The sequence below is a fragment of the Camelus bactrianus genome, chromosome 6 (genome assembly GCF_048773025.1).
Source record: "Camelus bactrianus isolate YW-2024 breed Bactrian camel chromosome 6, ASM4877302v1, whole genome shotgun sequence".
In the NCBI taxonomy this organism is placed as follows: domain Eukaryota; kingdom Metazoa; phylum Chordata; class Mammalia; order Artiodactyla; family Camelidae; genus Camelus; species Camelus bactrianus.
In genome coordinates this window covers 10,274,535-10,734,046 of record NC_133544.1, presented here as the reverse complement: position 1 = coordinate 10,734,046, position 459,512 = coordinate 10,274,535, and the positions used below count along the sequence as shown (strand labels likewise).

The 459,512-nt window shown below is 44.7% G+C and overlaps 7 protein-coding genes, 2 long non-coding RNA genes and 1 other non-coding gene across 15 annotated transcripts; 4 read left to right on the top strand and 6 right to left on the bottom strand.

The window, feature by feature from the left end:
- Positions 1-38,409: 38,409 nt before the first annotated feature.
- Positions 38,410-50,928, top strand: CHGA (chromogranin A). 2 transcript variants are annotated; one of them, XM_074365105.1, is made up of 9 exons: positions 38,410-38,672; positions 39,505-39,551; positions 41,838-41,931; positions 42,784-42,852; positions 44,969-45,067; positions 46,608-47,045; positions 47,737-48,221; positions 49,276-49,519; positions 50,445-50,928. In XM_074365105.1, exons 1-8 carry the CDS (start codon positions 38,627-38,629, stop codon positions 49,468-49,470), a joined length of 1,473 nt encoding a protein of 490 aa, XP_074221206.1. In that variant the 5' UTR covers positions 38,410-38,626; the 3' UTR covers positions 49,471-49,519; positions 50,445-50,928. The 2 variants fall into 2 exon arrangements, with proteins under 2 accessions (XP_074221206.1, XP_074221207.1); XM_074365106.1 differs by lacking the exon at positions 49,276-49,519 and having other exon boundaries at positions 38,413-38,672.
- A 3,750-nt stretch (positions 50,929-54,678) lies between these two features.
- ITPK1 (inositol-tetrakisphosphate 1-kinase) lies at positions 54,679-201,504 on the bottom strand. 2 transcript variants are annotated; one of them, XM_074365107.1, is made up of 11 exons: positions 201,348-201,504; positions 200,633-200,864; positions 168,600-168,624; positions 120,595-120,720; positions 99,023-99,140; positions 74,148-74,246; positions 73,827-73,867; positions 71,127-71,292; positions 65,814-65,881; positions 60,976-61,138; positions 54,679-56,838 (listed from the first exon to the last, which is right to left on the bottom strand). In XM_074365107.1, exons 2-11 carry the CDS (start codon positions 200,725-200,727, stop codon positions 56,489-56,491), a joined length of 1,251 nt encoding a protein of 416 aa, XP_074221208.1. In that variant the 5' UTR covers positions 200,728-200,864; positions 201,348-201,504; the 3' UTR covers positions 54,679-56,488. The 2 variants fall into 2 exon arrangements, with proteins under 2 accessions (XP_074221208.1, XP_074221209.1); XM_074365108.1 differs by lacking the exons at positions 168,600-168,624; positions 200,633-200,864; positions 201,348-201,504 and adding an exon at positions 142,216-142,226.
- Positions 201,505-221,570: 20,066 nt separating this feature from the next.
- LOC141577798 (uncharacterized) lies at positions 221,571-225,015 on the bottom strand. Its single transcript, XR_012507267.1, has 3 exons — positions 224,634-225,015; positions 222,782-222,934; positions 221,571-222,097 (listed from the first exon to the last, which is right to left on the bottom strand). It is a non-coding gene; the product is annotated as an uncharacterized LOC141577798 (long non-coding RNA).
- LOC141577797 (uncharacterized) lies at positions 222,087-229,386 on the top strand. The gene is made up of 3 exons (XR_012507266.1): positions 222,087-222,525; positions 222,721-222,878; positions 229,129-229,386. It is a non-coding gene; the product is annotated as an uncharacterized LOC141577797 (long non-coding RNA).
- A 12,581-nt stretch (positions 229,387-241,967) lies between these two features.
- LOC105079876 (uncharacterized) lies at positions 241,968-245,142 on the bottom strand. Its single transcript, XR_012507413.1, has 2 exons — positions 244,494-245,142; positions 241,968-244,378 (listed from the first exon to the last, which is right to left on the bottom strand). It is a non-coding gene; the product is annotated as an uncharacterized LOC105079876 (transcript).
- LYSET (lysosomal enzyme trafficking factor) lies at positions 244,970-253,506 on the top strand. 2 transcript variants are annotated; one of them, XR_012507412.1, is made up of 3 exons: positions 245,072-245,520; positions 245,968-246,635; positions 250,429-253,506. XR_012507412.1 is itself a non-coding variant. In XM_074365103.1 (2 exons), the coding sequence occupies exon 2, from the start codon at positions 245,984-245,986 to the stop codon at positions 246,377-246,379; it is 396 nt and encodes a 131-aa protein (XP_074221204.1). In that variant the 5' UTR covers positions 244,970-245,065; positions 245,968-245,983; the 3' UTR covers positions 246,380-246,785. The 2 variants fall into 2 exon arrangements, 1 of the variants encoding a protein (XP_074221204.1); XM_074365103.1 differs by lacking the exons at positions 245,072-245,520; positions 250,429-253,506 and adding an exon at positions 244,970-245,065 and having other exon boundaries at positions 245,968-246,785.
- COX8C (cytochrome c oxidase subunit 8C) lies at positions 249,262-250,615 on the bottom strand. Its single transcript, XM_074365104.1, is given in 3 exon segments — positions 249,262-250,473; positions 250,475-250,567; positions 250,569-250,615. Coding segments are annotated over 3 exon segments (204 nt in total). The 3' UTR covers positions 249,262-250,409.
- Positions 253,507-256,545: 3,039 nt separating the features above from the next.
- Positions 256,546-259,500, bottom strand: GON7 (GON7 subunit of KEOPS complex). The gene is made up of 2 exons (XM_010968716.3): positions 259,227-259,500; positions 256,546-256,886 (listed from the first exon to the last, which is right to left on the bottom strand). The coding sequence occupies exons 1-2, from the start codon at positions 259,432-259,434 to the stop codon at positions 256,792-256,794; spliced, it is 303 nt and encodes a 100-aa protein (XP_010967018.1). The 5' UTR covers positions 259,435-259,500; the 3' UTR covers positions 256,546-256,791.
- A 114-nt stretch (positions 259,501-259,614) lies between these two features.
- UBR7 (ubiquitin protein ligase E3 component n-recognin 7) lies at positions 259,615-277,096 on the top strand. Its single transcript, XM_045505693.2, has 11 exons — positions 259,615-259,838; positions 261,738-261,871; positions 262,341-262,401; positions 263,278-263,373; positions 266,917-266,970; positions 267,183-267,288; positions 268,540-268,748; positions 268,932-269,081; positions 269,606-269,768; positions 270,800-270,861; positions 274,802-277,096. The coding sequence occupies exons 1-11, from the start codon at positions 259,689-259,691 to the stop codon at positions 274,892-274,894; spliced, it is 1,278 nt and encodes a 425-aa protein (XP_045361649.2). The 5' UTR covers positions 259,615-259,688; the 3' UTR covers positions 274,895-277,096.
- Positions 277,097-284,746: 7,650 nt separating this feature from the next.
- BTBD7 (BTB domain containing 7) lies at positions 284,747-368,448 on the bottom strand. 3 transcript variants are annotated; one of them, XM_074365102.1, is made up of 12 exons: positions 368,161-368,448; positions 335,578-335,622; positions 334,730-334,917; positions 332,947-334,026; positions 305,542-305,750; positions 303,931-304,006; positions 300,709-300,869; positions 297,963-298,106; positions 296,131-296,320; positions 293,174-293,352; positions 291,640-292,074; positions 284,747-290,037 (listed from the first exon to the last, which is right to left on the bottom strand). In XM_074365102.1, the coding sequence occupies exons 3-12, from the start codon at positions 334,809-334,811 to the stop codon at positions 289,222-289,224; spliced, it is 3,372 nt and encodes a 1,123-aa protein (XP_074221203.1). In that variant the 5' UTR covers positions 334,812-334,917; positions 335,578-335,622; positions 368,161-368,448; the 3' UTR covers positions 284,747-289,221. The 3 variants fall into 3 exon arrangements, with proteins under 3 accessions (XP_074221203.1, XP_074221202.1, XP_010967020.2); XM_074365101.1 differs by lacking the exon at positions 335,578-335,622; XM_010968718.3 differs by lacking the exons at positions 335,578-335,622; positions 368,161-368,448 and adding an exon at positions 367,639-368,099.
- Positions 368,449-459,512: the final 91,064 nt, after the last annotated feature.

Sequence of the window (459,512 nt, the reverse complement as noted above, 5' to 3'; positions counted from 1 at the left end):
AAAGGCCCTGAGCTTAAGGCTGATTTTTTCCTGCTTTGTATTTATTGTTTTTAAATAATTTACCATTGTTTTAAATAATTGCATTTATTGTCGTAAATAATTTACTGGAAAACCGATCAATATTCTGTGTGGAACATTTAGACCAGAAGAAAATTAAGATCACCTATATTCGCACCACCCAGAAATACTGCTGTAGACATTGTGAAGGACACCCTTCTGGTCTTTATTTCTATGGCTCCTTACTCATCAAACAAGCTTTTATTACCAAGTACTGGTTGTCAGGCACACACACATTCACACACACACACTCACACACTCTGGTATGGTTTTGACTGATACTCAACATAATGATTATTCAGAATGTAATGTCTTGGGACCTTTTTTCCCCACTTAATGTATTATGAACACTTTCCCATGTGATTGTATGTAGCCTCACAGAACCATCTAAATGGCTACATAGTGTTCCATTCTGTCAATGTACCATCATCTATTTAACCAATCTATTGTTGAACATTTAGCGCTTGGGTGAAAATCTTTGTAGCTCCATCTTTGTGTACTGCGATGGTTATTTCTTAAGGAAACTACCTAGAAGTGGGATTGCTGGGGCAAAAGTCATGTCATTATGTATTGCCTAACTCTCCCCCAGAACACACAACCGGTTTCCTCTCCCTTTGGCAGGACCAGAGTTCGCATGTCCTCCCTGCCAGAACTGAGCATTGGAAAGCATTGCAAGCTTTTTTTTTCTTCAACTTTTTGAAATAATTTCAAATTTACAGAAAGATTGCTAGAAGAGTACAAAGAACTTTCCCATAAATTTACCAAGTACTAGTATTTCCCCCATTTTCTCCTCCTCATTTTTTTCTGAACAATCTGAGAGTAAGTTGCAGGTATCATGACCCTTTACCCACAAATAGTTCTCTGTTTCCTAACAACCTCTTATGTAACCACTGTACAATGATAAGAATCAGTAATTTAGCCTTGACACAATACTACTATTTTCTAACCCATAATCTATATTCAATATTTACCAATTATTTTAGTAATGTCCCTGCCAATTCTAGTAATGTCCAGGTTCCGAATGCAGGATTGATTATACACTGGGTTTAGTTGTCACGTCTCTTTGGCCACCTTTAATCTGAAGCATTATACATTTTTAAAACCTCTGCCAACTTGACAGCCCTAAATGGTATCCTGTTATCTTCATTTCTTAGATTTCGGGTGGAGTTGCACACTTCTTCTGGTGTGTGTTCACTTGTCCATCTCCTTTCTTGCCCTGCCTGTTGGTGTACCCTGTGTCTCGTGCCCACCGGGTGTCCCCTTTCTCTCACAGATTTACACCGGCACTTTAGGAATCAGACATGATCTTTCACAAGCAGCCCCTGGCCTGGAAAAAGGACCAACCTGCCGCCCCTGGATTCTCCTGGGGCCCTGTCCCCGGAGCAGCCTTTGGCCAGAATTTTGAAATAGCGCAGTTGTCTGAGCCGACCGAGGACGCCCTATTCGTCCTTCCAAACTCCGGAGAGGACGAACGTGATTCCTGTTTGGGTTTGACATTTCCTGTGGGATCTGACCTTCCGCCAAGCCGGGCTCTGTTTCCGAGAGAGGCCACCTGCTGCGTGTCAGCGGCCCCGAGTTTGCTACTGATCAATGGTTCTTGGCACCTGAGGCTGCTCTGAGTCCCGGGAGAAGGGACTGCGCAGTGAAAGCCCCCCAGGGCGCGTGGCAGGGGCGGATCCGGACCAGCCCTGGCTGCACCTGCCTAACAGGACAAGCCCTTAACCCAGGGTAGCCCGTTTCCTCTTCAGGGAAGACGGCAAACGGCAAGCTCACGGGCTCTGAGACACTAGCAGAGAGTCAACTGCAGATGCCAGCATGACACCGTGTTATCTCATCATGCATAAGGGTTACTGTGTATGTAGATTTTATTAAATCAGTTATCACTCTTTTGTGCAGTCATAAAAAGCAGACTATAAGAAGAAACCTCAATATTTACAATCTGACTCTTCTGAATCACATATTTTTTCTTTCTTTCATGTCTTAATTTTTTCTAATAATGGATATTTTAAGTACATAAAAGTTAGAGGAAATAGTATAATGAATCTTCAGGTAATGGTCATCATATCTGGTCTCCTCCACACACTCCCTCCCAGATTAGTATAGAATAGACTTCAGGAAATCATATAATGTCCTCTGTGAACACTTCAGGTTTTGTCTGCCAAATGTAAGATCCTTCTGTTTTTAACATCATCCTAATATCCTATCACACCTAAAAAATAACAGTATTTCTTAATACCATAACAATTGGGAGTCAATGTTAAATATCTTTATTTTTCTATAGTTGGTTTATTCAAATCAGGATCCAAACAAAGCTGACACCTTCACATCAGTCTCTATTTTGTTGATACATCTCAAGTCTCTGTTATCCCTTCCTCATTTTTCCCCCTTACAATTTGTTTGTGGAAGACACTGGGTCATTTGTTCTGCAGAGATCTTGCATTTTGGATTTTACAGTGTCAGTTAGCATTCCTCGCTCCCCTGTATTTCCTGCAAACTGGTAGTTAGAGTTGTTTTGACAATTGAGAGACTGTATCCCAGTTGCCTCTCAGTCACCGTGAATGTCCCTTAAAGGGAGTTTGGAAAAGCATTAGAAATGACTGAAGATATTGGGACGGTGGGGTTGGGACCCACTGGATAAGCAATTTGAGGTGGGACACATCCCCCTCTGGGTCTCATCTCAGCCAAGGACCTGGGCGTGTGGCCTCAGTGCTCCTACCTGGTGCTGACTTTCAGGTAAGAAGGCCCCTTGGGTGCATCTCTGACTGGCAGCGATGAGCTTGGCCCCACCACCTCCAGCTGAGAACTGAAGGCAGCTGGCTCATCTGGTACAAGGAGACCCCAGCTCCCTGAGCACCCACTGTCAGACCCTTGAACACGGTGTCCAGGAGTAGGGGCGGGGAAGCCTGCCCGTTTGCAGATTTCCCAGGGGTGTTTAGAGCCACCTGCCTCACATTACAGGAACATTTATTCCCCCGGTGAATGCTACTCCTTTCTTAAATAATTCCAGAGAGATCACCAGCAGTTTCCCTTGTGCATAAGTCACAGCTCCTAGAAACTGATGCAAATGTTTCTTCCCTTCCGTTTTCTTTTCTCTTTCCTTTTCTGCCTTTCTTCTCTACCCCAACCTCCTTCCTACTTTCTCTGGGGTTTTTTCCCCTCCTGTTTAACAGTCAATTCGGTCATTTTTCAGTGCACTAGGGGGAGCTGCTATGTAACAAACCCTGCGACAAAGAGGGATTGTGTTACAGCCAAGTTATGGGAAGCAGGCCCCGCCTCCGTGGAGTTGGCCTTTGTACCCACAAAACACAGATGACGGGTCAGAAGGTCCAGTTTCAAGTCCTGTCTGTCCGCACCTCCTTTGCCTCTTCCTCCAACGGTCCTACATCCTGACCCTGCCACTTTGCCGCTGTGTGAGCTAGGGCAAGTTGCCTGACCTCTCTGAGCTTTCCTCATGACTAATATAAAGCAGATAGTCCCTAGGATTAAGTCACAGGATTAAATAAGGTAACACCCTTAGCACAGAGCCCAGTGCATAGTAATCGCTCCATAGCATTATTATTTATAAAAATAAGACCAACCTCAGGAACCGCTGTCCCTCGCAGGTCCCAGAGTCTGGGAAACGCTAGTGTATTAATGTTCACAACCTGCCAGCATCCATGGTTTGGGATGTAGTTTTATTGTGGATTGAAATTGTATTTTCCCTGATAATGTGACCTCCCCCTCCCCCAGGAGACGCAGACCTAACAGCCCTGCGACGTGGCTCTGACCTTCTGCTGGAGGCAGGGTGACCTCAGGGCCTGCTCCCCGCTGGGCTGCCCAGGCCACACTGGGTCCCCTGCCGGTCCTCTCAGCAGGAGTGGAGGAAGTGCAGACTAAGTGATGGTCCCCAAGTCAAGGCCCAACTCCAAACGCCTGAGGGAAACAGGGGGAGGGTTCCAGGCAGGCCTGGAGCACTTGGATGTGGGGCCTTTGTGGGCTCCTGTGGGTGGGGGGTGAGGGCACATACTAAGGGAACAGCAGCAGTGACAGCAAACAGGCCTGAGTGCCCAGCCTTGACCTGAGGAAACTGGGAGGAGCCAGTGTATGTGGCAGGGCCTGTGCTTCATTTGGGGCACAGCTAATGGGTTCTGATGTTTTCATTAGTGTGAGAGGAACGGGGCTCAGGTGGCCTTTGTCACACCTCCAGAGGAACATTTCCCTCCAGTCTCTGTTGTGACTGGGACCTTATCAGCCCACTGCCTAGGAGAGGTTTGAGGCAGCTTGGAAGAAGAGAGTCTCACCTGCTGCTTCTGGAGTCTTCCCGTGAACCCAGAGCAGCCTGACAGCAGGATCCGGGCGTCTGAGGAGCTGCTGGTGCATCGGGGCCTGGGCTTGGAGACCTCACCCTGCGGGAGGGCCGACGGGGAGGATGCTCATCTTCATACAACGGGAATAACTCCATCAGGAAAAGATGACAATGTGGAAAAGTGCAAGAGGTGGAGAATATGAAGGAAGGTTCAGAGGCTTGGGGAACAGAATGAGGAGAGAACACAGGATGGGCGAGAGGTAATATTGGAAGAAGCAATTGCTGAGAATTTTACACCATAGAGGAAAGCTCTCAATCCTTAAGTTGAAGTTGCACAGGTAGTCTTGAGTAGGGTCAAAATAAATGATTCCACAACTGGACACACTGTAGAGAAATGTCAGGACCTTAAAGGAGAAGAAAAGATCTTAGAAGCTCAGAGAGAAAAGACAAACTGCCTACAAAGGAACAGCAGACTGTCGGCCACAGGAATGGAATCCAGAAGGTAATGGAATGATATTTCTATAATATTTTGAAGGGCTGGGGACATATAAGCATCAACTTAAGGACCAGGGAGATATAGAGACAGAGAGTTATCACCATCCCCTGTTGAAGGCTCCTAAAGGAAGAGGAAAATCCAGTCCCAGAGGAAGGAATGGGTTATAAGAAGGAATCTTGATCAGATCAGTTGGTAAACATGGATACATTTAAATAAATATTCACTGTAGGAAACAACAATAATAAAAATGACTACTTTGTGGAAGCTGAAAAATAAAACTACTGATCAATAATAACATTTAAGACAACATGTAGGGCAGAATTGGAGGAAAAACACTTGAAGGTCTTTTTATTTTTGGGGGTGAAAAAGAAATTCTGAGATTAGACTTTATTAAATCAAGTGGGTTAACAATTTAAGAGTAACCACTAAAGAAGAAAAGTAGAATGTAGGACTTCATACCAGTAGAGGAGCAAAGGGAAAAAAGAAAACCTGATCAATCCAATAAAAGACGCTAAAGAAGCGAAAAGATGACATGGGCAGGTAAATAGAAAACTGGAAATAAAGGGCTTTATATAAATCCAAACCATCACTAGTCACAATAAAGGTGAATGGACTAAATTTGCCATTTAAAAGGTAAGGATTGTCAGATTGGATTTTGGGAAAATCCACTGCCTGATGGTAATAAGAATTCAGATTCTTTTTAACCTCACAGACTCAGACCCTGATTCCAAAATATTTATTATTTACCATGAGCATTTTTTCCTTTTCTAACATTTAAACTGCTTTTGTCACCTTCTAACAATCAGCTATGATTATCCCATTTATACAGATGAGGAAATCAAGGCTATGATAAATTGCCTAACATCCCATTTTCTTCAGCTGGTGTGTGGTAGGATTTTAATCCACGTCAAGAACACCCCAAGCTTAATGCTCTTTAAAGCCCTAAATCATCACTTTCTTCTTGCTTTCTCCTGTTCAATTGTCTCCCTTGGATCCCTCATAGCTACAGATCATCTTCAGTAATGTCTGTTCAGGCCATTGATCTATTTACCCCCATGCACTGGTAAAGCATTGTCTTAATTATTGCCCTTTTATGTTTTCATATTAGGTAAGGCTCCTTTCTCTTTTCAACTTTTTTAAACTGTATTTTTACATTTTCTTCCCCATGTTAAGTTTGAAATAATTATGCCAAAATTTAAAGACACAGAACTTTACTGATATTTTATTCAATTTGTTCAATATTCACATTTTCTTCTATTTCCCTCAGCCAGCATTCTTTAATGACATTTATTCCCCAGAGATTCTGCAATAACTTTGTAAAGATGTTCCCACCCCCACAGAGATTCACTGAACTTGGGTTTTCTAGGTAATTAAATTATATCTTCTTTAGATAATATTACTGTGTCTATTCTTATCTGGGAGTTATAACTCTTATTACTGTTTTAAGTCTTTTTATATTGGCCAGAACTTCCAAAACACTATCAAATAATAATGCTGGTTATAGCAGACCCCATGAGTTGCCAACCCCAACCTCCATTCTCCCTTTCCTATTTAATTACAGAACCCTAATTTTTAGCTGAGTACATGGCTACTCAGCATTCCTTAAAGCTACATGGGACTGTATGTCTAAATTCTGACCAGTGAGGTATAAGTGGAAGTGTAATGTGGGACTTCTGCAAAGTCTCTGTCTTCTGCTCCCTTCTACCTGCTGCTGGCTGGAATTGCTGATGTGATGGCTGGGACTCTAGCTGCCATATTGAACCACTTGGTAAACAGAATAACGACACCCAATGATGTCCATGCCCTAGTCCTTAAAACTTGTGAATTTGTTAGTTACATGGCAAGAAGAACTTTGCTGGTGTGATTAAGTCAAAGATCTTGAGATGGGGAGATTATCTTGGTTTATCAAAATGGGCACAATTGTAATCATAAGGGTCTTTATAAGGAAAAGAGAAAGGCAAGAGAGTTGGGATGAGAAAAAGCAATGTGAAAAAGGCAAGTTGCAAAGATGTAGCCATGGTCCAAGAAATTTGGCAGCCTCTGGAAGCTGGAAAAGCTGGAAAATGGATTCTTCCCCGGAGCCTCCAGAAGGCACGCAGCCCTGCTGACATCTTGATTCGTGCCCAGTGAAACTCCTTAGGACCTCTGACCTCCAGAGCTATGAGACAATAAATTTGTGTTGATTTAGCCTCTATGTTTGTGGTGATTTGTTAAAGCAGCAATAGGAGACTCATGCAAACCTAAGGATGGAAGACAAACACTAGGATGATGAAAAATACAGAAGAGATTTTTTTCCCTAAAGACAAAGGATTTGCCCTGGATTTCCTGCCTCCAGATTTATTTTGCCTGAGACAAAAAGTTTTGCTTTTGTGAGACACTATTTTTCAGGTCTTTTTAATTCATAAGCTTAATACTTGATACAGGGATAGAGACCACTTCATTTTAATCTTGATTTTAATGAGAATTACTCTATAATGTTCCATCGTAAAATGTGATCCAAGCATATAAGTTGAGGTATTTATTCTTTATTGTATTAAGGCAATCTCCTTATACTTTTCATTTTTAGAGTTCCTAAAATAAAGATGAATTTTACTGAATGCTTTTGGAGTATTTACTGAGATAACTATACATGTTTTCTTGTATGAATTTAATACTGATACACTTTATTTGTAGATTTCCATTCTTGAGATAAATCCCACTTGGTTACGTCATGTTATTCTTTTCATATACAATTGAATCCTAACTACTGAGAAATGTAGACACTTATTCCAGACATCAGTGAGCCCAGCTAGAAATCAGGATTCTGTTATTAAAGAGGGAGGGGGCAGTGAATATAGTTTTCTCTGTATTCATGACCAGTCTGTAGGTTTTGCTCTGTGGACTTCAGGTTTCACCTCGGGTTATGCTGGCTTTGTAAAATAAATTGGGTAGCTCTGTCTATTTTTCTATGTTTCCAGCAAGTGTACATATTCCTTGGGATTATTTGTTCCTTGATGGTTTGAATGACTTCATCCATGAAAACATCTGAGATGGAAGCATTTTTTGTTTTTGATAATAACTTTGCCAGTTTCTTTCTTGGCCATTTGTCTACTCAGGTGTTCTATTTCTTGACTGGAAAGGGTTGGGCTTGGAGCCCTGAATTTGGGTATGGGCTTTACCACTTACTTGCTGTGTCTGTCCATTCATTCATTCATTCATTTCATTACTGTCTGTTAACACTAAGGCCAAGTGCTGTGCTGAGTGCTGGAGATACAGCGGTGGACAGAACAGCCAGGGTCCCTGCCCTCAAGGCCCTCACAGTCTTCAGGAGGAGAGATCACAAACAGGCCAAGAAATAAGACAATAAGTGCAAGTGGTAGAAAGACAGAAAGACAGAAAGTAAAGGAGGGAAGGAAGGAAGGAAGGAGAAGAAAGAAACAAGAGGCTGAGATGATGAATAAGGGGGAAGCCTCTGTCTGGAGGGTGAGGTCGAGGATGAGCTCTCGGGCAGATGCTGAAGCCAGATGCCCTCAGATCCCATCAGCTGGTTCTGCAGCCCACCCTCCTGCTTCGGCTCTGCTTCTCAGGGCTCACACTTGCTTTCTTTAGAGAACTGCCCTTGGGTTACTGGAGTGGGAAATGCCTGGGTTTGAGGTCCCTCCCCCAGGGGACATATGGCCTGGATTGACAGCGCAGGGGTACAAAGCCCAGATCCCTTGCCTGGAGTCAAGGGAAACTCCAAGCTACAGTTTACTGTCCAGGGCTCCCCATGGGGTCAAGCCTGAGATCACACACTGGCTCAGTGTCTCCCTTTTGCCTCTGCTGCATACCCGGTTCCCTTCAGTCTCCCTTCCTCACTCCAGCATTGCTCAGTCAGTCACTCACCCATGCCTCCCATCTCAGGGTTTGCTTTTTGTGAACCTAACCTATGACAGCCTCTGTGAGGAGATGATCCTGAAGCCAAGGCATAAAGTGTGAGAAGTAGCCAGTTTGAGGAAGAGCCAGAGAGTCTCAGGATGTGAAGTTGGATTTGGGGGGAAGAGAAAATAGCATGTGCAAAGGCCCTGGGGCACGAAGAGGCCTGCTAAATTTGAGGCTAGAAAGTGCATGTTTTGTTTGGGAAATGGTGAGTGTGTTTGTTGAATGTGAGGGAAGAAAGGGCAGTGTCCTACACTAATGTCCTTAGATTTTATCCTGCAGGTAGTGGGGGCCAAGGAAAGATTCTGAGCCAGGGAGAGGCAAGATGAGGGCTGCGTGCTACCTTGTGAATCTGGGAGCTGAGTAATGCAGCAGAAATGCAGAGGGCATCAAGATTGGGGACAGAGAAATCATAGGGGTGGGTGGGGGTGTCAATGAGTTTGTCACAGAGTTATGTGGGCCTGAACTTGATGGCTGTGGGGTGGGGAGGGGAGCAAACTGTGGAGAGAGATTAAGAGATAAAACGGAAGAGACTCAGCAGGCTGAGTAGTATAAGGAAAAAATTTCAATTACAGAAGTAATATGTGAAGTTATTAAAAAATGACTCCAATGAATAGGAAGCAAAGGCTTGGGAATAAAACATTCTTGGATTCGAACTCAGGAGAGGAAGTTCACCTCTCTGGGCAGCAACTTCAGCATCTGTGAGATGAAGGCCCCTAGGATCGTTGGGGGGTAGATGAGAAACACAGACTTCATCACGTTCCTGCTCTCTCGTCCCTTCAGGATGAAAGGGCTGAAGCAGAAAGCTATTCCCAGAGCTGCCTTTCAGCTCTGACATTCCGTAGTTTTTATCATCCTGCAAACCAGGAGCTGAGAATACAAAAGCCCTGTATTTGAAGAAATGTGCTTGCTTTCCAGGTAAGCAGAGCACAATCACTGTCATAGGAGTTAAGTGGTTTCTGGATGGCTGCAGTGTGATTAAATTCACCACTTAACCAAATTGCTTTCTATTGCCTTGATTGGATGCAATTGCAAGGAGATGAAGGGGCTTAATGTGCAAAGCTCGGCTTGCCTGCATGACTAATGAATTAACTGTTCCTTCCCCTTGCAGCCTCCTGCCTGCTTGCCTGCCCCTAGCCTGTTCCGGGGGCAGAGGGCTCTGGTGTCACAGATCACCAAGAGGATGGCCAACATGGTGTCCTTATTTTGTGAAGTCCTAGCCCTTGCATTCCCCCTCCCCCATCATTAGCATTTTCTCCCCACAGCTGACAATGGTCAGGATAGTTTTTCAGGAAATATTCAGCATGGTAGGGTAAGAATACTTACTCAAAGTTGAGATCCTGGGCCAGCTCCCTGACCTACTAGTGTGGGACCTTCAACAAGTTACTTAACCCTAGATAGAGCTCTAGGTCCTGAGTACTTACATGCACCAAGAGTCTTGCCAGGTGCTCTCCCACACTACCCCTTTACAATTCTCCTGCCTCAAGGCTATCAGTGGCTCCAAGGGTGGATGTTTTGTTGATCTCTGTGTTCCCAGCTGCAAGTCCAGGGTCTGGTGCACAGCAGAGCCTAAGAAAATGATCTGTGTAAAATGATGAATGTAAGAAAAATGAATAATTGGGGAAATGATTGGATGAATAGATGGATGAATGAAGGAATGGAGGATAAGTAGATGAGTGGAAAGATGGATGGATTGACAGATGGAAAGAAGAAAGGATGAATGGATGGAGAGTGAAAGGATGGGTGGATAATGGATAGAAGGATGAGTGATGGTTGGTTGGAAAGATAGACAAATGAGAGAAAGAATAAAAGAATGGATGGGTGGTGGATGGATGGATGGATGGATGGAAAAATGGAAGAATGAAAGGAAGAAAGATGAAAAGATTGAAAGATGAATGAATGCCTTTCATATTCTTCCTCACAGGGAGGTACCAATATGAGAGGCCAGCCCCCAATTTTTTGTTGAAAGCCATTCAACACGTGCCTAGAAGTGATCCAGGAGTCTTAAAACTAAGTGTCTCTCATCCCTATCTGTAAAACAATGGTTTAGACTAGCTGATCTCTAAGGTCCTCATTTTCATTACTGCCCTTGGGCCATTAATTCTTAAGAGAAGAGGGGAAATGATACTAGTCAACATTTATAGCTCTAAGGAACATCACAAACATCATCCCATGTGAGCCTCAAACAACCCGTGAGAATTGCAGGGCAGCTGTATTGTCACCTTCCCTACTTTACAGATGGAGACACTGAGGCTCAGAATGGTAGCACCTGGTATTTAGAATGCATACTCGAGTCAGGCAGCTTAGATTCAAATCTAGGCGTGACCATTGATGACTTAATTAACCTCTGTGCTTCTGCTTCGTCATCCAAAAAAAGGGGGCATGGCAAGGATTAATAAAGTCATTCATACAGACTTGTGGTTGCCAGGGGGGCGGAGGGTGGGAAGGGATAGACTGGGATTTCAAAATTGTAGAATAGATAAACAAGATTATACTGTATAGCACAGGGAATCACAGAGGGAAAAATGTGATAATGAGTGTGATTATGTCCATGTATGACTGAAAAATTGTGCTGAACACTAGAATTTGACACAACATTGTAAAATGATTATAAATCGATAAAAAATGTTTTAAAAAAAATAAAGTCATCCATTCATTCAACACCTTTGTAAGGAGACTACCATGTGCCGTGCTCTGCTCTAGGCACCAAAGGTGCAGCAGGGAACAAAAAATCCAGACCCACACCCTAATCAAGCTAATATTCTGATACAGGGAGACGACAACATAGAAACAGGTGAGTGAGTTATGAAGTGTGGCAGCTATGGGAAATGATATGGCGAACAGTGGCTCGGGGAAGGAGTGGGGGAGTGCTGTCAGTGGGGCTGGGGCTGTAATTTAACTGGGTGACCAGGGAAGGCGTCACTAAGAAGATGGCATTTGGATCCAGACCTAAGGAGGTGAACACATGAACCAGGTGGGTATCTGGAAGCACTGTGTTCCAGGCAGAAGGAGCCATACGTGCAAATCCTGTGCTCAGGAGCGGATCTGGCATGCTGGGGGAGCAGCATGGAGGCAGCAAGGGAAGACTAGTTGGGATGAGGTCAGAGAAGTAAGGGGGCGGGGAACAGATCACACAGGGAAGTGACATGATCTAATCAAGTTTTCAGTGGCTCGCTCTGGCTGTTGGGTTGAGAAGAGACATGAGGGGATTAAGGACAATAGTGGGAGGAACTGTTGGAGGACAAGGGCTGGATTGGGGGCTTGAGTCAAAGCAGAAGCTGTGGAGGAGGTGACAAGTGGCTGGATCCTGAATGCAAGTTGAAGGCAGAGCCAACGGGATACTGACAAGTTGGAGGTGGGTGACAAAGGAGTCAACATGGACGGACCTGGAGAATATCACATGTAGTGAAATAAGTCAGACAGAGAAAGACAAATACTGTATGACATCACTTATATGTGGAATCTAAAAAATAATACAAATGAATATATATGCAAAACAGAACCAGAATCACAGGTATAGAAAACAAACTTGTGGTTACCAAAGAGGAGGGGGACAAATTCAGGGTATAAGATTAACAAATACAAACTACCATGTATAAAATAGATAAGCAATGAGAATATACACACATCACAAAGAATTATAGTCATTATCTTGTAATAATCTATAATGGAGTGTAATTTGCAAAAATACTGAATCACTGTGCTGTACACCTAAGACTAACACACTATTGTAAATCAACTATACTTCAATTAAAAAAAGAGATCTGTGGCCTGAACACCTGGAAGGTTGTCTTTGTTGTTTCTTCAGGTGGGGAGGGTTGCAAGAGGATCACATTTGGTCGGGAAGTTTGCCACAAAACTAATGAGATCATCAAAGGAATTATACTAGGTGGAGAGAGGTCCAAGGTCTAAGGTGGAGAAGAGAAAGAGGAGCCAGGAATGGAGACTGAGAAGGAGCAGTCAGTGGAATAAGAGGAAATCCAGAAGAGTAAGGTTCCTGGAAGCCAAGAGAAGAAAGCATTTCAAAGAAAGGAGGTGTGTCAAATGTTGTGAAAGGTCAGTAAGCTGATGACTGAGAACTGACCAGCTAGATTGAGCAAACTGGAGGTCACTGACAACCGTGTCCAACAGATTCAGTAGAGCAATGAAAGCCTGATTGGAGTCGGTGCAGTAGAGCACCGGAGGAGAAGAGACGGGGGCTGGTGTAGTGGACGACTCTTAAGGAACTTCGATACGAAAAGAAGGAGGGGTTTGGGATTGAGGGGGCTTTTTGTTTTAAGATGGGAGAAATTACATGTTCACATGTTGAAAGGAACAATCCCTCCACCCATCGTCCATCCACCCACCTAGCCAACCATCCACCCATCCATCCATTCTTTCACCCACCCATCCATCCACCCTTCCACCCACGCATCCATCCATCCATCCACCCTTCCACGCACACAGCCATCCCACCAGCACTTCCTGGGAGCCTTCAAGTGCCAGCCCTGAGCTGGGAGCTGGGCTAGATAAGCTGTCTGACCTCAAGAGCTCACAAGCTGAGAATAAGGCAGAGTCAAAATCAGTAACCATGGGGTATAACAAATGCTGTGACCAGGAATGTACAAAGGATTATGGGAGCAAAAAATATGGAGTGCCTGGAGTATTTAGCAGGCTTCACAGTGGAGGTTGATATTTGGGCTATATCTTAAGGGAGTGGGTCGTGTAGACAAAGGGAGGGTAGCTTTGTAGACACACACACACAGAGGAACCCTATGCATGGAAGTGGCGAGGGCTTGGGTTGGAGCCAGGTTGAAAGGCTTTGCGTCCTTTCTTTGCAGACAAAGGAAAGCCCCTGAAAGATCTCAGGTGAGGGAGTGGCATGATGAAGCAAAGCTTTTAGGAAGAGGGGGCAGGCTGCAGGGTGGGCTCAGGTGTGGAGAGGAGGGCATGGTCCTCGTGCAAGAGGGGCTTGATGGGATGGGTGTGAATGAGACCACCTGGAAGGGTGCAGAGTGTGAAGCTAAGATGGACCCAAGGGGACGCCAGCATGGAGAGAGGGTGAGGAGGAGGATGGGTCAAAGGAGGTGGGACCCTCTGCTGCCCTGACCTTAGTCTAGCTGGTCTTAGCCTGATGTTCTCGCCCTACTTCTCCCTTCCTCTCAGCGAGTTGGTTCAGTCTTCCCCACTTCCTGGAACCCAGGAAGCATCTGGCTCAGCCTCCATCACAGCAGGGACCCCCCCCCCCTCCGTATCCAGCTTCAGCCTGGACAACCCCAGAGACCAGAAAGGAGAACTCACTACCTGGGACGGTCTCGTCTCCCTGAGGGGAGTGTCAGTTTCCTTTCTCCTCCTGCTCCCCATCCCGCCCCAGCCTGACCAAGGAGTCTCAGTCCTCTTGGGCCCTCGAGGGCCTCCCAGCCCCAGAGTTGGAATTCTCCGTTTGCAAAAAGAAATGAAATTCATTATTGTTTTTGCAGATTGAAAAAGTAGCAAATGCTTGCTTTATTTCTCTAAATCAGATAATCCAGAAAGATAGAAAGAAAATTTAAATTATCTGCAGTCCTATTCCCTGGAGGACATCGTTGTTACCATTGTGCTGTGTACCCTTCTGGGATGCGTTCATTGGTAGGCCCACGTGGGCACCCACACACACCTTTCTGTGAGATCATGACAACAGCGCACTGTACACACTGTTCTGTGCACTGCTTGTAATTTTTCACTTACATCATGAGACTGTTTCCCGGTCAGCACACCTAGATCTCCATCATGGTGTTTTCTTAGCTGAAGACTATTCTGTGGTGAGAAAGGAGCTTGTTTGAATCCCATGCCTCTGAAAGACTTTTAGGGTCACCCCCTCCAAAACAATCTTCCTGTATAAATAATGCTCTGTGTACATCCTCCATCTAAAGCTTTGAGCAATAAAATTGGACTGTTCAAACTTGGGGGTTAATATGGACCTCTGACTCACGTCATGAAGGAAATTGATTTTTATTTTCAAAGTCGGTGGTGATTGAATGAACAATGGTTGCCAGGCAACCTGTGAGCAGGGCCTCCGAGTGGAGGCCAGAGCAAACAGCAGCCAGGACCCAGAGCCTCTCAGGCTCTGCTTCCAGGTAATGACCATCCGCCCACCCCGAGCCCCACTCGGCCCCAAGCCCCTAGCCCCAGCCACGGCCCTCATTGCACCTGTCCCCCGCACAGAGCCACCCTGGCCTCCTCCAGCCCAGCCTTCTGCCCCCATGGCCCAGAGAAATCTTCGACGTCCCAAGATTCCCTCCCAAAGCGACTCCAGTGGGTCAGCAAATGTTTGCTACTTGCGTGGCTGCGTCGAGTGGGGCTGCTGGGATGTGCATGAGACCCTGTGTCCTGGTCGAAGGCGAACCTCACAGCCTCTTGAGAGGCTTAGGAATTGGGGCTGTTATCCTGGAGAGTCCACAGTGTCCACCAGCCATTTTCAAGGTGTTTTTTCTTTTTCCGCCTCAGGTTATCTGGTGGGTAGGACCCACTCCCTCCAGTAGTAGGGTATCCAAAAGGCAGGTGTGTGTTGGGGGGATGGGGGGGATAAGTGGAGTTTGGAAAGGCCCCTCCGCCACCCTCACAGCCTGGGGAGCTGGTGTAGCTTCCCCAGGGGAGGGGGCATGCTTTTGACCAGGAGGAAACTCTGAAGGATTCTGAGCAAGGGAGGAACAGGAAAAAAAAATCTATCATGTCATTCCTCTCCCTCCTTGAAGTAGGATTGTTGGTGGGCCTGGAGCCCCAGCTTCCTTCAGGAAGAGGAATCCTAGGGCCTGCCTGGGCTCTGGCAGTGGTGTGGGAAAAAGCAGAGAGAGCCAGGAGGCTGCAGGCTGGAGTGGACAGCACCCAGGGAAGGGGGTGGGGCACGGAGGGCGAAGAGGAGGAACCCCCTGCAGCAGGGGTGGGGCGGGGGCCAAGGGACACTGTGAGAGAGGGAAGGAAGCTGGTCAGCAGAACCGAGTTCTGATCCTGTCTCCCTTCCTCCAACCCCCCCCCCCCCCCCCCCCGCTAGGTAGGACTCAAACTCCCTGCGCTTCCTCTCATGGACGTAAGCTTAACCATCATCAGTACAGGGACGTCACCTTCAGTGTCAGGTGTGTGCTGAGACTCTACCCGTGTTTTCTGATTCAGCACTCACATCAGGCATTATTATTTCCTCCATTTTACAGATGCAAAAATTGAGGATCAGAACATTCGGTTGCCTTGGCCAAGGGAAAAGAGCCAGTATCAGAACCTGCCTGGTCCACAGCCCCAGCTCCCTCCTACACCACTTTCTTTAAATAAGATATTTTTTTAAACAGCCCTTGTCCCTGTTATCCCATATCTTGTCCCATATCTGCACTTAGAAGGAGCTCTGTGTTAGAAAGAGTAGCTTTGGCCCACGTCCCATCCATGTGACTCCAACCTCACCCCTCTGGTCTAACATCTATCATGGCTCATGACACACTAGACAGAGAAGAAAGCCAGAGTAATACCCCTAAGATGGCATCACTGCGCCTGCTGCACTCAAGGGGGAAGAGGGAAGCAGATGAGCCCACTCGCGTGGTGTTAAGCTTGGGCCTGAGGCTGCTCTCAGGGTCCTGCTGGCTGTGGTTCTGGTGGCGGGTGGGCAGCCCCCTACAGGGCTGGGAGAGACATGGCTACTTCCCTTCCGGATGAGACTGACTCATGCAGGGTTGGGGGAGGGTGCGGCAAGCCTATCTTTCTCTCATCCCGGAGAATGGCAGGGGCGCTAGGAAGGTGCCCTAGTCACAGCCACCACGTGGTCCGGTTCTGCGCCCCTCAAAACGTCCCCCCCAAATCCTAGCCTACTGGTGTTCACATCCACGTATACTGAATAGAGCCAGCCTATGTGAACCATAGGACATTGCAGAAGGGACAGTGAATGGCTTCTGAAGCCAGGTCCTAACTGGATCATTCTCTCTGGGGGAAGCCAGCTGTGTGTCATAAGGACACCCATGCAGTCCTATGAGAAGCCCATAGAGTAAGGAACTGAGGCTTCTGCCTACAGCCAGCACCAACTTTCCATTCATGCAATTGAGCCACTTTAGAAGCAGATCCTCCAGTCCTAGTCAGGCCTTCAGATAAGGCTGCTGCCCTGCTCAACACCTTGTCTGCAACCTCACGAGAGACCCTGAGTCAGAACCACCTTGCTGAGCCGTTCCAGGCTTCTTAACCCTCAGACACCGTGAGACAATCAATGTTTATTGTTGTTTTAAGCCACTACATTTCAAGGTAATCAGTTACATAGTAATAGAAAATACTAATAGAATACCTTAGGGAAACTGGTGTGGCCTGAGGACTGTGTCTTGGTGATTCTGGAAAAATCTTTAAAATGAAGTTTTCACATTGGGACTCAAGAATGGCACCCAAGGGCATTAGCTTTGGTAGATGTATCATGAGAATTCTTTCTGTTACAAAAGACAGAAACTTAACACATGATCTTAAGCAAATAAAAAATGTAAAGGAGGACTTATCCTATAATTAGATCATGTGATTTGGAAGGATGGGTGGAATTAGGCATGGTGGGATTTGGGTTTACATAATTCCAGGCGCCCAGAAGTGCAAGAGTATGAGTTGGGGGTGGGCTGGGGAGAGGGGCTGAGGGTCAGAAGGACCAGAGTCTCCAGCATCGTCTGGGTGCTGACTAGGAAGGAACACTGGGGTCAGAGGAGCATCTCCAAGGTCAGGAGAGCAGAGGGTTCCCACATACCCACCTGTCCCTATATCTCAGTGTCCTCAGACTTCCGTTCTCCACCCTCCCCCTTCAGCATCAATACCTCTTGAGTCTAGTATCTCTGGACACCTCCATCCGGCCCAGGGCCAATGGCCCTTACCCTCGCCAAAGCCAACACTGTCCCAGTCATTAAATAAACACTTATTTACCCCCAGGCCTTCTGGATTACAGTAATGGGTCACACCATCCACCAGACCACCTGAGGCTGCATCCTTACTTCATCCTCCCCTCCTCCCTCTCCCTCCGTCCCTTTCCAACCACCTTCTAACAAGCCCCCAGATCCATCCACAGCTCTGTTCCACTGTCTCATCCTGCTCCAAGTCATCACCTGTTCTCCCCTGGATGACAGTGACCGTTTCCCACCTGGTCTCCCTGCCACCAGTCTTACCTCCCTGCCCCTCCCCTCTCCCTGCCCCCCCGCCCCCCCCACATTCTGCCACCTCCTACTTCTACCTATCACTTGACTGGGGCTATGCATCCCACCTAAAATTTCATTTCCCACTCTCATCTGCCAACTGAACTCCCCTTTATTCTTTAGATCTTGGCTCTGGTGTCCCCTCCTCCCAGAAGGATGCTCCAGAGCTAATCACCGCTTCCTTGGTGCTGTGGCTGAACTTTCTACACGCTGGTTTGTAGAATGCTTACGAAGACAGTGTCCTGACTCAGAAATGGGATGTTAGCCCCACCGCTTACCAGCTGTAGGACAGCCTGGGCAGGGACAGAGTGGGCTCGGCAGCCAGGGAAAGCCTTGGCAATAAAAAAAAAGATGGAGTTTCCCAGTTCAGGCAGTAGAGAGAGAGAGAAGTGCAGGCAGGCTGTGGGTGGAGGGGGTGGGAGGTGGGAACGGACACTGGTGGGGCACCTTCCTGTGCCAGGCACTGGCCTATACTCCTTATGTTACCTCATTTAATCTTTGCAACAAGAGGTGAGTATTATTGCTCACATTTTTACACATTTAGAAAGTGACGCTCAGGAAGTTTGTGACTTGCTTGGCAACACTTAGCTATGAGGGATGGAGACAGAATCTGAACTCCAGGTCTGTCGGCCTCAAAGCCTTTCAGCTCTGACATGCTGAGTCTGTGTAGATCTAGCTGGAGGGTCCCGGGCTTCTCAAGAAGGAAGCAGAGTGAGCACTTAGTCTGCCTGGCCCACAGTGGACTATCCCCTCCCTTGTGTTGGGCGATAGACTTCTAGTAATACAACTCAAGACAGACCTGGCTTTAAAGTTTCCTCTTCCCAGTTGTGGAATCAGTCCAATCTCACTTACCTCTTGGTCAAAGCAAGACACCTTCCCCCACCCAGAGCCCACTCTCAGTGTTTTACCTTGAAATTATCTTGTAGTTGCAATAAGTCCTGATTCACCTCCCCTACGCCACCTCCGGCTGGTGCCAACATAAGGATTGCCACAGCCAACAGCTCACAGCTCCTGGTGTTGGATGAAGGGTGTGGAATGGGGTGGGGGTGCTCTTCCCTTTCTGGAGATAATTTCCTTTTGTTTCTCTACTGAGCTCAGCTCAGCAACCACCCACCTTCAGCCTCGCCAGCTAATTAATCCCACATTTTCCATCAGCCCTGATTAGATTTATCTGAGCCACCACCCTGAGGAACAGGAAGTCTGACTCGGACTCCACCTGAGAGGAAGTGGCTGACCCAAGGAGGCAGAGAGGGTACAGGGCAGAGGACGGGGCATAAACAGATATTGGCAGCAAGGGAGGCAGAGAGAAATCAGTGGACTCCCTGGAACTTTCATCACCTGAAAGCTGCATGGGACAAGTTTAATCATTTGATAAATATTTAGTGAGCCCCTACTGTGGACCATCTGTATTCACGACATGGCAGTGAGCAAGACAGATGAGGTCCCCACCTGTCCTCATGGGGCTGACATTCCAGATAAACAAAGAGAAAACACTGTCTGGTAATGATAATTGTGATGATGAAAAATAATGTCTGATTCAGCTCTCTATTAGAGTCTCACAGAGGTTTGAGGTCAGCTCTCATCCTCCTGTGATCTGCCCCTGCAGGCAAAAACCCCCAACTCCTTCCCTCTTCCACTCCTCACCTGGCACATTATTATGGCCTGTTGCCTACTGAGCACAGCACTAGCCCGTCTCTCTCGGCTGTTTGGTGTTATTCTTTTACAGAAAAAGAAACTGAGCCAGATGGTGACAGAGCAATGGAGCAGGGATTAGAGACCAATGTCCTCTTCAACTGTTCTCACTGGAGAGCGGAGGAAGGCTTGGAGTCAGGGATGAGGGCCCTGGAATTTCACATTTGGACAGAGTTGGGTGGGAATAGATGAATTCAGGTGTCTGCAGATACAATGCCCTCATCTTGAAGTCACTGGATGCCACTGGCACGGGCAGCTGAGGCTCCGTCCCACCAGGGATCCTCTGAGGAACTGCCCTGTCAGATGCACCTCAGAACCGTCCCGAGTGAAGACAGGCTGGGGTTTGCACCCCTGACCGCCATCCACTGACGGAGGGAGGCTGGTCTCTGGGGACAGTGCTACAGCTGATGTCCAAGGCTGGCTGCCGGGACCAGGAGCAGAACACCCACAGCATCCACTGTAGACACTGAAGGAAGAGCCAGGCCTGTCACAAAGCCATAAGGAAACTCAACACACACAGCCTTGCATTGGCCAAACAATGGGGGCAAGCACCTCTCTGGCCAGCTGCTGAGATATTTTCTCCTAACCTCCTTTCCAGGTTTGGAAGGAGGTAACTCCTCCACGTGGAAACAACAAGGGGAAATGGCAGCACTGGAGTGCCAGCTGGCACAGGCTCGGGACGGGATGGCGGTGCCCGGAGTAGGTAGGTTTCTTACTGGCCCAGACACAGCCTGTCCAGAAGTCAGGAAACTGTGAATGGGACACACCAGGACACAGAAACAGGTCTATCAGGGCACCTCTGGTGGTCAGCATGTCTGGGAGACAGAAGACAACACCCCAGTGTTTGGAGCCTCCAGCCTCTCAGAGAACCTTCCATGGCAAGAGGCAGCCTGGTATCGGTGGAAAGGTGCCAGCCTTGGAAGCTGATGCCCTGGGTTCAAGTCGTGACACCCACCACTAACTGCACACTGACCGAGGCTGATGGACAGATCAGAAGGTTGTAGTGAAGCACACAGTGGGAGCGGTCAGGGCACTTGTCACTGATCCCCACGACCAGAGTGAAGCTCACTTCCCACTGTACAAGAGGAGCACCTGAAATCAAAGGCAAGTCCCAGGTCTTGCCCCTCAAAGCATCAGACCCCAACGTGCAGCAGGCGTCTCTGAGTCCAAAGCTCCTCTGATCCCACTTTTGAGGAACAAACCCAGAGGCAGCTCCCCAGGTGGGGATACCCCAGGAAGACCTCTGCACTGGCGATAAGGCATAACCAGACCATGCTCCCGGAAAAATGCAGAAGGCTCGTAGGGTATCAGAAGGAGTCAGGGAGTGAAGGTCAGGGCCAGAAGTCACAAGGTGTGGCATGCTAAGGCCTCTGTCCTTGGGCTGGTCTTGGTTTTCTTATCCAGCTGGACTTTAGAGCCCTTTTTGGAGTCAATGATCTTGTTGCCAACAAGGTCTGGGAGGTTGGTGAGGGCTGGGGAGACAGGGGAGGTGGGGAGGGGAGCTGACCTTTGGGGTGGGACCACTGCGAGGCGGGAAAGCATCCCTGTCCCCAGAGCTCTGTGGGGACGGAGCCCAGCCCCATTTCAGCAGTGGAGATCCACCCACTCCTCCCTTTCATTCTCACCGCATCTGAACTGGAAGTGGGCTTTCATGGTACACTGTCCTGCTCAAATCCCACAACCCCCTCATCCAGCTCAGCACCTACCTCCTGCGTGACTGTATAGGAGGGAAGGGGTAGGGTGGGTGCTGGGACAAGTCTGGAAGGAAAAAGGAGTCACTGGTCCACCTGAATGTCTCTCAGAGACCTCCACCTGTCCTGGAGCTGCTGGGTGGGTCCCATGTACCTTGATTCTGAGCGGTTAGTCCAGCCAGGCCTGTGTAGTGGAGCCAGGCTCTGGGCCCACGCTTGTTTTCAAAGAGCCTCATATAAAATGCACAACGATGTGAAAGACTGACTCTGGACTCGGGGACCAGGGAGAGGAAGAGGTGACCTAGCCTGGGGAAGGGCCTTCACTCTCAGATTGAGTCCTGTACAGAGCAGCAGAGGTCTGGTGATGATGGAGAGCTGCCTGATACCACCTTTAGGGCACAAAATCCTCAGCCTCTCTCTGTCTGCGGTTCCTTATTCCGTACAGGGAGAAGTAACAGTACCTTCCTCAAAACGCAGCTGTTGGGTGAATGAATTAACACATGTGATTCTAAGCACATGTGCTCAGAACAGTGCCTGGCACATAATAAATTCTCAATGAATGTTAGTTATTTTTTGGTGCTGGTTGTTATGATGACGATTATTAATGCATTTTTTCAAGTCCAGAGCCTTATAGGCATTCTGTTTGCGCTGAATGATTGAAATAAATGTAGGTGATAAAATGTTGGAAGCAGATGACATCAAAGATTGAAATAGACACTCAATTTGCCCTTGATTTGGTCTAATTAGTTATTATGGTCTGGTATCCATGGAAACTGCTGGGTAGCAAGGCTCAGAATAGACGGTTTTCCTCTGTACTGAGTACATATGGGGCTTCTGCACTTTGCAGCCCACAAAGGGGGCAGATTCCTCACCCACCTTGTTCATCTCTCTCCTTACCAGATGATAAACTCTTCCCGGGCAGGGCCTATGACTTACAGACACTCTGAAACCAAGGGTCAACATGGTTGCCGAGAGACAGCAAGTGTTCAGGCATTTTTGTTGAATGAATGAATGAATGTTGTCTGATTGTCTCAGAAAATGGCAGGACTAAAACCTTTAATAAAGGACCTCAGAGCCTTGCCCTGGGAGGGGCTGGGGAAGGCAAGGGTTAATTATCACTCCTGAATGGATTAGATTAGATGTTAGAATGATTAACACCATTCACTGAAATAGGGTTAGGCCGTGTTCAAGTTCAATTCCAAAGTAGTGAAGAGCTTGGGCTTTGGGGTCCATCAAACCTGAGAGGAAATGTCTCAGCATGCCCCAGCCTTGCAGACTTGGGCATGTTATTTAATTTCTCTGGGCCTCCGTTTCAGCATCTAGAATCTAGGCTTGACGGTGTTCACTTCTCAGGGAAGCTGTGCAGATAAAATGGTCCCATGTGTGGAAAGCCATTCACCCCCCCAGAAGGGAACCATGTATATTTTTCCCCTTTAAAATTGTTTTATTCAATGCAAATTATATCAGTAGTATAAATGGTTAAAAGAAACAAGTTTTGAGTGAATCGGTCAATTTGCCAAATTAGCTATTTGGCAAAACGTTTCTCAGCTAGTTGATTGTTGGCATCAGCCCTGATATTCCGCCATCACCAGCTCTGCAGGGGGCGTGGGGGGGTGACAATAAAACTTCATTATAGATTCTACGAAGTGAGAAGAATAGCAGCCCTCTTCTCCTTCAAGGGATTCGGAACCACTAATGGCAGAAGTGATAGAAGAGTTCCTTGTAAACTGTAGAGTGCTGTGCACACGTAAGGACCATGAGGATGGCTTGAGTAGCAGAAAGAACCTGACCCTGGAGCCTGGCCAGAGCCAGCCTCCCAGCCGGGGGGACAGGACTCAGAAAGGGACAGACCCAGAAACCCAGTGGGGATCTTCATCCACAAGGCCTGAACTTCTGAGTCAGACAGCCTGGGATCAAGGCCTGCCTCTGCCTCTGCGTCTCTCTGCTGTCTGTGACCTTGGCCGGTGACTTAGTCTCGCAAGGCCTCAATGCCCTTGTTGGCGAAGTGGTGCGACAGTAAGTACTTTGCTGGGTTGGGACAAGTCTGTGAGGTGCGCAGGCCAGCTCCTGGGACACAGTAGCACTCAGGAAATGTGGCTGCCCCCTACTTCTCCACAACCTCACTCTCCCACCCACCCTCAGGGGGCAGTGATTCCTCCTTCCTCAGCTGGTACAGTGTTTGGTTTGGAGGAGAAAATCAGCCAGCAGGACAGCAAGGGGAGGGGAAGCAGGATGACCCACCTTCCAGGGGAGGCCATTAGGCAGGAGGCAGGGATCATTGTTACCTCCATTTCACAGGTGTGGTCACTGAGGCCCTGCTCCACCCAGCTTCACATCCAGGTCTGTTCATGCTCAAAGCCTGTGCTCATTCAGCTGAACCAGGACCCCTCCTCATCTCTGGCTCCAAACACTGTGTGGGTCCCCAGGGCTGGAGGAGAAGATGCAGACAGAAACCAAGTGGGTGCTTGGTCCAGCCTAGCACCCCCATCCCCACCCTGGACTCCTACTCACCCCCTAACTATGACCTGTTGCTACCCGGGTGCTCTCCTGGGCTGGTGGACCTGTCAGCTCTTCCAGGACGCTGGGACAGGGACAGGAATCACCAGCTTGGCCTGTGTCCTTCTCTGCACAGATAACAGCATCATCAGGTAATTGCATTGGCCCTTATCTCACTCTCACTCTTTATTACTTCCCTGGGGAGCTGCCGTAACCATGGCCTCTCTGCAAATTAAGCCAGTGTCCTGGCTGCAAGTGCAAGCCGAGGGACCACTATCAGGGAGGAACGTGATGTGGAGGGGAGATTACATCTTCAGGTGGCAGGGACACCCTGTCCCTCGGCTCAGGATGTGCCGACAGGCCCTGGATGTCTCCTGGGAGCATGGCCAGTGCTCTGTAGAAAACATGCTGGATCCAGAGGAGGAAGTATGGATCTTGCTGTGGGCTCTGCCCTAGGTTTGCTGTGTGACCTCAGGCCCAGCACTTAACCTCTCCGGGTTCCAGGTTCTTCATGGGTCAAATGGGGACAATAACTTCTTCTACGATAATCAAGCCAGCTCGGGACTGGAAAACATAGTCAGTTCCAAGTATTCTCAGTGTGTTCTGGATTCTTGTGGCAGCTTCTTTTTTTAAAACAGCTTTATTGACATACATTTACACATATTTAAAATGTACAATTTAGTAAGTTTTGACAGACATACACCCCCGTGAAGCTATCAACACAATCAAGATAGTGAACACATCCATTCCCTCCCCAAATTTCCTCTTGGCCCTTGGTGATCCCTCCTTCCCCTCCCCACCTCCACCTCCCAGGCAGTCAACCACTAATCTGCTTCCTGTCACTATAGATTCATTTGCATGCCCTAGAATTTTATATAAATGGAATTATACACTATGTACTCTTTTTGTCTGGCTTCTATTTTGAGATTCATCCATATTGTGTATTTCAACAGTTCATTTCTCTCTGTTGCTAAGTCATAGCCCATTAATGGATAGGCTACAATGTTTTTTTATTAATTTATCTGTTGATAGATACTTGAGTTCTTTCCAGGTTTGGGCAATTACAAATAAAGCTGCTATGAATATTCATGTAAAGTGTTGAATGCTTTCATTTCTCTTGGGTAAATACCTAGGGAGAGGAATGGCTAGGTCATATGGTAGATGTATGTTTAATTTTTAAAGAAATAACAAATTGTTTCCCAAAGCAGTTGTGCCATTTTACATTCCCACCAGCAGTGTGAGTTCAAGTGTCTCCACATCTTCACAAACACTTGGCACAACCAGTCTTTTTAATTCTAGACGTTCCAATAGGTGTGTGGTGGTATCTCATCGCAGTGAGCTCTGCTCAGAGAAGCCCCTGGGTTCCCAGGCTCCTTGTCCGAGGCCAAGTTGTCTTTCTCAGTTAAGAGGTGAGGCAGGGCGTGGTGACCCCTGGAGTTCTCTGTGTGTGTCTTTCATTCTTCCCTTCTGCTATCAGAAAGGCTGTGGGGGACACAAGGTGACCTCCCAAGTACCTTTCCGGCCTTGTGATTCTGGCACAAATGCACTTGGGTCTCACCTTTGGTAAAAATTATTTAGCCTGTCAATATCATTGCCCTGTGTCCACTTGGGCATTTACTATTGATTGGCATACAATGCCTCAGGAATAAGCTCTCTCACTGGGATCCCAGGAGGAGGTGGCTGAGTAGCCCAAACCACCAGGCCTGGAGCTGGGAGCCAGGAGGACTGGGCTGGGCGGGGGGGGGCTGTGACTTCTTCAAAGCAAACCTCATCAGGGGTATGACCGCCAACTGAAGACCTCTGAGACCCTCCAAGCTGGGAGGTTCCCCGGTTCTGAGGCCAAGTCAGCAGGCTTTTGTCCCCCCAGACCTCCTGTCCAGGCACAGATCTTCTCCAGAAAAGCTGGCATGCATGGAGCAAAATTCATCATTTACATTTAGAACCAAATGCTCCTCCACCAGAGAAAGCTGAGATATTGTTAAAGGCACCCGGAATAAGAGCAGAAGAATGAGTGTTTTGAATGTGCTTCTAAGACGGCAGTGGGAGTCACAGGCAGAGCCCTCCCATTATTCTTAGCAGTCGGAAGTGAGGCCACCCACAAGAAACTGACTTGAGTTTCATGTGGGAAATGTCCTAGATTTTCTTGTTGATTTTAAAGAGCTTGGGGAGGAAGGACTCATGGAGATGTGGGAGACACGGCGAGTGACTCAGGGGCCATCACTTCAGCAAAGAAAGGGATCACTCAGAAAATCAAGTCCAAATTCCTCCCTCCTTCATTTCAACCATTTTTAAAGGAAAATACCGAGGCCCAGATAGGTGAACGGACCTGCTAAGGTCATCCTGTCATTATGAGGTACAGCTGGGACAATGTCTCTAAAATAAGGCAAGACGTGGAGGTGCACTAGTTCCTGTGAAGTAGGCAGAGTCCTTAGTCACAAAAATATTATTGTGAGGGATTTGATGGTGTATACACATGACTCCCCTACCATCCAACTTCTCAGAGGTGGAAAATGTCTAACTATCTGGAAATAAGTTAAGATTCCATGAAATAAACCAACAGTGTCAACTGAGAAACAAAACCATGATTCTAATCATTCTGTAATGATCTAAAAACTTCAAATTTTGGGGGGGAGGGTATAGTTCAGTGGTAGGGTGTATGCTTAGCGTGTATGCAGTCCTGGGTTCAATCCCCAGTACTTTCATTAAAAATAAATAAACAAACAAAAAGATCTAATTACCTCTTCCCCCCAAAATAAATAAAAATAAAACTTATCTCAAAAAAGAATACTAAGAAAAAAAATTTAAACATAAATAAAAATTTCAAAAGTTTGAATAGGCTTGGGGAAAAAATCCTTAAGAACTATGACCTCCGGTCCAACCCCTTTTGTTGGACAAAAGTCACTAACCAGTGTCCTGGGTTCCCTGGAGGGAGGTGATGGTTCAGGACCATAGACAGCGGCCCATGAAGCTGCCCTTGCTCTCGTTACAGCTGTGCCTTTAAGGGGGCACTGCCTTCCATCCACAGCAGCAGAGATTTGGGTGGGCTGAGCTGATCAAAACCACCTCCTGGAGTGGAAGATGTTGAGAGAAGTTGATCTGAGCCTTAAAGTTTGGAGAAGACAAGCAAAAGAGGGAGGCATTCTTGGCAGGGGGACACACAAAAAAGGTAGGAGGCAGGAGTGTGTGTGACAATGCATATGACATGGGGGTGGGTAGGCGTCAGGACAGTAATTAGAGCCATGTGGCTGAAGCAGCCACTGATGGGGGAGGAGAGTGGAATAACAAGAGAGAAATCCAAAGAAATGTGGGGAGGCCATTCTGGGGGTGTGAATTCCTCACTTTTTTGGAAAGTTAAAGTGTGGCAGACCCACATGCTCTTAGTTCCTTTTCCCCCTAAGTAATGCTTCCTCACCTCCCTGTGCTTAGTGCCCTGTCACCCCACCCCCATGGGGTCCCCCAGACTGTAGAGTAAATGATCGTGAAAGTTTAGCCTGTGGCACCCCCTCTTGGGGGTGCAGGTGAGGGGAGCAGAGCTTTGACTGCAGGGAAGAAGCACTGACAGCGGGTTTCAGTCAGAGAAGGAAGAGAAGACTTCTTGGGCAGGTGGACAAAACCGAGGACGCCAGGTTGGCACCTGGACGTGGCCTCGGTCAGAAGGAAGGTCCATGATTAAACTCCACATGGTCCGGATTCTGTGCTGGCTCCTTCGGGGAGAGGGACACATGAGGAGAAGTGGTACCCCGAACTGCTCACAGTCCCTGAGCCCAGGCGCTGAGGGGAGGCCTGAGAGAACAGCCTGTTCTTCAGGGGAGAAGGCCACTCAGCTAATTGGCTCTGAAATATCACTTGGCAGGAGATGAGAGGCTTGGGCTGCCTTGCAGACCTGGCCATCTAGGAGCTCCCTGTGCCTCCCTCCAGGCCAGTGCTCCCCGAAGCCCCTCTGCCTGCGCCCGGTCCCCAGCCACCAGAGGGGGGCAGGGCCTCACACTGGGGGATCCGCTCATCCCCTGCCCCTCTGTGGAGGGCAGAAACAGTGCTTCTCAGGTCTCCAGAGCACCGGCCCCCAACATCCCTTTTCCAGGCCTCGACTTCGCAGGAAACTAGATGCAGCTTGAACATCAGAGATACTCAGTCACCCGAAGGAAAACCACATCCTAAAGTCACTGTAATAACGGGCGGAGTGACCTGGCCCTTCTGGAAGCCAAGCCCTGTGTCAAAACATCTGACACACAGGAAATCTGTGAGCTTCACAAGAGCCCTAGGAGGTAGGTACTGTCATCAATACCCCCATTTTACAGATGGAAAAACTGAGGCACTCCCAGACATTCAGCTGAAGCTCACTTAGTCAGTCAATTACAAGGTAGAACTAAGTTAACCAAATGCTCCATCAGAGGACAGAGCCTGAGGGACGGAGGGAAGGGAGAGAGCTACGATAGCTGCCTGGGACACAGGAGGGACAGTCACTCATGCTGAGCTCCCAGGAACTGTGCTGGGGCTTTCCCTCTTGTTATCAGCACCCCTGAACCACCCCAGACATAGTCAGCCCTGACAAATGTTGGTGACTGAATTCTCTCTGTTAAATCCATAGAAATCACACAAGAAATTATCTTGGCCATTTTGTAGAATAGGAAACCGAGGCTCAGAAAGCTCAAGTGATTTTGCAAGGCACAGTAATAGTACGTAGAGCCAGGATTCGAACCCAGGCCAGACTCCAAAGCGCAACCCTTTCACCATCATAAGCAGCTTCTGCCAGCTGGCCAGGGGCTCTGGGGACCAGGATCTCCCTGAAATCACCTGAAGAGTCTTCCCTGGGAGGCCCAAGATGTCAGGTTTTTGGGGGCCTGTAGAACTGAGAGTTTGGGGCCTGGTTGGGGGGTTCTCTTTCCCTCAGGATCCTGGCCACCTGGCTCCATCCTAGAAGCCCCCCGTGTTCCTTTGCAGAGGTGCCTCCCACCTCCCTGCCTTGGCGAGCAGTCAGACCAGCTCTGCTGCTCCTCTGCCCTGAACCTCCCCTCCGCCGTCCTCTCTCCCTGAGACCCGATTTCCCGTGTCTGGTCTACTTGACCAGACTTGGGGGTTTGTGCAATTCTTCTGCAGCACCTTCTCTGTGCAGCTTCTGTAAACCCACCTCCCAGGTGATCTCCTCCTTGGATCCAGAAGTTTCTGACCCAGAGCTGTCTCCCTAGAAAACACATCCTGCTTCCGAGTGAGGTGTCACTGTGGACCCCTCTGGGAATATGACTGCAGAAAGGAGGAAAGTTGGGGGGTCACAAGGAAGAACTGTCATGTCTCACTTGAGCCCAGGCCAGGTCCTTCTTTCCAACCTGCTGAGCCTCGTGCCCCCAGCGAGCTAGCCTCCGCGTCCAGGGCTTGGCACCCACGGCACCCTCCCTCCACCTCTCTCACCATCCTTCTGGGCTGGGGCCCACCGAAGCCCTTGTCCACCCACCGAAGCCTGTAAACCGTTTTATTAGATTAAAACAAACATCTGCCAAAGAATAAAAGCAAAACCTTAATTGGAGGCCCCTGGGGATGTTTGTGGAGACAGATGGGAGAGGATCTAATGAAATCACCTCATACAGCCTCTGTGCAGACCTTGCAGATAAAACACCATTGCCCGGCAACGGAGCTTTGCTACCTGGAGGCCCGATAAGGGGCTTGGAGGAGCTGTGTGTTTGGAAAATATGATTTTGTAAGCGAAGCCCAGGGTGTGTTGACTCTGCCCAACACCCTGGGGACCCCCATCAGATGAGCAGCTGCCACTTTCCCTGGGATACAGGCTGAAAGCTGCTCCTAAGGACCCTGTGGCAGGAACTCCCCACGTGGAGGTGTCCTGACCCCCAGCCAGAGGAGCAGCTAGTCACTCCCTGGGCTCTGGTGCTCACCAACTAGGACATTTCTGGCTACCTGGGGCAGATGGTAGCAACGGATTTCTCTTCTCTTCTTGACTCCTGGTTCAGAAGCCTCTCTGCAGGCCCCCTGGAATGGAGTTGGGTATTAGTGCTGCTGGGAGCCAGCCAGGCCCAATAGAAACATCTCTACATGCCTTGTACCCTCTGGGTGCCTCCCACCTTCTGCTGCCCATCTTCTCCCAATGACTCTCATTTTCCTCAAAGTAAAAGCCAAAGTCCTCACCAAGGCCCACGAGGCCCTTCATGATCTGGCCCAATATTGTCTCATCCTCGACTACTCTGCCTCCCTCTCTTCCAGCCACCTTGGCCTTCTTGACCTGCCTTAAATTTATCAGGTGTGCTCCTGCCCCAGGGCCTTTGCACTGGCTGTTCATCCTGGAATGTTCTCCCAGATATCCATGTGGCTCTCTCCCTCGACTCCTTCAAGTCCTTATTCAAGTTACCGTCTCAATGGGAACTACCCTGACCACCTGTTGGCTGAGGCCACACCCTCCCTTCTGCTATTCCCACCTCCTTACCCTGCTCTGCTCCTTCTGCTTCTCCCCAGCATTACCACCTTCTAACCTACTGTACAATGTGCTTATTTATTATGTTTTATTGTTTATTGCCTGTCTCAGCCTCCAGAAAGGCAGGGTCCTCCTTCTTTTCTTCACTAGCATATTCCAAGCATTGAGAACAGAGCCTGGAACACAGTAAGTGCTCAATAAATGTTTGTTGAATGAAGGAATGTCTTCCCTTTCCAGCCCCCTAACAGCTTTGGTAGAACTGATGAGAAAGAAGCTGAGTCCAGAGAGGCCAGAGTGTGACCATCACCAGAATGCACCTCTCAAGGTCACTGCGCCCCTGGGAAAGGCCTGGGGCAGCCCTCTCCTCACAGCTTCACCACTGGCAACCTCCAGGCAAAGGCAGACTTGTCCAGGAAGGAAAACCCAAGGCTGGGTAGCAGGAGCGCTTGGCTCCCTATGTGACTTGGGACAAGGCACTGCCCAGCTCTGAGTCAATGATTTTATGTCAGATGATATTAACCTTTACCCTCTTTATATAAAAAGCAGTAAACCTGCACATTATGGCTCTCCACACAACAGCCTGAGGTCAAATCCAGCCTCTGCCACTCACCAGGCTGTGTGGTATTAGACAGGTTAGGCAAACTCTCTGAACCTCCACCTTCTGATATTAATGAAGATAATGACAGCACTTCGTCACAGGTGTGTGATGCAGTCACTACGAGCTAAAGGGTCAGCTGCCACGGTTCAGATCTCATTTACACTCTGAGCACAGCTGTGTGCCCCATGTCCTCAGGTTTCAGGTGGGGACACTGAGGCAGAGTAGGAAGCCAGCCAGGGTCACTTGGTGACCTTCTGGCAGCTCCAGGGTAGACTCTACGTCCAGCTCCAGGGATCTCTCTCCACCCCTCATTCTGGCGCTGCAGCTTGGCCGACACAAGGCTCCCCAACCCAGTGGATTCTGTCCTTGGTCAGAGGCCCTGAAGTGGCCTAGTGCTGACAAAGCACTTTCTAGTTAGGACAGGGGTCTAAAGACCCACCCTCAGAATTAATACAAAGAACAATCAAGGCCCAGAGCCCGGGATGGAGGAAAATCTGTTAAGGCCCAGAAGGGGTGGCGCTTTGGAGGCACTGAGCTGCACGTGGCTCAGGACAGACGGAGGGCCATCAAGGGATCAGACTCTTGTCAGACCACCCACACCCCAGGCAGAGCACGGGGAGTGGGGGAGGGTGCAGTCAGCATCTTGACTTGGGTTCCTCAAGTCAAGGGTCAAGGATTCGAGGAACCCTGGTGGAGGAATGGGAAGGAAGTGGGGGTGGAGGGTGGGGGGCGAGGAGAGGAAAGGAAATCAGTAGAGTGCACAAGCCATCATGTGCAGCGGCACACCCGACCCCACTGTGAGGAACCAGCTGAAGTCCTCAGGGAGCCAGTGAGAAACGGTACCAAAAACCCCTCCTCGGAATAGTGTGCCCAGGGGCGAGGAAGTTGGGGTACTTCCTAAATGAACGTCTGAGATTAACTGGCCGAGGGCAAGTCCCTGAGCTTTCAGCTTCCGGCCAAGGCAAGTAGAGCAACTTCTGGGCTTCTGTGAAAAGGCTTTGGGCACCCAGGGGTAGATCCTGGCAGTGGGAGGTGGCCCAGGACCCTGAGAAGTCCAAGAGACACAGGCAGGGCTTGGACTGTGTCTGACAGAGTTAGGCTCACTGCTCGTGGGGAGCAGCTGGGGCTCTGGCCAGCTGTCCCTGCCACTCCCCATGGGCACAGATGGGCCACCTCTGGGGTTTCTCTCGGTGTCAGTTTTCTGGGGGGACTGCGTGTCTGAGAGAACCATCTCTGAAGTCCTAGGAGACCAGCTCTGGCTGGAGCTCTGGTGCCCCTCCCCAGTGGGCACCCTCAGCAGGACTCCTATTCCCCTGGCTTAGAGCCTGGAGGGCTCCCAGGTCTGCCAGCTGGGTGGCAGCTCTTGCCCCGCAGAGAGACCAGGATGCTGATTCTGCACCCCCAACCCCTACTCTTTACCCTTCAGACTAGCAGGCAGCCCCCTTCCTGCAGCCAACATCCCCACACGTAGTGGACATAGAGAGTGCTCTTTAATTTTTTTTATTAATGGTAATAACAAATTTACCGTTTTAACCATTTTTAGATGCACACCCAGTGGCAATAAGTACACTCACATTGTTGCACAACTAACACCATCTATTCCCATAACCTTTTCATCTTCCCCAATAGAAATGCATTCCCATTAAGCAGAAACTCCCTATTCTTCCCTCTGCACCCCTCACCCCTTCTCCTGGCAACCTCCATTCTATTTTCTGTCTCTGAATTTGACTAAAGAATGAGTTTTTAAAAAGCATTTCAGTGTAGTTCTCACTGCCCAAATCTGCTTTCTCTTCTCTCCCCCTCACCACCCCAGGCTGGCTCTTGGATTCTGGAGTCAAGGGGCAGCATTTTGGCTGCCAGTTTCATACCTCTTTCATCCATTACTTCACCATTTTTTCATTCACTGGAGCAGCGGAACAATTAGGATGAGGTTCAGGCAAACCAGTTCTGGCTCTTACAACTTGCTGTGTGTGACCTCAGGTAAGTGCCTTTCCATGTCTGAATTTCAGGAATGGGACTGGAATCTTGGAAATAACAGTGTCATACACTAAGTTTCTTATAGACCAGGAAACTGATCATTTTAAGGCATTAATTCAGACAATTGCCCATTAACCAGGAGATTTCTATCCCCATGATGAAACTCTGAATTGTCAGCATCCTTTATAAAGCCTATATGGTTTGAACAAATTTGAACAGTGTTGTCAAGGATATGGAAATAACTAGTGCCTGGCATTGAGTAGTCCTTTTCTTTTGGCATAGTGACAAGGGGTCTATAAATACACCCACCATCAGCGCCCTATTCACCTGGACATCCTCTACCCCAGTGTGGCTGTTTGTTGTCAGAACTGCTCACTGTCCTTACTGGCTATTTCCTTGTTACAGTTGGGGTTAAGCTGCAGAAAACAGGATATTAAATGGCTTATGGAATCACTGGTAGGACTGAAGAAGTTGACTATAGAATGTGTTTCCAAAAAGAGCTCACAAAGCCACACCCCAGAACTGAGCTGCCACAGGAATTGCTCCCATTCCAGGATCAGGAAACTGCCTGTCAAGTCAGAACACTGCCATCACAGCCGCTGACTCCAGAGCCACCCACCTCTGCCATGTCCACACTAGCAACATGGTGGCTCTTCATCCTGTCTCTCTCTACACAGGACTCCAAACCCAGTTCCTGAGCAAGTACTTCTGACTGGTGGAATCTAAATCACATAGAGGTCCTTAGCTGCAAGGGGTTCTGGGAAATGTAGTTTTTAGTTTTCTTGCTTCTGCCCACCTGGAGAGGGTTGGCATGGATGTTAAACAATCTAATCCACAGTGCCCTCATGTACTCACAAGGTAAAGAGCCCCTGATTTTGCTTTGCCCCCTCACCTCCTCCTCTCAATGAGCTATGCTACAGCTCCCACCACTCAATGCTTCATCTAACACCCAAAACCAAGGCAGTATATATACTTAGCTATAATCATAACACATTTTGTGCGTGGATCAAGATTTGGCAGCAGATCTGGGAAACTGTCAGATGGGGAACAAGTGAACAGAGGGTAGGTTGAGAAATGCTGGTTCCCCCATGCTCTAACATGATTCTAAGATGGGCTACTAAGCCCACTTTCGGAGCATCCCTCCCTCCTCTCCGATTCCCTCTTACTGCATAATTGATGGAGAATTAATCATGCCTTGGTTTTCTGTCCCAGGTCTTTGCATTTTGACAGGAGTGATTCACAGAAAGAATGTTTGTCTGGGGGAAAAAATGAGGACCTGACAATGAGCACCAGATGAGAGGTACTCATTTTAAGCAGAAGCAGCTCCAGAATGTCAGGATAAGAGGAGCTTAGGGGCAGCGACTTGATTAGAAATGGGGCTCAAGAACTTGCTCACAGCTGCGTCTATAAAGCCAGGACATGGCTTTTTATGGAGATTGCATGCATAGACTTAAAGCAATAAAGAGCCTTTCTCCATGTTTCATCCATCTAACGCTAGAAAAACATCAACTGTCTTTCTCAAAGACGAGAAACCCCAGAAAGCCTGAAGGTAGTAGTTCTTGGTGGGGGCTGCAGTTAAACATTAGGCTGGTAGAGGGCTTAGGACCTGGGAAAGGGAGGGTAGAGTTCCATCACTTCCTAGCTGTGTGACCTTGGAACAGTTACTCCATCTCTCTGAGCTTTGGCTTCTGCATATGAGAAGCAGAGATGTTGATAACTCAACCACAGGTTTATTGTAAAGATGAAATCAAATAACTTGTATAAAGCCCTGTAGCAGATGTCAGTGTCCCACCCATGTCCCCTTGCACCACCTTGGAGGTTACCTGTAGAAAGTTCCCATACACGCCAACGGCTTCCTGTGTTTCTCTGCCTGACGGTATTCTCCGGCAGCAGGAGTCTGCTTGGCTCTTTCACAGAGCAGACAGGAAGTGCTGGGAAATCAGTGCCTCCAGGAGAGACCCTCAGTGAGGGAAAGGAATCAACAAGTAAGTACCCCAGCTTCCTATCCCCAGTGGAAAAATTCTGAGGTATGTTCTGCACAATCTCTCCACGAGTCCCAGGTAGACTGCGTCTCCACTGCCCTCAGTGGTAACTCACTCATCAACACTCTCTTCACTGTTTTTTTTCTTTCCCTTGTCTCACTTTCCTACTCCTTTATTGATGGAATCACTTCCAAATGACTTTTTGCACTCCCAAATCCTTGCTTAGGGTCTGCTTCCGGGGAAACCCAAACAAAGAAAAGCATCAAACCCAGTGCCTGGCTCCTTAAAAGGGACCCATCAACAGCACAGCACAGGGCTCCTCATCAGAACCACAGCACAGAAATTATCTGAGTGACTACTTTTCCAATTCTCCCAAAGATGGTGCATAATTAGTACCATTCTAGATGCGAGCAAGAGACATTAATTCACGATGACTGCGTCAGGGTATTTGGGCTTAATTCCCATGTAGAACTCCATCCGTAAACAAGTATAATAATGGTGCCTACCTCATAGGGCTGTAACATAACTTTCAGAAGACCGCCTGGTTCTTAGTAAGTTTTCCACAAGGGCTAGTTGTTGTCATCAACCCCAGGGGTCGTGTGGTAGAGGATGAGCACTGTCCTCCAGTAGCCCCTCTTCCTTTAGTAACCAGCACATCCCCCAGCGGCTGCCCAGCCTCCCTTACCACTAGGTATGTCCGTGTGCCTAAGTCCTAGACATGGGTTGTGAGAAAGGAAGCAGGCAAGTTCTGCATCATAACCTTAAGAAGAAGCTGCTTGGCCTCCATCTACCCTTCACCCTCTTTGAGATGATGGAGAAATGGTGGCAGCTGGAATTGCTGCCTCAGTATCAATAATGGAGAACCTATGTTGAGGATGACAGAGCCACCCCACGAATCTGGACTGTTCACTTTGGGGCTGTTGTGTGAGACATAAATAATACCCCGTCTCATTTCACTGTGTCTGAGGGTCTTCTGTTCCAGTGGCTTACCTTTACCTACCAATCTAGCCCAAAGCCAACAAAGGGATCAACGGATGTGAGTTCTTTCCTTCTTTCAGTTCTCCATTGTGCTGACCACCTGTCCAGAACTATGCTGGAAACTGAAGTCGGAACATGAGCAAGATGCAGACCAAATCCCGAGGAACTCAAGGGTAATGAGATAGAAGGATCTAGAGGCAAAAAAAAAAAAAAAAGTCAACCTTCCATGATAAGTGCTCACACAAGTGGTGTGGAGGCAGAGAGGAGGGAGCAATGACCTCAGGTCCTAAAAATGATGGACAAGTTTGCCAAGCTGTTGGGGGAGGGGAGTGGGATGATAATGAAAGATATTCCAGGGGCAAGAACAGCCTGGGTGAAATCAGGAGGGGGAGGGGAACATGGACATCTGACAAAACAAGCTCTAGGTCCAACTTTACCACTGCCTGGCCACGTGGCACCTTGGAAGCTCACGTTAACATCCTGGGTCTCAGTTTCCAAATCCGCAAAGTAGAATAAAAAATCCTGCTCTCACTTGGGCCATGGTAGCATAAGGGCTCAATGATGGAACATTTATAAGAGTTATAGAGCGTGGTGAAAATGCTAATTACTGGCATCATAACTTGGAAAACATAGTTCAGGACATTTTTTTGCTGGTTGGTTAGGCTTATCTTCGTGGGGCAAATAGGATTAGGCTCCTGGAGGACTGGTGCTCCTGGGAGGTGGGCAGGGGCTCTGAAACTTCCCAGGAGAAAAGTCCAGTCAGCTTGGAAAGGGGTTCAACTTTCTTCACAGCAGTTGAGCAACACAAAGCAAGCACCTTAAGGTTGCCCGTTTTCTTTGACTGAGGAGTTCAGCTACTATAACATGAAATTACGTGAAATAATTGCAGACGCTACAGAGCTTTGTGGACAAGGTTGCATGTTGCAAACCTCTGCACCAGGTTCAGGATGACCCCACAGCAGAAGGGCCCGAGGCCCTTACTCTTTCAGCACTCAGCTGAAGTTTTTCACTGGGAACTGTCCTTTACAAGGGAGCCACCTCCACAAAGACTATGGAACATATACTTTAAAATTCTCAGTGCTTCTCTCTGGGTAGTGTGAGTACAGGTGATGTTCTGTATTTCTGTGCATTTCCAGATGGACTCCGTGTTACTGTTCATCTGTCCTCTCCAGGCCATTTTCCCTCCGTCTCCTTGCAATTCCTTTAACACGCCAGGCACATTCCTCTCTCTGGGCATTTGCACTTGGCGTCCCTCTACCTGGAACCCTCTACCCCTGGACTTCTCCCCTACCAACTTCAGATCTTTGCTGAAATGTCACTTCCTTGGTAAGGCCTCCTTAGATCCACTCTATTTAAAATATAACCCTCCCCCTCCCCCAGAACACCAGCCCACTTCTCGGCTTCATTTTTGTCCATAGCACTTGTCCCCACCTGACATACTGGGCATACCTAGAACAGCTGAGTGCTGTTCTCGGGTGTTCTAAGCGCATAGTAAGCAATTAACAAATAGTTGTTGAATGGATGAATAAATGCATGAACAGGACCATTTTCGTTTCTTCTGAGGTTCTGCCAGGTTCTTTTTGTGGGGTGGGGAGCGGGCACAAGTGTGGGGTAGAAGGTAGGAAGTAGCAGCGGCAGATGGAGGGGAGGATTACAGGAAGGAGGGGCTCTTGGCTGATGCTAAACTGTAGATACCAGGTTCACTATGACACTGGGGTCAGAGGGCAAAGGGTTTCCAATGTGTCCCCCAGGTTAAGAGCAGCAATGTGGCCAGAGCATGAGGGCCCCAGAAAGAAACAAACCAGGAAACCAGCCTTACATGCTAACCACCTAGGATTTGAGAACATCCAAGAGGAAGTGAGAGCTGTTCTCAAATACACAAATGGGTTACCAGCTGTAGGAGGGTGATCCTAAGGGACTGAACTAGGTCTAATGAGTAGATGTTACAAGGACTTCTATTTTGGTTTGATGTCAAGAACTGTCCCCTTCTCCTCCCTACCCTCCATAGCAACTGTCCAACCATGGCCAGAGCCCAGGATTCACCCTTCTGTGGCTTGAACTTTCAACCAGTACATTCAACAGTTATCCATTAAGAGCATTTACTCCGTGTCAGGTGCCCTGCTCAGCACTGTGAAAGCAAGAAAGCTAAATGTTATTCAAATAAACAACCACATATACAACTACAAATTGTAAAAGCACGAAACAAGGTTGCCAGAGAGAGAGGCCTTACTTAGACAAGTAGTCTGGAGGCCTCCCTCTGGTCTCCTAGATATTTGAGGGAGCCCTGAATGGTGAGTATGCCTCCAGCCAGTGAGATGGGGATGCGCGCCCCCACAGAGGGACCCTCAGGAGCCAGGAGTGGCGCGCTAAGATTAGCAGAGACCTCAGCGCAGATCGGAGGAACATGAGGCCCAAAGACCGGGAGTGACTTGCTCGCAGACACACAGTAAGCCGGTGGAGCCGTCAAGGGGTGGAGGATCAGCTGAGTCCCCCGTGTCACCTCCTGGAAGCCAGCTGCCTGCTTTGCTGCCTCACTCAAGAGCTGTGAGCGTCGGGGACCCTCGGCAACTGGGGTGAGGCTGTGGGTAGAGCGAGCTGCGGCCAGACCCCCGGAGGGATGGAAAAGGAGGTAGGGGTGGGTCTGATGACGTCATTTCCGGGGTCCGGGGTATATAAAGGGGGCGCGAGGATGCTGTTGCCGCTGCTGCTGCTGCTGCTGCAGTGTCTGATCCTGGTGCGGAGAGGCTGTGGGCGTATCAACAGGCGGACGCACATAGAAACACTGGGCGCCCCCATCCCCAGGCTGGTGTCGAGGCAGCCTGACCCGAGCGGCCAGTCCAGCCACCCCTCGCCCGCGTGCACGCCGTGCCCGGCTCCGGACCGCTAGCTGCTCGGCGCCCCAGGTTCGCCATGCGCTCCGCCGCGGTCCTGGCGCTTCTGCTCTGCGCCGGGCAAGGTGAGCCAGCGCGGGGCCTCGGGGGAGAGGGTCCTGGGCGCCCCTGCCTGCCCTTGCCCTGCCCTGCCCCGAGGTCCAGGCACCGCGCATAGCCGCGCGCCCCTCCAGACCTTCCCTCCGGCGCGGCGAGTTTTCAGCGCCGCCGCGGACAGCGCCTCCTCCTCCCACCTGACCCCGCAAAGTGGCCTCGGCTCAGAACCCGCAGACCTGACTCTTTGACCCTGTCTCCTGACCTCGCGGGGCAGGGTCCCCTGACGCCCCCACCCCAGGTCTGGGCTCCGTGTCTCTGCTGCTTGAGGGCCAGCGCCGGCTCTGCGCTGTGCCTGGCCAAGGTCATTGGGGGAGATGGGAGAACTGCTGCTGGCTCCCCGCTCGCCTCTCTCCTCCTCCATTCCCCCGCTCCCCCCCCCGACCCCGTCTGTCTGTTCTTGACTTCTACCTCTCCTATCACCTCTCACAAGCCTCCTCCATCTCTTTCCCCCTCCTCACCCTCTTTTCCATCACCCCTGGTGTCTCTCTGCCTCTCATTTTCCCCTTACCCCAATCCCACTCAGCCGATGGCTTGTTTTCATAGGTCTTGCCTTCAGCTCCCCCTCTTCCCCGCCAACCCCAAAGGGAAGGGTTAAGACTCTCAGAGCAGCCTCTGGGAGCCACCCCCAAGGGGGCAGCAGCCAGGGAAGGGAAACGAAATCAGCCTAACATCCCATTTGGGTGGGGACAGTTTTGAGAGGGAGAACTGGGGTGAACAGGCCCCTGATGAACCCGGTTTAGAAGCACTGGGTTCTCCCCTCCAAGCAGAGGTGTAACACCAGCTCTCTCTTTTTCTTCCCAGTCATTGCCCTCCCTGTGAACAGCCCTATGAATAAAGGGGACACCGAGGTAAGAAAGGGTGTGGGGATGCCCCGGGATGGAGGACAAGAGGCCCCAGTGTACACCTCACAGCCAGTTCTTGGGCAGCTGCAGGAGTGAGTTTGGCATAAAGCCAAGAGCCAGCACTGCGGCTGCTGAGCCTGGGGACAGCTTGCAAAAGAAGATATCAAAGTCTGCTAGATTTCCCTGCTCTCCTGCTGTGAGGACTTCCCTGGCTTCTTCTGACTTAGGTGTGCAGCCTGATGTGTCTTACCTGCTGGGCCAAGGAGCTAGGCCCACTGTCTTGAATGCTCTTAAATCTCGTAGGCCCACCATGGGCTGGTGGGCATGACTTCTCTGAGATTGTGGTTGTCCGCAGACCTGCGAGAATGATCTTCACCTGCCTGGCTCTGGGTTCCCTCTTTGCTCTTCCCCAAGCTCTGCTGGCAACACTCCCACTGCTCCCAGGCACTAAGGCCCTGGCTCTCCCAAAGTGTCACAATGAAAACACTCTCAATCATGGCTCCTGCACCCAGGGTCCCGGCCAGTCGAGGCTGAAGGTGGAGGTCACCCAGGAAAGGGCCTTAGGAGACACTGGTAGGGATTTCTGTGGCCAGCAAGAGACACTCTGTTTGGTGTATACTCAGAATTGATTCATGCCTGAGTTGGGGCTGTTTTTCTAGTCTCTGATGTTCACAGATACCTCCCCGTGGGAGTCAGAGAAATTTCTACTCCCCGCATTTTCAGGAGCTGTTTTCTTCTGTTCCAGAGAGGCTGTAGTTGAAACCAAAAGCATCAAAGAGATTTCAACCTGAACTTACTCATTTATATTTCCTATTCTTGAGTTGCAGACAGGACTCAGTTTAAACTTCTACCACTCATTGTAGCTGTGTGATCATGGGAAAATTCCTTAATGTCTCTGAGTTTCCCCTTTTCACATCCATTATAATTTTTCTTTTGAGGGGAGTTGTAAGGAATAGGAATCATGTGAAGTGCCTGGTCCTCAGTAAATAAGCATTTTTGTTCCTAGAGCTTCCTTTCATGATCTCCCCCATCACTCTTGGGACCCATCCCCAGTTCCTCTCTTCCAGAATCTTTCTGCATGGACTAGTGGTTATCTGATATCCCCAGTGCAAGGTCTGTGGTTGCAGCGAGATACAGGGTATGGGCTATAGACTCCTTCTTGCCAGATCCCATATGGGAGACACTTTGGCCACCATATCCATATTGTGTTCAGCAGCCTGGGGTCAGGAGCACCAGAGCAGCTGGTTAAGACCTGAATGTTGTATTCTATGATGCCATGACTACTGTAGAGCCTGTTTGCCAGTTTGCCATCCTGGATCCTAGGACGGGTTGCCTTGGCATCCCGTAGACACAGCCTCCCACCCCCTCATTCCCCACCAGTGTTGCCTGATGTGTGTCTGACACCTCCTGCTCCTCCGCCAGGCTCTAGACAGCTGAAGCAGTTTGGAAGTTATGAATCTCTCCCTGGTGTATGTGGCACTTCATGCATTATAGAGTATTTTCCTATCTGTGCTTTATCACCCTGGGAGGGGAATTGGGAAGGTCATCTCACTCTCATTTCACAAATGAGGAAATAGAAGCTTAGAGAGGGCAAGTCACTTGCCCAAGATCACACAGCTAGAATACCACACTACAGTTGGCACCATCTTCAAATATCCATTTGTCGGCTGCCTGATTATCCACAGCACCTTGCTGGACACTACATTAGGCTTTTAGAGATATGGCTGCTGTTGGCCTGGGATGGATAGCCAGATGTAGCAGATGTGTGCCCACATCCAGCCAGGGGATTCACCCAGTGGGTGAATATGGACCCAGACTGTGAGACCGTCACTCCCTGCATGTGACAACATCATGGATATTTAGAGACAGTGATCCAAGTCTTGTTTCCAGACAAGGGAGAGCCAGGACGGTCTTTGTTCTCCTCTGGGTGGCCCAGAAAGGCTTCCTGCAGATAGCTGACCATTTGGGCATCTGCAAGACTAAAGTACTTTTGCAAGACATACCTCTAAGCAGCTTCCTCATCTTTAGAGAAACACTTGGGGTGAGAAGGTACAGGGTCCCCACCCCACCTTAGAGAGGCTCCTGCTGGCCAGGTGATTGGAGTGCTTGGCACACGGTAAGCACTGTATAAAGGTTTTCTATTATCATGGCTCTGACCCTGAGCCAGGCATCCCTGGGCTCCTGGACACAAAAACAAATGTCCTTATGTCCTCCTTAGAAATTTGCCCTGGAGCTGCTGGGGGATGAGCCCCATGCCCAAACCAGCTCCAACCTGTCCCACTCTCTTCCCAGGTAATGAAGTGCATCGTTGAGGTCATCTCTGACACACTTTCCAAGCCCAGCCCCACGCCTGTCAGTCAGGAGTGTTTCGAGACGCTCCGAGGAGGTATGGGCCAGGCTAGGGGTGAGGGGCTGCCACCTGCTGGGCTGGGAGGCAAGGACATGGGTGTGTGGCTTTTGATAGAATTCAACAATTTAATAGAATAGTCAACGCCCAAGAGCCTGCCTTACCCAGGCCTGTGCGGGGGTCTGAGTCATATAGACAGATGAAGGGCTCCTAGCCCCTGTGCGCCTGGGGCTTACAGACCAGCAGAGGGGACTACTATGAACACAATTAACTAGAATGCTGGGCAGAATGAAACCAGGGCTGGAAGAGCAAGCCACCAGAATGTGAGCTCCTTGTGGACAAAGATTTTGTGTGCTATAGCCCAGTGCCTAGAGCACCCTTGGTACCTGGTAGATACCCCACAGATGTGGGTTGAATAAAGGAACGCTGTGGGTGGGTGGGCCTGAGAAGGACAAAGCTTTTCTGAGCAGGCAGTCAGTGGTAGATAGATCCAACATTTGCACTGGGGTTGGGCTTTAAGAGAAAAGTTGGAAATCAATATGTAGAAAAATGAAAAAGGGTGCTCCAGGTGGAGTGGACAGCTCACACAAGGCATGGAGTTGGGAAAACATGTGTTTGGAGACACCCTGCGTCACCTTGGGGGCTGCCATCTCTTTGGCTGAGGTCTGGGTACAGGGACAGTGGCTGAACTTGCTGTTATAGTAGCAAACTGAGTGACACCTTGGAAAGGAGGTCATTTCAGAAATGTTATCTCAAGACCCAATCTTGCTGCTGCCACCCAGACTTTGAGTTTCCAGAATAAATTCCTTGTGCTCAGCTGAAAATATTGATGGCCATCTCCTCCTCAGCTGTTCGCTGGAAACCACCCGTAACGACTCTCCTTCATTGCAGATGAACGGGTCCTCGCAATCCTGCGGCATCAGAGTTTGCTGAAAGAGCTCCAAGATCTCGCTCTCCAAGGTATTTTCCAGCCACTGCACACAGATCTGGGGAAATTCCAGTAACTGAGAGTCAAAAAATTATGGTGGAAGGTTGAGCAAGGTCTTATTTCTGATACTCAGCTACTGCGTTTTAGTTACAGGGTGGTCAAGTGCGGTCCTCTGCACCACCTTGTCCAGTCTGTCATTGATATAGTTAAAGAGATCAATGCCAGAGAGGTTGAGTGACTTGTCCAAGGTCACACAGTAAGTTAAGGACATCCTAAGAACAGATGCAGCTTTCCTAATACCCCGTGGTCTCTGGAGCTTAGCCATTTTCGAGGGGGCACTTTTAAGACTGGGTTGCAGAGAGGATCCCTTTCCACTATTAACTGAAAAGAAAATTGGTCTCCAGGAGAGAGGAGGGGGCGCCTTTGCCCTTGTGAGCTTCTGCTTACAGGGCAGATGGGAGAAGCAGGGTCTTGCTTGCCCCATTGTGCTTCAGAGTGAGGCGTGGCCTTCCCCAAGAGGAGCTCCTTGTCACTGAGAATATCAAGCAAAGCCTGGATGGGATGCTGGGATGGTGGGTTAGGCTGATGTCATCCCACAGAATTAGCTGCTCTGCCCAGCCCCAAGCACCTTCCTGTGTTCATGTGAGGCACAGAGACCTCCCTGGCAAATTGGAAAAAAGTGAGTTCTGGCCCTACAACTGCCCCAGACTGACTCCCTGGGTGAACTGACTGTTTATTCGGGGGCAGGATCACAGGCACCCTTGTGCCTCTCCCTGAGGACGGACCCTCAAGCAAGCATCTCGCATCTGCTTCCACAGGAAGTGAGGGCCATCTCCTGGGCTGGGCTTGTGCCGTGGGTGGGGCGGGGTAGAGGGCATGAAGGCTGTTCTTGCTCAGGGAAGGTCCCCACTCGGAGGCCTTTGCGGGCCATGTTTGAGAATGGAGAGAGCTCTGGGGAAATAACCACCGCAGGGCGGATCCCTGAGGCCCTCCCCAGGTTAACATGCCATTCTTAGTCTCACTCGCCCATCCTCCTGGAAGGCAGCATCCACCATGTATGGTTGCTAGGAGTACAATTTAACGCTAATTTAAAAATTAAATATTGAATGACTAACTTAATACACTACATAATTAAATATAATGTCAATGGAGAAACTATGATGGGGGATGTGTCCTGAAACATCTGTTTACCTGCACATCTGTGTGTGTTTGTGTAGCCAGTATAAACAGTATCCAATGTACAGATACATTATTGTTTTCTATTAGAAGAGTATGGGACGTATCTATATGTCTGTCCATCCATCCATCCACTCCCTCTTCTGTACTCTCATAATGTCTTCTTCATACCTCTATCCTAGCATTTACCATGTAGCAACCCTGTTTTATAGATGAGCAACCAAATCTGGGATAGCTCAAGTCACCCAGGGTCACAGAGCAAGGAATTAAGCAGGAGATGTGAAACCTGGTCTGCCTGGGGCCAGATCTGGGCATACTCCCTGGCCCACAGCCACCATGTCAGGCTCCTCTGGCCACCACAGAAATTTTCATCATGGGAAACAGTCACCACCAGCTGCAGAGGTGGCCTCACTGGGCCATCATGAACAGTCAGGAGAAAGCACAGCCTGGGCTGATGCAGGGAGAAGGGTCTCTGGATCACAGCAGCAGGTGCTGACTCTGGGCTTGGATGCAGACAAGTGCTTGGCTGGCCTTACGGGGTCCAGGGGGAACAGGGATTACCTGAATCGAGAGCCCCCATGAGGGGACAAGTGGCCACTATTACCTCCCGCTGCAGGGTCCCCTAGCCACCTGCCAGGTCCGGGGGGCCCCACGCTCTCTGTTCCTGAGACCTTCTGTTCCACCTGAACCTTTATTGCCCTGTGAGGCAGCAGGCAGGGCTTGTTCTTATTTCCTGGGTGAGAAACGGAGTCTGGAGAGATGCTGTGGCTGCCTGTGCACCCCAGCCGCTGGGGTGCGGGGTGCAGCCAGCCCTCCCCACGCCCCAGCTGGCTCTTGCCCCGTCAGTCTCTCATCGGGCAGGCCCAGAACGTGACGTGTGCAGTTTACAGATGAGGAAATGGAGGCCTTTACTCCTGGAGACAAATATGTGGGGCTCAGACCAAATGGGATTTTCTCCTTTTCTCATACCAGGAGCCAAGGAGAGGGCGCATCAGCAGAAGAAACACCACGATTATGAGGAGGAACTCTCAGAGGTTCTTGAGAAGCAGAACGACCAGGCCAAGTTGAAGGGTCAGTGCCCGCCAGTCTGGGCAGAGACTGGGGAGGGAGGATGACAGTAACAGTAGTTACGACAGCCAGAGGGTTCCCAGGAGTTGGAAGCCCCTCCTGTAAGCCCTGTAAGGTAGCTGTTATTTCCTTCTCTTTACAAATGGGGAAACCGAGGCCCACCGAGGTTAAAGTACCTTTCCACGGCGTAACTGGAGATGTGACTCTGGGTCTGTCTCACTCTGAGGACCTTGATGGGTCCCATCCTCCCACCTTAGGCGCTGACACTCTCGGGCAGAAAGTCTCTGGCCTGGCAGGTGGGCAGCTTCGACACCTCCCAGCAGCCAGTGCGGCTGGGCCCCCACCCCCCGCGCCTGCCCTCCTGGGAATTAGTGGTGCCTCAGCACAGCCTCGTGGCAGCAGATCCCAGAGGAGTGGTTTTGAAACACTAAAAACCTGGATCACCCTTCCTGAGAACAGAGAGCTTTTAAGGGTCGCAGAGGTCATGGCTTAAGTCAAGGTGATGCTGTCTTACCTTCCCTTCTGGAAGCAGCCACACACTTGCCCCCACAGCCTTACTCTTTGCATGTGGAACGTGAGTGAATAATGCTGATTCCTAGGAGTGGAATCTCAGTGATCTGCCATCCAGGACTGAGAGGGGAAGCCTGCTGGTGTGGCTGAGGTGCCCTCACATTGGCCAGGGCTGTCGCCCTAGTGGCTGCTTGGGCACGGTGTGTACTCCCACATTCTGGCTCCTTGGAAACCAGTGTCTGGGTGACTACAGATGTCTGCCATGGGCTGTAGGAGGAGGAATAGCGGAGCATTAATGAGGGAGGCAGTTACATGTCAGTGCAAAGAGCACCTTTAACTTGGAATTTGGAGGCTGAGGTTCGAGGCTTGGCTCTGCTGACTGTGAGCACAGACAGGTCACCTTCCCATTATGAGGATCCATTTGAGTTTCTGTAAAATGGGCGTGAGAGCACTTTCTCCTGGAGTCAAATGGTGGAATGTACTTGGTAGTGTTTTGTTCAACAATAATCTTTCTAGCAATAGAAGGGATTTTTACTAGTTAAAAAGCTGTCTTGAAAGCAGCTACAAGAAAATACCTTTTAACGAAACCTGACAAATATTGAGGAATTGAGCACTTTCACAGGATGCTCAAGACAGAGAACCCCTGTACAGAGGGGAAAATGAAATTGTAGTAATGGTGCTTCTTACACAGAGAGGTTAAGGGACTTGCCCAAGATCACACAGCAATTCAGCTGAATTTTAACTTTTAATTTTAAATTTAGGGCTCTATGTTCTGAGGTGATTTTCAAGGTTTTGTTTGTTTGTTTAAAATCACATTCTGCTTTGAGAGGTGGAATTACAAAGAAATACAACCCAGTTGTGCTCAGGTTAAACTTAGACATGGAGAAGGCAGGCCTGATTCTCTCATGGGTATTTTGGACTGGGCTTGCTGAAAGCCATGAGAGTCAGTGACTAAGATCTGAAACTGGGCTCTGGGGAGATCCCATGTGCAGCCTGGTCCTCAGGGCCTGACTCTGCTCTGTTGTTTCTGTAGCAGAGACAGAAGAGGCATCCTTCAAGGAAGCTGCGGAAAAAAGAGGAGATTCTGAAGAGATGAAGAAGAATGGTGAAGACACAGACGGAGCCAGACCTCACGCCTCGTCGGAGCTTAGGCAGGGGTCCGAGGTTGAGGAGGACAACCAGGCCCCAGAGAAGGAGGAGGCCACTGACACCCACCCTCTAGCCAGCCTCCCCAACCAGAAACACCCAGGCCCACAGGCTGAGGAGGACAACGAGGGCCCCTCCCAGGGTCCAGTGGACAGAGAGAAGGACCTGAGTGCAGACCAAGGGCAGCAGGCAAAGAGAGAGGAGGAGGAGGAGGAGGAGGAGGAGGCGGCGGCAGAGGCTGGAGAGAAAGCCGTCCCAGAGGAAGAAGGCCCCACCGCAGCATTTAACCCCCACCCGAGCCTCGGCTACAAGGAGATCCAGAGGGGTGAGAGTGTGTATGACGCCTGAGACTTCAACAGATGTGTCGAGAAGGGGGGCAGGTGTGGGGGGCTCACCCATAATCTCATTCCACCTTCACAACAACCCTAAGAGGTTGGTATTATCTGCATTTGCCTGATGGGAAACTGAGGCTCAGAGAGGTTAAGTAATTTGCCCATGGTTACATAGCTAATTTGTAGTAAAAACTGATTCCAACCCAGGTTTGTCTGACTCCAAAACCCTGCATCTCCCACTATGCCACATAGCGCCCACTACCTCCAGGAGGGGAGAGGCCCTTTGCAGAGTAGGTGGGTGGGCTTTGGGAACAGAGAGACAGCATGATAGGTGAGAACAGGCTGGTCTAGGGACACTGTGAGCTTCAACCAGCATTTAGGAAAGCCCCTGGCTCCTCCCTCCCCAGCTTGGTGACCCCTGGGTCAGGGCTTCTGGGGTAAGAGGGCTAAAGGAAGAGGCAGACTCTGGCCAACCCGCCCCTCAGAGCTTTAGATGGTCTTACAAAGCATGGTGTCAAGATGGCTTTTCCCTCCAAGTGGAATCTGTTGTGAGGAGTTGAACTGGACCCCCAATACGTGGTCTGTGGTCCTAACGGTGGCCACAGAGAGGCCCCAGGAAGTGGCAGGGACCAGGGAAAGTGGCGGTCTCTCCCTCATTCTTCTCTTGTTCACCACCTGCTCCAGGCTGGCCCGAGGCTCTGGCCGCAGATGGAGCCGCGAAGACTGGGGCTGAGGAGGCTCAGCCCCGCGAGGGAAAGGGGGAGCAGGAGCACTCCCAGCAGGAGGAGGAGGAGGAGATGGCAGGGGCCCCTCAAGGCCTCTTTCGGGGCGGGAAGAGCAGGGAGCCCGAACAAGAGGAGGAGGAGGAGGAGCGGCTCTCCAAGGAGTGGGAGGATGCCAAGCGATGGAGCAAGATGGACCAGCTGGCCAAGGAGCTTACGGCCGAGAAGCGGCTGGAGGGAGAAGAGGAGGAGGAAGACCCTGACCACTCCATGAAGCTCTCCTTCCGGGCCCGGGCCTATGGCTTCAGGGGTCCTGGGCTGCAGCTGCGACGAGGCTGGAGGCCATCCTCCCGGGAGGACAGCATCGAGGCCGGCCTGCCTCTCCAGGTGCGCGGCTACCCAGAGGAGAAGAAAGAGGAAGAGGGCAGCGCCAACCGCAGACCAGAGGTTGGTATGGGATGGGAGCCGGTTCTGGGTCAGGCCCCTGCACCACCGAGGGGACATTGTCCCCTTGGAATCTAAGACTGGAGAGGCTGTCAGGTTGGGGGCTTCTGGGGAGACTAGGAAGGGACAGGAGAAAGGGTGTATTAGGCTGGGAGGCAAGTGAACCCCAGCCCACAGGAAGCACCCAGTAGAGCTGGCAGACAGGCAGATGGAGACGGAAGGGTTCAGATCAGAATGTAGAAGATGGAGAGTTGGTGAGTTAAGCCAGTCCCTGGAGGTGCTGGGAGGAAACTTTGTCCTGAAAGCAATTAGGAGCCTTTGCAGGTTTGGGAGCAGGACAAGGGAATGATGGGCAGAGCTTGGCACTTTGGATGGAGAGAGCTTGGAAAGTGAAGGACCTTGCAGGGACTGGCCTCGGGAGGTGTGCTGGTTGGGGATCCAGCCTCAGGGCACCATTGGCCCTGAGAGCTAGGAGGCCATGGCGGGAACAGAACTAAGAGACAGGTGGCATCCGGGGAAGACTCTACCGCTGGTCCAGCCATGTCCTCTCCTGGCCCCTGTGCAGCCTGACCACGCCCTCCTCCCAAGTTCAGGCCCTGCCTCCCGCCTCGATGGCAAAGGGGGCAGGGGCAGGGGCAGGGCCAACTGGACCTCGGGGCCTGGTGGTGATGGGTGGGGAAGGCTTGGACGTGAGCCAGAAGACCTGGTGACCTTGAGTAAGTCACTCTCCTTCTCTGAGCCTCATTGTTTCCCCCATTTGTGAAATAAGGGTGAGAGGTCCTTTCTGCTCACCTTAATTATCATGATCAAAACACACGCGAGCTCTGAAAACCTGGCCAAGCTCAAGGCTGTTTGGAAAGCTCAGTGGGTGCAGGGACGCAGCCCCATAGGAGGGGTGTGGTGAGAGTTTGGGCAGGCTGGTGACACTGCCTTGGAGCTGGACGAGGCCTTGGGGGGCTTCGTGGCTCAGGCCTCAGCGCCCAGGTGGGACTCAGGGCCCAGTGTGGAGCAGGGACATGTCCAAGGTCCTGTCCCCAGTGCTCTTCTCTGCCCACAGAGGAGGATGTGGCCCCTTCCTCAGGTCCCCAGCCCTCTCTCTGGGCCTGGGACCAGAGTCTTGGCAGCTGAGAGGAAGAAGACTCCTCGGCAGCTGGAGCTGCCTGTATCCCCAGGGACTGAGGGGACAGGCCTACAGGAAGTGGCAGCTCGACCCCCACCCCTCCCCTTTGGACCTAAGGCTGGGCACCTCTGATCAGCGCCTTCCCCACCCACAGAAACTGGAGAGAGCGAGGTGCCTGGAGGTACCAGCCAGCTTCCCTCCTGCACGGGCAGAGGGAGCCCTGGGCTGCAGGGTGGAGAAATGGGAACTCTCGAGTCCTGTGGACGGGACGAGGCAGGCCCCTCCACCCACCAAGGGTCTTCTTAGAAACAGCCCCAGAATCACAGAACCCATGCCTGGGGGCTACTCCAAGACAGGGGTCTCTAGGTTCACTATTTCCATGGCAACCATTGTCCATCCATCCTGACTGGGCCCCAGGGAGATGCCCTCTGCTTGAAATCAGGCTGGGGCCCCGGGAAGACCACCCCTCTCATGTCACAGCTGGGGTGTGCCCTTCCCTGACTCCTGCTCCGAGTCCTGGGCATGCTCTTGTGGGCGGCAGTCCCAGAGGCTGGGGTGCAGAGCAGGCCTCACAGAAGGGTCTCTGCTGCCCTGGACCACCCTGGCAGCCAGAGCTTGGGGACCCCGCGACTGGGACTGAGGATCAAGGCCCACCCCTAGGCAGCTCTCACGTCCACCCGTGCCTCAGGCCCCAGGCCCCTCAGGCAGGGAGGCCTGCAGCAGACAGGAAACCCAGGCACAGCGTCACCCTGGGAGCCATCAGCACAGTCTAGGCCTTGGGATGAGGGGACCGGAAGGAGTTCTGAAGGGCACCAGAGTCTCTGTTTCCTACGAGCCTGCCCAGAGCTGCTCAGGAGGAGGCAGGCCTGGATAAGAGAAAGGGCGTAGGGTCCAGGCACATTCTTATGCATAATACCAGAGCAGCCCAGTGGGGCAGCATCACTGTCCCCATAGAACAGATGAGGCCCTTGAGGCTCAGAGAGGCAAAGCCACCTGTCTGAGGTCACACAGCAAACCTGGGGCACAACCAGTCTGGCTACAGAGCCATGCTGCTGGCACAGGCTCCCCGGGCCAGTCCCCGCATAACCCTGGATGCTCTCTCCTAGGACCAGGAGCTGGAGAGCCTGTCAGCCATCGAGGCAGAGCTGGAGAAGGTGGCCCACCAGCTGCAGGAGCTGCGGCGGGGCTGAGGCGCCAGCCGGCCCCACCAGCCAGGGCTCCAAGGCAGCTGATGGTCCTGGCTCTCTTGTCCCCTTTGCAGATCCTGGCCAGACGGCCTGAGCGCTGCTTCCGGTAGGGAGGCGGCCCCCAGCCTGCTCAAGCCCAGGCCACCCTGTTGCCCCCATGCTCCCTTCCCCCTGCCCCTGCCCCCTGCCCCAGTGTGCCCCTCTGCAGGGCGGACCCTTGACTTTAAACGAATATCCTCTTTCTGAATATGGGCAGCTTTCTTGAAGTTTCCTTTCCACCATTAGAGCCAGTGGGCACAACTGCAATAACTTCTGACCTTTTGGTGAAAGCTGAGAACTCATGACTATAACATACTCTGTTCAAAATTTATCCAAGGAAAAATAAATCTGCTCTGGGCTCTTTCCTGTTTCTTTGAAAATTTGCCCCTCTTGACTCCAGATGAGGTGGGATGAACTGGATCCAGGCAAAAGGACAAGGGGAAGTTCAGTCCCCCTGCGGTGACTCTCTTCTGGGCCACTTTTGAGCCATGGGATCATGGGTGACTGACATTGCAGCTCTGAGCATCAGTTTCCTCATCTGTAAAATGGGGATGCTGACACCTGCCCCAAAGTGCATGTGGGATTAAATAACACTCTTCCCCTATCTCCCAGCCACATGTGAGTGGGGCCATGCAGGGGCGGGGCCGGTTTGGGAAACGGCCTCTGCTCTCTGCGGTGCTGGCTGAAGCCTTGACAGCCCCAGAATAGCCCACCACCAAGGCCACAGGTCCCAGACCAGCTTTGGACTTCCTAACCTGGGGCTTTAATCATAGCATAAATCTGTCATCACCTCTGACCTGGGACATGCATAGGATTCTGGGGCATCTGAAGTTCTTGTGCACTTAACAATTCACTATAGCAAGGTGGTCTGGGTCTCAGTTTTGAGAATGAGGAAACAGGTTCAGATGGTGACATGACTCCTCAGAGTCATAGGCAGGACCGGTGCCCAAAACATTTAACCAAGGGGGCTGCAGGAGTATGCAATCAGGACAGATAGGCTGATGCGCTGGATCGGTGTGGACCAGCTGAGTATCAGGGCCAATCATCCAGTCATTCATCAAAAACTTGTGAACAGCTACTATGGCCTGGCAGGCCTGGGCACACAGAAACGGCCGGGACAAGCCCTGACTTCAAGGAGCACACTGCCCAGAAAATATGCGTTTTGACATCAGGCTGGAATTAGAACCCCAGCCTAGCTAGACAGCTCGGCAAGCATTCCTGGCTCTCTGAGCCTCAGTTTCCTCTTCTATGAAATGGGGATAATACCTACTATCTCCTCACCAGATCACAGTAAGGATCTGAGGGGGTCTAGACAGCCTGGACCAGAAGACCATTACAGTGATGGCTGGAGGGGTCTTGGCAAGTCTGCGCCTCTCCTGGGGCTGGCGAGAGGGCTGCCCGCTGCTGCTGACACTCCTCCTCCCAAGCAAAGAGGGACACCCTCTGGAGAGCTGGTGCCATAAGGTGTTTATTCACATGTTTCAAAGAGACAGGTTTGCACCCCACCCCCGACAGGTATAGAAATAACAAACACAGCGCTGACTGTATTCCACAAATCAGTCAGACATCAGAACACCCACTACCAAGACTAGTCAGCAGATAAAGAGAACACAGGACACCTTGTCCCTGAAAAACCCCATCCCTGAGATGGGCCACCTGCGTTGTCATAAGCACACGGAGCAAATGTGCAACCACATCAAAAGAGCCAGTGGTTCTTAGTTTTTACAGAAGCTGTGGTTTTATATATAGTGTATATAAATTCATATAAACATTTTATATATGTATGTACACAAATTAAGTATAAGCCAGCTTGGGGTTCTGGCAAACGCGGCTCGTGAACAGGATCGAAGGAAACAGCATTTGTCACAGAGCACAGGTGTCAGCACTAAAACTGGAACGGCCAACATCTTGGTGAAATCACCAGGGGAGAAGATGAGAGAGAGCGAGCGAGAGAGAGCGAGCGAGAGAGAGCAAGAAGCTTCAGAGAAGTGGGATCCACACCCGCCCTGGAAGACGCGGTCGCTCAGGCTGTGGGGAAGGGACCGTCCCTCCAAGCCGCCACATCATGGGTAACTCTGGAAGCAGAAGGGAAATGCAACCATTTCTGGGAAAGGCCCCCCCAGGTGGCCTGGGTGGGGCCTGGTGGTTTCATGCCAACAGGCAGCTCTCCTGGGAACGGTGTGGGGACAGGCTCACTCCAAGATCACACTGGTAATGCCGTGCAAAGAAGGGGCAGAGGCGCAGACCCTTTGTCACGGAGGGTGGGACTAATGGGAGGACCGCCTGTCCAGAGGCCTCATCATCTCAGACCCAGGCATGGGCAGGTTGTCACGTGCAGCATCAGGGCATGCCCAGGCTCACCGAGGCGGTACCTGCCCAGAACCTTCGTCAAGGATCAATGCACTCCTCTGCCTCACAGTAAGCCATGTGTGTGTGTGTAGAGGGGGAAGCTGGGCTCCTTCAGGTCAGCCAGCACCCCGCTCAAGGCCTCTGGAGCTCAGGGACCCTTGAGCTGTGGCCCAGGGAGGGAGAGGGGCCATCAGGGATCCTGCTGGGTGAAGGGTCAGTTTCTAGCGGGGAGAAGAGAGGGCAGATGCAACCCCCAGGGACGTCAATGAAGCCAGACAGCGGCTTTCTGTGGCCAGTGGTCAGTGCCAGTTCCCAAGCCTAGGACCAGTCTTCCCGCAAGGACAAGGACACGCAGTCTCCCTTGGTCTCAGAGGGGCCGCCTGGCAGACAAGAGCTGCTTTTCCCAGTTGGCTTGAAAACTACAGCTTCCTGCCAGGGTCCTTCAAGCTTCCATAAAGTCCCCTTGGCAGTCCTCTGGTAGAGAGGAATTATTTCTCAAGGTTGTTTTCTCCCTCATTGATGGCATTAAAGACACGGGCAAGCCCACTTAACGCCCCATGTAACTCCTCAGGGTAGATGCTTCTGCCTCCTGCAGGTGATGCTGGGTGACCTCAGGCCCAGGCCAACCCACCCTGCACTGCAAACCCAGACACCTCCATGCTGCCAACGGTCAGGACTCCCCTGGGCTCTCTTGGGGAGGACAGACATCCAGCGCCTGCACTCAGGTGGGGCTCGGTGTTTGTGGAACCACATCATGAGGTAACTTGCCAGCTGAACTTGGCCCGAGACCTCTGCTCCAGGTGGCCCAGGGCAGAGACCTGGCAAATGACCCTCTGGCCCTGCCATTTGCTCCTGAAGCCCTTCAAGTCAGAGCACCATTCAGCAGCCCCGGCCACTGACCACCACCCAGGCAGATGCTGCGAGGCCACAGACCCCAACATGCCCACCAAGTGGCAAACAAGCTTGGGAGGGAGAGCCCCAGCTCCCTCTGGGACGCTAGCAGGGCCAACTCCAAGCGCCACACCTGCACACCATAGTAGGTCCTTTCCATGGGCCCTCGAAGGTTCTGAGACTGATCAGGGAAGCAGCACCAAGCCCTGGGGAAGAGGAGGCTGCAAAGGCTGAGTGCAACTTATGGGGTCTGTCTTTCCCTGACGCAGAAGCCCCAAGGCTGGGGACAGTGAGGCCTGAGGGGAGACCAAAACCATGGCTGGTGTCCTGAGACCCAATAAGTGTGCACCAGTCGACACCAAGGGCACGGGGATTGTCTCATCACTGACCACAACCCCTCTCCTCATCTGTGCCCCCCGACAGAGCTCGCTCCACACCTGCAGAGATGGCCGCTGTCTGCTGGACGGTGTTCCCCAGCGGGGAGGCCTGCACGTGCTCTTGAACGCGGCCGCTCTCTTTCCCAGCGCCGAGCAGCTTCTGGGCCTTTATGAAGCCAAACCCCACCCCTCGGTTTCCACTTCTGGGAAAAGCAGTCACCCTGCTGGCCACGTGCATCAACGCCGGTGGAAAGCGCGTCACAGGAACATGGTTACTTGATTATCTGGGCCCTGGACGCTGACATGTGAGACCCCAAGGGGAGGCATCAATTAAATAGGACATGACACGGCCAGGGCCCTGCCTGGCACTGGGGTTATAATGCACTCTTGACTTGTCCTGAGGCAGATGGGGACTGAAATCTTATTGTAAAGCTGTTTTATTAAGAGACTGGAGGAGGACATAAACTTTGAGCAACATTTTGTAAACACCTGTGAAATGCAGTTTGATTTCAGTAGTTTATTTTGGAGACAAAGCAGTGCAAGAGGCCGGCCACGCTTTCCTGCTTCCCCGGGGCTCGGGGTTAGACTAGGAAAGGCGACATACAGACGTTATAATCAGGGTTCAACACTCAAGTCATGTAAACATGGTGGTCGGCAGGCCCTTGGTTTCTAGGACAGCTCTGACGGTGTCTGCCCCCACCCTAGCCCTTCCTTTCCCAAAGGTGGGCGACCCCATGTCCCTGCTGACCAGGTCTGAAGGTGCCTCCGAGCACCCAGTCAGCAGCCCCTCGGTCCATCCTCCCTGGGCCACATAGGACAGCCCAGAGGCCTATTCCTCTTTCTCAAAGTTAACGGATAGCTCAAGATACAAGATCACACTCAGGGGGTCCTATGCATCTCGCCTGGTGTTCACTGTCCAGGATTGACAAAACCCCTCACCCGCCCCCTCCTCTGCAAAGGGGGCTGTTGGCCCACCTGGACCATGGGATCTGACCGATCAGCAGTGTCCCATCTGCTGCCATCAGGGGCTGGGGTGACCCTAATGGGGGAGGGGTAACGTGGCTCCTCACTTCTGGGGCTGCAGCCCCCTGGCACCTGGCTGGCTTCGTGCTTGGGGCTGGCAGTGAACACGAGAGGGGAGGACTGGGCCGCTGCAGCAGGGGACTGGGCAGGTAAGCTGGAGTGGAGAGATGGGCAGCCTCCTCCTGCCTGGGAAGAGGGCCCCGAGTCACCTCGATGCCAAGGGAGGCTCGTCTGGGTTGACTTCACAGAGAAATAGGCTGCATTGCAGGGGGAAGGGAGTCAAGCCTGCCCTTGAGTTCTCTGGTCTCGACTGCCCAGCGACTCCTGAAATGATTCGCCCAAAGTCACAGCACAAATCCTTGGCACAGGTAGGATCAGCCCAGAGGCGCCCAACCAGGCAGCCTCCTCCCAGGGCCGGGAGCAGCAGTGCTTGGTCAGGGAGGGAGGCTGCTCTGCAGGGCTGCATGGGACAGGTGTTGACGGGCCTCGTGGACACAGCGAGCTGGACGTGGAGCGAGGCAGCCAATCCAGGGTCGTGGCCTTCCCAAGGAAGCTTCCTCCTCCTTCACCTTTGTGAGCAGGAGGCAGGTGGACCACAGCCCAGACCCCCTGCATGGAACCCCCCAAGGAAACGGTAGCTGCGGCCTCTTGCCTCCTCTGGCTCACCCTTTCGGGAGAGGCAGCTGCACATCCGGTGGGGCTGCAGGCCCTGCTCCTCACAAATCTTCCCAACAGGAAGGGAAATGGCAAAGGGGCCGTGCCTGGGCATGGGGGCTTGAAGAGAAGAGAGAGACGGGGAGCCGTTCACTCGCTCTGTTCAGCCACCAACAGCCTGACCAGGGATGGCCTCCTCCAGGGTCCCCAAGGCCTGGTCCACAGCAGCCATTGAGAAGAATAGACGTGGACGCACACACGCACTCACACACACACACACACACACACACACACACACACACAGAGGCACACACACCCCACCTCACATTCAGACCTAGTGTTGAAAACACAAGCATGTGTAAACTCAGTGAAGAGGTCTGCACAGCAGGAATCAGGCGGGATTGTCCCTTTTCCGTGAGGCTGGACCACTTGGGTTTTTTTTCCATCTTCCCCCCACCCCTCATTTAGATCATGACATCAGAAAATCAGGTTAAAAATTAAAAAAAAAAAAAAGAAGAAAAAGAATCAGATTGTTGGGAATTCTTAGTAGTAGCGTCACTGTTGGGAACTGCTCACCCAGCAGGTGTGCTGTGCAGCCCGCTCCACCCCTCTGGGTCCCGGGCTCCGTGGCTACTGGGAGGAGGCCTTGGTGGCCAGCGAGGCCACACAATGCTGCTGGAAGCTGGGCGACACGGTGGCCGTGCAGCCGAGTCTCTGGTGCGGCAGCTTGGCGGTGCTGCCCGCGCCCACGTCAGCCTCGGCCGTCCAGGGCGGCTCCTGGCCCATCATGCTGCTGCAGCAGCCGGGGCTGGCGCTGCACGTCCGCTCGCCCGCCAGGCCGTCCGCCTGCTCTGCCAGGAGCCTGCTGTGCCTCAGCGGGGCCATGTCCCCCGAGGCTGCCATGGCGGCGCTCTGGCCCTGCAGCACGGAGGCGATGTGGTTCAGGAGGTCTGTGAAGAACTCGCTCACGCCCTCGTAGCCTGGGGTAGGGGAGAGATAGACAGCAGGCTGAGCCAGGTGGGCACAGGGGAGAGAAGGATGCGAGGGAGACTTAGGGGCTCACAGGACCCAAGGAGGCTGGTCGAACATGCAGACTCAAAGCCGGGTATGTGGTCCCAAAGGGCTGGGCCTTGAATTCAGCCACCCAGAGTGGGAGGAGCTACAGGACTTGCGCAGAGAAGAAAACACCCTGCCACCCTGCCACTCCTGCGCACAGCTTCAGCATCTCATTTAATCACCTTCCCAAGGTGGTTTGACACCATCACTTGGGGGATGTGGTGTGGCCAAAGGCCCCCTCCTCCCGTTCTAAACCAAATACCCCTTGCCCCCACATGGCCTGGCCCCAGCCTCCCTGTGTGTAAACTGAGGACTCCCGGGCGGAGCTCCTGTGGGCGTGACTGGGAGGGGCTGGGATGTGGGTGATGCCTGAGTCAGTTTCCTCCTTCCCCCGGTACCTGCAGGGAGTTCCCTCCATGCTGCATGCTCTTTGAGCATCAAAGCCAAGGGACAGAGACTGGGCACCCCAGCAAGGCCACCACACTGACGCCTGCTCCCCTAACAAGTGGGCCTGCATATCCTGAACAGAAACCGTCGGTGACTGCCTGGGGCCTGTTTCCCAACACAGATGCAATTGCGAATATCTGTAAACAGTCTTCGAGAGCCACCCACTGAGCACATTTCAGATCTAGGGTAAGGATTTCGCTGACTTCCAAAAACTGCTTTGAGAGAAATTTGACATGGAGTGAGTGCCCCCCATCCGCCCAAACCAATTTGCAGGGATGAGAACTGGGCACACAACCACAAGAACAACGACCAAGACAGGAAGCCTGTCCCCAAAAAAGGGACAGTGTGCCCACATCAGAAGGCGTTCCAGGCACTCTCCCACCCTGCAGCGGCAGCTGTGACTCCACCGAGGACACTGGGCCTGGTGCTAAGAGATACTGAGACCCTCGCACGGCCTCCAGGATGTTCCTCACAGCCGTTGGTAAAAGCTGGGAGGAAATGAAGGTTCGGGCAGGAGCATCATGTCTTATAGAAAAGGCTGTCCCGGGCCAGGCAGGTGGCGCTGCCTCACCGTCCACACTCTTATCTGTTCAGCAAACAACACTGTGGTTTTGAGGAAGCCCGAGGCCGAGAGCAGCAAGTAGTGGTGCCCGGAGTGAAAACAAAAATGGGTGAGAGTTGGCATGTGCAGTATTTCCTCACTTGGTCATCACAACACTGTCCCCATTTTACAGACAAGGAAGCAGAGGCACAGAATTAAGTAACCGGCCCCAAACACGAAAAGAACCTTCAACAGGTGGACACAAGTTCGCTGTGAGGTAAAGGTGCTGATGATGTTCACGGCAGGGGTCCGTCCAGGCTCGCCGAGTGCTGGCCCCTGGCCGTGAGCTTTACCTTCCTCGCTTTGGGCGTCCTCGCGGCCCTGGGGACTGGGACCCAAGGGTTATCCCCATTTTACAGATAAGGACACGAAGCTCTAAATGGCAGCACCAGGAATATGAACCAGGCCCTTCGGTGCTGCCTGTGCCTTGAATACCTGTGGTGCTGGGCGTCCCCTTCCAGGACCTGGGGCTGAAGGACATGGCAGACCTGGGCCCCTTGGGACCATCAGCAGACATGCCGCTAGGTTTCCAGGGCAGACATACAAGCAGGGGAGGAGAGCTGAGATCCGCTGACAGGCCACCAGGGAACCTAAGCCGTTCCCTCAGCAACTGCTTTGCTATCCCCAGAAGAGGCCCAGCTCACGGCTCCAGGCAGCCTGGGGGGGTGGACTGGGGCGTGAATGAGCCCCGTGGGGCCAGCCCAGGGCCAGGCACTGCGCACACACCATCTCCTTGGTTCAGGCAGCGTCAGGTCAGGGGTGCAGGGCCCCAGTCCCAGCCGCACTGCTTGGTAGCTGCGTGACCTTGGACATACCACCCAGGCCCCCTGGCTCCACATGGCCATCAGTAAATGGAGAGCCGGGTGGTCCCTGGCACACTGGGTGGTTGTGAGGATGAAATGAGGCACTGGGGGTGAAGGTCTCAGGGCAGGCTGGGTGTCAGGGTGTCCCCATCACCAGCGGCCACCGCTGTCATTACTGCCCAGCCTGCACCCTCTCTGCAGGGTGCTACCAGACACCCACGGCCCAAGGTACAGGGTGAGGGGGTCCAGGACCCACGCCTCAGGTTGGGCCCCAGGAGTGCCCCAGATCCAGGCTCAGAAATCAGGTGAGGAGAGACCAGGGAGCAGCTGCCATCTCCTGGACACAGCCCCCCCGGGGCCCTGGCTGCACGAGCCCCCCGGGGCCTTCCTCAGCACCAGGCTCCTTCACACGGTCTCCGCTGGGTGTGGCCTCGTCACTCCAGGCCTCGCCTGCCTGGGGAGCCTTTTCTTGGCTTCCCTGGAAGAAGTCTCCCGTCCACACTGGCTCCCAGTGACGTCCCTCCTCTGAACAGCCAGGACGCCCTCAGGATGCCTGGCCCAAATCGCACAGGTGCTGGCTGAGAGGGGCGACTCATGTCCCCACATAAGCCCACAGCCCAGACGCCAAGTTCCTGCTCTCCCCCTCCCCTCCTCCTTCTAGAGCTTCTACCCCAGCAGCCCAGCATCACCCCGACCTGTCCCCTCAAATCCCCTGACGCGGCCACCTTTTCGCCGTTGTCACCTCCATGTCCTCTCTGATTTAGCTCCCCCGACTCATCATCGTCCCCCTGACACAGCCTCAACTCCCTTGCTCTCTCTCATTCCCTCATACTTGCTCATCAAACGCCCACCTCTCCATCCAGGCTGCGCCCAGGGTGACAACAGAAAAAGGGGCCACTGTCCCAAAGATCTCAATTTCTAGTCATGAACACAGACCTCAGAGGGCCAGCTCATCTTGCTCAGAGTGAAGGGCCGCATGGCGGGCGCCCCTCTGACTCCCCCAGCCCCTCCTGTGCTCACATGAGGCCATCGGGCACAGGCTTGGGATCCTGATGGGGGGAGGGGGGCTCCTCTTCTTGTGAGGCCCTGCTGCAGGCCCTGCTCCCACACTTGGCTCACAGAGGAGCCCTGGGGACCCAGTCCTCTGAGGGCAGGGCCCTGGTGGCCGTGCTCACACCACCCCCAGCGTCTGTAGCAGTTGGGACGTACAGTGGGCCCTCCGTAAACCACGTGACTGAGGGAGCTAGGGCTTCCTCCGAGCCTGGGTTCCTGTGGCTGTGAACTGTGATGCTGACTGGGCTTGGCCTGTGTGTGCTGAGGAGTGGAGGGGCCAAGCATCAAGTTCCCCAGGCACAGCGGTGTCCCAGCTCCCTGTAAACAGCAGCAGAGTGGTCCCCACGCCCCTGTGAGATGCCAGCCTCCCTGAGGAGGAATCATCTCCTGAGAGTCTGCACATTCACCGAGCAGTGACACTGGCTCTACCTCCAGGGCAATTACTTAATAAAGGCGAGAGCCAAGGCCTGGAGACAGAGACACCGGGAGAGGGCAAGTGCCCGAGCTGCTCAGGACCAGGGGGAGTGAAGCATCTCTCTGCCCCTCACCTGCTGTGGTGGGGAGTTGCTTGGCCACATGTGAAGCTCAGCACAGGGCCGCCACGACCACCATCATCACTGTGGCTAACCGTCCCCTTGAGGGTTCTCTGGGTGATGTCTCCTGCTGCGCCCCTCGCTGAGTTGGGATCTGAGGGCTGCAGGAGGCAGCACGCACCACAGCCACGGGGGGCTGGCCAGATCTGAGGGTGTCCCCAGCACCATGGCTCAGGGCAGGAGAAGGAGCAAGGCCCTGCCACCACCCTGCGGTGTGACTTGGGACAATCTCTCCCTCCCTCCACGTAAACTGGGGGGTTGTAGTCCCTCCAGTGTCCTTTCAGCTCTTTAAATCTACAAGGGCCCAAAAGATCAGCTGAGATTCAGCCAAGAAAGGCAACTGCTGATGGCACAGGATCAGGAGAGGGAGGGGAAAGAATGTGTGTGCAGATGCGGGCCTACTATGCACCCTGTAACCCATATGCAGTGGGGCTGAGCCTCAGTGGGCTCTTACCCCGGCCCCACAGAGCCCACAGTGAGGGGCGGAGCTGGTCAGCCCTGCGCGCCCGCTTGAAGCCACCCGTCTACAGGCCGGTGAGGGTGGTGTGCGGCCCCGGCGCTCACCTGGGAAGGCGTTGATGTCGATGACGGCGTGCTGCCCGGTCTGGTTGTTGATGATGATGTCGATCCCAAAAAGTGACACACCCAGAGCCTGCCGCAGGGCCCGGGACAGCTCCCGGATGACCTCGTCACTCGGCCGCTCAAACACACCCTCGATCTTGTCCAGCTGCCAACACACACACGCGGGGGTCAGATCACGGGTGGGGAGGCGTAGTGCCACGTCACACACACAGAACCCCCGCCCCCAAGTGAGGTGCCACGAGGCCGGGCCTTACACCCAGGCACGAGGCAGGACAGAACAACCAGTGTCAGAACGAGGATGGCCATTTCCAAGTCCTGCCGAGAGCCGGGCAGGTGATAGGTGTGCAGCAGATGTCACCTCTCTAGTCCTCATAACAACCAGGGAGGTGGGCATCATTTTTCAGCATTTTACACACAAGGAAGCTGAAGCTCAGAGAGGGTCAGGGGCCGGTCCAGGGTCACACAGCTCAGGGCTGGATTTGGACCCAGGTATTTTAGCCTGTAAATCCCAAGTCTCTTAGCAGGGAGGAAGGAGGTGGAAAGTCTGTCATGAACCCAGGAAGACTTTGTGGTGCAGGGAGCATATGAGCCGGACCTTGAAGATGGGGAGGTATAGAGGGGACTGGTGGGGCAGCCCCGGTGAGAGCACAGTGGAAGCAAAGATGCAGAGGCAAGACCTTCAGGAGAGAGCTGGGAGCAGCTGGAACAGCCGGGACAGAGGTGGGCAGCAGAGGTTAAGTTTGGTCCGCATCACCGCACTGGCCCACCATTGCCTGAGCCTCAGCCTTCACTCATTGGCCAGTCCTGGTGGGGAGGGCGGGTCGCAGGGATCCTGAGTAGGGCTCACCAATCTCCCCTCTGGACCAGTCATTATGGTATTTCCACACTAACTCAGTGGGCTTCCCCAGAGTCTACTCTGGAGCTCCTGCCCAGCTCCTGGGTCCAAGTTCAGCTTTTAGCAAAGTTTCCACAGGGCTTGGGGGCTGTCCCCTGGACACCGTCCTGATACTGCTCATATTCTGCTCTATCGCAGCTGGCCTGGGACAGGCACACAAGTCTTCATGGGCTGCACAGGCCCTGGCCAGGGCCTCCAAGTTAGTAGAACATTGCCCTGAGAAGGACTGAAGTCAGAAGGATTTGGATTTGAATCTTGACAGTGACTGCCTAGTTCTGTTGTCTTAGGGGAAAGTACTTGGCCTCTCTGTCCCTCAGTCTGCTCATCTGCAAAACAGCACCAGTGAGGCCTCCATCCCAGCTGCTGGGAGGAATCACAAGGTCGTTGATGGGGTGGGGACAGCACACACCTGCCCGGGAGGAGGGGCTCTACTTGCATTTAGGGCATAGATGGCACCATGTCACCCCTAAGACAGCTGGAATAGGGCTCACATGTAATGCTCAGTAGATACTGAGTCCTAAGGGGTGTGGGCTCAGGGTCAAAGGGGAAGCGTGGGGGTTGATCCATCAGAAATAAAATAAAAGCTGGGCCACAAAGTTAAATGTGGAATTACCATGTGACCCAGCAATCCCACTCCTAGGTGTGTGACTGATAAGCCAACGTTCACAGCTGCATTATTCACAATAGGCTAAAGGCAGAAACAACCCAAAGGTCCATAAACAGATGAGCGGATAAGCAAAATGTGTTACCCACACAATGGAATATTACTCCACCATACAAGGCTACTACACAGATGAACCTTGAAAATACTAGGCTAGGTGAGAAAAGCCAGACGCAACAGGTCACATATTGTATGACTTAACAAGAAAGGTCTAGAGTAGGACAATTAAGGAAACAAAAAGCAGATTAGTGGTTGCCAGGGGCTGGGAGGAGGGGGAATGGGGAGTGATGCTTAATGGGTAGGGGTTTTCTTTGGGGTGATGAAAATGCTTTGGAACTAGATAGAGGTGGTGGTTGTACAACATCGTGACTATACTTAACACCACTGAATTGTTCACATTAAAATGACTACTTGTGTGTTATGTGAATTTCAGCTGGATTTAAAAAAAAAAAAAAAGTGAGACTGGGCCAGGTGGGCTGGGGACAGAGCCCCAGGCACCCAGGACAAGTGGCCCTCACCCCTAGCACAGGAAGTTAAAGTGGCTGATGGGGAACTTCCAGGCATGTGCAGAGCAGGGACCACACAGCGGGGCACTGTCCTGCTCACTGTGAAAGTCACCCCCAGCGGCTTCATACAGCAGCCAGGGCGCCTCCTGCCCACAACCCCGCAGCCTCAGTGTCTCATCCAGGGGAGACACTTTCTGAGGGGCAGTGGCAGCCTGGCTGTATGACAGGCACTCGTCACTTAGCACCTGTCTGAGCCTGGGAAGGCGCCCGCCTCCTGGTCACTCTCACCAGGGGGTAGTCAGAGGGTTGGCCCAAGGCAGCAGCTTGACCACTGGTCCTGCAGTTCAGGGCTCTCACCGCGCCAGAGACCCGGGTGGACACCTGGTGCCGCTCACTCCCCGCTGTGTGCCCTGGGCTGCAACGGATCCTTCTGGGTCTTTCTCACTCCGCAAATGGGGTAATAAAAATGCCCACACCGTGGGGCTGTGGTGGGACCCAAGGAGCTAAGGGGGAAGGCCCGTGGTGCAGGCCTGGCCGGGACGGCCGCTGCTTTATTATGTCTCGTGACTCGCTATTTACAAAAGCTCTTTCTCAGCTCAGCTGAGGAATCTCAGAAATCCTTCTGAAGCCCTCTGATTATCTGAGGTATGAGGCGATGGAGGCGGTGAGAGCCCCCCCACCCCAGTCCCCTTCTCCTATCATAGCTGACACAGACTGAGCACCTACTGCACACCCGGAGCTGCCCCAGGCACTTCTCACCCAGTAACACCCCGAATCCCGCGACCACCATCTCATACAGCAGGATGGGGAAACCGAGGCTCAGAGAGGTATCGCAATTCGCCTGAGGCCACACAGCTGGAACATTGTGGAGCTTGGGTCTGACCCCAGGCAGTCTCATCAGCCAAAGTCACACTCTTACCCAATACCCTACACTGGTGTCTGGGGGCCGGCAAGTTGGGTGTGGGAGCTGGGTGCACCCTCGGGGGCATCCGGCCAGGGAGGGAGGTGGGGCTTCGAGGCTGGGGCAGGGCTCCCTGCACCTGCATGAAGCCAAGGCGGGGATCAGAGGGATCCCAGTGGTGGGGGGGTGGGGGGATGCTAAGGGCCTTGTCTGGACACTTGTACCTGGGAATGGAGCTGTCTGTGCCTGGCCGGCCTGCAGTGGGCCCGGAGGGCCTCACATCCCAAATGGAAAGTGGCCGGCTGACTTCTTTTCCCTTTTCTCTTCTACACGTTGTCAGCCCTGGGGGACTCCTGCGTAGCAGTCATGAGCTAAGGGGAAGGCGGAGGTGGCGGTGGGGCCTGGAGGTGGAGAGAAGGCTCCACAGTGTCTCTAGGCCGACCTTTCCCACTTAGCAGATGGAGACACAGGCTGAATGGTAGGTGGGTGATTAGCCAGCGAGGTCACTTTGCTTCTGGCCCTCATGCTGACCCCCTGGCATCAATTACAGACCAGACTAGAGCTGCACTGTGCCATGGGAGTGGCAGGGACAGCCTCTCGGCAGGTCCGCGGAATGCTGACTCCCTCCAAGAGTCCCTGGCTGAATAAGGTCCAAGAGCCTCGCAGGGAAGACGTCCTGTGGAACTGGGCCAGCCTGAAGTTTCTGCAGCTTTTATGACACCAGAACCTTTTCTTGCACAGTTAACATCTATTTACACCTTATAATGTGCACAGTCAGGCGCCGAGGGGTTCTGTTTAGAGTCGAGCTCTTGACCATAGAACTTGTTCCTGGGGAACGTCTATCAGCATCTTGAGTGACGCTGGTGTTCCCCCATGTCCCTGTCCATGCCTGGGCTCTGTAGAACCCTCAGCACACAGCTGGCTCCTCAGAGGAAACAAACAAGAAATGGACAGGCAGCCTGGGCTCGGGGACAGGAGGCTATGGGCAAGCATAGGCCCTAACCTGGGATGGAAGGGAGTGAGGTCCAGGGACGGGGGTGTGCTGTGGAGGGGCCACAGGCAAACCCTCTAAGAATGGCCAGGATGGCTGTGACTTAGGGGAGCGGGAGACCTGGCAGACGGCTCATTTCAGGGGGCAGTGGTGGCAGAGACCACTGGCTCTCTGGACATGGAGGAACAGCAGGGGGTGGCCCAGTGCCAGGCTCTAACTGCTCTGAAATTGCCAGGGAGATAAGAAACTCTAAATTCCTGGAAGCCTCAGCTTTGGAATCAGACTAATCTGGAGTCATATCCCATCTCTGTCCCCAAGTGAAGAACTCTGTAAATTTGGAGAAGTTATTTAACCTCCCTGAGCATAGCCCTCCCCTTGGGGAAGTGGGGGGATCCACCCACTCCTGCAAGGCTATTTCAGGCCGTGGGGCATCTAGGACAGAGCTTCCCACCCAGCGACACTCACTGACAGCAACCCTGAGCCCACTGCCCATCGTGAACCACCCCAGCACCCACAGAAGGACACAGCAGGCTCTTAACAAACGCTTACTGGACTCACGCGAACAAGGAAAGAAAAAGGGAAATTGACATAGTGCTGTCTCCTGCCCCTTTTTTAAAAATCAGGGAAAAGGCAGATTAGAAAGTAGGTCTTCAAATTCCTCGTGACTGGGGAGATTTCTTCAGGCTGGGAGGAAAGTTAGATAATCTATCTGGAGCGATCTAATGGTGAGATGGCCATCGGCACAAAACCCTGAGTAAGGAAGAGGGGTCTGGAACCTCCCCGGGCCTCTGGCATAGGGGCACAGGTCCTCCCACCCTGCCCCGCTGGACAGCCAACGGCACCCAGGCTCGGCAGGAGGGACGTACCGCGGTCAGGACTGATGACGACTCTGGCTTCGACACGTTGTGGCTGTTGAAGAAGATGGATTCACGGTCTGAAAAAGCAAAGACAGGAAGGAGCCAGAGTTAAAAGCTTAAGGCAGGGACAGTGATTCCACCACCCGACACCAGGGGACAGCACCATCCCAGGCCACGGCGGCCTTTGGGCTCAGCGTCCAGCAGCTGCCGCCTGGGGCCCCAGCAAGCCGGGGACCCCCACCCCGAGGAGACACGACACCATGGATGGACACATGCCCAGTCAGAACCCCTGTTTCAATTATTCCTCCCATATAAAAATGAATGGCTCAACGAGCCCGCTTCTGCCAACATGTTACAGTATCATACATGGTTCTCCCCAATACCTAATGCCTCCTTCCCAAGTGTGTCTAGAGTGTCCTACAAACATGGACCAGAAAGGGGGCTGAGTGAGTGGGAAACGCCGTGTATGTGAGTATCAAGGACCCAAAGTGAAGAGGTCGACTGATGCCATTTATTCCAGCATTCTCGATCCCTCCTGGCTCTGCCCAGGGAACACCTTCCCAGAGAAGCACTTCAGAAATGGCCTGGCTGCCACTTGGCACGTGAGCGTTTAAAATACAAAGGGTTCTCCTCTTTCGCAATCTACCAAGGGGACAAAATAGGAAATCAGAACATGGGCATCTGTAGGACCCACCCAGGGAAGCACACAGAACAGCTTCTGTTTGGCTGTGGAAGCCGGCACAGACCCTTGAAATACCTTCCACCTCTTCCCACCCCATCCCTCCCTGATCCCACTGCACCCTGGGCCCCCTCACTCCCATGGGGGCCCCTGGAGAGACAGATCAATCTCAAGATTGATGAGAACAAGGAGCTGCTGGTTTGTTTATTCATCCCCTGGAGAGTAAAGGAAGGTCAGTTGGTCAGAAACATGTTCCCGAGCATTTGGAAGTGTGGGTACTTCCATGAAGAATGCAAGAATCACAAAATCATGAGCCTCCGGGCTGAGATCTGGTAAAGGCTATCATCACATGGCGACCACAGGTCATGAGAATGGCATGGGCCATGAGCCCCAATGTGGCTCTGGCAGCCTCTGCTTTAGTCCTTCCGGGTAGGGCGTGGTGGCTCCCGTCCCTCAAGACATACGGGGACCCAGGCCCCTAAGCACAGGGCAGGAAGGGCCCTGGCTGAGCACTGCTGCATGCCAGAGGCCACGCCGAGGGGCCACCTGCTCTGGATGGCGACGCCCCACCCCCAGCTCCAGGATAATGGCCACAACAGTCATGCATGAGGAAGTGATTGGGGCGGAGGCCAAGCAGGCAGGAGCTGAGATGTACCTGGCGTCCTTCCTGCTAGTGGGGCACGCAGGCCCCCTGCCGCCCTGGCGTGCCCGACAGTCCTCCTGCCGCTCCGACCAGAGCCAGTCCAGACGGGGGGCACGAGAGACGGTCCTGGGGAGGAGCCTGGGGAAAATAAACACCCTGCAGGACTTGCATCAAGCGGCCCCACTGATTTCTACTCCTGGGCACTGACAGCCAAGAAGAGTGAGCCTTCGGGGGTGGCAAGCCCCGTGGGCTGGAGGCTGGAGCAGGGCTCGAGCAGCCGAGATGGGCATTCGGGCCTTCTACAGACACTGCCCACCTTCTCACTCCATAGCCCAGTCTGGCCCAGTCTCACTGAGCTCAGGGTGCCTCCACCCACCCTGTGGGTCCCCAAGGGCAATGGCCAGGGTGGCAGAGCAGGCCTAGGTAGAGAGAAAGGCCACTCAGAGTAGATGGACACAGCCAAGTTCAGGGGGGCTGGGAAGCCTTCAAGAGCCACAGGGAACACCATGGGTGTGTAGCTCTGCCAGGAAGGGAAGGAACTGGGCGCTCAAACTGGACAGACCATGTCACCCAACAGCTTCTTGTGGCCAGAAGATCGAAAATGTGCACCTTCTCAAAGGGGACTCGTTTCTCCTCCGGGCTATCTCTGACCCGGGGGCTCTGGCCAGAGGACTGTTCAGCAGGGTAGGGAGGCTACCCTCTTCTCAGGCCCTCCCCCTGTGTGGCCTGAGCGGTAGTTGGAGGGAGTGGCAGCAGTTTCCAGCCACTTGGTGACCTAGGAGATGATGCGAAGGGAAGCCAAGACAGGTCAGAAAGGGTCAGATCGTCGCTTGGTGTCAGCTCCCTGGGCAGCTTCACGATACCCAGTTCCCTCAAGATAAACCTGGCCAGGCCCCTGCACCTTGATCAGAGCAGCACCCTGGATCTGGGGGCCCATCCACTCTGCTCCCAGTCTAGTCTCGAGACACAGAGTGCCCAGGTGAAGAACCACAGATAATGCCTTCCAGGAGAGGGAGGGCAACAGGAGCAGTATGGGTGCTTTTGTCCCCAGTTTACAGATGAAACAAATAGGTTCAAAAGAAGAGTAAGGGACAAGTTTAGCCCCCAAATTTCCCAGTGACTCTCTGAGGCAGCTGTGAGCAGTGGCCACACTTTCTTCAGCTTCATTTGCTTAATCTTTACATCTCTCGCTGGGGAGTAGGGAGCATGCCACAGGCGCAGATGGTGGCCCAGGTCTGCTCCCAGATTCCCTCCCAGATCCCATACGAACATCAGCTCCGCAGAGGGGCCAGCCCTGGCTGCCTTGCCCAGCAGTGTCCCAGTGCCCACTGTTCCCTCTGGGGCCCTTTATCTGTGCCACAATTTACCCTTTTATTACTTCTTCCCTGAGGTGCAGTTCCTCCCACTAGAATATAAGCACAGGAGGGCAGGACACTTAGCTGATTAGCTAGGTCCCTGCTGGATCCCAGCCCCTGGCACGGGGCTCAGCGCATGGCAGGTTCAAGGAAACACCTGAGGGGCTCTAGATGTGAGATCACCAAGTGTGGCCCGCCACCTACATTTGAAAATAAAGGTTTATTGGAATGCAGTCACGCTCATTTGTTTACACGTTGTGTACAGCTGCTCTTACACTCCAACTGCGGCATGACAGAGCTGGAAATATTTACTCTCTGGCCTTTTGCAGAAAAAGCCTACTGACCGACCCCTGCTCTATGTGGTAGGCAGTGCCATTCCTTTCTATACCCCTAAAGGAAAAAAGGCCCACGAGGTAGAGTGTAATAAAGGCACTGCATCCGCAGAGGAAAAGAAACAGAAATAAACCCACTGCACGGAAAGGGGAGCAGAGAGATGTGCCCATCACGACTCTGGAACTAGTGGAGAGAGGGGAGCAATCTCCCCAGGGCTGTGAACCGTGGGCAGGAACACGTGTTCCTGGCTCTGGCACAGGCCAACTTCAACCTTCTCCATAAGAATGTGACTTCGGTTCCAGCCGGAGCGACAGCAAGATGCCCATGGTTGTAAGACATACCTGACTTCAGAGCTGGTAACAGGTGAAACCCAAAGAGCACCAGAAAATCAAAAGGACACAGCAGCTGCGGAGGGAAAGCCGGCGTCCTCATCACCACCCCAGGTCCAAAGAATCCCACTCAAGGAGTCCCCACCTCCCTGCATGGACAGGGGAAGCCGCAGACCTGCCACACTGGGCAACGGGAACCAGAAAGCCAGGAGGAAGCTTCAAAGAGGCCAGAGCCCCAAAGCCTCCCGCTCAATTGTGCAGCTTAAAAGGCTGCTGTCATGCTGTGCTTCTCATCCGGAAAGAGAATACATGTGTAAAAAGAACAGAGCCCATGGCAGCTCGTTGGCATGATGCCCTGAAGACAATGGACACGGAATCAGCCGTGGGCACAGAGGGACGGACACACTGAAAGTTACTCAGCTTGCCTGAGCATCACACACACACTTCTCTGTGAGTTCTGGGCTCACCCACTCATTTACTCAGCCACTGACTGCATTTTATGTTAAGCTGGTGACCTGGAAACAGCCACAAGAAGACACAGAGGCGGCACCCTTGTCCTCAGACACAGGACGGAGTCCACACCGTGCCACCGGAGGCTCCCAGATGGAAACTGGCCCCGCACTTTCCAAGCAGGAGAAAAGGGTTGGGGAAGACTTTTTATGTGTAAAGGAAGGAAATCAGGTGGTAATTTCTTTCGGAGATGGAGTGAGGACAAGGATGTCCTGAGCCCGGAAAGCCCCCCGCCTGGCTGGGAAGGCCACCTGCACTCAGAGGGAAGTGGAGACGTGCAGTCCCGAAGAGTCTGCTTTCTGGGTTGTGTTAACCGAACGGCTGAGAGAGGACGCAAGAGCTGGACTTCATCCAAGAGGAGGGGCTCAAAGCCACGAGGAGCGGATGGTGACAGGAAGTCCTAGCAGAGGGATTTCAGGAAGACACATCTATTTGCTCAGGGGGAGATAATGTAGCCCGGGTATTTTGTCTAGTGACGGCGGGTTTTTCTTGCAAAGATAAACGCACAGTGAGAACAAACCACGCCATGGTAATCAGGCGTCCTCAGAAGTCTGCTCTCGGAAAACCGTGCTTATTTCAGGAATGCTGCCACTGTTCCAAAGGTTTCTGGAACCTGCCTTAGGGATGCCTTCAGAACCACTAGAACATTCTTTTGAGCAGCCCCCGTACCACCTAATCCTTATCTTAGACTCAGTTTTTGAAACAGCCAAGGATCACCTAGTGCTGGTGAGCAGATGAAGAAAAGCTGAGGGTGTGGAGACCCTCAGCATCCTTAGGGGACCCCCTCGGATGTCCCAAATGATGGCATGATGGCAGCACCCTGCAAACACCACCACTGTGTGACATCTGAGGGACACTCAGGACCATCACCCACTGATCCAAAATACACTCACCGATGTGGTACTCACTCCTGTGGGGGCCCAGCGATGTGACCGTGCCACTCCTGACCTGCCTGAGGTCCCACAGCCAGGAAGTCCTGTGCCCCATGTGCTAACGCCTGACAGAGCACGCACCCACCTTGGCTACTGCAGAAGCAGCAGGTAACTCATTGTTTCCCAATTGGAAAAAGAAGGCATGATAAAGTAGCCAGGGCTCTGGCACTCAACATACGAGGGGCCCCTGCCTCCCTGGCTTCCCCGAAGGGTCAGTCATCAATTCCAGCATGTTCCCTGTGAGCTTCATGTCATGTGGAGCCCCAGGAAGAGGCCTGGGTGCAGAAAGCTTCTGGGTGCTTCCTGGAATTTACGGTGGTTGAGATGGATGGAGCCCCTACAACGACCTGGTGGGACAGGGGTTCTCACTTGTTCTCTAAGACCTCTTACCTACTGAGCTCTTCCAGCCTGCAGATCCCCTCTCCCCGCTCTGAATAACACAGGGTGACCAAGGTCAGAGCTGAAGGACAGGCGGCTGGTGCCGTGTCCCAGGCACGCTCCTGAGCTCCAGGCATCCAGAGACAGCGTGAGGCTCAATTACCTGATGTGCCCGCAGAGAAGTTCTTCAGCGAGGGCCTCTGGACCACAGTGTAGGACTCGCCAACCACAAACACCTTGTACAGGACGGCGTTGTGGTTGATGAAATTCTGGATCACGCAGGGTGGCTGGATGGCGTTCAGGCCCTCCTGGTTGAACACAATGGCCATCTGGGGAGACAGGGGGCCAAGGGCTTTGTCAGGGTCCACTACCTCCTCAGCCTCGACACAGGGCCACGTCACCTGCCCAGAACACTGCCACCAAGGCCCATCCCTGGCCCAGCGGCATGAGGGCTCCCCGAGAAGTCTCCAGCCAGGGTGAGTGGAGTGGAACCTGAGAAGAACACCTAGGGATCAAGGCACTCTGTCATGGTGGTTTGGAAATCCTATACCATCAGGTCTGCCATGTAGGGTCAAGCAGGCTGTGCACTGCACAACTCCACTATTCACACTGCATTCAGGAAAGGAACACCCCTGGGTTGTGTACTACTCAACCCTTCGGACCTCCGAGAGTTTCCTCCACGAAGACTGGAGGGGCGAGGAGAGGGCAGCAGCAGGAAGCAGAAGACAATGGGTCAGGCGCTGGGAGGACTTGGGTCAAAGCCTGCTTAATGCCCACAGCTGCCTCCCGAGCGCCCATGACGTGTCTGGCCTTGTTCTAACACGACGTGAGGCACCTGCTGTCATCCTCACAAAGTGACCAGCGGGTGGGTCCTATCATCACATCCCTTTCTCAGATGAGGAAACTGAGGCCCTGAGATGCTTCGTGGCTGCTGGAGAGTGGCAGGGCGCAGAACGGGATGGAGCCCAGCAGCACCCAGCCTGGCTGTCTTACACACTGAGTGAGCTACATGAGCACCTGAGAAATGGGAACGTGCTGCTCCCAGTCCCGACTCCTCTGGGGACCAAGCCTCCATCCTACAGGAGGGTCTGGCAGGGGACTGAGGTAGAGACGGGAAGAGGGCCACTGGAGAAAACCTCTCCACTTTGGCTGAGGCTCAGTCTGCCCAGTAGAGCCAGCTGCCAGTGTTGGGGGTATGGCTAATCCCTCAGTCCACAGGGCCCCAAGAAGAAGCCACCGGATGCCCAGGGCTGCTGGGAGGGGATAACAGGGCTGCACAGCTGGCCGCCTACACTGGCTGATGCCCCTCACATCAACTGTCACTCCAGCGTGCCTGGCACTCAGCTGGGCAGGGCAGAAGCAGAGACCCAGGCCGCATGAGGAAATAAAAAGCACGTGCGTGCGTGAGTGTGCGCGCATACGTGTGCACCACAGGGAATGTCTCCTTAGCCCTCTGACGAAAGTAAGAGAACCAGACGTGAGTTCAAGTCCCAGCCCCGGCACTCACTGTGTAAGTCATGTTTAAGCTCCAATTCCCTCACCTGTAAAACAGCATCAATAACCAACATGGGATAGTGCTGGGGGTCCTTATAGCTTATGGCTCAGTGGGGTTTTTTTGTTTGTTATTTTTAGGGGGGAGTATTCCACTGTGGAGCAAACTAGCATGCTTACACAGGCTTAAAGCCGAAATAAGGAACCAAACCATCCTGCGAACATAAAATAAAAACAAACTAGTCCTGATTCTGGTTGAGCTAGGGACCGGGTGAATCAGAGGTAGGACTCGGGTGGGCTGGGTCCCCAACCAGAAAGCCCCGCTTTCCTGTGTAAAGCTAATCACACGCACAGGGGAGTCCTGCATCCTTGCTGCACTCAACACCCCTGGGCACCTCTGAGGTAGGTGAGTACCCCCCCCCCCCGACAGAGGGGGCGTCCCTCTGATGCTAACAGCCTCCCGGGAGGCAGGTGGCCCGTAGCGCACACAAGCCCCCGCCGTCCCCCTCAGGAATCTGCAACTCTCCAGATCCCAGTCTCGGAGCTCTGTTCCTGACCCCCATGCAGAAGAGGAACCCCTCCCTGAAACAGCACGCAGTGGGTTGGGAGGGCCCGGGGGTCAGGTGGGGAGGAAAGAGGAGACATCGCACACGTGTGTATCTTGGAGCCAGACTTGGACAGCTGGACCGAGGGGAGAAACAGCTTCCCCTGCAGGCGCTGACTCCATGGAATCAAGACTCCTGAGGAGGGAGCTCACCTCGATCCACGACCCCCACCCCTTCTGCAATGACCCAGCAGGTTCCAGGGCAACAGGTTCCACCGCAGTGGATCAAACACCTCCTGGGCCCCACGGCAGCACGTGGGGCCTTATCCTTCACAGCCACCACCAGCATATCCCCAGTTACTAGTGTGGGACAGAATCTCAGAGAGGCTGGGTCATCTGCCCAAAGTCACACAGCTGGCACTGCCCAGAGCCAGACCTGGTCACAGGCCGGTATGATTCCAGAGTTCTCATGTGAACAACAGAAGTGGCTCCTTCCCAGCAGGCTGACCTGTTCTGCATCAGGCCAGTCTAATCACGTGAATGATTGCAATCATCTTTCTGTCCTGAAGACCCCAAGGCACTGACCAGCAGGGGAAGTTTTTGGTGGTGAAAAGGGCTAGGTGGAAGGCTGGCAGGCAGGTGCTGCTGCCAGCGAGGGAAGTGTGGGTTCCAGGGACATGGTTTTGGCTGCCCTGAAGCCTTCCTGCTCCCTCCCAGAGTACCAGACCAGGCAGGTTCCCAGAGAGACACCATGTGCTGCAAGCATAGGGGGCAGGTAGATGGCAGGGGTGGAGACCGGGCAGTCAAGTTGCCAAATCTTCTACTCACCTCGTGAGAGTTGGTGCCATGAGCCACTCTGGTTTTACAAACTAGGGGTGGGGAGAGAAAAACAGAGGAGTTAGCAAGGCTTTTCACCCACCAAGCCCGACCTGACAGACACAGGGAGATGCTCTCAAAACTCCTGCAGCCCCTCCTGTCGGGGAAGGGGCCAGCACCCATGCTCAGGTGAGATGGATGAATGCTGCCAGTCCAGGCAGGAGAGCATCTGCCTTCACCACCTAGGGACCCAGGACCAGGCCCTCCCTGGCAGCCAAGGCCCTCTTCCACCCGGCCCACACCTGCCCAGCGAGCTCAGGGTACGGGACTCACTGAACGGGAAAGCCAGGCCATTCTTCTCCAGGAGCTGCATGGTGTCGTCCCCGCACAGGCTCGTGAGCTCCATGAAGGGCGGTGAGCAGATCCTGTCATCTGGGGACAGAGGAGAAGCCACATCAGCACCGCCTACTCCCTGGGGGCCACCCTCAGTGTCCCTGTCCCGCCACCCGATGCCCCACACTCTGCAGTCCCCTGGGAACACACATGTGCCCCGAGGACGAGAGCATATTCTTTAATTACATTTTCTGATAGCATTTCTGGAGTGACAAAACCAATATACATTATAACAACAAACCCTGAAGATCAAAGAAAAGTAAAAACCAGACACAGTCACAGACACGACCCGGATTACCTCCACCTCCTTAGCCTGCGCTTGCGCACGTGATATTTACACACACACAGTTTCCCAACAGGATGCTGCTCTGTAACCCGAATTTTCACTCTATCAACTCTGAACACTTTTCTGGGTCAATGAAGACTTTCCCCTCCATACACTGTGTTGGCTTAACGATAATCCCAGGAATGACACCAGACATTCAGCTCTCACCCGGGGTCTATCACTGCGCTGAGGGCTTTGCGTACATCACCTCTGAAGTCTGCAAATAACCCCATGGGGAGGGCGCTGAGGGCGAGTGTGCAGTCACAAAGGGACTCCTCCTGGGGAGATGCAGGGCCCCGCCCTCTCACTACCTAACAGAGGCGGAAAACAAAATGCAGCTCTGGACACAATTATCACATCTATCGGCCACACTCAAGCACACCCATCACCCTCCAGTCCTGGCCCAGCACCCCCGACCTCCCCACTGAGCCAGCAAGTCCGCTCTCCCAAATCCCTGGTCTCACAGGGATGCCAGCCTCCTCTGTGCGCCCACCCAAGGGGTTCTAGGAGTGTTTAGTTTTCTGAAAAGCTGAGAGCTGGGTCTGTCTGCTCTGTCCTTCAGGACGCTCCTGGTGCCAGGCACCTAGTGTGAGCAAAGCAGGTTATTTGTGGGAAAACAAAATGCATTCTGAATGTCTCTGCTGATTGTTAAACTGCATTACTGGTTTGTTATTACTCCTTCTGGTCTACCCTCTTCCCCAGTAGGGCACCAGCTCCTCAGGAGGTAGGACCACCCTGTATTTCTGGGCACAGGGGCCAGGAAAGGTTGAGCATTTAGTGGGGTGGGGGAAACCCCTCCAAACTTGGAAACCAAACCAAAAGTAAACAATAAAGCAGCTTGTCTCCAGCAGCTTCTAGCTACTTGGCTGGTGAGGTCAGTATATTAAACCAAGGTAAGATCCAGCTTCACATATCTCATAAAAGCCAGTGCCAAGAATTACACAGGGTATATTAAAAAGTGTTTTCATCTCCCTCCCTGCTTCCCACCAGCAAAGTCCAAACTCTAATGTTGGTGGATTCTGAGGGTTGCAGAGTTTCCTGGGGACCCTAGGAGGGAGTCAGTGTTTGTCGAGCCCTGGTGGACGGAGCTGCTGGCCCTCTGCACAGAGCATTCGGATTTCATCCTCCGAGGGCTTTGACAGAGTCCCAGTGGACAGATGCCGAAACAGAGGGCCCAAGATGCAGCCTTTGCCCAAGGTCACCTGACAGTCAAATACAGAGCCAGGACAAGGAGCCAGGCTCACGTGGCAGGCCAGGAAAAGAGAAGCCAGGAAAATTAGAACAGGGAGGTACGGTGGGGTGAGGGGTCCTGGCTCTTAGCTGTTAAGCCGTTACCTAAACAGGGGCCTGTTTCTGCATCCTCTGCCCAGAGTCAGAGCTGGGGTGGAAACACTGGGGAGGGGCTGGCAGGCCCTCGCACGACTGTAGAGTGGGGAGGGGCTCTGTGTAAAGGCTCCAAGCTGTTAACATGCAGCCCCTACAGCCCAGCTTTAACGGGGCGGGCGCTCCAGGCCTAACAAACTGGAGGATGTGGTGGCAGGCGCCCACCTGGCCTGGCAGGGGCCCTGCCCTGGACCCAGTCCTCCCAGGGGAAGACTCAGAGACCCCTAGAGTCTGACAGACCACCTCCTGTCAGAGCTTCCAGATTTTTCAGAGCAGGTGAATCTGCCAGGCTTTTAGATCCCCCTGCAATGCCCCGCTGCACATGCCCTCCCAGCCCAGCCCATCAAAGCTTTCACGTGACGTCACTGCCAGCAGCCGACAGTCAATAAACCCCACTTGTTAGGTGCCAGACACTGCTCCACACAGTCTGCTAAGCAATCATTTACTCTCAAAGAACCCCACAAGGCGGGGCTGTCACCTCCATCTTACAGACAAGGAAAACGGGGCACAGAGAAGGCTCCCTGCCCAGAGGCACACAGTAAGTAAGGGGTGCAGCTGGGGGTCATCCCTGGGCAACTGGCTCCCAAGTCCACACCGCTGACCACGGCCTCCCTAGTAGAAAAAGTGTCCACTTCATATCTACAGAAAAAAGGACAAGACCACATGATCTCATCAATAGATGCAGAAAAGGCACCTGACAAAATCCAGCGCCCTTTTATGATAAAAACACTTAACAAACTAGGCATAGGAGGGAATTTCCTCAATCTGATAGAGGGCACCTATGAAAACCCACAGCTAACATCATACTTAACGGTGAAAGGCTGGAACGCTTCCCCTAAGGTCGGGAACAAGACAAGACCATCTGTTCTTGCTGCTTCTGAGCAACACTGCCCTGGAGGTCCCAGCCAGGGCCATTAGGGGAGGAAGTGAAATAAAAAGCATGCAGATTGGAAAGAAGTAAAACAACTTCTATGTGCAAGATAACATGATCTCATATAGAAAATTCCAAGGAATACACACACACACACAAACACAACCCCCCCCCAAAATCTACTAGAGCTAATAAACCAGTTCAGCAAGATTGTAAGTTACAAGTTCAATATACAAAAAGCAATTGTATTTCCATACCCTTGCAATGAACAACCCAAACATGAAACTAAGAAAATAGTTCCATTTATAATATCATCAAAAAAAAAAGAAAGAACGAAAGAAAGAACGAAAGAGAAAGAAAGAAAGAAAGAAAGAAAGAAAGAAAGAAAGAAAGAAAGAAAGAAAGAAAGAAAGAAAGAAAGAAAAATTTAGCAAAGATTTAAAAGCTGAAAACTACAACATTGTGTTAAAAAACATTAAAGAAGACCTCAATAAATGCAAAGACATGCTATGCTATGTTCATGGATAGGACACTTAATGTTATTAAGCTGGAAACGCCCCCACACAGGTCTACAGATTCAATACAATCCCCTTCAAAATGCCAGCTTTCTTTTTGCAGGAACTGACAAGCTGATCACAAAATTCGTATGAAAACACAATGGATCCAGAGAGCCAAAACAATTTTGAAAAAGAAGAACAAAGTTAGAGGACTTACACTTCCCAATTTCAAAAGAAAGCTACCATAATCAAGACAGTGTGAAACTTGCAAAAGGACAGATATATGGATAAATGGAATAGAACTGAGAGTCCAGAGATAAATCAGACCTCTATAATCAACTGAATTTTTTCACAAGGGTACTGAGACCAAGGGAAAAATATTCTTTTCAACAAACAGTACTCAGACAGCTAGATATCCACAGGCAAAAGAATGAGGCTGGAGCCCCACCTCGCACCATATACAAAAACAGATTCCAAGTAATCATGATCTAAACATAAAAGCTAAAACTATAAAACTCTTAAAAGAAAACACAGGTGTAAAACTTCATGACCTTGGATTAGACGTGGTTTCAGACACTAAAAGCACAAGCAACCAAAGTAAAAATAGACACATTGGGCATCATCAAAATTTAAAACTTTTTTGCTTCAAAGGACACTACCAGAAAGTAAAAAGACATCCCACAGAATGGGCGGAAACATTGTAAATCATGTATCTGTTAAGGGTCTAGTATCCAAATACATATGAAGAACTATTAACAACTAAACCATAAAAAGACCCCAAAAATGACCCAATTAAAAAATGGGCTAACGGTCTGAATGGACAGTTCCCAAAATAAGACATACAAATGGCCAACAAGCACCGGAAAGGATGCCCAATATCACTGGCCATCAAGAATGAAGATTAAAACCACACCTCTTAGGCTGGCTACAACCAAAAAGACAAAGACAGTAACAAGTGTAGTGACACCGCTGGTGGAAATGTAAAATGGCACAGCTGCTTTGAGAAACAGTCTGGCCGTTCTTCAAATAGTTAAAACATGGTTCCAGTATGACCCGGCAGTCCCCTTCCAGATATATAACCAAGAGAACGGAAACATATGTCCACTCAGAAACCCGTCCAGGAATGCTCACAGCAGCAGCGTTATTCGTAACAGCCAGAAAGTGGCAACAACCCAACTGTCCATCAACTGACGAGTGGATAAACAAAATGTGATACATCCATGCAACGGAGTGATACTCAGTCATGAAAAGGAATGAAGCACTGATTCCTGATACAACATAGATGAACCTCGAAAACATTATGCTAAATGAAGGAAGCTGGTCACAAAAGCCATAACAGATGACTTCATTTATCTGAAATGTCCAGAACAGGCAAATCCATGGAGATAAAGGAGATCGGTGGTTGCCAGGAACTAGGGTGGAGGTGGCTGGAATGGGGAGTGACTGCATCCAGGTAACATTTCTTTCCAGGATGATGAAAATGTTCTGCAATTAGGCAGTCATGATGGTTGTACAACTTGGTGAATGTATTCAAAATCACTGAACTGTATCTATAGTTTAAAAAGGTGGGTTTTATGATATATGAATTATACAAATAATAAAACAAAATAAGACAAAACCCTGGCGGCGGCGGCTGACATCACCGAGCACCTGTTCCCTGCGGGACACTGGGCTAAATCAATGCTTCACATACAGTGTCTCCTTCAATTCTCCAGCAAACTTGCAGAGCCCTGTCCACCACCCCCTGCCCCCACTGGGTCCAGGCTGAATCTGAGAAGGACAAGGACAGCGCTCCCCGAGACATGTTTGGGGTCTCGATGAAATGCAGAGACAAGACATTTCCAGTGAACGAGCCACATCCAGCATTAGGACAGACACCGCACCTTTCTGAAATCTCAGGCTCTGGTGTCTGAGGTGGTGGCCTGTGAGGTGGCAGGACCCAGCCTAGGTGGCAAAGGACCAAATGCAACAAGAAAGAGGGACCCACGTACACAGTGTCACACTCTTCTTCCTTTATGCTAACTTGGAGCTTGCCACCCACACCCTGAGCATCGGGTACCGCTGGCTGCCGTCCCTGCTCCCTCCCCACGGTAGGCCTGGGACTGAGACCAGCCGGATCACACTGCTGGAAAAGTCCATAGTCAAGCTCACTCACCATCCGAGGGGTCGGCCTTGAGGGGAGGCAGTCCTGTGCCTGCAGGGCAGAGACTGGGAGGGACCATGTCTCTCACTGGGCTGTGGGCTGCTCCACGGCCAGGGCCTGTCCCAACTCTGAGCTTGGGGAGAGCAGACCACGATGACTCTATTGTTTTACCCAATTTCTGGCTGCTTATAGCCAAAATCATCCTGCCATGCCTGTGAAGTCACAGTAAGTTAGAAATTACAAGTACTGCTCCTATTTCGGTTTCAACAACCAGTCACCAAAGGAAAACTGTGTTGAGGCTCAGGCAGATCCCAGGAGCTGGAGATCTAGCAACAAAGGAGCACAGACAACACTGTCTCGTGGAGCTGACATTCCAGCTAAAGGGACCATACAGTAAATCAGATGGGTAAGTAAACGGTACAGCTAGACGGTGCCGACAGGAGACACGGGAAGTGCGAGGTGGTGCCAGTGGAGATGGAGGGCGTGACTGGGATGTGCCCCACTGAGCAAGGACACAGGAAGGCGAGCGATCAGGTCAGGGAGATGTGAGGGAGATGTGCTCCTGGCAGGCGGAACAGCCAGTGCAAAGGCCCTACTTGAGGATACGCTGCCATCTGGACACACAAAGGGACCCAGCCTCTGAGATGAGGACAGTGACATCAGCTCATGGACACAGACGTCATCCGCCTTAGTGGGAGGATCGAGGGAGGAACCAGGCCCCGAGGCAGTGGAGCCAGTGCCTTGGTGACAGGAGACACGCCAGCCCCGCCCCCTATGAGGGACGGCCACAGGAGAGGCTCCTCCAGCTCCACCATGGGAAAATCACAGCTGCGCCAGCAGCTCTTCTCCCCCAAATAGAATAAAGACTCCATCAGTCAGCACTGGAGCCCGGGAGGCTATTTCTGGTTCCCCGAAAAAAGGCTACTATTGCTTATTTATGTATCATCTTTATTTCTGGATGGGAGCTGGAAAGAGGCTTTTTTTTAGTTAGAAGGTGGGTTGTTCTCTGTCAAGAGCCCTGAAACATCAGCCCCTGGGAACCTGGAACACCCCCTCTTCTCTCTATGCCACCCTCATGGGAGAACGTGAAGCCAGAGGTCCTCGGAGATGGCAAGTCCCACTAGGTCCAGTGAGGGGACGAGAACAGTCCAAGTCCACACACTAGTCACAAGCAGGGTCAGAGCGAGAACCCAGGCATCCAAGTCACACCACTGCCCCGTCCATTCTGCCAGGTAGCCACACTCTCACGCAACTGGTGGCAGCTGCTACAGAACTAACAAGAGGACAGAAGACCAGTGACAAATAGGTGACACAAGAGGATGACCAAGGGTAGGAAGAGGCAGGGAAAGCACTTTGAAGGTACAGTTTTGAAGCCTAACTTTGAACCTGGGGTAACCTATTCATCAGCTGTAACCTTTGGCTAATGGCTGAACAATGCTGGGCCTTGCTCTTCTCATCTGTAAAATGGGAACGAGCACTGCCTCCCTAGAGGGTTGTTGGGAGGCCAGACACATAACAGGCACATAGTAGCAGCTGCTAATTCTATTACTACACTGGATGAGGCCGCTGGGCCACCCACAGGAGAGCGGGGGGATCTGAATCGTGGCCACTGGTCCATACCCAGCTTCGGGGGATGTCGGGTGCTGGGCGTCACCCTCCCTGGCTTTCTTGCTGTGCCAGCGGAGCTGGACCTGGGGACAGCTGTGAGACTCTGCCTCAGCTCCCTTCTCCAGGACAGATTTAACTTCTTCACCCAGATGATATCTGATGAAAACAAGACCCAAGGGCAGGGACAGTCCCTGAGGACACACAGGGCTGTAATCCTTTGCAGCTTCCAGGCAGGGCAGGGCCCCGGAGAATGACAGCCATGAGCCAGAGCTGTGCTGAAGTAAGAGGAGCTGAAGACAGACCAGGGAAGGGGCCCCGGGGCCCGGAGCCACTGTGTGATCCTGGGCAGAGAGGGGGACTCACCTGGAACATGCCAGGTGAGGACCTTACTGTGTGTGGGGGCTCTGTCTCCCTCTGTAGAACGTTGGTTCCCCGAGGGCAGGGCTGGTGGGCTTTGTTCACTGCTGCAGGCCCAGGACCTGGAACACTGCAGGCATACAGCAGGTGCTCAGCAAGTGCTTGTGAGTGAAGGGACTGACCTTCAGCAGTGCCGTACGCACAAGGCCAGCTCCTTGGGCACTGCGGCCACATCTGGACAGATGCAAGGCCTGTGGGCAGTGTGCCTGGTGCCACCTGACCCACATTCCAGGCTGGCCCTCGTGCCACAGTCACGTTCTCACCCCCCACTCCCCTGAGGCCTGCCCTTCCCCGGTTTGTTCCATCTGAAAACACTGCAGTTTGTTTCATCTGGAAACACGATGGCAGTCACATCCGTCCCCTCTCAGCCAGGCCATTCACTTCACTGAAGGATTTCCCCTGCAGAAGCATCTTGTTTATCTACTTTGCTCTGGTTGTGGCTGGACTTTCCTTTTTAACTGTTTTCACTGGATGCTGTTGGCACCAGTATTTTCCCATGATTTGGCATTTCCTGGTCACCCGACTGGTGACGTTCCCCTAAAGCCAGACATTTATATTTGTGCCAATTTTCCTCCACACAGCAAGGGCTGACCACCTCTCGTGCATAAGACTTCATGTTTGTGCTAAATCATCTCCACGGGCCAAGCTCCCAGAGGTGGGGCTCCAGGGTGCCCTGGAATCATCATTTCAATGGTTCTTGCCATGCAGAGTCATGTTGTTTCCCAAAGGAACCATGCTTGGGCACCAGGAATGAAGGGTCTTGACCACACACACCTTCCCAGCCCAGGGAATCCCATTTTTAGAAATCTGGGCAGTACCTTTATGAGGAAGGATGGTGGGTGACAAGGTGAATGGCCCCACCCCTGCAGACAGGGCCACTCTGGGGCCAGCAGGCCCCCCAGCAGAGGGAGGCAGGCACGGAGACACTGATGCTGGTGAGGGGAGCTGCGGGCATGATACAGTGAGCAAAAGCCCTGGACCAGGGCCGGGAGACCAGCAAGCGGGTTCCAGCAGCCCTCCTGGGCCCTGGCATGCCCGTGGCTTTCAGGTCTTGGGCTCCTGATCAGTAGAGTGGGGGGTCACAATTTACCATGTCTGTCTACCTGCTGGAGTTGCAGTGAGAATCAAGGACGAGGGAAAAGCGCTGTGGAATATGAGAGATGCCGATAAAGAGGCTGGCTTTTGGTAGCAGCAAGGGGGTGCTGCTGGGCAAGGGCCTGGAGCTGCCATCTGTTCACACCCTCCTCACACACATGATGGGGGAGCCTCTGGGCTCCCAGGTGCCACCGTGAGTTAGGCAATGGCAGGGACCCTTCACCACCCAGCTCCCAACAGGTAGAGAAGTAGAGCCTGTAGGAGCTCCCCAACCCCGTGTGCAGGAGGCAGGGGTGAGGGAGCGTGTGACTCAGATTACTGGCTGGCAGACTGGGGAGCCCCGAAGGGCAGCAGTCCCAGGCCTGCACTCGGAAGCACATGGTTCATGAGGGGGATTCTAACTGCATCCTGGAAAGACCAGGGAGGGCTCCGAGGGAGGAGGCGACATCCCAGTGGGCCTCAGTGAAGGCGGGAGGTTTGGATCCATACAAACCCTCTGTCCTTAGTCGGTAAGCTGCTGCCCTGGCTTGGGGCTCTACCTTTCAGGCAGAGTAGGGGCTCTATGAAGGCGGGGCCTTGTCGACCATGTTCATGGGTGCATCCCCAGCAGACAAGTGAATGAACTAAGCACCGGCCTGGGCTCCCAGCTCTTCCGGCCCGGGGGAGGTAGCCTTATCAAAAGGCAAGTTCACCCATACTCGGCCCAGGGCCCCAGATGCTGCTCTCAAAGCAGGGTTCAGTCCTGCTTTCCTTGGCCACTGCCCATTCCCAGGGGCCCAGGCCGTATGGCAAGAAAAGAGCCTCACTCGGGCGGTGCAGTGGGGAGACTCCTGCATCACTGGGAGCATGCACAGGCAGGGTCAGCAGGGCAGGGTCCGGGCCCTCACTCCATCTGCTGAGAGTTGAGGAGAAACTAGCGCCCTGACTTCACAGGCCCTGGGCCCTTGCACATGCGGGCCCCTCAGCCCTGCAAGCCCTTTCTTCCAGCCCCTTCATGGCCTGGGAAGCTCCTGCTTGTGCTCCAAGCCCTGGGTCAGGCCTCCTCCCTCCTCACAGCCTTCCCTTCTGCACACCTAGGAGGAGGCGCCTTCTCAGAGCTCACCACAGCCTTGCACAGCCCCAGAGGGTCTGCGGGGACTCAGGCTGCCTGGGCATGAACCCCAGCCCCACCTCCTATGGGCTGCGTGACCCCAGACAAGTGACCTGACTTCTGCCTCAGCTTCCTTGCTGGAGAATGAGGACAACAGTACCAGCTTCGCAGGGTCCCCCACTCTTCCATAATGAGAAAATCTACTTTAAAATTATGAAATAGTTCCTAAATACAGTTCCCTCTGGGAGGGGCAGCTCCGCCCTGGGGTGTGGGGAGCTGCAGCGCCCCGGCCTGCCCAGCACCACCCACCCGAGGAGTGGCCCCCAGATGACCTTCCTGCGAGGTGACAGAACAGGTGCCGGGGCTTCTTCCCAGTTGCCTGACTAAATGCTCTTGGAGTTTATTAACCAAGGAGCCCCCTTCTTGATAGCCTTATCCCATAAGCATCTTCTCCCCACCGAGGCTGCTCTACCCACAAGCCACCGGATTCCTGGCATCCTGCCCACCTTGTCCACCCTCTAACCCAACACAGCTGCTGGACCCCGGGCCAGCTTTCTAAAGCTCCCACCTGTCTACTGGGGCCGCTCTCAACCCAGTAATTGTCCAAGACCGACAGGACTGAAAGTTCAAAGCCTTTCTAGGCCCCTTTAACCTGACCCTGTCTGCCTTCCTGCAATGGGCTGCTGTGTAACCCCCCAAATTCATGTGCTGAAGTCCCCACCTCAGGACCCCAGAATGTGGTACTGTGTTGGAGACAGGGCCTTTAAAGAGGTAATTAAGTTAAAATGAGGTCCTATGGGTGGGCCATAATCCAATCTGACTGATGTTCTCAGGAAGAAGAGACAGACACAGACACAAACAAAGGGAAGACCGTGAGAAGACGCAAGGAGGAGATGGCCGCCTACAAGTCAAGGAGAGAGGCTTCAGAAAAAGCCAGCCCTGCCAGCTCCTTGATCTTGGGCTTCTAGCCTCCAGAACTGTGAGAAAATGCACTTCTGTGATCTACGCCACGCAGTCTGTCGTGGCAGCCCCAGCAGACTAACAGTTTCCGGCTCCTGTCAGAGCAGAGAACCAAGATCCTCCCCAGCCAAACTCTGGCTCCAAGCAGAGCTGTCTCCTCACACCCACCCACCACACCTCGGGGACTCCCCTCCTCCCACCAGTGGCAACAACCCGCTGAGCCAGCATCACTCAAGCTCCTGGGAGAACAAGCTGTCTCGTAAGGATGACGCCTCCCCGTGGCGCCTCCCCAGCATCTTCTGCTGGCAGCCTCACGTGCCCCGCCAGCACCTCTCTCCTGCATCACTACCTTGTTTGCGTGCTCACCTCTGGCACCCTACTAAATGTCCACGTTTGGGTTCTGACTTAGCAACCAGGTGGTATGTTCCCTGGGGTCAGGACCTGGCCCTACCCCTAGCCCAGCGCTGCTCTGAGGTGGCAGCCGTCTGTAAGAACTCTCTGACAGGTGCACACGTGTGAGATGAATCGGAGATAGAATAAAAGTGAGCTGTGAGCACTGGAAACAAAAGGAGAAGGGAGAGCTCGGGGGAGCACAATTGACCAGCTCAGGGAGAGAATAGAGGCGGCCTGCACTCCCTGACTGGCCACCGTGTGGCACTGTTGGTCTGGCACAGCCCTGATGACTGTGGGCACGTGGCTTGCATGGGTAAAGCCCTGAGGGCCTGGCCTACCAACCTGCAGACTCCGGTGCTCATGACTCAGCTGGTGCCTGGTTGTTCAAAGTCACCTTCCTCTTGTTGTTATGCTGTCAGGGGGCAGGTTAGGGGGCAGGAGGCACGTGCTCTCAAATTCCAGACAAGGAAAGGCGTTCTGTGTGTTCTGGGCGAAATTTCAGCCTGACAGCAGCTCTGAAAAGAATCTGAATGGCTTTCTGGCTCCTGACGATGGCAGCCACCCAGCGACTCGGGAGAGTCTAGAGGGGGTGGGAGAGCACTGCAGGCCTGGGCCAGGAGGCAGCGTCCAGGAAGGGCGCGGATGACAGGCTCATGGACGAGATGAGATGGAAGTTGGAACTGGTCTCTGATGGGGAGCCAGGCCTGGGCCTGTGGAGGGCATTCCCCGTCCTCACTACAGCTCTGCTGCTCCCACTGTCCCATCCACCCCGCCTGGCCAGGAAGGGCTCCAGCATCCAGTCACAGCACACCACGCGCCCTCCCCAGGGTGGTGGTCTGCTGTCCTCAGGAGGCGTCCTCTCCTGGGGGGCCCTCACTGCCCAGGTCTCCACGCCCCTCCCCCTCCTTCAGGTCAGTCGGAACCTCTGCTGGGTCCCTCCAGTTACACTGAGGAACCGGACCTGAGCCAGTGAGCCCCAACACCCACCTTCAGTTCACTCTGCGTTCCCTCTACAGAAGGTGACTCCTCTCTCCCTGTAGCCTGAGGGCCTCTCAAGGCTCAGAGGCTGGATTTGTCAGGGAAATCTGTCAGGCTTCAAAAGGGTGGAAACAATCAGACGACAGTGACATCATCATGTGTCTCTTTAGACCCATTCATAGCCCCAGATGAGATGAAATTGGAATCATACGTTTTGTCTTAAGACTTTGATGTTCCAGCCCTTGAAGCTGCATGCCCTAGGGATGTAGGGACTGGGGAGCCTGACTCATGGGAACTGCTTGGAACTCTGCAGGGCTTTGGCCTGATCCCAGGAGAGGCAGATCCTCATCCTCGTAGCCCCTCGCAGGCTTCGGGTGTACGCAGTGGTGGCCTAGGTGCTTTGGCTCCAAGCCTAGGTCCACCGTCTGGCCCTGGGCTGGCTGCCTCTCTGTGCCTCAGTTTCCACATCCACAAGATGAGGGTGACACCAGCACCTACCACTGAGGACCCCAGTGAGGACTAAATAAGTCACGTGGGTGACCGTGCAGTGGGAAGCACCAGGTGAGGCCTGGCTGCTGCTGGTCAGAGTAGGGTCTGCTCCTTCTTGCTCTGAGGCCCAGCCAAGACCTGGGCGTCCATTTGGAACCTACAATGGGGTTGAGGGCTCCCCCGGAGCTAGGACTGTCCAGGAGTATCAGGTATAGGACACAGGTGCCCCGTGAGGTCCCCTCTCTGGGAAAAGGGAGGAGAGAAGGCCCTGCCCGCTGTTCAGGCACTGAGGAGCTCAAACGGAGCCGGAGGATGAGAGAGGCTAATAGTGGACAGTGCCACCCGGGTTCCTGGGCTGCTCGGGACCCAGGTTCCTGGGCAGCCTGGGGCGAGCCTTCCCTGGGCACTCTGGGCACTGCTCACCATCCAGTTCACCCAGTGTCTGAGGGGAAGAAGGGCTTGACACCTTGGAAGGTCACGTGAGGACAGTGGACATGCAGGAAGCCCAGGGCCCCGTCCACCAGGCCCCTGGCCGCACAGAGCAGGCAGTGACCTGGAGGCCTCAGGGCTCAGGAGCCAGCCCTGGATGTACTCCTGGCAGGACCCTCTGAGGGGGTCCCCGCAGGACCCTCAAGGGGAGAAGTGACCCTTCCTGAGTGTGGATGGGCTCACCCTGTCCCTGCCACTCACATGGGGGAGAGGGGCAGGCGTGCTGTGTGAAGGCCCAGCCTGGCGGCACCACCCACTCCACACCCCTCCCGGCCCTGCTGCCCTCAGGATCAAGTCCAGGCTCCTTAACCAGTCCTCAAGGTCCTCCAAGACCAAGGCCCTGCCTATACCTCCAGCCCCCCTCACCTCCTCCATCAAGCCCTGGACAAAACAGGCTTCACTCAATTTCTCAAGCAAGACCCTGCCTCTGGGTGCTGGCTCAGGGCCCCAGGGTGTGCCCCCCACCAACTGGAATGCGGTCACCCTGCCATGAAGCTTTGCTGGGTGTCCATCTCCCTGGCAGGACCAGGACTGTCTTGCTCACCTCCGTATGTGTGGGGCCCCCAGAGCTGAGAACACAGAGGCCTCAGGTGTACGCAGTGAGAACACAGAGGCTGTGCTTTGTGCAAAGCTGTGAGGCCTAAAACATGCCTCTTCCCATTGTATGTCCCCAACTGCATGCTCTCGAGCGTGGGGTCCGGCAGTGTGCAGGCTCTCAAGCCCAGGCCACAAGGCTCTCCTTCTTGGGGCACACACCTACCTCAGGGGCCCAGAGCTGCCAAGAAGTTGGGCAACTCTGCGGGTATCACGCTGAACAACCACATGGGATCTGATGGGAGAACCCACTCTCTGAGCCCAGTCCAGCCCCAGATTCGTGGGCAGAACAAACCTGTGATTGTTCTGAGTCACTGTTTCGGCTTACACAGTAACGGGTGACTGGAGGCTGACAGCTGACCTGTGAGAGGCACACAGGCAGGCCGACTTCAAATGACAGCCAGATACGCGGATCTGTGCCAGCCCCGCCCCACTCACCAGCCGGCCTCAGCCCCCATGGCTGATTCCTCTAGTGATGCCAAGGGGGAGATTATGGTTGTCACCTGCACTGTGTGCAGGAAGAAACAGGCTGAGAGGTTAAGTTCTGTCTTCAAGGTCAGAAGAAAGGAAGGTAGCCAGTGAGGTTCGGCAGAGCTGCAGTGTGGAGTGGGAGGGCTGAGACGTCACCAGGCGAGGGATGGGCAGGGTCCACGTGCCCTAAGATGCCCAGCACAGACCACAGGGCACAGAGATATCTAATATCAATCAAATTCCACTTAAGTGTACTGTTTGCTCAGTGTGACAGGCAGAATCCGAAAACGGCCCCAAAGATTCTGTCCCCAGCATACCTTGCATAATCCCAGGGACAGTAAATACAACGATTTTAAATATGGTGATTAGGTTATGTTACATTATTGATCGTAAAATGGGGAGATTATCTGGGTGGCCTGACTAAATCACGTGAGCCCTTGAAAAGCAGTTCTGTTGGAAGAAGAAGTCAAGAAATCTGAGGCTCAGGGAGGGCTGGACAGCTGCGGCTGGCCTGCAGGTAGAGAAGCCCGTGGGAAGGAACGCGGGGGCTGCAGGCGCAGAGGGCGGCCCCCTGCTGACAGCCAGCCAGGAAACTGGGACCTCAGTCCTACAGCCACAAGGAATTCATTTCTGCCCACAAGCGTGAGCTTGGGAACGGGTTCTTCCTCGGGGCCTCCCAACGAGAACTCGGCCCAGCTGACACCTTGATTCCAGAGACCAGAAACCAGCCACGTCAGGTAGACTTCTGACCTACTGATAACAGACGGGGTCTACTGAAAGCCACGCAGCTTGGAGTTCTCTGTTACGCAGCAATATGCTCGGTTACTAAGACTTTTCAAAGGGGGGCCTTGACTATATCATTTGGAGACACTGGCATGGTATTTCAACAGTGGCGGCCGCCTCCACCCTGCTCCCTGGAGGCTTTTGAGGGGCCCGAGGGCTCTGCTGCAGCTGCCACCTCCTCGCTAGCAGCCTGATCCCCAGCTCCCCGGCTACAGGCAGGCTGTCGGGGGAGACGCTGGAGGGCGGGGAGCCAGTCTGAAATTGGGGGATGTGGCTGCTTCTGGGCAGGGACAGAGGGGAACAAAGGCCACAGGCCTGATGTGGCCCTGCCAGCTGGACAAGGAGTTTCCCTCCCGGCTGACTCAGCTAATGACCTGTTTCATCTCGACAAGGGGACAACGTGCTGTTTGCACCCGGCGAGCTTGAGGCCAGGAGCAGGGGAGCCAGACACGGGCCTAGGCGGAGACAGGGACATTCCTGAGTCCCATGCCAGCTTATGGAAACGGCTGCTGGAAACGCGGATTAACTCCACGGCAGCTGCTTCCACTGATTTATGGCCCCTTTTGGACCCAAAGGCTTGCTGCCCCGCTCGGCTCCAACTCCCAAAACGCAGCAGCTTTTTTTTTTGTTTTCAAGGCTTCTTAAAAATAATATTTAAGTGCTCTCTCTGGCAGGACATATTCTAAAAGTAGGACAGAAAATGTCAGCTTGGCCCCAGTGCAAACACGAAGCTTCCAGCAATGAAACAGTCCGTATTTTTAAAGAGTGAGACAACTTAACCCAAAAAAGGGTCCTAGCCAATCAGTAAGACAAAGACCAACAACCCAACAGGAAAATGGGCAAATGACATGAAAGGAGTCAGACACAGAAGAAACGCAAAGGGACAATACACACATGAAGAAATAAATGCTCACTCTTGCCAATAATGGAAGAAATGCAAATTATGGTAAGACAGTTATTTCCCTGGCAGCTTTGCACAATTAGGAGTAACATTTGTTCAAACTTTTGGAAGAACAATCCAACAATATCAGCAAAGTGAGAAATGTTTATAATAGTCTTTGGGAAATTCCACTTCTGGGGATTAGTTTTACAAAACTATGAGAAGACCTGTGTTATTGCAGCTCAGCTTGTTCAAAGAAAAAATCCAGACCAAACTGGAATGGCTTTATGAGGCCAATGTAACTGAGCAAATTATGATTTTTTTCATTCACATGCTGAAATATTATGTTGCCATCAATAAGGGCAGATCAGACCTAACCTTCCTCATGTTCATGGACATGGAAAGAAGCCAAGACATACATTCAAGGGAGAAAAAGCAAGTTATATGAGAACACAAATAATATGATGCTGTTTCAATTTTTTTTTTAAAGCACATGTGTATTTACACATGCATGAGAAGGGCCTTAGAAGGATGAATTCCACACTTAAGAGCAGCTGCTTCTGGGAAGTGAGGTGGGGGTTAAACAGGTTTGAGTCACTGGCAATCAGGACCCTGACTGTTGATAGAGGGAATTCAAGCCCAGAGAGATCTGTGCAGGCTTAGGGGTCAGCAGACCTCTTTCATTGATTCTAAGATGTGGTTTGTTTGTTTTTTTTTTCATTTTCCATCTCTAAAGTTGAGATGTGTCTCATCATTGAGAGTGTGTCATAATTTAATTAGCATTTTTTCTTTATTAGTGAATTTAAACTATCAGTTTCTAAAATTCAGTATACCTCCCTCTGGGAGACTAAAGATTCACATTAGCACATTAAAGGCTCTGAGAAGTCCTGCAGCAAAGAAATGTGTCCAGTCCCAATTTCTCCAACATATCTGACACAACCCCTGATTTTTCCTTTTTCTTCTTACTTCTCATCTTTGCTTCTCCCTTTGTTTACACACGAGATCATGCTGGGGCTCCATGAGGTGCCCCCACCCGCAGATGTCTGAGAAGTCCCTGTCACTTTCCAGTGTAACTGGGCGAAGGGAAGCACACCTGCTTTTTAAAATTCTGTATAAAGATGATTTGTAAATATCACAATAGCAAGTGCTGTCATCAAGAACCATCAATGGATGCTTTAAAAAAAAAAAAAAAAGGCCAGCAAAAGCATGACAAGAAACAGGATGGCTGCAAAGTATCTCCTTATGAGATAACTGCCGACTACAGAGAGGAAAAACAGAAATTTGCAGACGACAACCAGTCTGACAAAATAATCAGTTAACCAGAGGGAAGACATACCGACGCCAAGCCCTCCTGACTAGAGGCGGGAACAGCATTGCTGGTGCGGCGCCCCTGCCCCAAATGCAGCACCTCTACGAACCTCCACTTAATCAGGGGAAAACATCAACCCAAACTGAGGGACACGCGGCAAAATAAACAGTCAAGGCTCTTCCAAAGTGTCATGGTTATGAAAGACAAACAAGCTGTAGCCCCCTTTCCAGGTAGGGGGAGACCACAGGAGGATGGCCAGACGGGATCTGGGACAGGGGATGGGGTAGCACAGGACAAGTGCAGAAATTGTTTAATTACAGTATTGCTCCTGACGGGAATGTCCTGGCTTAGAGACTTGTTTCATGATTACAGGAGACGTTAACACCAGACGCAGCTGTGCAAAGGGTATACAGGCACTTTGTAGCATTTTGGGCAACTTTTCTTGGGAAGTCTGAAATTTCTTAAAAATAAAAATTATACTTAAAAAAATTGTATTCTGTCAGCCCTCTGTATCACGGGGTTCAACCAACCATGAAGAGAAAATATTCAGGAAAAAAAATCCCCAAACTCCATTAAGTTCCAGAAAGCAAAACTTGAATTTGCCATGTGCCAGTAAGTATATAGCATTTATATCATATTTACAACCATTTACATAGCATTTACATGGTATTGGGTATTATAAACAATCTAGAGATGATTTAAGGTATATAGGGAGATGTGCAAATACTATGTCATTTCACATAAGGGACTTAAGCAGCCTCAGATTTTGGTATCCATGGGGGGTCCTGGAACCAATCCGAAGGACAACTGTAATGCGAACTTCACAATAAATCCACAAAACTGATGTAATTAAAAATAATCACACATGATGCTTTTACAAATGTGGGTGTGGGTGCTCGGGAAGGATGGAGGGAGGGGGAGCACTGCCCTGGAGCAGAGCTGGGGACCTAGTTACGGAGTCACAGAGGCCACAATCAAGGATGCCAGCATGCATTTACTGCTAAAAAGAAGTACGGGGTGTGGTCTGAAACCCACAACACAGCGTCACCTAGGATAATTACCATCAATTGAGTATTTATGCCTTAAATGCATAACCAAGTTTAATCCTTACAATAACCCTGTGAGGATGGGACCGCTATCATTATCCCCGTTTTACATACAGGAAAGCTGAGGCTCTGTGCAGTTATATAACTTGTCTACATGCACACGGCCAGGCCGTCTGATTCCAGGTTCACCACAGCACTGCTTCTGAAAGGACCACTGCAGAGGCATGCGTCCCACTGAAATAGAGCACTGGACTGAGTCGGAGGCATGGAGTGGCCCACAGTTAGTCCTTCAACCTCTCCAAGCTTCTCTCCTCATCTTTAAAAATACAGAGAACAGTTTTGTGGGCGTCAAGAGCTCAAGATCTCTCTGAGCTGGGAAGACACTAGGTGGTCTCAGGTTCACACTGAAGCATAAATGACCGCTGTCTGATACTTTCTGATCAACCTGACCAACAAGAGTGTTTTGAGTATCTGTCTGTCCAACTGTGTCCCAGGGAAGAGATGCTGAGATTTCTTACCTGAGCACTGGGGGACTGAGCATGAAGGGGGAAAAACGCTCCTGGGAGTCTCAAGTCTACAGAGGTCAGTCATCTCAACAAGGGGAAAGGGAGCGGCAGGTCTCAAAGATGGTGTCTGGTTCACCTGCTGGCCCAGGTCAGCCCTGCACACACAGGGCTGCGGGGACAGGCCTGGAGGAGCAATCAGGGCTGGGTGGGGTGGGAGATCTGTGGGTCAGAAGGAAACAGGGGTTCCCAGCAGGGTAAGGAGGCATGGGGCAGGCCTGAGCACCTCCGTGTGCCAGCAGATGAGCAGGAAGTCGGGCATCTCGTCCACAGCCTCCATTTTCTCAACTGAAAAAGGGGAACATTACAGTTGCCCTGGGAGGATTAGCAACAAGGAGAGGAGAAGCTGCCCACCCAGGGCCAGGCCAGGTCCAGTGTGTTCTCCTCATACCTTCTGGGCAAGAGGAGAAATGGGAGAATCACCAGGACTCGGGATTCACTTAAGTCCCCAGAGCTGGGCCAGGTTTAGGACCAGCTGCCTCCCAATGCCAAGGCGGGGCCCACCTTGGCCCTACAGGGCGTGCCCAACCCACCCTCCTGCTCTGCAGACCCCCACCTCCAGCTGAACATGGGGTCTCTGCCTGGGTGGCTAGAAGGCTGACATGAAAAAGAGGACAATGTTTCTCCCAGATGCCCCAAAGTCCTGAAAGGGCACATCCGACAGCCCCCGCCTCCCCGTCAGCTCACGGGGTCCAAGCCTCTTCTATGGCCACCTGCTCCAGGCCTGGTCGGGTGCAGTGTCCTCCCTGACACCAGACCCTCGGCCCTGTGGGTGGGGCAGGCCTGGAGTCGGGGAGGACACCCAGCTCCTCACAAGTCCAGCCGGTAGGTGTATGAAGCATTTTCTGGTGGGTTGATCTAGAACTCCAGCCTCTTGTACAAAATCAGGGCTGGAGGCTGGCCCTGACTCAGAAGCAAGAGTCCTCAGGGGGCCACACCCCAGTCCTCTTTGTCCTTCATGACTTCAGGCCCCATTACTAAGTACCAGCTTCTGCCACATGCCTCCCGTCCAAGCCGCGGGCGCCCTGTGGGACCAAGGAGAGGAGCTGAGAGCACCCGGTGCCCCACTCTGGGCCTCGACTGCTGCAGTGAATAGGGCCAGACCTCCCGCACGCCTGCTCCCCAGAGGTGATGGCAACCCTGCCCCGCAGGTGAGCAAACGACTGAGAGGGGTCAGTGCCTGCCCAGGCCACACGGGCAGGGCTGAGACTTAAGCACAGGCTTGTCAGTGCCAAAGCCCTGTTCTGTTCCACTACAATGTGTTGCTGTGCTCAAAGAGGACAGGGCTTTTGTCTCCTCAATAACCATATGGGGCAGAGACTCCATGACTGAAAGAGAGCTGCTGGTCTCTCTCCCAAGTGGGCATCAGGGACCTTCTCTGGACACTGTCATCGCCTGGACACCAGAGGGCGCCCGGGAGCAGTGCCAGAGCCCCCCACTGCCTCCATCGTGGCCTCGGCCCCTTGTCGTCAGGCTCAGGGACAGTGTGGGTGGAGAAGGCAGGACACAGTGGGGTGGGGAGCCGGATTCAGGAGCCACTGGCTAAGAGGATACCCAAATGGGGTGAGTTCAAATCCCAGCGCTGCCCCTAGTAGCTCTGCGGTCTTAACCAACTAGTCTCAGTGCATGTCAGCGTCCTCCCCGCTGTGGGCTGGGATCTGTGCCTTTCTCGCACGGTCATCGTTAGGATGAAATTAGCTAATACAGTGGCTGGCGTGCAGCTAGTGCTGCCAGAGCGCCACCTGAGCACTGACAAAGCAGCTCCAGAGGAACGGTGCCTTGCAGGCCACACAATGCAAGGGACACAGGTGGACCTGAGGCCTGGGCCTCAACCCCAGGACCCCTCCAGCTCTCTCCTCTCCCGCCCACAGCCCTTTAGCAACTCACCAGGGGCGGACAGTCGGCCCCCACCTCTGAGTGAGAGCCCCCAGCTCGAGACGGCTGCTCTGTGGGAATCATTTCTCCCAGGCCCTACGGAGTGGTATTTTCCCTTTGCTTGCTGTTTAGATTACTCCATTTCAATCTGGCCTCCAAACAGCCTCCAAGATGAGCCCTGATTAAATTCCCATAAAACCACAGGCAGAGACGCTCGATCTGTGGTGTGTGCCTCCCTCCGCAGGGAGGCCCAGCGTCCGGATTGCCATCTGTCACCACCAGAGCGCATGCGTGAGAGATGCCGGGGGAGCCACACCTCATCAGCAGCCATCATCAGCTCAGGAAGGCCTCTGAGTCCTTTGCCCTGTGGCCTGAGACCCTCCACCAGCTGCCACTCGAAGGAGACAACCCCGTCATCCAATCACAGCTTTCTCACCCAAGGCTTCAGGCAGTTCAGGGGCTGGCTAGAGTCTTGCTCAGAACCGCTCAGCCTGGAGTGGCAGAACCAGGCCTTGGTCAGACTTCAACCTGAAAATCCTGGCCCTATGCAGCAGAGCAGGTGCCCATGAGAGAAGAGGCCTGGAGACCTGTGTCCAGCAATCTTGGCTTGTGACACAGCCTCCTCCACCCCCATCAATTTCCAGGAAGCTCCTATACTTGGTTTGAATTGGATCCAGGTTCAGTACCATCTGTGCCTCTGGCCAAAGGGTGTGGGTACAGCCCCACCCAGAAGCGATCATCTATTAGAGAAACCTGTGGCCCAGGCACTCTGGGGTGGGTCACTCTGTAAGCCTACTGACTTCACTCTGTCTGAGCTGCTGTATGGAAGGGACTTGCTACTGAGGCCACCCACCCTGGCCAGCTGGACAGGGAAAGGTCATTCTGTCATTCACATTCACTCATGGATTCTGCAGACAGGAACCCACTTGCAGAAGGTGGGGAGGCAGACAACTAGTTGTCCCCAAAAAACTCATTCTTCCCCTTCTTCCATGGTGACAGAGCTCCCAAATTTTAGCTGGGCACATGGTTGCTCAAAATGAAGACCACATTTCCCAGCTCCCTTGGAGCTCAGTGACTCAGTTGGCCAATGAGGTACGGACAGAGAGCATCACTGTAGCTTCCAGAACTTTTCCTTAAATGATAACTTGGGATATTTCTCTTTGCTTTCTTTTCCTTAGCCCCCTCTCCATCCTAACGTCTAGATTTTGGATGTGATAGTTGGAGTTTCAGCACTGCCTTGGACCAGAAAGGCCACACCACAGAACAATGAGCCCGAGGAAGCCTGGGCTCCCGCTGTCGCTTGCCAGCACTGGGTGGCCTTGCCCTGGGCTTTCACATGAGAGAGCAACGAAGTCCATCTCCGTTAATCCAGCCTCCTCTCGGGTCTCTGCTGTGGCAGCAACCTTAGCAGCAGGCTTGAGACCAATAGGTCTGAGGCAGGAAGGACCCTGTCTCCCCTCCAGGCTCTGAATTAGAAAAAGATGAGCTCTGGGAACTAGAACTGAGATGGCACCAACCACTCCAAGTGGCATTAAGTACTCAGAGAGTGAGGCTGGGAGCTCCAGGCAGGAGGCCTCCCCTGCTGATGCTCTGCATGGAGACGGAAGGCCCGCCTGGGCGTGGACCCTTGATCCGAGAGCCCTCCCCATGTGTCACAGCCCACAAGCCCACCCCCACTACAGAGCAGGGAGCCTCGGTCACCTCCCTGCAAGAGCCTCCCCCCTTTCTTCTTTGCAGCCACCCAGGCTCTCTGAGGACAGGGAGAGCCGCCTTGGCCTCGGGGATGGTGACAACTCCAGGAGTCTCTGCCAAGCCCCTTCTCCCAACATAAAAGCAGCATCACTTGGACTGCTGAAATCGAGGAACTTCAAGGGTAATTATGGCCCTTTATGGTAGGCCTAACGGGGCTGTGTGCCTCCAGGAAGAGCAGGTGTGGCGCAGGGAGTGCCAGGGATGCACTTTCCGGAGAAGGTTCTCTGCATCTGCGTGGGGGAGCAGCCTCGGCCTCTGGGAGGATGGGAGGTGGGAGCCAGCAGTGCTTCAACAGCCCCTGGGTGGGCAGGAAAAGGCTCCAGGAAGTCCCAGCCTTTGCCTGCCCTCCTGGAAGAATACCGGCCCGGCTCGGCGTGCACGATAAGGAAAACCCAGGGAGCAGCGGTCACGGCCCACCCACGCAACAATGCCTGCTGGCCCAGGACCAAGCCTGTCTCTTGAGTTTGGTCAACAAGTTCTCGCAGGCAGCTCCTCAGCTGACAGCACCTGAGTTTGAGGGGCTGGTCACCAGCCCGTAGTGTGGGTGGGGGTGGGTCATGAGCATCAAGGTCTCAGGCCCCCCTGCACTGCCTACCTAAAAAAATGTATTCTCATCTCCTCACTCACCAGCTCATACACCTTCAAAGGCTGCTCACGAATGGAGTCCCCAGTTGCACGAGGTGTTCTCAGTCCCCCTCTGACCGATGGTCTGCAGGTCTGTGCAAGTACCCCACACTTCGGCTCTCTGCCCGCTTTGCTCACACCCTGCCCTGTGTGGGAGGCCCAGGGTGTCACCCTCTCAGTACTCACCCACCAGGGACAGGCCTCCTTCCTATGTACCCTGCGGTCTAGCCCGTCGCCGCTGCCCTGGTCCCTGAACACGCATGATCACACTCCAGGCCTGAGCTCACCCTTGACCCCAGCCCTGATTATCTGCCCACAAAAATGGAAAGAGATCCCAAGATCCAATCCAGATGCCTCAGCCCTTTCCCCTATAACAGGAGCAGTGACAGTGCCTCCCGTTTCTGGGTGACCCCATGGGCCGAGGCCTGTGCTAAGTGCTCTTCAGACATCATCCCGTTATCCCAACCCCAGGCCCCATGGATAAACCACTTATTTTTTACTCATCTTACAGAAAACAGACAGGGCCAGGTCAACAGACTTGGCCAAGACCACACAGCAGCAAGATTCAGACACAATCTCAGTCCACATCTACAAAAGCTTGTACATTTCACTCCAAAAAGCCCTCTCAGCAGAGCCCTCCCCAAATCCCCAAATCCCCAAATCAGAAGGCATCACTCTTCTAAAGGACTTGGCTCAACTGCTGACCTGCAACTCTGCCCACTAACTAGGCCCTCCCGTCTTTTACCATCCCCTCCTGTTCCTTCACACATAGCTGGGAACACACACACTTCCTGGGAAGAGACGGATTTCCTTTCCAGCACCAACGTTCAGCCAAAGCATCACTTTAGATCTTCCTTTTCATCTGGGGGTTCTGGTTGGACTCAGGAAAGGAATGCAAAGGGAATATAAATTGACATGGTCACTGACTTCAGATCCAAGGAAAGAGGCCAGCACCCACGTCTTCCACAGAGCACACTTTAGAGAACCAAGGGTCCATGACTGCTTCCATGCCAGGGGCTTGCCTGATCCAGGGCCCTCTGACTATGGACATGAAAGTCAAGCTTAGGAGTCAGGAGCTGGGGAGCCTGAGTTGGAGAGACCTGGCTAGATTCTGGCTCTGCATTGACAGGCTGTGTGATGCTGGCCCAACTGCTAACCTCTCAGAGCCTCTTCTGCAAAACAGGGAGGATGATCCTGTCCATTTTCATACGCACCAGAGGAGAAAATGTAAGAAGGTTCAGCTCAGCCCAGGGCTGGGCACTCACATGTACCCAGTAAATCCTGCTCGTGTTATTCCCAGGCTAGTCCTGTGAACCAAAATACCACTGGGCCAACCATCACATGAACGACACCTGGGGCCAGGTCAGAGATCCAGGCAGTCCCTTCTGGCCACACACACAGCATCTGAATGGCAGGAACAGGGACTGCCACTCTCACCTCTAAGATGAACCCTCCCCCAGCCCCAGGGCCCAGGCAAAAACTTTTTCTTAAAGTTAAACAAGAACTCAGCAGGGGACGCGTGGACCAGGCGGAGGACTAGGAGGTTACCAGGTTACCGTTAAGGTGAATCTTTCCAAAAAGCCCTTCTCACATAAACAAACACCTCGGAAAGACAGTCTGACTTCTCCAGAGCTGCCCTGCCCTGGGAGGTGGGGAGGATGAGTCCTCAGGGGCAAGAGCCTGGAGCTGGCAGGAGGCGCTCAGGCAGCTAAGAGGGAGGCTCCTGCCTGCGAGAACAGAGCGTACCCCGCGAGGTCCAGCCGCCACATTACATATCTCCATGTGTTTGATGAAAGGCCCTGTAATTTCTCTGTTTTCCTCTTTTGCCCCGTTACATAACTCCACCCGCCCGGCTGCCACTGAGCTATTCTGCACACATTTCTGCTCTCTAACCACTGTGTTATCTGGACACTTCATCACCACTCATGGGTTTAAGACAACAAAACAAAACCGTCTTGAAGTGGTTGGAGCCACTCTCCCAAAGAGCACCCTAGGGCTTTTATTTCCTAACTCTGCTGGTCACAGTTGGAGAAGGAAAGGTCCTCCCCAGAATGTTCAATTGCCTCCCATGTGAAAGTGCTTAAAAAGACCAGACTCCCCTCGTCCCACCCCATACAAAGGCCACCTTGTGTCCATGGGGTGAGCCAACTGCCACGGAGGCCGAGCGACATGTGCCGTACCTTTCATGTAGGCCTCGATCTTCCGGATGAGCTCGTAGGACTTGGAACGGTCTAGCAGGGTCCTGATGGCAGGAAGGGGGTCCAGGACAATGGTCTCGGGGTGGGCATCGATGTACTCCTGAAAGGAAACCACACTCCTTCCGGTTAGAGAGGAAAGACCGATGCTGAAACGAGGGTGACTAGCAAGATTTCATCCCTGTGTGCCCTCCCCGCATCCATCCCTCTCCTCCATTCCCCCCACCAGCCCTAACTTCTGGTTGAGGTTTCACCTGGTCTCAGGAAATGGTCTCCACCCACTCAGCCCCACGGGGATCACATGACTTTGGTCAGACCAATCAGCACGTTCCCCCTCCTGGGGCTGCAGGCTCAGGAGAGCACGTGACCTGAGTCTGTCCAATCAGAGGCAGGCCCAGTGCTCTTGCTGGGAATGCTGGGAGAAGAGCACTCTCCCTCCCTGAAGACAAGAGGAAGCAGGGAGACTGGGCAGTTGGGCACAGTCACCCCGGGATCTGAAGGAGACGTCTGACGGAGCCAAAACTCAAAATGGAGCCCAAACTGAGAAAACAGCCGAGAAAAGGAGAACAACTGGGTTCTAGTCGGCTTGACTCCTGGATAAAGCCTCACCTGAAACAAGATCTGCTCCATGTGTTGATTATGTTCAGTGGGAGTGGCCAGCACCTTGCACTGATATGGCTCTGAGGCAGGGCTGGGGACAGTGGGCTGCCGGGACTTAGAAGGTCTGTGGGAAGGCATGGTGATGACACTCGCTGGGGAGCGGCCACCCCAGCCTTTAAGTGCTCACTCCAAGTGCTTATTAATACCTACTAGCTTCATGGCAGATTGTGGAAATGCAAGCGGAACTGTGATAAGATGAGCCTTTAAGGAAGTTACAATGTTCTTGGGGAAATAACACCGAGGCATGTGGGAAACAAGAAACCATTATCTGTAACGGAATTTAACAAAAGACAGCAAAATGTTTCCAGGAAAAGAACACAGGGATCTTGGCCCTGCCATGTGTCATCTCTGTGACTCCAGGAGCTCCCGGTCACATCAGTGGGCTAGAGCAGCTTGTCAAGGAAATGAGACCACCCCTCTGGTTCTAAGACTCTAAGGACAAAAATGGAGACTGCTGGAGTAACAGGAGAGGGGCTCGGAGAGAAGGCTGGGCGTAAGGAAGGCCATTTACCAGCTGTTGTTACTGTGAGTTGAACTGTGTCCCGCCCACAGATCTGTTCAAGTCCTAAGCCCCAGTCCCTGAGAATGTGCCCTTATTTGGAAATAATGTCTTTAAGATGTAATCGAGTTAAGATGAGGTCATATCGCATTAGGTTGAACCCTCATTCATTGACTGGTATCTTCAAGACCAGGACTGTTTGGACACAGGGACACACAGGGAGAGGGCTGTGTGATGACGGAGACAGTGACTGAAGTCAGCTACAAGGCAAGGATCGCCACCAGCCACCAGAAGCCAGGAGAGGCGTGGAACAGATTCTCCCGCAGAGCCTCCGGAAGGAACCACCCCCTGCAGACAGCTTGATTCTAGACTTCTAGCCTCCTTAACTGAGAGAGAACGGGTTTCTATTGTTTTAGGCCACTCAGCCTGTGGTACTTTGCCCCAGCAGCCTCAGGGAATGAATACACCAGCTTAATTCACAGCTCCCATCCACGAGACGAGATCAGTCTGGGAGGTCAGCAGAGGCCGAGGAAAAGCCACAATGCTTCTTTTCTAGTAAACCTTATCAGCAAAAAGAAAGCTCCATTTGGGATGATTTTTTTTTTCCAGTGAACCAATTTTGGTTCCCAGCAATCATTTTAAAGAGCTCTCAACACAAAAGCCAGATTCACATCTATTTCTCTGAAATCTGCTCCTGCCTTGTGTTTCATACCAGAGTATCTGGTCATGGGCTCATGGGCGTCTTTTTCTCTGAATGTTAAAATTTTAAAAAAGTCTGCGTCCCTAAGGGGTGGTCAGGGCACGCATCTGAGGAGGCCTTCCTCCTGTCCTCACACCCGTGAACTCTGTGGGTCCTCCATGTTCTCACCCCACCAAGGTCCTCTCCCAGCAGCCGCACCTGCAGACCCAAATGCAGAACAGAAGCTGCCTTCACGGCCTCCTCCTCTCCCTGAGAGACTGGCCCCTGGCCCTGCTCGTATGGAATGAGCCCAGCAGCTGATGTGGGGGGGCCCGCATCTGGCACACACAGGTGTCCTTAAGGAAGGGTTATCCCGGGCTGCCCTCAGGCCAAGGGGCCATGTCCAGTTCTCTCTCCTGCGGCCTCAGCCTTACCCAGGTGCCTGAAGCTCTCTGCCGCGGGCTCCCCAGCGGCAGCTCTTCCTGTGGGCACTGCTCCTCTCCCAGGGCTTGTTCCCCTGAACCAGGTCTATGCTGTCACAAGAGCACATCATTCATGAGAAACCGAGATTGACATATACGACTGAAAGTACATCAATGTCCTCATGTTAAAAGGTCATCCGCTCAACAACCTTCACGTCATCCACAGCTCTCAGGGCATCGTGCAGGGTGCAGCCGATGCTGGATGAACAACAGCCTTCCACGTCTTCCTTTACTGGATCTGGCCAGTGAGAATCCTGGCAGATAAATTCACCTTCTGGGTTATGAACTGAAAGCAGTTCAGTGCTCTCACCGCCCACCCGGCCCGTCGTGCCGGGAAGCAGCCGGGCACAGAGGAGATTGGGACTGGGAGTCAAGAAACCCAGGCTCCCACTGTAATCACCGCCTGCTGTCGCCTTGGGCAAGCCACTTGCTGCTCTTGTCTCAGTTTGTGTGACTTGTAAGTCTAAATTGGAGAAACCTAGGAATAGGGTTTGAGGCACATTCAAGGCCACACATGGGGGCTGTTCCAAGAACAACATAGGCAATTGCTTGCTAGACGCATTACAGGTAACAGCAGGGACACACACATGCTCACTGCTCTCCTTCAAAAGGGAGGCATCATCAGAGATGCTGCTTCAACAGGCTGGCCCAGTGCTCCCCCAACAACCAAGGTCCTGTAAAACATGGACACATACCCCCCACCCCCACTGCAGTACTGAGAAGAGTGCACAGTTGCTGAAAAACACAAAGTTAGTTCACGGCAAAGGAAACCATAAACAAAACAAAAAGCCTACTGAATGGGAGAAAATATTTGCAAACAATGCACCTGACAAAGGATTAATTTCCAAATATACAAACAGCTCATATAGCTCAGTATCAAAAATAAAAAAAACCCAATCCAAAAACGGGCAGAATACCTAAACAGACATTTCTCTAAAGAAGACATACAGATGGCAACAGGCACATGAAAAGATGCTCGACATCACTATTAGAGAAATACAAATCAAAATGACAATGAGGTATCACTTCACACTAGTCAGAATAGCCAGCATCAAAAAGTCTACAAATAATGAATGCTAGAGAGGTTCTGGAAAAAAGGGAACCCTCTTACACTGTTGGTGGGAAGGTAAATTGGTGCAGCCACTACGGAAAACAGTATGGAAGTTCCTTAAAAAATTAAAAATAGAGTTACCATTGATCCAGCAATCCCACTCCTAGGCATATATCCAGAAAAGGTAAAAACTCTAAATCAAAAAGATGTATGTACCCGCAATGTTTATAGCAGCGCTATTTACAATAGCCAAGCCATGGAAGCAACCTAAATGTCCATCGACAGATGACTAGGTAAAGAAGATGTGGTGTGTATGTATACACACACACAATGAAATACTACTCAGCCATAAAAAAGAATAAAATAATGCCATTTGCAGTAACATGGAAGGACTTAGAGATTGTCTTACTAAGTAAAGTAAGTCAAAGACAAATATATGACATCACTTACATGTGGAATCTAAAAATATATATACAAATGAATTTATTTACAAAACAGAAACAGACTCAGACACAGAAAACAAACTTAGGATTACTAAAGGGGAAAGGGTAGGGGAGGAATACACTGGGAATTTGGGATTAACAGATACACATTACTATATATAAAACAGATAAGCAACAGGGACCAACTATATAGCACAGGGAACTATATTCAATATCTTGTAATAACCTAAGATGGAAAAGAATCTGAAAAAGAATATACATCTATGTCTGTATATATAACCGAATCACTTTGCTATACACCAAAAACACTGTAAATCAAGTATACTTCAATAAAAATTTAATTAAAATTTTTAAAAAACCACAAAGCTGGTTCTGGTTCCACTTTTATGCATTAAGACAGTGACCTTTAAAGAGAGAACTCAGACTCATTAAGACATGAATTTAAGCCAAAGGGGCTAGAAGAAACCAAAGAGGAAAAGATCTGACAAGCAGGCGCCAACGAGCTTTTGACCCAGGATGAAAGCATCAGAATTAACAGAAGAATTATTCCCAAACACAATCTCTTTTGGGACAAGGACAGAGAGGACAAAGAAGGAGTTTCTCCAATGGCCCCATTATCCACAAGCAGATTTTCTTCCAAGCTTTTCAGCTTATCTATTGTATCGCAGGCCTCATGCATTTTTCACAAGTCTTTTAGAATTAACCAAACAAATTGCTGGAAGGGTGAGCGCCCTGTACTGTTTCATCACCACTCAGAAGAAGAAAGACCCAAACCGTCTCCATGGCAAATGGTAAACACATGTTCCGTTAGAGGGTCTGCCTCGTAACACCTAGAAAGGGATCCTGGGTGTACAAGGGAGAGCCTGGCTTTAAGCGGCTAAAGAGGGGGAAATGCAGAAAGAGACAGCCGGGGTCAGCAGGGCCTCAAGGAGGTGCAGAGACCACCGACAAAGGGGCACAGACCAGCTAGATGCCCTCTGAGGCTCACGGGATGATGATGCCAAGAGGGGTCCTGGGCCCTCTGCTGGGCTGGGGGGAAGTCAAGGTTTCCCCGCTGAGAATCTGAGCCAAATGAGAGGACTGAGATGACCATCAGAGATACTATTTCCTCTGTAGTCCATTTATGGCCAGGAAACAGGGAAACGGGAAGCAGGGAGCGAATCGCAAGGATCTGCTCTCATCTAATAGAAAATGCAGGTGGAATTTCCAAGTTCAAATCCTGCCTCTGCCACTTTTATGCCTGTGAAGAAGAAACTAAGATTAATCTCTGGGATTTCATTTTCTTGTGTGCAAATGTGCATTTTGAATAAAACCTATCTCAGGGAGCTGCTGTGGACAAGAAGGTGATGACAGATAAGAGCTGGAAGATATCCAAACAAAAAGGATTCTCATGATTCTGCAACACATGGACTTGCAGGGCCCAACCTGACCCGGGGTCTCTGAACTCATTACACCCTGCCCCATCCAGCAGGTAGCGGGGTAGGCTAGCTCTGCACTCGGGACAAGCAACCCGGCGGCTCTGCCCCCGGTTGGCCCTGCTGACACCTGGAGCATGACACGATCCCCCGCCACGGCAGCCCAGGCTGTAGGGAGGGACCCTCTGTGGATGGCTCAGGTCCAGACAGAGCCCACGGTGCCAGCTGCAGCCAGCCAGCCTGTTCCTTACAGGGAAGCAGGAGAGGCACCTGCCCCTGGGATGCTCAGGAGGTAATGGGGCTCTGGCCCACTCCCCCAAAACAGTGCAGGTCTCTTTTTCAGAAGGTAGTGATTCATTTTTTAGAGATGTGTACTAAAACGATTTATAGATTAAATATGATGTCTGAAATTTGCTTCCAAATGACCAGGCGCAGTGGGTGGGGAGGGAACCAGGTGAGGCACAGCTGAAAGGAGAGAGGCTACCAGCTACTAACTGGTGAAGCTGGGTGATGGCACAGGGTGCACTGCAGCATCTTCCCAAGCATTTAAAAATTTTCCAAAGCAAAAAGTCTGCGGGAAAATGGGGGGAGTGGGGGAAGTAACGAGGTCCTCTCTTTTTTCAAATCCCTGCATCCCCAGCTTTCCAGAAACTAGTTCAAACATCAACACTGTCTTTCAGGAAGGAGCCAGAGGCAGCCACCCAGATAGGAAACACGATGAGAGATTAATCATGGTAAGGATGATAATAAATAATAGCTAGCAAGCAATCATAACTGATAATAATTTAAAATAATAACAGCTACTATATACCCAGGACTGGCTACATGCACACCACTGGATAAAGCAGTCTGCAAGCCCCATTTCTTTCAATATAAAAATCCTATGAAGTAAGAGCTGAAACTATAAATCTCTCAGAAGAACATACTAGTGTAAATCTTCATGAACTTGGATTAGACTATGGCTTCTTAGATGTAATACCACAGGGTGTGGGAAGCCCCGTCTCCTCTCTGGGCCTCAGCATCCTCCTCTGCCAAGTGAAGGTCAAGACGGGGAAGACATTACACGTAGAGGCGCCAAGGCTGCCAGACCTAGGGTAAAACCTCGCCTTCCCCACTTACAGCAGTGGGCCTCTGTAAGCCTCAGTCCTCATCTGTCCACAACTCGGTCAGGCAGGTCTAGAATAGGAAACAGAGGACTGAAGCCTGGGACCAGCAGTTGGAGGAGAATGAAGAGGCTGGGAGCTGCCCAGACCTCCCACGAACGAGCAGAGTGTCCTCCTGGGTCTCTGGGTGGCCAGTTATTTGACAGATGGCTTCCTGGGTAGTCATATCCCAGCAGACACTTATGCAAGCACCACAGCGGGAGTGAGCCTGACCCTGCTGTCCTCAGGGAGCTCTCAGTCTCCACTGGAAGCAGGGCAGGGAACAGCACGGTGAATGCGGAAAAATGAGTGCAGGCAGGGCTGGGCCAGCTAAGGGCCAGTTCCCCCTGCAAGCATTCGTTAACCTGCAGGCTGGAGGGAGGGGCAGAGAAACTTTTTAAGAAAATTTCAGAAAAATCCCGCTGGCCAGGATTAGTCAGGGGATGGAGATGGGGCAGGCTGGATGATGCCACTCATGGAACAGGGATTTGAGAGCACCCAGTTCGTTGGAGAAAGTCCATCTCCTGGTTTGGTAACCAATCTTCTTCCCTCTAGTGGCCCTACCTCGGGAAGAGATGTGATGTGGGAGGACAGGAGAGGGAGCTCCCTGCCCAAGGACGAGGAAGAAGAGGGGAAGGGCAGGGTGGAGTCAGGTGGGGCTGGGTCAGGTGAGGCTGGGTCAGGCGGGGCCAGGCTGGCCAGAGCTGGGCAGGGCTGGGCCGGGCTGGGCTCGGGGAGCAGCCCCGCTCTACTGCTTAATCTGGTGCTAGGTACATGGTGTCTCGGGTTTGCAAAATTCATCAAGCTACTCTGTGTGTATTATACTTCAATTAAAAAAAAAAAAACAGTAATACAAGCAAGCATGGACTCAACAGCAAGGCCCTGGACTGCAGGCCCTGCTCTGCAGTGTGGCCTGCCCTGCACTTATCCTGTCTGGAACTCCAGCCTTCCACTGAGAATGGATCAAAAACGGAAAAGGGGGCCCGATTCCACCACGCCTCCCACAGCAGCCATCACCACTGACCACAGCGGCGATCACTTGGGAATTACAACAACCTTTGTGCTAACCCCAGTGGGACTTCAGGCTCCTGATTATCACGTGGTTCTAGAAGTAGATAAGAGTTGGCACTCAAGATGAATCCCACAGCCCACGCACAGAAGAAAGTCTCCAGACAGATCCTAGGATCCCACAAGTCAGGGTCTATGTGTTCCAGTTAACACTCAGCCACCAAAACGCACTCTCGGGAAGAACTGAAATGACTCTCTTGTGGCTGTTAAAAATTACTCATGGGGGCTTTTACGGTTAAGGAAGTGACCTTGGATTTACTCAGCATAATCTCATTCCTTCCGGCTTTTCCTGAGAGCATGGCCCAAGCCCAGACCATCTAGCTGATGGCCACAAAGCCTGGCTTTTTAACTAGGTCCTTCCACACCAAGTGGTGAAAGGGTGAAAGGAAGCAGGAAGCTGCTAGCCCCTGAAGTCTTGATGCCACGATAGAGGTCCTGGCAAGATTCTAGGATGTGTTATTATTATTGATAATTACAGTAATAAATGGTGAATGACAGCAGCTAACTTCTCCTAAACATCCACCAAGTGGAGGACAATGTCTTGCAGGAACTGACATGTTTATTCCTCACAACCCTGGAGTAGGTCGTATGTGCGACCCCATTTGACAGACAGAGAAACTGAGGTTCAGAGAACCTCAATACCTTGACCAGGCTCTCTCAGCTAGGAAGTAGCCAGGATGGGACCTGAATCCATGCCATCTGGTTCCAGAGCCTGCTGATCAGTGAAATGAGGCGTGGCAAACCTGGGTAAATGAAAAGCACCTCAATTCTAGCTACAGCCTGTATCGCTCAGGTTCATTCTTTAAAAAATTTTTTTTTAATTTTCCATTATTTATTTATTTACATAAAACAAAAAAGAATGGGCACTTTTATATGACCACACAGTTACTGCGTGGAGATGTGGAACCTCTCCTTCAACATCAAGTCACGATGGTTTAGTGGAATGAAAACTATACCAGGAATCAAGAGGCCCAGGATCTTAGACTCCTGGCGTCACTAAATAATTTTGTGACTTGAAGAAAATTTACCACAATTTCTCAGATCTAAAAATCTAAAAATATTCTTTTAAAATTTATGTTGAACGAAAAAATTAGTCTTTCTCATGTTCTGCCAACCCAAGCCTAGGCCTTTAGCCTGGTGGTTCAGCCTGGGAGACCAGGCACACTGCATCTGGGGTCAGCACAAGGAAAAGCCAAAAAGAGGGCACACAGAGCTTGCCACAGCCTTTCCAAAGGCAGAGTCATCGACGGTCAGGCCTGGCAAGACCTAAGGGTCCCAGTCCATCTCTTCAGAAAGGAGAAAGGAAGCAGAACTGAGCCCAGGGTCACACAGTGGAGTGGTGGAGCTGCCACTGTGGCCCCCTCTGCTCCTCCTACCACCCAGGGTCTGCCCTTGTTTGCTCTTCTCCCCAAAGACCCCCGAGGGGCCACCACACTGGGCCAGAGTCTGCATCATCGCCAACCCCGGATTAACACAAACTCATACAACTAAAGACAGATGCTTCTCAGGAGAGCATACAATGGCACAGCTGGATGCTGCAGTGCACAGTGGCCTCTGCGAGGAGGATTCACCAGCACCGAGGGATGATCGGGGCAGGGCTGCAGTGGACACTGCTGAGTGAAGAAATGTGTCCTGAGAAGGGAGGACTAATACTACAGCAGTGTCACCAGCAATCACACAGGATGCTTCTGTAGAAAGTGAGATCTGTCACTGGAAGGGCAGTTCCAGGTGAGGACGAGGTCAAGAGGCAGGCTGAGCAACGCTTTCTGGGAGGACAACTAATGAATCCTCTGGGCAGACCACTGAAGCTGTGAAATCAGCTGAGGCCAGGACCAAATGTCCCCCAGGCAAAGCCTTCCTGGCACCACCCAGAATACCTGCTTGTTTTTCAGAGCTTACAGAAGAGCACATACCATACACAGTCCTGAAAAATCAACACCAGACCAGGGTGCCTTGATGTAACACAACTTGCTAGGTGGCCAGTCGTGGCCCTAACTAAACCACAGCACCCATGGCTGTTTAAGAACCACAGGCCAAGGGTCTGAAGAGGCAGCCAGGTCTGGTATAGGGCTGGTCTCGAGATCCGTGCAGCTAAACTTTAGGAGTAGGCTCCCAAGAGTCAAGAGAGAAGGCTGTAGCAGCGCCCGGCACATACCTGTGGCAAGTCCAGTCATATAGGGTGCCATGTGCAATCTACTAAGTTGTATAGTGTGCAACCTGTGCAGCAGTCCCTAGGAGTCAGCCAAATCTTTTGCCTTCTAGTCACTGGCAGACCACCTCTTTCAGCCCAGCCGCACCTGAGCAGTCCCAATCCTAGCGCAAGGACCTTGAGGCACTGTGAAAGTCGAGGCAAAGGCAGGGCCTAGAAATCTGGGTTCAAGTCCTAGAATCACTGTTAACCTTATGTGTGCTTCTTCAGGAAGCCATTTAAATTATTTGTATCTCAGTTTTCTCTTTTATAAAATGAGAGAATAAAATGTTTATCACATCTTTTCTGACTCAAGTTCTAGGATTCCTTGATTCTGTGATGTGATCAACAAAAAAGACCTTCAAGCCCTGAATGGAGCCAGACTATGACACGGGAGCCCAGGGACTGCGGCCCTCAAGCATACACACAGCACAGTGACTGCACAGGCCCCAACCCTGGAGGAGGGGTGAGACTCAGCAGAGGGAAGAAGGCGAGCAGGACGGGCACACGAGTGACACCCAGATGATGGCTCCATGTCGGGGACAGACGCCCACTCACTAGTTCAACCACGCCTGTTCGTACCCTGAGACTGTCCCTCTGTGCAGTCACCAAGATGACTCTCTCCCGCACAGACTCAGCCTGGCCTGCCGACAGCATCTCCTCACCTACCACTACTCCTAGCTTCCTGAGTCAGCTCCTTGGGAGAGCTGTGCTCCCCACCAGCACACGCCCTGGTCTTCATTAACCTCATCTGTATTCCAAAGAGACCTCCAGAGTCTGAGCACTCAGCCTGAGGCCTCACAGACAGCCTGAGACCAGGGAGAGTGAGAGCTCCTAGGAGGGAGGGAGTGAGTGAGAGTGTGCGTGTGTCTGTGTATGTGTGTGTCTGTGTGTGTATGGGGAGAGGGAGTCACCGCTTCAGCCACATCCCATCCACCCTCACTGGGGGCTCCTAAGTGGGCAGAGAAGTGGGGGTGAGCGGTGATAACAGAGTAGGGGAGTGTTGCCACATGGGGGAACTAACCTAGCCCGGGGCAGTGGGTAGGGGGGTTTCCAGAAGCCAGTGATGCTGAGCTACAAAGGGCCACAGGCCTGGGCCACAAGGAGAAAAGATATTCCAAGCAGAGGGGACAGTAAAAGAAGAGACATGGGGTGAGGGAGCCCGGCGTGGCTGGGTGGATGTAGGTCTCAAAGGGGAGGTTATGTGAAGACGGGGGAGAGACAGCTGGAGATAGACCGGCCAAGGAGTTTGGACTTGATCCTAAAGCAACAGTGTCCTGAGCTGGGGAGTGAGAAGCCAGCTTTGAGTTATGTGGTGACCAGCCCAGCAGGGTGCAAGGCCAAGGGGCTGAGCCTGGAACAGATGAGGCCTGGGCAGCGTGTCAGACACAGTGCTGGCCTCAGAGGCACGTGCGCCGGACTTCGCCGTACAGGATGGAGATGCTGCCTGACCTTTGGCACAATATTGTGTCTATGATTTGGCAGAGCTGGTGAAAGGAAAATTACAATGCAATTTGCTCCTCTGCCTACTTTGCTCTTCAGACCCTTTATTTAAACCCACGAGCTCAGGCTGGGGTGGTCAGGCCCTCACAGTACAGGAAGTATGGGGGAGAAAGGTAGGGTGGGCACACTTGCACCAGACAGGAGCGAGGTGGCCAGGTTCAAGGTCCAAGCAGACAGGCTGTGTGAGCCTGACACAGACCCGGAGTGCCCTGAGTGCCCAGCAGAAAAAACAACTAGATGAAGGGGTGACTGCTAGGGCCTCGGCATTCTCTGACACTCTGAGACTCCGTGCCACTTTAAACTGATTACAAACACCTCTCAAAGTGGTGGGATATAGGCCAGCACTTGCTGGGTGGGCGTGTTATTGGCACAACTTCTATGGAGAGAAATTAGGCAACAGCCAAAATTAAGGACACATAAACTCAGCAATTCCTACTGCTAGGCACTCACCCCACACAACTCCCCACATGTGTACACAGATATGCATGAACAAGGATATTTAATCACTGCTGCATGTTTCTAAAACATATCAGAAATGTCCTAAGTGTCTATCAGTATAGAACTGGTTAAGAAACGGATTTAAGCCTATTTAATGGAAAACAATGCAGCCATTAAAAAGAAAATGGCAGCCTGATGGAAGGACTGATTCAAAGTCAATTCCAAGGTCTATCATACAGAACAACGGCTTTGTGTGGCAACAGGAAGAGCACCTTTATTCGTGGACACGGAGCTCCCCTGGAAAGGTTCCAGGCTGCTGGAACCACCAGGACCCAAGATGGGAACTGGCCCGCTGGGCAGCAGAGGCGGGAAAAGACTCCTTGAATTCGTCGCATGTGCACGTATTACCTACTGTCGAAATAAGCAGGACTGCGGAGAGCCAGGCAGAGACGGCAGAGGAAAAGCCACACCTACAGAATCCACCGGGATCAGTCCACGAACAGAGGGGTAAGATTCACTGTCCTGGGGGCAGCAGGTGGGAGAGACACTGGAGCTTTCGAGAAGAGCAGGGGAAGCTGCCTTGGAGCAGAATGCCAGCAACAACTCCCCCCTCTCCCTGTCCCTGCTGGTGACAAAAGTCACAGAACAAGGGGTTCAGAAAGGACAACAGGAAGTTGGAGCACCCAGGCCCCGGGCTCCAGGATGAACTGTATGTGACTTGCACCAGGTCGGGGGAGGGGAGAGGTGAGCAGAGAGAGTGACTGTGGGGGCAGGGCTGAGCATCCTCCAGGTCACAGGCACCCCCATCCCGAGGGCGGATGCCACCCCCAACCGGACCACCATCTTCCCAGTGTCACGCCCCTCGCTCAGCCATCTGGGAGAGAAAACCACGGTCCTTACGGGGAAGACAGTTGTTCAGATGTGACAGAAAGTCCGTGAAGAAATGTCATCCCATTGAAGTACAACCTGGAATGCTGAGGAGGACAGGGCTGGAAGGAAACGGAGCACTTTACCAAGAGAGACAACAAACACCTTTTCCTTCTTCCCAGGCCCCTCACTGGAACAATAGCTCCCTTTCTGTCCCCAGATTTTAGCACCAAACTTATAAGCATTCTCCATCTCCTGTCAGCAGGAGGTTGGCACAGTGCCCGGCCAGGCAGTTCACCTGACAAATGTCACATGCCCTGTCCCGGTGCCAGGGCACTAATCAGGTCCTGGAGCAAACGGAGAGAGACCGCAGCCTGCAGCCACACACCCCGCCAGGACTGGGGAGGGACCCGCAGGGCTGGGTGCCGGCCAGGAGACGGCATCGCCTCACAGGCTGACACTGGAGCAGGACAGGCTGGCATTTCCACTCAGGGGTCACTGGCGTGGCCGGAGTGGGTCTCCGGCCCACGCATCACAGCTGACAGCTGAGCAGAGAGCACCAGAAAAGGGGTCACTGGTCCCAGGAGCTCGGTTCCCCCCCAAGCTCAGCAGCTACACCTTCACTCCTTAAGCACCTGTCTTAACCCTGCACGCCTTCTCCACACACCTGTTCAGGTGAGCCTGCAGAGCAGCCCCTGCCCTTGGGCCACATCTCAGGATCCAGGCCACAGGCCTGCTCTGCCTCACCCTACCTGGGCCCACAGCCCTCCAGCCGGAGTCTGACCCTCAGTCTCCCAAGGCCCCCAGGGTTCCTCCACCTGCCTTGCTGGGTGTGCAAGCCGAAAGCCAGAACTCGGGGTGCCCGCCCTGCTATCGGCAGGGAGCGAGGCAGAGCAGTGTGCCACTGACCTCTGGGGCCAGGAGTCACTCAGGCCCAGGGAAGCCTGGGCCCCTCACCTCTGCACTCGGCCACCCAGCCTTCCCAGCTTCTGGTTGCAGAACAGAGACAGCTACTGCTGCCAGCTGTGACCCTGGCAATGACCCCTGGTGCTGCAGAAGACAGTCTGACCTCCTGCCACACACCTCAGCCAGCTCTCTTCTAAGCGGGGGCCATCACATGCTCGGTTTGCACCCTCCCAGCCGCTGTGCTGGGCTGCACCAGCTCATTCCAGGTCCTCGGGCCTCTGCGCCCATCCCCCCGAGGGGCCTGGGAGGACAAAACACCCTCGGTCTGCTCCACTGTCTCCCCCAGCTTACCAGGCCTTTTAGGCTCACAGCAAATGTTACCTCCTCAGAGAGGCTACAGGATGAGGTGATAAGAACCTCCCGCTATCACGGCCTTGATTTTTCTTCTTCCCAGAACTTACCATAATCAGAGACTATGTTACTTTTCAACCCTGCCTCTCCTGTACTGACACACTCACTCTCTCTCTCTCTTTCTCTCTCTCACACACACACACACACACACACACATGAATACAACTCCGTGGGGACAGGGGCTGCATCCACTTGATCAGTCTTATTTTTTGTACTTGCAGTGTTTCTTAGGATTCCGTGAACACAGTAAGTGCTCAATTAAGATTTGATAAATGAATAATAGTTACTTGATGAGATCTCATGGATCAATGGAGAAACTGAGAGACATGGGCCAAGTCAGGGGCTAGAAGCCCGAGGGTGTGTGAGGCCTGAGGCAGGAAGCACGGACCCCTGCCAGCATGGGAGGGACTCAGAGAAGGTCCTCGTGCCTCACTCCATCCGTCCCCAGAGGACAAGGTCAGCAGAGGCCCAGCAGTGGCTCCCCTGAGCAGCTTTCCTCTGGCTGGTGAGAGGCTTTGTGACTTAATACACAAAGTTGGAAGAAGCCACACAGGCCTGTATCGTGGGCACACAGATCACACAGGGGGCGCAGAAGTCACGGCCCCCAGTGGGCCAGGAGGAGAATGGAAGAGGGTGACCTTCCTCCTGCGGGTGCTCCTGAAATGAAGAACCCAGGAACCTACGAACCTCTTGGCTGGGGTCCTGATCTCCAAAACCCAGGTCCTGGTACCCAATGAGGCTCAGTGACCACACTATGAAAATGGGAATGGCTTTACTGACCCACGGAAGCTCTCAGAGCCTCTGTGCTCTGAGAAATGCAGCGGGTCTCACCCCCAGAGGACGCTCAGCGATGTCTGGGACGTTCCTGGTTGTCACAACTGAGGGTTGTGTGGCTGGCATCTGGTGGGTCAAGGCCAGGGATGCTGCTAAACGTCCTCAGTGCACAGGATGGTCCCCAGAGTGGGAACTGCCCAGCCCACATGTCCTCCATGCTGAGGCTAAGGACCCGAAGTAACCTGTGCACAAAAGCTCTTTCTACAACATTTGCAAAATGTATTATGAGCAAACGTTAGTACTTCTAAAAGCCAGCATCCCTCAGCCTTGTGCTGTGAAAACACTGACTGTCCACACACATACGGGGGACCCTGGCCAGCGTGCTGGGTGAGCTCAGGCTTCTGGTCCCTCCCAGCACACCACCTGGCGCTGTACAAAGTCCAGCTCTGCTCCGGGCAGGTAACAGGGTCATAAAGTTACGGATCTTCCTGGAGGGCGGGCCTCCCCTTCCACAGGGAAAGACCCTGCAGACGGTTAATGGCCCTAAATAGCACCAACCTCCCTGAGGCAAAAAGAGCAACTCACAGCCACTGCCTGCCTGGTCCAGCCTGGGCGCACAATGGGCAGATTGTGTGGCTCCCTCCGCCAGGGAGGAGTGGCCTCATGACCCAGGGCAGCAGTCATGGGGAGGCTGACCTCATGGCTACCCCAGGACGGGATCTGTCCTCGGGCCAGGGCCACCAGATATGCCCAGCTCTGCCTCCCCTGGCCTCTGCTGGCCAACATTTCACCAAGTGGCATCAGCTATGTCGGAGGCAATGCTGGACAGTGCCCTCTTCCTTGAGTGACCCCTTCCTTGAGTGGGCCCTCAACCCCCCAGGGGTATGGCAGCTCCCGGCCAAAGCCCCTCTGGGGCGTATGTGAAAAGAGCACAAGCCACCTACTCACTGACTGACCACAGGCAAGTGATTTAACCTCCTTGGACCTCAGCTTCCTCACCTAAAAAATGAGGAAATAATTCCTTTTTTCCATGGATTGATATAAGTGCCAAATAAGGTCTGGGATGTGGTGTGCTCAAAGCAGAGAGGGCCCCCTGGGATGTATTTACACAGGTAGAGAGGCCTGTGCTGGGTCCCGGGAGCTGCTTGCTACTGCAGCATGGCTGAGCCCATCCTGACAGACTGGAGCAGAAGGCGCCTTGAAAGTCACCCCCTCCAACATCCTTGAACATCTCTGGAGGTAAGTGGAGCCGGCAGCTATACTGCTTCCAGCCCGTGGCCAGGCCCCAGCAGATGCCCACCTCACTCCTCGGGGATCAGCAAGCCTGGGTGCCTAGTGCTCTGAGTGCCAGACATGTGCATCCTCAGTCTTCCCACAGCCCTGGGAGGTGGAGATGACGGCTGTTCACATATTATAGATGAGGCCAAGGCCAGCCAACAAGAAGTGGTGGGGAGAGCTCTGAACCCAGGCAAGGGGCTCCTGTATCACAGCTCCTAACCACCCTGCTGTGGGCGCCCAATAGTCTGCAGTAGGAAAGAGGCAAATCTGCGGGCTCTAGACATCTGCACACAACGAACGTACAAGGAGGGCTCCAAGGAAGACCCATGATACGAGTGGTCAATAAACACACAAAAAGATGCTTGCTTATCATTAGCTGCCAGGGAAATTTTAAACCAATTCAAAACCACAAGATACCACTTCACACTCACTAAATGTGTGATGGCTAAAAGCAAAGTCACATAACAAGTACTGGCAAGGATGTGGGGAAAGGGGAACGCTGTGGGAATCTAAAATGGTACAGCTCCCAGGGAAAACAGTCCGGCTGTTCCTCAACTGACCACATGCCCCAGCAATTCCACTCGGGGGTGTGTGCCCCAGAGAAATGAAAACGTGTACGCGAATGTTTCCATCAGTGTTATTCATCATAGTCAAAAGATGGAAACCACCAAACATCCATGAGCTGACGACTGGACGAACACAATGTGGTTTCGCCATTCGCTGGAATACTATTCAGCCATAAAAAGGAATGAAGCGCTGATTCACACTTCAACGTGGATGAACCTTAAAAACGTGCTGGGTGAAAGAAACCAGTCACAAAAGGCCATGCAATGTATGATTCCATGCATATTAAAGTCCAGAACAGGGAAATTTATAGAGACAGAACGTGGTGGTTGCTTATGGTTGGAAGAGGGGTGACTTTTTGAGGTGATGAAAATGTTCTAAAACTGACCATAAGAATGGTTGCACGCACCTGTGGATACATTAAAAACTACTGGATTGTACACTTTGAAAGAGTGAATTGTTGGGGGGTAGGGTATAGCTCAAGCGGTAGAGCACATGCTTAGCATGCACGAGGTCCTGGGTTCAATTCCCAGTATGTCCACTGGAAAAAAAAAAACAAATAAATAAATCTAATTATCTCCCCACCTGCAAAAAAAAAGAAAAGAAAAAAAATTTTTTAAGTAAACTTTTTTTTACAAAAGAGTAAATTGTATGATACGTGAGTTATAGCTCAATAAACCTGTTTATTTTAAACGATACGGGATAGGAGGTGAGGAGCTGGTGACTGAAGGTTGATTCAATGCTGCTTCCTTTCAGGTAAAAGGACAGCAAAGAACCAACATGTGCAAACTGTGCACCCACTGCCGACACCCGCAGCGGCGAGGAAAGCGCTCCCCTCCCCTTCATACGGCCAATCAGTTGACAGGCCCTGAGAAGCAGGGGGCATCGCCCTGCAGGCAGCTAGGCAGGCCGGGCCGGGCCGCTCAGAGGCCTGCCTGTCACCCTGAGGAAGGGGCTCTCAGGACTGCAGGGGCACTGGGATGAAGAGGGGACATTGTGGAGTCTCCAACAGCAGGAGTCCCTCTTCATCTCAGGAAGTGCCAGGTTCCAATGACTACAGTGTCCTCCCTGCTCGGAGTCACCATGCCCCGGCGGTCTCCCCTCCTAAGCAGGGCCGGTCTCGTTCCAATTAAATCTGATCTTATCACCCCCACCCCCAGCCTACAGGATCAAGTCCAAGCCCCACAGCCTGGTGTGAAAAGCCCTCTCTCCACCCTTACCATCCTGAAGTTCCCAACCCCCAGAGGCATGTCCACCTGCACCCAACGGGCAGCACCATCTGCCTCATGAGCCCTCCCAGCCGCCTCCTCCTCCTCAGCCTGCTCCCAGCTGCCCCCTGGAGCCATGTCTCCCTCCACTGACCCGCCGGGGTGCCCTGTCCCAGCCCAGCCCCCATAACGCTCTTCCACGCCACAGACACGCAGGCATGATGCCTACACACCAGGCACGGTGTGCAGCAAGGGGGACAGTAGCTGGGCTTGAAGCAGATGCAGTCCCTGCCCCTGTGGAGCTAACCCCCAGAGGGAGAGACCGGTGGTAGCAGCCAATAAAGAATTACAAACTTCCAAGCGGAAGGAAGGAAAAGCACAAGGTTATGAGGGCCTAGGATGAGGAATGTGCCCTTAGTCAGATAATCAGGGAGAGATCCCTGAGGAAGGGGCAGCAGAGCTGAGAGCAGGGGGTGGGGATGAATTTCAAATAAGGGAACGGAATGGGCAAAGGCACTGAGGTAGAAAAGAGCTCAAAGCTTGAGCAGCTGCTGCGGGAGAGCCAATGTGGGAAGGAAGGGGCAGGTGGGACCAGATGAGGCTGGGGAGGAAGGCCATGGCCAGACTGTGCAGGCCCCACAGGCCATGTCAGAGACTACAGTCTTTATTGCCACTGCAGTGACAAGGTGTGGAACAGTTTTTAGTGAGGACAAGTAGAGACCAGGTCTGTGTTTCTCCTAGCTCTTCACTCCGGGGGCTGCGGGCAGTTCCTGGTTTCTCGAGGCTCCCCCTCTGGGCTGGGAACTCACACGCCCAGCAAGCAGCATGCCACTGCAGAGGAAGTTGCCCTTGTGCTCAGACCAGGGGTCCAGCAACCACTTGGGGGACACCTAACATCCTTCCCGCTAAGGAAGACAGCGAAAAGAGGTGACCGTTTAGATGCAAACCTCCTCCTTGCAGGCTCATTCAGGGAAAACCCCACGAAGACAAGCTAGACAGTACACCTACCCTGTGGAACTCGATCACCATAACAATTTTAGCAATTCTGGGGCAGCAGCGGGAGGACCACCTCCCAGGCCACACCTGACAGGTGGCCCTGAATGCCACAGTGAGAAGGTTCTCATCACTCCCCTGAAGAAGCAATTCAAGAGGCCAGGAGATCCCTGAGCACTGGGACAGGGACCCTCCCACCACCCCAACCTCACTCATCCACATGGGTTTGGCCCCAAGGGACCTTTGCCCAGGTCTGTTCACTGATAACTGAATCTTGGGCAGAGCTCTGGCGGCACTAGGTTGCTGGCTCCACGAGAACCTTGGCACAGAATAGCAACCGAACCATCCTGATGACTCTCCAAGCCAGGCCCTCTTGAGGGCCAATATTTAAACTGGGGCGAGGGGACAGTTTGGGGGATGGTTTGTAAGGCAACTAGTTTTAGTGATCTGCATAAGCCCCAGGCCCACAGCCCCTAACTTGTCCACAACAACAGCCAGGAAAAAGAGAACCTCTCAGCTCTGAGAATTCCTTTCCACCCCCAGGCCCTGGAGGCTTAATGGAAGCATCTCATGGGGCAGGGCATTCAAGGGCTGTCAGAAACATCTCAGAAACTCATCTATCTCAACCCATGCAGCCCCAAAACCACTTCCCCAGGGACGTGAACGTTGTCTTTGGAGAAGGTCCTTTGAGCTGTACCCGTCCTGGAGCAAACCACTTTTCTCTGTTTTCTTACAAAATGCAGAAAGGCCAACTTTGCACACCCAAGCCCTAGACCCTACTTCTCAGCCTCTGAAATCAACATCTTTCTGCTTCTACTCACTCTGCGCCCCTCCCTCCACCTAAGCCCATGCCTCCTTGTTAATGTCCTGAGAATAAATACTAAACCAAGAATCTGAAAGCGACGGCATGGTCAAGGTCAAGTGTCAGTCCATCTGGCCTGGCTCTGAACTTGAATCTCACGTCTTGTGCAGGGTGGGATGATCGTGGCAGGAGGAAGGGCTGCGTGCTGCTGAGCGAGCCTCACCTGGCACCTCTCAGTCCCTCTCCACGCCAGCCCCACCCGTCTCTTCTCTTCTTGGGGCCTGGGGAAAGTGCAGCCTGTCACCCTCCTCCCCAAAGGATTGTTCTCTTCACAAAGGAGGAAACGTCCTGGCCTTATCAGATATCCGCTTCATGCTCGAGCACAGACTGCAGTGAAAATTTATCCCAGAGATACTGAGGCTGGAAGGTTATCCTGAGGTCACCTAAGTCATCTGAGGGCCAGTGGGTTGTGTGTGCCCTGGGTGGGACAGACTCCAGGGACCCAGCTGAGACCTCCCCGGGAAACGCACCCAGTGGCTGAAACCCACAAAGCTGCACGTTTCCACATCCCCACCCCCGATTCGATATGCTCTCTCTCTAACCTTTGCCCAAGAACAGGAACATAGGGGGCCCAGTTCCTCTTTACTGTTCAGCCATCACCCGCCCTGCCCTGTGGGCTGTGTGCCTGGGGGGAGCAGGGATGAGCGGTCCCCCAGGGCTGCTTGTTCTGTAACTCCCAGGGTACCAGGGCTGGCTAGGGGCTGCAGTCCTTTCTCTAGGAAAGTAACAGCACAAGCACTAGCAGTGGAGCAGCTGGGGGCACTCAGCAAACACGAGGCATCTCCAGGTACACGGACACTTACTTCTCACAGCAACCTGCCAGTCCTAAGAAGTAGGAACTAGCAGCAACTCCATTTTACACAGAGGAAACTAAGCCTCAAAGAGGTCATGTGATCACACTGGCACGGACCTCCAATTCAGCACTCGCTGGGGCCCCAGCACTTCATACGCATGGCATTGTTTACTCCTCCCAACATGGTATGAGGATTTCCTGATACAACCGCCATTACCAGTGAGAAAACTGAGGCTTGGCAAGGTCACAAAGGAGCCCAAACACTCCTTTCCCCAGGGGCCCAGCCCTATGAGAGTGGAGGGGCTTCAGGCTGCTGGCAAGGCAAAAGGCCCTGGGGGGCACCACATGGGGACACCACCTCCCCTGGTGCATCAGGGAGTCGGGGACACCAGCAGGGACACAAACAGGCCACTGCTGCACGTGGGAAGCGGGAAGAATCTGGCAGAGTCGGTCAAGGAGGGGGTGAGACCCACCGGGAAGCGAGGGAGGCTGAGGTCACTGACCCTGGACACATGGGAGAAAGAAAATGCTGTCAGCAGGAGGGCTGCTGTTGCGATGAGAGTCCCCTTTGTCCTGATAAAGAAAGACAGGACGTCAACCCTCTGAGGCTCACACACTGAGAAGTGCTGGCCCAAGCACCCCCTCCTCTCCGCCCAAGGGAGGCCCTCTCTCTCAGCCACGTTTTCACTGATAATATGACCTTGTTTTTCATGACCCCTGAGCTGCTTCCTGAGGAATGAATCACATTCTTGTCCACAACAGAGAAGACACAGGGCAGGCCAGTGGCAGCAATGGCAGCCCCCCTCCCCAAGGTGATGGGCAGGTCACTGTGGGGTCAGGACCCAGGCCAGTGGAGAAATGGGGATGGGAGGAGGGAAGAGCTCAGAGACGGGTACACAGGGTCAAAGCTATGAGTACAGGGAGGGGGTTCTCCACCAAGGCGGACCCCGGGGCCAAGTGAGGCCGTTCCAGTCCACAGGCCCTGGGGAATCCCTTCTCCAAAGGGGCCAGTGTGTTTCACCCCTGTGCCAACTCAGAACCACTGGCTGTGGCTGTGTGTGCGCGGGGGATGTGGAAGCCTCGTCAGTGCTCTGATCAGTAAATCACATCTGTACAGGCAGAGGGAAAGAGGGTGCCAACCGCGCCCTGGTTCAATCCCATTTCACTTCCGATGAGACAGAGGTCCTGGCAGGGAAGTGTCTGACCACAAGCCCATGTCTTGGCGGCGGCAAACCCAAGCCTACGAGTACACAGCAAGACAGCTCCGCGGCTTCACAGATGCACAGAGCAGTTTCCCGGCCGCCTCCCCCCAACCCCGCACACCCCCGCTCACCTGGAACCTATGCACCAGCTCCAGGGACTGGCTGTCGTTCTGGTCGGCTTCGAGGATGACATCGGTCAGCTTGTGGATGATGACGTCCAGGGGGCCTTGCTCCTCAATCGGCCGGTTAAGGTTCAACTGCGAGGGGGAAACAACAGAGAAAAGGAACAACTTCAACACCTGAGCCTACTGCCCCATCTGTACGTCCTGGCGGCACAGAGAGGGGGCAGGAGGAGGGCTGGCGCTTGTGGGACAGGACAGGACACACGGATGAACTCGGTGAGGTCCCAGGACTCCTCCAGGGCAGGCCCCGCGTCTGTACCTCTGTCCCCAAGCCCCCTGCTACCCAGGATACAGAAGACACACATGGGGAATCAGGGTGACAAAGTATCTACAGGTCAAGCAAGAGTCACTGTAAAAGCATTCACTGGACATGTCACGTGTGCCCAGGTTTTTCAGGAGAGCACCAGGGTTCAGCAGGGTGAAGTCATACGACTGAAGTCACACGGCCAGACTGAACTGAGATCCAAGCAGACACTCTCTCATGAAGCTACACGCAGCCTCAGCGAAGCTGTGATCTGCACAAATCTGAGAGCTGCTGCTTTGAGAGACCAGCTGAATACACTTCACACTGAGATCCCGGCCTCTCACGACAAAGTGAGGGGGTGCAGGGCTGCCTGGACTCCCTGAGGCACTGCTCGCCCTGAGGGATGTGTTTATTTTTTCAAGAGCATGGGGTTAGGAAGATCGGGACCCAAGGGAGCCAGAGCTGAAAGGCTGACAGACAGTAGGCATCACCTGACCCGCAAGACAGGAGCCCTGCCAGCAGCCGGGGCCGCCTGACACCGCTCTTCCTGAGCCACCAGATGTCTGCCGCCCGGCACGCAGCCGCCGCCACCTGCATGGCCCGCTCCCTTGGAACCTGGCTGACCCCCTGGATGGCCTCAGCAGAGGCCAGAGATGGCAACCAGCCCTACCTCTGCCCTCAGCCCCACCCCTCCAGGTGGGGCCCCCTCCTGGCTTCAAGGCTGTTTGTTTCAAAGTCATCAGTAAAGAAATCAGGATGACAGCTCTAGGGAGGGACTGTGCTAAAATCTCACGTGCATTTGTTTCATTTTATTTTCCAGCCACACAGTGAGAAGCAATTTCACAAACGAGAGTGGAGAACACAGACTTCTAAAACCTGCCCAGGATTCCATGGTGAGAAAGCAAACCCAGATCTGAAGCTGTGCTTGTCATCCAGCCCCTGTCCCCTGCCCCCGTGCCTTTGCTGTGCCCGGGGGGCTATCCACAGCCACCTGGCTGCCTTGTCCTCTGGCTGCTGGCCGAGTCTGGCCATTTGGAAACACCAGCAGAAGAGGGGAGAGTTGAGGACTGTGGGTGTTTGTTCCCACTGTCCTCACACCCCCACCATCTCTCTGGCAGCAGCCACCATCCCCCTCGATCAAGGCAGCCCCTCTCCCAAGACCACCCCTGTCTCTAGGCTCTTCCCTCCCCTTGTCCCCTCGGGCCTGGGGTAGTGACCGCGCTCCACTCTCAGGGAGCCTCACCACATCCTGCTGGTTCCTTTGACTCTGCCGACACCTTGTCATCTTCCCTTATTTAAACCCTGTCCATTAAAGCTTTGCAACGTGCCAGCTCTGTTCTGATATCCTTAACTCCTCTTTTTAATTGTCTGCCAGGAAAGACGTTAAGAGATTTTTCCATATTAAAAAAAATATCCCATGGATCTCATAAAAAGAAAATCCTGAAGAACACTCTTCCCTCCCCGTGGCGACTAGTCTGTGTACAAAACAGAACAAAACACAAACGAGATCCACTGAGAGCCCGCCCATCCCTTCTGGGGCTCCTGGACAGGGGAAGGAAGTGTCCTCACAGCTTACCTAGGAGCTGGGGATGATGGTCCCACCCTCACAGACCAGGACACCAAGAGCCCAGGAGGAGAAGTGAGCAGGTAAGGCCTCACGGTTGGGAAGTGGCCTGGTCAGGACCTGGATGGAGGCCAATCAGCAGCTCCCATGCGCTCAGCCCACAGCCAAGCTGCCAGGTGCCCCGGGCCCGTGCAAAAGCCCAGCATCAACCCCGGGCCTCAGTTTCCCCCTCAATAAAAACAGGAAACTCCAAGGGCCTTATCCGGTCTGTCCTCAGATTCAGTATTACATTCCCATCCAATTCCACTTCCCAGAAAAAAACAGAATTGAAAGGAAAGCAGAGCAGCCAGTGGGCAAATGGCAACGCAGGCAAAGAACAGCTTGTTCTCAGAGGTGCCACAGACACAAATCCACTTTCGCTGTCCCCCACGGCTCCGCTGTGACAGGTACCAAAACAAGAGGCCAATATTTTCAGACCAAGACAGCTTCAGATGGAAGAGAACTGGGTCACATGGTGACGTTGGGCATAGTGCCCTGGGCCTGTCAGAAACCCCATCCCAAAGAAAACGCTTCCTGTCCGGCAGGAGGGACAGAAATCAGTCCCTGGGAGGAACCTGGGGTCCCCTGGGTTTGGGGAAGGAGGCGGGCAGAGGAGATGCCCTGGCTCACACCTGCCTGGCATCAGCCCTCGGCCTGTAGACCTGACAACCATGGGCTGTTTGGAAAATAAGCTCTCAACGTTCCCAGCTGCTCCACTGAAGGTAAACAGTTGAGTTCTGGAAGCCAGCCACCTTCCTTTGTGTATTTTCCAAGCATTTTTATGCCAGTGAAACCCTTTCACGAGAGTAACAGTGAGGGACACACATCAGGCCTGGTCCTGGCTCAGCATCGCTGCAGCGTCCTTGCTGAGGCCTGGTGGGGCCTTTCCTTAAGGGACCGGATGAGCCACGGTCGCCCTGAGGGGGTCTGCCCCAAGGAGACGGCAGTCTCTGCCCACTGTCTGGGAAGGGAGAGAAGGCCCTCTGGCTCTGTGCCCTCAGGAGTGGTGCTCAGGCAGGCTCTGGGCGCAGGTGGGAGAGAACTCAGCTCACTGCAGAGCAGGGGATGACACAGGAGGGACAGTCCCTCAGTAGGAGATACCACAGGGGAGGGGGCGGAGAATGCCACAGAGGAGGGGATTCTCAGGAGGGGACACTGCAGGAGGGACCCTGGGTGGGCACAGAGGAGGGGACACTGCAGAGGACCTTAGGAGGGGGCTACTTCAGAGGAGGGGACTCTCAGAGCAGGGAGAGTGTCACAGAGGAAGGGCCCTCAGGGCAGAAGGGGACACCACAGAGGGGGAACCCTTGTGAGAGACATCGCTGAGGAGGGGACCCTCAGGAGGGGGATACTGCAGAGAAGGGACCTTCAGGTGCTCAGGTGGGTGATACTGCAGTGGAGGAAACACTGGGACCAGGGCAGGTACCTCAGAGGCTCCACTTTCCGGATGGGGTGGGGATGTGGACTCGGGTGGGCATGAACTCACTTCAATTGTGTCATTTTGTTTTCCTGACCATACTCTGCCCCCCAGAAAAGGGAACTTTCCCAGGGAAAGTTCTCTTCCTCAGAAAGGGTCTGACTGGTCCCTTTCAGCCAGTCACAAGGTGTCCTGATGAAAGGGCCGCCCGCTGCAGCCAGAGGTCTGTGAGTGCCACATTTCCAAGTCACACCATTCTGTGAGGTCAACGCTGGATGCTGTTCTGTGCAGCGCCCAAGTCTAGAATTCAGAGAAAACAAAGGCCCACTGTTTCCTCAGAGACGAAAGCAGCAAGGTGGACAAGGGTGAAGGCAGGGCTGAGAGGAGATGGGACAAAGGCCTGCAAACCCCAGTGGCCTAAAAGTCACCTCTGACTTTCGAAAAGCAACCCCATCACACCCAGCCCGTATCCAAAGTGAGTGGGGCTCTGCCTAGCCCCTCACCCAGCACCTGGTCGGAGAGGAGGACAGTGGCCTTGGAACAGCTGGAAACCCCTCCCAGCTCAGCTGCTTCTGGGCTACAGCAAGTCATTTCACTGCTCAGCATCCCCATTCATAAAATAAAGATGTTATAACTTCACCTCCCAGGGTTGTTCTGTGGATCCAGAACACCCTGTTTCTAGATGTGGCACACAAGCCCTCCAGACAACTTCCTGCTTCTGCGTGACCGCTCGTTAATTCAAGTATTTTCTGGGCCCCTCCTGTGTGCCAGGCACAGACGGCCCCTGCCCTCTCCCAGCAGGGCCTCAGGTAACCATAGGAGAGTCTCTGTTCACTCCAGATGTGGCCACAGCTGCCCCAGACCCTGCACGGGGCTGTGCTCCTGGGCCAGAGCGAGCCTTCTGCCTAGAAATATCCCCCGCCATCCCGCGCCCCCAGCCTCTTGTCCACATGGTGGACAAGTCCCAGCTCAGAAGATCAATCCTTTTCCAGACTTCTGAACTCACCCCTCCCCAAACAGGAAAAATTAATAGCTCCCTCATCTCATCTATATCCCCAGGACCCTTTACACATCCTTCCAGAATGCACCGTAACTTCCAAATATAAAGTCATTTCTTTAATCCTCTGTCTCCTCCTGAGATCCACAATAACCAGAGGGTGGCATCCGCAGGACCTAGAACTAATGCTCAAGGCAAAAGCTTGGTAAATGTTTGCTAAATGTGCCTGCAGCTTTAAAGAACAGTACCTCCAGAGATGGGCGGGGGAAGGAAGGTGTAATCCAGGGACAGGTGGCAGCTGCAAAGATGCAGGACTTATCTGCATGAAATCCTCTCCTGTATTTGTCAATTACAAAAGCCTCAGGCGCCTGAAGCTACCACCTCTGCAGAAAGAGCTCTTCCTACAGCACTGATCCCTGACTGGCACTTTTTTGAGGGGAGGGGTTTGGCCCAGGAACCCTGCCCACACACACATGTCTCATCTGCAGGCTGGAAGCAGAGGATCCAGGAGAAGCCCCCAATGTTGGGGGACCAAGGATCTCCATAACCAGTGGTGTGAACGACTAATAAATCTTTAGTGCATTAGATCACTAAGAATTTGGGGCTATCCGCTATAGCATTAGCCTACAGTGTCTAATACTGTCCCCACAAGGAAGAATGTGTATCGGGGAAGGGCGAGGGTGGGGGATTGCCAAGATGAGATCAAAGGCAGAGGGCTCCAGCTCTCTGGAGGGTTCTCTAGGCTGTACTTCCAGCTCTACCTTCACTCCCAAACTCCCACACGTGCTTCCCAGATGTGATCAATAACCAGCTGGATATGAAAGAAGCCGACTCACCAGAGAGGCTGGGGACTCGGGAAAACTGGCTCCCCTCCCACCCATGCTAGGGGCCATGCATCCTCTCTGGATGCAAAATACAAGTGTTCTAGCAGAGGCCTGAGCTGCTGAAGATACTCCACGCCTCTCTTAAACGCCAGACAGGCTGCATCTGACCTCTCATCTCCAAAGGCTGCAAGTGAAGTCCGTGAGGATGGCAGGCAGGTGTGGTTACTGCCACACAGCTGTGGGCACTGGCTGCGTCCTGTTAAGCGCGGATGAGCAGCTGGGAGACTGGCAGGTTACTGGACCTTTGTGCTTCTCTCGTGGGTCCCCATCTAGGGCTGCTGTGAGAACTGAACGAGCTAATGTGTGTAAATTACTTGGAACAGAGCCCAACACAGAATGTGTGTACAAGACCTGTGCACTAGTGCCAGGGTAATGAGGCTTCGGGCCTGAAAACTGAGGTTCCAAGAGGGTTGTGACCACACAGGCCTGTCCTCAAATGGGATTTTCCTGCATGACAAGAGTGTCTTTTATTTTAATGAGGCAACACTTGGTGGGCTGGATGGGGGTGGGTCACCAGAAAAATCCAGGCATGATTAGAAGCTTGGAACTTTGAGCCCTACTCCCTGTCCTTCAGGAAGGAGGGCCAGGCTGAAAAAGGAGTTGAGAGGTCATGCCTCCGTGATCAAGTCTTCATAAAAATCCCAAAGGTACAGGGCTCAGGGAGCTTCCCAGCTGGTGAACACACGGAGGTGGTGAGAGAACTGATCGCTCGGAGGGCATGGGTGCTCTGGGCCACTCCCCACATCCCTTACCCTCCACATCTCTTCCATCTGGATGCTCAACTATATCCTGGACCATAGCCCTTTATAATAAGCTGGTAAATAGTAAGTAAATTGTTCTCCTAAGTTTTGGAAGCCACTCCAGCAAATTAATCAAATTAGAGGAGGGGGCCATGGGAACCTCTGATTAGGCAGAAGCACAGGTAACAACCTAAACTTGCAACTGGCATCTGAGGAGAGGGGCAGCCTTGTGGGACTGAGACCTTAACCTGTGGGATCTGACACTCACCTCCAGGTGCTTAGTGTCCAAACTGAGTTCAATTAAATCACAGGACACCCAGCTGGTGTCACAGAACTGCTTGGGATGGAAGAAAGTCCCATACACCTGCTGTCCAAAGTGGCAAGTGTGTCGGAGTGTGAGGGTAAAGGAGAATCACAGGAGGTGTGTTTTTTCCACTTAACGCACTCAAAAAGCTCAGTTATTCTATTTCCTGATTCTCACTATTCACATTATTACTGACCAGTGCAAATTTCCCTGGCATTCTGTCAATAAGAGCTCAAGCACAGACCAGAATTTGAATTCTGCAAAGCCAGGGCACTCGTACTGGCTCATATTAAGACTCCTCAGTGTGTCTGCTGCTGCAGTAAAACGGACTGTCATTGTTAAGGGTGCTAACCAACACAGAGTTCTGACTTTGGGCCAGATGTGGTTTGATACCCAGAAAAGCCTGTTCCTCCTCCTTATTCTCCTTTTTCAGAACTTTTCTAACAATCATGATCTTTTTTTTTATTTTTTTGACATGCCTTTTCGAACAGGACTGGGAATGAGTTACACTGATAAACAATTCAGGGAAAACTCATGGTTTGATGTTGAATCTCCCTAAGCAAGAAGAACAGGGTGTGCAATATTTGCAGCTTGCATCACAAATGGCTAACTTTTTTCATATTTAATAAGCTCCTGCAAATTGGTAATAAAAAGGCAATCAACATAACAGAAACAGAAATGAATGAAAGATTCGTACAGACTTTGGTACAGACAGGTAAAAAGGGCTCCAAACACACAAATACTAGAAAATGCTTGATGTCACACATAAGAAAAAAGCAAATTACAACTACATTAACATACCATTTTTTGTACACCAGATTGGCTGAAGTCTGAGAGACTGAAACACCACCATGTTGGCCATGATATGGGGAAACAGGCACTCAAATACACAGCTGGGGGATGCAAATCTCAATCACCTCGAGGGGAAGCAAGTTGGTGACACTGGTCTTGATTATAAATCACACTCTAGTCCAGCAATTCCAGGTGAACTCATGCACAGTACAGGGTTAGGCACCGCTGCGCACTGCTGCACGGCAGGAGGAGATGGAGAGGCAGAAAAGAAAGAAGGGAAGGAGGGAAGGAGGAAAGAAAAGTCCATCAGAAGGGACCAACTGAATCACCTATGGTAATCCCTAAAACAGAACGCCACACAGCCATAAAAAGAATGGGGCAGTGTGTTCTGCACTGACACAGAGGGGTCTCCAGGCAGGTGCTGATGACCAAGTATGAAGGCTATGATGTGAAGGGAGTTTTTAAAAGGATTTATGTGCATATTTGTTTGTACGTGACAGCCTATCTCAGGACGGCCACAAGAAACTGGTCAAAATGGCAGCCTCCAGGGAGAGGAACCAGGGCCCTGGGGGCCAGGGTGAGAGGGAGCAATGTGCACTATTTGAATTTCCAACCAGGGAAATGCATTAGTTATTTAAAGTTTTTAAATTACCAGGTATCAGAAAGTGACGCAAGCAAGAAATAAAACCTTCACTGTGTTAAGCCTCTGAGATGTAGGAGTTGTTTGTTACTGTGGCTTAGCTTAGCCTATGCTTACCAGCACATGGGAGAATGTGTGAACAGCCAGGAAACTCTCTGCCCAGGGCATCTGTCATTGTGTGCCCCATGCCAGGCCTCCAGCGCTAGAAACAAATGCAGGAGGCAGGCAGTTTTGGACAGAGCCTGGACCTTCCGTCAGTGAATTCTAATACCTGTTTCTTTATCTGTAGAATGGAAAGCCAGTGACATCTGCCTCCAGCATTTGACAAGGTCAGTGTTGGTAAAGCCTTAGCACCATGCCAGGCCCACAGCAGGCCCTCCACAGACATGGTCCCTGGGAGCAAGGAGTCAGCTCTCCCTCCCCAGAGCCTCCCCTGCTCTCTCCCTCTCCAGACTCTCATCAGTGACAGTTCTTGCTGGATCCACCTCTACCTTCAATGCCAACCAGTAACTGCCCTTCAAGTGCAGACTGGACTTATCTGAACATTCTGGGTCCCAGGCGTGATACTTACATCACTGGTGAGTTGCAGAAAAAGAGTTCTCCTTGGCCTGTGCACCCTCACTGACGTCTGGGACTCTGCCCTGTTCCTCCCTGTGACCCCTGCATAGCCTGGCACAGTGCCCGGCTGTGCCAAGACTGGCTAACATGTGCTGAAATGCTTCCCTGAGGCTGGAGACCCATACCATCCACCCATCCACCTACCCATCCATTCACACAATATTTATTGAACACTTACACAACCACTCTCCAAGTAAACGTTATCCCCATCCTGCACTGAGAACATGAAAACAGAGAGACCAGGTAACTTGCCCAAGGTCACTGCCAGAAGAGGGCAGGCCCAAGGGATTTTGGACCCCAAACTCTTATCTGCTGCTTTCCCCACAGCCTCCGCCCTCGTTCCATTTTTCAGCACACTGTCCCCCCTCTCAGGGCCTGCACCCCCAAGCCCCCCAGGCTTAATATGCCTGTGTTGGGCTCAGGGAGGGGTGCTACACAGGACCCTTTGGAACCCACAATCAAAATCTTCTGCAGACATCCCAGGTGGCCCCAAGAACAAGCTGCAGGCGCCCCGGGCCTGGCAGGGCAAGACAGTCAAGGGAGCCTCGGGGCCAAAGAGCAAGCAAGGATACAAGCCCAGGGGGCGGCAGGGCAACGTGGATGCCCCAGATCCAGGGCCAGGACATGCACCCTGCAGAGAGGAGGCCTGGCCTCCACAGGGAGTCCGAGAGGCCCTGGAGCTCTTACAGCAGCTGTGTTCTCAGCCAAGCTACGAGCTTACGCGGGCTGTAGAGGCTGGGTTCCAACCACAGCTAAAGGAGCAAAGGAGGAGCCGCCCCTTGGTCACCCGCACGGCTTCCTGGCCTGAGTCTTGTTCTCCCAAGCAGACCATGAGTGTCTCGAGAACCCCTCCCTTTGGGTGTCTGTCTGCAGCAGGGCATCATGCAGGATCAGAGAGTCACCAGACACTGCCTCTCAGGGACCCAAGAGGGTGGGCAAGGAAAAGATGCACAGAGACAACAGTCCCCATACTGAGGCTTCTGTTCACCTCATCTGACTGTCCCAAAGCTAAAGGCCCGAGATGAGACAAGGCCTCGATCTTCATCTGAGCTCTCCACCAGCCGAATTCAAATGCCACGACCCCCCTCTTCCAGATGCCCCTCTCCCTGCGCTGGCTCCCGCCTTCCTCCCTGTGCTCCCTAGGCAGGATTTCAGCTTGAGCTCTGACCGACCTGGATCCCAACTTCCCTCCTAGATGGTAAACTGGAAGTTGGTACCCAAGGCAAGCTGCATCCTCCATCCAAACAACGTGCTTGGCCAACGTGATGACTGAGGTATGTAAGCACAGCATCCGGTGGGCCACAGGGCGGGACGTCTGCATTCTGCAGAACCTGACTGCAGAATGTGCCAAAAGAAAAGGAGGTGAGATACGTCCCATTTGACAAACTCAAAACACCAAGAAGGCAATAATAGCAACCCTTGCTTCTGCTCTTTAAGATTTAAATAAAAGAGAAACCACTGCTTCACGAATTATACACAAAAGGCTGTTCTTTATTCTGGTCTCATTTTCTCTAAAGCTCAGTTTGTGTGGGCAGTAAGCGGGGGTGACAAGAGTACCTGCTTCAAAGGGCTGCATTTTCAGCTGTTCATTCATTCTTTCACCCATCCATCTACTCATCCAGCCATGCATTCACTCAGTAGTTACTGTGAGTGAACACTTTGTGCCTGGCACTGCTCCAGCACCGAAGGCCAAGGTCCTGTCTCAGGACCTCAGACTCAGGCTGGGGGAGATGGACACTAAACAAATAATTTCAGGTAGCCATCATGCATTACAACCTCAATAAAATCAGTGTAGAGTGCATGATGGGGAAGAGGGGGCACTCATCAGAGCAGGCCTGTCATGAGCTGAATTCTATCCCCCTCAAAGTCCTCACCCTCAGTACCACAGAATGGGACCTTCTCTGGGAATGGGGTCACTGCAGATGTAATTAGTCAAGACGAGGTCATACTGGAATGGGGTGGGCCCCTAATCCAATGACTGGCATCCTTATGCAAAGGAGAAACTTGGGCGCTGACACATGTCAGGGAGAACGTCACGTGAAGATGAAGGCAGATGAAGGCACCCTCGCATCTACAAGCTGAGGACCCCAAAGACCGCCAGGCACACCAGAAGCTGGGAGGGAGGCCTGATTCTCCCTCACGGCCTCAGAAGGACCAACCCACTTGACACCCTGAGCTCGACGTCCAGCCTCCAGAGCTATGAGACAATACATTTGTTGTTTAAGCCGCCCAGCCTACGGGAATTCGTTACAGCAGCCCAGAAGTAAGGCGAGGCCTCCCTAAGGAGCACCATCTGGATCCAAACAAGGAGAAGGACCCAGGAATGACTGGAGAGGAGGGAGGAGTTCCAAGAAGGAAAGGGAAAGTCAGGTGGGGCCCGAAGCACAGGCTGCGTTCCACGGGCTCAGGGGGAGGGGGACAAGGACATGTTGTGCAGAGCCTCCAAGGGCAAGATCGGGACTTGGGGGGTGTCCCCAGTGGGAGGGAAAGCCCCTGGAGGGTGTCGGACAGGGAGTTATATGTCTCGGTTCTCTGTGACGAGACCACTCTGGAAGTTAACACGTGTGACGCGTCGGCACCCCGCCCAGCACACACCGTAAGCACATAATACACAGCAGTGGTCATCGTTACAGCCTCACAGAACAGGGGGCTTAAGAAAGAACTTCAAAAACCATGATGCTCTGAAGAGAGCAGGTCAGGGGTCTGGCACCAACTTGCTGAGTGACGCAGGGCCATCAATTTCCTTGTCTATAAAGTGGGGGCCCCCAGGTCTGGCACCCAGAGCTTGTGGGATCAGAACAGCTGCACACCCCTAGCTGGAATCCCCAAACCACGCTCCCCTCCTCCCTGCCCAGCCTGGCTCCCAGCCCAGGATGGCTGTTTTTTTCTCTCCTGCTGACAACGGAAAACACATCTCAATGTCGCCTTTATCCCACGTTCCTCCCAGAAAGGCAACTGGCAGCCCGGGCCACAAGCGGCTGAGAATTCTCCGAGCCAAAAATACACACTCTTTGTGCATCCTCTTCAACAATAAGGAAGGAAAATGTTGAGTCAAACTTCTACAAAGCCTGCAAAGATTATTTTTCAAGCCCCAAAGCAGTACCCTTTCTGTATTCATTTATTTCCAGTCTAAAGAGAGCATTCCTTGAGACAGTTCCCAAATTGGTATTTGATATAATGTTAATGAAGCAGTTTTTTAAAAACTGAACACACCCCATGAAAAAGAGCAAGTCAGTTCTCTAAATGGCTTAAAAAGGCTCTGGGTTATATCAAGTCAAACTGGCATCCTCAGCGCAGGATTTCTCAGGTACTTTAACATGATCATGCGTGCTGGAGATTGACAAAGGGAGAAGCTGACAAGGGAACACTTCCCAAACTCACTTGGGAGAACTCTAGAGAAAGATGCCCAGTCACAGAAATTTAGAAACTTGACCAAACCACAGGAAATCCTAGAAAACGCATCCGTCCTATCCCAGTTCTGCAAAGGGAGGAAGTCCCCACGACTCACCCCACACTACCTGGGTAACGGCAGCTTGCCTCACTTGACTATCTTTAGATCGGCGATATCCTGGAGAAGCACGTGGTGACTGTGCTGAGTTGCTAAGACTCACAACGGGAGAACCTTATCCTGCAGGCTGTCATGCACTTGAGAGCTCTGAACAGCTACTTTCAAGCTCAGGGTGACAGCGGCTGGGACAGCTCACGCACCCTGCAGAGGCAGCCCTTCTGCCTGGGAGGTGGGCCTGGGCCTTCCGCGGAGGGCCTGGCCGGTTCCATCTCACTGTGGCAGCAGCTGCTCAGGGGCACTTAGGAGGCCTGGACACGGAGACACCCAGGAGAGGCTCAGGGCAAAAGCAGATATGGGAGAATGCCCACAAGCACGTGAAAGGTGCCTCTTTCTAACACAGGGCAGAGAAATGAAGTCAGCCCTGGGGTTTTCCCAGGGTCTACAAATTAAATCAGCAAATTCAAATGTGTTGTGTCACAGACTCTGCTCAGAGGCCTGTGACTAAGTGTAATTTGATGTTCCTACAGTCCTATAGGTGAGAGGGGATCCGAGAGTCACCTGAACTAAGCCTGGTGGGTGGGGGGACCGGGTCTAGGAAGGCCCTGGAGCGTACGAGTTCAAGTTTCAACTAGCTGTGTTAGCACAGCTGCACCGCAGAGAGACTCAAAGCTGATACAGCCACTGTATCAACTCCCAGAGTTGCCAAGCTCAGCACATAGTTAATTTATTCTCATCCTAGCAGAACGCTTTATCAATGCCCCACGCGTGGCCGACCCCCTCTGCCCATCAAGCACCCCAGCACCTGCTCTGGACTGGGCCCCTTGCTGGGTGTAGGCATAAGGACCAGGGCCAAGGGCAGAAAGAAAACCGACCAGGAATCAGTGAACAATGAACACAGGAGTGGCCAGGACAGGCAGGACCGGGCAAGGGGTTAGGACAGCCGGTGGCGGTAGGCGGAGTGGGGTGTGAGGTACCCAAAAGACAGCAAGCCTCGTTAGGTAAGAGGCTACATCAGAACCAGTCCTGAGCACAGGGCGGTGGGGCCAGCTCGTGTGAAGGGACACAGGTCAGACAAGAGGTGGGAGCCAGGGGACAGAGGAGCTTGAAAGAGCTTCACACAGATCCCCAGGGGCCTCCTAACCTCTGACCCGACACCCTGCTCCTGGTGCCCCCCTCCCCCAGCATCCTGCCCCACAGCACAGTCCCCCAGAGGCCGCAGCAACCAGCGGTTCCCATGGCAACCACCCCTCCCTGGCTCTGCAGGAGAGGAGGCTGGAAAACCCAAAAGTAAAGCAGCAGGGATTTACCGGAATCAAGGAGACTCCTGAGTTCCTTGATTCTGACCCAGAAAACTCTCCTTCCCTCTAGGGAGCCCACAGGCATCCTCAGAAGGTGACTCCAGTCCCTGTGCCCAGTTATGCCTTTACTCATTTATTTGTGTGGGCTTCCAGAACCTTCCTCCAGGAATGGAACTGGGAGGTGGGCTCTGCCACAGCTCTGACTGCCCTGGATTGGGATGACCAATCTGCTCTGCTTCGCTGCTCAGAGGGCAGGGCACGTCCTGGTCACCAACAAGTAATAAGACTGACTTCCTCCGAGATGCTGGCGGGGGCACACGGCCCATCTGACCCTCAAGACTTGTTCTGTTTGCTGGTAACACCCTCCCCACGGCTCCCCAACAGGCCTCTGAGCCCCCACCGCCTGGAGAAAGAGAGGTGTGACTCATGAGGTTCAGCCCTGGCCCAGGGCAGAGGGTTCCCCTGTCTGGCTCCATACTCCCCCCACCCCCACCCCACCACCCAGACTCAGATCCATCGCCTGGGAACACTGACACTATTCTCTCTGCTCTGGGATCAGGACCAAAAACTTGAGCTGTCTTCTCTCCCACTCTTCTCAATACTGGGGGCAGGGGGAGGACAGCTCTCAGCACTTAGTGGGAAACACTAAGAAAAATCTCCCTAGAGCAGAGCCAGGAGGGGCTGGGAGAGACCAGCAAGGCTACCACGAAGGAAGAAAAAGGCCCCACATGCCAGGGGTGCAACCCAGACCACAGTGGGGATTGTTGGGGAGCTGGGAAAACCCCAGAACAGAGCCTCCCGGCCAGTGATAACCCTGCTATTCTCCCCACCCCCGCCCACTCAACAATGCTCCTTTTTTCTCAGTGACCCCACTTGTCAGGGCTCTTCTCGGACAAGGCCGGCCCTGAGGGCTGTTCCCTGCTCCCCGGGTGGCTCCCTGCTCTGGGGCAGAGCCAGGCTGAGTCAGTCCCAACCCCTGAGGGCCACAATGGAACCCCCTGACCAGAGTACACCTCCCTGCCAAACCCCTGGCCCCAGGGCAAAGCCACCTCCCTGGCATGGTCATCAGGGCAAGAATGTCAAGAAAAGACATGAAGAGGACTTTTTCACCCAGGAGATCAGACTCCAGTGCTTGCAAGGGCAGGGAGGGGACGTCCGCCTTTATTTCAAACATGGCCAAGTAACAAACTCACACTGACTCCTAACGAAAATTCAAAATTTAGCAAGGGTTCTTTAAGATACTTCAAGAAGTGTGAAGCTTGGGTCTCGCTGTTGGAATGAAATGGCAACCACAGACGAAAGCCCAGCCAGGCTGCGATCCAACCCAACCCCAGGAGGGAGCAGCCTGAACTTCCGCAGCCCCCTGCAGGCTCAAGTCCCTGCACAACGGGGAGCCGGGCTGGGACTCAAGGACACACAACTAGAGATGGCAGGGCTGGAACACAAACACAGATTCCCAAAGGGTGCGGTCGGAAAGCCCAAGACAGTAATGCCACTTGGCGCCCCCTAAAGCCCAAATGGGACACAGGTTGCCTCTGCTTGCCAGGAGTTCAGATTCTAGAGTGTCCCACACTTGAGACGGTGAAAAAGTCAGGTCGACTGGAAAGATACCAGATGTGGTTATAAAGTAATGCAACTTCCTGATCAAATTAACATCTGCTCATGTAAAAGATGTTTAAATTCCAAGTTACTTGTTCACATCAGACAATTCTTCCTTGATCTCACAGGTAACCAGTAATATTTTGTAATGCATGCCTCTGATTTTTAGATATACTCTCCCCAAACTGGAATCATACTACATAAAAAGATTTGGATCCCACTTTTTAATTAAGCATGCTATAATGAGCATTTTCTGTGGCATTACATATTCTTCTAAATCACTGTCATTTAAAGACCAACAAAACATAATTTATTTCACCAACTCCCTACCATTTGACATTTGGTTGTTTCACACTAACAGTAATAACATAAGAAAAGGATTAAATTGCATCCCACATACTCTTCTTTCAAAAGAGAAAGAGGAGTGGGATAGACGTTTAAATCTGCAAAACCACTTTTCAGAAGACAAAGAGGTAAACTCCAAGCAATGACCTAAAAAATGCATTCAGTGGAAAAAATCTCATTTCCTGGTCCTTCCAGAAAGTAAGATGTGTGGCAATTATTTCTGACACTTTTGATCTATTTCTTGCTCAACTTTTCTCTGAACTGAACCTCAAAAGAGGCTCCCCAAGTTCTGCAATAAGTTCCCTGTGCCACGGGTCCATGCCCACCCACCTCGGCAGCTGCATCTACCCGCACCCAGGTCCCATGGGGAAAGCGCCATGACAAAAGGCCACCAACGACTCCCTCTGTCCTACCTAATGAAGCCACCTCCCAGCTGGGATCCGGAGCCCAACTCGCCTTCACCACACCCCGACTCCATATACCTGTTGGCCAAGCAAGACTCCTGCTCGCTGCTCCCAGAAAAACCACGCACCCCGCCACCTCCTCATTTCAAATAAGCTTTTCTCAATCGATCCACCAACTTCCATAAGAATCCTCCTCCTTCCCCCTGTGCCTACTTCCTTACTCACCTAAGACCCACAGACCCCTCCAGGGCGGCCACTTAACCCCACTGTGCTTCAGCTACCACTGAACTGGGAGAGAAGAGGCACTGACCCTTGAAAGGTTGAAGTTGCTCCTGACATTTGGCAACTTCTTGGGGACCAACCCTGCCCTCCCCAACCTGGCACCTCCAGCGGCTGGCAGTGCCCGGGCTGGTGTGTGACCTCAGTACCGCTGGATGAGGTAACCCCAGCCCTTGGCCGGCACCGTCACCACCCACAAAGCCGGGGCCAGGAGGGAAAGAGGCTTTCACTTCTCCTCCAGGACCTCCCCTGCCCTCAGACCCACCACCTCTCCACCCAGCTCCACAGACCCCAAACTGAACACCCTCTGGATGGGGCCAGAGTACACGCTGGTGTCCCCCTGCACCAACCACGCTAGGAGGCACCCCACCTCTGATGCAGGCTAACTAAGGAACGCCGGATGCACCTTTCATTGTTTCAGGAAACGTTTCGCTCCTTTGGGGTAAAACTGCCTTACGGTCAGGCGATTCCATTTTACAGATCGGAGAACTGAATACTCTGGGGGTCTGTGTGAGGGCAGAAGGGTGAGCCTGGGGTTATTCTCTGGGCTTCACAAAACAAGGTCTGCCTCCAGCTACGAGCAGGGCCTGTGCCCAGGGTCCCTGCCATGGCCCCGAGGTACAAGGACAGAGCAGGGGAAAGGGAGGAGGCAGGTCCCGGCCCACCACGCCACTCCCCACCTGCACCTGCTCCCGCCAAGGCAGAGCTTATAAGGCCCAAGCTCCTGGTCAGAGAATACAGGGTCCCCGTCACACTGTTCGTGGCCCCCTGTCAAAAAAAACAAAACAAAACAAACCACAAAAAACAAAAAAAATGCACAGCCCAAAAGCCAGAATTGAGTCAGGCCTCAGGGACTCATCCCTCCCCGTTGTCTACCTGGTGAGTCCCAAGCCTTCCAACTGTTCCAACGCTCCATCCTCAGGAGGCCACCCTGCGGCCCTAGCAGGCCGTGGCTCTATGCCCACCCTGGCCTGATGCCCCTCCCCTCTTCCACGCTTGCCCCCCCTGGTGGGACCGTCTGGGGTCATGGAAACAGCCAAGCTTGCAAGGCAGACGGATGAGATGCCAAGGCCTGGTCCACGGACTGGATGGCCTTGGGACCAGGGTGAGTCACTTAACCTCACCACAGCCGGCTCCTCACCTGCTACAGAAAAAGGATCGTACGTACTTCCCCAGGCGTCATGTGGGTGAAACAAGACAGGAAATGTGCTGCCCTGAGCTCGGGGCAGACGCTCCACAATGCACCTCTCCTCCCCCGTCAACACGGAGTTGGGGCAGGAGGAGACGGCAGATCTCACACCGCTGCCAAGAACGAGCCCTGGGCAGGAACCTGAGGGGCACTGTTTCTTACCACCTCGACTGCAGGTCTGAGGCAGGGTTATCTGCTTACCAATAGTTCCGCATCCAGCACGTGGTGAGCATGACTCACGTTACTTACTTCCGGCCAGGCACTGTCTTCTAGTCTTCACTCCCCAAAGCCCTATCAGGCAAGCGCTACTGTTATTTACATTTTATCCATGAGGAAAGAGAGTCAAAGAGGCTATGAGGCCAGGGCCAGGCTGTATAGGCCAGTGGCAGCACTGGGATTTGAATGAGGCAGGCTGATCCACTCCATAATCTCCATGAAAAGAAGAGAGGGAAGGAGGGTGGGAAAGAGGGAAGGAAGGAGGGTGGGAAAGAGGGAAGGAAGGAAGGAAGGAAGGGGCCCCTGCATAACTGGATTCCATGTTCTCTCATCACAGTCACACTTTGCCCAAACCTTTCCTACCCTTCAGGCCACAAAGTTCCTTCTGAATGCCCCTTCCTCCAGGAAGTCTTCCTTGACTTTTCCTTGTAGGAGAGATGGCAATCCTCTCCCTCCCTGTTCTCAGCACATGTTACTGAGTCCCAGAGACTAGAGGGTTCCCAGGTTTGAGTGTGGAACTGACCCAGGGCTGCCACGAACAGGGCAGCACTGAAAAGGCCAGCATGCAGCTCAGTGTCCATGGGAAGCCAGGAGAGCCATGCCTGAAACCAGACCCCAGCAAGGGAGTCTGCACCCAGAAGCCCACCAGGGCCAGGAGGGGGTCTGGCTGGTGGGTCCCCAGGCAGGTACCCACACTTAGCAAGTGTCCACGTCCATGTGCAGGATGGCCTGGCCTCCATGACCCACAGGAAGAGAATCTTCAGATATAACACGGGAGGTTCAGATGCTAGAGCCTCCCCCAGAACACAACAAGCCTCTACTGTGGCGCTTTCTGACCATAAGCTCTGGTAGCAAGAACCCCATGTCACCCAGCCTGTGTCCCCCACGGTGTCTAATACTGCATGCCACCTACAAAAGGACAACAGAGTGGCTGCCTACGTGCACCTGCCATCACCTCATCTCAATCATCAGGACACCCAATGCAGTGGGGCAGCTAACGTCATTTTTTTAAGGCCGCTAACCTACAGTACAAATAACATCAATGCCCCAGACCAACAGTAACAGATCCAAGACTCAAACACAGATCTAACAGACTCAAAACATGTTTTTCCCATACTGCTGCCCCGATATTCTAATAAATATCCACTGAATGAATGACAGCCATACATGAACAGAAAGTGCGGCTAAGAACGAAAACAGTCCTCCTCTTGGCCAGGCAGCTTCGGTCCTAGCCCCTAGGTGGGCCTTGATGCTGGAGGTTTTGGAAAACACCTGATACTTTTTCAGGTCACCAACGCCCCTGACCTGTAGACACTTGGCAAAAGGATTTGTTTGAGGCCACGATCTCACTGTTTTGAAGGTGTTGATCAAACACCCTGACCACAGACAGGGCTGGAACTAGGCCAGGTAGAGCTGGGCCCTAACAGGGCTTTGGAGAAAAGTTCTGAAACTCGGCCTGCACCCTGTCTGTGTTTCCGGTGGGGAACTGGGGCTAATGGGGTGACCCAGGTCCTGGCCTAAGGATGTTGGGGATTTCAGGAACAGAGGAAGGTGTTGGTGGGCAGAGAAAAGCAAAGGTCCTCAGACAAGGAGAAAATTAAAGTTTCAACCCTTTCCCTAAAACCTTTCCCACCCAGCTACTGCCAGGATAAGAAAATCAGGCTGCCCACTGAGGTCCACACTTTTGAGTAAAGTCTTGAAAATGTCTCGGTATTGGCACAAAATCCTGACCCAGGCTGGCCCCTTGGAACACGGGTGAGTTCATGGCACACAAAGGTGTGAAGCTGGGGCCCAGAGAGATAAAATGACTTGCCCGAGATCACACAGCTAAGAGAGGATGGGACTGAAATCCCCACCAGTGTGTGCAGAGAGGCAAGAGGAGAGGTAAGGAGGGATTCCGGGGGGCGGGGGGGGGGCAGGTAAAAAGCAGGCCAGTGGCTTCCTCAAGGCAGGAATACCAGCAGGAAAGCAGAGGATGGAGGTTACAAAAGCCCACACGCTCTCAGGGGTCACTGCAGGAAACGCAGCACACGCGTGGCCAACCTACGGGCCATTCTTCCCCTTGGGGCTATTACCAGCAGGAAATTCCCCGAGACCCTGTCAAGAAGGAGAAATGCCTTCCTGGGTGCACACCAGCAGGGTGGCCCCACCCGCCCGGCCCCACCCGCCTGCAAGGACAAAGTACAAGCATACTGCCGTCTGGAATGTGCGCCCAGGCCTGGGCCAGCCCCAGCCGGGATGGGAGAAGGCCAGTTCTTATCTGTAGGCTGATTAAAGCCAGACTGGATTACCAAGATCTTTGAGCCCTAAGGGGTGCTGTAATCAGGCACCTCTTCCTGGAGCATATCAGGGTTCTGGGGTCACGCTCAAACCACAGTCTCTTCTCGACCTGTCAGGGGCAGGCCTGACATCTGCCCAGGATCCTACAGGAAGCTGCCCACGCCCTGCAGCCCCATCCACGCCTTCTCACAGCTCTGCCTTCAACTTTGTCCCTGAGACATTCACTGCCTGGAAGTCTCGTATTCAGATACCATCCCCACCCATAGCTCTGAGACCATGGAGAATCTTCTCCCCTTCCCCAGGGTTAGTCTACCTCCATCATTCTGGAATCTGGCTTGTGAACGACAAGCCTCTTGCCTCACTCCTCTTTGGCCCCGTCACCCAGGGAGGCCAGAGCCAGCAGCTGCAGGGGAATTCCAGCAGGGACAGGTCTCGGAACAAACAAAGGAGCACGGACGAAAAGCCCAATAGAAGAACAAGGTGGTTGGTGTGGGACAATGGGGAGTGGTGGCGACTGGGGGTAATTGGTATAAATAATGGCAACAAATTCAAAAAAAGAATGTGAAAGTGCTGGGCCGGCCAGCCAGTCACCTGCAGGCCAGATACTGTCCAAGTCACCATGTCCACCACCCCGCCCTGCACAGATGGGGAGGCTAAGGCCCAGCCACATGTAAGGGGAACAGGATGAAGGTCGTGCTATTAACTACCTTCCCCCACCAGCTGAGCTGTGGCCCCAGTGAGTGATGTTACCTGAGGCCGACTGCACATGGAAACACTGGGACGTGAATGGTCCACAGGGGCTCCAGGCAAAGGACTGAAAGCTGCCCACACAGGGCCCAGTGTTCCTCAAATGCAATAAACTCAGGTTCTGGAGGAGGGAAAGGCAGTTGGTAGGGGCGGGGGGAGGCACAGCACTGAGGGGTGGGAAAAGGGGTATGGTCTCACACCAGTTGGAAGGGCCACCTCAGGCACCCAGTTGGTTAAGGAGGAAGAAGGAAGAAAATCCACACTGTGACGACTGGGTCCAGCCCGAGGGGCCCCAGCCGCGGCAGGCTCCAGGGCCCGAGGTCCAGAAGTAGTCCAGCTACGGAGCCAGGGAGGTGGGAGGAAGGAGCATTTGAGGCCCCCATCCCTGTTAAGTTGTACCTAAAGAACTCTGACTTCACAGCCCATGCCATATGGCCTTTCAGCCTGAGATGAAAGTCTGTGTCTGAAGTTCCAGGTCTGATGGTGATGACTCACCAGGCGCCCGGTCCTCGCCCGCACACATGGCTCAAGATCAGATCAGATTGTCAAGGCTTGCCTCTCAGAAATAAGCAGAGGGGCCAGTTACCTCTCTGGGAAAACCCTCGGGCTCCTCTGTCCTTGCCGGCTGGTATCCGCCTTCGCAGCTCTGTACGGGGCTGGACCACTTGGCCAACCAAGCAAAAGAAACAGTGTCTGTATGTGTGTTTGGGGGAGGGGAGGCAGGGAGGAATGCAGTCTTTTAAGTCAACAACGCTTCTAATGACCCCAAAGACCACTGCTGCAGACCATGAGGCCTAAAGTATGCTGTGCCTTCCTCATAACAAAAGCTCTCCCACAATCACCAGAACAGAGGGAAGGTTAGCAAAGAAGAGATGCTGTGTTTACTTCAAAGGTATTACAGCATTTAAGAGTCAATTAGACACCCTGGTTACAAGCAAATCAGGGCACTGATTAACAAGGATCAGTAATTAAAATTAAATTATATTTTCACTATGTTAAACTCTCTAACTTAGACTTTTACTGCTTCAGAACTAATTTCTGAGTTCTGAAGCTCAAGCCTGGGAGAAACCCAATCCACCCTCGGCCAGAACTGTCCGAGTACCCTTCCGGAAACTGCTCTCCTCGCCCATTCAAAAACCTTCCATGGCTCCCCAGCACCCCTAAACAAAGACCCCCACTGCCTCCAAATTCCCTTCCACACTCCCAGCTCACAGCCCAAAGCAGTCACTACTCTGGCTGGACTGGCCCACTCCTGGTCCTTGAACCTGGCCCCAAGCCCTGGCCTGCACACACAGCCTCTGACCCCACCGCCCACCAGGTTCTTTTCTGCCTCTGTGTGGTCTAAACACAACTCTATCTTAACTCTCAGAGCATCTAGATCTCACCTCCTAGGCCAATTATAAGATCAACTTAAGACTTTGTTGTGGGCTGTTCTCAGGGTCCCAGACACGCACAAACTCGCTTACAGGAAGTCGCTTCCAGGAAAGCCACGACCACTGAGCAGGCCAAGGGCTGGTCCCTCTCCTAGTCTGTAGAGGAGGAAACTGAGGCCTGGCGGAATAGTGCTATCCCAGGGCCCTGAGTTGGCACCAGGATCTGTGCTGGGTTGGCCTGGCTCCTCCCCAACGTGTCCCCCACCGGGTGCTCTAGATAAAAAGAAAACCATGAACCGTGTCCCTGTCATAAAAGCGATAAGGCCAGCATACAGGAAGTGGTGAAACGGCAGGTCACGATTTAGTGCCCGGAGGCTCCCAGGTGCCCTGCAGCTTCAGGACCTTCGGGGAAGGGCCAGGTAGGTAGGGATGGCCCAACAGACTAGGGGGTGGGGGGGTGGGACGGGAACAGTGCAAAACACAAATATCTCCAAGTGAGTGGTCACCTGGAAAGCAAGGGGCAGAATCAAGGAATCAGTACTTTTCCATTTCTCCATGGATGGAACACTCCAACCACCTTCTCCTACCCCGTGACACTGCCCTCCCAAGCAGCTGAGAACTCTCCAACAAACAAAACAGCGAATGGATCATTTGTTACCATCAAGGCTTGACTGCTTAGTAACCTACGCACACAGGTCCTCTTGTCAGTAACTCCTGTCAGCAGAGCCACCCGACCCAAAGGGTGGCCGGGCAAGTAGTATACACAGCCCAGCATCGAGTCACCCAATGCCTTTGTATGTCACTGTCAGCCTCGGTCCAGGGTGAACAGCGAGCAGCGAAATCACTAAGGCCTCTGTGCTGTCGCTCTGCTTTCTCTCCCCATTCACCTCCCAAGCAAACTGTCCCCTCCTCAAAAGTCAGAAAATGGAACAAGGGGTGGAGGGCAGTACTGAAATGGGCAAGAAGACACTTACAAACCCAAAAGACTGGGCCTCGGGACAGGAAGGTCGTTGATGAATCACCATCACCACCACTGCTTTTGCCAGACTTGCATCTGTGGCCCCCTTCATATAGTCCCAGTGGAGAACCTCTCCTTCACATATTTAAGCCACATAATTGCAAGCAGTTGACCTCTACTCAGGATGCACACGTGACTCAGGCCTGGCCAATCAGAACATCACATCATCCAGACCTACATGTCTGATTCAAGAACAGGTGTTACGGGTTGAACTGTGTCTCCCAACAAGACAGGTTATCTGTGAATGTGGCCTTATTTGGAAATAGGGTCTTTGTAGATGGAATCAAGTTGAGACGAGGTCACTGGGGTGGGCCTCGATTCAACAGGATAATGTTTTTACGAGAAAGGGAAAAATGCCACATGAAGACGCAAACACATAGGGAGAAGGCGGCCATGTGAAGATGGACGTAGAGACTGGAGGGGAACTCCCGGAGCCACCAGAACCTGGGAAAGGCAAGGAGGAGTCACAGGGAGCGTGGCTCTGTCCACAGGTTAATTCTAGCTCCCAGCCCCCAGAACAGAGAATAAAATTCTGCTGCTTTAATTTGCTACGGCAGCCCCGGTAACTGACATACTAGGTATGTAACCCAAGTCAGACCAATCAGAACCAGCAAACATCAGCCAGCCCTGGGACTTTCACTGGAACTCGGAGAAAAGGAAAGTCATACTTGCTTCCTATGAGCCTGTGAAGCTGATGAAATGGAGCTGCTGGCAACCTTTTTCACACGACTTGGCAAAGCCTGCCCCAACAGAACCTACACGAGGAGCCTGAAAAGTGAAGAAATACTTCTGGCGACATAAAACTGAGCCCTTGATGGCCTAAAACCTGTCACACCTGCCTCTGGGCTTTTTGAGACATAAATGCTAATAAATTCTATTTGTTCACATTTCCTTTCATGTTGAAAATCTGTTGCTTAACAACCTAAAGGAATTTTAAGTTTTATCACATACAAGGTATAATTTGGTTTTTTAACATAATATATGTCCAGAAGAACATGATCCCCAAGTCAACCCCCTGGGCATGTAAGCTTTCAACAGTTAACGGCACTGGTGTCTTTATCCTTGGCTCAAGCCTTTAGTCTTCAAAGTTTTGTTTCTGTGATGGCCAGCAGTTATCCCAAAGGTGCACTTGATCTTTGATAACAAAAAACAGTTCAGCCAAGTTAAGAATAATCAGTGAAGATGTGCTTGATTTTAAGAAATGCTGATTGGAAATGGCTTGAATTCTAAGGACAGAAAGTTTTTGGAGGGAGGTGAATCTCTAGGGGGTTTCAACAACTTGATATTAACAAGAGTCCAGGCTCCCTTTAAGTTTTTATTCTGCCATGCTTCCTATGATAGATTTTAGTCCCCGTGGCTATCGCCTCATGGTCACAAAACAGCTGCCAGAGCTCCAGGTTACCCTGTCCCCTGATGATACCTGGAAGGCAGGAAAAAGGGGGACAAGGGTCAAACGGCTACTCTTTTGTAAGACAGGAAATACTCTTCCCCCTTACATCTCACTGGTCAGAACTGAAGATGTGAGTGCCTCTAGCTGGAAGGGAGGCTTGGATGCAAGTCTTGGGCCAAGGGACCTGTGTTATCATGATAGGCCTAGGCCAACCACCAACGCCACCTGGAGCAAAACAGAAAGTGTGTGGAAGGTGGAGCGTGAAGATGTGCTGGGAAGGCAACTTCCCAGATGATAAAGAGCAATGAAATCCACATGGCCCTTACAAGTCCTAAAACACTTCTGTGGCTTCTAAGTGACCTCTAGGGTAAAGTTAACAAACAGGCAAGAATCATTTATCAAAGGGCCTGCCCATGTGCCAGGTTCTTTACTCAGTACTGAAGTGAGTGCCCTCAAGGACCTTACGTGTAACGGGAGGTGGGCATGGGGCCTGGAAAACTTTAGATGGCTGGGAATCCAGAGGGAGATTGGCTTCTTTGGGGGGAGGGGCATGTGGGAAGTCAGGGAAGGCTGCCAGTAGGAAGCGACATCTGACCTGCTTCTGAAGGATGAAAACAGGTGTGCCAAGGTGGGTCATCATGGGCGTGTGCAGGCACAGAGATGGGACAGTTAAGGGTTGGCTGTGTTTGACTTGGAGAGTGGCACAGGCAAGGTGGCCAGGCTGGCAAGGCAAAACTGGGAAGAGTGTGGTAAGCGGTTCTCAAGAGCCAGACTTTCACTTGAAGACAAAGGGAACAGCGGGAGTGACTCAGTTTTGATGAGAGACAACTCCACAAGGTGTGGGCTGGGCCAGGAGGCAGGGGTGCCAGTCAGAGGTATGGCAATACTGGGTGAGGGGCGATGGGGACTTATGACCAAAGGATGGAACTGGGAATGGGCCAGGAAACATCCAAAGGGAGAATCAACAGGCCTGAAACTGATGAGCTGTGGGTGTGGAGGGCAGAGGGACCTGGGCTGGCTGCCTGGGTGGGAGATGGGAGGCAGTACCTTCTTTATGATCCAAGAAAACAGGAGAGGAAGCAGGTTTGGAGGGGATGGTGGCAAGTCAAGATACAGAACACGGTGCCTCCAGGTGGAGGTGTTTCCCAAACATTCTAGGCCTGCTGGGGGTGGAAGCAGACACATGTACCCCCATTCAGCTTCATCCGGGTGCAAAAGGCTATGTGGTGATCGGCCTTCCTGGGGCAAAGCAAAAGCCAGGGGAGCAGCTGGAGGAGAGCTTCTCACTGCCTTAAATAGAAGCAAACTGCTCTGGCTGATCTGCAAGTTTATACAAGGATGGGAGGGTTACACTGAGGGCCCCCACAAAGCACATTTTAAAGAAAGCCCAGTGGTTATGCTGGTTCTCCCATCTGTGCTGCCAGCCTGTAAAATCAAAACTGAACTTGCACTTGAAAAGTCTTGTCTCCCAAGAGCCTAGAGCAGGCAGGATACGGCCCCTCCTATCTTGACCACATCTGGGGCGGGGGGGCAGGTCTTCCACTCGGGCTTGCCCTGTAATCCACCAGGTCCCTGTCCTGCACAGAAGAGCCCTGCGCTCTAGGAGCACCATGCGTTGCAGATCATTCTCCAACATTCCAGAGTAGCAACTTCGGCCTGGTCCACCGCAAAAGGAAGGAACAAAGGCTGGCACCACAGGTCAGGGGTCGCAAGTGGGCATCCCCTACGGCTGGTCTCTGGAAGCATCCCATCCATCCAAGCTGCGTGGTCCTACTAGAGTCCCGTGCCCCTCTGCGCTTGAGTAACACTTCTTCCTTTTATTCTTTCACCCACTCAAAAAGGCAGCAAATCAAAGTTCTGGGGATGTTTGGCAAGCGTAATCCTTGAAAAATGGGGTCAGGTAGGGACAGGTTAGAGACCCACAACCGACCCACTACAAAGCCCGCCATGACCAGCAGTGTCCGGCAGGCGGCACTACCATGAGGTCTCGGGAGGAAGTGAGTGATGCTGACCAGTCAGCAGACAAGACCTGCCAAGTACCTGCGCAGGAGACTGGAGTGTTCAGAGGGTGCTGTAAGATATTCATAGTCCACCAAAGCCAGACTCTGTCTTCCTATGGACAGGAAGCTCCTCAGGGACTGGGACTATTCACTCTCAACAATGTCCCAACATCCAGCTGATCAGAACACAGATGAATGAATGTGTAATGAATCAATCAAGCCAAAGATGGCCAGACTCCAATCCCAGGGTCTCATCACCCTGGCCATCCCTCTTACCTGGCCATCAACAGCAGTGCACACAGCACTTGAATATCCGAGGCCTAGGGAAGTGGGCCGCCATCTCCTGGCTCTGCTCCCCAACACCAGTGATTTCCAAACCTCTGATCTGTGATGTCTTACTTGAAAGGAAATCTAATGTAGAGACATCCCCCTCCCCAAATCAAAAACACGTACCAACAGTTGAAGGGAGTCAGTTGTTTGTGGGGGTCAGCCACACCACCCTCAAAAAGCAGGTGCTCCCCGCTCAAGGAACCCCTAGGTTCTACATGGAACCCAGTTTGGAAACTGTTGTGCTATCCCGCCTTGCCAGCCCTAATCCAATGAGTTTGGGAAACCCTTTGTCTCACAATTGCTTAGGGTGGGAAATGGAAAACAGCAGATGAGAAGTCTTTCAGTCTGAACGTTGAGTTAACTCACTAATCCCTGCCACTGGAACAGACACAGGGTGGTCATTTTCTACACCTTTTGACTGAAGAGTGTCAAGAACAATCAACCAGTTCAAGAACAACTCTGTTCTGAAAAATTGTAGCACATGCTACTCCTGAGAGCACCAGCGCCTTCAGTTCACCCTGTCGGTCACCAGAGCTTACTTGGGAGAAGCCTTAATCTCTGCCTGGGGGTTCACATGGGGGCAGGGGAGGGTGGAGAGAGCAGAAAGCACCGTGGGTTCAAATCCCAGCTCTGCCAGTTAGTAGCTCTGTGACCCTTAAGTTTCCGCATCTGAAAGACAGGACAATTAATCATTTCTACAGCTCGTAGGTCTGTCCTGGAGTTTATGTTAGGGATTTTTTTCAAGGACTTTATAAGCCACTCCCAAATGTTAGCTATATTTATACTGATTTTATTGCTGGGCTTCTAGGAGGCCAAGCAGAGCAGACTGAGTTTCTCCTGAAGGCCTTTTATTACAGATGCCAGCAGATTAATGGCAGCCTGCTTCTCCCACCAGGATCCCAGGATCCTGGACTCTGTACAAAATCTATGACTTGATGTCAGGCTCTGGCTGACACCCCCACCCAGGGGGGCTTGGTCTGGGTTGTCCTCACCCTGGAGATCCCCTTTGTCCTGGTGGGAGTGCAAAAATAAACCCCCAGAGACTGCCTGAGAGTGATCCAGGAGGAAGTCACTAGCCTCCCAGCTCGTGACCAACCCACCCCTTTCCCTGGTCCACCCTGCATTCTGTGTAACACCTGCCTGTACCACCACTCTCCTTCCAAACCCAGGATCCCCAAGGGGTGATGCCTGGAGCATGTGAGCTCAGGCACAGAGGAAATGTACTGGATCTCCCCTCCCAGATTCAGTCCCCACTGAGAGCAGGCAGTGCAGTCTAGGAAAGGGGCCTGGGCACAAGACCCCAGGTGCCCCAAAGCGACTCGGAAAGTGCCTCTATGCCCGACCACATCCTTCGCCACCATTGTTTAAAACCAGTGGTTCTCAGACGGGGGTCCTCAGACCAACAGCATCACCACCACCAGGAAACTTGTCAGAGATGCAAATTCTCAGCCTCCCTCACACCTGCTGGTTCAAAGACTCTGGAGTGAAGCCGGCCACCTGGTAGAAGACGTTCTCCTGGGGATTCTGGTGACACTCAAGTTTGAGAACCATGGCTTTAATCCAACGAGCTTCAACCTGGCAGTATGTAAGAACTGCCCGGGGGAACCTGAACAGAAACCAATGCTCAGGACCCAACCCCAGAGATCTTGATTTAATTAATACTGCCCCGTGTGCGTGCGTGCGTGCATGTATGTGTTTTCCTTATGGTTTAAAAAGAATACGAGGAGCACAGAGAGTTCTTAGGGCAGTGAAACTACATGACACCATACATGTGCGACACTGTGAAGTAATACTATAATGGTGGATACGTGTCATTATACTTTTGTCAAAACCCACAGAACAGCAGCATCAAGAGTGAACCCCAATGTCAACTGTGGGCTTTGGGTGACGATGACGTGTCTGGGTAGGTTCATCAGTTGTAACAAATGCACTCCTCTGGTGGGGGATGATAACGGGGTAGGGTGTGTGCGTGTGTGTGAGGACAGGGAGTAGACAGCAACTCTGTGCCCTCCACTTAATTTTGCTGTGAACCTAAAACCACTCTAAATAATAAAATCTTCAGGTGACCTGCAGAGCCTAGGGTGATGCTCAAGAGGCAGGCAAGACAGTGGGTTTCAGAGTCAGCAGGTAAGACCACACAGCTCTGCAGCTCAGGGAAGAGCCGGGAGGAGGGCCGTCACGGTCGTGACTGAAAGATGGAAAGATGGGTGGGAGGGAAAGGATTTCCTGAAAGCACTTTCTTGTAGCTCCTCCAACGGCTCATTCATTCCAACCATGCTTTCACCATCTTCCTTCCCCGTGTCCGCCCTAACCCCTCCCTCTGGTGTAGTCAGAACATCAAGTGCTGGCCCGAGAGTCACCCCACCTGGAGTCAGCCACAGTCCCCACTTTCTAGGGGTAACCTTGAGCGAGTCACTGCATGTACCTGCTCTGACCTCCGTTTCCTCCTCTGAAATGGAAGGTATGGGAGGCTGCAGAGGGACACAGCACGGGGCACAGAGTAGACACACAGCACCATGAATGCGAGTTGTTAGAGCAGCCAATGTAGCCCGGACCCCACGTCTGTTACGCAGAAAACAGCCTCTAGACGATGGATGTTCTCGTCTCCTGCCAGCACCGCCTCTCTGGCCTGGAGGCCAGCATTACAGAACAGAGCACGAGGGAATCTGGTGCCTTGATGCCCACGTCCCCAAAGACGGACTGAAACCACTGGGACAGAAACACCCTTCAGTCCACAAGTGCTCACTGGCGCCTGCTCTGGGCTGGAGGCTGCGGGTACAGAATTTGCACACCTTTGATCACAGGGAGGCTTGAGTCGCATGAAGGCTGAAAGGACATCCCTAGGCTGCTGGCTTCCCACCAGGTGGCCTCTCCTTGGAGCCTGTCACCCATGGCGAGGGGAGCCTCTTCCCCAGGGAGAGCCTCAGGAGAGACGCCCATGTCCCAGCAAGCACTGCCGTTTAAGAACTAATGTTCTAAAGAGAACTCAAGGGTACACATTACAGAAAACAGCACACCCTCTGCCTCCCGTCGGCATTGCCTTTTATGTCTTCTAAGCCTCTTACTGAAGTATGACATACGATAAGAGAAAAATGTGCGTGTATCGTAAGTGGGCAGCCTGATGAACAGCCACAAAATGACGCCCAAGATCGAGACTGAGAAGAGAACATCTGCAGGACCCCAGCAGGCTCTGTCAGGTCCCACCCAGTCCCTGTCCCCAAAGGCAACCACTCGCCTGCCTTCTATCCCCACAGAGTAGTTTCACCTGTCCAAGATCTTCACTGGAACGGGAACTGCACGCTAAGTGCTCTCCCGGGTCTGAACATCCCATCTGGGGGACTGATCCGTGTTCTGCGTGTGGTGGCCGCTGCTTCACCATCACCGCTGCATAGATTCCGTTATGTGACTATGACACATCTTATGTCCCTTCTCCAGCTGATGCACATCCAGGTTGTTGCCACTTTGGGGCTGTCATGCCCTCCGCTGCTCTGAATGCTCTATACCTGTCTTTCGGTGGATATGGCAATCCTTTCACGTGGGTATACCCCCGGGTGGAATTGCATACGCTCAGCTGTAATCAAGCCACGTTCCAAAACCCCACACCAACCTCCAGCCCCTCATTAAAATCCTGCTTTATTTCACTCTCCACCATCTCCCTCACTTCACACATTTACCTGCTTTTAGTCTCTTGTCCTTCTAGACATGGACACCCCACGAGGGCAGGAATTTTTGTTCCTTGCTGAGTCCGCAGAGCCTCGAAACTGCCGGGCCCAGAGCAGATACTCAAGGAGCGTCTGCAGGCCAACCTTTGAGCTTCTGCTTTCTCACCTGCATGCAGGAGTTGGGACGCTGCTTAGCTGTCCCTTCCATCCTTCCTCCCATAGGTGCCTTTCTATTCTCATCCAGTCCCCAGCCCCAGATGTCAATCTGAGAGCCCCTGGCAATTCCTGCCATGTCATATCCCTTCCCCAGGACAAAGCGTCCAGGCTCCCATGAAAAGTCCAGCCTCAAGTCTTGGCCCTGTGAAGGCCGGCTGACTGCAGAGCACTCCTGAGTGCCCGCTGCAGGCCAAGCCCCCAGGAGGCAGGAGGGGCAGTCGGAGCACCCAGCAGTGAGGGGAGAGAGCCAGGAAAGCCGGTCAAGCAGCCCCACAGCACTGCAGCAGGTGAGGCCTTTGGATCACAGCTCCAGAGAAGTTGGATCTGACTCATTCCAGAGAAAGCCAAGGGGGCTTCAAGGAGGAGGTGTCTCAGGAGCTGCCTCTTCCGAGATGCCTATAATTCCCCAGAGAGAGAAGGCTGGGGCAGGCACAGCAAGCGGAGACTGGCTTGTGCAGAGCTGGGACGATGAGGGTAGACGCAGCAGGGCTGAGGGGCAATGCTCACTCCTGGAAGGGTAGAGGGGGATGGGGGAGATGGAGTTAAAAAGATCACAGGGTAGCACAGTGGTGGAGACAAAGAGCTGCCAGGCCAAGGCCTCTGGGCTCTGTCCTGAGGATGACTGGGAGCCCCAGGAGTGTCCCAAAGAGGTCACCTGATGGCAGTGTGGCAGGTGCAGGTGAGAGGGAACATGCCATCTTGCTGAACTGCAGGCTGCGACCCAGCCAGTATGGGGAGTGTGTGCACTTCCCACAGGTGCCCCGCGGTGCAGGGCTCCTTGTTCCCAGACCACACTCGGAGCAGCGAGGGCTCGGAGGGGCAGAAATAGGAGGCTGGGGCGGTGCACCACCGCTGGGAAGAGGGACCAGCAGGGGTGAGGTAAGGCTGGCATGGAATCTGCAGTCTTGAACAACTTGCCGGACCCAAGGCCAGACTTTGGTGCAGCAGCCATAACTCTACTTCACATGGCAGCCCTTCCAGAACCTTCCTCCCGCCTCAGGACAGGGCCTCCCCTCCAGAGCCTCAGACCCTGGCGTCGCCATGACAACAGGCCACAAACACGGGAGCCCAGGCCTCAACGCCATAAACAACCCTGACAGATTCAATAAATATAGATGACTACAGCAATTTGTGGGGAATTTATGAGAAATTAAAAATTCAACTTGGACAATAAACAACCCATTTCAGAATTTGCCCCCACTTAAAGAAGAATAAACCATATGGGAGCATTTTTCAAGCATGATGCTGCAAAGCTGAAAACGGGGCTTTGCTAGGAATGCTTCCGCGCTCTGAAGCTGGGTGCTGCTGGGGAGAGCCATGCACACGTCTGCTCACCTCACAGAGTCCTTTACAGTTTGTACAGCACCTGGGCCTGTGGTCACCCACCTAGTCCTTCCAAACGCCGCCCTAGAGATGGTGCAGCGAGTTTGATTAACACCATGATGATCGTGAGCCTTGTAGTCAACACAGAGCCTGAAGCACAGTGACGAGCCCCAGGTCACACAGCTGGCCAAAGTCAGAGACGATGCAAACCCGGGTCAGCTGACTCCACACCACTGTGCACACAGAGGCAGCCACAGGCACATCTGCTACATGCACAGTAACTGCACCCGAGTGAGGTCTGATGTGGGCAGCTGGCTGAATTCTCTAGAAATCTGCCCTATTTAAAGAGCATCAAAGGGGCCTGCTTCAAACAGATCAACACATCCTATCCTCAGTCACCACCCGAGAGGGCCGGGGGGCTCAGATCTCCAACTCTGCAGTGCAAGTGTGGCAGCCTCACCAGCCTGTCTTCCAGATGAAAGGCTAAGAAATAAGGAGACGGGGACAGAGAGGCCGGGGAGGTTTTCCACCACTCTTTCTGAAGAGTCAGAAGTTCAAAGGAAGGGAAAGTGAGGTGGGACCCCAGAGAACCCAAGGACCAGCAGCCCATTTCATAGAGAAGGAGCCGAAGCCAGCCCAGCTGCACGAGGGCAGGGAGCCTGGGGCCTCCAGCACCAGCCGCCTGGATTTAATGCATCACACAACTCAGGAACGCCCGCAGGTGCTCGCCTTGTGAGGCTCCCCGGGTCACCAAACATTACAGGATTAGAACAGCAGGAAAGGACCTGAGTGGGAGAGATGAGCGCAGAGCCAACGAGCAGGGCGGGCAGGTGTGGGGCTCCTCACCGGGAAGGAGGGAGGGCAGGCGGAAGGTGTCAAAGGCCGGTACAGGCAAGCATCAGCATGGGGGACAGGGGACCAAGCTTGGGAATCGGGGTGACTCTGCTCTGCTACAAGGGCCCACGCAAGACACTGGGGGCTGTACCACAAGACATTCACCTCAGAAAATTCAGGAAGGGTAGTTTTTATGGGAAACCAGGGAGGTCCAGTTAGCACTGGGGCAGGGGTGGGGGTTGTGGTTAGAGTAGCAGGAGCCCAGGCTACAGGGGTCAGGCCCACCTGGGTTCAGAGACCGCAGTGGTTGATACTTGCTAGCTCTGTGACCTTAGATATGTCCTTAAGCAAGTGACATGTCAGTTTCCTCATCTGCAAAATGGGGAGAATGATAAATAGATCCCACCTCACAGAACTACCAAGACAAAGGTAAAAACTGTCCAAGAAAGAAGAGGACCCAGACTCAGCAGTGACAAGGAACTAGTTCAAAGTCATGAGGTCAGAACTCCCTAGGACAGTGACCCACATCCACACTGGAAATCCTCCTCCAAAGCCTGGGCTGGGCCCATTTCACCAGGAAAGCACCGCAGGGTTTGACTCAGGGCTGCACCCAAGTCTCCCACCCCGAAGGGAACCTGACAAGCAAGCTGGTATTTGATACCCTTTTTCAAAAACCAGTCCTCAGTTCCCTGAAAACAAACTGCTACAGGAAGGACAGGGATGAATCCTGACACACCACCACGAGCCGCAGACCTCTGAACATGGCTTGAGTGTCAGGCTTTGTAGGAGACGCTCTGATGCTCCATCTCAGTTAGTCGTCTTGACCTCAGAGGGAGGAGCCATGAAAAACCCCTTCTATGCAAGGAGGCTGGGGCCAGAGGGCAAACGGCCTGCCCGTGGCCCAGCTGGCAAAGGGGCCACCAGCACTTGTGTGAATTAGGACTGGTCCCTTGACCACTACGTGATGCTCACCGCCCCCAAGTGGGGTGGGGTTGGGGACATGGGAGCTCTCTACTCTCTGAAGTGGTCTGCACTTCCCCTTGGCTGGCAAACCGCAGGTATGTGCAAAGCACCTGAGAGCAGGAGGGGCCGCAGAGGGGGCAGGAGGACCAAAATGCAGATGGACCAGCCCAGGGAAGCCCGGTGGTGCCGGAAACCACCCAGGGACCAACCACCTCCGTGTCAGTCCAAACTTTCCATCCCTTTCCCTAGGTCAGGAATATATGCACGGCAAAATGCCTGTGGCAGGGCTGCAGCGCAGTCCCGGCCTCCAGTCGCAACGGGCAGAGGGAGCCTCTGGGGCATGGGTGAGAATGGAAGGAGAAGAGAGAGGGCACATGAGAGAGAAACAGATGCAGAGTATCTGAGTGCATCCAAACCTCCAGGAGGACAGACTCCAAGAACTGCGGTCCTTTGCTACAATTCCCTGTAATATGTTTTCCCAAGGAGTACACACTACTTTTCATAAACTGTAAAAACAATAAATGTGATTTATTATTTATACAGCCCACAGAAATAATCACCGACTTGCCCCAACAATATCAGAAACAGATGTTCATCACAGCACTATTTATAAGAGTGACAAACCAGAATCACAGCCAACAGCCACCAAGAGAATTCAGTACCTTCGCTTATAGAGAGAATATTGCACAGCCATTAAGAAAACAAGCCTAAGAAGAACATTTAACAAGAGGGAGAACGTCAACAATATGTTCCGTGTGTTTGTGGGGAGCAAATACAAACACAAGACAATTTTGTTTAAAATATATGGACACGTTCCATTTCTACACAGAGAGAAAAAACTCAAAGGACATTCAGGAAGGGTGATGCTGGTTCTCTCTGGGCCATGGGTAAATACATTTTGCTCCTTCCAGCCACAAAGGAGGCTGTTCTGGACCTTTTGGAAGGATATTTTCAAACCACTTCTGGAGGGTCAGAGAATCACACAGGATAGAGATGTGGCTCTGGCAAGTGGCCCAGGTCCCACGGCAGCTCTGTGCTATGTGAGGCAGCAAACGGGTCCAGAACGGCCTGGCTGGAAGGTCCCTGGGATGTGTCAGGGACAGACTGGCCCCATCACATCACAGGGTGCTGTGTCTTCTCCCTATTGGGGGTCCTTGTCCCCATCTGACAAATGACAGCACAGAGGCTTCAGACAGCAAAGTAAGGAGGCTGCGGCCCAGAGCTGGCTAGGGACACCCTTGTCCTTAATGAAGTGGGAGCTGGGAATGAGCGGCCAGGAACACTCACTCAGCACACAATCTGATCAAACCCTGGGCTTAGGGGAGGGCTGGTTTTCACATCTACCCAGTTTAGTAAATATGTGCCCCTACCCTACAGTGTGAATCCTCCTCGGCCATCCAGGCTCCCCCTTCCCCACTCAGGCCACACTCTGAGGCCATTAGCTCAGTCCCAAAGGCATCCTTTCTCATCCAGGCTTTTGATGCTCCTGTCAAAACCCTGTAAATAACGTATTTCCACTTGGCAGGGCCTGTAGCAAAAATATTGCCCAGGCTGGGAGAAGGGAGTGAGCCAAGAGCTGCTTCCAAGCCAGGAAACCCACACCCTGCCTGCCCAGGGGCCCCACCCACTAGGACAGGAGAGACTGAAGCCAAATTTCTGCCCCATTAGACAAAAGGATGGGCTTTTCTCTCTGTGCCACTTTTCTCTCTGTGCCACTACATTCCCTGCTCTGACTTCTAGACTCAAGGTCACCTCCTTGCTCAAGGCGGACGCTGAGACTTCAGCCACTGGGTTTCCGTTCCAGGTCATAGAAAAGTGGTCAGGGAGCAGGGCACCCCCACCTCACACCTGAGTCTGTTCTCATTAGGTGGCCTCCCTAGAAGTCCCGCATTCCACAGCTGCCTGCATTGCCCGGGACAGAATCGAGGGTTCTAACGCTCGGCGGCCAGCAGGCTGGGAAGTGTGGTCTTCTTGCTGGGCATGCTGTCACCTCACATGAACCTGGAGAAGAGAACGGGGCATGGGTGTTGGGCTGCAGCTAGCTGTGCCCGCACACTCGGGCTCTGGACTTAGAACTGGACAAGTGATCCCCCAGAGAGCCAACGACAAAAAGGCAGTAATACTGGAAGCAGCCCATAGGGTTGTTGTGAGATGGAGACAAGGCAGCTAAGGAACAGCTGGCATGTAGCCCATCCTCAGCTGTTTGCTGTTATTTACCAGTACCATCGCCATCATCCTTAGGGGTCCACGGAAATTAGTATGCGTCTGAATGAGGTGCTACGCAGGTGAAGGGCTGGCTGGATGGATAAGCCAAAATAAGGATTTTTCTTGTTTGATTTGTTATCACGAGTAAAGAAAAAGTAAAGTCAGAAATGTCTGCAGTGTAAGTTACGTCCTTCCGCTTTGCTCAGAGCAGGGCTGACAGGGATGGTTTCCCTGCTGTGGTCCCATGAGGTCCCAGCTCAGGGGCTCCCCTCCTGCACATGGCAGCCCGAGGCCTCTCCCAGGCGCTGGGATGTGGGCAGCCTGGCTTGCAGTGGCCTCTGGGATGGGAGCAGAGTCTGCCCTGCCTGGGTGCCTTTGGGGGCACAGGTTGATTTACTTCCTCTCTCTTTCTGGATCTCCCTGGGTCTAGCCATAAGGGGCTGAAGGCATCACCTCTGAGAGGTGCTGACCTCCAACCCTGGCCACCTAAGCCCCCCTCCCCAACCCGGTGTGCTAACTCACCATTGGCTGGGGAGGGGGTCCCAGAAGTCCATGCACAGCTGAGATTTCACAGCTTTTCCAAATGTTTGTGGGCCCAGAGCTGTAACTTGGTTCACCTACAGCCATCCTGACCTTGAGAACTCCCCCGGGAACCCCAGCGCGCCCCCCCCCAACTTTCTCCCAAGTTCTCTGATGTCCTGTATGAGTGGCAGGCAGGGGCAGCCCTTTCGAGGAACCCGTTGCCTTGTCCCCCTTCCCCGCAGGCCAGTTTTCCAGCACAACTCTTCATCTGAGTCTCTTTCTGAATTTTCTGTAATGGCCTCAGAGCATACCCTATAAGGAGATCCCAGCTCACGCTGTGTTCCAGGAACTTGGCGTGGAGCAGGGCTCACTCATCACTTCCACAGAAGCCACTTGGAAGATGCTCAGCGGTCTGATGGGAATGGCGGGGTGGGGGTCTCTTATCAGGTGTGCTGGGGGAACATTTAGGGCTCCTCAAGTTCTCAAAAGAAGGTGACCAGCCTGGGAGCCTGAGCAGTGATCACCTCGTAAGATTGTTTCGGAGACCTGAAATGCCCATGTAACGATTCCATAGTGCTGGGATTCTGTGAACCAGCCCCGGCAGCAGCACTGGTAGTCTGTGCCTTGTCCACATTCCCACTTGCCAGATGAGAGCACTGAGGTTCAGGCAGGTGGGTGTCTTTGCCCTATGCCGCCCAGAATGATTCCAGTGCTGTGCAGAGGCAAAGCCAGTGCCTTCTCTGCTCCTCCCTGCCTCCCCCTGGACTGAGAACCCAGTGACTGGCCCTGGTTCCAGCTCCTCCCCTTTGTAGCTGTGCAACCCTATGCAAGTGGCAAAATCTCTCGGAGGCTCGTGGACCAGGTAGTGACAAGACTGAAGAAGGAGAGGACGCAAGGGCAGGTGGGAAGGCCTTCCCGAAGGGGAGCTATGAGTAGCCTGAGGCCAGGTTGTGGGGTGGTCTCTCAGCAGCCCACTGGTTTTCCTGCTCCAGAGATCACTTGTAGGGTCACAGAGAGAAATAAACATAAGATTTTATTTAAGCCACTGTTATTTCTAAATTGCCACTGGCAGCTGCACGCAAATCCTGATGGCTCCAGAGTGAAGCCACAGGCGGACAGGGTGCTGGAGAATAGGAGCTGGCCAGGCAGAGGGGGCTGGCGGGTGGGGTCCAGGAGAGCTCCCCTCTGCCCCCACCAAAAGCACAATGCCCCTGAGCCAGAGACTCATGGAGGATGTGTACTCAGGCCACCATACGTCTGCTTCTCCTATAATTCTCCCTTTTGTCCAGGTCAAGACAGAAATTTCCCATTTGTGACACTGACAAGGTTCAACATTTTAGGAAGGAAGGTTCAAAACTCTCCATGGTTTTTACTCCCCCTCCTGGGGACTTAGGGTGCTTTTCTTCCGTGGTAGCTCATCTCATTTCCCTGCCCACTTTGGCTACCAGGAAGCTCAGAGCTATCCAGATGTGCCCTCACAGCAGCAGGCCTGACAGTTAACATTAATCCTCTGTTTCTCAGCCTTGATTTCCTTCTCTCTTATTAGCCTTTCCTTCAGAAATGTAAATGTAAAGAAGGTTCAAAGGCAGGAACATTCCTAGACTATGAAATTAATGAAACGTAACTCAGGTTTTTCTTCCTAGGAATGGTTAAAATGGCAAATTAATAAGGTAGCATTTCATAAGTATAAGGAAAATTCTCCAGTTTACATATACTTTCTTACCTTTCACACTGGTGCTACATGATACAGCAATCTGTTGCTGAAAAAGAAATGCCAAGACCTCTCACCTGCCCTCTGCCTTCACACACCGTCAAGCACAGGTTAGGAACCGTTCAGTGTACAAATATGTCATTACTCTATCTCTTCCATTCAAAGGCACACTAAATATTCCCATCCCAATTTCAAAAGTGTCAAAAGATTTTTAAATAGGTATTAGAAAACCAAAAGGGGTGGGAGAGTATGTTAGTATAGGCATAGAAAAAAGCTGGAAATGTTAGCAGTGGTTATTTCTGGAGAACACAATGACAGGGAATTTTTCTCTGGATTCTTACGGTGATTAAATTAGTTAACATACGTAAATGGTTACAGAAGTTCCCAGAACACAGTGAGGCTGTGTTCACATCTGCTTGGATCAACTCCCCCACACCGTTATAATGACCACCCCTAGCGGGGCACCAATATGAACAATTCCTCAGTGCCCAATCAACTCAAACATGTCCCGGGTCTCTAACAGCCACCCAAGGCCCAGAGGTTGGCAGGAAGACAGTGTCACCCGTCTCTCACCTCCCAGAGGCCAGGAACTGCCACAATGCAGACGGTGGACCCAGGAGATGGGGTCCATCACCTGGCAGCACCCTAACCCAAATTCTGGGTGGGTCATTCACAGGCAGGAATGAGGAACAGTCCTTACCTTGCAGAGACATGTAGTAACACATTTATGGATGAACAGACAGAACGGTGAGACTGGCCTCAGACCGTTCAGTGGGGAACAAGGTCTCCAGGAAGTGACACTGGCCACGTGTCCATGCACACCAAGCTGAGTGACGGGTACACAGGATGTATTATACTCTGCTCCCAGGAGGAGGGTATAGTTCAGTGGTAGAGTGCATGCTTAGAATGCACAAGATCTTGGGTTCAATCCCCAGTACCTCCATTATAAATAAATAAATGAGCAAACCTAATTACCTTCCCCCCAAAATAAAATGACAAGAACCACTTTCCACTCCGCTAATCTGTGCGTTTCCCATAATGGAAAGTTCTCAGCTCAGTACCTCACTCACTCACCCAGCAAACACAGAGCGCACACAGGGCTGGGTGCTGCACTCCCTAGAGATGGGAGAGTTCTGGCCCAGGAGGACGTGTCCACAGGCAGCGCCGGGGGAGGAGGGGTCTGCTGGGGAAGCAGGGAAGCTGTCACCAGAAGGTGACATCTGAACAGGTCTAACAGCACAAATAGAAACATGAGAGCGGGGAGGGGCTGGAGAAGGAGATGCCAGCTTCTTTGCCACCGAGAGATTCAAGGAAGCTTCATAGTCCGTGAAACTGGGCAGCAGACGATGCCCGCCCCACTCCTGCTTTCCCAGTGCCAGCTGTGCACCCTGGGCCTTCTCATCAATTTGCCATCTCATTCAGAGTCTCAGCCCCAGGAGGTACCCCCTCCCCAACTCAAGTGGGCACCAACCGTTCGCACTGGAGCTTCTGCAACTGTAAAGTGCACCCAGCTCACCTGGGGATGTGGACCCAGCAGCTCTGGGCTGGACTCTAACCAGTTTCCAGGCGATGGCGATGGCTGGCTGACCACACTGAGTAGCAATGTTCTAGACAACTTCACCCCAGAAGAATCTCAAAACAGGTGGCTACTTTTGGAATCTTTGCTTTTGGCTCTTTCCATTGCCCTTTTTATGCCTTTTTATTTCTCCACATTCCTCCTTTCCTCTCTTTCCTTTTGTGTGAAGTGCCTACTTGCTGTACCCCAGTGAGGCCACCAAAAGTTGGAGGGCCAACCAATGGTGGAGGGGGCCAGGAGATGGAGCCCCGACTCAGTGGAATGGAGTGGAGGGGCCTGGCTCCTGCAGAACACACCCAAGCACCCTGGTGCCCAGCTTCCCTGGCCGACTGCTTTCTGTATTAAGGACTTACTCACATTGACTCAGCAAGTCAAAGGCCAGGAACCCCAGAACAAACCCAGAGGTTTGCAGCCCTCTGAAGCAATGCAGGACTGCACTGACGCCGGAGATGGTTTCTATTTGTAACAGCAAGCCTAAAAAGCTCAAGAACAAAAATAAAACTGACAGAACTGAAACCATTCAGTAGATGTCGACAGCCATTACATCGTCTTGTGAGCATTTTCCCACGCTGTTCTCCAAAATGTGATCGTTTCTTAAAGGTAACTTAAAACATTTGAAACGATCAGACCCCAACATGTAACGCTTCCCCAGCCCCACGTATCATTATTATTGAAAAAAAAAACTTTGAGGATCATGCTTACACATGCGTCTAACTCCATTCATCAAATATATGTTAAGTAAATGAAAATAAAAATAATTTTCAATGTTTTGAAAAAATATAAAATAGCTGCACTTCAAATTTTAAAAAATAAAATCAACCTTTTGAAAAGGAACCAAGCTAAAATCCACAATAGTTAGACACCCAAAAGAGTTACTTCAGTGGGGGGACAAAAAGATGACATTCTTCACACTAGACAACGTATTTTTCTAAGCAGCAGTTTCACCTATACTGTATCCCCCGCCACACACACAAAAGGCACACCATTCGTAACAAAGGATGAGAGAAAACAAACCCCCAATCCCTGAGCTTCTGTAAGGTGGCTCAGGTCCCGTGTGGTAAGAGCAATCCCATTTCAGAGATGAGGAAAGTGAGATCACACACAGTCTGAAAACAGACTAATGGGAACTTCAAACCCAGCCCTCTGGGTTCCACGGGGAGCTCAAGCACGGCCAAGAACAGTCTATATCCCAATAATGGGCCCAAACGACCACATGGAAACATTCTGTGCAGAGCCCACTTCCCAACCCCACGTCCACCCTCCCTGGAGGGCTGGGTCAGAGTCGCACTCAGGTGTCCTTCAGAAAGCCTCTGCCCACAAGGAAGTGGCCAGATGCCTGCCAGGGGTCCTTCTGGCTGCAAGGATGCCAGGGCCCCAAGAAACACCAAGGCAACCAATATTCCCCAAGCCCCTTATACTGGGCTCCAGAGCACCCAGCACAGGGAGCAGACGGAAGGAAGAATGCTCACAGGTGTCCGACCATACCTGGGCCCCAACTACCTGGAAATAAAATCCAGGAGGCACCAAGGTGGGCCAGCTGGGTCACCCTGGAGAGGGTGTGGGTGGCAGAGGGAACCCAGCTGGGCATTAATCATTTGACATCTTTAACTGTGTACTTTTTAAAAACAATCTCTGAATCATGTGAAAATATTACCTAAAGAACATACATTTTTTAAAACTGGAGAATTCAGCATCTATAATCCTTGGAGAGAAGGACACGACTCACTCAGCCACGTGACTCTCCTTTCGGCTCTAAATGAGGAAGTCAGTCCAGCTACGGAACGTTCGCTCCTGCATTCAGCACACCTGTCCGAGCCAGCACTCCCTCCCCAGCTGCTCCTCCTGCTGCACCTGCAGTCTGAGAATTGACCCCTCACTCTCCCTCCCAACACCACCACCCCCCCGGGCATCACTGTCTCCCCTGCCATCCACTGCTGCCTTCATTCCAGCCAGACCCCAGTGCCCCCGTGAGGCCAAGGCCCCAGCCTCCAACTGGAAGACCCAGCTCTTCACCCTCCGTCCAGCTTTGTCGAGTCACCCACCACGTACCCTCCTGGTGGGCTCTTCCCCATCTAACTGGGGCACACACTCTCCCACAGAGAAGCACTTTGATGCCCCATGCCCAGCGCCCCGTGAACAGCTCACTCGGCCCTCTTGTGGTCTGGCCCTGCTGCCCTCTCCAGACTGGCTACTTGCCGACTCCCTCACGGCCAAGGCCTCAGTGCTTCCAAACCACTCCACTGGCAGTCAGCAGACCCCTTTTCCCAGCCTCCGGGCCCTTGTACACACTGTGCTCCCTGCCTGAAATGACATTCAAATACCTCACCTCCCCACCCATCCCTATGCCTGGTTTATTCTGTATCAAGAGCCATCAACTTCCCTACAAGGCCTTCCCCACCCACTGCCCACCCTCCCTTCACTTGCCCACTGCCCCCAGGTCCTCACAAGCCCCCACTGCAGCACGGACAAGCCCTCCCACCCCCCAGGCTTGCCCATGGGCTTGGGACCGCTGTCACCACGCCCCTTCAACTCCAGCGCCCAGCGAGGGGCACGGGGCCTGCTCTCGGCGTCTGTCTCTCTTAGTCTTTCCTTTTCTGCTTGATCATCCACCACCCAGCCTCCTGCCCTGAATGGTTTGTGCAGAAAGGGGGCAAACGTATCCACAAAGAACTCCAACGTCTCAAGCAGGCCACAGCTCTGGAGAAACCCCCACGAGAGGCCTGCTGCCCGCCCGTCACTCTCTTGCAAGCTGGGGAAATGTATTTACTCGCTCACCCACTTGAGAAACAGCGGCTGCTCCAGAGACTGGTTTTCGTAATGTCTGAATTCTCAAGGAATTTGGAAGGAGGACAATGAATCTAGAATCAGCGACTGTACTTCTCACACTTACAGCTTGCTCATTTGCATTTTAAAATAAGCCTCCAACGCCTCTTGTGCTAACAGTCATCTCCGCCCCCTCCCCCCGCCCCGCGCTTTGAAAATAACTGGTGAAAGAGAACCCAGGGACCACGGCGGGGCGGGGGGTGGGCTGCAGAGCACGTCTCCCCGAGGATGCCGAGGCCGCAGACAGGCAAGGCGACAGGCACGTTGTCCTCTCTTCTTCCACTAGATTCACGGCTGCACTAGAAAGGGGCGATGGGGTCCAGGGACGGAGAACTCAAAGGCTTCTCTCCCAAGCCTTCCGCACAGATCAGGCCAGAGTGGAAAATGTTCCTAGGGGAAGGCGTCCTGCCCGGCCCTCAGCAGAGCCCCAGGCCACAGATGACCCAAGCGGCCAAGGAATGTTTTCTTCCCGCAAAGGTTCACTGGGTGGAGGAGCAGTGATGGCTGGGCTGGGCTCAGCACTCAGTTTAGCACCTAGTTGTTCTGGGAGCAGAAGGGCCCAGGGAGTGGGTCCAGCCCTGGCCGGGGATGTGGGCTTGAATCTACCTCTCAGCCAGGCTCTCTCAAGTGGACAAGGCTCATCACCGCTAGCCAGGCTCACCCTGCCCTCCTCCAGGAAGCCTTCCTGACTTACCAGACTGGGTAAGGACCCTCCTAATAGCCTGTGCCCATAAGCCCTACCCACGCTGGCCTCTGGCTGCTGACTGCAGACTTCTGATAGCTGAAGGGATCTGGCCTTGGCCTCTGTGAGTCCCCAGCACCTGCAGCCCAGTAGCTAGCAGGCACCCAGGAAACGTCTGCTGAACACTGCTGCAAGGACAGCCCAGTCTTCCCAATCTGCACCTGCTGGCTACGAGGGGTACTCACCTCATCGGCTCAGCAAGGCCAACTGTTAACACCTGAAATGGAGGAGTCAAGGGGGCCTGTGTGTCCAGCACCCTCATTACAACAGCACAGAGAAAACTGAGGCACACAGGTACCTGCGACCACTACCGTCATGCCAAGTAGGCCCTCAGGACACACAGTGGAGGGCATCTTGTCCCACTCTCCCCTTGTGCTCCCGCCTAAGCCCCTGCACTGATCACAGAGCAGGACTTCCACTCCTCCAGCCCTGCCAGATTTGGGCTCACCTGGGGCTTCTCATGGCTACCCACGCAGGTAACGGCAGGTGTTCCTTATTATCCAGCATCACTTGGCCTAACAGACCCAAGTTAGGGGAGGCCAGCTGGCCTACAGACAAGCCCACTGCCAAGGCCTTCTGGGTCTCAGCAGAGGCACAGGCCCAGCCCCAGCAGGGCCTCTGGATGGCCTGAGAGCCCAGCTGCTGCCCCTTCCCCAAGGTGGTACCCGCCCAGAGCCTCATTCTGAGGAGTAAATGGGGTAATGCTCTGAAGCAGTGGCCTTCAAACCAACCCCCCCAAAATGAATGTTTAAAACTAGGTATCTATTTGCACATTCTCAAGTTGACATCTAAAATTTCTCAACGTAAGTTTAAGTAAGTTTAAATGCTTGTAGAGGACGTAATTTCCAACATGTTGTAAATATTAACATTTCAAAATAAGACTGTTACTGTTTCTCTTTTAAATGGATCCAGTGGAATCTAAATACCACAGCAATTTGAGATGCAACGTCATTCATCTTAAAATTACGGAATCAGATTCTTCTTAAACATTTATTTAGAAAGCTAGCAACGCTCTTTCTGCCTCCTCAAACTCCCAATTTCCAATCCACGTCCCTCAGACATGTTTCTGCCACTAGGGTATTTTATGTTTGAAGGCCTTTCGTTGATTAGTCTATCCTACCACGAGACAAAAAAATAATATGTATATAAATGTTTTAATTTTTCAATTTCATTTGACCATATAGCTGTTAGTGTCAAAATCTTTCTTCTGGACTGAATTCCTATTATAATTACTATTAGTACATAATTGATCGATACAACAGAAATATATTACAAATGTATATAAGTAATAATCGTAAAAATTAAACCTTATTAGAAATACATCTCAGAAGAAATAAATGGTAATTTTTAGAAGTACTTCATGTATCCACAGATGACTATTACCTACTGCTATAATAAAGCAGAGTTTATTATCAATTCTATCTCCATTTTTCAATTTTTATAGGGCTGAAAGCACCTATTCTAATAAATAAAAAGACAGAATGCAAAGAGATTTGCCATAGCAAATTCTCTGAATTCCTTTAGAATTATATGGCAAGAATCACAGTAATTTATTACTAAAACTCATTTTTAATGTTTGAGCAGCGGACAACTCACTCAAGCCCTCTTTCAGTTTTATTGCAAGCAAAGATCTGAAACTACCTCACCTGCCCAGGATCACGCAGCCACACGGCGCCCAGGAAGGCTGCATGCCCTGGGAGCGCCCAGCAGGTTCACATCTGCCTGTGGGTGATGAGTGTGGGGTTCTTCTGTAGACGACCAGCATCCTGTGTGCCAACTACAGTACCCAAATTAACTCAGTCCTCACTAGATCCCAGGGGACAGGCACCACTATTATCCCCATTTTACAGACAGGAAGCCTGAGGCACCTAGCGGTTAAGCAGCTGGCCTAAGGTCACACGGCCAGAAACATGAACCCATGTGGTCTTGCCCCCCCCAATACATGCACTACTGCCTCTGCAGAGACGGGAGGAGGGCCAGCGTGAGTTTCCAAGCTCCTTCCCAAGCAGGTCGGCACATGAGGAAGCTGAGGAGCTGCAAGATTTACTTTCTTAAACGTGCTTCCCCTCAGCATTGGAGAGGTGACACACAAATACTTCCCTCAAGTAAACGGCATCACTGCCTGGTATACAGCAGTACCCGATAAATGCTAACACTCAAGAGTGTTACTACTGCCATTAAGTAGCAGGAAGAACAACTCCCATGACCAAGACAAACACTGCAGGTCTCACTACCATTTAACAGTCTTGGTTCCTGACCCTAGGCCCCAACATCCTTTTTTAAAACAGTAGCCAAAGTAAATGGAAGAGTTTAGTAAATGGAAGAGTCTATTAACATGCAGAGGAGACCCAGGTATCAGAAGAGCCATGGGCTTTAGAGACAAACCAACTGCACTCAAACCCAGCTGAACTCCCCAAGGGAAATCACAGCATTCTGAGCCTCAGTTTCCTAATCCCTAAAATGGACATGAAAACACCACTCACATCACCAGGTGGCTGCACAAAATGGGGCAATGCCCTTCAGCGCATTTGAGACAGGAAATCCTGGGTGGTGGCTGGCAGCAGGCTTATTCTCATCCTCTTTAATCACTGACACCTAGGGACTGGCAAGCGCCCAAACTCCAGCATCCAATGGCCCACCAGCCTGGGATCATGGTGCACAGAGGCTCGGCTGACTTTGAAAAACCAGCCAAGTGGCTTGGTTTCCAATTTCTGCAAAGAGCCTTTTCTCTACATCTTGAAATTTCAAGTTCTCCAAACATTAGGGGATGCCAGGAGGAGGTGAACAGAGAGGCGTCGCGGTGGGTTTTATTTTTAGATGCTGATGTGGAAAGCATCCAGCTTGCCTTCACTCTGGCCCTAGCTGCCACTTCCTCCCCCAAGCCATCGCCAAAATGAACAGCAGACACACCAAGAAAGATTTTATAACTCTTCCTCTGCCTGGTACGTTCTAAAACAATGGCTCCAGTTTCCCGTTCCACCACAGACTAAGCAGATTAAAGGCTTGAGTCCTCCCGGGAACCCACGTAAAGTGAACACACTGACCCCTGGGTTGTCCCTCACATCCTGAAGCTCCCCTCCTCTCTCACGGTAGGGGTGGCATCCCACCATGTTACAGTCTGGGATCTCGTGTGAACAGAAATCAGGTATTGGTGGAAGGGCATTATTTCTTCCTCCTTTAAAAGCAGTGTTTGTTGGTGAGCATGTGAATTCATCTCCTCTAAAAATGCCTCCCAACAGAAATTTCCTCGTGGACCCTGATGAGAGGATTAGCTAACCTCAGGGAAGCACCCGGCCCTCACATGTAACCTGCAACTCTAGCTCCAACTATGGGTCTGGGCCTTGGTGGTGGGGACAGTGGCATCTACAAAGGATCTGGGGGCTTCCAAGGTAACCATCAGAAGGACTAAGGGACAAAACTAAGCCGAAGCAGCCTGGAGCAGGAAAGGTGTGAGACACCTAGCTCCAGAGTGACACATATACAACGGTACCTCCTCTGCCCACTCCTGGACCCCTAGCGTGCATTATCAGTCAATTCCTGTCCTCAGCCACTCACAGATTTAGAATCTTCCAGGCACCCACTACTGAACAATCAGAATTGGCCCCGAAAGCACACTTCTTAGCCCTTCCTGAATTCTGACTTCCCCCTCTTGATGGCTGGAGGAACTGAGGTCCACAAAAAAGCTCAGTGCAGATCTTGCCACTCTGCAGAGCCTACGTGAGGCAGGATGAAAAAATCCACGGCCACTGAGAGGCTTCCAAAAACTACCTCCTCTCCCAAAACAAACCTCAGCCTCCGAGTAACAAGTTCAACCACAGGCTCTGATGAGGGAGGCCAGAAGGAAGACTTCAGCAGTCCTCCACCATGGCAGCCAAACAGATGCCCAGCCTCGCCCTACCAACCGCCCCCACCCTGGTCCCAGGAGCAGAGGGTTGAGACCACCGCCTGCTGAACCTGCCAGGTGTGGGGAGCCTCTCCTGCAGTGCTGAGGAGGGGCCTCCCGGCTAGGGGGGGGAGACTGGGCCGGAGTTAACAAGGAGGGCTCTGAGAGCTTCTCAGAATATCTCCCACAGATATTCTCGCAGGGGGCCAGGCCTGATCTAGCCCCCACCTGAGTGAGCCTCTGTGGTTACAGCTGGAAGAGGCCTGCCAGGCCAGGAGAAGGGCCACCAGCCGAGCTGCATGGACATACAGATTCATCCTGGACAGGGACAGCAAGGAAGGCAGTGAACACAACCAGGCCACTCTCGGGTCTCACAAGTACCCGTCAGGTACCAGGCATAACCTCTGGTGCAGATGTCACGGCCTGCCCCTCACAAAGGGTCTGAGCGTATCTTCATGTCTACACGGAAATGCCCCACTTCCCATCCCTCATGAGCCGTAACAGCCAGGACACATGGAGCTGACCAGAGGGCTCCCATTTGAGACCTGTCCCCCACCCCTCCACTCTCAGAGCAAACCGTGTGGCATTACTGCTGCTGTCCGAGCCTGGACATCTATTTGGGGCCCACAGAGCCAGCCCCATGCCCCGGGAAAGCTTCTCTCTCCATCCTTCCTTCCCTCCTTCCTCCCACCAATGAGCATCTGACCCAAGTCCAACCCAGAGTGAGGCAACACAGGGGTCAGGAGCCCCACTGACTCAGTCCACCCTCCAGGAGCCAAGGGCCATAGGGAAGATCAGATATGGTCACTGAGAGCAGAAAAGGGGTGATGACGGAGAGGTGGAGGAGATGACACCATGTCGGCCTAACACAAGGACGGTCCAAGTGGGAGAAGATACATCCGCAGAAGGCTAACAGCCAGGGAAGAGCCCGGAGGGGCTTGAGCTCCCTCAGCAGAGCCAAGGACAGGCCCAGAGGGCCACGGTGGCAGCCAGAACCATGGGCCACGGGTGTCTGGCTCACCCTGCCCACCCCCACCCCCACCAAGGGCCCCACCGCTCCCCAAGTCAGCTCCTTCCACCGACAAAGCACAGCAACTCCACAAACCCGAGGGGCCACCAGCCCCAACTGGCGTCCTGCGGGGTGGCAATCATGTCCACTCCATGGGGGGGGGAGTAAGAGCAGGTGGGGAGGGCCGAGCGCCAGACTCCTCGGGGAGGGGGAAGGTGAGCCCTGCAGGCCGTCCACCCGAACAATGGCCAGGGCATGGTCTGTACTCACCTGCACGACTTCTATCCCTCGCTTCCTGTGGAGAAAAACAAAGAAAACACTGGTTACTCCAGAGGGCAGGAAGCATCCTTCCAGAACCTTCACTACAGCCAGCTAAAGGCAGGATGGTGAGGAGACCGGACGGCAGCACCTCTCTGGCCTCAGTTTCAAGGGAGAGGTTTAGGAACCCCCAGCCAGTCCTCAATGCCCGCTTCGGGCTGAAAGAACGGGCTGGCTGCCCAGAGGAACCTGGCTGGAGTCTGCTCATCTTCCTCGTGGCCAGCGGTCTCCCACTCCAATCCCGGGGCACGGCCCTCGTGGGCGCAGCTCCAGCTTGGACCACGCCAACAAAACAGCCAGGGCTCACAGTCTCAGGGAGGGGACGCACAAAGCCTGGGGGAAACATCTCAGCGATGGTGAGCAGGCACGTCACCCCACACAACACAGCGGAAGTGACACCTACCAGTTCTCACATCTGTCCTTTAGCTCCTTCAACTAGCATTCCCCAGCACCTCCTGACCACCAGGCAGTAAGCAGAATTCTCAAGGAGGCCACTATGTGAGACAGCAAGACACAGCAAAGAGGTGACCAGGTCACACTGTGGGACATGCCTGGCCGCCCTCCCCTCTACCCCTAACACCTCACAGGACCCCAGGCCCCGAGGAGCCCAATCTGAAAGCCACAGTGGTCGATGCTTTCAGCGTCCTCGCCATCCATCATCTTCTCTGCAGTTCTGGAAGGAATGGCAGCCAATATCCATCAGCTTCTCTGACTTCATGAGGGGACGGGCTGAACACCACAGCTGAGCCCTGAGCCACCAGAGCCCACAGCAGGGGGACAGAGTGCATTACCAGGAACCAGCTCATAATCCACATCATTCATCTCTGAGCCCCGTGGACACCTCAGAGCCCCTGCCTCATTCCCAGACCATCCTGGCCCCAGGGGAGCACTGGTGGCAATAACCTGCCACAGTCACTTGGCAAGTGACTGCAACCAGCCAGGTTAGGTCCAACGTGTCTCCTCACCCTGCCCAACCTCTGCCCCAGCTCTGGGATGGAGATCTTCAACAGCTGAGAGGGAAATCTCACATAGACAGACAGACAGAAGGAGACAGCCTGAGGCGTGTGTATACGTGACCCACACCAGGTGGAGAGGGCTTCTGCCAGGCGCCAGGTCCCACCTGGTTTTTCTCTCCAAGTTAATTCTCTCGGCATCCAGATTATCCCTGTGTGTGGCTCTCACGTCCTTAGGAAGCCAGCTGCGGTCACTTTCAATCTGTCCACATCAGACACCAGCCCAGGAAGCTCCCACTCTCCTTCCCCCTGTCTCTCCTAAAACAAAAATAGGACTCTAACGCTGAAGACAGATGGAACCCATAAAATAAGAGAAACAAAAGAAAGTGATCTTGAGGACAGACTGAAAACCTCAAGTGGGGCTGAGCTCCCAGGACCCAGCGCAGTTTCTCTGCCACCTGGAGCTCTAAGTACAGGATTGACTACGTCTCTGGCAGAAAAGAGGGCTCGGCGCCCCTTTCCATGCACATCAGCCCACACGTACACCAGATACTCGTGTGGTAAGAGGAGCTAAGGCCCCGTGAGTGCTCACAGCAACTTCTGCAGTGATCACCCACCGCTCTGACCAGCAAGCTTAGGTCAAGCAGCCTTAGGAGCACGGGCGCTGGCTCTGGAGCCGGGCTGGCCACACGGTCCCGGCACAGCTGGCTCAGGAGGCACCAAGAAGGGCAAGCCTGGTCTCCGTGCTCCAGGGCCTTGGTGCAGCGGGGAGCCTGGGGAGGCAGGTGGAAAACCACATTCCCTGTTGTGTTGGGATCCCACGCACGGCACTGCCACCCATCAGGAAAATAAGGTGTCAACCTGCCAGGGCTCCCTTCTGCATCTGGAACTTTGGCAGAACAAAGGTACCAACAGCCTTCATTTCCCAAGCAGCAGGCTCCTGAAATCTGGCCCTAGTCAGAAACTTCAGAAATTGAGTCATGATACCAAAGGGGAAGCGAGAGAAGGGGACGAACGAGGGAGGGAGACAGGAGTGGGAGAAGGGAAGAGAAACCAGAGAACTCGGCGAGTGATTAAACTGCTCCTCCTGAAAACCCCAACTCCAGGATCCTACCCCACAGACACACGACCAGGCAAAGCGTCTCAGGCTGTGGACGATCACTGCCACACTCACTGCCTGTGAGAGCAGGAGCCCGGCAGCACCTGAACCCCTAAAGAGCGGCCACTAAAGAACCATGTGTGGTCAAAGGAATACTACGCAGCAGTTAGGAAGAACGAGGAAGGGCTCCAGGCGCCCACGAGGCATTCGTTATCTCCGTGTGTGCAAGGTGCAAACCCCGTGGGCTGTACACGGTTATTTGGGTCAAAAAAAAAAAAAAAAAAAAAAACACCCAGGAAAAAGAGCGAGCTTGCAGAGAGAATCTGAAAGTACAACCAGAAAATAGCTGTGGCCTGGCCTCTGGTCAAGGGCAAGGAGAGTGCGGCCAGGAGGTGGGGTGAGGAGACTTCTTTCTTGCCCTCACGCACCTCTTGAATTTTGTGCCATGTGCCTCTAACATGCCCCAAAACTAAGAAAATACGTTTTTAAATTAATAGTTGCCGGCATTCACAGAGTCTGGCCTAAGGTAGACGCCTCATCAAGGCATAGGCTAGTCGACCAACTGATGAAGTGAAACAGAGGAACTCGGGGTCTATCTAGAAAAGTTTCCCAGTTCCACTCAAAGAGGAGCTGAAATGACACCCATTCCGGCACCACTGGACTGTCACCCATCGGAGCGTCCAGTTTAGGATTCTTGGCCCATTTAAGTCCTCAGGTACCTGGGAAACAGATCAGGAGGGAACACACTGCGGTGTTAACTGTGGCTGCAGCAGTAAAGTGATGTGTGGTTCTTTCTATTTTCTTGAGGTTTCTAGCTTTTCTACAATAAGCACAGATATTACTTCCAAAATTACAGAAACAGTTAACAATAAAAGTTAAATAATTAAAGAATTTTACTTAAAACCTGCACCTCAAGAAAATACAGGCTCCGAAATTGTTGCTTTCTAAATAAATCTTGGATTAATGAGTTTTGGACAGATGTCTACCTCACAACTCATAGTATAAACTTGCTTTTCCAAAAGCTGGCTATCTGATGAAGAGGGGATCCACTTCGCCAAAGGGACTACCCCTCCCCACCCGCCACCTTCCCCAGACATCCAAGGGGAGCATATGGGGGAATTTAAATTTTTCAGGGGAAAAGAGAGAGCAATCAAAGAAGGCTTCAGGGAGGAGGCCGCATTTGCTATTTGAACAAAAACTGAAGGGAAACTACAGACAGACACTGGAGAGAAGTTCATGAGTGTCCTGCTTTCCAAAAGACGTCTGGGGGTGTGGGAGCATAAGCCCCACCGAGAGGGCAGGTGGGAGCGATGAGACATGGACAGAAGCTGGGCATGCCCCGGGGGCCCAGAGTGTTCCAGCCTGGCCTTTACCCCGTGGATCATGGGTCGCAAACGCCAGGAGGGATGACTGAGAATCATCCCTGGAGCTCGTCAAAAGTACTAATTCAAGGCTGGGCCCTGAAGACTCTGGTTCAGGAGGTGAAGGGCAGGGCCTGGGAGGGATTCGACGCTCCTCGAGCTCCCAGGAGGAGGTGTCCTCAGGTGTGGAACAGCTGCTCATCCACAAGGAGCAACCCCTGTTGATTGAGAAGCAGCGGGACCATATGTGTCCAGGGAGGGGCACGGCTTGTTCGTTCAGGGGAAGCCGCTCCAGGTCTCAGGGACAGGAGTAAAGGTCACAAAAGAAGCAGAACTGGCTGTGATGCTCCCTGTCTGGGCGCAGCGGGCCGAGGCCCCACCCCAGCACCAGGAGAGGACAGGAGGGTGCATCACAGGAAGACGGTTAACTGTTTTTTTTATGGCGGTGGTGCCAGGAGGTTAGAAGCCCAGGACTGAGCTGAGCAGACCATTCAGGAACCGTCTGGAGGCAGGCACAAGTAGAGGAGGCAGGGGGAGTCCCCAAGAGGAGAACATGGAACCAGACTCAAAGGGACCCGGCAAGTGGGGAGAATCCTGGAACCCACTAAGCAGGGCCGCTGGGCCCACGCGGGGGCTGCGGGCCTGTTACTTCTGCTCGCCCTGCCCACCTGCCTCCCGGGACTGGCTCTCCTCCATGCCACGTGTTTCTGATGGGCAAACAAACAACTGGGGGGCTGCAGCCCCTCCAGAAGTGGGCACGTGGCCTGGCACCTCACTTAGCTGTGGGATGGGCGTGAGACCCGAGCCAGGCCAGCCCTGGTCCTTTCCAGGACAGGTCCTGGGGGACTGTCAGCAGCACAAAGTGGACATCATGGCCTCTGTGTAGCCAGACTCTCCAGAACGAGGCCACAGCAGGAGAAATGGCCATCATGCTCTTGCCAGAGGTCAAGGCTGCAGTCCAGCCGGCCTAGAGCATGCCCTCTCTGGACGTTCAGTTTCTGAGTTTCTGTCACTGGCCATTGTCCTGCCTAACTACAGCAGGTGCTGAGTGACAGGGGAACTCACTTCCTGCAAATGACAAAAGTTACCCTGAATGACCTGGTGTTAAGAAGGGACAAGAAAATAGTCCAGCAAAGAGGCCAAAAGAAAGAGGAGCAGGAAAGAGTGAGGTCTCAGAAGACTGGGAGGCAGGACCACCAGGAGGCACCAGCCCAAACCACTGGGAGGCCACATGAGGCCTGAGGCCCAGCTGCTGGATGCGGCATCAGGAAGGTTAACGCGGGACACCTTGGGACGACCGGCAGGCCTGCCTCACAGCAGAGCAGGGCCAGCAAAAACCAGCAGCCGGCACAGGACGTGTTGCACATCCATTAAATGGGTCTGAACTTTGCAGCCCAATGGGATCTCCCAGCGCAGGTATGAGACACAAGGGCTGCAGGCAAGTGAAGCACAGGACACGGTGAATCAGCAGGAGAGAGAGAATGACAGTACATCTGGCCAACAAGGAGAGAAAGTCCCGTGAGAGCTGGGCGAATTCCAGGCATCCAAGAGAGCAGCGCAGCAAAGAAGAGTGATGTTTGCCAAAACGGGGGCCCTGGGGTTCGTCAAGAACTGCTTTCCCACAAAATGCAAAGCCACAGCCACATGCCTCCCTCCCAGGCACAGCAGAGGGATGGCCACAGCGGGGGGGTGGGGGCAAGCCGCTGCAGAAAGGGCCTGCCAGGCAAGCCAGTGGCACAGGGAGGCCGGCCAGGCCCCCTCGGAGCAATTCCAAGTAGAGGGGATGACCCGGAAACCCGGCGCCCCCCACCAACGGGCAGGGAGAGAGAGAAGCTGCACCTGCACCAGCGCTAAAAACCACTCAGGGCCGGGAAATGTGTGATTATGTAAGCGGGAAGCCAGGCCCGTTCGTTCGCATCCCAGTCATCTGTAGCACAGCGTGGTAATTACCAGACATCAGGAGCCCAGAATAACAGGCCCTTTAGCACCACGAGGCCTGCAGGCAAACCCCACCCCACTCGCCCTGGCCTGCAGAGGGAAGGGCCCCCGCCATGCCTCCCGAGGACTCAGGGCTCCCTAAACGGGCAGCTGGGCCTCCCCTCTCACCCGGGTGTGCAGAGGGACACGCTGTCCCTACCACCCCAAATGCCAGGCCAGCATCTCCACCTAACCCACGCTCGAGGTCAGCTCCTCAGGAGTCCTCCTCGGCTCCCACCCTCCTCAGCACCCTGCACCCCAGAACAGAGCACAGATATGGAAGTTGCCTGGCTCCACAATGCTGACCCCTATGAGGCTAAGAGCTAGTAAAGTGGACATTAATGGTGGCCATCAATGTGGCACTTCTCCTACTGGGCACCCCCCTGGACACACACACACTCCAGTTAGGCACGGCCATGTAGCTTTGGCCAAGGAAATGCGCACAGAAATGACCCATGTCTATTCTAAGCAGAAGCATTCAGCTGCCAGTGGCCCAGCCTCCAGCCAGTCCTCCTGGTCCTCAGCAGCTGTGGAAGCACAGACAGCCCCCAAAGCCAGCCCAGACCCACTCCTGGAAAGAAACCTGGCTGAGTGGCAATAAAGCCAGGCTGGGAACCAGAAAAAAAAAAACATTAAGAGGACCTTCAGCTTAGCAGTGGTTCTCCATCGGGGTACTTTTGCCCCCAGGGGACATTTCGAAGCACTTGAAGACATTTTTGATTGTTACAACTAGGGGGAGTGCTTCTGGCATCCAGAAGACAGAGACCCTACAATGCTCCTAAAACAAAGAATCATCTGTTCACAGTGCCAAGAATATGAGAAATGCCAGGATGCAGAGGACCAGTGCTGAGCTACCACAGGAGGACACCAGCCCTGGAGAGTCACCTAGGTCCAGAGTGGACCCTGAATGAGCTATAAATAAACCTGTTGTTGCGAACCTCTCAGAGATGCTTGTTATCGCAGCTTAACCAGGTCTATCCTGACTGATAAACAGTCCTTGAGAAAACAAGGCTGTGCCCTCTGCCTACACCCCAAATTCTTAGCACAACACCTAGCACACGGCATTTGGAGATGCAGCCTACAAGGCGTCAGGGGCCGGGGAAGTAGCACCAGTCCCTCATTTCATCAAACTCTCCCAAGAGAAACCCTGTGCTAGAAAAACATCCAGGCCTGACCTAACTCTGTGCCTTTGCAGAGCTGTTCCCTCTGCTGGAATGCCCTTCCTCCCTTGGCAAACTCCTGCTCATTCATCCAGAGCAGCTCAAACATCATACTCACCAAGAGGCTGCTCTCTACCCCTTTCCTGGGCGGAAATGATTAGCCACAGAGCCACTGGACACCTAAGACAGCTCTGTGCTCAGTTTTGGGCCATAAGCCCCTGAGGGCTGAGAGTGTGTTCTTTATTTCTGTGCCCCCTGCCCACCACAGACCCCCTCACCTGGTAGGAGCTCCCCAAGCACTTCCTGAATAAGTGTACCAGCCTCCTGGGGCCAGGGCTCCATCCCTGAGCATCCCTGCCTGTCTGCTTCCTCAGCAGCCTGGTCCACTTGCTGATGGTTTCGTAATTTGGATTTTCCTCCTCTTAACAATGCCATAAACCGAAATGGCCCAATACAAAGGCAACATACGAAGAGAATTTTAAAGCCAGTACAAACATCTGAATCATTTAGACAGCTCCAAGAAAGAACTAAATAAACTGGAAGCTGCCATATGTCCTTTTTTTAGTGGTAGGGGCAGCTAATAAAACCCTTCCCCTAATTGGACAGTCACCAACTCTGGTAACTAAAGAAGACCTTCCCCCATACTAGGTGGCCTGCCTGGAGGAGGCAGGCAAGCCAGAGGGTCCCTGCCATGCAGCAGACGCAGTGGCATGAGTCAGCGTGTTCCTTCAGACCTAGAACAAGCCCACAGGGTCCCTGGAAGTGGCTGTTCCTCATGAACCCAGGATGTGGGTGAGAAGCCGAGCTAGTGACTCACCTTCCCGGCCCCTCCAGGAAGAAAGCAGAACCACCAGGGCTGAAAGGCCTTCACTACCGAGGCACTTTAAAACCTCACACCTCAGCTTTCAGGTTGGGGAGGGGGGACTACCCAAAAATGTGTTCTGCTGTATCCAAAGTGTCACCATTTCACACTGGAAATCACCTCGACTTTTCATCTGAAAACAAATGTTGGAATTCCCTTAATGCCACTTGACAAGCCGCCACTTTTCAATATAAAAATTCTCCACTTGAAATTCTCTTTAGGTCTTTTACTACCCCCTTGCAGGTGCTATGATTTTTCCTTCTCATAATTAGGGATGCGCCCTAAATTGCAGGGGGGAGAGTGTTACTAGAAGCAGAAGACCCACAGGGGCATCAGGAAGGGCTGGTTCCAGCACCCCACACACACAAACACAACCCCGCAGAGCTGTCAGTCAGCCTGCCTCAGGGCTAATGACTCAGTCAGTTCTCTTCACAGCAGTTTCTTATTCCCAAGAATGCAAAGTCATTTTAACATCAGCCCAAGGAGCAAGGTAAATTACAGCAAGAAGGGAGACAGGAACCCCTGTGCCGACACTTCCCCACTGCGGGAGGGAGAAGCCCACCCAAGCAGGTCTGAGTTGTTTTTAGCACCTATTCTCAAGGTACCATAAGCACTTAAAATAACTGCACAAGTGTGTGTCCTGGGCCTGCTGCTGGGATGTTGACACTCTTTTAAAGGTTGCATTCCAGGTAAGATTAAACATCTCCATCCACCCAGATCCTGCTGCTAACACTCCCTTACAACTGAAAGCTCCCTCCTGGCCCGAGGGCTGGAATTCAAGACCAAGAGAAGGGTTCTCTGAGCACAGTGGTTGAGGGCGGGGTCTCTGCCCCACTGCTGTGCTGAGCTTCCGACCACAGGAGCGCAGAGTCCCCATCTGAATGCCATCAAATGTTGGCTGGGCTTCTCCATCCAGCTCTGGGCTGGCTGGGGAACAAAGGAATGGACCCCCCAAGCCACAAGCCCTGCCTAGGGATGCTGGCAGCCACAGGGCCCCTGAATACAGCAAACAACCAGAGGATAGCAGTGAACACAGGAAGGTTACTGAAGACTGCTGCTTGAGCTGAGCCTTGGGGGTGGCCAAGAAGAAGGCTGCCAGGGCGTGCAGCGGAGAAGGCCTGCCAAGCAGCAGCTGAAGCTGGGGCAACGCCAGGACCTCTGGGCACTGAGGTTCCCTGGGCCCCTCTGCCGCAAGCACCACGGCTGCTGTCACATCAAAGGAAAGGTGAGGTTAGACTCACCCCCAGTCTCTGAAAACTTAAACCACAAAGCACCTTATTCGAGTATTTCCCCAACCCCCAACCACTTGCTGGATGGGGAGTGGGAACGTAGGTCCAGGGAGTCAAGTAACAGCCTTATCCACGGCTCTGTGATTAAGGGAAGGGAGGCAGAGCCTGGCTCTGATCTTGACCCAGTCCCTCACCTGTGAGGTCCCAGAAAGGCCCTGTGGATGAACACTGTATTCCTTTCCTACTACTGTTGTAACACATCACCACAAAGTGGGCTGAAACGACACAAATGTATCTTCCTTCCAGCTCCAGAGCTCAGGCGTCCAAAATGGGTCAGCAGGGCTACAATCCCTCCTCTGGGAGGACGTCGTGCCTTTGCTGTTTCCAGTTTGAGAGGCTGCCTGCATTCCTTGGCTGGTGGCCACATCACTCTGACCTCTGCTTCCGCTGCCACATCCCCCTGTGACCCTCCTGTCTCCCTCTTATAAGGACCCTTGTGATTACACTGGCCCCTCCCAGAAAATCCAGGATAGGCTCCCATCTCAAGATCCTTAACCTCAGTCACTCTGCAAAGTCCCTTCACTGTGTAAGGTACCATATGCACAGGTTCTGAGGACACCCAGGGGGAGGGGGGACATCATTCTGTTCATTCCCACACCAAGGCTCTTGCAGCTCTGCCATTCCAGGGCTCTCAGACACTCCCTTGAAGTGTCCACATGTGGGCTGGTGACAGAACAGAATTTGTCCACAGGTTCATCGGGGACCTCAACAATCACCGAGGAAGGAGGAGGCTGGAGCTCAGCCCCCAAGGTGCCCCCAGGATTCCCAAGGGGTGCTAGGTATAACCAAAGCCAACACAGGGGTCCTTGATGGGAAGAGACACATGGGGCCTGCGTGGTAGAGACCTAAGACCCCAGGCCCAGAAGTCTTGGCTGTAAATTATGGGGAGGGATGATATTCCTGACCCCTGGGTCCATCTCACCGCCTATGAGATGCCCAGACTACCCAGGCCTTCCCACTCCACTCCAAGGCCCCTTGGCCCTACTGAAGCCCATGGCCCTCAGACCCTACCAAGTTGCCCGGAGCAGCAACAGACATTCCCCAAACAGAGGCATTTGGAGCCTGAGACAGCACCTAAGCGCACCAAGCTGCCATGTACATGCCCAGGGGTGCCCCCTTCAGATGCACTGAGCACCCAACTCTAGAAACAGGCAGTGGCTTCTTCTGGTGCCCCTGAGACCCTCACATTTCAGGGAAGATTCCAAAGGCCAGGACACAACCCAAACGAATGGCTGGCAACACCAATAATTCCTGGGCCCCTCACTCCTCACTCAGGGAGAGACGGGATGGGGAAGAGGTGGGACTTGGAGGTGGGGGCAGGAGGGCCTATGAGATGTGCTACAGCAGACACTCAGCATGAATTTCAAAGGCTGCATTAAGGGATGTGACTGTCTTATATTTTCAAGTGAGGACATTTAGAGAGGTTAAGAAACTCAACCAAACAGTATGCTAAGTGAAGAAAGCCAGAGAGAGAAAGACAAATTCTGCTTGGTATCACTTCTAAGTGGAGTCTTTAAAAAAGTTAAGTTAAATTCATAAGAAACAGAGAGAATGGTGGTTGCCAGGGGCTGGGGGGCAGAAGGAAATGGGGAGAGACTGGTAAAAGGACAAACTTTCAGTTAGAAGAAGAAGGAGGGGGTGGAGGAGGAGGGAGAGGGGGAGGAGGAAGAGGAGGGGGAGGGGGAAGAACATGGTCTGAGGATCTAACGTGTAACACGGTGACTACACCTGACAGGACTGTGCTGTATCACTGAAATTTGCTGAGAGTCGAACTCAACTGTTCTCACCAAGAAAAGGACAGGGGCTGAGGGGAGAGTAAATCTGGGGGTAAGAGGTGTTAATTAGCTTGATTGTCGGACTCCTTTCACAATGTGCACATGTATCAAATCATCACATTGTAAATAATTACAATTTTATTTGTCAGCTATACCTCAATAAAGATGGAAAAAATACACATGTATTAAGAAAGGAAGACAGGAAGAAAGGAAGAAAGAAATGAAATGAAACTTACCCAGACTCACAGCAAACAAGCCATAGCAGAACCACAATCGGAAGTCCAGACTATCTGTCAGCAAAGCCCATCCTCGTCCCATGACCTGTGAGGGTCGGGGTCCAGCCAGGTCTGGTGGGGGTGAGGCTTCTGGGATTTCTGGAGGAAGAACTGTTCTGGACAGACTTGCCTCTCCTCCCCCCCACCTAGCCACTGCCCCACGTTGGGGCTGAAATCCCTCCTCAGATCCTTGGCCCCCAGGAGGCTGGAGGAGGGTGCTGCTGCCCCTGGAAGACCTGCGGGGGAACAGACCAGAAGGCACTTCCTGAGAAGCGGTGACTGGCCTCAGCTGTCCCGAGACCACTGTGGAGTGGGGACAGGACACGCCTGGGTCACCCAGGCCCAGAAGCAAGGGGAGCTGACATGCCTATTTCTCCCCTCTCCCCAGGGTTGACAGCTCCTTCTGTCACAATGTCACCTCAAATCCACACATTCCAAGCTGGAGGAACCCTTCCTACAAATCAAAGGGACAAGGAAGCAGATTTCTGCTCAACTGTAGAAGTGGTTGCCAGCTCCCAAAGGCAGGCAGTGACTGTCCCGTGGTGGGAGGGATTCAAGCAGAGGCTGGATGCCCGAGTCATAGAGGGGAGACTGGTACATGGAGGAGGGGATAGCGCTACCGTTTTAAGAGGCCCTCCCCATCTCTAAAGATTCCCGACTCCCCTGTGAGAAGCAGCAATAGGCCATCTGGGCCTCCCAAGGTGGAGAGAAGGAGCCTGCGGCCTCAGAGGGCCCCTCCTCCAGAAAGCTAAAGCCCCAGGGCCTGCTCCCAGCAAGCGGGCACATGCCCCCACCTCCTTCCTGCCAGCCTCCCACCCTGCCAGGCTCTGCAGCTGGGAGCCATGGCAACCGGCCCAAAACAGCTAGAGAAATCCCTCAGAGAGCCCCACGCAGGGTGTCACAGCAGCCGCTAACTCAAAGCCAAGAGCCGGGGCCCTGGGCAGAAGTGAGAAACACCAAAAAGAGGAACCTCGATTCCAGCCAGAGGGGAAGAACGCTCCAGTGCCGTCAAAGGGCAGTGTCCCCACCCCCAGAGAGACACAGGCCTCCAACCCAAAGGCCACCAGGATCACAGGCCACCATCCTGCTGTCCCTGCCCACCCCCAGGGGTCTGGCCTGTGACCCTCTACATCTAAGACACGCTTCATCCTCTCAACTATGGCACCCCCAGCCCTCCCAGGGCTTCCCATGCTCCCCCTGGCATTCAAGACCTGGGCGGCAGGTGCCCACCTCCCCTCCAGCCATCAGCACCCCATGTGCTCCCAGCACACCTGGCTCCGTGACCCCACCTGCCCACACTGTCAGCCCCCCACCTGGGACACCCCCACCCCATGCTCACCCCCCACAGCACTGGAGGCCTCTTCCTGGCACAGCCCTCTCAGAAGGCAGCCCAAGGGGAAGGCACCCGAGGAGCCTGATGTTAAACCATCTTTACAGAGGGCCAGAAATTTCAAGAAAAAAGATGACATCCTTCCATTTCCTTCAGCTGGGGATCAGCATGAGTGAGGGGCTGGCTGGTAGGGGGCCCTTCCCGGAAGCTCAGGGGCTGGGAAAGGAGGACTCTGCTGGAAGCCACAGGAGGCAGCGGAAGAAATCCAGACTGCCCACCAGGAGGGCCAACACAAGGTACCTTCTCCTGAACTGGGTGCCTCCTGACCCGAGGACAATGCACACAGCCCACTCTGTCCCAACCCTTGTTGTGTGTTGTGTGTTGTGTGTGTGTGTGTGTGTGTGTGTGTGTGTCTCTAAATGTCTGTGGCCACATCCCTGATTCAGGATGCTAATCTGCTGGACGACTCTGTAGGAATGACCTTAATTGCCAGGATAAGAACTAAAGACAAAGAGAAATGAGCCCAATCTGCAGGAGGTGGGGAGAGGGGGTGTTTGTTGCTTTTTTTCCCCAAGGTTTTCTTAAAACTAAATTCCCCCTGATGACTTGCTTTCTCAAGAACAGCCTTTCCATCCAAGGCATTCTTTTACTCATTCATTTTTTCATGCCTATTTCCTGAGCACCTACTCTGTGCCCAGCATGATGGGCACACAACAGTGAAGGCAACAGAAAGGGCTCCTGTCCTCATGGAGCTTACTGTGCGGGCAGGGAGGGGAGGTGAACAAGCGAACAGCTGAAATAAGTACAAGATGTGACAAGTTCTGAAAGGAACACTAGAGGGACTGACAGAAGGGGGAACTGTGCTGAGAGCGAAAGGCTGAAAAGGAGCCAGTGAGTGGTGTGAGGTGTAGAAGACCCTGCAAAACAGCAGGAACACCATATGCAAAGGTCCTGAGGTAGGAGGGAGTTTAGAGCAGCTGAAGAACTCAGAAAAGATCATGGGGTCTGAGCCACGGTGAGAAGCAAGAAGGGCAGGAAGCATGTCTGGGGCCATGAGGGGCTGTTCTTTGGCTGTTTGGTTACACCTGGGCCAAGAAATTTTCTTCTGCTGAAGATCACCTGAATTGGGTTTTCTGTCACTTACATCCACAAGAATTCTGGCTCCTACAACATCCATGCCAAAGCATCATACACTATCACCTTCTCCACCAACCTGTGCCTCAATCTTGAAAGCAAACATCACATCCTTCCAGATGCCCACACCACCTCCACTTCTTTCTGTCGCCTCCTGCCCCATCAGTCCCCAAAGAAAGGTTTCATTTGGGCCTCTAGGCTGGTGGTCCCTCTCCCAGGGAGGTGGCCTACTGCATGCTAGAAGGAGGGGCAGGAAAAGAAAAGCAGATGGTCTCTCAGCTGAGGGAAAGAGAACTTCCAATAACACTACTGGCGGGCTGATTGCATATAATTATGAAGGGAAAATGTTCTTCAAAATTAGCTTCCCAAATGCAAATATAATTTCAAGTGTCCCTTGAAGTGTGATTACAGCGTCAGCGCCATGAACGTTTTATCACCAGCACGGATCAGTCACGCCCCTGCAGGCAAAAAAACAAGGAAACCAACAAAGACATCACAGCCAGACAGCTCCCCAAGAAGCACTTCCAGCTGCCCAGGGGAAGCACCAGTCCAAGAAACCCGGCGCGGCTCCCCTCCACTTCTGGCTCAGGGCCTTTCCCAAGGAGGCAAGAGGCACATCTTTCTTCTTTCTTTCTCTGTCTTTAGGGCCTTTGATGTCAGACTCAAATCCCAAGAGCAACCAGTTAATAAGGACAGCTTCCCTTTCTGTCTGCCTTCTATGGCCAGGCACTATAATACTCTGTGCCTCAGTTTCCCCATCTGTAAATCGGGCACGACAGTGGAGTGTAATTCACAGCATGTTGGAGGACTGAATGATGCCTGGGCAGGCAGGCAGTCATTGTCATCACAAGCGTCCCCCTCCCATCTGAGCCTTGGGACAGCACTGGCAGGGCTCTAACAGATGTGAAACCTGAGGCTCAGAAAGGCTACATGAGTCAAACAGCTAGTGGGTGAGTAGCAGGGATGCAAACCCAGCTCAGCCTGAGTCCAAACTCCATACACTCAACACCCTGGATGGCAGCTGGGCTTGGGGGATGGAGAAGGGGCCGCTCTGAGCTTCTCAGCAGGTCCCTCCTGGCAGAGCTGACAGGCCAGTGTGCACTCTGACCTCAGCCTGCAGCCTGACCCTGCCCCTGCCCCTGCCCCGGCCTTGGCACATAACCTCCTCTTTTGGACTCTAGGTTTTAAAAGGCCACAGGCTCTGACTGCATGGCTGGCCTCCATCATCCCCCTCTCCCCCAACACCAGGGGCTTTGTTTATCCTACAGGTGTAGAAACTGAGGCTCAGAGAAGCTCAGCAACTTGCCCCGAACCACAGAGCTGGACAGTGGCAGAAGCAAGGCTGAAACCCAGGTCCCTCCTTCTGAAGTAGCTCTGGGCATTTTGTTATTCAACTGGAGGGAGGGGAGCCCAGGCTGCCCCGAGTCTACAGAGGTGTCCCTGTGACCACTCGGCCAGGAGGACAGCCCGCTCCAAGGCACAGTCACACAAGCAAGTCATCACCCACCTGAGGACTGAGCATGGCCCCAGGGATGCTGGGAGCGAGGCTTTTCAGCTGACATTTAGCATCCTCAAGGAACATATGCAAGACAGCCTGGACACCCTAGCCTGGAGCTCCAGAAAACTGCCCCATCGTTAGTGAGCACTGCCCAAAGCTTTTAAAGGGGTCATTGATGTCCAAGGACTATTTTGTGGGATAATTCGGTGGGAGCCTTCGCCCTCCCCTCTCACATAAGCTCAAACTCAAACTGCACACAGTGGCCTGAGACGCCCTGAAGGCTCTGGCCTTAGAACACCCAGCTTGAGCTGGGCACACAGTGGGCACTGAGAAAAGCTTTCTGAAGGATGGATGGATTTTCACTCTTCCAGAAGTCCACTCCAGAAGGAGCACCCCAAGGGCCTCCAAGCTAGCACCTGAGCTCCCCACCCCTCACCATGCCCAGCCCAGCACAGCTGGCACCTGTGGGGTCCTAGAGAAGAAGGGTCCTGGGCTTGTCTGGCTGACGCCAGGGCCAGATCACACATTCATGTGCAGCAATGACCCCTCCTGGTATCTGCACCCGTGGCAATGACTTTGCTGCTCCAACCAAGCCAATGACGTGGCACTAGCATCGCAGTCTCAAATTTCACAGACAGGAAAAATCAAGGTTCACACACTTCAACTTTCTGCCAAAGGTCACAAGCTAGCAAGTCACAGAGTAGGTACTGGACCAAGTCGTGTCTGCCAACATCTCCCAAAATGTCTTGTATGAGATGCTTACATGTCAAATGCAAAACGCCAAGTTATACAAAAATAAAACGGTTTCTTTCCGGCAAGATCTTCTTAGGGTTTCCAGTATGCTATTGAGTGTTTTCAATCTCCAAGTATGCGCTGCTCCCCAAACTAGAAGTGACCATGGGATTCTTCTCGGGCGGGTTATCTTGCAGAAATCATGTTCTGAAGAATGCTTATCCACAGAATCTTTGCTTCAGAGAATCTGTGGCATCCTAGATATTTTGGTATATGTATATTATTATGTGTAATTTCTTCGGAATAGTATCTACAGCTTTCCTCAGAATCTCAAAGGTTTCTACAACCTCCAAGAAAGGGTAAGAAGCACTGTTCTGCAGAAACAAGTCACTCATGTGAAAGCCTTCACATTTCCTTCAGGAAATTCATTTATGTGCTAAAAAAAAAAAAAGAGGTGAAGTTTGTTTTCTTATCCTTTGAATCTGAGTGGGCCTTGGGCCTTGTTTTGGCTGACGGGCTGTGGTGGAGAGAAGAGGCCTCCAGAGGCCTTGGAAAGGCCCACTATCTACGACCCCTACCTCCTGGATACTGCACTCCCAGGCAGCCTGCTGGGGGACCAGACACAGGGGCCCGCTCATCCTCATCGCCCTGGCCAAGCCCCAGAAGCAGAGACCCTGAGTGACCAGCTGCTGACCGCAGATACCCGAGGGAGCCTGACCACAGAGCTGTGAGCTGACAAGTGGTTACTGCTTAAAGACACTACATTGGGGAGGGTCTGTTACTCAACCATATTGATAAAACTCTTACTTACACATAATAGAATCAAAAAGGGAAGGAAGACAACTATGTTCACAGAGATATCCAGTGCAGCATTATCTCCACCAGCAAGAAAATTGGAAATAATCTAAATATTGAATCATAAGATTACAGCTCAATATATCTCAGCACAGATACCCAACAGAACTCTTCTGTAGCAATTAAAAAGGACCATCCTCTATTGCACTTCATTTTCAGGTATCATTTTCAGGCATTGGGCTTACATCTTTAAGTCCTTAGCTTTTAAAGAACATGCTAAATTATTTGCATATATATAATATTTTATTATTATTATTATTATTATTATTATTATTATTATTATTATTATTATTATTATTATTATTATATACTGTATATTTTATATATATCTGGGATTTTCTTCAAAATAACATGGGGAAATAAATAAACCAGAACAAGCTGTAAGTTAATAATGGTTAATACTTGGTACCGTGGAGGGGGAAGGGATGTTCATTTTATTACTCTTTCTTTTGTACATGTTAGAAATGTTCATGTTGAAAGTTCATAAAAGATCACTCTGAAGACTGTAGAAACATGGAACCTGTTTACACTACAATGCTGTGTGCAGAAAGCAAAAATCAAAATGCTACCCATACAATGATTTTAACTCTGTGACTATTAGGTACAAAAAGTAACTAGGCGCTTAGCGGAGTAGAGGAATGGTTCATCTCTTCAAATTTTGCTTTCATGAAGTTAAATTGTCTTTACAGAGGACCAGAAATTTCAAGAAAAAAGATGCCATCCTTTCATTTTCTTTAGCTGGGGCTCAGCAAGAGAGAGGGGCTAGCTGGTGGGGATACCCCTCCCAGAAGCATGGCGGGCAAGGAAGGGGCGGACTCTGCTGGAAGCCACAGGAGGCAGCTGAGGAAATCCAGACAGACTCGACCCAGCCAGGGCTGTGGAGAGGACAATCACCCGCCCTCAACGGGCCCCAGCTACCACCCTAGCCGGCCAGAAGGCAGGCACGAGTGCTGGGATGGGGGATATGAACCAAGATGGGTCCTTTCCAGTTTAAGAGGCCACACCAGATACCCCTTCTTTTGACCAGTTTTGAGATCAGAGATCATATTCAGCTCTCTAAATATTTATCTACATGCAGAAAAAACATTTGGGGATGAGGAAAAGTTATAATGAGGTCCCCTGTTATACACCAAGAGACCACCTCCACCAATTCAGCCATCATCTCCTCTGAGCCCCCTAACTGCCCATATGGGTGTTAACACCCCCATTTTACAGATGAGGAAAGGGAGGCCCCTCACCTGCCCCAGGTCAGTCATGGCCTGGGCGCTGGGGCTGGGTGCAGAAGCCAGCTGGTGGGCTTGGGCCAGCACACCTGCGGGCCTCCTCCCCAGGCAGCACCTACACTAAGGGCCACATGCACTCAGGACAGGAGGTAGAGACCTGTGCACCCTGAAGCCCCTCCCAGCCTTAGGGGGATGGGAGCTCCTGCTGTACCACCCCTGCCAGGAGGGATATTACTGACAGGAGGTTTTTGTCCCCCCAGAATTCATGTTGAAGTCCTAAACCCCAGTTTAGTGGTATTTGGAGGTGAGGTTTTTGGGAGGTAATTAGGGTTAGACGAGATCATAAGGGCAGAGACACCCCCACCTCAGTGGGATTAGTGCCCTTATAAGATAAAAAGACCAGCACTCTCTCCCCACTATGTGAGGACACAGGGAGAAGGTGGCCATCTATGGACCAGTAAGTGGCCCGTCACCAGGAAATGAATTGCTGGCACCTTGATCTTGGACTTCCAGCCTCGAGAACCGTGAGAAATAAATGCCTGTTGTTCAAGCCACCCAGTCTGGGGTATTTATTTGTAATGAGAGCCCAGGCAGACTAAGGGAAAGGGTAAGCCATGAGCCCCGGGGAAAGCCTAGAAGCCCTAAGAGACTGACGAGAGGTCTTTTTTGAGCCTGAGGTTGTACTGGAACAGACGAGTAAAGCCACATTCATGAATTACTTCCTAGACAATGACAGTTCGTAGTACAGCTAAAGAATCACCCATAAGCTTTATTAAATGAAAAAAAAAAAGTGTAGGGGAGCATGGATAACGGGCCATCACTGGTGCAGAAGCAAACAAGGGGGGGCTGCACACGTGTGTGTGCATGTCCACGCGGGCTTGTACAGACACAACGCGTGTCTGAGAGAACAGGAAGGAACAGGCCAACGTGGCTGCCTCCGGGGTCTGGGGGACGTGTAAGGGAGACTCACTTTTCACGGAACGCTCTTTGGTATGGTTGGATTTCTGATCACGTACATTATTCCTTTTTGACAAAGGTTTTCCAGTGGCGTTCACAAGTCAGATGTGAACCTGCCCAAGAGAGACTATGGAACTTCATGCAGACAAGTCACCGACCTTCTAGAGCTCAGTTCCTGTTTTCAAGTGCTGTTTTCATCAGCTGATAAAATGAAATGACCTCACAGCATCAAGTAACAGACCTGATAAGCTGACAGCTCAGGTCCGGCAGCCCCACTAGCTAAACCGGAAGCTGCGGGTCACAAATTCGCTCCCAGGGCCTCTGAGTTGGGGGCCCTCAAACCGGGACTCTGATAAAGGCCACGAAACTCAACAGTAGAATGAGATCTGAGCTCCCTGATCCCCTCCCGCCACCTCATCAAACAGCCCCAAGAGGCCCCAAGAAGCTACGCTGGGGCTGACAAGTCAGGCTAGGCCAGCAGTCCATGATGGCCACAGCAAAGGGGAGAGGCTGGGCAGCGCTCCCTTCTGTGACTGTCCCACCAGCACTACCTCCAGCTAGCTGCCACCAAAGGCCATGCCATGAGTAAGAACCACCGGCCTATGAGAATTCTGGAACACCCAAGTAGAGGCACCCAGCAGGCAGGGCAAGAGGCTCTGAGCAGGGCGGCCACTGGCTTCTCAGGGGTCCTTGCTTCCCTACTGGTTCCAGAGGGGAACCATGAGGGACCTACACCCCTAATCAGGCCCAACCACCATGAGCCTTTTCCCAGCCTCCAGCCTAGTCCCTTCGCCAGGGGCCCTCAGGACTGGGGCCCTGAGGTGTGCAGGGCCTGAGTATGTGGCCACCAGCCATTCGCCAGTCATCTCTTCCCCTTCCACGTGGAACTACTCCCACCAGGGCTGCTCAGGTGTGGGAGAGCCAGCACAGGAGAGCCCAGCGTCCTGAACTAACGCTCCCCTCTGCAGGACTGAGCCCCTCAGCTCAATAATTCCCTGCTGCAAAATCCTGCAGGCTCTCAGAGGAAAGACACCTAACCCCCACCCTCCAGCCCCAGCACATGAGACAGGGCCAAACACCAATAGGGTGATAGCACATTTACATAACACAAGACTGTTTCACTCCAAACACTCTGTGTCAAAACCCCAGGTTTCCACACTGCAGGGCAGGGAAGACAGCAGCCTTCACTCTGGACTCCAGGCAGCCTTTGCCCAAGGCCCCAAACCCCATCCCTCAAGGCAGGGGTACATAAACCCTTCCTCCAGGATGCCCCTCTGCGTGACCGCTGGGCCCAGGGCCCTCAGAATCTGCCTGTGTCCAACAGGCATGGGAATAAAACAGGCTCTGGTTTATTTGGGGAAAAAGAGGAAGCCAGGGGTCCAGCCTCAGGCTCACTTGGAGGGATACTCTCCGCTCCCCACTTGGGAACAGCACCCTGGCCCCGGAGGCCCTGTGCAAACTCTCAGGCTGGCAGAAAGCAGCCCTAATCTCACCCCAGCCAGCCCTGGAGCCCAGAACCAGAGAGTACCCCCTCGTCCCCCTGGTTGCCCAACAGCCACCCCCACTGTCTTCAGGGAAGTCCCCAACTTCCTGCGTGGGGTCCACCCTGCCCATACCCAGACCATGTGATAGGGAATGGGGCACTCCCCGGCCCCGGCCCCAGCAACTGGTTCAGGGACAGGCCTGTGGTTCAGGCTGACCTATGTTCGACGTGGACAGAGGCCCTGAAGCCACCTGCCCAGGTCAAAACCCCAGCTCCGCCACCCATTAGCTGTGTGACCCTGGGCTAGTTATTTAACCTCTCTGTGCCTCCATTCCTTCTGTTAGGAAGCAGGGGTACTAAAAGCCCAGACCCTCAAGGGTTGTAATGCAGATCAAATGAGACAACACACAAGGAACTCAGTGCTCAGAATAAAGGTCAGCTGTGAGACTCACTCGTATCACATGGGCCTGAGAATGAAGCCACATGAGACCAGGTTCCAAGGATACCATAAGAACCCCTGAATCCATCTATACCTGAAGCCAGCCCTCCCCATGAAATTAACTTACAAGAGCCCCTTTATGACTGAACCCAGTTGTCACCGAGGTTTCTATTGAAACCAAGACACTACTGCAACTTGTAGGAATCAGTTATACAATCAAATTTCTCCTCAGATCATTAACTTCATCCCAACAACTCTCCTCGTCTGTTGGTTGATGGAGAGAGAGAGGCCTGGAGGACATGGCTGTCCCGTGGTATCCTCCAGCAATGAAGACAGATTTGCAGGCACACTGCCCATAGGTCTCACTCCCAAGAGAGTCCCTGTCCCCCACCCCACCTCCAACCTGTCCATGTCCCAGATGGCTACCATGGGGAAGGGGGCACCCACCCACTCCCCCACCCTTCCCAGGGGAGCATCCCAAATCCAAAGAGCTTGTTCCTTTGGCATTTCCAACAAGATTGGAGGAAAGAAAGGAAAGACCACCAGGATAGGCGCAGGAGGACACCAAACACCTGCACCCATGGACAAAAATAACTCACCTGGATGAGGCTGGGTTAGCCAACAATGGCCCAGAACAGAACAGACCCTGGCTTTGCCCTTGACCTGCGGTTCCCTGGAGGTCAAAGGAGGAGCACTTGTGGGCTCCGGGGCTGAGGCCCAGGACATCGGGCTGACTCACTGTGTGCATGAACCTGCAGGGCCAGGCACTCTGAGCTGCAAATCCCCACCTGCAAAGACCCCTTCTGGCTCAAAGGTTTTGGAAAATTACTCCTCTACAGTGGAGCTCTGCAGCTCACCAGGAGGGAGGTTTACTCTCCACCACCTGCCAACACAGATAGCATGACTACAAGTTAGGGGAGCGAAGGGTAGCCCTCCTCTGCTTCCATCAGAGGTGGTCTTTGGCCCAAACAAGAAAGGAGGTAGTCTGTGTGCAGAGCCCCTCCTGTGCACAGGCACGAGGCTGACTCTTATCAAGGAGGAAATTAAGGCCCAGAGAGGGGCCAAAACACAGCCAGGGTCACCCATCCAGTAAGAGGCTGAGTCAGCGTTCACATTCCACCGCTGGCCAAGACACACACTGTCCCCAAGACATCACATGGAATCTAACACAGGCCCAACCTAAGAGGCTTCTGCAACTCCATTCCTCGGCTCGCCCATGTTCTTCCCAGATATGACAGATGCTCAAACATGAGCTCCTGGTAAACAGCTCCATCAACCTTTAATGGCTGACCCCAAACATCAATAAAGTTATCATTTGCCTACCAAGGGCCAGGTTCTGTGCTACGGACTCAAGCTGCGAAACTGTCCTGCTGCAGGCTGGTATTAAAATTTCCATTTCAGGGATAGAAACTAAAAGCTCAGAGAGGTTAAGTGGCTTGGCCCAAAGTCACACAGCCAGAACTCAGCACCCCTGCCTCCAAGTTCCTGCTCCAGATCTTCAAGCTCTTTCACAAGCATCCCCTCTTCTGAAGCTGACAGTCAGCTCCAATGAGAATACTCCTAAGAGCCTCCCAGGCTCCTGGGGGCCTTCCAAGGTGCTTCTTAAACCCTCTAGCCTCCACAGAAAAAGCACCAAGGTGACCCCCAGAAAGGGACACACGTGGCAATTTAAATAGAAGAGTAGGCCATGGGGCCTCATCCATAATAGGCTCACAGCATTTCAGGGAAGGAGTGTGTGAGGCGGGAATGGCAGGACCCTGGGAATCTGAGTGTCGCTGCTGGGCAGAGCACTTCACAAACTGGGCGGCCCAAATTCAGCATCCAAACTCGGCACCCATAAGACGGACGGCAATGCTCTGAAAGATGACTCGGTGGTACCCAGCCTGAGTGGGCATCAACTGAGCCAGCACCTGAATTTCCTGACTCCAGGCAAGCAATGCATCCAACCGAAATTGAAAAGGAAAAGGAGGAAAATTAAACACTAAGGGGCACTGCAGATGGGTTGTTGAAGGCTCACATGAGAGGAAAGCCATCCTCTGGTCCTCGGCCTTCATTCTGACAAAGGAAAAAAACTGATGGTCAAGGGTCTGGGCTTTGGATTCACAGAAAGTGCTGTTCAAATCTCACCCCCAGGAGAGCCCAGCTGTGAAGCCCCAGGAAGGTCACTTATCCTCCCTGAGCCTGTTTCTGCATGTGCACTGGAAGCCTTAAAGCACAGGGTCAGGCCCGTAGCGGGAGCCCCACAAACAGGAGCTACTGTTCTTCCCGGGGCTTGGCTGTTCCTGTAACACTGGAAATTATGCCACCAAGTCTGTAGCCTCATGAAAAGGACCTCGCTGCCCACTCCATGCCAGAGCAGCCACATCAGCTCCCCAAGGAGCAAAGCGCATTCCTTACTAGTGGCACTGCCCGATTTACAGACAGAGGGCTCGGTGAGGCCCAGAGGCTCAGGCAGTGAGGGTCTGAGCACCCAAACCTCTAGCGTGGCTGCGCCCAGGTCAAGGGGCCAGGGGTTGGGGGGAGGGAAGATCAGCTTGCAGGCTGATCCCACAGGAAACAGAACTCCTTCCCGACAGGACCCTGGAGCCCCTGCCCAAACGTGCCCACGAGGAGGCCGGAAAAGATCTCTGACGGAATGGTCAGGATTTCTTTTCTCTTCAAGGCTCCCATAATGAATGCTAGGACTTTTAGAATAAAATCTTAAAGAAAATAAGTGTCTGCAAGACCAGGTTCAAATCAAGCGGCCCCACCTCCTGGCTCTACAACTTGGGGCTCACTCTGCATCTTCTTTCTGGGCTTTCGTAACACGGGCTAGGGTGCAAGGCGGAAACTCCATCCAGAGAGAAGCTAACAGTCCCACAGCACTGAACATTCCCCAGAAAGACGTGCACAAGCCCAGGATCCTGGGAGGACCTAGAGGTGGGTGCACGGCACCACTTTACAGAGGCCCAGGGAGGCAGAGCGGCTTGCCCAGTCATCTACAGCCAATCGAGCCAGCCTGATGGTGCCTGGACACTCACAAATGCCCCTACACATGCCAACATGTTCCCCTTCTTTCCTCTCCAAGGGTTCCCCCAACCTCCCTGGAAGAAGAGAAGAGAACCCCACACAACCTGCACCCCCTGCTACCGCCCTCCCCTCCAGGGGACCCAGCCCAGTGCACTGTAAGGTGGAACCTTCAGCAGCCTCAGGTTGCCCCTGGGGTGCTCACCACTGCATGGATCCCCAGAACCAAGAGTGCCTGGCATTCAGCAGGCACTCAGTAAATACAGACCATGTGATTGCACGAAGGAATGAATGGGGTGCTCTGTAAAAAAGAAAATGGCTGGGCCCACCCCAGACTCATTCCACCGGGAAGGGGAGGCCTAGGAACCCGCACTAAAACGAGCACCCCACGGACGGGCCCCAAGGTTTCCACACCCCAGCCCTGTTGAATGGATATAGGTGTGAGGCAGAAATGAAAGCAAAACTCACACAGGGGCATCTACTCTGCACCCACTTACCACCCTCAGAACCTCCCAGGAAGCAGTGAGCTGAGAGCCTGGGGGCACGTCCAGGTCACTGATGCTGGAGACCCTCCACACCAGAAAAGGATAGGGGAGGGGGCTGGAGACTCCCACCAGAGACATGTCAAAGGCCTCAGACCCTGGCCTGGTCAGTTAAGAGGGCACTGGGAGGTGGCCTGCGGGGAGGCAGAGTCCTGTCACATGCTGAGCAGGCCTAGAGGCAGGTGTACTGTGCCCACTTTACAGGTGGAGGAGCAGAGGCTCAGAGATGCGGAATGGCTTGCCCAGTCGTCTACAGCCAATCAGGCAAGCCTTGTGCTCCGAGTTTACTGCCATCTCACCACCCACCACCTCTCTGGGCCCACCAACTGCACACAGAGGATGCTCTGAAAAGAATGCCTTGGAGGGGCAGGTATAGCTCAGTGGTAAAGCATATGCTTAACCTGCACAAGGTCCTGGGTTCAATCCCCAGTGCCTCCATTAACTGAAAAACAAAAACAGAAAAGAACACCTTGATTTTCTTCTATAACTGGGTATCAGGCCAATGGCCCCTGGACGCTACACTCAAGATGGAGATGAAGACCACCTAGCAGGGTGGAAACAACATGGGTTCAGCAGTCAGTGAGCCCCAGGGGTGAATCCCAGCTCTGCCACTCACAGCTGTGTGAACAGGCAAGTCACCCCCCCCTCTCCCTGAGCCCTGGTGTTCTCATCCAGCAAGTGGAGACAAGCCACCCATCTCGGAGGGTTGATTTCCAATCTGCAATAGTGTCCAGGCCATGGGAGGTTCTCCCTATGCTCTGAAATCTGGCTCAAGCCATCTGGAGGGAGCTGAGGTAAACTGCAACACAGGCCTTCTGAAGAACGGAGGGTCATCTGGACAAGCCCCCAGTCCTGGTTTCACGGCTCAGGCTCCAAGACCTGAGCAGGCAGACGGCTGATGAGGAGCCGGTGGGTCTGCAGAGTAAATGGCAGGCAGGCACTGTGTGCTGTTGCTGCCACCGCTGCCCCCGGTCCAGGCCTGGTAATCAGCATGCTCCTGCCCAGGCTCAGGATCCACCGCTAAGTAACTCCAATGCAAACCAGCAGCCAGAGGCAAGACATTTTTAAAGGCTGCCCAAAAGGTAGCAACCAGCAGGCGGGCAACCTGGTGCCCCTGCCCACCCCCACCGTGATGAGGCCCAACTGAGGCAGTGACGGCGGGAACCACACTGGAGTTTCCCAGGCATGACCCCGGGAACGTGAGTCCCACACAGGGGCTCCGGGACCAACCAGCCTGGGAACCTTTACATCTCAGACACCAGAGAAGCCCCCCAGCAAAGAGACTGCTCTAGCCTGTTTTACCTCAGTGCCAAATGTGCCTGATGGTTTTGAGGAGAGGCTTAGTAACACTCTTTGGGAAATGACAGTGTCAGTTTCTCAGAAAAATCATCAGGGCACTTGTTAAGAAGAGGGTTCAGGCCCCTTTTCTGGAGAATTTTATGGGGGAGGGAGAGCGATCAAGGATGTACTTTTCACTGGTGCCCCAGGTGCTTCTTTGGTTGAACAAGTTCAGCCAACAATGACCTGGAGGAAGGTAAATGACCAAAGCATCCTCCAATGCCCCCCCCCCCGACTCTGGGAACCTGAGGCCTAACTTGAGCTTTGTGAATGGTCAGCTGGCCTAGGGCCTACCAGGACCATAGGGTCCCCCACCCATCCCCTACCCCAGTCCCCCAAGGCCCAGAACTGCTCATTCCTGAACACAAAGGGTAGGCTGAACCAGGCTAGAGGGGAGCACCTGTTCCCTTGTCAGGGCCCCAGAGCACAGTTGCAGCCTCAGGTAGAAGGTCCCAGGGCCACCCACCTGGTTCTTTTTCACACTGTCAGAGAGCAAGGCTACCAAAGGATACCCTGCTGTCTCCTCTGACAACCAGACCACCACCTATCTGAGGTGGAAACCAGCCTGCTCTTCCCTAGACGACTGCCCTCCAACCTCGGGGAACCCAGGGCCACGGCAGAGGCAGAGGCAGGTCAGGGCGTGTGGCCTCCAGGCAGCAGACCCCACTCACCTTGTAGCTCTTTAGCTTCTAGAGGAAGGGGCACTCACCTCTCATTAAATGTCACCTCTTCAGAGAGGCATTCTCTGACCACATGGTGCTGAAGTGGCTGCAGCCACCCCTGCCAAGACTCTCCCTGTCCGCAGGCTTCCTGGCTCTAGTTCCACCTTGCAGCATTTTAAACTCATCTGGGTGCTGAATTCCCTTCACATCCTTACTAGGTATCCACAAGCCACCCCACCCTGCCCTGGTGTCCCTTGGGAGCCGACACTCTCCCCAAAGCAAGGCCACACACCCAGGCCGAGGGCAGGCGGAGGGGGAAAGGCTGGGGCGGCCGGATTCATGCACAAAGACAGAAGGTGTCTAAGGCCGTGACTGCCAGGGAAGGAGTAGGTGCACAGCTCCTGGATGACAGTTTCCTTTCCAAATGAATCTTACTTTTTAAAAAGGAGGTACCAGAACATTCCCTCAAAAAGCTAGCTTACCAGTTGAACTCAAAGCACGAATAGGAACAGAAACCCTATTTATGATCAACTGCTCAAGAGCCGCACTCACGTGGCACTTCGCTAAGCACTGACTGAATGTCCCAAGCCTGCGAAACCATGTGGCCGAAATCACCAGCGGAGGCAGGACAGCCCAGGGGTTAGGAATGAAGGAAGGCCTCAGCCCGACATGCAGGTGGGCCCAGCTCTGACCCATCCCTGCCCAACGCCCAGTCAGCTCCCAACAACATGAACTCAATCTCACTGACATAAGAGAAATGCAAGCCCAACGTATGGATTCTCACCCCCTGTGTTGGCCAAGATCAAAAATGTCCGTCTACGCGCGGCACTGGGGTGGGTGTGGGTGGCCCTCCCATTCGCTGTCATCGGTAAGCAGTGCCCTGTCCTTGTGAGTCATTTCAGATCTGCCGTGAAAAAGTAAAATGCCTGTGCCTTTTGACCTAGGACGAACTCACCTAGCAACGAGCTCTCAGGCGATGGGACAGAGCACTCACTGCCCCACCGTCTACCCCAGCAGAAGCCAATCACAGGGCAAGAAACCCGGTCCATCGCTTTTAAGACCTGGGCCCCACAGCTGTTAAAGAAACCTAACAACTAATACAGAACTGTCTCCAAATGAAGCAGGGATGAGCAATTTCCCTACGATACGGTATTTGTGAAAGGAGCCGAGGGCAGAACGGTATCTATGGAAGACACCAGCACACGTGTGTGCCCTGTGTTTTGCACAAAACATCTCGAGAGAGAGACTGCCAACAGCACGTGTCCCTGAGTAACCGGAACTTGAGAATAAGGAGGAAATGGACTGATTTTTCATTGTGTACTTTGAGTCCTTTTCATTGTGTACTTTGAGTCCTCTGGGTTTTACTTTAACATATGCATGTATTTAATATTCTAAAAGACAGAGAAAACAATAAATGTTAGCTAATAATAGTATCATGATTGCTCACGGAGACTCTTGGCATTTTCCAGAAACCCAGCATAAACTCTTCTTGAATCTCCAAACTCAAAAAAAAAAAAAAGAAAGAAAGAAAGAAAAGAAAGTATCACCTTGCATTAACATATCTTCTCGGGCTCCCCATCCGTAAAGCAGGTGAAGATAGCAGCCCTGCCTCCCTGGGGGCTGTAAGATCCCCCATAGGCCGGGTGTTAAGGGAGATGCTGGGAGGGTGCCCGGCAGGGGAGACCCCTCCTTAGCCGTGCCTACCAGCTGCACACATCCCATACCCAGGCATCCGTGAGCAGAAGCCCACTCAACCACTCCCCAAGGACAGCAACCAAAATGTAACAGCAGTAACCACCATTTAGAGAGTTCCAGGCATGTGTTCTGTGCATTGACGTCTTTAATGTGCATAAACCCTGAGCTAATACTGTCATTATCCTTGCTTTACAGATGAGGACAAGGAGGCATGCGCCCAGGGTCACACGGATAGCCTGCTGTGGAGCCAGGCCTGGGACCCAGGCATGCTCATCAACGCACAGTAGTGCCCAGATGGACGTCTTCTCCAGAGGGAAGTCCAGTTTACTCCCTCGGAGGCTGGTGGAAAGTGTTTATTTGCAAGGCTGGCTATGGATAGCCTCCGTGCACAGCTGCAAAGGAAACCTAACTCAGTGTTTCCTCCCACCCCCACACCCCCAAAATGGTGCCAGACCCAGACATTAAAACAAACTGAAAAATACCCACCCACAGACCAGCATCACCTCACCCTGGGAAAGATCCTCCTTCCTCCCCATCTAGAATCTCCCAAAAGAATCCCAGCACAGAATTATGCTAAACCATCCCAGAAAAAAATGGACTCTCCAGATTCCTTCTTTTAAAGAAAGGTATGTAGGCCCTAAGGGGCTCAGAGGGGAAGAGGCGGCCTGGTGGCACCCTACAGGCCAGGTTACTGTTAACACCAAATTCTCAGCTCTCTGAGGGCCCTGGCTCCTCCCTGCTGGACACCAACCCACCCCTGAACAGGCCCAGACTCCAGAAGGCATTCGGTCAACAGGAGCCTTAGTGGACTGGAGGCCTAGTTCCTTCTGGAGGAACCGTACAGAGGGTCCCTGGTGGGAAAGTCTGCAATGATAACATGGTCTGAGGTTGCCCTATAAGCCCGTCTTCTGCAGGCTTAGGTGGGCCCGCTGGCTGACTTCTATTCCTGGAGCCTCCAAGAGCCCCAGTCTAACCTAAGCAAAGGACTTATTAATAAACAAGACAGCCACATCCTCAGGTGTAGAGGCTTCAGGCTGGGCTCAGGGAAGCCCCCCACTCTGAGAGCAAGTCCCTCAAACTCCCTGAGCCTCAGTTTCCCCGTCCTGCCATCCCTGGGCTGCTGGGAGGATGATGTAAGATGAGGAACCCAGTAGGCCAGCATTAAAAAACCAGCTAACATGACAGTAAGGGCAGACAGGGTTCACCCATGTGTTACACCCAAATGCTCTCGGACGTCGTGCGCCTTCTCACCACCTCCTGCCACACAGGTTCAGCCGCAGGAAAGAGAGTTGGGAGGCGAAGACGTGGAGGATGGACACAGAAAACATGGACAAAGGGAACCAGGGTCAGCCAGCATTTCCACAGGGGGCACTGTGCAGAACTAAAAAAATAAAAAATTAAAAAATCACCCAACATTTCCAACTAACAGAGGAGAGTGACAGGAACAGACAGTACCAGGAAAACACAAGCTGAGTCAAGGCCTATCTGTTGTTGAGCCAGAGGGCCCATCCCATCAAGGAGCTTTGGGGTTTGAAGGCCTGGCCCTCAAGCCTGCGAAGGTACCCCAGCAGGACCTGCTCCGACGGCTCACTGGTGCCCACAGCACGCGATGCTCCCTGGAGAACAGACGTTACACTTGTGGAGGGCACGATTCAGCCTCGCAAGTTAAGTGTCTCACAGGCAAAATGGCAGCAGCTGGACCCCAGTGAGGATGACAAGGGGGTCCACCTAACTATCGGAAGTGTCCTGGGAGAAAGGGTTTGCTTTCCAGGTGGGTCTCAAGATGCCCAGGTTGGACTCATTCCAGAAGCTGAACACAAGCAACACAGGTATGGAGGCTGCCCCCCCCCAATGCCTGTTTCTGCATCTGTAAAATGAAGAGGCTAGATCATCTCGATCTCCCACATCCCTTCCTGCTCTAAGATTTTTACAAGGCCTGACTGACATTCAACTAAACAGCTCATCCCGGTCCATTCAGGTCATCCTCTCTGCCGCTGACACTGCCCCAAACATTCAGAGCAGAGCCTCGAGCCATTTTCAAACATCTCTGGACTTTTTCATTATGGAAGTCACAGACAATTCATCATCCATCCAAATGGGAGCAGTGGCACCCCCAAATTGTGAAAATCAAAAACACGACAATGTCCATCTACATCCCCTCTCAGCCACTGGAATCGCATCAGCACTCACACCAAACACAAGAGCAGAAGGGTCTGGCCGCCCTCTCAAGGATGGGAGTTATTTTGCAGCCAGTACAAAAATGCCGCCACCAGGGGGCGCTGCCCTGGAAGCAATAAAGGAGAGAAGAAAAAAATTCTTGGTGTATTCCTTCTTAAGCTTAAGTGACAAAGTATCTAAAGCTCCCCTAATGAAAACAAAAAATGGGCTTCCTGAGGTTGTAGAGTGACCCAGATGTTTTTATTCTTTTCTTTGAAGCCAATATTTTGGCCAGAAGGCAACTAGACTTTGAATCAACAACCCCTTCAGAGTCATTGACACAGCGCTGTGCTGGATTTCCCCCGGAATGGCTGACATCATAACTTGCCCTGAACCCCTCTATTTAAAGGTAGGAGGGTCCACAGAGAGGGAAAGACAACCTGCAAGTCCAGCCTGAGGACTCAGCCACGAGTCTCGGCTAGAACTGCTTTGCAAGAGCCTCCTAATTATCAAGCAAAACATACCAACCAGATGACAAGCCTCATGCTTTAGCTGCAGACACAAGATGACACAAATACAGACGGACCTCAGGAAAAAGGGTGCAAGGTATCAGTGGGGATTTCCCAAGTCCTAGATGGCTGCAGGGGTACCTTGGGCACCTAACACCAGCACCAGATTTCAAGAACATGTCAAAGGGGCTTCTCCACATTTCTTCAGCGTCTAGGGCACATTCTCCCCAAGTGTGTGTATCTGTGGTACAACATTCACATGCCCTTTTCTAACGTTCTAAATGTCCTCAGACCCACTTTCAAAGCTCTGGCTGCAAGTTCCTCCTGGTTTCCTTGTGAATTCCCTGGCCACTTGGCATGCCCTACTGACCATGAAAAGCTTGCTTTCTTCCGGGGAAGCCAGCCTGAGAGAAGGCAGCCAACTCCATCCCCAAACCAAGGGATGCAGAACCAGGAGCTGTTTTACACAAGGTGCGCCCGCCCCTCTGGCTGTAGGGAGAAGAATGCCTGTGGGGCTGAAATAAGCCAAAGGAGCAGCAAGCCCTGGGGACAGGCATGAGGGCCACAGAGGTGCTGCCAGGCCGGCTGGTGCACGCCAGCTCAGACTGGCCACTTGCTCCCTGCACGGAGATAAGGAAACCCAATTGTTCAATTCTTCATTATGTTTGGTGACCCAAAAGGGACAAACACGCAAGTGGGGCCCATTTTCGAAAATTAAATCTACCAAGTGGAGACACTGTATAACAAAAGGTTTTCCATCTAGAGTTTGCAAAAGGCTTGGGGAGCCTGATTCTCTCAGGCTTTCATTGAGAACAGGATTTAACTAACAGCTTCTCAGAGGTAAAGCCACTATGGTGGAGCAAGGAGAGGCATACCTGACCCAAGACCAGAGGCATCTGTAATGGACTAAGAATGTGATCTTATTAAAACACTGAGGACCAGCATGGTGGGGGGGCGGGGAGCAGAGGGAGGAAGGCCATGCTACACCACAAGCAGTTACCCAGCACCTCCTCTGCACCAGCCACTCCCTAGCTGTGTGACCCCAGACAAGGTACCCCACCTCTCTGCGGATGGATCCCCTTCTCAGACACGTGGTCCGGAATCACCAACCCAGACAATTCTCAAGGCTGGTGCGAGGCTCTAATGAGACAGCAAATCACATACATGCCAAGTATTGCTACTCGCTTCAAAGAGGCTTAACCCCGTGGCATGCATGATAGCTTCTTGCAAAGAGAGCTGCACAGGCGGGGCCACACAGTAGGTGGTCCGCAAATGTACAAACACTGGTGCTCTTCCCCACGAAGGGAAGGGGACCAAGGAAGACAAACACTCCAAAAGTAACCACCAGCCACAGGCGGACAGCTTGGAGCCCTCGATTTCCCAGGTCCCTCTGTCACCTTTAGCAGCGTTCCCACTGCGCCCTGGGCAGCCAGGGGTCTCCCCACCTGGGGTTCCAGTGCACCTGAGAGCCCTGGTCCGTGCCACACCGCACATACTGGCAACTGCTTCCCTCTAACACAGCCGGGGGCCACCACAGCCACCTGGCTACTCGGACTCAGTGTCCCTGAACACCGCTCCTTCCCGTTTTGCTCCAACCTCCCCCAAACAGCCGCTAAGGCAAAATCGGGCTCAAGCCGGGGGGTCCCCGGGCGCCGGAACCACGTCCCTCCTTACCTGCACAGCTCGGCGAAGGCCTGGAAATTCAGCTTCTTGATTTTCTTCTCGCTCAGCCAGTAGCCAACTCTCTTCCCTTTCAGAAAGGTCTGCATCTTCCTCTTCGGGCGGGGAGCTCGGGTCCGGAGGAAATCGCCCACAGGCCGAGTCTGGCGGCACGGCGCGCGCCGTGAGCGTGCGGGAACCTCCTCCCGGCGGCGGGGACGCGGAACGGGGCTCCGGGCGCGCAGTCCTGGAGGGAGGGGCGGGCCGGGGCGGGGCGGGCGCCCAGGCGGAGGGAGCGGCGCTCAGCGCGGCATTCCACTGGCTGCAGCCGCGCCGGGGCCGCCCGCGCCGCCGCCGCCCACGCCCACGCCGCCCGCGGGGCTCCAGCCGCGCAAGTTCGCGAGCGCCGGGCCGGGCCCGGGAGGAGAAGAGGGAGGCCCTCCCCCGCCGGCGCCGCCCGGCCCGCCGCCCTCCCGGAGCTCTGGACCGAGCCACACGCCCTCCAGCGGCGACCACGGAGGATCAGCCCCCGCGCTCCGGCTGCGCGCCGCCCCCAAGTCCCTCCTCCCCGCCCTCACACCCGCTCTCGCTCGCGGTCCCCGCACTGAGCCCCGGGCAGTGCGTTCGGCCGACCTGAGCCGGGCGCGTGCCCTTCCCCGCGCTCTCGGACCCCAGCGGGGAGCACGCGGCCGCCCGCGCCCCCCGCCCCGCCCCGCACCGCCGTCCTCACCCGCCGCCGCCGCCGCCACTTCCTCCTAGTCCCTGTCTTCGCCCTCGCGCGCAGCCCGCGCTCTCGCCGAGCCCGGCCCCGCCACCGCCACCGCGCTGACCCCGGCCGGCCGGCCCGCTGGACCCCGCCGGGGCGGAGGAAGCGCGGCCGCGCCGGCCGCCAGGGGGCAGTGCTGCCCTCCGCGTCTTAAAGGCGCCGCGCCTTCCCCCGCCTCGTTCTTCGGTGCCTGTTTGTGTTGAGGCTCAGACTGTTTAGCTTGGGGACCGAGGGCGCAGGACTGGATTTAAGGCGGCCTTTGCCAATTACTTTTACTTTTTAAAGGAGCTAGAGGAGTTGTGTAGGCATTTTCTGCCTGTCCGTTGGGAGTGATCGAGCCACTGAGTTTCATTCATCAAAAGCGTTTCTGCACCCCCAGCAGTATTCAGCCCCAACTGCAGCAGATGGGGGAGTGGGGGGTAGCGACAGATAAAGGCACTTAATAAGATCATCTGTCTTCTCTGGAGGAGACAGACCCAGGACCGGGATGTGGCCCCCTGGTGGGGGGGGTGACACTCAGGGGCCTCCTCAGGCTTAGGAAGTTGACCACCAATCACACTCTGGGACCCCAAAAATGGAGAGGGGAGGGGAGATTCTAGAAGCAGCAAGGATCAGGGTGGGACACTCTCAGAATACACTTTTCCTTCCAGGGTGCAGGGCGGCCGCAGTCCCACCACCCTTGATTCACTAACCCCGCCCTGTCTGGCAAAGCCCTGTGGGGCGGTAGGGAAGCATCCTGCCTTCAAAGAGCTCCGAGTTTGGGAGAAGAGGGCATCTCTCCCCAGGCGCAGGCAGGAAAAATGAATGGGGAGTGGGAGAGGGTCTCAGATTTTCAGGTAAGACATTTAAGCTGGCCTTGAAACAGAAGGAGGATTTTGACGGGCCTGAGAAGGGGGAATAGCTTGAATAGAAGCAGGGGAAAATCAAAGATCCAAGTCGTTAGAGATGACAGACTTTCCTGGACCAAACTTGAGCTCATCCTTTAAGGCCCAGCCCTAGGGGCCTGTGTCTTCCCCTAATTCCGATTTCCCCCATCCTTCTTCTGGGCCTTGGGTCCTCCATCTTACCTTAGGAAGTAAGCCCTCCCTCATGGGAGCACTTAAAACTGCAAAAGAGCAGAGGCTATGAGGTCTAAAATGTATGGTGTTATGGGGGTTTGTGGTGCCCAGTGGGGACAGAAGAAGAGATGAGATGTCTCTCATTGTTATGGAAGAACAGTCTTTGCTTCCGGAAAAACCTGGCCCTGGGGTCCTAGTTCAGTTCCTCCCAGCTTGGACAAGTCACTTAAGTTCTGCCTCTGAGCTCCAGGTGGAGAAAGTAATGCTTGCCTTAAAGGATTGTGGAGAGGACGAGGACAGGATATTAGACTGAGTCCTCAGCAGGCCATTAGAAATGGGGCTTGTTACTGTCTCATCCAAGGGTTCTTTTTTTTAATTGAAGTATAATTGACTTACAATATTACATTAGCTTCAGGTGTATAACATAATGATTCAGTGCATTATGAAATGATCACCGCAATAAGTCTGGTTACCATCTGTCACCATACAAAGTTATTACAATATTATTGACTATAGTTCCCATGCTGTTCATTATAACCCTGTTACTTATTTATTTTATACCTAGAAGTTTGTCCCTCTTAATCTCCCTCACCTATTTTGCCCATTCCCCCTCCCCCCCCCCACCTCTGGTAACCAGAAGTTTGTTCTCTGTATCTCTCTGTATCTCTAAATCTGTATTTTATTATGTTTGTTCATTTGTTTTCTTTTTTAGATTCAACATATAAGTAAAATCATATGGTGTTTGCCTTTCTTTGTCTGACTTACTTTATTTAGTATAATAACCTCTAGGTCCATCCGTGTGGTCACAAATGGTAAGATTCATTATGGCTGGAATGATAGTCCTGTGTGTGTGTTACCACATTTTTATCTGTTCATCTGTAGAAAGATTCTTAGGTTACTTCCATACAAGGATTCTTAATTTGAGGCAGCCCAGTTAAGTTCCCTCCCCACCAGGGCTTCAGGAACCCCTGCATCTGCCAGAAATTATATGCATAATGATCACAACTTTCAACAAACTCAGTCTCCTGATCTCCCAAACTGAGTCACTAGGGTGAGGGTAGAGCTCAATGGTAGAGCACATGCTTAGTGTGCACAATGTCCTGTGTTCAATCCCCAGTACCTTCCCTAAAAACAAAGAAATAAATGAACCTATTTACCTCCCCCCTCAAAATAAATAAATAAATAAAAATTTGGGGAAAAAAAAGTCACTGATTACTCCAACTTCCTGTCTTACCAATGGAGAAATGGACCCAGAGAGGGAAAGGGATTTGCCCAAGGTCACAGAGCAGGTAAGAGGGGAAGCTAGGACCAGCATCCCAGGGTCAAGAGGCCTCCCCATGGCCCACCCTCCTTCTGGAGGGGGGAGGGATGTGAGAGGAGAGGAGCAGGTCCTGAGGGCTGTGACCCCTGCCCAGGGCCAGTCAGGATCCTCTCAAACACTGGTAGGGCCAGGGACCCACCCACACTTCTCTGGAACCCTGGGCAGCCCTGGCTTCACGCCCCCTCTCCCTTGAGAATGAGAAATTGTACGTTTTTAACTTCTGTTTTAAGATCTTGGTCATCCCCAGGGCTAGAACCATTCTTCAGAGCTGCCCTACCTTGAGCGAGGGAGTAGGCCTTTCTGCCTGCCACACCCCCACCTTCAATCAATCAGACTTTGAATATGGGCTGGCCCAAGAGAGGGGCCCAAGGCTGACCTTGGGCCAAATGCCTCTCAGATTCCTCCCCCTTTCAGCACCACAATTCCATCAACCCTTCCCCACTTGTTTGTTCCCTCTAGCTCAGCTAGTCTGTCTCTACCCTTCAGCCAGAACAATCTTCAGAATGCAAATCAGATGTGACCAGGCCAATCAGGCTGCACCGTTACCCTCCCCTCACCCCACCTGGCTGAAACGGCTTCCTCCTGTGCTTGGGACAAGTCCAAACTCCCTGCCAAGGACAAGGCCCCCCACCCGCACCCCTGTCATGTTCCCCTCACCCGGTCCCCGCCGTCCTGGCCTCTCACGGTCCCTGCTGTCCCTAGAGCCCTTAGACGTGCGGTCCTTTTTTCTGGAATATTCTTCCCTCTCTTTGCTCATAACTCATCCACCAGCTCTCAGCCTAGGTGTTCCCTCCTGGCCTCTCTGCACCACCAATGACAATGGCACTCCCACTTGCCCTTTTAGGTGGAATACTGGACAAATGGTTGTCCCACTAGACTGTAAGCCCCTTGAGGGCAGGGACTGCGCTTCTCTCTGCTCCCATGCAGATAATGCTGACCGATGTCATAGTCTGGGTGCTGTCTGGATCCTAGAGGAAGTCAGACTGCCTCTCACAGCACCTTCCAGGCAGAAGTGCTCAATGGAAGTGACTGAATAGGGGGAGGGTATAGCTTAGTGATAGATGCATGCCTAGCATGCTCAAGGCCCTGGGTTCAGTCCCTAGTAAGTACCTCCATTGAAAAAACAATTAAACCTAACTACCTCCTCCCCTAAATAAAAAAAAATATTTTAAGTGACTGAACAAATTAATGTCAGGTAAGTCCCCCAAGGTGGTCCCTCACCTCTCTGAGGTGGGAGGGACAAAGTTGGGAAACTCCAGAACAGGAGCTGGAGACATTTCCTCGGGGAGACAGATGGACCACTAAGGGATTAAATGGGCTAATGTGTGTCCCTGGCCTGGGGCCATCTGGGAGAAGATTCCAGAGCTGGGAGAGGAACTGCTGTAGAGAGGGCCTTGGGGAGGAAGGGCACTGCCAAGAAGCAGAAGTTGGCCACCGGGGAAGCCCTTCTAATCCCAATCCTCCTGGAGGAAAAGGAGGCTTTGGGAGGTGAGACAATGTAGTGACTGAGAATTCAGACCTAGGGCTCAGCTGATGGACTTGAATTCTAGCTGTGTGACCTTGTACAAGCTTCTTAACCTCTCTGAGCCTTGCTTGCCTCATCTGACAACCATAAGGTGGTGTCCATTGGTAGGAGACTGGTTAAATAAACCCATTTGGCAATAGTCTGGCACAGAAGTTAGATGTGCTAGTTTCAGACAGCCAGACTGGCATGACCATTTATTATCTGTGTGACTGTGGGCAAGTAAATAAATCTGTCTAAACTTCAGTTTTATAATCGATTAAATGGGGGTAATTATCAAACCTAGCTCATAAGGTCGTTGAGAAGTTTAGGTGAGTCAAAATTCATAAAGAACCGTAGCAGACATGCCTTGTGAGTGTTAGCCGCCACTGTGCTGTTATTCCACCATCCATACAGTGGCCCCGACAGCCAGTCAAACAAGCAAAGAGGATAATATCTGTTCATTCATTCATTCAGTAAATATTTACTAAGCATTGACTATGTGTCAGGCACTATTGTAGGCACTGGCGATACTGCAATGATGAAAACAGTGCAAAATCAGGAGGTAGATGCCCCGCCCCCGCCTCTCTTGTGGATCTTATATTCCCATGGGGTGGACAAAGGATACACAAAATAAGTAAATAATTGGCCAAGTATATTAGTAATGATACATGCTACAAGAATAATAATAAAGCATACAAGAGAGGTGGGAAATGGTGAGTGGCCACCTTAATCAAGGAGTCAGGGTAAATCCCACTGGGAGGTGACACTTAGCAAAAATGTAACAAAGCTGAGCAAGGCAAGTCATGCAGACATCTGCGGTAAGAGCTCTCAGACAGAGGCACAGCAGATGCTCCTAGATAGCCTCGGTGTTGACAAGAGACAGGAGGTTAGATGGACTGGAACAGAATGAGCAAAGGAGGAGGAATAGGAGGTGAGTCCGCGATGAGATCACGCCAGGCTCATGGGCCACTGCAAGGACATTGCCTTTGACTCCCAGCGAGACAGGATTTCTTGGAGGAATACAGGACCACGTCTTGTTTAACCAGGACCACTCTGCTACTCTGTGGAGGAGAGACTGGGTAGGGGAGCAAGGATGGAGGAGAGAGACCAGCTAGGATTCTGTTGCAATAATCTAGGTTAAAAATGATGGTAACCCAGACCCAGGTAGCAGTGAATGTGGTGAGAGTCAGTCAGATTCTGGATATCGTTTGAAGAAAGAGTCAATGGGATTTGCTGGTGAGTGGGATATGGGGTTTGAGAGCAAGAGAGACGTCATGGTATCTGAGGTTTGGGGCCTGAGCAACTGGGAAAATAGAGTTGTCAACAATTAAAATGGGAAGACAGCAGGAGGTGAAGGATTAGGTGCTTAAGTCAGGAGTTCTGTTTTGGACAGTTTCGGCTTGAGACACTTGCTGAACATCTGCTGGAGATGTCATGTAGGCAATTTGATAAAAGAATCTGGAGTTCAAGGGCATGGCTCAGGCTAGAGATATAAAATCGGGAGTTGTCAGTACAGAGCGGGTATAAAGCAGGGATGAGATCACCGAGGGTGTAAGTGTAGGCAGAGAAAAGTTCAAGGATGGGGCCAGGGGCATGACAATGTTCAGAGGTCAGGGAGGAGTGGATGAGCCAGCAGAAGAGCTGAAGAGATGGGAGAAACCCAGGAGAGGACTACCCTGGAAACCACGTGGGATGCGTGCCTCGGGGAAGGAGTGGTCAGCTGGTGGAGCGAGGGGAAGACTGACAGGTGGCCTTGGATCTGACAACGGGGAGACCATCAGTAGCCTTCATAAGAGCAAATATGGAAGAGTCTCTCGGATATGTTAAGTCAAAACGGCCAGGTGTAACGCAGTGTGGATGATAGGCTGCCACTGAGTAAAAGACGTAGGGGACCACATATCCATATATATGCTTGTGTAGACAGAGACTGTCTCGTTTCTGAAAACATACGCAAGAAACCATTAATAGTGACTGCCTTTCGGGAGAGGGACTGGGAAAAGGAGATCCCTGCAGTGAGAGGAGTCATATTTCATTGCATATTTGTCAGGTGATTAAAATATTTTTCATCAAATATGTTTTACTTTTTCAATTAAAAATAGTTCTAAAAAGGAAAAACACATGGCTATTATGGAATGAGAAAAATATATAAAGTGCTGGCATGTAACAGAAGTCCAGTAAGTATCCACTTCCTGTTGAAAGGATCATTTGCAGAAAGGGAAACTTCCAAGGCAGCCCTGTGGGTTGGCTTGTCCTCACTAAGCTGAAAATGAAACAGAATTTTTTTCCAGTATGCATCTTTTTTTAAAATAATATTTTCCAATAGAACCGGATTAGCATCATCTTCCCTTTTTTTCCCCTCATTTTCTTTGGGGGGTGAGGTTGTTTTTTGATGGAGGTACTGGGGATTGAACCCAGGACCTTGTGCATGCTAAGCACGTGCCCTACCACTTGAGCTATACCCTCCCCCAATGTACTTTAAAACATGAAAAACAACAAAACAAAACAAAACCATGAAAAACAATTCCTTACTGTCATCAAAATTCCACCTATATTTAAATATCCTGAAGTGCCTCTGAAAGTGTCCTTTAGAACTGGTTTGTCCAAACCAGGATCCAGTTCAAAGCCTTGTGTTGCCTTTGGTTGTGATGTCTCCTGAGCTCTTCCGACCTCGACCAGTTTCCCTCATGAAAGACACTGCTTTGATTGTCCTGCAGAAGGGCCGACCTTCTGGATTTGTCCAGTTGCTTTCTTGTAATGCCGTTCTAGCTTGTTCGTCTATCCCTACAGTTCCTGGAAACCAGATGTTAGAACTAAAGTCTTGATTAGATTCAAGTTAAAAGCTTTTGGCTGAGATACATTATAGGTGGCGGTATGTATACCGGAAAATGCATAAGGTCCTGCTGCGCTAAGATTTTGACATACGCATCCACCCACATAACCACAGCCCAAGTCAAGACAGAGAATGTTCCCAGCTCCCCAGCTGGCTCCCTCTCATGCCCCCTCCCAGATAATAGCCCCCACACAAAGGAAACCTCTAGTCTGACTTTCTTCACAGATGGGTTTTGCCTGCTTCTAAACCTCATATAAGTAGAATTTTGTAATATGAACTCTTTTGCTCAACATTATTTGAGATGCACACTTACTGTGTTGTTGTTGTCTTATTTCATTGGATGAATATGCCACAAGTTTGCTGTCTGTTCCCTTGCTGATAGACCTCCCAGCAGTTTTAACACCAATAATCTTGCCTGAATTAATGATTCCCTTGAAGACTACAGAACTGATCAGACTCTAAAGTGAGCAGTTACTCCCAGAAAAAAAGTGGAATGGGAGAGATTTTAAACTGACATCACAGATCTAATGGGAGAGAGATGATTCAATTCAAGAGATGTTCATTTAGAGTACACACAGCTACTGAGACCATAAACCTAGTTTTCAAAGAACTCTGAATACATTGCTTTAGGAACTTCTACAGCCATCTGCAAAGAAGGGCATGTTCTCCCCCGTAAAACTGAATGGGGACCCTGATGGGCGAAGTGACCAGCTGAAGGTCACACGGTGATGGCAGAGTGGGACCTGCTGCCTCCTGCTGGTCTTTTCCCACCACTCCCCGTTACCGGGGGAGGAGGCAGAGAGGCCTAGGACAGGAACCCTGTTCTCAAGACCTCCCGGGGAAAGAAGGAAGGAAACTCTCAGAGAGGCAAGGTGGTGCAATCGAGTTTTGCAATGCAGCAAAATGTCCTTTGTACAGGCCAATAAACCGAGGCAGAGGGAGGAAGCCAGCAGCATTCAGCTCTGCCTGTGGCCTGAGCAAGGCCAAGTTCCAAGGATTACAAGGCAAGAGTCTCCTTGGGCAATGCCAGCTCTCTGCTCACACCATGATATTCATGCCCAAAGCCAAGGTGGTTAAGAAGCAGTGACCAGGCCTGTGCATGGGTGTTTGTCTCCATGATAGCCCCCTTCTATGACATCTGCTTGCCTTCTAAGGCCTGGGAAATGTCCCTCTCAAAGCCATCAGTTCCCTCCATGCCAAAGATTAAGCGACATTCCTTTAGTCCTCTGTGGCACTTAGAAAATATAGCTATTGACTAACTATATTAAGAAATGCCATCCACAGCCCACCCCTGGTGGCCCCATGAGCCCCAGTGACGTCCACCCTCTGGGGTCATGGGGAAAGAGGCCCCTGGTGGCCTCTCAGGTCCTAAATTGCTTTTCCTGGCACAGTCCCGCCCTCTGCGCTCAGCCAGACAGAAAACTGCAAAGAGACCTCGCTTTACGAGAACCCGAGATTTAAAAAGGAAAAAAATAAACAAGCTCACAACATATGTGCCTCAGCAGTCGGCGCTTTCCCAGCCACCCGCCTTGGGTCTAGGACATGATTCCAGCTACAGCGGTGTGTCTCAAACGCCACTTTTAAGCACACACTGATTGCACAAAGGGATGCATGCGCACGCATCACATACACACACACACACACACACACACACGACACGAGAGCTGTGTGCTTCTCCATCTTAAAAGAACACACCGTCACTTGGACTCTTGTTCACATGCATGTTCTGATTCCGCTGACCTGGGGAGGGGGCCTGAGACCCGGCATTTCTAGCCAGTGTTGCTGCTGCTGCCGGTCCACGAGCCACTTGGGGCAGCAAGGCACTAGAAACTGTAAGAAAACACAAATCAGTGGTTCCCTGGCTGTGCACCAGAATCCCTGAAGAGCTTTTTAAAACAAATACCTCTGTCTGTGCCCCACCTCAGACCAATGGATCAGAATCCTTGATGGAGGGGAAAGGAACACAGAGAGTCAGATCCAGAAAATAAACAAGTGGCACCTTGCAGGGACCACGGTGATAATGTGCAGTAAAATGAAGAGCACAATTTAAAAACCCTCTGGGGGGAGGGTGTAGCTCAGTGGTAGAGCACATGCCTAGCATGCACAAGGTCTTGGGTTCAATCCCCGGCACCTCCATTAAAAATAAATAAACCTAATTATCCCCCCCAAACAAACATAAAACAACAACAACAACAAATCAATTGATAAAACTGTCTGCTGCTGAGACCAACATAAAGAAATGCCAGAAATAAAAGTCTTCCCCAAGATATTTGGATGCACATGGGGTTTAAGCATTATACCAAGATAGGGAGAGAAATGAATCATAAAATTGTCATTATTATAGTTTTTAATGGCAAATTCCAGCATACCAAAAAAGATTTGTTTTAATTATCATCATTATCATCACTTATCAACAGGTACCCAATATGCTTTACAGTTTAAAAGAATAGTAGCTACTATGCATGTGTTTATTTATTTGTATTTTATTTTTTTCTTCTTCATGCATGCATTTATAAGGCTCCCACAGTGTGCACTCAGGGTCACAGTCAGTCCTCATAACGACCTATGCTGGGGCCACACTTATTTCCTACCATTTTACACCCAACGAAACTGAGGAGCTGAGAGGTTAAGGAATTCCCCCACGGTCAGTGTAAGTGACTGGTGAAGCTGGGCTGAACTCGGGGCCAGCCAACCCCAAACTCATGGTGTAAACCTACCGCTGGTTTTTGCATAGCCTGTCGGCTGAGAGTGGTTCTTCAATCTTTAAATGGTTGTGTGAGGGGGAATTCAAAGAAGAAGAAGAATTCATGACATCCGAAAATTAAACAAAATTCAGATTTCAGCATCCACAAATCAAGGTTTAGCACACAAAGCTACACAGTGTCTCGTCCACAGCTGCTCTCCTGCTGCCACACAGAGCTGAGTGACTGTGACCGGGACTTTACAGCCAGTGAAGCCTGAAATGGTTACATCTGGCCTTTTCCAGAAAAGGTTTGCTGACCCCTGCTCTAAATGGTTAAACTCTTTGTAAATTCTCCAGTTTTCTTTTTTTATACTTAAATGAGCACTGTTTTTACCCCAACGCTGCTAACCATGAGCACGTCTAAAGTTGCTTTTATAGGGTCATATAACAATAAACCAGTCATTGCTTGTCCAAGATTTCTAGTGGATCAGTTCAAGCCCATGAATGCAAGTATACTGAGTGTTCAGATGTGTGAGGCTCTAAGAACATTTGCAACAGAAGGAAATCTTAACATTTCTCATAGATGTAGCAACTGTCAGCCCTCCTGGAGGCTAGATCAGGCCTGGACGAGGCAAGCAGCTGATGAAGAAAATCAAAATGACAGACTAAACCACAAATGACAAATGCTGGAGAGGCTGTGGAGAAAAGGGAACCCTCCTACACTGCTCGTGGGAATGCAGTTTGGTGCAGCCACTGTGGAAAACAGTATGGAGATTCCTCAAAAGACTAGGAATAGACTTACCATATGACCCAGGAATCCCACTCCTGGGCATATATCCAGAAGGAACCCTACTTCAAAAAGACACTTGCACCCCAATGTTCGTAGCAGCACTATTTACAATAGCCAAGACATGGAAATAACATAAATGTCCATCAACAGATGACTGGATAAAAAAGCTGTGGTATATTTATACAATGGAATACTATTCAGCCATAAAAATGACAAAATAACACCATTTGCAGCAACATGGATGTCCCTAGAGAATGTCATTCTAAGTGAAGTAAGCCAGAAAGAGAAAGAAAAATACCATATAATATTGCTCATATGTGGAATCTGAAAAAAAAAGAAGAAGAAGAAGAAAAATGAACTTAAATATAAAACCAAAACAGACTCATAGACATAGAATATAAACTTGTGGTTGCCAAGGGGGAGGAGGGTGGGAAGAGACAGACTGGGATTTCGAAATTTGTAGATACTGTTGGGTATATATAGAATAGATAAACAAGTTTATACTGTATAGCACAGGGAAATATATACAAGTTCTTGTGGTTGCTCACAGTGAAAAAGAATGTGACAATGAATATATGTATGTTCATGTATGACTGAAAAATTGTGCTGTACACTGGAAATTGACATAACATTGTAAACTGACTATAACTCAATAAAATAAAATTTAAAAAAATTACAGACTAAAGAGGGTGAGGTACCCTCCAAGTTATTTCCAAGTGTTTGTAGAATTTATGAAGTATTCGTTTAGCAAACATCTCTTGAGGCCAATCACATCCTCTGGGGTGTCAAAGGAAAGAGACACAGTCTTTGGGGCTCAAGAAACTCATGAACTAGTGGGAAAATGAGGTAAGTACGTATGGAGCTGTATGAGAGCATGAGAAGGGGGAATCCTGGAGGGCATCCTGGAGGAGGTGAGTCTAGAATGGTTTACTAGCAGATGCTACATAAAAGTGGTGCAGCTATAAGACCCTTGAGGGCAGGCTTTGTGTGGTTCTCAGCTCCATATTCCAACTGCTCAGGCACCTGAGAGGCATTTCTTAAATATTCTCAATTCATTGGAAGGTAGGGAGGAAAGAGGGGAGAATCACAGTGTAGTCCTCTGTGAGATAACCTTGGGAAGATTCTGCCTGGCTTGCTGGGAAGAAAGGGAGGATTCTGGAAGAATTTTCAGTTTTATTTTGTTTTTGTTTTTTAATGATAAAATTAATATACACTCATTGAAGGATATCTGGGGAAAAGCGACTATGGAAGAAAAAATTACCTAATAATCAGAGTGAGCATTTCCTTCCAGTGTCTTTTCTATTAACAGGTGGCAAGTTTTTATTTTAATTTTGTGTCCTGCTTTTACCCGTCTCACCATCAGACCTTAAATACCCTCTATGTTGTAACAGCCTTAACAATCATTGGTTTTAATGCCTGCTTAATAGTCTGCCTAGAGATTATGCCCATCAGTTCACATAACTAGTCCCTGATACTGGACAGAGAGTGGTTGTGAGTCTTATCGTAAGGATTTAGCAATTCGTTTACGTACTACAGCAATTATTATAGATAGTGCTGGCTGACTGTCTTCATCCCTCAAGTTCACTCAGGATTTTGTCCTTGGAAATGACTCCTCAGGGAAGAATGACGGGTTCCAACTCCTACAGTAACAAAGTCAAAGGTATTTCCCAAAGGCTGAAACTGTCTGCAACTCCCTGGGTAGCTTTTAAAATGGTGATACCTACTCAGCAGCAGCCTTCTCAGGTTTTCAGCTGTTTTTAGTGCAAATGGGCTGAGTTTTCATATGTAAATGAAGTCGTGTTCTGTAGCTTTGAATTACCCGCACAAAGTCCTCCTCTGACAGGTGCTCACTCCCTTTAAAGACAAACATCAGATCCCACTTATTTATATGCATCACCCCCCCCTCCGCAAAGGTTGTCAGATTGAGCAAATAAAAATCCTGGGGCCAGTTAAATTTGAATATCTGATAAACAAAGAATAATTTTTTAGTATAAGCAAGTCCCAAAGGGGTTGTGAGATACACTTTAAAAAAGTATTTGTTCTTGAGATTCAGATTTAACTAGGCCTCCTGTATTTTTTCCTGTATTTTATCCAGGTACATTTAACCCCACCCTGAAGAGCCCATCCAACCTCTGAAGCCACCTCAATGTGAATGTGACCTTTATCTGCCACCTGCTATTAGCTCCTTCTTTTCTCCTGGGAGTGGGGCTGTCCATGTTGACTAGATGCCAAGGGTCCAGTCCCTGGTGCCATATTAGGAAGACAGGGCATGGCCCAGAGGAGCTGGGCTTGTTTGTTTTGTTGGGTAAAGATTTTTGCCTGCTTATATTAATGGGTAAAGGTTTGTTTTCTTTTGGGAGAGCCAGAAATATCCAGGCAGCCTGGTCCCGGAAGGGATGATGGATTAGGTCACAGCAGCTTCTCCTCTGTCGTCCCTGAGGAAAGCCCCTCACAGATTTTCAAGGCCCAGTAGGAAGAGAAAGGAGCTTCTTAGCTTAAGAAACAAACTCTAGGCATTACTCTGGGGGCCGCGGGATAATGTTGGGGGAGTGTTCAGGCATAAAGAGGCGTCAGGGACCACCTCCTCAACACACTGGTGTGAAAGAACTCTGAACATCTGCTGGAAGCTTCTCTGGACCACTCTCCTGACTGGCCTCTTCTGCTCACCCAGAGCGCTCTCCTCCACCAGGCAGCCCGCTTTGCATCCACACCCCGAATTTCAGAAAGTCCTTCTGTCTCTCCCTCCCTTAGAACTTTTCATCTTCTAACCTAAGACTAGGGTCACCCTGAGGAGTCCTTCTCTCCCCAGTTCTGCAATGTGAACACTGGCCTCCCTCCTGGACCCTGACCATTGGCCAGGAGTACCAGGCATCAATGGGACACCCAGCAAAACTTTCTGCCCTCTGATCTCCCTTCAAAGAGGAGCAGACAGTCATCCCACCCTCACCCACCTGCTGGTCTTCTATCTCCAGGCCAGAAGGGCCCCATTTCTTCCAGCTGGTTATTCTTTTTTTGTGTATTTGTTTGCTTTATTTCTTTTAATGGAGGTAGTAGGGATTGAACCCAGGCCTTCGTGAATGCTAAGCATGCGCTCTACCACTGAGCTCTACCCTGCCTCCAGATGTTCCTCTTCTGAGCCTGTTCCAGGCCCACCTGAGCCCCCCTGGGTCCAAATCTCTTCCCTTGAGGTAGACAACAACATGTATATTTATGCAGATTTGGGTCAATGAGCTTTTTTGACTGGTTTTACCACTTTAAAGATAAGGAGACTAAGACCAAATGGCCTGCCTACTGTCACACAGCAAGGGGGTGGCAGAAGAACACTCTGAACCCCCGTCTCTGGCTCCTAAGCCAGACTTCTTTCTGCGATCGCACACTGTCCTGGTTGGTGTGTATCAAAGGGGTATACAGCCTGGTGGATCTGTGTGTGGACAGTGAGTGTCTGGTGTTCAAAACCCAGGCCTTGCACTTGGTGGATGCATGATCTTGAGAAACTTTCCCAGCTGCTCCACTGAGATGATTCTGCATACACTTCAATGTCAAGTTCTAGGCATGGAAATTGGAGGGATCCTGGACATCACCCAGTATCCACTCCCTCAGGCGGCGTCCTCAATGTGCTAGGCGCTGTTCTGGGCGCTGGGGATGCAGCGTCAAAAAAAAAAAAAACCACTCTCACAGCTCACTTTCTAGTCTCAGAAACAAGCAACGCAGAAACAAAAAATGTAGACTGCTGCACAAAGGTAGGGAGTGGTAAGCGCGGAGAGTTAAAATGAAAACGATGCCCAGCTATGGTTCTTACCCTGGGCTGTAACACCGCCTAGTGGACACTTTGACAATTTCGGGGCTTTTTCTGGTTGTCACATTGGTTAGGGGGCACCCCGGATATTTAGTTGGGTACAGGAACACCAGATCCTGCAACGTACAAAACAGATGAAGGGATGAGAGCTTGCATACTGGCTTCCTTCGTGCAACTCTGGAATGTCCCATCGGACATTCCTGTAGGTGAAAAGTCTGCTTATAGTTATACGAGCCTAGAACCTAACTTTGTTTTATAATTAAGCACAAAGTATTTTGTACACAGATTTATCACTCACTGTATCTTCAGGAATTCAAGAATTATGTATACAGAGGGAAGGTTACACTTTGTTTTCTTTGGGACTCCACCAAGAGTTGTCCCTGTTTTAGGAAATCACATCTCTGTGGAATTTGAGTCAACACGTTGCATTTTTTGTCACATTTCTAAGAACTCTAAGCATAAGCACAGCCAGAACATCTATTTGTTAAAATATGTATTAAATTATTAAACATTAATTTCCTTTTATTTCTCGCTTAGATTCTAGTATATCCTATTTTTTTTTTAAGTCTGTGCTTAGGTAAGTTTTATTATCTGTGAATTTATTTTATGCTTGTGAAATGTGATAAAAAGGGACATTTGGGCAGATGTCCTAATGAGCAGGGGCCTTCACGGGGAAGGAGGGAGCCATGAGCCTATCTGGGGAAGAGTGTTCCAGGTAAAAGGAACAGGGAGTGTGAAGACCTGGGGGGAGGGGGAGGGGAGGGGCTGGGGAGGGGGGAGGATGGTGGAGAGGAGACCCATGGAAGGGAACCTTGTCAGTCATGGCAAAGACCGTGGTCTCCGGGCCTGCCCCTTGGTCAGCACTGAGGAGTCAGGATTGAGCTGTCAGGACAAGCATGTCCCAGGGGCCAGGCCCAAGCAGGGGAGGGACATAATCTGATTCTTTTTTTGTTTGTTTATTTAAAGCTCACTGTGGTTGCCTGATGGGAGTGTAGCTAGGAGGCCACTGCAGGGGTCCAGCCTTGCCAGTGGCTTGGCTTAGGGGAAGAGGCTACAGGTGGTCAGACTGGCGATGTATTTTGAAGGTAAAACCTACAAGGTTTGTTGATGGAAGTGTGATGGAAAAAAACACCCACACAGTAGTCAAGAACTCGCCCCTCAGAGAAAGGATGACAGACGGAGGGAGCTGGCTAATCCACAGGGGATATTCAGCTTTCCAGTTAGGAGATTAAATTGAGCAAGTTTTCGCATTTTGAAAACACAGAGGATCGCTATAAAAATATAAAAGATTAAGCCTGTTTTAAAAGCCCTCTAAATCAACTATAATTCAATTAAAAATCAAAAATAAAAAAATGGAATCATACAATAAAAAAATTAAAAAAATAAAAAGCACTTAGTGTGTGTTTCAGTTGGGAAGCAGGTTTAGGGGCATGGGGTTGTCTTGCTACTGTGCTTTATAACTTACATATGTGTGTTATAGATTTTCTTTTGTATGTGTTAAACATCACATGACAGTAATTTTAAAAAGCTTGGCACTTGGCACTTGGTGCGCCCAGGACTCTATTTCCTGGACAAAGCCAGAACTAGCCAGAGCGTGGGCAGCGTCAGATTGACAGGTGGAGGTCAAGAGAACAGTGAAGTGAGAGGTCAAGGGCATGGAGGAGGACGGTGGAGCTGGACTGTGAGGGCTCCAGTTCTGGCCTTGATGTTTGTCAAGTGACCATGGGCAGGTTCACTCACTTCTTTAAGACCCAGGAGCCTCATCTGTAAAATAAGGACCATCAAAGAGCCTCCTTCTAATACTACTGTGAGGACTAAAAGGAAATAATATATACAAAGCCTCCAGCACAGTCTGTAACACTGAACAAGTAGATTGAGTATAGGTTTGTCTGCTATAACAAAACCCAAAGATTGACAATGGCTGAACAAATAGAAGTTTAATTCTCTTGCACTTTGAAGTTTGAGCTGGTATGATGCCTAGGCTCCTACTGTCTTGTTTCTCTGCATCCTCAACACTCAGCTTCTACCTCATGGATCAATATGGCTGCTCCACCTCCTGCCAGCACATCACTGTTCCAGCCAGAGGACAGAAGAAAAGAGGGAAGAGGTTAGTATGGGTTCTCCCTTTACATGATCAGGAAGCTGGACATGTCACTTCTAGTCACATCATACCCTCCAGAACCTTGTTACCAGGTTATACCAATCTGTAAGGGAGGCTGGTAAAAAAAACATACTTAGCTGAGCAACTGTGTACCTACCTAAAAATTATTTTACTGTGTAAGAAAGGGACAACAGAAATTGGTGGAGAGCAGTTTCTGCCACTTTTACAAATAAATCCCTTGTTTTGATTTAGTTAAAGAGAGTTTGTTTCTCCTACATATGACCAATGTGACAGAAATACAGGAAAAGGGGACATTAACTTTTATTGACCATCTCCTGCATCCCAGGCACATCATACAGATCATCTCTTTTAATCTTAGCAGTGACAATAAAAGGGTTTGACAGATAAGAAAACTGAGGCTAAGAGAAACAAAGTGATTTGCTCACAGTCACAAGCCATGGGTGACAGAGCTAGAATTTGAACTAGAGTCCTGGGGCCCAAAGTTCAGCCTCCTCCCCTGGCACCACACTTGGGGTGCTCCTCCTTATTTGCCCAAGGGCCTGGGGGTGCTGGGAGTGTACTGGCCGTAGCGATGGCGCCTCCTCACTTTCTGAGAGTGTTGCGGCCTGCCTGGGTGGCATCGTCTTGCTTCAGCAATGTTGACGCCACTTTCAATGACGCAGACTTGTGCTTAGACTGTGGGCTGTGTCTGCAGCCACGCCCTGATCTCCTGATCAGAACTTGGGTGTCAGGACACACCTCGGGCATCCCTCAGTCCCCCATGTACTCTAAATAAGACAACGACATGCTTCCCTGAGGAGCTCCCAGTGTAGCAAAAGACAAAACAAAACAAAAAAGTTTAAAAGCCCTGAATATGCCGAGATAGAGGTTTATTCGGGGTAAAGGGGACACATGGGATGGGGGAGTCAGGAAGGGCTTCATAGAAAAGAAGCTATTTGGCCCATGAATTCCCTGAAACTACATGCAAATCTTTGTGTGTCTCTATGAGTGTTGCCTCCAGGACAAAGGTCCACGATCTTTATCATAGTCTCCAAATGATCTACAACTCATGGGGTCGAGAGATTCCGGGCTAGAGTTTGAAAGGGCAGAGGAGGCCGGGGTGTGGCGACGGGGTGGGGATGGGGTGGGCAGGAAAGAGCCTGGAGATGCGAGTGCTCAGGGGGCCAGCCTGCCATGCTAAAGAGCCTGGACTTCACTCTAAGGGCAATAGGCGATTACTGCCTACGTGGGGTGGCTGCTTCATGCCTGGCCTATGTCACGTAGCCCTCAGAGTTCTGGACTGTCTCCCAGGCATTGTGGGTACACAGAGAACCAGCTTCCCACATACACCAGGGGAGGCTTCTTAAGAAGATGCACTGGGTCATGAAGCATGAGTAGGAGTTTGCCCAGCAGACATTTTCTTCAGAAAGACTGTTCGGGCTGTAAGTTACAGAAACCTCCTGGAATCGTCTTAAACCCAGGGATGTGACTGTAAATGTTCAATAACCAGCTCTTAGGGGGGATCCTGATTTGTCACATATGCCAGGTTCTGTGGTGTAAACACTGTGCTGTGGCCTATGCCACGCTCCCAGTGTGATGTCACTGAGGAAATACGTACAGTTAGCTCTCAGGAGCCAGCGGGAGCCAGCTCCAGCTCACCATTGCTTAAACCCATCTCTCAGAAGAATAAAGTGTGTCTCATGGGGACCAAGCTGGAGCTGCAGCCAGGTTCCAGATCGGACTGAGCCCTTTTGCAACCTAGGCTCGCCTTCCCCTCCCTCTCCGTTCCCATTCTTCTGTTTGCCCTGTTCTCTCTGGCTGGGCTGCAGCCTGGCTTTCCCTGCCCACCAGTCCAGGCATCAAGGAATTGTTCTTGCAGACAGTTTCCAGTTGTTCCTGTCCCTCTTGACAAGAAGACAGCCAGACAGAAGCTTGGCCTCTCTTAGTCCCAATTTCAAACTCCTTGGAGTCCATGGGCCCAGCTCAGGTCAGGTACTCGGTCCTGGTCCAGTCAGCTGTGATGAGGGGGCTGGATGCATTACCCCAAGATGGCGACCAAGCCCTCTGATGCTGCAACCAGGAGGGTTGGGGAAGGAGAAGTAGCCAGAGGAAAAGGAAGCAAGTTCAGAGCAGTCAACTCCTTCAGCATCTTGAGGCAGAAACGGGGGAAACTAATCATATAATAGTTCATGCTGACTTCTAATAGTCTTTTGAACTATCTACTCAGAGGGTCACTAATTCATTCATTTGTTTATTTCATTCATTCATACAGTCAACATTAATTTGACATTTTTTGAATATATACTTTATATGAGAGGATATGTGGGGCTAAGACTGGGGGGAAGAGGAATAAGATTTAGTAACTGCCATCCAAGAGTTTGCCATCTGGGAGTGAGACGAAGTAGCCATAACACAACAAGGAAAGAGCTTCCCAGGAGTGTGTTGCATGAGGACGGCATCAGGGGCCTCCTGGCACTCACACCCCTGTGTAGCTTCTTCCCGCACTGCACTAGGGAGGTCTGTGTGTCCAATAGAATAAAGTAGAAGTGATGGTAGGAAACGTCTGAGAATAGCTTATGAAAGACTATGGCTTCCATCTTGGGTGCCCTCTGCCTTGGTCTCTTGAGTCACTCTGGAGGAAGCCAGCTGCCACATCATGAGCAGCCTTACGGAAAAGGCCCATGTGGTCAAGAACTGAAGCCTTCTACCAGCAGCCATGTGAATGCGGCAGGAAGCGAAGCCTCCTGCCCTAGTCAAACATTCAGAGGAGACCACAGCCTTGACTGCAACCTCATGAAAGACCCTGAGTCAGAACCACCAAGTGAACCCACTCAGATTCCTGACCCTAACACATGATAGGAAGTAATAAATATTTGTTGTTTAAGCTACAAAGTTTTGGGGTGATTTGTTACACAGCAATGGATGACTCATACAGGAGGTGATATTTGAGGTGGATCTTAAAGGATAAACTCAACCAAGCAGGGACAAAGAAAGGCAAACAAAGCAAGTCATTCTAGCAATGCCACGTGCAAAGCTGCAGACAAGAAGGTGCAGGACGTGAATGGGAAACTTAGTTTGGTGTGAACAGAACTTGAGCTGGTGGGGAGGGGACAGCCTAGGCTGTAAAGGTGGGCCAGGCAGGGGAAGGGCTGTGGATGCTGTTATCAGTTTAGTTGGTGGCTTCCAACTTTTCTTGGCACTAGGAATCCCTTCTTCAAATAAAATCTTATACAAGAGGCCAAGCTGTAAAAAAAGACAAAATGGAGCTCCTCTGGTCAGAGGCAGGTAGGGTGGGGGAATGGAACGGAAGAGGGTCTTGCCCTTCGCCCCTCCCCATTTGCTTCTATCCACAGAGACCAGCTCTAGAAGGACACACAGGACACTGAGTGGTGGCCTCCAGGAGGTATCCACCAGAGTGGTGGCCTCCAGGAGGGGGACTTGGTGGCTGAATGGTAGGGAGAATCACTTTTTATTACATTTTCTTCTGCATTTTTTTGAATTTTTAATTGTGTGTATTATTATATATTCAGAGTAGTAAAAAAGAGGTAAATAAAGTTAAAGATAAAGCAACAACAATAACAAAATCACCCCAGGTGGAAAACTCAGGAAGGTTTTTTGTTTGTTTTGGGGGTTTTTTGGGGGGAGTATTGTGTTTGTTTATTTATTTATCTATTTTAGAGGAGGTACCAGGGATTGAACCGAGGACCTCGTGCATGCTAAGTGTGCACTCTACCACTGAGCTGTACCCTCCTCCCCAGGAAGGTTTTTAAGCAGGGCAGTTCCAGCCCTGTGGAGAACTGTTGGGAGCCTAAGGGTGAGACAGGAGCCTAAGGGTGAGGCAGGAGCCACTTGGAAGGTTCTGGGTGTATGAACTGGGGCCCAGAGTAGAGCATGTATTCCAGGGACACATCTGAGGTGGAATGGACCAAACCCTAAAGACCACTGTTGATCAGTCAACAAATATTTACCAAGCACGAGCATGCACTGTGTGGAGAGAAGCAGGAGTGCATGAGGCGGGGTCAATCCCAGCTCTGCTGCCCTCTACCTGACCTCTCCCTGCCTCAGCTTTCTCGTCTGTAAAATGGAATTATGAATTACCTCCTATTAAAATTTTTTATTTTGTTTTTTATTATATAAATGTTAAATGTACAGAAAAGTAGAGAGAATTATAGAGAACACACATATACCACTTTCCCAGATTTAACAGTTTTTAACATTTTGCCATATTAGCTTCATTTAGTTGTCATGTTAATTGAATACTTTAAAGCATAGACATTATCAAATTTTACCTCTAAAAGATTCATTGTTAAAAAAATGACATTTTTTTCCTGCAGTCATTATTATCATACCTAACAAAAGTAATAATAATAATTCTTTACATCATCTAATCCTCAGTCCATATTCAGATTTGTCTAAAGGTCACCAAAATGTCTGTTACTGGTTTCTTTTTTCCAAATCGGGTTCCAGTTAAGGTCAATACATTGCTCTCAGGGTCTTTGCCACAAGGGTGAAATGAATCTGTATCGTGAAGTGCTCAGACCATTCCTGGTGTGGTCAGTGCTCTGCGAGTGTTGACTCTTCCTCGGCCCTGGGGGCTGAGCGCTAACTCCGCAGGTCCCGGGACGCACAAGCTGCAGACACACCATTATCACAGTGGGAATGATAAGATGTCAAGAGAAGCAGGACTGAGGCCCAGAAGGCCCACATGGTGAGGGGTGATGACCCCATGACTGAGCAGATGGCCCAGAGGGGAGCCTCTGGCCTGGGCCTCTGGGTGAGTCCTGGCTGACCTCTAGAAGGTGGCTTCCCCAGGACGGTGTCTCCCCAGGGGGAGGGTGAATGAGGAGCCTCCAGGCTGCTTGTACCAGGGTCCCTGGCTCTGCGTGAACCCAGCACTTGGCAGAGGTGTGTCTGGGCCCCTGGGCAGTCTCTGCATCTGAGATCTTCAGGATTCCCTGATGGCGCTGTGGACTAGAGATGGCCAGCACCAGCTCGGACCTCAGGACCACAGGAGTCTGAGCTTTGCTCTAGCCCGCTCTGGGAACAGCCAGTTGTGGAGGTGAGCCTGGCCAGCCCCAGCTCTGGCTTCTCACCTTGACGGCTTGGAGAGCCAGCCACTAAGATCACTCCTCCTGCCCCCTGGGTCTGTACTGGATGTGGGTAGAGGAGGGTCACAGAATCCCTGGCTTCTCCATCTGTGTTGCTCCCCTCCCAATCTGGCGTTTCCTGGGCCTCATCTGGCCCCTCCTCCCAGGTTATCACTGTTCCAGAAACTTGGAAAGAGAGAATACCTGGAGACAGAGCTTGGTCCTCACCTGCCCACAGCGATGAAGTCAGAGGAAAACACGTGACCTTATCTGGGCCAATCAGAGACCATGAGGGTCACTTCCAGACTCAGGCTGAAACCACCAGGTAAGAAGCATTCTTTACACATGAGAAAAAGCTGGAGCTGCAGGTGGCAACGTTGCCTGAATAAGAAGAAAACCAAAGTGGAGAAAAGCAGAGCCTAGTGATGGAGAGAGTGGGGTTTCTGACACACTGTTGAAGCACCGTGCTAAGCAAAAGCCAGTGCATTTAATGTTTTATGTGTGCCAGCTAGAGTTAGTACCTTGGCCTGGGTTTCCCAGAAAGCAGAGCCTGGGGCAAAGGCTTTTGCTACTAGTTTATAAGGGAGAGCAATTCCAGAGAGCAAGGATGAGGGACAAGGGAGGTGGGGGTGAGAATGTTGTTGAAAGATCAGCCCCCGTCCCTGAGGAGCCAAACTGAAACTCAGAGACAGGGTCTTAGAGCACAGAAGCTTTATTACTTTGCCAGGCAAAGGGGACTCACAGCAGGCTGGTGCCTTCAAAACTGGGAACCCACCTTGGGGATGGGCAGAGTGGTTATACAGCCATAGCTCAAGCAATAAAGCATCGACAGCAATCAACAGAACCATTTTCTTCTCATAAGACTCAGAGTGGCATCACTGTGTCTCCAAGTAACCAATTTTATAGAGGCTAGTTGTTGTCACTTCTTCAATCTCTTTCTTTTCTTTTCTTTTCTTTTCTTTTCTTTTTTTTAAATTTGGTGGAGGGAGGTAATCAGGTTTATTTATTCATTCTTAGAGGGGGTACTGGGGATTGAACCCAGGACCTCATGCATGCTAAGCATGTGCTCTACCACTTGAGTTGTACCCTCCCCTACAATCTCTTTATCACATAAGTGCCCAAGGCGTGGTCTTTTTGGTAATTCAGGATATTTTGTAAGGTTACAGTTCCGTGAACTTCTCCTTGGAGAACGACTCAGAGACCAAGCATGATTATTACTTTCAATTACTGGAATAAAGTAGGAGCAGTAAAAATTAATAGCTTTATTTTAACAACAGGCCTGGAGCTGTGAGTAGCAACCGGTCAGTCAGGTTAGTTGACTGTTTTAAGAGCAAGCGTAAGAATAAGCACACTGTTAGCCTAAGTGCAGCCACTTCATTAATTCTCCTTCAAGAAGAAGGCACTGCCAATGTGAGGATGCTTCAGCTTGCAGGACCATCCTCTCAAAAGCTACATACATTTCATCTCAGGACAGTCCACTGAGGGGAAAAGGTTAGGCATTTATCCACTTCTCCCATCTCCCACTGGTCAAAGTTTTGCCTGACATCATTGACGCACCTGCTGTCCCTACCCCCAAGTTGCAGGACTGTCCTTTGAGCGGAGAGCTACTGGGGCCTCTGGGAACACTGGAACTTACACTCTTTGGAGGGAGGCAGTAACTAAACTAGAAACTGCAAGATGGTGAGTGATTTGGAGAAATAAAGCAGGATATTCTGGGGCAGAGTCAGGAAAGATCATCTGAAGAGGTGGTGAATCCAAATGTAGGTCCAAAGGAGAAGCTGGGGTTAGCCAGGCCATGGGGTGATGGTAAGGAAGAGCCATCTCGAAGCCCTAAGTCCAGAGCTCAGTGGGTTTGGGAAACTAAAAGAAAGCCAGCTTTCTGCAGCATTTAGAGCTGGGCAGATCAGTAAGCATTTAGAGCACCAAGAATATACGAAGACTTGGGCCCCTATTGTTTTCGGCTGCCCTGCCCCTTCCCCCCTTTTCACAGAACTGTGCCTTGTTCCTTCTTGCCCCCCAACCCCACTGCCACGTGGTTACCATAGGAACACCCACGGTCCTATGATCGGACCACACCCACCTGGCGCAGTTGATTGGGCTAGAGGTGAACACCTCACTGAGGCTGGACCAATCAGAATCTTGATCCCTGGAGACTGGGACAGAGAGAGTGATGAAGCTCTTGGTACAGGGCTGGGCAAGCTGCACCTCCACTCAGGAAATGCCGACAGCCAGGTTCTCAGCCGAGGGGACCAGAAAGGAGTGAAAGATATTTCTGCAGAGAGAAGATGTTAATGAGGCATGCAAGAGATGAGTTATCGCCAGAGAACCTGGTTCCCGTTCTGCCAAGCAGGGGCTGCACCCCTACCCTGACATGCCTTGAAACAAAGCCCCCTTTTTGCTGAAATTGCATCCAATGGGTTTCTGTCTTTTGCAGTGAAACCAGCCCTAACTAACACTGCCAAATGCTCGGGCTTTGTAGACACCTGAACACGGCAGGGTCTCTGCCCTGACAGAAGGTCATAAACCAGCGATAGAGACCGACATATACACTAAACATTAACTACAGGGCAATAAGTGCTATAATAAAAGTTTGTTCAAGGCAGGGAGGTTGTGCAGAGGTAAATTAAGATAACAGATGTAGAAGCATTTGGAAAAGAAAAATGCTCTATGTACATGCCCTGTAATCATACTTAGGAGATTCAATTGCATTTCTACTTGCAGTTCAAGAACACAGCCACCCCATTTTCAAAATGATGCTGTTTTTACAAGGCAGGTGCCGACCTGTTATCTGGCAATGAGTGAATTATCCAGGGTCTCATGCTATTTCCTCATCTGGATTTGGTGAGTGGATGGATAAATAACATTACAATTTCCCAAAGAACTGGGAAGCATTTGCAGTTTCTGCGCTTGCTGCTATGTTAGAATTTTTTACTTTTTCTGCCCTGCCTATATCAACCTCTCCATGAGTCCATGTAATTAAAAGGCTGCTGACTCAACTAAAATAAAGTCTCGCACGTGGATCACTGATTGAGAAGTTTGCTGGTAGACTTACCATCGTTATGTTAACCACAGATGGTGGCCTTATGTCTGGAGAAGAGATATGACTGCCTCCACCTAAGCAATCTTCAAAATCATCCTGTCCAAGGATGCTTCAAACATTGAAACAGTTAGGAAAGAGCAATGATATTGAGAAATACCTTCCCTCTGCCTTTATCACAAACACCTGTTTATTCCTGCTGAATTTCTGAGCACAAACATAGCTTAGAGGCACTCTGTTTACAGGGACAAAGTGGGCTTTGGTATCAAGCTGACCTAGATTCAGATTCCAGCTCTACTGATTGCCAGCTGTGGGGTCTTGGGAAAGTTACTTAACCTCTCTGAGCCTGTTTCCTCATTACTGAAGGAAGGAAGAGACACTGACAGAAGATCAGTGGGGCTAGACGGGTGGAAAATAGAACTAGGTATTAAAGAAGAGAAGGGGGATAAGCACAAAATGGAAATGGAGCTAAACACTGTTTCTTCTCTTGTATCCTGGAGGGAATTGGGTTTTCTGGAACAGGCTGGGAGGGCAGAACTTCCTTTGCAGCTGAGCTGAACTACTCTGAAGGATCACAATCTGATCCATCACGTTTCGTGAGAATTTAAAACTCAAAAGTCTAAGACTAATTTCCCCATACGAATAACTCTAAAGTTGGGGGCATGATCCTCAGAGCACAGATTTTACAACCATTGTGCTCTTGTGCTTCCGTTGAACCTTTTCTCCCTGCACCAGCTCTTTTATTTTGCAAAAAGCTCACACGGAAATTAATGACAATGAGCTATGACTGGCCTTCTTCATAGCACTTTATCTCAGCTAACCTTTCTGCAGAAGTGATTACAACATTGATGCATTGTTCAGCCTCAGCACTTCCAAGACTGCTTGAACTCAGAAGCCCCAGGACACCCACAAATCTCTGTGGTTCCCATACTGCTGACTCAGGAAAATGTATTTCTGTTTATCTGTTGAAGTGGCGCCACCCTGTGGTATGAATGGTGCACAATCCCCAGTCCCACCAGTTTTTTTTTTTTAATTTTTTAATTGAAGTTTATAATGTTGTGTCAATTTCTGGGGTACAGTACAATACTTCAGTCATATAGGAACATACATATATTCATTTTCATATTCTTTTTAACCATGTTACTATAAGATATTGAATATAGTTCCCTGTGCTATATAGTATAAACTTGTTATTTATCTATTTTATATATAGTAAATACTGCAAATCTTGAACTCCTAATTTATCCCTTCCCACCCCTTCCTCCTGGTAACTGTAAGTTTGTTTTCTATGTCTGTGAGCCTGTTTCTGTTTTGTAAATAAGTTTGTTTGTCTTTTTTTAAGATTCCGCATGTAAGTGATATCATATGGTATTTTTCTTTCTCTTTCTGGCCCGCCAGTTTTGAAATGAAGGGATTCTTGATGAATGTTTATTTGAGTAGGGTTCTGTATTTCAACTAGGGGACATAATATAAGGCTTTATTTATATCTTTACATTATTTCAGTTGTCCACAATTCAAATTCACATCAAATGTAACTACACAATAACTGATTCACTTAAATTTTTTAACTCCAGATTCAGGAGTTTCTATTAAAGTTTTCCCACCCAGAACATTTTTAGAAGGACTACTAAACTGGGGAATTAAAATAAGTGTGTGTGTGTGTGTGTGTGTGTGTGTAGTGCACTTGTCTTTCAGCAGGCACTGTGTCTATATCACAACAGCTCTAGGAGGAGCGCACTGTGGCTGTCACTCTCATTTTATGACCAGGACCCTGAAGCTGACAGAAATTTATAAGTTTCCCCAACATCTTACTATTAGTGGTAGAACCAAGCCTGGATCTCCTGGTTACTAAAACCAATCCTCAGAGCATATTTACGTTTGCAGTTACAATGTGTCAGCTGTCTTTTTAAAATTGTTGTCTCCTTCTGCTCCTTCCAACCCTCAAAATAAGTGAGAAATGTGTAGGCTTCAAGTCAGACAGTCCTAGTTTACACGCCGGCTTCACCAGCAGTGCAGCTTGGGAAGATGCTAAGCCAATCTGAGCCTTAGGTTTCTCTGCCTTTACAAATAAAATTGAGTTAAACACACACACACACACACACACACACACACACACACACACACACACACGAGCGAATGAAAAAACTGGTGAAATCTAAATAAGGTCTGTACATTCCGCCAATGTCAAGTTTCCTGGTTTTGATATTGCACCATAGTTATGTAAGATGTCACCATTATGGGAAGCTGGCTAAGAGTACATGGGACTCTCTGTATCATTTTCAACTCCCTGTGAGACTAGGATTTTTTTTCTAAGTTAATTGCCAATTATTTATTTATTTATTTATTTATTTATTTATTTATTTATGTATAATTGATTTACAATGTTGTGTTAATTTCTGGTATACAGCATAGTGATTCAGTTATACATATATATTCTTTTCATGTTCTTTTCCATTATAGGCTATTACAAAATACTGAATGTACTTGGTTCCCTGTGCTCTATAGTAGGACCTTGTTGTTTATCTATGAGACTATGATTACTTTTAAATGAAAACGTTTTTTGAATTTAGGTAATGAATTGATAAAGACAGCATTTCCAAAATATCTTTTCAAATGTTGTTGTTCTCCTGGTCTTTACCTAACCACAGGGGAAATGCTTATGTCATAATGTTGCTTGAAAAAAAAAAGATTGAATTTCACTCCCTGTGTGATTACGACTACATTCAAGGAAAGGAAATTTATACCACAAAGAAGTGGAGGAAAAGACTTTCAAAACTTAGTGGTGATTGTCTCTGAGTTGTAGGAATTTGTTTGGTTCCTACTCACTTTACATTGTTTTCCAAGTTTCCTTGATTTTCATGATCAAAGAGAGGTCATTTTACCGAAAAAAGAACAGACTGGTGCTGGGCCAGAAAATCCAAGATATTTGATTGCCTGTCACTCTGCACAGCATTGGTCTTAGAGAGTTGAGGCTCTCTTTATTTAATAAAATAAATTTTAAAATAAATTGTACATGTTTATGTGAAAAATGCATAAAGTATAGTACGACGGAAAGGATGTTCCTTGACCATCTCCTTCCTACTTTCCAGAGATAAACATTGTTAACTGTCAATTTTCAAAAAATTTTTTCAGACAGTACTCATTTCAGCCTTTTTGGGGAAATTTGCAGCTCAAGTTTCAAGGAAGCACAGTGGAAAGATAATCATAATCCTATGTTGTTTACTTCCAGAAAGAGCCTCACTCTGGCCAGGGTTACATCAGGCTTCCTGCAGGAGGCCACCTCCTCCTTGAATGTATAGGAGGTGTCTGCACTTGCCTTTGGAAACTCACCCCCACTTCCTTCCATCTAGTGGAGGCTCCCCAAGCTGTTCCTGCTGGTCAGCAGTGGACATGCATGTGGTCACTGAGCAATCTCTCTTTTCATGCTAATCTCCCCACGAAACTCTGGGTGGTGCTTTTCAACTTGGGGACTGTTGGCATATTCCTGGGCGTCTATGGGTTCTACCAAAAGTTTTGAATATTGTGTTTTCCTTTTCAGATCATCTGGATGACCACCCCAGAATCAAGTGCTGCTTCATGATTTTAAGCCTGCTTTTCCATTTGGATTACAGTCATGTTCATGGCAGATGAATCAGTGTGCGGTATCACTGAAGGCAAATATTTCACCAGAGTTCAAAGAGAAGAAGAAGGCAGGAAAGTTGTGTGGTCCTGCGAGATGATGGATGATGTCCTCTCATCTCCTTTCCATCCAACTTCCGACAATATACATGAGCATTAAGTGTGGTATAAATAAACAATAAAAGAATTCATCAAATCCTTTAAAAATATTTGCTGTATTATACTTGGGGGTGTGCACAATGAAATTGATTAGCCCATTAAAATAATGGATAAGTGGTTAGAAGGAGTTTATAATTCAAAACCAAAAAAAAAAAAAAATTGACAGCAATAATGTCAGTGACTCAGATAATGGCCCATTGTGCAAAAAAAAAAAAAATTCAAGTTGAAAATACATCTTTCTCCCATGAAACAACATACCAGTGATTCACAGTGATTCAGTTTCAGTAAAACACTATTCATCACATTGATTTAATGTTAATTTGAAGTTCATGACTTTTTGTTTGTATTCTTAAGTTTATTTTTGTTTAAAAGCTGGGCAGCATGTAAATTTTCTAATGGGGAAAATGTAACAATTTTGTTTTTCTTCCTTTTTTTCCCTGCCTTGAAAGGATTCAACACAACCTAGGAAGGAAGTCCCCGCCCCCCCCCCCCCAGCACATAACCCCAGGGCAAATATTTCTGAATATTTCCTTTCCCTTTCCAGTAGTAGATGAAGAATGAGTCCTTCCAATCCTCAGGGTGAGAGAAACCAGTTTTTCAATGGGTAACAATTTAGTGTCCAGTTTCATTGGACACTAAGGGTCCACCAGGGAAAAGAGAGTAGGGCTTTTGTGAGAAGGGACTGAGCAGAAAGGACTGCGTGTGAAGCACTGCTGAGAGCCCACGGGCCGTGCTGGAACCTCACCAGCTTCCACCAGGAGGCTCTGGACACAGACGCCTCTGTTGTCTACACACAGGAAGGATCAGGTTCTGGGCAGGGACAACTCCCAGCGATGTCACAAGACTGTGCTCTGTTCCCATATGACTATGCACTGCAGTTGCCTCCTTGAAATGCTCCAGGACCCCTGAGGCCCAAAGGGCACACCTGGCCACCCAGAGGCAGGGATGGGAGGAGGCCCCAGGGCCGTACTTAGTTGGGGAATGACATACTTGAGCTGGAAGCCCCCAACTTGGGACAGTGATTGACAGCAATCCAGTCACCAATAAACACATCAGGAAAACACTCCTGAGGAGGGGGCACTGCCCCACCACTGCTGGTACACAAGAAGGCACACGGCAGCATGCCTGGGGGTGCTGAGGTATCTGGAGGCTGGGACCAACCGTGGTTCCAAGACAACACAGACAAGAGCTTCAAGGAGCAGAAAAGATGTCCCTTCTCCCTTCCTCCCTGCCAGTCTTTCTTTAGAGGGGCTGGACCTGACAGAAAGCCAGCTGGTCAAGGTCTGGAAAGTGGTTTTCAGAGTCCCAGCCCCAGAGCAGGTAGATGGGTGGGCTTGGGACTGAGAGACACTGGGCTAGATGCCACCGAGCCACGTTTAAGGCCAGAGAAGAGTTAATTAACATCCTGTTTTTCATTCCGGAGTCTGAGTTGCAAGCCACCGAAGTCACTCTGGCTTATTGAAACTGAAAAGGGACTGACCAAAGGCTCACGGAACTGGCTTGAGAACTGAGATTAGAAATGGGGCCAGAAACGCAGTCCAGAACCAGACCAGAAAGGACAGTGCTGCTGTCTATCACCTGATTATGCTGCCGAGATGTGAGAGATTCTGTTACTTTCCAGGAAAGATTCCCTCTCTGCTCTTCCGGCCCATGCCTCCCTGCCCTGCTGACTTTGAACCTGGCCATGTGACCTGCACTGACCCACGGAATATGGGCAAAGAGCCTGTGTGCCCTTTCTGAGCAGTGTTTCTGCCCAGCTCTTGTGCTCCTGCCATCTGGCCTGAGAAGAGCGTCCTCTAGGGAGCGGCTGTTCCTCCACCCCAGCTCTGGGAAGACCGGGAGCACTCCTGAACCCGGCCAGCAGCCTGGAGCCCATCCTGTGGGAGCACAGAGGAAACCAGCCGAAGCACAATCCACCAACAACCCAGCCACAGAACTGTCAGTGAGAAATGCACGTTTGCTGTTGGAAGCCATGGAGATTTGGGGGCACTTGTTACTACAGTAGAAGCTGACAAATACATATGACCAGCCAGAAGAATCTCTCCTCCCCTGCTTCTTTACAAAAGGGCTGCAGCTCCAGATACAAAATCCTATGTGGGGTGTCCACTGGCGAAGCCCAGCTCACACACCTGTGTGTACCCGACAGGGATACGGGGGAAGTGCCTTTCAGGTGTTTTCATTTTCTATAGAAGTAGGTGGGCTCCATATCCTTTGTACCCCAGTCAGACTCAGGGTGGGTGCTCTGGGTTGAGTAATATCCTCCAAGAAGTCATGTCCATCTGGAACCCCAGAACGTGATCTTATTTGACACAGGGCCTTTGCAGAGGTAATTGGTTAGGATAAGGTCACACTGGGTTAGGGTGAGCCTTAGTCCAGTGACTGGTGTCCTTATAAGAAGTGAAAACTGAGACTTAGAGCAATAACACAGGGCCAAGTCCATGTGACCACAGAGGCAGAGATTGGGTGATGTGTCTACAAGCCAAGGAAGGTGGAGGATGGCTGGCCACCACCGGAAGCGGGGAGGAGGCATGGAACTCACCCTTCCCTGGGGCCTTCAGAGAGAGCACGGCACTTGCGACACCACACTTTTGTACTTTGAGCCTCCAGAACTGTGAGAGGATACATTTCTGATATTTTAAGCTACCAAGCAGTGGTACATGGTGCAGCAGCCCTAGGGGACCGATGCAGCGGGCAGATACTCAGCTATAGGAAGGCAAGATGAAAACTAACTGTCCCCAACAGGGAAAGTAAATTCCCTTTTCTCATACTCATTTCAGCAATATTCTGAAACAATAATTCAAGGGGAGAATTCGCCAATGTTTCTTCTTTAAAAGCAGTTTGAACATCAGCTTAAGGGAGTGTAGTAAGGGCGTCCCCTGGGCCCTATGGCCCCTGCACAAGGAATTTGGTATTTTGGGTCCCTGCCTTTTCCTGGATCCCATGTGGTTCAAAGACAATTTTGCCTGGATAGGGTTACTCAAGACCCGTGGGTGAAAAAAAAGATGCCTCTTCAAAAGGTCTGAATTTCAGAGAACAAGGGCTGCTGTAGGGACAGAATGCCTAGGGCTGGAGTCTGGTTGACCTGAGCTGATTCTGTTAGACTCCAAGTCACATCCGCAGCCTTTCTATCAAAGGCTGGTACTACCTATTAGACTCTCTCAAAGCCATTGTGAAATAGTGTAGGGAATATAAAGGTGTTTCTTACATGCTTTTTTTAAACACTGGAGTTTCAACAAGGCTATGGTGTGGAGAAAAAGGAGGGGCCGCTTTAATTAAGAGACTTGAGAGGCATAACAACCGAGGGTCATGTGTGGTCTTTGTTTGGATCCTGATTCCCATAAGTCAACTATAAGAAGATCTTTTTGAGATAATCAGGGAAATTTGAATATGAACTGGGTATTAGATGATACCAAGTCATTAGGGAAACTTTTGTCAGGTGATACTGACATTATAAGAAAAGTTTTGTTTTTTTTCAGAAGTACACATTGAAGTTTGTAGAGACAAAATACCATCATGTTTGGAATATGCTTTAAAAACATTATATAATAGACTGAAATTTTACCATTGCTTTTAGGTAATGATTTCCAGCAGCCTGTCTACCTGCTCTGAGTCTGAGACTGTTTTGAAAACAAGCATATAATATTGTAACAAAGGGAAGAAGCAATAAAGCTATTTGAAAAAATACTTAAAACCATTGGAGAGACATTTGGTTAAACACTGTATGTTAAACACACGTGTTTATCTCTATTTCTACCTGAAACTCATCTAAGGATAAGCCTACAGAACGAGGAGAAGGAGGTGCATTGGCTGCCAAAGGGTGTAACAATGTCGAATAATGGCCTCTAAAGAAAGCAGGTCCTCATCCCTGGAACCTGTGAATAATGCCTTGGAAAAAGGAGTCTTTGCAGATATGATCAAGTTAAGAACTTGGGGACAGAGAGATTATCCTGGATTATCCAGGTGGCCTTAAATGTAATCACAAGTGTAATTATGAGAGGGATTTGACAGACACAGAGGAGAAGGCCATGTGAAGATGGGGCAGAGAGAGGTTTAAAGATGGTGTTCTTAAAGACTGGAGTGATGTGACCACAAGCCAAGGAATGCCAGCCGCCACCAAAGCTTAGGAGGCAAGGAATGGATTCTAATCTAGAGCCTTCAGAGGGAGGGTAGCCTGCTGACACTTCGGTTTTGAATCAGTGAAACTGAGTTTGGGCTTCTGGCCTCCAGACTTGTGAGAGGATAAATTTCTGTTGTTTTCCACCAGCAAGTTTGTTGCAGTAATTTGTTATAGCAGCCACAGGAAACATACAAAGAGTTTGGCTGAAAGTCATGTAAAGGAACAGGACACCGGGAGCCTGACCTTACACTGTGCTGCCCATCCCCCCCCACCCGCCACCCTCCGAGGCAGGAGATAGAAGGTTATTCTCTGGACAATGTAAACTTAAGCCAGAGATGCTTCTGACTCAGGGATGTCAGACACAGTGTGGGTTAAGGGGAGGCTCCTGATGGGAAATCATAAGAGTAATGAGGGTCCACATTCCCTACAGGGAGACCCAGGGCCTTGGCTTCCCATCTGGCTCCTGCAATGTAAGTATTCAGGCTTATTCCCCTTGGGCAGAAGATGAAAGGGCTGTTCCCTGGAGAAACTGAAAACCCTGACAGAAAAGACCTTCAGCTGCTGACATTTGGGGTCACCCAAAAAGCTGACCTGCTATCCTATCTCCCTGTGGTGAAGCCTCGAGCCCCATCCGTGAAAACAGCGCTTACAATCAGGTATTCAGTGCCTCACGTTGAGATGAGAATTGACAGCTAAGGAGTATCACATATTTGAGAACCTACCACACATTTTCCAGACTCATTTGAGAAAAGCTCCCAGTGTGAAAGAGAACAAAACAAACAGAGAAAAGAAACTTGGATGCAGGGGTACCCGTAAATGGAACATAAATATCATAAGATGCAGCCCCCATGGCTTCCAGCCCAGTGAGGGGCTCAGGACAGCCGTTCCTGGATCCTTATCCAAGGGATGGATCTGTTTGGGGGAAACAGGAGCAAGGGAGGAGACTAAAGAAACCCTCAGACTAAAACCAACAAACTGGGATCAATATCCTGAGTGATAATAAAGGGTAATGAGCTATTGGGACAGATGGCATTTTCCAATTTGTATTTATCCCATTCCACATGCTCCTCTCACAAAAGTGGGGTCTGTGCTCTTTCCTTAAATCCTTAAATCTGGGTGGGGAGGAGCCTTGACTGCCCAACCAGTAACCAGCGAGTGCAGCAGAAGTGATGCTATAGGTCTCCAGAGGCTGGGTCATAGAGAGGGTACAGCTTCTGCCTGACACTTGGGATGTTGGCCCTGGGAACCCAACCACAGTGCTGTGAGGAAGCCCAGGCCACGTGGAAAGGCCTGGTAGACAAAACCCTGTGTTGTGGCAGACAGCACCACCCCAGCTAGGCCCTGAGCTGACCTGGGCATCAACGGCCAGACACGGGAGCGAAGAGACTTCAGATGACCCTAGGTCCCCTGCCTCAGAGTCTTCTCGCTGAGGCCCAGATAGCATGCAACAGAGACCGGTCATCCCCCTCAGCCCTGCCTGAATTCCTCATACAAAGGAACTGAGACATAATATGTGATCATTATTGGTTTAAGCTGTTAACTTTTGAGGTTAGTTAGGCAAAAATAAAACCATAGCATATCATTGGTAGTATTGGTAATACAGACAAAATAAAAATAGCAAAGGAATAAAAGTGGAATAAGCCCAGGATGGGTGAGGGAGAAGAACGGAACGCAGTAACTGAATTTAAATTCAACAGAAAGGCCAGTAGAGGGTGCTGAAGAGGTGGCCTGGCTCCGGTCACATGCTCACCTTGCACGAATGTGACTCAAAGATCAGTTTAAGTCTGGGTCACGTCCCCATCCCAGAATTACAGCTAAGCTATGGCAGAGGGAATCCCCAGACAAAACCGGGGCTATTTCTGGAAGAAGAGAGAGTAAACGCAGTGTTTAGTACAGAGGTCCTGGGGACTGTGTATATTTCTTCAGTCGCTCTGCTCTCAGCTGGATCCAAACTGGGATAAGCCACTTAGAGAAAAAGCCTGTCTTTTGAGCACCCCAGGCAAGGCCATTCTCCGAGCACAGGAGTCGCCTCTAGCTGGCTGGGACTGGCACATCTGCCCGCTGTGGAAAAGCAGCTGAGCCCTTGCTCTGCTTAATGCATTATAAATTACTCTAAAAAATGAGAGAATAGAGTTGGCCTCTTAGAGTTTATCTCTTATGCTTTTTTTTGTTTGTTTTATTTTACTTACTTAAGAATCTGTAAACATTGCACCAATAGGAATATATAGGAAAAAAGCAGAAACTTCATTTTTAAAAAAAGGATAAAATTGCACATAATTCTGCCACCCAAAGATAACTACTGTTAACATTTTGATGTGTACTTTGCCTGGTTTTTCTTCACAAATATATTTATGTGTGTTTATCAACACAAAAATGAGTTTGTTCCATAAACACTGTTATTCTGGGCTATTTTCACTTAATAGTAGGTTGTAAAGCTATTTGTATACAAAAAAAAATCCTTCTATTAGGCTGAACCATATGAAATAACAAGATTCAACCAATTTTGAAGTATGAAAACAGCAACTGCATATGGTTCCACCCAGTACAATTCTGTTTCAACTACTGCAGTTTTAAAGCCCTTTGGGCATGGCATAATTTACTCAACCTATCACTTATTGAGCATTTATACAGTTGCCAGTTTTTTCACAGTGATAAAAAAAACTGCAATAGGAAACTCTTTCAGCCCGTTCTTTGTGACCATTCTTACTTGGTATCTCGGGGTACATTTTTATAAACGGAGTACATTAGATTAAAGGAATACACATGTTAAAAGCTTTTATTTCCTATTGAAGGTATAGTTTCTGAGAAGCTGGAGTTGGTTGGACAAGGTAAGTCTTCTCCCTTCTCCCAGGAAGGTGGAGTGTCAGGGGCCCTGGGGGTTATTGCTTCTCCTTAAAGGGCAGTCAAAAGGGAAGGAGGTGAGATCAGAAGGGAATTGGAAGCTGAGAAGCAGCTGGGCATTCACTGCTTGGAGCAGAGAGAGATTGAGGGGGTAACTGTGCCTCTAAAAAGCTGAACCCATGCTGGTCGTAAAACCTAAGAGGGCCCATGGCAGCCTTGAGAAGGGACGAAGAACGAATCTGTGTTTATTACTCTGATAAGTGAAAGAGTTAAATTAGAGACAAGGAGTGAAATGGAGGATTTTTTCCTTTTAACCAGGATTTAGTAGAGGAATTTTATCATTTAAAGGCAAAATATAAAGTAGAAGTAACAAAAGTATAGACTTTTTTTTTTATAAAAAATAAACAAAACACCTCAGCAGCTGTCATAGCCTCTACATTGGCCCTAAGTATTCTCACCTCCTGGAATTCACACTTGTGTGCAATCTCCTCTCCTTGAGTGTGGGCTGGACCTATTGACTTGCTTCTAATGAACAGAATATGGCAGAAGTAGTGGATGCCACTTTGGAGATAACATTATAAAAAGACTGCGGCTTCCGTCGTAGGTGTTTTCTCATTCTGTCTTGGATTGCCTATTTCTGGTGGAAATGGTGAAAATGAGCCGCTGTGTCAGAGGCAGCTGTGTTGAGCGGCCCCCGTAAGACAGCTTGGAAGGGCTCCCAAGAGCTGGCCACAGCCTTGGCCGACACCTCTGTCAGAGAGCCAGAACCTCCCACTTCAGTCACTCCCAGATTCTCGATCCACAGATCAACTGTTTTTTAGCCCCTAAATTTGGGGGCAACTTGCTGTGCAGCAATAGAGAACAGTATAGTAGCTCCCAGTGCTTTACAGTATGCATTCGTTTGGTCTTCACAAAGACCTTATAAGGAAGTGCCATTACTATCTCCATTTTTCAGCTGAAGAAACTGAAGTCCAGGAAGGATTAATAAACGTGCCCAAGGTCATTGAGTTAGAAAATGGTGAAGCTGGAATCTGAACTGAGGCATTCTGGTCCCAGAGCCACACTCACATAAATAAAGATTTTAAAACAGCTGCTCACCTTTCATTGGATAGAAATGCATAATTTGCCCACGCCTAAAACATGCAGTTTGGCAAAGGGTACGGAATCATCTTAAACTAATCAAGATTTACTGCCTCCACTTCCTACAGGGGCTGGGGAAAGGCTGGGTTTCCCCTGAAATTCATAGTTCTGTAAAGTGGGCAAACAGATCTGGCTTTAGATCCAAAAGAGGAAGGGGACTAATGGTTGCTGGGTGGTAGCTAAAAATTCTTTCCTCTGCAGACTAAGCCGGATTGTATTGTTATTTATTTTGGAGGAAGAGAGTGGGGAGTGGTGATGGACAGGGCTTCAGGTTATATGGTCAGTACCTGGTTCACAAATGATTTTACTCATGAAGTCATACCCACTCTTGAAGTGGCGCTAGTTTAGTTCTGGTACAGTGGGTTGGGGTCCTGGCTCTAGAACAGACAGATCTTGGTAGCTTCTGGCTGTGTGACTCTGGGCAAGCCACTTTACCTATCCAAAGGTCTGTCTCCTTATTTGAAATTAGGGATATAAGTAGAACTGTCAGAGTTCAAAGAGGTAACATATGTAAAGCATTTAGCACCATGCCTGGCACATAGCAAGAGCTTAATAAATGATAGCCATGATTATTATTATACATCATATTGTATATCAGTGTCTGTTATATCTATACATATAATTGTCATTATATATATTATTACATCAGAGCACTACTGATTAGTTAAGAAATATTTATTACCTTCCAAGTATGAAACACCATGTTGGGCTTATAGGGGGATATAATATACTATGACATCAGGGGAAACACAGAATCTAGTTGGGGCATTAGAAAGCACACTCGTCAAAAGATATCCCGATATTTGGAAACACATGTTAAGTGACAAATATTAGGCATGTTAAGAATTTAGAGTCAGTTTTTACATTAAGGATATTCATATAAAGATAATTAGAAGACATTTTGAGTTACACAGTTTTAGAGTTATAAGGGATCATAGATTTTGTAGGTAAGTAAACTGAAGTCCAAGGGGAATTAAGTGCTTTTATAGCAGGTCATAGAGTAAGCCAAAGCCAGGCTCAGATTTGGGTTCTGCCTCTAACTAGCTGTGTGTCCTTGAGCAAGCCAGTCACCATCTCTGAGCTGCACTTGCCTCATGGGCAATATTCTATTACTTCAGACCAAAACCTTCTGACTCCTAACCCTCTCCCCGACCCAGGGTGGTGACTAAGAGCATTACAACCCTCCTTTACACTGAATTACTTACTATACCGGTCATATGGTAATCCACGTGTACATAAGAAAACTGACACCTCTGAAAGCAGAGGTAGGCTTGCTGGTAGCAGAGGCAGGAGACTCAGCGTGTGGGAAAGCTACGATAGTTAAGGATGACTACTCTTGACCTAAACGTCATTCCCCTTAAAATAAGAGGCTTTCAGGAGTTGATCTCTAAAACCATCTAGTTTCCAATTTTGTGAAATGCTCTGGCTGGGAGTGAAGAGGAATCACTAAGGATGTTCTCACTTGTATGGCTAAGGTCAGGGCTCTCCGACAAGGTAGTCAGAAGATTCTAGAAGGAACATGGATCTAGGAAGTCACTGTCCCAGGTTATTTGAATATTTTTTCCACATAAAGTCTTGAGAAATTTTCCAGTCTTTTAGAGGGGCAGGTACGATGCCACTTACGTAAGAGAGAATCTGTTTCCCGACTTTGGCCTGGCTGAGGCCTAACCTGAGTGCTTACTGCCACCTGGTGGTGTTTAGATGAATAACCATTTTTAGGAATGGCAGGCACTCCTGTTACCCCCATTGACTCATTTCACTGGCTGGCTTCCCAGGTCGTTTGCTATCTGCTTGCACATGTATGTGTGTAAGTATCTATGTATCTTTTTCAATGCCTGTCTACTAGTTTAGAATAGTTTTAGATTTACAGAAAAGTTACAAAAATAGTAGAGTTTGTGTATGCTCGTGTAGTTTCCCCTTATTAACCTGGTAACTTTCATTACCATAGTATATTTGTCACCCCCAAGAAACCAATATTGGGCTGTTACTATTAACTAAACTTCAGACTTCACTTTTCCACTAAGGTCCTTTCTGTTCCAAAATCCCTTCCAGAATACATTTACATTTAGTTACCAGGTCTCTTTTCTCTGGTCTGTGACAGTTTCTCAGTCTTTTCTTGTTTTTTACTGTCTTGATATTTTTGAGGAGTGTTGGCCAGGAACTTTGCAGAATGTCTGTCAGTGTGGGTTTGTCTGGTGGTTTTCTCCTGATTAGACTGGGTTATAGGTTCTGAGGGCGTGAAGTGCCCATGTCATTGCACCGTATCAGGGACACATACAATCAACGTGACTGAACACTGTTGTTAACTTTGACCCAGCAAGCTAGTCCTTGCCAGGTTTCTCCACTGAAAAGTTACTATTTTCCCACCTCATACTCTATTCCTAAATTCAGTCCACACTTAAAGGGGGATGGGAATAAACCCTCACCTCCTAAAGTGGGGAACATCCATACAAAGTACTTGAAGTTCTTCTCTAAGGAAAAGTGGACTCTTCTCCCACATTTATTTACATCAGCATGAACTCGTGGATATTTATTTTATACTTTGGGTTATAACCCAGTACTATTCATTCTTTCCCCTCAAATTGCAGCTTTCGCCAGTGGGTTCTCTTTCAGGCTGGCTTCCGTTCCTTTGACATGCCACCTGATGTTTTGCGTTATGAGCACTTCTTTTGCATATTTATTTTTCATTAAAAGAAACAACACATTTAGGAAACAAAAGAAAACTCAATTACCCTTATATTTCCATCATCCCAACAGAACTAGGTAGTTTTTTAGTGTTCATTTGTTTTTGGAACACAGCTTTTAAAGAATATATGTTTCATGACTTCACATGATTTCATAGTCACAACTGGCATTTTTTTTACAGTTCTGTAGTGTTTACCAGATGCATGTCAGAACACCTTAAGAAAAGCTCTCTGGAGTTAGGCTATTTGCTCCCCTCCCCCCCACAATACTGAATCTTTAAGCCTCAAGCCTCTCATCCATAGGACAGGAAATGATGGTGCTTTACACAGGTTTCTGTGAGGAGTTAACAAGGCAACACAGAGTAAGTAGATTAAGAGCAAGGACTCTGGAAATAGATGGCCAGAGTGTAAATCCTGACCCTGCCACTTATTAGTTAGGAAACCCTGGGCAAGTTACTAACTTCTCTGTGCCTCAGTTTCACCTGTAAAATAGGAAAATGAAAGGCCTGACTTCTCAGTATTGTTGGAGGACCAAATGTGTTCAACAGTGCTCAGCGCTTAGTCAATAGCAAGTGTTCAATATCAGCTATTACTGACTCTGGATAGACCTCCATGGCGGGGATTATACCCTAAATTTAATTATACAATCTAACCCCCCCTCCCCACTCAGTGCCTCACACACAGGACAGGTGCAACATTTATTAACACCTTTGTGTGCACATATACACTGTATCTGTATATCAGCAAAATGCAGCTAATGACATTTCCTGCTACTGAGATGGCAAATAAATGACTGTAGGCATATAAACAAGATCAGAATTACACCTTTGAATTTATCCAGAGTCCATATGTCATCTGGTATTTAGCTTCTTTTTCCTCACCTTTACTGAGGTATAATTGACAAGTTAAAATTACATATGAGGTGTACAACATGATGGCTTGATACACACATTTTACCTTCCACAGTGGGAGAACTTATGGGAACTTACAAAGGATGAAACCAAGACATTTAGTCAAAGCAGAAACATACTATGCCCTTGAATCTAAACCAAAAGTGTACATCCCAAAATTGATCCTTTGGGCTATTGTTACTAGTTATAAAAGACTGATCTTTCAGCAATTTTCCATTTTCTTCATGCTATGACTTTCACTCTTTTTTTTTTTTAAAAGACCAAATCACTAACCCATGTCCACCCTCCTGGCTAACCCCTGGGTCTTACAGGTTCTCACACACCCCACTTCTTACAATGTCTAATTTGCAGTAGTGATTAAGAATGCGTTAGTCCACACTAACGCATACTGACAGTTCATTTATGAAATGTGGTTAACAATCTGTGGTTGATACTCTTATGATTGCTTCTCTTTCTTGGCAGTGGAAGGAACACAGACCTGGCAGTTAAGGTGGAGAACAGGATTCTGAAACTAGCTGTTTCACTGTGAGCAAGTCTTCCTTAACATTTCCCTGCCCATTCCCACAAGTGTGAAACTGAGTTTTCCTATATTGCAGAGTTTTTAAGAGAACTAAGTGAGAAAGTACATAGTTCAGGCTACCAGGCAGAGGTATGCAGTGTTCCTGTCTTTCCTTTCACCCTCCAGATTCAGAAACTGCTTTACCTGCACTAACTTGTGCGCTGTCTTGTTTCAGTCCACTGTGCTTCGTAGAAGGTCCCACCTGTACTCTCACTTAGAAAACTACTCCCTACCCCCTGGGCACCAGGAATAAAGTGTCCAATGGAATAAGCCTGTGCAAATTCAGTGGTTTTCAGATTTATGCTTTTGGAACCCTTTGTTCAAGTGAAGCCTCTCTTGGAACCTTGATATAAACAAAACAGATAAAAAAAAAGGTCATTTTATTCAGATTCATTTATAAGTGCACAACTATAATTTTATATCCTATTAAAATGTCTAGAACTAAATGTTTCGATGACACATATCAGAAATCTGGGGTTAGAGATGGCAGCTGCAAACTTAGCAACTTCAGCACTTAATTCTGCCTGTTTTGACGGCACAGAAGCAATAAAATTCCGATTTACACAGAAAATAGTATCTTATCCACTGCTCATGATCTTCCAGATTAATGTAGAGCAATACATACCTAAAAACTATATGTGTAGCAGCACTATTTACTGTAGCCAAGACATGGAAGTAACCTAAATGTCCATTGACAGGTGACTGGATAAAGAAGTTGTGGTATATACATACACAATGGAGTATCACTCAGCCATAAAAAGAATGAAATAAAGCCATTTGCAGCAACATGGATGGACACAGAAATGATCATACTAAGTCAGACAAAGATAAACATCATATAATAATATGTGTAATCTAAAAAATGATACAAATGAACTTATTTACAAAACAGAAATAGACTCACAGACATAGAAAACAAACTTATGGTTACCAAAGGGGGCAGAGTGGGGAGGGAGGGGTAAATTAGAAGTTTGGCATTAACAGATACACACTGTCATATATAAAATAACCAAGGACCTACTATATAACACAGGACACTATATTCAATGTCTTGTAGTAATTTATAATGGAAAAGAATCTATACATAACTGAATCACTTTGCTATTCACCAGAATCTAACACATTGTAGACTATGTTAACATAAACAAATAAACAACAAAAAGAGAGAAACTACGATACATTATCACATCTGACAGCTACACTTGCACCTATTATCACCTAAGCTGACAGCTCAAGGAGATCTGGCCAGCATGTGTACCTGAGCCTTGCCTGTTCTCTCAAAGTACTACACACGTGTAGTGCTTCGACTTTCTGTACAGCTGTGTGTGATAAAAAAAATTCACAGGGTGAATTTAAAAATATAAATACCAGTGCAGAACTGCATCCTCCTAGTCAATGACACATTTAGGAGACATTAAATAGGCAGAGAAATGACAAAGGATTATATTGAGAACTGCACAAAAATGAGTTAACTTGGCAGCGCAAGGCAGGGATTGGTTAATGTCTATCACTGGGTATATGGACTGTTCTACCTTCATGCTCTGCTCACTGCCAGGGAGCCCTTCCTGATTCCAAGAGTCAAGTGAGAAGGCCCTCTAATCCTGCCTGGAGAAGGTCCTCCTCCTCAGCTGCCTCTTCATCCTTTATCAGTGTCAGTAACTGCAATAAGCCAGGGGCTGAGCCATCCTCTGACAGAGCAAACTTTCCGCGCGGGGTTCTGGGGACAGCTCCAGCAATGATTTGGTCTAGGTGGGCCTGATTCACAACTCCTCGCTCAATTACACCTCTGTCTACCAGTTTCTGTAATAAAGTCTCCAGCCTTAGCACGTAAGCAGACAATTTTTCTTCATCCTTTTGGTACGTGGTCAGATATTTGACCTGCAACTCCCTAGGATTATCGATAACCCCAAACACCTGCTCAAGAGCCTGCACGCATTCAGGAACTGTAATTAATGGGTTGTTTATCTTGAGGACACGAATAATATCAGATGCTGGGCCTCTAAGGCTCTCTAGCCGTCTCCTTCTCTTCTCGGCATCTGATACCTGCCATGTCTTCATCATTTGGAAGACATGTGGTATGAAACAGCCAGGATTCAAATTCTTCTTCCTCTGGTTCCGGAGGATCAGTGCCTGAGAATACTCTCAGCTTTTTGTATTTCAAGTATTGCAGAACAGGCTGAAGGGCCTCACCTAATGCCTGTGCCAACACAGGGGCCCGCATTTCTGGGATTATGTCCTGGTCTAGGCCAAAAGTGTCGTTTCCATATCCCAGAGCTCTGGTAAACTCACCCAGTGTCATGCCCTCTCCCTCTAAGAATTCATTTAATCTGCTTAAAAATTCATTATCTGGGTCAGGGGGCTTAAAGATCACTCTCCAGGCACCCCCTTTTCCGGGTATCTCCTTGGGGCCAGAGCATGACTAGTCTCCTCAGTAAGCCCTATTAAGGCTACCTTCCTGTTCTCATCCCTCCGGAACATCCTCCCGAGCAGTCCGTACTCGCCCAAGGGAGCTAAACCAGCTCGCAGGGCCTCCTCGATTTCCGCCACGTTACAGGTCTGGGGGATGCCGGCAATCAATAGAGCTTTCCGAGGGTTCATATCCATCCCTTTACACCAGTCTTCCAAGAGCCTCAGCGTCATGGTGCCCAAAACAACAGATTTAAATGCCAATTTCTCCAGGCCACTGATGCCACCGCAGTTCACTGTACTCCTCCGTGGTACCCTAGTTAAGTCTCGTCAACATCCGGAGTTCAGAAGGGCTGTGAGAACCAAGCAGTCAAGTTAGTTGAAGGTGTCAATGAATAACCCAAGCCCAGAGAAGCCCCGCGCACGCGGGCAGACGGCCGGCCCCACTGCGGCAAGCAGCAGTCTTACCCTCTCTCCGCCTCGGGCGTCCCGCAGCGGACGGCGGGGTCCCGCTTCCCCCCGCCGTCATCTAATTGTCCGCGTCTGCGTCCATCGCCGGCGGCCGAGGCGCCAGGGTCCGCTCCCGATTCTTCCCGGGAGGCCAGGCCAAGGAGAGAGAGGGTGGCCTCTCCTCCGCTCGAATGGGGACACTCGAGAGGGATACCGGGGCTGCGCAGAGGCGCGCGGGGGATGGCGGTCGGCCGATCGCTGCGGCGCTCTCTGAGGAACGACTGGGCGTTCAGAGCAGCGGGCGAAGCACCGGGGGCGAGGCTTTGAGGAAGACTGAAGCGACCAGGCCCAGACGCCAGCCCACCTGAAGCGTCGCATCAACACCAGTGCCTCCACAGTCTCCAACCGCATCCTAACCTAGAGACGTTCGGGGCGCACTGGCAAAAGTGGCACCACAGGGCTGAGGCGCTCTGACGTCGCGAGGGGGCGGGGTTTGAGGGGGCGGGGCATGCACGCTTCCGGCCTGAGCCGGAAGCCCCGACTGTAGCTTCATCCGGGACGGCGCTTGGGCGGGCCAACCCGGAGAGGAGGTGAGATCCGGGACCTGCTCAGCTCTGCAGGCTCGGCCGGTGGCCGCTGCCCGGCGCTGGGCTCCTGGCGCTGCAAGGCGGAGAGGCCCGGGTCTGGCGCCGTCCGCGCGGCCCTGGTCGCGGCCGGCAGGCGCTGCAGCGCGACAGGGGGCGGGGCCGGCTGCCGGGGAGTCCCGGTTGGCTGGGGAGCCTCCGGGCTGGGCCGGGTGACACAGGGCTGGGTCTCCGGCAGCCGCGTCAAGGGCCGGGCCGCCGCGTGACCGGCTGCAGTCACGCTGTGCTTAATCACAATTAGCCTTTGCTCCAGGCTGCTCGTGTTCCCCATTCTCCCAGCCGGTGACCCCGGAGATTTCTCTTATGGTGGCTTTCTCTGAAATGCCAAAGCCACCCGATTATTCAGAACTGAGTGACTCTTTAACGCTTGCCGTAGGAACAGGAAGATTTTCGGGACCACTGTAAGTGTTTAAGAGTTACTGTCTTAACTTGGGGGCTCCAACATTAGTTTGACTTGTAGAGCCAAATGTTCATGTCTGAAGCATTACTGTTAAGTCCGAAAGTATCTGAACTGTAAAACTGAAATGTTCCATGCGAAACTATTTCAGTTACAGTTTAAGGGAAGGTGTGCTGGACCTATTTAAGGCAGATACAGTGATTTATTTGTCTGTGGGAGTCACATAAAAAGCACATTCAATATATACTAAAACTTTACTTCTCATAACTGTTACATGAAACAACCTGTAAGTTGTTTACATTTAATAAATGTAAATTTAATTTAGTTATTTTAAACCTCAAATGTGTTGGAGGGCATTTTAGAGTTCATTGGAAAAATAAGTACATTTGGAGTAGCTGCCACTGACAGGATTACTAGACACTAACCATAGTTTTTCTTTTTTAACTCGAAGGCACAGAGCATGGAGAATGATGAACTTCCGTCAGCGGATGGGATGGATTGGAGTGGGATTGTATCTTTTAGCAAGTGCAGCAGCATTTTACTATGTTTTTGAAATCAATGAGACTTACAACAGGCTGGCCTTGGAACACATTCAACAGCACCCAGAGGAGCCCCTTGAAGGAACCACATGGACACACTCCTTGAAATCTCGGTTGCTCTCCCTGCCTTTTTGGTTTTGGACAGTTATTTTTCTGATACCTTACTTACAGATGTTTTTGTTCCTTTATTCTTGTACAAGAGCTGACCCAAAAACAGTGGGCTACTGTATTATTCCCATATGCTTGGCAATTATCTGCAATCGCCACCAGGCATTTGTCAAGGCTTCTAATCAGATCAGCAGACTACAACTGATTGACACGTAAAATCGCTTTTTTCCTTACAAGTACAAAACTGCCAGTACTATATGGAGCCTGATCACAAGACTGCAGTTTCTTCACAGATCTCAGGAAGTTGTGGTGGGACAGATGTTTTTTAAAAAATGTGATTGGGGGCTGTCTTTATCTGAACAATAAGGAATTTTTAGGTAAAGCCTGAGATACAGTACTACAAAATCATGTTGATGACTTCAGATTTTGGAAGTAAAATTTTACCTGTTATTTGCATTCTTTAGAAACTTGAGTAAGTACCTGGACTCATATTTTTATTCTACTGTGCAACATAGTGATGATTCAGAAATTTTTCCTTTGGGGAAAAAATGAATATGAACATTTCCATTGTGTTTAATGTAAAGAGGTCCAAACATGGTCATAAAATTTAAATTTTATACAATTACTTGGCTTGCTTTAAAATTCTTTAACTAAAACACCAATTCATCCTGTTGTAGTTAAGCCATCTATGTATGCTTGCTTGCTATCAGCTTGTGAGAAATTGGTATAAAATTATTGAGGTGATGGCTGTCTTGATAAGCAAATGTGTTCTTCCTTTTGGCAATGCTACTGGCATTATTAATTACCTTGCATTATTAATGCAACTGTTTTTTAAAAAAACTACTTGGGAAGAGACTAAACGTTTGAAAGCTGAGAAGTCTAACACCTGGAAGAAGATGGGTACATTTAGTCCATTCCCTGGCACGTGTGTGATACCCCCCTAAAAGATGCTGTCCAGTCATCATCCTTCTGGTTTTCTTTTCTGCCTGAGGTCTGGTCTTCAGGTGATAGGCTGCATGATCCTTGTACTGCCTCCTCTGCATTTGTACTTACTACCTCATGTCTGGTAACAGTACAAATAACTAAAAAATGGAAATATTAGATTTTAGGATTTTTTTCCTTTTTTTTCTGGGTGAGGTCAAGATATATTTTTATACAGTTATGTCTTTAATACCAGGGAAATGTTTTACACTGACCAATTTTAATAATCATAACATTTTTTGATGCTTACTCTGTTGGGCCCTGTTCTTAAGAGTTTTACGTGAATTAACTCATTTAATCCTCCCAGCAACTCTATGAGATAAGTTATTGTTATCCAGATTTTACAGTTAAGGAGCATATGATGAAGAAGTTAAATAACTTGCCAAAGGTCACACAGCTAAGAAAGAAGCAGAGTCAGAGTTATAACCTGGCATCTGATGCCTTTGTTCCTAAATCACTGAGCTGGAGTGCTGCTCACAAATGACAAATGTTTCAGCACTGGGTATTGTCTGCCTAACCATGCTAAAGAATGGAAAAGAATTGAGAAAGGTTTTTCTCAATTTGTATGAGCTACTGAAAATCTAAAAGTTTTCCAGCAACCTCAACCTTTACTTTAAGTTTGACCAGAATGGAAGGCTGATCATTCCACAGCAAGATTTTACTGGAAAGATAAAGCAGGTACCCTTGTAACTCAAAAGTGGCACAATCAGATCCTTCTGCAATTAATCTCATTTCTCTCCTTTACTACTTCCAGAGGTCTAGTTACTGAAATGATACAGTTTTTGCTAAAATATACTGAATCTCCAAATTAAGCAGGAGTTTGAAATACGTGTTTCTGCAAGGGTCAGATAACCAAATGACTTGTTATCTTTTGAGTACTTAGTAAAAGTATGCATGCTGCAGACACTGTTTTCTTAGTGATACACATTCCTTCTGCACTAGAGTCCTAAGAGGCAGGTATGTACTGGTACTAGTGCCAATTTACGGAAGAGAGAAATAATGAAAACCTGAAGCATGTAGGAATTAATAACTTGCCCATTGTCAAACAGCAAGTGGAAGAGCCAGAATTTGAACCTAGGATGTCTGGCTTCAGATCTCTAGCTCTATCATTCCACTATACTGCTTCTCAAAAACAGGATAATTTTGGGAATCATGCATTTTTTTTTTTGTTTTGGTTTAAGGCCATGAGTGGGTCTAACTGTGGATGAGTATTAGAATCACTCAAGGAAATAAACAAAAATCAAAGCAAAACTCCTCACATAAAAATGCCAGGGTCCCTTCCCAACCAACTGTATCAATCCCTGGGGGAGAGGCTCTGTTTTTCTCATATCTGAGCAATTTCTTGTTTTATCTGCTTTGTCTTGGTGCAGTGATAGTTTGGAAATGATTTAAGAAAACCACTTCAATTATTTCGTTTTATAAATGCTTGATGTAATACAAGGCTTGTAAGTTTGCTATTTGTCTTGTAAAGCAGTAATTCCTTGTTACTGAAGTAGACTTTCTTATACTTCAAATTCTAGTATTTTGGGATTTGGTAAGTAAACGCTCAGTCCACCTTTTTCTTTCAAGATCATATTGCCTTGGTAGTAGAAATATTAAAATAATTAGAGTAGGAGTAATACAGTATTTCCAGATGTAATCGCAAAGGTTTAAACTGCAGGGTTAATCTGTTTTTTTAATTGAGACATTTTTTGGTGGGGGGGACTTAATTAGGTTTGCTTTATTTATAGAGGAGGTTCTGGGAATTGAACCCAGGACCTCATGCATACCAAGCATGCACTTTACTGTTTGAGCTATACCCTCCCCCCTTTAATTTTTTGGAATTAATTATCCAAGTTGTGGATTTTTCCTATTTTGTATATGGCCGTTTAATAGTTCAAAGTGCTCTTCTGGTAAAGAGAGAAAGGTGAAATTAATCTCCTAGCTTTATTAGATTGAGGTGAAGCTTGAAACAGATGGACAGGAAAGTTGTGTATTATAGCAGACCATCACTTATTTCATATTCACATCACAATAGAAAAAGCTGTAAATACTTAGGCAGTGACAATGCTAAATATAGAAAGTGCTTCAGGAATTTTAAGGAAGGGACAAGCATCCTAGGATATACAGCTAGTCAATGATATTTGCTTCCAGATATGAGAAAAACAGAGTTGTATGCCCTACTGGTTTAATGAGACATTTCATTTGCAACTGCACCTCAAATGAAGAATACCTCGAGTGTTTTTCACAAACAGCTCAAAGCTGATATTTTTTAAAAGTGTCAGGATAGGGAACAGATCACTGAACTCCAAAAACAAATGTTTAATTCTTGGAGCTTTAATCACCATGTACATTTTCTGGTTTTAAAGATAGCACCAATTTTAAAGTAAAAAACACAATTCCCTAAATTTAGAATTTGACTATATTTCAAATAAAGCTTTTATAATTAATAAGCTTTTCTTTGGGGAAGTGGAATTGTCAGATCAAGTGCTCCTACTTGAGTAATAGCGCCCATAAAATAATCTAACCTATATGTCTGTTCACAGTGGGTGGTTAAAGTCCTATATTAAGATTATCTGGTGTTGATTTCCTTCTTGATGGATTTAACATCCTCAATCTCCAAAACGCTGGCAGAAAATCTTAGAATACCACATGACTCATTTTTGCATCAAATATGTGCCATCACTTTATAAATTCTCCGACATATTCATAAAGTTCCATATAATTCTGGACCATGGTTGGGAATCATGCATTGGTGTTTTTGTTTTGGTTTAAGGCCATGAGTGGGTCGAACTGTGGATGAGTATTAGAATCACTCAAGGAAATAAACAAAAAGCAAAGCAAAACTCACATAAAAATGCCAGCGTCCTTTCCCAACCAATTGTATCAATCCCTGGGGGGAGAGGCTGAGGCCATCATGTTTTTGGAGCTCTTCAAACAAGTCTATTAGGGTTGAGAGTCACTGGGCCATGGGTTTTTATGCACTGTAAAGGTTCAACTGTTAGTCATGGGGGCTGTGTTTGTCTTTGTAACAGCACCGAGCAAATATTTTGTGGTAGGCTCACCCCAGCTGTTTGGATTGCACATCTTTAAAGAGGTGTCTATATATTTTTTTTTCAAGGTTTAAATAGACTTTAAGTATGTCAACATGGAGAAACTGAGAGGTCCTGATTGCAGGTCACTGTAACTGAAGGCTATGCTCTAGGAAAGGTCAGACAGGAATGCAGAAATGATCAGGACAGACTAGGGGTGGCCAGGTCACAGGTGAGGGAGAGGACAGCTCTCTTTACTCTTGCTTTTTGTAGCTCTCCAGGTGTGCCAAGACCCAGCCCCAGGGCAGGAGGAAACGGGAAGCAGGAGGTGAGCCCAATGGCAACATCTGCGGCCCTGAGCGGCTCCTGTGTTGGTCTGGAATGGATCTGGGCATGCAGCACGGGAATGGCAGGCCCGGCCAGTCAGGCCCCTCAGCAGCAGCGGTGTCCTTGCAGACATGACCACCCTGAGCAGACCGCAGACAGCTGCCAGCCAGAGCCCAAGGTCGGGAATGAGATGTCTGTATTTTCAGATTCTGAGCCCTACTGTCCAAATAATCCTGAATACACTTATATCAGACTTTTGCCTCCCACTGTATCAAAACTGCTCTTATCAAGAAGTCACCAGTCATTTACACGCAACTAAACTCAGTGATCAAGTCTCAGTCCTCAAATGCCTTTTTGACACACTCCCTTGTCTTTGAGATCGTTTCTTTGGCTGGCTTCTGGATCAGTACTGCTCAAGAGAACTTTAGTGATGACGGAAATGTTCTATATCTGTGCTGTCTTAAATCAGTAGTCACGAGCCACATGAAATGAGCCCTTGAGATGTGGCTAGCATGACCAAAGAACTGAAATTTTGAGTTTTAAATTTAAACAATCACATGTGGCTAGCAGCTACCATGTATTAACCCAATTCTGGATACTTTCCTGGTTTGCCTTCGTCCTTACCAGCTTCTCCTATCCTCTTCACTGGTTCCTCCTTGGGGATCTGTCCAATTTCTAAATGTTGGCATGCCGTACTTCTCTTTTCTACACTTACTGCCTTGCCATCTCAACTGGGCGCACGGCTTTAAGCATCCAAATTTCTAGAACTACCCTGACCTCTCTCCTGAGCACCAGACTTGAATATCGAACATCCTACTTGATATTTACTAAGCTATCTTACCAGACACCTGAAATTTAACCTGTCTAAAGCCAAGCTGCTGCTCTCTCTACCCAGCAAAATCTGTTCAAGTCCCCTACAAGTCCACCATCAAACAAATGGTGAGGGGTCGTTTTTAAAATGTTATTATTCCTCTCAAAAATGCTCCAAAAGCATCCTGTCTTGGTATAAATACTGGTCCTTAACATGGCATACAAAGTTCTAAGTAAGTGGCCCTTGAGTTATACTTCATTTTCTAGTAACCCCTCTAACCCTTGCTCCACTCCAGCCACACTGGTCTTCTTGCTGATTCTAGAACATGCCAGAAAAATGTGTTTCAGGGACTCCAGGCTCAGTGTACCTTCTGCCTGGATGCTTAGCCCTGACCAGCTCCATCACCTTCTTCAGACCTTTGCTCAATTGTCAGTGCAGTGAGGCTGCCTCTGACCACCCCTTTTAAAATTAAGCATCATCTGCCCCCATTTTTCTTGACAGCATTTATCATCATATGACATATTATATATTTTGTCAGAATCTAAACTCCATGAGAGTAGGGATTTTTTGTGCCACGTGTCCAATGCCTAGAACAGTGCCTGGCACACGGTAGGTGCTCAGTATTTACTGCATGAATGATTTTTATTGCCACTCAACAACTTTCTCACTAGGCTGCAAAACAAGCTAGTTCACGCTCCAGAGAAAATAAAGATTAAAGTTACTAAGTGCAGAACATAATTTGTCACGTTTTAGGTAAGTTTGGTTATTAAGCTCTCCCAGTTTTTAGCAAGTAGGGCTATTTTCTTTTCAAGGCCAAGATTTAAAAGGAGTCTCTTGATTTATTTTTGCCAAAAGTTCTTGTGATCCTGGCTCTCTTGGGATTTTCCTTATTGATGCAAGAAAAACATATACCACATTCACAAACAAGGTTTTAAGTGGTGGTTAGAGCCTTGAGAAATTCTCAAGTTACAATCATGAAGATAACGGTTTCTAAGCCACCTAACAGATGCAGCAAGTATCATGCTGACATCGTAGAGCCGTTGCACGCAACTTCAGTACTCTGCCATCAAGGGGCGGTACTCTGGCCCTATAAAGCACTCATTTAAACCAGTCATGTGTTTCTAGAAGTTACTTCTATCCCCAGGAGAGCTTTTGGCATGAGAGTAAATTTCAACTTAAAACTAACCAAAGGCCTTGTTGCTGCCTCAACGTGAGCTGCTGCTTTTTAAAAGATTTAAATAGAGGCTTACTGCCTAGCATTCACTTTCCCTGGGCCATGTCTTTAAGGAGAGCAATTCTGATAGCAAAGGTCACCCGAGAACTTGAATAGTTAACAGTAGCACTGTGAAATTCTTTTTATCCTTTGAGAATAATGCACTGGCTAGAAGGTTAAGGCTAGGACCATCAGTTTTAGAAACATCTCCTTCCTTTTATGAACGGTAGCCCACCTCATATTTAGCTTGGCTCTCCTAACCTCTTTAGAAGTTGCATGCCACACCCTCTTCTAACAAAGTAGTAGTCAGATGGGAAAAGTCGATCTTTTGTTTTTCAAGTCTGGATTCATTACATTTTGCCCTGAATTACTTACATAACAATGTTTTAAACTGTTAATATGGCTAGTCTGCCTTTGCTAAAAAAGCATGACTTTTTAAAATTAAAGTGGAAGTTTCACAATAAATTTTTCTGCTTGTGTAGAAAAATATGTAACATATGCTTTCTTAAAATGCAAAGAGAACAAGAGTATACAATGAAAAGTCTCCCTCTCATTCCCAACCCAACTCCCTCTTTCCAGATGCAGTTTGACTTTCCTTTCAGATATTATATGCATATCTAGCTAATACTCTCCACTAGCAGCACTCTACACACTCTTCTATAGCTTGCTAGTTTTCATTTAACATCATATTCTCAAGACTGATCCTTAACAACATGGAGGGCTATATCTTGGTCTTTTTAATGGCTGCACAGAATTACTGTACTGATGTGCTTCTATTTTTATTTAATTAACTAGGGTCTTCTGCAGATGAACATTTAGGTTGTTTACAATCTTTTGTTACCAAGAATAATGCTCCAATGGATAATTTTGTATACAGATCTGTGCACATGTGTGCTATTAGCCATTGGTTAAATTTCTGTAAGTGAAATTGCTGGGTCAAAGAGCATGTATATTTAACATTTTACACTCTCATCATCAATATATTATAGAGTTCACACCATTTCCAGCTCAATATTGCATCAAAACTTTTGACCTTTCAGTCTGAGAAGTAAAAAAAAAAAAAACGAAAAAACGGGGTACTATATTGTGGTTTTAATTTTTTTCTTTGAAGTGAAATTTTCTATAGTCTTTCTGACTGGTACACATAAGAGCTATAAAAGGATTAACAGTTCTTAGTCATTTCTGTTGAAAATACTAAATACTTTTCCCTTCTGTCATTTTAACCTCATTTGCAGAATGTTCAGAAATTTTATTACATAACTGCATTTACTAATCCTTTCTATCCTGGTTTCCGGATTCCTAAAAATCTTGTTTTAGGAAAACTTCCTCACTCTGAGACTATAAAAATTGAGTCCATTTTCTTTTAGTACTTTCATGGCTTTTGTTTTTAAAAAAACACTAAACATTTTTTTAAAAAACTGAAGTACTGTCAACTACCTGCAATTTATTATGTTCTAAGTAGAGAGAAAAGAACACAACTTCATCACAAAAACTAACAAATTTGTTTATCATTTATTAAAACCGAAAGTGTTATTTTACAAATATTCTCAGTTTCCATAATAATTTTACATTCCAAACCTGTAATACAGTTTTTAACTCTCTGGTGCTCAGCTACTAACGAGGGTAAGTTCAAATAGGAATTTCTTGTAATCATTTTATTACAACACAGTGATTGACAGTTGAGTTTAAAAGCCTACATTTTCAGTGTCTTATGTATGAATCTTATTACAGTATGTTATATAAGAAATGGTACTTTATATTTGTACAGATTGAACAATTCTACTGAGAAAAAGGTATATCTTTAATATGCTAAATAGGATCTAGATAAAAGTTCTACATAATAAACTGAGGGCCACAGATGTCTCTGACTAATTTTCCCATTTGGAAGAAAACAAACTTTATTTCCTTAAAAATGCAAGCCTTCCTCAATGGAAGTTTTTTAAAAAATTGAGTAGCTGAAGAAATAATTATAATAAAGTACATTTCATAACATGAGGGGGAAGTACTGGGGGCTAGGTACCACAGAAACACACAGCATGGGGACCTAACATTGTCTTTGAGGCCAGGAAAGTTCTGCTGGAGGAAATGTTTAAAATTGAAACCTAAAGGGTGAGAAGAGGTAGACAAGCAAAGGAGGTCACCTGGCCTGGGATCTGAAAGGCAAGTAGATACAGAAGCATAAATCCTCTCAGTACGAACACTCTCTAATTCAGGAAGGAAAAAATGATTTCTTCCCATACTTTCCCCCCATACCTGGTTTCAAAGTAAATTTTTTTCCCAAGTGATTCTTTTAAAACTTCAAACTTCATAACTAATATTACATCCAAGGAACAGCAACCTCTTATAAAAGAGTAAAAGTTCCTGTCCTTGGCCAGAGAACTCTATTAAAATAAGTATTCCTTAACGTGACACAAAAGCACTTACTTTTAGAAAAGACATTTATTTGCAAATGTCCATATATTTCACATATAAAAATCCGTATGTTTCACATTTTAAAAGATCGATCTAAGTACAGCGTCAAGCTTATTGTTAGGTAGGACTGTGGAGTTGACTTTCCTGTATAAAAGTAAAGTTGTAGCTGTTTCAGAGATTAACTGAGCCCTGAATGCCTGTGACTAATGTTACCTTTAGAAGGCAGATTAGAAAACCAGGCAAGGCATTTTTCTGCTGGTTCTTCAGACTGGACCTTCAAACCTTCAAAATCTTTTTTGTCACACATGTGGCTGGCTCACTTATGAAGACGGTACCAAAATAAGAATCAATATTAAAATTAAGAAAAAGATCAATCAGACCTATAACCCAGACCTCCAAACACTGGACCACAAGCATAAATATCTTGACATTTCTTCTTTATAAACATATTTGCTAAACAAAGAAGGAAACAAAATGTTCAGGAGCAAAGTTCAGCTATTACTTTAAAAATATAAACTATTTTAATTATACAGGTAAGTTTTTTTAAGGACTGTATGAAAATAAAAGATTATTATAAATCAGTAACTGAGCTGAAGTCCTAATACTGGAGACATTATCACAAACTAAACAAACAAGGTGATTTCTGACCATTTATAAAACTTTTTCTAGTTTGTATTAATTACATAAGAGAACTTAGCACAAGTCTGATGTTCCAAGTAAAACAACACTTTAAAGATATGAAAAGGTGTGTAAATTCTGTTTCCTTAATAGCATGAACTTTATAAGCTATAGATTTCAGAATGTGTAACTGGGAAAGTACACAGTAATCTTTTAAAGGCTATGTGTATAACCCAACTCTGCCAGTAAGCTCTGTAACTCGGGGCAAACAAAATAAGACTCGACTTATTTCTGAAATAAATCATACAATCTGTAAGGTTACTTCCACCTCTAAAATTCTATGACTATTTGTTTCAATAGGTACATGCTACTTGATTTCTTTGCAGTTCATCTATCTAAATGATTCAAGAAACATATACAGTAAATAAAAAATGCCTTAGTCCCACTGACAAGCAGAAAAGAAATATACACACATACATTTTAGGAATATATATATATATATATATTTAAAGGATTTAACGGTCCTTTGTCATGCAAAATCAAAGACTGGCTACAGGATGAGAGGAAATATCTAAGATATAGTCAATATAAATTGCTTACTTAAGGGCTTATAGTTGTGTTCATCTAGATAGCAGTCCCAGCATAAAAGCACACCCCATTTGACTCCTAACTACAAGTTAAATATATATTTGTTGAGTGGTATTGTCTCCAGATGACTGTATATTGGATGTAAGTGTGATTCAAGGTTTCTCTGGGTCTCTCTCAAGGGCTCTCCTTTCTCTTCAGTATTTATATTCCCGTTTTCCTTCTCCTTATACAGAACTGCCATTCTTAAATTTAATATCCAATTTTCACCACTCGCTCATGTCAGTTCTTTGAAATGCTACTGTCCATGAACCATGACATATACTTTTTACAACAGAAGCAGAAGCTAAAAGATGTAGACATCACACAATTTAATTCAATGGTTATTTAAGAAGTAGAAAATAATAAGAATTCAGATGCCAACTTAGCAGATTTCAAACACTATTAAGTGTCTATTTTATTTATGTAGTCTGAAACTTCTCAAGAAAAGAGATTCATTTTTAAACATTTATTACATCTTTCTTTGATGGAAACAGAAAAGTTTTTTCTTTGACAAAACTGCCCCAGGGAAACAAAACAAATGCTTTCCAAATCAGAGCACAAGTCTTCCTTAAATGTCACTCTGTGATAAGATATAGGAGCAATCTTTTAAATTTCGAAAAAGCTATTGCTAAGATTGTGGTTTTGGCCGTTTTGCAGATGGTCCATCTGAGTTAGTTCTGTTATCAACGTTATTTTCATCTTCTGCATCATCTTCGTCATCACCTTTTAAAATAAATATTTGTTGTATGACAATAGGTTCAGTGGTTGAAAGAAATATAGATAGATAAAAAGGTTGGTAAGTAGACCATTTCACTTTAGGGATTAATAAAACAATGCATACATCAAATTAGAAATATGTATGCTTAAAAAGACCTTTTGGTGTTTATAACTTTTCTATCACTTTTTAAAAAGATATAATTCATATATCATAAAATTCACTTTTAAAGTGTCCAGGTTACTGATTTAGATGGCACTAGGTTGTGCAGCCATCACCACTAATTCCAGAAAGAAATCCTATACCAATTAGCAGTCACTTCCCATTCCCCTCAGCTCTTGGCAACCACTAATCTCTTTTCCTATCTTGTAGATTTGTCTATTCTGAACATTTCATATAAATGAATCATAAAATTGTGGCCTTTTGTGTCCGCTTTCTTTCACTTATGTTTTCAAAGTTCATTCATGCTGTGTAGCATCGACCAGCACTTCACTTCTTTTTGTTGATGAATAATACTCCATTTTACAAACATTGTTTATCCACTCATGAGCTGATGGGCATTTGTGTTTTTTCCACTTTTTAGCTATTATAAATAAGGTTGCTACAAACACTCATGCATTTGTTTTTATGGGAACATGTTTCCAGTTCTCTTGGGAGAACTAGGAGTGGAACTAGGAATCTCTAGGAGTGGAATTGCTGGGTCATATGGTAACTTTATGTTTAACTTTTTGAGGAACTGCCAAACTGTTTTCCAAAGAAGGTATACCATTTTACATTTCCACCAGCCACATATGAAGGCTCCAATTTCTTTACATCCTAGTCAACACTTGTTACTGTTCTTTTTCATTATAGCCTTCCTAGTGGGCATGACATTGGTATCTCACTGTAGCTCTGATTTGCCTCTCTGAAAGACAATGATGTTGAACATCTTTTCTTGTGCTTCTTGGTCATTTGCGTATCTTATTTGGAGAACTATCTATTCAAGTCTTCTGGACATCTGGTAACTGGATTATCTTTTTTTTTTGTCATCATGATTTTTTTTTCACCTGAAGTATAATTGGCCTACAACACTTAGTTCCAGGTGCACAACACAGTGCTCGATATTTCTGTATGTTACAAAATGATCACTGCTATTTGTCTTTTTAGTGTTCAGTTGTCACTTTTCTTTCATAATTATTACATTTTTGAAAATTTGTATTTGTTAATTGAGATATAATTCATATATGATAAAAACTGTCATTTTAACCTCTATCACTTTTAACAAAGGAAATTCAAACTGAAGCTTTTGGGGGACTTCCTTGAACTTACAAAAACATGTCCTCCTGTATGAAGATATTACTGGCCCACTACCAATAGAATAGACACCAATTATTTTTCTAGTAAGTATATATATATATATACTTTTTAAAAAAACAGCTCTATCTATACCTGTCCTTACTCAAATGATAATATTTTCAACAGATTAGAAGAGAACTTTTGGAGCTAAGAAACAAGACTTCACTCTCATGGAAACAATCTATTGTCTGACATTCGTGTAATGTTTCAGTAAACAAGAAAAGTACAGTAGAGTACAGTACAGTTTAAGCTACTCTACAGAGGGGTTAAGTCCTGATTCCAATATTTAGTTCTTAGGTTCTTCAGCTCAGGGTATTCAAAATGTACCTATCTATTCAAGACAAGATTAAAAAAAAACCCGAATGCAGTTAAATTTCTCATTTCTACTTTCAAACTACACCTGCAAATCTGGGAAAGGAAAGCAGTCCCTGAGAGTTAAAAGACTTGTTCATCTGAAATCTATTCCAACCTTTGGAATATGTTCCTATTGGGCGACAGGTGGCAGTCTTCCAAACATGTTTGTAATTTCACACCTGGGAAAAGTTCCTTTTCATCCTTCAACACCCAACTTAAAAGTCATGCCCTCTCTGAGGTCTTCCTGGGTTCTATCGGTTTTCAATAGTTACAGAAGACCCTTGGGTCATCCCTCTACTCTTTAATAAGAGTGTTTGCCTGTCTAACCCCTCACCGGAGTTCCACAAGAACTGGAACTGAGTCGCATTCACCTCATTTTTTCTCCAGAACTCAGCCCAAAGGCTGGCACAGAGTAGCAGGCATTCAGCACTTTTTTTTTTTGACATAAATGAAAAAAGAGTTGTAAAAAACCTCCCTGATAAATGAGCCCAGGTTCAGCCCAGATACGGTGGAAGGTGCTAACAATTTTTAGTTGGAATTCATCTTCCCCTGAGGCTCAATTTCTTCAAGTCTGCCAATCTACATGGGCTCTCTGAGCAGATTTTTCCCGGGAAACCCAGCCCGCCCTCCTGTCGCTCCAGTACCGTCTCAAAGCTCACCGTCCAAGGCCTCGTCTGGAGCCGCCGCCATCCGGTCCTGCGCTTCCGGCTGTACGAGGGAGCCGAAGAGTTCGGCTACCAGCTCTCTCATCTGGGCCACGGCCGACAACAAGCCCTGGAAAGGGTCGGCGTCGCCCGGAGCGTCACAAGGCACCCGTAGCCGCTGCAGCTGCCCATCGTGCCCGACATACTCGCCCAACAGCTCCATGGCGACCACTAACCTTCAAGAGCGCGCCACAGAAAAAAGCCACCCGGAAGCGGAAACCAGCCCGCCGCGGGCGCAGGCGGGAGAAGAGAGAGGAGTAACTTCCGTTTGTCGGAAGTCGCTCCTCCCCTTTCCTTCGCTCCCCGTCTTTTGGATTGGTTCCTAACACTCCGGCCCCGCCTCCTCCGGCCCCGCCCCCCGCGGCCGCTTTTCCCGCCTCCGCCGGGGCCGAGCGGCGGTCCAGGTGACAGTTGAGGATGGCCGGAGCCGAGGATCCAGCTGGGCGGCAGTCAGAGCTGGAGCCAGTGGTATCGTTGGTCGATGTACTTGAGGAGGACGAGGAGCTGGAGAATGAGGCTTGCGCTGTACTGGGCGGCAGCGACTCTGAGAAGTGCTCTTACTCACAGGTGGGCGCGCGGCCGGGGCCTCGCCTCTTCTGGATTCCCCTGAACCTCCTCTTCCCCGCCAGACTTACCCTATTCCCGCCTAGCGCAGCCAGAGCCCCCGTGGTGGTCCGGGGCCGCTGTTCGTCGTAGACTTTCCCATCCCAGGCCCAGCTGCGCTTTTACCTTTAGTCTCCTGGGCCCCCTTCCTCAGCCTGCATGCAGGAGAGCCCCCCTCCTCCCTCGGTCTTCCTCTGTCCGGCCCCCCAGGATTCTCCAGACTTTGCCCCTGGAGCAGCTGCTCTTTCCTTCCTCTTCCGTCTCTTCTAGGTGCCCCGAAATCATCCCCGTGACCTCTCAAATCCAGACATTGTCCCTACTCTTCCCATTCTAAGAGTATTTATCAGGAAAGGAATGGGAGAGTCAAAACAGAGTTAAGAGAGAGCTCTGGATTTGAAAATTTCCCCTTGTGGGCTGGGCTTCTGGACATCTGGTTCCTTTGCAATTTAGTTTGACAAGTGTTAGCTGGTTTTTTGGCTACACGAAGCAAGTACCGTGTCTTCCTGCAGTCTGCCTCCCCAGGGGGATAAACGGAACCCGAACAGCAGGTTGCAGTGGCAAAGGAGGGGAGAGGAGGGGAGGATAGAAGGCATTTGGAAGATGTTGTGAACAGGGATTTGAGGGGGTGTGATGTAGTGTTTGGTGACTCATCCTATGTTTTTAGGTACAAAAATAGAGAAAGGTGGGTAGAAGAAAACTAACAAGAGGTGAGAATTGGTAGGAGGAAGAAGGTTACCTTCCAAGGGGATGGAATGGAACATTGGAGGATACGAGTTACTTGTGGTCATTATGTGTTATGGACTGTGATCAAATACCAGTTACCACCGCTGCAAGGGGTTAGATTTTTTCATACACGTGGTATTAGATGTATTAAATGTTAGCTGGTATTTTAAAACATTTGGTCAGCACGGAAACAGCTTTTTCTTGGCTTTCCTTTTTTTTTTCCCTCACAAAGTCTGTATGTAGGTTATTTTTGAAATGTAGTTAGGTTTATAAAACAGACTTCCTTAAAATTTTTTGTTGTAGTAAAATATATGGAAAACTGCACAAACCATAAATAAGTCTTGGGAAAACAAAAATAAAAACACATGCAAGTACATACTACCCAGGCCAAGAAATAGAATATTACCAGCATCCCAGAAGCTTCCCTGTATCTTCTTCCTTCCCAGAAGAGGGTAAACATTATCAAAAATTTCTAAAAGTTCTGCTTGTTTTTCTTTCAACTTTTTATTTTGAAACATTTTAAGCCTACAAGTAAGTTGAAAGAATAATATTATGAACACCTGTGTACCTTTACATGTATTCACTTTTTAACATTTTACCACATTTGTTTTATCTTCTTCCCCTTCATTATAACATACTTTCTTTCTTTTTTCTGAACCATTTGGAAAAAAGTTGCAGACCATGACACTTAACCTTGAAATACTTCAGCACACATCTAAAAAATCAAAGGGATTCCTTTGATGCGTTGATTTTCTCTTTGGTGGAATCACAAGCATTTTCCAAAGCTGAAGTATGATTATCACTTACATAAACCTACACACTTTCTCCTGCATTTTCATGTGTTAAAATGATTAAGCAGACCAGCTTATTCACAGCTGACTGGAAATATTAAACTTCTATCACTTTAAGAAAAAATTATATGAAAATAAGCACTAGTATGTGAAACTTGCAACAGTGTTTTGGTACTCTTTTATATAAGCTTTTTTTTATTATTATTAGTCTCTGGTTTTTACAGGAAGCTCTTAACTGCAGATAATCTGATTTCAATTATTTATCAGATCTTAATATGGGTACTAGGTAACTCTGCCATTTTTCATCAGTTTATTCTCTCTCTTTTTCCATTTTGGGGCTGTCTTCTAGGGCTCGGTAAAGAGACAAGCACTATATGCCTGTAGTACCTGCACCCCAGAGGGAGAAGAACCAGCAGGAATTTGCCTAGCTTGCAGTTATGAATGTCATGGGAGTCATAAACTATTTGAACTATACACAAAAAGGTAAAACAGTCAGAGATTGGTGCTGAATGCTTTTCAAATGTTTAGATTCTTTCCTAGCTGCACTTTTTTTCTTAATTTTGTTTTTGCCTTCAAAGCAGTCATGCACTGGTAAAGTTTAATGTAACTGATTTATATAATATAATTGAAGAGAATAATTTTTCCAGAGGACCTTTTAAAATATAATTATTGTACAAACTCTCCTAATGCTGCTCTGCCATTATTTTATTTTTGTTTGGAAGTGTGGGGGGTGTGATACAGATATTTGTTTTTAATGTTAATTTCTAGAGTTATTAAATCTTTTATTGTTATGTGCTTGGAGAAATTCTGGATTGGACATATGAACAACAACCAAGGCCACTTTTTAGATCCTAGAACCTGTTGAAAGGGAAGACGCTATGATGTGAATTTAAAGAGTAAGTCATTAGATTTAAAAGAAAAATTAAACTTGACTCTTCCTCCTTTGTTTCAGAAATTTTCGTTGTGATTGTGGAAACAACAAGTTTAAAAATTTGGAATGCAAATTATTTCCTGTAAGTAAGCACTATAACTGTAAAAGTGTGAAAAGTAGCTGCAATTGATATTTGTCTGAGTGGACAAAACCAAGTATTTTCCAAAAATGAAGTTCTTTTGCTTATTCTTTGCAAATGGGCAAATCAATATTAGACTCTATTCCAGTTTTTACTTCCTGGAAAACTAAGTAACCTGTTTAGAGCCTACAGTATAGATTGTAATTAATATGAAAGGTTTTGGGGGTATGTTCTAAAGTGATTTGGGTTTAACTATGTTGATTGTGCTCATCCTTTAAGGCTTTTAAAGTAAAGGGTATCATTTTCAGAACTGAATAAATAAAACTTGGTAACAGTGAGCATGGGTTATGTGCACTCAGGAGTTTTTCACTGCTTTTGGCTAATAAAAACTATCTTTCTACAATAACTTTCAGTGAAATAACAGAAATTAAAGAGAAAATGAGAGATTTTACATTGTTCAATTGTCATTGCTAGAACTGTCATGCTTTTTCCCACCTTCAAGGATTATTTTTAGAGTTTCCTTGCCAGCTTTTTACCTCCTAGTTACCTGGGGGTTTTGGCTATCACAGCTGGACACTAAGAAGTATTTTGAAATTCTAGGTGAATGTCAGCTTACATAAGTTGATAATTAATATTTATGATTTGTTTTCCCCCAGATGCTACAAAGAAAGTGTAGAAAATAAATTCTATTTTTTCCCAGTATCCTGGAAAAAGTATTCCTTTAATAGGAATGAATACTATTCTTTTGTACTTTGAAAGTTAAAGGTCAGCTTCTGGGAGGAAGACATTTAATGCACAAATTTGTTGACTGCACAAATTTCATGATGCATGAAATTTAGTTAAAATTAGATCATATATATTGAAATTAATATCTTTCAGGACAAAGCAAAGATAAATTCAGGCAATAAGTACAATGACAACTTTTTTGGATTGTATTGCATTTGCAAGAGACCTTATCCTGATCCTGAAGATGAGGTAAGAGACCTGGAGGTTAACACCAGGACTGTGTCATCTTTAGCCTTCACTCCTCAACCTCTTGTCATATCTGGGCCTCTAACTGTTCAGGAAGGATTTGGGGATTGTAAAAGGATTCTAGGTTTATCCCTTCTTATGAATCTGGGCTGGAGCTACAACTAGTACAGATCTCAACTATTCTCATTCTTGTATTGTGAGAATGATATTGGTTAGGACTTTCTCAAGGCCAGAACATCTTTTCTTCCTCCCCCCTTTGCCTGCCTGTTTGCTCCATTCCCCTGAACACTTTCCAAAAAATGACCTTCAACTTCTTGCATCCCTAGAAGGAAAGAAATGGGATGTACAAACTAACTAGATCCTCTTAAAGATTTCAGTTAGAAGTATACATAAAATTTAGAAAGAGTTTTTCTTCTTCCTCACTCCTGTACCTTCTTACCTCCCAGACACAACCACTGTTAACACTTTTTTTTTGTCTTGGGGGGTGGGGTAACTAGGTTTATTTACTTATTTTAGTGGCTGTTCTGGGGATTCAACCCAGAACCTTGGTCGGCATGTGCTCTATCACTGAGCTATGCCTCCCCTCCAACACTTTTTGTTACATATATATGTAGACCTTTTTCTACATGTGAGTGAATATGGGTTTTAACTTCTAGTTTCTTTTTTTTTGGAGAAAAGTGAAAATTCTATACATTCACTTCTGCAGCTTGCTTTTTTCACTTATCAGTATATCATAGACATCCTTTCAGGTCAAACAATACAAATCTATTTTGTTCTGATCACATCATAATTTGACATGCCATGAGTTAGTTACCTAGGTGTTCTATAGCAGAATGGTATTGTCTAATTTTTCAGCATTATAAAGAAAGCTGCAGTAAACATTCTTATACAGTAATATAACTGAATAAACTCCTGCAAATGTTTATGTAGATGGATACCTTGAGGTAAAATTGATAGGTCAAAGGATATTTGTTTTTGAAATTGTGATCATGTCTGCCAAAAGATTCAAACACCAATAGTATGTGATAGTGTTTTTTCCCCTAGTACTGTCAACTCAGCATTTTACTGATCTTTTAAAATGTTGCCATTCTGATGAAGTACAGTATCTTTACAATTTTTCCTTTGTCTGATCATGGGTGATTTATGCATCTTTTCATGAGTTTATCAAACATTTGTAATAACCTTTTCTCTGAATTGTCCTTTCATATCCTTGGTCCATATTTATATTGGGTTTTTTTTTTTTTTTGTATATTTATCTATTTGAAGGAGTGGGTTTTTTTTAAACATTTTTTATTGATTTATAATCATTTTACAATGTTGTGTCAAATTCCAGTATTCAGCACAATTTTTCAGTCATTCATGGACATATACACACTCATTGTCACATTTTTTTCTCTGTGAGTTATCATAACATTTTGTGTATATTTCCCTGTGCTATACAGTGTAATCTTGTTTATCTTTTCTACAATTTTGAAATCCCAGTCTATCCCTTCCCACCCTCTGCCCCCCTGGCAACCACAAGTCTGTATTCTCTGTCTATGAGTCTATTTCTGTCCTGTATTTATGCTTTGTTTTTGTTTTTGTTTTTTAGATTCCACATATGAGCGATCTCATATGGTATTTTTCTTTCTCTTTCTGGCTTACTTCACTTAGAATGACATTCTCCAGGAGCACCCATGTTGCTGCAAATGGCATTATGTTGTCGGTTTTATGGCTGAGTAGTATTCCATTGTATAAATATACCACATCTTCTTTATCCAGTCACCTGTTGATGGACATTTAGGCTGTTTCCATGTTTTGGCTATTGTAAATAGTGCTGCTATGAACATTGGGGTGCAGGTGTCATCCCGAAGTAGGGTTCCTTCTGGATACAAGCCCAAGAGTGGGATTCCTGGGTCATATGGTAAGTCTATTCCTAGTCTTTTGAGGAATCTCCACACTGTTTTCCATAGTGGCTACACCAAACTGCATTCCCACCAGCAGTGTAGGAGGGTTCCCCTTTCTCCACAGCCTCTCCAGCATTTGTCATTTGTGGATTTTTGAATGACGGCCATTCTGACTGGTGTGAGGTGATACCTCATTGTAGTTTTGATTTGCATTTCTCTGATAATTAGTGATATTGAGCATTTTTTCATGTGCCTTTTGATCATTTGTATGTCTTCCTTGGAGAATTGCTTGTTTAGGTCTTCTGGCCATTTTTGGATTGGGTTGTTTATTTTTTTCTTATTGAGTCATATGAGCTGCTTATATATTCTGGAGATCAAGCCTTTGTCGGTTTCATTTGCAAAAATTTTCTCCCATTCCGTAGGTTGTCTTCTTGTTTTACTTATGGTTTCCTTTGCTGTGCAGAAGCTTGTAAGTTTCATTAGGTCCCATTTGTTTATTCTTGCTTTTATTTCTTCTAGGAGAAAATTTTTGAAATGTATGTCAGATAATGTTTTGCCTATGTTTTCCTCTAGGAGGTTTATTGTATCTTGTCTTATGTTTAAGTCTTTGATCCATTTTGAGTTGATTTTTGTATATGGTGTAAGGGAGTGTTCTAGATTCATTGTTTTACATGCTGCTGTCCAGTTTTCCCAGCACCATTTGCTGAAGAGACTGTCTTTATTCCATTGTATATTCTTGCCTCCTTTGTCAAAGATTAGTTGATGAAGGAGTGTTTTTTTTATTTAGAAAAATTAGCTTTCTGCCTTCTTCCTTGCTTTCTAGTTGTAACTATAATTATTGAACTATATAATTAAATTATATTATATAGAGAAACAAATTGAAGATGTCTTTAGTTAACAAAGATAAAACTTTAAAATGATATTTTAAGTTTTGGGGTAAAGTGTTATAACATTGTTGAATCATAAGACAGAAAATAAGATGATGAATAAATTGATCAAAGCAGAAGAAAGAATAAAACTGCATTATATATACATACATTTTTTTTCCCCTTTAAGAAATCATGACAGAGAAAGGACAGAACAACATTAGAATGTTAATCAGTAGATATGAAAACCTAGGAATAAAGGGAAAATCATTGCAAAAATAGTCTATGCCCTTCAGTATATAATTTTCCTAGGGCCAGAATTTAATTATTTAATTATTTAATTTGTTTAAATCAGAGAACTGTTGCTGTCCATGTTGTCAAGAAGTTGTAACGTTTACTTTTCAAAGTTACGTGGCAGCAAAGTGTGGGAAAAAGCCCAGCTGTCTTTTCTACAGTGGTCAATTGCGTTACCTCCCTGGGCCTAGATTTATGTATGAAATAAGAATATATTACTTATTTATAAAGTTTTGTGAGAATCAGCTATTAAGTAACTGACATGAAGGCTTTGATGACGCTCACAAAGCTCTCATCTGAGTGCAATCCTGTAACACCAGTTCGTAAGAATGAACTTCCTTGGCCTCTTGAATTGCTGTTTCTCCCTGTACCCTCGACTTCTGGCAGGTGGTAGTGGTCTAACAGAATCGGTAGAGAATTATTTAACATCTAGTTCTAATGACTTTTGTGTCCCAGAATTTGCTATCATCATTAACAGATGAACTGCTTTTCCATGTTAGATTCCAGATGAGATGATCCAGTGTGTAGTCTGTGAAGACTGGTTTCATGGAAGGGTAAGGAGAGCTTTTACCTTTTAAAGCCATTGTCTTCACAAAAAGAGAAAAGAGCTTGTCTTTTGGAATTGTATTATATTTTACATTATAATTACTCTTCTAAAAATATACTATAAAGATATCAGTGTCTGATTGCAATATTTTATAAAATAATGAGGTTTTTGGGCCATTTGGTAATCAAGAGGAAAATACTCGGTTTTCTGTGTTCACAGCATCTTGGTGCCATTCCCCCTGAGAGTGGGGATTTCCAAGAGATGGTGTGCCAAGCGTGCATGAAACGCTGTTCTTTCTTGTGGGCTTACGCTGCACAATTGGCAGGTAGGTGTCTGTGGAGTTGGTATGCCGCCAGCTTGTGCTTGTCAAATGTGTATGTTCAGTACAGAATTTTTAGCAACTATTTTTAACTGGACTTTGAGGTACAGAAAAAAGTATAAGATCTATTCCTTCTCCATGAGGTGCTTATAGATTGATTGGGAGACTACCAAGGCAAAATTTGTTCTTAAATGGTATGATGCAGAGTATGGATGAGACCAGAATTAGAGCAAATGGAGGACACAGTTTTGAATGGGATTTTGAAAGATAAACAGAACCAAAATGAGTTGTTCTTAAAATGTAAGACGTGCTGTTGGTTGGGGAGGGTGGTGGCACAGTTTGTCGTCTAGTGTTTCTATTTTACTCTAAGAAATTGACTAAAACAACTAATCAGCAATGAATGGTCTTGAGGCATTAAATATTTTATTTTATTGGTAATGCTATATGTGTTACTTAATTTATTTTTTAAGTGGTCGTTACTCCTAGTACTTGCTGCTCTGGCCTCATAATTTCTTGCCTTTGTCATCTTTTGGGAACACTTCACCATACAAACCACAAGCAGCATCCTACATTTTTTACTTGTCTTGAAGTTCTTAAACTTGGTGTGCCCTTGTTCCAATCACATCTCACTTTCCTCTGAACCTGAATCTACTTCCCATTCACTGGGTTTTCTTAGCTGTTCCCCTCTGCCCCTCGTTCATTTCCTTCCCGGTCAGCAGATGGCCTCATTTCCTATGAAACTGAAGTGCCATTATGCTGCATGAGTTCCCTTATCATTTCTCTTCTCTCCTTCACAGTACTTCTCTCCACACGCATCCTTTTCAATTTCCTCTTCTCATAAAGAAAAGCTACTGTTTTTGCAAAACTACTTTTCTACCTGGGTTTGCAGTTAAATCTCTTTCTACTGCTTTTTGCTTCTTAAGTGTTTTTTGTATTTAGAGAGATTAGCTTTTGCCTTCTTTCTTGCTTTCCTTGCTTGAGGTGTCCTTCTGTTTTTAGTATCTATAGTATTTTCCTTTGTTTTTCACATATAAAGTGCTTACCTAGTGATATATTTAAACAACCTGTTTAGATATTTGACTCTGGAGTAGGCAGGTATAATCTAAAAAAGTATTCTCTCCTCTCTCATTATTCCATGGATTAAGGTTGATTTCTTCTTTCCAGATTCTGACATATTTTTTAATCAGACTAAGTGATTTCACTGTCTAATATAGTCTGTGGATGTGTGTGTGTGTGTGTGTTTCATTGAACCCACAGTAACCAAAGTAACTGCTGAGGATGATGGATTGGTGCTGAATGTTGATGGAATAGGTGATCAGGAAGTAATCAAATCTGAAAATGGAACTCATCAAGATAGTGCCCTCAAAGAGGATGTTCCAGAACATGGAAAGGACGCTGTGAAGGAAGTTAAAGCCGAGCAGACTAACGAACCATGTACCAGCTCGAGTTCTGAATCTGGTCTCCAGGTAACATGAAATCTGAGCTATAAAAGAAATAAAACTTAAGCAAAACTAATTCTAAGTATTAATAACCAGTATAGCTTTGGATTTCATTTGTACCCTTTGCCTAAAGAAATCCTGTGACAAAATCTAAACTATGAAAACTATGATAGTTTAAAAAACACACTTCAAAAGTTATTTTAATTTCAGATAGCATTTAAGAATCAACATCTCAGCACAGAATCACAGTCTGGCTGCAAACTTCAGGAGCTTAAAGCTAAGCAATTTATAAAGAAAGACACTGCCACCTATTGGCCGGTGAACTGGCGTAGCAAGTTATGTACCTGTGAAGACTGTATGGTAAGTACCTGATCAAGGTCACTATTAGTATGTTTTGTGGGCTGATGCCTAAAATAAGAACACCTGGAAAGTATGTTTATGAAATTGATATTAGAGTATACGTAACTTAGAAATTTTTTTATATTAAGCAAATTTATGAAATAGTATTTGCAATCTGATTGCTTATAGAACACATTAAGAATTATGCAATACTTTTTATTTACTTATCTTCATTTCAGTGGAAAATAGCTTATCTTTTTTATATTAGACTTTCTTGGAAACACAAATTATTTGAAAGTTACAGTAAGTCAGTGGTTTTAAATAAAGATCTCTTAAATCATACGTCTACTGGGAAGTTGGGACATTTCTAAAAGAGATGTGGGCAAAAAGAATAAATTGTTCGAGCAACTCTGTGCTAAAAGGCTCGGGTTTTTCTGGATATTAACTTTAAAAAATTAAATAAATTTTTAGTGATTCTCATGAAGTTGACTTTCTGAGGATGACATACAGTTCTAATGGGGAAACTGGTTTTATTTTTTTTAAAGAAAATGTATGGCGATCTAGATGTCCTGTTCCTGACAGATGAACATGACACAGTTCTGGCTTACGAAAACAAAGGCAAGGTTGACCAGGCAGCTGACAGGAGAGACCCGCTAATGGACACCCTTAACAGCATGAACAGAGTCCAACAAGTGGAACTTATTTGTGGTAAATACTATTTGAGTGTGAAAATTCAGGAAGTTGATGACATTTCCTTCACTATTAAAAAATGTATAAAGAGGACAGCTAATTCCATTTTTTTAACACAAAGATGTTTCAATTTGGAATTGCATAGCAGGCTTCAGCTACATGTGCTTAATTCTCATATTGCTGGGTACTTAGCTACTATTACTGTTGAATCAGGATTACATGCTAGAGCAGTTACTTGCTTGAGAAACCATAACATGCTGTTTTGATTAAGGGTAGATGTATGAGTAAAGAGTAATAGGAAATCAATTTCTTTCCCCATCCATTGAAATAGTTTTCATTGAACATTGCATGTCATCTTTTTGAGAAAAACATACCATATTTCTGACAGTTCTTGAGGATGCGTCAGTGGTTCACAGGAAACCACTAGAGGGGAAAGTTTTCCCAAACTCTTAATTGCAGGCTTTTACATTTTTTACCCCCTGCCCAACTTATTTTACCAATTTCTATCCTAGCCAGTTTCTACTCAGATGCCACCTTTGTGCCCCTTTATGGACGCTGATTATTTCTGTCTTGTATTTGTAACTATTTGATTATTTGCCTTTATTAGGCTAAAATCTTTTCAAGGACAGAGGCTGCATCTAAAAGATTTTTGTAGTCCTCAAGGTGCCTTGTACGTAACATAAACTGTTGAGTGAGTGTACGAATTTCAAAACTTAATGTTTGACAAGTCCAAGGTATTTCAAGCGCTAGAATTCCAAAGAGATGGGAAACCTTTTAAAAAATTCTTAGCTAATCTTTTTTGGAGTGAAGGTAACTCTGCTTTTTGAGGTTTTTTTTTTTTTTTTTTTTTTTAATGAAGAAGGGTCCCAGATGTCAAAATGAAGGAATTTAGGAGAAATTGAGAACAAGTTTCTACACAGATTTCACGTAAAGAAAAATATAGTTTAAACTATTAACGTACTTAAATGTCAATGGTCAAGAAATACTTTGTTTCTAAATGCAAATGGCTTATCTAAAATTTATGTCCTTTTTTGGTTGTTTTGATTTAGAATACAATGACTTGAAGACTGAACTTAAAGACTATCTCAAAAGATTTGCTGATGAAGGCACAGTAAGTTGAGTTAAATAATTTTAATCATAGCCCTGTATGTTTGAATAAAATTTCTTTTCTTTTCTTTTCTTTTTTTTATTGATGTATAGTTGACTTACAGTATTGTATTAGGTTTGGGTATACAACATAGTGATTTAATATTTTTATAGATTGTACTCCATTTAAAGTTATTATAAAATATTGGCTATATTCCTTTTGCTGCACAATATAACCTTGTAACTTATTTATTTTATACATAGTAGTCTATGCCTTTTAATCCCCTGCCCCTAACTTTTCCCTCCCCCCTTCTCTCTCGCCACTGGTAACCACTAGTTTGATCTCTGTATCTGAGTCTGTTGCTGTATTGTTATATTCATTTGTTTGTTTTACTTTTTAGATTCCACATATATAACATACAGTGTTTGTTTCTCTGACTTATTTCACTAAACATAATAATTCTCTCTAGGTCCATCCATGTTGCAAATGGCAGAATTTCATTCGTTTTTATAGCTAATATTCCATAGAGGGTGTGTGTGTATATGTACCATCTTCTTTGTCAATTCATCTGTTGATGGACACTTAGGTTGCTTCCATATCTTGACTATTATAAATAATGCTGCTATGAACATTGGGGTGCATTTATCTTTTCAAATTAGTGTTTCCATTTTCTTTGGACATACACCCAGAAGTGGAATTGCTGGATCCTATAGTAGTTCTATTTTTAGTATTTTGAGGCCCCTCCATACTGCATTCCATGTTCATTTTCTTTGATGAAAAAGATGACTGAGAGCTTAATGCAGGCAGAGGGAAGAGAAATCAGTAAGGGGCAGTGGAACACCAGCGGACCAGTCACATCAGGAGTCCTTCCCAACCCTCTGAGTGAGGGACGGAGCAGTCACCCAGGACGTGGAGAGAGTAGTCGTAGCTTAGGAGAGGGCCATTGGATCAACCATGACGATTCTCCTCGTCCTGACCTTCAAGCAGGGATCCTTGGAAGGAAAGGAAAGGAAGGAGAAAATGACCAGGCAGGAAAAAAATTAAAGCCAGACCCCTTTTCTGTGATTTTGAATTTTATAGTTTAGAATAAAAGAATTTTTTTTTGATCATGCATTCAGTTTACTGAAGTGTAATGAGTTTACAGTGTTGTGTCAATTTCTGGTGGATAGCGTAATGTTTCAGTCATACATATACATGCATATATTCATTTTCATATAAAAAGAACTTTATGCTTGAGGGCTAAAACATTTCTCTTGCTGGTAAGGAAAGTCTGTATACTTTGAAGGGTGACACTAACTCTAGCGTGTACTCTTTTAAAATAATCTTCCAGGTGAATTTGCCAATACTTCCTAGTCCTTTACTACTCATACGTTTGTGATGGAATTTTCTTCTAAAATACTTTTTTATCTTCCAGAGGCAGGTATAAAACAAAATTTAACGTTTCTTTTCATGTCCTACAGTTGTCCTTATGGACAGTAAGTGTTTTGCTCTGCTATAGCCAGACGTACAAATGAAGTCAGCCATGGGTCTGACAGACACTCAGGACATGCCCTGAGACTTGCTTTCTTCGAAGAGCTCTGTGCCAGCTGACTGCTTTCTCATAAATGAGGGAAGAACTTGTAGCTGCCTGGATATCTGGGCGGGTCACAGTGCTGCCTCTCTGCAAGATGAATTGTGAAGTCAGACATTAAACGAGCCTTCTTAAATGGTTTTCTCCTTTTTTAGAGTCTCTTTCTCACTGTCACCATGGACGTCTTCCCGTTCCCCAGCAGTTCTTAACCCACAGTTACTCTCATTACTGTTGCCAAGGCCATCCTCCTCTGCTTGATGTGCCCTCTGGCTTCTCTCACTAGAACAAAGAATGTCCCCGGGTGTAACTGTTTTATCCTCGGCACTGTTGGTGGCTGTTCAGGGTCCTTCAGCTGTGTCAAAGCACGTGCTCTTGCCTCTGCTCTTGTGTAGCTGGTTGCCATGCTCTTTGTGGATTTTATTATGCACGCTCTTAAAATCACATTTAAAAAAGTAGATATGTTGTCTTTTTCTATTCACATTTGAAACAGTTTCATCCGGAGTCTTCACATGTATCTTCCGTGTATGGATCTTTGTTATCACAGGAGCCATTCTTTATGAGTCTGAGATAATTTTTTCATCTGATGTGATGATTTAAAAGGACAGAAAAACATTTTTTTATTGTTTGTTTTTGACATTACTAACTAGATCTTTACAAACACCTTACCTTGTCATAAAGCCTGTCTGCTTTGGTTGTATTTGTCCATAGAAGATAATGCTAATAAGGCATAGATGTTGTCAAACAATGAACTGCCTTTTATTTAATGTCTGTGTCTGACTGAAAAAAATAACACTTAGAAACTATACATTTTCTGAGACAAACCAATAAAATGATATATTACTGGACCCAAGTATTTCATCTTTAACATTTCTACTCTGCATGTTGGCTGTGACCGTTTGAGGATGTCTTAAAGCTAAAAATTACACACTGTAGGTCTCCTCCTGTTATGTCCTTGTTAGAGAAGTGATTTCCTTTTAATGCCTTTCAGAGCTTGTTTGTGATCCGAGCTAGGGACAGATCCTTCATGCTGGAACTTCTAAGAATCCTGTTTGTTCGCGTTACAAGCGTACATTTCTAAACCCAGCGCCTCAGAGCTCTGAGCTGCAGCCATCTTAGTGTGTTGGCCTTCTCCACCTTGAGCCTGTGAGGGGTTCTGATTCCTCACTTGTTGACCAGCAGCTTTCTCTCGGTGCCTGTGAAAGTGGTGTGTCAGCTACCAGTCTGGTAGAGTCACTGACAAAATGCGAAGTCCTTTCACTTAGAGGATTAGTAAGTATCTCACCCCCAGTCAGTTACTCGAGGCAGCCTTGCCTCTTGGGGGTGTGGGCGACACTTACTTCTGGGTGGTGGGAGGGAGAGTTTCACTTTACACACAAGTACTTGCCCTCTTTCTTACTTTCTTTCTCCCTCTTGCTCACTGCATTCCAGTGCTTTCTTTTTTTTCCTCTTTCCCTCCCTCTCCCTGCCTCACCTTTATTCTTTTATAATAATAAGAATGTTACCTGTTACAGCCCTGTCAGTTGTAGTGCAGAGTCACTCTTGGGATGAGCAGGACTCCTTTTGGGTCATCCTGGTTTACTTTTTCATCAGTATTTCCCCTTCATCTTATTTTCTTATTTTTGATGTTTTATTTTGCTAATATCATAAACACTTCTGTGTGATGCTCAATCCTTTTTCCAATAAAATAGAAGATAACTTTCTCATTTTTAGTGCGTAACATAGATATTTCATTTACTGAGAGCAGTGCGTCTATAGTTTTTGCCAATTTTTCTGTTTGTGTAGCAAACACCTTTAATTTTGGACTCTTTAAGAGGAAAGAGTTTGGGGTTCCTTTTTTTTCAGTAAAGGAGAAAGCACAAATCTGAGAGGAAAAAAAACAAAAAACAAAAAGGCAGACTTTGTTTGCTGTGGGGGCTTATGCGGAGCTGAAGGACGTTCGCGAGACAGCTGAGTGATGCGGGGAACAGTGGCCTTGGGAGACCTGTAGGCCCCTCAGTGTTCGTGTGGCTCTGCCACTCTTCTCGTCTGCTCACGCCCACTGCCAGCTTGCTCCGTGCCGGGCAGCGTTCCACAGGCGCTGCCTCTCACCTGCCCTTCAAATGGCCCAGTTAGATACACACACACCTTTCACCTCGCTGGGAGGCGGGAACCGGGGCTGGTGGTGGGGCCTCCGCTCCGCGCCAGCAGCTGTTCTTCCTGCTGCCTGACTCCGACCAGGCCGCGCTCTGCGAGCCCAGCTGAGCTCAGCTAGGAAATGGACATAGGATAATGAATTACTCTTGAAAAAACCCTCATCAGCAGTATCACTGGACTTGACTCTGCATGTTTCCACCAGCTATGGCTGCTCTGTAATGCGTCAGGTTTCCTTTCCTAATCTTTGCTTTTCATCAACAGGTGGTTAAGAGAGAGGACATCCAGCAGTTCTTTGAAGAATTTCAGTCAAAAAAGAGAAGACGAGTGGATGGGATGCAGTATTATTGCAGCTAGAGTGAGGTGTGACGCCTTCTCCTCCAGGCCAATGACAATGCCGCCTACTGTTCCAGGAATAAAAGAGGCATGTTTCACATTTGGTCCTCTTCCGTCCTCTCTTCGGAGAGGCCTCCTCCTCCAGCCTTGAGCTTCCTTCACTCTCCTTGATACAGTAGCCACCATGTTTATGCTGATTTCACAACCAGCGTTCTTTCTGACTCACCTAAATGCATCTCGTTACACAGACTTCAGCCCCCACCCCAGTCTACCCAGGGTTCTTTGCTCGTAAGTTTCAAGAAGTTTGATTTGGTTTTGACAAAGTAAACTATTTTCTTTCCTGATTATCGGTTCTTTAACTCCCAAGTGTGTCTCCTCTGCCGCAGAGCTGCTGTCTCCAGGCCCCACTCTGGAGCACCTCAGAGGTTCTCTTCCAGTCAGCTGGACCCTCCAGGACCCCTCCCCCTATGATCGTGGTGCCTTGGGTCAAAGCTTCCTCAAGCCTGGTCTTTCCCTTGTCCCACATCCCTGCTTTCTGAGGTTTGCTCACAGCTTAGAACTGACCTCAGAGCTTGCTTCCTCTGCGCCTAACCCCCAGAGTAGCCAGGACTGATGGTTTTCTGGCCCAGATGTCTGTCACAGGCAGGGAGATTGGCTGATGACAGGTTTGAGGAAGCCAACCTTTGTTACGCATTTTACTAATAAATTTAAAGTGAAAGTTGCTTTCACAAATCTACTGGCACTAGAATATTAGAATTCCAGTGCTGTAGTGCTCACAGGGCTTCCTGGAGAAAACCTGCCAGGATATCTGCCCTTCTTCTGCTGCCTAGAAAACAGACCGGGTACTACCCTGTGACATCTTGGTGGTTTACAAAGTCCTCTGGGTTTCTTTATATTATCAGGGATATTCATAAGCATATATTAAAAACAGACCTATTTTGATACTGTTCTGTTAAGAAAATGTTATTAGAACCTCAATAAATTATTATTTTTTCCCCATTAAATCTGTGCTGAAGAAAAGAGATACTGGCTTAGCTTACTTGTAGCGAGCAGGGCAGTGAGTGCCCTGTGTTGGGAGAGGCAGACTGTGTGGAAGGGATTCCAAACAAGGCCCTAGGCTGCGCAAATGATGAGCTTTATGTATATAAACGTTAATGTCCACAGCTGAGTCCCTCGTGACTATGAGGTCTTCTTTTGAAGAACCTCCTGGGATGTTGTATAAAACCCTGTATTTGAGGGGAAGTCCTTTCAGTTGGTTTGAAATCCCTTTAAAGCCCCTTAGTCTATGTGGAAAACACCTTTTGATGAGCAGAGATCCCTCGGTTGCTCTCTCCCTCTGGAGGAATGTGATCTTTCCTGACAATAGACAACACACTTTGAGGCGTATAACTGTAAGTACTTGAGGCTTTGGGGCCGCAAGTGTATATTAATATTCTTTGTGTGTCCAGCAGTCACGTATACTAGTGCCCACTGATCCCTGGATGAGGTGAACTAGGCCTACAGAAAGTCACGGCCTCAGAGATATGGTACAACTCGTGTTTTTCTGCATCAAACCTCCTAATTACAGATCCTCATGAAGAGTGATGTGTGGAGCCGGAAGGTCCTGGGGCCATAGGAGGTGCCTGTGTGCCCTGAACTGGCCTTGTAGAAAAGGGTGAAAAGGCCAGGGGAGAGCTCACAGCATCTTCGAGATGGTTTACACCCGCAGTTTGGGAGCTCTGTTTCAGGTCTGAGGAGTTTTGAACCGCCTCTGCACGGTGGTACTGGTTGTGCATTGTTGTGGCCTGAAAGTTTATATCTTCTCAAACATTGGATTTGATGACCAGAAAATTCCTCACTCATGACAGGTCAGGACCAAGTCTTGGAGGCGATGCATTACTGTGCAGCACAATAACACACGTCACTCAGTGCTGAAGGGCTTGTTTTAGGAAAGGTACTGTTCCTTTTACATTAACCAGAAAACCTCTTTTTTTTACCTGTTGTTCACAACTAGTTTTCTTATTGACTGTATTGGACCGTCTCTTCTTGTAGAGACTGATTTTGGCCAACATGTGGCAGTTGATATTAATGCATGTTTTATGCAAAACAAGAATCTGATATTAGTTGCTTTTAAGGAATTCTGGCATTGTATGTGCATTTTTGTAGAATTGTTACTGGACTTATAATTACATACTTAACTCTAATCAGGTTTCTGTAAAATTTAAATAAAACCTATTCAAGATGGTGGCTTTTCAGATCATTTTGAGTCACATTTAAATGCATACAGCCTTCCTTTGCAGGTGAAACTGAGCACAACATGAAGGCACTGCAACAGCTGTTCCCGCCCTGGGGCCCTGCTCCAGCAGAGGGCTTGGTTCCTGTCCCGCTGTTTTAGACAATGTGGCCTGATCCAGGGACCCACCAGCAGAGCTCCTTCATCCCCCCCTCATCCCCCCCCCCACTTTACAGCACCTCCGAGGAGGGAGGGTCCAGGAACCCCATTGGGCTTAGATGAACGGAGAACAAAGAAATGGGCGCGGGGTGTGACCTGTCACAATATATTCAGGTCCTGCTGTGTGCAGGAGAGGGAACAGTTGCGGTCCACCTAGATGGTAGCCATTGTTTCAAAAGTAAATGTGAGAACGAGCCAAGAAGCTGATGTAGAGGCCCATCTTTGGCCTCCCCCCAGCTCTTGCTTCTTTGGAAATTATTCAAACTTGTGGTCATCGCTTGTGATGAGCTAAATAAGCTCAGGTGAGTAAGTGCTCTCTATCGCCCTGGAGCTGCCCTTCTATCTGAAAACTCAGGATTCTATAGCCGTCAATGCCAGGAAAAGTGCGTATCTCTCAGCTTCTCTAAAGGACCCTAGTGGAGCAGAAGAAAATTGAAAGCAATCCAAGTGACAACCAGCCCTGGCAGTGAACTGGCTCAGCTCCCCTTGGAGGATGAGTGTGTTCTGGGGAACGTGGGAAGCACAGTCAGGTCACCTTGAAGTGGCTGCCAGACGTGAGCCTTGGTCTGAGGGGGCATCTGGCGTTTGGCACCAGGCCTCACTTGTGCCCCTGAACCACTGGGCACTAGACAGATGTGTGCTTCTTATTTACAGTCATGGGATCCCTAGGTCGGAAGGGACCTGGGAAGTCGCCCAGCCTCGCCTCTTCGGTCAGAGTCCCTCCCTCACAGATGATCCTCACAGGGGCCCCAGGTTGGTCTTGGCCACTTGGCTTCCAAGCCTTCATGCTCTTGGTGGCAATGCCTCCCCTTCCCTGCCAGGTGACTTGTGGGTCTTGGCCTTCCCCCTCTTCCAGCCACCGGCATAAGTCCTGTGAGCTCTGGGGAGGCAGGTTTAGGAGGAAGCCAACACCCTGGAAGCCGAAGAAGAGAGAAGGGAAGCAGGCCTTTGGTGATTCGGACTTCGAGCCACTGGCTTAGTCTTGCCTGAAGCTCCTGCAGCTCGTAGGCTTTTCTGTAGCAGAGAACACTCGCACGGCCCTCTAGCTTCTGCTTCTGAGCACGTCTAGTGCCAGAGCGCTCACCTCCACACACTGCACTCGTCCCCTGTTCCTCAGTCTTGGTGTCGTTTCCTATGGGAAAAGGCCAGACACTTTTGGACTTTTCCAGTGGTCTCCCATCCAAATCCCTGCTCTGTTCTCCAGCCTCTGCTTAGCTTTGCCTCAAATCCTCCACCTAGAGACTCCCACCTGGGTTTCTCCTCAGCCATCTTTCCTCCTGGGGGCCCCGTAGCTCACGCTACTGTTTCCCTGCATCATGTCCCCGTCTCTTGGCTTCCCTCTTTTGCTTCTGCCTCAGGCCTCAATGCTCCTAGATGCAGCTGACCTGGAGTTAATTGAATTGATCTGTGAGCCAAACTGGAAAGTTCTACAGCGGTATTAGATTCTCCAGAAAAACAGAACCAATAAGAGATCGATCGATCGATCGATCGATCGATCGATCTATCTATCTATCATCTATTATCTATCTATCTATCATCTATCAATCCATGTCTATAAAATAAGGAATTGATCCATGTGATTATGGAGGCTGAGAAGTCCCACAACCTGCCATCTACAAGCTGGAGATCCAGAAAGACAGTGGGGTGGTTCCAGTCCAAGCCTGAAGGTCCAGGAACCAGGGGAGCTGATGTGTCAGTCCCGGTGCCAGAGAAGACTGGTCTCTGAGCTCAAACAGGCAGAGAGTAAGTTCTCCCTCCACTTTTTTGTTCTATTCAGACCCTTAAGGGACTGAATGATGCCCAGCACACTGGGAGGGCCACCTGCTTTACTCAGTCTACAGATGCAAACACTAACCTAACTCAGAAATGCTCTCATAGACACACTGGATAATATTTAATACCTGGGCACCCCATGGCCCAGGCAGGCTGACACATAAAATTAGCCATTGCATCCACCAACCCACTCACTTCTCTCGTTCCACCTCAAGCAGTGCTTGTGGAGTCAGGGAGGCCCCTTGGGGTGTGGAGGGATGAGCCATGGGATGAGCCACGGGCTGTGCCCTGGCCGTTGTTATGCTCCCTTGTGCTCCAGGTGCCACTTGGACTGTTCCCACTGTCAGAGGCCAGCTGAGGCTCACAGTGGTGGGGTGACCATGTCAGGGTCACAGTGCCCACCTGCAGGGAAGGGGCTCTCTGCTCCCTCAGGAAAGCTCAGCCAGGTGGGCAGGCCTGGAGCTATGAATACAACGGGGCAGCAGCTGAGAACAAAGGAGCTGCTGAGAATGCTGGATGCGCCTTCCCCACCAGTTTGTTCACAAAGGCGCAGACTCAGCCACCAATTTCAATCCCCAGGTCCTCTCCTCAGCCCACGTGCGGGTCAGACACTGCTGGCCGAGGCCCTTCTGCTCCCTTTTTCCTGTCTGGCCTCCCCTCTTCCCCAACGACCTCTTATGGATGGAGAGACTTTGTGCTGTGGCTAATACTCAGCTAGTCATATCACTTTGTCACAGCACTTAGCCTAGTCAGTAATGGTATATTTGTGAGTTTATTCGCTTAATATCTGTCCTCCTCACTAAGTGGTAAATTCTGCGAGGTCAGGGACTGCCCTTCAGCTGATTATTTAAGTGCTGGAACCTGGCCGGCTGCCTGCCTGCTCTGTTATTGGGTGACAACGTGAAGGGGAGCTGGCACTCACGTGCCAACAGCTTGCTGAGCAGGACTGTGGGCTGCAAGCGTTTGTGTGTGTGATCTCACGTCCCCCACCCACAGTGGCCCGAATTACTGTCAGTCCCCATTTTACGGACATGGAAACTGAGGCTCTGAGAAGCTGGGTTTCCACAGCTCGTCAGTGGTGACTCCCAGCTCATTTCACTCTACAGGCTGACCTCACTCAGTTGCATGCTGGGAGCAGTTAAGAATCTTGGGGCAGAAATGATGGAAGATGCTGGTAACTTTGCCTAAATCACAAGGTGTCCTATTTTGCCCCGAGGTAGGAGGGATAGGGACTCTTTTCTTGGTTTTGTCTGTTTTGGTAAATTCACTTACCCTTACGTGACAGAATTGCACCGTCTTCTAAATGACTCCAGGGAGGTTTTCCTAAGCCTGCCAAGAAATACAACCCAGTGCAGTGTCCTCAGGCAAGAGGCTGGGAATGGATGGTGACGCCAGCGGGAGAGGGTGAGGGAAATGGTGGCAGCCTGTTTTGTCTGTGAGGTCGAGGGGTGAGGAGTGAGCTGGAGGGTGGCTCCGGTGAGAAGACGTGAGAGTGGAGAGTGGCCGGGAGCTCGGTGAGGGCTGACTCAGAGGGCCTGGGCTCTGCCTGGGGACAGAGGGGACCGTGGGAACTGTGGTTGTGTAACTGTCTTCAGTTGTCACCCACAGCTGGGTCCAGGCCCAGGAGATAGATGGACATATCCATTGTTTATGAGCTGAGTTTGGCTAGAAAACTGGTAGAAAGGTGAGCAAGTTGAGGAGGCTGACACCTGGGAGGCTGGGCTCTCCTGGAAAGGGGAGTAAGAGGAAACACAGGAGGGATTCCAGGAAGTGGTGGCCTGAGAGCAAGAAGGGAGTTAAGGTTTCAAAGGTGGAGCCCTTCTGGGGACAAGGGGAGGGGTCATGGAGTGGGTGGCCAGAATGGAAGAGCAGGTTGCTAGATGGAGATGGTCCCAGCTGCTACCCAGGATGATGGCCGGGCCTGGAAAGAAGAGGACAACAGTGAGGCTGAGCCAAGGTTTCAGGGTATGAAAGGAATGACAGGGGAGAGTCACGAGGCTGAAAGCGGGACAGCCAGATGTGGGAGCTGCAGAGGTGCTAAGGGTGTGACAGGGAGGCCGCCATCCACAGCCCACCCTGACTCTTAGGTGTGGAAAGTGCAAGAAGGAGCTCAGATCTCAGGAGAGGCCGGCAGGGCGGGAGGAGGGCTGGGACTCAGCTAAGGCAAGAGGGCTGTGGGAATCCGGAGGGGCTGGGTCACAGGAGGAATCCAGAGCGCTGTGCAAACAACTCGGGAGGCTATTCAGAATGGTGAGCTCCAGGAATTCTGGAGACCAAATCAAAAGGAGTCCATGGGCAAGAGGTATGCTGACAGGGGAGGTGTCAGTGGGCCACAGAGGTGAGGCCCGTGGTCCCAATGCCATCATTACTGTCACGTGTAAAGCTGCGTCTGGAGCAGGGACAGTCAGTGTGAGCTTAGCAGGTGACAGAAGGAGACACATGAACTCATTACCATCCTTTCTTTCAGCAGGTGCATCCCTCGAACCGGTGCAAGTAAGCAAACACGGAGGCAAGGGTCTGGAGGGTCTGGGGAGCCTCAGGGTCCCTTCTGGAGAACCATCATGTTTTTGTCAACTATACAGATGACCAATACTAGAAATGACCAAATGTCTCAATTCATCCTGTTACGTGGGGGAGGGATGGTATGTTCTGGCAACTAAAGACTGGGACCTTCGCAGGTGTTCCCTGGAGGATTCTGCTGCCGTAGAAAATGATTTCTGACACTTGGAGAAGGTAGCTGTGATTAGGAACTAAGAGCTTTTTAATACGCTGAGCCGGCCTCCTCCTCCATGGGGGTTAAACCCCAGCTAGGGAGTGCAGTGAGCACATGACAGTTTTGTGGAGATAAAGAAATGGGGGTTGGCCATTACCTTACCATCACCCCTCCACCCCTCTGCGTGCTGCACACCTCCACCACTGAGCTATCACCAAGGCTATCTGCACACCTCTGCCTTCTCGTCTCCCATACAGACCGTGCCACCCACCCCACCTGCTTCTCTCCCTATCCCGTCACCAAATCGCTCTTGCCAGATTCACTCACCTCTCTACGATGCTGACCCAAAGCATCTTTTGGGCCTGATTTTCCAAAAATCTCTGAGCAGCAGCCACTGAGTTAACTTTCGACGAGGAATGGAATTGATCCTTCATCTCTTACCTTTAATTTGAAAAAGTAATACATGCACGTAATTTAAAAATCCAACCAGTACAAAACGTATGCAGTTAAGTTTCCCCGACCTGATTACAATGCCCCTCTCCAGAGGCAGTCCTGCAAACATCCTTATGGGTCTTTGCAGACGTTGTTACAAGTCCATTTTCTCGTCTTCTCCACACATGGAAGTGTGCATGTGCACTGTTTTGTCTTTTACTTCTTTCTCTTTATAAATTCTGAAGATCCCATTCCCGCCTTTTTAAACGTCCCTGCCTGGCCTCTGACCACCACACTGGTTTTCTTCCTACCTAGGCTGCTGTTGGCCAGCAACCCCCTCAAGCTGACCTGTACAGGTCAGAGTTCCTCCAAGTTTATTCCTGGGCCCTCTTTTCATCTTTAAACCTTCCCCATAAGTCACCCCATCTACCCCTGGGGCATTAGATGCCACCCATGTATGTGGACAATTCCCACCAGGCACATCCAGCTTGGCCCCTCGTCTCTGAGTTCCCAGCCTACACCGAATTACCAAGTGAACACGGCCAACATTAAACTCATGGTCTGTCCCCTAGATCTGCCTCCTCCTACTCTCTCCCCACACCCAAACACCAAGTCCTGTAAATCTATACCCTAACCATACTGGGGATTTTCTCTGTTGGAGAAAATCTCTCCAGGATGGCTGCACCAGCCTCCTGCCCGGTTCCCTGATCCCTTCCTGCTCTTCAATGCAGAGACGCTGAACCTGCAAATCTGATCACATCTATGCCCCTGCCTAACACCCTGCAGCAGCTTCCCCTTGCTGTTAGGATCAGCCTAACAATCCTTGGCCTGTTCTATAGGGCTGGCAACATGGGCCCAACCCACCTCTCAGCCCATACCAGTTTCCCCAGTGTTCGGCCCTTCCGGCCTCAGGCCCTGCCTCGTCCTGGAAACCCTCCTCAGAACCTGCCCCTCCTTGCCCCATGGTCCTGACTCTTCCTTCACCTGCACTTAGAAAGTCACTTCCACATGGAAGTCTTCCCAATCCTGGGACTAGTTAGACCCTGGCCTAACCTCTGCAATTATTCAATATCCTTTCTTCCTTGAGACCCTAAAATTGTTATGGGTGGGACGGTGACTAACTTGTTCATTACTGTCACCTCAGGACTTGGCAGTGTCTGGTGGGTAGAAGTTGCTTACTTGTTGGAGGAATGAGTGAACAAATAAATGCCATGCTTGTACCTGCCTCCACTTCCTGCACATTATGGTCCCCCTGTCCAGGCCACCACACTTTCTGGCGTGCAGTACACCACCATGGTTGAGAACCTGGGCTGTAGAGCCACAATGCCTGAGTCTGAATTCAGGCTGTGACAACTTACTAGCTGTGTGACCTTGGACAAGTCTCTCAGTATCTCTGTGCTTTGGTTTTCTCATTTGTAAAATGCACTAATAATAGTATGTGGTTCATAGAGGGTTAAAGAAAACAACACCTAATTCATTGATTAGGGGAAAAAAGTAAAATAAAGTACTTTGCACTGAATCCAGCATGTTCTCCTCCCATTCCTGGGCCACGTTAAGCCAGCCACAATAACCTCCTACTGCTATGGACTGTTCTGATTGTCTCTCTGACAAAAGGCATTTCCAGCTAATTTAAAGCTTCTAAGATTAGGTATCCTGTCTGGGCTGCTGTTCCATATTCCCAGACTCTGGGAAGAGAGGACTCAAGAAATACTCTTTAATGCGCTGAGGAGAGGTAAGGCTGAAAGTGGCCAGGGGAGGTGGCCTGAACTCACTTTTCCAGGGGAATCCATAAGTTTGGAAGTGAAAGTTGAATAATTCAATTTCCTTTTTTAGATTTTTAAGCTCACCCACAGAAACCTTAGATTTTTATCTTGACGCTCCACAGTTAAACCTAAGATAGTTACAGACATAAAAAGAGGATTGCCATAGTGAGGCACAAGGGTGAAATGACAGGATGGAACTTAGCAAAAAGATTAAAGTAAACATTTTAAAGAGTGATTTTTGAAATAAGGAAACTGGACGACTATTTTGCATGTTTTTTTCAGAAACCTGGACTCCAGATCGTGACTGCATTTCCCTGTCAAATTGAGAAATACTAACGTGCCAGAGTTTGACTCTAAGCCAGGCCTCTGAAACTCAGAGGCCTCTGAATCTTGGGGCACATCTGGGTCTCTCACTGTCTGGCCACAGCCCTTTCAGGTGCTGACCCATTCCAGGTGCGGGGGCCACGTGGACGAAATGCGCAGCTTCCTCTGGAGATCCCTGAGCAAGTAACGTTTGGCTCAAATTGTAAAATGAAATCTCTCAGAAATGCCCCAATGAAATCACAGAAAAATTTGACCTTGATTCAAATGAAAATTTTAATACTCTAAAAAAGCCTCTGAACAACTGAAATCCTAGAGACAGAGGAGAAGCTCCCCTAGAAAACCTCCCTCTTCTACCCTGGTGGCGGGGGGACAAGATCGCTTCTGTAATTGGGGGCTGTGTGCTGCCTGCCAAAACAGACTATATCCAACTCAGCAGGTTCTATCCAAGCCATTTATTTGAAACGCCAACTATATGTAGGATAAAGTCAGTGTTACATGCTTATCAGGAACAGTAGAAAAATAGAACCAGTGAAAACCTTTGTACAACTGTGATGATACTCAAAAGAGAAATGTATCGTTTTACAATGCTTCACACAGACGAATTCAAGTTTGGAGGTACCTAAATAAAAATACTATATATTTCTTTAAAAAACACTATGTACAATTGAAGCGTAAACAAGTTTTACAAAGTACTGGTTATGCAGGTTGTAGAAAACACTTGCATAGGACATGAAATCAGTTTAAGAAAAATTTCTGAGCCTTTAGCATTGAAGGCACTTGACTTAATACCAGTAACAGCACAACCACAAGAAATGCAGTGTTGTAGAAGATACCGCCTCTCTGAAGTACAGACGTGGTACCTGAACAGCAAGTGGAGATCAGGAATCTTTAGCTTTCAGCCACCCCACCTCAGAGCAGGATTCCGTCCTACCTGCCCATGGAACCCAGAAGCAGTCACGTGCAGGTACATGATGAAGCTTCCAGAGCTCATCTCATCTCTAAGACAGAACCCACGTAAACACACAAACGCAAGAGGTTATTTTCAAGACACACACTTGAAGTAATCTTTCTATAGAAACGGCCACAGCATTATAATATTCCAAATATGGAAGACTGACTCACGGTCTGAGAGTTTTCTAGAGGAAAAAAAAAATCAAAAGACTTGCCAGTACAACAATTACATAACAGCTATTGCAATCTACAGGACAAAAAGACAACTTAACAATTCATAAAACATTGTTCATACAACAGTGTTAATGGAAAATAGTAAAATATTTTTTAGCGTGTGATGGTAATTCTTTTAGTAAGGTTATCTGTAATGAGGTTTGAAAGTAAATTCCTTAGTAGACAAAGTAAACCACTGCAGAACGGGGAATAGCACCCATCACTGCTGCTTTAATAGTAACTTTCAACAGTAAGCTGAAAGTCAGCCAAACAATTAAAAAAAGTGAGATAAACATTTCCCTTTGAGTTCAGTCCTAAGATAAATGCCTTAGAATTGTAAAACAAGTATTTTACAAGTGTTTCATGAAACATATTTTCCCCTCAGAGGCAGATTAAACATTATGAAAATACATATTTTGCTGAGTAGCTACTGAGAAGTGTTCACCTGTCACCTCCAGAGACTGATGCACGGGGACATCTCTGCGCCCACTGCTGCTGCTGCGTGTGCTGCTCCCCCTCCAACACCTAAACTCAAATGCACCAGTGCTGTCCACTGACACTAAAACCTGAATGACAAATCCAAAGAAAACCCAATAAATAACAGGTTTTTAAAGAAGCAAAAACAAGAATTGGGTGAAGTTTCATCAAGAGTTCAAGAAAAAAAAAAAAAGAAAAAGAAAAACCCTCAAATATAAAGAACCCATTTACAATCCTTAAAATCTATCTGGTTATCAAAATGTCAGAAGCGCTTAGGTCCAGGCACGTGCCTACAAGAAGCTAAAGGGGTGAGAGAGGGTATGGGTAGTACATGGAAAATTCAAACGATGACTTTTTCAGGAATCATTTTTGCCTTTCACGCTGGTATCTTTTTTCCTTAGGAGTCACAGGTGACTTTGAGCAGAAATTATTAACCACAATCACAAAACTAAAACAAAAATATAAGAAAAAAGACCAACAGCATCTTGAAGAAATGGGGATCTTCTCCTTCCGCTCCAGGGTCTCACAGGTATCTTCTAACCTCAACAACGCGGGCACCAAAGGTGGCGATTGTCTGACGGCCTGATTGTCCATGGCCTCAGGAGGAGATCTGTTTTCTGAGGTTTGGTTCTCATGGAATTTCTACACTGAGTAAAATGCTAGCTCCTGGGGCCTAAATTTTATATTATACATACTTTTTTCCTGACAGCAATCTTACTCAGACTTCACATTTATCTTAGTACAGCATTAAAAGATTTTAACGCTTAGTAAGCAATAAAAAAGATTGAATAGATGGGTTCAAAAGCCAGAGGCACAGAGCTATCCAACCTACCCAACTGACCATACTTCACAAGAGACATTAAACATCCATTAACACTTTCCCTAACACACACAAGACCACACCTGTTTTACTTTCTGCAAGTCACAGCAGTCCACAGTCCACCACAATTCTCTCTATACATATAGTTTAGCAAGGTATGCTACTCAATTATTAAAAGCAAACTTTATAAATTAAATAAAACTATAAACAATGGCCACTTTTGTTATAATTATATTTAGAAATATGAAAGAATATTTAATAAATTTTCAGAAAAATCAATGTGTGGCATCAATAGCTCTTTCTCTAACATTGGAAAAAAACAGGTAAGAGATGAAAAAGATATTTTTACCACCAATTAGCCCTACTCACTCCTATTTGCAGTACCAGCGCAGTATAGTCTGAATTCGTAACAGAAATCTGAAACTGTATCAAAAGAATTCATGTCAACACATGTATATAAATCCACATTAAGGGATATGATAGAATTAACACTTTCTGTTTCTGAAGAGAGACAGACTGAGATTGGCTTCAAAAGACACCATCATCTATTATAAAGAGTCAAACCTCCTAAAAATGAGACCAGAGTCCTATGCTTTTCTTTAAGAAAAAGGAGCCTCCAGGGCGACGACGCGTAGCCGACCTCGCAGGGGCCTGGGGTTGACTCTGGGAGATCCGGAGCGCGGTGTGCAGCTGGGCGGACATCGAGGGACGCACGCGCAGCAGCGAACTAGCCAGGCAGCAGAGCGAACGGCAGCGTCTGCCGGTGTGTACAGATAAACTGACGTGTTCCCATCTTTGAGACTATCTACTGTTAGTATTTTTTTTTTTAATGTCAGATTATTCCTGAGTGTACATCCACAGGGTAAAGTAGGAAAAGACTGTAAGAGAAACTACAGTTTCAGGAGAAATCAGAGTTGTTGACACCCAAATAGAAACCTATTTACTTAAAAGTGCATGTAATTCATTTATATGGTAGCTTGTAAAGGCTCCCTAGCCCTGCATAGTTTTAGAGTGAGTGAGTGATTCATAGTTTATATATATATATACATACACAGAAAAGAGGCTCCCAAACACCCTTCATGTGAGGGAGTGTTCAGAAACTCCCTTTTCTTCTAAGTGCTACGGCTGTGTGTGTATGTGTAAAAATACAAAGTGATGCTCAAATAATGTTGAAGTGACTAAAAAACTCAAATACTACTGTATTTACATTGGAGAGTAAGAAAAAAACAGTCCTTAGCTCACACATTGCCCTTCCAAGGGAGAGGATCTTAAAAGATCCCATGTGCTCAGTGGTTCAGTAAAATTCCAAACCAGCGTGCCCAGTGGAGTTCAAGTAGGACATGTAGTGTTTCACTGGAAAAAAAAATTTTTTTTCTTTTTTGGTGACAAAGCATTTTGCATTATACAACAACTTTTTAAAGGACACCAAAATTCAGACACACTATGAAAAACACTTAAAACATTTGCTTACAAACACCAAATGACATCCTTAAAACCGAAGCCCTTTTGTTTTTTTGCTTTTTTTCCCACACAGAGCAAGACAACTGAAGGCAGCAAGCAGTCACTTCCCCCACCTCAGCTGGAGAGTCGACACTCAGCACCAGCGATCCTGCAGTGCAAGCTTAAGTTACTTCGCTGTTTCCACTGCTTTAGGACTCCAAGAAAGCCAGTCTCTCTAGAACCTCATCTAGTGAAACTAAGCCATATTACCCGAATTTGCAGTGGTTCTAACAGCGTCCACACTGTGAATAAAGCAACACCTTTAGCCTGGACACAAAAGGCTTTTCTCCTTTCTGTTCTTTACTGACCAGAAAACTTCAGGATTCTGATTGGACTCCCGCTGCAGGAATGAAGACCAGCTCCCAAGACTTATTTAAAAAGTATGACATTAGATTTATGGAGACTGAGCAGGAAGATTTCTGAACTAAAACAATTACTGAAAAGAGAGGAGCATTTTGATGTGCTGTTCTTTGGAATTTCTATAATTAAAAAATAAACACAGAACTATTTCATAAGAAAATACATCTTAGTGTGCAATCCAATGCACGTGGAAATTGGTAGATGAAAGGTAAAATGCAAAAATGTATGAAAATACAGTCCTTTAAATGTGGCAATAAAGTTTAACATACTGATATAAAACCAATACAGATAAAATAAAGGTACAAGTGCAAAAAAATTCCATCATTTGTAAAGAGAAAAAAAGTGCCAGCTTGCTTGCTCTTAAAAAATGCTTCCCCACACAATTGTTCAAACACAAAATAGACAGATGCAGCATTCAAAATAACCCTCTTAGCATGCCATGTCTAATAAACATGTATATACAAAAACTAGAATAAAATAATGTGAAACTGAGTTATCAGCTGGCATCAATAAACTGGTCTCTAAGTTGTTGGGTTACATCATAAAATGGGATGTTTCACATCTCAGGCACAGACGACTTGGAGGTTGCTCTCAAAGGGCAGACTTTTTGTAGAGGAAGTCTGGCTTGCTCGGTGACCTCCTCCCTCTGCTTACTGAATCTTCCCTTTCCAAATCCACACTTCGCTGAGCTCCATGGCCCAGGGACTCGCTGTCGGCCAGTCTTCTACCAGATCTCTCTTCTGGAGCTTCAGTGCTGCATGCAGAATGTGAAGGTCTGTTAGAAGTCAGCCCAAAAGTCAAGTCAGTTTCCGCTGCTGTTCGTCCCCGGACATGGGCTGCACCACTACCGGCATTTTCCGGGGCTGCCAAAGGAAAGTCTGACCGTTGGGGAGGCTGCTCCACAACGTCGAGGTGTATTGGCTCATTCTTTTGTCTGTGTGGATGCCCGTCAGGGGAAAGTGGATATTCTCTCCTAGCTTCTTCCTGCTTTTTAGGAGAGGTCTGGCCAGGTAGGTAGGCTGACTTTAAGCCACTTGGTGACGCCTTATTGTGGCTATACAAATCGGGACCGAAATATCCACCTTGCGAAGGGGAAGGGGTGCGCCTGCCAGGTGCAGGAGTAGACGGTCTGCAAGCAGCATTTGAGAAGTCATAGAAATCGGGATATTCCTGCTGATTTTCTCGAGCATCTGTCTTTTGCTCTAGTGTATGTTTCTTCCGAGACGTGTGTGTATGCCTCTGTGGAATACATGATAGATGCTGGGGAGGCCCTGGTCCTACTTCAGAAACTGATTGGCTTAATTCTGTGTCTACAGCAAGTTCTGGAAGCCTTCTGTCCTTGAGTGATAGTGTGGACACACCCATGGCGATATCTGGCATTAGGTCATTAAGCACAGGTTGTGTACACTGTGGACAGAAACAAAACAGGGGGAGGGTTAAAAGAAAAAAGGCTCTCGATTCCCATTTTTAAAAATGATGCTTACTGAGATAGCCACTATTATTAATTTCGAGGCACTTTTCTCACTTTTTAAAAGTCTGCACGTTAATTTTCATAAAATTTAGTGCATTTATAACACTGTCACTAAATTTTCTCTGAGACTATTATTTAAATTACTGCAAGATATTCCACTGTACTGATGAGGCATGACTCCTTAACCACTCTTCCACTGTTGGACCTTAAGGTTGTTTCCAATTTTTCATTATTATAATCAAGACTTTAATGAAAATACAGATAAATGACCTTTGAAGGAAGTTTTATCAGAAATATAAAGAAGTAGAACTTTTGTAATTGTAGAACTGAGGCGCAGGCCAACAGATGGGAATTTGGTTTATCCAACACTATCAACCTTTGTTATTTCTTTTTTTTTAGCGGGGGGTGTGGGGGAGACAGTAGGGAGAGCAGGTGTAAGGCTCTAAAGTGAGAAAGGACCATAATTTGACCCCAGGTGTATACTAGTCCACAGATTCCAAAAAGCCATCTTTTAATAAAGATTCCCTGAACTAATACACATATCTTTTTTTTTTCTGTATTAAATGCTACTGAATAGTGTGTCACTAAGCAGGAAGACTTAAAAATCACTAGTGTTTTCAGAAACAGACTCATAGACATAGAATACAAACTTGTGGTTGCCAAGGGGGCAGGGGGATGGGAAGGGACAGACTGGGATTTCAAAATGTAGAACAGATAAACAAGATTATACTGTATAGCACAGGGAAATATATACAAGATCTTATGGTAGCTCACAGCGAAAAAATATGTGACAATGAATATATGTATGTACATGTATACCTGAAAAATTATGCTCTACACTGGAATTTGACACATTGTAAAATGACTATGACTCAATAAAAAAAAAATCACTACTGTGTTTTTTCAAAGGGATTATATAAAATAGAAATTCAATCTCTAATGCAGTGCAAGATCAGGCAACGAATTTTCGCTTAATTTACTAACTACTAGCTAGCAACTGTGCTTCCTAATCAAATGGGTGCTCTAATGGGATGGTTTGCTAGAGGCAGGGACACGCATGAGGGCTTATTTTCTGCCCACTTCATGAACGAGGAGTCTTCTGCCACATGATTCCTGATGGTGTACTTGGTTGTAAGTAGTGCCCCCTTCCTGCCCACCAAAGCCTTTGGTAGAGGAGCAGACTCTACAGAAGAGAAGTCAGGGACAAACTCTAGAGGTGCCTGAACAGCACACTGCGAAACTGGTAGCACCCATCTGTACTGCCCAGCAATGCCACCCTCCCGAACACCCGCACACGAACTAAAGGCAGGCGCTCGCCTCCTCCACCAGACACCCCCAGTCTCTCTCCTCTGTCCCTGCTTGTCCCACTGCACTCTCTTTTTCTCTCCCTCCTGCACATCCCTTACATCCATGCTTTCAGCTTGTCAGTAACACTCCTGGGCGCTGATGAGTCCCAGGAGGCTCTCAGGGCCAAGGAACTGGCTTCTAATATCCCACAAACTTCTGACTTGACATGGGTTACTGACACGCTAACTCACCACCTGCTTCTCAGATGTTACAGCTGCTGCTGCGGCGGCGGCTACGGTCTGTCTGCCCAGCCCTGCGGGGCTGGTACAGTCGGGTGCTGCTGCTTTAACACTTGGCAAGTAGACGGGAGGGGGGCCAGCCTTAGGAGCTGTCCTGGAGTGAAACAGCGAATGATTACAGGGATACGAAAACGACCGTGAAGGATGCTGACTGGGAGGCCTTTGCTTCCAGCCTGCTTTGAGTTGGTTGTGGATTGGGGTAGCTGGGGGGTGGTACGGGGGTGGTGGAGGGGGCAAGGGTGGATGGAAGGCCACGAAAGAGTCCAGCTCTGTAAACATGGTTTCTGCGGTAGGGGTGCTGTTAACTCGACATCTCCCAGACTGTCTCACTGTCAAGAGTGGACTTTCATCCCCAAAACGTTCATCAGGAAAGAACTTGTGAGGATTCTAAGGAAGAGAGAAAAAAAAAGTTAGGATATTTATTAGCAGATTTCCTAGACAGACATTTAAATGCTGAGAGAATTAAGTGAGTGTGTAAAGAAAACCACACAGAGCCAGTGTAAAAGACATGACATATTTTCCTAGGCCAGAAGTCCAAGGAAAAATTACCTTAAAAAAAAGTACAAAAGGGCAGAGTGCAGCTTCTGTAGCCTGAAATACAGCTATCAAGGAGAGCTGCTTGACTGAATATTCCAGAAAGCAGGTCAGTAATCTTGTACGATTATGTGATAATGCAAAAGCAGAAAATAAGATCTACTTCAAATGTCTTCACTAAGAAAACAAAATTACCATTAAACATCAAAGGAAGAAAAGGCACACAGTGAGAATCCTCCTAGAACTTTCTGACAAAACATCTGCACACTTTCAGTCTGAAATAAAACTACAAAATACTGTTTCTTACCTATTACATAGGAATAAGTTTGATTATTATTTTGATAAACATTATATGGGAATACTTAAGTTATAAAGCTTATATACTTTAGAATATCAAATTACAATTTAGAATGGCAAAGAGAATAGAAATGAACAGAAAACAAAACTATTTCAGAGATGAAAAACCACAGCCAAAACTGAAAAATCAAGAACTTACAAACAGCCTGCTCCTTGCCCAAGACCACCATACCACGTTTCCCTTTGAAAACTCAGGCTAACGTTGTAGTCGGTGGCAAGCCAGTTCTCACTCTAGAGCTGTGCCCCGTCCACTCTACCACTCCTCTCACCGGGGGCTTTCAGGTCACCCAAGACACTAGGGGCAGTGAACGAGTAAGTACTAAGAACAAGACGTATGCTATGAGGGCTCCTCAGTATCTCTGAAGTACTGCCTGAATAAGTGGTCAAGGCTCCCTATTTATTTTTCATTCATTTATTTTTTGAGGGATAAAGTTGAATATTTATATAGAATTAGAAATTGCAAATTTAAAAAAATATGACAATTAACACAAACATCACAAAATCCAAAAGAAAACCATAATATTTTTCTTATTAATAATAATCGACAATCTGACACAAGGCTCCCTATTTTAAATGGTTTAATGCCGTTTCCCACCTGCAAGAGCTCTGCAGCAGCATCCGCAAGCCCAAACTCTCTCAGCACCCGAATCTGAATTTCGTAGCTGACCGTGGCGCCTTCCCCGCAGTTAAGCGCGTAGGCCCTCTGCACCTGCTCAGTGTGTCGTAGCTCTTGCAGACGTCTGACCATGTCTTTCATAATGAGGAGACGAGGAACTGGAAGGAGAGAAACAGTCTGTAGGCACAATACCTGAGCTACACAAAAGATCACCTGCTGAGTGCAAGAAAAAAAGGCATCCATTTTGCATCAGAATCTTCTCATAAATTTTTGATAATATTTTAATTTCCTGGAAAGATAGTCATTTATATACTTCTAATTATTTTTTCTAAGATTTTAAAATTTCATTGTGCCCAAAGGGCTCCTGGTTAATAACAAACAGCTCCTGCACTGCATTAGTTCACAGCCTAAGTAACATTTTACTTGCATATATTCTCTTCTGAATCTCGGGGTATTCTGAAAGTCTTTTAAATATATTCATTCTTCTATTCAAACAATTTTTTGAGTCTTGACTATGCACCAGGGGTTCGACTCAGGTTACTAGGGTGCACAGAACAAAAGATGTGACCCCTCTCCTTTCAGAGCTCTGGTTTTAGTGAAGTAAACTAGTACAGTTCCGGGCCATAAATGGTCGTAGAGAGAAACATGTAAAGAATACTGAAGGGATTTGGAGGAAGGGGTTCCCAGTCCAGACTGGAGGCAGACAGGGAAGGCTTCCTAGATGAGGTGAACCTGGCAGCAAAAAAAGTGGAGCCAAGCAGAAGGACCAGGCGTGTGTAAAACACGCAAGTGAGAGACAGCGGGGCACAAGCAGCTGGCACGCCCAGAAGAACTTATGGTTCAAAAGTGTTAGAGGATAAGGCTGGAAAGACAGTAGGAAGATGGGAAAGGGCAGATCTTGAATGACCCCATATGTCACGATAAGGAATTTAATTTGTACCTTATGCACAACAGGTAGTCATTTGTGCAGGAGAATAAGATCAGAGTTGTGGTGGCACAAGTGTACTGAGTGTAGTATAAAGCAGGGGCTGGCAAACTGTGGCCTGTGGGCTAAACCAAGTATGCCACCTGTTTCTGTAAACAGTCTTACTGGCTCACAGCCACACCCATTTGTTTAGGTAGTGCCTATGGCGACTTCTGGTCCACAGTTGCAGAGCTGAGCAGAGTTAGCAGGTTCAACAGAGACCGCATAGTCCACAAAACCTAAAATAGTTACTACCTGGCCCTTCACAGAAGATATCTGCTGGGCCCTGGTGTGAGGGCCAGAATGGGAGTGAGCAAGGTTAGAGGCAAGAACGTGGGCAAGGAACCTGGACTAAGGCCGTAGCAGATGGTTGGGGAAGAGGGGACAGTCTATAAATATCTATGAGACAAACTGACCAGAGTGGTCATTGATTATTTTGGGGGAACGGGGAACTACCATTTATTGAATGCTTTACTTTCTGCCAGGCAAACTCCTAAGCATGTTACTCACGATGTTTCCTTCAATCTTCACAACAATCCTAGAAAGAAGACATTATTCCCATCTCGCAGATGAGGAAATTAATACTTAGGGAAGTAAATATCTTGTGCAAAGTCACACAAATAAAGTGGCAGAGCCAGGATATGAGGCCAGGAGTCTTCTCTAATAAGCTAGATGCCTTTATTAGTGTGGTGGGCAAGGAAGAGAGAATTAGGATGACACCAGAATAGGGCCATGTCTCATTAAACAACAGAAAGACAAGTCCTATTTTGCTGAATATACTTAACTGTGGATGTCTTTGGGCTTTTGCAATTCAGTTCTAAGACTAAATTACGCTGCTATCCAACTGTATTAACTGAAGCCGATAAAATCTGTGCTAAATACCGAAGCTTCAAAATCCGCACAAATCAGCTACAGAAATATTTCCTTCATACTGTTATCCAATGTACACTTTTTAAAATAAACACATAGTGGTCAAATCTGATTAGGCAACAATTGATCAGACATTAGTTCCAGAATAAAAGAAATGCGTTCAATGAAAGGTTCTGTCATTATGTCTTCTATTTATCCTTAATTGAAACAGAGATTTATAAGCAAAAAGTGCATGGCATCATTTCCAATAATGCTATAGTTTGATGACTTTTTTTTTTTTTAAATCTTGCAGTGGTAACTAGCAAGAACCATACACTTCTAACCCCCAGATCTCTGTGGATTTTCTTACCTCAGAAACTGACATGACAGCCCTTTGGTTAAGGTCAGCACTGACTGATGCTCAGATGTTTTTGGACATGACAATTATACCTCTATCTATGGTCAGTTTCCTAAAAGTCATAAGACGTAAGCCTGCATTACAATAAAATACACAAAGCAGATCTTGTGAAACTGGATCTCTAGGAAAACAACAGTAATCACATTTTTGGGGGCCATATCTACACTTGAAAATGTAAGCTTACAATCCTCTCCCCAAAGGGTCTTATAATGTGAGAAACACCCTATGGTGATGAAAAATATGAATTCCATTAAACCAGTGGTTCTCAACAGGAGGCAATTTTACCCCAAAAGGCACATTTGGCAATGTTGAGAAACATAAAAATGTTCCACAAGGCTGTAACAAAGGAGTGTGTACGTGTGTGTGTGCACAAGCATTCGCACTGGTTTCTAGTGAGTACAGCCAGAGATGCTGCCAAACACCCTACAACGCACAGGACAGCCTCCATCCACAACAAAGAATTACCCAGCCCTAACTGTTAAGAGGACCAAGACTGAGAAACCCTGGGCTAAACTGAAAAACGGTATGTACTTGTTGCTACAAAATACAAAGCAAAAAACTACGCTTCTAAGTATTTATGCTTTAATGAGAACAATGCATAATGGGTATTGGAAGGTGGAAAGAATAGCATATATAAAGAGGTTACAAAAAATTATCAGATTATTCATTTAAATATAAATGCTTGACACAAGGCTACTGCCTTACCTGGGATTTCATTTGCCACAACCGAAGGAGGGCTTGACTGGTTACTGCTGATCTGCTGGTGGCTGATCATGTGACAGCACTGTGGCACGGCATTATTGACCATGTAAAGTGTGTCTGGCACATTAGACATTCTAACCATTCGCAAACGAACAAGATCTGTTTGTTCCACCATCATCTCGTCTAGCACTGACTGAAATAACAATTCAGTATTAACAGCATTAGTCAACCCTTCATCTCTGTTAAATCACATTTAGAGAAAGATTATTACCATCACCATATAAAAAGGGAATTAATTTACTGTTTCCAGTATATGAAGCTTAAAATTAGTGGTGGAAGGAAAAAGTACCTCTACCTCTTTAATTTTTTCCTACCTCTTTAATTTTTAAGGTATCTTTTTGGAGCATCTTTGAAAAGAAACAATCATTTTCTGAAAAGTTTGTTTTTAATTGAAGTATTTGAAATTTGAAGAAGGGATATAAAATTAATCAAAAGTAAATTACACATAAAGTTACTATAAAGAAAACAATGGACTCAATATCAGAGCTAATAAGAAATGCTCAAAATACAAAATATTAAAAATTGATATTAAATTCAACAGACCTATAAACCCATTTCCTGCTTATGCACAGGTACCGCCCCCTGAGAAAACAGGGGAAGTTCCAGGAGGACTGTGATCAGCTTACTGCTATTCTATTTTGAGACAGAGCAGAAGGGAGGGTAGTTCTAGCTTTTTAGGACCTTTTATCACCAGACTCAACCTTCCAGAGGCCTTAGCTGCTTGAGTGACTTTAAGCACTGAACTTATTTCAGAAAAATCAGACCCAAACTCTGTTTAACAACTAAAGTGTCAACTGCTCAATAAGAGATAATTATCAACTAGTCAATAAAATGAATCTCTCACAAACCCTTTCATTCATGTATCTTAAACTATGGACTCTGACAACAAATATGAGAAAAATTTTAAGGTAACTTAATTCTATATCCAAACACATTGTTCTGTCTGTTAATTCATTTCATTTAATTAATTCATTTCTGACTCTCAAAGACTGTCAGTTCCTCAAAAGGCCACCTCAAAGTTCTTATGGCTGAATACATTTAATAAAAATTGCATTATTTCATTTTCATATTACCATATTTACTTAGAGAATTCTTGTATGTTACAATATACATAATGCCAACTTTTTACTTAATAGGCCTAAAATTTTGTCTTAGTTTGTACACTTATTCTAAAACTGAAGACAGTTTCCTGAAGTCAGCCATTACAGAAATACGTTACAAGAAGTCACGACATTTTTTTAGTTTATGAAAGGAAGAAAGTATGTGGGGAGGGTATATAGCTCAGTGGTAGACCACATGTTTAGCATGCCTAAGGTCCTGGGTTCAATCCCCAGTACCTCCATTAAAACAAACAAACAAACAAACAAACAAGTAAACAAACTTAACTACCCCCCTCAAAATTTTTAAAAATAAAAGGAAGAAAATATGCATGCAATCTTCTTTTAGAACATTTTTCCCATCCTGAAGATCACAAAATACTGAAGACCATTTCATTAAAATGAAAAATTTTTTTCCAAGCTAACAATTTGTGGGAAATACTGAGATGAGAAAAATGTAAAATACACTTTAACATAACTTAAGTTATAAAAATGAAAATATGCTTGATAATTAAACATTTTGGAAAATACTTCGGTGGGTAGTCAAACTAGCATTTTACTTTCACTTTCCCTATTATTGGACATTTAGGCTATTTCCAAATATTTAATACCACAATAAATATCTGAGTTTATAGTTTGTAATAAAGGAGCCTAGTATCTTAAAACGTTTTTTATTACCTTTGCTTCTTCCACGTAGGGTGAGAACAGTCGAGGACGAACATATATTCCGGCATTTTTCTGCCGTAACCAGGCATTTGACTTTCCACCTTCTGCTGTAGGAAGCATATCTGATGGAGGAGTACTGATCAAGCCTCTTTTCATCTTGGGAAAAAAAAAATCATTTTTTAGATAAACTAGAGAGTTGTGGAGCACTGCAATACTACTAAGATAAAAATAACTATACCTCTAAATCAAAATGTTCAAACTCTACCATTTAAATACAAATTTAGAAATACATGTGAAATTTTAAAATATTTCAAATGTTTAATAATATTTAAAGGATTCAGCAAGTAATAAAAAGGTATTACAACTTCTCATTTTTTCTCTAAATAGAGGGATGATGTGATGTTTTAAATACAAGAGCTATATTAATTAAAAATATGAGTCAGAGTAACTTCCAGAATTCTCTTTTTTCCTCCCATATTTTTGGCTTGTACTGTTTGTTTTTTATGAGGGGGAGGTAATGAAGTTTATTCATTGATTTCCACTTGGAGGAGGTGCTGGGGATTGAACCCCTGACCCTGACCTCTTGGGTGCTGAGCATGCGCTCTACCACTTGAGCTATACTCCTCCCCTCAGAACTCTTAATGAAAACCAATTTCTGTTTTTTTCTTTACTCATCTAGGAACTGATTCCATCCCCACTCCACCCTTCACAAGTCAAAACAAGCACCTTCTTGGGCCTGCATTTACAGTCCAAAGATGCAGACAGTCTGCATGGTGGTTAGGGGTAGGAACTCCAGGGGAAGGAGAACTTGGCTCAAACCTTAATTCCCCATTTAACAGCCACATGACCATGGACATCTCCTTTTACCTGGGCCTCACCTCAAGGGCTCCTAGATAGCCCTGGAGATGCGACACTGCACAGCTAACTAAATGTAACAGCCCTGTTGTTTCCTCATGTATGCTAGGAGAATATAATCCAAGTACTTATAGCCCAAAAGGCGGTTGTGAGGATTAAATGCAGGTAAGGAAGATAACAAGCACTTGACACAGTGTTTAGCATATACTAAAAGAGCACCACAATTAAAAGCCATATTCGCTTTTACTGGGGACTTATTATGTATTAGGCATGGAATTAAGAGCAGAGATATACCTTTTCCAAGTCTATTAAAACAAAAGTTCTGCAACATTTTTCTAAACCAAATTCAGGGGTTAATTTGGTTTGAGTCTCAGGTTTTAAACAAAACCAAATATTGGTTCTCCGATATTACTCTTGTTAGATACAATAAACACCTAACTGCTGAATTAAAATTATTTTTAACTAATTAAATATAGCATTAGACATATTTTGAAAATAGGAAAAAACCTCACAACTCCAATCTGTTACAACTGTAATAATGTTGATATATGTCCTTCCAGTCTCTTTCAAATGAACTTCTACCTAACTAAATTTTAGAATACATATAAACACATATTTTGTATCCTTCTTTCTAAAAATACATTCCATTATTATGTTCCTATATTAGTCTTTACAACTATAATTCAGGGAAATAAAACATTCTGTTGAGTAGTTTAACTATAATTTATTTCCCGTTATCAGGCATTTAGCCTTTTCCCAAATATTTAATGATGATTCCGCCAATGTACCAGCTATATTTCCCTATGCACAGTAATATTACTTCATAAATTACTAACCTAATTAGTGAAAAAATGATAACTTTTGTTTAATTTTGATTTCTTTGGTGTGTGTGTGATTACTAGTGAGATTAAATATTTTTCTAATCAGAGATTCTATAAATATTTAAATGTTTTCTTCTAGTTTCTCCATGTTTCAACTTAATATTTAATTCTTCAATCCTAACAGGGATTAATTTTATCTGCAAGTGAAATGAGGGTTTAACTGTAAGCATATTTCCTCCCTCCCCCACTGATGGGTTAGTGTAGCTGACTGATTTGTGATAGCTCATTTAGTATATGTTTAATTCTTATATTAATTAGGATCTTTTTATGGGCTATTTCGTCTTCTCTGTTATGCATCATAGATTAAATATTAGAGTTTTGAAATATATTTTACATTATGGAAGAGTTATTTATCCCTCTTTAATTACATTCTTTTTAGAGAACTTTAAAAAAAATTCTGATCGGTTTTTTCTAGATGACTTTTATCATGGTTCTGTGCAGCTGAAAAAATTATTATGATGTTTATAGCATTATATTAAAGTTATAGACCAGTCTGTGAAGAACTAATATTTATAAAATTTATTTTCTCATCCATTACTTAGATCTAAAAAATTCACTTTTTAAAAAGAATTACAAAAGTAACATGATCAGTCAGCTCTATCATTTTTAACTGAAACACAACTGTAAGATTCATTCATCCCTTTTACATTGAATCAATCTCCTTCTCTCCTGCTCTCTGATTTACTGCTGTTCTTAAAGAGTCTCCAAAGATAATTTCTACCCTTTCCTTTTTTAATAAAGATCTACTTGATCTGCGCTGATAAATGGCTGGATTAACTCCCCTAGAAACCATTCTCTTGTAAAAGTTAGAATGATATACCACTCAGCTCTCATCCACCAAAAAGTTATTTGTGCCATGGGCCAGACACTGGGGACACACTATAGTACAAATCAGACATCTGTCTCTGTCTTCATGGAGTTTACAGTTTCACAAAACTCCATTAGTAGAAATTACTTACAATGGTTTATAAAAAAAAAAAATTTTCTTTTCATGAAAGGGATAAATGAAGAAAGACACTTACTGCATCACTTAGGACTTCACTGTTTATAGGTAAGATGTGTTCAATTCTCACAAAAGGTAAGAGAGAAGAAAGGATCTCTCTAAGCTCTTCGATGTCCAGGTCTCGTCTTTTTACACCTCTCTTGTTCACACTGTGAGCAGTGCCACTCAGTAAGTTTGGCTCTATGATAGAGACAGAAAATGAGAAGTCTCCAACCAAATCCAAATTTTCAGAGAAAGGCTTTCTTTCTTCTCCAGTACACTTTCAGTAATACTCTTTATACTGATGTATATCTCCTTTAAAAAGGGTTATAAAGAAATTATTTTATGTCTTGAAAGTCTTCTTAATAGAGATGTTCTTGGACAAAGAAAAAGCATGGTGTCCACAGCACAAAAACATTCTTTATGATTTTTTTGCACCAAAGAATACAGAATTCTCTCCCATATACTAACTCAAAGGAGGAAAAAAGGACAATCTGTTAAAATCTAGTTTGACCAAGGGCTTTTTCTTAAGGTTTCTCACTTTTGTTATATCAGTTTTTTAAAAAAGTACAATAATGACATTGCAGGGCCAGTGTTATCTCTGGTTACTTCAGGTTATCAGTATGTTCATTAGGCTACTACATGTTTAATGGCAATTTAATGAGTATTTAAAACAAAATCACCTGGTATCTAAGGCAGCAAAACCTAATGTACACTCTTAAATGTAAGATTTTTATGAGTCTCCTGAATTTCCATAATATGGGGATTTTACTGCATTAAGGTGAACCTTTTAATCCATGACATGTAATATATTTCCTGTCCAGAGCAGAGAATAAATGTTTTATTCATTGGGTATCAGTGAAAGGGGAAGACCTGAAGTACATATATGCTTTTGATACTGAGGTGGGGAGAAAGATTATGTAAATTTTGAGAATTTTTAATCATATCTTTAAACTAGGGGGCTGTATATTTTTCTTAAAAAAATAAGACCTTTGATCATTCACAAATACAAATGCTGGATTTTTCAAAACACTACAAGCAAACTGGTATTTTCCTTAAGTCATGTGACAGATAAAGAGATACTATTTTTGAGAGGCTAAGCTTTTCCTGGAATCATTAAAATAAAATTGTTGGAAGTGTGTGGGAAAAGGTTTTTTTTTTCTCGCCTTGCTATGCTTTAGCTTCAATACTTATACAAGGTATTGCTTTTCAAAAGAATTTTTTTCTCAAAGTAGGGGTGTCCTGTTTTCAAATGAAATCTTACATGAAATCCCAAAATACGTAACAGGAAAGGGCAGAAACCTCATATACAAAGGTGACTGAAAAAAATGTGCAGCCTAGTTCATGTAGCTTCCTCTTCATCCCTGTGGAAGAGTCCTCCATTCTAACTCAGTCTGAAAACTGCTGTTTTAGGGGAAATTTTATCAAAGATGTTCATTATCTGCCCAAAATAAATGTGACATTTCATCATTATCACCCTTACTGATGACTATTTACTGAACAAGCCTATGATGATTATATAGCATTATATACAATCAATTCTCGTTATTTGGGGTGGTTTTGTCCTATAAAGCCACTGCAAACAATCAATGAATACTGAACCACTGCTCCTAAGGGAAACACAGGGCTAGGTTCCTGCGAGCCTCTGGTCACAACATTTTTGCCAACCTATCAAGACATAACCTTGTTTTATGTGCGTTTCTGTTTAAAGTCACCTTATTAATATATTTTGTTGATTCATTAACAATGAACTTGTGGCCAACGGCACTGTAACTCAGGCCTGAATGAAGCTTATCTGACATACATATTTTCTTGGTAAGGCACATCATGGCCTTCTTAGGCTTAGGAATGCTAGACAGCACTAGGCATTATGTCTGGAGGCCACTTTAGATGGTGAGATCACTAGAAAAACCCATTAAGATGTGCAAAAACATGGCACTAACAGATTATGTAAAGGACACTTGTTTATAGCATGAGAGCTGAATAAGAAGACAGAGTATCACCTTGTTCCACCTTAAGCTGGAAACATGTGCATCAGGGGACTCAAATTTTTTGTCACTCTGCACATGTCTGCAAATGACCATGAAAGTGTTATCAGTACTGATTTGGGGATTACAAATAAATTTTAGCAAGTAGGTGAATTTGCAAATATAGAATCTGCAATTAAAGAGGACAGATTGTATGCTGGTATTTCAAAAATGTCCCAAATTAATAGCAGTGGTTTTTACATTAAAAAAAATTAAAATCTGAGAATTGCTAAAGGCTTTCTGCAGGCCACAAATAAATAAATTAGGAGAAATAAAATAGGAGGACTGCTTTTGTTCCCTAGCACTTGGGTAGTAGTATATTAAAGGGGCACTATAAAAAGATCTGAAGGCAGGTTAAGCTTGATTTCTTTTTTAATATATTTAAAAATGTGGCAGAACAACTCTGTTAAGTGTACTAAAAAACACTGACTTGAACACTTTAAATAAGTGAACTTTATGGTATGAAAATTATATCTACATAAAGTTGTCATAAACGACAGGAAAGGGAAATGCGTATTTAATTTTTCTAATTAAAATATTTTGATTTGGGTTCACTACATAGAGGAACACGATATTCTGTGAAGGAAGGCACACGGGTGGGTGGGCCAACCCCAGACATAAATAGAAGACTGCTATAGAATCATAACCTTCCAAAGGTGAAAGCCCACCTTCTACATATGATGCTTCCATCTCTTCTTTAAAAATATTATTTCTCCTTTATCTGTCTTCCACAAAATTTTAAAATAAACAACAAATATGCCTTCTCTGGGTAGTCATACATATATTTTAAATTGAGATAAAATTCACATAACATAAAACTCACCATTTAAACCATTTTAAAGTGTAAAATTTAGTGGCTTTTAGTACATTTAAAATGTACACCTATCACCACTGTCTAATTCTAGAACATTTTCATCAACAGCATGCTTTTGTAACACTTTAATCATTAAATGAAAAATTTCACTCTAATACTTCTGTAAATTAGTCAACATGTATTATTAAGCACATAGAAAGATAAAATATTAAGAATATTCTTTTGAAGTTAGTTTGCAAAATGAAATTTTCCAGTATATTTATTTCTAACAAAGTGTACCCTTTCTACTAAAGGATTTTACTGATGGTAAATATTTCTATTTCATAAGGCAACAGTGGGCACTGTCAAGACTGACGGGCAGCATGCAGTTCAGTAACTTTTGGGAAAAACTTAAAGTTGCAAGTTAGTTTTCTGAGCTTACCTCTGTCTGCTATTCTCTTCATTAACTGATGCTCACCCCATTTAATCAGATACTTAAGGATATCTTGTTCACTTGCCTATAATAAAAAAATAGTTCATATTTATTTTAGTGAAACTAGATAGATGGTTAATCTCATTAATGACTTTTCCTAGGTCATAAAGTAAACACAACATGCAAGCTGCCACGTTTCACTCTTTACACTGGCTGTTTCCAACGCTGGAGTTAAACCCGTGGTGCACCGGCAGCAAATACGCAAGACCACATTACATGCGGTTTTTTGGTCCAGTAACCTCGCTCTTGGCTCTAATTAAATTTTTATTCTTATTTCCATCTTTATTTTTTCTTTAGTCTGTTTTAAATTTATCTTACTATCTGGTTTCTATACATCTGCCTTAAATTCTTTTCGGGACAAGATGGAGATAAACAGATAAAAGTAAAAGTGTAAGGATATAGTGTGACTGCCATCTCCTGGAGGAGCAGAAAGAACAAGTGTGGCACCTTGGCAGCAGAGACTACCATCTCCACAAAGTATGCTGCTGACTAGGGAAGGGCCCTTGAAGCACAATCTGCGAAATGGCAGTGTGCCCCTCATTTCTTTGTACTTTCTTTAAAATCTTATGGCAAATCTAGGCTGCTTTCCAAGATTTTTACTTTCTAAGAAGAAACACAAAGCTTCTAAAGACAATAATTGAGAGAATCGACAAATCCTAACTCCCAGAATCCACACAGTCTGCATTAAGACAGTGAAATGAGGTTAATGAATTAAGATCCTAAATAAATCAAAACCAGTTATGACAGCATTCATACTGCAATCAAAGCAATGCATGAAGGAAAAGCACAGATGCTAGGTAGATTATTTAACTCTTCACTGCATTTCTGATTGAGATGGAAGCATTTCATAATTTTCCTAGTACAAATACAAAGAAGTAGAAAATGGCTCAATGAATTTATGCCTTCGTAACATTAAAGCTGATGTACAGCTTCCAGCATAAAATTCATACAGCCAATGCAAAAACAAAAACAAAAACACCAAAAAACTTGAACATACTTTACCTGAAAGGATTTTTTACAATATTTTAAATCTATTGTTACTTTGAATTACCTAATTATAAATGACATATAAGTCAAGGACACAGGAGTTTGCTTAAAACTACTTCTGATTAAAAATATTATTATCCTTTGGCAGGACACATACACTGAGTTTTTATTAAGTACTTGAGTAGGTCAGAAATTGAGTATTATTCTTACTTTGTGCTACTTAAGTCTAAGTATCTTCTGATGCCTCATAAAAAATAAGAAACTGTTACAGAGAATCTGCTATTAATGGAAGCCAAGAACATCACCATTGGGATATGCTTCTGACCTTGCCTACTGCCACAACCTCTCTGGTGTAGCTGGTTAGGACCTGCACTGGTTCACAATGCTGAGTCATAGCAGCAGTGCGCACAAAGTGCACAGAGTGCCAGAGAACCAGAAGGTTTTTGCTGTACAAATTGAAGAGGGCATTCCTGGGTGGGCTGATCTCCTTAGATGGGAGAATAACAGAGTACAGATGGGTTTCTTGGTGCACATATGAATGACAATGAATTTGAGAGGTGTATAAATGATTACCTGTAGGTAGTCAGACTGGATAGCAGTAAGCAGATGGTCTTTGCTGAGTTCATAGAAAACATCCGAAGTCATGACCTGGGAAAATTCCTCACAGAGGAAATGTAAAGCTTGTCGGTGCACCCATTTAGAGCCATATGGATGAGAGCTCCACTTGAGGATGGCAATTAAGGTATCTAATGAGATGCTTTCAGCAATGATATCCTCACAGCCTAAAAGAGAAGGCAAATACTTCTTGAGATTAATCAGAAATATTACTTAATGAACATTAGTGTGTAGACACTATACTTAAAAGTAGCAATAGTAAAAAAGAACAAGGAGATAAATAAAATCTCATGGAAATCACCAAGACTTGGTGGGATGGGGTGACAACTGGTAACTAAAATAGTTTATGATATCTATAGGAAATCTGTTGTTCCTTAAAGACAGATCCATAGGAAAAGGCAGGGAATCCTCACAATTGTTTAAGAAAATAAGTATCTATGTGCAACTCAACAACTTGTGTAAGACATTACAATGGAGCACTGGACCAAAGGGGAAAGAAAGAGTAGGTAGAAAGGATACAGCTATGGGAACTGGCCGGAAGAGGAAGGCTATGGATGACACCTGCCTGATAAGAGAATCCACACTTGAGGATAAGACAGGTAGGCTATCTTCCAGGAACTAGAAGAACATCTGTTTTTTTGTATTATTCTAATTTAAAAAAAAAAAACACCTTGCATTGTTGATAGTTTAGTTCCTCAGTGTAAAGGCAAAATGTTGCAATTTTATATTCATCTGGTGAACTAAAAAGAAATAAGTGGTTTAAGTGAAAAGGACCAGGATTCTGGAGAAAGTGACTATGGCACTTAAGAGCTCAAAGAAGAGAAAAAGAAAGTCTGAGGACAGTCAAGCTATTTTCCTTAGGAAAGATAATTTCAAAATAGAAAGATAAGATACAAGTAAAGTCAGAGTGACAAAGACTGTAGAAGGGAAAATGGATAAAGCTGGACAGAGATTCTTCACAACCAAGTTTACTGTAAAATAATAATAATAATAATAAAAAAAACAATAATAGGGGCAGGGAGTGTTTAAACATCATCACCATTATCAACAAAAATGTGGCTAAACAGGTTGCTCTCTAATGAGCTCAGAGCTTTAAAACATACAGTCAAAAAAGGAAGGGCAGCAACAAACTCCACAGACTTTCAAAGCTCAAAGTTCTTGTGAAATCAGGAAAAGTGAAGAGAGAAAGACAGTAATTCCCATTTTCAGGTGATATAAGAACATTAGGAATCAACAGAGTTTGTAAACCAACAGAGTTTGTAAAAAGTAATGCATCCACCCCTTTTCTGATATGGTCCCAGATAAGCAGAATATCATAGAGAGAACTGTGTAACCCGATTTCTGCAAAGCATTTAATAAAACACTTCATGATGTCTCTAAGATTGTTAGCTCCACAAGACAGGGACAACTATCTTCACTGTACCCGCAGCACCCTCTTGCACATGGAGAGTATTAAGTAAAAATCTGCTGAATATACAAATGAGATCTTTGCAGATAAGATGAAAAGATGTAAAGGGTGACAGAACAGTGGTTAACAGAACCCTTTGTAAATAGCAGTGATTAACTCTGAGGATGGAGTGGAGAGTCTCTGTTTTTTGATATTTATCAAGAATTTGAATGAAGATGTGGAAAATATGCTTCAAAGTTTCCAGATGACCTAAAACTAGGAAACACAGTTAAAAATACACTGGATAAAAATGATCATAATTAGCTAAAAAGATGGATCAAAGTGAAGATGAAATAAAACTTAAAAAATCAGAAAGTTCCACATTTAGATTAAAGAAAATGAACTGCACAGTAGATGACAGGGTAGAGCTAGGTTAACTATATCCACTTACATAAAAATAATATCTGGGTATGTTAACTAAATGAATGCAAAATGTGTCATTGCTGCTATAAAGTTAAAGCAATCTCAGGCTTTTAAGATACAAGCACAGAGTCCTAATCAAAGAAATAACGTTGCATGGATGGTCCTGGAGGTAGTCATTCTAAATGAAGTCAGCCAGAAAGAAAAAAAAAACCATACAGTATTGCTTATATGAGGAATCTAAAAAAAAAGACACAAGTGAACTTATTTACAAAACAGAGACAGACTCACAGATACAGAGAAAAAACTCAGGGGGTAAAGGGGGTGGGAAGAGATACACTGGGAGTTCGGAATTTGTACCTCTTGGGGAGTGATGGAGATGTTAGGTATCTTGATTGTCGTGGTGGTGTGGATAAGTGTATACATCTCTCAAAATTCATCAAGCTGTACAGCTGAAACATCTGTAGTTTACTGTACAAAAATTGTATCATAATAGAGTTGTTTCAAAAAAAAGAAATAATGCTGCACCGCTCTCCTGTAGGGTGCTGTGTTCTGTTTCGAGCCCTGTGTTTTAGATGGGGCACTGACAAAACTCCAGAATTCTCAGAGAAAGGCAAAAGAACAGTGGAGAGTTTGACACTTGTCACAGAAGAAAATCTCTGAACAAATTAGATTATTATTGGCTTATGTAAGAGAAACCTGAGGAGAGACATAAGAGCTATCTTTAAATGTCTGATAGATCCTCATGAGGCAGAGGAGAAATGAATGATTCTCTATTGTTCCAAAGGCAAATCTTGGGAAACAACTAGTAAAAGGAGAGAGATTCTGACTCACTCTTAAGAAATTTCTAACAATTAGAATTGCTCTCCTTACCTCCCTTCAACAAAAGATCCCTCTAGAAAAATGTAGGAGCAGAGGCTAGCTCATCACATTAGGGATGGAGTACCAAGAACTTTTACACTGGATGCAGAACTAAGGTAGGATGACATCCAAGTTTTTTCTGTCACAAAGATATAACCATTTTTAGAAATAACAGAGTAAACATAAGAGTAATGAAATCTGAAGATTATTTAATCTAAATACTAAAATGAGACCCTTATAAATGATATCTGCATGTAAATGACACCCAAAGGCATGAATATATGCTGATGAGAAGTGGGGAATATGGAATAGTTCTGGAAAGTTCTCATGATTTATTGGTAAGCCATGAATGCCAAGCTGAGGACAGGCCTCACCCAGTAGCTGGTGGAAGACTTGTGTTAGTCTATTGTTTTAAAGCAGGCACAGGAGTAAAGCCAATTAGTATGAGTTAGTATAACAGGGAAGGCAATCTGAGAGACGTGTTTGGGAACAAAGCAGGGCAAATTAGAGAAAGAGGGTTATCTAAAAGGATGTGTTGCAATCCTACTAAAACCAGAATACTGACAGAGGCAAAGAAAAAGAATTAAAGATAACATCCTATGTTTAAACTTCTGAAGTCTACAAAGAAGTGAGACATGGGAGGAAAAATGGGTTTTGAAATCAGAGATTAGACTTGAACTCCCAGCCTAGCAGGAAAATCACTTTGGGAAAATCTCTACCTCTCTGAGCCTGAAGTGTTTTCATCTGTAACATTGGTATTACATTCCTAACTCAGGTTGTTATAAGATTTAAATGAGACTGTACTCTTGATACTCATTCATTCAAACGTTCTGGAGTACCTACTTGCCAAGTGCTGTAAATACAAAGCGTGATGTCATCTGCCCTCATGGCCTTAACCCCATTGTATCCTCTGTCTTTCAAGTCTACAGTTCCAGCCTAGAGTTCTCTCCTGACATTCAGATCCATTCCTTAAACTTCCCAGACTCACTCCTTAAACTTCCCAGGTTCCACATGTATATTCTGTAGACATCTTAAATCTAAAAGTCAATTTGTTTCCTCTGGGAAATCTAGTCCACCCCCTACTCTGCCCCTATCATTTTAATCCTTGTTTTAGAGAAAAATATCTCATCTACCCGGTCACCAAAGCCAGAAATCTGAGTACTACTATTGATTCCTTATCCTGAAGCCCACATCCAATTTACCATCAAATGTTACTCATTCTATTTTTATTTTAAAACCATCCCATCCAGAGTCTCTACCACCTGTTTCAGAATCTGATACTTTCTCCCTCCATTATTGAAATAGCCTAAAAAAACTCCCACTCCAGTCTTTCTCCCTTCCAATTCCTTCTCCATAGTGTTGCCAGAATGATCTTTTAAAATGTAAATTAGATTATGTATGTAACAAATCATTCAACAGCTTTCAAATGACTTCAAGATAAAATCCAAACTGCATCTTTTGGGATGATCTGGCCCCTGCCACTTTCTCCAGCCCCATCCCTGCTCATGTTCTGTACTCTAATCATACTGCATTATTTACCACTTCCTAGAATTCCATCAAACTCTCTTTTTCTCACCTTTAGGCCTTTACGTATATTGTCTCACTTTTCAGAAATGCTCTTAATTCTGCTTCTTAACTTCTCCACATCTTTTCAACTCCTCTTAGATCCTGCCTCTTCAAAAGCCTACCTTAATCTTGTTCCCCAAAGCCTAAGCCAAAAGTCAGGTGTTCCTCCTAATTACTAGTTTATCTTTCTGACATATTTGTCTGAATCCTCTACCAGACTGAGAGCTTCTCTGGAGTACTGGCCCCATCTTGTCTCTGATTCTATAGTACGTGACACCTGGTAGACAATTAAAAACAAACATAATAGCAAACATTTTTGAAATTTATTTTGTACCAAGCTCTGTGCTTAATTTAGATATTTAATTCTAGCACTTCTTCTTAAAGAAGGTGGTATTATTATTATTCCCATTTTACAGATGGGAAAACTGAGACTCACAAAGGTTAATTAACTTGCCCACGGTCATGCAGCTAGGAAGAAGACAAGTCATACTTAACATATCTTTCCCTTCCCTTCTAAAAAATCCCTTCCTACCTCACTTTTTATGCCTCTAAACTAGTCTTCTACTAATCAATCCTCATCAGAGCTTTTTCACTTAGAACTACTTCTCTCATAAACAGAAAGGCATCTTTTTTTTTTTTTAAATTGAAGTACAAAGTGTTGATTTCTGGTGTATAGCACAATGTCCCAGTTATGCATATACATACATAAATTTGTTTTCATATTCTTTTTCATTAAAGGTTATATTATACAATACTGAATATAGTTCCCTGTGCTATACAGAAGAAATCTTTTTTTAATCTATTTTTATATATAGTGGCTAACATTTGCAAATCTCAAACTCCCAAATTTATCCCTTCCTACCCACTTCCCCCAGTAACCATAACATTGTTTACTATGTCTGTGAGTCTGTTCCTGTTTTGTAGATGAGTTCATTAGTGTCCTCTTTTTTTCTTTTTTTAAAGATTCCACATATGAGTGCTATCATATGATATTTTTCTTTCTTTCTGGCTTGCTTCTCTATGTCCATCCATGTTGCTGCAAATGGCATTATTTTATTCTTTTTATGGCCGAGTAGTATTCCACTGTATAAACATACCACAACTTCTTTATCCAGTCAACTGTCAGTGGACATTTAGGCTGCTTCCATGTCTTGGCTATTGTATACAGGAAAAGCATCTTATAAATATACCAAACAAGGTGATATTAATTCATAAATGTAAAAGCCTCCTCCACCCAAAAGTTGGAAGGTATATTTTAAAGAGATTTATCTAATATTGTCAAAATCAATATTTTCGTATTATAGTAAAGCATCTCAATTAGTGGTAATTTGCCTTTTATCGAGGTTGTCAATATTGTAATGAAAATGTAGATATTTCAGCAGCAAGGCCGAAGGGACACTGGCAGGGAAAGGCTAGGAAGTGAGATGCAAAGAGGCTTCACACAATGCCATTTCCTTGGTAAAATTTAGACTAGTCTTATAGGTCCAAAAACATTTATTAGTCCACTTGTGGTGACAAATGGTATTAACCCAAATCCCAAAGACCAATGTACAAATCAGAAATTAATTTATGTGCAGTGCAGGTATTCATTTCCAGTGAGCCAAATGTCATATTCTACCTCAGCTCTTTTCAAACTATCTTGGGTCAAGAAAGAGCTTTTTGCCTTTGCTTCTTTTTAAGTTTCCAATCTGCCATGGACCAATACTTAAGTAAAATTCAGCAAAAACAATGCTTGAATACTATGGCAATGTCAAATTGCTACAAAAGTTTTTAAATGCTTACTTGCAGTTTCTCTACTTACCTCATCGTAGACACATATTGAATAACATGCTCTGTCTAGAATCCCTTCCCCTTTGCCAGTTTCAGGATACACAGAAGTCAGATTTGTTTCCTCCCATTTGGTACTAATTGACTTCCAGAGGACACTCTTCCTCTTTTTTTGCTATAGAGCTTACTGACTCCATTTCCTAGCTATAGATAAAATAGTACATATCTTGTATTTCTTTTAAGACAACTAGATGACACAATCAGAATGACTATCTTTTTAAATGACTTTAGAGTTTAGACTGTTACCACATATGATAGATGACTGTTCAGACATCTTCACCACCACCAGCCCTTTGATCTCACCTCCAACCCATGGGCAGAGTGTATTTCCCTGCCCCAGGACTTTGGAATTGGCCATGAGATCTGCTTTGACCAGTTAAATGTTAGTGGACATGATGTGACAAAAGGCTTCAAAAGTACTTTTGGGAACTAGGAGTGCCCTCTTGCCTTCTGCCACTGCCATGGTAAGAATACACTGCAGCTAGTTTCTTGGTCCCAGGAGGAAAAGAAGCAGCAGTAGGAACAGAGCCACCGGCCCTACTAAACCATGGCGGCAACCAGAGTGACTCCAGATGCTGCAAACAAACCTGTGATTTCAGCTGATCTGGAAATGTGTGAGAAATACATGTTTTTTATTATATACCACTGAGATTCTCTGGTGGTTGCTACACAAAAATGGTTAACTAATAAACCATATAACTTTTTGGATGAACTCAAAGGCTTTTAGCAATTTCTGTGTAACAGAAAAACTCATCCATAGCCTAGACATTTAATGGCTCCAAGATGCCCATGTATTCGCTCAGGCAGCTGACTTCCAAGGATGCTGCTGTGAGGCTGGCAGACAGTATGAAGTAAACATCTTACAATTCTTTTTGCTTGTGTGATAACCACATTTTTAAGATTCATCTCTTACTTGTTTAATTCTTTCTTGTATTCTCTCTCACCAGAATAGTTTCTTTCTAATTCTTAATGTGGGCAAAAATGCCTCTTTTCAATAATTTGAGCTACACAGCCTGAATGATCAAGGCAGATATATCAAGAAGTAAAACAAATTAATTTACACATTTAGTAATACAAATGATTGTTACTGTATGTTAGGTAGGACCACTTCCTGTTTTCATTATGAACATTTTTTTTTCCTCTTCATATTCCTCTGATAACTAAAAGACACTCCAATGTTGACAGATTTCCTGAAGACACTGTCCAGAGCTATCTTTACTGCCACCCTCACACACTTCGTTATTCTTAGGAACAGCCTTATACATGTTTCACCAATATCAGTGGGAAACCTTTTCATTGGCTCATGACCACCAGGATATAGATAAACTGCTTCCAGATTTAGAGTTTCATATTGAGTTTGAGGTGGGAAGTAGAAGAAAGAAACAGGCAAGGGGGAAGAAAGAAAAGGAATTATGGAGGAAATTACGGCTTGCCATGCAGCATAAAACAATATAGTAAGGTTAGAGGAAGGCTGGCCTTAGAGCAGGCAGAGTGACTCTTCAGTGGCCCCAGAGTTTTAGAATTAAGACCTCAAGTGCAAATAGGCTTGAGAGAAAAGTTGCTTCAATTCTTTCCTACTAACCTGTACGTGACTGATTCCAAATCCCAAGGAATGGAATTATGAAACAAGAGGGAAGTGAGGGCAGCATGAAGTAGTAAAAAGAGCATAAAGGCCTTGAGTTCAGGTAATTATATCACTAACTCTTGACTCACTCACTCACTACCCTGGACTGGATCAAAGCACACCCTCTGTGAGTCTCCTTCCTTATATTCAGGACAAAGTAGTCCCATCAGAACTCTGGGGATTATGTTAAATAATACTGGGGGGCCAAAGTGTCCATTAACACTAGCCTTTTTCTAAGCAAGAAATCCTAAATTGGCTGTGCCAACTCACCCTCCAGGACACACACACACACACACGTATATATAAAATGTATATATACACACACACTAGTTACCATGTCCTACTGATTCTTCTTTCAAAATTCTCTTTGATTAGCTTTATTTTCCATTCCCAACCTGGTCCCAACACCAACCTGGTCCAAATCCTCAGGACCTCACACATTGATTATAGAAAAGCCTCCTACAGTCTTTGTCCCATCAGTATTCCAGTCCATAATGTTCACACCGTTGAAAGGTTTGTTCTCTAAAACATCACTATCAACACATCATCCCTGCACATCTACCTTAAAAAGGTGATCAGAATTCCAGCTAGAAGGCAGAAAATAAGTGTCAGACATGCGAGTGAGAAGACAAGTCAATCTGTGCTTCAGTGTTTTTCATTGCCAGTCCTTGAACTCTGCAACATCTGAGCGCTGGTTGGATAAACGCTCCTCTCTGCTATTCTTCAGAGGACCATCGTGAAGAAGATTCTACAAAGCTCCTCAAAGGATCCTGGCAGGGCTGAAGCCCAGGAGCCTCCAGTGGTGACAAGCACAATGGCCCACTCTTAGGCTGCTTTCCCTCCTCCCGGGTTTCATTCTCCCCAATTCTCACTCCTGTTTATGGGATTACTTACCATACAAACTACGTGCAAACAAGCCTTTGTTTTAGGCTGTGTTTCAGCACAGGTTGTGAAGGAATGGGAGGAGACACCCACCCAATGATAGTAAGAGAAGTGGCCTTAGAAAATAAAATTATTGAGTGAGATTCTGGAACTAGATCACTCACTGGTCAGATGGCTGAAAGGAAAGGACCACCTTCCTAATGGCAAGTAGGGTGGTGATAACCCTGCATGTAGCAGCATGACAATACTCAGGTTTTTCACTAAGTGAAGTATTAGTTTAGTAGTAGTGGTAGTGGCACTTGAATGGAATAGGAACATTAGTAATTCCAAGTACCTGATGTTGGCTGGCTTAGTTAACAGCTTTAGAAATCATGTAAGAAGAAAATGATAGTTAGCCACCCCTCAAGCCCAAGAACTCTTGTCAAAATTCAGAAGATTTCTAGGTTGGTTTTCAAAGAGACCCTTATTTCCTGCAGCTGCAGAAAAGACATAAAAACTCAGGCTCAAGATTTAATTTTAAGGATATCAGAGCTACAAAGAAGACTTGAATGCAAGGTTGTGACAAATCTAAGACAAAATCTAGGTCCCAACAGAAACGGTTGGACACAGAAATATGGAAGGGGGATATCTGGGTGAATGAGCTAGGAATGCTAAACCCCAAGATTCACTTGAACTTTTCTGGGCCGGGAGAGGCGGTTCCTGCCCCAACTCCTTGCTAGAGGACAACAACATTCTCTTCTCAGGAGATCCTAAAGGTGCCTGAAAAGACAATGCCTGTCCTCTTCAAGATCTGCTCCTGCCTCCTCTCACTAGCTCCAAGCCAATAATCAAATCTGTTCATTCATAATCACAGTCTGAGAGAGAAAATACAGTTCCTGTTCTGCGAACAAAGAGCGTACACACCCAAGGAATTGCAAAACCTGGGTGTATATACTGGCAGGTCCACTTGTGGGAATGGATATCGAGGGTGCTGGCCCAAGGTGCTAGGTTTGTGGCAGTAGGAGCAGGAAGGTGTTCTTTTGGAATCCAAGAGACTCAACTGCAGTACCTTTTGGTGCTTCTTTGCTCAGTGATAACAGAGGCCGGGCACTTGTAGCTACCCACTGATACAGCAACTAAGTGCTCAGATACTTCTGGGATGAAGGTCTGGGTCATCCCACCTGGTAGGCTATCTAGACCTGCTTAAATATTAGCAAAGCATGACGAAAATCTAGGTTGGGTGATGGAAGAGAGGGACTGTGGTGATTTGTACTGCTTCAACTTGCTTAAGCTAGAACTGTTTTCAACAATCTCCATTTCTATATGGTTCTAAGCTAAAGTTGGCCAAAACAGAAATGTGTGAGATTTGAAAAGCAGCAGCAGCAGCTATTACTCTGTAAAAGTCACTATGGCTAGATATGGTGACAAGCAGACACGGAGGTGCCTGTGAACTCAGGCTTTTCCTTGCTTTCCTCAGCTCTGCATCCAGCTCTCCCTCCTAACTGCAGCCCTGGTGACAACACTGCCCCAGGCCACAGATCCACAGACACAACTGCCACTCTCCATGTACCTCCCCCTTTGCAGCTCTACCTTAGTGTAGGATGTCCTTGGCTTTCCAGGTTAACTGGCTGTTGTCTCTTCTGGGTCCAACTCCTCTCCTTTTCAGACCTTCACTTCCCCAGCTTCTCCCACAATTGTGCGAAGCCCAATCTCTGTAATTATTCCCTTACCCCAGAAGTCCGAGTTGCTCAGTTTCCCTGACTGAACTCTTGAGTGATGTTATGATGAGAATATCAATTACAGCTTGCAGCCAATTGCAGCATCTGGGACTGTGGCTAATCGCACCATCTTTCCTGAATTGAGTCTTTAATAGAAGTGTGGCTGGTTACCACCTTGAAGATTCTGTGAGGAACTGGATTTAAATTATTGCTTTCCCCTAAGTTAAATCACATGAAATTGTTGATATTAAACCATTCTGACTTATGAAAATCAGAAGATTAAATAATGTTATTTGTTTTCTGTTGCTATGTAACAAATTACAACAAACTTAGTGGGTTAAAACAACAAACATATCATCTCACGCTTTCTGTGGGTCAGGAGTCGGGGCACAAGTCACTTGGGTCCTTAGTCAGGGTTTCTTCATAAGGCCGCAGTCAACGTCAACTAAGTTTGCATTTATATCTGAAGGCTCAAAAGGGGAAGAATTTGCTCCCAAGCTCATTGAGTTGTTGGCAGAAATCATTTCCCTGTGGTCATATGACTAAAGGCCCAGCTTCCTGCTGGCTCTTAGCTGGGAGGTTCACACTCAGCCCCAAGAGACTGCTTGTAGTTCTTGCCATGCCGTCCACTCAACAGGCCATCTCACAACATCGTAGCTTGCTTCTTCAAAGCTGACAAGGGAAAAAGTCTCTAGCGCAAGTCTACTAGGAAGATGGGAGTCATACACAATGTAATCATGAGAGTGCTTATCCTGTCATCTTCACCATATTTCACTAGTAAGAAACAAGTCATATGTAGCACTCACAGTTAAGGGGAGCAGGTTGCATAAGGGTATGAATACCAGAAGATGGGGATCACTAGGGGTCCTCTTACAGTTTACTTGTCACAGTAACTTTATCAGTATCTTAGCAATACCCTTTCTACATACTGGACAATCGTAATCATTTTAATCTACCCATAGTACTCATTTCTTTGATCTACTTAAGCCTTTGCTCAGAATATATCTAACTTTACTATGTCTCTGAAGAGTGGTGAAAACTGCAATCAATATTTTAGGTAAAAATGCACCATAGTTTGGCCAAAAAAAAAGTAGGCTAGTTGATAAGAAAGCCAAGAGTACTCAACGGGGGAAAGGATCATCTCTTCAATAAATGGTACTGGGAAAACTAGATGTCCACACGCGAAAGAATAAAATTGGACCCCTACCATACACCACTCAAAAAATTAACTCAAAATGGATTAAGGACTTAAAGACTTTAAACCATAAAACTCCTAGAAGAACTGAGAAATTGTGCTGAACACTGGAATTTGACACAATATTGTAAAATGATTATAAATCAATAAAAAATGTTAAAAAAAAAGTAAAATGAGAACTACTGAAAAAAAAAAATAAAACTCCTAGAAGAAAACACTGGGGAAAAGTTTGACATCAATCTCGGCAATTATTTTTGGACATGATGCCAAAAGCACAAGCAACAAAAGCAAAAACCAACAAGTGGGACTACAACAAACTAAAAAGCTTCTGCAAAGGCCACCATTATGGATGTTCCTTACAAAATTAAAACTATCATATAACCCAATAATCCCACTTCTGGGTATATATCTGAATATGAAATCCCTATCTTGAGGAGATATCTGCACTCCCAAGGTCATCACATCATTATTTCCAACAGCGAAGACACAGAAGCAACTTAAGTATCCATCAACAGATGAATGGATAAAGAAAATGTGATATACATATATACATATATATATAAAAATAACACACACAGACATATATATACACATTATTCAGCCATAAAAGGAAGGAAATCCTGCCATTTGCAACAATATGGATGTGCAACAGTATGGATGCACCCTGAGGGCATTATGCTAAGTGAAATAGACAGAGAAAGATAAACACTGTATAATCTCAATTAGATGTAAAATCTAAAAATATTGAACTCATAGTAACAGAGAATAGAATGGTGATTTCCATGAGGGGTGGGGAAATGAGACAGTGGTCAAAGGGAGTACCAACTTTCAGTTATATGATGAATAAGGTCCAGAGACCTAATGTACAGCATGGTGACTATTGCTAACAATATTGTATTGTATTCTTGAAAGCTGCTATGAGAGCACAGGTTTAATGTTCTCACCATAACAGCTACATCAACAAAACGTTAATTATGTGAGGTAACGAATACATTACCTAATCTTATTGTGATAAACATTTTGCAATATATACATGCATCAAATCACTGCATTGTATACCTTAAACTTACACAATGCTGTATGTCAACTATAGCTCAATAAAGCTGGGGGGAAAAGAAGAACTCTAGATTCAAATCTATCATCACTGCAAAAAAAAGTAGGTTGAGATTTTCTGGGTTATATTTCTCATACCCTTTTGGCTAATGGTCAGAATCTGAGTGTCCCTGTTGGGTAAAGAGGCATAATATACAAGCTGAGTCTTTTAAAATGTAACATACTTATCTACATGGAAAAATATCTTTCAAGTTTCTGCCCCTTTTGAGTCTTGTAAGACTTTCTTGCAATAGCTAAATGCCAGAAAATATGACTAATATTATAGATCTAGTCTAAATACCTTTTTATATTCCCTTCCAATTTATTTTAAAAGTTATGTTCTAAGACAATCTCTGGATTATCCATCTGGATGGATACACAAGAAATTGGTAGCACTGGCTGCTTCTGTGAAGGGAAACTGGGGAGCTAGCTGGAGGACAAAAAGTTGAGAGGGCAGGAGAACTTTTACTTAGTACTCTTTTATACCTTTTGAATTCTGTACCATTTGAATGTATAATCTATTTTAAAAATTAAATAATAAAAACAAACAAACAAAAAAACACCACATTATGGAAGTTGCCAGGAGTTCCTTCCCTCAGTGCTCAATGTAAAATCAATCATTGACCACAAAATCTAAGCAAATACTGGAGAGGAAGTGAGAAAGTTCTCTGCTTTAAGAACATTACTCCCTTCTGATGGGAAAGACGAAGTCACTGAGATTTATGTTGCTTGCGTGTGAAAATGTACAAAGGGTGCTTGTACTCTGTTCTTACAGCTTTTGCTAAGCTGTGTGAGAGGGAAAAACAGACAAAGATGGGAAAGAAGCTAAAGAGTCTAAGGAGTAATTTCAGTAAATAGAGGAGGAGGCGAAAGCACACAATTGGTGAAGATTGAAGATTTCTCTTCGTACCATGAAAGGAAGAGGAAAAAAAAAAAGATTTAAAAGACTAAGAACCCCTAAGATACTTAGTTGCATATAGACTTATATTCCTTCAATGTTTATGGTATAATGTTTTCTAATATGACATTTAAAATATTTATGCCTGAAGTTTTTTTTTAGGAGGGTGAGAACAGCATAATGAAAGGGAAAAGCATTCACGTGGATGTTGGTTCTCGTGACACAGATACTACATATAAGCCTCTGCTAAACTAAAATGTAGGGGGATCTAATTCTGGGACCTACAGGATACCTGAACTCCTTGAAATCAAACACATGTTCTTATGTGCAGGCATCTCACTTGAAGAGAAATGCAAGATACAGCCACTAGAGTCGGTGATCTGAGTCCCAATCTTGATTCCCTTCAGCTGTGTGATGTGTGAATTTCTGCCTGTTTCCTCATCTGAAAAATGTTTCCTAATCCTAAAAATCCATCTCATCAGGTTATTTTGAGGATTAAATAAGATAATATACACATAGCTAGCACACTGTTTAACTTATGATTAACATTAAATAAATGGTAGATACTACTCTAATTAAATTTCCTTGAAGAGAACACCCAATGTACTGGTGTATTCTAATTCAAAAGCTAGCATGGGGATTTGTTGGGGGTGGAAGAGGGTAAGAAGGGAGCATATTCACAAGAGAGTAGAGCACGTCAAAGATCATAAAGGGAACAGAAATATTCAGCGACAACCTAAATGTTTTGTGTACTTTCACAGATCATTTAAAATGTTATATAAAAACAATCCTAGTACTTAGTATGTGAAAAACTCAAAGGTTCACGCCTCTTTATGTAAAAACAAAAAATACCCATTTATACCTGTATCTTGTTTCCCAGCCTAAAAACCATTTTCCCACTAGTAACAAAACAGTAAGTAACCTTAATTTTATTATTGTAAAAAAGGAAAAAGTCAAAGCTTTTGGGGTAGAGCCATGTAACTATGATTTTCAGAAAAAATTTTGATTATCTACTGGTTAGTTATCTCTTTAATATGATCATGTGGGCCCAATGCACCACAGATGATTTCTCCTTAGAGATCTATTCCCCCTACCTTCTCAAATGGAAAGAGTAGCTTTGGAGTTGGAAAACTTAGGATTCAAATCTTGGCCTTAACACTTTCTAGCCGAAATGGAGATAACTACCACAGAGGATAATGCGAACTAAGAGCTTACATAGTGGCTGGCAAAAAACAGGTGCTCAAAAAATTCTACTGAATAAATGAATAAATGTGGTAAAGAACTTTTAAAAAGAGTTAGCTTTTTTGTTTGTTTGTTTATTTTGGGGAGAAGGTAATTTATTATTTATTTTTTAGTGATAATAGTTGGGATTGAACCCAGGACATACTCTACCACTGAACTATAAACTCCCCCTCCAAATTAGTAATATTTGATGTGTAATACATAGATTTTATCTGCTTAAAGAATGAATTTTTTTAAAAAAAAACAGTATTTCTGGAACATTTCTTATGGTCTTTGCATGCTACAGCCAAAGAGATCTTTCAGAAAGTGTAATTTAATCAGGTCACATGGCTTGCTGTGCCCAGGATAAAGCCAACAGTCTTAGCATGGTATACCGAGTTATTATACAGTCCAGCTTGCCAACATAGCCTCATTTCTCGCCACACCACTCTTATCTCTGTAACCCCTACTCCTCCCACAACCAAAGTGCCTTCTTTTCATTCATTTCTAGGCCTTTCTACCTGCAGCTCCTTCTGCATGATAATGCTCCCTCTTATCTCCCATCTTTATTTATTTAACTTCTATTCAATCTCCAGGTCACAACTTCTCTGTAAAGCTCTTGATATTGTCTCCACTTTGCTAACTTCCTATTATTGAGGTTTGGGGCTCCTCTTTTTCCTATGTGTTCCCTACCATTCAGGGCTTTGCTTTATTAGGGCACTTACACTATAACTGCCTATTGGTACCCACCACTAAACTATCTTATTCATTACTTTAATCTATGGGTCTGGCATACAGCAAGAGCTCAGCAAGTGTTTACTAAATGAATAAAGTATAGGAGTCACGGTGCTAATTCTATATCAAGGGTCCATTTGAACTGACAGATTATATTACTCCCTTTCCTCACTGTGCCCCATTTTTACCTTTATTTGCTTGAAAACTCAGGCAGCTGCTATTCTTCCAGGTTTATAGACCTATTATGATGACCAGATTTACAATACTGTATCCATCTATTTCCATTTAACTTAGTACCTCTAAATTTGATTATCAAAATGTAGGTGGGGGGGGGTCACACCACTGAAGACTTTAGTTAATATTTTTATTGTTTACACTCATAAGCAAAGAACTATCAACCCAGAATTTAAGATGAGGAATAAGAAATAACAAAGAAATTAACCACACATTTCTGAACCTCTCACAATTAGATACATGCTCAGATATCAAGAGATTTAGAAAAGCAATGTGATGCCCCATGTATTTTCTAGAAATACTTTAGTGAATCATAGTTTCAAAATTGAGCATTGCTTTTTAACTTTTTAACTTCATTAAGAAGGAACACTGATAGTGAAAACTTAGGGGGGAAAGGGGGTAGGAAGGGATAAATTGGGAGTCTGAGATTTGCAAATACTAATATATATAACAATAGATAAACAAGTTTATACTGCATAGCACAGGGAACTATATTCAGTATCTTGTAGTAACTTATGGTCAAAAGAATATGAAAATGAATATATCCATGTTCATATATGACTAAAGCATTATGCTGTATACCAGAAATTGATACAACATTGTAAACTGACTATACTTCAATAAAAACATATATACAAAAAACCCCACCACTTCTGAAAAACCTAACTCTATTATAGTTAAAGAGGAACACGGTTAAAAATAAAGACATTTAAGTGTGCAAACTGTTTTCAGTTTTCTGGCAACATTTTCAGATTGGTGGCTCTTTCACCTTCAAGAGTCATGACATGTAAAACATGTATCAGAACTTTTATGGACACATCAGTGCTAAGTATGAGGCATAGAAAAATGTTTTAAGGAAAAGAACGAAAACAGAGCTCAAAGTCTTTTAACATATCAAAGCCATCTCCTTTGTGGAGGCATATTTAGTAAGGCTAGCCCAAGTTAATTTATAATAGGAATTGAAATTCCTTTTCGTCTAAATATATGAAAAACTAACTGGAGGCAAAAACTTTCTGGTCAGTTTATATTCATTGAATGTTTAGCAGGTCCATAAATAAACATTCCAAACTAAGATTCAGTCTTCAGGAGGTATTTATAAAAAGATATTATTTGTTAAGTGTTTTTCATTGGGGAGTGAGTCTAAAGGGCTCTTAAACACCTTTTGTACTTGTATTATCTTAATATTCAAGCAGGGCATCTCTCATATTTTCAGAAACAAAAATACAGTTATTGAAATAAAGTAACTATTCTGTACCCATATAATTTTTCCAAAATTTATTAAGTATGTAAAAATCAAGACAGAATAACATGTATGGTGTGGTACTATTATATTACAAAAGAACAAGATATGCATGTGAAATACACACACACTTATACACATTCAAAGGTTTGTAAGGAAACTCATCAAACTGTTCACAGTATGTCATTAATAAAGACTTGGGGAAAGAAGTGGTAGTAGGAGAAAATACACTTCAGGCTATGTTTCTATACTATTTCCTTTTTTTCCAACAATAAGCATGAACTGCTTCTGACATAAATTCATTCAAATTTAAAATTGTTACAAGGAATGATTTATTTATGAATGTTACCGAACTTACTCTCTAGAGTTTTTTATACTGAGTATACAGGAAACATAGTTACTGAGTATAGAGTTTGGTAAATTCTTGTTTTGAAGTCCATCTTTTGATCAGTGTAAGTAGCCTTGGGGAAGTAACAACTTAAGTTATTCATCTCATCTCATTTCTAAAACGGGCAGGATAGCAGCTACCATATGGGCTACGGTGAAGATTAAAGGAGGTATATTACACAAAAAGAGCTTAGCCCAATGTCTTGCACACAGATTAATAGCTCAATAATCAAATCTATTTTAATTCTTGGAATAGTTTCCTCTAGCTACATCCAAAACCAGAAGTAGACAGAATGCTTGAGGCTGGCCAGAGTCCTTCCACCCTGGATATTTTAGGAGTTAAGTGCAACATTCGATTTTAAGGCAGAAACTTCAACTCTCCATATCAACACTGAGTTTGAAAAGCCAGGATATTTGTATAGTCCAGAGGTTCTTCCTTTGTTATTTTCCATCTTCACTCACTAATGCCCACCTCTCCCAATCCTATTTTCCTTATATTGGCATAACCTTCATCTTGGACTGCATTAGTTTCTGCTCTCCTTGGCAACAGAAGACGTAAGAGGAGTAGTCAAAATCTGACTATGGTAGAGTCAGAAAAATAAAAATAAGCTGGGGCTTCAGGAAAAGGCAACAATTTAGGCCACTTCTCTTGGTGTTTCTGAGAGAAAAAGGGACTATAATGGAATCAAAGCAAAATGGGAGTTCACACCAAACAGCCCACCACCATAGGGAAAGCTCTATGAATCATTTTTGGGGCTCTGTTTTGCCATCTAACATTGGATGTTTCCTGCAATTGTATCATTGTTTAAAAAGTCTGAATCTGGTAATTTTTTTACACTTTGGAAACTTGGTCCTGTGCTGTCAAATAATACAAAAAGAAAATAACTCAATTCTTATCTTTAGAAATTGTCTACTAAAGAGTTAACACAATTCAGTTTTTAAAACATTTGTTAAAGCCCTCCCACCTGTGAGCCAGGCATAGTGCCTGGTGCCTGCACTTCTATGAAGAGGAAGAAACGTGCCCAAATTGAGGAACCCAAGCAGAATTTATATGGTTAGTATGTGGCAGAGGCAGGATTAGATGTGGCAGACTTCATACTTATAAAACACCAATTAATTTAGTCACTATTATTTATCTCTGAACCTCTCTGAGCAAATGGGAGACCCATTCTCCAAGTTTCATGGAATTGCTGTGCAGATGAAATGAAACAACATATGCCAAGTGCCTGCCAGGTACACAGTGGCATTCAAAGACTGTTTAATTGTCTTCTCCCTGGTATTGCACCTTGTATAACAATGGCGTTCAAAAATGTTAACCTGAAATCAAGCTTCTCTCTGTTTCAGAATATGTTGCACTGGGCAGCATCACTGCAGATGCTACCTGCTATCCTCATGGTGACCAGAGTTCAGCATACTCTTTAAATAATATAAATGCTCAGCTCTTTCTCATCCCAGAGAGGTAGTTTATGTTGTTCAAAGTTTTGTGTTCATATCCATACTGAGTATAGTATCTCATCTTTTATCTTATATTAATATTTGTAAAGTTCAAATTAAATCCAATTGCTCAGACCCTGACTACAATAAATACACAATTTGGGATGGGGAAAAAACCTAACCACACCAAACTAAACCAATCTTCCTCTATTTCATTCTCCTCTACCGTGGCATCGTTGGGATTTCTGCATCACAGAATAAAGATTTTGCTTATTGTTGAGAAAAGGCTTCTAATTAAACTCTGCATAGTTTTAAATAAAAAGGAACAGAAGACATTTGATAGAATTTACTTCAAATGAACTGTATGTATTTTTAAAATAACACTTCTTGCTATAACTACAAAGTACCTGATATACATTTACATTCAAAAAGTCATTTAACGAGCCATGATATTAATTTACATTCACTGTGTTTTAAGTATACAAAATAAGGGCGAATAAACACTCCACTTTTAATAGACAAGAAAATGACAACTCCTTACAATTTTATTTTCCCTTAATAAAACAAGACAAATAAGCAGCAAAAAGATGCCTAATTTAGAATAAGAATTTCCAAGTTACTTTAACATCTTGAATTATATTTGCATTATTATTGCAAATGTTTTTATTATTGAAATTTTAGATACATAATTAGTTAAAAGATAAGATTATCCTTAGGCTAAATTTCTTTGGACTCAAAAGATTAATAGCCTTGACTGGCTTTAGAATATTCTAAATTCAACTGATATTCTATTTTATATCAATGGGGCAACAAAGTAAAGAGTTGATGAGACAACTGTATTGAAATTTAACTTAAAACCGAGTTTAACAGTAGAGAGTTAGACATCATTTAGACCACATCTAAATTTACTTTTATAAATAATACTTATAAATAATGTACTTAATAATACTTAGTAAATAACATACATAATGTGAGTTTGGTCTTAAAGACAAGGTTAGAACTTGGACATTTAGTGATCAAAGTCAAAGATATTCTAAGACCAAAGAAAAGTGTGAGCAGAGGGTCAGAGGTGAAGACTTCATAGGCTGTATGAAAAATGGTTTAAGTTTTAAAATAAAATGTGCAATTAAATATTTTAAATATTACACATTAGAACTCTACTCACAATTTTGAGTAAGTTTTTGTAAGTGCTAAGTTTCATTATGATTAGAGATGTTTAACTTGAATCATTTGAACTGCCATTCCTGAAACAGATTAATTCTTCATCTATGTTGGATGTTTAACTGAAACTTGTATTTACTACTCTGGTCTGTTGATAATAGTCTAACTTAGCTCCATTATTCTCTAGGAAGTATATCCAGACTGATTTGCTCAAGAGGAAACAATTACAGACAGAAGCAAAATGAACTGTCAGCTCAACTGAAATGAGACAGAAGGAAGAGTGTCAATGTGGGGACAATGGAGAGGACGGGAAGAGGGAGGAATGAATTTGAGTGGGGACCGTTAGTCTCTGCTATTTTGCATTTGTTTCAAGTCACGCACTCCTAGAATCTGACCAAGCTGCTAAGAGAAAAAATTAGGTCATCGCTTTCAGTTGTTTCTCTGTCAGGTTTTTAATTCAATAAAATAAAATCACAGGTATTACAATTAAAAATATGGGCAATGAATTTGAGTCCATTTTGGAACTAAAGGTATAAATAAATTTCATACTCCAGAGATTGAAAAATGAATTTCTGATCAAGATAAAGAAAACCTGCAGTTTAAAGCATTATACTGTAAAATGTCCTGCACTGGAAGAGGCATATAGATTTGCATGCTAATTCTGGGCTATTTTGTTCTGAGGTCAACAGCATTTATGACAAGGAAACACAAGTTCTTCCTGTACGCCTGTGGGTTGTTAAAAGTTGATGAGAAACCCTATAGTTCTCCTAGAAAGTGGATTTTTACTAAAAAAATTTATAAATCAATAGTATATTCTCACTGTCCTCAGATTTTCAGAGCTGTTTACCCAGTGCATGCTAAGGTCATTGTATAAAGTCAGTGATCAAACACCTTGTCCTTCTTTTGAGTTTCTGAGGCTCTGCCAATCTATTCATCTGTTTTGGAGTCTTATACACTAGTCCTTTCATTATAGGTACTGTTATCAACCAGGTTTCTAAGCTGCAACCACAGAAAACAACTCTAGTTGGCTTAAACAGAAAAGGAATTTATTTGAAAGGATATTGTCAGTCCAGAGTTGCTAGGAAAGCTGGAGAGCCAGCTCAGAAAATAAACAAGAACAAAAGGCTGCAGAGTGAGGACTACCCCACAGAAACAGCCCAGTGAGCACCCTGTGCAGCTCTGGGACTCTGGCCATAACTGCTCCTGGACAGTGAATACCATTACTGGCACCACTGCCACTGACTTCTCTCCTTTTCCACTAGATGCTGCTGCTCCCACTCTGCTTCCAGAAAGAATTCTCTACAGTCCCTGATTCTCTGTGCTATCAGATCTAGATTCAAAAAGCCTAGGTCATGTGCTGAAGCCCTAACCAGAGAGAAAGCTGAGAAAGCAAGTATCTGACCTTTTTAGGTTTTTACACTGGGAGGTGGGCTCTGCCTTCTATTAACACCTATACAGTGAGGAATTTCCCAAAACTAGGACGGAGTTCCTTATGCTGGGCAGCTGAAAAAGTCAAATGACTGATACAGAAATACTCGGCTATTCAGGAAAACATCGCCCACTCAGTACAAAGTCCTCTGTTCTCTGGCTAAGTGCTCTGAAGCAAAGTCTGAGTGGTGAACTACCCAGGCTCCTGCGCCCACAGCATTTAAACACCAAGCTGGCCCACAATTCCCCCACATGCTTAGCCCCATGCCAAGTGGGTCAGCTACAAATCAGGCTCACAGAGGAGACTCCTCTGAGTCAATGCTTCAATCACTAGTCTGCTGATTTGTCCCTATGAGTCGGCCACATCCCTCAAAATTGCTTCTCATACTGCTCCCCTGTCTCACCATGTCCAAATTCCTGGGCTTGGGGTTGGAAGAGCTGGTGTGAGTCACAACTTCATCATTTACAAGCTTGGGAAAAGGTTAGTTATTAATCTCTGAGCCCCACCTACTCATAGGTTGTCAGGATAACCAAAAGAGAGAAAGTAAAGGCTCTTTGTAGATGAAAACTGTAAGCATGATCTCATTAATTAACATTCCTGACAGATTTGATACATTCCCCAGTTCTTCAGGATTATGGCCAATCTAGGTGTCTCTGGTTCTTTTGGGTACTTATGTCATGTCTTTATCTTATTATAAAAAATTAATTTTGTAATCAAAGCAGTATATGCTCATAATTTTAAAAGTCTTAAACCAAAGTCTTACCCTAAAAACAAAACTTCCTGTCCTCTCTCTTTACTCCCAGTCCTGCTTCCCAGAGACAACTACTATCAATTCTTTAGCTGTTTCTTCTGGTACTTATCTCTTTACATTATAATTTTTATGAAATCAACATTCAGTGTTCAAATCCTCTTTTCTCACTTCATTTTCTATAAATCTACTGCTAATTCTTCATAAATAAACCAAAAGATCCATAAAACCTCTTTCAACGTCACTTGTTACTTAATATCCAAACATTTAGGTAACTGATTTCTTCCAGTCTAGACTGGATGCCCAATGTACCTAATGCACAGCTAATACCTAGGATTTCTCTTTTTTCTTTCTGGTGTTAGACCCCACTTTCTGGACCCACGCTTCACTCTTGGTTTACTTCATTCTTTAGTGGAATACATCCTCAGTAACTTCCTGAGTAAGGGTACATGGGAGGTAAGTTTTTTGAGGCAAAACTGAAAAAATGCATTTATTTAGGCTGACACTTGATTGACAGTTTGGCTAAGCAATGAATTTTGTGTTTAAAATAATTTTCCATTAGTTTTTTTGAAGGCACTCTGTAGCATTCAGTTGTTGCTACTGAAAATTTCAGTACCCTTCAGATTTCTATGGAACCAAATTCTCTCCTCTCTGCACCATTTTAGAATCTACTTTTTCCTTAGTATTTCCAGTGAAAAGGATGAAATTTTTTAATATAGAAATTCCTTTAGTTTCGGCAATATTTCTTATATTATTCCTTAGATACTGTCTTCTCTTCCAATTTCTCTAGTATATATTTCTAAAACCATTATTTAACATGTTACACCTTCTGGATGAATACTTTAGTTTTCTTATTTGTCTCCACTGTTGTCCATCTCTTTGTTACTTACTTTACTTTCTGGATTTCTTCAACTTTACCTTTCAATTCTTCTATTATAATTTTCATTTCCAAAGTTTGTTTTTACTTTTATAGCATCCTATGTCTCATTGTTCAATAAAATATTCTGTCATATACAGATATTTTGATTCTATTGAAGTTTTCTTCTGCTCCCTTCATTGTCTGTTTCTTCTAGCATTTTGTCCTTATCTCTGTCTCTATTTGGAAGTTTTCCTCAAATGTCCAGTGAGCTCTGGATGGCTTTTTATACTTAAGACCGAGGTAGTAAATAGCTATTTGGATGCTGTTTTGCACAAGCAGGTTTGCTGCCTGTAACCCTCTCTGCAGAACAACTGGAAGGCAAATCAGCTATTTGATTGTGTAACTCCTGAGCATAATTTCATCATGAAGCCCCAAAACAGGTCTATATGCTCTTGGGCTGTTTACCATTCACCATTTCTGGAGCCCCGTTTACTGTCTTGTATCTGAAGGTTTGGACCAGAGCAGGAGAAGGTCAGGGAATGACTTCATCACTTAGTCTGTAGGCTTTCACATAATTCCAGATTTCAAACGTGTGCCTTATCTCCACCCTTCTTTATAGCTATTTCCAGATTTGGAATCTGTCTAGTTCACTTTCTCTGAAAATAAGCCTCATATCTCTTGTGTTCAGAAGGGAATTGAGGGGGCAGGTCAGGATTTTCCACCTGGCTGCAAGTGATAGTATTGTAAGACTAGATAAATGGACCAGTGAAACAAAATGAAAAAGTACTGACCCATGTATATATACAAGGGAGCTTAATAAAGGGTGGCACACATCAGGGAGGGAAATGCATTGTTTAATAGAAGGTGCTCAGAAAACCAGCTTACTATGTGGAATAAAACAGAACCATATCGTTTTCCAACACCATATATCAAGATGCATTCCAGAATGGGGGAAATGGTACAACCACTTGGTATTTAGACTCAAAATCTAATCTCTTTTTAGTTGTATACTGTGCGTATCCCTTCTTTCCAGAGTACTTAGCACCTGAGTACTTCCCAGCCTGAGCCATTCCACAGTTCTGGTAAGTGGGCTGCCTCCCTTCTCCTCAGGAGCCCCTTCCAAGCTCTAGAAGTCTACAGACCTCTCCTCTCTGGTAAGCCAGTAATCAGTTCTTTATCTGCTTTCAAGCTTCCAAATATTTCAATATCCTCTCTTCTACTGTTGTTTTCTCCCCAAATATCTTTGTCCTTGAGGGTTTACTTATTTTATTCCTTTACTATAATATTAGTGCTTTGGAGGAAATAAAAATAAATGTGTATTCAACCTGCAATGTAGGAAACCAAGTGAAGTTAAATCTAGTCCTAAAATGCCAGGCCAGTAAGTTGACACCCCCATTACCTGTTAATTCACCTTCCTAATAGTGACTGCCTACTTGTCTGAATAAAATACATTCTCATTGTGGGCCAGGAATCCTCCCTTTTATCCACTTGCCAAACCACTCTTGCTATTTGCCTATACTGTCCCTTTTTATGGTGTTCTTAAAGCTATTGTATCACCTCTGTATCTTAAAAGGCATATGTAGTGTCAAGGTCCTAGCCTCCCTTGCTAAAATTTGTCTCCTTTTAAAACTGGGTTTTAACTTTAAAGTTAAATTTAATCTGGAATAAAAGGTAACAGTAGTTAATTCATAAACATTTGCTGAGTAACTTACTATGCCCCAGGCACTGGGGACACAAAGATGAGAATAATATGGCCTGGTCCTACCCTCAAGTTACCCAACAGTTAGTCTCACAGCCTTTCTTAACTGGGAGTCCTCATCTCACTCATAGAACACAGAAAATTATTTCAGTGACTATTTTCTTAATTGTCTCCAAAATGGCACATAACTAGTACCATGCTGGATGCATAGGAGACATGCTAATTCATTACAGGTAATAGATACCTCAGAGTATTTACTGTAAGATTAATCTGCTTGCAGAACTCTAATAGAGAAAAAATAACTGTTGAGTGACAAACAGCCAGATACAATAGTTTGCTAAGTGGCATACACCAACTCACTAGTGATAAAATTATAAGAAAATCTTAAAAACAGTGATTACTTAGAAAAAAATCTGTAAAATATTCTTGATATGGGGTTTAGTCAATATAATCATAAAATTATTTTTTAAAACTTAAAAAATTAGTTTCAGAAAAGACTGTGGTAGTGAGTACTACATGTTGTGATGATTATCATTCAGCAGCTAACATGCGACAGTAAGAATGCTTACTATGTACTGGGCACTACTCAGATCACTTAACTATATTATTTTCTTTAATCTTCATAATCCTACCTTACACGGTTACTATTCATATTTTACAAATGAGAAAACGGGGGCTTAGAGAGGTGACTTACTTTAAGGTCAAACAAGTTAAAACATGGTAGTGAAGGATTCAAATCCAGTTTGTCTGGTTCTAGAGCCTGAGCTCTTATGCTTTATGGTATAAAATCCCTCTCCAAGTGACTCAATATTCTCCTTCCCATGGAAATGAGGTAAAAATTATATTGAAGTTATGGTCTATTATAAACCCTAAATCCATAATGGGTGTGGGAGAAAGATAAGACCTACATGGTGTGCAAAAAACAAAATACCAAATAACCCAAACTCCGTAATTTTGAATAATGAAAGAAAACAGAGAGCCATGCACAGCTACATTTAAGGGAATATTTGTTTGCTTGTTTTAAGTAACTAAGATTAAGGTACTGCAAGGAGTGTTGTTTTATATTAAATGTGCTCCAAAAAATACAATTTCTAGCCAAATTACATATATAAAAATTTTAACTCACTTAATATGAAAGAACCAAGTATTATCCAAAATCCAAGAACTGGCTCACCATTTTACTTTTCATTAAGAACTTAACAACAACAAAACAAAAAAAATATTTAAGGGATGTTCTCCTATTTTTAAAAACAGTAAAGTATATACAATATACTTTGGTTTCTCATTATTTAAACTTGTAAAAAAATAAAACCAATTTGAGAAAAATAGAGATTATCGTATCTTATCGGTAATGTTGCAACCTTTAAATTTTTCTGTAGAGGCATTTTCTGACAAATTTGGTTTTACAGAATAAAAGAATGGTAGATCAAGATGCTAGGTTATTTCTGATAACATTTTCCTATAGTCTGACATCTAAATAGTCTACTATTACTAACAATGTTTGTTTTAAATAAGAAAATATTTTAATGACATTTTGATTATAATAAAACAAAATTAGTACTATTACTACACAGGTAATGGTAAAATAAGATTTAAAAATTCTTTATGTAATAGAAATCTCAACTTTTCCCATTCACGCTTATCAATGTCTTCTTATAATTTCTCCCATTTTATTACTGACACTGTTACTTAACTGGGGCTTTTATTTTTATTTCTCAAAGTCCTATTACTTTGTTGATTTAGCCACATAATACACATTATTTTCAAGTCAGAAAAATGTGCTTAGATTTCATTACCTAAATTAATGTCTTTTACCCAAACCATAAACATTCTTTTCTAATTGGCAACTTATAATGTTCTTTTAGCAAATACTCATTAGCTAAATTTCTCAAGTAATTTCATGTCATACAGCTTGTTTTCTTTTAATATACGGCTACAGAAAGCTAAGAGTGCATTCTGTCAAGTCTGCAAATTCCCTTTGCTCTCACAGGGAGGGTCTCTTTCCAGCTCTGAAACGTTAAGATTCTAATATTTACCAACAGATACACAATTCTTTTAATGCAACTTTCATGTATTTATTTGCCTATAACACAAAAAGTGTGCCATTCTAACTTAAAAATTTTAGTTTAAATTAAATGAAGAAGGCATGTGAGTCTAAGCACTAAGTATGCCTCATACCTTATAGGCTGCTGCTTGATGTACAAGCTGAACTTGAAAAGAAGATACAGAATATTTTAAAATTTATATCAGAAACCTTGCCCAATTGTTTGATTCAAATAAATTTGTATCCAAATGGGATTATCTTCATTTTTGTGATGAACTTTCATTCTTATTCTAAACATTTAATCATCATTAAGGCACTGACTATAAATATGAGAATCCGTTACCCAAGGAGTCTTCGATCAAGAATAACCTTGAAATCTGGGAAACAAGGCTAGCTCAAACCTCTAGGGCACACAGGGTGCAGGTGGGTGGTAGCTGAGTAATTACATATTCCCACACCGATCATCTAACATTAGGGAAGAAAGAGCCTGCAATCTCATCTGTTGCTTAGTCACTAGTTTTGAACGCTTGGTTTTAATACCAAATGAAGAGCCACATTAATACTAACCCTCAATTCTGTCTCAGATGTCGTAACTACAGATTTGAAAAAACTGCCCCTGTCGTATGCCAAACACTGAAATCATGCAATGTATTGGTTGTGTTTTTAATTTGGAAGACAAATATGTAATTCTAGAAATCAAGATTAAAAATCAGAATTTCATACCTTGTGCAAGCATGTTAAATTCCAAGAACAATGCTATGTGGTAAAGTTCCATGGCTTCTTCTGCCCTAGTCATGTTTGGCTTCCCTGCGACGAGAGCCTGAACTTCACTGAGACTCCCCACAGAGGGGCTACAGTGCAAAACGGAGAGGTCCACCATGTCGGTATACATACAGTGTAATATAACTTTCGCATATTTTTTTGGTATAATGGACTCATCTAATATAATTCTTGTGGGAGTCCTCAAAGTTCGGTCTGTGATTTCTTCACCAGTCCGTATCCTCCTTTGCAATAAATTTCGAAAAAATGGGGACCGTGCTGAAATAATAGCCTTGTGAGCTTTGAGCTCTTCATCTAAACAGTTCTGATTTCCACCAAAAGCTTCAACCAGTTCAGAGTCTGAAGAAAAACTAAGGACAACATCATAATAACACATGTAATCAAAGAGTCCACGCATATCTACATCAAGGGAATTTGGTGTTCCAAATTCTTCACTAAGCTGAACGAGGATATCAACATTCTGAAACCTTGAGTCCTCCATTCCAAACTCTCCCGTATAAAGGTAGTGTAACAACGCAGAAAACATGGGCATATCTATACCAGCTGTATTGATGTCCATTATGATCTCTGCCCCATACTCGGGTGAGGAAGAAAGTAGTGTTTTAAAAAATGGACATCTTGCCGCCAAAATGGCACGATGAACAGGAAAACAAGTTTCTTGAAATATTAAGTCTACATCAGTACAATACTTGTACTCATAAAGGTCGGCCATATCTTTCTGCAATGTCCGGGCTTCTGGTCTAGCCAAACTGGCTTGTAGAGAAAGTTCCTTTAAGGCTGAAGTTCCCTCATATTCCTCCACTAATGCATTGACATCTCTAACATCCCACCCAGAGAGGAGTTCTCGCATCTGCTTGGCGTGATCAGCAGACCTATTAGATTTCCGACGCTTGATAAACTTCTTTTTGAGGGTGGCAAGGCCAGAGGTTCTCTTTTTTTTGTCTTGTGGTTTCTCATGGCCATGGTCAAGGCTATATAATTTTGATTCACAACCATAGCCTTGCTGAGAATAGGATGATGTTCCTAAGAAGGAAATTAAACAAATGAAAATTTGTTTCTTTTTTCTTAGCAGTAGTTTTCAACATTCAACTTAACACGTATTTTGTGGTAAAAATTTCTTACAGACAGACATTCATGAACCATTCAAATAAATAAAATTGACTTTTTTTTTTAACAAAGGAAGATAAAAAGTTCAAAGAATTCATTTTTATATTAAATAAGGAACAGGGACAAACAAAGTACATTATTAACTGTAAAAAACATTGTTGATTCTTTGGCTATCAAGGGTATCACAGATCTTCATCATGGATTTTTGGGAAGTAAGAGGCAGATTTGTAAATTAAGAATATTACTTATATATAATTGTGAAATATTTCTTTTTTTTCCTTCTTAACTACACCAAGGCTGCATTTGTATGGGCAAAATAAATGGACCAAGACACAAGAAATATATATTTTGCTATTTTTCACACCAACAGAGATTGCTAGTTTTCCTAGGGTAACTGGCAATTATTGTTAAGACAACCAAAGAAAAAAAATCAATTGTGCTATGGCAGAGTGGTTAGGATAAAAATCATATAAATCAGATTTACATTTTCTGGGAAAATAGCTGGATGCTACAGAATTATTATACATAACTTTTACCATAGCTCAATCCTCTTTTATCTAAAAAGACCACTGAAAATACAATTCTATTTACATTCACAAAAGAAAACTGAAACAGTTACCTATAAAAGTCTGTTGGGCTTGAGAATTTCCCCCTACCCTCGGGGAACATGAATGAGGATAGTTAGATGCATTAGCACCCATTTTCTTCAGTCACTCAGGCATTCCATCTGCTGGTTCTTCAGAGTGTAATCCCAGAGGCCTTTATGAACTTTCAACCCTGGATCCAGTAGCCTCTTTTCATCCATTTCTTGATATAAAACAAAAATAATTTTATTCATTTTTTTCAAATGTATCTCAAATTGCACAGTTAAAAAAAGCAAACAACCGAAAACTGCTTTTGTTTGCAAATAATGATATGCTGTCAAATTCACATGTAAAAATTCCAGAAAATGTAAATAGTTAAACTTGAATTATGAATCAGTGCTAGTTGCAATTTTGAGCCATAAAATGTACCAATTATATATTTTCTAAGAAAGTAAAAAGTGGTATATCAGACTTATTTAAATATAGTTACAGAAAGAGTATTTCAAATCACAGAGAAAAGTATTTAGACTAAAAAGAAATTTAAAAAAATTATAATCCTTAGAGGCAACCACCAATCGTTATAATCTAATATTCTCAGAAATTTACAAACACTTAAGAGGTTGATACCAGTACTACAAATACATGTATGTTGATGCAGACATACAAAATGCAGATAATTGAGTGGTCTGCTGTTTTTCTACTTTATATAAAATTGTTTAAATTGATCCTTAACCTGTGTAATTGGGCATTTTACTGAAAGTGGGGGAAAGGAAAGGTGGACAGTTAAAACTAAATTACTGGGCTGGGAGAGGGATAAATTAGGAGATTAGGATTAGCAGATACAAACTACTATACGTAAAACAGATAAACAATAAGGTCCTACTGTATAGCACAGCACAGGGAACTATATTCAATATCTTGTAATAACCTATAATGAAAAAGAACATAAAAAAGATTATGCATACATATACACATATGACTGAATCACTATGCTGGACACCAGAAACTAACACATTGTAAATCAACCATACTTCAATAAAAACAAACAAAAAAAGCTAAATTATCTTTAGGCTACTTGTTCTATAGTAATTTTGAGAGAAGTTATAATAAATACAGTGGGGAGACATAAAAAAACCCCAAAACTTTTATCTATCTTCCCTATAAAGCCCTGAAATAAAAACACTACTTTCTTTTACCTCATATTATGACTTAACATGGACAGGGCAGTACCAGTAAGAGTTAATTTTAACAATTATTGAGTAAATTCCACATCATGGAACCTTAACTCTAAGAGCTACCAGCAGGAGACATAAACACAAACAGAAGAAACTCTATAAGAGAAGAGTGTTAATAGGAGTACTTCTAAATCCTTATATCATCTGGACATATAAAATTTATTTGACTAAAAGGGATAATGGTTCAAGAGAAAACATAATTTACAATCTATTACTGGAACCAACCAGTAGGCAGTTTAATCTAGCCTCATAATGAAGGATGAAATGTTTTAACAAATAAGAGTTAAATACACACACATACATCACAAAAAACATGCTGGAAAACAGAACTATGTCAAGATTCTTGGAAATTATTTTCATTTCTGTTACACAGTGTAACCTTAGGAATTCAAGTTTAAGAAAAATCACTCAAAGTTTGTGGTTTCCTTCAATCTTTCCCCTATAAGTATACAGAAATTTGTTTATCTAAGCATAGAATTATCTACCTACAGTGTTCAAGAGAAGACTGGGAAACCTTCTACTAATTAAATATTACGCAAAGTAGCGGTAACTCCAATCAAATCATATACTCAAGAGAGCAAATTAAATTTGCTATTTGAAATTTACCTACCTATCCTAAGAGAACACAGCACAATAGACTTTTTACCTCAGTGCACACTACTGATGAATGGCAGCCAGAGATGTGACAGTACGTTCTGTTAAGAACCACCCAGCAAGGAACCCAAAGAGTTTAATATACTAGTTTAATATACTGTTTTGTGAGTGTTAAATGGTCAAGAAAATTACTACTTCCAGAAAAGTCAGTCTTCTTAAAGTTTGATGCTTAGTGTAAGTAGATTCAGTTTTCTATTTCTTTGTAATTCATATTGAATGTTGTCAATTTTTATCAAATAGAAACTAAATCCTCCTGTGTTAATTTCAGTTCAAACTTAAAAAACAGTACGTTTAATAAATCTTAGTTTCCAAACTGAGCTCCTTAAAAGCGTCAAGGTTTTATCACACATTTTTAGTGGTTCTTTAAAAGAAAACAGGATCACTAACAAAATAATACAAATCAATTTTTGTAAATAAACAGAAACAGACTCACAGATACAGAAAGCAAATTTATGGTTACCAAAGGGGAAAAAGGGAGGGGGAAGAATTAGGAGTATGAGATGAACAGATACACACCACTATATATAAAATAGAAAAACACCAAGGATTTATTGTATAGCACAGGGAACTATATTAAGTATCTTGTGATAACTGATAATGGAAAAGAATCTGAAACTTACACAATATACCTGTACATCAGAAATTAACACAATATTGTTAATCAACTATAGTTAAGTATTAAAAATTAAAAGAAATTAGGGTCCTGGAAGCCAAGTTTGTGGCCTCATTTAAGTCAAATTCTAGTCTCATTTACTAAAGATTTGTATTTAAGACATAAAAACAACACAGACAGTCCTCTCTCAAAAAATCTGAATATATTAAGAAAAATACAGAATAAAAACATGCAAAATAAGCCAACATGAGAACAAAAAAAAAGATTAAAAAGATGAGCTTTGAGTCTAGAAGTAATGGTGGATGGTAGAAAGAGCTAACAAAGTGTTTCTAAAGTGTCACCTATGGTAGTCCTCGTCCCACTTCCTTCTTTACTCATTCCTAAAGTTCCATATTGCTTCATTTTATTTTGGATTGTTTTGTTTTGTTTTTTGATTTCTAATGATTACAGAGTAAACTCACTAACATAGCACAAAATACATTGTTGAAACAAACCAAGGAAAAATTGAGCTTTGCTTCCAGATGAATAAAGGTCACAGTATCCACAGAAGTGGACAGAGTTAACTATTCTCACTTCATCACATATATGCACACGCACACACAAGAATTATCTTCATCTGAGAATTTTGCAAGGTTTGCAGGGACACAAAACATTATTACATTGGTTTGCTTGAGATTTAAACCATGCCAAAATGCCTTAAAAAATGAAAAAGTTTTATTTTACGATGAACTTAATTAGATATTCTAAAGCAACCACAGAAGGGTTACAAGGTATCACCAACCCCACTGAAGACACAAGAACACACAGCAAGCACTGGAGAAGTCACCGCTGAGATACAGATGCTTGGCTATTTGCCACTATAATTAGCACCAAAGGGACAGCTGGGGTCTTACCCTGGTGAGGTGGCTTGAAATAAAAATGTCTTTGGGACTTAGGGACAGAGTCTCTTCCTAGAAGCTCCTAGTCAGTGGGAATCTCCTTCAAGATGAACTGATTTGGGTGACATTCACATCTCCTACTAGAACTCTGATACTAAAATAAACATAGGCCTTGGAAAGACCAGGTGGGAGAGATTTTTTTCTGGATCAGACATAACCCTTTAAGTCCACCCTGTGTTCTCAATTCCAAATCCTAGGGGTAACCCTGACTAAGCAGCTCTAGTGCCAAAGCCGTATTTCTCAAAATTCTCAAGGAACAACTTAATTTATTTCTTAGGAAACCAAAACCCTATGCCAGTATTATGCTATTTACTTCTTAATCTAATCCTCTGTCTTTAGAAGCTGGAGTGAGACTTAGTCACAGTCTTATCTCTCCAGGGATGTTTTCATTCCAGGCAAGCTTTGTCTCCTATATAAAACAGGATAAACTCTAATCTTTGGATGATATGACAGAAAGGAAAGGGAAAAAGAGAGGGCCTATGGGACTAGGAGAGGCCCACAGGATGCAAATGGCCCTAAAAAGCTGATAAATCCTTTTTCTAGAATCATCTTTCTGAGGGAGCTCCTTCTGTTAACAGTTGACATGACCAATCTCAATCAGATGATTTAACTGGCTTTAAAAAAGATGCAGTGATTGTAGCAGAGCCAATTGAAGGGGAAAAAATCATGCTGAATGCAACAGAGAGAATTACCAACTCCATAAATAAAGATTTTAAAAACAAAAATCAACCTCTCTCTCCCCAAAAATCCCTAGGCTAGCACTTCCAAAGAGTTTTCCCAATATTTGGAAAATCCAGAATTTATCAAAGCCAGACAGGTTTCTTCACCTCAGAACTTTTTAGCATCTTTAAAGTACTAAGGTGCATTATGAACCTTCAAGAGGAAGTAGCCAGCATAATCTAAAGGAGCTCCTTTGCCCCACAAAGCATTAAAGAAATGGACTTACATAACACACTTTGGAAAACCCCAACCTTTGCCATAAAAACACTTTTTTCTGCTTTAGGCAGCAGAGAGAACAATGAGTGTCAGGTATCTGGGATAGAGTTCTCTCTCTTGTTACTAATCTACCACTTAAGTGGGATAAGTTACATTTAACTTCTATGAGTCTCAGTTTTTATAAATTGAAACTGAGATGTATGGTTTGCAACATCTATAAAATAAGTCAAAATAGAGTTCCTAAAATTCATTGTAAGACTTACTGATTTGGAAAATGAGAATGGAGAAGGAAGTTATTTCTATATTAAATGTTAGTGTACGGAGGAAAACAAAGCAATTGGACTTCGGATTTCAAGCATGTTTTCCACTTAGTCTGATTATTAGGGATAATTATAAAAAGACAAGAATGTGGGGCACATGTGACTATTAAAAACAATTCATAATGAAAAAGAAATGTAAAACTACAGTAATACTTCACGCCTGTCAAATCTTAGATGACCACATCATTCAAATCGTATCATTCAAATAGGGATGCTTGAGTGAAAAAGGGTACAAACCAGATGGGATGTAAAAACGTGTACAGCCCAGGCCTAATGCGACAAAGTAGGATGAATGGATGGTTACCTCTATAGCCAAATCTCAAATTTCCAGAGCAGCTAGAAATAAAGTTTAAAAAGAAAAAAAATCAAGTTAGAAGAATATGATTTCCTATGCCCATACTCATTTCCAACCATGTTTTTACCTAATAACTAACACTTACTGAGGGTTACTATATGCCAGACTCTGTTCTTAGAGCCTTTATATGTATTAAACCCATTTAATTATCTCTCTCTATATATTTTTATAACTGATGAGTCTGAGAGGTTAGTAACTTGTCTAAGGTCACAGGTATTGCTGTACCCTGTAGTTCTATCCTTGGATACATTATAAGAAGAACAAAACAAAAAGAAACTGGACAGCAAGTCAGAAGCAACCAGCAAGAGACCTTTCCCTTCTGAAGGCATATTCAAATAGATGAGATTTTTGAAGTCAGATTTCAGATCGAGTTTAGAAAACTACTAACTAGGCTCATACATCTCTCTGGGGCCAACAATATAGAGGTAGATGAACTCCACCCAGCACCACAAACCCTTATCATTCCAGTGACACAGAACAACAATGTTTATGATAGCAGCAACTCAATTAAGGAAAGGCAAAATTAGGTTCCACTAAACATATTTATTAAGTCAGAGAAGTCAGATTCATGGAGCTGAAAGGGACTTCAATTTTATTTTGGTCAACCTTATTTTTGAAAGTGAACTATAACCCCATAGAATGAGAGAAAATATTTGCAAATCATATATCTGACAAGGGATTAACATTCAGGATATATAGACTTCCTACAACTCAACAACAACATAAAACAACCTTCAAAAATGGGAAAAGAATTTAAATAGACATTTCTCCAAAGACGATACATGACTGTCCAAATAAGCACATGAAAAGACAACATCACGCATCATTTGGGAAATACAAATCAAAACCACAATGAGATACCCCCTGAAAACTCTTTGGATGGCTATTATCAATGAAATAGAAAATAACAAGTATTAGGCAAGGATGTAGAGAAACTGGAAACTTTGTGTACTGTTGGTGGGAACATAAAATAATATATTGTGGAAATAGCTACTGTGGAAAACAGCATAGCAGTTCCTCAAAATATTAAAAATGGATTTACCATATGATCCAGCAGTTTCACTTATGGCTATACACCTAAAAGAGTTGAAAGCAGGATATCAAAGACATATTTGTACACCCATGTTCACAGCAGCATTATTCACAGTAGCTAAAACATGGAAGCAACCCAAGTGTCCATCAACTGATGAATAAGCAAAACAATGGAATATTATTAAGCCTTAAAAAGGAAGGAAATTCTGATACATGCTACAACATGGACGAACTTTGAAGACATTATGCTAAGTGAAATAAGCCAATCACAAAAAAAGACATATAGTGTATGATTTCCCTTATATGAGACACTTAGAGTAATAAAAATCATAGAGACAGAAAGTAGAATGGTGGTTTCCAGGGACTGCGGGGATGGAGGGAGTGGGGAGTTAGTGTTTAATGAGTAGAGGGTTTCAGTTTTGAAAGATAAAGAGTTCTGGAGATGAATAGTAGCAACAGATACACAACAGTATAAATATACTATTGAACTGTACACTTAAAAATTGTTAAGATGGTATATTCTGCGTTATGTGTGTTTTACCACAACTTTTAAAAGTTTGAAAAAAGATCATAAACATTGCCATCAAAAAACTTCTCATCCAAAAAACAGTTGTGAAGCTGTTGGCTAAGATTAAAAATTCACCTAAGGAAACCTCTTCCAGGTAAAGTAAAGTAGATTTATTATTACTACATTTATCTTCAAGCATCACAGAGCTCATCCGAAAAAAATTCAAACAGGCAAAATCCTTCCACTTCAGAAATGTTTCATTTTATCAACCATTAATAAAATATATATAAAAATACTTCAACATCAAATGAAATAAACAGTATTTTATAAAATCATAACATTTGCCAGAAATAATGTAGTGCATTTTAATCTTTATGTCTAGAAAAAAATGTTACTTGCTTTTTCATATTTACATATTTCTGATTTTAAATTGTATCATGAAAAATTTCAAAACTATACATAAGGGAATAGTATATGAGCCCCCAAGCCTCCATCACCCACCTAGATTCCAGAATTACCATTCATTTTGGTTTATATTAAATGCTTAAATTTGACGTGTATAACTAGAATTTAAATGTTTGCTATTAGCTTCTTTTCAATTTATTTTTTATTTGTGATTTATTTATTTATTGGGGGGGGAAGTAATTAGGTTTATTTATTTATTTTTAGTGGAGGTACTGGGGATTGAACCCAGGACTTCATACACGCTAAGCATACAGTTTACCAACAGAGAGCTATACCCTCTCCCTATTAGCTTCTTATAGAAATAAAAATCTGAAGAGATACATGTAAATTGTGACTTATTAATTATTATAACACCCACCAGTTACTGAGTACTGAGCAGTTTAAATGAATTAACTCCTTTAATATTCTCAATAATATGAGGTGCCAGCCTGTTATTATCCCCACTTTACACAAAGAGAGACTTGGGAGATTAGGTAAAGCAGGTATGGAAGGCTTGGTTACTTACCCAAAGTCACAGAGCTGAAAAATTGCAGAATCAGGCTTGGCATTCAGGCTCTTATGTATCCATGAACAATGCTATCTTTCATTTTTTTTTCTCCTAAATGTTTGAAGGAAAATTTCCAGAGCAGACAAATATAGTTCCATTCCAGAAATGGGAAGTGAGTACACACCTGGCAGTGTTACTTTTGGCACTTAAAAGGATCTCTCATATAAAGCAAGAAATGACTTAACTGAAAGGATAGCTTATGAAATCAAAGCCAAAGTGCCTTTCTGGATATTTACAGCTAGACTACACGTTCCTTGATGGTAAGATGAGGAACATTTTTTAAGCCTGATCATCCAACCATCCATCATCCATCCATCCAATTATGAGCACCTGCCATGTGCTAGGTACTTTCATAGGCCTAGGAATACAGCAGTGGATTGCATTCTGAGTATGACTTCTTACGAAATTAAAAAGACTATTGTTCTGGCTTCTCAGTTTAGAGCCAGATCTTCAGGACTTAATAAAAATGCATTAAGTAAAAAAGGAAAGGTCATTCAAGGTAGAAGAACCAGATGAATAAGCAGTAACACCTCTCATCCCAGTGTCCCACTCCCAGTTCTTATTATCCTAATCCTCTATTATCTACTAATACTGCAGCATAATTACATTTCCACTAAATTATAAGTTTCTCAGGGTAGGTCTTCAGCTTATTTAATTAGAATCCTTACCATCCACCACAGAACACAAAGTAAACACACATTATTTGAGCCAACAAATGTTAGCTATTATCATGAATATTGGTAAATAATGTGTCTAAGGCCTAGGGAGTACATATGTTTGAGTATATGAGTAGCAGTTGGATCAAAAAGCCTCAAATCCCATACTAAGGTGTGGCCCTTTATTCAGAACACAGTGGGGGGACTACTGGAGGAAAGCATAGAATAGCAGGAGAGAAGTACCATTATATTTGTGCTTTAGAAGATTACTAGATGACCTGAAGGCAGAGGACACTTGATGCAGGAAAACTTATTAGAGGAAACCTGTTCCAGTCAGGAAAGTGTTAATAGGACCTGGCCTTTTTTTTAATCTTTAAAATGAGGATAATATAACCTACTGCACAAGGTTGTTTTAAGAATTAAATAAGATAATATGGACTGAAACTGGAAAGCAGAAGTAGCCCATCACAAGAGAAGAGCTTTCATTTGAGGGCCTGGTCTTGTACCAGGCTTGATCTGGCCTGGATGCAATACATCTTACAGATGTTAAGATATTCTGAAAAACTCAGTTTCCAATACTTAAAGTTGAAGATCAATTCCTGGAAATTGCTAAGTAAAGGATCTATGTGGCTACACTGTGAAGATGTGAATGGACCTCTTACTCTGCCCTCTTTACCTCAGAGCTCATACTCAAAATGAGTCATGTGGACCTAAAGGCTCAGAATAATATCCTCCTGAAGTAATGGGTGGAAAAGTGAGAATAAAGGGCTGAAAAGGTTGCTCCCTGAGGAAAGCCTGATTCTCGATCCCCGGGCCTTGCTTATCCCCTTGTCTGGGTCTCTGGCAGAGTTAAGTGTGGCCCGACGGAGCAGCCTGGGCCACAGCAGTGCCGCCCACAGTGGCTAGTGCAGGAGCTGCTTGGCCCAACTATCCCCAACACCAAAGCCTCTGCTGTCTTCTTCCAGCAAGTACATTCCCCGAAACTGAGGTAGCTCTAGAAGCAGCAGAATAAATTTTCTCTAACAGGTAGGAAAAAGAGCCTACAAACAGGGGTCAGAAAATTATTATGAGGCCTCCAAGTCAGACTGCAAAACTTGTTCAATCGTCTGTTATGGTAATGGTACCATTTGGGATTTTTGTGTTCATCATAGAAGATTAGTTTGAGCCAGGCACACAATATTTGAGTGAATAAATGAAATCACTGTTCTAATAGGGTATAACTGTTTTTACTGTTGGTTTAGTAGTATCCAGAAAAGCAGCTCTGGATGACTTGGAAAAGGCAATGAGAAATCTGAGTCTTGATTTCAATTTACAGAGGATTTGCAGAAAGAACTACAGATGAAATCAGAGAACACATTCAAAGCACTGAATTTAAAAGAAAAACATGGAATTTCTTAAAAATTTCATTCAAAGACACAAAAATTCAGATTATCTGACACCAACTTAGCAAATGTTAAAAAGAAAAATGCGAGGGCATATTTCTTGTTGATGGGCTCCACTGGTAGAGTTGGAAATGTAAAAAAACATGCTGGTGAATCTGACAGTAAGCCTGAGACTATGTCTGCATATAGAGAAGAGGAGAATAAAGAACAAAACAGAAACATGAATACAAACACTCAAAGGTATCTTCATCCAGGGCAGTCTTCATAAGGACACCAAATGCCAAACTACTGGATCATCAAGGAAATAGTCAAGTGAATGCGCCCATGAATTATTCAAGTTCTTATAAATGGGAGGATAATAATGGTTTAGGAGCTGGAGATAATTCTGTACTATAATTCTATTCTTCCCTCACATCAATCAGAGTAATGGAGTCCAAATAAATATGGTGGGGGCGGGGCTGGTAGTTTAAATTTTCAGGAAAGATAAAGCTATATATAATGGGGCATTGGCCTTAATAATGGCCACTCACTTCATTCTGATAGGCTTTTGCCTGTAAGAAAACCTCTGATGTTTAAAGAATCTTTGCTGGCATGTCAAATGAAGATGTGTTCCTCCTAGAAGTTTCCTGAAGTCTATAGTTAGGAAGAATCTTGCATCCAGTAGTCCTAGTGAAAGAAGTACCTGTCAGTTTGATGATGAACAAGTTTTGACAAACTTCAGTTATGAAGGACCCTCTTACAGAGAGATCAACAATGTCTCTTAGGTAAAAGAAGAAGTAGAAAATCAGACAAATTCTTTCCTTAGTAAGGATTATATGAGGCCTTTCTTTGAACTATGATAAAAATTTTTTTTCTCTTTCCTCAACCCCACTGCTTATCCTGTGCTACTGACTTGTAGCAGAAACACTGGAAGAGGATACAGTCCAAATATATCAGACTGAAACAGATATTCTAGGTCTTGTTTATGTAATACAAGTCTGCATCTTAAAACACTGTTTTGTATTTGTTTAATACATCTATAACAGAAAATTAAGATAACTCACATGGAGTCCTCAACATAGAACACATAGTAAATGTTCACCATATTGGTGAGGGTGGTGGTAGAGAGGAAAAAGGGAATGATGATGAGGTCTACTTTGCATGACTGGGTGGTTAGCCATTCTGTGAACTAAGAAGAAACACAGAAGCAGCAATTTGTGGGTGAACTGGGAGTAATAAGAGAACGGGCTTGAGGTCCCAGAAAGACATACCAAAGAAGAAATAATGCAAACAGAGAATACATAAAAGAAGAAATCCAAAACAAGAGTTTCCTAATATAGTTGGCCTCCTGTATCCACGGGTTCTGCACCTGCAGATTCAATCAACTGTGGATAAAAAATATTTGGGAAAAAATTCCAGAATGTTCCAAAAAGCAAAACTTGAATTTGCCACATACTGTCAACTATTTATATGGCATTTACATTGTATTAGGTATTATAAGTAATCCAGAGATGATCTGAAGTATATGGGAGGATATGCGTACGTCATATGCAAGCACTGTGCCGTTATATGTAAGGGACTTTAGCGTACACAGATTTTGGTATCTGTGGGGATCCTGGAATCAATCCCCCTCTGATACTGAGAGATGACTATAATATTTTCATTTCTACAGGTAACACTCAGACATGTACTATAATACAGCATTCTCTCAATATGGTAATTCATCTACTTCTGATTGAGGGTATTATTTATAAATGTCCTATCAATGTCTACAAAAAATGGAGAGTCTAAGAAGTGACAATTCTCATTTTTTGAGGCCCAAAGCCATTTCTGGCATAACTTTGCATTACTGCACAGCTCTTCAGGGAAACAAAGGTGATATCCAGGCTCTCCCCCAATTCTTAATGTGTCTGAGCCCGTGAGTTCTCCATATAGTTTTGCATTATTGTCACACATACTATCAGTAAGGTATCTTGGATATTAAAGTATTTTATTAACTAAGATTGTTGGAGATCACTTCTTGAAACTGAGATTCTCTTTATCAGTTGTTTCATTTCTGCCTTCTCTGAATAGAAGATAACACTGGGTTCACTGTGCCAAAAAAAATCACACCTCAGAGGAAGAGGGTATGTCCTCTATGTGGTAATCATTGTTGGAATGTCTTGTCAGCAGCAATGTCTTGTCACCATCTCCCAACCCACAAATGAATAGATGTACTGTATTTTCTAAAATCAACAGAATATACAAATAAACTTCCCTAACATTTTTTCCATCTTTATTTTTTTTTAACTTTTCTTTCCAATGAGATATTATAAACAAATCCACCTCCTCATATAGGTACTGGGTAGTGTTTGACATTGGTCTTCATTTAACTCCTTAGTTGTCTCCTTTAGAAGCTCCTACCTTGGGACCTGCTATTCCCTTTATCTGGAAAACTTTTCCACAATGTCTTCACATGGTTCACTCTCTCACTTGATTTAGGTCTTTGCTCAAATGTCATCTCCCCAAAGAGGCCTTCCCTAATTATCTTCTGTAAAACAATATTCCATCCCATCCCATGATTCTCTCTCCCGTTTCTTCAGTCTATTTTTCTTTATAGCACTTTTCAGCACTTGAAATTATATACTTGTTTGCTTGTTAATTGTCTCATGCTACAATGTAAAGCTCCACTTAACACAGAGCCAGAATTTCATTTATGCAACTTAAATCCTCAGCACATAGGATAGCACCTTGCATATAGGAAGCACTGAGTTGAAAACCGGTAAATGAAGTCATTAAAAAAAAACACCCAACCACTTAATAAGGAAAGACTTGTCCATAATCATTCTTTAAGCTTTTCAGTCTAAAAATTGTTTCCCAGGATCCATATTCTTTGTATATAGTCTAAGCCTCTTAGAATACTGCGATTTAAAAATTGCACTAAGTTCTTGGGAGAAAAAAAAAATCTCCTAGAAAAAAGACACATGGATCACAGTGTAATACAGCCTCAAACATTACTCTGTTGAGATGTTTCAAAATCCATAAGCAAAAAGTAATTGTCAAAAAACCCACACTGATTCTTCAAAAAATTAAATGTAGAATTACCATGTGATCCAGCAATCCCACCTCTGGCTATATATATTCCCTAAAAAGAAAACAGAGATTCAAACATAAATTTGTACACTCAAAAGGTGGAAGCAAACTAAATGTCCATTGACAGACAGATGGATAAACAGAGTGTGATATACACATACAATGGAATATTAGCCTTAAAAAGGAAATTATCATAACATAGCACAACATAGATAACCCTCGAGGATATTATGTTAAGTGAAAAAAACCTAGGCACAGAAGGACAAATATTATATGATGCTATTTACATGAGGTACCTAGAACAGTTAAAATCAGAGAGACAGAAAGAAGAATGGGGGTTGCCAGTGGCTGGAGAGTTAGGGTTTGACGGGTGCAGAGTTTCCACTGGGGAAGATGAACAGTTCTGGAGATGGATGGTGGTGACGGTTGCACAACAATGTAAATGTACACTTAAAATTAGTTAAAATGGTAACTGTTATGTTATATATATCTTTAATCATAATTTTTAAAAAGTAAATGGGAAAAAAGCCCCACTAAAACAGAAAAAAATGACATATGTTCCCCCTTTTTACATTCTTTTAATGACTATAGCAGGAGTATCGTCTAACAGGAACATATAGTTTACAAAGTGCTTTTCCACACATTAAGTCATTTTATTCTCACATCAAGTCTTCAATGTAGATAGGAAAGGCTTCATTCTCTAATCTCTGAATGAGGCAGTTAAAGTAGAAGGATGAAGTGACTTATCCAAAGTAAAGTATACAGTAAAATGGTAAAGCTAAAACTAGATACCAGTCATTCTAATCCCTAATCTAGTGTTTTCTCCCTAAAACAAGAAAGCATCTCAAAAGTTCTCAGTTCTATACCAACCTTTCTCATGGGAACAGCCATGTCTTCCTTTATGCTCCTCTATGCCCAACTGCACTGCTGCTTTTGTCACAAGTTTTAGACTGTTAAAGTTTCCACTTTATTACCAACTAAGGTTAAGGGACAGATCTTATTTACTCCATAAATATCAACCCCCCTCCACCCATAGTATTCAAACACCAAAGACAATCATGACTATGCGTCCTTATTTTCACTCATCACTTATTTGTTCCTCCTCTGCAGGAGATACTTTTGTAATTTCTGTAATAAAGGAGAAAACTATAATAAAAGTAAAGAGAAGAGTAAAACAAAGCTCAACAATTACCAAGTTTCAACAACTACCAATTTGTGACAGTCCTGTATCACTATATCCCAATACACTCTCTACCCAACCCCTCTTGCCTATCCAAATAGCATATTATTTCATCTGTAAATACTTACTTATGACTCTCTAAAAGAAAGGATACAAAAGAGCAACTACAGTACCATTATCACATCTAAAATTATGAACAATAATTCCTTAATATGAACTTGCTGGGCAGTATTCACATTTCCCCCACTGGTTTATTTTTTATTAGTTTGTTTGAATCAGGACCCAAATAAGGCCCACGCATTGTGACTGGATGACAATGTCTCTTAAATCGCCTTTAATAGGCCCCTCCCAACCCTTTCCCCTTGCAATTTTTGTTGCTGTTGTTCAAGAAATCAGGTAATCTGGTAGTTTCCCATATTCTGGATTTTGCCAAATGCATCACCCATGATGTAGCTTAATATGTTCCTCTGATCCCTGTATTTATGGTAATGGATAGTCTGATCTAACAACTTAATCAGATTTAGGATCATTTTTGTATTTTTAAAGTTTATCTTGTCAAGACTGCTTCACAGGTGGTGATGTGTACTTCCAGCAACAGCAAATGTCTGCTCATTCTGTGATATTAACAATTATCAGTAATCACCAACTAGAGTCATTAATTCATTAGGGGTTGCAATGTGGTGATATTCTACCATTCCTTCTTTATTAGCTGGAAAACTTCTTTAAGAGAAAGTCATCAACCATTCAGTTGTTTGCATAGAAAGGGTAGAATAACTGATTCTTTACCTTTATTTACGAATTTTCAAAACAATTAACATTTTAGCATTCTCTGAAGATAATCTGTGAGTTTAAAAAATTGTATGTGTTCATGGATTTAAACATATTTGATGGGTTTCAATTATCTATAGTTATCCCTATTGAAACTTAAATTGTCCCATATTTGGACAGTGGAAACTTATTCAAACTGGCTCCTGAGACCTTATGACACAACCCTACTTGTCTCCGATAGCTTCTTTGCTTTCTAGGGTTACACCTTATTCTAGGCGTATCTTGTTTTTTGTGGGTATTTTTTTGTCTTAGACCTGGTAGTCCGCTTCCTTTAAAGGAGCCATAATTCCTTTCAGTGGGAAATGGTATTTAGAAAGCACAATCTGGGTGCTAGGAGTGCTGACTGCCTTTTTAGTACACAGAGCTAGGATACTTTATACACATGTGTATATAAATACATACACATATGTATCATGAGTGTATACTGATGCTTCCAATTTAAATTCAGGTTTAGAGGGTTTTTAATCTTATTCACCTTACACCTATTTCTCCTTTCTTACATGCCCAAATCCTTTTCTCAGTGCTGCCTACATAATTGTTCATTTATTTTATCCCACAATATACAAACAATAGCCAAGAATTAAAATGTCAATACAATCATCAACAATATCATAAATGAAAAAACTTTTTTTGCAATCCTTTTTACCCTTAGGATATACCCAACTCAAGATATCCTAAAAATTACTGTATATGTAAATCACTTAGAACAGTTTGCTCTGGGTGATTACATCACTAAACAGAAGTACACTTTTACTTCACTTTTGATTTTTAGGCACTGCATTTTTAATTAACTTTGTTACATAATTTTGCAAAATATTTAGGTAAGTCTAAAGACAAAACCACAAAATAAGATATATTCAAAGACTAGTTGCTCTCCCTGTCTACCTTAACCTAGTTCCTCCCTACCCCAGAGCTAACTTTACTATTTTTATATATTACCCCAAACTCCTTCTTTTTTGGCTACTATCCACTGGCTCCCTACTATGAGCAATACTAAAATTAGCCAGTATCTTCTTCCTCCTGTCTCTCTAATCTAGCATCTAATTTTAAGTAGTATATTTTTATTTACAGTTGATACCTATAAAGTAATCATTGAGCTTATTCTACTTTTCATATATTCTTTCTGCATTTTTGGTATTTAAACTCTATCTACAGAATTAAACTATAACATGTTACATACTATACTGTCTCTCAATCTGAATCCTACCAATAAAATTTTTATTTAATGGCCATCACCAGTAAAGTACCAGTTTAAAAGTTATTCAGAATACAAGTCCACAATCCCTTATCAGGTAGAAACCTTGGGTGCTAGATATATTCTAAAATTCAGACTCTTTTCCCTTTCTCTCTCTCTCTTTCTCTTTAAAGAAAGTAATACACTACATGGAACATTTACTCTATACCATGTAAACACCCCCAGGTTAGTCATATTACCCCCATAATCAAATATTTTAATAAATTATATTAAATATTTAGACTAAGTGATGTTAGTTCAGGTCAGGTTTTGTTGCCAAATGAAGTCAGGTCCTATTAGTGTTTGTCATTAAATGAGTCTCCCTAAAAAATGGTTTTCAGAACTTTTAGAATTTCAAATTATAAATAAGACAGTGTGCATCTGTAGTTAGTTGCTCAAGATCATGTATAAGAATAGTTCTTATACATGTACCCCAATGTCACAGCAGCACTATTTACAGTAGCCAAAGGCATGGAAGAAACCTAAATGGCCATTGACAGATGACTGGATAAAGAAGCTGTGGGGTGTGTGTGTGTGTGTGTGTGTGTGTGTGTGTGTGTGTATACATATATGTATATATATAATGGAATACTACTCAGCCATAAAAAAGAATGAAATAATGCCATTTGCAGCAACATGATGGACCTAAAGATTATCATACTAAGCAAAGTCAGACAAAGACAGACAAATATCTTATGGTATCACTTATATGTGGAATCTAAAAAAAATGACACAAATGAACTTATTTACAAAACAGAAAAAGACTCAGACATAGAAAACAAACCAAAGGGAAAAGTTTGGGGAGGATAAATCAGGAGTTTGGGATTAGCATATGCAAACTACTATGTATAATACAGATAAACAACACGGTCCTATTGTATAGCACCAGGAACTGTATTCAATAGCTTGTAATAATCTAAAAAGAATATGTACATATGTGTATTACTCAATCACTAAGTTGTACACCAGAAACTAACACAACATTGTAAATCAAATACACTGAAAAAAAAAATAGTATTTCCCTTACCCACTCCCCAAAAAGACAAGTCAGAAAACATTTTTATTCGTATTAAATAAAAGTATCTTTTAAATTGCATTTTTCTATAAAATTAACTTATATTACTGCAAATATAGATTACTTCTTAGAGTTTTGGTTAGGAACATCTTATTAAGCCCATGTGGGCATTTTCTAATATAACCTATTATAATTCAAAACAGCTGTCAGTCTCCCACTGATACGTTTTTTCCTATTAAACATGCATTCTTAAAAGAATATTTTAAAAAGTACATCCCATTCCACCAATCTTAACAACATTCTTTTAAGACTAACCAGAATTTTTAAAACTAGAAAAGGGAAAATATGCAGATAAATTAAGTGAGCTGGGTTCTTAGAACTCTGGCTATAGTGCAGATTCATACTATATATTCTTGCTGTTCTTAACATTTCTAGTTATAAAATACTTCTTAAAATAAAATATCTCCTCTATAAATGCATATTTAGCATGGTCTGAAATATGTTATTTCTTAGCATTTTAAATGACTTTAAAAAATCTCCAAGGAGTCATGAACAATCTAGAAATAATGCTTAGGGAAAACTGGTGATCATTCTAAATAGGGTAAGAAAACCAAAACCAGTGAAAGAATCATTAAAAAAAGATACTCAATTATTAGATGTGTGCTTTTCTAAAAGGACCTCCCAAATTGTATGAACATTGAGATTCTGAAATAAAATACTAGAAAAATAATATGAAACTGTGACTAGTACATAGTATGCTCTGTAAATGTTAACTAAATAGTGTGTATATGATGAATTGCCTAACCTCCTGACATAGAATATCTTATATTTACAGAATAAAATACACTCACAGCAAAAAAAAAAAGATACTCAATTATTAGAAATAATTTTTAAATGTAGTAATTTTCTCATTTGTGAAAATTAAATGTACATATAATCTTAAACTGGAAAACTACGATGCATTCGGATGTGTTTTGAAACATAAAATTAGTATCAATATTTAATTAGGTTATCTAAGAATAGAAGTGGCAAACAATTAAGTGTAAGCAGTCAATAAAAACAAAAGCTGAAGTGAACCATGTTACAAATGTTTCACCGCTTGATGTCTACATCAAGCATGTGAATTAGTTTGAATGTAAGTAGTATTTTAGGGGATTGTTTCCAAATTTGATAATTAGCTACAAGACTCCAAATTATAAAACTAATTGTTTTTACTCTGTACCCTCACATTTCTTTTGCATAAAGAACAGATCATTAGTTTTGTTCATTTTTAAATCCCTAAATAATTATTCAACTTTTACATTTAACATAAATCATTAAATTTCTGATGAAAAGTCACTGTGCTCCAGAGAACATTTTCAGATGGAGTATCTGATTTAAACAGAGAACTAATCATACTATTTGGTGACAGTACACACGCACTGCCATCAAACAATGTACATCTCCACCTCCCCAAGTAATTTTGCTATTTTATAAGATTAAAATATCATTTTATTTTCTTTATTGAAATCCAGGAAAAATTTTTATCACCCCTGTAATTTTTAGCTGTTTCTTCCTCTCTCCAAAAGTGTTTTTGTCTTCTATTACTAGAGAATTTGAAGTTGGGATTCACACTGTTGAATCTGAAAGAATTTTAAAGATCGTAGAACAGATCAAAATATACAAAGAACAAGATATTTGCTAAATCTTCTCTATTCTACCCACCCCAGAACCTTTATGTTTCCCCATTCACTTATGAGAATTAAACACCTTTGTTGTTTAAATTAAACACACACACACAGAGGAGAATATAACAAAAAGCAATTTCTTAAAATTTACCTCCCTTTCCACAAAGACAACTAATAACAATTTGATTTCTACTTTTCTAGCATTTTTGACATAAATTAAACTTTAAATAGTTTTAAGTAGGAATATTTTACAGAGTTCTGTAAAAAGCTATTTTCATTTCATAATATACCAAGGATACAAAAACATGGCCACATATAAACTTTATCTTTTAAAAATCCCTAAATAGAATTGTATTGTGTAGCTATGCCATAATTTATTTCACCAAATCCATACTGACGATCATTTTCAATTTTTCAGTATTATAAAGTCTTGCAACCCTTTTACCTCTATCTTTGGCCACTGTAAATTATGCCATTAGAATAAATATCAAGTAGTAGTATTACTGGATAAAAGGGTATACATATTCCTAATCTGGAGATGCATCTGTCAGAAAAGTTGCAATTTACACTCCTACCAACTTTGCATCAGAACATCAAAACTCTGGTCATTATTAACCTTTGCCACTCTGGTGGAGGAAAAATGATCTCATTATTTTAATCTTTGTTTTTTAAAATTGAAAGGGAAACTAAATCTCAACGTATTTATTAGCCTCTATGTTTCTTTATAATCTTTGTCCATTTTTCTATGTGGCTGTTCTTTTTACTAAACTGGACATTTTTTATATTGATGTTAAAATATCAAGGGAGAATACTCATGTTAGCCTTTTAAAACTATGATGGCTTTTGTCATAAATGTTTAAATTTTTTACATAGTCAATTCTATAAGGCTTTTCCTTTTGTAATATCTGGGTTTCATGCTTCTTGCTGTAAACATTTTTATGTCAGAAAACAAAGTTGTATAGGTGGGAGGATACAGCTCAAGTGGTAGAGCTCATGCTTATTAGCATGCCCGAGGTTCTGGGTTCAATTCCCAGCACCACCTCTAAAAAATAAATAAGTGAACCTAACTACCTCCTTCCCCTCAAAGAAAACAAAGTTGTATATAAATATGTAAGTAGTTAGGATAATATACAAAAAATTTCTCTTAATTTGTTATAATCTCCAAATTACATTATGTAGGTAAAATACTCTTCAACCACAGCAGAAAGCTGACTTTAAAGAGTTTACAGCAGTTATTATTAATTCATGTGCTAACTTAAAAATGTTATGAATTCCTAAATATGAAGATAACCCAATTATCTAGTGTTGCTTAGAAACAAGATGGATACATTTTCCAGATAACTGGAGGATGATTTCAGGGAGAAGAAACTCAATTAGTCCAATCTATTTAAATATCATTTGCTGAAGGTATCTTGGGTACCTGGGGCCAAAATTGTAGGCATCTTTCCCTCATCCTTCTCTATAGCAAACTGGTTCACCAATCTCGCTGCAAATCACTTAGACCAAGTCACTATTTATTACCTCTTTATTGAATTGTCACAAAATCAATTTTGGTCTCTGCTTCTAGTCTAATTCATCTAACAAACAACATGGAATTAATCTTCCTAACAGAGGTTCAATCAAGAATATACAATAAGTATAAACTCCTATCCACAAATCTTAAATATGTAAAGTATTTTACACTTTAAATCGTATCAGTATTTCCCAAAGAATGATGTTCTTCTACAGAACATCAGTCTTGCAAAATACAATGAAGGTAGCCTTTTAAAAAAAAAAAATCCTGGTTAGTTTGAGAAGCACCACTTACTATAGCCCAGTTTTGTAGAATTGTTTATATTACTCATTAAGTAAGTATTTGAGTACTGACTTATGTCCTACCCTAAGTGTTGGAGGTAGTGAACAAAATAGTCTTGGTTCTCATGTTGCTTACAATCAAGTGAGAGAAATGAACATTTAAACAAATAATTACAAAAATAAAATTATACATTGGGATAAATGCCATGAAAAACATGGGCTGCTATGAGAAAGAATAAGTTGATTTATTGACATTAATAAACCCATAAGACATAAAGAATACATACAACATACAGAAGAGAGAACTTCAATACATAAATATAAATAATGCTTGACATCATTTATTGACAGAGGTAGTAGCGATGTAATGCTGGGGAGTTAAGGCAGAGTCAACAGTTTAGCAAATTCTAGGAACAGCAGGAAGGCCAAGGTGGCTGATGCAGAATAAGAGGGGATGTGAGGAATGGAGATAATGTAAGAAGAGACAAAGACAGGCAGGTAAAGCCAGGTCACACACATCACTGCAGAAGGCTGAGAGTCCTGCAGCTAAGTAACCTGTTTAACTTTGCTTAATTCAGCTTTCCCAAACTTTCATGAAAACCTTTCTAAGAAAAACCAGTAACAGGTCATGTAGTGTTCCATGGAACACACTTTCAATCACATGATAGTGGCAGAATGAAGTGAAGGTCTGCACTGGGCTAGTGTTGATACATTAAGAGAAAAGTAACACAATGGGTTTTTATTTAAATTTTGAATTAAGAAGTATTAACCAGAAAAAAGTTAGCACAGCAGCCCTGAAACTGCTGTCCTAAAAACGCCTGCCTGAAGGGCTGGCCTTGGCTGGTCTTCAGGACCTTGGACTTCTGGTGTTTTTACCATTTCTTAACTGATAAGAACAGCTCACTACCCTTAGACTGTTTGTACAAACAATATGGTTTATGCTGAATATTTGCTTTCCTTCAGGGAGCCTGTAATTTTGATACATGCTTGGTGACTAGCCATCAATAAAAACCCTGGGCGCTAAGTCTCTAATGAGCTTCCCCACTAGACAGCATTTCACTTGTGCTGTCACAAGTCAGTGCCAGAGGAATTACGTGCAATCTGTGTGACTCCACTGGAAGAGAACTCATGGAAACTTGTACCTGTTTTCCTTTAGACTTTGCCTCATGGACCTTTTTTCCTTTGCTCATTTTGCTTTGCATCCTATACTGTAATAAATGATAGCCATGAGTCTGGCCATATGCTCAGCCTGTGAGTCCTCCTAGTGAACCTAGGGATGGTCTCGGGGATTCTGATGTAAAAACAAAATGGAATATTGTGAAATGTCTCCCTCCACCTCTGTCTTCCAGTCTCCCAAAATGAAACTATATTGTTCTGGAATAAATATCTAGTTGGCATTCAGGTACAAAGTGATTTTATTTTTTATTTTTTAGAAGAAATTACCATAAAATGCAGAATAGTGGCAATCTTTAAGAGAGGAAGGTGGTTGTGATTGAGAAGAGGCATGACTGGGGCTTTGGGCACATTTACACTCTTCTATTTCATAACCAGGGTGGTGCCAGCTTTAAAATAATTTTTTAAAAAATTAGGTTAAACTTAAATGTGTTTAATGTGCTTCTTGGCATGCGTATTATTTCACAACAAAAAATGTTTTGTTGTAGCTGGTACAGATTTGAAAGCTGTCAGCCGAAGCCTTGAAACTAAATCCATTTCCTAAATAAAAGGACAAAGAAGAATGAACGGAAGGCTAAGTACTGAGGCACAGGAAATGCTTATGATTTGGGAGCCGGAAGAGAACTGAGTAAAGGAAAGCATGGAAAACACTAATCAGGCTAGGTGGTGACCAGAATAGGCTTCAAGAAAGAAGTGGCATCTGAATGAGGTTTACTTCAAATTGAGAAGTCACCCCCTTTCTTCTGTGCTATCAGAAAGTTTTGGATACAGTTTAATTTCAGTATTTATCACTCTGTAGGGACAATTAATTGTTAAGATTTCTACATCCTCAAAGAGACTAAGTTCCTAGAGTACTAGGACTGTGTCCTTTTCCAGTAACTATGTATTCCAAGTACCTTGTACCTTGAAGAGTGCCTGGTTCATAAGTGTCCTTAATAAATAAGGTGTTTAGAAATGGAGAATGAAATCAGGAAAGGCCCATATAACAGAAACCATGAAAGGAGAGAATGTAAAGAATTCCATGATAAGTTTTAAATTTTCTTTATTTTTCGTCTTTTTCTCCTACCTTTAGCAACCTTTCAGGTCATTACTGTTTTTAATAAATCCTTTCCACTATACTGCTACCTCCTAATCATTGCTTTAGGAACTACCTAAACACCAACTATGTGAAGGGCACTTAGCCAGGTACTGTCAGGGATACAAAAATGAGCTTACTGTCTAGTGCAGGACATATTCCAATACATAAATAACACAACGTAGCAAGTAGAGTATAGAAAGAATAGGAACAAGGCATGGAAGTTAAAGGAGTGTGATTAGAAAAGGCTTTCATGAAAAGATGATACCTGCTTTGGATCTTGAAGGATGTTAGAATTTAAACATGGAGAAATACAGGTAAGGGTATTTCAATAGAGAGACTAGCATAAGAATTATTAGATAAACAAGGGACAATATACAAAAAAATGAGGCAAGAAAGGCAGCTGATGACTAGATAGGAAAAAGTCAGAAAGAAGCAAAGATGATGCCCTTGTCCAAGTGAGTAGAGCTGATAAAGCACACCAAAATGGAGCAGCCAGAGATGCAAAGGAAAACCAGAAAAATGTGGTCTCACAGAATTGGAGAGGAAACTGAACCAAAGTGAAAACTTGGAGAGAGCAGATGTTTTATAACTCTTTTTAAAAAAGACTGCAAAACGTGCTAAGAAGTGAGGCAGTAGTAGAGAGGATGTGAAAGTCTGGAAAGGTGTGTGTATGAAAGAGAGGGAGATACTGCAACAAATGAGCAGGGATGATGTAGTAAAGCATCAGTACTCAATCGGGTGACTTTGTTCTCCTGGAATATTTGGCAATGCCTGGAGACATTTTTAGTTGCCACAACTAGGGTTGAGGGTACTATTGGTATCTAGTGAGCTGGGATGCTGCTAAACATTGTGCAATGCAAGGATAGTCCCCCATACAAAGAATTACCTGGCCCCAAATGTCAACAGTGGCAAAGCTGAGAAACCCTATACTGGAGCATAAGGGATACACAAGAGAGAATGATTAACCAAAGAAGCAAAGTCTTTGAAGAGAGAACATGCATGGAGGAGGAAGACTTTTCTGGTTCTCTACCTAGTGACCCTGATTAAAACATGATGCTGGAAACAGCTTCAAGGAATTATTTGTTTGAAAAGTGTATTGAAATATAACAACATTCCAATTTCTCTCATAAACATGAATAACAATATGCATGTCTTATATCATTATTTACCCTGTGACTATTCGACACAGATACATCACTTATTTTTTGGGATACTGTCAAGGTTTATAATATGGTTACTTCTATTTTTTCTAAGTTCCATATATGTACAGCAATCACATCTATTAAAAGGTTAATAGATATAAATAATCAGAGTCCATATACTAGTGTAATTTTATTTTATAAAATTTCCTATGTACCATTTGGAAATCAGTTACAAATGATCTATACTTTAACAGTTCATAGGGATACCATGTGAAAAGGAGCCCTACAAAAGCACCAGTTTAAGATGTCAAGTAATATTGTTATAAAAGACTAAAAGGAGTTAACAGTGATTATAAAAGTGGGACTGTATCTTTGGTTAGTAGAACAATATATTTCAAAGCCACAATTAACTTGATCATATAAATTTCACTTTGTATCTTAAGCATGAAAAGACTACTTACTGACATGTATTATGAGAAAGGTATTGAGAGGAATTTTATCAAAAATTCTGCTCTCAAATAAGAGAATTTTCACTCATTTAAACATTTTCTGAGCACTTACTATATGCTAATAATAAACACATGAGGCTATAACAATGAACAACATAGAAATACTTTTTCCTTTTAAATTACTTAGGGACAAGCTGGTAAATAGGCAATTACAATGTAGAGGAAGTACAGATTAGTGAAGATGCACCATGGAGCCAAACTGTCTAGTTCTGGATCCAGCTCTGTCATCTATAAGCTTTGTGATCGTGGGCAAACTGTTTATCTTCTCTGTGTCTAATGATAATAAAAGTATTTACCTTATGGAGTTGTTGAGAAAGTGACATCTGAGGTAAGATCTAAAACTGACAATCGTGTGAACTCTTCCCTTTTCTTGGTGAAGGTAATGGGGGTAGGGGTGGGATATCAAAATAGTGCTCTAACCAGCAGAGGGAACTGATTACGTGAAGGCCCAAGGAAAGAACAAAACCTGGTTCTCTGAGGAAATAAAAGCAATTCTATATGTAGAGTGTAGTGGGAAGGGGTTTGGCAGAACAAACGTATAAGCCCAGAGAAGAAACAGAAGCTAGATAAGAAAAAGCCATATGATCCATGAAAGGGAGTTTGAACTTTATTGTAGAGAGTTTTTTGTTGTTAAGTAAAAAAAAATACACACATGCACACACACCTTTGCTTGAACTGACAGACTTTTTCTCATTCAAGAATTAATAGGCCCACAAAACGGAAAGAACGCACTCGTACAGAGAAGAGATCTTGGCTTACATTCTCAAAAGTTGAAATCCAAACAGCATTAAAAGTATTTGCTTAATTTAGAAAAGTTGATGAAGAAAAAAGGAATACCTGAGCATCTATGTTAGAACACCATATTGTATTTTCACATAGATTACCTTAATTAATCAAGGAAGAACCCTAAGGAGAATGATACTGTTCATTTCACAGATGTGGAAACTAGGGTAAAGTGAGGTTACTTTAATGTACAAAGGTAACAAACAACTAGACATCAAAATAAGAAGGCTGTTCTTCATAGACAAATTTGTCTTTTCATAATCATCCCAACACATGATATTACAATTTCTAATTGTACTGCATTCCTCTTTACCTTGTTTTAAAAATAACTACAAATTACTATGTCAAAGTTTTATATGACTGAAGCCAACAATTGGTGAAGTATACCAAGTACACAACTCTTCTTCACCATCCTTCCTCCTTTGTCAGACTTTATTGTTGCAGCATGTGACAGAACAATGACTTTGTAATTAAGGCTATAATGAGACTTCTCTGTCATAAGCTATTACTAACATTCACTACAAACTCACCTAGTTCTGCCACAAAGCTTTTTTGCTTACCAGAAAATTCTCATGTCTAATCTCAAGCAAGCAAGAAATATTCTGGGAAAGTCTGAAGACAAGAATTAGGTCTTGTGAAGCATATTATGGAATTTTTCTCTAAAGAACAACTCACAAATCTCAGATAAAACATAAGTTAATTAAGTATAATTTCAAAATACAGAGGAAAAAAAGACACAGTATACTTAAAGTTGTTCTGGCATTCAATCACCTCCTACAGAAGGAAGGAAACTGCACAGTAACAACACAATTCATTATTGCTCCTTCCATGATTCCTGCTTTAGTGGGTAAGATTTTTTTCATAAAATTAAAGGATTGTAGCCAGAAGAGACTGTCAAACTTTTTATCCAAGTGAGTGTTTTCACAAAACAATTATAGGCAAGCAAAGAACACTTTGCATGTTTGGCCTAATTGATTTTTCCATTTCACTTTAGTTTTAAACACAATAACATATCTCATATTTATTAAAAAATTATTTACAAAGCACTTTCTCATGTTATCATTCCATCCTAACAACTCACTGAATATCTATAATGTACCAGACACTGTGCTACATACATCCTGTAGGTTTTGGCTCAAAGTACACAGTTATGTGGAAGAGTCAGACATATAAGCAAGTGATGATAATATAGTACAGCAAGGGCTGGAAAAAAGGTCCAAAGGACTAAGAGAGTAAGTGTATGACTAATGGTATAAGTAACTTTTGAACTGAGTCTTGAAGAATAAAGGTGACTATATGAATCAGGAGATTTGAGATGGCAAATAACTTCGAAGAACTGGCTTAAACAATAGAAATTTATTCATGAGGAGAAATCCCACAGTAGGGAAAGTCTCATGTCTAGTACAATACATGCCCTAAATGATGTTATCAGGGACCTATGTTCATTCTACCTTTCTGTTCTGCCATCCTCAGGACATGTTTCACCATCTCTTGTGGTCATAAGACGGCTGTCAGTTGTGACTAGGGCCGCATGTTCTCTTATTCACATATGACAGGGGGAAAAAATCTTCTCCTCCAGAAACAGAATATCTCCTTCCTTTCAATCTAACTGGCAAAAATAATATTTTACAGGAAAATGCCTTGAATGGCTTGGAGTGATCAAAATCTACCCCAGGAATGGGTGATGAGTCATCTTCATCCTGGATGGCAAAGAATAAGGAGAACTCCAAGCACTGGGATAAACACATGAAAAACAGAAGTATATAGAATAAGAAACAGCTGGGTATGGTTGGAGTGACGAGAAATCTAAGGCTGGACACAGTCTACAAACTTTTATGAGTTTGGACTTTATCTAGCAGACAATGGGAAGTTAACACAGGTGGTCTAAGTAGGGAAGTAACATGCTCCCACTGGGTTTTTTTAAAATGTGTGGTAGTAATACAGAGAATAGTCAGAGAAGGGAACGGAAAGTGGGAGAACAAATGGCAGACTTGACTGGTAGTCTGTCCAATAAACAGTCCAGAACAGTAAGGAAGTGGTAATAGGGAAGGAAAGAAAGGAATGAAAAATACAAAGTGGCAAAGCTGCTATGTAAAATATTGTGTGTGTATTCATTTTTCCCCTTTTACAGATGAGGAAAATTAAGCCTCAGAGAGGCTTAAATGGCTTGCTTAAGATTGCAGAACTATAAATAGTAATTAGAATCTGAATGGAGGTTTGATTCCCAGTCCATTGTTCTATTGCATCACAACTATATCTAAAAACTCCAACAATGCTCAACAAATGAGACTTTTTTGAAACCTGTGATTTAAAGGATATTCTGTGTATTGAATTAAAGTGATTCCTATTTATTCCAACTTCAACATAACATTCATTACATGGATTTAAAGTCAATTTATAAAACTTTGTATGTTTTTGAAGTTTATATATCATTTGAGATAGTGAAAGACTCAATTTGCAATGCCAAATTTAGACTGTCAAAATGTTTTAAATAAAAAAAGTAAAAGAACCGAAGCTTACTTTAAAAAATTTTGAACTTGTTTTGCAAATAAACTAGGTATTGAATGTTTGAATTTCATTATAAATCTGAAGTTAGCAGTCACTTAAAAAGTTTCTTCTAAATTAGGCTTCCCTTTGAATTTTGGATTCTGAAAACCAACTTCCACTAGCTGCAACTTAAAAAGAAAAAGGTTGTCTCACTTTTAAAAACATAGTTGTTTTAGAAAAAGTCGCTTGCCTGTTTCTTGTTAGAGTGAAGTCTGATCTAGTTTTATTACCAGTGTACCAAGATTGAGTTAACAGAAAACATGGTTTAAAAAAGAATTAACACTTTCCATTAAAAATTATAAACAATACATTTTTTAGCTTATTGGGTTAAATCTTAGTCTTCTAGTTCTAAATTAAATTACTAACTTTTGGAGGACCTATGTGCCTGGCACTATGCTAGATGCTGGAAATACAGCTGAAAGCAAAACTGTACCATAGTTATTCAGGCATACATTTGTATGATTATTTGATTTGTGTCAGTCTTCCCTACTGAATAACCATAATACTATTTTTCTTCAGCCAAAACATGACTGCAAATGTACAGACGATGCTTAAAACATCAACTTGGCAATATATATTATTGTGCAAAGGACAAAAAAATTTTCTTTCACCAGGTTAGAAACTCAGCACCCATAACTGAGTATTTTTTCCTTAAAACATACCTGCTAAAAACTCAACAAACCAGGAACATAAGAAAACTTCCCACATAATAAAGGTTATATATGAAAAATCTACAGCTAACATCATACTCAATGATCAAAGACTGAAGGCTTTTCCCTCTGAGATCAGGAACAAGACAAGGATGTGCATTTTTACCATTTCTATTCAATATTGTACTGTAAGTCCTAGTCAGAGTAATTAGGCAGGAAAAAGAAAGAAAAGGCATTCAAATTGGAAAGGAAGAAGTAAAATTACCTTTATTCAAAAACAACTTTATCTCATATGTAGAAAACTCTACAGATTACACACACACACACACACACACACACACACACACAATCTTTCAGAATAAATGAATTCAGTAAGGCTGCGGGATACAAAATCAACACACAAAAATGAGTTTTGTTCTAAACGCTAACAATAAACAATCCAAAAAGGAATTAAGAAATCAATCCTATTTACAACAATACCAAAAATAATAAAATACTTAGGAGTAAATTTAACCAAGGAGATGAAAGACTTTCACACTGACAAACACAAAATGTGGGAAGAAATTAAACACAAATAAACAGAAAGATACCTGGCGTTCATGGAATGGAAGACTTAATATTAACATGTCAACACTACTCCAAACAATCTATAGAGTCAATGCAACCTCTATCAAAAAAAATCCCAATGGCATTTTTTGCAAAAATAGAAAAATCTATCCTAAACTTCATATGAAATCTCAAGAGACCCACAGGCAGACAAAACAATTCTGAAAAAGAACAATGTTAGAGGCCTCACACTTCTGATTTCAAAACTCACTATAAAGTTAGAGTAATCAAAACAGTGTGGTACTGGCATAAAGACAAACTTATAGACCAATGGAACATAATCGAGTTCAGAAATAAACCCTCGAATGTATGATAAAGTGATTTTTGACAAGGATGCCAGACCATTCAATGGAAAGAAGACCATCTTTTAAACAGATGGTATTGGGAAAACTAGATATCCATATGTCAAGACCTAAATGTAGGAATCTGGGGAGAGAGGAATGCTTAGAAGAGTTTTAAAGGGAGAAAGCTTCATGACACTGGATTTGGCAATAATTTCTTGAATATGACACTAAAAATATAAGCAACCGCATTAAAATTAAAAACTTTTGTGCATCAAAGTACACTCTACAGAGTGAAAAGACAATGCATGAAATGGCAAAAATACTTGCAAATCATATATCTGATAAAGGACTGGTATCCAGAATATATAAAGAACTACAACTCAACAACAACAAAAAAAACTTGATTAAAAAATGGACAAAGAATTTCCGTGGTATTAGTGATGTTGAGCAATTCTTCATGTTCCTGTAGACCATCTGCATTTCCTCTTTTGGAAAAATGTCTGTTCAGTTCTTCTGCCCATATTTTAAATGAGTTGGTTGCCTGGTTGTTTGCTTTTTAATTGAAGTATAGTTGCTTTAAAATGTTGTATTAGATTCTGGTGTACAGCATGGATGGACTTGGAGGGCATTATGCTAAGTGAAATAAGTCATACTGAGAAAGACAAACACTATAAGATATCACTTACATTTGGAGTCTAAAAAATACAACTAACTAGTGAATACAACAGAAAAGAAACAGACTCATGTAGAGAAGCAATTAGTGGTTAGCAGTGGGGAGAGGGAAGGGGGAGGTGCAAGATGGAGGTGGAATATTAAGAGGTACAAACTATCAGTATAAAAAAGCTACAAGGATGTACTATATAACATGGGGAAATATAGGCAATATTTTATAGTAACTATAAACCTTTTAAAATTGTGAATTACTATATTGTATACTTGTAACATGTAATATTGTACATCAACTATACTTCAATTAAAAAATATGGTATTGTAAAATACATAAATAAATTTAAAAAAATAAAATGGGCAAAGAATTTAAATAGATCATTTCTCCAAAGAAGATACACAAAAGGCTGATAAGCACAAGAGATGATAACATCACTAATCATCAGAGAAACGCAAGTGAAAACCACAGTGAGATATCACTTTACACCCACTAGGATGGCTGTTATCAAAATGATTAAAACAAGTGTTGATGAGGATGTGGAGAAATCAGAACTGTTGTGCATGCTGGTGGGAATATAAACTTTTCTGGATATTTACCTAAATGAAAGCATAGACTCAAACGGATATTTGTACACGCACATTCATACAATAAATAGCCCAGAAGTGGAAGCACACCAAGCATCGATGGACAGTAAACAGATGAACAAAATGTAGCATATACATACAATGGAATATTATTCAGCCCTAAAAAAGGAAATTCTGGCAAATGCTGCAACATAGATGAACATTATGCTAAGTGAAATAAGCCAGCCACAAAAGGACAAATACTGTATGATTCTACTTATATGAGATACCTAAAGTAGTCAAATTCATAGAGACAATAGAATGGCAGATGCCAGGGACTGAGAATAAAGGGATGCGGGGAGCTAGTGTTTACCATGTACAGAGTTTCAGTTGGGGAAGATGAAAAGAGTTCTGGAGATGGATGGTGGTGACCACTGCAGAACAATGTGAGTGTTCTTAATGCCACAAAATTGTACACTTAAAGCTGGTAAAAATGGCAAACTTCATGTTATACATATTTTGCCAAAATAAAAAAACAAAAACAAAAATAATATCTGCTATGATCTTTCCTACTGACTCTATCCTAGTGTAGGATCTCACCTCTTTATACCCAGGTAACTGCAACAGCTATGTAAAAATGCTTATTTCCTCATTACTACTGTCCCTGGTTCATTCCACTCTCTCCTCATTCTAACGCAACCAACACATCACTGACAGGTGCATCTTGCTGTTTTATCACATTAATGTCTAGCCTCCAAACTTTCAAAGGTTCCCCATATCTTGCACAAGAGAATAAAAATCCAAATCTTCTCAATCCAGTACTCAAATCCTTCTACAGACAGATATCCTTTCAACTGTCTACTGTCTTCTCAAGGAAATTCAGTGTCAGCTCATCTTAGTTCCCTCTCTATTCCCCTCCCCTAAAGCTAATCTCCACACTATATTCTTGCTTTTCCTCACAAAGTAACTGCTTCAATCTCTCTGTAAATCTAAATCCTTACAGAAGCTAGCTCAAGTCCCAAGTGTTCCAGGAAGTTATTTAGGCTCCTGAGACCTCACTCATCTCCCTCTAACCAGAACACATACAGCATTCTTTGTATCGACAGAACTTACGAGATGGTTTTCTAGACTCACAGGGGTACATCTTATCTTTCCTGAGGGCAAAGTCATTATATTACAGTTGTTTCTTTTCCTCCTGTAGCATCTAGTACTGCAAAATACAAAGCAGATCTTCAATAATTACCTGTGTAACTGAATACAAGGTACAATTTTGGTGTATGAGTTTCAATGACTAGAATATGATACCAGAATCATTCGACATGATTGTATTTCTAAAGGTTAATCTGTGACACACAACAAAGAAAAACTGCTGTGACTCAAGAAGCTATGTGGAAACCAGGTGGTAGAACCTGGCAAATACAACACAGGTTTTTTCAAAGCCTAAAATTAGAGTCTGATACACAAAGAACTTGTTTAAACGCTGGTGTTGAAACACTGAACAATAAAGTAGTTAGGTTTTGTGGGACAGAATACTGACCTATGGTTTTACTGAATGCATGCAAAAATGAGCCATGCTGTAACTGGACATACAGTCACAGGCCTTTGAAAACTCTTAATGAAAAAATCTGTCAGTTTTTATTAAATTCAGGTCAGGAAAAAAAAAATCTTCATGTTACTTGTGGTAACTGACAGCAACTGTCAAGAGTCAGAGTGAGGTGCTCTCTCTTTTCTCCTTTCAACTTTACTGCACAAAGACCCGGGGATGAGGATGGGTACTGGTAGTGAAGAATGCAATCAATGAAGAATAAGAGGCTCAAAAGTGTAGTAAAAAGAACTCTCTAAGTGGGGCGGAGAGAGGCCTAGATTCTAGTTTTGGTCCAATCCCTGCCAGCTGTAAGACCTACAGCGAGTCACTTATCTTCCTGGGCCTAGTTTCCCAGCTCTAAAACAAGTCACACCAGATCGCTAAAGGTTTTTCCGACTCAATAATTCCAGGACAAGTTTAATCAAAGCTGCCATTAACATGTAAGATTCTTGCAATTTCAAATCTTTCATCCACATTTCCGGAAGAAAGTAATTGATTTCAGCAACCTAACAGAAATGGAGGCTACTCAGAGACAAAAAACTCTGTTAGTTGAAAAACGAAGTAATTCTGTAAAAATGCTTATTTCCTCATTACTGTGAGATGTTTTAGTAGAAGGAACAGTTCTCTGGTAAAGAAAGCCAAGACTGTTTCTGCAAATTAGGCCTAATCCAGAGTTACTTATTATCTGTGCTGGTATGTGAAGAGGTGCTTTTGTAGTTCAGAGCAGAAACAACACTCCTCAGAGCTTCTTTCAAAAAATGATGATAAAGTTCTCAACCTCGGGGTAAGGCTAGTAAACAGCTATGCAAATGACGAGACATGGGAAAATGCATGCTTTTAGCCTCACAAGTACTCCAAGTACAGTCTCCTTTATCAAACACTCGGTATTGTCTCTCTCCCAACCTGTCAAAACGCAATTTCAGTTTGATCCCGAAACAGTAACTTACCCGGACAATCTAACTTCTCCCCCTGGGAGCAGAGGTCCACAGGCCTGCCCCCCGCCCCCCGATTCCGGCCCGCCGCTCTCACGCCCACCCCGAGGCGGTCGCAGCCCCGCAGCCAGATAAACACGCGTCCGAGTCTCGGGAGCGGTTTCCCGGAGTCCTGGGAGCAGCAGGTCCCGCCCCTCGGAGCCCCGAGCGGAGAGCCGGCCAGGCCACCGCCGCGGCCACCTCAGGCCCCTCTCCCCGCCCCGAGCGCCACACCTCGCTCCTCTGCCCCCGGGACGGCGGCGCACAGCCCAGCTCGCCCCTGGGAGCGCACCAGGACCGGTCAGTCAGCCACCGCCGCCACCTCAGCCCCAGACGGACCACTGCCCCTTCCCCGCCAGCGGCCCCGCACTTCCCGCGGCGGCCCGGCCCCAGCGCCCCCCCAACCCCCACGCACAGCCCCCTTCCTCGCCGGGACGCCCAGCGCCGCGCCGGGCACAGCCTCGGCTCACAGCCTCACAGACACCGAGGGACACTTACCCCGGAGGCTCCTCCCGCCGCTGCTGCTGCTGCTGCCGCCGCTGGGACCGCGGCCGTCGCCCCCGCCGCCGCCGCCACCAGCACCGCCGTCCGCACCGGCGCCAGCGCCCCGGGCCATCCTCCTCCTGCCGCCGCCTCCTCCACCCTCTCCGCTCCTGTCAGTGGCTCAGGCTCCGGGGCTTCTCCAGGTTCCCCTCGCCGCCATTTTGACTCCTAGAGGGAGCAGGAGGGGCTCGCCTCGGTGCGGCCCTGGGGCGCCTGCGCGGCGCTGCGGAGCCGGCCCGAGCTCCCGCCCGCCCCCGCCGTCGCCGCGCCCGGGGTCACGTGGGCCGGCGGCGGCGCGCGCGCCGGGGCGGGCCGGGAGGCGCGTTCGCGGGACCCGGGAGCGGTCGGAGCCGAGTGCGCGCGCTTTATTCCCGCTTTCCGCTTGGAGTTTGAAGCCGGTTGCAGCATCTTGCTTATTCTAGGAAACTGTGGCAAATCGTTAAATCTGTCAGAATGGAAATATAATAACTATGTTACTGGACGGCCAGTTCTACCAATTCATGTTGCCATTCGACCGCTGGCATTCTGATCTGTCGCTCACAATGGATCTTTCTCAAAGCGAAGACTGCGCTTCCGCGCAAAAGTCCTTTTTTACAGCCTTGGCTTTTCGGTGTCTTCTTAACATTTATCTTAAGCCCTGTCTGTATAGTACTTCTACAGACACCACCTTGCTAGTTGTATAATGGATTAAAAAAAAAATCAGACACTGAAAAGTTTCCCTCAGCAAGATACCCCCGTAAAAGAGGGATGAGAATTGATGAAAGCAGACAGGCGCCACATGGGAGAGCCAAATCACTCTCCCTGGATGCTCCTTTTCTGGGAGTTTGCGATCATTTAAGCGATGCACTAACAGAAACATATTTATGGAGCACCTTACAGTTAGCAAAACACTGTTAAATACATAGCCTCCTTTGAACACCAAAACTATCCTTTGAGGTAGTCGGAACAGGTATTATTATCGCCGTTTTACAGCTAAGGAGATAGTCTCGAAAATGCTAAGTCGTTTGCCCTGGGGCGCACATGCAGCATTCGTAAGTAGGCAAGCCAAGACTAGAACCCAGACATCCTGACCCTGGTCACCAGGCATATTATCCCTCACAGTTCTCTGACAGGTCTTAGCAATACATCATGTGTTTGTCCTCTGGGAATTTATTTAAAACCCTCTTTAAAGTATTTGCATTGTCAATCGCTATCCACCCTTTGAGAAACAAGTTTTCTGAGTCATGCTTGAGATTTTTTTGTTGTTGTTCTCAAAGTGCCTCTAAGCTTAAAAGAATAAGAGCAATTTTAAATTTTGTGATGTGTTTTTAACCATCTTTTGGTCCTTTATTATTTTATACATTTCTCATTTGGTTGGAAGATTTAAGTTTTGGGTTTCTTTTTTTTTTTACATCCTTCAATGGAAGGACTTTATATCTCTTTGAATATGATCGTTTCTTTTCTCTGGACTTTCTTCAGATTTGATATATCTTTATTGTGAAAATATATCTTCTTCATTCATCACTTCCTTTCTTCCTTAGAAAGATATTTATTTCCCATTTGCATTATTTCATTTTTTTCCCCCATACACCTCATGTGTCTCCAACTCCAATCCTTGACGGTTTGAAGATTTTAGCTGACATTGTAGTATTCCCTTGTCCGAAAAATGATCTCCTCTAGCTGGTACGGGTCTCTTCAGCTGAGCACACGTGTGTGCAGGAGATAAGAAGTACATGGAAAAGTGAGAAAAAACAAGAGAAATAGGCCCCTTTAGTTGGAGCAAAGGATTGGCTCTGGGTGGGTGCCCACCTCCTATTCTCCTATACTGTTATAATTCCCCTAAATACGTAATTGAATCTTACCTATATTCAAGACACCTACCGTTATTTTCCATTATTTTGCCCTTGTCTTCAGCTAAAGATTGCATTAACTGAAAGCTGTTATATGCAAACTAAAGATTCCATTGTCCAAACCACCTCTTGATAATTTATTAAATATTAAATAAGACCAGCCACCACTGTTTATACTTTCTCATTTATTCCTAACCTTCATTGCTTGACTTTAATTCTGTCTACACAATTTAACAAAATTAAAACGATACCAACAATAGCATTCTAAAATCCCAGGACCATTTTTCTAAAAGCTTTTGATGTGAACATCTATCAAAGGCTGTTTTGAAAAGCCAAGTAAATTCTGCTGGTTTCACCTTGTCCTTTTGTCTACTGCATATTTAGAGAACTCTAGTAGACTAGTATGATTTAACTTCACAGAAACCGTGTTAGTGTTCCATGATTTTTCCATCCTTTAATTCATTCACCTTGTGTTTTCTTATTTTACCACTTAGCTGTAATTACGAGATACTGAATTAACTCAGTTTACATGTCATCTGTCAGAGTTTAAGTTTGTCTATTTCAGTTAAGTCCTACACACATTTTTTAAAGCATGCAGTACCATGTGCTAAGCACAGTGCTAGATCCTCAGGGTAAAAAATAAATGATTCTTTGCTTTTAAAGAGGTTAGACTCTAATGGGAAGGCAGACTAAACAATTTTTTTAAAGGCTAGTGCTAAGATAGTATTCAGTAGTGATGAAGAATATGGGTTCCATAATCAGACAGATCTGGGTGCACTGTGACACAAGCCAACCAGTTAAAACCTATTCTGGAAATTTCTGCCAGGCTATCCTAGGAGATGTTTCCTCAATCTACTTCTCTGGACTCATGACCTTAAAGAACAATGTAAATTGTCTTCCTTAGCCATGAGGAGAAAGCCATGGACAGTAGGAGAGAATAGAGACCACGAACAGAAAGAAACAGAGAAATTGTGAAAAATGAAGCCGTGAAAATAATTTCAACTCCTGGGCATAGCTGTGCCTTAAACCAACCCAACCCTGGTCTTTTTGTTTTGATGAGCCATCAAATAGCCACTAAGTAGCCCTAACTCTCTCTTTCTCTCTCTCTCTTTTTTTTTTTTTTCTTCAGTCTTAGACTAGTTGGAGATAGATAAAAGCAGTAGGTTTCTGTCACTTGCAATCAAAGAGTCCCGAGTTTGGGGTGGGGGAGGGTATAGCTCAAGGAGTAGAGTGCATGCTTAGCCTGCACAAGGTCCTGGGTTCAATCCCCAGTACCTCCTCAAAAATAAATAAAAAGTAAATAAAATAAAATAAAATAAATAAATAAACTTAATTCCACACCCCCCTCAAATAAGAGTCCCAAGTTTGTGTTTTGTTCTTTCTCTGACTGCTTCATCAGTGAATGTCACCCCATCCACCTGGTCACTTAAGCTGAAAACCTGAGGCATTTTCTACATTAACTATGTATTCCATTTTCTGTTACTCCAATCTGTTCCTTCCTTTTTCTACCATTCATAGCCATCCAACAAAGCCCCTCCCTAGGCTCATCTTTCTGGAAATACAATATAGAAGCTGGGTTTTTGAAATCATGAAGAAGAGGAAAATTCTATTTCATTCTATGCTTTGCGTATAATGCTGTTTCCAAGCATTTTTCTGAATCTCCTGGAGTCTAAAAAGTGAAGAGAAATGAAAACACACATATCAAAGTGCCCAGGACAGTGATCTTGAAAGATGTGAAAGATGTCCTCCCTTTATTAGAAGGAAAGAAATACCTTTATCACCAGATACAGGAATTGAGGATGAGGGAAATTTATACAAACACACCTTGTTAAACTAACCCTTATCTTCTCTAGTCACTTCTCCACTATTGACTGCTCTGTCCCAATTCCCTCTGTCTTGTCATTTTCACAATTTGCTACTCTTTGTACAAGTTAGTGTATAAGCTTTGACTCTAACTGCTTCTTTGGGTCTTCACTTTCCTACATGCACATGTAAAAATCTGTATGCCTTTTCTTGTTAGTCTGTTTAACATCAATTTACTTCTCAGTCCCAGCCAGAGACCCTAAAAGGGTAGAGGTGAAGTTTTGCCTCCCCTACATGGATGCAACTACATTTAAAACATAGACTTCAGTTCATGAAAATACACAATAAGAAGGGTGAAAAGACAAGGCACACATTGGGAAAACATATTTGTAAAATAATTTTCAAAAGCCCTGAACAAATGAGGAAATCCACATGAGGCAAATTAGAATGTGCCCAACCAGGTTAGTATAATGGAAGTGCAAATTAGAGTCACAATAGGATAATACTAACTAACTAATCACATTGGTGAAAATGAAAAAAAAAATTGCAACTGTTGATGAAGACGTGGATTAATAGGAAATTTCTATGCTAAGATGCACTTTTTTTTTTTACATTTTTTGGTAATGCTGAAATTTGTTGTTTTACAACTGGTGAACTCTTTGCACTGGGTCATGATTTAGTTAACAGATTTTTTTTCCTTCTTAGTGAGATATCAAATAATGGAATCTTAAATTCCATAAAATACAAAAACATGCAAAGCTAAACCATTTGTTTTATAGATATATAAACCCTAAACTATACAGGAAAGCAAGGATAAATAATGGTGATACAATCTCAAATATTTAAGATGCTATAGAACATTCTGGAGGTCTAATTGGCAAAGATACCAGTCGATCCTTAATCCTTTGAAAGGATATATTTCTTCCACAAAACCTGGAAACAGAATTCAACTCAATTTATTCAGCATCCTACTTCAGGGTACATTCTCACATATTGTCATGTTCCCTCATCCATTTCCCCTCTTCCTTCTTCATAATTCCTCACCTTCTCAACTGAGTGGTTTGGATGGGATTAATCCCATATTTTACACCTGATTGCCTGATTTGATTAAGATTTTCAGCAAATGCTACTTTGCTGGCTTTAAGGATTGATTCATGGGAAGATATGTAACCCCATCAGGAGCCAATGTGATGAAATGTTTGCTAGGACTTCTGGAAGAGAAAATCTCTTCTGCAGAAGATGCTGGAAAAGTCTCTCTCTCTTCTATTGAATATGACTGAAAAAGGACATCGCTCCAGGAGTTCCTGTCAACAAGCTTGCTACTAGTAGGGAGTCTGCCTTAGGGTACAACTAACTTGTAGCATCCACCCTTGTGGCATCATTAGAGACACTTAATCAAGCTTCCCCTGAAGTCAGTCCTACCTCTTGCCTTTCCAATCATGTGACCCAATCATTTTCATTTATTGTTAGGTTTTCTCTAACACTGAAGGAGGTACATTCATCCAAAGTAATCTTAACCAGGGAGAAGTGGGGAAGGGTTCTTGATGGTAGAGCGCACGCTCAGCGTGCACAACGTCCTGGGTTCAATCCCCAGCACCCCTATTAAAAAGAATAAATAAATAAATAAATAACCTAATTACCTCCCCCCAAAACAAAACAAACAGAAAAGTAATCTTAACTGATACATATGTCATTTCATATAATCTCCATATCAGCATTCTAAGAGAAATGTTACTATACTTCCTTTATTTGTCCAAGGCTCTGCAGCTAGTAAAGCATAGTGCTGAGGTCTGATGTTTGAGCTTTTGGCTCTGATTGTCAATCTCGTTTTATTCCAGCATAACAAGAATCCATTGAAGAATTTCTGGATGTAGTTCAGGGGAGGGCGAGGAGTGTCAGGTTTAAAAATGAAAAAGTGATGTAAGGAAACTAAAATTGTTTTCATCACATTCAAAATTTTCTAGTAACTTTTTTTGAAGACTCTGCTAAAAAAAATAGTGGTGCCCAAATTTAAACGAGTGAACTTGGAACACTACTTTTTTTTTTTTTAATTTTCTTTCTTTTTTTTTCATTGAAGTATAGTCAGTTACAATGTGTTAATTTCTGGTGTACAGCACAGTGTCCTAGTCATGCATATACATACATATATTTATTTTCATATCCTTTTTCATTTCTTTTTTTATATTTTTAGACATCTTTTATTGAGTTATAGTCACTTTACAATGTTGTGTCAAATTCCAGTGTAGAGCACAATTTTTCAGTTATACATGAACATATATATATTCATTGTCACATTTTTTTTTCACTGTGAGCTACCTCAAGATCTTGTATATATTTCCCTGTGCTATACAGTATAACCTGTATAACCTGTATTCTGCATATGCCTGTCAGTATCTACAAATTTTGAACTCCCAGTGTATCCCTTCCCACCTCCCTCCCCCTTGGCAACCACAAGTTTGTATTCTATGTCTATGAGTCTGTTTCTGTTTTGTATTTATGTTCTTTTTTTTTTCCAGATTCCACATATGAGCAATCTCACATGGTATTTTTCTTTCTCTTTCTGGCTTACTTCACTTAGAATGACATTCTCCAGGAACATCCATGTTGCTGCGAATGGCATTATTTTATTTTTTTGACTGAATAGTATTCCATTGTATAAATATACCACATCTTCTTTATCCAATCATCTGTTGATGGACATTTAGGCTGTTTCCATGTCTTCACTATTGTAAATAGTGCTGCTATGAACATTGGGGTGCAGGTGTCTTTTTGAAGTAGGGTTCCTTCTGGATATATGCCCAGGAGCGGGATTACTGGGTCATATAACATTGTCTTTTGAACTGCCTAAGGGCAATTCTTTCTCAGGATTCTTTGTAATAATGGACAGCAGCTTTTGTTGGATCTTATATTAGCATTGTGCTTTCAGTTCAAAAGTGTGTTACTGATGTTACCAGTTGCATAACTGAATGTTTTTCCCACCCTTACAACTCTGCTCTTGCTGCTTACTTATCTTGAGTTTCTCTCTTTGAGGTCATGCAATTGTAAAGATAGACACAAGTAGACCCAGAGAGAGGCACTGCATTCCTCAAAGACCTCTGGTCCTTGAACAGCAATTAAACTGTTTTCTACAGAGGAGAAAATTGAAGATGTTTGAGCCTAAGATACTGCAGTCTTAATATATTATATAATTTTCTAGAACCCTGACACCAGTTTATTTAGAGCATTAACATTTATAAAATTCACATTAAAAAGAAGTAAGTGGGTGAGTGTTCCTTTCTTTTTCATTGTATACACAGAGCTCAAAAACCTGATCTCTAGGCTATAGCTCTAATTATGCCCTTTTATATAACTGCAGCAGGAAGGTTCCACATTGTTGGTCACTGAGAATATATTGAATCCGGGGCCCACTAAGCCCTTTATTGAAAATTGGAGAGGTTTGAGTTAACAGTGTTAGTCTTTTGTGACTTGGAGAGATTAAACTGAGAAAGGTTGTTTGTACCTATAATTTGAGAAGCTAAAAGTGTCACCTCCTGGGGTAGAGGTGGGCGGCAGGGAGCTTAATTGTGTTGTGGCTGAATTTGGAGTCAGATTTACTGACACTGTCAGAAGTAATTTAAGGTTTTTGTCACAGAGAAAGACCTAAAATGCTTGAATCTCACATCAGCTGCGCTCCAGTCTAAACTTTTCGTGACTAGAATTAGTTCAGCCAGGCTTGTCTCTTATTGAGCAATTTCTTAGCTTGCTTTAGCATTTTCGTTACTTTTTTTTTTTTTAATTGAAAAGCAGGGGAAAGCCTGAGGGAAAAAAAGACTTGACTAACATAGTCTTCATTAAGACTCTTTTGGTTGCTAGTGATAGATCCAGCTCCAACTAGTTTAAGCCAAAAGCAGGATTTATCATAAAGAAAATAAAGAGTGGCCCAGAACTCAAGCACAGGAAAGTATGCAAGCTTCAAGAACAGTGAGATTGGGGGATTTGAACATGGTCAGGATGTTCCTTCTGTTGCTTGTCTCTGCCTCTTTCAACAGCTTGGCTGTAGAAGGGCTTTCTCCATGGTAAAGGAAAAACATGGCTCCCAAGTTAGACCATACATCACATAAAAGAGTCTGAGTTTCAGCCCGCTGATCTCAAGCGTAACATTCCTGGAGAGGGGATCTTTGGCCCAAAATTTCAGTGAGGAGCCAAACTTTAAACCAATCAACCGTGGCCATGAAATGGGGATAAGTTGTATTAATTCAATTCTTACAGGACTTGTGTAACCCACAGGTGCTTAACCTATGTGGACTTAGGAGTCCTCTAGACCCTCTTAGGGTCTAGAATGCCACAGTTATTTCACTAAAAATAAACAATTAAATAAAAATTATTTTCATAAAAACACTAAGATATTTGACTTTTTCACTGATTCTCTGGAGAGTGCACAGTAGAATTTTCCAGAGACTGCATGCCATGGGATATCACAACAGCTTGTACACAAAAAAAGATGTGAGAATCTAGGTAGCTTAATCTTTTATTAAGCCTGACATTAAACAGACTTAAAAATGTAAAACAATGCCATTCATCTCACTATTTAAATATACATTCATGCTTCATAAAATGTTATGTATGTTAGTATGTGATGGGTTTGTTACTGCTATTTTGAGAATTAATAAGTACATATTTTAAATACCTCTAATAGAGCAAATATTAATAGTTATAACTAACATAAACAAAAACTCTTTAGAGTCATCAATAATCTCTAAGGATTCCTGAGATTAAAACAATTTGTGGACCACTAATGTAACTATGGGCAACTTGTTTGATTTTTCTGTCGTTCAGTTTCTTCATCTGTAAATGGGTATATTAACAATGCCTACCTCACAGGGGTATAGGAGGATTAAGAGGGTTAATACTTTGTGAAGTGCTCAGAGCAGTTCCAGGCACATAATAGGTACATTAAAGGGGTTAAATACTATTGCTACCCCTACACTACTAATTATAATAACTACCACCACCATCACGTAGATGAGGGAGAGGCAGCTCCCAGAAAAGAGAGGTCCACAGGCTATCCTGGATGTCAACAACATTGGAACCAAAAATAACCAGAGAAAATTGTATGAAAATGTCCAGGATTTTATGCTAAGGCAGGTACTACACAAAATGAAATGCAAGGGTAGAAATGATCTCATTACTCAGGCTCTATAGATCTTGATTTAGGTCATTCAGTAGTTTGAGTATCTCTAATAATATGATTGCTGATTCTATGTCTTAGGGTTAGCAATTTTTCCTGTGTGGCTCTCCTTTTTTTTTTAAATTTAAATTAAAAAAAATTTTATTGACATACATTTGCTATAGAATATCATATAAGTTAACTTGTAAAAGTTCATTACATAAGTATATTGTAAGGTGTACAATGTACTCATTCTCAATTTTTAAAGATTTTACTCCATGTTTAGTTATTATGAAATATTTGCTATATTTCTTGTGTTGTACAATATATCCTTGTGTCTTATTATATACCTCGTAGTCTGTAAATCTTAATCCCTTACTCCTGTATTGTACATGGCTCCTTAGATCTACTTTGACTGTTTGTTGTGCCTTAACCCACAATTTGCCCTCCCATGTTGGTGATACATGGGAAAGTATGATATCATTGTGTGATCCTCTATATGCCAAAGACACATTTACTCCTGGAAGTAATCCTGAACTGTAGGTGTTGTTAACTGAATGTCATAAGTGAGGCAACAGGCTGAGAAGGGATGTAAAATTGGCCCAATGTGACAGTTTTAACAAAGCCAGAAATTGAACCAGGATTTGTAGGATTGTAAAGTCCAACATCTTTAATATTCCATTGGTTTCCTATCTAGAGAGAAAGAAAGAAAGTCTTTAGTAATAAACAAAGTCTCTCAATTCATTATTAGAAATGAAAGATTTAATTACCCCCTCCTTCTTTCTAATATATGTGGTTAATGCCAAAAATTTCCTTCTGAGTACTGTTTCAGCTACATCCCACAAAATTTGATGTGTTGTGTTTCAATTTTAATTCAGTTGAAAATATTTTCTCATTTCCCTTGTGATTTCTTCTTTGACCCTTGGGTTACTTAGAAATGTGTTGTTCCATTTCCAAATATTTGAGGATTTTTTTTTCAGATACCTTATGGTTTTGATTTCTAATTTAATTCCATTGTTGTCAAAGAATGTACTGTGCATGAGTTTCAATTCTTTCAAATTATTGTGACTTTTTTTTTATAGCTCAGAATATATTCTATCTTGGTAAATATTACATGTGTACTTGGGAAGAATGTGTGATTGGGTATTTTTAAATGCAGGGCTCTACAAACATCAATTACTTCAATATGATGGTGTTGTTCAAGTCTTTCATATCCATGCTGATTTTCTGTCTACTTGTTTTATTGAAAACAAACGTTATCAAAAGGGGAATTTTAAATTCTCCAACTGTAATTTTAGATTTGCTTATTTTTTTCTTTTGGTTCTATCAGTTTTTTCTTCAAGTATTTTGAAGCTTTATTATTAAGAAAAGAGCACAAATATTTAATAATTTAATGTCTTCTTTTGAATTGATCCCTTAATGACTATGAAATGTCTCTCTTCATTGTACTAAAATTCTTTGTGATAACATTTACTTTGCCTGAGAGTGTAGCCACTCCAGCTTTCTGTAATTAGTATTTCCATGATATATCTTTTCCATCTTTTTACTTTTAGTCTATTTATATCTTCATCTTTAAGTGAGTTTCCTGTAGGGAGTATATAGGTGGATCTTTTTAAAAAAAATCTAACATGGCAGTCTTTGCCTTTTATTACCTACATGTATTTACATTTTGTGTAAATAGTCTAAAAATACAGTCATCAACCATGTGGCCCAGGCTAAGAGATGTCAATTGAAATATATAATTTGTCACCCCAAAACAATTTCAAAATTTCAAGTTTTTAATCTAAACTTTTCAGATATCCAAGGAGATATGGAGGCCACACAATTTTTCTCAAAATTCTCCTTCAGTTTTCCTTCTACTTTCCCTACATAGTGCAATTCTTGCACTCCTTTCTTTTCAGCTCTTCAGAAAATTGCACCCAATAGTGTCTTGAGCTTCTTGTCCTTTGTCCATCCTGTTTCCTCCTGATACTGCATTACAAGAGTTCAAAGAAATAGTTCTGACCCCTTCCACCCCCATCTTGAAGGGTGAGGGAGAGAAAAATACTGAATAGGCAAAACTAGAGTCCTCTTTTGCCCATAGAGGGAGAGGAATGTCTGGGAACAATTATACATTAACATCTCTTGTCCAGCAGTGCTGTCCCGTAATCTCATGGCTACAAACAGGTGTCCAATACTTAAGTGTGCCATCATGCATTCATTCCCTCTCTTCACAAGCTAGTGCCTCCCTTTCCTATTTTGTCAGCTTCTACTGTGCAGTAGAGGGTATTATTCCTCTCAGCATTTAATCCTTCACTCTCTCCAGTGTCTTTAGTTGGGAAAGGAAAAGAGATGGCCAAGACGCATATGAAAAGATGTTCAACATCACTAATCAGAGAAATGCAAATCAAAATCACAATGAGAAGGGGGGAGGGATAAATTAGGAATTTAGGATTAGCACATACAAAGTACTATATACAAAATAGATAAACTACAAGGTCCTACTGTATAGCACAAGAAACTATATTCAATAGCTGGTAATAGCTTATAATGAAAAAGAATATGTATATATGTGTAACTGAATTACTATGCTGTACACTGCAAACTAACACATTGTAAATCAACTATATTCCAGTTTAGAAAAATTACAGAAAAAACCCTCAAGTAGTCCAAAAGGATAAAATTAAATTTGTTTTAAAAAGGGCACCCCCCCCACAATGAGATATCACCTCACACCTGTCAGAATGGCTATTTTCAAAAAGACAACAAATAGCAAGAGTTGGTAAGGATGTAGAGAAAAGGGAACCCTTGTACCCCTTTGGTGGGAATGCAAGTTGGTGCAGCCATTGTGGAAAACAACATGGAAATTTCTCAAAAAGCTAAGAATAGAACTACCATATGACACAGCAATTCCACTTCTGGCTATATGTCTGAAAAAAACCTAAAACACTAATTCAAAAAAATACATGCACCCCAATCTTCATAACAGCAATCTAAGTGTCCATCAAAAGATAAATGGATAAAGAAGGTGTGGTATGTACACGTGCATGCGCGCGCGCGCGCGCGCACACACACACACACACACACACACACACACACAGGAATACTACTCAGTCATAAAAAGAATGAAAATTTGCCACTTGCAACAACGATAGACTTGGAAGGTATTATGCTAAGTGAAATAATTCAGATAGAGAAAGACAAATTCTGTGTGAAATCACTTATATATGAATTCTAAAAAATAAAACAAACTAGCGAGTATTACAAAAGAGAAACAGACTCACAGATATAGAGAATAAAGTAGTGGTTACCACTTGGGAGAGGGAAGAGGGGAGGGACAAGGTAGGGGGTAGGAGACTAAGAGGTATGAACTACTACACATAAAATAAATAAGCTACAAGCACAGAGAATTGTACAGCACAGAGAATATGGCCAATATATTATAATAACTTTAAATGTTGTATAATCCATAAAAATTTTCAATCCCTATGTTGTATACCTGAAACTAATATAATGTTATAAATTAGTATACCTCAACAAAATAATCAGTAAGAATAAAAAAGTAAATTAATTAAGGTATAATTGACATATAACATTATTTTAGCTTCATGTGTATAATAATTTGATATTTATATATATTGAGAAATGACCCCTACCACAAGTCTAGTTAACATCCATTACCATACATAGTTACACATTTTTTTCCTTGTGATGAGAATTTTTAAGAACTAAAACTTTATTAATGAGACATTTTGCATTTTTTTCTTACAAAATGCAATCTACTGAATGTTTATGTTTCCCCTCAAATTCATATGTTGAAATCCTAACTTCCAGTATTATGGTATGAGGAGTTATAGCCTCTGGGAGATGATTAGGCCAAGAGTAGAGCCCTTCTGAATGGTGTTACTGCCTTATAAAAGAGACCACAGAGAGCTCCCTTGCTCCTTCCACCCAATGTGAGTATTCAAGAAGACAGAAGAGAGAAAACAGAGGAAAGGATATAAATAATACATGGAAGTAGATCTCTAGAGCTAAAGAAAGATCCAATTCTATATGAATTGACGTCTCACCACTGCAATTCTATATGAATTGAAAAAGAACCACAACTAGCCATAAGTTAGAGAAACTTCACAAGTCCAAAGACCAAAAGATTCCAAGCAGAAAAAAAGAGGCTACAGCAAAGGAGTGAGAATCATATTAGATCACACTTCTTATCAGTTACACTAGATGCTAGAAAACAAGCAAAATTCCCTTAAAATTCCTGTAGGAAAATGATTTTAAGCCTAGAGTTCTATACCCAGCCAAATTAGCGTTTAATTGTGGAGCAAAAAATTTTTTTGACTTCCAAGGACTGAGGAAACATATCACCTAAGACCCTTTCTGAAAGAACTGCTTAAGGTTGTACTTCAGCAAAATGAAACAGGAATCTAAAAAAAAGAGGAAGATATCAGGTAGCAGAAACAAAGCAACGTAAAGAAATCCTAGAATGCTAGTTGTGTAGTAAGTTTAAAATGAAATAGTGTGAAGAAACTAGATCATCTTAGAGAGTAGATAAAAGTTTACCATGACATTAAATTTGAAAACCACAATATATTCCATTTTTCCTTCAAGAGCTACAAGTTTGGTGATATACAATCACATCGTCTTCTTTACTGGAGCCAAACCGTGTATTTGATCATGCCATGAATATTTTTTATATTATCAGTATATGGCAGATACTTGTTCTTGATTTTCAATGTTGGGAATTAATTTATACACAGTGTATGGAAAATTTAACTTAACATTAGAGAACAGAAACAAATGCTATAAATTCTGCCAGTGAGAAGTAATGGCATGTTGAGAGGTACAGGTAGGGAGGAAAGAAAGATAAAGGGACGTAAATGTAGGGGTATTTAGTACCTCAACTTACCCAGCAGAAAATCGTGATACACTGTGTCGTAGGGCTGGGGGGCTGGGCAGGGCAGGTAGAGGAGAGGGCAGTGTGGGAAGGGTAGGAAGCTGGGTTTGGGGGCACAGGGATGGGGGTCTAGGCGGTGGGATGCAAGGAGAGGTGCATGAGAACTAGGAGAGTTCCTGTGTGAGGGCGGGGCATAGCCGGGTGGTGAGCGGGGGGGCGTGGCAGGGGCGTGGCTTGGCAGGGTAAAGGAGAGGGGGTGGCGGGGTGAGGGACCCCCCTCCGTGGTCCAGGCGCTTGCGCAGACCATTCCATCGCCCAGCTCTGGAGCCAGCGCAGCCAAGCGGTGCCTCGCCTCACTTCACCTCAGCCTGCCTGGCCGCGCCTCGTGTCTTCGCCTCGCGTAGCCTCACCGGACGAGTCATGCCGCGCCTGCCTGTTCTCTGCCTGCTTCCCCGCCGCCGTGTGACCCTGCTGGTTCTGCAGCGCAGCCAACGCCAGGCCCACTCGGATCCTCCGAGCCAGCACCCGGTGTCGACCATGGTGAGTTGGGGCCCACCCGCCAGGGCGGCGCAGACGGCACGCGGCGAGCCGGAGCGCGTGGCCGAGGCGGTGGGCGCCCCGATGGCTGGAGGCGGGGAGCAGGAGGGCTGCCCCTCCGGTGGGAGACTTCGGTGGCCTGGCCGCGGTTAGGGGGCCCGGGGCGGCGTCGCGGTGAGGGCGCCGAGGCTGGGCTGGAGGTGGCGGGAAGCGGGGACCTGGAGGAGCGCGCGGGCGTCAGAGGCTGGGACCATGGTCGTAGGTACCTTTTACGGGCACGACGTCCGAGGCGCAGAGCCGTCGTTGCACCTCAGAATGTCTGCCACCTTCGAACGCCCTTTTCATTGCTGAGATCTAGCATTTCCCCTAAAACGTTGGTAATCCTGGGCAGCGTCTAGCTTCCAGAGTTCAAAGGTCAGAACTGGGGAACCTTGAGAAGGAAAATTAATTTTCTTCAAAAATTTCTATTGGGTCGTCTAGGAACGGAGTTCTTGCTTTTTAGATTTCGCTAGGCCCCTGTTTCGAGGAAAATGGCAAATTCCTCCAAACGTTTAAAGCGGTTTTTGTTAGCCAGCGAGTGACTGTACCAGGAAGCCGTACTCGCTAACAGCGCTTTTCATCTTCTTTTCCAGGAGGTGGCTATTGCCCTCATGGTGCTTTTTACCGCCTTCTTAACCCCCAGTGGGTATGTCTTGAGCAATCTGAACCACTTCAGAAGAGACTAGCTGGAAGAAGATGTAGAGCTGCTGTTAACGTCCTACCAACTTTCAGAAAATGCTATGGCTTCTTTAAATGATTGAAATTGCTTAGTTTGGTTGATGGTGCAACTGTTGTGGGTTATTCACTTTCATAACCATATGCTTATGGTAAATATTTTGCACTTTTTTAGTATTGTGCATTCTAGGAAGAGTTGCATAGTCATTAAAATGTTAAATAAACTTCAGACATTTGTTCATGCTTGCTATAATGTGTGATCCCAGGTTATTTTATAAACATCGTGAAAACTAATGAAATCTGATGAAAAATACAGTTGACGCTTGAAAGGCGTGGAGGGAGGCGGGGTGGGAGGGGAAAGGCGACAGGGGAATTAAGAGACCCAATCCTCTCTGCAGTTGAAAATCCGTGTATAACGTTACAGTCCGCCCTCTTTCCAGTATCTGAGGTTTTGCATTTGAGGATTCAACCAGCCTCGGATCCTGTAGTACATATTTACTGGAAAAAACAAAATCCCCGTGTAAGTGGACCTGTGTTGTTCAAGGGTGCATTGTACAATGATGAGAAATGCTGTGAAAGATCAGACTTAACTTCTTTTTCCTTCTCTGATTCTGATGACTTTGTGCTTAAGTTTCTGATGCCTTCCTCCATGTACTCCAACTAATGACAAAGGACTGATCTACCTTTGTGCTGACTGGGGAAGAATATTGAGTTATGAGGGTCTTACCCATAGAACTTGAGCTTTAATTTTCTGAACGATTTCTTTGACATTATTCATTCAGTATTCTCACGGGTTAATTAATGCTATATATTGAGAAACGGTAGCTCATTTTGATGAACAAACTCTATTGCCTTGTCTTGTTAGTAAATTTTACATGCATAAAGGTGTCACCTTCAAAGTACAGTTGATTCTGTTACTAGGGGTAGTTATATTCTGTAGTCATGGTGAATTCTGAATTAGCAAATACTGAGCCATTGCTCCTAGGGGAAATACAAGCTTAGGTTCCTGTGAGCCTCTGGTAATAATATATTTCTCAACCTGTCAATATATAGCCTTGTTTTGTGTGTGTTTCTGTTTAAAGACACCTTATTTATTATACATTATTGATTCCTAAGCGTTATACTCATGTCTGATTGAAACTTAGATCTAATATGCATATTTCCCCTCTAAGGCACATCAGAGTCTTGTGCTTAGGAATTCTACACAGCACTTCAGCACTATGCTTGGGGGCCGTTTTAAACAGTGGAATCGCCAACAAAAATGTAAAAAGTGTGACACTAAATAGACCATGGAAAGGACGCTTGTTTATAGTCTGAGCTGAAATAAGAAGGTAGAGCATATCCTTGTTTAACTTTAGTGTTGGGCAAGTCAAATTTTTCACCACGCCAGCATGTCAGTGAATAATGTGAAAGTGTTGTATTGGTTTTGGGAATGTAAATCAATTTTAGCAAGTAGGAGAATTTGCAAATATGGACTCTACAAATAGTGAGGATCAAGTGGCTTTTCTTGGAGGAGGTCTTGCTCCTATTTGTGAGATGTTCTGGGAGTTTTTATTTTGAAATTTTAAGAATTTACAGAATCTTCTTTTGGGAAGAATTAGTATGTAGAAACTTTGATTTCTTCAAGTTGGATTTTTGTGGAATAGTTTGAAAATGTGAGTTTGACTTTGGGGAATAAATGTAGTGAAACTCTTGGTTTAAAGATGAGATTTGATGATAAACTAATGATTTTCTTGGTGAAACAGTCAATTATAAAATATTTTGATAGTGATATCATTGGTAGATTAGAGCTCTCACTGTTCCCCAGATGCATACTTTATTGCCAAAATCCAGTGGGTATGAAGTTCTGGTATCTGATAAAAAGTTAGTCATTAGCATGTAGATATACTGCCTATCTGTCTCATCTCCATAGCCAGATTTTAAATTCTTGAGGAATGATAATTTTTTAATCCTAAAGTGTACAGTGGATAAATCAAAATATTTACTCTTTGATCAGAAGACTGAAATTACTCCTTCATATGAACAAGCACCTAATGAACATCTATTATGTAGTCTGTAGACAGGAAAACGGATATTTCCTTTCTTACTATTTTTCCAGCATTTAGCTTGATGCGTGGCACATATTCTGAGCTCTTTTTTTTTTTTTTTAGTGTATTGAGTGGTTAAACTGCTAAGACAAATAGGGATCATCTCATTTGCAAGTTTCAATCTTTTCTAGTAGTGGCTGTATGTAATGCTGTGTTTAGGAAGATTATAGAAGAAATGGAGTAATATTAATCAGCATGTAAGTAAAATGTAGCATTTATATTGACTAAGCTTATTAATTTTTCCTTGATGACTTTTGGCAAACAAATTTATAGAAATTATAAATTCAGGTCTTTAAGCAAGGACTGATAAGTCATATGTAACATTTAATTTATAAGCATGTTGAGCACAATAATTTATAAGCAACATATGTATGATATTTGTGACAAATACCTGTATCAAAGATTTTTATAAGGAAGATTGATAATTATGAAATATTTTTATTCAGAAGGATCAAGCATAAGCTGTTTTTCAATATGGAAAAAACATTTTCTGCAAAGTTCATTTATTTTTAAAGTTCTGTTGCTATGGCAAATTGCTGAATTTGGGTAAATCACTTTACTTCTGGAAATTTGTTTCCTTTTCTGAAAAATGAACAGGTTGACCCAGACCAGTGATTTTTAACTTTTTGCTTTATTCAAATCAATATATCATCATTGAAAGATTTTGTGGCTTACCATGTAGGCAGGGCATTTAAAATTTTTTTTAAACAGTAACCTGAAGTTAGAAATAAACTTTATAAATCAAGTACTGATTAAAATTGATCCTGTTTATGATCTATGCACATATACATAAACATGTACATTCAATATGATATTTGAGTAGGACCCTCATGGGGAAATTCATTTCTCTCATGTCATATTCATGATATCAGCCTGCACTTCTCTCAACTTCATTACTCCGTTGTTCCCACTACACCTTTACTTGGCATCATTTGGATTTCTACTCCATTCTCTTCTGTCAGGAACTTGCTATTTTTCCTTTTTTACTTACTCAGTCTTTCCACCTTACCCACTCTCATTTAAATGTTCTATTGCCAATACCTTTAACTTCTTTGCCCTTTTATCTTTTTGTTAATGTGCCCTCCAGAATACAAATCCTGTATCAGTTTTGGTCCCCTAAATTTGTCTTGGGCAAGTGCTGCATAGGGAATCACAGAATCACACTTAGCGCTATTAGAAATTCATTGTCTCCAAAATCATAAGCCTGCAATGCTTCTTGAAATTCCTTTCTCTTTTCCTTTACTTTTCATTATAGTGGCCATTTAAGATTGCATGTTATCTTGATTTATTATATTAGCCCTCTGTTCAGTTTAGCAGACTATCTCATCTCCTACTAAAGCTGAAACTAACCCTTAATTATTGCCCCACCCCCCACTACAAATGTAACTGAATCCAACCCGTGTTTAATTGCAGTGGAAGGGTGAATTACAATTCTAAGGCTGATCCCTTTGCCTATGCTCTGGGTCCTACATCCTTCCTACCTTATGGGATACAAAACTCTAGCAATTGTCTGACTTTGAATTCTCTATCAATTCCATCTTATGATAATTTAAATATGGTCAGCTTTCAATCCTTCTTTTTTCAATCTTTAAAAAAGTAAAAAAAAAAAAAAAGCTCTTCCACCCTTTTAACATAAGTATCCAAGTTTTTGGTAGCTTTCTCAACTTTTGCACTACTGCTTTAGTTTTCAATTAACTAAATACTTATTTCTACTCATCATTCCATTGATACTGCTATCCAAGGTTATCAGTAGTTTTGTCACTGAATCTAGTAGATAGTTTTAGTCCTTTCTTTTTGCAGTATTTGACATTATTTATTCTGTTTCTGAAATAATCTCTTCAATGGTATCACACTTCCGGTGTCACAAACTTCTTACTTATCTCCCATCAATTTGATTGTTCTTTCTTAGTCTTAAACTCTTCCTGTTCTGTTTAAAATTTCTTCTCTCTATATATTCTCGTCCCTTTGGATGGCTTCAGTTGCTTGTTGATTACTCCCAAATCAATCTTTCTGTCCTAGAGCTTTCTCCTGAAATCCAGATAGTTATGTCTGTCTGCCTAGCATTTCCTCTTTGATACTGCTTAGAAACTTTAGAGTAAAAGTATCCAAACCTGTGGGGACCATATAGCTCAGTGGTAGAGTGCATGCCTAGCATGCATGAGGTCGTGGCTTCAATCCTCAGTACCTCCATCAAAAAATAAATGAGTAAACCTAATTACCTCCCTCCAGAAAACAAATAAACAAACAAACAAATACATTTTTAAAACATTAAAAAAAATCAAGAGATTAAAAAAAATCCAAACCTGAAATCTTTCTCCCCTCAAATCTGCTGTTCATCCTGTGTGCATTCATTCATTCATTCATTCAATATTTGAGCACCTCCTGTATACCACTGTACACTGTGCTAGGTACTGGATATATACAGGAGAATTAAATAGATAAGTTCATTGCCCTAACTTAGTGTGAACGGGGAGATAGACAAATGTGTAAACTTAAATACATAATCACAAATAGGATATGAAGAATAACCAGGGGACCTAACTTAGGTTGGAGGAAGGGGAGTCATTGAAGGTATGTTTGCTACAATGATATTTAAGTTGAGACCTAGAGATAAATAGGAAAAGATTGGGTAAGGAAATCAAAATTTTAGACAGGAGGAACATCATGTGTGAAACCCTGAGGTGACCAAGGTCTTGACATTTTGATAGAACTGAAGAAAGCTATGTAACCTTTAAGGGCTGTGGATGAGAAGGAAAGTACTGTGAGAAGGTGATGAGGGAGTAGGTGGGAGCCAAATCATAGGTGGCCTTATAGACCATGTTTGAATTTTAAAAATTTTATTATATGCACGGGAAAGCTATTAAAGGGTTTTGAACATTATCTTCCTAATCTGATTTTAGGAAGATAACACAAGCAATTTTGGCTTATGAAAGTAAATGTAATGAGGAGTGAGTGTTTGCCTTGAATCTGTAAAGTAAGATACCATGGTCTGTCTTTTGGCTGCCTATACCAGAAACAAATGTAGGAACCTTCCTTATCAGTCTTTCTTTACTATGACCCTGATCTTACAAAGTCTTACTGATTATACATTTTTAACTTCTCTTACATTTGACCCTCTTTTCATCCAGCCCCAGCTTCACCTCTAACAACTCTTACCTGTCTTAACTGTGCTCTAGTATATTCATCTGCTCATATTTTCATGTCCTTATCCCACCAATACAAGAGTTTTCAGATTGCCTCTAGTCTTTGCATAGACAACTACTCTCTCTAGAATGCTTTCACCCTTCTTCTACCCTTTACTTCTCCGATTTCCACTTTAGCTTGGAAAGTTTTTACTCACTTCTATTCCTCTCTTAAGTGTCAGATTTAATGTGTCCTTTGGGAAACTTGCCCTGCCTCCATGTTCCTATGACATCCTCAGCTTACTCTTAAAATAGATGTAGCCTCTTTACGAACCTGTCTACTTTTGGTTCACTCTTATTTCTAGGCTGCACTCCTTTGAGGCCCAAACCAAATCAAGGGAGATTCACCCACTCACCTGATTCCTTTCCTTCCTCTGTATTCCCCCACCTTACTTGACTCTGAACTTCAGTCCCTATCCCACTAGCTCTGAGAGGCTGTCAAAAGCACTTTTCAATCACTTCTTCCAGAACTGACAAAACAAGGCCTACCTCTCTTAATCTCCATATTTCTCAGTTTCTGTCCTGGTAAGTCTTCAGTGTCTTATAGTACAGTCTTAGTACAGTGTCTTCAGTACCTTCAAGCAGATTTTTAAAAAATGTTTTGTTCCACTTGTCTAGGTGCTCAACAGAAATATCAGTCTGACCTGCCTGTTCTGCTGTTTCTAGAAGTGGAAGTCCTTAGCATGTGCTTTGCAGTATTTATAACTATGTAATCTAATTTTGCAGATTTTGACGTATTTATTAGTCTTTTTAAAATTATGGTTAAAGTAAGTGAAAATTTCTATATGAAAAGAATGTGAAATTTAAAATAATCTAAATCCAGTTTTAAAGAAAACCTTTTAATTGAAGTATAACATACATAAAAGTGTGTAAGTTGTAAGTATATGGCTCAGGTAATTTCACAGTTAATACAGCTCTATACCCAGCACCCAGATTAAGAAACAGAATATTACTAAGATCCAAGAAGCCCTTCTTGTGCCCCCTTCCAGTCATTAGCTCCCTAAAGATAGCCCCTATCCTGACTTCCTACAGTGTAGATTAGTTTTGCCTGTTAGAACTTTATGTTAATAGAATAGTACAGAATGTACTATTACCTCTGGCTCAGTGATGTTATGTGAGATTTATCCATATTGTAATTTAGGTTTCATCTTAGTAGATTTATTGTTCATGTGATGGGATTAGATAAAGAAGGTAGACTTGGCATACGTATTCCACCTCTAAATAAATCTGGAGAAAAACTCAAATAAATAATGCTTAAATAAATAAATAAGAATAAATTATAAAAGCCTATACCTAAATAAATTATGGTGAAATCTGAAACAAAAGATGAAGAGAAATTTCTAAAAAGCTTTCAGACAGAAAAAAAGTTTTCTGCAAAGAAATAATCAGATATCTTACTGTAATGCCACCTCTGAAGGCAGTGGAACAACATTTTCAAAGATAGGTGGGAAAATGATTTTTTTTAGCTAATTAGAGTATTATACCTAGCTAAAGAAGCATTTCAATGGAAGAGAAGAATAAAGATAATTTTTAGACGTGCAGGGTCTCTAAGTTTACCACTTGGGGTATTTCAGGTGGGTTGTGGGTTGTGGAAAATGATCCTTGCTTTTCTCGCCCATGCAAATATACGTTTTATTTAAGTTTCTGATTTAATTAACGATATAATGTGCTATTACAAATGAGGTGGTTGTACAGAGCAGATCAGATGTAGCATATCTTGGCGCATCTTTTCATAGACCTCAGATTAACGAGATGTGCAGCTGCTGGATATGATGTCCAGGCAGAAAAAGGTACTGTTGTATCTGGGAAAACCCAAGTCTTGCTATACTTTTGCCCATTTATACTTGGGGCTAAGGTTATCATTCAGATAAACGTAATGTATATGCTTCCATAAGTAGGAACGAATACTCATCTCTCTTGATTCTTAACCAAAATACAGCATCACCAAGGATGCATCTTCCCCTGGGAGGAGAAAGCTTTTTTTTTTTTTTTTTTGAGTGATGAATGATTTATTTTGGAATTTCAGATGGGAAAGCCCAAGCTGAATGTCTACCTCCCTCCTCCATCCCTGCTAGCTGGCCTCCCTCCCTGTAGTTCTCACAGGCCCTTGGGAAGGGGGCAGTGAGAGGAGGGATGATCCCATTTTGCTGCTCCTGGTTTGGGCTTCTCCTCAGCTGGTGTCCAGTGTCCCCGAGCCTCTTGTTTTATAGAAATCTATTTTTTTTTATAGCCTTCACCCCTCACTCTTATTTGGGTAACTTTCATACTGATTTTGATTTGAAGATTATCTTAAATCCATTTCTCCTGTTAAATAGCTATTAGAGGCCTTATTCTCGCAAAATAAATCCAGGGAAGAGGAAGAGATGGGTTGATGAAATAGTGTTGAAAAAGACCAGTTGAACAAAATAGTTAAGTCTAAGTAATTTTTTATTTGTGAAGTTAAGCAATTTAATAATCTGGTACTGGACCCTCAGATGATTGCCTCTGATGGTAGGGTATGTGTTGGGGTAAGGGTGAATGGTGACCAGCAGGGAAGGTTCTAGATGCTGAAACTGATGGAGAACTATCTTAGCCATGGTGATAATACTTAAATGAAAGTTTATTCTTTCAAAATTTAAAGGTAATTAATGTGATCCAGAAATCTCACTCCTGGGCATATATCCAGAGGGAACTTCATTACAAAAAGATACATGCACCTCAAAGTTCTTAGCAGCACTATTTACAATAGGCAAGACATGGAAACAATCTGAATGTCCATTGACAGATGATTGGATAAAGAAGTTGAGGTATATTTATACAATGGAATACTAGTCAGTCATAAAAAATAGTAAAATAATGCCATTTACAGCAATTCAGATGGACCTGGAGACTGTCATTTTCAGTGAAGTAAGCCAGAAAGAGAAAGAAAAATACCATATGATATCACTTATATGTGGAATCTAAAAAAAAGACAAATGAATTTATTTGCAAAACAAAAACAGACTCACAGACATAGAAAACAAACTTACGGTTATGGTGGAGGAGGGAAAGGAGGTGGGAAGGGTAAATTGGGAATTTGAGGTTTGCAGATACTAACTGCTATATATAAAAATATATATATATATAAAATAGATAAACAACAAGTTATACTGTATAGCACAGGGAACTATATTCAATATATTATAGTAACATATAATAAAAAAGAATATATGTATGTATATGTATGACATTTATGCTGTACACTAGAAATTAACACAACATTGTAAACTGACTATACTTCACTTGAAAAAGACAAAATATAAGGGTAATTTTAAGAAGAATAGAAATAGGCTATCTATTTTTCCAAACTTATAGAGGAAAAAATGGAAAGGAAAATGAATCTGAATAAAGGTAGGAAAGAGAAAACAACAATTAAGAATGACAAATTGGAAAAATGATACAAGAGAGCAGGAATAAGTTTAAATATATTAGTAATTAACAATAAATGTGTTGACTCCCTGTGTTAATCCCTTGTCTGGGCAGGCTCAGCTTTCCTGGGCAGTGGGAAAGGCAAGCAGACCAATCTAATCAACAGGCTGCACAATTTGTCCTGGTCAGCTTTTACTCAGAGCAGCAGAAGAGTGACCATTTGTCTTTTTCTAGTCCATGATTTCTTCTAGGCATGGGAATAATTAAAGAAATCAATATGAACATAATAGTACGTGATTTATTACAATGCCATGATCAGAGTAAATGTGAAAAGCAGTAGGGACACAGCATTCCTGTGACACAGGTTTGGATTTACGTATTTATGCAAAATCCAAAACTCCTTCCTTTGTTTCTATCTAATACTTTCTCAGAATGATTCTACTGTGCCACCCATACAGGAACCACGTTAGGCTCATTCTTCTAATTTTGTTTATTTTGGAGTCATAAGTGACTTAGATATTACCTTTTCATTATATCTGCATTTTTAAAAATATTATTTTTTAATTTGTATCTACATTGTGCTGAAGGATAAATGTTTCTGATACATTGAGACATTTATTTTATGTTTTACTCACCAGTCAAAACGTTAATGAATCAAATTCCTCTATTAGAGTATTCAGATTTAAAAATCTATCTATATTACTAGAGACACACACCTCCAAAACTGAAAATAAATGATGGGTCTTATACAAAAGATGATGGAAAAAAAATCTCCTTTGACACTCATTGAAAATAATAAACATGAAAATGTAGAGGAAAAAGCACGATTTTAAATGAAATATAAAGTCCATAACTTTAAGACACAAACTATAAAGTAGCATATTTTACCAAATACTGTAAACAAAGCATCCTGAAACAAAGACTGAAACAAAGGAGCTGTCTCTTTATTTTCTGAGCAGAATCAAGATCTCACTGAAAGTTTTGACAGGTATATACATTGATTCTTTGTTTAGAGGTACTTGGATGGAGTCACAGGAGAAGTGACAAATACCTCTTCAGAAAAGTGCCTATTACAGGCGTCTTAGTTTTGCTATTTCTATGATCTAGCCTCCCAGTAAAGAGATTGCTAGAGGTGAAGTGAAGTGAAGGAAGGAGAAGTGACTGCTAAATCACAACACAAAATACCTTAACCCAAAAGACGTTGCTATGAGCCTCAGTGCAAAAGAGTAGAGGCAGCAAAGAAAATAAATTACATGGAAGGGTATTGCAGACATCAAGTCTGTGAGCTTGATTCCCATTACTCCTGCTTATACTTTTCTTCAACATATATCTAGCCTAATTCAAAGACTAGACTGTGCATGACAGCTTTTTGAAAAAATTAAAATATATAGGAGGATGTATAGTCAAGAATTTAACTTAATCCCAAAAGAGGTCTGACATTTGTCCTCGGCTAAGAAAGATCTCTAAGCTTTGGAAAGTTGTGCCTAACAGAAATGTCTTGTTTGCTTGGGGATTTTGGATCATATTAGATAGTTAATGTGATTTTGGGTGGGGGCTGGCCACACCAGATAATGTAATTTAGGGTGGGGGCTTTGGGTCATGCAGTATCAGGCCATCTCTGGGAGAGGCTGGAGACTGGAGACTTGAGATGTGAGCAACCAATTATCCCTATGTGATGGGACCTCAATAAAAACTCTGAACATTGAGGCTTGAGTGAGCTTTCCTGGTTGGCAATATTGCTACCATTACACATCAATGCCAGGAGAGTAATGCTGCCCTGACTCCATGAGGGAAAGGTCAACTGGTAGCTATATTTGGAGCCCTCCTGGCTTCTGTCCTATGCACTTCTTCCCTTGGCTGATTTTAATCTGTATCCTTTAGCTGTAATAAACCATAATTGTGAGTATCATAGATTTGGTGAGTTCTATGAGTTCTAGTGAATCATTGGAACTAAGAGTGGTTTGCGGACCCTTCGAACCTGAAAAGGTGTCAGAAGTGAGGACAATCTTATGTGGGCTGTCTCACTGACTGTTAGTCATAGTTGACTAAACTCTTTGCAAGAGGTGTTCAGATAAGAATTCCAACAAAAGCCAGGTAAAGAAAATTACTTCAAAGGAGGCATGGGAAAACAGGAAGAGTTTGGACAATTGTTCTACATACTCTCAAAAAAATTGCAAAAAACCTGTTCCCCATTTCTTTATGGGGAAAAGAGATTTAACAGAAAGCTCAAAGAAAATCAACAGAAGGAGGTGAAAAATGAGCTGGAAAAGTACAATAAAAAAATGAAAGAAGAATATAAAATAATGAAAACCTCATGAAAAGCAACAAAAAATAGAATAGACACTGCTGAAAATACATTCAGGCATATAGTAAATAGGATAGTTGAGAAGTTTCTGAACTTTAAAAATTTAGGCAGAAAAAAGCAAGGCACACATCAACTATTTTATATATAATGTATAATTATTATACTTATTATATTATTATAAATGATTTAAAATTTTGAGTAGGAATTTAAATGTGGTTCCATTCATAATCTCTCCACTTCAGTTGTTTGTTTGTAGAAATATTTTTGCTTGATGACTTTAGAGTGAGAAAATACTTTTCTTCATATTATTTATTTTTAAAAATACCATGGTAAAATTGACTTTTTGGGATGTGTGTGTGCAAGTTCTTAGTTTTAACATGTATACATTTGTGTAACCACCTTCACAGTCAAAATACAGAACTGTTCTATCACCTTAAGAAACTCCCCATGCTGCCCCTTTGTAGGTACATTCTCTGCCCACTCCTAACCCCTATAACCACTGATCTGTTCTCCGTTCCTATAGTTTTGTCCATTTTAGAATTTCATATAAATGGACTCATACAGTAAGCAACCTTCTGAGACTGGATTCTTTCACTCAGCGTAATGCCTTTGAGATTCATCCATTTTATTGTATGTATCAGTAGCTCATTTTAATTGCTGAGTAGATTTCTGTTTTATGGATTTACCACAGTTTGTTTATGCATTAATCTATTGAAGGACATTTGGGTTATTTCTACTTTTTGGCAATTATGAAAAGAGCTCTTGTAAACATTTGTGTGCAGGTTTTTATTTGAACATATTTTAATTCCTCTAGGCCCAAGGGCCAAATCCAGCCAACTGTCTGTCTTTGTAAATAGAGTTTTATTGAAACACAACAATGCTCATTCATTTACGAATGATCTGTGGTGACTTCCATACTATAATGACAAAGTTGAGTAGTTGCAACGGAGACTGTATGTCCCACAAAGCCTGTAATATTTCCTATCTGCTCTTTACAAAAATAGTTTGCCAATCTCTGCTCTAGGGGTGAGAGATTGCTGGTGTTTGTTTAACTTTATAAGAAACTTCTCAACTGTTTTTCCAGAGTGACTGTACCATTTGTATTCCCACCAGTAATGTATGAATATTCCAGTTGCTCTGTATCCTTGTCAGTACTTGTTATTGAAAAATTTTTTTGCCTTTTTAATAGATGTTCATATACTCTCTAAAAGAAAATTTGGCACACTCAGTACCTTTTAACCTATCATCTTAACTCGAATTTGGGATTAAAAAATACCTTATTTAAATTTACTAGTGCTAATATAGAAAATGTTTTCAAAATGAAACCATGTTTCAACTTGAATGAAAGAATGAGATAAACTCCCACAAGTCAATGATAATTCTATTTTTAATCAATTCCCAGGAAATGAACACAAAGCAGTCATTTTAACACAATAAAATATATCCCTACAGTTTAATAATTGTGCATCTGCCATTTGGCCTACATAGTAGATTGCCATTGTGAATTTAACTGTGGATATAACTACTAGCTTTTTGAAGGTAGAAACTTGAGTTTTTCACTCATTAGAAAAGTAATTCTGAAATGTATATTAAATGCTTAGTGTGGCAAATTAAGGGTAGCCACAAATTCTTTGACACTCCTCCCATTGAGAGGTGCAGTCTATGCCTCTTATTTTTTAAAAATTTTTTTTTAGTGGGAGAGGTAATTAGGTTTGTTTGTTAATCAATTAATTAATTTTTAGGGGGAGAGGTAATTAGGTTAGTTAGTTAATTAATTAATTAATTTAAGAGGAGAGGTAATTAGGTTTGTTTGTTTGCTTATTTAATGGAGGTACTGGGGATTGAACCCATGACCTTGTTGTGTGTGCTAGGCATGCACTCTACCACCGATCTATACCCTCCCCTCTATACCTCTTTTTTTGAATCTGGTCAGATTCTGTGACTACTCTGATGACTAGAATATGGTAGAAGTGATGCTATGCTAGTTTCTTGGCACAGGCCTTAAGAGACTGGCAGTTTCCACTTCCTATTTTTGGAACATTTTAGGATTCCTCAGTTGCCAAGTGAAAAGTCCAACTATTTGGAGGCTACCCTGGTGGAGAGGCTATGTGTAGGCTCATGGGTTGGAAACCAAAGCTGTGCCCAGCCTTCTAGTTATTCCTGCCAAGATGCCAGACATGTATGGGATACCATCTTGGGTGCTCCAGAACATTCTATCTGCTAGCTGAGTGACCTAGTGACTTCAATTAATGACAGGGGGAACAGAAAAATCACTCAGCTGAGTCCTGCCCATATTCCTGACCAACAAAATTGTGAATTATAATAACTGATAAGGTCATTAAGTTTTAGAGGAGTTTGTTATGCAGTAATGATAACCAGAACACTTAATATGTATTGGAACAAGAGAGTGTTGAGGCAGCTAGAGAGAATTTTCGGGAAGAACAGAACAATCTTATAGAGATTTAAGTTTTTTTCATGTGCTGTGTGATGATGTAAAATTTTTTCCTCATCTTTCCTCACAGTCTTTTGGAAAATTGTTATTATTCACTAACATATTCTGGAGTAAACTACAGTTGGGAGTTTTCTGAAGGAAAAAAAAATTCACAGTGGCAATCTATTAATCTGTCTATCTAATCTTATATGTACAAATATAGTTATATATGTGTGTATTATATACACATGTATGTGCATATATATATCTCCATCTTTAAATAAACTTTTAGTTTAGAGTTATTTTAGATTTACAGGAAAGTTGCAAAGATGATATAGAGAGTTTCCAGATATTCATACCCAGTTTTCCCTCATGTTAACACCTTATATAACTATGGGACACTTGTCAGAACTGACAAATGAAAATTGGTACATTACTATTAACTGAACTCTAGACTTTTTCAGATTTCAGCAGGTTTTTGGTTTTTTTTTTTTTTTTTTTGATTAAAGACCTTTTTTTTCTGGTCTAGGATCCAATCCAGGGTACCACATTGCATTTAGATGTATTTGTGTTTGATTCTTTAGGAGAAACCCCAGGCGCAGCAGGCTTGGTGGTAGAGACAGTTTGAATTCAAGATCTCTCTCTGTCTCTCTCTCTCTCACTACTACTTTTGTTTCCTCTCATTTTCCCTACCTTTCTCTCATGCACCCACGTACAAACACATGTGAGCATTCAGATGATGAGAGCTTTCCTTTTCTGTTGGTGGAATCCTTAGAGGACTGCGGAGACAGAGACTCTGTTGAAATTCAGCTGCAGCTGAGGCAGTGGAGTTTTGCAAGATTCAAGAAAGGAGTAGGGTGAACATAGTTGTTTCACAAAGGAGATGATAGGTATACTGAGGGATGAGACCTTAAAAAGGACAAATGTGAGAGAAAAGGGAAAGTGTGGGAGAGAAGACAAGAGTTGGAGAATAGGAATGATTACGTGGGACACATCCTCAAGGCTGAACAAGTGAGGTCTTGCTTATGTTGTATGATATGAAGAGAATTGACTATAATAATTTCCTTCTATGCTTAGCATTCACCATCGTCTACTTGGCTTCTGAAATGTAGTTGGTTTCTTTTCTTTTGTGAGAGGATGAGAGGTGGGAGTTGGGGTTGTTGAAGGAAATGGTTGTGAATGGGTAGGAAAGTAGAGTAGAAAAATGTTTAATATAATTGATTTTTACTTCATTGTAGAAAGAGCAGAACTCAGGGTGCTGATCTCCCAGCCCCAAATTGTCTTTTTCTCTTCTAAGTACTGATTAGTTTCATGTACTTGCTTTGTTATGGGTTGATCTCTTTCTGCCTTCTGTAATTCTGAGTTATAATACAACACGAGAGAGGAATCTGAATTTTAGAAAGTTTATGAGGAGTTTTAGTATGTTGAGGAAGAGAAAGCAGGAAGATTTGTGATAACAGGATGGTTGGTGAGAAGAAGCTCTGCCTTTAGAGTCCATTTTTTGGGTATTATTTTAAAACCAAAAAGCCAATTTATTAATTTACAATGAGAAATATGTCAGAGGGACTGAATATTGGCATCCTTTCGCCACAATACTCTCTATAGGCAAGTTGTAAAAAGTTTTTAAATTTGGTAACCATGAAAATAAAAACAAGGGACATAATTATGTAATTGGAATACTTACCATCATCAAATTGAGATAATCTGATATAGCTACTTCCATAAAACGATTCACCAAGACCGGGCAGTTTGAGTCCCTGGACTAGGGTACTGCTAGTGAGATGGTACCCCTTTTTCTATGCTTCCATGTCAAATAACCATTTCTCTAGATCATTATGTGTAGATATAACTCATTCTTTTTTTCACTTTTATTGTGAAAAACCACATATCAAAATTTAAGCATCTTAACTATTTTAAGTGTATAGTTCAGTAGTATTGACTTATTCTTTTAAAAAACTACTATTCCGTAGCATGACTATACCACAATATATTCATCATTCTCCTTTTGATCCTTTCTTTTTTCCATCATTCTTTCCTTCCTTCCTTCCTTCCTTTATTTTATTACTTCAGACAAAGTTGAAAAAACATCTTTTAGACACTGGTGCTTTTATTTCTAAAGTATACACTTCTCCAAAACAGGATTTCTGGTGGAGAAAATATGTATCTTTTTTAGAGAATATGTATTTTTAATCTTAGTAGATATTACCTGATTAGTTTCCACAGGAGGTTGCAGCAATTCATATTCCAATCAGCAATGCATGAGAATGCACATTACGCTGTAACTTCATCAGTAATGGATGGCACTGCTTAAAAAAATTTTTTTTTTTGGCCAGTTTGTTGGGTGAAATGAACACTTTCAGATTGAGACTACCTCCTGAGTGAAGCAGTCTTCTTTCCTTTTCCAATATTCCAGCCTTAGTACCTAGATCGGGGCAGTTCTTTTGAAAAATACTGAAGAACTCTTAATCTTCTTTCTTATGAGGAATCTGATTTTCCTCTTCATCCACAGCTTTGTAGTAGACTGTTAGAAGTAATATATTTTTACATCTTAGATTCATAGAAGATTAGATCAATTATGTTGTGTTTCAATGTGTCCAGATTGGCTTTTTCTAATAAAATTCACTGGCTAATATTCATGTTGTATAAGGACTAATAGATAATCTGTTTAGGTTTGAGGTGGATCAGCTCTGACTTTTTATCCTTTTATCACTGAGTTTATGATTCATATTCTTAGTAAAGAGAGTCTGAAAAACATTTTGACTTATGTTACTATTTCTTGGTCAGAGGTAGGTGGGCACCTCAGTTAGTAGTCCCACTAAAACTATGTGAAATGGAGGGTAGGATGTTTCCTTACCATCACAGTAAAATCAGGGTACTGTAACCAAAAGCATTTGGGAAAAGATATTGGGGAGACTAAAACAAGCTGCTTAACCTGAGATGACAGAAATAAAATTAAAGGTAAACTTCCATCTCTGACCATGAGACAGTAACTACTATCTGCACAAGAATAGATAATAAACTGACACAACAAAAATAGAGTCCAGAAATAGAGCCAACAATGTATAGATAATTAGACAAAGGTGCCACTGCATAGCAGTGTATGGCAGTGGATTAAGGATAGTTTTTTCCAATAAATTGTGTGGACGAGTGGATATCCTAACACAATGTAAATGCTGTGTAAATAGTTGCCTCTACGTGGCAAATTCAAGTTTTACTTTCTGGAATTTTCTGGAATTTGGGGGAATATTTTCAATCAGTGGTTGTTCCAATTCTTGATGTGTAGAACTCATGCTTACAGAGGGCTGACTAGTGAGTCTTAATTAAGTCCAGTTTTTTAAATTGAGAACATAATGGCAGCGATCCTATATTTAAAAAAAAACTAAAGAAGTGATTTCCTCTTCCCCCGCCATAGCTACAGGAAGTCTCTGACAACTTCTTTTTCCACTTCATTTCCATCACATGTTCCAGAGGTTCCTTAATAAACATCTTCCTTGAATCAGGATTGAGTGTTCTGTTTGAAACTTTGACTGTGGATGAGTGACCACCCAAATATCTTGGGATACACTGAGAACTTTGTGCTTGTACCACCTACTACTCACATCCTTGAAGAAACGAAGCCCTGCATGATTGATTTTGTCGTTAATGATAGGCTACAGAGGGTTTGGGACACATTAGACCTCAGGATTGAAATATGTTGTGGGGATAATTTTAAAGATTAGTAAAATTATAAAAAGTATTATGATAATTCCTTTAAAATTGGTTTTGACTATATGTTCAGATATGTGTATATGTATTTAGTGACTAAATAAAATTTTGATAGTTTTGTGTTCTTTTAAAATCATCCTGTGTAAGAAGTGCAGAGGTAATTACCCCTCAAATCAGGTAATTAATTGTAAACTTTGGGGGTCAGGGGAAGAGATCTAAGTGAGAAAAGCAAATTACAGGCTTTTGTAGTGTTAGCAATGTCCTATTTCTTGACCTTGGTGGTGATTATATGGGTGTTTGCTTATCTAACAATTCATCAAGCTACACATTTCTGTTTTATATACTTTCCTGTATGTGCATTTGCCACATTATAAATGACTTTAAAGAACCTGGGAGAAGATAATATCTTCTTTAGGAAGATACATAATGTGCTTTTTATGTATCTTGCTAAAGAGGACAAAATGTTAGAATGGTCCTCTAGACTTAAGGCAAATTTGATTCATTAGAATCAGTTTCATCAAAGATAAAGAGGTAGAATGGTTGATATTCTTGAAATATGAGCATTCTTTGAAGAAAGATAGGTAATAAGTAGCATAGGAGCTTGTGGTCAGATATCTACATATGGGGTAGCAGAGAAAGTCTTTGGTGTTCCAGACAATTAGGAGCAGAAGCTATTGCATATAGTAGGATTCAATAAATGTTTCTTGAATTAACCCAAGACTCAGTCATTAAATGGGATTCTTTTCAGAAGCTGAATTTCCATTAATATTTTATTGAGAATAAAGGTTACAGTTCTTCATAATTAACATAAGAAATAGGATTCTCTTCTTTATCAAAGTGAGCCAAATGACATAGGCTTATTTCCAAAAATTTTAGCTGTCAAGAGTAATTTAGAGATAAAGACATTAAAGCATTACTTAAATAAGCTTGCTATTTTTCTAGGTGAAATTACATTTCAGGATCAGTCACATGAAGTATGTATGTATAATCTCTTCTGGGTAGACCGGATAGAATCTTTTATTTTAGCATTTTCCTTTGAATATTCTTTTTATAGAAATAATAAAATTGAACCAATTTTTAAAAGCCACATTATTATTAGAAATTCAAGAATTCCTTTTTCCCCTTGGATTATTGACTATTTTCCCCCTAGAAAATATTTATACTTTGGCTGGCTTTACCCCCACTTATTCAGTTTTCTTTAAAGTCTCAATCCTTGGTCCTCTGCTATTCTCTATGCATACTAATTCATTTAGGGAGCTACTGTTACCCCTTTACTTCAACCACCACTTTTATGGTGATAATTTCCAGGTTTTACTTCCTATTCAAACTCCAGTGCAATTTCATCAGATTCCTTTAGGATATGTGAATGTTTCACTATTACTTCAAGCTAAATGTCTTCTAACAGAATTCCTGGAACCCATGACTAACTTCTCTTATACCCACAGTTTCTACCAGTAATCTTACCATGCTCTACAGGGAAAATGAAGGCTATTTGGCTGTGAAATCTATTATCCCACTGATCATCAGGTTTCATTTGCCTTATCTAGCTAAGTGGTTATCTACATGGAAGTTTGAAACACATTGAAATAATAAATTATAGTAATAATACTTCATTCATATTATTAAGAAGTTACTGGGGGCCAGGTACTTTTTTTAAGAACTTCTTTTGTGTTAACTCATTTTATCCTCACATCAACACAGATTTACAATTGCTTTGCCTTCATTTTTGAAGATAGTTTTTCTGCATGTAGAATTCTTGGTTGATAGGTTTTTTTTTTTTTTTTCTTTCAGCACTTTGACTATATCATCCCACTGTTTCTGGTATCCATGGTTCCTGATGAGAAATCAGCTGTTAATTTTACTGAATTTCACATAATAAGGGGTGAGTTGCTTCTCTCTTACCACTTTCGAGATTCTCTTTATCTTTGGCTTTTGACAGTTTAATTGTGATGTGGCAGTGTGGATCTTTTTGAATTTATCCCATTAGGAGTTTGTTGAGCTTCTTGGATATGTAGATTAATATTTTACATCTGGTTTGGGACGTTCCCAAATATTTCTTTAAATATTTCTGTACCTTCTTCTCCTCTCCTCTTCGAACTTACATTATGCATACGTTGGTATGCTTCATGATTTCTCTGAGGCTCTGTTCACTTAAAAAAATTATTTTTGGTTCCTCAGACAGGATGTTCTCAATCAACGTGTCTTCAAGCTAACCAATATTTTTCTTCTGTCTGCTAAAATCTTCTGTTAGGATTGTCTACTGAATTTTTTGTTTCAATTATTGTCATTTTCAACTGCAGAATTTTTCTTTGGTTCTTTAAAAATTCTTTTCAGTCTTTTTATTGCTATTTTCTAATTAGTGAGACATTGCTCTCATGCTTTCCTTTACCCTTTAAATATGGTTTCCTTGAGTTCTTTGAACATATTTAAAATACTTGATTTGTCTTTGTCCGGTAAGAAAGCCCAATGTCTGGTCTTTCTCATGGCCAGTTTCTACTGATTGCTTTTTTCCTTTTGTGTGTGTCATACCTTCTTGTCTCAGAGTTTTTTTTTACTGAAAACAGAAATTGAATATAATGTGGTAGCTCTGGACATCAGAGCTCTTTCCCTAAGGTTCTTTGTTGTTATTGTTTGTTATAGTTTTTTAAAACCATTTAACAAAAACTGAAGTATAGTTAATTTACAATGCTGTGTTCATTTCAGGTACACAGCAAAGTGATTCAGTTATATATATATGTATCTCTCCTCTCTCTATATATATCTATATATATGTCCATTTTTTCCAGTTTCTTTTCCATTATAGGTTATTACAAGATATTGAATATAATTCCCTGTGCTATAAGTAGATCCTTATTTATCTATTTCATATATAGTAGTGTGTATATGTTAATATCAAACTTCTAATTTATTCCTCTGTGCCTCCCCTCCTTTCCCTTTTGGTAACCATAAGTTTGGTTTCTATGTCTGTGAGTCTATTTTTGTTTTGTAATTAAGTTCATTTGTACCATTTTTTTAGATTCCACATATGACTGATGTCATATGATTATTTGTCTTTATCTGACTTACTTCACTTAATATAATAATCTCTGTGTCCATCCATGGTGCTGCAAATGATATTGTAGTTTGTTTGTTTAATTCAGTTTTCTGAATTAATTATGTAAAGTCTATATTCTTTGTTGTGTGTGGCCACTGAAGTCTCTGCTTGGTTAGCTTAGTGGTCAGTTAATTATTGGATGGAGATTTTCTTAACTGCCTAGAACCAATATGTCTCCTAACCTTTGCTGAGAATCTGTGTGTTTGTGTGTGCATGCATGTGTGTTTGTGGTGGAGATAATGCCTTCAACTTGCATCAGGGCAGTGGAAAATTCTGTCTTAGCCTTCACTTCCTATACAGTGTCTTAAGGTCCACCAGAGATGAGAGCTTATGGCCTTCTTGGGTTTTTCTTGTGAATGTGCATACCTCTGGGCATGTGCACAGTCCTTTATGTATGGATGATCTTCTAGATTCCTAGGAATATGTTGGAACCTTTCAAAGCCCTCACAATATCTCATCCTCCATCTTTTCCTTTTAAGTTTTTTGGTTAGTCTACTGTTTGCTTCATCTCTTATCCACCCCCTCAGGCAGCTGTGGGGTTAAACAATTGCCTGCAGTTGTTTTGGATGAATACCTCAGGAAAAGTCTTTTCAAATTTGCACTTGGGCAAGTTCCGAGTCAGGTCAAATATAGAGAACTTTGTAAATAGGATCTTGCAGGAAGCCATGAAATAGATCAAATAATGGCAGTACTCTGAGAATAGGGGTTTAAAGAGGCTCTTACCTGGTTCTGCCCCATTTGGTGGCTGCCAGCTGCTAGTTTTCACTACAAATGCAGTCTGTTAGTTTTCAAGGCTGCCTCAGAGCAGGAGAGTCGGGGATGGGACTAGGGCAAGTTAAAATGCTACAAAGCTCTCTGATCTGAGATTCAGTTTTTTGTTTTTGTTTTTGTTTTCTTAGTTAATGCTGCCTAGGTTGCTGTAAACCTTTAGTTAATTTCCAGAGTTCAGAAAAAGTTGATTCTGGACGTTTCTGCTAGTTTTCTCTTTGCTTTTCTGGAGAAGAATTTTCAGAAGTTCTTCCTCCCCCTTTTCACTGATATCTTAGTAACTGTTAGGAGCTTAGCTGCTCTTTTTTACATAATGTGGGTATATAAAAGCATAAGATATTATTTTTTGTGCCACAAGAATCTTGTGATTTGATCCTGTCTACAGTATTGAGATAAGTCAGTCAGGTGGAATGTTGCCTTGGGCACAAGATTGAATGTAACCAGGAGGAGTGTAAGTGAAGGCAATTGGAGGTAAGGCATCCAGGACGGAGAAGCAGTGACATTATGGGGAAGAGCTGAAGTTGGAGACTGGATTATAATATTGCCCATAAATTTGGAAGGGCAACACAAAATATTATGTACAATGTTCATATAAGTTTATTTAAAATAGCCCTAAACTGGAAATAATCCAAATGTCCATCAACAGATGAATAAATAAGTAAATAGTGGTATATCTATACAATCAGACATTACTCAGCAACAAAAAAAAAGAATGAATTACTGATACCTACAGCAATATGGATGAATCTCAAAATGATTATGCTAAGGAAAGAAGCCAGATACAAAAAAGCACAGACTGTGTGATTGCATTTATATAAAATGCCATGGAGAATGAAAACTAATCTATAGCAGCAAACTAATCAAAAAGCAGATCAGTGGTTGCCTATGGCTAGGAGTAGAGGGAGGGATGCACGGTCAAGAGGTGCAAGTTAATTTTGGAGAATTATGAAAATTTTCTGTATCTTGATAGTGGTGGCAGTTTCATGCATACATACATTTGTCAAAACTCATTGAATTATACACTTTAAATGGATATAGTGAATAATATTTAAATTATATGGCAAAGTTATTTAAAAATGTTAAAAAATTTGGAAGGACACATACATTTTGCACATGAATTTGGAAATGTAGGTAGAAATAGAAAAATGTATAGAGTAATTAGTAGAGGCTACTCATATAAGCAGGCCTAGGTGATTAGTTCAAGACTGAGACTGAAGTACCAGACTGGACCAGAGCTTCACAAACCTAATGTCCATTGTTAAGGACTTTATACATGTATTTCATTTAATCTGCACATCTGACCTTTTGAGGTAGTCATCATTAGCCATATTTTATAGAGAAAAGAAATTTGGTATTTTAGCTGGGCTTGTTGGTTTCTGTGGAACCAAAATTCACCATAAGTAGTAGAGGGTTTATTGTTGAGGGGCACCCAGATATTAATTGATGCCTTTCTTTGCATTAAAGATTTGTTAAATTGGCAATTATACAGCCTTTCTTTTATATCTACTAGTTCCTATGGCATATTTTATCATGTTTCTTTTAGTCTCTACAACTGCATTTCTGATATTATCTTGGTTCCATCTCATATCGTCCTGGGCACAAAGCCCAGACTCTTCTTTCCACAAAATATCCACTTGCATCAAGACTTTTATCAATTAGATAACTTTATTGAAGATTTAAAGGAGGACAGGAGGGAGTCAGATCAAACACTGGACAGAATTCTATCACTTTTCTGTCTCTACCTTTTCCTTCTCTTTTCCCTATCTTTATCAGGAATAACAGAATAATTTCCTGTGTGCTTGGCAGAATAATTCTCTCCATACCCAAATCTATAGGACCGTCTTTCCCCAAGCTTGTCAGGGTATTTACCAGAGTAATAGAACTGACCTCCTAGAAGGAATTCTGGCTCCAGTTTTTAAAATAAAATATAAAAATATGTCATAATAAGCTTATAATAGTACAATATAACAATTTAATAATATTTACACACTTACACATTTGAAGATGTGCAAATTATTACATTAAATAGAGGAAATAATGTGTGTGTGTGTGTGTGTGTGTGTAGGAAATCTTAGTAAAGCATTTATCCTTAATGGTTGTCTGGGAAAAGTTGAATTAGTAGGCCTCAGGAAGAATGGGAACCATGACAGGCTGAGATAGAGCCTGGAGTAAGAAGGTCATTCATATTCGTTGGGCGTTTTAGGGACCTTAGAAGCAGAGTCTGTGGGTCTTTGTATGGTGATCTATCATTGACCTAACTTAGGTATCTCTGCTTGCTCTTCCTATGACTAACTGGCTGATTCTTTTACTTTCTTATTTACACTTCTGTAAGGGGGAATCTTTTGGGGAGGAACTTACACTCTTTCAGTAGGGGTTGTTTTAGGTCAGTTTACCTGAGAAGAAGCTGTGGGGGTGTCAGGTACAGTATTTGACAGCTTTAATACTTAGAGAAATTTAATACACCGAAGGTCAAGCAGTGGCAGGGCCAAGATTTGAATGACAATTTATCTCAAAGGTTATATTCTTTTTACTGTTTTTGTGGGCAAGACTTGTTTTAGGCTTGATGTGGCTGTGTAAATGAACCCTGTCCACCAGGAGCTGGCAGTAAGTAGTTAAATGAAGTATAAGTTAGCAGGTAAGTGCCATATGAATGGTACAGGCAGAGTGTTCTGGGAATCAGATGAAGGAGAAATTTTTCCTGAGTGAATGCTGAGGATTCATGGCTGAAGTAGCAATTGAACAGTAGAAAGGTAGGTTTTTAACACGTGGGAATGGAGGGAAATGAATTCCAGACAAAGGGAATAATGTAAGTAAAGCCTTAACGATGAGGAAGTCACAAGGATAAATTTGCCTATATGATAGTGTACTGGAACCTGTGGTAGACAATACTTTAGGATGATTAATCTGGGAGCAGCATAAAGGATAGATTAGAATTGAATGAGATTAACATTAAGGGAACTACTGAGGAGGGAGTTTCAATGATTCAGGTGTGAGATCAAGAAGAAATGAATTACTGTTACGGCAAAAATTATGGAAAGAAAGAATTGAATTCAAGGATGGTTCTGAAGGAGAAATGTTGAGACTTGAAGCATGTATTAGTCTGCTAATACTATAGAATACCATAGACTGCTTGGCTTAAACAACAAGAATTTCTCACAGTTCTGGATGCTGGGAAGTCCAAGATCAAGGTGCTGGCCCATTCGGTTCCCTGGTGAGGGCTCTCTTCCTGGACCATATTCTTACTGTGTCTTTACTTGAGGGAAAGAGAGAATGCAAGAGAAAGAGCAAGAACGAGAGAGAGCATGATCTCTGGCCTCTCTTCTTGTTCTTATAAGGACACTAATAATCCCATCATAAGAGCTCTAGCCTCATTGCCTTATCTAATCCTAATTACCTCCGAAAGGCCTCACTTCCCAATATCATCATATTGGGGATTAGAGCTTCAACATATGAATTTCCAAGGGTGGTGTGGACACAACTCAGTCTGTAGCAAAGCCTGACTGTAGCATATGGATGAGACATAGTGGAAAGTAAGACAACATTGAGATTTCAAGTTTGGGTAACAGTGAGAATAATGGCCTCAGTGACAAACCTACAGCTAACATCATACTCAGTGATGAAAAGCTGAAAGCATTTCCTCTAAGATCAGGAACAAGACAAGGATGCCCATTTTATTCAACATAGTTTTGGAGGTCCTAACCACAGCAATCAGAGAAGAAAAAGAAATAAAAGACATTCAAATTGGAAAAGAAATAAGACTGTCACTGTATGCAGATGACATGATACTATACATAGAAAATCCTAAAGACACTACCAGAATACTAAAGCTCATCAATGAATTTAGTAAAGTTCCTGCATACAAAATTCATATACAGAAATCAGTTGCATTTCTATACACTAACAATGAAATATCAGAAAAAAATCAAAGAAACAGTCCCATTTACCATCACATCCAAAAATTGCTAAACACCTAGGAATAAACCCACCTAAGGAGGCAAAGGGTCTGTACTCCAGAAACCATAAGACACTGATAAAAGAAATTGAAGACAATACAAACAAATGGAAAGATATACCATGTTCTTGGGTTGGAAGACTCAATATTGTTAAAATGGTCATACTACCTAAGGCAATATACAAATTCAATGCAATCCCTATCAAATTACCAATGACATTTTTCACAGAACTGGAACAAACACTTTAAAATCTGTATGGAAACACAAAAGACCCCAAATAGACAAAATAGTCTTGAGAAAGAAGAACAGAGCTGGGGGATTCATGCTTCCTGACTTCAGGCAATACTAAAAAACCTTATGTAATCAAAACAATATGCTACTAGCACAAAAACAGACATACAGATCAATGGAACAGGATAGAAAATCCAGAAATAAACCCATGCACTTATAGTCAATTAATCTATGACAAAGGAGGCAAGAATATATAATGGAGAAAAGACAATCTCTTTAATATGTAGTGCTGGGAAAACTGGACAAGCTACATGTAAAAAAATGTTATTAGAACATTCTCTAACATCATATACAAAAATAAACTCAAAATGGATTAAAGACCTAAGTGTAAGATCAGACACTATAAAACTCCTAGAGGAAAACATAGGCATAACACTCTGACATAAATCACAGCAATGTTTTTTTGGATCCGTCTCCTACAGTAAGGGAAATAAAAGCAAAAATAAACAAATGTGACCTACTTAAACTTAAAAGCTTTTGCACAGCAAAGGAAACCATAAACAAAATGAACAGATAACCTACAGAGTTGGGAGAAAATATTTGCAAATGATGTGATTGATGAGGGATTAATTTCCAAAATATACAAACTGCTCATACAGCTTAATATCAAAAAGCCAAACAACCCAATCAAAAAGTGGGCAGAAGACCCAAGTGGACATTTTTCCAAAGAGACATCCAGATGGCCAACAGGCACATGAAAAGGTGATCAGTATCGCTAATTATTAGAAAATGCAAATCAAAACTACGTGTGGTATCACTTCACACCAGTCAGAATAGCCATCATTAAAATGTCCACAAATAATAAATGCTAAGGAGGGTGTGGAGAAAAAGGAACCTTCTTATACTATTGGAGGGAATGTAAATTGATGCAGCCAGTAGGAGGACAGTATGGAGTTTCCTTAAAAAACTAAAAACAGACTTACCATATGATCCAGCAGTCTCACTCCTGGGCATATATCTGGAGGAAAATATAATTTGAAAATCACATGCACCCAATGTTCATAGCAGCGCTGTTTACAATAGCCAAGACATGGAAACATCCTAAATGTCCATCAACAGATGAATGGATAAAGAAGATTTTATATATATATATATATATATATATATATATATATATATATATATATATATATATATATATACACACACACACACACACAATGGAATATTACTCAGCTATAAAAAGAATGAAATAATGCCATCTGCAGCAATATGGATGGACCTAGAGATTATTGTGTTAAGTGAAGTAAATTAGAAAAAGATGAATATTATATGTTATCACTTATATGTGGAATCTAAAAAAAGATACAAATTTTATTTACAAACCAGAAATAGACTCACGGATATAGAAAACAAACTTATGGCTACCAGAGGGGAAGGTGGGGGAGGGAAAAATTAGGAGTTTGATATTAACAGATATACACTTAAATATACACACACACACACACACACGCACGCGCACGCGCAAGGACGTATAGTATAGCACAGGGAATTTGTAATAAGCTATAATGGAAAAGAATCTGAAAGTATGTGTGTGTGTATATATATATGTATACATATAACTGAATCACTTTGCTGTGCACCTGAAACTAACCTTGTAAGTCAACTATACTTCAATAAGAAATAAAATTAAAAAAATAATGGCCTCAGATAGGTGTTCGTGTAGGTAGGAAAATAATGCATGATTTATGTATATTGAGTTTAAGGTTCTAATGGGACCTCTGGAAATAAACATCTATTAAACATTAAAAAATATGAGCTTGAACACCAGCTTATAGACTGGTTGGGACAAAAAAAATTAAAGATTTGAGAATCTTCACCATGTAAGTTGTAGTTGAAGCACAGGAATAGATAATATATATATGAAAAAGAGAGATTTAGAGAAAAGATTAGAATTCCAAGGCTGAAACTTTGAGAAACAACTCACATTTTTGGGAACTAGGATCAGAAGATGAAGTGGGGGGTCAAATGGAGTAGACAGATACTACTCATCCAGGATGGTAGTATGTATATACATTGGGCCTAAATTCATGGTAACGATAAATAAAATATGACTGAGTTCAAAACAAGATAAACATAAATTTGTATTGGAAACTGAACAGAAATGCAGATTTATGAGTAGGCTTGATATGACGAGCCTGCTAGACTCCAGGTTGAGAGCAGGCAATGGTATTTTGGATTTAGCTCCTGTAGGGTAATAGGGGTTTAAGATGTCCATGTAAGACAGAAACTAGAACCACACTTACTGCTTGAAGTCTCCTGTTTTCCCCCTACTCTATCTTGAGAAAAGAGTCTGAACAATATTGTAAGCTCTTACTTGGGATATGTACAGCTTAGAGCACACTGTAAGACTATAGATTCAGAAAGATATTGATATAGCCTTGAGACTTGAACTGAATCAAACCAGATTTGTGATATCTCTATTTAACAATCTCATCTGCTAGTAGTATAAGGTCTGGTTCAGGACTCTGTGCAGGGAGTTAGATAGAAACAAACAAACAAACCACAAATTGCTAGATAGAGAGAGTTGAATACAGAGGAACAGAAGAGAGAGAAAAATAAAAATGAGAACCAGAGTCTCTTATACAAATGCAAATAAATCCACAAGAAACATGGCCAAGAAAAAAATTATGATAATGTGAATAAATTTTTTTTTATGAAACAAGCTGTCAGAGACCTTAAAACAAGTATGTTTGGCATTGAATGAAGGAATAATGAGGAAAAAAATTATGAACTAAAATCAAACATACATGAAATGAGAACAGGTGGAAATGAAAAATACAATTAGATAGATGAAAATTAAATATTTACATCATTGAAACAAAAAAATCCAACTTTTGGGACACACACCAGATTGGACACAAAGAGAATCAGTGAATTAAAAGACAGTTTTGAGGAATTCATTCAGAATATACCATGAGAGGTTAAAAGATAAGGAATATGAATAAGCACTTAAGAGATAGGAATAGAATGAGAGGTTATGAAATATTAAATAGAAGTTCCACAACAAGAAAAAGGAAGAGATTGTAGAGAAGAAATATTTAAAGAAAATGGCAGACAGTTTTCCAGAATTAAAAAATGTCCTGACTTCTCAGACAGAAAGTACACTATCAATACCAAATAGGATAAAATAAATCCACATGGAGATACGTCATAGTGGATTTGCACAACGTTGATGATCAAAATAATGTCTTTAATGCTACCAGAGAGGGGAAAATGGATTGTACAATAAAAGACAATTAGAGTGACAACTCTTCTCATCAATAAAGGATTCCAGAAAACAATGAAATGATATCTTCAAAATACTGAGGGGAACATGATTTTGGACTAGAATCTTATACCCAATTAACGATGTAGGTCAGAAGAGAAACATTTCAGCATACGAGAGTTCTCTAGTTACACAGCTTTTCTAAAAGAAATAAGAGGATATACTTCAGTAAGAAAGAAAAGTGAACCCAGAGGGTAGGTATGGTATATAAGGAATAATTGTGAACACAGATACGTGACAAAAATGACAGAAGTTTACTTAACTATTGATCAAGTGAATGATGTTTTAGTTTTATAGGCTAACTGAAACCCTAGACAACAATACCAAATAGGAATCATGTTCAATTGCAGGGAGGATAGAAATATTGAATAGTCTGAATTTGTTAGGAAAATTCATAATTAAGCATTTTATCTTAAAATCTGCAACAATAATCAGTAAAAGACTAGAAACACAATCTATATCTTTCAAATGAGCAGAAGGAAAAAGAATTGCAGAAAAATTTTTATTAAAATGATATGGGAGTAAAGGAGAAAACTGTTGGCAGACAGTCAAACATATGTAAAAATTTGATTTATGACAAAGTTGGCATGAGGTCAGAAATTATTGGAGAAGAATTTTATAAATGGTTTAGGATGATACTTATCCATATGGGAAAAAGTAGACCCTGCCTCACACTGTAAACAAAAATAAATTTTAGTTACACTTAAATGTAAAACGTAAAATCTTAAAACTTTAAGAATGAAATGTAAGAATCTCTTTGCAACCTGGGGGTGTGAAAGAACTTCTTAAAATATAAAAAGCACAAATTATAAGGAAAAATACTGATATACTTGGCTACATTTTAAAACTTCATTCAATAAAAATTCTATAAAGAAAGAGAAAAAAACAAAGAGCTTGGGAGAACACCTGAGTTCATCTGATACAATTTTCCTTCACTCTGAAGGTTTTGTTTAGCATTTCTTATAGTGCAAGTATGCTGATGGCAAATTCCCTTAGTTTTCTTCTGTCTGAAGTGTTTTTATTTTGTCTTTATTCTGATAGATTTTTTTGCTGGCTACAGATATACTGCACTGACAGTTTTTCTTTTCTTTTCAGCACTTTAAAGATGTTGATTCATTATCTTCTGATTTCCATTATTAGTCAGTGGCTAATAGAATTGATATTCCCTTGTATGTAATTTGTCATTTTCTCTGGTTGCTTCCAAGATTTCTTTTTTATTTTTATTTTTTGGCAATTGGAATCTGATATATTTGGAAATGATTTTCTTTGTATTTCTTCTCAGGTTTGCAGGACTTCGTGAATCTATAGATTTATTTCACCAAATTTGGAATTTTTTTCTGCCATTATTTCTCTAAAATTTTTTTTCTATCTGTTCTTTTTATCTTTTCCTTCTATGACTAACATCACATAGATCTTAGACAGGTCCTAAGGCTTTGTTCATTTTGTTTCTTTTTTTTCCCCCTTCTCTGTTCTTTATATTGGATAATTTCCATGGATTAATATTCAAGCTTACTAACTATTTCATCTATTTTCTGCCATTAAATCCATCCAGTGAATTTTTAATCTAAAATACTGTATTTTTAGGCTCTAAAATTTCCAGTTGGCTCTTTAAAAAAATATTTTCTGTATCTCTGCTGACATGCCAATCTTTCCACTCATGAGCATATTTTCTTTTACCTCCCTGAGCAGAATTAAGCTTTTGTTTGTTTTTTTTTTGTGGGGGTGGGGCAGGTAATTGAGTCTGTTTATTTATTTATTATTAGTTTTTTTTTTTCAAATGGAGGTAATCGGGATTGAACCCAGGACCTTGTGCGAGCTAAGCACACACTCTGCAGCTGAGCTATACCCTCCTCCCAGATTAAGCTTTAAAATTTTTGTCTGCTAATTCCAACATCTGAATCATCTCTAGTTTTTTCCTGTTGACTGTCATTTTTCTTTAGAATGGGTCACATTTCTTTATGTGCCAAGTAAATTTGAATTGTATTTTGGGCATTGTGAATGCCATGCTGTAAAGACTCTGAATTTTGTTATTTTCCTCTGAAAGTTGGTTTTTTTTTTTTTTTTTTTTTTTTTTTAGCAGATAACTGATTTCTTTTCTTTATTTTTTATTTTGTTTTTGGGGGGCAGGTGGTGGAGGCAATTAGGCTTACTTATTTATTTATTTTTAGGGGAAGTACTGGAGATTGAACCCAGGACCCTGTGCTTGCTAAGCATGGACTCTACCACTGAGCTATATCTTCCCCCCTGCAGATAACTAATTTAAATTAAATTTAATTTAAACTACAAATTAACTCTTGGGTAATGGCTTAAATCTGAATTTATTTCTTTTATCCCTAGCTGGATTGTTGTTTGCACACACTGTGCATATATGTGGTTCAGGGACCAGTTAGAGATTTGGACAGAGACACATAATTTACATTTCCTCCTTTTAGGCTTTCTCTTTCTAAGAGTTATCCCTTCTCTTTCCAGTAGATATGGTTGTTCTAAACTATGTACTTTGGTAATTCAGACCAAAAAAGCTGTGACTATGCTGTTGGAGTTTTAGCCACCCTGTGCATCACCAACTAAAGCCATCCCTTAGGCTAAAAGCCATAAAGAATGGAAACTCATATTCCTGTGCCATTTATTTCTTCCAGATGTTGAGTTTGTAGTTATTATCTTTGGGAGGGTAAGTCTAGCAGTCATTTATTTGGCCATACTGGAAACTGGAGGTCATGTAAGTTGATACAATTATTTTAGTAAGGAATTTGGCAGTATCTAGTAAAAACTGAAGTTGAGAATATCTTAGAGAACTTTTTGCACAAGTACATATGTATAAGAATGATCATTGCATTTTTTTTGTAGTAGAAAAAAATGCAAATTCTCTAAATGTTCATCAACTAGACTGTAGATAAATAGTGAGGTATTTATAAAATGAATTGCTACACAGTAGTAAACATGAATAAATTAGTGATATATGTATCAATATGAATAGTCAAATGTGATGTTGAGGGAAAATGTAAGTTTCAGGGATATATGTGTAGTATAGTATTAATTATATAAAGTTAAAAATGTATGAAATTATATATATATATATTTTATCTTTTTTATTGAAAGATATTTGGTTTACAATGATGTGTCAATCTCTGATGTACAACATAATGTTTTAGTCATACACATATATATATATATTCCTTTTCATATTATTGTTCATTATAGAGTACAAGATATTGAATAAGGTTCTCTGTACTATATAGTAGAAACTTGTTATTTATCTATTTTATCTATAGTGAATCTGCAAGTCTCGAACTCCTAATTTATCCCTTCCCACTCCCTTCCCCTGCTGGTAACCGTAAGTTTGTTTTCTATGTCTGTGAGTTTGTTTCTGTTTGTAAATAAGTTCATTTGTGTCATTTTTTAGATTCCACATATAAGTGATATCATATGGTATTTTCCCTTCTCTTTCTGGCTTTCTTTACTTAGTATGACAATCTCCAGGTTCATCCATGTTCCAATGCTGCAAATGGCATTATTTTACTCTTTTTTTATGGCTGAGTACTATTCCATTGTGTGTATATATCACAGCTTCTTTATCCAGTCGTCCATCAGTGGACAATTAGGTTGTTTCCATGTCTTGGCTATTGTAAATACTGCTGCTATGAACATTGGGGTGCATGTATCTTTTTGAATTAGAGTTTCCTACTGATATATGCCCAGAAGTGAGATTGCTGGATCATATATATAATAAGTCTATTTTAGTTCTTTAAGGAATCTCCATTCTGTTTTCCATAATGGCTGCGCCAAACTACATTCCCACCAACATTGTAGGAGGGTTCCCTTTCCTCCACATCTTCTTCAGCATTTATTGTTTGTGGACTTTTTAATGATGGCCATTCTGACTGGTGTGAGGTGATACCTGATTGTAGGTTTGATTTACATTTTTCTGATCATTAGCAATACTGAGCATTTTTCATGGGCCCATTGGCCATTTGTATGTCTTCATTGGAGAAATGTTTGTTTAGGTCTTCTTCCCATTTTTGGATTAGGTTGTTTGTTTTTTTGTGAAACAACACACATTGTTTTGGATACAGATATACGTATATAGCTACCTTATCAAAAATTTACCCTATCCAAAATTCCAACCAATTTCAGCATTTCCTATCTCTTTTCTCTGGTTTAGTATTTTTTTTCCTTTATGAAATTATCAGTACTTAATGTACCATATATTTTACTTATTTAAAATTTTTTGGTTTGTCTTTCCCACTAAAATATTGGCTCCATGAAAGCAGCGATTTGTGTCTTCTTTGTTTATGACAGTATCCTCAAGTGCCTAGAACAGTGATTGGCATGTAATAGGTACTCAATAAGTATTTGCTGAATGAATAAATAAATAGTATAAAAATATGAGGGTTTGATTAACCACGAATTAGGTGTTTTATGGGGGCTTCTAGTGAATCGAAAATGTTTTATTTCTTAAAAGTAAAGTATCTAATGTAAATGTGACAAAATATTAAGATCTAATGGCACTGGGTAGTGGCAAAATCAATGTTTGTGATATTATTATTTTTTGATATTGTTTTCTATATTTATATGTTGTAAATACTTCATTAAACAAAATAGGCACTAAAAAGTTTGGAGAAGATTTTTCAGAACATTACAGCATAGAACTAAAGGGAAGAGGGAATTTCAAAAATGAATAGGGAGATATTTGAAATGTTGGAATTAGTCACCAAGAGATAAGATAATTGTAACTGACTATTAGGAAATCATTAGTGACTATTGAAAGAACCTGTTTCAGCAAGGAGATGATAATAGGTGGGATGCTGAGGAAATGGAGGCAGTAGGTGGAGAAATGGAGATCACCTATTCAGTGTGATGACAAGTACACCTTTTCCAGGATGGAAAATTTATTCATGTTTGTGAGCAGAATGGAACAAGCCATTGGAAAGTAAGGACTTAAAATCCTGGAAAGAGAGAAGACAGTTAATGGGGACATTTGTAATTAGAGGCATAGATCATGAAGAAAAGTTCACTTCACTTGGCAGTGAAGAGATGCACTACTTCTGAAATAGAAGAAAAGAAAGAGAAAGGTTGATACAGTTAGGTGGAGACAAAGAGAAGGAAAGGTGAGGGAGTTCATATTTGTTTCTTTGAAGCAGTAAGTCAGGATATCTGTTGGAATGGAGAAACTGGATAATGAATATGGTTCAGATTAGTGAATTAGCCCAATTGATATGTTAGATAGTTGAAGTTGTTAAGAGCCTAGCTTGATGATTAAGGTATCAATTATATGGATAATTTCAGGCTTTGAAGGATTTGAGAGTCAGAACTAACCTTAATGGAATGGGTGCATTTGAATGGCTTGGACAGTAATACTAATAAAAGCAAACACTCATATGTGTGCCAGGCATTATTCTAGATTCTCATATGTCATTTGACATGTGCCAGGGATTGTTCTAGATTCCTTATGTGCATTCATTTAATCCTGACAACAGCTTTGATGTAGCTATGTTATTATGTGCATTTTACAAATGAGGAAATTGAGAGAGAGGGGAGAAACTTGCTAAAATTCATACTCAGGCAGAGTTGGAATTCAAACCCAGGTTGTCTAACTCCTGGGTCCATTCCCCTTAACTGTATTATACTCTCTCAATGAGGTAGTAGGAGGTTTAACCGATGACAAACATCAGCGTTAAAAAAGTAGGCAAAGAGAGAGTAACACACTTTATTGTTTCTGGGTTATCCAAGGCACCATTTAAAAAAATTCAATTATTGTTTTCTTTTTCAAAGCCTTCGAGTCTCCCAGAAATTTTTGAATAAATCATTTCTGAATAAATCACACCTTTTCTTGATATTTGTTCACACACACACATTTTTTTTTTAAAAGATGCATCCAACAGTTTTCATCTTCATTTAGATAACCAAATGTAATGGGTTGGCTCAATGCTTTGTATTTCAAAGTACTTTCTTTTATAGTTCAAAATTTCTCTTTTTCTTAAGTTGCTGTTAAAAATGTGCGACTTCTGATCGGAAATTTAGTTTTATTCAAGGCTAAATAAAAGAGTTTTAGAACATCATTTTAATTGCTCCCAGCAAACCAATGATCTTAGTTTCAAATTCAAATTCCCTGAAAGGATGATCGTTGGGCACAGTTTTTACATCAGGCCATCTTACAGGGGGAGGAACATGCAGGCCTAGGGACTAACAGGGACCAAGATATTGAGACAAGAGTGATCCTACAGTTTTCAAGGAGCAGCCTCAGGGTCGCTGGAGCCAAGAGACTGGGAAAAGATGAGGTCAGAGGGGTGATGGGATTCGGGAAGGAAAGACCATTCAGGCTTTGTTCTCTGTTATAATGACTTTGGCTTTTACTCTGAGATGGGAAGCAGCTTGAGGGTTCTGTGAGGAGAAAAAGGATGTTCTGTCTTAGGTTTTAATAGGAATACTCAGGAAACTGTTGAAAATAGATCATGGAGTGGGGACTAGTGAGGATTCCATACAGTGAGCCATGTGAGAGGTTATGTTGGCTTGGGTCACACCAGGAGTTAGTCCAGGTTATGCGTAGTTTGAAATGCTCATTAGACATACAGTAGCAGACTGTAGTAGGGGACCAAGTCTAGAATGTAGGGAAAGGTCTGTGCTGGAGGTAAACATAGGGAGCTGTCACAGTGAAGATTGTATTCAAAGCCCCCAAATGTATATTGTTTGACCAAAGCTTGTCGAGGGAAGAACTTTTTATTGAAAAGGAAATTTGAACCCTAAAATGTTGGATCTTCTCAAGAAATAGAGGGAGTATTCTCAGCCCAGGCAGAGAAAGTAGATCCCATGGAATATCACACAACCAGGACTCCAGCCTGGGGGTAGAGACGGCACACAGGAATGACAATGGACTGAATGTTTCTTCCCCACCTCAAAATGCGTACTTTGAAATCCTAGTCCCCAAAGTGATTCTATTAGGATGTGGGTGTTTGGGAAGTGGATTGGGATTAATGCCCTTATAAAAGAAGCCCCATGGAGCTCCCTTGCCCCTTCTGCCATGTGAGGTCACATCAGAAAGCACCAGCTGTGAACCAGGAACCAGGTCCTCACCAGACACTGCATCTGCTGGTGCCACAATCTTTACTTAGAAAATAATTTATTAAGAAATAATTGTCAAAGATTTATTTTGAATATTTTGTCCGTATCATATATAATTTGACATTCTTTTACCTAAACTAATGATTTGTTGTTGCTGTTGAGATGGAAAAACATTCAGTCACCACAGTTATTAGCATTAAAAATAATTGGTCAACTCTTTCAGTTCTGTTCCCATAGCTTATGCTAAACCAGTCTTTGATCATTGCTCCTCAGCTTTCAACAGCTATTTAAATTTTCTGAATTAATTAATAAGAATGGTCATAATGGTTGGCACTTGTATAGTACTTTAATTTTAAAATGGATTTCACATCTATTATATCACTTGATTCACCTACTAACTCTTTACGTGACAGGGCAGGTTTTATTGTTCCCATTTCACAGAAGAAACTGAGGCTTAGGGAGGTTAGAATTGGTCCTAGAATGAGTAAGTGGTAGAACTGAGTCTTGAATCTGATTCTTCCTGACTCCTAGTCCAGGCTCAGAATGTCTTTGCACTCTGTAGTTGATTCTTTAAGTGGTTTCCTATTAATATGCTTGATGTGTTTCCATTGCCTTCTTTTTCTATTGGGTTTGTTTGGTTTCCTAGCAGAGGGCTTCCTAACGTGCCTATCTCCCTCCTGGGTGGTTGCATGGGAGCACACCTAGGTTCGTCCTGTTTCCAATTCTGCATTTTCCTTTTCTGTGGCCCTTCCAGGTTCACCATCCGTGGAAATCTCCTCATTCTCTAGACTCGACTTCTGTCTAAAGTCTTCTCACAGCCCCCTGGCAGTGGGACCTCCCATCCTAATCATCAGCAGGCGAGCCCATCAGAGAGGGGAGACAGAGGGCATGGACCGCAGCACGCTGGGAAGCCATGCTGACGATTACTTCTGCATTTCCTTTCTCGCGGTCCTCAGGAGCATCCTCGCCGCCCTCCGGCCCCGGCTGTCTCCAGCCCGCCCCGGATCCGCCTCCCCCTTCTTCCTCCCGGAGGCTGAGACGAAGCGTGGGACGCACCTGTGTCCCTCTCCGGTCACCCCGTTGAGGCACCGGGGGCTGCTCCCGGAGCAAGATTTACAGGCCCGGAGAACGCCAATGGGAGATCCAAATGGTCGGGGACTCCGGCACTTTAAGAGGCTTTTCTCTGGGAAACACCCGTCCTCTCCGTGCGCCTTATGAATGGAAATACTCCTCCCCCGGTCGAGCCCATTTTCCCATTTCACCAGGAGCCGCAGCTTGCTCTCTCCTTTCGGTCTCCCCGCCCACATCAACGCGGGCAGCTCCAGGAGGGGACGGACAGGAAGCCTTTGGCCGCCTATTAAATCCCACCCATTTCTCCGGGGGCGATTTCCTAACCTTCCGGGACCGAATTCTGCAATTTGATGTGCGTTTTGTCCGAATGGTAGCGACACGGGCCTAAGGGAGGGGGAAAGCGAGGGGGTGGGGGGTGGGGGGTATGCGCTCTTTTCCTCGCAACATCGCTGGCGGAGCGAGGGAGCTCACACGACACAGATTTTGGGGCAAAGCCTTTCCATCTGGACAGCACCATGTCCACCAAAGCGGAGCAGTGTAAGTAGCAGCCGGCCCGGCGTTCCGGCCTGGCCTCCGGCTGGGAGCTATTGCAGTTGCGGCGTTTGCGGCTGCTGGGAGACCTTGGCATCGTGCTGGTGCGGGGGTGGGGGCTGAGGTTGGGGCGGGTGGGGGCTGGGGGGTGGAAGAGAAGGTGGGGGAGGGTGGACGTTAATGGGAACGCGGCGCTGTCCACGGTGCTGAAAATTTATGCGGGCTTCCTCGGCTTGTGGTGGGGCTTCGCAAGACTGAAAGACCCTGCGAAATGAAATTAAAATGGGGTCATTTCTCGGCAAAAAGAGGCCTCGTATCTTTCAGATAAACATTTCAGTATCTCTCGTTGGAGTGGGGGAAGGGGGGCAGCGGCAAATCAGGGGCGGGGAACTGCCAGTGCAACCAAAGCCAGCCTGGCCTTCTGAGCATGCCCAGTTCTCGGTGCTGGAGCCATAGGGGAGTTTGAGTCTGCAGTTTCCACTTTGGGTTGGAGAGGCAAGAAGGCAGAGAAGGGGGAGGGAGCCGAGAGCCAGGCAGAATTCTCGATTAAGTGTGAGGAAAATCAACTTAGGAATACCAACTCCAGGGCTAAAACCAACCACAACCATAGGTTAAAGCAAGAGTCGGTGCTTGCAAGAAAGTGAAAGAGGCTCTGGAAAGATGATCTAATTATTTTTCCAAAGAGATTTCCTTTGTAGGGCAGCTCACACAAACTATAACAAATAGCAGGAGGATTTTAGTTGTCCCAGTAATGACTGGCTGTGTGTTTGGTTGGAAACAACCTGCTAACTCCTTGTGAACATTCGAAGTTTCTAATAGACTCCCTATAGCCTCTCCTATTGCAGTGTGCATTAGGCCTTTGGTATGTACTTGGTGGATTGATTAATGTGAAACCTTTTCTTGAGTGCACTTGAAGGATTCAGGAACTTAAACTTCTGATTGTAAATAAAAAATATATATTTTTTAAGCAATGAGTTTGAATTTTTAAACAAATATACCAGAACCTGTTCATCTAATTGACTCTTGTTTCTTTCAAAGCTGTACACAGTTATGTTGCTAACGCTGTCACTACTTGAAAGTGTTTTTAATTCTTCTTTGGAATGGCTATTAAAGCCATTTTGTGAAAAACCGAAAACAGTAGTCTCATTTTTGTTGGAAGTAACTTGTGTTTGATAAAATGGAGTATGTCACTTATTCACCAGATAGGTTAAATGAACTGAAGACTCATAGAATTCCCACACTGATGATTCATTAGAGATCCTTTATGTTCACCTACTATCCAGCGCTTGTACCTCTTAACAATTTTTAAAATTTGAATCTGGAACACCTGAGTTTGAATCCTAGTTCTGTCATTTACTATTTGACCTTGGGCAAAATGATTGACTTCTCTGAACTTTGTTTCCTCATCTGTAAACCTGGGGTAATAACGCTGATGGGGTTATTGTGATTGTAAATGAGAGAATACACATGAAATGTTGAATAATGAGCCCCACATATAGCAAGTACTCAATAAATGATAGTTATGATACTGACAGTTATTTCCCACTTATTAGTTCATCTCTTTTAAATTATTACGAAGTTCTTTTGTGATTTTTTTGCCTGTTTTGGAAAGTTAAATCTAAACCTCAAGGATAAATTTTGCTTCTACAGAGGTTTTTGAAAAAAATGGATGCATTATGTCGTGAGTAATGGTAACATAGTTGGAATCAGTGCAGAGCTTCCCACTTGAGGATATCACACCCTTGAAGGTTTTATTTTTGTATGGTTGTTAAAAAAAAACACCACCTGTCATTTGCTTTTATAGTTACATATTATGTAAGTAATTTCAGGTTAAAGCCAGTGAGTATTACTGTCTTCTTCCTTGTTATATTTTGAGATGCACTGGATGCTTTGTTTTGTCTCTTTCCTGGGCAGTTAATGCCAAGATGAAAAAAATCTGTATGTGGACTTGGTTGTGTAGTGCACATTGTGTGTAGTTAAATAGTTTAGAATTTTTTTGTAAAACACATTTTTTTCCATCTGTAGATGATAGAAAGGATACCATATTTGAAGCTAGAACATGTGGATTTGAGTTTTTCATGCCCGTCTGATTAACTGTGAGACACAATTAACTGGATAATTAACTTAATAGTTTTGTGCCTCAGAGTTTCCATCTGTGAAGTAAGGAATAGGAGTAGCAGTTATCTTTGTTTAGCCATTAGCTTGTTGAGAGGGCAAAGGAAGTAACATGGGAGTAGTCTGTGGAAAGGACAAGGATTCTTTGGATGTTTTTAGGTATCTTAGGGTGAAAGGAAGTTAAGAATCTTTTTTCTCTCTCTTTTAAAACATGGATGCGTTAACCCACTAGTGCACATTCTAATACTTGAAAATGGAGCAAACACATAAAAGGTTGCATGGTTGCTGTTTATTAAGGGTGAATATTTTTTAATAAAGAGAAGTTGCAGATCCGTGATATTTTATCTTTACTCAGTAGAAGTATGGCTAAGAGGAAGGAGAAAGAGAAGGGAGGGACACGAGATTTTTCTATTCTACTGAATGTGAAGACCTCCAGAATGTGAGAGAAGGAGAGACTTCATTTCTTTTCTGCATTCAGGACTGTGCACAGTATCACTTGCCAGAGGACCAAGGGGGACATTGAGGCTTAATGTAATGTCAACATATTATTTCTATTACTTCTCTTCCTGAGGCCTCTTGATGTAGATAAATTTTCTTTGGTACAGGAAGTGGACATAGTTTGGTTGAGCCAGCAAGAGGAAGTACTTGCATTTCAACCAAACAAATTACGTGACTTACCTTTGAAATGTAACATATCACAGATACGTGAAAGATTATTTTATTTTTATGTAGTAGCGTTTTGTTTAATAAAATAAGTAATAATGAAGAAAGAGAGGCTAGGTTTAGTTAAGATATAGTTTGGAGCCTATTTTTATACATTCAGTCTTTTTCCTGTGCTTTGTGCAGAACATCATAACAGAAGGTGAAAGCTTCCTAGCTATTTCTCAGGCGATCGCACAAGAGTTAAAATTTTTTTCTTCTAAATGCTTCTTTTTCTTAAAGTCCAAGTTCACTGTAGTAAAAACGTTTATGTAGCTGATATAGAATGATAAAAATTTGAATTTATAGTTATTTTATTTGGGATTCTGAAGAGGAGAAAGAGCACCTCCCCCCCCAGTTTTCCCTATCTCTTAAGAGTTAAATTGACTAATCTAGGTTACTTCAGGTGTGCTCTTTCAAAAGAAGCTTGCTTTTGATAATAACATAAGTTAAGAATCAGGGTTCTAGAATCAGACTGTTGCCTGGATTTCAATCCTGGCTCTGCTTCTTGCATTCTCTGTGACCTTGGACAAGTTAACTCAACCTCTTTAAGCATCAATTTCATTATTTGTACAATGAGGATAGTTGTAGTTGTTGTGAAGACAAAATGAGGTGATCCATGAAAAGTGCATAGCATAGAATCCTGGCACATACTGAAGAGTTGATAAATGTCAGCTATTATTATTATCATCATCATCAAGTATAAAACCTTGTGCTTACTGCTAAAATAGGGATACTTATAAAGTTTGGATTTAGCCCTCCAGAGTGTAGCAGAAAAAAAGTAGCCACAATATTGTTTAAATTAGACATGGGCTGTTGGACTATTTTTTATTCTCCTTTCCTTGTCTCCAGGTCTCTTCCACAGCAATCAGCCTAACCCATTTTGGGTGTCAGGGGATCCCCACATGGCATGTCCTTGAGTTGATATATCTAGCACGAAACTAGCTGATCACCTAAACAGTCCATTTCTAGGGCATGAACTGCCTATTCATCACCTTTTGTGTTCTGATGACAGTGTAGCAGCTGGTAAACATAAATCATTTATATAAGTATCCCTCAAAATGTCAAATTTGGAAATTAATCTGCTGATAATTTGGGTAGAAGCTCAATATAGCTATAGAAATGGGCATGTGTGCCATTTTTAAATGTCTTTACCCTACTCAACATCTTTATCTCAGTAACTAAAAATCTTTTGATTACATTAAAACAAACACTTTAAAGTGTATAGCTGATTAGCACTATGATTTGAAGTTGAACTTGTCCCTCTCCCCTGCCATGTTTGGAGAAATCAATAGATAGTTTTATTTATTTTAACGTACATTATTTGGTAATATGACTAAAATGGAAAAGCATTTCTCCTTTGACTAACACTGCAACCTGTAGCTGTTTAGAAATCTTTGTACAGCAGCATTGCTAACTTCTTGTGGAGGAAACTCTGGTTTTATTCACATGTGTAAAAATTAGAGAGTGGCTGTTAACTGGATTTGTGATAACAAAAAGAGCATATGGTTTTTAGCTGTTATCTTACCTGATTTCTCTGCATGACTTGACACTGGCTGCTCCATTCCTTATTTAAAGTCTCTTTTTCTTCTTTCTTTGCTGGCTGTTCCTACTCAGATTTTTTTAGGGCTACTTTTTTTTTTTCTATACTTAAAAACAGGATTCTGTTATTAGTCCTCTTTTTTTTTTTTTAATCCTGTAAACTCTTACTCTTATTCACTCTCATGGTATCAGTTATCACCTCTACGTGGATGACACCCAAATTCAACTTTCTAGTCTAAATGTATCTCTTGAACTATAGACCTCTATCCCTATCCAGGCATCCTATAGGCAACCAAACTCAAATTCATTGTCTTCTGTCAGATTTGTACTTCTTTTTTTTTTTTTTTTTATAGTACTCATTTCAGCGAATGGTACCATGATCTACCCATTCACCCAAGTCAAAAAATTGAGTCTTCCCAAACTTTTCCTACTCTCTACTATTACTATTAAGTAATCACCATGCTCTATTGATTCTAGCCCATCCACCTAAATCCCTGAACTAACTCCTTGATCTAGTTACATTGAATTATTTTTTTTCCAGTTCTTCCAATGCACCATGTTCTTTTGGACTGATATGCTTTCTGTATCCTTTGCCCTCTTCTTTGCCTTCCTAATGTTTACTTATTGTTCAGGATTTAGCATGGAAGCCCTGAGTGGTTGCCAGTCCTCCCCTCTATGCCCTAGCCATGTGCTCTCACTGTACTGCAGTAGTTAGTTTTCTTGTTAGTTGCCCTCATTTGTGTGTAGACTGTATTAAATTCATCTCTGTATCTTCAGCATGCAAATCATTGTCTAGGGCACAGTGTTTGCACAAAAACTATTTCTTGAATAAGTAAAAATGATTGAGGGTGAAGTAAATGTCTTTTATAAAGAAGGATTACATAATTACATTTTTGAATATCATTAATTTGAAGATTTCACATTTTTATTAATGTGAAGTTCTGTATTCTATACAGTGTTCATATGCTTTTCAAATGGATTTATAGGTAAATAAAAATGTAGTTGTCAGAACTACTTAAAACATATTTGCTAAATCAAATTTTATAGTATTTCTATAACAATGTACACTTTTCCTGAATGTTCATTGTATTTCTGTTCTTTTTCATTATTTAAAACTTTCTCTTGGTATATTCAGCATAATAATTATGATTCCTAATTGGTAGACAATCTTAGCCACAGCCAGCTGTTTTTTTTTTTTTGTTGTTGTTGTTGTTGTTTGTTTTGTTTTGTTTTTAAGAGAAAGTGACAATACATCTGAAGCCAGGGACTCCTCATGCTGTAGCTTAACTTGGATCCTTTGATAATATATCTGTTCAAATTTTACGTATTGGTTACTCAACCAATAAATAGGCTTTAAGTTGGGATTTTCATTTTGCTGTATTAGCATTCATTTCTTATATTCTGAAAAGATATGGGTAGCTCTGCATAAATGAACACATATATTGGTTAGAAATGAAATGTTTATTGCATCAAAAAGTACGTTAAGCAAAAATGTATTCTTATCAATAAGCTTGCTTCCTGTAGTGTGGAAAGCTTAACTGTTTCATTTAGAATTTTTAGTTTTTTTCAATCTGTATGTTCTCTTTCTGTCTTGTTTTTATCTCCTTTTGGATCTTTCAAGAACAATGCTTCTAAACAAAAATAGTATCATGTGAGTCTCATTTAGTGTTTGATGTGGAATTAAAGTGGGAGAGATATTCAGCATTTAAGGGTGTATTTCATCATCATTGGTCTCACAAACTTTGACATTAAGACAAAATTGAAAGTGTGTGTGTGTATGTGTGTGTGTGTATATATATATATTTATGTTTATATGCACATGTGTGTTTATATACATATAGATATATATAATGCTATTTTCATTTTGAGAAGAAATGAGCTTGCCTCAGAAGTGAAAATAGATAACTCCTAATTATATAGCCAATTTAACATGATGGAGTTATATGTGTTTGAAACATAAGATCTCTAGAAAGGAGAGTTTAGAGATCCATTGCTTGTGCCTATTATGTGGTGAGCCCTTTGACATGTATTAGCTTAATTCATTCTCATAATAGTTTTGAGAGTGAAGGATTATTGTATTAGTATGGTGGTTTTATGTCTATTAAAAAAATTGAGGTATAGTCAGTTTACAGTGTTGTATTAATTTCTGGTGTACAGCATAATGTTTCAGTCATAGATGGTTTTATGTCTTAAATATTCCTCGGATCTCACTTCCTCTTTATTCTTATCATCACTATCCTAATTATGGAATATGTCATTTCTCTATTATAACAGCCTTTTAGTTTATCTCCCTGTATCTGCTTTTGTCTCCATCAAATCTATCCTCACATAGTCCTCTTAGTGACCCATCCAGAATACAGAGGCTATCATATCATTCTCTTCTTTAAAACCCTTCAGTTACTTCCTATCACCTTTGTCCCATGTTAGAGCTCTCCCTCTTTGGGAGTTGAGTGAGCTCTTCCTAGATGTTAGATTATATACTATAAATGTAGAGTAGTTGCTCATCAATGTTGGATGATAACATGACTTAATTTTGAGCCACTTTTTACATCACACTTTAAAATGCATTCCAGGTCCTTTTTTATGTCCTCCCTTAAATGTGGCACTTGCAAAAGGACTTAATACCTTATATATACCTTTGCTAGTGCAGAGTACAGGAATCTATATTTAAAAGTGTAAAGATTCCTTTAGCTCTTGGTATTATAATGTTGAGCCTCTGGTCTGTTGAAACTGCCAGATTTGTTCCATAAGAATACCTGTTAAGCCTGTTTTCCTCCTTTCTCCACCTGTGCAGTGGAAGGTGTGGAGCTTTGCTTAACCCTGTATTAGTTTCCTGGGCTGCTGTAACAAATTACTACAAACTGGATTCATTAAAACAACAGAAATTTATTTCTCACAGTTCTGGAGGCTGAAAGTCCAAAATCAAGGTGTTGGCAAGTTCTTATTTCCTCTGCAGGCCTTCCTTGCTTCTCTCTTGGCACCTGGTGGTTGCTGGGGATCTGCGGTGTTCTTCCGCTTGTCTTCACATGGCCTGTGTCTCCTCTGTGTCTCTGTATCCAAATCTCTCTCTACTTTCTCTTATAAACACTCCAGTCATTGAATTTAGGGCCCACCCCAATCCAGGCATATGACCTCACTTTAATCTGATTATATCTACAAAGACCCTATTTCCACATTAAGTTACATTCGTGGGTACCAGGGTTTAGGACTTGAACATATCTTTTTGGAGGACACTCCTCACCTACTACCAACTAATAAATTTCATCTTTTTAGTGTTATTTCATTGTTATGTGTGATTTTAACATTCGACATAATAACCATTCCTCCATTGGTTTTGCATCAACTACCAAAATGATATGCATTCCTATATGAAATACCTAAAAAAAAATGTTGATCAGGAGAAAAGAGGTTTAAAAAAAACAAACCACATGACATGCCATTAAATACCTTGTTTCAAGTGTCTTTGAGCCATTAATCAATACTTTTTTAAAAACAACTTTATTGTTGTATAATTTTTGTACAGTAAATTATGCACATTTCAGATTTACAATTTGATGAATTTTGATAGATGTATACACCTATGAAACCACCACCACAATCAAGATACCTAACATTTCCATCACTCCCCAAGAGGTGCAAATTTTGAACAATCGATACTTTTTAAAAAATTATAGTTGGTATACAATATTGTGTTAATTTCTGATGTACTGCATAGTGATTCAGTTATACATATATATATATATATTCATTTTCATATTCTTTCTCATTATAGGCTATTACAAGATATTAAATATTTCCCTGTGCTACACAGTAAGACTTTGTTGTTTATCTATTTGCTATATAGTAGTATCTGCAAATCCTGAACTCCCAATTTATCCCTCCACCCCTGCTTCCCCCCTGGTAACCATAAGTTTGTTTTCTATGTCTGTGAGTCTGTATCTGTTTTGTAAATAAGTTCATTTGTGTCATTTAAAAAATTCCACATATAAGTGATATCATATGATGTTTTTCTTTTTCTGGCTTACTTCACTTAGTATGACAATCTCCAGGTCCATTTATGTTGCTGCAAATGATATTATTTTATTCTATTTTATGGCTGAGTAGTATTCCATTGTGTGTATATACCACAACTTCTTTAGGTGGACATTTAGGTTGCTTCCGTGTCTTGACTATTGCAAATAGTGCCAATATGAACATTGGGGTGCATATATCTTTTTGAATTAATGTCCCCTGTGGATATATGCCCAGGAGTGGGATTGCTGGGTCATATAGTAACTCTATTTTTAATTTTTTAAGGAATCCCTGTACTATTTTCCATAATGGCTGCACCAAACTACATTCCCATCAACAGTGTAGGAGGCTTCCCTTTTCTCCACATCCTCTCCAGAATTTATTGTTTGTGGACTTTTAAATCATGGCCATTCTGACTCGTGTGAGGTGATACCTCAGTTCTGATTTGCATTTCTCTGATAATTAGTGATATTGAGTGTTTTTTCATGTGCCCATTGATCATTCATATGTCTTTTTCTTTTTTTTTTTCTTTTTTTAAAATTGAGTTATAGTCAGTTTACAATGTTGTATCAATTTCTGATTCATATGTCTTCATTGGAGAAATGTTTGTTTAGGTCTTTTGTCCATTTTTTGATTGAGTTGTTTGTTTTTTTGTTATTGAGTTATATGGGCTGTTTGTATATTCTGGAAATTAAGCCCTTGTCAGTTGCATCATTTGCAAGTATTTTCTCTCATTCCATAGGTTGTGTTTTCATTTTGTTTATAGTTTCCTTTGCTGTGCAAAAGTTTATAAGTTTGATTTGGTCCCATTTGTTTATTTTTGCTTTTATTTCTATTGCCTTAGACTCACCTAAGAAAACACTGCTATAATTTATGTCAGAGAATGTTATGCCTGTATTTTCTTCTAGGAGGTTTAGTGTCTTGTCTTACATTTAAGTCTTTAAGCCATTTTGAGTTTATTTTTATATATTGTGTGAGGGAGTGTTCTAACTTCATTGATTTACATGTGGCTGTCCAGCTTTCCCACCACCACTTGCTGAAGAGGCTGTCTTTTTTCCATTGTATATTCTTGCTGGCTTTGTCAAAGATTTAATTGACCATAATTGTGTGGGTTTATTTCTGGGCTCTCTGTTCTTTTCCATTGATCCATATGTCTGTTTTTGTGCCAATACCATGCTGTTTTGATTATTGTAGCTCTGTAGTATTGTCTGAAGTCTGGGAGGGTTTTTCCTCCAGCTTTGTTCTTTTTCTTCAGTATTGCTTTGGTGATTCTGGGTCTTTTGTGGTTCCATATAAAATTTAGAATTGTTCTAAATCTGTGAAAAATGTCCTGGGTAATTTGATAGAGACTGCATTAAATCTGTAATTGCTTTGGGTAGTATGACCATTTTAACAATATTAATTCTTCCAATCTAAGAGCATGGGATATCTTTCCATTTCTTCAAATCATCTTAAATTTTCTTAAACAATGTTTTATAGTTCTCTGTGTATAAGCCTTTCACCACCTTGGTCAGGTTTATTCCTAAGTATTTTATTTTATTTTTTTTTGATATGATTTTAAAAGATATTTTAAAAAAATTTTCCTTTTCTGATATTTCACTGTTAGTGTATGTAAGAAATACAACAGATTTCTGTATGTTAATCTTGTATCCTGCTACCTTGCTGAATTTGTTTGTAAGCTCTAATAGTTTTCGTGTGGAGTCTTTAGGATTTTCTATAAATAGGATCATATCATCTACATATATTGATACTTTCACCTCTTCTCTTTCAACTTGAATTATTTTTATTTCTTCTTCTTGTCTGGTTGCTATGGCTAGCACTTTCAATACTGTTTTGAATAGTTGTGAGAGTGGGCATCTTGTCTTGTTCTGTATTTTAGTGGGAAGGCTTTCAACTTTTCACCATTAAGAATTATGAAGGCTGTTGGGTTTGTTATAAATAGTTTTTATTATGTTGAGATACGTTCAATACATTTTGGATATGACAGTTTCACAAACTACAAATCCATCCTAATGTGATACTACCTAATCCATACTTCATCAACTTGTCCATTCTCTTATTCAATAAATTTGTTGGGTGTCTGTGATGTGTCAGGCTAGAGGAGCTTACAGGTGAGTCCCCAAGGGCATTCCACTTTGTTGAGATGTATATACTCTATCTTGGGCTTTCCTTTGTTACTTGTGTCCAGATACTTCAAAGAAATAGGAAATTGAAGTGAACTTGGCATGACTTATTCACAGAGAGCCAGTACTTGCTCCTTATGACCATCATTGCACTCTCTCTCTCGTTTTTTTTTTTCCTTTTACTGTAAGCTTAAATTTTTTGTAGAGAATTTTATTGGAATCCCCTCGCCCCCATTTGACATTGTTCTTATTTTCCAGGTTTTTTTTTTTTGGCTATTGTTTTTCCTTCTTCCAAGCTAATTTTAAAATAAAGTTTAAATAGCTCCAGAAAGAAACTTAATGATACTTTTGAGTATCACATTACATGTATAAAATAACTTAGGGAGAACTGACATCTTCAGGATATTGAATCATACTGTTTCAGAACATTCTATGTCTTTCTATTTGTTTTTAAGTCTTTTTGTGCCTTTTCAGGGGTGCTTTTGGAATTTCTTTTTAAGCTTATGCTTAGTATTTAAAAATTTTTTTTTCTGTCATAATTGGGATTGAGTTGTCTTCTATATTTTTGTTTTTATACATGAAGGTTATTGATTTTTATGTCAATTTTATAACCTTACTTTACTAAATTATTTTCTTTTGGTAGTTTTCTTCTATCTGTTCTTTGCATTTTCAAGACATATAATTATATAACTGGCAAATAGAAAATAATTTAATTTTTTTCTATCCAATTCTTATATCTCTTATTATTTTTTCTTTTCTAATTGCATTGGCAAATAGCTCCAATACAATGTTAAATATAGCATAGACAGTGAATCTTATTTTGAATTTTAATAGGAAAATCTCTTGTATTTCTCTATTAAGTAAAATATTCTTTTGGGCTGAGGTAATATACTAAGGAAATATCCACCAATTCTTATTTTATTCAGTTAAAAAAACCTGAATGGTGTTGAATTTTAAGTTCATTTTCTGTATCTATGGAGAACATATGACTTCTTCTCTTAACATTATTAATATGCTGGATTGGATTTTGTCATGTTTTATTTAATAATTTTTGCAGCATTGATATTCATCCCCAAGTTAGATTGGCCCATTGTTTGTCTGTTTTCAGGTGGGTTATGGGGAGTAATTCTAGTCAGGTTCTGGGAACAATGTTATGCTCACTACATAAAACGAATATGGAAGATTTTCCTCTTTTTCTATGCTCTGGAATAATTAAAGTAACATTGAGGTTTTCTAATCTTTAAAAGTTTGTTAGGGTTCCTCTGTGAAACCATCTGGCCTGGTATTTTTTTGTAGTGGAACTTTTTAACTTCTTTCTCTATTTCCTCTATGACTCTTGTTCTATTAGACTTTCTGTTTCTACTGGGGTCAATTTTGGTAAGTTTTATTTCTGTAATTATTTTTTCTTTTCATCTGAGTTTTCAAATTTATTTGTATAGAACTATGAAAATCTTTTAGAAAATTTAAAATTTCCCTTATTTTTGATGTTTATTTTCTTCTTGTCATTTCTTTTTTTCTTGATTGAAGTATATTCAGTTATAATGTGTCAGTTTCTAGTGCATATCACAGTGTCCCAGCCATACATTATATACATACATTCATTTTCTTATTCTTTTTCATTAAAGGTTATTATAAGATATTGAATATAGTTTCCTGTGCTAGACAGAAGAAGTTTGTTTTTTATTCTTTTTTTCCTCCTTGTTATTTCTAATGTTGTGTATTTGTGTTTTCTCTCCCCATCCCCATCTCCTTTTTAAAGAATTTAGTTAGTGGTTTGTCTATTTTGTTAAGTTCTTTTCTGAGGAAACAGTTTTGGATTTATTTATTAATTTTTTTTGTTTGTTTCTAAATTAATTTCTACTTTTATTATTAATTCCCTTTTCCCCAGATTAAAAAAAAAATTGATGTTCTTTTTCTAGCTTTTTGAGTTGGGTGTTTATTTGCTTTAATATTTTTGGTATAAACATTTCATGCAATATGTTTTCTTTGACACTTCCTTTAACTGTATCCTACAGATTCTGATAATGTCAGGTTTTTATTATTATTTTCACGAAGTTCTGCAATTTAATTTTGTATTTTGCCTTTGGCCCAAGTGTTGTTTAAAAGTGTGCTTGTAAATTTCCATGTGGAAGGGCACTTTTGTTTTTTATTTTATTATTTTGTGTGTGTTTCCATTTCCTTTTTTAATTGAGGTATAATTCATGTATAATGTTAGTTTAAGGTGTACAATATAATTTAGTATTTGTGTGTATTGTGAAATGGTTACCACAGTAAGTCTAGGTAATATCTTTTTGTACTGATTTCTAGTTTTACTGTGTTATAGTTGGAGGATGATATTTGCATTATTTCTATTCTCTGGAAATTATTGAGCTTTTCTCTATGGCTAAGATTAGGTCAGTTCTTCTGAATGTTCCACATATACTTGAAAAGAAATTGTAATCTCTATTATTGGGGTTCAGAGTTTTGATATAGATCTAAAAGATCCATGTTATTTGTTGTTTTGGTCTTCTATATCTTTATTAATTTTTAGTCAGCTTGATCTTAGATTGTGAGAGGTATGTTAAATTTCCTATTAATAGTGTGTTTCTGTCTGTTTCTCCTTGCATCTCCTGTAGGTTTCTTCTTAATGAAAATTATTGCTGTGTTATTGGTTGCATAAATATTAATAACTGTAATATCTTCATTGTGAGTTGTAGCCTCAAGCATTATGAAGTGGCCTTTTTAATATATTGTAATGCTTTTTGGTCTCAATTCCACCTTGTCAGATATCAAGATTAAGACCCCTGTTTTCCTTTTATTTGTGTTTGCCTGATATATCTTTCTCCATCCTTTTATTTTTAACTCTTCTGAATCTCTTTGTTTTAGGTATGTCTCTTGTATTCTGCATAGTGTTGGATTTTGATTTATTAGCCAATCTGAAAATCCTTTTCTTTCAGTAGGTGAGTTAAGCTCATTTACATCTATGATATGATTAATATATTTGGCCTCAGTTCTATCATATTGTTTTACTTTTCTGTCTTTTGTATCTACACTTTTTCATTATACAGTTGATTTTATCAGCTTGTTCGTTCTATTGGTTAACTTTATACTAATACTTTTCTATAATACCATTAGTTCACTTTTTTTGTTTTGGACTTACTGTTTTCCTACATTGAACAATATTGAAATTAGCTGGTAACCTCTTCTCCCTTGCTACTTCTATCCCAGTATCCAATCTAAAGTAATATCTTACCAATTCCAATTAACATCTATTGGACAATCATATCCATATACACTCTGTATTCCCCTGACCCCAATTTTTGATAATTATTCTGTATCTACTACATTCTCTCCTTTATAACCATAGTTTATCTTTGTTCTATAGGTATATTTGTATTTAATGCTTACCAATGATTCTTATATTACGGTCTCTCAGTCTCTTTTGTTGTCTGAATATTCTTTTCTAATAAATTCCTTAGGAAGGGCTCACAGAATCAATGTACCTCAAGTTTTGGCAAGTTTATAATAGTTTGTTTGCAGCTTTTCACTTGGAGGTCAGTTTGGGTAGGTATAAAATCCTTGATTCATATTTCCCTTCCTTGAGTGTCTTAAATTTGTTCTGCCATGTTCTTTGGGCATTAGGAATTGGTTGTAAAGTCTGGGGGCAATCTTGTTTTCTTATCCTTATTAGTGTTGTGGCCTTTTTGCCTGGTTGCCCAAATGATGTTTTATTTTCTTTTTAAAGTAGTTTTTTTTGATCTTCCATTGTAATATTTTATTGTGTATTTTTTCTGAACATAAAGTGTCCTGCTTAGCAGAACAATTGTGAGGTAGTCTTCATTATAAGAAGGTTGAAAAAATTAAGTTGCCTTCAAATACTATTTTGATTTTACCTTTAAAGTAGTTTTAACAGTAATATGATTCAGTGTTGGTCATGCTGAAATGGTTGTGTTGTATCCTTTCAATATGTATTTCAAGATTTTTAAAAAACTTTTCAGAAATTATTCTAGAATTATAGTTTTAATATTTATTTTGGTCCATTGTTTGACATTTTTTTTTGTGATCCCTATCATATGTATGTTGGGTCTTTTTTGCTTATCTTCTGTGTGGATCACTTTCTATTGAATGATTTTCAAATCTCTTTCTGCATTTCTTTTGAGTTATTTAAGAGCCACCCGTGCAGTATACTTTTATTAGTCTATGTATGAACTATTCAATTCATGGTATTGTGATTCCACATGTATATATATATTTAGTTCTTAACTTGAGATGTCAAATATAAATAAAATTGACACTATTCAGTTGAATATTACCTTATTTCTCATAAATCTGAATTCATTCATTATAAGTAAGTACAAGCAGTGACTACATCATTCTGTCTTCTAGTGTAGACATGCCCAAGTACCTACGTATTAGAGTTCATGTTATTTTCTCTTTTTTCATTATAGAAATAGTCACATATAATAAAAGTCACCCATTTTTAAAGCACAGTTTAATGAATTTTGCTAAGCAGATAGAGTCATGTAACCACCACCTTAACAAGTATATGAAATAGTCCTCTTAAGAAGATTCTTTGCGCCCCTTTGCTCTTGATCTCCTTCCTCTGCCCAGCCCTAGGCAGACATTGATCTGCTTTCTGTCACTGTAGTTTGCGTTTTCTAGAATTTCATAAAAATAGAACATTCAGTACATAGTCTTTTCTGTTTGAATTCTTTTATTTAATGTTTTTGAGATTCGTTCATGTTGTTATATGTATTAATATTTTGTTCCTTTTTATTGCTCTGTAGTATTCCGTGATATGCATGTTTTATTTGGGTTGTTTTCAGTTTTTGGCCATTATGAATGATGCTTCTAAAATATCTGCATCCATGTTTTCATGGTGGCATGTTTTTATTTCTGTAGGGTGACTACCTAGGGATGGAATTGCTTGACAATATGGTAAATGAGAATTTAATATTATAAGTTATTGCCATATTGTTTTGCAAAGTGGCTGTAACATTTTGCATTCCCACCAACAACGTAGGAGAGATTTCCAGCTGCTCCACATCCCATCCTCACCAACCACATCAACACTTGGTATTGACAGTCTTTTTAACTTTAGTTATTCTAGTGTGTGTGTAGTTGTATTTCATTGTGGTTTTAATTAGCATTTCTCTGAGGACTGGTTTAACATGTTTTCATGTGTTTATTGGCCATTTGTATGTCTTCTTTTGGGAAATGTTTGTTCTAATAACGTATCCATTTTTATTAGCTTTTTTGGTTAGTCTTCTTACTGAGCTGCAAGACTTCTTTATGTATTTTGAATAGAAGCCCTTGGTTTTTAAAAGTTTTGCTTCTGGTCTGTGGCTTACCTTTGTCTTTTCTTAACTGTGACTTTTGAGAAGTGAAACTTTTAAACCATGAAGTCTATTTTATCATTTTTTTTTCTTTTATCATTTGTGCTTTTGCTCTCCTGTTTAAGATATCTTTGCCTAACTGAAAATCATAAAGATTTTTTTCCCAGTGTTTCTTTTAGAAATGCAATAGTTTTATCTCTAACATTTAGGTCAATGAACATTTTTGAGTCACTTTTTATGTATGGTATGAGGTAAGACTTAAAGTTCACTATTTCTGTATACAATATCCAGTTGCCCCAGCACCATTTGTTATAAAAATTATCTTGTCTCCATTGAATTACTTTGGTACCTTTGTTGAAAATCAATTGACCATATAAGTGTGGGTCTATCTCTGGACTCCATTCTGTCCATCCATCTATATGTCTATCCTTACGCCAGTGACATACTATCTATATTTTGTAAGTTTATAGTAAGCCTTGAAATTAAGTGGTGTACGTCCTCCAACTTTACTGTTATTTTTCAAAATTATCTTAGCTATTTTAGGTCCTTTATTTTCTTATATAAATTTTATAATCAACTTTTCATTTTTTTAAAAAGAAGCTTATTTGGATTTTGGTTTATAGATCAATTTGGGGAGAATTACTCTCTTAACAACATAGTCTTCTAATCCTTGGAATGATATGTATGTACACTTATTTAGGTCTTGTTTAATTCCCCTTTGTAATGTTTTGTAGTTGTCACATCATTCATTAAATTTATTCCTAAGTCTTTTTGTGGATGAAGTTTTTTCAAATTTCATTTTCTAATTATTTGGCATTAGTAAAGAGAAATACAATAGATTTTCATATGTTGATCTTACATTCTGCACCGCTTAAAATGTTCACTTACTAGTCTAGTAGCTTTCTTGGGGATTTTTAAGGTTTTCAGCACACCATCATGACATCTGTGAATAAAGATTGTTTTACATCTACTTTTCAAATCTTTATGCATTTTATTTCTTTTTATTGTTTTATTGCACTGAGTAGGACCTCCTAATAATGTTAACTAAAAGTGGTCTGAGTGAACATCTTGACCTTGTTCTTAGTCTTAGGTAGAAAGCTTTGAGCCTTTCACAATATCAAAGCAAGCTTGCATTCCTGAAATAAATCACATTTAGTCATAATGTGTATCCTTTTAAAATTCTGTTGGATTCCACTTGCTAATATTTTGTTAAGGATTTTTGTGTCTATGTTCTTGAGGGTCTGTAGTCTCATTTTCTTGTAATGTCTTTGTCTGGTTTTGGTATCAGGGTAAAACTGGCCTCATAAAATGAATTGGGAAGTGTTCCCCTTTTCTACATTTTCTCAAAGAGTGTATAGAATTGATATTAATGTTCCCTTAAGTGTTTGATAAAATTGATTGACCTTTGAAGCCATCAGGCCCTGAAAGGTTTTTTTTTCTTTAAAAAAGTTTTAAATTTTTAAATTCAATTTTTCTAACTGATAGAGAACTCTTTGAAATTTTTTTGTTGTTGCTTTAGTTTATTCTTGGTCAGTTTTGTTATTTGTGTCTTTCAAGGAATTTGTCCATTTTGACCATTTGACAGATCTGTCCAGTTGTCCATTTATTGTTATAGAGTTGTTTGTAATAATCCCTTATTATCCTTTTTATATCTGTAGAATCTGTTACTGTGTTTCTCTTTTATTTGATATTTCTGATATGGCATTTTATGTGTCTCTTTTTTTTTTCCTTGATCCATCTGGTTAGAGGTTTATCAATATTATTGATCTTCTCAAAGAACCAGCATTCCATTTTGATTATTTTCTTAATTATTTTTTTTTCTGTTTTATTGATTTCTTCCCCTATTTGTACTATTTCCTTGTTTTGGTTTGCTTTGGGTTTGATTTGCTCTTCTTTTTCTATCTTATTAGAGTGAAAGTTATTGATTTGAGACCTTTCTTGTTTTTGAATGTAGTCACTTTTGCTTTAAAAACTGAATTTTTTTGTAAGCCCTGGTTTAGTTGTACTTCACAAATTTTGATATCGTTCATTTCATTATTGTTCAGTTCAAAATATACTATAATTTATCTTGCAATGTTTTTCATTGACCCAAAGTTTCTTTAGAAGTGTGTTGCTTAATTTCCAAATGTTTGGCATTTTGTCTGATTAATTTATTGTTTTTTACTTCTAACTGAATTCCATTTTTTGTTAGAGAATATGTTCTGTATGATTCAATATTCTGACATTAATTGAGACTTGTTTTATGGCCGAAAATATGGTCTATATTGATGAACATTCTGTAAGCATTTGAAAAGAATCTGTATTCTGCAGTTGTTTGATGTGTTCAAATCCTCTATGTCCTTGCTGTCTTTTGTCTGGTTTTTCTGTCAGTTGCTGATAAAAGCATATTGCAATTTCTAACTATGATTATGGAACTGTTTATTTTTCCCATTAATAGTGTCATTTTTTTTTTTTTTTGCTTCTTGTGTTTTGAAGGTCTTATATTGGGTTCATGCTCATTTATGATTGTTATATTTTCTTGTTGTATCATCCATTTTGTCATTATGAAGTGTCTTCTCTATCCTTGTTAATGTAGTTGGAATCTGTTTTATCTAATACTAATAATGCTACTCTAGCCTGCTTTTGCTTACTGTTAGTGTGCGTGCATTTTCTATCCATTTCCTTTCAATTATAATGTACATCCTTAATTTTCACAGTTAACTTACAGTTAATAATGGACTAGTTTATTTAAAATGTAGAAACTTTTCAACCATATCATCTCATATCTCTCTTTATTTTATATTTATATGTAATACATAGACATATGTTACATATCCCACAGAACAATGTTATGACTTTAATTTTAAATTTGTATGGTTAGTAAGGAAATTAAGAGGAAGAAGAGAAAATACTCTCTTGTATGTACCAAGAAACTTGCTATTTCTGATTTTCTAAGGATCCAGATTTCTATCTGGTATTATTTCTCTTCAGCCCAAAAACTTCCTTTAGCCTGTTTTTGTAGTGCAGTTCTGCTTATGACCAAATTTCTTAGTTTCTTTTGTCTGAAAATGTCTTTATTTTGCTTTTATTCTTGAATAATATTTTTGCTGAGTATAGATAGAATTCTGCTTTAACAGCTTTTCATTTTCTTTCAGTACTTTAAAGATATTATTCCATCTGGCTTTCACGGCTTCAGAGGAGAATTCAGCCATCAGTTGTATTATGCCCATAACATGCATGTAATATATTGTTTTTCTCTTGCTGCTTTCAAGATATACTGCTTTTCTTTGACTTCAATAGTTTGAGTATCATATGGGCTTCTATTGGCATAGGCTGCTAGATGTTATTCTGTTTGATGTTTGCTTATCATTTTGTGTCTGAAATTTCTGTCTTTTATCAAATTTGGGGAAATCTTTGACTATTATTTCTTCAAATGCTTTTTCTACCCCATACTTTCCATCTTCTTTTTTTGATATTCCAATTACATATCCTTAATTTTACTGTTTGATGTTATCTAACAGGTCTCTGGACTCTGTTCACTTTTTCCTCCAATCTTTTTTTTTCCCCTCTGTTCTTCACCTTGGATACTTTCTATTGCTCCTTTTTCAAGTTCGCATACTCTTTCCTCTGTCATGTCCATTTGACTATGAAGTCCATCAAGTGAATTTTTTTTCCAGAAACTATATTTTTCAGTTTTAGAATTTCCATTTTAGTCTTCACATTATTTTTATTTTTCTGCTGAGACTTCTCATTTCTCTGGTGAAAGTTTCATGCGCTGAAAGTGTGTTTTGTTTTACTTCATTGAGGATAGTTATCGTAGTTGCATATACCTTGTCTCTTAGTTCCAACCTCTGTTTTGTTTCATGATAGAACTAGACTAATTTTCTCTTCTTCTGAGAATGTGTTTCACTTTCTTGATTCTTCATGTGTTGGATAATTTTGGATTGTGTCCTGAACATTATGAATATTAAGTTGTGGAGACTTTGAATTCTGTTATTTCTCACTGGTGAATAGTGTTTCCTTTGTTTTAGTAGGTCATTTTCTTGGCTGGATTTGAACTATAAATTCTGTTCCTTATGCAATAACTTCTGACCCTGTTCAGATCTTTTGCCTTTCGTTGGGCTGCTTTGAGGGGTCAGTCAAGAGAGGTGGATTCCCTCACTCTCTTTAACATTCATGGTTTGCCAGTTTTCCTTTTCTGTTTCCCCAGACCAGAAAGCTTGTGGGTTATTCTATGTCTGCTCTCACCACTGTGCACACTTCATGGGCTGCACTTAGCCCCAGGCCCATGGAGATGGGAACTTGCTGGTATAGCTGCTTGTCTTCCCTCCTGCTTGGTAGCCACAATTCCCTTAGCTGAGCCCATCTGCTTCTGCCCATTCTCCTGTACCTTCAGGCAGTTGCTTTTTCATTTATCCAAGCTTTGTAGTTGCTTTCTGTGAGAGAAAGAGGGATTGTTGGTAGAGGTTTATTTTGTCATAACCAAAAGCCTCTTCATTTTTTTAATTCTTATTTTTTATTGAAGTGTAGTTGATTTGCAATGTTAGTTTCAGGTGTACAGCAAAGTAATGCAATTACACATATACATACATACATACATATATATTTTTTCAGTTTCTTTTCCATTATGGCTCATTATAAGAAATTGAATATATATAGTTCTCTATGCTATACAGTAGGTCCTTGTTTTTTTTTTTAAATCTATTTTATATATAGTAATATGTATCTGTTAATCCCAGACTCCTAATCTATCCCTCCTCAAATTTTCCCCCTTGGTAACCACAGTTTGTTTTCTATGTTTGTGGGTCTACTTCTGGTTTGTGAATAAAATTTGTATTTTTTATTTTTAGATTCCACTATGTGTGATTTGTCTTTCTCTGCCTGACTTGCTTCAGTTAATATGATAATCTCAAGGTTCATCCATGTTGCTGCAAATGGCATTATTTCATTCTTTTTTATGGCTGAGTAATATTCTATTTATATATATACCACATCTTCTTTATCCATTTCTTTTTTATTTTAAGAATTTCTCCTTTCTGTGTTTTAATTTTATTAAGCACTATCCATTGTATTTATTTACTCCTATGATTCTACTTTAAAAAATATTTTAAAATTTAAAAAATATTTAAATTATTTAAATTAAAAAAATATTTAAAAAATATTTTAAAAATATTTCTTCTTTTATTTCTAATTCTCTCCAGAGTTCTTTCACCTTGCTTTTCAAAATCTCTCTTTTCTCTAGTCACCTAGTTTCAGTGTGTTAATAACACAGCTTCAATCACTTTCTTAATTTCTTTTAGCTTGTTTTGAAATATTAGGTTACAGTTTTCATCTGCTTAGTGCATGTGTCTCTGCTTATTGTCTTTCTTCTATGATAAATTCATATGGGATTTTCTGTTGCTCAGTTTTTAGGTGAAATAGATTTTTCTATAACTTTAGGACAGAAGGATGGGTCAGGATAACTTTAGGGTTCCTCTTCTATTTTTCTATTTTATTTTTTGTGCAAAGTGATAAAAAATATATTCATGTACTTTCTGATACTTGCTTTCTTTGATTTCTTCCCCACTTTTTTTGTTGTTTTTTGGGGGGAGGTAATTATTTTTACTTATTTATTTATTTTTAGAACATGTACTGAGGATTGAGCCCAGGACTTTGTGTATGCTAAGCATGAGCTTTACCACTTGAGTTGTACCCTCCCCATTCTTCCCTACTTTTATTTGGACTTTATTCCTCCTTTTCATCTAATATCCTTACACTGTTCAGTTGGGATTCTATTCCCAGCAGTTTCTTCTGAGCACAGAGCTTTATCTTGAAGGTAACCTTGGTTTGTTAGATTTTAGAGGTAAGAGTCTGCTCCATAACTATCAGATCTTACTATCTGAAGAACCCCCTTCTTGCATTGACTTCTGTTCTCCCATTGGGACAACACAGTTTTCAATGAGTACCTATGGACCATTTGGGAGTTCTCCTGACTGGAGGACCATCAGAGGCCAAACTGTCTTCCCTGTGTGTCTTCCAACATGGATGCTGATATTGTATGAGTGTGTAGCTGCTGAAGTTTGTCCCCGTCCAGTTGTAATTGGTTCATGGGGCTACCTCGTCACTTAGTTTTGTTGTAGATATTGTCGGCCAGTCTTTGAGTTTGTCATCCTCATTGACCTGTCCGTTTTTAATGGGGGGACTTGGTTGATTCAAAAACTATCCTGCTGCCATTGCCTCTTCCTCCTCTTTTAGTGTATTTAACCTGACTTTTAAAAATCTTATTCACTGGTATTTAAGATCCATTTCTTGAATAAATGGCTGCTGTCGTTAGAACCAGGCCTGTGACTACTCACCCACTTTCTATATCTGGGTTAAGATGAGGTCACAGGAGCTCCTTTAGTCCTTTCTTTTTTCCTGTTGCCATTAAGAAGAGTTGATCAAAACTTGTAAATATGGGAGCCTTCTGGCTTCCACTGGTTTTGGGCTTGCTCTTCAGTTTTCTGAAATAGAATAATACAGTGTTTAATAATACATGCTTGAGATTGAAACTATAAAGAAAAGCAAGGGAATGATTGAGAAAAGTTAGAAAAGCATTTACCTTTATGGTGAGTGAGGGACATGAAAGTAGAAAATATACATAAGATACCAGAAATGTTCTGTCTTTTAATCTAGGTAGTGGATATGTGAGTATACATTTAATATTATATTTGAACCCATTTACATTATTTTATGTCCTCTTTCATAACATGAAGATAAGTTAAATAGAATCTCTGAGACACAGTCTGAATTCAGTATCCTTAAGAGTCCCTTCTGGGGACATCACTGAGCAAGGTTAGGAATGAGTCCAAAAAAAGCAGGATTCACCACAGTTGGGGCTATTGGTGGATGCAGAAATGTGAGCCAAGTACTGGACCTCTGACAAGAATATGCTTGAGTAGTGGGTTACTCTGTATTTTCTGCTTAAACTGAACATGACCTACCCATAACTCTTAGAAGTAGGTCAAAGAACACTTCTTTGGGAGTAAAATGAGGGTTTTTAGCTGTTCCAGGAGACTGTGGAAGAGAGTAGGAACTTCGCTGACTCAAGAACAAATAAGAATATGGGGCACACTCACACAGGCCTTCTGTCTTGGGTTAAAAACCCAGTATATACAGTGTGGGGCTCTTTGTGGTGATTGCTTTCAGTGGCCTGTCTTGGACCACAGTGCCCTGACCTTGATTGGATGTCCTCTATGCTGGATGCACAACTGGGTCTTTCCCGAAAAAGGATGCATGGGAAATAAATTTTTTGAAACCATGAATGTCTAAACATGTCTTTAACTTGATTTATGGTTTGCCTGAATATAAAATTCTACTTTGAGAACCATTTTTCCCTCAGGGTTTTGAAGGCATTGCTTCATTATTGTCTTGCTTCCAGTGTTGCTTTTGAGAAGTCCAAAATTCCTAATGTTTCTTAAGTGATGTAAATTTTAGAAAAATCTCTAGAAGCATGTGGAATCTTTTGTTTGTCACCAGTTTTTGACATTTCACAAAGATGTGCCTTGTGTCTTTTTACTCATCTTGGTGGACCTTTTAAATCTGCCATTTTCTAATTTTTTAAACTAATTTTGTTAATGATTTTAGCCCTTATGGTTTTTCTATTGCTTTTTTTCTGAAACTCATTTTACTCTCATGTTGGATCTCCTGGATTGATCATTTCTCTCTTATTTTGTCTCTTTGACTGTTTTGCTATACTTTCTTCAATTTCTTCAACTGTGTCTTCTTGCCCTTCTATTGATTATTGATTATTTATTTCTGGCATCATGTTTTTAATTTGTAAGAACTCTTTTTGTGTTTTGTTCTCTGTATGTTGCTTTTTTATATCACCTCAGCATTTGTGCATGGGTAGAGTCTCTCATATTTCTCATTTTAATACCAGTTTTTTTTTCTTTTAAAGTTTTCTTCTCCTACATAGATTTTTGTCCTCCATGGTAATTTTTTGTTCCTTGGGTCTGTGTTCCATGTTAGAGGCTTTCTTTAGATGGCTGGCCATCCTTTGCTATCGACTTATGATTACAGGTTGGGGCTGTGGAGCTGACTTGAGTATGTTGGTGGGCCATTAATTGGGGGAACCCCTGATGTCACTGTGTCTTTAGGTCTTTCCTCTTTGGCTGGTCAGATTCACAGAAGAAAGGAGAAAAAAAACAGGCTTCTAGTGTCCAGCTTGAAGAGTAAGGGTCTGGCTTCTGGGTGCGTGTGTGTGGGGAGGAGGCAGAGATTGGCTTGCTCTCTATTCAGTATTCACACTTCGTATAGCTACCAATTCCCTTTGTTTAAGTAGGTTACCCTGGTCGTCAACTGTGTTTGGTTTCTTACATCCTAGAGACCCTCTGGTGTACATTCTTATTTAGACAATAAACTTCAGATCTGCTGAGTTGGGGAGAGGTACTCCTTTACAGATATGAGGTAGGGAAAGAATTTAGGGATCCAGTTGCTTCTTAGACAACTTTCAATCAACCTTTCTTTTTTAAAGTTTCTATTCTTGCTCCATACCTTTAGTTCCAGAGCTATCCAGTGCTGCCAGTTCCATGCCTTTTGAGAATTCCAAGATACACATCATTGTTTCTCAGCTTTCCTCACTGCTGGCCTGGGATTCAACTTTCTCTGATCTGCCAAGTCAGTTGCTACTTGTCTATTGGCTCTCAAGCTTCCAAAATTATGTTGCTGTGTGTCTTCTTGCCTACTGTCCCTTTCCTCTTGTCTTAAAAACTTACTTTACTGTAATTTGGTAGCATTTCAGGCGTGTTCATTTTTGTAGTCTTACCCCAGAAACTTTCTCCCACTTTTTCATGTCTAGCGTGTGCTCATTCTTCATGTCTTAAATATGACCTTTTCTGGGAGGCCTTCCCAAACCACCCTGTGTAAAGGAGGCATTCCCTATCCCCTTCTTTATTCTCTATTTTAGCTCTCTGTAGGTTTCCTTATGTACCTTTAAAACAATTTTTTTGTCCTTTCTACTCATCTTTTACACTTTACCACAAGCAACATGATCTCAATAGGGCAGGCAGCTATCTCACGCACTGTTATATTTCCAGTGTTTGGCATACAGTTGACCTTCAGTAAATATTTGCTGGATGAGTAAAAAGAACAATTTATATGTAGCCATGCATTTTTAAACTTGATAGCAATGTCCTCAGTTTTTTCAAATGTAAAAAAAGAAAGGCAGGGGAATAATATAGCTCATTGGATTGTTGTGAAGCTTACAAGAATTAAATGGATGAAGTGCTTGGAGCAGTGCTTTGCACATAGTAAATACTAAGGGAATGTTGTATCTTTAAAAGTCTTAAAAAGAGTCTCCACGGAGTTATAATTTTATATTGTTGTTCAATTTTGATCAAGTTAGAAAAAATGTTGTTGTATGATGGACTGAATTATTCTTGAGTATTGTGTAATATGTTCTGAGTCACAGCACATCTGAATTTTAACTCCAGGTTGATCATGAATCTCAATTTGGACTGTAGCACTGTCATGGAAGAGAATGTACTTTAATGGGAAAATAGGATCCCAAATATTTTTGAGTTTTTCCATGTAACCAAACACTTAAATTTCAAGACAGTGTTATCTATAATTCATGCTCCTTTAGTCAATTCTGGGATATCTTCATCTTAAGGAGTACAATTTATTTTCAGTACAATCATTTTCTTTTGAAATGGAGCCACATTGATTAGCTAGATGGTTGATAGTCAGGTATGTCTTGGGTATTGCACTTAGATGTAGACACTTAAAGAATGATTCATAGTTATCAGCCTTTGCATATCTCTGAAATTCTTTAATTTCCATCAAATAGCTTCTCAGTTCCTCAAAAATCTGTGAATTTAGAGAGCTCAGTACAGTTTAGCAATGAGAGTTAAAATATTCTCTAGTTTTTATTTATTAAATCCATAGGTCTAGATTAATACTTCCTTGAACAAATCAGTAATACTCTTGTTCCCCCGCATCCTTGCAGTTTCAAGTACAGTATTCAGATGTCTCATCACATTAGAAAGTACTAGCTTGTGAGTTACTCTTTGGATGGGGTGGGAGGTACTTAAAATGTGGCCTCTTAGATTTTTCAATTTCAAAATCTTGATCTGAGGAAGCTGCCCAGTAAACTTTTAAAAACAAGCTTCTGTAACCTAATTGTATTAAAATAAAATAGAGATACATATTCCATTTCAAATTATTACTAATATCCAACAAACCCTCAATTTGAAGAAGGTTCACCACCTTCATCCCTCTGTATCGCAATGTGAAATGAATCTGACTTTCACAGTTCCTAGCACAAGCTCTCCTGACCAACCAACAGTGCAGTAGGAACCAAACAGCAGTCTACTCTTTTGTACTTGAATAAATTGCTTTTCCCCCCTTTCTTTATTGTAAGTGCCCCATCTCTGGCAAATGAGATGTTTCCATGTTAAGAAGGTTTCCAGTTGGCAAGTGGCACTATTCATGCTTGAAAGCATTGGATGGTTTTATGTATCTATGTGTGTGTGTGTTTTTTAATGTGCTAAAAATCTATGGTGGGCCACAACTTATTCAGTTGTTTCTCTTTATAGGTGACATGTCAGAAAGTGCTCTATCATTTATCTCTTACGTGACCTTGGGCAAGTTACTTAACCTCTCTAAGCCTTATTTTTCTCGTTGGTCTTAAGGAATAATAATAGTAACAAAAGAACTATTATCTTTATGTTTACTGGCACAAAGTAAATATTCAGGAGTTAGAATTATTATTGTGATTGTGACCCAGAGGATGAGGATTATGTCTTTTTTATTGTTGAATTACACATTTTTCAGAGTTCCTAGCACACAGTGAGTGTTCAGTCAACAATATCTGATGAATGAATAAGAACACTAACATCTTTCCCTTCACCTTTGCTGTTTAACTTTTGCTTAATGTCTAAAATTCCCCAGAACTCCTAACGTATTGTTTTCACAAGTTAACTGCTCAAAAATGTGATGAATAATGTATGTGGAAATGCTTTGAAAAATGTAAATGGCTATGCAAATGTGATTGATGATGATGGTGTTGAAATCACATGCCCAAGAATGGGAGTGTTCGCTGACCTCTCCTGTCTGCTGCACGTGCCAGATAAAGTTTGCCACCTGGAACTAAAACTGACTGAAGAATATATACGTAAGTATAAGACTATTTGGAAGAATTAATGATGAAATTTGTGACATGTGACATCCTTTTGCTTTTGAGGGGAGATTTGATTGTTTTAGCTCTCTAAATTTGTATATCCTTTCCTGTCACCCTTCATTTGTTTCCTTTATGAGGCTTTGCTTTCGGTTAAAGAGGATGATCTTCCTCAAAGAAGGAGGATCATTCTTGGATCAAGAGTTTGCAAAGAACTCTGGTTCCTCGTTAGAACTCCCAAGCAATGCATTGTTCTCCCTACGCCTCCACTTCTGAACATCTTTATTATTAGCTATACTTATTTTTTATTCTTTAAAAAAGACGCCACTGAAAATACAACTGGATTTCAGTACCAAATGCAATATTATCGTGTGTGTGTGTGTGTGTGTGTTTGTGTGTGTGTGTGTGTGTGTGTGTGTGTGTGTGTGTGTGTATGTAGGGGATTATGTTTGGTTTTGTTGATGAAAGGTCACTGTTGTGCTTTCCTTACTCTACAAGTTATTCCATTTTGAGGGACAGAGTATTGGACTGGGAAGGGGGAAGGAGAAGGGTCTCACATCTAACTGCTAATTTTAGTAGCAATTTAATCCTACAGCAACCCTATGAGATAGATATCATTATCCTCATTTTAATAGGATAGGAAATTAACACTTAGAGCCGTTCATTACTTTACCCAAGTTCTCATAACTAGTAAGTAGAAGAGTCTGATTTTAAATGACACACAGATTTTAGTTTTAGTTGACTCTAATTTTGTATATGCTTTGAACTCCTGGTTCCTTTATTTTACCATCTGTAGAATAGAATCTGTATGTGTGTGGAAAGCTCCAGTTGTTGGGGGGTGGAGTGAGAAGGGGGATTGAGGCGACTCTTGCTGTAGGTGCAGAAAATTATAGATGTATAATGAAATAAATGGTAAAAGGCTTGGAGAACCTGGAATGAGGGGGCAGAGTGGAAATAAAGAGACCACAGGCTCATACTCCTCGTGTTCTCATGGCTTGCCCTAGGAGCCTGGTGAGTGCAAGCTATGGTTGTGACTTTGGAAGAGAATTAGGAAGGGGTGCATATGGAATTTGTAAAATGCCCCTTTCCAGACCTGGTCGGCTACTGATATTAAGTGATTTATTAATTTTATTGGGTGTGAGAGTGGTATTGTGACTATGTTCTAAATGTCTGTATTAGAAATAATACTAAAGTATTTATGAGTGGATTGATCTTGGTGAATAGGATTTGCTTTGATACTCAAACAAAAAGAAATTTTTGAAAGAGAATAGATGGTGAGTAGAGAAGTTGAGTACACGGGCTTCATTTTAATTTTCTCTCTACTTGTATGTGTTTAAAATTTCCATAATAAGAAGTAAACAAATAAATCAAAACCATCTCCCCTGCCCCTAAATGTTCCATATGAAAATATAGGATAAGCAAAAAAGAGGTAGTTGTACTAATGAGGACTTTCAAATGCAAGAGGCTAAAAGGATATGAACAACTTGAATTTAAGGCTCAATGGGTATCAGGCAGGACTCCAGTTTCTGGTCTGTTTCTATAACATTATCCCTCCACTAAAGTTCCCTCAGCTTGATTTCTTTAACAGTATCAGGGGTTCATTTTATGTCCTCAAATGGGGTAGTCTGGGCACCTTCTGCCCTCAGAGGTTCTTCTCTGTGGTCCTGCTTCTCCTATAATTGTTTTTCACAAAATGTCCTTCAAGAGGTATGCCTCCATGAAGAGTGTTTCACTTTCCTACACCTAGAGGCACGTAACTCTAATCCTCAGTCAACACTGACTCAGAGGGTGAGGACTATTTATAATCTTTTCTCTGAGTCTGTTCCCTGAGCTGGTCAGGTAAGAGTGGGACACATGTCATCCTATGATCATAAGGCCATGCCTGGCTTCTCTTGTAGTTAGTTCCTCAGAGTGGGGCTCTTTGTCTGACCCTCTGACTCTTGGAATAGGTATTCTTTGCTCTCTTTCCATCCTTGCAGACACAAACCCATCTTCAGCCCTTCAGTCAGCTTTCAGTCAAATCAACTCCACACCCCAAAATGGCTAGTGGTGGAAGTGGGACTTTGATTTTTGTTTTTTTGAAGATATTTTTTCACTTGATATAGAATTCTAGGTTGACTTTTGTTTTATTTTGTTTTTTGTTTTGGGGGTGAGGTGATTATGTTTAGAGGAGGTAGTGGGGATTGAACCTAGGACCTCACGCATGCTAAGCACGTGCCCTACCATTTGAGCTATACCCTCCCCCTTGGAAGTGTGACTTTGGAAGAAAGTGATGCAAGTAATTCTTGTGATACAAATTGTTCTTCCTACACGTAGTAGGAAGAAAAGGTAGAGGTAACTTTAGTGTCATATTCAAGATCCAAAACTGGTCCATGAAAGAAATACAAATTCCAAACTTCTTTGTTGTACCAAGAATCATGTGACTGATGAGTGAATGAATGAATGAATTCATCTAACATTTAGGACCAGAAGCTTATTAAATTCTGGATATACAAAAATAAAAGAGACAGTTTCTGATTTCAAGGATCTAATAGCTAGTGGAGGAGGCAGTGGGTGACTTAATAATTATAGCATATAGTGATAAGTGCTATGAGAGAGGGAAGCCCCGTGTGCTGTGAAAGTGCTAATGAGATGCATTTAATGCAGTGTTTATTGCATTTAATGTAGGGAGGATTAGTTATCTACAGTGCAAAGGGTGATAGCTGAACTTTGAAAAATTCTTATGAAGTGGCCAGGCAGAGAAGTATGGGTTGCATTCCTGTAGACAGAACAGGGCATGCAAAACCATGGAAGGGTGAGGGCATCATGAGTTGAGGTTTTTGCAAGTCAGTGTGGCTGAAGTGTGATACAGGATGAAGCTTGACAGATGAGCAGGATCTGTTCATGCTGGACTCTATAGGCTAAGTTAATTATTTGGATTTCAACTAGCAGGAAATGAGGACGATTGCACATATTGGTGTCATATAAAAAAGGGATCAGAAGGGAATTGGTCTGGATATGACAGCAATAATCTAGGAAAGAACATGCAGGCTTGAATTAAGGTGATGTAAGTACAGATGGAAAAGAGTGGATTTTAGAGATTGTTTCTAGATAGAACCAATTGGGCCAAGAAGTAGAATCTATTGGACATGAGAAACACTTTGAGAGACACAAAAATAGTGAGTTAAGACAGATATGAAGGATGATTAAGGAAGGTGTCTGATTCCTTATTGATCTTCTAACCAAGCAAAAAATGGAAAAGGAACCAGGCATAGTTTCTGCTTTAACCATTGAGGTGAATATTTGTCACAATTCAAATTTTTGAAGTATGTCCAGATACTCTTTATTTATCTCAATGAAATGTTAGACTGAAAAGAAGATGAATGGTTTAAAAGGAGGCAATGACAGAAATCCATAAAGTCTTAGACTGTATAGTGGAAGAGAAATTTAACAAAAAATAAGACGGAATTAAGATATGTACTTTCAAATCTACAACATTAATAATCAACATTTGCAAAAACTGTGGAGGAAGTATTATTTTAGCTTCTTATTCGGCAAAAAATAGAACACAGCAAAACAAGCAAACAAATAAGAACCCCTGAGGCTCAGAGATATTAAATGATTTGCTTGAGGTCACACATAGCTGTAGGTGGAAACTCACTGCATCCCAGAGCTCTCTGCAGGACATTATGATGACTTTTACCCAGCATGTTTAGGGTCTAAGTCATGAAAAGGAAAATAAGTGGCCTATATAAAGAAAAAAAAAAAAAAGAGTAAATACTGCTAAAACTAATGAAGAACCTATAAAAAATCTTCAGAATATATAAAGTGAAATGATTATTTGGAGTTTTATTGAATGAGAGATGAAAAAGAGTTCTGTATTATTTACATGTTATGCAAACAAATTTTATCTGGAAATTACTTTTTTGTGTGAATGATATTAGAATTTTAAACAATTTATTTAGAAAACATTAATAAAAAATATAAGCTGATGTTTAAACATTCAATTCATTTCAACCACTGTGTTAAGATGACCATCTGTTATGTACCTAACACTGTGACAAGTTCTAAGGGAGTTAGAAATAATATATAAGAGAGATCTGTCCTCAAGGATCTTAAAATGTTGTAAAGGATACTAGATTTTCAGACATAAAAAAACAAATTTAGAACCATCCACACCAGTTTATTATCAGTGATAAATTTATGTAATGAAGTGACAAAATTTTTGAGGCAGATAGTAAGTGCTTTGATGAGTCAGAAAAGGGAGATAGTGATCAGTGTCTAGAGTCAGAAGGCTCTATGAATGGTGTGACTCTTAAGACGGGTCTTCAAGGATCAAAGAGATTTCATTTTTCAAGAAGAAAAGTGTGGGACTAGTGAAGTAAAGGTGTTTCATTTTGTATTTTCTAAAAAAGTAAACAGATTTAGTTGAATATTTCATCTCTTCACCACAATGTTACTTAATGAAATATGGGAAACAACCTAAATGTCAAACAATAGAATAGGGGAAGTGTCAATATTTCACGCTATATCATACAATTAAATATTATTAAACTAGTAAAAATAATTAAGGAACAATACAAGCCTGGCTTGTAATCGGTTAAACTATCCATTCTACCGCTTACTAGCTTTGTGCTTTTGGGCAAGTCACTCTTTTTGAGGTTTGGTTTATTCAACTTAAATGGAAGTGATAATAACCATTTTGAAGTTATTGTGAGGATTAAACATAATGTATATAGAGATAAATAGTAAGACGTTTAAGAAACATTTTTATTCATTATTTGTCATACGTATACTACTGGTATGTAAAAAGATACTGTCTTTCAGAAGGGAAACGTCTCAATTCTTACCAAAAGTTTTTAAGTGAGTATTTCCTGTTTGACTCAGCAATTCCACAATTAAAATTTTATTCTAAGGAATAATGACGTATGCATATATTTAAAAAGATTTTCTTTGCAGCATTGAATATAATAGTGAAAATTCATAACCCCAGATTTCACAGGTAGATGATTGGTGAAATAAATTATGATTTTACTTACATAAAAGAAGTTATAAAGCTACTAAAATGATGATATAGAAGTTTATTTCTGATATGGAAAGTGAGGAAAGCAGGTTCTAAGACCATTTACAGTGTAATTCCATTTTTGTAAATGTATATTTATGCAGAGAAAATTTTCTGCAAGGATAATACACCAAAATGTTACCTGTGGTTGTCTCTGAATAGTGAGCCTTCAGGTACTTTTTATTTTCTCTGTTGCATTTACCCCAATTTTTCACTTTCATGGTAATAAACATAGATAATTAAAAATTTTAAATTAGGAATGGGTTGCTGTTTAAGTATTTAGTGACATGGGAAAATGCTTAAGATGGAAAGAAAAACAATTTATTACTTTATTTTTGTTAAAGTATTCTTATGTATTTATATCTATGCCTAAAATGAATGACTGAATTTTGCTTTTGTGTCTCTTTCTCTCAAAATGTAGCAAAGTTTCCAAGAAATGGTGGGGATAGGGTAAATAGTGAAGAAGCTGAAAGCAGAGATTAGGCTGGTGTTTGCCTGGATAAAAATCATCACTTTCTTAGACTCTCCCTTTCATATTTTCATTTTCATTATAGCTTTAACTATTGACTGACTTCCTTGGCTGTTTTCATAAAGAAATGAAGTTTAACCCGTTTAACACTGCAAAAAGTCACTTTCCTCCTACTCTTCCTTCCATTCTTATTAGGGCCTGGCAAATTCAGCACTCACTGGTCACTGGTCACTGTGTATATGCAGTGGTGAACAAGGGACATAGTTCTTGAAGCCTTCTGTCCTCTTGGGAGAGACAGTCAATAATCACCCAAATAAATATATAATTAAGAATTGTGATAACTACTCTGAAAAAAAAAGAATGGAGTGTTGTGAGAGAGGAAAATGGCAGTGGAGGAGAGGGAATCAATTTAGACACAAAACTTCCATGTGGAATGACATTTAAAGTCAGCCTTGAAGCATGAAAAGGGTTAGCCACACAAAATGTGGAAGGAAAAGCATACCAGGAAGAGAGGCAAGCACATATAAAGGGTTTTAGGCAAAAAAATAGCTTCGTGTGTTCAAAAAACTGGGGCAAGAGCCAATGTCTGACCTTCAGTGGTAAGACATGAGTTTGGAAGGTAGGCAGGGACCTGGTGTGCTATATATGTTAAGGATTTTGGATTTTATTCTCAGAGCAGTGGGCAGCCACTGAGAGATTTGCATGAAACAGTTTATATTTTTAAAAAAATCTCTGGTTGCTCTTGGGAGAAAGAACTAGAGAGAGGCAAGAAAGACACAGGAAGTTGAGTAAGGAGGCTTTTAGAATTGATTGGGAGATGCTGGTGCCCAGTAATGATGGTGAAGATAAAGAACAGAAGACAGTTGGAGGCATATTTTGGTGGTAACATTGAGAGGACTTAGTGACAGATCGGTTTAGGGAGTTCGGGAGAGGGAATAGGAGCTGTCAAGGATACTTTGCTGGGGTGAGTTGGCAGATTACATGGGTGGAGGTGAGGGAAGAGATGAGGGTTCAGTGTTGGGCTGTGTGTTTACTGTGTGATACCTGTAAGAGAATTTGAATAGATGAGATCTGCTACTCAGAAGAGCAACCCATATGGGATGGAGGTATACATTTAAGAGTAGTTGTTACAGATAGTGCTTCAAGCCCCGTAGATGGATGAAATTGTAGAGAGAATATTGAGAGAGGAACAGAGAATCAAAGGCTGAGTCCTGAGCATTTCCAACATTTAAACACCAAGTAATAGGGGAGATAACAAAGTGTGTTGAGAGGGATACATTAGAGAGGCAGGAGAAAGACTACGAGAATGTGGTGTCAGGGAAGCAATGAGAGAGTTTCAAGGAAGAAGGGATTGGCCTTATGGAATGTGGTGAAAGGTCTAGTAAAAGGACTCGAAAGTGCCCATTGGATTTGGCAGTATGGAGGCTCTAGACGATGGTGGAAAAAGCAGATTCAGTGCAGTGGTAGAGTTGGAAGCCAGGCTGGAGTGGAAGTAAGAGTAGGAAGTGATAGAGAGATGAGAGAGTGTACACAGCTCTTTAAAATCTTGGCTCTGAAGGTCAATAGCTGGAAGGAAATGTCAAGTCAAGGGAGAATTTTTTGTTTTCCCTTGACAAGGGAGATTCTAGAGTTTATATGGATGCTTATGGAAATGATTTAGTAGGGAAGGAGAAATTAATGATGTAGGAGAGACAACTGATGGATGGAGGGCACTCACAATGGGACTGATGTTTGATATTTACTGTATGTTGATTACTAGGTACTATGCTAAGTTATTGGCACAGTAAATGATTTATTACTCACAGTAGCCCCATGAAGTTGGTATGATTATCCCCATTTTACAGATGAGGAAACTGGGATTGAGAAGAGATAGAACCAGGTTCTTTTTTTTTTTTAATTTTATTTTTTATTGAACTGTTGTTGATTTACAGTGTTTCAGGTGTACAGCAAAGCAATTCAGCTATACATATACATGCATATATATCTTTTCTTCTCAGATTCTTTTCCATTGTATGCTATTGTAAGAAATTGAATATAGCTCCATGTTAGAGCCAAATTCTTAATCCAGAACTGTTTTATTTCGGAGTTCAGACTCTTAGCTTTTACTTAGTATATACTCTTAAAGGATTTAAGATTTACTCTAACATTGTGTTTTGGTCACTTTGCCAGTGCTGCCATGACACACTATCACAGACAGGATGGCATACACAACAGAAATTAATTTTCTTGCTGTCCTGGAGGCCGGAAGTCCAAGATCAAGGTGTCGGCAGGTTTAGTTTCTCCTGAGGACCGTCTCCTTGTCTTGCAGATGGCTGCCTTTTCGCCATGTCCTCATATGGCCTTTTCTCTGTGCACTCGCATCCCTGGTGTCTCTACTGAGCTCTAATCTCCTCTACTTAAAAGGACATCAGTCAGACTGGATGAGAGCCCACTCTAAGGGCCTCATTTTAACCTAATCACCTCTTTAAAGGCCTTGTCTTCAAATAAAGCCACATTTTGAGATTAGGACTTCAACATATGAATTTTTTGGGAAGAATTCAGTCTATAACAGATGGCTTCTATTTTCTTAAAGTACAAGGAAAAGAATGGCCATGGGGGTCATTTTGAAAACAGTGGAGTGGGATGAAACAGCAATTGAAGAGGGTGGAAAGAGTAGTCTTACAGTCAGCTGAGTTTGGAGATGATTTGTTTTCCTCCTACCAATTCAATTATCTGAGTTTCTGCAGCACTATTCATGTATATGGGTAGATTAAAGTACGTGAAATCTGTACTGCTGCAAAGCTGCTGGGTGCTCAGCCAAATGACCATCTCTTATGTGCAAAGTTGAAGTGTAAATGAGTTTCATTCACAACCTTGGCACAATTACAAATTACTGTATGTTAGGGACCTTTCTGGCTGTTCTCAAATACTTGAAAACATGAAAGTTAAATAAATCTATGGTTTATTAGAATTTCGTTGCATTCACCAATGCGCAAATCAGATTGAACATTTTTCCAACTGGTTCTATAAATTGTCTTTCATGGTTACTCATCACTATTTTTGTTCTTTCTCTCCCCATTTCTTTCTTTTTTTCCCCCATCTTCACTCATCAGTTATTTATTGAGCACCTACTAGATGTCTGGCACTAGGGATAAAAAGAGTCCACGATGTAGTGTAGGAGACAGGTATATATGCAAAAAAAACTTCTCCCAAGTTATAGTGCTATTATTAAAGTAATAATTCATTTGTTCACTTATCCTGCAAATATACTAAGTGCCTGAGTGCCAGGCAATGTGTTAGGCTTGGGATATAGATGTAAGTAAGATACAGTTTCTTCCTTCAAGAAATTAAAAACCTGGCATAAAAAAATAAACAGGTAAGTAAACAAAGACAATACAAGTAACGTTTGTAAAATGTTAAAATATCGCAAAAAAGGCAGTGACTCTGGTCTCCGCTTTCCCTTGCATGTTTGGATACCCATTGAAAGGAGTCATTGCTGCATTTTAGTGAGAAGAGTTATAAAAGGCACATTCATTCATTTCATAAACATTTCTGAATGCTTGCCATCATTGTGTAGTGAGTTTTGTAGTTCTTGAATCATGAGGGAGCTTCAAGTCAGGGGATCAATGACTTTTGTCACTATTTGAGCTTATTGTCCAAAACCTGCACTGTCAACACCTTTTCAAGGTAGTGGAATGATTAATGGTATTCCTGAAATACAGAAACCTGCTGAATGTTAAAGCTTGAGAAGTGTCACAGTAACAAGACGTTACTGTGATGCTGGTTTCCCAGAAAGCACATGCTGGCCTAGCACATATCTCAGATTCTTGGAACTCAGAGCTGTGTATTAATGTAGGGATTCCCTGTAACGTAATTTTAAAAAATATGATGAACAGTGGATCAACAATACTGAGAAGGAAATGGATTTTGTATGAAGATGACAAAATGTAGATTATGTAATTAAAACATTTTCAACTATCCTCTATCTTTACCTTATCTCTGGAAAAAAGTTATTTATAACCAAATACTTACAGGGTTAATTGAGACAATGGATTTAAACTTGTTGCTTTTTTTCAAAGGTGATATGCTGTGTAAACTCAAGGTGTTATTATCTGTAGCCTTATTTTTGTAGGAAAATGCTAACCATATTATGGAAATAGTGTAGGTAGTAGGAGGGAGAAAAGGCAAATCTGATAAATGGTATATGTGGGCTTTAGAATCAATGATTAACCTAATAGCTGAAGATTGCTTTGATGTTATGCAATGAACACCCACTATCTGCATATTGACTTCATTTCAGATCGTGTAATAGAGTGTCTCATAGTGGAAAGAGCACTGAACGGGAGTCAGGGTTTCTAAGTTCTACTCTAGCTCTGCCAGTGACTACATATGTGCCTCATTTTCCCCGTCTTTAAAATGAGTCAGTTATGCAAAAGGGTTTCTAAAGTCCTTCTAGTTCTGGTATTTCATCATTCTGTGATTCTACATGCCATGCCTATCAAAAGCATTTTGACTTTCTTCAAGTTGCTTAAGCCAGCATTTCAGTTAGAGTGCATCCAGGAGCTTATTTCCATGGGCTGTTGGGAACAGCAAGGCCTTGCTTCTCCAGGACTTGATATGTCTTCTGTTAACTGCTGACAGTGAGCCACACCACGTAAAAGGCTCCTTTGGTAGCCTTAAAGATTGAAAGGACAAATGGACAGTGTTGAGAGCTCTGTGGAAGAGGAGACCTGAGAGACGTTGATCATCATGGCCCCTTGGGATTTGCAAAGAGGAATGACTAGCACTGGGCCATTCCCTGCAGCCAGGTCAAAGGTCAGGTCAGGAATGTGGACAATGCTGGTGACTCCAGGTAGGTCTAGGAGGGTAAATAAATCTATTTAGTCCCTCCTGAATCTTGAGAAGATCTGGGCAGCCAAGCTCAGAAAGCAATTAGGAAGTCTCCTATTTTATGAAATTCCTTGGAAGAAAAATGTGACGTTCAGTTTTTGTATTTTATTACGGCCTAGTCATTGTATTCTTACTTAATACACACCAAGTTAATCTGGTTTAACATAGTCTCACAGTTCAAACATTGGCTAAACACACTTTTATGACCACTTATAGAGTTAAAAAACTGGTTTTGATTGATGCTACTGTGCAACGGACTCCCTATATTTTAGGATTTTTTAGTGTCCTTGTAAGACCTTTGAATTTTCTCTAGTTTTAGTTAAGCAGTATTAAGTATAATTCCCTAAGGCAGAGATATGTATCTATTATTATTTTGCTAATAATAAGCTAACTTGGGGTGATTATAAGATGATGTGGGGTACTGCCTTTCTTAGTGATAAAAGGTAATGGATAATTTGTGAATAGGATATTAAGCCAGATAACTAAAAATAATTTTGTGTGTTGAATACAATTATAAGTAATTAATGGCCTTTTGTAATTGTTTCCATCAGGGAATTCCAGTAAAAGTTTACATATGTTCTTTAAAATACTGTTTAAATTCCTGTATCTAGTCATTCAAAAACAAAACTGTATGCCTAATACATATTACAAGATGATTCTTCTTCTTCTTGTTCTTTTTTGTTTGTTTGTTTTGCTTTTATCTAGTTGCTTCCAAGATCCGGTACTTACAGGAATATCATAACCGGGTTCTCCACAACATTTATCCTGTACCTTCAGGAACAGATATTGCAAACACCCTGAAATACTTTTCTCAGACCTTGTTAAGGTAAGCTTTAAAATAGCCTCTACTTTGAAAGAATTATTAGGTAGTTCTGCTGAAGATTGGGACCTAAATTTTTATTGAACTGAAAGTTTTGAAGGGCCTTATGTTTTCTAGTGCTCTGCCAGAAGGGTCTGGACTCAAGCTTTCTGGGTGTATATAGCAGATGAGGTCAGAGGCCTAACTGATAAAAATTTTGTGTGGCTACTGCCTGCTTTCCTCAGTTGAATGTGTTTTCAAGAGATTTATGTAGTGATAAAAGTTTTATGTTTGACACTCACGTAGAGCGAAATTAAAACGAGAACCTACATTGCTTAAAATTAAGAACAGGAAACATTTATGGTCTTAAAGAAAATCAGAATTATGCAGCATTTTAGGTTCATCGGTAGTGTTTCCTATTTCTCAAAGTATAATTTATGATAATAATTATTTTTAATCTTGAGCTTGAAGTGTTCAATATACTTTATAGTTGATAAGGAAATTCTATGGAGGACAATGGACAAAAACATGGCAGCACTTTTTACGCTGTCTACTTTCATGATAAGGTGCAGACAAGAGGGACCTCTCTGCCTCACAGTTTTCATTAGGAAAAATAGGCAGACAGAGGTGAGCCTTTCAGGTAGAGACTCAACTGTTGGGGAAATAACATCGAAGAAATGAGAGTACACTTCACTTTCCATTAAATTTTAAGGCTTGTTCTCTTCCGTTATCATGATCTTCTTGCTTCAAGTCTGAGTTTAGAAACCTGTTTCTTTTGCCTCTATAACAACAAATGTTTTGCGAGATAGGCATTAGGGAAAGAACATCAGCTCAGAATAACAGCAGTGGCACTGGAGTTCCCAGCGGTCTAAGGCTTTGCCCTGAGCAGACTGAATGCTTTGTAGAAACAAGCCTCTTCACCAGGTCAAGTCAGCTACTAGTCTTTAGTCCTTTTGCCTCTATGTTCTTATTCTTTGGAATATCTTTTCTTTAGAACCCTTAGTGGCCCTGTTCTATGTTAAAGGGATTCTGTTTTTCAGCTTCATGGATTTCATACTTGCATAGTAAGTTTAGGACCTTGTCATAGGACATTTCTCTTCTTTTCCAATGTCAGGAGAGTAATTAGCTCAGTTTTCACAGTAATAATCAGATAAGGTTACACACCAAGACATCT

Excerpts from the sequence above, each read along its gene's own strand:
- CHGA (XM_074365105.1), top strand. The coding sequence starts at position 38,627 with ATGCGCTCCGCCGCGGTCCTGGCGCTTCTGCTCTGCGCCGGGCAAG. Across the intron at positions 39,552-41,837 it reads TGAATAAAGGGGACACCGAG|GTAATGAAGTGCATCGTTGA; the intron begins GTAAGAAAGGGT and ends CTCTCTTCCCAG. Across the intron at positions 47,046-47,736 it reads CTACAAGGAGATCCAGAGGG|GCTGGCCCGAGGCTCTGGCC; the intron begins GTGAGAGTGTGT and ends CACCTGCTCCAG.
- LYSET (XM_074365103.1), top strand. The coding sequence starts at position 245,984 with ATGATGAACTTCCGTCAGCGGATGGGATGGATTGGAGTGGGATTGTAT.
- UBR7 (XM_045505693.2), top strand. The coding sequence starts at position 259,689 with ATGGCCGGAGCCGAGGATCCAGCTGGGCGGCAGTCAGAGCTGGAGCCA. Across the intron at positions 259,839-261,737 it reads AGAAGTGCTCTTACTCACAG|GGCTCGGTAAAGAGACAAGC; the intron begins GTGGGCGCGCGG and ends GCTGTCTTCTAG. Across the intron at positions 261,872-262,340 it reads TTTGAACTATACACAAAAAG|AAATTTTCGTTGTGATTGTG; the intron begins GTAAAACAGTCA and ends CCTTTGTTTCAG.
- ITPK1 (XM_074365107.1), bottom strand. The coding sequence starts at position 200,727 with ATGCAGACCTTTCTGAAAGGGAAGAGAGTTGGCTACTGGCTGAGCGAG. Across the intron at positions 73,868-74,147 it reads TGGCCTGGCTTTCCCGTTCA|TTTGTAAAACCAGAGTGGCT; the intron begins GTGAGTCCCGTA and ends CCCCACCCCTAG. Across the intron at positions 65,882-71,126 it reads CTTCTCTGCGGGCACATCAG|ACCGTGAATCCATCTTCTTC; the intron begins GTAATTGAGCCT and ends TTGCTTTTTCAG.
- GON7 (XM_010968716.3), bottom strand. The coding sequence starts at position 259,434 with ATGGAGCTGTTGGGCGAGTATGTCGGGCACGATGGGCAGCTGCAGCGG. Across the intron at positions 256,887-259,226 it reads TCCAGACGAGGCCTTGGACG|GTGATGACGAAGATGATGCA; the intron begins GTGAGCTTTGAG and ends TTATTTTAAAAG.
- BTBD7 (XM_074365102.1), bottom strand. The coding sequence starts at position 334,811 with ATGGGTGCTAATGCATCTAACTATCCTCATTCATGTTCCCCGAGGGTA. Across the intron at positions 334,027-334,729 it reads AGCCCAACAGACTTTTATAG|GAACATCATCCTATTCTCAG; the intron begins GTAACTGTTTCA and ends TTTCCTTCTTAG. Across the intron at positions 304,007-305,541 it reads TCCAGTCTGACTACCTACAG|GCAAGTGAACAAGATATCCT; the intron begins GTAATCATTTAT and ends TTTTTATTATAG.